Here is a 576,716-nt window from a genome sequence, read left to right on the forward strand (position 1 = left end):
CCCCTTATCTTCCCTCTGACACTGATTATCACATTGTCCTGTTTCCAAAATACAAAAATAAAAGCCAATGCGCATTCCAATCCAAATTTATACATCAAATCGTAACATAACGCATGCTAAAATAAACAACAATCTGCTTCCCCAATGTCTACAGCACTGGTAGAAAGCTGCTGACTTTCACCTGAGATGGTGTGCGAGTGCATCTCAAACATCCCTGGGACAATAAGGCCCAGTCTCAGGCTGCATCACCTCGTCATGGGTGCCCATAGACTGGGATGGCTGACTGATGGACAACAACAAGGGCCCTGGTGGATTGTCAGGTGAAGGAAAATAAATGCTGCCATCTTAGGAGAGGAAAGTAAGTTTCTTATCCATGGAGCCACTGCCACTATCCTAAAACAGCGTTAGTGATCCTGGTGATCTGCTCGAAGACAGACGCCGAAATGATCTGACACCCTGTGTGGTAGTATGTATTAGGGGTCATGTGGGACTGTGAAGCCATGATGTCATTGGCTGACAGATCCCGGGTCCTGGTTGGATGTTGACCTCTAGCTCCGCCCTGAAGGCGGAGTATAAGTACCTGGAGTCCTCCCCCGCAGGCAGTCTACTACTGAACTGCGGGGGAAACAGTCACGCTTAATAAAGCCTCATCGACTTCACTCTATTCATCTCTCGGAGTCTTTGTGCGCTACAATTTATTAAGCGTGACTAAAGGACTATGGAGCTCAGGATCATCCCGGAATGCCTGAGGATCAGCCCCCACGCAGTGAACGCGGCAGCAGCTTTCAAGCACTGGCAGACTTGTTTTGAGGCCTACCTCAGAACGGCCACCGGCCGGGTCACAGAAGACCAAAAACTACAGGTCCTGCACTCGAGGTTAAGCACGGAGATTTTCTCCCTCATCGAAGACGCAGAGGATTTCCAGACGGCGTTCGCAGCACTAAAAAGTCTCTATGTCCGCCCAGTAAACCAGATCTACGCTCGCTATCAACTCGCAACGAGGCGGCAAAGTCCAGGAGAATCGATAGATGAATTCCACGCCGCGCTACTAAGTTTGGGACGAGCCTGCAGCTGCCCGTCGGTGAACGCAAATGAACACATGGACATGTTAATGCGCGATGCTTTTGTGGCAGGTATGAACTCCTCCCAAATCCGCCAAAGACGTCTAGAAAAAGAGTCGCTAGGACTCTCAGAGGCACGGGCCCTAGCAGCCTCCCTAGACGTGGCCGCGCGAAATACCCGCGCCTACGGCCCCGACCGCGCGGCAGCCCATTGGGCTCCGTACAAACCCTCCCCCCCCCCGGACACCCCACAGGCTTGCGCGGTCCAAACGCCAAGTCGCACCGGGGGCGCCCGCTGCTATTTCTGCGGCCAGGCGAAACACCCCCGGCAGAGCTGCCCGGCCCGCGCAGCGATCTGCAAGAGCTGCAGGAAAAAGGGCCATTTCGCGGTTGTGTGCCGGTCCCGCGAGGTCGCTGCTGTCCCGGGAGAACAGGGAGCCCTGCACGCCGCTTACGCTCCCCAACCCCCCCTGCGCCCCATGTACGACCCGCAGGCGCAGCCACTCTGGGTCCCGACCACCGCGGTCCTGGGAGAACAGGGAGCCCTGCATGCTGCTTACGCTCCCCAACCCCCCCCCCCCCCCGCGCCCCACGTATGACCCGCCGGCGCTACCAATTTGGGTCCCGACCACCGCTGTCCCCAGAGATGAGGGAGCCCCGCGCGTTCCTAACGCTCCCCAACCCCCCCAGCGCCCCATGTGCGACCCGCAGGCGCAGCCATTTTGGGTCCCGGCCACCACGAGGGGTGGAAGGGCGCCGCCATCTTGGACCACCCCAGACCTGTACGACGCATGGGGGCGGCTATTTTGTCCACCCCCGCCGCCATCTTGTGACCCCCCCAGCCATGTGCGATGCATGGGGGCAGCCATTTTGTTCACCCCCGACGCCATCTTGGACGGCAACAATGGACCCCAGTGTTGACGGCTCCACGGGGTTCGAAGAAGACGCTCAACTACTACAACCACGTCTCGCTTCAATAACGCTGGACCAAGCTCGGCCCCGGACACTCCAGACGACGACGACAATGGTGCTGATAAACGGGCACGAGACACCATGCCTAGTCGACTCCGGGAGCACAGAGAGCTTTATCCACCCCGACACGGTAAGACGCTGTTCTTTGACCACCCATCCCAGCGCACAAAAGATTTCCCTAGCTGCAGGATCCCACTCCGTACAAATCAAAGGCTTCTGCATAGTTACCCTAACGGTGCAGGGGAGGGAGTTCAAAAACTACAGGCTCTACGTCCTTCCCCAACTCTGCGCCCCCACATTACTGGGATTAGACTTCCAGTGCAATCTACAGAGCCTTACCTTCAAATTCGGCGGCCCAATACCCCCACTCACTATCTGCGGCCTCGCAACCCTCAAGGTGCAACCCCCGTCCTTGTTTGCAAACCTCACCCCGGATTGTAAACCCGTCGCCACTAGGAGCAGACGGTACAGCGCCCAGGACCGGACCTTCATTCGGTCCGAAGTCCAGCGGCTACTAAAGGAAGGCATAATCCAGGCCAGCAATAGCCCCTGGAGAGCACAGGTGGTAGTAGTAAAGACAGGGGAGAAGCAAACGATGGTCATAGACTATAGCCAGACCATCAACAGGTACACACAACTAGACGCGTACCCTCTCCCTCGCATATCCGACATGGTCAATCGGATTGCCCAATATAAAGTCTTCTCCACCGTGGACCTCAAGTCCGCCTACCATCAGCTCCCCATCCGCCCAAGTGACCGCAAGTACACAGCCTTTGAGGCAGACGGGCGATTATACCATTTCCTAAGGGTCCCATTTGGCGTCACAAACGGGGTCTCGGTCTTCCAACGAGAGATGGACCGAATGGTTGATCAACACGGGTTGCGGGCCACGTTCCCGTATCTCGACAATGTAACCATCTGCGGCCACGATCAGCAGGACCACGACGCCAACCTCCAAAAATTCCTCCAGACCGCTGAAGCCTTGAACCTCACGGACAACGAGGACAAGTGCGTTTTTAGCACCAACCGGCTAGCCATTCTGGGCTACGTAGTGCGCAATGGGATAATAGGCCCCGACCCCGAATGTATGCGCGCCCTCATGGAATTTCCCCTCCCGCACTGCTCAAAAGCCCTGAAACGCTGCCTGGGGTTTTTTTCATACTACACCCAGTGGGTCCCCCAGTACGCAGACAAGGCCCGCCCCCTAATACAGACCACGACCTTCCCTCTGTCGACAGAGGCTTGCCAGGCCTTCAGCCGCATCAAAGCGGATATCGCAAAGGCCACGATGCGCGCCATCGACGAGTCCCTCCCCTTCCAGGTCGAGAGCGACGCCTCCGACGTAGCTCTAGCGGCCACCCTTAACTAAGCGGGCAGACCCATGGCCTTTTTCTCCCGAACCCTCCACGCTTCAGAAATCCGCCACTCCTCAGTGGAAAAGGAAGCCCAAGCCATAGTGGAAGCTGTGCGACATTGGAGGCATTACCTGGCCGGCAGGAGATTCACTCTCCTCACGGACCAACGGTCGGTAGCCTTCATGTTCGATAATGCACAGCGGGGCAAAATCAAAAACGACAAGATCTTAAGGTGGAGGATCGAGCTCACCACCTTCAACTACGAGATCTTGTATCGTCCCGGAAAGCTGAACGAGCCGTCCGATGCCCTATCCCGCGGCACATGTGCCAACGCACAAATTAACCGCCTCCAAACCCTCCACGAGGACCTCTGCCACCCGGGGTTACTCGGTTTTACCACTTTATCAAGTCCCACAACCTCCCATACTCCTTAGAGGAGGTCCGTACAGTCACAAGGAACTGCCACATCTGCGCAGAGTGCAAACCGCATTTTTTCAGGCCGGATGGTGCGCACCTGATTAAGGCTTCCCGCCCTTTTGAACGCCTTAGTCTGGATTTCAAAGGACCCCTCCCCTCCACCGACCGCAACATATACTTCCTTAATGTGGTGGACGAGTACTCCCGCTTCCCATTCGCCATCCCCTGTTCTGACATGACCGCGGCCACAGTCATTAAAGCCCTGAACACCATATTCACACTGTTCGGTTGCCCCGCATACGTCCACAGCGACAGGGGGTCCTCCTTCATGAGTGACGAGCTGCGCCAGTTCCTGCTCAGCAACGGGATAGCCTCGAGCAGGACGACCAGCTACAACCCCCGGGGGAACGGGCAAGTAGAGAGGGAGAACGGCAAGGTCTGGAAGACCGTCCTACTGGCCCTACGGTCCAGGGGCCTCCCAGTTTCACGGTGGCAGGAGGTCCTTCCGGACGCCCTCCACTCCATCCGGTCACTACTGTGTACTAGCACTAACCAAACGCCTCATGAGCGCCTCCTTGTCTTCCCCAGGAAGTCCTCCTCTGGAACGTCGCTGCCGACCTGGCTGGCGGCCCCAGGACCCATCTTTCTCCGAAAGCACGTGCGGACGCACAAGTCGGACCCGTTGGTCGAAAGGGTTCACCTCCTTCATGCGAACCCGCAGTACGCTTACGTGGAGTACCCCGACGGCCGACAGGACACGGTCTCTCTGCGAGATCTGGTGCCCGCCGGCAACACACACACCCCCCCCGACACCAATCACCCAACCCCCCCCCCCTTCCTGCCACCGCCGCACCCCGCGAGCGCCCCCTTCCCAGGAGGATCAGTCCTCCTCCCAGGCCCGACCAGGAATGAAGCCCAAGCTGAAACCGTAAGGCTCCCGGAGAAGACAACACCGGAACAAGCACCACCACCACCACCGGGGCCGAGGCGATCGACACGGACGACCAGACCGCCCGACCGACTCATGGCGTCGATCTAACAGTACAATGTGGACTTTTAACGAGAACATTTTGTCTTTTCCTGACGATTACTGTAAATAGTTTGAAACAAAAAAAAACGTGTACATACTGTAATAACATGTGAAAGTTTTCCTCCCAGGACCAGCCTTGTAAACCCTTACCACCATGCGAAGCATCACCCCGCCGGGTTCATTTTTAACAAGCGGTGAATGTGGTAGTATGTATTAGGGGTCATGTGGGACTGTGAAGCCATGATGTCATTGGCTGACAGATCCCGGGTCCTGGTTGGACGTTGACCTCTAGCTCCGCCCTGAAGGCGGAGTATAAGTACCTGGAGTCCTCCCCCGCAGGCAGTCTACTACTGAACTGCTGGGGAAGCAGTCACGCTTAATAAAGCCTCATCGACTTCACTCTATTCGTCTCTCGGAGTCTTTGTGCGCTACACCCTGCAAATCTGCAATCTAGAGCATTGATGGCAGCAAACGGAATTTACATTACAGCTGCCTGAGCTTCTCCTTTAGCACTCAGACATTTGTTGAAAGCTGCATACGCTGCAATGGAAGCTAAGACGTTGTGGTAAACCACTGTGTTCTGATATTAGGGGTTGTACGGTAGAACCTGCACTACAGGTTCACCTGGGCCCCTGCATGCTAGCTCCGCCCAGGAACCGGATTATAAATATGCGTGGCCTCCAGCTCGCAGCAATTTCATCAGCTGCTGTGGGAGGCCACATATCTGATACTAATAAAGCCTCAGTTTGAATTCAACTTCGTCTCCAGTCAAATTGATCGTGCCTCAATTTATTAGTATCAGATTCAGAAGATGGTCCTCCAGATTAAACCATATCGCCTGCAGCTGGATCCACATGCAAGCGACGCCAGAAAGGACTTCCAGCACTGGGTAGCTTGTTTTGAAGCGTATATCAACGCGGCGCCGACCCGTTCCAGAGGCTCAGAAGATTCAAATACTGTACTCCAGACTCTTCCCGCTGATCCAGGATGCGCCCAATTACGCTGATGCCATGACTCAACTCAAAGAAAATTATGAGCAGAAGACGAACACGCCCTTCGCCAGACATGCACTCGCAACGCCTACTCAACTACCGGGTGAGTCAATCGAGGACTTCTGAAGGGCCCTCTCCCACTAGACTGCCAGGACCTTACAGCTAAGGAGCACTCAGACCTCCTTATGCGGGACGCTTTTGTAACTGGGATTGGGTCTGATGTTATCAGGCAGCGGTTCCTAGAAGGGGCCACGCGCGACCTCGCAGAGACTAAAACACTAGCGCTTTCCATGACGGTCGCCCTGCGCAATGTCCAGTCCTACACCCCCAACCGCGCGGCCCACTCTTCCTACGTTTCATGGGCCCCACAGGCAGCCGCCCCAGCGAGGGCGCTACCCACCCAATACGCCTGCGCTACGTGCCAGCCATTGATCTCCGGGGGGGTCCCTGATGCTATTTTTGACGCCAGCAAAGACACCCCCGCCAATGCTGCCTGGCCCGCGCTGCCCTTTGCAAGGCCTACGTGAAGAAGGGCCACTTTGCTGCGGTGTGCCAGGCCCGCTCAGCGGCTGCGGTCACCACCCCACCCCCCCACCCCAGTCACGGACAATGGGTGCCGCTACCCTCCTCACCTCCCCAGGCCATGTGCAAGCAATGGGCGCCGCCAACTTCCCCCCCAGACTACACGTCCGTTTCATGGGCGCCGCCATCTTGCTCCACCCCCGCAACATGCGTTCCAATGGCGCCGCCATTTTGTAATCCCCAGGACCTCCGGGCACCGCCATCTTGTCCACCCCGCAGCACATGGAGACCAACGGCATTTCAGGACCCCAACTCAACGGCCGCCTCACTACCCGATGATCAACCGCGGCTCGCATCCATGGCAATCGACCAGTCCCGACCGCATATGCTGACCAACGCGTTCACCAGCGTGAAAGTCAATGGCCATGTGACCTGCCTACTGGACTCCGGGAGCACCGAGAGCTTTGTACAACCGAATACGGCAAGGCGCTGCTCCCTTAAGGTACACCCTACCAATCAAAGTATCTCCCTGGCCTTCGGATCCCATCACGTAGCGATCCGGGGTACTGCACGGTCACGCTCACAGTCCAAGGCGTAGAGTTCCACAGTTTTCGCCTCTCTGTCCTCCATAACCTCTGAACTGCACTTATTCTCGGCCTGGACTTTCAGTGCAACCTCCAGAGCCTGACCCTTAAATTCGGCGGACCCTTACCACCCCTCACTTCTACCGGCCGGACCGCGCGCTTCTGGTGAAGGCATCCCGTTTATTTGAACGCCTCAGCGTGGATTTCAAAGGCCCCCTTCCCTCCTCCGATCGACACATATTTCCTCAGTGTGATCGATGAATACTCCCGATTTCCCTTCGCCATCACATGCCCCGACATGACGTCTGCCACCGTCATTAAAGCCCTTAATTCCATCTTCACTCTGTTCGGCTTCCCCGCCTACATCCACAGTGACAGGGGATCCTCATTCATGAGTGATGAGCTACGTCAGTTCCTGCTCAGCAGGGGTATCGCCTCCAGCAGAACGACAAGCTACAACCCCGGGGAAACGGGCAGGTAGAAAGGGAGAATGGGACGGTATGGAGGGCTGTCCAGCTGGCCCTACGGTCCAGAAATCTCCCGGCCTCCCGCTGGCAAGAGGTCCTCCCTGATGCACTCCATTCCATTCGCTCATTACTCTGCACTGCTACTAACAGTACACCACATGAACGTCTTTTTGCCTTCCCCAGGAAGTCCACATCTGGGGTATCGCTGCCAACTTAGCTCACAGCTCCGGGAACCGCGCTTCTCCGTAAACATATGCGGCTCCACAAGGCGGATCCATTGGTGGAAAGGGTGCATCTGCTCCACGCAAACCCATAGTATGCCTACGTGGCGTTACCCGACTGCCGCCAGGATACCGTCTCCCTCAGGGACCTGGCACCAGCAGGTTCCACCTCCACACCACCCCCGGCGCCACCCTCCCCTTCCCCGCCGCCCCCATCACCTCCCCTAGGACCGTCCGTCCTCCCCCTGCCCACCCCCGTTGATGAAGAGGATTTTGGCACGCTCCCGGAGTCAACTTCGAGTACGACAGCACCAACATCGCTGGCTCCACTTGTCAATCCCAAAGGACCATCAAGGCTCCGGACCGGCTGAACATCTGACTGGCCCGCCGGATCACCAGAAACATTTTTTTTACTGCTCTGTAAATCTTAAAGATTGCTAATTGTATATAGTTATCCACCATCCCCGCCGGACTCAATTTTAACAGGGGGTGAATGTGGTAAACCACTGTGTTCTGATATTAGGGATTGTACGGTAGAACCTGCACTACAGGTTCACCTGTGGCCCCTGCATGCTAGCTCTGCCCAGGAGCCGGGTTATAAATATGCGTGGCCTCCAGCTCGTAGCCATTTCGTCAGCTGCTGTGGGAGGCCACACATCTGATACTAATAAAGCCTCAGTTTGGATTCAACTTCGTCTCCAGTCAAATTGATCGTGCCTCAGACGTCAACCATCAAATGCTGCCTCAATGTGTTTCCATAGGTTTGCCGGTAGAAGTGACTACCAGTTCCATTTTGGGGAGGATGAGCTCTGAGATCTGCACAAAGCAGATCTGCCAAGCTGCTGCTCGACTCTGCCATGCTTCTTGACTTGAAGCACAAGCTTTCAACAGCATTTCCAGTGCACCTTCTTCTATGGACCTCAGTCGAGTCATTTGCGGAAGAAATAATGTGTGAACCCACCCTGGGGTGAGCTGTCCCCATGAACTATTCCTTCTTCCTGCCCTAGCTCCTGTATCTCAACCTCTACACTACTTGCAGGATCAGTGTCTCAGCTTGCTGGTTACAACTGTGAAATGGATTGATGGTGTCTCTTCATCTTAATTTCCTTCTTGGCCGTCCTCCACTTCCTGGGCAGTTTCCAGCTCTCAATTGTCTGAAATGTGTCTGAAATGTGTTGGGTTGTGGTGAGGGCAGAGGAGAACGTAAACAGCGCATGTTTACACCCCCATATAGAAAACAAAAAAAGAGTGGCTAAGGTAAATATTGGTCCTTTAGTGGATGGGAAGGGAGATTTAATAATGGGAGATGAGGAAATGGCTGAGAAACTGAACAGGTTTTTTGGATCGGTCTTCACAGTGGAAGACACAAATAACATGCCAGTGACTGATGGAAATGAGGCTATGACAGGTGAGGACCGTGAGAGGATTGTTATCACTAAGGAGGTAGTGATGGGCAAGCTAATGGGGCTAAAGGTAGACAAATCTCCTGGTCCTGATGGAATGCATCCCAGAGTGCTAAAAGAGATGGCTAGGGAAATTGCAAATGCACTAGAGATAAGTTACCAAAATTCACTAGACTCTGGGGTAGTCCTGGCAGATTGGAAATTAGCAAACGTGACACCACTGTTTAAAAAAGGAGGTAGGCAGAAAGCGGATAATTATAGGCCAGTTAGCTTAACTTTGGTAGTAGGGAAGATGCTGGAATCTATCATCAAGGAAGAAATAGCGAGGCATCTGGATGGAAATTGTCCCATTGGGCAGACGCAGCATGGGTTCATAAAGGGCAGGTCGTGCCAAACTAATTTAGTGGAATTTTTTGAGGACATTACCAGTGTGGTAGATAACGGGGAGCCAATGGATGTGGTATATCTGGATTTCCAGAAAGCTTTTGACAAGGTGCCACACAAAAGGTTGCTGCATAAGATAAAGATGCATGGCATTAAGGGTAAAGTAGTAGCATGGATAGAGGATTGGTTAATTAATAGAAAGCAAAGAGTGGGGATTAATGGGTGTTTCTCTGGTTGGCAATCAGTAGCTAGTGGTGTCTCTCAGGGATCAGTGTTGGGCCCACAATTGTTCACAATTTCCATAGATGATTTGGAGTTGGGGACCAAGTGCAATGTGTCCAAGTTTGCAGGCGACACTAATCTGAGTGGTAAAGCAAAAAGTGCAGAGGATACTGGAAGTCTGCAGAGGGATTTGGACAGGCTAAGTGAATGGGCTAGGGTCTGGCAGATGGAATACAATGTTGACAAATGTGAGGTTATCCATTTTGGCAAGAATAACGGCAAAAGGGATTATTATTTAAATGATAAAATATTAAAACATGCTGCTGTGCAGAGAGACCTGGGTGTGCTAGTGCATGAGTCGCAAAAAGTTGGTTTACAGGTGCAACAGGTGATTAAGAAGGCAAATGGAGATTTGTCCTTCATTGCTAGAGGGTTGGAGTTTAAGACTAGTTATGAGTCAGGGTTTAGAGAATCCCAAAGTGTATCATGGAGTTCACCTGACCCACAACTATTAATAGATTGTGGTATGGGGAGCACACGGTCCACTCTACAGGTGTGATACAGCAGAAAATGGACAAGTTCTTTTTTAAAGCAAAACAATGTTTATTCTACAAACTCAAGTTTACCTTTTAAAAACAAACAGTGACTATCTTAGCAACCAGTAAATCAAATACACCCCCCCAAAGAATGCAACACTAAGTAACCTGTATGTTGTCCTTTTACACCCAAAAGACTTAACAAACCTTTAAACATAAGCACATCAGAGTTTACAGTCACTACAGAAAACATTTATAATTCTTCTGAATTCACCAAATGATCAAGAGATAGTCCTTCATGGCAGAGATCAACAGTACAGCCTTTTGTTTTAACTCCAGATGCAGCCCACTGAAAAACACAGACACACCCAAGCTTTTCTCAAACTGAAACTAAAAAGCAGAAATAGAGCTCCGCTCCACCCACACTCTGACATCACTCCAGTAACATAAGCAGCTCCATTTCTTAAAGGTACATTTCTTAAACACCCATTTCTTAAAGGTACTCTCACATGACACTAGGGAGGTTATGCTGCAATTGTATAAGGTGTTAGTGAGGCTACACCTGGTGTATTGTGTTCAGTTTTGGTCTCCTTACCTGAGAACGGACGTACTGGCGCTGGAGGGTGTGCAGAGGCGATCCACTAGGTTAATCCCAGAGCTGAAGGTGTTGGATTACAAGGAGAGGTTGAGTAGACTGGGACTGTACTCATTGGAATTTAGAAGGATCTTATAGAAACATATAAAATTATGAAGGGAATAGATAGGATAGATGTGGGCAGGTTGTTTCCACTGGCGGGTGAAAGCAGAACTAGGGGGCATAGCCTCAAAATAAGGGGACGTAGATTTAGGACTGAACTTAGGAGGAACTTCTTCGCCCAAAGGGTTGTGAATCTATGGAATTCCTTGCCCAGTGAAACAGTTGAGGCTCCTTCATTAAATGTTTTTAAGATAAAGATAGATAGTTTTTTGAAGAATAAAGGGATTAAGGGTTATGGTGTTCGGGCTGGAAAGTGGAGCTGAGTCCACAAAAGATCAGCCATGATCTCACTGAATGGCGGAGCAGGTTTGAGGGGCCAGATGGCGTACTCCTGCTCCTAGTTCTTATGTTCTTATGAGGTCAGAAGTGGGGATGGTTGGTGATGATTATAAAATGTTCAGCACCATTCATGATTCCTCAGGCACTGAAGCAGTTCATGTCCAAAAGCAGACAGAACTGTATAATATCCAATCTTGGACTGGCAAGTGGCAAATGGCAAGTAATATTTGTGCCACTTAAGTGCCAGGCAATGACCATCTTGAACATGCGAGAATCTAATAATCGTCCCTTGATATTCAATGGCATTTCCATGGCTGAATCCCCCACTGTCAACATTATGGGGGTTACCATTGACCAGAAGGACAACTAGACTAACCATATAAATACTGTGGCTGCAAGATCAGGTCAGAGGCCAGGAATACTGTGGCAAGTAACTCATCTCCTGACTTCCCAAAGCCTGTCCACCATGTACAAGGCACAAGTCAGACGTATGATGGAATACTCTCCACTTGCCTGAATGAGTACTGCTCCATCAACACTGAAGCAACTGGACACAATCCAGGACAATGCAGCCCGCTTGGTACCCCATCCACAAGCATTCACTCCTTCCACTGCCAACATACAGTAGCAGCAGTGTGCCATCTACACGATGTTCTGCAGGAACTCACAATGCTTCCTTCCACATAACCTTGCAAACCAATTATGTCTATATCTAGATGGACAATGACAACAGACATATGGAAACAGTACCACCAGGAAGTTTCTCTGCAAGCCACTCACCATCCTGACTTGGAAATATAGCGTCGTTCCCTCACTGTCACTGAGTCAAAATCCTGGCACTACCTTCTTAACAGCACTCTGGGTGTACAGATGCCACATGGGCTGCAGCGGTTCAAGAAGGCAGCTCACCACCATCTTCTCAAGGACAATTAAGGGTGGGCAATAAATGTTTGCCTAGCCAGCGAAAACCACATCCCATGACTGAATTGAAAAAAAACACAATGGCAGGATTCTCCATTAGCCGACTCCAAAATTGGGAAATGAGATTGGGTGGAGAATAGCTTCCGATGCCAAAATCAAGGCAGGCACTGATTTGACGGCAAATCTCCGATTCTCCGTCACCTCGAAAACGGCGTCAATGCATTTCACTCAGCACGTACAGTAGACACTGTTTGCATATCATTAGTGGGCTCGACCCGGTATTCTCCGGGGTCTCCGCGGTTTTCCACCTCCGATGGGCCAAGTTCCCAACATCTGGTTCACTTGTGCTTTTAAAAATTGTGAAACCGGCATGGCGGCTGCTGAGGGAGAGTGAAGGGGTACGGAAGGTGTCCAACATTGGCAGTGACAAACAAGTAATAGTGAAGTGTTTAAAATCGAGAATGCTCAAAAGGTCAGAATTCACAGAGCACAGAAAACTTGGGTGTGGTGAGGGGAGGGTTGCAAATCTAAAGGAGAATATGGAGATAGGGAGGAAAATGGAGGGATTGGAAAACAAGGACAAAAGTGTAAAATTGAATCATTATTTAATCGGGAATATAGGTCGGTGACCACTGGGGAGATGAATATGCGGGAGTGAAGACATGGGCAGCAGAGCTCTGATTGACCTCAAGTTTAATTTTATTCATATAATTATACATTTCCTGCAGTATAACAGTGACTACACTTCAAAAAGTATTTAATGAATTGTGAAGCGCTTTGGGTTTGGGTTTGTAAAGGCGCTATATATATGAAAGTGCTTTCTTTACAAAAAAAATGAATTGGGGAGTGGTTGTTAACTTTTGTCATGATAATGGATCATAGTCGCAAATTATGTATTTTTTCTATTCATTTACAGGATGTGGGCGTCGCTGGTTAAGCCAACATTTATTGCCCATCCCTAGTTGCTCCTCAGAAGGTGTTGGTGAGTTATCTTCTTGAACCACTACAGTCCTTGAGGTGTAGTTACACCCAGTGTGCTGTTAGGGAGAGAGTTCCGGGATGTTCCAGCGACAGTGAATGGACATATTGGAATTTTAAATAAGTTTTTTTTATATAACAGTAAAAACTTACTGAGACTGCAAAATAACTACTTGGTGGAATTCCTATGTGAATTGTAGGGCGTGATCCTCCAGCCACGCTGCACCTAAAAAGCAGCTTGCCGCGGCGCAGCGTGACCATTGATAGCCAGGAGACCCCGCTCCCGGGATCTACCCGGCTTGCAAAGCCTCGTGAGATCCAACGCAATCTTGCAAGGCGTTGTAAAGTGAAATCACTTTTTAGCAAATCTGCATATTAGAGCGAGGCAGTAAACTTTACTCTAATGTGCAGAGACGCGAGGTCTGAGACATTGGGATTCGATCCCTTCGCCTTGGGAGCTCTGGCGAGCGCCATTTGGTACTGTCCTCACAAACGGGGATGAGGTGGAACAGCACTCGTGAGGGTCTCCAGGGGGATCAACGGCCCCCAACTGCATGCCCTTTGGGCAGGGGTTGCCCTGGCACTACTGATGCCACCTGGGTACTGTAGTGATCGCTGTATGTGTTAATACATGTTCAGTTAATGTAAAGTAAGTACAGACAGATGATCACTCAATGGCAAAACTAACAGGAGCGATAAAAGGAGTTTCCCGTTCTTTCTTTACTTAGTGTGTGTGGAGAACAGCTAGAGCGAAGATGTGATCAGATCAGAGTGTACTGTATTATTATAATTGTTAGTTTAATCTAAACTTACTTACTTGTTTTACTAGTTCTTTCACTGAAGTGAAAGAACTCACTAGTTTATTGTATATTACTCAATAAATATTTTGTCATCATCTGGAAGACTTTGACTATTTCTAATCAGAATTCAATACAACTCGGCAAGACAAAAAGAGTAATATTCGTATTACAATTTAGTAATATAACATGGTACCAGGTAAAAACAAGCTTTAAGAACAACTAGTAAGAAAATTAGAAAAGAAAAGCTCCGATACTGACTGTTCGACTGTGGAAATCATCGCAGCAAATGGATCCTCGACAGCAAATCGATTCGATGGACCAAGTGCAGGCTCCCAGACATCTGAAGACTACCGGTAACTTAAATCTCAATTGGAAGTTATTTAAACAACAATTCCAGCTCTATCTAGAAGCTCACGACTTAAATACAGCCTCTGAAGCTAGACGCACAACTTTGCTTCTGTCCCTGGCAGGTCAGCAAGCTAACATTATAATTCGTTCATTTTTGCTGAAGGCGAAGATAAAAGTAAATTCCGGGTGATTGTCGCAAAATTTGATGATCATTTCAAAATGCAAACCAATGAAATTTTGGTCAGATTTCACAAGCTTTTACAAAAGAATGGAGAATCCATCGTTAGCTCTAACACTGATCTTAAACTTCTAGCCCAGACTTATAATTTTACTGATTTGCACAACTCTCTAATCAGAGATCAGATCATTTATTACGGCAAAATGATTTAACTTTAAAAATTGCTATCGAAAAATGCATTTCAAATGAGCAGAGTAAAAACCAATACTTAGAATTTTATCCATGAGAAAAAGTGCGAAAGTCCACCACGAGGTTGAGAGAGTTAAAATGGTGTTGCAGGCAGCAAAGAAGCATGTTCAAGAAGGCAGCTATCTTGCGCGTGCACATTCCAACTCGGGACGTGCGCAGTTTGTACTGAAATGCGACACTCAACAAAACCATGCGTGAACATCGCTCATGAGTCAGAGTGACAACGTCATGACCTGCTACAATGTGGTAACAGCCACTTAAAGGGGAAATATACTGCTCAAGGAAAACGGTGTTTAAACTGTTCAAGATTAAACCACTTTGCTTCTCAATGCAAATTATCAGCAAATTTTCTCCCTGCCGCACAGAAACAGTATTATAATGTAAGATCAATTGAAAAATATGAAAGAATAAATTCACAACAGAATTTTTCGGACGAAGATGAAAGTTTTTCTTTGTAAAACACATTTTGTCTTGGAGTCGTTGAAGCATCAACAAAGACAGATCTTCAAGCAACAATAAAAGATCTCCATGCAACAAAGAAGGTTCCTCATAAAGTAAACATCATTATTAATGACAATGAATGGACAACGACCGTGAATATTAACAACAGCCCTATAGTTTTTAAGCTGGACACTGGAGCTTCCGCCAATTTGCTGAACTGTCAGGATTCATCATCCATCCAAGGGGATTACAAGGTTTTACCTGCGGCATGCACACTTACAGATTATAATGGCAATCAGATTGTGTCACATGGTTCGTGTCATTTAACAGCTCTCAACAGAGACATTCTGTCTCTGGGGCTTTTCACAGTAACTTCATTGAAACCTACTTGTGACAATAAGTGATTATTATTATTATTCAGAGAACACTGCGTTTTGAGATTGTGGATGACCACAGATCTTCGTTATTAGGTGCTCAGGCATGCAAAGAGTTGCAGTTGATTCAAAGGATCTTCAGGAGCACATCTGAGACATCAAGATTAGAAAGTTACAGTTACTCAGTGAATACTCTGATGGTCTTCATGTTATGGACACATTGTCATACGAATATAAAATTCTGCTAAAAAAGGATGCGAAGCCTATCATCCATCCACCCAGAAGAGTACCAGTGCTTCTAAAAGAGAGATTGAAAGCATAATTAATGAGATTGCAATCTCAAGGAGTCATATCCAAGGTAACACAGCCGACCGATTGCGTTAGTTCCTTGGTCTGTGTGAAAAAACTGTCAGGAGATATCAGAATTTGCATGGATCCTAAGGATCTTAACAAGAATATACGTCGAGAACATCATCCTATACCTAAAAGAGAAGAAATTACGTCTGAAATGTCAAATGCCAAAACTTTCACAAAGTTGAATGCCTCACAAGGGGCGCGATTCTCCAACGCCCCACCGTGTCGGAGAATCGCCGGGGGCTGGCGTGAATCCTGCCCCCGCCGTGACCCGAATTCTCCACCACCAGAGATTCGACGGGGGCGGGAATTGTGCCACGCCGGTCGGCGGGCCAACCCCCCGCGATTCTCCGGCCCGCGATGGGCCGAAGTCCCGCCGCTGTCAACCCTCTCCCACCAGCGTGGATTAAACCACCTTTTGAACGGCGGGACAAAGTGGCGCGGGCAGGCTCCGGAGTCCTGTGGGGGGCGCGGGGCGATCTGGCCCCGGGGGGTGCCCCCACGGTGGCCTGGACAACGATCAGGGCCCACCGATCCGCGGGCGGGCCTGTGCCGTGGGAGCACTCTTTTTCTTCCGCCTTCACCATGGTCTTCACTATGGCGGAGACGGAAGAGACCCCCTCCCCTGCGCATGCGTGGGGATGCCGTGAGCAGCCATTGACGCTCCCGCGCATGCGTCGCCTGGCGAAGACCTTTCGGCGCTGGTTGGCATGGCGCCAAAGGCCTTTCCCGCCAGCCGGGAAAATAGACCAAACGTATGAAGCTCTCAGAGAAATTATACTTTTGGAGGGGTTTAAAAATTCAATTCCCGATGTAGTGAGAACTCATATGGAAGAGCAGAGGGTTAAAACTGTGAGATTAGCAGCAGAAACGGCAGATAATTATGAATTAGTTCATAAATCAAAGCTTGGTTTCTGACATCAGTTTCAGCCTGTGAGGGATAGAAACTGGGGACATGAGAAATACTCAAGTGGTAAAAGTAAAGGTGATCTGATGGGAGATAATAAGGAGAGTGTACCTCAGATTATTATTGATTCAAACAAAGCTGGTAGGTAGGGCTAGCGAAGTGTTTGCATCACTACCGGAGGAGGTATCTGAGTTGTCTGAGGATCCATCTGAGGTGCATATGAATTAGTGCCTGAAGCCTACAGACAAAGGTTTAGAAATTTAAGCAAATAATTTGGTCAAACATACATGGAGTTTGAAAGGACCAAACAGAGTAATTTTGATAGGTGGATAAGGGCTTTGAAAATAGACCAAACGTATGAAGCTCTCAGAGAAATTATACTTTTGGAGGAATTATACTGATGTAGTGATAATTCATGTGGAAGGGCAGAGGGTTAAAACTGTGAAATTAGCAGCAGAAATGGCAGATGATTATGAATTAGTTCATAAATCAAAGCTTGGTTTCCGACATCAGTTTCAGCCTGTGAGGGATAGAAACTGGGGAAAAGAGAAATACTCAAGTGGTAAAGGTAAAGGTGATCTGATGGGAGATAATAAAGAGAGTGTACCTCAGATTAAAAAAGAAATCCAGGAGGGTGGAAAAGAAATGAAAAGTTTCAAATGTTTTCACTGTAATAAACTAGGCCATGTAAAGTCACAGTGTTGGTGGTTGAAGAAAAGCACTGGGAAGGCGAATGTGGTAAAATAGGATAAGACAGTGGGGTTTGTTAAAGTGGTAAAGGAAAGTCCAAATGGAGCGAAGGAGGTGCAAATGATTGTACAGCCTGATCAAGAGGTGATTGATAAGAAGGTGCCAGATCTGTTTAAAGAATTTACTTGCGTGGGTAAAGTTTATGAGATGAGGAGTTATGTAGTTTGGGAAGAATGTTGCCAGAAAAGGTGGTAAGATGTGGAATTCAGGGTGAGAGGAGTAGTGTTCCATTATATAAGGTAAGGTTAGAATGTCCAGTGAAGAGTGGTGAAGTGGTAGTAGGAGTAATAGAGAAACTATCTTGTCCAGGAATACAGTTTATCTTGGGTAATGATATAGCTGGATCACAGGTGGGAGTGATGCCTACTGTGGTTGATAAGTCAGTGGAAAATCAGACAACTGAAGTGTTGAATGGCAAATATCCTGGGATTTTTCCGGATTGTGTAGTAACAAGGTCGCAAAGTCACAGGTTAAGACAAGAGGAGAAATCAAAGAATGAAGATGAAGTTGAAGTGCATTTATCAGAAACGATTTTTGATCAGGTGGTTCAAAATGAACAAGAAGAGGTGGAAGATGAGGCAGATATTTTTAGTTCAGGAAAATTGGTGGAGTTACAACAAAAAGATGTAGAAATAAACCGGATGTATCAGAAAGCATACACAGAAGAGGAATCTGAGTGTATACCAGAGTGTTATTACCATAAAAGTGATGTGTTGATGAGAAAATGGAGACCTTTACATATGCAGGCGGATGAAAAGTGAGCAGATGTTCATCAAGTAGTATTGCCGGTCAGGTATAGTAAGGAGGTGTTGTGAGTTGCACATGAGGTACCAGTGGGAGGTCAGTTGGGAATAAGGAAAACTCAAGCTAAAATCCAGAAACATTTTTATTGGTCTGGACTACATAAAGATGTAGTTACATTTTGTCAATCATGTCACACATGTCAAGTGATAGGGAAACCTCCAGCAATGATAAAACCAGTGCCCTTAATACCCATTCCAGCATTTGAGGAACCTTTTACAAGGGTACTAATTGATTGCGTAGGACCGCTTCTGAAAACAAAAAGTGGGAATCAATACCTTTTGACGATAATGGATGTGTCTACTAGGTTTCCAGAGGCCATTCCAGTACGTAACATTACAGCTAAAAAGATGGTGGAGGAATTACTTAAATTCTTTACTAGTTCTGGACTATCCACAGAAATACAATCGGATCAAGGATCGAATTTTACCTCAAGGTTATTCAAAGAAGCTATGGATAGCTTATGAATAAAACAATTTAAATCAACTGCGTACCATCCAGAATCGCAGGGAGCATTAGAAAGGTGGTATCAGACATTAAAGACAATGTTGAGGGCTTAGTGTCAAGATTATCCAGAGGATTGGGATAAAGGAATTCCATTCGTACTGTTTGCAATCAGGGATGCACCTCGAACCAGGAGCCACGCCGCGCTATTTCCGGGCGTGCCCGGTGCTTTACGCCTTACTCGAGAAGGTCGATGTTCTATACATATGAACGATAAGGAAATAGTGTAGATGGGCTTTAGAGTGGTTTCACAGGTCGGCGCAAAATTGAGGGCCGAAGGGCCTGTACTGTGCTGTAATGTTCTATGTTCTATGTAATGAGTCAACCAAATTTAGTCCTTTTGAACTAATTTTTGGTCATGAGGTAAGAGGACCACTAAAATTGATTCAGGAAAAATTGGTGAGTGAGAAATCAGAAATTACATTATTGGATTATGTGTCAAATTTGAGGGAACGATTAAATAGAGCAGGTGAATTGGCTAGACAACATTTAAAAGTGCCACAAAATGTGATGAAACGGGGAGCGGACAAGAAAACCAAAGTTCATAGTTTTGCCAGTGGAGATAAAGTTTCAGTGTTGTTACCAGTGGTAAGTGAACCTTTAAAAGCAAGATTTTGTGGACCTTATCAGATTGAAAGGATATTAAGTGAGGTGAATTATGTTGTAAAAACACCAGCGAGAAGGAAAACTCACCGAGTGTGTCATGTGAATATGCTTCAAAGGTACTTTGAAAGGGAAGGGGAAAAAAAGGAGGAGGTTTTAATGATTCTAACTCAAAGTGACGAACCAAATCCAGATGACTGTGAATTTGATATACCTCAAATTAAATTGGAAAATGAGGATGTTCTTAAAAATTGGGATAAATTGTTGAGTTACCTTCCTGAGGAAAAACGGACTGACCTGAAAGAGTTATTGATATCACATGGGCAAGTTTGTGGAGATAATTGGGAAGTATTAAAATGGCTATACATGATGTAGATGTGGGAAATGCTGTTCCAATCAAACAACATCCACACAGACTTAACCCTTTAAAATTGGCACAGGTTAACAAAGAGATTGAGAGTATGCTTAAATATGGCATAATTGAGGTGGGTTGCAGCCAATGGAGCTCACCCATAGTGATGTTAAGTAATGGGTTAAGAGACATTGCAATTAGTTGTCTCATTTATGTTAAGTATCGATTAATTGACACTGATATGTAAAGGGGCTTCAGGTGGCCTCTGGCAGGTGGTGTGTTGTTAAGAGTTTTGTGCAGAGGCTGTGGAAGTGAAATAAAGGGTGTTTGGTGAAAAGGAACAAGAACTTTAGACTCTTCATATCACAACAACTAAAACGGCTAACAATTGGTAGCAGAGGATGGTTGCTGTGTAAATGTGAAGGGTTGAAAGATACAACTTTTCCAGATCAAACCAAGGAGTGAGTGAGAAAAGAAAAAAAAAGAAGGGATATATGGCTGAACCGAGGATAAAGATAGCTGGATATGACTATCCTCCCTTAACTTCTGAAAGGGAATCGTACGACCAATGGAGAAGTGCAGTAGTTATGTGGACTAAGGTAACTGCTTTGGGAAAGAGAAAACAAGATATGGCATTGGCTCTTTCTCTACCACATGGCAGTAAAATCCGAAACAAAGTGCTTTCTGAGCTGGAATTGGAAGAGTCTGACTCAGAAGAAGGTCTGGAGACTTTATTACATTATATGGATAAGATTTATAAGAAAGATGACTTGTTAAGTGCGTATGAAGCATGGTCGGATTTTGATAAGTTCTGGAAACTGGAGGATATTTCCATGTAAGACTATATAATGGAATTTGGCAGACTATATAAAAGGCTGCAGAAACACAATCTGGAATTTCCACAGTCTGTGTTGGCCTTTAAATTACTTGACTGTGCTAGAGTGAGCAACACGGATAGGCTCCTGGTTTTGACAGGAGTTCAGTTTACTGATAAGGATACCTTATTCGAACAGATGACAAAAGCTTTACAAAAGTTTCTGGGGAAACATTTGATTCCGATGGCTCTGATGACCCAAATAGGTCAGCCTGCAATAAGGCAGAATATGGAAGATACACTAATAATAGGATGGCAAAATCGTATGGCTACGAACAGGGCTCAAGACTATAGACGGAGACCGAGACAAGGAATTTATGAAGACAGAAACCCAGTTAGAACCTACAATAGGAAGATGAACCCCAGAAATGCACGTGGCATGATAAATCGATGTTTTCGATGTGACTCTCAATACCATTATGCTTTCAACTGTCCAACTCGTTATAATAGAGTGTTTGAAGCGACACATGACACGGAAGAGTCAGAAGAGGAAAAAGATAGTGACCAGAAAGAAGGCATTGTCCTATTGACAAGCAGTTTTACGCCGGTAATGAGGGTGTTGGTTGCAGAATCCTTCAACTGTGCTGTATTAAGACATAGGAGCGGAAGTAAGGCCATTCGGCCCATCGAGTCCACTCCACCATTCAATCATGGCTGATTTCAACTCCATTTACCCGCTCTCTCTCCATAGCCCTTAATTCCTCGAGAAATCAAGAATTTATCAACTTCTGTCTTGAAGACACTCAACATCCCGGCCTCCACCGCCCTCTGTGGCAATGAATTCCACAGACCCACCACTCTCTGGCTGAAGAAATTTCTCCTCATCTCTGTTCTAAAGTGACTCCCTTTTAGTCTAAGGCTGTGCCCCTGGGTCCTAGTCTCCCCTGCTAATGGAAACAATTTCCCTACGTCCACCCTATCTAAGCCATTCATTATCTTGTAAGTTTCTATTAGATCTCCCCTCAACCTCCTAAACTCAATGAATATAATCCCAGGATCCTCAGACGTTCATCGTATGTTAGGCCTACCATTCCTGGGATCATCCGTGTGAATCTCCGCTGGACCCGCTCCAGTGCCAGTATGTCCTTCCTGAGGTGTGGGGCCCAAAATTGCTCACAGTATTCTAAATGGGGCCTAACTAGTGCTTTATAAAGCTTCAGAAGTACATCCCTGCTTTTATATTCCAAGCCTCTTGAGATAAATGACAACATTGCGTTTGCTTTCTTAATTACGGACTCAGTATTGGACAGTGGCTGCACATCTACCGTGTGTGGAATTGACTGGTTAAAATGTTACCTGGACTCTTTGAATGCTGAAAATTGTAACAAGGTTAAGGAATTTGAAAGTTCCACAAGTTTCAGGTTTGGGGATGATAATACTCTGAAGTTGCTGAAAAGAGTGGTGATCCCTTGCAATATTGCCGGAGTGAATCATTTCATTAGCACGGATGTTGTATCAAGTGAGATACATAGATTATCATAGAATTTACAGTGCAGAAGGAGGCCATTCGGCCCATCGAATCTGCACCGGCTCTTGGAAAGAGCACCCTACCCAAGGTCAACACCTCCACCCTATCCCCATAACCCAGTAACCCCACCCAACACTAAGGGCAATTTTGGACACTAAGGGCAATTTATCATGGCCAATCCACCTAACCTGCACATCTTTGGACTGTGGGAGGAAACCGGAGCACCCGGAGGAAACCCACGCACACACGGGGAGGATGTGCAGACTCCACACAGACAGTGGCCCAAGCCAGAATCGAACCTGGGACCCTGGAGCTGTGAAGCAGACCGTCGATGAAGAAAGCACACATGAAACTGGATATGGAACAGGATAAGGCAACAGTTTTTGGAAAGACGGTGTACTTACAATTTACACAGTCGGGACACTATTGTATTCCATTACTGACAAATTATTTTTCAAGTAGAGTGGTTAAGGATGTGTTAATGGCAGTTGAAAATGGGACTTTAGCTGATAAAAAGCTTGTGGTATTAAAACTGCATAGGCAATTTGCACATCCGACTCCTCAGAGGCTGAAAAATTTATTAAAGGATGCAGGGTTGACGACTATACTAAACTGATCGAACAGGTTAGTGACCGCTGTGAAGTTTGTAGGAAGTACAGAAGGACACCAGCACGACCGATAGTAACCCTACCTTTGGCCAGGGATTTTAACGACATTGTGGCCATGGATCTTAAGATCTGGGATAAAGCAAATAATATATTTATTTTGCATTTTGTAGATTTAGCAACCAGATTTAGTCAATCAACGACTGTACGAAGTAAAGAAAAGAGAGTAATTCTGGATCAAATCGTGGAAAAATGGATAGGGACAGGAATGGGTCCACCGGCAAATGGGGGAGAATTTTCTAATGATGAGTTTAGGGATATGTGTGAAAACATGAATATCAGAGTTATGAATCCGGCTGCAGAAAGCCCATTTAGTAATGGTGTCTGTGAAATAAATCATGCTGTCATCGATGACATGCTTCGGAAAATGTTGGCAGATCAACCAAATTGCAGGCTAAATTCAGCTTTAGTATGGGCAGTACATGCAAAGAATTGATTGCAGATGGTTGGGGGCTATAGTCCTCATCAATTAGTGTTTGGTAGAAATCCTAAAATTCCGTCCATTTTGGATGACCAGCCTCCAACTTGGGAGGGGACTACAATTAGCTCTGGTTTTGCTGAACTTTTAAATGCATTACATAGCAGTAGAAAAGCTTTTTTGGAAGCAGAAGTCTCTGAAAGAATTCGCAGAGCTTTAAGACATAGCGTACGGCCATCAGATGCCGTTTTTCAGCAAGGAGGCATGGTATACTATAAGAGAGACAATTCTAATGAATGGAAAGGCCTAGGGAAGATCATAGGCATAGATGGCAAAACAATTATTTTGCAACATGGTAATCAAACTGTTAGGGTACATTCATCAAGGATAATGGGTACAGTCGCAAGTTTGAAGCAGATATTGGACCGAGGGGAAATAACAAAAATGAAATGGGTCGACAGGAGCTATCAACTGTCAGACTGTTTTACAAAAAGAGGGGCGAGTTAACAGAAACTTTTGGATATTGTTAATGAAGGGCGCTTGTTTCTGTGATTTTTTTTTCTTTCTCGTCCAAACAAAAAAAAAGGGGGGAAATCATGTGTGTGTTTTTGAGTTTCTTGACATTTTGTTTTCACCTAATTATTTTTTTTCTCCAGGGAGGGGGAGACTGTTAAGTAATGGGTTCAGAGACATTGCAATTAGTTGTCTCATTTATGTTAAGTATCCATTAATTGACACTGATTATGTAAAGGGGCTTCAGGTGGCCTCTGGCAGGTGGTGTGTTGTTAAGAGTTTTGTGCAGAGGCTGTGGAAGTGAAATAAAGGGTGTTTAGTGAAAAGGAACAAGAACTTTAGACTCTTCATATCACAACAACTAAAACGGCCAACAAGTGATGGTACCTAAACCAGATGGTACCCAATGGTTGTGTGTGGACTATAGAAAGGTTAATGCAGTTACAAGAACGGACTCAATGCGAGCAGCATTGAATAGCCACGTGTTTCTTGGCACTACAAGTGCCAGGAAACATGCAGCAAATGAGCTCGGTAGAGCAGTGTTTTTCAAACTTTTTTCCCCAGGACTCACTTTTACCAACTGATGAACCTTCGGGACCCACGCTCGCTGACCTTAGCGACCCATGCCAGCCGACCTTAGCGACCCATGCCGGCCAATTTTTGCAACACACCATTATTGCTTACGTTTAATGCGGCAAGTGACCCTGCTTGGTCCTCACGATCTCTCTTGCTTTGTCATTCAATGTTACATTCCTGCCAGGGTCTTCAACTGATGATATAAGTTCATGCTGCATGCTTTGAAAAAAATCAAAAGGTTTGTCCTTGATTCGTCTTCAAATGCCTTTGAAGATTTGAGGGTTTTAATCTTTCATTTGCCAGTACTTCCCTACATGTAACACAAATGGGGCGGGATTCTCCGACCACGCCAGTCGGGGGCCATTAACAGCGGCCACCCCGGCGATTGTCCGGGCCCCGATGCGCCGAGCAGCCGTCCATTTTTGGCCAGGCCCGCCGGCGTGAATTACTCACCTCACGCACCGGCGGAACCTGGCAGGCGACTATGCGTGGGCGGTCCTTGGGGGGGCGCGGGGGGATCCGATCCGGGGGGGGGTGCCTTCCATGGTCCCCTAGCCCGCGATCGTGGCCCACCGATCTGCGGGCGGGCTTGTTCCATGGGGCAATTCTTTATTCCGCGCTGGGCCCCTGTAGGGCTCCGCCGTGGCCGGTGGGGAGAAGAGAAACCCCCGCGCATGCGCCAAAATACGCTGGCCGGTCTGCGCATGCACGGAATAATGCCGGCCGATCCGCACATGCGCAAGATCATGACGGCCCTTCGGCACATGCGCAAACACGTGCCGTCGCTTTCGCAGCAGGCTGGAGTGGCGTCAAACCCTCCGCCGTCCACCTAGCCCCCGAAAATGCGGAGACACCGGAGTGGTTGCCGCCGGTTTTCCCGACGGAGTGGGGACGTAGTCCGCAGAAGGGAGAATCCCAGCCATGGGCTTTGCATCCTGATTTGCATTGGCACAATTAAAGCCATACCTCAAGAAATCATTTTCATAATGCTTTGTTCTCGATTTCTGTTTCTTCTTTATTTTTAAAATTTGGAGTACCCAATTATTTTTGCCCAATTAAGGGGCAATTTAGCATGGCCAATCCACCTAACCTGCACATCTTTAGGTTGTGGGGGTCACAGACAGTGACCCGGGGCCAGATTGAACCCGGGTCATCAGCGCTCTAGGCAACAGTGCTGATCACTGCACTGCTATGCCGCTCGTCAATTTCTTCTTTTTAAAAAAAAATATATATTTATTAAAGTTTTTTAACACAACTTTTCTCCCTTACAAATAATAACCCCCCCTCCCCGTAACAAAAAAAAAACGAGAAATCGCGCAGAGCAAGATATATACATGGCAAAATGATATATTTACACAGCTTTGTAATTTCTTCTTAATTCCTGTTCACCAGAGGCACTGGAGCTCTGGATACAGCTCACATATGGACTGCTTTGTCCTGCCGTGGACTTTTCTGAGAAGCTCTCTCCAGCAGATTCAATTGTCAGATCCTGGCCTGTTTGTGTCTTTGGCCCTTACTTCCTTATTATAAAATTACTTTACAAACTATGACTTGAGACAAGATGAACTAACTTGTCTGACACATACAGTGTCACAATATTTCTTACTGGTTCCACTGCATTGTACTATCCAAACATCCAAGGTATCTCCTGCTCCATTCTCACCAAAAACACTTACTTCCTGGTTTCCAGAGAGTGGCGACACAAAGTGATGACTGTGTAGGTTTCTTTCAGTGTTCACATGTGTCAGCCTTATTGACTGGCCTCGTTTGATCAGTTTTCCTCGCCGACAAACCTGGCCTGGCTTCCGTCTCAATGCATCCACCCCAGTCAAAGACCATTACCCAACCAATATTTCACATTGTGGGAGTGCAAACGGACGTTGTGCTGGCCGTTGAACAGCTTGACCACGGACCACAGGTTGCATGCTGCCGATCGGCGGCGGGGGATGAGTAAAGCAGTACACAAAGGACGAGCACCAGGGCAGAGCTCCAAAATGGGGCCACCACTGTTAGCATCATGCTCCCATGTGGACGCCCATCAGCCCCAGGCCCCACCCCCCGCACATGCGCGGTGACCAGTACACAGCCCAGCCTCGCGCCACCCGCCTCCTATTGGGGACTGCCTGCAGCCGGCAATCGTAATAACTGGTTGCGGCCGTTGGGGACTTCTTCCCTTGATCAGGAATGCCTCAATCGATCGGTCCACCACCCTCCCGACACCCACCCATGTGTCGAGACCGTGAGTTTTAAAAACCCTCCACTGGGGACTTTGTTCCCTTTTGGGAAGATTGCACTCATAGTTAGTCCCAAGAGAGATAATGGAATGTCACATCCATTTTCAGACAGAGACATTTCAAAGGAAGAGATGCAATGTAAAAACTGACTTGTAATCTTCTGTGCAGGATGGAAACTGATAACTCTCTCAGCAGGAACCACCTTCTGTGAGTTGTATCTCAGACTTTTGTTTTTCCCCTTCCAGGAATTCAGAAGAGACGGGGTTAAAATCCAACTATAACTCTGGTCTCTTTATGCCAGTCTGGTATTCTATCTCTGCTTTACTAGTGTGTGCTATGAAGGTCACAGCTGAAGTATATATAGGCACCTCTGGTCTTGTGGATTAAAACGTTTCACTCTCTCTCTCTGATTGCTGGAAGCAAATATGTCAGCAAAGCCACAGTCGAAAAGAAAGCAGGCCACCTCCTTTCAGCTAACCTGCCAAAGTCAGTGCTATCGGAATCGCCCAACTTAACAGCCGCAACACTTCATTATCTACTCACAAACAAGCCAAAATCTGATTCCTTTTATCTGATGACTTATATTTTTAGACTCTATTCTCATTTCTAATCTGTGTATATGTATGTTGTGTTTTCTTATTTTCTTCTTGGCCTTTAGTGGCCAATAAACTCCCTATTTCTTTGACCCATGAAAGCCTGGATAAATCAGCTGCTTTTAAAATATACACTTGGGCTGAGAAAATATATCCACCACAGTAGGGGCCCCTTTTAAATTAACCTTGCTACAACTAATCGAGGGGGTTGAGTAAAGACAGGGAACCAGTTTATCCCGCCTCACCCGACAGCATAACAATTTAGCGGTACCCCATCCTGAATCATGACGAAGTGGGGGACCTCGCTTCGGGACCAGTCGTCACAGTGTTCACTGAACATAAGTAACAAATGCAAATATTTTAACAAAAAGGCTAACCTCGATTGAAATATGTCTTAATAACATTTGGCTGGGTTGAAACAGGTTAATCTCATTTTGTAATTTGACATCTGTCAGAGGGGAACTGATAGAATCCATTAATAAGGCGTTTGTAGCAGGATACTTGGAAAATCATAATGTGATCTGGTAATGTTAACGTGTTTTTGTGAAAGGCAAAACATGTTTCACTAATTTAACCAATAGATTAGCGATCTTCTGAAGAAGTGGCAAGCAAGGTGAATAAAGGGGAATCTGTAGATATGGGGCTGGATTCTCCGATTTTGTGCATAAGTGCCAACGCCGGCGTGGGAACTGGTGCCGAACCCGCACCGATTCTGAGACCGGTGAGTGGCCGCGCATGTGATTTGGGCATTGGAAGGGATTCTCCGCCCGATTGCCGATTATGATATCGGTGTCGTGCAATGGAGAATCCCGCCCATGGTGTACCTGGATTTCTATAAGGCATTGGATAAGGTGCCGTATCAAAGATTATTACATAAGATGAATGTGATGAATACACATGATGGTGCAGGGGATTACATATTAGCATGAATAAAAGATTGGTTAAGAAGCAGAAGCAGGAATAGATGGCTCTTTTTCAGGTTGGAAGCTTTAACTACTGGAGTGGCACAGGGATCAGGGCCAGAATTCCACATCATGGGGATTCACTTAATAATAATAACAATAATCACTTATTGTCACAAGTAGGCTTCAATGAAGTTACTGTGAAAAGCCCCTAGTCACCACATTCCGGCGCCTGTTCGGGGAGGCCAGTATGGGAATTGAACCCGCGCTCCTGCCTTGTTCTGCATTACAAGCCAGCTATTTAGCCCACTGTGCTAAACCAGCCCCTTTTTCCGCTGGCAACGTACCCCTGCCAGCGGGTTTCGTAGTGGGGTGGTTACAATGGGAAATCTCATTGACAAGTGGCAGGAAGATAGAATCCCGCCACCAACGAACAGCGCACGGCCGCGAAACACACGGCTGACGGACCGGAGAACCCTGCCATATAGTTGGGACCGAGACAAATTACAATCTATGACAATGACTTGGATGTGAGGCTGACTGTATGGTAACTAAAATTGCTGATGACAGGGTGGTGAATGATTTGGATGGCAACCATCAAGTTGCGAGGTTCCCAGGCATCTGCTGCTCTTGTCCTTCTAGATGGTAGTGGTCGTGGGTTTGGAAGGTGCTGTCTAAGGAACCTTGATGAGTTACTGCAGTGCATCTTGTAGATGGTACACATGGCTGCCACTGTTCGCAGTGGTGGAATGTTTGTATGTTTGTGGAAGGGGAGCAATCAAGTGGCTGCTTTGTCCTGGATGATGTTGAGCCTCTTGAGCATTGTTGGAGCTGCACTCATCCGTGCAAGTGGAACGTATTCCATTACACTCCCGACTTGTGCCTTGTAGATGATGGACAGGCTTTGGGGGTGTCAGGAGGTGAATTACTCACTGTAGGACTCCTAGCCTTTGACCTTCCCTGGCAGCCACAGTATTAATATGGCTAGTCCAGTTCAGTTTCTGACCTATGGTAACCCCCAGGATGTTGATTGTGGGGGATTCAGCAATGGTAATGCCATTGAATGTCAAGAGGCGGTGGTTAGATCCACTCTTGTAGGAGGTGGTCATTGCCTAGCACTTGTGTGGTGTGAATGCAACTTGCCACTTGTCAGCCCAAGCCTGGATATTGTCCAGATCTTGCTGCATTTGGATATGGACTGTGTCATTATCTGAGGAGTCGCAAATGGTGCTGAACATTGTGCAGTCATCTGCAAACATCCCCACTTCTGACCTTATGATGGAAGGGAGGTCATTGATGAAGCAGCTGGAGATGGTTGGGCCGAGGACACCATCCTGAGGAACTCCTGCAGTGATGTCCTGAAGCTGAGACGATCTCCAACCACCACAACCATCTTTCTTTGTGCCAGGTCTGACTCCAATCAGCAGATCTGGTTAGATCTCAGCTTTAGGATATAATGCAAGTGCCGATTGAATTGAAATCCTGAAATTTCAGTCTTTCATTCATTACTCCACCACCAGCTGATGGAAATCCTATAACAAGTTTGGGTTTGTGTCTGAGATGTAACTGGGTTATTTGATCTGAATGATAACTACAGTTGAACAACCAATCTGGGCCTGAAAAAATAATTTTATACTGTTGAACATTTATGAAAGCAATTGATCTAATCAGGCAGTAATTAGAATGAGATATGACTTGATTAAATGGGATGAGTAATGGAAGATAAATGCTCAGCACGAGTCCCTATGTAAATCAAATTAAGGTTAGAGGGGTTGAATGTGAATGCAGATTTATAGTTTCATTTAAAATTGGTATCTTGACTGGAGATACAATTGTTTTCCTTCTCTCTGCTACTCTCGCTAATGATTAAATAGCAATGGTTTAGGCATAGCATTCGGAAAAGGAGATGTCATCCTTCATTCAATGGCAGCATTAACCACCATTCATAGGCTAGTATAGAACTCACAAACATGTACAAAGATGGAGTCCACATGAAGAACAAAGGTCAACTATGAGATCTGTCTAAGTAGATTCATGTTCAAACCACTATTTTGTTCTGTTCGGTTCAGTGCTCATTCTTTCACCCAGCACTTACACATGTAAAGTCATGCTGTCAGACCACCCTTCAGAAGCTGAGAAAATATAAGAGTAAATGAATGACAAAAACAGTTACTGAAGTGCAGCTGTATTCATGAGTGGCATAATATACACCAGTATATCATGGTGCAGACACACACTGATGGACACACAGTGGGACCAATCAACATACACAACACCGCAGCCAATCACCAGTGAGAGCACACGCACTATAAAGACAGGGGGCATCAGAGTTCCCATTCATTCGAGTAGCAGCTAGCTAGGAGCACAGAGATCACAGCCTGCAACACAGACATTCACCATGTGCTGAGTGCATCAACTGGTTAGGACAAAGCAAAGGCCTTTAAGTAAAGCTAGTATCGTATTTACCCACAGTTCAAGTATGTTTAAATAGTTAACCTTTTAATAAAATAGTGTTGCACTACTTCAAGTGTTGGTGACCTGTATGTGATCCAGAACACCCAACACATCATGATACCAGGAGTGGTTGCATACTAGCACTTCTTAGACCTACCTGCAAGTGATCTGCCTTCCGCCAGCATTCCGTCATTCTGCAACATGGACAACATCAGCCCGCCGCCGCCGCTCCGCTTCGCCGGCAACCTCGGGGCCAACTGGAAGATTTCCAAACAGCGCTTCCAGCTCTTCCTCGAAGCCACGGACAGGGAGGGCGCCTTCGACACCAGAAAGATTGCTCTTCTCCTCTCCACAGCCGGGGACCATGCCATCCACATTTTCAACTCTCTCACCTTTGCAGATGACGAAGACAAGACGAAGTTCAAGACGGTTCTCCTCAAATTTGACACTCACTGCAGCGTAGAGGTGAATGAAAGTTTCGAGCGCTACGTGTTCCAGCAGCGTTTGCAGGGTAAGGACGAACCTTTCCGATCCTTTCTAACGCACCTCCGCACCCTTGCGCAATCTTGCAGCTACGGGCCCACCTCCGACTCCATGATACGCGACCAGATCGTTTTCGCTCTTCAGTCAGACCCCCTACGTCAGCAGCTCCTCAAAGTTAAGCAACTCACCCTCGCGACCGCCATCGAGACCTGTGTCCTACATGAAAATGCCACAAGTCGGTTCTCCCATATACAAGCGGCTGAAATGGCGCGGTAAGGTCCCCACGAGGTGGAACGGGTCCAAGTGATTGAGCACCTCCAGGGCCTCAGCCTGGATGAGGGCGGCCATTTTTCGTGCTTTTCGCGGACTCCCACGCTTGTACGCACCAAACGAGGGGACGGCGACATGGAGGAACGTAATACGCAGGCGCGCACCACGCCTGGTCGCACCGCGCATGCACGGTAGCGCAGCGAACGTGCTGACGTCACGACGTGCGGCAACTGTGGCTCTGCCCATTTAAAGCGGCAATGCCCCGCAAAATCTCGATAATGCCTAAGATGTGGAAGACTTGGCCACTATGCTGCCTCCTGTCGAGCAGCTCAGCCTTCCAATTCATATCGCTTCAGCCAGCCTCGCAGGAATGTTCGGGCAATTCAACCCACGGTCACCGAGTCCGATTCCGACCTCCCGCACAGCAGTGACACAGAGGACCCGAAGGCGCCTTTTCGAGTCGGTGTCGTAACGAAAAACAGGCTGTCCCCAAAGCAAAGGGCAGCACGGTAGCATTGTGGATAGCACAATTTCTTCACAGCTCCAGGGTCCCAGGTTCGATTCCGGCTTGGGTCACTGTCTGTGCGGAGTCTGCACATCCTCCCCGTGTGTGCGTGGGTTTCCTCCGGGTGCTCCGGTTTCCTCCCACAGTCCAAAGATGTGCAGGTTAGGTGGATTGGCCATGATAAATTGCCCTTAGTGTCCAAAATTGCCCTTAGTGTTGGGTGGGATTACTGGGTTATGGGGATAGGGTGGAGGTGTTGACCTTGGGTAGGGTGCTCTTTCTAAGAGCCGGTGCAGACTCGATGGGCCGAATGGCCTCCTTCTGCACTGTAACTTCTATGATAATCAAAGACACCAGCCTCCGTCGGTATACAGCATCAAAGAACAAAGAACAAAGAACAAAGAAATGTACAGCACAGGAACAGGCCCTTCGGCCCTCCAAGCCCGTGCCGACCATACTGCCCGACTAAACTACAATCTTCTACACTTCCTGGGTCCGTATCCTTCTATTCCCATCCTATTCATATATTTGTCAAGATGCCCCTTAAATGTCCCTATCGTCCCTGCTTCCACTACCTCCTCCGGTAGTGAGTTCCAGGCACCCACTACCCTCTGCGTAAAAAACTTGCCTCGTACATCTACTCTAAACCTTGCCCCTCTCACCTTAAACCTATGCCCCCTAGTAATTGACCCCTCTACCCTGGGGAAAAGCCTCTGACTATCCACTCTGTCTATGCCCCTCATAATTTTGTATACCTCTATCAGGTCTCCCCTCAACCTCCTTCGTTCCAGTGAGAACAAACCAAGTTTATTCAATCGCTCCTCATAGCTTATGCCCTCCATACCAGGCAACATTCTGGTAAATCTCTTCTGCACCCTCTCTAAAGCCTCCACATCCTTCTGGTAGTGTGGCGACCAGAATTGAACACTATACTCCAAGTGTGGCCTAACTAAGGTTCTATACAGCTGCAACATGACTTGCCAATTCTTATACTCAATGCCCCGGCCAATGAAGGCAAGCATGCCGTATGCCTTCTTGACTACCTTCTCCACCTGTGTTGCCCCTTTCAATGACCTGTGGACCTGTACTCCTAGATCTCTTTGACTTTCAATACTCTTGAGGGTTCTACCATTCACTGTATATTCCCTACCTGCATTAGCCCTTCCAAAATGCATTACCTCACATTTGTCCGGATTAAACTCCATCTGCCACCTCTCCGCCCAAGTCTCCAGACAATCTAAATCCTGCTGTATCCTCAGACAGTCCTCATCGCTATCCGCAATTCCACCAACCTTTGTGTCGTCTGCAAACTTACTAATCAGACCAGTGACATTTTCCTCCAAATCATTTATATATACTACAAAGAGCAAAGGTCCCAGCACTGATCCCTGTGGAACACCACTGGTCACAGCCCTCCAATTAGAAAAGCATCCCTCCATTGCTACCCTCTGCCTTCTATGGCCTAGCCAGTTCTGTATCCACCTTGCCAGTTCACCCCTGATCCCGTGTGACTTCACCTTTTGTACTAGTCTACCATGAGGGACCTTGTCAAAGGCCTTACTGAAGTCCATATAGACAACATCTACTGCCCTACCTGCATCAATCATCTTAGTGACCTCCTCGAAAAACTCTATCAAGTTAGTGAGACACGACCTCCCCTTCACAAAACCGTGCTGCCTCTCACTAATACAATCGATCCAGACGATGAGTGGTATGCCACCCTGACGGTCAACCGGTCCCAAATACGATTTTGCCTGGACACTGGTGCCTCCGCCAATCTCATGGCGTGGTCTGCTTTCCAAAGCCTTTGTGTCAAACCAACCATTCTTCCATCGGCCTGCCAGCTATTGAACTACAATGGAAACATCATTCCTGCTACCGGCTCATGCCAGCTGGAAGTGACGCACAAGTCATGAAAAGCCATCCTTCCTTTCGAGATCATGGGCTCCTCGAAGGACTCTCTGCTTGGCGCACAGGCGTGCAAGCTGCTAAATCTCGTTCAAAGAGTTTGCTCTCTCTCTCCTGATGACACGTCTGCCTTCCAGGATGCTGACTTCAGGGCGCAACTCAACGCCACCATCGATCAGCACCACAACATCTTTGAAGGCATGGGCACGCTCCCATATACTTACAAGATCCTACTCAAACAGAACGCCACGCCTGTGGCGCATGCACCTCGCAGAATGCCAGCACCCCTCAAGGACCGCCTCAAGCAGCAGCTGCAGGGCCTCCAAGACCAAGGAGTGATCTCCAGAGTTACGGAACCAACCGACTGGGTCAGTTCCATGGTGTGCTTAAAAAAGCCTTCAGGCGAGCTCAGAATCTGCATTGATCCAAAGGATCTGAATCGCAACATAATGAGGGAGCATTGCCCAATCCTCAAGCGCGACGAGATCACATGTGAGATGGCTCGGGCCAAGCTCTTCACCAAACTTGACGCCTCGAAAGGATTCTGGCAAATTACTGGGCAGCCCGGTAGCATTGTGGATAGCACAATTGCTTCACAGCTCCAGGGTCCCAGGTTCGATTCTGGCTTGGGTTACTGTCTGTGCGGAGTCTGCACATCCTCCCCGTGTGCGCGTGGGTTTGCTCCGGGTGCTCCGGTTTCCTCCCACAGTCCAAAGATGTGCAGGTTAGGTGGATTGGCCATGATAAAATTGCCATTAGTGTCCAAAATTGCCCTTAGTGTTGGGTGGAGTTACTGGGTTATGTGGATAGGGTGGAGGTGTTGACCTTGGGTAGGGTGCTCTTTCCAAGAGCCGGTGCAGACTCGATGGGCCGAATGGCCTCCTTCTGCACTGTAAATTCTATGATAATCTATGATCCAGCAGATCTGCCCTTTTGGCAGATATTGTTACAACAGGATGCCGTTTGGGATCATATCGGCGTCAGAGGTGTTCCACAGGATCATGGAACAAATGATGGAAGGCATTGAAGGTATTCGCGTCTATGTCGACGACATAATCATTTGGTCATATCCGTCGCCTCCAGCGCGTGTTCAAACACATACGGGAGCATGGCCTCCGCCTCAACACGGCCAAATGCTCCTTCGGCCAGACGGAACTCAAGTTCCTAGGGGACCACATCTCCCAGTTGGGTGTGCGGCCGGATGCGGACAAGGTGGCTGCCATCACAGCCATGAAACAGCCAGAGGACAAGAAGGCGGTCCTCCGATTTCTGGGCGTGGTCAACTTCCTAGGGAAGTTCATCCCTAACCTCGCCTCTCATACCACAGCTCTCAGGAACCTGGTCAGGAAGACGACAGACCTCCAATGGCTTCCTGCCCACGAGCGCGAATGGAGAGAACTTTAAAACCAAACTTACCACGGTCTCGGTATTGGCCTTTTTTGATCCAGCAAAAGAGATAAAAATTTCGACCGGTGCCAGCCAATCTGGATTGGGGCAGTGCTCCTGCAACGCGATGAGGCCTCATCATGGGCCCCCATTGCATATGCGTCACGCGCCATGACCCCCACGGAACAGCGCTACGCGCAGATAGAAAAGGAGTGCCTGGGGCTTTTGACCAGTGTCGTCAAGTTTCATGATTATGTGTACGGCCTTCTCCAATTCACCGTCGAGACCGACCATCGCCCACTGGTCAATATAATACAAAAAGACTTGAACGACATGACGCCTCGCATCCAGCGCATTCTGCTCAAACTCCGGCGATATGACTTCCAGCTCGTATACACCCCGGGCAAAGACCTGATCATAGCCGACGCTCTGTCCAGGGCAGTCAACACCCTGTGTGACCCAGCGGGATTCGTCTGCCAGGTTGACACCCATGTGGCCTTCGTGGCCTCCAATCTACTGGCCACGGATGAACGCCTCGTCCAAATTCGCCACGAGATTGCGGCTGACCCCCTGCTACAGCGTGTCATGCGTCAGCTAACAGATGGGTGGCTAAAGGGCCAATGCCCGCAGTTCTACAACATCAGAGACGATCTGGCGGTAGTCGATGGTGTCCTCCTGAAGCTGGACCGCATTGTTATCCCGCACAGCATGCGCCAGCTTGTCTTGGAACAGCTACACGAGGGCTATCTTGGCGTGGAGGAGTGCCGCCGACGGGCCCGTGAGGCAGTGTACTGGCCCGGCATCAATGACGACATCGCCAACACAGTTCTCAACTGCCCCTCCTGTTCCAGCCGGCCCAACCACATGAGACCCTACAGCCCCATGAGTTGGTCACGTCCCCTTGGTCCAAGGTCGGCATCGACCTGTTCCACACGCTGGGCTGGGACTATGTTCTGATTGTAGACTATTTTTCAAACTATCCGGAGGTGGTACGTTTGCACGACATCACATCGTCTGCAGTCATCCGTGCCTGTAAGGACACCTTTGCTCATCACGGCATCCCACTCACTGTGATGTCGGACAATGGCCCCTGCTTCGCAAGCCAGGAATGGCCCAACTTTGCCAGGAGGAACAACTTTGTGCATGTGACATCCAGTCCCCTGTACCCCCAATCCAATGGCAAAGCGGAGAAGGGCATCCACATAGTCAAACGGCTCCTCTGCAAGGCTGCCGATGCGGGATGTGACTTCTACCTCGCCCTGCTGGCCTATCGCTCGGTCCCTCTGTCCACAGGCCTGTCGCCAGCCCAGCTGCTCATGGGTCGCACCCTGAGGACGACGGTGCCGTCCATTCACGTCCCAGACCTCGGCCACGTTCCGGTCCTTCAACGAATGCAACTGTCACGTGCACAGCACAAGGCGGCTCGTGACTCCCGTGCAGCTGATCTCCCTGCTCTGGCTCCAGATGACAACGTCCGCATCCATCTTCCAGATGGTGGCTGGTCTGCAACTGCTGTGGTTCTTCGGCAGGTTGCTCCCCGCTCGTTCCTGGTTTGTCTACCGGATGGGTCCACTCTGCGCTGTAATCGGCGTGCCCTTCGTCTCGTTCCGCGCTCACTACGTGATCCTCCGCCAGTGCCACGCCCTCCTGTTGTCCCTGACCTGGACCATGCAGAGATTCCGGTTACTCTGCATCCTCCTCACTCTGACGCAGTCCAGCCCACTCCTCAGCCGGTGGCTCCCAACCCACCCTTGAGGCGGTCAACCAGAATTTGTCGCCCACCTCAGAGACTTAATTTGTGAACTTTGTGCACTAATGGACTCTCTGGTCTGTTCTGTTCTTCCATTTAATCATTCAAGTGGTTTGTATATAGTGTTCATCTCGTTATTTGTGTGACTCACTGTTTTTTCTGCACCTTCCCATGTAAATAGCTTAGTTTTATGTCCATAGTCCTGTAAATATCTCACACACACATAGTCAGGAACATTCATCACACACTATTTATTGTCACGCAGGCACATTTTTTTATATAAAAGGGGGGATGTCATAATATACACCAGTATATCATGGTGTAGACACACACTGATGGACACAGTGGGACCAATCAACATACACAACACCGCAGCCAATCACCAGTGAGAGCACACGCACTATAAAGACAGGGGGCATCAGAGTTCCCATTCATTCGAGTAGCAGCTAGCTTGGAGCACAGTGCTCACAGCCTGCAACACAGACATTCACCATATGCTGAGTGCATCAACTGGTTAGGACAAGGCAAAGGTCTTTAAGTAAAGCTGGTATCGTATTTACCCACAGTTCAAGTAAGTTTAAATAGTTAACCTTTTAATAAAATAGTGTTACCCTACTTCAAATGTTGGTGACCTGTAAGTGATCCAGAAAACCCCAACACATCAATGAACTATTCCCACTAACAACGACTGCATTATTCATGGTTACAACCACTATTCTCAGGTAGCTGTGTGCATGCAGGAGTGCCTGAATCAGAGCTGCTCTCTGAATAGACTGCTGAGAGACATCAGCTGCCTCTGTTATCATGGTGATTGGCTGCACCTGGCCCGCCTGCTTTGCAAAACCCACAAAGAGAATGAAGAACACTTGAAGCAACCAACAGTAAATAGGCACTTCAAAAACAGGTCGGTGTAATAGAATATAATGAACGGAGTGCACCAGATTTATTGAAAGTAATTTAAATAGCAACATAATATTAGGGTACTGTAACATACCATGGTATGGTAACGGATTAATAATCCAGAAGCTAGGCCGAATGATTCTGAAAAATTAGTTTATAGCCCAGCACAACAACTGAGGAATTTAAATTCAAGAGTGATCTTGAAGAAAACATTGCTGGAGACCAAGCGATAAAAGCCGTGGCAGGGAGTCAGGTGGGAGGCAAATCAAGAGAACAAATTGACAAAAATATCGAGGGATGGTACCACAGGACAGCAGGTAACGGATTGATTGTTGTGAAAATCTAAAGCTGTGGAGTGTGGACCTAAAGCAGCTTGGTGGTGGAGTAACAGAGGGGAGGGAAATGAACATCTGGGAATGAGGTAAACAAAAACCAAAACAGGTTGTTAGCACAAGAGATGGTTCTGACTGGTGAAAAGCTGGTGAGGTTTTTTTACATAAGTCTTTCCCTTATTTCTGTTAAGTATAGTTAGTCTCATAAATCGAGGCAGGGCAGGGCATCACAGTCCCCCGGAATATCCTGTTTCATGTGGGAAATCCAGGATTTTTCAATGTCTTGGGCAACTATATGTGCAGGAAGCTTCATCAGCTGGAGGAGCATAAGCTCCAGATTTTAGAGCTTGAACACCAACTGGTGTCACTGCAATGCATTTGCATGGCTGGAGCTGGGGGCGGAGGTGGGTTAAGCATACAAGATCTCAAGGTAATACTCTCTCATCCCTGGGTATAGAGCAATAGTGAGATTATAAATAGTACATAACTAAATGGATAAGGCAGATGAATGCATGGCCGGAGAGCTGGTGCAGTGGGAAAGGCTTTAGATTCCTGGAACGTTGGGACAGGTTCTGGGAGAGGAGAGACCTGTACAAGCTGGAGTGCTTGAATCTCAACAGAGCCAGCATAAATCTGCACTCATCTGTCAGTTTGCTAGTTTTTGTGAGGGCAACGAAGAATCCAGCATGAGTTGAAGGATAGAAAGAAATAACATTTATTTACAATAACATATATATACAACAGCAGCAGCAACCTCCCTTGCTGCTCACTCTCTTCTAGCCGGTTCCAAACTGGCCAGCTTTATTTATGCAGGGAATCTGCTAATTATTTCTCCGTCCCCTCATTGGGGAAGCTCATACTCAAAAATGATTGTGCGATTGCCATTGGTCCCCAGCCAGTGGTAAGCAGGCAGGTTATAACATCCCTCCCCCCCCAAAGTGCAAGGAATCCACCGAAGACCTTGGCGAAGGAGGGCGTCAGACTCGTTTTGCCGCAGGCTGGACACCATTTGCACGAAGCGCTGGATCGGGCGGCGTGTAACGAGACAGAGAACAGCGCTTCCGTGATGAACGGCGTAACGGTTGTACATCCACGGCCCATGGGCCCAAGGATTCCCCCTCTGAGGCGTCCTGTGTCTCCATCTCGGAGTCGGAATCTGCTGCCTCTGTCACCTCGGCGTCTCTATCTCCACGCCTTTCTGCAACGACCTGCGGAGGTTTTGAGTGAGGCACCAGATGAAGATTGTGAGGAATACTTTCCACTGTGTCTGGTCTCTGTGGCTGTAGAAATGAGCTCCGGGGCGGGGAATCTTTTGAAGGAATGGTCTTCTGGAACGAACGTGGTCTACATGCTTGCGCTGGAGATTACCCTGGGCTTGCACCTTGTAAGAGATAGGGCCCGTTTGGTGAAAGATTACACCAGGGACCCACTGGGCACCACCAGCAAAATTCCGAACGAACACTGGGTCACCGGGCGCAAACTGCCGAATCAGCCATAGCCGAGAAAAACCATGTCCCTGCTGTTCTTGTGTGCGGTGTACTTTTGCGCCAATGTCCGGGAAAACCATGCTAAGGCGGGTGCGAAGTCTCCGGCCTTAGCTAGTAAGTCTGGTCAGGCTACTACAAGGTCTCCAGTCAATTCAGTATAGTGTCGACCCACAGCTGAATATGTATATCAGTTCTATCGTTGAATAAAACCGTGTTGGATCTTCTCCAATGTTAGACGTCTGTTTCTAGCTTCCCTGCATCGAGTGCAGTCCACATCGAACCTACCTGCCTAACACATCAGTACCCTCTGAAGATATTTAAAATATTTTAAAATAAGTGTGGTGACAGGTGCCAGACTACTATTGTGGAAGGGGTGGCTCTTCCACAGGGAGATACAACTCCTTTGGGGATAAAGCTGGGGGTTGGGGGGATAACAAAGATCTCACTGATCCACGTTCTTCTGTCAGGATGCCACCTCCGGCCATACAGCGTAATTTAATTTCAGAGTGAGACCCGTCTGCCACCGGTAGGTTTGTGGTGTCACTCAGCCTGGGAGGTTTCTCTATGTCAGCTGTGCCGTTCTCCTTCACTTTTCCAAATGACTTCCCAGCAGCCTTCAGGTGTTGGACCTTAGGAAGAGCAGGATGGCTGCACCAAATTCACACTCTGCCCACCTTGATCTGAATGGGCACAGGCAACTTGCAGATCATGACACCTACACCCACGCAGGCAACTTGCAGATCATGACACCTACACCCAAGACGGAGTAAATTGATTTTCAGTCCAGAGTCTTTACACTGCAACATTTCACTTTCCTCGATAGTGTATCACTGCAACGGTATAATGATGACATCTAAAGGTAGAAAAGTGCAATTGCAAACATTGTAAAGGGAATTCTAATGCTCATCCTGTTTGTTCAGCGTACAATAGGTGTTCACCGAGATGGCCAGCTGACAAACACATGGGGCGGGATTTTCTCATTGTTTTGCAGAATTGTGCAGCGGGCGGGAAAAATGGGGTAGAAGCTGCGGGCCCCAAGGACGACGTCCTCCACTGCACTGTTAGGCACTCAGCGAAAAGAAAAGGTGCAGGGCAAGACCCATGACCCTGCCAGCAACTTAGGTCCATCGATTTAAAAAAAAAAAATTAAAATAAAGCTCCCGCCCCCCCTGGCTTGCAACTGCCCCCCCGCCTCCCCCCCACCAAAGAACTCCTCCCACCATGAAGTCCCCTCCTGACCACAAAATCACACACCCCTCCCCCATTGGAGGCCCCAGTGGATATGAAACACACCCCCTAACCCTCATGAAACACCTCCCCTAACACTGCCCCCTGGCAGTGTCCCTGTAACAGCCCAGGCATTACCCTCTCCCCTGTGGGTTCTGGTGGGTTCTGCTCTTCAGGTGGATGTCATGGAGGACCTGTAATGATTCATGCCGATGTGAATGGACAATCTAATGTGTGGGCACGATCAGGCGTAAAGGCCTTCTAATTATATTTAAATATATTCAAATGGAGATAACATCAGGATATCCATTGTGATAAATTTGGGGGAACTTGGTGATGCCACTGTCTTTTCACATCATGACCCATGTTTAATCCTAACTATGGTTTATGGGAGAGGTACTTCTTTTTCCCTCTGCTAGCCTGACAGATACTGCAGAGAACAATATTTGGATAGCTTTAAACCCAGTTCTCATTGGGCTTGGGGCCCAACCGGCCAACAAATACAATACCAGATTGCCAACCTCATTCTGAAAGGCCTCGTGAATGTCAGGTGTGCAAAATGGAAAGGTCACATTGTGCCAATAGATAGTTACCTTCTTTTGGAACAGGGTGGGCCCCACTCCACTTATCTAAAAAAATGTTATTGATGAATAATTCTGTTGTGTCATTAGTCATACAGGGTTTCAATGGCCACGGCCAGCAATAGCATCATGAATGACCTTTTGGTACTTATTCAAATATTGGCAAAAATGCTGTGAAATAGACTTGAATATTTCAGAAGTAATGGAAGCAACATCACTGGCAACATGTTGCAATGTTGTAACATCCCAGATGTTACATCCCACCTGCACCATGTCTGCTACACAGCATCCCAAAGGCACACAACCGTTCTGTTGAGTTTTCTCTTTTCCTGCAAGTGAGAAGAGCAACTTTCAAAATCTAAGGTCCCAGTTATTCAGCCCGTGATGGGATAATAAGCTATCCATCGGCCCAAACCCACCTTTGAACAGGTTCTTTCTGCAGAGAAATCGGAAGGCTGTGCTAGTTCCCCCGACCAGCTCTGCCTGCCCTAGGGCTGGGACAGCAAAATTCCATTCCTAATAATTCCTGTGCCTTAAGTGGCAGACCAGTATGCTGCGTTTGGCCTTGACACCCTTACACCGAAACCAAAAGAGAAAATGCAGGAAAATCTCAGCAGGTCTGGCAGTATCTGTAAGGCGAGAAAAGAGCTAATGTTTCGAGTCCAGGTGACCCTTTGTCAAAGCTAAAAGGCATAGAAAGTGGGAGATATTTATACTGTAGAGTGAAGGAATGAAAGATGAGTCATAGCCCCAGAAACAAATGGAAGAGATTGCTAATGGCAGTCCCCAGAGAGAACAAAAAGTGTGAAAGGCCAAAGGCAGAGAAAATAAAATCAGAGGGTAAGCTGTGACAGATGTAGATGTGGGGGGAGGGGTGTCATGGGTGGGGGGAAGGGGGAAACAAAGGGGGATAAGGTAGGGGGAAAGAGTAGGGGGGAAATATAAAGATATATTATATATATATATATGAAAGAAATAAATGGTAAAAGACAGTTACAATGAAATGGAATGAAAACAAAGGGGTCGAGGTGGGGTAGACCTAATCATCTGACGTTGTCGAATTCGAAGTTGAGACCGGAAGGTATGCGTGCCTAATCGGAAGATGAGATGCTGTTCCTCCAGTTTGCGTTGAGCTTCACTGGAACATTGCAGCAGGCCAAGGACAGACATGTGGGAATGGGAGCAGGGTCCTTGCGTTAAAATGGCAAGAAACAGGAAGGTGTAGGTCCTGAATGCACACAGACCGAAGGTGCTCAGCAAAGCGATCACCCAGTCTACGTTTGGTCTCTATGATATAGAGGAGACCATATTGGGAGCAACAAATGCAATAGACCAAATTGAAAGAGGTGCAAGTGAAACGCTGTTTAACCTGGAATGAGTGTTTTGGTACTGGGATGCTTAGCATGGAAGAGGTAAAGGGGCAGGTGTTACACCTTTTGTGGTTGCATGGGAAGGTGCCATGGTGATGGGAGGGGTGTTGGGTATGGTGGAGAAGTGGACTAGGTTATCCCTGAGGGAACGGTCTCTGTGAAATGCTGACAGAGGGAGTGAAGGAAATATGTGTTTGGTGACAGCAACACGCTGGAGTTGGCGAAAATGGTGGAGGATTATGCTTTGCATACGGAGGCTGGTAGGGTGAAATGTGAGAACTGGAAATTGTTCTGGGAGAGAGGGGAGGGGGCGAGGGTAGTGGCGCGGGAGCTGGACCCCATGCTGTTGAGGGCTTTGTCAACAACTGTAGGTGGGAAATCAAGGTTGAGGAAGAAGGAACACATTTTCGAAGCACCATTTCGGAAAGTGGCATCATCGGAACAAATGCGATGGAGGCGAAGGAGCTGGGAGAAAGGGATGGAGTCCTTACAGGGTGTAGAGTGCGAAGAGCTGTAGTCCAGATAGCTGTGGGAGTCAGTTGGCTTGTGGTGGATATGAGCAGATAGTCTATTGTCGGAAATGGAGACAGGAAGGTCAAGGAAGGGAAGGGAAGAGTCTGAGATGGACCAGGTGAAAGTGATGGAGGGGTGGAAACTGGAAGCGAAGTTGATGAATATTTCCAGGTCCAGCCGAGAGCATGAAGCGGCACCAAAATAGTCATCAATGTACAGGTAAATGGGTTGTGGGAGGGGACCCGGGTGGGCCCGGAACAAGGAATGTTCCACATAACCCAAAGAAAGACAAGCGTAGCTGGGAGTTCTCCCTCAGTGTACCCGAACAGGTGCCGGAGTGTGGCGACTAGGGGATTTTCATAGTAACTTAATTGGAGTATAATGTAAGCCTACTTGTGACACTAATAAAGATTATTATTATTACATGCACCCACATGGATCCACTTGGGATGTGTGACGTGCTCACTTAACCACGATTGCCAATAGCCTTCAGGCGCAGGACCAGTGGCCTTAAGGTCAGTGGGAGTCATGTGTGATTGATGGGCAAATTGGCAGGGACTAGGGTTCCCCCGGAACGGGAACACACGGTCCAGTGGTTGACATGGTCGGCCCTCTGCCTCCATCAGCGTGCACCCCCCCCCCCCCCCCCCCCAGCAGAGCCCCCCCCCCAATACCCCCAGCCCCCCATGGCGGCCCTCCCCCAACCAGGGCTGCAACCCCCGGTTGCCCCCTCGCAACTGCCTGAGCACAGGGGTAGCATGCCCACTGCCCCTGGGCTCACTACCTGTGAGTGAAGATGGCTACTCACCTCCTCAGCTCCCCGCAGCAGCCCATCTGCCAGGTTCACGTTTTTCAAAAGGAGTATCAATCAGCACCAGCGTGACCACTTGCTGAGGAGGCCATTGAATATGAGGTGGCTCCCATTAATTGTATGGAAATAGGGCTTAGATGGTGATAATTGGTTTCTTGCCATGCTATGGCGGGATCCCGATTTTGCCTACTGGAGCCGGCCGGTTGCATGGAAATGGTTTGGAACCCGGTGCAGTTCACATTTCTGGCCTTTCCTGCTATTCAGCGGCCTCTTTGCTCACGCGAAACAAGGCCAGAGAAGCTTTGAAACTGCAGTCAGTTCGGACAACAGTCTGCTGACCATAGATTTCATCACAGCTATAAAGATTTAACATTTAAACAAACAATAGAGTGCTTTGCTTTGTACTTTATGGGCCCAATTTGAACTTTATGCAAGTAGATAGGTTTTGAGTGAGTTAAAATCTTGCCCCAGGCTTCTATTTAGAAGACCCAGGATCCTGCCATTTACAACCTGCCCTGCAACCTTCACAGGTATGAGCCCTCGGGATTCCTTGTTCTTGCACCTTCTCTAAAATTAGACCATTTTTCTTATATTATCGCTTTTTATTCTTGTTTCCGAAATACGTCACATACAGTTCTTTGCATAAACCTAATTTGCCAAGTGTTTTCCCACTTCCGTCAATCTGTCTGCGTCCTGAAGTCTGCAGTTACCCTCCTCACTGTTTACCATATTTTCAGCTTGTGTGTCATCTGCAAACTTTTTGTCCTCAGATCTGTTGCTCTTTTTAACCTTAGTCTATTTGCTCTGTTTACGTCACCTTTGCTCATGAGTCGCCAGGTATCTTTATGATACCGCCACGTGGTTCAAGTTCAGGTTATGATTAATAATACAGCACACCGCTTAGTAAGGATTAAAACAACGGTCATTTATTATATACAACAAGCAATATTAATACCCTAATACTACTATTTATATAATAAACCTATCACTACTGGCCAATACTTAACTTAGGAAGAGCCCACCAGGTCAGGGAAACGAATGGCTTGTCCAATGGCGGGATTCAAAAGGCTGCTACAGGTCGGTGGCTAGATGTCTCTACCGGATAGCGATCGCTGGATTCAAACTTACTATTGCCGGTGGCTGGTCTTGCGAAGGTCTCGAGCAGGCGAAGAGGAGAGAGAGAGAGATCTGAACTTGGACCCTCACTTTTATAGGGCCCAGGGGCTTCCCGCCTCCCAGGGCGGCCCTTGACCCTGAGTCCCAAGTGATTGGATCTGTCCCCAGTCTCTGGGGTTGATGTGTCCAATGGTGAGGCGATTCCTCGATCGGGGGGTGGTCGCTCACCTGACTTTGTTTCGGCCACTGCAGGCGCCGACAGGTCTGGCCCGGTATTCAATTGCTAATATGTTGCAATTGTTCCCGGGGATAGCCGATTTAACTGTGGATGTCTGAATAGATTAGGTGTAAACAGTCCTGAATGCAACTGCGAATACCTGGGTTGATGGGCTGTTGATAGCTCTGAGTATCGATTTGGGCTACCTTCCCAGAGCCGAATATGCAAAACTGTCTGCAGCTGCCTGCTTGTGTCTTCTTGGCTGCTTTTCCCAGCAATCTTTCGTGTTAGCCGTTTTAAACTGGGTTTTGGCCAGATTAATCGGAACGCAGCCATTTTACATGGCTACAGATCCATGTCCAGGCCATCAATACACATATCAAAGAGGTATATGCAAGGATTAGCACTGATTTTAACAACTAAAAGTGAATCAGTTTGGAAGGGGCCAAGGTGGGAAACAAATCATCTGATATTGGAACTCTCGGATACGCCAGGGACCAAACCAATGGTTCTTGACACTCGGGTAAATTGATTGTGTGCGGATAACAGTTTTCACCTAGCACAAGTTCCCAGTATGTTTCAAAGCAAAATAATATTTTATTATCGGCTAAGGAGATACAATTTTTTTGTGAAAATATAAAACTATCATTTAAGGAGCCCAAGCAAAACTGAAGTCACTGGGAATTAGGGGGAAAGATATAGATAGCACAAAAGAAGATGGTTGTGGTTGTTTGAGGTCAATCACCTCAATCCCAGGACATTGTTGCAGTAGTTCATCAAGGTAGTATCCTCAGCCCAACCATCTTCAGCTGCTTCATCAATGATCTTCCCTCCATCATAAAGTCAGAATTGGCGATGTTTGCAGTACCAATCGTTACTTCTCAGATACTGAAACCGTCCATGTTGATATGCAGCAAGACCCAGACAACAATCAAGCTTGGACTGATAAATGGCAAGTAACATTCACACCACACAAATGCCAGGCAAAAACAATTTCCAATATGACAGAATCTAAACATATCCCCTTGACATTCAATGCCATTACCATTTAAGAATCCTGGGGCTTACCATTGACCAGAAACTGAACTGCACTAGCTATATAACTACTGTGGCTACAAGAGCCGGTCAGAAACTGGGAATTCTGTGATGGGTAATGCACATCTGACTTCCCAAATCCTGTCCACCATCTACACGACTGAAGTCAGGCGTGTGATAGAATATTCTCCACTTGCCTGGAAGAGTGCAGCTCCAACAACACTCAAGAAGCTTGGCATCATCCAGGGCAAAGCAGTCTGCTTGATTGGCACCCCATCCATCATCTTAAATACTCACTTTTTCCACCACTGAAGCAGAATAACAGCTGTGTGCACTAACTACAAGAAGCACTGCAGCAACCCACCAAAACTCTTTCAACAGCACATTCCAAACCCATAACCTATATCATCTAGAAGAACAAGGGCAGCAGATGCATGAGAAAACCATCTCCTGCAAGTTTGTCTCCAAGCCGCACACTATTCTGATTTGGAACTATATTGCTGTTCCTTCAGAACCATTGGGTTAAAATCAGAAAATGAAGCCATCTGTGCAGATTGATCATTTTTTCTAGGAAGGAAGGTGTCATGATAGGGAGATCTTAAGAACTTGGGTCCAGAAATGGGATCCAAGATATAGCAGGCAATTGAAGGGTTAAACAGGCTGAAGGAAAAGACTGCTAGTATCAGAGTCAGAGGGATATGCCTACAGCCTGAGTTACCTTTTCCCATTCAGACTTAACCTTGTTAGTGGGAATACACAGAATGATCCACTCAAGATCTATTGTCATTGTAGACAACCTTGTTTGATCAGCCATCACAGAGTTTAATGATGTATTTGTCATTCAGTGGAAGGTTAGTTGCATATGGATGGCATAACTGGAGTGGGCAATCAGCCAAGATAATGATAATAGATTCAAGTCTGGCCACCTCAGGGGAGAACATTTGTTTGAGGGAATGGGCGGAGCTTAGTGAGAGAGAGAGACAGTAAATGCTGTTTTGAACAATTACAGAGTAGGCTGCAGAATCTACCAGGGAGGTCATGAAAGTTGCCACCAAGGCAGAGTTGGAAAAAAGATTCTGAACGAATGTTCCTTACAGAAGTAGAGTGCTTTGTAAATGTAAGGCCGCATGGTAGCACAAGTGGATAGCACTGTGGCTTCACAGCGCCAGGGTCCCAGGTTCGATTCCCCACTGGGTCACTGGCTGTGCAGAGTCTGCACGTTCTCCCCGTGTCTGCGTGGGTTTCCTCCGGGTGCTCCGGTTTCCTCCCACAGTCCAAAGACATGCTGTTAGGTGGATTGGCCATGTTAAATTGCCCTTAGTGACCAAAAGGTTAGGAGGGGTCATTGGGTTACAGGGATAGGGTGGAAGTGAGGGCTTAAGTGGGTCAGTGCAGACTCGATGGGCTGAATGGCTTCCTTCTGCACTGTATGTTCTATGTTCTAAGTATTGCCTTTGTCTGTTTGTGTAAGTGGACCAAGAGCTGCATTTTCATGTGCAGTGTGGTTTAATGGGAACTCATTTGTTAAGATTAAGAAACTGCATGTAATCTGTTAGTATTAGCTGAAGTAAAAGTTTAAATATTGTTTAATTTCTTTTGTTTTATTGAAGTTTATTCATAAAATAACCAAGCCCTATTTCTTATATTATTGCTCCTGGAATGAATCAATCTTCCTGCAGTCTTCAAACTTAAAAACATTATGCGTCTGGTTCAGTATCTTAGCCATTGATGAGGGCTGACCAGGCGGCCATAACATCAGTAACCTCCAACCTCCCTCCCCCCAATGATCGAGAGGCTACTGCAGCACTGTTCCAGGGAAGGACTGGAGAGCTGCCAGCCAATCAAATTGGCCATAGCTGTTGAAGGTGGGACTTCCTCCCAATTGAGATGGTGGAAGTCCTGCTCAATGCCTATCAACACCCACTAGAAAATAAAATGGCAGCAGGGCTGCAGGAGTCATCAGAGATGAGTTCCCTACCACCTAGAATTTCAGGCCTTAGTTCTGGGAGTCCAGGACTCGTGGAGGGTGGGGTGGGGTGTCAGGGCAAAGAGGGGAGGTGGAAGCCACGGGAAGGTGGGAAAAGGAGTGTTGTTGGAAAGGCCAAGGAAACAGTGTCATGGAGTCAGATCAGGTATTATTGGAGAGGTGGGTTAACGCCGGTTTTGAAAGGATGGAGACCCTCCACTTCCTCTTTGAAGCCTAAGCAGAGTCAATTTCCGGATTCCCTCCTGCCCCAGAACTCCTCCTGCCAGCCTGAAAATTGAGGCTGGGCAGGAAATGGCTCTTAAGTGGTCATTAATTGGCTGCTTAAGGGCCTTAATTGGGGAAAGGATGAGCAAATTGGTCTTTACCTCGCCCGTCGCAGCGTAAAATTGTAGAGAGATTGGGGCAGGTGGGAGCCCATGGGAAAGCCTTGCAAGGAATTTTTATTCTACCTGTTATTTCCTTCAATATCAGTTTCCCATTTCCATTTTCCTTCTTTCCATTCTCGCTCTCTTTTCCAATTGTTTTTATTGGATTCATGGTGATTGAATAAACCGGGGTTCATTTTACCAACTTAAAATATGGGATTTTCAGGGATTTTACCAGTATTTGGGAACCAATTTCTATAATTCCATCTTATGTGGAAGTCCCAAGTCAAATATCTTGCCTTGTAACATAAGCTCTCACTGAGACCAATTAGCAGCAACTTGGATAGTAGGGAATCACCAAAATTATTGCATTTCACACTAATGGTGGGAACCTTCTATTTGTTTGTCTGCAGCTAATTTTATTTTATATTATAATTCCCTCCAAAGGTAATTTTTTACGTGTCTCCTCTCTTCTCAGAAATGTTGACAGGTTTCACCTGGGAGAACACCTTTAGTTGTTGTAAAGCCCTCAGCAATGGAATCCAGAGTGGAACAATCTAATGAAATGTTGCCATGGAAATGGAATGCCCTTAAGAATGAGACCAAACAGAAATATTTTAAAAGATACCAAGAAACACAAAGGAGCATGAAATGAGAGGTATAAAAAAGTAAGTGGAAATTAATTGAAACAAGTATTAGAAAGGGCAAGAAAGAATATAAACAGGTTGTAGAAAGCAGGAAGCAGATAAAGGAAGTTTATAACTGTATTATTAAATGGCAGCCTCAGGTCTCCATGGGCCTCTTACTGTATCCACTGAGACTCCAGCACAAGGCCCAAGAATTAAACCAAATCCAAAATACAGTAGGCCCCAACCTTCTCTGATGGGAAGCTCGTCCTGTCTCAAACAGGATTCACCATGTTATAGGAGATACAGCTGAGGATAGGGGATTCCAAGGCCAGATGTTTTGTCTCCTCTGATCTGGCAAAAAGTTAGCAGTCAAAATGTAAAGAGGTATACCAGCTATTGGAGAGGAATGGGACAGTGGGGGGAGATCCAGTCCCATTGGCCATGGGTGGAATCTTTTTGAAAGGGTGACGGAGGAATTGCAGATGTTTCTATTTTGGACAGGGGATGCTCTTAATTCCCAAAGTTATCAATATGCAGCACATGTTTTGACTTCCCTGATCAGATAGACACCCATAACCTAATTAAATGATGGTACAGGATCGAGGAGCAGAATGATCCACTGCTTCTCCTTTGTTCTTGTGTTTGTATGTACAGACAGATGATATAAGTATTGGCAATGGGAAGGCTGCTATTGATAACTCAATTGTCACAAAAAAATGTGGACGACGTATTAAGTGACACCTGAATTTTAATATAGATTATTTTTTGATGCATTTGTCAGGATAAATTCAGGGGAAAAATAGAAAAGACACTTGTGTTGTGACTTTGTGTCTTGAAGTTTCCTCAGTCTTCAAATATTTGTGTCCTTCACTTTAGGCTGGATTGTCTGAATTTAAGGCTATGCCCTCACGCTGGCATGGGAACGATGGCGTTTTACGATCGAACACTCGGCGCAAAACGGCCACCAATGTCCGTTTGGCCGCAGGCTCGCAGCCGAGCAGCATAGGGCACCCTGCTCCAGCTGCTGATATGGCCCGGAGAATTGATGGATCCGTGGCAGCGCATGCGCACAGCCTGCAGCGGCCGCGCCATGCAACATGGCGCCAGCCAGGCGCGGGCCCGGCCAGCAAAATAGTGCCCCCCCTTTGGCCGGCTCGCGAGCTCCGGACCACCCCCCACCAGTGCCCCCAGCCCCTGACAAGGTCCCCCCAGCCCGCATATCGGCCCTCCCCCGACTGTGGCGGCGTCGGACTGAGTCCGCAGCTGCCACACCAAGATCCCGATAGGTAAGACCATGAGAGACCCACGCTGTCGGGAACTCAGTCGGTCGGGGGCGCAGCATCGGGGGGTGGGCCTCAGGCAACGTCCTGAGGCCGTAGATACGTCCTGAGGCCATCCATACTCTAGGAGTACGCCACTTTGGAGGGGGTGGAGAATCGCGAAAGCAGCTCCGCCCCTGATTTAATCGGAAATGGGTATTCTCCGGCCGACCGCCGAACGTGATTACAGCGTCGGCAACCGGAGAATCCCACCCTTTGTCTTTTGTCATTTTCTTTGTTCTTTTTTAATTATTGTTGCATTTTCACACTAATGGTGGGAACCATTTGCTTGTTTATCTGCAACTATTTTTCTCTTATTTTCTGACTCCCCTCTTAGTATGCCTTTTGATCTCTTAGTGAAGTATTTAACTTTTATCTCTAACATGTTTTAAAATCCAGGATTTGCAGGAAGTGGGTGATCTCAAGAGGCTGAAATGTTCTGGCCGTTCTTGGTGACCCCCTGTGGTGAATGTATAATTACTGATAATTCACCAGTGCACTGTGTTATGTTATTAACCCTGTGTGCTCTACCTATGGGCCATTGTGTGGCTTCACCCACAGGGGATATGTTGGGGCATGTACGGGCTCCGCCCTAGGCTCCACCCCCTTTACAGGAAGTATAAGAGCTGCTGACCTGCGGGGCCGCCTTCAGTGTTGTACCGGTGACAGGCAGGCTCAGTTCTAAGCTGATTAAAACCACTTCTCCACGTGTCTTCGAGTGAATTGATGGTCGCATCAATTTAATCAGCTTAAAATACTACTATGGAATCAGCCCTCAAACCTGACAGACTGGAACTCGATCCACAGGCCGCAGAGGCGAAAGAAATTTTTTCACATTGGCTTCGATGCTTCAAGGCCTATCTCGCCGCGTCGTCTACGCCATCCGTCACTGACGAACAGAAGCTGAGCCTCCTCCACGCACGGGTGAGCCATCGCATTTCTTTCCAGCTCGACAAAGCCGCTTCCTATACAGAGGCCCTCGCACTACTTGAATGCCTCTATGTGCGGCCTGTGACGAGGTATACGCGCGACACATCTCCACCACTCGCCGCCAGCACCCCGGGGAGTCACTAGAGGATTACCTACGCGACCTCAAAGCCCTCGCGCGCAACTGTAACTACCAGGCCATTACGGCCTCTCAGCACATAGAGCTCGTAGTCCAAGACGTTTACCCGGCGGGGGTCCGATCGAACTATGTGAATCGGCGCCTGCTCGAAAAAGGGGCCCAGGACCTGGACGACATGGTAAAACTGGCTACCTCTCTGGAGGCCACTTTTCAGAGCCTTACTGCGTTCCCGGCTGATCACGCGATCCCCTTGTGGGCCCTCAACCCGAGACTACCCCAGACTACCACAGCCGCCCGCCCATCATGGGGGGTTACCCTGCTACTTTTGCGGCGAGTCCCAACACCCCCGACTGCACTGCCCGGCCCGCAACGCGAACTGCAGCAGGTGCTGGCGAAAAGGACACTTCACCAAGGTCTGCCTGGCCAGGTCTAAGGACTCGAACTCACAGACCGATCCACAGACTCACAGGCCCGCAGACCCTCCAAGGTGGCAGCGTGTCTGCCGACTCCGCCTCCGCATAACATGTGCGACTCATGGGGGCCGCCATTTTGGCCATCCTCCCCCACGCGGCCGGCCACGTGCGATCCATGGGAACCGCCACCTTGGACGCGATCTTCCTCACCGCCCGCCAAGCTCGACCAACAGGGGCCGCCATCTTGGCTGCCATCTGCTACGCCGCTCGACACGTACGACCTACATGGACAGCCATCGCGGGGCCCCCCCAGCACCTCCGATCACGCCGCCGGCTACCCACACCTCAGCGCGGTCAACCTAGACCAGTTGCGACCTAAGCACCTCCGGAGCTCCATGATGGCCGTCCGGGTTAACAGGTACGAGACACCTTGCCTTTTCGACTCCGGGAGTACAGAGAGCTTCATTCACCTGGACATGGTAAGACGCTGTTCGCTCCCAATATTCCCGATGCAACAAACCGTATCCCTCACCTCTGGGCCGCACTCGGTGCAAATCCAAGGGTGCACTACTGCAACCCTAGTGATACAGGGCGCTGAGTACGCTAATTTTCAACTATATGTGCTCCCAGACCTCTGCGCTCCTCTCCTTTTGGGACTCGACTTCCAGTGCAACCTCAGGAGCCTAACTCTTAAGTTCGGGGGGCCCCTGCCCCCGCTCACCATATGCAGCCTCGCGACCCTATAAATCGACCCCCCCCCTTTGCAGACCTCACCGCCGATTGCAAGCCAGTAGCCACCAGAAGCAGGCGGTATAGCATGCAGGACAGGATGTTCATTAGGTCCGAGGTCCAGCGTCTCTTGCGGGAGGGGGGTCATAGAGGCCAGCAATAGCCCCTGGAGAGCTCAGGTGGTGGTCGTCAAGACTGGGGTAAAGTTCCGGATGGTAGTTGATTACAGCCAGACCATTAACCGGTTTAAGCAGCTCGATGTGTACCCCCTTCCCCGGATTGCAGACATAGTAAATCAGATCGCGCACTACCGCGTGTTCTCCACGGTGGATCTGAGGTCTGCATACCACCAGCTCCCAATCCGCCCGGAGGACCGCCACTACACGGCGTTTGAGGCAGACGGCTGCCTTTTCCATTTCCTCCGGGTCCCCTTTGGCGTCATGAACGGGGTTTCGGTGTTCCAACGAGCAATGGACTGAATGGTGGACCAGTACGGGCTGCGGGCCATGTTTCCGTACTTGCACAATGTCACCATCTGCGGCCATGATCAGCAGGACAACGACGCCAACCTCCACCGATTTCTCCAAACCGCCCAAAAACTCAACCTCACCTACAGCAAGGAGAAATGCGTTTTCCGCACAACCAGGCTAGCCATCCTCGGCTACGTCATGGAAAACGGGGTCCTAGGGCCCGACCCTGACCGTATGCGCCCCCTCCTACAACTCCCTCTCCCTCACTGTCCCAAGGCCCTGAAGAGGTGCCTTGGATTTTTCTCCTATTACGCCCAGTGGGTCCCCAAGTATGCGGACAAAGCCCGCCCACTATTTAAGGCCACCCTCTTTCCACTGGAAGCCGAGGCCCGCCAGGCCTTCAACTGCATCAAGGCGGACATCGTCAAAGCTGCGATGCGTGCTGTGGATGAGTCCATCCCCTTCCAGATGGCGAGCTACGCCTCAGAGGTCGCTCTCGCCACCACCCTCAACCAAGCAGGCAGACCGGTGGCGTTTTTTTCCCGCACCCTCACCACCTCCGAAATTCGACACTCCTCGGTCGAAAAAGAAGCCCAAGCCATCGTGGAAGCCGTGCGGCACTGGAGGCACTACCTCGCTGGTAGGAGGTTTACCCTCGTCACCGACCAATGATAGGTTGCCTTCATGTTTGACAATACGCAGCGGGGCAAGATCAAGAATGATAAGATCTTGAGGTGGAGAATCGAACTCTCCACCTATAACTACGATATAGTATATCGTCCTGGGAAGCTCAACGAGCCCCCAGATGCCCTGTCCCGCGGCACATGCGCCAGCGCGCAAGATGACCGACTACGGGCTATCCACGATGACCTCTGCCACCCGGGGGTCACCCGGCTCGCCCATTACATCAAGGCCCGCAACCTGCCCTATTCCACCGAGGAGGTCAGAGCTATAACCAGGGACTGCCAAATCTGTGCGGAGTATAAACCGCACTTCTATCGACCGTATAAGGCCCACCTGGTAAAGGCATCCCAGCCCTTTGAACGCCTCAGTATCGATTTCAAAGGGCCCCTCCCCTCCAATAACCGCAATACGTACTTCCTTAACATCATAGATGAGTTCTCCCGCTTCCCGTTTGCCATCCCCTGCCCTGATATGACCACCCCCACTGTCATTAAAGCCCTGCATAGTGTCTTCACCCTGTTTGGCTTCCCCAGTTATGTCCACAGCGACAGGGGCTCGTCGTTCATGAGCGACGAACTGCGTCAGTACCTGCTTAGTAAGGGCATCGCCTCGAGCAGAACTACCAGTTATAACCCCAGGGGAAACGGGCAGGTGGAGAGGGAGAACGCGACGGTCTGGAAGACCGTCCTACTGACCCTGCGGTCCAGGAATTTCCCAGTTTCTCACTGGCAGGAGGTCCTCCCCGATGCGCTCCACGCTATTAGGTCCCTCCTTTGCACGGCCACATACCAGACTCCACATGACCGTTTGTTTGTTTTCCCTAGGGGAGCTACCTCAGGGGCCTCGCTTCCGCCCTGGCTAATGACACCGGGTCCAGTCCTCCTCCGAAAACATGTTCGGAGCCATAAGACCGACCCCCTGGTAGAGAGGGTCCAGCTCCTGCACTTCAACACATACTATGCGTACGTCGAACACCCCGATGGCCGGCAAGATACCGTCTCCCTCCGGAACCTGGTGCCCGCAGGCTCCACCACCACTCCCACTACTGCGTCCCCCACACTATGTCCCGTCCAACCTCCCATGTTCAGTGCCCCCCACCCCTATATGGTTCCCGCGCTCCCTCCCACCTGCCGCCCCGGTCCACAGGAATGAAGCTCCGGAAGAGCCGCTGCCGGAGCCCACGCCTGTGCCTGCTCCGGACCCACTTGCACAGCCACCCGAAGCGGCTGCAACACCAGTGCTTCGGCGGTCGCAATGTACGATCCGGGCACCGGACCGACTGAATCTATGAGCCCGTCACCCCCGCCGGACTTCATTTTTTAATCAGGGGGTGAATGTGGTGAATGTATAATTACTGAGAATTCACCAGTGCACTGTGTTATGTTATTAACCCTGTGGGCTCTACCTATGGGCCATTGTGTAGTTTCACCCACAGGGGATATGTTGGGGCATATACGGGCTCCGCCCATGGCTCCACCCCATTTACAGGAAGTATAAGAGCTGCTGACCTGCGGGGCCGTCTTCAGTGGTGTAGCGGTCACAGGCAGGCTCAGTTCTAAGCTGATTAAAACCACGGTTTCCTTCTCCACGTGTCTTCAAGTGAATTGATGGTCGCATCACTCCCACCCCCACCCCTCAGCCGTGGATTCCCCAGCAGCGGAGGGTGAAAACAACGGGAAAGCCCATTGCAGCAGTGGAACCAGAAGATCCCGCCCCCAGCCAATGGTGGCCCACCTCCACCACCACATAACACACTGTGGGAATGTGGAAAGTCCCACCCTGTTTTAAAGCTCTTTAGTTTTGAGTATCCAGGGCTCTTCACTGGGGCAGATTTGGTTGAGGGATTGGCCTATGCCTGCCTATTATATCCATATGTTGCAATATAACATTTTCATCTGATGTTCCAAACTCCACGGGTAGGATTCTCCGGTCCGCCAGCTGCGTTTTCCGGCGCTCCCCAGCCAGCAGTGAGATTCTCCGTTCCCACAGCCAACCAATGGGATTGTCCAGTGGGAGAATGTAATGTCTTGACCTTAAACATTATGGAAGAGGGCAAGGTACCCCCATCACAGTTGCGCTGATAGCAAATGGCCGACCACTAAAAATGGAGGTGGGCACGGGGGCGTCAGTTACTGTTATAATGAATGGTGCACATAATATCAAAAACCAAACTTCAAAAAGAAGTTCAACCCCTAAAGTTGTTGAACACTACAGCAAAATTAGCCACATTTACCCAAGAGGCTATAAAAATAGTAAGAAGAACAACAACCCCTGTGATTTACAGACATCAGTCAGCACAGCTTCCACTGATGGTGGTGTCAGGCCATGGACAAAGCTTGATGGGATATGATTGGCTCTGGGAGTTAAAATTAAACTCAATAGAGATCTTTAAAGATTAAAGGAATTAGCAAAAAGTATTCTAAGAAGAACTTGGGAATTTAACGGATTATAAGCTAAGATCCAGATAGACCCGAAAGCTACACCAAGGTTTTTTAGGCCTTAAGCATTAGTGGAGAAAGCAGTGTGACCAGTGCCAACTACAAAACAAATGACCTGTCACAGCTTCCTTATAACCTTGGAAATGGCCAGATCATCCATAGATGAGAGTCCACGTTGATTACTTTGGCCCCTTTATCGGCACAATGTTCCTGTTGCTGGTGGATGCCTCTTCAAAATGGATCAAAGTTTACAAAATGAAGTCTAAAACGTCCCACGGTGCAGTTGAGAAGTGTGTCAATGCTATGCAACCCATGGTGTGTCAAAGGTGCTGGTTTCAGACACTGGCACAGCGTTCACTTGTGCCGAGTTCCAAAGGTTCATGGTCTTCAATGGCACTAAACATATTTGCATGGCACCATTCCACTCCTCATCAAATAGGTTAGCTCAATGTGCTGTCCAAACATTCACAGCTGGCATGAAAAAACAATCACCTGCTCCATTGAAGGCTAAAGTAACAGGTTTTCTCCTGCCTTACAGAACCACCCTGCATACCACGATGGGAATAGCTCATGCTGGGCTGTCGCTTAAGGTCCAGATTAAGCCTCTTGGTTCCGAATTTGGCAGGCAGGGTGGAGACAAGGCAGAGTTGTCAAAAGAGGAACCATGATTCTTAGAAAATAGAGAGGGTATTTGTGATAGATGACCCAGTCTTCATGAAACATTTTGCAAATGGTCCAAATTGGATTCCTGGAGATGTGTGTGTGTGTGGGGGGTCGCGGGGGGGGGGGGGGGGGGGGGGGGGGCGGGGCGGGGGGGGGCGGGGCGGGGGGGGGCGGGGGGGGCGGGGCGGGGGGGGCGCGGGGGGGGCGGGGGGGGGGCGGGGGGGGCGGGGGGGGGGGCGGGGGGGGGGCGGGGGGGCGGGGGGGGGGGCGGGGGGGGCGGGGGGGCGGGGGGGGGGGCGGGGGGCGGGGGGGGAGGGGGGTGCTGTATTTACTGGCCCCTATTAAGGAGCGTATACTGGGAGGGTCATGTGACCCCATAACCCAATGTGAATCGAGCATGGGAATCTTGGTGCAGAGTGTGGACTTTTGCAGTCAGGGTAGATCCTAGAGCTAGTGGTGATAACATCGTGAAAGACTCTGGGCGGGATTCTCCAGTCTCTGACTCCGAAATCGCGTTTGCCGATCGGCTAGACCCCCACCAGACGGAGGATCGATGGTCGTTTTACTCCAATTTTTTGGTTGCAAAACACTACCGCTTCCACACCGGAGTCAGGACATAGTCCGAAATTCAGAGAATCCAGTCCTCTGTAAATACCGACAGTATTTCCGTTTGCTGATGCCGAAACGTGAAACGCGATTGGGCGGAGAATAGCTTCCGACGCCAAAATCGGGGTAGGCGCCAGTTTCACGCCAAATCGGGATGCTCCTGCACCCTGAAAATGGCTAGATGCGTCGCTCGCCACGCGGGGTAAAAGTACAGGAGGCATATCATTAGCGGGCCTGACACCCTATGCTCTGGGGCCTCCGCGATTCAGCGCCTCTGATGGGCTGATTTCCTGATGGCTTTGTTCATTTGTGGTTCTAAAAATCGTGAATCTGGTGTCCTGGGTGCTGAGCGAGAGAGTGGAGGTAGGAAATGACGTGGAGTGACTGCGATGTGGGAGGATGGTCACCCTCAGCTTTTATGCGACGGGGTCCTTCCAGTCGGTGAGTGGGGACAAACATCAGTGTCATGGACGCCCTATATGCAGTGCCATGTGGACCGTGCCCACCAGGATGCCCGGGCAGCGGCATTCACTGCCATCATTGGGATGCCTCGGGTCCAGGGTGTGATCGACAGGGTGCATGTCGCCCTATGGGCACTGGCGGATAACAGGCCACTGTACACGAACAGAAAGGGGCTTTACTCCATGAACATACAGCTGGTCTGCGATCAAAAGATGCGGATCATGCACATCTGCACCCGATACCTGGGTACCGTACACAAGTCATTCGTCTTGGCATACTCGGTGATCCCGGACATGGACTTGGAGAGTATGCGGAGCGCCGTACAGACAATGCTCCACCCCCCGACCAGCCGAGTTCCCGACAGCGTCGGACGCATGTGGTCTCATCTGTCGGCGTGGTGGCTGCGGACTCAGTCGGTGGAAGGCCGATCCGCGGGCAGGGGGACTTTGCCAGGGGCTGGGGACACAGTTGGGGGGTGGTCCGGGAAGCGCGAGCCGGCCATGGGGGGGGGGCACTATTTTGCAGGCTGGGTCCGCGAGTGGCTGGGACCATGTTACACAGCCAGGCCGCTGCCTTGCGCATGTGCGGTCACGGACCTGGCAATTCTCCGGGTGCTCAACGTGCCTTGATGCTAGCCCAGAGGCAAACGGAGGATCGGGGGCCGTTTTATGCCATTTTTTCTGTCGTAAAATGGCATCGTTCCCATGCCGGCGTGGGGACATCGCCTCAAAATCGCAGAATCCAGCCTATAAGATTCTGAGGGGTCCTGACAGGGTGGAAGTGGAGAGGATGTTTCCTCTTGTGGCAGAACCTAGAACTAGAGGTCAGTGTTTAAACAGAAGGGATCACCCATTTAAGACAGAGACAAAAGGAAACTCCCTCAAAAGGCATTGGAAGCATAGTCTGTGCATGTTTTCAAGGCAGAGGTCGGTAGATTATTGATAAGCAAGGGGGTGAAAGAGTTATTGTCCCCCGCCTCCAGCCAGTGCCACAGCCTGAGCCCCCCCCCACCCGAGCACCCCTTCCCATCGCCTGAGCAGCGATGGGAGCAGCTCGGACACCAGCCTTCCGCCCGAGATTCAGGAGACACCGGAGCTTGGGTCAGAGGATGACAGTGATTTTCCGTCACAGCTGTCTCCAACACCCTCCACCGTCCCAGAGACACTCACCTCGGTTGGGCACTTTGGTGAAGAAGCTCCTGGGACATTATCTTATGTGCACCACACAGCTGCTCCGGTACAGCAGGTGGAGGTAGGAACACCCGAGGGGTCGAAGGCACCCCGACCCAGGAACTAGCTGCAGTCTAGACAGGTTTCGGGCTTCTGGAACGAACACTCCCATCAATCGTGGAGATGCTGTCGCAGAGCCAGGGACTACATGAGGGGTTGTCGGCGAGCATCCAGCACCTGCAGGCGCATTTGGAGGAGTCCAACTGTGTACAGCAACAGGAGGTTGCGCCGACAATGTGTGTCAACCAGGCCAACACCACAAGGCGGACCATTCCATTGTCATCATCCTCCATCCCATGGACTAGACCCGCTGTTTCTGCCAACCCAGAACCCACCCTGTAGTGCGGCAGGTATGTATCACGGAGGGGGTTGCATGCGTGGGAGTGAGATGTGGTGTCCCGACCCCTGGAAGTCCCCCTACCCGAGTTGGTGAACCTGGAGATGATCAGAGCGTCCCATACGCGTTGGCCTCCCTTGCCTGCCTGGGCCTCATGTCCTTTCCATCCTCGCTCTCCCCTGCATCCTCCTCGGTGGACAAGGCCTTGTGTTCCACCTCCTCCTCCAGCACATTGCCCTTCTGCTGCGCGATGTTGTTGAGGACGCAGCAGGCCACCATGATGCAAGCGACCTCTCAGCATCATACTGGAGGCCCCTTCTAGATCAGTCCATGCACCTGAATCCCATCTTCAGGAGGCCATAGCACTGCTTGATCACAGACCTGGTCGTTGTATGGGTGTTGTTGTAACAGGTCTCCGTGTCGGTCTGTGGCCTCTGGATGGCCCCTGTCACCCAGGAGCCAACCCCCCAGCCGGGGTGGGGGGTGCATTTTGAACATGTCATTAATCGTTGAGTGTGCCTGGGTGAAGGCATCGTGCACACTGCCTGGGTATAGGGCGCAGAGGTGAATTATGCACAGCTGATGGTCATATAAAAGCTGCACGTTCATAGAGTGGAACTCCTTTTGGTTTGCGTAGAGCGGCCTGACAACTGCAGGTGCTCTTTGGGGAACATTCATCCCATCGATCACAACCTGGACTCGGGGCATCCCGCCGATGGAGGCGAAACCCACTGCCTGGGCTTCCTGGTTTGCTCGGTCCACATTGAAGTGGATGTATTCAATCGCCTGGGCACATTGGGCCTCCGTGGTGCCGCCAGTGCACCGAGGTCTGTGAGATCCCAGACAGGTCACCATTCAGCCCCTGGAAGGACCCAGTGGCGTAAACGTTCAGGGCGACCGTCACCTTGACAGCCACCGGGGGTGGATGTCCTCCCCCATACCCCAGTGGTGCCAGATGTGCCATCATCTGGCAGATATGTCGCACTGTCTCTCTGCTCAGCCGGAGTCTTTGATGGCATGCCATGTCTGGCATGTCCTCGAATGCCAGGTGCTGCCGGTACACACGAGGTCTCATGCGACGCCTCCTTGGCACCTCCTCCTCCTCGGCCTGTTGGGAAACTGGCTCTCCATCCTGGGCGGCTGGCACCTGTTCCTCTGGGGCAGTCTCTGCTGCTGCCTCCTCCTCGAGCAATGAGTACAGTCGCAGGGCATCCCCCAGGCTGCGGTGACTAGCAGGAAGGCCACCATTGCTGATTGAATTCCAATATCCATTGTCTGCAGGGGGTGAAAGGTCGACATGTTAACATGGTGCGTACTCTCGTGTCAAACCTGGTCTAATCGGCTATATGCTGGCTCCAGTTGGCACTGCGGGCTCTGCCCCCACATGTTCCAACTCCCCACCCCATTTCACTGCACCCCTGGCCCCGTTGATGTGCAGTACCATGAGGGCCTCTGGCTCTAGTGCCAGGGATACCATCAGCTGGCACTGCCCTTACCAGTGGCACGCTCCATGGCCCCCGCCCTGCTCCCCCATAGGGGATACAGTGGGCATTGCCCTGGATGGGCCACCTGATGCCCCACCGGCGGATGGCAGCCAGGTGGGGAGGCACATGGTAGAGGGTTGGGTGCAGGGGTGGGGCCAGCTGTGGCGCCACCCATATAGCCGGTGTCACTCTGCAGAACCAGGGGCCAAGATGGGTGTCAGTGGCTGCCTTGTAGGGTACGGCAATGGCGGTCCAAGACTGGACACACCCTCAGTCCCGTGTGGGGGTCACCCCGGCCAGTTGGCCCATTCCCTCATCACCCATTCCTCCTCCGGCCCTGGCAGGGCCCCCACACCCAAGCCAGCCCCGCCAGTGTCCAGCCTTGGCAGCCTGCAGTTGCGCCTCTCTGTGTCCTACCTCCTCTCGCTCTCCCTCATCAGCCACGATGCCAGTTTTATAATCTTTAAAAGCACAAGTGAACCATGCCCTCAGTAACGCGGGGTGGGATTCTCCATTCCCCCAAACCAATTTTGTAATTGCCGATCATGGCGTTATAGAGTTATAGATGTTTACAGCCCGGGACAGGCCCTATGGTCCAGCTTGTCTACGCCGCCCAGTTTCTATCACTAAGTTAGTCCCACTTGCCCACATTTGGCCCATATCCCTGCATACGCACCCTACCCATGTAACTGTTAACTGCTTTTTAAAGGAAAAAATTGTATCCGCCTCTACCACTGCCTCTGGCAGCCCGTTCCAGATGCTCACCACCCTCTGTGTGAAAAACCTTCCCCTCTGGTCTCTTTTGTATCTCTCCCCTCTCACTTAAACATATGCCCTCTATTTCTAGACTCCTCTACCTTTGGGAAAAGATGTTGACTGTCTACCTTATCTATGCCTCTCATTATTTTGTAGACCACTATAAGGTCACCACAAGCCTCCTATGCTCCAGGGAAAAAAGTTCCAACCTATCCTGCCTCTCCTTATAACTCAGACCATCAAGTCCTGGTAGCATCCTCTTAAATCTCATCTGCACTCTTTCTAGTTTAACAATATCCTTCCTATAATAGGGTGACCAGAACTGAATCCAGTATTCCATGTGTGGTCTTACCAATGTCTTGTACAACTTCAACAAGACGTCCCAACTCCTGTATTAAATATTCTGACCAATAAAACCTAGCATGCTGAATACCTTCTTCACCACCCTGTCCACCTGCGATCCCACCTTAAAGGAGCTATTGTCATATGAAAGTACCTTTAAGAAATGGGTGTTTACTCCTGCAGTGATGTCAGAGAGTGGGTGGAACTGGGCTGTCTGTCAGTTTTTTTTACTTTTGTTTTAGGCTATTTGCTGCAGGGTGTGTTTTAGTTTTGTTTTCAATTTTGGAGCTGAAGCCAGACAGAACAGGTGTACTATTGAACTCTCTGCCATGAAAAGTTATCACTTGATCATTTGGTGAATTCAGAATTATAAGATAATTCTTATAATTATCTGATACAGATCACGGAAAAAGATAAAGAGAGAGAGTTTGAACTTCAGCAAATGGCCATGAAACATGACAGTCAGTTAAAATTAGCAGGCATAAAAGGAAACGTACAGTTGGATGATAGTGATGAAGATAGTGAGAAAGAGAGTCATAGTCGGAGGCTTGGTGGACATATTTAAATATGTCCAAGCATTGTCAACGTTTGATGAGAAGGAGGTAGAATTCTTTTTCATTTCATTCGAGAAGGTAGCTAAACAAATGAAATGGCCACAGGACATGTGGGTATTACTGATTCAAACAAAGCTGATAGGTAGGGCTAGTGAAGTGTTTGCATCACTACCGGAGGAGATATCTGGGACGTATGAGGAGGTGAAAAAATCCATCTTAGGTGCATATGAACTAATGCCTGAAGCCGACAGACAAAGGTTTAGAAATTTAAGGAAAGAATTTGGTCAAACATACATGGAGTTTGAAAGGATCAAACAGAGTAATTTTGAGAGGTGGATAAGGGCTTTGAAAATAGACCAAACGTATGAAGCTCTCAGAGAAATTATACTTTTGGAGGAATTTAAAAATTCAATTCCTGATGTAGTGAGAACTCATGTGGAAGAGCAGAGGATTAAAACTGCGAGGTTAGCAGCTGAAATGGCAGATGATTATGAATTAGTTCATAAATCAAAGCTTGGTTTCGGACATCAGTTTCAGCCTGTGAGGGATAGAAATGCTTAAGTGGTAAAAGTAAAGGTGATCTGATGGGAGATAATAAGGAGAGTGTACCTCAGATTAAAAAAGAAATCCAGGAGGGTGGAAAAGAAATGAAAAGCTTCAAATGTTTTCACTGTAATAAACTAGGCCATGTAAAGTCACAGTGTTGGTGGTTGAAGAAAAACACTGGGAAGGCTGATGTGGTAAAACAGGATAAGACAGTGGGGTTTGTCAAAGTGGTAAAGGAAAGCCCAAGGGAAGCGAAGGATGTGCAAAAGTTTGTACAGACTGATCAAGAGGTGATTGATAAGAAGGTGCCAGATCTCTTTAAAGAATTCACTTGTGTGGGTAAAGTTTACTCATGTGTATTTGGAGGAGCAGGTAAAGAAGTCACAATTTTAAGAGATACGCGAGCTAGTCAATCTTTAATGGTAAGAGATGAGGAGTTATGTAGTTTGGGCAGAATGATGCCAGAAAAGGTGGTAAGATGTGGAATTCAGGGTGAGAGTAGTGTTCCATTATATAGGTACGGTTGGAAAGTCCAGTGAAGAGTGGTGAAGTGGTAGTAGGAATAATAGAGAAACTATCTTGTCCAGGAATACAGTTTATCTTGGGTAATGATATAGCTGGATCTCAGGTGGGAGTGATGCCTACTGTGGTTGATAAGCCAGTGGAAAATCAGACAACTGAAGTGTTGAAGGATGAATATCCTGGGAATTTTCCGGATTGTGTAGTAACAAGGTCGCAAAGTCACAGGTTAAGACAAGAGTAGAAATCAGAGAGTGAAGATGAAGTTGAAGTGCAATTATCAGAAACGATTTTTGATCAGATGGTTGAAAAAGAACAGGAACTGGTGGAGGATAAGGCGGATATTTTTAGTTCAGGAAAATTGGCGGAGTTACAACAGAAAGATGTAGAAATTAAACGGATATACCAGAAAGCATACACGGAAGAGGAACCTGAGTGTATACCAGAGTGTTATTACCATAAAAGTAATGTCTTGATGAGAAAATGGAGACCTTTACATAAGCAGGAGGATGAAAGGTGGGCAGAAGTTCATCAAGTAGTATTGCCGGTAGGGTATAGAATGGAGGTATTGCGAGTTGCACATGAGGTTCCAGTGGGAGGTCATTTGGGAATAAGGAAAACTCAAGCTAAAATACAGAAACATTTTTATTGGCCTGGACTACATAAAGATGTAGTTAAATTTTGTCAATCATGCCACATATGTCAAGTGATAGGGGAACCTCAAGCAGTGATAAAACCACCACCCTTAATATCCATTTCAGCATTTGAGGAACCTTTTACAAGGGTCCTAATTGATTGCGTAGGATTGCTTCCTAAAACAAAAAGTGGGAATCAATATCTTCTGACTATAATGGATGTGTCTACTAGGTTTCCAGAGGTCATTCCAGTACGTAATATTACAGCTAAAAAGATTGTGGAGGAGTTACTTAAATTCTTTACTAGATATGGTCTACCCACAGAAATACTGTCGGATCAAGGATCAAATTTTATCTTGTGGTTATTCAAAAAAGTTATGGATAACTTAGGAATAAAACAATTTAAATCAACTGCGTACCATCCAGAATCACAGGGAGCATTAGAAAGGTGGCATCAGACATTAAAGACAATGTTGAGGGCTTATTGTCACGATTATCCAGAGGATTGGGATAAAGGAATTCCATTCGTACTGTTTGCAATTGGGGATGCTCCTAATGGGTCAACCAAATTTAGTCCTTTTGAACTAATTTTTGGTCATGATGTAAGAGGACCACTTAAATTGATTAAGGAAAAATTGGTGAGTGAGAAATCAGAAATTACATTATTGGATTACGTGACAAATTTTAGGGAACGATTAAATAGAACAGCAAAAGTTTGTAGTTTTGCCAGTGGAGATAAAGTTTTAGTATTGTTACCAATGGTAGGTGAACCTTTAAAAGCAAGGTTTTGTGGACCTTATCAGATTGAAAGGAAATTAAGTGAGTTGAATTATGTGGTAAAAACACCAGATAGAAGGAAGACTCACCGAGTGTGTCACGTGAATATGCTTAAAAGGTACTTTGAAAGGGGAGGAGAGCAAAAGGAGGAGGTTTTAATGATTCTAACTCAAAGTGACAAACCAAATCCAGATGACTGTGAATTTGACATACCTCAAATTAAATTGGAAAACAAGGATGTTCTTAAAAATTGGGATAAATTGTTGAGCTACCTTCCAGAGGACAAACGGACTGACCTGAAAGAGTTATTGATATCACATGGGCAAGTTAATGGAGATAAATTGGGAAGTACTAAAATGGCTGTGCATGATGTAGATGTGGGAAATGCTGTTCTGATCAAACAACATCCATATAGACTTAACCCTTTAAAATTGGCACAGGTTATCAAAGAGATTGAGAGTATGCTTAAAAATTGCATAATTGAAGTGGGTTGCAGCCAATGGAGCTCACCCAAAGTGATGGTACCAAAACCAGATGGTAACCAATGGTTGTGTGTGGACTATAGAAAGGTTAATGCAGTTACAAGAACAGACTCTTATCCTATCCCACGTTTGGAGGATTGCATTGAGAAAGTGGGACAATCCGCTTTTATTTCCAAATTGGATTTACTTAAAGGTTACTGGCAGGTACCTTTATCCGAAAGGTTGAAGGAAATTTCAGCTTTTGTGGCTCCAGATGGTATATACCAATTCAAAGTTATGCCATTTGGCATTAAAAACGCCCCAGCCACATTTCAATGGTTAACTAACAAAGTCATTTCAGGATTACCCAATTGTGCGGTATACATCGATGATCTGGTAATTTTTGGCCAGACATGGACAGAACATTTAAAACATCTGATGGAGTTATTCGATCGACCTCAGGAGGCGGGTTTGGTGATAAACCTAGCCAAAAGTGAATTTGGAAAAGCCCAAGTCACTTTCCTTGGCCATACAATCGGACAGGATCGAATGGTCACATGGGATGTGAAACCAACAGTTATTGAGGAGTTTCCAAACCCTCAACACGAAGGGAAATAATGCGATTTCTTGGCATGAATGGATTTGATCGAACATTTGTGCAAAGGTTTTGTAGCGTGATTGCTCCACTGATGGACTTGCTGAAGAAGTGTCAGAAATTTTAGTGGACAGTGGATTTTCAACAGGCATTTGACTGCCTGAAAGCTGTGATAACCAATGCTCATGTGTTGGAGAATTACAAGGGACTCTGTGATCAGATTGAACTAAAGTATCTGACTTTAAAGAGAAATGCCGAGGTGTAGAGAAATGGACGGATTGTGCAGAGACCTTCTTGTTCAAAGAGACTGTCAATCAGGAAGGATTTCAGTTGGAGGAAGAAAAAAAAAATGGACTATATTATTATACCTGTTTGCGTGTGTTTTTTTTTAAACGAAAAAGCATACTTACTGTGTGCATTTCTTAAAGGATATTGAAAAGGTGAAAAATGAAACCATCTTGAAGTTGATGGTTAATTTTTTTTCTTGGGGGGAGGTGTCATGTGAGAGTACCTTTACGAAATGGGTGTTTATAAATGGGTGTGTACATAAATATCTGTTGTGTGTGTACCTTTAAGAAATGGGTTTTTACTACTGCAGTGATGTCAGAGAGTGGGTGGAGCTGGGCTGTCTGTCAGTTTTTTACTTTCATTTTAGGTTATTTGCTGCAGGGTGTGTTTTACTTTTGTTTTCAGTGTGGAGCTGAAGACAGACAGAGAAGGTGTACTGTTGAACTCTGTCATGAAAAAACTACCTCTTGATCATTTGGTGAATTCAGAATTATAAATGTTCTCAGTAGTGAATGTAAACCTAATGTGCTTCTGTTAAAAGGTGTTTCTTTTGTTTTCTGGATGTTGTTTGGGAAGTTATTAAAGTTTACTTAGTGTTGTATTCTTTGGAGGTTATATTTGAATTGATGGTTGCTAAGATGTTCACTATGTTTTAAAAAGGTTAACTTGAGTTCATAGAATAAACATTGTTTTGCTTTAAAAAATACTTTTCCATTTCTGCTGTACCATACCTGTAGAGTGAACCGTGTGCTCCCCACACCACAATCTAGTAAAACTTGTGGGTCAGGTGAACTCCATTATACACTTTGGGGTTCTCTAAACCCTGGCCGATAACAAATTGGGGGCTCGTCCGGGATAAAAGTCTATCTATTGGATTGGCTTAGTGAATTTAAAGACAGTGAGGGGTGAGCATATTGTCGTTGCTTTTCAGGTGTGGTATTCTAGTTTAAGTAGGGGGTGCGTTGTGGACAATGGCTCTTTCAGAGTGCCGCTGGCCAGGGGGGCCTTAGGCGAGGCCTGAGGGGACAGGTCGGGGGTGGTCCAGGGGTGGCGAGAGAGTGTCCAGGGCGGCACTTACTGGCAGATCTGGTCCGCGCACGGCCCTGCCATGTTGTACGGCGCGACCGATGCAGGCCGTCGGCGCACTCATGCGTGGCCACGGACCCAGCAATTCTTCGGCCATTTATTTTGTAAAGGCAGTGTGTTTTACATGGGGCTGCTGCTACCCTCGGTCGGTGCTGTGGTCTCGCCGATTTTTTCATTGTAGAACTAGGCACTTCCTCCGGACATAGCCTCATAATCGGAGAATCCAGCCCTCGGCTAATCGTTGGCAGAGCATTGCGGAGGCCCCGTAGAATAACGGATAGGGCCCGCTAATGATATGCAAATGGTGTTTACTGTATGTGCGTTCCAGTCCACTCTGATACCGCTGTCAAGGTGATGGAGAATTGCGATTTGGAGTCAAATTGGTGCTCACGGGGATTTTGGCGTTGGAATCGATTCTCCGCCCAATCGTGGTTCGCGATTTCAGAGTCAGCCAATGGAGAATCCCGCCCAGAATGTTTGAAATTTATAGGGCTGGAGGTGGTTACAGACTTGGGGAGGTATCTGACTGGATTACAACATACGTGACATGTTTTATATTGTAGGTCGATGCTACTGTCTTAGCATTGTTAAAACAGCTTGCCAAGGGATAGCTCTCTGCTTAAGTTTTAATCTGTTGATTGTGCTTAGTCACTTAATATTGAACTTTATAGCACAGAACCACCATTACTAGTGTGCACATTAGCGCTAATTTTTAAAAAGTTGTTTCATGGCATGTGGGTATTGCTGACAAGGCCAGCGTTTACTGCCCATTCCGAATTGGCCTTGAATTGAGTGGCTTGTTTTGCTATTTTTAGAGGGGAGTTCAGAGTCAACAATGTATCTGTCGGTCTAAAATCCAGGCTGGATAGTTTCATGGTCACCATTGATGAGTCCAGCTTTTAACTTCAGATTTTCTTAATTGAATTGAAATTACACCAGCTGCTCTGGTGGGATTTGACCCTGTGGCCCCAGCCATTACCCTGCGTCTTTAGTTCAGTTCTATTACCATTACACTGGCCTGCCCCCCAATGTAAGTTGTCCACTCACGAATGTTTAAATGTTGCAAAAAATCACCGAATAAATGAAATAAGGCTGTTCAGATTTATTCAAAACCACAAATACATTTATTTAGTTAAGTTAAATGTTAAGAGTTATTAAAATAATTGTTCTACATTATAAAATAATATGATGTGAATAGGAATGTACACAATAGCAGTCTTATGTCCCCACCAAAGAACTCTGCACGCCAAGTCTCAACTATCTTTCTCTGACAGTATGGACTGCAAACAATGTCCACCTCCCTGTGTGGTTTTATATCAGGATGCTGCTCCACAGGGCATGCTGTATTCTGAGAACTGCGGAACATTGGTTGGGGTTACCATACCCAGGTGCTATTTAATTTTTGAACATGTTTGTTGGGCAGACAGTGTTGGATGGTGCAAGCAGTATCCTGATATCAGTGCTAAAGTTTACAAGAAAATTGAACCTGAATAAAGGGGTGCAAAACCATTGTTTCTGCTCAAATTACTATAAAAACGTTCCTTATTCATCCAAGGCACAAGTGGAATAATTATATGAAACTACCACTAGATGGCTGCATATGTCAACGATTCTCAGAGCCCATGTTACAGCAATTGAAGGAGACGCTGCAGATTATTCCTCCCTCTTGAAAAACTGTCTCGATTTGGCTAGTAGCAAAGTGATTTCCCAGTCTCGGCTGTTTAAAGAAAATATCAAATGTAGGTGAGATAATTTCCCATAGGAAGAGAGGAAATTCAACAGCAAGTCACAGCTGACTCAATCAAAGCTAGGTAGTGTTCATAGAATCGTAGAATCTACAGTGCAGAAGGAGGCCATTGGGCCCATCAAGTCTGCACTGGCCCTTGGAAAGAGCACCCCAATTAAACCCACACCTCCACCCTATTCCCATAACGCAACCTAACCTTTTTAGACACTAAGGACAATTCTGCATGGCCAATCCACCTAACCTGCATATCTTTGGACTGTGGGAGGAAACCGGGTGAGCACCCGGAGGAAACCCACGCAGACACGGGGAGAACGTGCAGACTCCGCACAGACAGTGACCCAAGGGACCCTGGAGCTGTGAAGCAACTGTGCTAACCATTGTGCTACCATGTTGCTCTCTTTTCTTGACTGAGTGATATTTCATAATGGGAGAGACTTAAAGATGCGCAAAATCTGGGGTCTAACAATTCCATGTTGCCTAAAATAACTCAAAAGTTATTCGAAATTAAGAAAATAAAGAATTTATATTTGGATATCATCTTATAACATTTTCTCAATATCTCAAAATACTTTAACAAATGGTTTAATTTTGAAGAGCAGCTTTAGTTGCTCTTGGGGGTTCAATAATGTTCAGGATGTGAAGATCATTTTCACCTAAACATAAGCTATGGTACCATGATATTAAATATGCCAAGTTCACTGGCACCTTCTTCGTCTATTCTGGTCATTCCGGTGAAAGTAAAACATTTCATTGCTTTATTCAAAGAATAGGAGGGAGTTATCCTAGTTTTCTGATATTACTCCACCTTCAAACAGCACTTGATCCATCAACCTTTTACTAATATAGTTTATGACAACTTAATTCTTCTCTTTTGGCCAAAGTTCATGACAAAATGTTCCTTAATTTGTTAATTTAGTTTTACTGATTTGCTATGGAATAGGATATTGCAACCCACGTCCTCACCTTAAGAATTATTATTCTACACATTCCCAAAATTATTTCCCCTCCTTGGTGCACACGCCCACCCTCTGGTCGTGGAAACGTCCCCGGTGGTGGGGCCCTGCCCCTAGATGTTCGGATGTTGGCTGCTCCGTCCATGGTATTTCTTCCTGCAGTGTTCAGGATCCCGCTCTGTTTGGGATGCTAGGCAATAGTTCCCACACACCACCTGGCACACCTACTCACGGGAATTCACTTGGGAGCTGTGCAGTTCTCACTTAACTATGATTGTCAATTCCCTATTCAGCCGCGCCGTCAGAGGCCGCCATGGTCAGTGGGAGTTATGAGTGGTCGGTGGGACAGACAGACATGAACTGGAGTTGCTTCCGTTATGGGTACACATGATCCAGCGGGTGGCATGGCGGATCCGTGGGTGCTGAGGCACCCAGCACATACCTCACCCAACCAATGGAGGCCCACCTTCCCCCCCTGTCCCGCCCCCAAAATGCTGTCCTTGATTCGTGATTCTTGATTCCCTTCTTTTCTTTTCTGCCTCCCATTCACTTTGTCTGCAAGCTTGGGGATAATATTGAAATGTACAATATATCAATAACAGCAAGTTCAATCTTTTTTCTGCCACCACCAACTCCACAACTGTTTCTGTGCTGACCGACTTCAAGACTGAATTTTTCTGGACCCCAAGTGACAAAGTTGGGGGGGCGGTGGCTGGAAAAATATTGTGGAATTAGAACTGGAACAATGACAGGCTGGTTCGCTGAGCACCAGGGACTTTTCCCAGCATTGACTGTGAGGTGATTGGCTGTCCATTCTATGTGATTTGCACAATTAAAGGCTCTATTAAGGGAATTTTTTTGATGGGCCACTGGCATTTTCTCAATGGGGGGTGCCCCATCTGCTCAATGAAGAAGCTGCCAGCTTCATTAAGTCTTTGTGGCTTTCCTTCAGTCTCATGGGGCCTACCTCCCCATGTCCCCTGAATACTAATTTTACTTGCCTGTATGGGGGAACCTCCATTTTGAGGTGTCTTGAAGCCTCTGCCCTCCTTCAGCAACTACCCCGTTGGCATTGCTCAGGCTTCAGATTTGCTGGGCCTCTGATTTTGCTGGCAACAACAACAGCCCACTGCCCACTGTTCTTAATTGGCCAGCCAGTCCACCACCGGCAACCAATTAGCAAACAGTGAAATAGCTGAGCTGGTCCCGCTGCCAGCAAGTGCCGGCTGAGTGTTCACTGTTTGACCCAATGCCCAAGTCCTGAGGCTACCAGTAAATTTTTTAAAATAAATAAATTTAGAGTACCCAATTCATTTTTTCCAATTAAGGGACAATTTAGCGTGGCCAATCCACGAACCCTGCATATCCTTGTGTTGTGGGGGCGAAACCCACGCAAACACTGGGAGAATGTGCAAACTTCACATGGACACCAGAGCCGGGATCAAACCTGGGACCTCGGCGTCGTGAGGCAGCAGTGCTAACCACTGCGCCACCGTGCTGCCTGGCTGCCAGTAAATTTTAATCCCAAATCATGGATGAAACAAACATTCCCCTCAGTAAACAGAAGAAAGATTGAAGCTATCCTGTTTGGTTCACACCTCTTCATCCCTTTATTCCATCCCTTTTCAACTGCTAACTCAGTATTAACTAGGCATGAGCAACCCAGATGTCTTGCTCATTACTGAGCTGAAATTTCACAGTGTCAACTGCTTCATCAGTGACTTTCCCTCCATTGTAAGGTCAGAAGTGGGGATGTTCACTGATTCTCACGCATTCACAACTCTTCAGATACTGAAGGAGACAACATTCAGTCTTCATGGGCAGGAAGTGTGTCAAACTGCAGCTCCTGTCAGACCGCTTGACGGCTCTGAGCTTCAGGTGGATCTACTTCAGAGCATCCGCGATGCTGAGGAAATTGTGGATAGCACGTTCAGTGAGTTAGTCACACCGCAGTTAAAAATTACCGAGGAAGATAGGGAATACGTGACCACCAGACAGGGGAGGAATAAGAAGGCAGTGCAGGGGTCCCCCTGCGGTCATCTCCCTCCAAAACAGATATACCATATTGGATACCGTTGTGGAGGTGGTTCACCAGGAGAAGGTAGCAACAGCCAAGTTCATGGCACCATGGCTAACTCTGCTGCACAGGAAGGCAGGAAAAAGTGTGGCAGAGCTATAGTGATAGGGGGAATTCAATTGTAAGGGGAATAGCTAGGCGTTTCTGCGGCCGCAAACAAGTTTTCGGGATGGTGTGTTGCCTCCCAGGTGCAAGGGTCAAGGATGTCTCTGAGTGGCTGCATGACATTCTGGACGGTGAGGGTGAATAGCCAGCTGTCGTGCATGTCGGCACCTACGATATAGGTAAAAACTTGATGAGGTCTTTTGTGAGGGCCACGAAGAATCCAGCATGAGTTTGTAGAATAGAAAGAAATAACATTTATTCACAATTACATATATATACAACAGCAGCAGTACTCTCTTGCTGCTCACTCCTTTCTAGCTGGTTCTATACTGGCCAGCTCTATTTATGCAGGGACTCTGCTAATGATTTCTCCGTCCCCCTCATTGGGGAAGCTCATGCTCCCTAAGGATTGTGGGATTGTCATTAATCCCCAGCCAGTGGTAAGTAGGCAGGTTATAACAAGGACCTACAAGCTGAATTTAGGGAGTTAGGAATTAAACTAAAAAGCAGGACCTCAAAAGTAGTAATCTCTGGATTACTACCAGTGCCACGTGCCAGTCAGAGTAGGAATGGCAGCATAGCTAATATGTTTAATATGTGGCTTGAGAGATGGCCGCAAGAGGGAGGGATTCAAATTCCTCGGACATTGGAACCGGTTCTGGGGGAGGTGGGAACAGTGCAAACCGGATGATCTGCAGCTGGGCAGGACTGGAACCAATGTCCTAGGGGGAGTGTTTGCTAGTGCTGCTGGGGAGGATTTAAACTAATGTGGCAGGGGGGTAGGAACCGATACAGGAAGTTGGAGGGATGTAAGGTGGGGACAGAAACATAAGGCAGTAAAGGAAAAAGTGGAAGACAGAGAAACCAAAGACAAAAATCAAAAAGGGCCACATTACATCATAATTCTGAAAGGGCAATAAATGTCCAAACAAAGAAGCCTAAAGGCTCTGTCTCAATGCAAGGAACATTTGAAATAAGGTTGATAAATTAATTGCGCTGATAATCATTACCGGATATGATGTAATTGGGATCACGGAGACCTGGCTCCAGGGTGACCAAGGATGGGAACTCAACATCCAGGGGTATTCAATATTCAGGAAAGATAAGAGGAAAGGAAAGGGAGCTGGGGTACAGTTGTTGGTGAAAAATGAGTTTAATGCAATAGTAAGGAAGGACATTAGCCTAGATGATGTGGAATCTGTATGGGTGGAGCTGCAGATCACCAAAGGACAAAAAAAAATGAGTAGGAGCTGTGAACAGACCACCAAACAATAGTTGCGAGGTTGGGGATGTCATCAAACAAGAAATTAGAGATGCATGCAGTAAGGGTACAGCAGTTATTATAGGTGACTTCAATCTGCATATTGATAGGGCTAATCAAACTGATAGTAATGCGATGGAAGAAAATTTCCTGGAATGTATAAGGGATGCTTTTCTCGACCAATATGTCAAGGAACCAACTAGAGACCAGGCCACCCAAGACTGGCTGTTGTGCAATGAGAGAGGATTAATTAGCAATATTGCGAGATCCTTTAGGGAAGAGTGACCACGATATGGTATAATTCTTTATTAAGATGGAGAGTGACACAGTTAAGTCTGAGACTAGGGTCCTGAACTTAAAGAAAGCTAACTTTGATGGTACGAGACATGTATTGGCTAGGATAAACTAGCAAAGGATACTTAAGGGGTTGACGGTGGATAGACAATGGCAGACATTTAAAGAACACACGGATGAACTTCAACAATTGTACATCCCTGTCTGGTGCAAGAGTAAGACGGGGAAGGTGGCTCAACCAAGGCTAACAAGGGAAATCAGGGATAGTGTTAAAGCCAAAAAGGAGGCATATAAATTGGCCAGAGAAAGCACCAAGCCTGAGGACAGGGAGAAATTTAAAATTCAGCAGAGGACGACAAAGGGTTTAATTCGGAAGGGGAAAATCGAATATGAGAGTAAGCTTGCAGAAAACATAAAAACTGACTGCAAAAGCTTCAATAGATGTGTGAATAGACAAAGACTGGTGAAGGCAAATGTAGGTCACTTACGGTTAGAAACAGGTGAATTAATAATGGGCAACAAAGAGATGGCAAATCAGTTGAACAAATACTTTGGGTCTTTCTTCACTAAGGACAGCACAAATAACCATCCTGAAATACTAGGCGACAGAGGGTCGAACATGAAGGAGGAACTGAAGGATATCCTTATTAGTCAGGAAATTGTATTGGGGAAATTGATAAGATTAAAACCCGATAAGTCCCCAGGGACTGACGCTCTGTATCCCTGAGTACTCAAGGAAGTGGCCCGAGAAATATCGGACGCTTTGGTAATCATTTTCCAGCATTCTATAGATTCTGGAACAGTTCCAATGGATTGGAGGGTAGCTAATGTAACCGCACTTTCTAAAAAAGGAGGGAGAGAGAAATCGGGGAAATTATAGACCGGTTAGCCTGACTTCGGTGGTGGGGAAAATGATGGAGTCAATTATTAAGGATGAAATAACTGAGCATTTGGAAAGCGGGGACAGGATTGGTACAAGTGAGCATGGATTCACTAAAGGGAAATCATGCTTGAAAAATCTTCTGGATTTACTTTGAGGATGTGACCAGTTGAGCGGACAAGGGTGAACCAGTGGATGTTGTGTATTTGGACATTCAAAAGGCCATACAAGAGATTAGTGAGCAAAATCAAAGCCCATGGTATTGGAAGTAATATATTGGCATGGATAGCGAACTGGTTGGCAGACAGGAAGCAGAGAGTTGGAATAAACAGGTCCTTTTCAGAATGCAGGCAGTAGGACCAGTGGGATATCGCAGGGTTCAGTGCTGGGACCCCAGCTGTTCACAATATATATTAATGATTTGGACGTAGGAATTGCATGCAATATCTCCAAATTTGCAAACGACACTAGCTGGGTGGCAGTGTGTGCTGTGAGGAGGATGCAAAGAGGCTGCAGGGTGTCTTGGACAGGCTGGCTGGGTGAGAAAATACTTGGCAAATGCAATATAATGTGGATGAATGTGAGGTTATCCACTTTGGTGACAAAAACAGGAAGGCAGATTATTTTCTGAATGGTGGCAGTTTAGGAAGAGGGGAAATGCAACGAGACCTGGTGGAACAGCCGCTGAAGGTTGCTTGCTGGTACATCAGACGGTGAGGAAAGTCTATGGCATACAGGTCTTCATAACAAGAGGATTTGAGTATAGGAGTGGGGATGACTTGCTGCAGTTATAGAGGGCCTTGGTGAGGCCACATCTTGAATATTGTGTGCAGTTGTGGTCTCCTAGTTTGAGGAAGGACATTCTTGCTACTGAGGGTGTCCAGCAAAGTTTCACCAGACTAATTCCTGGGATGGCAGGACTGACACATGAAGAAAGATTGGATCGACTGGACTAGTACTAACTGGAGTTTAGAAGGAGAGAGGATGTCAAAGAAACATATAAAATCCTGATTGGACTGGACAGGCTAGATGCGGGAAGAATGTTCCCAATGTTGGGGATATCCATAACTAGGGGTCACAGCCTAAGAATATGGGGTAAACCATTCAGGACTGAGATGAGGGAGAACTTCTTCCCACAGAAAATTGTGAACTTGTGGAATTCTCTACCACAGAAAGCTGTTGGGGCCAGTTTGTCGGATATGTTCAAGAGGGAGCTGGTTGTGGCCCTTGCTGCAAAAGTGTATGGAGAAAAAGCGGGAGTGGGATATTGAATTTGCATGATCATATTGAATGGTGGTGCAGGTTTGAAGGGCTGAATGGCTTACTCCTGCATCTATTTTCTATGTTTCTATGTTTCCCCTCTCAGACACACAATTCTGATTTAGAACTATATTGTCATTCCTTTAATGTCGCTGGGTCAAAATCCTAGAACCCCCCCCCCCCCACCCCCTAACAGCACTGTGGGTGCATAACCACCAGATGGACTGCAGGGGTTCAAGAAGGCGGCATACCACTAGCTTCTTAAGGGCAATTGGGGAAGGGCAATAAATGTTGGTCTTGCCCGGACTCCATTAAAGAATTTTTAAAAGTGCAACTCTAAAACTGTTCACTTTCACCTCTGCAATATTGCCTGCCAGTATCCCTTATCTCATTTACTGCCACCAAATCACGCATTCATACTTCTGTCACCACCATACTCTGTGCCCACACTCCTTACATTTCCTCCCTAACCCCCACCCTGTACAATATCCAACTAATTTTGAACTTGTTGTCTTTTGCATTGTCTTTTGCTAGAAATTGGTCATCTATCACCTATATTTTTACTAAACTCCACTGACTGCTGGACATGTTGCAATGACTTTAAAAGCCCTTCATGGTTTCCCTCTGTCCTGTGTCTACAGATTTCTACAATCTTAAATCCTCATACCTTCCACTCTTTTGACAAATGGGTAAATTGTTGTGGTTGCTGGAAATCTAAAATAATAAATACTGGAAATTCTCATCAGGTCTTCCTGCTGAGCATTTTTAGCCTTTTCTGTTTTTTACTCACATCAGTGATGAAACTTTCAACCGTCTTCTCCTTGTAATTTTTCTTTTCATAATTACATTAACCTTGCTGTATCTGTCCCCAATTCTCCCAAAACTATTTCTTCGACTTTGCCTCTGGTTCTCGCACTTGCTCTACATTAGCCTAATGAAAATTTGAAATATGAGCCCCAACAGAGCACCATGAGAAATCATCATGTGTTAAAGTTGTGATGAGGGCAATTGAAAAATTTAGAGCAGTAGAATTATATTCATGGCTTGAAAAATGCGTGATAGAAAATTTGCATGGTGAATGCCAGAGTAAGATGCCATCTGTACAAAGTGATTATTTGTATTCCTGGTCTCTAAATTGCATGCAATTGAACCATAACCTTGTTTTTATGGTAGTTGGATTGGATTTGTTTATTGTCACGTGTACCGAGGTACAGTGAAAAGTATTTTTCTGCGAGCCACTCAACAGATCATTAAGTACATGAGAAGAAAAGGGAATAAAAGAAAATACATAATAGGGCAACACAACATATACAATGTAACTACATAAGCACTGGCATCGGATGAAGCATACAGGGTGTAGTGTTAATGAGGTCAGTCCATAAAAGGGTCATTTAGGAGTCTGGTGACAGTGGGGAAGAAGCTGTTTTTGAGTCTGTTCGTGCGTGTTCTCAGACTTCTGTATCTCCTGCCCGATGGAAGAAGTTGGAAGAGTGAGTAAGCCGGGTGGGAGGGATCTTTGATTATGCTGCCCGCTTTCCCCAGGCAGCGGGAGGTGTAGATGGAGTCAATGGATGGGAGGCAGGTTCGTGTGATGGACTGGGCGGTGTTCACGACTCTCTGAAGTTTCTTGCGGTCCTGGGCTGAGCAGTTGCCATACCAGGCTGTGATACAGCCCGATAGGATGCTTTCTATGGTGCATCTGTAAAAGTTGGTAAGGGTTAATGTGGACATGCCAAATTTCCTTAGTTTTCTGAGGAAGTATAGGCGCTGTTGTGCTTTCTTGGTGGTAGCATCGACGTGGGTGGACCAGGACAGATTTTTGGGAGATGTGCACCCCTAGGAATTTGAAACTGCTAACCATCTCCACCTCGGCCCTGTTGATGCTGACAGGGGAGTGTACAGTACTTTGCTTCCTGAAGTCAATTATCAACTCTTTAGTTTTGCTGGCATTGAGGGAGAGATTGTTGTCGCTACACTACTCCACTAGATTCTCTATCTCCCTCCTGTATTCGGACTCGTCGTTATTCGAGATCCGGCCCACTATGGTCGTATCGTCAGCAAACTTGTAGATGGAGTTGGAACCAAGTTTTGCCACGCAGTCGTGTGTGTACAGGGAGTAGAGTAGGGGGCTACGTACGCAGCCTTGCGGGGTGCCGGTGTTGAGGACTATTGTGGAGGAGGTGTTGTTGTTCATTCTTACTGATTGTGGTCTGTTGGTCAGAAAATCGAGGTTCCAGTTGCAGAGTGGGGAGCCAAGTCCTAGGTTTTGGAGCTTTGATATGAGCTTGGCTGGGAGTATGGTGTTGAAGGCGGAGCTGTAGTCAATAAATAGGAGTCTGATGTAGGAGTCCTTGTTTTTGAGATGCTCTAGGGATGAGTGTAGGGCCAGGGAAATGGTATCTTATGTGGACCGGTTGCAGCGGTATGCAAATTGCAGTGGATCAAGGCGTTCTGGGAGTATGGAGGTGATGCGCTTCATGATCAACCTCTCGAAGCACTTCATTACGACTGGAGTCAGGGCCACTGGTCGGTAGTCATTGAGGCACGTTGCCTGGTTCTTCTTTGGTACCGGTATGATGGTGGTCTTCTTGAAGCAGGTGGGGACCTTGGAGTGGAGTAGGGACAGGTTAAAGATGTTCGCGAATACCTCTGCCAGCTGGTCCGCGCAGGCTCTGAGTGCACGACCAGGGATCCCGTCCGGGCCCGTCGCCTTCCGAGGGTTCACTTTCAGGAAGGCCAATCTGACTTCGGAAGCTATGATGGTGGGTATGGGTGAATTATGGGCTGCTGGGGCACTCGACAGCGGATTGTTGGTTACCTGCTTGAACCGAGCATAGAATGCATTGAGTTCATCAGGTGCGCTGCTGCCAGAGATACTGTTCGGCTTCGCTTTGTAGCCCGTTATGTTGTTTAGTCCTTGCCACAACCGCCGAGAGTCTGTCTGTGACTCTAGCTTGGTTTGATATTCTCTCCTGGCATCTGTGATGGCTTTGCGGAGGTCATACCTGGATTTCTTGTATTGGTCAGGGTCGTCTGCCTTGAACGCCTCAGATCTGTCCTTCAGTAGGGAGTCAATCTCGCGATTGAGCCATGGTTTCCGGTTGGGGAACGCACGTACTGCTTTCTTTGGCACGCAGTCGTCCACACATTTGCTGATGAAGTCTGTGACGATGGTGGCATACTCATTTAAGTTGGTCGCTGAGTTCTTAAATATGGACCAGTCCACTGTCTCTAAGCAGTCACGTAAGAGCTCTTCTGTCTCCTCGGACCAGCACTGCACAACCTTCTTAGCTGGATTCTCCCGCTTGAGTTTCTGCTTGTATGCCGGGAGAAGGAGCACCGTCTTATGGTCTGATTTCCTAAAGTGCGGTCGGGGGATGGAACGGTAAGCGCCCTTGATTTTTGAGTAGCAGTGGTCAAGAGTGTTGTCGCCCCTGGTGGGACAGGAGATGTGCTGGTAGAATTTTGGCAGTACACTCTTGAGGTTGGCCTTGTTGAAGTCTCCGGCCACGATGAACAAGGCCTCCGGGTGTTCTGTTTCGTAGTTGTTCATTACTGTGTATAGTTCGTCCAGCGCCTTCCTCACTTCTGCCTGGGGTGGGATGTAGACCGCCGTGATGATGGCTGAAGTGAACTCACGTGGACGATAATATGGGCGGCACTTCACGGTCAGGTATTTCAGGTCTGGGGAGCAGTAGGTCGCCAGAGTCGCCACATCCAAGCACCAGGAGGAATTGATGAGGAGGCAAACCCCTCCACCCTTTGCTTTGCCTGATGATGCCGTGCGGTCCGCCCGGTGAATTGAGAAGCCTTCAGGTTGTATGGCACAGTCCGGTGAGGCGGGGGTGAGCCATGTCTCTGTGAAACAGAGCACACAGCAGTCTCTTACTTCCCTTGAGAGGTAAGTCTGGCGTTAAGTTAATCCAGCTTGTTTTCGATTGCTTGGACGTTTGCCAGTTGTATGCTGGGGAGAGGGGTCTTGAAACCGGGTTGCTTCAGTCTAACCTGCAGACCACCGCGTTTCCCTCGCTTCCTCGGTCGGCGGCTGCTGCTGGATGATCCTGGGATCTGATGGGAGATGTCAGCTTTTGTGGAAGGTAGGTGGTTGCGTCTGGCGGGGTCCAGGGCGCTGGCGGGGACCAGGGCGCTGGTTACGTATCTGGGGTCGCGTCTGGCAGGGTCCCGTGCGCTGGTTGAGGTAGAGGTCTTGATAGGGGGGCATGTTTGCGATCCGGATGGGTCCCGGCGTTCTGCGGGCGCGGGAATACCTTGCAGCGCGTTTGGGTGTTCGCGCGGGGTCTCCACCGTTTTGGGGGTCCTGGGTCATGGGCAGAGGCTTCCTGAGGCAGGTCGGGCTGGGTCCCGTGGTCTGTTCCCCTCCCTGGGCGCTCCTGGGGTCGGATCTTGGCCTGGTCGAGCCTCCACGTGGATTTTTCTGCCTTCCATCACCAGGTATGTCGGGTTGTTGGGCGGGCCTCTCCGGATTGGGTCGCTGGGCGGGTCTCTGGGGGTCGTGTTGGGCCGGGTCTTGCTGTCGGGGGTCGGGTCAGGAGCTCCGGGGACTGGGCAAGGCGATCCGGGGGCTGGCGTCGGTAGTTAGGCCGGGTTGGGAGCTCCGAGGTCCGGGTCGGCACCAAATCGAGGTCGGGGCTTCACTTCCGGCTTGGGCCCGATCTTCTTCCAGGTCGCGGAGGTCAGGTCGGGTCGGGTCAAAAGGTCTCCAAGGGCCTCGGAGGATGTTCAAGCCTGCAAGAGAGGATAAAAGAGAGAGGTTAGTAATAATGTTAGTTTTAGAATTGATTTTTAAAAGATTAGAACGAGTATAGTTAAGTAAAAAGTGGATCTGTCTGGGAGAGCTCGCAGAGAGTCGCCTCGCTCCGGCGCCATCTTGCCAAAGGATTCGATATGTTGTGCAGAGAGGACAATGAACTGATCTCAACCTGGTAGTGAAATGTTGGCCACACAAGTCTATTTTTGTTTATTGAAATAAGGGGGGGGGGATTTACCGGCTGTTCATGCCGGCGGGATAGTCCGGTCCCACGACTGCGCACGGGTTTCCCAGCAAAGCGGGGTACAGTCAACTAGAAATCCCGTTGACAAAGGCGGGACCAGAAATCCCGCTGGTGGGCTGCCTCCACCACCGGAAAACACGTGTGGATTGCCGGATAAATCTCTCAATCATACAGGAGGTTTTGTGGCGGGGTGGATAGTGACTCTGCCTCTGAGCCAGAGGCTCCGGATTCAAATCCTACCCCAGCACCTGATGGCCATGAAAGGTGCATTCATAGCACAACCAAACAGGTTGACTATCAATCTGCAAATCCTTCCAACATGTGGCTGAGAGTCAAGTGATGGAGAGAAAATTGGGAACCTATCCATTGCTCTGTACGACAACATGCATGTCGAAGTGCTGGTTTATTTAGTTGCTGGATGGCTGGCGAGAATCAGATTGGTGCTGGCAGCATGGGGTTTGATCTTGGCAGGGGTCAATTTCAGATCTCCTTCCTTGCTCTACATGTAGTGAAGATTGTGGTGCTGTGGGCCAGACCTGTCTTTGGGCAAAGAATTGAAGAAGAGTGCAATAAATGTTATTTTCATAAGTAAGAAAAATGGGTGATCTCTGTTGTGCCTATTAGCCTTTTCCTGTTAATTCTAGTCTCAGGGTCGGTGTTAGAGTGGTTTAGAAATGGATTTCACTCTTATCTGATGTTTATCCATTATATAATTACTGATGCATTGCTTCTATGTTGTTTTATCTAGCCATTGGTGACAGCATTCTGCACGAGCTACATTTTCAGTTGAAAAATGAGTGTCGACATTGGAGGACTAGTTGCAATCATCCTGTTCTATTTGGTGATCCTAATTATTGGAATATGGGCAGCCTGGAAGAATAAAAATAAACCGAGCCATGGTGAACTGCTTCGAAATGAGGTTATAATGATAGGACGGAGAGACATAGGCTTAATCCTTGGTATTTTTACTATGACTGGTGAGATTATTCATTTACACTTACTTTTACACTTCCCAAAGATTAAAAGTGATATTAAAATTTTAAATATAGATAAAGAGAAAAATTGCAATCGTGTGCGCCATGCTACTTTTGTGAGAAATTTTCTCACTATCTTACTATTATTTCTGACCGAGGTGAGGATTATCCAGGCTGGGAAATGGAACACTTTCAATTTCAGGGTCGAAATGTCGGCAATAGTAATTCCCACAACATGTACAAATTGTTTGAGGGACAGTAAACTTTCCTTTCCTTAGTTCCAGCCAATAGACTCTCTGTGTACCAATTACAACTGGGTCCACAGCAACTGGGAGTCTAAATGAAGCCTCCAAGCTAATTTCTTATCTAATCTTTGCAGTCAGCAAACAGGACAGACTTTCTCACTCTGGCACTGGATTTAAGTTCAAGTCCCAGAAGCCTAATGTCTATTCTATTGCAATTCCCAGTCCACTCAATAATGAAATAGTTAAGGAATGAAATATGTAATAATAAGTATCTGCTGCCAAGCCTTTCCACTCTCCCCAATGCTCCTGATTTTGACGGCCCATTCAGAGAGCCTCAGCAGTGTCACAGGGAGATTGGGTGCAGATGAGGCAGGTCGAACTCTTCAGGGTGTCTTTAAATAGAGACACTCAGACTGGTATGTAAACATTAAAAGTCCATGAAAAGCGGACATGAAACCTGTCTGCAGAACCGCTGCAGTCGCTCTTCATTCTTCAAATTGAATAGCGACTGGGTGCAGAATCTGCTTCTTCTTTCAAGTGGGTGCGTCGCTGGTGTGAGAGCAGAAAGATAAGGTGGAAGGTCCAAATATATTCTGTTTCCCACTATCCGAACAACTACCCGAACCTTTGCCTATTGCATGCAAGAGGAGACCTCCTTTCATACCTCACCCAGGTCTGAATGCTGGAGATCTTGAAGCAATGTCAAAATGGCAGATGCCTGCCTCAGGCTCTGCACAAGCCCTTATATAAAATTATGTTAGGAATCAGTATTCCCGAAGTATTAATCACAGAATAATCAGATAATCTCCTTAACGTTATAGACAGGGAGCTCCCAAACAGGGGACCATGAAGGGTCTCCAGGGGGTCCGCGATGCTGGTGGCTGCCATGTAAGTGGTAAGGGCCAGTTCAAACATGCAACATTTCAAAACAATTAGAGAAATCAAATGAACCAGAGTGTTGTATGTGTGAGGATGCGAGTGTGTTTTTGTGTGTGTGAGGATGAGTGTGTGTCTTTGTGTGTGTTTACGTGTCTGTGAGGATGTGTGTGTTTACGTGTGTGAGGCTGAGAGTGTGTTTGTGTGCATGTGAGGATGAATGTGTGTGCATCAGAGGGTGTGTGAGGATGTGTGTTTACGTGTGTGTGAGGATGAGTAAGTTTGTGTGTGTGAATATGAAAAAGAGAGGTGAGTGAGGGAGGTGAATGTGATTGTGTGCGAGTGTGAATATGTGAGTATGCGCACAAGAGGGTGTGTGTGTGAGGATGTTAGGGTGAGTGTGTGAATGTGACGTCTGCTGGCTCAATGTGAGGGGAAGACGTGCACGAGGTGGCTCCCACTGGAAACCTAACCTTTCTACTCTTTTACCAGCGCCATGGGTCTTTGTCTTTCCGGACAAAACCTGGAAATTAACTGGGTAAGGTTTGTGGTAGTCACCACTAGTTGTATTACATGTATTACGGCACTGTCCGTATAGTAGAGGTACATAGGTAAATCCCTGCCTGCTGGCTCCGCCCAGTAGGCGGTGTATAAATGTGTGTGCTCGCCGGTGCTGCAGCCATTCTGGTTCCAGCTACAGGAGGTACAACATCTTTGCTCAATAAAGCCTCGATTGTGGTAATTGATAGTGCATCAATTTATTGAGCCAAGAGTTTTTTAAACGATGGATCTCCGCATCAAGGCTGATCGCCTGCAGCTGAGCCCTCAAGCAGCCAACGCTACGTCCGCCTTTGACCACTGCCTAGCCTGCTTCGAAAGCTACCTCAGAACATCCGCTGAGGAACCCTCGGACTCGCAGAAGCTCCAAGTCCCCTATTCACGGGTGAGCCCTGACATTTTTCCTCTCATCCGGGATGCGCCGACTTACTCTGAAGCGATGGAGCTCATGAAGGGACATTACGTTCAACCAGTCAATCAAGTATACGCCAGGAACCTCCTGGCCACGAGGCAGCAACTCCCCGGGGAGTCTCTGGACGATTTCTGGCGTGCCCTGCACAACCTGGGGAGGAACTGTGACTGCCAGGCAGTTTCGGCAGTCCAGCACACCGAACCTTTAATTCGAGACGCTTACATTATGGGCATGAAGTCTGCGTACATCCGCCAGCGGCTACTGGAAGAGGGTACGCTTGATCTTGCGGGAACTAGGCAGCTCGCTAATTCGTTAGAAGTGGCCTCCCGTAATGTCCAACCCTACTCCTCTGTCTGCGCGGCACCCTCGTGGGCATCGTGGGCTCCACCAGCTGCCGACTCCAGCCCACGGCAAGCCTGCGCCGCATGGCAGCAGCCAACTCTGGGGGGCCCATGTGCTATTTCTGTGGGCAAAACAATCACCCCAGGCAGCACTGCCCGGCGCGGAGCGCGGCCTGCAACGGCTGTGGTAAGAAGGGACACTTTGTTTCTGTTTGCCAGGCCCGGTCGGTCGCCGCTGTTTCCAGGCCCGGCGTTCCTACACCCTCCACGTGCGACCCACGGGCACTGCCATTTACCCCTTTGCAAGCCACGTATGGCCCGTGGGTGCCATCATCTTTGATGTCGCCTGCATGTGCGCCCCGTGGGTGCCACCATCTTCGGCGCCATTTTGGACGGCGTCTCAGGACGCCTGCTCGTCTGCCCATTCATCGCCTGCCGCTACCTCCATCACCGCTGACCAGCCCTGGACCTCCCAGCATCTGCTGCAGCTCGCCTCTATCACCTTGGATCAGTCCCGGTCCTGCAACCTCACGACCGCGACAACGGCGGTGAAGATCGATGGGCATGAGACGACCTGCCTTTTTGACTCCGGGAGCACAGAGAGCTTCATCCACCCCACTACGGTAAGGCGCTACTCCCTCTCGGTACACCCCGTCGCCCAGAAAATCTCCCTGGCCTCCGGATCCCATTCCATGGAAATCCGGGGGTACTGCATCGCGACCCTCACCGTCCAGGGCGTAGAGTTCAGCAACCTCCGGCTCTACGTCTTCCCCCACCTCTGCGCTGCCCTGTTACTCGGCCTGGACTTTCAGTGCCATCTCCAAAGCCTTACTCCAAAGCCTAACCTTAAAATTCGGCGGACCCCTACCCCACCTCACCATCTGCGGCCTCACGACCCTTAAGGTCGCTCCACCTTCCCTGTTTGTGAACCTCACCCCGGATTGCAAACCCGTCGCCACTAGGAGCAGACGGTACAGTGCCCAGGACAGGACCTTCATCAGGTCGGAGGTCCAACGGCTTCTGCAGGAAGGGGTCATTGAGGCCAGCAACAGACCCTGGAGAGCTCAAGTGGTAGTAGTAAAGACTGGGGAGAAGCACAGGATGGTCATTACTACAGTCAGACCATCAATCGGTACACGCAGCTCGACGCGTACTCCCTCCCACGCATATCTGACTTGGTCAATCAGATTGCGCAGTGTCGAGTCTTTTCCACAGTGGTCCTGAAGTCCACCTTCCACCAGTTCCCCATCCGCCCAGAGGACCGCCAATACACTGCGTTCAAAGCAGATGGCCGCCTCTATCACTTCCTTAGGGTTCCTTTCGGCGTCACTAATGGTGGCTCGGTCTTTCATCGAGAGATGGACCGAATGGTTGACCGGCATGGACTGCGGGCCATCTTCCCGTACCTAGACAACTTCACCATCTGCGGCCACGATCAGCAGGACCACGACACAAACCTCCAAAAGTTCCTCCAGACCGCCAAACTCCTTAATCTCACATACAATAAGGAGAAATACATGTTCCGCACCAACCGCTTAGCCATCCTTGGCAATGTCGTGGAAAATGGAGTCCTAGGGCCCGACCCCGACCGCATGCGCCCCCTCATGGAACTCCCAGTGCCCCAAGGCCCTGAAATGATGTCTGGGGTTTTTCTCACATTACGCCCAGTGGGTACCTAATTATGCAGACAAGGGCCGCCCACTCATTCAGTCCACAGTTTTTCCCCTGACGGCTGAGGCCCGCCAGGCCTTCAACCACATCAAGGCGGACATAGCCAAGGCCACGATGCACGCGGTCGATGAGTCCCTCCCGTTCCAGGTGGAGAGCGATGCATCACACGTAGCTTTGGCCGCCACCCTCAACCAGGCGGGCAGGCCCGTGGTCTTCTTTTCCCGTGTGATGAATGGTTACTGTACCCTTAACACCATGTAGGTGATGTCCCTTTAAGTTTGGAACCCTGGGGGACTCCGCCTCTGGCTCCGCCCACCAGGGAGCCGTATATAAGGTGACACCCTCTAGGCGGCACTCAGTAAGCCCACGTCTCTGTAGCTGGCTAGTTCTCTGCTTATTAAAGCCTTCATTTACCATTCCACACTTTCGTGTTGTTATTGAGGGTACTACAATTTAATAAGCAGAGAAAGTTAGGATGGACGCCGGTCTCAAGCCAGAAAAGCTCAACCTGGAAGCACGGACACCGGAGGCCAAAGACATTTTTAAGTACTTGATCTTGCGGGGACTAGGCAGCTCGCTAATTCGTTAGAGGTGGCCTCCCATAATGTCCGCTGCTTCAAGGCCTACCTGGAATCCTTGGAAGCTCCCGTCCTAGGGCCTCGCAAGCTGCGCCTACTCCATGCCCGGGTGAGCCATAGAATCTCTGCCATGATCGAGAAGGTGACCACTTAGGACGAGGCAATCGAGATCCTGCATAAGCGTTTCGTCAAACCCATAAATGAGGTAAATGCACAGCACCTGCTCTCTACCTGCTGGCAGCGCTCAGGGGAAACGCTGGATGAGTATTTGGAAAAGCTCACCGCGCTCGGCAGGAACTGCAACATCAGGATTTAACGGGGGAAGTCCACATGAACCTTCACATCCGAGACGCCTTCGTGTTCGGCATCTGTACGACCTATATCAGGCAGCGACTCTTCGCAAATGGAGCTAAAGACCTTCAGGACACGGTAATACTCGCCACCTCACTGGAAGTGGCCCGCCACAACCAAGGCACGTACCCCGCAGACCCTGCAAGCCCACCTCTGACTTTCCCAGACTCGGCAACGCTATGGGCCTGGGCCGTGCGGCGACCCACCCAGACCGGGGCACACCATGCTATTTCAGTGGGCAGGGCCAGCATCCACGTCAATGCTGCCCTACCCGCTCCGCCATCTGCAGTGACTGCGGAAAGAAGGGGCATTTCGCGAGGGTCTGCCTGGCCAGGCCCAAGGCCCAGAAACAAAAAACTCACCAGGCCTGAAAATCGAGCTTACAGTCCCGCAGGCCCCACAACGCGGCTGCGCACCGGCTGGACACGACCATTTATGACGCGTCATCGGCCTCGTGCGAGTCATGGAGGCGGCCATCTTGGCAGCGGCCATCTTCTAGACCCGGCACGTGCGACCGACGGCGGTGGGCATTTTGTGAATCCGGCTTGGCTGAGGACTCGGATTACGCACAACTGGGAGCGATCACCCTGGACCAATCGCGTCCAAAGCACCTGCGGAACTCCATGATGCAGGTCCAGGTCAACGGGCGCGACACTCCCTGCCTCTTCGACTCCGGGAGCACGGAGAGCTTTATTCACCCAGAAACGGAAAGGCGCTGCTCCTTGCGCACCTATCCCACTTCCCAAACCATAGCCCTCGCCTCCGGGTCCCACTCGGTCCAAATCAAGGGGTATTGTATTGAGAATCCCGCGATCCAGGGCGCCGAATACACTCGTTTCAAGCTCCATATCCTCCCTCACTTCTGCGCCCCCCTGCTGCTCGGTCTGGATTTCCAATGCAGCCACCGAAGCCTGACCTGACCCTTGCCCCTCTCACGATATGCAGCCTTGCAACACTGAAAGTTGCCCCCCCCTCACTATTCGCGAACCTCACCCCTGACTGTAAGCCCGTTGCCACCAGCCGGCGGTACAGTGCCCAAGATATGACTTTTATCAAGTCAGAGGTCCAGCATTTACTGAAAGAGGGGGTCATCGAAGCTAGCAACAGCCCCTGGAGAGCACAAGTGGTGGAAGTACGGTCCGGGGAAAAGAAACGGATGGTCATGGACTACAGCCAGACCATAAACCGCTTCACGCAGCTCGATGCGTACCCCCTTCCCCGCATAGCAGAGATGGTTAATCGGATCGCTCAATACTGTCTATTCTCCACTGTCGACCTAAAATCCGCCTACCACCAGCTCCCTATCCGACCGAAAGACCGCCTCTATACTGATTTCGAAGCAGCCGGCCGGCTTTTTCACTTCCTTAGGGTCCCCTTCAGCGTCACAAATGGGATCTCCGTCTTCCAGAGGGCGATGGACCAAATGGTGGACCAGTACGGCCTGTGGACTACTTACCCGCACTTGGACAATGTAACCATCTGCGGCCATGATCAGCAGGACCATGACGCGAACCTTGAAAGGTTCCTCCAGACCGCCCGGGCCCTCAACCTGACCTACAACAAGGAAAAATGTGTTTTCCACACAACCCGACTAGCCATCCTCGGCTACGTCGTGTAAAACGGGGTCCTAGGTCCCGACCCCGACCGCATGCGCCCCCTTAAGGAACTCCCCCTCCCCCGTAGCCTCAAGGCCCTCAAACGGTGCTTGGGGCTTTTCTCCTATTACGCCCAGTGGGTCCCCAGATATGCGGACAAAGCCCGTCCACTTCTAAAGACCACGATATTTCCCCTAACGGATGAGGCCCGGTCGGCCTTGAGTCGCATCAAGGCCGACATCATCAAGGCCGCTATGCACGCGGTGGACAAAACCATCCCTTTCCAGATAGAGAGCGATGAGTCAGACATCGCCCTGGCTGCTACCCTCAACCAGGCAGGCAGGCCAGTAGCATTCTTCTCCCGGACCCTCACAATGGCTTGTGCCTCCGAGATTCGGCACTCTGCAGTCGAAAAGGAGGCACAAGCCATTGTGGAGGCTGTGCGGCACTGGAGGCACTACCTAGCCGGTAGGAGGTTCACCCTCGTTACTGACCAACGGTCGGTAACGTTCATGTTTGATAACGCACAACGGGGAAAAATTAATAATGATAAAATCTTGAGCTGGAGGATCGAACTCTCCACCTATGCGTGCGATGTTAAGTATCGTCCAGGGGAGCTCAACGAGCCCCCAGATGCCCTGCCCCATGGCACGTGTGCCAACGCGCTAGAGGAATGCCTACGGGCCATCCACAATGACCTCTGTCACCGGGGGATTTCCCGGCTCGCCCACTTTATCTAGTCCCGCAACCTACCTTACTCCACCAAGAAGGTCAAGGCCATGACCAGGGCTTGCCAGATCTGCGCGGAGTGCAAATCGCACTTCTACCGGCCAGACAAGGCTCGCCTCGTAAAGGCCTTGGGCCCTTTGAGCCACTAAGCGTGGACTTCAAAGGTCCCCTCCCGTCCTCCAATCGCAATACCTACTTCCTAACCGTCATCGACGAGTTCTCCCGCTTCCCATTCGCCGTTCCCTGTCCCGACATGACCTCGGCCACCGTGATAAAGACACTGCACAGCATCTCCACCCTGCTTGGTTTCCCCGCTTATATCCACAGCAAATAGGGGTACATCGTTCATGAGCGATGAGCTGGGTCAGTATCTGCTCAGCAAGGGCATCACCTCGAGCAGAACGACCAGTAATAACCCGCGGGGAAACGGGCAGGTGGAGAGGGAGAATGCAACAGTTTGGAAGGCTGTCCTTCTGGCCCTACGGTCGAGAAGTCTCCCAACCACCCGCTGGCAGGAGGTCCTACCCGATGCCCTCCACTCCATTAGGTCGCTCCTCTGCACGGCCACGAGTGAGACCTCTCACAACCACTTATTTGTCTTCCCCAAGAAGTCCACCTCTGGGGTCTCGCTTCCACCTTGGCTGATGACTCCGGGGCCTGTTCCTCTCCGGAGGCATGCGAGGAGCCATAAGACAGACCCCCTAGTTGAGAGGATCCAACTACTACATGCGAACCCCCAAAACGCTTATATCATGCACCCCGATGGCAGGCAAGACATGGTTTCGCTCCGGGATCTGGCACCCGCTGGTTCCCCCACTGACGCCCCCACCTCGCGGTTTCCCTACGGGACCTGGCACCCGCTGGTTCCTCCACTGATGCCCCCCCATGGACCCCCACTCTGTCGGTAGACACCGATCGTGCCCCCCCCCCCCCCGAGCGCCCCCCCCCCACTCCCCACCAGCGCCGGAACCACTACCCCCAGCCCCAGCTATTCCCCCAGCTATTCCCCCTGCCCCCCGACTCCCTACCCCGACCCGGATGAAAGCTCTGACCACCGTGCTCCCGGATGTACCCTCACCAAAGACATCCGTGCCCGCCACGCCACATCCCGAGCTGAGAAGGTCGACGAGGACAATCAGGCCACCGAAAAAAATAGACATGTAATTCCACTTCATTCCCGACGGACTTTGTATTTTTTTTAAACAGGGGGTGAATGTGATGAATGGTTACAGTGGCCTTAACACCATGTAGGTGATGCCCCTTTAAGACCGGGTTTGGAACCCTGGAAGACTCCGCCTCCAGCTCCGCCCACCAGGGAGCCGTATATAAGGTGATGCCCTGTAGGTGGCACTCAGTAAGCACATGTCTCTGTAGCTGGCTAGTTCTCTGCTTATTAAAGTCTTCATTTACCATTCCACACGCTTGTGTCGTTATTGAGGGTACTACAGTGTGTGATAGGATGTGAGTGTGTGTGAAAGGATGTGAGTGTGTGTGTGAGGATGTGATTGTGTGTGTGAGAGAGGATGTGTGTGTGTGTGAGAGGATTTAAGTGTGTGAGGATGTGTGTGTGAGAGAGGATGAGTATGTGTGAGAGAGGATGAGTATGTGTGTGAGAGGATGTGAGTGTGTGAGAGGATGTGAGTGTGTGTGAGAGGATGTGATTGTGTGTGTGAGGATGTGAGTGTGTGTGTGAGAGAGGATGAGTATGTGTGTGAGAGGATGTGAGTGTGTGAGAGGATGTGAGTGTGTGTGTGAGGATGTGAGTGTGTGTGTGAGGATGTGAGTGTGTGTGTGAGAGAGGATGTGTGTGCGTGTGAGAGGATGTGAGTGTGTGAGAGGATGTGAGTGTGTGTGTGAGAGGATGTGTGTGTGTGTGAGAGGATGTGAGTGTGTGTGTGTGAGAGGATGTGTGTGTGTGTGAGAGGATGTGATTGTGTGTGTGAGGATGTGAGTGTGTGAGAGGATGTGAGTGTGTGTGTGAGAGGATGTGTGTGTGTGTGAGAGGATGTGATTGTGTGTGTGAGGGAGGATGAGTGTGTGTGTGAGAGAGGATGAGTGTGAGTATGAGAGGATGTGAGTGTGTGAGAGGATGTGAGTGTGTGTGTGAGGGAGGATGAGTGTGTGTGTGAGAGGGTGTGAGTATGAGAGGGTGTGAGTGTGTGTGTGAGAGGGTGTGAGTGTGTGTGTGAGAAGATGTGATTGTGTGTGAGAGGATGTGAGTGTGTGTGTGAGGGAGGATGTGAGTGTGTGTGTGTGAGGATGTGAGTGTGTGTGTGAGAGGATGTGTGTGTGAGAGGATGTGATTGTGTGTGTGAGAGGATGTGAGTGTGTGTGTGAGAAGATGTGATTGTGTGTGAGAGGATGTGATTGTGTGTGTGAGGATGTGAGTGTGTGTGTGAGAGGATGTGATTGTGTGTGTGAGGATGTGAGTGTGTGTGTGAGAAGATGTGATTGTGTGTGAGAGGATGTGATTGTGTGTGAGAGGATGTGAGTGTGTGTGTGAGAAGATGTGATTGTGTGTGAGAGGATGTGAGTGTGTGTGTGAGGATGTGAGTGTGTGTGTGAGGGAGGATGAGTGCGTGTGAGAGGATGTGATTGTGTGTGTGAGAGGATGTGAGTGTGTGTGTGAGAGGATGTGAGTGTGTGTTTGAGAGGATGTGTGTGTGAGAGGATGTGATTGTGTGTGTGAGAGGATGTGAGTGTGTGTGTGAGAAGATGTGATTGTGTGTGAGAGGATGTGTGTGTGTGTGAGAGGATGTGAGTGTGTGAGAGGATGTGAGTGTGTGTGTGAGAGGATGTGTGTGTGTGTGTGAGAGGATGTGATTGTGTGTGTGAGGGAGGATGAGTGTGTGTGTGAGAGAGGATGAGTGTGAGTATAAGAGGATGTGAGTGTGTGAGAGGATGTGAGTGTGTGTGTGAGAGGATGTGAGTGTGTGTGTGAGGGAGGATGAGTGTGTGTGTGAGAGGGTGTGAGTATGAGAGGGTGTGAGTGTGTGTGTGAGAGGGTGTGAGTGTGTGTGTGAGAAGATGTGATTGTGTGTGAGAGGATGTGAGTGTGTGTGTGAGGGAGGATGTGAGTGTGTGTGTGAGAGGATGTGAGTGTGTGTGTGAGAGGATGTGTGTGTGAGAGGATGTGATTGTGTGTGTGAGAGAATGTGAGTGTGTGTGTGAGAAGATGTGATTGTGTGTGAGAGGATGTGATTGTGTGTGTGAGAGAGGATGTGTGAGTGTGTGAGAGGATGTGAGTGTGTGTGTGAGAGGATGTGTGTGTGTGTGAGAGGATGTGATTGTGTGTGTGAGGATGTGAGTGTGTGTGTGAGAGAGGATGTGTGTGTGTGTGAGAGGATGTGAGTGTGTGAGAGGATGTGAGTGTGTGTGTGAGAGGATGTGTGTGTGTGTGAGAGGATGTGATTGTGTGTGTGAGGATGTGAGTGTGTGTGTGAGAGAGGATGTGTGTGTGTGTGAGAGGATGTGAGTGTGTGAGAGGATGTGAGTGTGTGTGTGAGAGGATGTGTGTGTGTGTGTGAGAGGATGTGATTGTGTGTGTGAGGGAGGATGAGTGTGTGTGTGAGAGAGGATGAGTGTGAGTATGAGAGGATGTGAGTGTGTGAGAGGATGTGAGTGTGTGTGTGAGGGAGGATGAGTGTGTGTGTGAGAGGGTGTGAGTATGAGAGGGTGTGAGTGTGTGTGTGAGAGGGTGTGAGTGTGTGTGTGAGAAGATGTGATTGTGTGTGAGAGGATGTGAGTGTGTGTGTGAGGGAGGATGTGAGTGTGTGTGTGAGAGGATGTGAGTGTGTGTGTGAGAGGATGTGTGTGTGAGAGGATGTGATTGTGTGTGTGAGAGGATGTGAGTGTGTGTGTGAGAAGATGTGATTGTGTGTGAGAGGATGTGATTGTGTGTGTGAGGATGTGAGTGTGTGTGTGTGAGGATGTGATTGTGTGTGTGAGGATGTGAGTGTGTGTGTGAGAAGATGTGATTGTGTGTGAGAGGATGTGATTGTGTGTGAGAGGATGTGAGTGTGTGTGTGAGAAGATGTGATTGTGTGTGAGAGGATGTGATTGTGTGTGTGAGGATGTGAGTGTGTGTGTGAGGGAGGATGAGTGCGTGTGAGAGGATGTGATTGTGTGTGTGAGAGGATGTGAGTGTGTGTGTGAGAGGATGTGAGTGTGTGTTTGAGAGGATGTGTGTGTGAGAGGATGTGATTGTGTGTGTGAGAGGATGTGAGTGTGTGTGTGAGAAGATGTGATTGTGTGTGAGAGGATGTGAGTGTGTGTGTGAGAAGATGTGATTGTGTGTGAGAGGATGTGATTGTGTGTGAGAGGATGTGAGTGTGTGTGTGAGGGAGGATGTGAGTGTGTGTGTGAGAGGATGTGAGTGTGTGTGTGAGAGGATGTGTGTGTGAGAGGATGTGATTGTGTGTGTGAGAGGATGTGAGTGTGTGTGTGAGAAGATGTGATTGTGTGTGAGAGGATGTGATTGTGTGTGTGAGGATGTGAGTGTGTGTGTGAGAGGATGTGATTGTGTGTGTGAGGATGTGAGTGTGTGTGTGAGAAGATGTGATTGTGTGTGAGAGGATGTGATTGTGTGTGAGAGGATGTGAGTGTGTGTGTGAGAAGATGTGATTGTGTGTGAGAGGATGTGATTGTGTGTGTGAGGATGTGAGTGTGTGTGTGAGGGAGGATGAGTGCGTGTGAGAGGATGTGATTGTGTGTGTGAGAGGATGTGAGTGTGTGTGTGAGAGGATGTGAGTGTGTGTTTGAGAGGATGTGTGTGTGAGAGGATGTGATTGTGTGTGTGAGAGGATGTGAGTGTGTGTGTGAGAAGATGTGATTGTGTGTGAGAGGATGTGATTGTGTGTGTGAGAGGATGTGAGTGTGTGTGTGAGAGGATGTGAGTGTGTGTGAGAGGATGTGAGTGTGTGTGAGAGAGGATGAGTGTGTGTGTGAGAGGATGTGAGTATTAGAGGATGTGAGTGTGTGTGAGAGGATGTGAGTATGAGAGGATGTGATTGTGTGTGTGAGGATGTGAGTGTGTGTGTGAGGGAGGATGAGTGTGTGTGTGAGAGGATGTGAGTATTAGAGGATGTGAGTGTGTGTGAGAGGGAGGATGAGTGTGTGTGTGAGGATGTGAGTATTAGAGGATGTGAGTGTGTGTGAGAGGATGTGATTGTGTGTGAGAGGATGTGATTGTGTGTGTGAGGATGTGAGTGTGTGTGTGAGGGAGGATGAGTGTATGTGTGTGAGGATGTGAATATTAGAGGATGTGAGTGTGTGTGAGAGGATGTGATTGTGTGTGTGAGGGAGGATGAGTGTGTGTGTGTGAGGATGTGAGTATTAGAGGATGTGAGTGTGTGTGAGAGGATGTGATTGTGTGTGTGAGGATGTGAGTGTGTGTGTGAGGATGTGAGTGTGTGTGTGAGGGAGGATGAGTGTGTGTGTGAGAGGATGTGAGTGTGTGTGTGAGAAGATGTGTGTGAGGATGTGAGTGTGTGTGTGAGGGAGGATGAGTGTGTGTGTGTGAGGATGTGAGTATTAGAGGATGTGAGTGTGTGTGAGAGGATGTGATTGTGTGTGTGAGGATGTGAGTGTGTGTGTGTGTGAGGATGTGAGTGTGTGTGTGAGGATGTGATTGTGTGTGTGAGGGTGGATGAGTGTGTGTGTGTGAGGATGTGAGTATTAGAGGATGTGAGTGTGTGTGAGAGGATGTGATTGTGTGTGTGAGGATGTGAGTGTGTGTGTGAGGGAGGATGAGTGTGTGTGTGAGAGGATGTGAGTGTGTGTGTGAGAGGATGTGAGTGTGTGTGTGAGAGGATGTGAGTGTGTGTGTGAGAGGATGTGAGTGTGAGAGGATGTGATTGTGTGTGTGAGGATGTGAGTGTGTGTGTGAGGGAGGATGAGTGTGTGTGTGTGAGGATGTGAGTGTGTGTGAAAGGATGTGAGTGTGTGTGTGAGGATGTGATTGTGTGTGTGAGAGAGGATGTGTGTGTGTGTGAGAGGATTTAAGTGTGTGAGGATGTGTGTGTGAGAGAGGATGAGTATGTGTGTGAGAGGATGTGAGTGTGTGTGTGAGGATGTGAGTGTGTGTGTGAGAGGATGTGTGTGTGTGTGAGAGGATGTGATTGTGTGTGTGAGGGAGGATGTGAGTGTGTGTGTGAGAGGATGTGATTGTGTGTGTGAGGATGTGAGTGTGTGAGAGAGGATGTGTGTGTGTGTGAGAGGATGTGAGTGTGTGAGAGGATGTGAGTGTGTGTGTGAGAGGATGTGTGTGTGTGTGTGAGAGGATGTGATTGTGTGTGTGAGGGAGGATGAGTGTGTGTGTGAGAGAGGATGAGTGTGAGTATGAGAGGATGAGTGTGTGTGTGAGAGGGTGTGAGTATGAGAGGGTGTGATTGTGTGTGTGAGAGGGTGTGAGTGTGTGTGTGAGAAGATGTGATTGTGTGTGAGAGGATGTGAGTGTGTGTGTGAGGGAGGATGTGAGTGTGTGTGTGAGAGGATGTGAGTGTGTGTGTGAGAGGATGTGTGTGTGAGAGGATGTGATTGTGTGTGTGAGAGGATGTGAGTGTGTGTGTGAGAAGATGTGATTGTGTGTGAGAGGATGTGATTGTGTGTGTGAGAGAGGATGTGTGTGTGTGTGAGAGGATGTGAGTGTGTGAGAGGATGTGAGTGTGTGTGTGAGAGGATGTGTGTGTGTGTGAGAGGATGTGATTGTGTGTGTGAGGATGTGTGTGAGAGAGGATGTGTGTGTGTGTGAGAGGATGTGAGTGTGTGAGAGGATGTGAGTGTGTGTGTGAGAGGATGTGTGTGTGTGTGAGAGGATGTGATTGTGTGTGTGAGGATGTGAGTGTGTGTGTGAGAGAGGATGTGTGTGTGTGTGAGAGGATGTGAGTGTGTGAGAGGATGTGTGTGTGTGTGTGAGAGGATGTGATTGTGTGTGTGAGGGAGGATGAGTGTGTGTGTGAGAGGGGATGAGTGTGAGTATGAGAGGATGTGAGTGTGTGAGAGGATGTGAGTGTGTGTGTGAGGGAGGATGAGTGTGTGTGAGAGGGTGTGAGTATGAGAGGGTGTGAGTGTGTGTGTGAGAGGGTGTGAGTGTGTGTGTGAGAAGATGTGATTGTGTGTGAGAGGATGTGAGTGTGTGTGTGAGGGAGGATGTGAGTGTGTGTGTGAGAGGATGTGAGTGTGTGTGTGTGAGGATGTGTGTGTGAGAGGATGTGATTGTGTGTGTGAGAGGATGTGAGTGTGTGTGTGAGAAGATGTGATTGTGTGTGAGAGGATGTGATTGTGTGTGTGAGGATGTGAGTGTGTGTGTGAGAGGATGTAATTGTGTGTGTGAGGATGTGAGTGTGTGTGTGAGAAGATGTGATTGTGTGTGAGAGGATGTGATTGTGTGTGAGAGGATGTGAGTGTGTGTGTGAGAAGATGTGATTGTGTGTGAGAGGATGTGATTGTGTGTGTGAGGATGTGAGTGTGTGTGTGAGGGAGGATGAGTGCGTGTGAGAGGATGTGATTGTGTGTGTGAGAGGATGTGAGTGTGTGTGTGAGAGGATGTGTGTGTGTGTTTGAGAGGATGTGTGTGTGAGAGGATGTGATTGTGTGTGTGAGAGGATGTGAGTGTGTGTGTGAGAAGATGTGATTGTGTGTGAGAGGATGTGATTGTGTGTGTGAGAGGATGTGAGTGTGTGTGTGAGAGGATGTGAGTGTGTGTGAGAGGATGTGAGTGTGTGTGAGAGAGGATGAGTGTGTGTGTGAGAGGATGTGAGTATTAGAGGATGTGAGTGTGTGTGAGAGGATGTGAGTATGAGAGGATGTGATTGTGTGTGTGAGGATGTGAGTGTGTGTGTGAGGGAGGATGAGTGTGTGTGTGAGAGGATGTGAGTGTGTGTGTGAGGGAGGATGAGTGTGTGTGTGAGAGGGTGTGAGTATGAGAGGGTGTGAGTGTGTGTGTGAGAGGGTGTGAGTGTGTGTGTGAGAAGATGTGATTGTGTGTGAGAGGATGTGAGTGTGTGTGTGAGGGAGGATGTGAGTGTGTGTGTGAGAGGATGTGAGTGTGTGTGTGAGAGGATGTGTGTGTGAGAGGATGTGATTGTGTGTGTGAGAGAATGTGAGTGTGTGTGTGAGAAGATGTGATTGTGTGTGAGAGGATGTGATTGTGTGTGTGAGAGAGGATGTGAGTGTGTGTGTGAGGGAGGATGAGTGCGTGTGAGAGGATGTGATTGTGTGTGTGAGAAGATGTGAGTGTGTGTGTGAGAGGATGTGAGTGTGTGTTTGAGAGGATGTGTGTGTGAGAGGATGTGATTGTGTGTGTGAGAGGATGTGAGTGTGTGTGTGAGAAGATGTGATTGTGTGTGAGAGGATGTGAGTGTGTGTGTGAGAAGATGTGATTGTGTGTGAGAGGATGTGATTGTGTGTGAGAGGATGTCAGTGTGTGTGTGAGGGAGGATGTGAGTGTGTGTGTGAGAGGATGTAAGTGTGTGTGTGAGAGGATGTGTGTGTGAGAGGATGTGATTGTGTGTGTGAGAGGATGTGAGTGTGTGTGTGAGAAGATGTGATTGTGTGTGAGAGGATGTGATTGTGTGTGTGAGGATGTGAGTGTGTGTGTGAGAGGATGTGATTGTGTGTGTGAGGATGTGAGTGTGTGTGTGAGAAGATGTGATTGTGTGTGAGAGGATGTGATTGTGTGTGAGAGGATGTGAGTGTGTGTGTGAGAAGATGTGATTGTGTGTGAGAGGATGTGATTGTGTGTGTGAGGATGTGAGTGTGTGTGTGAGGGAGGATGAGTGCGTGTGAGAGGATGTGATTGTGTGTGTGAGAGGATGTGAGTGTGTGTGTGAGAGGATGTGAGTGTGTGTTTGAGAGGATGTGTGTGTGAGAGGATGTGATTGTGTGTGTGAGAGGATGTGAGTGTGTGTGTGAGAAGATGTGATTGTGTGTGAGAGGATGTAATTGTGTGTGTGAGAGGATGTGAGTGTGTGTGTGAGAGGATGTGAGTGTGTGTGAGAGGATGTGAGTGTGTGTGAGAGAGGATGAGTGTGTGTGTGAGAGGATGTGAGTATTAGAGGATGTGAGTGTGTGTGAGAGGATGTGAGTATGAGAGGATGTGATTGTGTGTGTGAGGATGTGAGTGTGTGTGTGAGGGAGGATGAGTGTGTGTGTGAGAGGATGTGAGTATTAGAGGATGTGAGTGTGTGTGAGAGGGAGGATGAGTGTGTGTGTGAGGATGTGAGTATTAGAGGATGTGAGTGTGTGTGAGAGGATGTGATTGTGTGTGAGAGGATGTGATTGTGTGTGTGAGGATGTGAGTGTGTGTGTGAGGGAGGATGAGTGTATGTGTGTGAGGATGTGAATATTAGAGGATGTGAGTGTGTGTGAGAGGATGTGATTGTGTGTGTGAGGGAGGATGAGTGTGTGTGTGTGAGGATGTGAGTATTAGAGGATGTGAGTGTGTGTGAGAGGATGTGATTGTGTGTGTGAGGATGTGAGTGTGTGTGTGAGGATGTGAGTGTGTGTGTGAGGGAGGATGAGTGTGTGTGTGAGAGGATGTGAGTGTGTGTGTGAGAAGATGTGTGTGAGGATGTGAGTGTGTGTGTGAGGGAGGATGAGTGTGTGTGTGTGAGGATGTGAGTATTAGAGGATGTGAGTGTGTGTGAGAGGATGTGATTGTGTGTGTGAGGATGTGAGTGTGTGTGTGTGTGAGGATGTGAGTGTGTGTGTGAGGATGTGATTGTGTGTGTGAGGGTGAATGAGTGTGTGTGTGTGAGGATGTGAGTATTAGAGGATGTGAGTGTGTGTGAGAGGATGTGATTGTGTGTGTGAGGATGTGAGTGTGTGTGTGAGGGAGGATGAGTGTGTGTGTGAGAGGATGTGAGTGTGTGTGTGAGAGGATGTGAGTGTGTGTGTGAGAGGATGTGAGTGTGTGTGTGAGAGGATGTGAGTGTGAGAGGATGTGATTGTGTGTGTGAGGATGTGAGTGTGTGTGTGAGGGAGGATGAGTGTGTGTGTGTGTGAGGATGTGAGTGTGTGTGAAAGGATGTGAGTGTGTGTGTGAGGATGTGATTGTGTGTGTGAGAGAGGATGTGTGTGTGTGTGAGAGGATTTAAGTGTGTGAGGATGTGTGTGTGAGAGAGGATGAGTATGTGTGTGAGAGGATGTGAGTGTGTGTGTGAGGATGTGAGTGTGTGTGTGAGAGGATGTGTGTGTGTGTGAGAGGATGTGATTGTGTGTGTGAGGGAGGATGTGAGTGTGTGTGTGAGAGGATGTGATTGTGTGTGTGAGGATGTGAGTGTGTGAGAGAGGATGTGTGTGTGTGTGAGAGGATGTGAGTGTGTGAGAGGATGTGAGTGTGTGTGTGAGAGGATGTGTGTGTGTGTGTGAGAGGATGTGATTGTGTGAGGGAGGATGAGTGTGTGTGTGAGAGAGGATGAGTGTGAGTATGAGAGGATGTGAGTGTGTGAGAGGATGTGAGTGTGTGTGTGAGGGAGGATGAGTGTGTGTGTGAGAGGGTGTGAGTATGAGAGGGTGTGAGTGTGTGTGTGAGAGGGTGTGAGTGTGTGTGTGAGAAGATGTGATTGTGTGTGAGAGGATGTGAGTGTGTGTGTGAGGGAGGATGTGAGTGTGTGTGTGAGAGGATGTGAGTGTGTGTGTGAGAGGATGTGTGTGTGAGAGGATGTGATTGTGTGTGTGAGAGGATGTGAGTGTGTGTGTGAGAAGATGTGATTGTGTGTGAGAGGATGTGATTGTGTGTGTGAGAGAGGATGTGTGTGTGTGTGAGAGGATGTGAGTGTGTGAGAGGATGTGAGTGTGTGTGTGAGAGGATGTGTGTGTGTGTGAGAGGATGTGATTGTGTGTGTGAGGATGTGAGTGTGTGTGTGAGAGAGGATGTGTGTGTGTGTGAGAGGATGTGAGTGTGTGAGAGGATGTGAGTGTGTGTGTGAGAGGATGTGTGTGTGTGTGAGAGGATGTGATTGTGTGTGTGAGGATGTGAGTGTGTGTGTGAGAGAGGATGTGTGTGTGTGTGAGAGGATGTGAGTGTGTGAGAGGATGTGAGTGTGTGTGTGAGAGGATGTGTGTGTGTGTGTGAGAGGATGTGATTGTGTGTGTGAGGGAGGATGAGTGTGTGTGTGAGAGAGGATGAGTGTGAGTATGAGAGGATGTGAGTGTGTGAGAGGATGTGAGTGTGTGTGTGAGGGAGGATGAGTGTGTGTGTGAGAGGGTGTGAGTATGAGAGGGTGTGAGTGTGTGTGGGAGAGGGTGTGAGTGTGTGTGTGAGAAGATGTGATTGTGTGTGAGAGGATGTGAGTGTGTGTGTGAGGGAGGATGTGAGTGTGTGTGTGAGAGGATGTGAGTGTGTGTGTGTGAGGATGTGTGTGTGAGAGGATGTGATTGTGTGTGTGAGAGGATGTGAGTGTGTGTGTGAGAAGATGTGATTGTGTGTGAGAGGATGTGATTGTGTGTGTGAGGATGTGAGTGTGTGTGTGAGAGGATGTGATTGTGTGTGTGAGGATGTGAGTGTGTGTGTGAGAAGATGTGATTGTGTGTGAGAGGATGTGATTGTGTGTGCGAGGATGTGAGTGTGTGTGTGAGAAGATGTGATTGTGTGTGAGAGGATGTGATTGTGTGTGTGAGGATGTGAGTGTGTGTGTGAGGGAGGATGAGTGCGTGTGAGAGGATGTGATTGTGTGTGTGAGAGGATGTGAGTGTGTGTGTGAGAGGATGTGAGTGTGTGTGAGAGGATGTGAGTATGAGAGGATGTGATTGTGTGTGTGAGGATGTGAGTGTGTGTGTGAGGGAGGATGAGTGTGTGTGTGAGAGGATGTGAGTATTAGAGGATGTGAGTGTGTGTGAGAGGGAGGATGAGTGTGTGTGTGAGGATGTGAGTATTAGAGGATGTGAGTGTGTGTGTGAGGATGTGAGTGTGTGTGAGAGGGAGGATGAGTGTGTGTGAGAGGATGTGATTGTGTGTGAGAGGATGTGATTGTGTGTGTGAGGATGTGAGTGTGTGTGTGAGGGAGGATGAGTGTATGTGTGTGAGGATGTGAATATTAGAGGATGTGAGTGTGTGTGAGAGGATGTGATTGTGTGTGTGAGGGAGGATGAGTGTGTGTGTGTGAGGATGTGAGTATTAGAGGATGTGAGTGTGTGTGAGAGGATGTGATTGTGTGTGTGAGGGAGGATGAGTGTGTGTGTGTGAGGATGTGAGTATTAGAGGATGTGAGTGTGTGTGAGAGGATGTGATTGTGTGTGTGAGGATGTGAGTGTGTGTGTGTGGATGTGAGTGTGTGTGTGAGGGAGGATGAGTGTGTGTGTGAGGATGTGAGTGTGAGAGGATGTGAGTGTGTGTGAGAGGATGTGAGTGTGTGTGTGAGGATGTGAGTGTGTGTGTGAGGGAGGATGAGTGTGTGTGTGAGAGGATGTGAGTGTGTGTGTGAGAGGATGTGAGTGTGTGTGTGTGAGAGGATGTGAGTGTGTGTTTGAGAGGATGTGAGTGTGAGAGGATGTGATTGTGTGTGTGAGGATGTGAGTGTGTGTGTGAGGGAGGATGAGTGTGTGTGTGTGAGGATGTGAGTGTGTGTGAAAGGATGTGAGTGTGTGTGTGAGGATGTGATTGTGTGTGTGAGAGAGGATGTGTGTGTGTGTGAGAGGATTTAAGTGTGTGAGGATGTGTGTGTGAGAGAGGATGAGTATGTGTGTGAGAGTATGTGAGTGTGTGTGTGAGGATGTGAGTGTGTGTGTGAGAGGATGTGTGTGTGTGTGAGAGGATGTGATTGTGTGTGTGAGGGAGGATGTGAGTGTGTGTGTGAGAGGATGTGATTGTGTGTGTGAGGATGTGAGTGTGTGAGAGAGGATGTGTGTGTGTGTGAGAGGATGTGAGTGTGTGAGAGGATGTGAGTGTGTGTGTGAGAGGATGTGTGTGTGTGTGTGAGAGGATGTGATTGTGTGTGTGAGGGAGGATGAGTGTGTGTGTGAGAGAGGATGAGTGTGAGTATGAGAGGATGTGAGTGTGTGAGAGGATGTGAGTGTGTGTGTGAGGGAGGATGAGTGTGTGTGTGAGGGGGTGTGAGTATGAGAGGGTGTGAGTGTGTGTGTGAGAGGGTGTGAGTGTGTGTGTGAGAAGATGTGATTGTGTGTGAGAGGATGTGAGTGTGTGTGTGAGGGAGGATGTGAGTGTGTGTGTGAGAGGATGTGAGTGTGTGTGTGAGAGGATGTGTGTGTGAGAGGATGTGATTGTGTGTGTGAGAGGATGTGAGTGTGTGTGTGAGAAGATATGATTGTGTGTGAGAGGATGTGATTGTGTGTGTGAGAGAGGATGTGTGTGTGTGTGAGAGGATGTGAGTGTGTGAGAGGATGTGAGTGTGTGTGTGAGAGGATGTGTGTGTGTGTGAGAGGATGTGATTGTGTGTGTGAGGATGTGAGTGTGTGTGTGAGAGAGGATGTGTGTGTGTGTGAGAGGATGTGAGTGTGTGAGAGGATGTGAGTGTGTGTGTGAGAGGATGTGTGTGTGTGTGAGAGGATGTGATTGTGTGTGTGAGGATGTGAGTGTGTGTGTGAGAGAGGATGTGTGTGTGTGTGAGAGGATGTGAGTGTGTGAGAGGATGTGAGTGTGTGTGTGAGAGGATGTGTGTGTGTGTGTGAGAGGATGTGATTGTGTGTGTGAGGGAGGATGAGTGTGTGTGTGAGAGAGGATGAGTGTGAGTATGAGAGGATGTGAGTGTGTGAGAGGATGTGAGTGTGTGTGTGAGGGAGGATGAGTGTGTGTGTGAGAGGGTGTGAGTATGAGAGGGTGTGAGTGTGTGTGTGAGAGGGTGTGATTGTGTGTGAGAGGATGTGAGTGTGTGTGTGAGGGAGGATGTGAGTGTGTGTGTGAGAGGATGTGAGTGTGTGTGTGTGAGGATGTGTGTGTGAGAGGATGTGATTGTGTGTGTGAGAGGATGTGAGTGTGTGTGTGAGAAGATGTGATTGTGTGTGAGAGGATGTGATTGTGTGTGTGAGGATGTGAGTGTGTGTGTGAGAGGATGTGATTGTGTGTGTGAGGATGTGAGTGTGGGTGTGAGAAGATGTGATTGTGTGTGAGAGGATGTGATTGTGTGTGAGAGGATGTGAGTGTGTGTGTGAGAAGATGTGATTGTGTGTGAGAGGATGTGATTGTGTGTGTGAGGATGTGAGTGTGTGTGTGAGGGAGGATGAGTGCGTGTGAGAGGATGTGATTGTGTGTGTGAGAGGATGTGAGTGTGTGTGTGAGAGGATGTGAGTGTGTGTTTGAGAGGATGTGTGTGAGAGGATGTGATTGTGTGTGTGAGAGGATGTGAGTGTGTGTGTGAGAAGATGTGATTGTGTGTGAGAGGATGTGATTGTGTGTGTGAGAGGATGTGAGTGTGTGTGTGAGAGGATGTGAGTGTGTGTGAGAGGATGTGAGTGTGTGTGAGAGAGGATGAGTGTGTGTGTGAGAGGATGTGAGTATTAGAGGATGTGAGTGTGTGTGAGAGGATGTGAGTATGAGAGGATGTGATTGTGTGTGTGAGGATGTGAGTGTGTGTGTGAGGGAGGATGAGTGTGTGTGTGAGAGGATGTGAGTATTAGAGGATGTGAGTGTGTGTGAGAGGGAGGATGAGTGTGTGTGTGAGGATGTGAGTATTAGAGGATGTGAGTGTGTGTGAGAGGATGTGATTGTGTGTGTGAGGATGTGAGTGTGTGTGAGAGGGAGGATGAGTGTGTGTGAGAGGATGTGATTGTGTGTGAGAGGATGTGATTGTGTGTGTGAGGATGTGAGTGTGTGTGTGAGGGAGGATGAGTGTATGTGTGTGAGGATGTGAATATTAGAGGATGTGAGTGTGTGTGAGAGGATGTGATTGTGTGTGTGAGGGAGGATGAGTGTGTGTGTGTGAGGATGTGAGTATTAGAGGATGTGAGTGTGTGTGAGAGGATGTGATTGTGTGTGTGAGGATGTGAGTGTGTGTGTGTGGATGTGAGTGTGTGTGTGAGGGAGGATGAGTGTGTGTGTGAGGATGTGAGTGTGAGAGGATGTGAGTGTGTGTGAGAGGATGTGAGTGTGTGTGTGAGGGAGGATGAGTGTGTGTGTGAGGATGTGAGTATTAGAGGATGTGAGTGTGTGTGAGAGGATGTGATTGTGTGTGTGAGGATGTGAGTGTGTGTGTGTGTGAGGATGTGAGTGTGTGTGTGAGGATGTGATTGTGTGTGTGAGGGAGGATGAGTGTGTGTGTGAGAGGATGTGAGTATTAGAGGATGTGAGTGTGTGTGAGAGGATGTGATTGTGTGTGTGAGGATGTGAGTGTGTGTGTGTGTGAGGATGTGAGTGTGTGTGTGAGGATGTGATTGTGTGTGTGAGGGAGGATGTGAGTGTGTGTGAGAGGATGTGAGTGTGTGTGTGAGAGGATGTGAGTGTGTGTGAGAGGGAGGATGAGTGTGTGTGTGAGGATGTGAGTATTAGAGGATGTGAGTGTGTGTGAGAGGATGTGAGTGTGTGTGTGAGAAGATGTGAGTGTGTGTGTGAGAGAGGATGAGAGTGTGTGTGAGAGGATGTGAGAGTGTGAGAGGATGTGAGTGTGTGTGTGAGAGGATGTGAGTTTGTGTGTGAGGATGTGAGTGTGTGTGTGAGAGGATGTGAGTCTGTGTGAGAGGATGTGAGTGTGTGAGAGGATGTGAGTGTGTGTGTGAGGGAGGATGAGTGTGTGTGTGAGAGAGAGGATGAGTGTGTGTGTGAGGATGTGAATATTAGAGGATGTGAGTGTGTGTGTGAGGGAGGATGAGTGTGTGTGTGAGGATGTGAGCATTAGAGGATGTGAGTGTGTGTGAGAGGATGTGATTGTGTGTGTGAGGATGTGAGTGTGTGTGAGAGGGAGGATGAGTGTGTGTGTGAGGATGTGAGTATTAGAGGATGTGAGTGTGTGTGTGAGGATGTGAGTGTGTGTGAGAGGGAGGATGAGTGTGTGTGAGAGGATGTGATTGTGTGTGAGAGGATGTGATTGTGTGTGTGAGGATGTGAGTGTGTGTGTGAGGGAGGATGAGTGTATGTGTGTGAGGATGTGAATATTAGAGGATGTGAGTGTGTGTGAGAGGATGTGATTGTGTGTGTGAGGGAGGATGAGTGTGTGTGTGTGAGGATGTGAGTATTAGAGGATGTGAGTGTGTGTGAGAGGATGTGATTGTGTGTGTGAGGGAGGATGAGTGTGTGTGTGTGAGGATGTGAGTATTAGAGGATGTGAGTGTGTGTGAGAGGATGTGATTGTGTGTGTGAGGATGTGAGTGTGTGTGTGTGGATGTGAGTGTGTGTGTGAGGGAGGATGAGTGTGTGTGTGAGGATGTGAGTGTGAGAGGATGTGAGTGTGTGTGAGAGGATGTGAGTGTGTGTGTGAGGATGTGAGTGTGTGTGTGAGGGAGGATGAGTGTGTGTGTGAGAGGATGTGAGTGTGTGTGTGAGAGGATGTGAGTGTGTGTGTGTGAGAGGATGTGAGTGTGTGTTTGAGAGGATGTGAGTGTGAGAGGATGTGATTGTGTGTGTGAGGATGTGAGTGTGTGTGTGAGGGAGGATGAGTGTGTGTGTGTGAGGATGTGAGTGTGTGTGAAAGGATGTGAGTGTGTGTGTGAGGATGTGATTGTGTGTGTGAGAGAGGATGTGTGTGTGTGTGAGAGGATTTAAGTGTGTGAGGATGTGTGTGTGAGAGAGGATGAGTATGTGTGTGAGAGTATGTGAGTGTGTGTGTGAGGATGTGAGTGTGTGTGTGAGAGGATGTGTGTGTGTGTGAGAGGATGTGATTGTGTGTGTGAGGGAGGATGTGAGTGTGTGTGTGAGAGGATGTGATTGTGTGTGTGAGGATGTGAGTGTGTGAGAGAGGATGTGTGTGTGTGTGAGAGGATGTGAGTGTGTGAGAGGATGTGAGTGTGTGTGTGAGAGGATGTGTGTGTGTGTGTGAGAGGATGTGATTGTGTGTGTGAGGGAGGATGAGTGTGTGTGTGAGAGAGGATGAGTGTGAGTATGAGAGGATGTGAGTGTGTGAGAGGATGTGAGTGTGTGTGTGAGGGAGGATGAGTGTGTGTGTGAGAGGGTGTGAGTATGAGAGGGTGTGAGTGTGTGTGTGAGAGGGTGTGAGTGTGTGTGTGAGAAGATGTGATTGTGTGTGAGAGGATGTGAGTGTGTGTGTGAGGGAGGATGTGAGTGTGTGTGTGAGAGGATGTGAGTGTGTGTGTGAGAGGATGTGTGTGTGAGAGGATGTGATTGTGTGTGTGAGAGGATGTGAGTGTGTGTGTGAGAAGATATGATTGTGTGTGAGAGGATGTGATTGTGTGTGTGAGAGAGGATGTGTGTGTGTGTGAGAGGATGTGAGTGTGTGAGAGGATGTGAGTGTGTGTGTGAGAGGATGTGTGTGTGTGTGAGAGGATGTGATTGTGTGTGTGAGGATGTGAGTGTGTGTGTGAGAGAGGATGTGTGTGTGTGTGAGAGGATGTGAGTGTGTGAGAGGATGTGAGTGTGTGTGTGAGAGGATGTGTGTGTGTGTGAGAGGATGTGATTGTGTGTGTGAGGATGTGAGTGTGTGTGTGAGAGAGGATGTGTGTGTGTGTGAGAGGATGTGAGTGTGTGAGAGGATGTGAGTGTGTGTGTGAGAGGATGTGTGTGTGTGTGTGAGAGGATGTGATTGTGTGTGTGAGGGAGGATGAGTGTGTGTGTGAGAGAGGATGAGTGTGAGTATGAGAGGATGTGAGTGTGTGAGAGGATGTGAGTGTGTGTGTGAGGGAGGATGAGTGTGTGTGTGAGAGGGTGTGAGTATGAGAGGGTGTGAGTGTGTGTGTGAGAGGGTGTGATTGTGTGTGAGAGGATGTGAGTGTGTGTGTGAGGGAGGATGTGAGTGTGTGTGTGAGAGGATGTGAGTGTGTGTGTGTGAGGATGTGTGTGTGAGAGGATGTGATTGTGTGTGTGAGAGGATGTGAGTGTGTGTGTGAGAAGATGTGATTGTGTGTGAGAGGATGTGATTGTGTGTGTGAGGATGTGAGTGTGTGTGTGAGAGGATGTGATTGTGTGTGTGAGGATGTGAGTGTGTGTGTGAGAAGATGTGATTGTGTGTGAGAGGATGTGATTGTGTGTGAGAGGATGTGAGTGTGTGTGTGAGAAGATGTGATTGTGTGTGAGAGGATGTGATTGTGTGTGTGAGGATGTGAGTGTGTGTGTGAGGGAGGATGAGTGCGTGTGAGAGGATGTGATTGTGTGTGTGAGAGGATGTGAGTGTGTGTGTGAGAGGATGTGAGTGTGTGTTTGAGAGGATGTGTGTGAGAGGATGTGATTGTGTGTGTGAGAGGATGTGAGTGTGTGTGTGAGAAGATGTGATTGTGTGTGAGAGGATGTGATTGTGTGTGTGAGAGGATGTGAGTGTGTGTGTGAGAGGATGTGAGTGTGTGTGAGAGGATGTGAGTGTGTGTGAGAGAGGATGAGTGTGTGTGTGAGAGGATGTGAGTATTAGAGGATGTGAGTGTGTGTGAGAGGATGTGAGTATGAGAGGATGTGATTGTGTGTGTGAGGATGTGAGTGTGTGTGTGAGGGAGGATGAGTGTGTGTGTGAGAGGATGTGAGTATTAGAGGATGTGAGTGTGTGTGAGAGGGAGGATGAGTGTGTGTGTGAGGATGTGAGTATTAGAGGATGTGAGTGTGTGTGAGAGGATGTGATTGTGTGTGTGAGGATGTGAGTGTGTGTGAGAGGGAGGATGAGTGTGTGTGAGAGGATGTGATTGTGTGTGAGAGGATGTGATTGTGTGTGTGAGGATGTGAGTGTGTGTGTGAGGGAGGATGAGTGTATGTGTGTGAGGATGTGAATATTAGAGGATGTGAGTGTGTGTGAGAGGATGTGATTGTGTGTGTGAGGGAGGATGAGTGTGTGTGTGTGAGGATGTGAGTATTAGAGGATGTGAGTGTGTGTGAGAGGATGTGATTGTGTGTGTGAGGATGTGAGTGTGTGTGTGTGGATGTGAGTGTGTGTGTGAGGGAGGATGAGTGTGTGTGTGAGGATGTGAGTGTGAGAGGATGTGAGTGTGTGTGAGAGGATGTGAGTGTGTGTGTGAGGGAGGATGAGTGTGTGTGTGAGGATGTGAGTATTAGAGGATGTGAGTGTGTGTGAGAGGATGTGATTGTGTGTGTGAGGATGTGAGTGTGTGTGTGTGTGAGGATGTGAGTGTGTGTGTGAGGATGTGATTGTGTGTGTGAGGGAGGATGAGTGTGTGTGTGAGAGGATGTGAGTATTAGAGGATGTGAGTGTGTGTGAGAGGATGTGATTGTGTGTGTGAGGATGTGAGTGTGTGTGTGTGTGAGGATGTGAGTGTGTGTGTGAGGATGTGATTGTGTGTGTGAGGGAGGATGTGAGTGTGTGTGAGAGGATGTGAGTGTGTGTGTGAGAGGATGTGAGTGTGTGTGAGAGGGAGGATGAGTGTGTGTGTGAGTATGTGAGTATTAGAGGATGTGAGTGTGTGTGAGAGGATGTGAGTGTGTGTGTGAGAAGATGTGAGTGTGTGTGTGAGAGAGGATGAGAGTGTGTGTGAGAGGATGTGAGAGTGTGAGAGGATGTGAGTGTGTGTGTGAGAGGATGTGAGTTTGTGTGTGAGGATGTGAGTGTGTGTGTGAGAGGATGTGAGTCTGTGTGAGAGGATGTGAGTGTGTGAGAGGATGTGAGTGTGTGTGTGAGGGAGGATGAGTGTGTGTGTGAGAGAGAGGATGAGTGTGTGTGTGAGGATGTGAATATTAGAGGATGTGAGTGTGTGTGTGAGGGAGGATGAGTGTGTGTGTGAGGATGTGAGCATTAGAGGATGTGAGTGTGTGTGAGAGGATGTGATTGTGTGTGTGAGGATGTGAGTGTGTGTGAGGGAGGATGTGAGTGTGTGTGTGAGAGGATGTGAGTGTGTGTGAGAGGGAGGATGAGTGTGTGTGTGAGGATGTGAGTATTAGAGGATGTGAGTGTGTGTGTGAGGATGTGAGTGTGTGTGTGTGTGAGGATGTGAGTGTGTGTGTGAGGATGTGAGAGTGTGAGAGGATGTGAATATTAGAGGATGTGAGTGTGTGTGTGAGAGGATGAGTGTGTGTGTGAGAGGATGTGAGTATTAGAGGATGTGAGTGTGTGTGTGAGAGGATGTGATTGTGTGTGTGAGAGAGGATGTGAGTGTGTGTGTGAGGGAGGATGAGTGTGTGTGTGAGAGGATGTGAGTATTAGAGGATGTGAGTGTGTGTGTGAGAGGATGTGATTGTGTGTGTGAGAGGATGTGAGTGTGTGTGTGAGGGAGGATGAGTGTGTGTGTGAGAGGATGTGAGTATTAGAGGATGTGAGTGTGTGTGTGAGAGGATGTGATTGTGTGTGTGTGAGAGGATGAGTGTGTGTGTGAGGATGTGAGTATTAGAGGATGTGAGTGTGTGTGAGAGGATGTGATTGTGTGTGTGTGAGAGGATGTGAGTGTGTGTGTGAGGGAGGATGAGTGTGTGTGTGAGAGGATGTGAGTATTAGAGGATGTGAGTGTGTGTGAGAGGATGTGATTGTGTGTGTGTGAGAGGATGTGATTGTGTGTGTGAGGATGTGAGTGTGTGTGTGAGAGGATGAGTGTGTGTGTGAGAGGATGTGAGTATGAGAGGATGTGAGTGTGTGTGTGAGAGGATGTGAGTGTGTGTGTGAGAGGATGTGATTGTGTGTGAGGGAGGATGGGTGTGTGTGTGAGAGGATGTGATTGTGTGTGTGAGGGAGGATGGGTGTGTGTGTGAGAGGATGTGAGTATTAGAGGATGTGAGTGTGTGTGTGAGAGGATGAGTGTGTGTGTGAGAGAGGATGAGTGTGAGTATGAGAGGATGTGAGTGTGTGTGTGAGAGGATGTGAGTCTGTGTGTGAGAGGATGTGATTGTGTGTGTGAGGATGTGAGTGTGTGTGTGAGAGGATGAGTGTGTGTGTGAGAGGATGTGAGTATGAGAGGATGTGAGTGTGTGTGTGAGAGGATGTGAGTGTGTGTGTGAGAGGATGTGATTGTGTGTGAGAGAGGATGAGTGTGTGTGTGAGAGGATGTGAGTGTGTGTGTGAGAGGATGTGTGTGTGTGTGTGAGAGGATGTGATTGTGTGTGTGAGGGAGGATGAGTGTGTGTGTGAGAGAGGATGAGTGTGAGTATGAGAGGATGTGAGTGTGTGTGTGAGAGGATGTGAGTGTGTGTGAGAGAGGATGAGTGTGTGTGTGAGAGGATGTGAGTGTGTGTGTGAGAGGATGTGTGTGTGTGTGTGAGAGGATGTGATTGTGTGTGTGAGGGAGGATGAGTGTGTGTGTGAGAGAGGATGAGTGTGAGTATGAGAAGATGTGAGTGTGTGAGAGGATGTGAGTGTGTGTGTGAGGGAGGATGAGTGTGTGTGTGAGAGGGTGTGAGTATGAGAGGATGTGAGTGTGTGTGAGAGGATGTGAGTGTGTGTGTGAGAAGATGTGATTGTGTGTGAGAGGATGTGAGTGTGTGTGTGAGAGGATGTGAGTGTGTGTGAGAGGATGTGATTGTGTGTGTGAGGATGTGAGTGTGTGTGTGAGGGAGGATGAGTGTGTGGGTGAGAGGATGTGAGTATTAGAGGATGTGAGTGTGTGTGAGAGGATGTGGGTATGTGTGAGAGAGGATGAGTGTGAGTATGAGAGGATGTGATTGTGTGTGTGAGGATGTGAGTGTGTGTGTGAGGGAGGATGAGTGTGTGGGTGAGAGGATGTGAGTATTAGAGGATGTGAGTGTGTGTGAGAGGATGTGGGTATGTGTGAGAGAGGATGAGTGTGAGTAAGAGAGGATGTGATTGTGTGTGTGAGGATGTGAGTGTGTGTGTGAGGGAGGATGAGTGTGTGTGTGAGAGAAGATGTGAGTATTAGAGGATGTGAGTGTGTGTGTGAGGGAGGATGAGTGTGTGTGTGAGGATGTGAGTGTGTGTGTGAGGGAGGATGAGTGTGTGTGTGTGAGGATGTGAGTATTAGAGGATGTGAGTGTGTGTGAGAGGATGTGATTGTGTGTGTGAGGATGTGAGTGTGTGTGTGAGGGAGGATGAGTGTGTGTGTGTGAGGATGTGAGTATTAGAGGATGTGAGTGTGTGTGAGAGGATGTGAGTGTGTGTGTGAGAGGATGTGAGAGTGTGTGTGAGGGAGGATGAGCGTGTGTGTGAGAGGATGTGAGTGTGTGTGTCAGGGAGGATGTGAGTGTGTGTGTGAGAGGATGTGAGTGTGTGTGTGAGGGAGGATGAGCGTGTGTGTGAGAGAGGATGTGAGTGTGTGTGTGAGGGAGGATGTGAGTGTGTGTGTGAGGGAGGATGTGAGTGTGTGTGTGAGGGAGGATGTGAGTGTGTGTGTGAGAGGATGTGAGTGTGTGTGTGAGGGAGGATGTGAGTGTGTGTGTGAGAGGATGTGAGTGTGTGTGTGAGGGAGGATGAGCGTGTGTGTGAGAGGATGTGAGTGTGTGTGTGAGAGAGGATGTGAGTGTGTGCGTGAGAGGATGTGAGTGTGTGTGTGTGAGAGGATGTGAGTGTGTGTGTGAGGGAGGATGAGCGTGTGTGTGAGAGGATGTGAGTTTGTGTGTGTGAGAGGATGTGAGTGTGTGTGTGAGGGAGGATGTGAGTGTGTGTGTGAGGGAGGATGAGCGTGTGTGTGAGAGGATGTGAGTGTGTGTGTGAGAGAGGATGAGTGTGTGTGTGAGAGGATGTGATTGTGTGTGTGAGGATGTGAGTGTGTGTGTGAGGATGTGAGTATTAGAGGATGTGAGTGTGTGTGTGAGAGGATGTGAGTGTGTGTGTGAGGATGTGAGTATTAGAGGATGTGAGTGTGTGTGAGAGGATGTGATTGTGTGTGTGAGAGAGGATGAGTGTGTGTGTGAGAGGATGTGATTGTGTGTGTGAGAGAGGATGTGAGTGTGTGTGTGAGAGGATGTGAGTGTGTGTGTGAGAGAGGATGTGAGTGTGTGTGTGAGGGAGGATGTGAGTGTGTGTGTGAGGGAGGATGAGCGTGTGTGTGTGTGGATGTGAGTGTGTGTGTGAGGGAGGATGAGTGTGTGTGTGAGGATGTGAGTGTGAGAGGATGTGAGTGTGTGTGAGAGGATGTGAGTGTGTGTGTGAGGGAGGATGAGTGTGTGTGTGAGGATGTGAGTATTAGAGGATGTGAGTGTGTGTGAGAGGATGTGATTGTGTGTGTGAGGATGTGAGTGTGTGTGTGTGTGAGGATGTGAGTGTGTGTGTGAGGATGTGATTGTGTGTGTGAGGGAGGATGAGTGTGTGTGTGAGAGGATGTGAGTATTAGAGGATGTGAGTGTGTGTGAGAGGATGTGATTGTGTGTGTGAGGATGTGAGTGTGTGTGTGTGTGAGGATGTGAGTGTGTGTGTGAGGATGTGATTGTGTGTGTGAGGGAGGATGTGAGTGTGTGTGAGAGGATGTGAGTGTGTGTGTGAGAGGATGTGAGTGTGTGTGAGAGGGAGGATGAGTGTGTGTGTGAGTATGTGAGTATTAGAGGATGTGAGTGTGTGTGAGAGGATGTGAGTGTGTGTGTGAGAAGATGTGAGTGTGTGTGTGAGAGAGGATGAGAGTGTGTGTGAGAGGATGTGAGAGTGTGAGAGGATGTGAGTGTGTGTGTGAGAGGATGTGAGTTTGTGTGTGAGGATGTGAGTGTGTGTGTGAGAGGATGTGAGTCTGTGTGAGAGGATGTGAGTGTGTGAGAGGATGTGAGTGTGTGTGTGAGGGAGGATGAGTGTGTGTGTGAGAGAGAGGATGAGTGTGTGTGTGAGGATGTGAATATTAGAGGATGTGAGTGTGTGTGTGAGGGAGGATGAGTGTGTGTGTGAGGATGTGAGCATTAGAGGATGTGAGTGTGTGTGAGAGGATGTGATTGTGTGTGTGAGGATGTGAGTGTGTGTGAGGGAGGATGTGAGTGTGTGTGTGAGAGGATGTGAGTGTGTGTGAGAGGGAGGATGAGTGTGTGTGTGAGGATGTGAGTATTAGAGGATGTGAGTGTGTGTGTGAGGATGTGAGTGTGTGTGTGTGTGAGGATGTGAGTGTGTGTGTGAGGATGTGAGAGTGTGAGAGGATGTGAATATTAGAGGATGTGAGTGTGTGTGTGAGAGGATGAGTGTGTGTGTGAGAGGATGTGAGTATTAGAGGATGTGAGTGTGTGTGTGAGAGGATGTGATTGTGTGTGTGAGAGAGGATGTGAGTGTGTGTGTGAGGGAGGATGAGTGTGTGTGTGAGAGGATGTGAGTATTAGAGGATGTGAGTGTGTGTGTGAGAGGATGTGATTGTGTGTGTGAGAGGATGTGAGTGTGTGTGTGAGGGAGGATGAGTGTGTGTGTGAGAGGATGTGAGTATTAGAGGATGTGAGTGTGTGTGTGAGAGGATGTGATTGTGTGTGTGTGAGAGGATGAGTGTGTGTGTGAGGATGTGAGTATTAGAGGATGTGAGTGTGTGTGAGAGGATGTGATTGTGTGTGTGTGAGAGGATGTGAGTGTGTGTGTGAGGGAGGATGAGTGTGTGTGTGAGAGGATGTGAGTATTAGAGGATGTGAGTGTGTGTGAGAGGATGTGATTGTGTGTGTGTGAGAGGATGTGATTGTGTGTGTGAGGATGTGAGTGTGTGTGTGAGAGGATGAGTGTGTGTGTGAGAGGATGTGAGTATGAGAGGATGTGAGTGTGTGTGTGAGAGGATGTGAGTGTGTGTGTGAGAGGATGTGATTGTGTGTGAGGGAGGATGGGTGTGTGTGTGAGAGGATGTGATTGTGTGTGTGAGGGAGGATGGGTGTGTGTGTGAGAGGATGTGAGTATTAGAGGATGTGAGTGTGTGTGTGAGAGGATGAGTGTGTGTGTGAGAGAGGATGAGTGTGAGTATGAGAGGATGTGAGTGTGTGTGTGAGAGGATGTGAGTCTGTGTGTGAGAGGATGTGATTGTGTGTGTGAGGATGTGAGTGTGTGTGTGAGAGGATGAGTGTGTGTGTGAGAGGATGTGAGTATGAGAGGATGTGAGTGTGTGTGTGAGAGGATGTGAGTGTGTGTGTGAGAGGATGTGATTGTGTGTGAGAGAGGATGAGTGTGTGTGTGAGAGGATGTGAGTGTGTGTGTGAGAGGATGTGTGTGTGTGTGTGAGAGGATGTGATTGTGTGTGTGAGGGAGGATGAGTGTGTGTGTGAGAGAGGATGAGTGTGAGTATGAGAGGATGTGAGTGTGTGTGTGAGAGGATGTGAGTGTGTGTGAGAGAGGATGAGTGTGTGTGTGAGAGGATGTGAGTGTGTGTGTGAGAGGATGTGTGTGTGTGTGTGAGAGGATGTGATTGTGTGTGTGAGGGAGGATGAGTGTGTGTGTGAGAGAGGATGAGTGTGAGTATGAGAAGATGTGAGTGTGTGAGAGGATGTGAGTGTGTGTGTGAGGGAGGATGAGTGTGTGTGTGAGAGGGTGTGAGTATGAGAGGATGTGAGTGTGTGTGAGAGGATGTGAGTGTGTGTGTGAGAAGATGTGATTGTGTGTGAGAGGATGTGAGTGTGTGTGTGAGAGGATGTGAGTGTGTGTGAGAGGATGTGATTGTGTGTGTGAGGATGTGAGTGTGTGTGTGAGGGAGGATGAGTGTGTGGGTGAGAGGATGTGAGTATTAGAGGATGTGAGTGTGTGTGAGAGGATGTGGGTATGTGTGAGAGAGGATGAGTGTGAGTATGAGAGGATGTGATTGTGTGTGTGAGGATGTGAGTGTGTGTGTGAGGGAGGATGAGTGTGTGGGTGAGAGGATGTGAGTATTAGAGGATGTGAGTGTGTGTGAGAGGATGTGGGTATGTGTGAGAGAGGATGAGTGTGAGTAAGAGAGGATGTGATTGTGTGTGTGAGGATGTGAGTGTGTGTGTGAGGGAGGATGAGTGTGTGTGTGAGAGAAGATGTGAGTATTAGAGGATGTGAGTGTGTGTGTGAGGGAGGATGAGTGTGTGTGTGAGGATGTGAGTGTGTGTGTGAGGGAGGATGAGTGTGTGTGTGTGAGGATGTGAGTATTAGAGGATGTGAGTGTGTGTGAGAGGATGTGATTGTGTGTGTGAGGATGTGAGTGTGTGTGTGAGGGAGGATGAGTGTGTGTGTGTGAGGATGTGAGTATTAGAGGATGTGAGTGTGTGTGAGAGGATGTGAGTGTGTGTCTGAGAGGATGTGAGAGTGTGTGTGAGGGAGGATGAGCGTGTGTGTGAGAGGATGTGAGTGTGTGTGTCAGGGAGGATGTGAGTGTGTGTGTGAGAGGATGTGAGTGTGTGTGTGAGGGAGGATGAGCGTGTGTGTGAGAGAGGATGTGAGTGTGTGTGTGAGGGAGGATGTGAGTGTGTGTGTGAGGGAGGATGTGAGTGTGTGTGTGAGGGAGGATGTGAGTGTGTGTGTGAGAGGATGTGAGTGTGTGTGTGAGGGAGGATGTGAGTGTGTGTGTGAGAGGATGTGAGTGTGTGTGTGAGGGAGGATGAGCGTGTGTGTGAGAGGATGTGAGTGTGTGTGTGAGAGAGGATGTGAGTGTGTGCGTGAGAGGATGTGAGTGTGTGTGTGTGAGAGGATGTGAGTGTGTGTGTGAGGGAGGATGAGCGTGTGTGTGAGAGGATGTGAGTTTGTGTGTGTGAGAGGATGTGAGTGTGTGTGTGAGGGAGGATGTGAGTGTGTGTGTGAGAGAGGATGAGTGTGTGTGTGAGAGGATGTGATTGTGTGTGTGAGGATGTGAGTGTGTGTGTGAGGATGTGAGTATTAGAGGATGTGAGTGTGTGTGTGAGAGGATGTGAGTGTGTGTGTGAGGATGTGAGTATTAGAGGATGTGAGTGTGTGTGAGAGGATGTGATTGTGTGTGTGAGAGAGGATGAGTGTGTGTGTGAGAGGATGTGATTGTGTGTGTGAGAGAGGATGTGAGTGTGTGTGTGAGAGGATGTGAGTGTGTGTGTGAGAGAGGATGTGAGTGTGTGTGTGAGAGGATGTGAGTGTGTGTGTGAGGGAGGATGAGCGTGTGTGTGAGAGGATGTGAGTGTGTGTGTGAGAGAGGATGTGAGTGTGTGTGTGAGAGGATGTGAGTGTGTGTGTGTGAGAGGATGTGAGTGTGTGTGTGTGAGAGGATGTGAGTGTGTGTGTGTGAGGGAGGATGAGCGTGTGTGTGAGAGGATGTGAGTGTGTGTGTGAGAGGATGTGATTGTGTGTGTGAGAGAGGATGTGAGTGTGTGTGTGTGGATGTGAGTGTGTGTGTGAGAGGATGTGAGTGTGTGTGTGAGGATGTGAGTATTAGAGGATGTGAGTGTGTGTGAGAGGATGTGAGTGTGTGTGTGAGGATGTGAGTATTAGAGGATGTGAGTGTGTGTGAGAGGATGTGATTGTGTGTGTGAGGATGTGAGTGTGTGTGTGAGGGAGGATGAGTGTGTGTGTGAGAGGATGTGAGTGTGTGTGTGAGAGAGGATGAGTGTGTGTGTGAGAGGATGTGATTGTGTGTGTGAGAGAGGATGTGAGTGTGTGTGTGAGAGGATGTGAATGTGTGTGTGAGGATGTGAGTGTGTGTGTGAGGGAGGATGAGTGTGTGTGTGAGAGAGGATGTGAGTGTGTGTGAGAGGATGTGAGTATGAGAGGATGTGATTGTGTGTGTGAGGGAGGATGAGTGTGTGTGTGAGGGAGGATGAGTGTGTGTGTGAGGCTGTGAGTGTGTGTGTGAGGGAGGATGAGTGTGTGTGTGAGAGGATGTGAGTGTGTGTGAGAGAGAGGATGAGTGTGTGTGTGAGAGGATGTGAGTGTGAGAGGATGTGATTGTGTGTGTGAGAGGATGTGAGTGTGTGTGTGAGGGAGGATGAGTGTGTGTGTGAGAGGATGTGAGTGTGAGAGGATGTGATTGTGTGTGTGAGAGGATGTGATTGTGTGTGAGAGAGGATGTGAGTGTGTATGTGAGGATGTGAGTGTGTGTGTGAGGGAGGATGAGTGTGTGTGTGAGAGGATGTGAGTATTAGAGGATGTGAGTGTGTGTGAGAGGATGTGAGTGTGAGAGGATGTGATTGTGTGTGTGAGAGGATGTGATTGTGTGTGTGAGAGGATGTGAGTGTGTGTGAGAGAATGTGAGTGTGTGTGTGAGAGAGGATGAGTGTGTGTGTGAGAGGATGTGAGTGTGAGAGGATGTGATTGTGTGTGTGAGAGGATGTGAGTGTGTGTGTGAGAGAGGATGAGTGTGTGTGTGAGAGGATGTGAGTGTGTGTGTGAGAGAGGATGTGAGTGTGAGAGGATGTGATTGTGTGTGTGAGAGAGGATGTGAGTGTGTGTGTGAGGGAGGATGAGTGTGTGTGTGAGAGGATGTGAGTGTGAGAGGATGTGATTGTGTGTGTGAGAGGATGTGATTGTGTGTGAGAGAGGATGTGAGTGTGTGTGAGAGGATGTGAGTGTGTGTGTGAGGGAGGATGAGTGTGTGTGTGAGAGGATGTGAGTGTGAGAGGATGTGATTGTGTGTGTGAGAGGATGTGATTGTGTGTGTGAGAGGATGTGAGTATTAGAGGATGTGAGTGTGTGTGTGAGAGGATGTGAGTGTGTGTGTGAGAGGATGTGATTGTGTGTGTGAGAGGATGTGAGTGTGAGAGGATGTGATTGTGTGTGTGAGGGAGGATGTGAGTGTGTGTGTGAGAGGATGTGAGTGTGTGTGTGAGAGGATGTGATTGTGTGTGAGAGAGGATGTGAGTGTGTGTGTGAGGGAGGATGAGTGTGTGTGTGAGAGGATGTGAGTGTGTGAGAGAGGATGTGAGTGTGTGTGAGAGGATGTGAGTGTGTGTGAGAGGATGTGAGTGTGTGTGAGAGGATGTGAGTGTGTGTGAGAGGATGTGAGTGTGTGTGTGAGGGAGGATGAGTGTGTGTGTGAGAGGATGTGAGTATTAGAGGATGTGAGTGTGTGTGAGAGGATGTGAGTGTGAGTGTGAGAAGATGTGAGTGTGTGTGTGAGAGAGGATGAGAGTGTGTGTGAGAGGATGTGAGTGTGTGAGAGAGGATGTGAGTGTGTGTGAGAGGATGTGAGTGTGTGTGAGAGGATGAGAGTGTGTGTGAGAGGATGTGAGTGTGTGTGAGAGGATGTGAGTGTGTGTGTGAGGGAGGATGAGTGTGTGTGTGAGAGGATGTGAGTATTAGAGGATGTGAGTGTGTGTGAGAGGATGTGAGTGTGTGTGTGAGAAGATGTGAGTGTGTGTGTGAGAGAGGATGAGTGTGTGTGTGAGAGGATGTGAGTGTGTGAGAGGATGTGAGTGTGTGTGAGAGGATGTGAGTGTGTGTGAGAGGATGTGAGTGTGTGTGTGAGGGAGGATGAGTGTGTGTGTGAGAGGATGTGAGTATTAGAGGATGTGAGTGTGTGTGAGAGGATGTGAGTGTGTGTGTGAGAAGATGTGAGTGTGTGTGTGAGAGAGGATGAGAGTGTGTGTGAGAGGATGTGAGAGTGTGAGAGGATGTGAGTGTGTGTGTGAGAGGATATGAGTGTGTGTGTGAGGATGTGAGTGTGTATGTGAGAGGATGTGAGTGTGTGTGAGAGGATGTGAGTGTGTGAGAGGATGTGAGTGTGTGTGTGAGGGAGGATGAGTGTGTGTGTGAGAGGATGTGAGTGTGTGTGAGAGGATGTGAGTGTGTGTGAGAGAGAGGATGAGTGTGTGTGTGAGGATGTGAGTATTAGAGGATGTGAGTGTGTGTGTGAGGGAGGATGAGTGTGTGTGTGAGGATGTGAGTATTAGAGGATGTGAGTGTGTGTGAGAGGATGTGATTGTGTGTGTAAGGATGTGAGTGTGTGTGTGTGAGGATGTGAGTATTAGAGGATGTGAGTGTGTGTGTGTGTGAGGATGTGAGTGTGTGTGTGAGGATGTGAGAGTGTGAGAGGATGTGAATATTAGAGGATGTGAGTGTGTGTGTGAGGGAGGATGAGTGTGTGTGTGAGAGGATGTGAGTATTAGAGGATGTGAGTGTGTGTGTGAGAGGATGTGATTGTGTGTGTGAGAGGATGTGGGTATGAGAGGATGTGATTGTGTGTGTGAGAGGATGAGTGTGTGTGTGTGAGAGGATGTGAGTATGAGAGGATGTGAGTGTGTGTGAGAAGATGTGATTGTGTGTGTGAGGATGTGAGTGTGTGTGTGAGAGGATGAGTGTGTGTGTGAGAGAGGATGAGTGTGTGTGTGAGAGGATGTGAGTATGAGAGGATGTGAGTGTGTGTGTGAGAGGATGTGAGTGTGTGTGTGAGAGGATGTGATTGTGTGTGTGAGGGAGGATGAGTGTGTGTGTGAGAGAGGATGAGTGTGAGTATGAGAGGATGTGAGTGTGTGTGTGAGAGGATGTGAGTGTGTGTGAGAGAGGATGAGTGTGTGTGTGAGAGGATGTGAGTGTGTGTGTGAGAGGATGTGTGTGTGTGTGTGAGAAGATGTGATTGTGTGTGTGAGGGAGGATGAGTGTGTGTGTGAGAGAGGATGAGTGTGAGTATGAGAGGATGTGAGTGTGTGTGTGAGAGGATGTGAGTGTGTGTGTGAGAGGATGTGTGTGTGTGTGTGAGAGGATGTGATTGTGTGTGTGAGGGAGGATGAGTGTGTGTGTGAGAGAGGATGAGTGTGAGTATGAGAGGATGTGAGTGTGTGAGAGGATGTGAGTGTGTGTGTGAGGGAGGATGAGTGTGTGTGTGAGAGGGTGTGAGTATGAGAGGATGTGATTGTGTGTGTGAGAGGATGTGAGTGTGTGTGTGAGAAGATGTGATTGTGTGTGAGAGAATGTGAGTGTGTGTGTGAGAGGATGTGAGTGTGTGTGAGAGGATGTGATTGTGTGTGTGAGGATGTGAGTGTGTGTGTGAGGGAGGATGAGTGTGTGTGTGAGAGGATGTGAGTGTGTGTGTGAGAGGATGTGATTGTGTGTGTGTGAGGATGTGAGTGCGTGTGTGAGGGAGGATGAGTGTGTGTGTGAGAGGATGTGAGTGTGAGTGAGAGGATGTGAGTATTAGAGGATGTGAGTGTGTGTGAGAGGATGTGGGTATGTGTGAGAGAGGATGAGTGTGAGTATGAGAGGATGTGATTGTGTGTGTGAGGATGTGAGTGTGTGTGTGAGGGAGGATGAGTGTGTGTGTGAGAGGATGTGAGTATTAGAGGATGTGAGTGTGTGTGAGAGGATGTGGGTATGTGTGAGAGAGGATGAGTGTGAGTATGAGAGGATGTGATTGTGTGTCTGAGGATGTGAGTGTGTGTGTGAGGGAGGATGAGTGTGTGTGTGAGAGAGGATGTGAGTATTAGAGGATGTGAGTGTGTGTGTGAGGGAGGATGAGTGTGTGTGTGTGAGGATGTGAGTATTAGAGGATGTGAGTGTGTGTGAGAGGATGTGATTGTGTGTGTGAGGATGTGAGTGTGTGTGTGAGGGAGGATGAGTGTGTGTGTGTGAGGATGTGAGTATTAGAGGATGTGAGTGTGTGTGAGAGGATGTGAGTGTGTGTGTGAGGGAGGATGAGTGTGTGTGTGAGGATGTGAGTATTAGAGGATGTGAGTGTGTGTGTGAGGATGTGATTGTGTGTGTGAGAGGATGTGAGTGTGTGTGTGAGAGGATGTGAGTGTGTGTGTGAGGGAGGATGAGCGTGTGTGTGAGAGGATGTGAGTGTGTGTGTGAGGGAGGATGTGAGTGTGTGTGTGAGAGGATGTGAGTGTGTGTGTGAGGGAGGATGAGCGTGTGTGTGAGAGAGGATGTGAGTGTGTGTGTGAGAGGATGTGAGTGTGTGTGTGAGGGAGGATGTGAGTGTGTGTGTGAGGGAGGATGTGAGTGTGTGTGTGAGAGGATGTGAGTGTGTGTGTGAGGGAGGATGTGAGTGTGTGTGTGAGAGGATGTGAGTGTGTGTGTGAGGGAGGATGAGCGTGTGTGTGAGAGGATGTGAGTGTGTGTGTGAGAGAGGATGTGAGTGTGTGTGTGAGAGGATGTGAGTGTGTGTGTGTGAGAGGATGTGAGTGTGTGTGTGAGGGAGGATGAGCGTGTGTGTGAGAGGATGTGAGTGTGTGTGTGTGAGAGGATGTGAGTGTGTGTGTGAGGGAGGATGTGAGTGTGTGTGTGAGGGAGGATGAGCGTGTGTGTGAGAGGATGTGAGTGTGTGTGTGAGAGAGGATGAGTGTGTGTGTGAGAGGATGTGATTGTGTGTGTGAGAGAGGATGTGAGTGTGTGTGTGAGAGGATGTGAGTGTGTGTGTGAGGATGTGAGTATTAGAGGATGTGAGTGTGTGTGTGAGAGGATGTGAGTGTGTGTGTGAGGATGTGAGTATTAGAGGATGTGAGTGTGTGTGAGAGGATGTGATTGTGTGTGTGAGGATGTGAGTGTGTGTGTGAGGGAGGATGTGTGTGTGTGTGAGAGAGGATGTGAGTGTGTGTGTGAGAGAGGATGAGTGTGTGTGTGAGAGGATGTGATTGTGTGTGTGAGAGAGGATGTGAGTGTGTGTGTGAGAGGATGTGAGTGTGTGTGTGAGGATGTGAGTGTGTGTGTGAGGGAGGATGAGTGTGTGTGTGAGAGAGGATGTGAGTGTGTGTGAGAGGATGTGAGTATGAGAGGATGTGATTGTGTGTGTGAGGATGTGAGTGTGTGTGTGAGGGAGGATGAGTGTGTGTGTGAGGGAGGATGAGTGTGTGTGTGAGGATGTGAGTGTGTGTGTGAGAGGATGTGAGTGTGAGAGGATGTGAGTGTGTGTGTGAGGATGTGAGTGTGTGTGTGAGGGAGGATGAGTGTGTGTGTGAGGGAGGATGAGTGTGTGTGTGAGGATGTGAGTGTGTGTGTGAGGGAGGATGAGTGTGTGTGTGAGAGGATGTGAGTGTGTGTGAGAGAGAGGATGAGTGTGTGTGTGAGAGGATGTGAGTGTGAGAGGATGTGATTGTGTGTGTGAGAGGATGTGAGTGTGTGTGTGAGGGAGGATGAGTGTGTGTGTGAGAGGATGTGAGTGTGAGAGGATGTGAGTGTGTGTGTGAGGGAGGATGAGTGTGTGTGTGAGATTATGTGAGTATTAGAGGATGTGAGTGTGTGTGAGAGGATGTGAGTGTGAGAGGATGTGATTGTGTGTGTGAGAGGATGAGTGTGTGTGTGAGAGGATGTGAGTTTGAGAGGATGTGATTGTGTGTGTGAGAGGATGTGAGTGTGTGTGTGAGAGAGGATGAGTGTGTGTGTGAGAGGATGTGAGTGTGAGAGGATGTGATTGTGTGTGTGAGAGAGGATGTGAGTGTGTGTGTGTGAGAGGATGAGTGTGTGTGTGAGAGGATGTGAGTGTGAGAGGATGTGATTGTGTGTGTGAGAGGATGTGATTGTGTGTGAGAGAGGATGTGAGTGTGTGTGTGAGAGGATGTGAGTGTGTGTGTGAGGGAGGATGAGTGTGTGTGTGAGAGGATGTGAGTGTGAGATGATGTGATTGTGTGTGTGAGAGGATGTGATTGTGTGTGTGAGAGGATGTGATTGTGTGTGTGAGAGGCTGTGAGTATTAGAGGATGTGAGTGTGTGTGTGAGAGGATGTGAGTGTGTGTGTGAGAGGATGTGATTGTGTGTGTGAGAGGATGTGAGTGTGAGAGGATGTGATTGTGTGTGTGAGGGAGGATGTGAGTGTGTGTGTGAGAGGATGTGAGTGTGTGTGTTAGAGGATGTGATTGTGTGTGAGAGAGGATGTGAGTGTGTGTGTGAGGGAGGATGAGTGTGTGTGTGAGAGGATGTGAGTGTGTGTGTGAGAGGATGTGAGTGTGTGTGAGAGAGGACGTGAGTGTGTGTGAGAGGATGTGAGTGTGTGTGAGAGGATGTGAGTGTGTGTGAGAGGATGTGAGTGTGTGTGTGAGGGAGGATGAGTGTGTGTGTGAGAGGATGTGAGTATTAGAGGATGTGAGTGTGTGTGAGAGGATGTGAGTGTGTGTGAGAGGATGTGAGTGTGTGTGAGAGGATGTGAGTGTGTGTGTGAGGGAGGATGCGTGTGTGTGTGAGAGGATGTGAGTATTAGAGGATGTGTGTGTGTGAGGGAGGATGTGAGTGTGTGTGAGAGGATGTGAGTGTGTGTGAGAGAGGATGTGAGTGTGAGAGAGGATGTGGGTGTGAGAGGATGTGAGTGTGAGAGGATGTGAGTGTGTGTGAGAGGATGTGAGTGTGTGTGTGAGGGAGGATGAGTGTGTGTGTGAGAGGATGTGAGTGTGTGTGTGAGTGAGGATGAGTGTGTGTGAGAGGATGTGAGTGTGTGTGTGAGGGAGGATGAGTGTGTGTGTGAGAGAGGATGTGAGTGTGTGTGTGAGAGGGTGTGAGTGTGTGTGAGAGGATGTGAGTGTGTGTGTGAGAGGGTGAGTGTGTGTGAGAGGATGAGTGTGTGTGTGAGAGAGGATGAGTGTGTGTGAGAGGATGTGAGTGTGTGTGAGAGGATGTGATTGTGTGTGTGAGGATGTGAGTGTGTGTGAGAGGATGTGAGTGTGTGTGTGAGAGGATGTGAGTGTGTGTGTGAGGGAGGATGAGTGTGTGTGTGAGGATGTGAGTGTGAGAGGATGTGAGTGTGTGTGAGAGGATGTGATTGTGTGTGTGAGGATGTGATTGTGTGTGAGAGGATGTGAGTGTGTGTGTGAGGGAGGATGAGTGTGTGTGTGAGAGGATGTGAGTGTGTGTGTGAGGATGTGAGTGTGTGTGTGAGGGAGGATGAGTGTGTGTGTGAGAGAGGATGTGAGTGTGTGTGTGAGAGGATGTGAGTGTGTGTGAGAGGATGTGAGTGTGTGTGTGAGAGGATGTGAGTGTGTGTGTGAGGGAGGATGAGTGTGTGTGTGAGGGAGGATGAGTGTGTGTGTGAGAGGATGTGAGTGTGTGTGTGAGAGGATGTGAGTGTGTGTGTGAGGGAGGATGAGTGTGTGTGTGAGGGAGGATGAGTGTGTGTGTGAGAGGATGTGAGTGTGTGTGTGAGAGGATGTGAGTGTATGTGAGAAGATGTGAGTGTGAGTGTGAGAGGATGTGAGTGTGTGTGTGAGAGGATGTGAGTGTGTGTGTGAGGGAGGATGAGTGTGTGTGTGAGAGGATGTGGGTGTGTGTGTGAGGGAGGATGAGTGTGTGTGTGAGAGGATATGGGTATGAGAGGATGTGAGTGTGTGTGTGTGAGAGGATGTGAGTGTGTGTGTGTGAGAGGATGTGAGTGTGTGTGTGAGGGAGGATGAGTGTGTGTGTGAGAGGATGTGGGTATGAGAGGATGTGAGTGTGTGTGTGAGAGGATGTGAGTGTGTGTGTGTGAGAGGATGTGAGTGTGTGTGTGAGGGAGGATGAGTGTGTGTGTGTGAGAGGATGAGTGTGTGTGTGAGAAGATGTGATTGTGTGTGTGAGAGAGGATGTGAGTGTGTGAGAGGATGTGAGTGTGTGTGTATGTGAGAAGATGTGAGTGTGAGAGGATGTGAGTGTGTGTGTGAGAGAGGATGTGAGTGTGTGTGAGAAGATGTGATTGTGTGTGTGAGAGAGGATGTGAGTGTGTGAGAGGATGTGAGTCTGTGTGTGAGAGAGGATGAGTGTGTGTGTGAGAAGATGTGAGTGTGTGTGAGAGGATGTGAGTATTAGAGGATGTGAGTGTGTGTGTGAGGGAGGATGAGTGTGTGTGTGAGAAGATGTGAGTGTGTGTGAGAGGATGTGAGTGTGTGTGTGAGAGGGTGTGAGTGTGTGTGTGAGGGAGGATGAGTGTGTGTGTGAGAGGATGTGAGTGTGTGTGTATGTGAGAAGATGTGAGTGTGAGAGGATGTGAGTGTGTGTGTGAGGGAGGATGAGTGTGTGTGTGAGAGGATGTGAGTGTGAGAGGATGTGAGTGTGTGTGAGAAGATGTGATTGTGTGTGTGAGAGAGGATGAGTGTGTGTGAGAGGATGTGAGTGTGAGAGGATGTGAGTGTGTGTGTGAGAGGATGTGAGTGTGTGAGAGGATGTGAGTGTGTGTGTGTGAGAGGATGTGAGTATTAGAGGATGTGAGTGTGTGTGTGTGAGAGGATGTGAGTATTAGAGGATGTGAGTGTGTGTGTGAGAAGATGTGATTGTGTGTGTGAGGATGTGAGTGTGTGTGTGAGGGAGGATGAGTGTGTGTGTGTGAGAGGATGAGTGTGTGTGTGAGAAGATGTGATTGTGTGTGTGAGAGAGGATGTGAGTGTGTGAGAGGATGTGAGTGTGTGTGTATGTGAGAAGATGTGAGTGTGAGAGGATGTGAGTGTGTGTGTGAGAGAGGATGTGAGTGTGTGTGAGAAGATGTGATTGTGTGTGTGAGAGAGGATGTGAGTGTGTGAGAGGATGTGAGTGTGTGTGTGAGAGAGGATGAGTGTGTGTGTGAGAAGATGTGAGTGTGTGTGAGAGGATGTGAGTATTAGAGGATGTGAGTGTGTGTGTGAGGGAGGATGAGTGTGTGTGTGAGAAGATGTGAGTGTGTGTGAGAGGATGTGAGTGTGTGTGTATGTGAGAAGATGTGAGTGTGAGAGGATGTGAGTGTGTGTGTGAGGGAGGATGAGTGTGTGTGTGAGAGGATGTGAGTGTGAGAGGATGTGAGTGTGTGTGAGAAGATGTGATTGTGTGTGTGAGAGAGGATGAGTGTGTGTGAGAGGATGTGAGTGTGAGAGGATGTGAGTGTGTGTGTGAGAGGATGTGAGTGTGTGAGAGGATGTGAGTGTGTGTGTGTGAGAGGATGTGAGTATTAGAGGATGTGAGTGTGTGTGTGAGAGGATGTGAGTGTGTGTGTGAGAGGATGTGTGTGTGTGTGTGAGAGGATGTGATTGTGTGTGTGAGGGAGGATGAGTGTGTGTGTGAGAGAGGATGAGTGTGAGTATGAGAGGATGTGAGTGTGTGAGAGGATGTGAGTGTGTGTGTGAGGGAGGATGAGTGTGTGTGTGAGAGGGTGTGAGTATGAGAGGATGTGATTGTGTGTGTGAGAGGATGTGAGTGTGTGTGTGAGAAGATGTGATTGTGTGTGAGAGAATGTGAGTGTGTGTGTGAGAGGATGTGAGTGTGTGTGAGAGGATGTGATTGTGTGTGTGAGGATGTGAGTGTGTGTGTGAGGGAGGATGAGTGTGTGTGTGAGAGGATGTGAGTGTGTGTGTGAGAGGATGTGATTGTGTGTGTGTGAGGATGTGAGTGCGTGTGTGAGGGAGGATGAGTGTGTGTGTGAGAGGATGTGAGTGTGAGTGAGAGGATGTGAGTATTAGAGGATGTGAGTGTGTGTGAGAGGATGTGGGTATGTGTGAGAGAGGATGAGTGTGAGTATGAGAGGATGTGATTGTGTGTGTGAGGATGTGAGTGTGTGTGTGATGGAGGATGAGTGTGTGTGTGAGAGGATGTGAGTATTAGAGGATGTGAGTGTGTGTGAGAGGATGTGGGTATGTGTGAGAGAGGATGAGTGTGAGTATGAGAGGATGTGATTGTGTGTCTGAGGATGTGAGTGTGTGTGTGAGGGAGGATGAGTGTGTGTGTGAGAGAGGATGTGAGTATTAGAGGATGTGAGTGTGTGTGTGAGGGAGGATGAGTGTGTGTGTGTGAGGATGTGAGTATGAGAGGATGTGAGTGTGTGTGAGAGGATGTGATTGTGTGTGTGAGGATGTGAGTGTGTGTGTGAGGGAGGATGAGTGTGTGTGTGTGAGGATGTGAGTATTAGAGGATGTGAGTGTGTGTGAGAGGATGTGAGTGTGTGTGTGAGGGAGGATGAGTGTGTGTGTGAGGATGTGAGTATTAGAGGATGTGAGTGTGTGTGTGAGGATGTGATTGTGTGTGTGAGAGGATGTGAGTGTGTGTGTGAGAGGATGTGAGTGTGTGTGTGAGGGAGGATGAGCGTGTGTGTGAGAGGATGTGAGTGTGTGTGTGAGGGAGGATGTGAGTGTGTGTGTGAGAGGATGTGAGTGTGTGTGTGAGGGAGGATGAGCGTGTGTGTGAGAGAGGATGTGAGTGTGTGTGTGAGAGGATGTGAGTGTGTGTGTGAGGGAGGATGTGAGTGTGTGTGTGAGGGAGGATGTGAGTGTGTGTGTGAGAGGATGTGAGTGTGTGTGTGAGGGAGGATGTGAGTGTGTGTGTGAGAGGATGTGAGTGTGTGTGTGAGGGAGGATGAGCGTGTGTGTGAGAGGATGTGAGTGTGTGTGTGAGAGAGGATGTGAGTGTGTGTGTGAGAGGATGTGAGTGTGTGTGTGTGAGAGGATGTGAGTGTGTGTGTGAGGGAGGATGAGCGTGTGTGTGAGAGGATGTGAGTGTGTGTGTGTGAGAGGATGTGAGTGTGTGTGTGAGGGAGGATGTGAGTGTGTGTGTGAGGGAGGATGAGCGTGTGTGTGAGAGGATGTGAGTGTGTGTGTGAGAGAGGATGAGTGTGTGTGTGAGAGGATGTGATTGTGTGTGTGAGAGAGGATGTGAGTGTGTGTGTGAGAGGATGTGAGTGTGTGTGTGAGGATGTGAGTATTAGAGGATGTGAGTGTGTGTGTGAGAGGATGTGAGTGTGTGTGTGAGGATGTGAGTATTAGAGGATGTGAGTGTGTGTGAGAGGATGTGATTGTGTGTGTGAGGATGTGAGTGTGTGTGTGAGGGAGGATGTGTGTGTGTGTGAGAGGATGTGAGTGTGTGTGTGAGAGAGGATGAGTGTGTGTGTGAGAGGATGTGATTGTGTGTGTGAGAGAGGATGTGAGTGTGTGTGTGAGAGGATGTGAGTGTGTGTGTGAGGATGTGAGTGTGTGTGTGAGGGAGGATGAGTGTGTGTGTGAGAGAGGATGTGAGTGTGTGTGAGAGGATGTGAGTATGAGAGGATGTGATTGTGTGTGTGAGGATGTGAGTGTGTGTGTGAGGGAGGATGAGTGTGTGTGTGAGGGAGGATGAGTGTGTGTGTGAGGATGTGAGTGTGTGTGTGAGAGGATGTGAGTGTGAGAGGATGTGAGTGTGTGTGTGAGGATGTGAGTGTGTGTGTGAGGGAGGATGAGTGTGTGTGTGAGGGAGGATGAGTGTGTGTGTGAGGATGTGAGTGTGTGTGTGAGGGAGGATGAGTGTGTGTGTGAGAGGATGTGAGTGTGTGTGAGAGAGAGGATGAGTGTGTGTGTGAGAGGATGTGAGTGTGAGAGGATGTGATTGTGTGTGTGAGAGGATGTGAGTGTGTGTGTGAGGGAGGATGAGTGTGTGTGTGAGAGGATGTGAGTGTGAGAGGATGTGAGTGTGTGTGTGAGGGAGGATGAGTGTGTGTGTGAGAGGATGTGAGTATTAGAGGATGTGAGTGTGTGTGAGAGGATGTGAGTGTGAGAGGATGTGATTGTGTGTGTGAGAGGATGTGATTGTGTGTGTGAGAGGATGTGAGTGTGTGTGAGAGAATGTGAGTGTGTGTGTGAGAGAGGATGAGTGTGTGTGTGAGAGGATGTGAGTGTGAGAGGATGTGATTGTGTGTGTGAGAGGATGTGAGTGTGTGTGTGAGAGAGGATGAGTGTGTGTGTGAGAGGATGTGAGTGTGAGAGGATGTGATTGTGTGTGTGAGAGAGGATGTGAGTGTGTGTGTGAGAGAGGATGAGTGTGTGTGTGAGAGGATGTGAGTGTGAGAGGATGTGATTGTGTGTGTGAGAGGATGTGATTGTGTGTGAGAGAGGATGTGAGTGTGTGTGTGAGAGGATGTGAGTGTGTGTGTGAGGGAGGATGAGTGTGTGTGTGAGAGGATGTGAGTGTGAGATGATGTGATTGTGTGTGTGAGAGGATGTGATTGTGTGTGTGAGAGGATGTGATTGTGTGTGTGAGAGGCTGTGAGTATTAGAGGATGTGAGTGTGTGTGTGAGAGGATGTGAGTGTGTGTGTGAGAGGATGTGATTGTGTGTGTGAGAGGATGTGAGTGTGAGAGGATGTGATTGTGTGTGTGAGGGAGGATGTGAGTGTGTGTGTGAGAGGATGTGAGTGTGTGTGTTAGAGGATGTGATTGTGTGTGAGAGAGGATGTGAGTGTGTGTGTGAGGGAGGATGAGTGTGTGTGTGAGAGGATGTGAGTGTGTGTGTGAGAGGATGTGAGTGTGTGTGAGAGAGGACGTGAGTGTGTGTGAGAGGATGTGAGTGTGTGTGAGAGGATGTGAGTGTGTGTGAGAGGATGTGAGTGTGTGTGAGAGGATGTGAGTGTGTGTGTGAGGGAGGATGAGTGTGTGTGTGAGAGGATGTGAGTATTAGAGGATGTGAGTGTGTGTGAGAGGATGTGAGTGTGTGTGAGAGGATGTGAGTGTGTGTGAGAGGATGTGAGTGTGTGTGTGAGGGAGGATGCGTGTGTGTGTGAGAGGATGTGAGTATTAGAGGATGTGTGTGTGTGAGGGAGGATGTGAGTGTGTGTGAGAGGATGTGAGTGTGTGTGAGAGAGGATGTGAGTGTGAGAGAGGATGTGGGTGTGAGAGGATGTGAGTGTGAGAGGATGTGAGTGTGTGTGAGAGGATGTGAGTGTGTGTGTGAGGGAGGATGAGTGTGTGTGTGAGAGGATGTGAGTGTGTGTGTGAGAGAGGATGAGTGTGTGTGAGAGGATGTGAGTGTGTGTGTGAGGGAGGATGAGTGTGTGTGTGAGAGAGGATGTGAGTGTGTGTGTGAGAGGGTGTGAGTGTGTGTGAGAGGATGTGAGTGTGTGTGTGAGAGGGTGAGTGTGTGTGAGAGGATGAGTGTGTGTGTGAGAGAGGATGAGTGTGTGTGAGAGGATGTGAGTGTGTGTGAGAGGATGTGATTGTGTGTGTGAGGATGTGAGTGTGTGTGAGAGGATGTGAGTGTGTGTGTGAGAGGATGTGAGTGTGTGTGTGAGGGAGGATGAGTGTGTGTGTGAGGATGTGAGTGTGAGAGGATGTGAGTGTGTGTGAGAGGATGTGATTGTGTGTGTGAGGATGTGATTGTGTGTGAGAGGATGTGAGTGTGTGTGTGAGGGAGGATGAGTGTGTGTGTGAGAGGATGTGAGTGTGTGTGTGAGGATGTGAGTGTGTGTGTGAGGGAGGATGAGTGTGTGTGTGAGAGAGGATGTGAGTGTGTGTGTGAGAGGATGTGAGTGTGTGTGAGAGGATGTGAGTGTGTGTGTGAGAGGATGTGAGTGTGTGTGTGAGGGAGGATGAGTGTGTGTGTGAGGGAGGATGAGTGTGTGTGTGAGAGGATGTGAGTGTGTGTGTGAGAGGATGTGAGTGTGTGTGTGAGGGAGGATGAGTGTGTGTGTGAGGGAGGATGAGTGTGTGTGTGAGAGGATGTGAGTGTGTGTGTGAGAGGATGTGAGTGTATGTGAGAAGATGTGAGTGTGAGTGTGAGAGGATGTGAGTGTGTGTGTGAGAGGATGTGAGTGTGTGTGTGAGGGAGGATGAGTGTGTGTGTGAGAGGATGTGGGTGTGTGTGTGAGGGAGGATGAGTGTGTGTGTGAGAGGATATGGGTATGAGAGGATGTGAGTGTGTGTGTGTGAGAGGATGTGAGTGTGTGTGTGTGAGAGGATGTGAGTGTGTGTGTGAGGGAGGATGTGAGTGTGTGTGTGAGGGAGGATGAGTGTGTGTGTGAGAGGATGTGGGTATGAGAGGATGTGAGTGTGTGTGTGAGAGGATGTGAGTGTGTGTGTGTGAGAGGATGTGAGTGTGTGTGTGATGGAGGATGAGTGTGTGTGTGTGAGAGGATGAGTGTGTGTGTGAGAAGATGTGATTGTGTGTGTGAGAGAGGATGTGAGTGTGTGAGAGGATGTGAGTGTGTGTGTATGTGAGAAGATGTGAGTGTGAGAGGATGTGAGTGTGTGTGTGAGAGAGGATGTGAGTGTGTGTGAGAAGATGTGATTGTGTGTGTGAGAGAGGATGTGAGTGTGTGAGAGGATGTGAGTGTGTGTGTGAGAGAGGATGAGTGTGTGTGTGAGAAGATGTGAGTGTGTGTGAGAGGATGTGAGTATTAGAGGATGTGAGTGTGTGTGTGAGGGAGGATGAGTGTGTGTGTGAGAAGATGTGAGTGTGTGTGAGAGGATGTGAGTGTGTGTGTGAGAGGGTGTGAGTGTGTGTGTGAGGGAGGATGAGTGTGTGTGTGAGAGGATGTGAGTGTGTGTGTATGTGAGAAGATGTGAGTGTGAGAGGATGTGAGTGTGTGTGTGAGGGAGGATGAGTGTGTGTGTGAGAGGATGTGAGTGTGAGAGGATGTGAGTGTGTGTGAGAAGATGTGATTGTGTGTGTGAGAGAGGATGAGTGTGTGTGAGAGGATGTGAGTGTGAGAGGATGTGAGTGTGTGTGTGAGAGGATGTGAGTGTGTGAGAGGATGTGAGTGTGTGTGTGTGAGAGGATGTGAGTATTAGAGGATGTGAGTGTGTGTGTGTGAGAGGATGTGAGTATTAGAGGATGTGAGTGTGTGTGTGAGAAGATGTGATTGTGTGTGTGAGGATGTGAGTGTGTGTGTGAGGGAGGATGAGTGTGTGTGTGTGAGAGGATGAGTGTGTGTGTGAGAAGATGTGATTGTGTGTGTGAGAGAGGATGTGAGTGTGTGAGAGGATGTGAGTGTGTGTGTATGTGAGAAGATGTGAGTGTGAGAGGATGTGAGTGTGTGTGTGAGAGAGGATGTGAGTGTGTGTGAGAAGATGTGATTGTGTGTGTGAGAGAGGATGTGAGTGTGTGAGAGGATGTGAGTGTGTGTGTGAGAGAGGATGAGTGTGTGTGTGAGAAGATGTGAGTGTGTGTGAGAGGATGTGAGTATTAGAGGATGTGAGTGTGTGTGTGAGGGAGGATGAGTGTGTGTGTGAGAAGATGTGAGTGTGTGTGAGAGGATGTGAGTGTGTGTGTATGTGAGAAGATGTGAGTGTGAGAGGATGTGAGTGTGTGTGTGAGGGAGGATGAGTGTGTGTGTGAGAGGATGTGAGTGTGAGAGGATGTGAGTGTGTGTGAGAAGATGTGATTGTGTGTGTGAGAGAGGATGAGTGTGTGTGAGAGGATGTGAGTGTGAGAGGATGTGAGTGTGTGTGTGAGAGGATGTGAGTGTGTGAGAGGATGTGAGTGTGTGTGTGTGAGAGGATGTGAGTATTAGAGGATGTGAGTGTGTGTGTGTGAGAGGATGTGAGTATTAGAGGATGTGAGTGTGTGTGTGAGAAGATGTGATTGTGTGTGTGAGGATGTGAGTGTGTGTGTGAGAGAGGATGAGTGTGTGTGTGAGAGGATGTGATTGTGTGTGTGAGAGAGGATGAGTGTGTGTGTGAGAGGATGTGAGTATTAGAGGATGTGAGTGTGTGTGTGAGAGGATGTGAGTGTGAGAGGATGTGAGTGTGTGTGTGAGAGGATGTGAGTGTGTGAGAGGATGTGAGTGTGTGTGAGAGAGGATGAGTGTGTGTGTGAGAAGATGTGAGTGTGTGTGTGAGAGAGGATGAGTGTGTGTGTGAGAAGATGTGAGTGTGTGTGTGAGAGAGGATGAGTGTGTGTGTGAGAGGATGTGAGTATTAGAGGATGTGAGTGTGTGTGAGAGGATGTGAGTATGAGAGGATGTGATTGTGTGTGTGAGAGGATGTGAGTGTGTGTGTGAGAAGATGTGATTGTGTGTGAGAAAATGTGAGGATGTGAGTGTGTGTGTGAGAGGATGTGTGTGTGTGTGAGAGGATGTGAGTGTGTGTGTGAGAGGATGTGAGTGTGTGTGTGAGGATGTGAGTGTGAGAGGATGTGAGTGTGTGTGTGAGAGGATGTGAGTGTGTGAGAGGATGTGAGTGTGTGTGTGTGAGAGGATGTGAGTATTAGAGGATGTGAGTGTGTGTGTGTGAGAGGATGTGAGTATTAGAGGATGTGAGTGTGTGTGTGAGAAGATGTGATTGTGTGTGTGAGGATGTGAGTGTGTGTGTGAGGGAGGATGAGTGTGTGTGTGTGAGAGGATGAGTGTGTGTGTGAGAAGATGTGATTGTGTGTGTGAGAGAGGATGTGAGTGTGTGAGAGGATGTGAGTGTGTGTGTATGTGAGAAGATGTGAGTGTGAGAGGATGTGAGTGTGTGTGTGAGAGAGGATGTGAGTGTGTGTGAGAAGATGTGATTGTGTGTGTGAGAGAGGATGTGAGTGTGTGAGAAGATGTGAGTGTGTGTGAGAGGATGTGAGTATTAGAGGATGTGAGTGTGTGTGTGAGGGAGGATGAGTGTGTGTGTGAGAAGATGTGAGTGTGTGTGAGAGGATGTGAGTGTGTGTGTGAGAGGGTGTGAGTGTGTGTGTGAGGGAGGATGAGTGTGTGTGTGAGAGGATGTGAGTGTGTGTGTATGTGAGAAGATGTGAGTGTGAGAGGATGTGAGTGTGTGTGTGAGGGAGGATGAGTGTGTGTGTGTGAGAGGATGTGAGTGTGAGAGGATGTGAGTGTGTGTGAGAAGATGTGATTGTGTGTGTGAGAGAGGATGAGTGTGTGTGAGAGGATGTGAGTGTGAGAGGATGTGAGTGTGTGTGTGAGAGGATGTGAGTGTGTGAGAGGATGTGAGTGTGTGTGTGTGAGAGGATGTGAGTATTAGAGGATGTGAGTGTGTGTGTGTGAGAGGATGTGAGTATTAGAGGATGTGAGTGTGTGTGTGAGAAGATGTGATTGTGTGTGTGAGGATGTGAGTGTGTGTGTGAGAGAGGATGAGTGTGTGTGTGAGAGGATGTGATTGTGTGTGTGAGAGAGGATGAGTGTGTGTGTGAGAGGATGTGAGTATTAGAGGATGTGAGTGTGTGTATGAGAGGATGTGAGTGTGAGAGGATGTGAGTGTGTGTGTGAGAGGATGTGAGTGTGTGAGAGGATGTGAGTGTGTGTGAGAGAGGATGAGTGTGTGTGTGAGAAGATGTGAGTGTGTGTGTGAGAGAGGATGAGTGTGTGTGTGAGAAGATGTGAGTGTGTGTGTGAGAGAGGATGAGTGTGTGTGTGAGAGGATGTGAGTATTAGAGGATGTGAGTGTGTGTGAGAGGATGTGAGTATGAGAGGATGTGATTGTGTGTGTGAGAGGATGTGAGTGTGTGTGTGAGAAGATGTGATTGTGTGTGAGAAAATGTGATTGTGTGTGTGAGGATGTGAGTGTGTGTGTGAGAGGATGTGTGTGTGTGTGAGAGGATGTGAGTGTGTGTGTGAGAGGATGTGAGTGTGTGTGTGAGGATGTGAGTGTGTGTGTGAGAGGATGTGTGTGTGTGTGTGAGAGGATGTGAGTGTGTGTGAGAGAATGTGAGTATGAGAGGATGTGATTGTGTGTGTGAGAGGATGTGAGTGTGTGTGTGAGGATGTGAGTGTGTGTGTGAGAGGATGTGAGTGTGTGTGAGAGGGTGTGAGTGTGTGTGTGAGAGAGGATGAGTGTGTGAGAGAGGATGTGAGTATTAGAGGATGTGAGTGTGTGTGAGAGGATGTGAGTGTGTGTGAGAGAGGATGAGTGTGTGAGAGAGGATGTGAGTATTAGAGGATGTGAGTGTGTGTGAGAGGATGTGAGTGTGTGTGAGAGGATGTGATTGTGTGTGTGAGAGGATATGTGTGTGTGTGAGAGGATGTGAGTGTGTGTGCGAGAGGATGTGTGTGTGTGTGCGCGAGAGAAGGAGAGTGTGTGTGTGAAGATGTGAGTGTGTATTGTTGCTATATTTATTCGCTATAAATATGGCAGTCAATAAGGTTGCCCTTATTTTGTCTAGATATTGATATTATATTGCTTTCAGAGTCGCCAGGTATCAAATGATACCACCACAAGGTTCAACCGGATATCGATCAAAAACCCAACAACCAGTTAGCTCGTTCAAGTTCAATAATACTTTATTTACACACAAGATTAACTTATACATGCAACATAAACACTACGCGCTAAACTACACCTCACACTATGTCAACCTGTACTTAACTTCAGGCACCCGGGTTAGGTCAGAGGAACAGTGGCCTTTGTTCGAATTTGGATCTGCTGGGTCTGGAGAAGTAACTGCGGTTCAGCGAGGCTCATCCGTCTGGTAGCGAGCGTTGAACTTGAACTTGCTTCTGGTCGTGGTGCTGCAGTTGGAGATAGACGTTGGCGGAGCGCCAGGTCCAAAAGAGATCGAACACATGGCAGTGTCTCTCTTTACCCTTGGGGTTGTTTCGCGCTCTTTTGGGCGGTCAATAGGTGGGGACCCAATAATTCGGCAGACTTCGATCACTGCCTTCGATCTGAGCCAATAAAGGGGCGTTTGCCTTGATGGCTGGGCGTGTCCTAAGCGGTCAGTGACCTTGCTGTTTATGCTTCCTGAGTAAAGGGAGTGGTGCCGATGTGTCTGGAATTGTATTGGATACCTGAGTACCAGTCCTTTGTCTTAGGGAAATGGTCATTAGAATGCAAATCGGCTGGACAAGACATCCGAGGAAAAAAATTCTGTCACAGTGCAAGCAATCTCGCAGCATGTGGTCGATGCGTTGAGTGGGCGGACAATTTCTCCGTCCAGTTTTGAGATAGTTTTCCATAGCAGCAGATTTTGTTTCAACCAAGTGTGTTGAATGTGTAAATAGCAGTTGGGGGTAGCGACCGAAGGGTCGTCGGAAAGCAAAAAGAAAACTGGCAAAGTCCATTCTTTAAACCACACCTAAAAGAACGCTAAAAGAGTTTTGAAAAGAACTTTCCAAATCAGTGGGACAGGGGGTGCATATGAGCCGCGGCAGGGCAAGAATGGGTGGAATCCCCGGGTAGGGCGGTGATCAGTGCCGTTGCTCCACTCCCCGAGCTTGGCTGACCAAATACATAGGGGGTCCTCAGGCAGGGCGGGGATTGGTGCCGTTATTCCACTGCCTGGGTAACCTTACAAGAACGGAAGGAATTTGAATATCTATGGACTTCCGACAAACGTGTTCCTTTAACTACCATTTTGGCGTCAAAAGAGTAGTTATGACTGCATCAAGAAATTTAGCATGAGACCGAAAGAAGAAAAAATTTAGTGAGAGGTGGACACAAATATTCATACAAAAGATAAACATTCAACATTTAAAAATAACAAATTAAAGAAAGAAAATTGGGCAGGCTCCATCAGAAAATAGGACACCGTAAATCTCAATCGGTTCCTTTCTCTCATCATGTGGACACCTCAGGGTTCCATTCCGAAAAGGGTCGTAAAGGGGTTACCAATGTGGGGGTCAGACTCTGAGTCATCACCATCTCCCGGTTGCCAAACTCGTGTCTGGCATTTCTGTGCCATGGCCGCGTGGGCCGTCTTATGATCCATTTCATCATTTCTTGTCAACCGACAAGAGTTATCGCGGTGCCATTGTTTCTTGGCAAAGGGGGAAGTTGTATCGTCGGGTGGTGGGCCTGGTTCTGGTTGAGGCAAATAAAACATATCTTGGTCGGTGTTACTGGGGCTGTAGTGACTGGGGCCTGGTCTGTTTTGTCATTGGTCGGAGATCTCAAGTAAGTCCGTTGTGCTGTCGCTCTCGCTCGTGGCCGAATCAAAACCGAGGTGGAAACCCATTCCTGGGGGCGGAGTCAAAGTCGTGTCTGTGGACGTGCAGTCCTGGCTGGGGGAGTGTTGGATTAGGTTGCCAGTGGGTGGGTCGTCGTTGTCTGCTATTGCCAGTGAAATGTGGTGTGAGTGGCTGCACTGAGTTCCATAAAGCTTAAGTTGGTTTATATGAAACCATCCTGATTTTCCGTTTGGATACGTAATTTTATATACTGAGGGGCTTACTTTATCAGAAATCGAGTAGGGTCCTGCAATTTGGGATAGAGGAATGAACTCGGATTATATAGGGAGACCATCACCTGCTGTCCGGGTGTACTGTTTTATCAAAGCAGGCCTTCCTCTGCTTTTTCCTAGCGCCTAGTCGAACAGCTGCAGCGAGCTGGGCTGCTTTAATATTTTCCATTACTTGTTGGACTGCTTTTTCATGGGTAAGGGCGGTGACTGGGGCTGGCCAAATCAAGTCCAAATAAATACTCTGTACCCTTCATGGGTCGTCCGGTCATGAGGGTGTGGGGGGTGTAGCCTGTTGAACTCGACACCGTGTTTCTAATAAACATCAGTGCAAATGGGAGAACTGTGTCGTGTTGTGCTGTTGCACCATTTTCCTAATCGTTTTTAGGGTTCGGTTCATGCGTTCCACAATGCCGCTGGATTGTGGGTGATAGGCAATATGAAACTTTTGTTTAATGCCAAAAAATTGTGAGAACATTTTTCATCACTCTTCCTGTAAAATGCAAACCTTGGTCCGATTCAATGCTACGGGGGAGTCCCCATCTTGTAAATATTTGTTGAGTTAGAATTTTTGCTGCCGCTTTAGCTGTGTTTGTCCTGGAAGGAAATGCTTCCACCCATTTTGGAAGGTATCGATCACTACCAACACATATTTAAAATCATTTCTGCAGGGGGGAAGGGGACCAATGTAATCTAGTTGTATGTTCGTCCATGGGCCATTAACAGGGCGGGTGTGTCTTAGCTGACCTTTCTTTGCGTATCCGTCTGGGTTGTTCTGAGTGCAAATTAAACAGTTTTCAATGTAATGGGTGACATCTGTTTTAAATCGGGCCACCAGCAGAGAGGTCTTAGGTGGGCAAGGGTGGTTTCTATCCCTTGATGTCTGTGTCCGTCATGAAATTGACAAATAATCTGGTTCCTGTCCTGGGTGGGGACCACATAAATACCGTTTTTTAATATAATTCCGTCCTGAATTGATAGTATCTTTGAATTTGTCGTAGGGTGCTGGGTAATCACCTTTTAAAATTTCCTTAAGCGTGTCATCTGCTTTTTGCACCTGTGCTAAATCTTGAATATTGGTCAGTGAGACCTGGACTGCGTGTACTGGGGCACTCTCGGGGGGGGGGGGGGGGGGGGGGGTGTTGCCAAAAGTGACCATGTCGTGAGCCTGCTTTTGCTAGGGTGTCTGCTTTTACGTTACCGGGTGGGGAGGAATGATGATGGCTTCTAACCTTTATGATGCCATATTTGCGATCTTTAGCTTCTTTGAGAATGTGCTTTCGTAATGCCGCTGAGGGTAGGGGTTTACCGTTGGCGGATATAAATCCTCTAGATTCCCACAGGGGCAGGAATTCTGTCAAACTGTTGCAGACATATAGACTGTCCAAATATATATCTGTGGGAGTCGGTAACGGATTTGGATGCTGCACAATGTATGCGGTGGCTGCTAACTTGGCTGTCTGCGAACCTAAATGTCCTGGTAACTTTAATGATATCTCCTCTAATGCGCGTCCCTGTGTGTCTTCTACATATATGCCACATCCTTTAATCCTTTTCCCATTATTAATGGTGGAGGAGCAATTTACATAAATTGTTAGAGTATGATCTGTGGGCTGAGTTCTCTGTGGTCTGACGCCTGCTTTTGTCGGTAACGATTTAGGAAAAAAGGGTCCTGTGCTGTGCCTGGCTGCAATGATTTCATACTCATGTGGGGTTCCTGCATACTGTAAATTATCTGCCAAAAACGTGTGTGCCTTTGTTCTTTTCACTGTAATGTCGCGTCCTTGTAGGAGTAAGATCCAGAGCGCTGCTCTAATTTGGCTAACTATACCGTCCTTCAGCCTACCGTCTCACAGTAGCTGTGTTGGGGTGTGCTCGGTCAAAATGGTTACCGGGTTGAGGCCTGTGATATATGCGAAGTACTGAACAGCCCAAAAAACTGCGAGCAAGTGCCTTTTGCAGGCTGAAAATCCTTGCTCTATCGGATCTAAAACTCGTGAGGCATAGGCTACGGGTTCTAAACGATCGTGCCTTTCCTGGAGAAGTATGGCTGAAAGGGTTCGGTCGGTGGTCGCTAGCTCTATTACGTATGGGGAGTGTGGGTCTGGTGCCTGCAAAGCGGGAGCTGTACCGAGGGCGCGTTTTAGTGCATCGATGGGATCCATGTGCTGTGGAAGCCATTTCCATGGGGCCTGTTTCTTAAGGAGCTCGGAAAGTCGGGCTGCCTTTGTGGCGAAACCATCTATATGGTTCCTACAATAACCAACCAGTCCTAAAAATGACCGGAGTGCTGTAACATTATGGGGCAAGGGGAATTTAACAATTGAATCAATACGCTTTTGCTCTATCTCACGTTTACCATGAGTTATAACTGTTCCTAAATAAATTACCTTTTCTTGGAGAATTTGGGCTTTTTGGGGGTTGACTTTACATTCAATTTCTTTTAGGAGACCTAATAGTTCGGAAAGAAGCGAAATGTGCTCTTCCTTGGTGCCAGTCTGTAGGAGCAAGACGTCCACATACTGAATGAGGCATTTGGGTTGGGAAAATTTCGATAATCCATTCGCCAATTGTCTGTGAAAAATGGAGGGGGAGTTGTGGAAACCTTGTGGAAGGCATGTCCACGTGTATTGCTGTCCCTGGAAGGTGAACGCAAATTTATACTGGCAATTTTTATCCAATGGAATGGACCAAAAGCATTTGCTAATGTCCAGAACCATAAAATATTTTGACTGAAGTCTCTGTTTTAACGTGGTCTCGGGACTCGTGGCAATGGTGGGGGCTGCTAATGGAGTTACTTTATTGAGTTCTCTATAGTCGATGATCAGTCTCCATGAACCATCTGGTTTTCTTACGGGCCAAATCGGGGCATTGTTTGTTGAGGCTACGGGCCGAATTACACCTTGATCCAATAATCTTTGAATTACCGTAGCTATTTCTTCCTCGGCTTGCTGTGGAAAACCGTATTGTTTCTGGGGCTTAGGATCAGGACCTGTAATGGTGACCATTCCTGGAATTTTACCGCAATCGTGCTTGTGCTGGGCAAAAGATGCTTTGTGTTTCTTTCAGACTTCCCTAGTTGTTTTGTCCGTGGAAATGGTTTGTGGATCAAACCAGTAATCTCCCACTGAGGTAATCCTGTGTTCGTAGTCTCCTACTGTGAGTGTGGCGGGGGCTCATGCTGCTCTAGCCATTTTCCATATACACTTATTCACGGGGTCAAAAGAAAGGTTGTGTGAGCTCATGAAATCTATCCCCAAGATGTGCTCTGCTGTCTGGGGTAAATCTACTAAAATGACTGAGTGCTTGGTTCTAATGTTACCGATCTGAATATCCACAGGGGCCGTAATGTGTCCCGGCTGGAGGTGTCCTGTAAATCCACTAAGAGTGATAGCGTCTGTAGGGGGCCATATACCTCGCTGGTACACCGTAGAGGAGTTTAACGTGGTCCGGGACCTCCTGTGCCCCAAAGGAACTCTACGGGGTGTCCCCGGACTGTGCCTGGGACCACCGGTCTTCCGGACTTGTCCCAGAGTGTGTCGCAGACCCAGGTTAGGGAGTCCGAACACCGTCAATCGGTGCCATTTATGGCCAAATTATCTGAACGGGCGCTAACGCTGTGGATAGGCCTGGCATTGTTCCTATGTGAGGCATTTGCGTGCTGATTCCATTGCTAGTTCGGGGGGCATTGCATTTTCGGGCGTAATGTCCCCTCTGTCCACAATTATAGCATCCCTGTGCTTTATGGTGCTGTGTGTCATTTCTACCTTCATTTACCCATGCGGGGTCTTGATGTGTCCTTTCTGGGTTCATGTTTGCTTCTACCTTCTCCTGCTCTGCCTTTTTAAGTAGGGATTGTTCCCAAGCTCTAGAGCGTCTCTTCAGAACCCACACTTCATTGTGTGTGGCGCCTGAGGGGTCACATGCTTTTTGTCCTGCATCTGTGGTGTGGGAGACTAAAATACGGGTCCATTTGGCCGTATTGTCTGCAGTTAAATGGGCGCGGGCTAAATCTCCAAATACTGCTGTGAAGTGTATCCAGAGGCATCCAGCAAATGCTGTTGGATGCTCTCCTTTCTTCTGCCTACATCGGTTGAGCCCTTCTACGGTATCTCCTCTATTATAGCTAATTGCATCTCGGATAGCTGTCTTCTTATCCTGGAGGCTACCTCCTCCTACATTTTGTGGGTCGGGAAGGGCTGAACTAACGGCTGGGTCAAGGCTCATTACTATGAGTTTCACTTGCTCCTGTTCGTCCAGACCGTACATGACTGTCTGTTGGCTAACTCGCTGAAAGAAATGGTGTGGGTCTGATGTGGGTTGAAAGGTTTCTATTTTATCATGGGCATCCCTTAACTGGGTGATGGTTAGTGGGGTGGTGTACACAAAATCGGTGTGGTGTCGGGTGCTCTGGTGCACAGATGAGCCAACACAGTTGTATGTGGTACAACTCTATTTTATTTTAACTCGTACAATACAGTTCGTTCTGGATACTCTGCACGTGCTGTCTCCCTGAGTGTGTCGTGTAGCAGGTCTGTCCTGGTCCTCCTCTCCAGCTAATACTGGCCACCAGGTGTCGTGTTTGTGCTTTTATATCTTTCTGTGATTGGTTGTGGTGGTGTGTGTTCTGATTTGTCTGTTGGTGTGTCTATCATGATGTGTGTGTTTGAATATCATGACATCCCCCTTTTTACAAAGATATGTGCCGACGTGGTTATAAATATAATCGTGTCGTGAGTGCATCTACGAGTGTGTGCGTGTGTTGTGTACAGCGTGTGTATATGACGTAACTATTTACATGGGGCGATGTCGGGTGCGTCACACTAACAAGGTTGTACCATAACAAAACATGAATGCGAGAAAAAAAAACAACTTGAACAGTGGTCCGGTCAGACGATATCTGGAACGATAAACAACAACAGGTTATAATACAGAAGTGTTTGACTTTTTGAACGTATGAACAGCGTTATAAGTCCAGTCTAATGGGTGACCGCCTCAAGAATAGGCTGGTCCTCAAGCCGGTTCAGCTGTGGAGATTTGGGTTCACACTGGTTCACCTTGGACTGTTGGAGGTGATGCTGTTGCCGAAGTCTCTACTTTTCCATTTGTTGTACTTCGTGCAGTGCTTGGTTTTTCATTCGTGCAAATATCTTTGTTAGTGTTGCCTTGGCTGTGGTTTGGTTCTGGTGGCGATGGAAGGGGCATGATCCGTGGCATCTCCACGAAGTCATCCTTGGGAACCAGTGGAGGATCCGGCGTGTGCGTACGGTTCAGTTGCGAGCGTGGAAGGCGGCGCAAAGCTCGCTGATTGCGCCTACGCACCAATCCATCCACCCTGCATGCCAGGAACAAGGTGGAGTCTTTTTTCTTTTTATGTTTGTGGTGGACGGCATCTTGTAGCCGATGGGTATTTGCCATCAAAGTAGCACCATCACTAATATCATGCAAGGCGATGACTGTGCCAGATGTGGAAGTTTGCCGAGACCGTGCACGCTGGTTCCGGCCACCTGCTGTGCCGGAAGGGCGACTCCGCAGAGAAACGTCGAAGCATGTTGCCTTGGAGAGAGAATTGTTGCTCGCATCAACGTCTGGCGATGGCGCGGATTGGTGTGTCCGTCTTGGACCGCGGGTGCTGGTCGCCACTGCCGACCCAGTGGGACTGCCACGCAATCCATTCCCTGTCGCCGTGGCATCCGCCGTCACCCTGAGCGTGCCATCACCGAGGCCGCGACACCGCCCCTCCGGAGCAAGGTCTGGCGTGCGCGAATCAGAGTCGGCGCTTGGCTGCTCCCCATCTGGAGTCTGGTCTGCCTTCCGTCGATGCTCCCCGTCCGGAGTCCCAACAGGTTCACTGGAGGCAGCAGAGATTCCCTGAAGCTGCACTTATGGAGTCGGAACATGCAGGAATGCACCAACCGGTGAAGAGGCTCGAGCCATCGAGGGTGGAAGCGGTGCGCCGCCACCGCAGTCGTCAGTGGTCCCACCGTGATCGTCGAGTGCCTCGGTACGCACTAGGCGAGGTCTGTCACCTTGCACCTTTTGCATGGGAAGTGGGATGCTGTCATCACTCGTCTCACATCCCGTGGATAGATCCTCATTAGCAGCTTGCTGTTCACTAGGGTTGGGTAAATTGTCAGAGTTTTCATCTGGTGGTGCACACCATGTCGGTGGACTGTCATTGTCTTGCCGTTGTCCTTCATTTGGGCTTTTCTTCTTTGGAATTTTAAATCTTCCCCCAGACATTGCAGAACCTTGTTTATTACCCCCAAATTCTCCCATATGTATGGTCTCGAATATAGGATCCAATGTTTCTATCGACATTGTACTATTTTCCAAAGAACATTCCGTTTCACTTTTCTTCTCAGGTACCTCATATGTATCTTTGTCTAATGTACATGCCTTCATGGTCTCTGGGTCTGATTTTGCTGGGACTGGCATGGTCACAGTCTCTCTTTTACTGTTCTCAATTGCCCACATTATACTCCCCATACATAACTGCTTAATCACTGGGGTTAGTGTGGTACAATGGATAATCGGGTCAACCTTATCTGCATCTTCACCATTAGTGGAAAGCACACTTGGTTCACTTGAAACTGCTGCGGGTTTTAAATTCGTTATCTGGCTACTCGATGTCGGTGTCCTCAGGATTCTTGCTCCAATGTTCTGCTCATTTATCAGTGGAGTGTGTATAGGTTCAATGCAATTAATGTTCCCCTCAAGGTTTGAAGAGTCATTACTGACTAACTGCTGGTCTCCGAAGTTGGGACTTTGCGGCGTTGTGTTGAAGGGAGACATTTGTCCCTGCTGTAGATATGATTCAGGTTGTGTTATTTCCATTACCTGAGGATCAATGTCTTGTCCATTTTTTCGATCCGTACTAAAACACTGGCAATTCTCAGTCTGCTCCTTGCAAGTTAAACATTCAATTAATTTCTTTAGCAAATCCTCAGCATCCTTCTGTGACCGTGCAGCATTATTAATCTCTGTTCGGCTATAATGATCCTGAAGGTCAGCGCATAAACCTTTTTTCTTCGGGCTTGGAAGAGGCGATTCCTTTGGCTTGTCTTCAGTTGGGCTTGAACAGTCTTCAGCGCTGTGCCCTTCATTGTAGCATGAGAGACCGTCATGGTCATGCTGCTGTGTAGTGGAGCATGGTAGGCTGTTATAGCCTTCTTGCTGTTCACGTGAGCATGGCAGACTTGCATCGTCTGCCGCTGGTTGGTCAGGAGAGGTTGCTAGACCCTCATGGTCTTGTTCCTGCAAGGACCGCACATTGGAGTCTTGCGTTGCTTCTATCGTGGAGGCTGACCACGAGCTCTCTGTGGAGGCTTGTGACACTGGAGTCACTTCTTGTTCGTGCAAGGACTGCGCTCTGGAGTCTTGCGTTGCTTCTATCGTGGAGGCTGTCCACGAGCTCCCTGTGGAGGCTTGTGACTCTGGAGTCACTTCTTGTTCATGCAAGGACTGCGCTCTGGAGTCTTGCATGTCTTCTTTCATAGAGTCGGGAACGTTGAGCGGGACGTGGACCACGCTCTGCGTGGCAGCAGGGCGCTCTCCGTGTGCTTGCAGCGCTCCCTGTCTGTTAATGTCAGGCTGCAGAATCATCCGGTACTGATAAGTTGGGACGTCATATCTGCTGGATTGAAGATCCTCAAATCCGAAAAATGAATCCGCATCTGCGTCGGATTCAATGTGGGGGCCGCCAATGTGCAACATGAAAGGTTCGTCCGAGTCATAGTCGTATAGGACCACGGAGCTATCACTGGGCTCGCGAGGTCCGGAAACACTGTAAAGATCGTCATCGAAGTATTCGAGGTCGGAATCATCGGCTTGTGCGTAGGTAACTGCTTGTCGGAGGGTTCTTCGGAGGTCAAATTCATCTCCTGGGTCAATTTGCGGCAATGTGCTGTCATTCCAGGTGAGGGAAGGTTGTTTTACAGCTTTAACAGATTTTTGTTTTTTGATTTGGGACATTTCCCTTTTAAATTGGATTTGGGACGTTTCCCCTTTAAATTGGTGCGGTCTGGGGCCTCTGACATCCTGACGCTCGGTATGTAGCACGTAGGAAGCGACTGCGCATGCTCAGATCGCTGTTCCTTTACCGATGGCCGTTTTCTTGACTGCGCATGCGCAGCATCTCGCGCATGCGCAAACGAAACTTCCGGTTCTGCGCACTGCTCGCACAACTGTGCTAGCATTATACCTTTAGCAAGATGGCCGCCGACCTCGACCCAGCCCTCTCTCAGGCCCGGGATTTCGGCCTCTGGGAATTCGGGCTCCGGGATCCCAGCCACGAGGTGAGTACTGCCACTTTTCTTACCTTTACTTGCCGATTGGATTGCGTTTTCTTCACAGTACTTGGAGAATTTGTCCAGGACTGCCTGGTAATCGTATCTTTGCTGCCTCCTGAAGAACCTGAACCTTGTGAATATTTCTCTTGCCCTTGCACCGGCGATGGTGAGGAGAAATTCAATTTTTTCACTATCATCCAGGTCTTGGAGTTCAGCTGACACCAGGAACAATTCGAACACTTGCCGGAATCGCCGCCAGTTTTCGCGGAGATCGCCGTAACACTGGAGCGGCTGCGGAACCGGGAGCTCTATCATTTTGCCTGGGCACTGCTGGTTGTCTGTGTACACTGAGGTATGCCGGCAGGTATCGATCCACTCCTGTATCATGTGGTGTTGGGTGCTCTGGTGCACAGATGAGCCAACACAGTTGTATGTGGTACAACTCTATTTTATTTTAACTCTTATAATACAGTTCGTTCTGGATACTCTGCACGTGCTGTCTCCCTGAGTGTGTCGTGTAGCAGGTCTGTCCTGGTCCTCCTCTCCAGCTAATACTGACCACCAGGTGTCGTGTTTGTGCTTTTATATCTTTCTGTGATTGGTTGTGGTGTTGTGTGTTCTGATTTGTCTGTTGGTGTGTCTAACATGATGTGTGTGTTTGAATATCATGACAATCGGGTTGGTCTTCTTTTGGTACTCTGCGCTGCGTGGTGACTGGATTCATAGGGCTGTGTGCTGCCTGTGCAGTCGGTGGTGTGGGTGCTTTCCTTTTTGGGGCCTGGGGGGGCTCTATTCTGAATCTCTGTTACATTTACGTATCGATGGGCAGTTTCATTAAGTGCCAGCCAATTGGGGCTATCTTCCTGGTCTAAATTTGGTCCAAAGGTGTCTCTGAAACCATTTTGCACTGAGAGCAGTGACTGTAACTGTGAAATTTGCTGCCTGCATTTGGTGTGGCCTACCAAACTCTGCCTTTGTTCCGTTGTGGAACTGTGGAGTGCTCGTAGGGCAGCCTTTAAGTCCTTGCATTGCTTCTTTAATTGCTCTACTTGGTGTTCCGTTTCTTCCCTTACCAAAACTGCGCATTGCGTGTCTTGGTAGACCATATCATATTGTGTCTGAAAGCTGCTTAGGTGAGCTAGACAAGATTGGTGCGCCCGTTTGACGTCAGCCATCTCCTTGTCCTGCTATATCTTTTATATCTTTCTGTGATTGGTTGTGGTGGTGTGTGTTCTGATTTGTCTGTTGGTGTGTCTATCATGATGTGTGTGTTTGAATATCATGACAATCGGGTTGGTCTTCTGTCGGTACTCTGCGCTGCGTGGTGACTGGATTCATAGGGCTGCTAGCTGCTCTCGGAGTTGCTCGTTTACTTTTTTGCATTCACTAACGTTTCCCTCATTACTCTTCTCTTTCTCTACAAGCTGTCTGCGGAGCGTCCTCACGACCTCCTCTGTGCCTCGCAATTGTGCCAAACAGGACACGATTGCCATCGGCTTACGAACTTTACCTAAACTCTTTTTATGGATCTCGGTCAGGTTATCCCACCAAGTTTGTCCTATACGACCAGGACCTGTCTCTTCATTTGCACAAAACTAAGACCATAGGGGCCATCCTTTCCCCTTTAGGTACTTCCTAATTTCCTCTTCCCATATGGGACACTGCTCTGCTCTATTGGTCGCTGCGACCTCGGGTTCCTGTGGGTACATAAGGCGTTCCATTGCCTTCATTGCCATTTCTACGATTATGTCTTTTCCTACTGTAATCCCTGTATCTCTACCGTAATCTCTGTATCTCTACCGTGAATTTGCGACAAGGGGGAATAAAGCGGTGATGCAAACAGTGGGTACGGCTTAAGCTATTTTCCGGTTCACACAACTCCCGAAAGTTTTACGCACCAAAATCTAACGAGTTTAACTTATATCCCTGTTATTACGCATGCAAATTACTACACACTTTCGAATCTTGGAGGTTTGATCGATACTGGTCTTACACTTGTGGTTTCTTTCACTTTTCCAATTGGGTTTCGAATTAAAAAGTTTTGTGGGTTCTCTCGGAGTGACAAAATCACATCTGGGTCGAGTCCCATCAGAGTTCGCCAATAATGTTGCTATATTTACTCGCTATAAATATGGCAGTCAATAAGGTTGCCCTTATTTTGTCTAGAGATATTGATATTATATTGCTTTCAGAGTCGGCAGGTATCAAATGATACCACCACAAGATTCAAACGGATATCGATCAAAGATCCAACAACCAGTTAGTTAGTTCAAATTCAATAATACTTTATTTACACACAAGATTAACTTATACATGCAACATAAACACTACGAGCTAAGTAGTGTTACACCTCACACTATGACAACCTCGACTTAACTTCAGTCACCCAGTTTAGGTCAGAGGAACAGTGGCCTTTGTTCAAATCTGGATCTGCTGGGTCTGGAGAAGAAACTGCGGTTCGGCTAGGCTCATCCGTCTGGTAGCGAGCATTGAACTTGGACTTGCTTCTGGTCGTGGTGCTGCAGTTGGAGATAGATGTTGGCGGAGCGCCAGGTCCAAAAGAGATCGAACACATGGCAGTGTCTCTCTTTTGCGCTCTTTTGGGCGGTCCAAGACCCAATAATTTAGGTTAAGACCCAATAATTCGGCAGACTTCGATACCTGCCTTCGATCTGAGCCAATAAAGGGGCGCGTCCTAAGCGGTCATTGACCTTGCTGTTTATGCTTCCTGAATAAAGGGAGTGGCGCCGATGTGTCTGGAATTGTATCGGATACCTGAGTACCAATCCTTTGTCTTAGGGAAATGGGTCATTAGAATGCAAATCGGCTGGGGGTTTCAATACTGTCTGGTTCTCTGCTTACAAATATACATTTAGGCTCTGAGCCCGCCTGAATCTTGTATTGGCCATATTTCCCTTGAGTCTTTGCAAATGTCATGTTTCTTTGTAAGTGGCCATCCCAGATGGCTACAGTCCGTCCTCTTGATCCTAAACGCGAAGTGTGGTGGATCACACGACTGAATCTTCATCTGTTTTTTGGTGTGCCGGGTACCCTTAATCAAGGACAGGTTCTATGCTACTCTATCCTATGGATTGGAACATTTACCTAGGTTTTTAACATATCACACATCTATAAAAATTCTAAGGGGGCACTATAACATTCAATCATTCATTTAACTTCTTTACACAAAGGGAAATCTCTGACTGTCCTTACCTAAACTACAGTTATGCTGCTAGCTAATAACCAAAAAACCTAATATTACAGTACAAAAATTTAACCAATAGCAGCATCACATTTCTACTTAAACTTATCACATTTACAGAAAATGTAACTTTTATTGAAAACCGCGGAATTTATTAGTCAGAAAAAGTGTTCAAAAAGAGTGTGGGGTCTGTTGAAGTCCGAGAAAAGGGGCTCTGAGTGTATATATTGGGAGGCTCTCCTTCGCCATTTCCGAAGTCCAAGTGTCTGAACGACACTGCAAAGTATTGCAATTGTCATGTGAGAGTGCCTTTAAGAAATGGATGTTTAAGCAATATACCTTTAAGAAATGCAGTGATGTCAGAGTGTGAGTGGAGCTGGGCTTTAGATCAGCCATTTTGCAATTTTTTAGTTTCAGTTTTGGGAGAGAGCAGCTAAAAGGTGCCTGGCTGGTTTGCTGTGAGATGCTTGAAAGGAAAAAGCCAGTTTGAGGAGAAAGCTGGGAGTGGCTGTGTGCTGCTTGAAAGAAGAAAGCTAAGTTTGAAAAGAGCTTGGGAGTTTCTGTGTTTGCAGTGAGCTGGATCTGCTGTGATCTCTGCCATGAAGGACTATCTCTGGATCAATAGGGTGATTTAAACTCATAACCTGATGTGTTTCTGTTTAAAGGTGTTAAGTCTCTCTTGGATGTTGAAAGGAATAACTGAAGGATTATTTAGTGTTGTAATATTTTCGGGGTTATCTTTGAAGTAAGGGGGTGTTGAGAGATCCAATGTTTATTTAAAAGGGTTAAGTTGAGTTCATGGAATAAACATTGTTCTGTGTTTAAAAACCCACGTGTCCATAATTGTAATCCCACACCTGGAGACCAAGCCGTGTGCTCGGAAAAGCAACAATAGCATTAAAGGAGGAGGTTGGTTGAACTCCATGATACATTTTGGGGTTCTGAAAATGCCTCTCCCATAACACAATAAGTAATAGGGCTTCTACTGTGTATGAGAGGGAATACCATTTTATGATAGCGCACCATGTGGGGGTATCAATGTTTATTTCCATGTGAGGTGTGGTGTCCGGGCTAGGGGTATCGTGTGGTATGGTTGTGTTTGGGGCCAATGTGGTGTGGGTTACAGGGGCCGTCGATGTGCGCAACTGTAGTGATCCAACGATGATCATGATGGAGGTCATCAGTTCTGTCTTCATCTTGCCTTTTGTTCTTTGTATCCTCGTATATTCCTGGGGGTGCAAGCATAATATCTATTATTACCTTTGTTTAATATCTCGTTTGTCTGTCTGTTTCTCCTTAATATCAATTTTCCATTAGAATTGTCACCATGTGTGACTCCCTCATTTTGTTTTTTAAAAAACCAACCGTTTTGGAGACAAGACATCCGAGAAAAAGAATTCTGTCACAGTGCGAACAATCTCGCAGCATGTGGTCGATGCGTTGAGTGGGTGGATAATTTATCCATGCAGTGTTGAGGTAGTTTTCCATAGCAGCAGATTTTGTTTCAACCAAGTGTGTTGAATGTGTAAATAGCAGTTGGGGTAGCGACTGAAGGGTCATCGGAAAGCAAAAAAAAAAACTGGCAATGTGCATTCTTTAAACCACACCTAAAAGAACGCTAAAAGAGTTTTGAAAATAACTTTCCAAATCAGTGGGACACGGGGTGCGTATGAGCCGCGGCAGGGCAAGAATGGGTGGAATCCCCAGGGAGGGCGGTGATCAGTGCCTTTGCTCCACTACCCGAGCTTGGCTGACCAAATACATAGGGTGTCCTCAGGCAGGGCGGGGATTAGTGCCGTTACTCCACTACCTGGGTGACCTTACAAGAACGGAAGGAATTTGAATATCTATGGACTTCTGACAAACTTGTTCCTTTAACTACCATTTTGGCGTGAGTTGTGTGTGAGTGAGTGAGGATGCGAGTGTGTGAATACCAGGATGTGCGTGTGTGTGTGTGTGTGTGTGAGAGGATGTGAGTGTGTGAGGGTGCGAGTGGGTGTGTGAGGGCGAGAGTGGGTGTGTGAGGCAAGAGTGGGTGTGTGAAGCAAGAGTGGGTGTGTGAGGCAAGAGTGGGTGTGTGAGAGCGCGAGTGGGTGTGTGAGGCAAGAGTGGGTGTGTGAGGTACGAGTGAGTGTGTGAGGTGCGAGTGAGTGTGTGAGGCAAGAGTGGGTGTGTGAGGCAAGAGCGGGTGTGTGAGGTGCGAGTGAGTGTGTGAGGCAAGAGTGGGTGTGTGATGCAAGAGTGGGTGTGTGAGGGTGCGAGTGGGTGTGTGAGGGTGCGAGTGGGTGTGTGAGAGCACAAGTGGGTGTGTGAGGCAAGAGCAGGTGTGTGAGGGCGTGAGTGAGTGTGTGAGGGTGTGAGTGGGTGTGTGAGGCAAGAGTGGGTGTGTGAGGCAAGAGTGGGTGTGTGAGGCAAGAGTGGGTGTGTGAGGCAAGAGTGGGTGTGTGAAGTGCGAGTGGGTGTGTGAGGGTGCGAGTGAGTGTGTGAGGGTGTGAGTGGGTGTGTGAGGCAAGAGTGGGTGTGTGAGGGTGCGTGTGGGTGTGTGAGGTAAGAGTGGTATGTGAGGGTGAGAGTGGGTATGTGAGGGCGAGAGTAGGTATGTGAGGGTGAGAGTGTGTGTTTGAGGGTGAGAATGGGTGTTTGAGGGTGAAAGTGCGTGTGTGAGGATGAGAATGTGTTTGTGTGTGTGTGGATGAGAATGCGTTTGTGTGTGTGCGGATGAGAGTGTGTTTGTGTGTGTGTGGGTGAGAGTGTGTTTGTGTGTGTATGGATGAGTGTGCTTGTGTGTGTGGATGAGTGTGCGCTTGTCTGCAGATGAGAGTGCATTTGTGTGTGTGTGTGGATGAGAGTATGTTTGTGTGTGTGGATGAGTGTGCTTGTGTGTGTGGATGAGTGTGCTTGTGTGTGTGGATGAGTGTGCTTGTGTGTGTGGATGAGTGTGCTTGTGTGTGTGGGGATGAGAGTGCGCTTGTCTGCAGATGAGAGTGTATTTGTGTGTATGTGGATGAGAATGTGTTTGTGTGTGTGTGGATGAGAGTGCATTTGTGTGTGTGTGGATGAGAGTGTGTTTATGTGTGTGTGGATGAGAGTGCATTTGTGTGTGTGTGGATGAGAGTGTGTTTGTGTGTGTGTGTGGATGAGTGTGTTTGTGTGTGTGTGGATGAGTGTGTTTGTGTGTGTGTGTGGATGAGAGTGTGTTTGTGTGTGTGTGGATGAGAGTGCATTTGTGTATGTGTGGATGAGAATGCGTTTGTCGGCAGCACGGTGGCGCAGTGGTTAGCATTGCTACCTCATGGCACCGAGGTCCCAGGTTCGATCCCGGCTCTGGGTCACTGTCTGTGTGGAGTTTGCACATTCTCCCCGTGTTTGCGTGGATTTTTGCCCCCACAACCCAAAGATGTACAGGGTAGGTTGATTGGCCACGCTAAATTGCCCCTTAATTGGGAAAAAAAGAATTGGGTACTCTAAATGTATTTTTTAAAAAGAGAATGCGTTTGTGTGTGTGTGGATGAGAGTGGGTTTGGCTGCAGGTGAGAGCATGTTTGTGTGTGTGAGGATGTGCGTGTGTGTGAGGATATGAGAATGTTTGTGCATGTGTGTGAAGGTGAGTGTGTTTGGGTGTGTGAGAGGATGGGAGTGTGTTTGTGTGTGAGGATGTGAGGGTGAGAAAAATGAATGTGAGAAAGAGGTGTGAGTGAGAGAGTTGTGTGTGTGTGTAAATCTGAGAGGGACTTGAGTGTGTGTGGGAGTATGTGAGTGAGAGGACGTGAGTGTGTGTGTGCGAATGTGAGTGAGAGGGACGTGAGTGTGTGTGTGTGAATGTGAGAGAAGAGACATATGCGTGTATGTGTGAGGGAGAAGGAGTGGTGTGTGTACAATATTAGAATCAGCTTTCCAGCATCATTCCCCCCATTAAAAGTGATAAAAGGTACACATTGTAATCACAGAAACTTTTAATTATTACCAAATTAATATGTGTATATATATATATATACATACATATATATATACATATATATATATATAGCTAGAAAAGACTTGCTTACATTTGATTTATGTGTTCGCACCTATTTTGTGGCAAAAAAAGGGTGTCAACATTATGAGATTGCTTGAGGGTCCCCGATGCTCACCTGGGAGGTCATTTGGGATTCTGCGGCCCAAAGTTTGGGAAACCCTGTTGTAGACTACGTATATTGTATGTAGAAATGAACTGAAATAAATGACAGATATCGTTTCTAATCATCTTATATCTGTCACATAGCCACGTGGGTTGGTGGTGCTTACATTAATGGCACAGCAGAAGCAGTCTATGTTGTTGGACTTGGATTCATATGGACACAGGCACCCATAGGATATGCAATAAGTCTTATCATCGGTAAGGAAATATTGTTTTCTACAAATGCTTTGCATTTTGTTATTGATGTAAAAACATTAATTTGGAAGGACATGTTTTGGGTCAAACAATAATTAGTTTTCATTTCTGTCATTATGCCCTGTCACTCATTTCATTATTTTCTTTGCAATATGCAATGGTACAATTTTTCTTCGAAACCAAAGAAGGAATTGAATTAGCAAGAACAACTAGATTATTTTAAATTATGTTATGCCACTCTTGTATCTAGAACAGTTTAACATTGTCTTGCTCACTCAGATGTAGGGTTGAATTTTCCACTTCCATCAACACATTGGAATCGTGGTGGGTGGGGCACTAAATCTGGTGGGATGGAGAAAGTCAGTTTCCCGGCAGCAGGAAATGAGTTTGGAATTTACTCTCCTGACTTTGATGGTGGGTTAAAGTTTCCCACTGATTAATGTCAAAAACTACATTTAAATTCATGAGCATCTCATGAATGCTCAACTTGCTGGAGTTACATTCTCTCTCCAAACTAAGCGCCCCCTCCCCCTCCCAGCAGATAATTATAACAAGCTGTCTCCTAAAAATGTAAGGGGTGCACCTGGTGAGCTTCACTTCATCCATGAAGTCAGCAGATAATTCTTTCACCGTCATTTAAGAGTGTTTCTCTGAGATATTGGGTACCTACAGCATAAGCTTTTCCCAAGGCTGGGCAGGGATGAAATGGAGGCAGGACTGGGGGAGTGACTGGGTGGAGTGGAGGGGATGGTGTTGAAACTGAGAGGGAAGGAGCTAGACAGAAGTGGACAGAAGGATGAACGTAGATCATGAGAGGGGAGGGAGAAACAGAGGCAGGACGGGGAGGTAATTTGTAACACATGAGGTGTGGGGAGACAGGTGTTGGACTAGGCAGGGCAGATGAGAGCTGTGCGGGAGAGACAGATGTTAGCATCTGGCTGCTGTTGAGTAAAGATTCAAGAGTTCTGCTCCTTTTCACAAACATCTTTATTTTCCTTGAACACAGCTCTGTCCAAAACTCTATCACCACATCACATGCTCCACAAAGACTTCCTGCAGCCTCTTTACATATCAGTGTCAATCATTGGACACTTAATATCAACGAGACATCTAATTGGAACGACTCTGAACCCATTCCTTAACAACAGAGGCAGAATTGGGGACAGTCAAAGAACAGACTGGAGTAGTGAAAGACTGTCTTGGGCCTGAGGGAATGCTGTCGGAAGCATAGTGAAGCAACTACCCTGGGATGAGGCTATGCTGTTGGTGGGATATTGAATAGACTATCCTAGGACTGAGGCTATGCTTTTGCAGTTCTATTGAAGAGACTATACTGGGCTGAGGCCATGCTGCTTGGTCCAAGGTGGACCAGGACATCAACAGCATTACCCTCATGAACCCTTTCTGTTGGCTCCTCCAAAAACTCCAGCAAGTTAGTAAAACACATGTAGAAATCCAAGCTGGCTCTTCCTAATCACGCCACATTATTCCATGTGACTATTAATTTTATCTGAATAATTGTTTCTCGAAGCTTACCCACTACTGATGTTAAACTGACTGGTTTGTAATAGCTGGGGCTGTCGTTGCAACCAGTTCTGAACAAGGACGTAACATTTATAATTCTCCGATCTTCTGGCAGCTCCCTGAGCCTAGGGAAGACTAAAAGATTATGGCCAACGCCCCTACAATTTCCACTCTCATTTCCTTCAATATTATTGGATGCATCTCATCTGGTCCTGGTACCTTGTCAACTTTCAGTACTGACATTGTATTCAACACTTCCTCCTTATTAATTATGAACCCTTCCAGGGACAGAGTTTCCTCATCTGTCACCATGTCCTGGGGAGCATTTAGCTCCTTGTTAAAGATGGATGCAAATTTTTAATTTAATACCTCAGACATGCCCCCTGCCTCCATTTGTAAATTCCCTTTTAGGTCCCGAATCGGCCCTACTCCTCCTTTTACCACCCTTATACTATTTATATGCCTGTAGAAGACTTTGAGATTTCCCTTTATGTTCACAGTCGGTCTTTTCTCATCATCCCTCTTCGCTCCTCTAATGTGCTTCACCTCGCCTCTGAATCATATTTCTATTGGTTCTCAACTTTATTTTCTACTTGACACCTTTCATAAGCACACTTTTTCTTCCTTATCTTAACTGTTATCTCCTTTGTCATCCAGTGAACTCTGAATTTGTTTGCCCTCCCTTTCGCTTTTAAGGACCATTTCTGTTTTGAAGATAGCCCATTGTTCAGCGACAATTTTTCCCACCAATCTTTCAGCCCAGCTCCGTCTTGCCCCATTGAAGTCGGCTCAACCCAGTCAATTATTTATACTCAGGATTGCCTATTATCAGGTGGCAAAGTGGCACAGTGTTTAGCACTGCTGTCTCATGGCATTGAGGACCTGGGTTCGATCCTGGCCCCAGATCACCGTCCGTGTGGAGTTTGCACGTTCTTCCCATGTCTGCGTGGGTTTCACGCCCACAACCCAAAGATGTGCAAGGTAGGTGGATTGGCCACGCTAAATTGCCCCTTAGTTGGAAAAAAAATTGGGTACTCTAAATTTATAATAAAAAAAAGGATTGCCTATTATCTTTTTCTATCATCATCCTAAACCTTGCAATACAATGATCACTGTCTCCTAAATGTTTTCCCGCTGACACTTGATCTACGTGGCCCACCTCATTTCCAAAAACCAGGTCCAACAGTGCATGCTTGTTGTTGGACAGACACACTGCTGTAGAAAATTGTCCTGAACACAATCTCGGAACTTTTGCCTTTCTCCACCCTTCACATTACCACTGTCCCAGTCTACATTCAGGTAATTAAAGTCCTCCATTGTAACTGCTGTATAATGTTTGCATCTCTGTGTAATTTCACTGCAGACTTGTTCTTCTACATCCTTCCCAATAGTTGGTGACACTACACCGAGTAATTCACTGCACCCTTTTTCTTCCTTAATTTTAGCCAAATTGATTCTGTCTTTGAACCTTTTGTGCATCCTCTTTCTCCTACACAGCAATGTTCTCCTTAAACAACCACCACCCCTTCTCCTTTCCTATCTTTTCTGAACACTTTGTACCCAGCAATCTTGAGCACCAAGTCTTGCCCTTTCTTAGGCCAGGTCTTTGTTATCTCCACAACATTAAATTTCCACAAAGCAATCTGTGCACGTAACTTCCCAGTTGTATTTACTATATTTTGTGCATTCACACACATGCACAATATCCCTGATTTAAAATGTCATTACTTTCTTGCAGGGGCATATTGAAGAGACCGTACTGGGGCTGAGGTCCTGCTATCAGGGTCATATTGACAAAACTATGCAGGGGCTAAGGCCACACTGCCAGGAGCATATTTAAGAGACTGTCCTGGGGCTAAAGACACTGCGTCAGGGGTATATGAGAAAACTGTCCTGGGACTGTACAGGCCATGTTCACAGTTTGTGTAACATACCTTCTTGGTCCCGGCTTTGCCTCTCTGGGCAATGATAAGGTGCACAGAACATGATCTGTCACCTAAGTAATTTGCTCCCAGGAGGTTCGAATCATGGCATTGTGAAGCAGAGGGCACAGTCATGGGCACGCTAGGCATCTGGATCCTGTACGTCAGTAGCTGAAGAGATGTGGGGAGAGTATTGGATGGTCTCTGGAGGACTCCACAAGATAGTCTCATGGGTGCATGCGGCTCATCAAGGGGAGGGTTAAGTTTGGCCAATGTGAAATCAAGGGTATCAGGGAAGGCGGGGGAATGGGAATTAGGAGGCAGTGAGTATGGAGGAGAATGGGAGGAATATGGTGGGTGATAGGGGGAGGTTGGAAGCTGGTCTCCCAGGCAAAGGTCAGCAGCACCATTTTTGATTTCACCTGAGAATAATCGAGTTTGTAGATTCTTGATGTATCTGGGAAGAGTTCAGCACACGCTTTTTGGCCGATTGATGGAGTACCCTATAAATTTCCTGCATAATCCATGGAGAGCATGGCTCAGCTGAGTACTGGACTCGAGGTTCTAATGCACAATGATCAAGTTTGGCTTCTTAACTTATGAAAATGAAATGAAATGAAAATCGCTTATTGTCGCAAGTAGGCTTCAAATGAAGTTACTGTGAAAAGCCCCTAGTCGTCACATTGTGGCGCCTGTTTGGGGAGGCTGGTACGGGAATTGAACCGTGTTGCTGGCCTGCCTTGGTCTGATTTCAAAGCTAGCGATTTAGCCCTGTGCTAAACCAGCCCCTAATTTGCATATTCAGGCGAGAATCCATTGAGTTTAGGTGTTGCAGTGCATATGGTCCTAATTGGCATCTAATCCTTACAGAGCCATGTCAAAATGGATGTTGGGTCAAATAAATCAAGGGCCTTTTCTGCTGTGCAGAGGCAACATGGGTACTAGAAGTCTCCATGTTCCCAGTGGTCTAGTTATGGCATCCACGGAACCATGCTGGCAGCCATGACATAAGTAGAAGTATTGGTATCCACAGTTGTTGTCAAGGTTACTGGAGAACAACCACCAGGGGCCTGACTATGGTTCATAGGACTTGGGTCTTTTGACCCTGGTTAAGACCCTTATTGTGAATGTGCAGTCACATCTGAGGGGAATGCTCTGCCACCTGACGTTGTCCAGAATGTTCTCCTATGAGCGGTGGCCTTGGTATGTGATGTGCAGATTGAAGGCAAATCCAGAGCTAGAGATTGCACTCTTGCCTTGTTAATGGAGGCAGACCATTCACCAGGAACTGACATTAATTGCTCAATTGTATCCATTCACAGATACAAGGAAATCTGCAGAATGCAGGCTGCAGCCAATGCTGCCTTGTTAATAGCTATGATTAGAAAGATAAGAAGGGCCCATCACTAATTGGCACAACTCAGGAAAGATCATCATCCTGAGGATCGGGAGCAAGCATGGCCCCAGGACATCCCAGATGCTAATGAAGAACAGCCAAATCTATGAAAATGTTTGGTGTAACCAAGGGTCTACAGAAGATGCAGCTCATACATGGAGATGAAAGACAATGCTGCAGGTGCCTTTGATTGTCCAAGGATGCGGTAGCTCATAACTGCCACTTTCTCCATGAGGAACTCGTGCCACACGGACAGGAAGGGCATCCAGTGCCAATCGTTCTGGAATTGTTCTCAAATATTTTACTAGTGGGTCAAACCAGGTCTGCCCCAGGAACATTTGCACAATGTCACAATTTGCAACCAACATATGGGAGATGACAGATGCCTTTTTCAGTAAAACTCCCCATTGTTTGTGTACCACATGGATGCAGCAAGCCAGCTGGCCAGAGCTGTGGGATTCACTGTGATCTCAAGGTTTCCAGTGCAGGGTGCCATTGGCTGCACACACATGGCCTTGAGGATCCTGGCAGCAGCCTGTGAGATCCATTAATATAGAAGGAATTCACTCTCTGAGCGCCCAGTTCATTTGTGATTACAGAAAACAGATTCCAGCATGTTTGTGCTGGATAACCAGGGGCATGGTTCCTGGTGCCAGAGATGTATGAGGGACCTTGGCACTGAGAGGGTTGGTTCCTCGATGATAAAGGGTACTTGCACTTCCGGTGCTTAGAATGGTCAGCTCATCTCCCCCTTACGTAATACAGAGAATATTCTGTACCATCGTTGTTTGTTGTGTCTTGTACAACATTGTGCTGCAAAGGAGAGATGATTGGCCACAGGGAAACATGAAGTAGTTAGACATCTCCTCAGACGAGGAGGACTTCAAAGAGGATGAATTTGAAAAGGGTAAGGATTCAGCCGAGCCACATGAGGATGCTATTGTATGGGCACAAAGTAGCAGACATGCTCATGCCAACCTTAGAGTTACAGCATTCATAGAACATAGAACATACAGTGCCGAAGGAGGCCATTCGCACCATCGAGTCTGCACTGACCCACTTAAGCCCTCACTTCCACCCTACCCCGTAACCCAATAACACCTAACCTTTTTGGTCACTAAGGGCAATTTATTATGGCCAATCCACCTAACCTGCACGTCGTTGGACTGTGAGAGGATACCGGAGCGCCCGGGGGAAATCCACGCAGACACGGGGAGAACGTGCAGACTCCGCACAGGGAGAACGTGCAGACTCCGCACAGACAGCGACCCAGCAGGGAATCGAACCTGGGACCCTGGCGCTATCAGGCCACAGTGCTACCCACTTGTGCTACCGTGCTGCCCTGGAGGAATAAGTTGAAGACGAGTTTCATGATCAAACTTCTCTTCAGGCTTCAATGCATTTAATGCAGGCTTGTCCAAAGTATGGCCTCGGGGCTTAACTCGGCCCCTCGAAATTCAAAATTCCTGTCAACCTGTTGAGTTTCAATGCAGGATTCTGCCTGAAATTGGTCCTTCAATCACTCGTGAGCCTAACAGCACCAAATGAGGGAGAAAAACAGGCTCTGATTGGTGGCAGCGAACAGTGTGCTGAAGTTTGATGGGTGAGAGAAACAAAGCTAAGTCGGTGCCAGCGCCCATAGTGCCAAACAATGGCGGGGCTGGATCCCATTGAACCAAGGAATGGTGGGGTCTGAGTCCGGTGAGGCAAGCAATGGCAGGGCTGATGTCTAGGGAGATGAGTACTGGTGGTCCTGAGCTCAGGGAGACAAGTAATGGCAGGGTGCAGCCTGAGGAAGCACGACATGGCAGGGCCGATGCCTAGGGAGATGAGCAATGGTGGGCCTGGGGAGACAAGCAATGGCAGGGCGGAACCTGGGATGACATGAAATAGTGGACCCGGTGAACCAAGCTACATTGGGAATGGAGCCCAGGAAACATGTCAATCAGGGCTAAAGATGGTAAGGTCTGGGCAGGCCAGGGAGGGCAAAGTCAAGTTAGGCCCAGCGAAGCTGAAGGTTTTGTCATTTTGCTGGGACCGGGGAGTAGACGGTGACTGAGAGGGTGGGGGTGAAGAATTGAGTGGGTGGGATGGGCGGGGTGAGGGGGGGGGGGGGATGGAGGGGGGAGTGTGTGGGTGGGGGGGGGGAGAGAGCAGGTGGGTGGGGGTGTGGGATTGTGTGTGTGTGTGGGAGTTGTGGGAGTGAGTGTGTGGGAGAGAGAGTGGGTGTGCGGAGGGTGTTGGAGGAGTGATTGGGGTGTGCGGAGGGTGTGCAGAGGATGTAGGAAGGAATGGGTGTGTGGGTGGAGTGGCTGGGTGGCTGGGTGTATGTGAGTCTGCTTTACGTTTATTCACTCATTCTTATTGCCATGTATCAACACATACACACCCACATATATTGATCCTCTAACATTCTGGTAAATTTCATTGATTAATCTTTTTTAACTGGACAATTTATTGCCACGACATTGCTTTACATTTATTCAGCAATTGCTTCTTTCTTTAAAACCTCAGCTTTTGCTGAAATTTAAGTTTATTGTTTTGCCAAAACTTGGGCGGGATTCTCCTACCCTTGGCGGCGGAATCGCGCCCGGCGCGGAGGCGGAGAATAGCCGTTCAAGCTGGAAACCCGGCGCAATGGCGCTTCCGCAATGCTCCGTGGGCCCACCAGCCCCGCGCACATGGTCGACGTGACGCTGGTCAGGAGCCGTTGGAACAGGCCCCCGCGGCGATTCCCCGCGGTCGATCAGCTGAAGTCCCGCCGGCGTGGTTTACATGTCGTACCACCCGGCGGGAGCTGGGGCCTGTGGCCGCGGTGGCGATCCTGGTGAGTGGGCAGGGGGTATCTGACTCCAGGGAGCCTCAGCGGTGGCCAGGCCCGTGATCGGGGGCCACTGATTAGTGGGCCGTCGCGACCTGGGAGGGGCCTAACTTCCTCCACGCTGGCCCGCTGTGTGGCTCCGCCATGTCGGCGGCGCCCGCGCCGAGGTGAGCCGCCATGCGCACTTGCGTCTGCCCTGTGCATGCGCGGCCGCGTGGTCTGTCTAGAAGGGCCCTGCCAGCAGCTGCGGGATGCATGCCGGGGCCCTGCGAGCTCCCTGGAAAATGGAGAATCACCCCAGACCTTAGAGGAAAAGGTCCGGAGTGATTCTCGCATCTTTTCTGGCGGGCGTGGGGACTTAGTCCCCAGAAGGGAGAATCCCGCCCCTGTCTTTCCAAAATTTGTTCATCAGCCCTTGAGTAAGAAAATATGCAAATATGGCCCCCATAGCTCAGATATTGGACAAGCCCAATTTAATATGACAGAACCTTCATTCTCAGCGTCAACATGTTAGGAAAGGTCCTCAATCTCACGATGATCATGAAAGCAGCACAACTGACCTTCGTCCCTAATGGTGGGTTCATCCTACGAATGTGCAGTAGCCCAGGGCAGTGTATTTCAAACTATTTTTCCCAGGACCCATGCCGGCCGACCTTCGTAACCCAAGCCAGCCAATGTTTGTGATCCATGTCACGTTTGCTTCCTTTAATGTGAAAAGGGAGCCTGCTTGATCCTCACGATCTCACTCCAATCAGATTAACAGGAGGAGAGGGCAATGTGCATATCAGATGCAGAGTTCATCAGTCCCTTTGTGCCGTCTTCATCTTTGTGAGAACGGAAAATCCAACCTCGCACATGGAGGTCATTGTGAAGGGTAATAGCAACTGAATGCTTATTTTACTCAGCACTGGATACTCCTGGGAGATGCTACTCCAAAATGCTGATAGCCTCGTGGACATTTGGTGTGTTTTTAATGTGCTGACACAGGTCAGGTACAGCAGTGTCTTCTTTTCATTTGGAGTCACCTGTAAGTTAATAACTGACTCTGGGGTCTCAATCTAAAAAGGAATTTTTCACTCACCACTTCTCTTTCAAAACCTGAAACTTCTCCTCACATTTGTGAGTACTTCCCCGCACATAACACACGAGATTTACATCCTTATTCATATTGGCACAATTGACAAAACCATGCCTCAATAAATCATATTTATATTTTTTCCCGAGTTTCTCCTTTATAGGCTGTTCTCCAGAGGCCCAAGAGCTCTGTAGAGAGCAGACACCAATACCACTCTGTCCTGCCGTGGATTCTCCTGAGCAGCTCTCTTCACCAGATTCAGGGGCAAGATTCTCCGACCCCCCCCGCCATGTCGGAGAATCGCCGGGGGCTGGCGTGAATCCCGACCCCGCCGGTTGCCGAATTCTCCACCACCGGATATTCGGCGGGGGCGGGAATTGCGCCGCGCGGCCCCCCCCCCCCCCCCCCCCCCCCCCCATTTCTCCGGCCCGAATGGGCCAAAGTCCCGCCGCTAAAATGCCTGTCCCGCCGGCGTAGATTAAATCACCTCTCTTACCGGCGGGACAAGGCGGCGCGGGCGGGCTCCAGGGTCCTGGGGGGGGGGCGCGGGGCGATCTGGCCCCGGGGGGTGCCCCCACGGTGGCCTGGCCCGCGATCGGGGCCCACCGATCTACGGGTGGGCCTGTGCCGTGGGGGCACTCTTTCCTTTCCGCCTTCGCCACGGTCTCCACCATGGCGGAGGCGGAAGAGACTCCCTCCACTGCGCATGCGCGGGAATGCCGTCAGCGGCCGCTGATGCTCCTGCGCATGCGCCGCCCGGAGATGTCATTTCCGCACCAGCTGGCGGGGCACCAAATGCCTTTCCCGCCAGCTGGCGGGGCGGAAATTCGTCTGGCGCCGACCTAGCCCCTTAAGGTTGGGGCTAGGCCCCCAAAGATGCGGAGGATTCCGCACCTTCGGGGCGGCGCGATGCCCAACTGATTTGTGCCGTTTTGGGCGCCAGTCGGCGGACATCGCGCCGTTTCTGGAGAATTTCGCCCCAGATGTGAGATCCTGGCCAGTAGGTACACTGTCTATTTGTGTCTCTGGCTGTCAATTCCTTGTAACAAAACGATCCATCATCACAGTCCTCTTGCCTTGCTTGCAAGCAGCTAGAAAATGGAAGAAGCTCTCCTCCGTGATTTGTTGCCAAAGGCACGTACTTACAGGGCACTTGACATCAAATGTACCCACTGTATGCTGCCGTTTATGGTCCATCTCAAACGAGAAAAATGTGTTCCAGGAAGGTGTTCTCCAGAGATCCACGTTAGGTACTGAGTCGATAAAAAAGGTTACACCCCATGGAGGATAAAGTTAATGCCAGCAAAGAGGAACCAACCCCATGAAATATGACAGAATTAAAATCTTTCCTCAGCCTTGTGAACTACTATGAGAAATTTACCTTGATGGTTCTCCTGGAAACCCGGGGGTATTCAAGATGAAACTACTCACAAGGAGTTACGTCTGGTGGCCGAGCTCGATACAGACATTGAGAATCTGGTGAACTGGTGCTCTTTGTGTAACCATGGGAATGGCCAGGAAGACCATGGGTACCGGTGCGTGTGAACTTCGCAGGCCTGTTCTTGGGATTGATGTTCCTTATTATGGTCGAGGCGCACTTGAAATGGTGAGAAGTACATTGTATGTCCTCCATGACGACACACGCAACAATAGAAAACTCCAGCAAACTTTCTGTACCCTCGGGATACCAGAATGTATGTGATAATGGGACCTCTTTACCAGTGGAGAATTTCAGGCATTCATGAAGTTGAACGGCATTAAATACATTTAAACAGTGCCATACCATCCATCATCTAATGCCTGGCCAAACGGGCAGTTCAAATATTTAAAACCGGAATGAAGAAACAGCTTGCTGGTTCCGTGGATATGAAATTGGCCGGGTTCCCCTTTGTTAATAGAACCACGCCGCACATGATGACGGGTTCGCATCAGTGGAATTGTTAATGGGACGATGACTGCGCTACCGTGCTGCCCTTTGTCTGTCTGTCTGAGATCCGACGGAGGTGGTGGGGGGGGGGGGTTCTAAGGTATATTGTCCAGTCATCGTTTTTACATCTGGGGCGACATTCTCCGACCCCCCGCCAGGTCAGAGAATCGCCGGGGGCTGGCGTGAATCACGCACCCGCCGGTTGCCGAAGTTTCCGGCACCGGATATTCAGCGGGGGCGGGAATCGCGGCGCGCCGGTTGGCGGCCCCCCCGCTCGATTCTCCGGCCCGGATGGGCCGAAGTCCCGCCGATAAATTGCCTGTCCCGCCGGCGTAAATTAAATCACCTACCTTACCGACGGGACAAGGCGGCGTGGGCGGGCTCCGGGGTCCTGGAGGGGGCGTGGGGCGATCTGACCCCAGGGGGTGCCCCCACGGTGGCCTGGCCCACGATCGGGGCCCACCGATCTGCGGGCGGGCCTGTGCCGTGGGGGCACTCTTTCTCTTTCGTCTCCGCCACGGTCTCCACCATGGCGGAGGTGGAAGAGACTCCCTCCACTGCGCATGCGTGGGAAACTGTCAGCGGCCGCTGACGCTCCCGCGCATGCGCCACCCGGAGATGTCATTTCCGCGCCAGCTGGCGGGGCAACAAAGGCCGTTTCTGCCAGCTGACGGGGCGGAAATTCCTCCGGCGTCGGCCTAGCCCCTCAATGTTGGGGCTCGGCCCCCAAAGATGCGGAGCATTACGCACCTTTGGGGCGGCGCGATGCCCGTCTGATTGGCGCCGTTTTGGGCGCCAGTCGGCGGACATCGTGCCGTTTCCGGAGAATTTCGCCCCTGATGTGCGTTTTTTAGTGTTGCAGATGTGAACACATTAGGGAATTATCGTGATAGGATTGAGTAAGTGTTAATGGAACATAATACATTTTTGATCCTTGAATGAACTTGGAGAAACGACAGGGCCTTGCATCATATCAATTAGCCACTGACTACTTGAGAATTGGAGTAGGATAAATGTGAACTATGGTTACAATAATGAAGACTGTATGCAGTGAATGAACATCGGTGCCACCATTGTGCATTCAAAACATCTTACATTTTTCTAACCCGACATCTGCATCGGGATGCAGTCCCTACATCCACAGCAGCGATGGATGCAGACTGCTGACTGCTATGCCCTGTTGTCTGAGATGACAGGGGATCAGGGGTTATGGGGAGAAGGCAGGAGAATGGGGATGAGAAAATATCAGCCATGATTGAATGGCGGAGCAAATTCGATGGGCCGAGTGGCCTAATTCTGCTCTTATGCCTTATGGTCTTATGACTTTGGTAGATGTCAGATGTGGCCTGAGGCGTGGATGGCCCTGGCCTGCTAGGTCTCCTGCTAAGCGGCCACTACATCCTCCTCGGCCTGACCTGGAATTGATGGAGATGCAGACAGAGTAGCAGGCCAACCTCGGAGTGCCTTGAGGTGATGCTCCCAGGTGGCCCCCTGATTCCTCGAGGAGAAGGGGATCGTGCAGAGTGATAGTACGCAGATCCAAGATGGATGAGCCTTTAAAGCCCTCACATGCTGGAACCACGACATCATGGACATGTCTGGTGATGATCTTTGACAATGTTCCCTGCCTGTCTCTGAATTTCCAACATTGCCCTCAGGGCTGATTCCATATTCAGATTTTGCAGGGGCTTGGTCTGCAGCAATCCTCCAAGTATCAGAGACCTCAGCTGCCACTACCTACTGTGGACGTGCCTGTGAGGTGATCACCAGATTGTGAACTAAAACCAACTCTAGAACTAGGTCCTACTGAGATATGTGTATATCTGTGCAGGTGGAATGTGCAGGTGAACATAGTGACAAATTTTAATTTAACAGTTCTTTGGCATTTTCATCTGGAATGATTTGGGGATGAGGCTGACCTTCACCTTTTCTTGCTGACAGCTGGAATAGAGAGAAGAGATGATTAGTGATTGGCTGGGCAGGCCCTAACATTATAGGGCACTCACAGTCATTGTCCGCATGTACATTGGATGGACCCTCATTGGTTCAGTATGCAGGAATGAACTCTATCCTCTCCAAAGAGCTCCGCCGCCTGCTCCACATGGATACAGAGTGTCTTCACCTCCTGGGTCCACCCCCTGACTCCTCAGTTTTGGCTCTCTCGCATCTGTTGTGCAGATCTTGGCCTGCATAAAGACAGATGGATTGATTGTGAGCAATGTCGATGAAAGAGCAGGTCAGAATCATGCATGCCTGTTGTGTGTGCTGAGCCCTCACCGCCCAGGGATTAAGATGCTGTTTGCGCAAGAACATGGATGACGTAGTGAGCTTAAAGTAGCTAGCAGAGTTTCAGTGCTGATATCCAATCTGTCGCTAGTCATGTTTGGTATCCCTGTGGATTCTAACCCTTAGATTGGCTGATACCCTTATGAGATTGAAAGTTTGGAGTGAGTAGAAATTTCACTTACCTTGGCAGGGCCAATCAGATCATATATCCTTTTCCTTCACTGAAGTGCAGTCCTTTTATGTTGGCCACAGGTGGTGACATCCATGTGACCTCCTCTCAGGTCAGCATGGTCTGGTGGGAGGACCTCCTGATCCTATCCAGAGGAAATAGACACTCCTGCCTTTCCTGAATAGCCTGCAGGAGAATTATGGAGTGGAGCATTTGGTTCTTTTGGGCACCATTGAGAACCAGATCAAAACAACATACTTGACCTGCAAGGAGTGAATGCCTGTGTGGGTGCCATTTAAATATGGCATCAGGACCTTCGTCCCCTGAGGTAACGGCAGACATGAGATTTAACAAGCTCCTTGATGATGCGTATCCAATGGGCTGAGAAGTAGAAAATTGCGTGCATTAATCCAATTCACTGCCCAGCGGGAATCATACACTTTGCCTGCAGAATGGAACATTCTGCCTATAGTCTTTGAGTTAATAATTATGATTTTTAAAATCGTAATGTTTGGAACAATAGTTGCAGTGGTGTCCACGACCTGAAAAGCCCCTAGCAAATGCTGACACAGACCTGTGAATTTCAGATTCTAACTTCAGGGATCTTAATGAATCAATAGAAAGCAGTGGTATCAAGGCAAAATAACATATATAGCAAATTAATCAAACAATACAGAAACAATATGTTGAATTCTTAAGTTAGCAAACACAAGATTCTGATACCCTCATTTTCATACATCTATAAGGCTTAGTTTGAAATTTTATGTTTTAGACAGATCCAGGAAAACTACCTAGGCTGTCCATTTTGTATTGGATAAAGAATAATTAAAGTAATAAAGGTACTCAACAATTAATAATAACTTCATTGCTGTAATATTAACATTGAATACTAAAATAAATACCTAAAACAATATTTACATGAAATGTTTTTAAGTTATAGGTAAACCTTGATATGATCCCTGAGCAACAGATATATTTTTAAAAAGAGATTCAAATTAGTTGAAAGAATGACACAAGATGTCATCTTTTAAAACGCTCACTGTGACAAATGACTAAAAGCTCCATTGACTAAACACCATCTTTGTAGGCAACTTGTACTTTAACCCACAGGACAGAATGCACCATTTTTTATTTTAGCACAACTAAGAAAACACACTATACATGTATCCATTACACTTTAAGTAGACATTCAATTCCTCCATAATCAGTCCAAAGTGATTCTTAGCTCCCAAGGGTTTACTTCCGATCCTTTCCTTTCCCAGATTGGAAATGTTTAACTCCAGAACTGTCTATCATGGTGCAAGCTTTTCTGACAATTTTCCCTCAAGCTAAATCTAGGTAAACATTCCAGTCTTGTTTTACCCCCACCATGAATTTTGTCTTTCCAATGTGAGCACCCACCCGCCCTGTTCCATCTTTCGGTCTTTTTCTCCCAAACCTGGCAGAATAAACCATCAGCCAGTGACATTCAGTGATATTTTAGGAAGGTTTGTAAACTGATATTTACAATGGTTTCCTCTGCACCCCTCCCCATGTCAAGGTGAATTGCATGGGCAGTTTCCCTTCCCTTCCTTGATCTTTCTGTCTCTATTTCCGGCAATAGACTATCTACTAATATCCACTACAAGCCCACTGACTCCCACAGCTATCTAGACTGCAGCTCTTCACACCCTACACCCTGGAAGGACTCTATCCCTTTCTCTCAGCTCTTTCGCCTCCGTCGCATTTGTTCCGGTGATGCCACTTTCCAAAATGGTGCTTCGAAAATGTGTTCCTTCTTCCTCAACCGTGATTTCCCACGTACAGTTGTTGTCAGGGCCCTCAACAGTGTGCGGTCCATCTCCCGTGCCACTATCCTCACCCCCCCCTCCCTCCCAGAACAAGGATAGAGTCCCCCTCGTTCTCACATTTCACCCCATCAGCCTCTGTATGTAGAGCATAATCCTCCGCCATTTTCGCCAACTCCAGCGTGATGTTACCACCAAACACATCTTTTCTTCACTCTCTCTGTCAGCATTCCGCAGAGACCATTCCCTCCGAGATAATCTAGTCCACCCCTCCACCATACCCAACACCTCTCCCATCAGTGGGCTAGTTTAGCACACTGGGCTAAATCGCTGGCTTTTAAAGCAGACCAAGGCAGGCCAGCAGCACGGTTCAATTCCCGTACCAGCCTCCCCGAACAGGCACCGGAATGTGGTGACTGGGGGCTTTTCACAGTAACTTCATTGAAGCCTACTCGTGACAATAAGCGATTTTCATTTCATCACCCATGCAATCGCAGAAGGTGTAACACCTGCCCCTTTACCTCTTCCATGCTTAACATCCCAGGCCCAAAACACTCATTCCAGGTTAGGCAGTGTTTCACTTGCACCTCTATGCCTACCCTGAATTGCATGGGCTTTGTATCCAGATAAACCTGCTGATTAACTAATCTTTAAATCCTAACTCTATCATTTAATCAAATGGACAGTTCAAAGTATACCACTTTACAACCTGACATTCTTAACACTTCCCTGGGACATGGAGACAGGCAGTCTGTCTACTGGCAACACAGCTGTCTTTGCTATTGTCTGAAAGTGCAAATACCTTGCACCATTTTCCCGGTAATATAATCTTGCCCTTCCTTTACCTGTTAGTACGTTCATCACCCAGACCCACTGTCAGGCAGACTTCAGCACAGGTTTCATGATCCCATTCATTTTACCCGAAACCTAAACACAGTCCCAAATAATCTTCTAAAACTTACAATTGTAACAATGTAACCGATCCCAAAACAACATGCCCCATCAATTTCCCCCCTCATTCTGCCCTGTGACTTTTTATTTTTCAATTTAATGTTAAGATTTCTAAAACTTGTATCTGAAAAAAATTGCTGTTTATTTTAACATTGAAATCTTTAATTCACTGTTTGTATTTGGTCTCCCTCCACTCTCCATACAATAACTGAAAGATGGATTTTAATGCTTTGAGAACAAAACTCGGGAAAGATTCATAAACCAGATCTTAAATGGTTAAATTATGAGGAAATGTTGCATAAACCTGGTTTGTGTTTCCTTGGGTTCCTATGAAATTTGGTAAGGTAAACACAAAGTAATTATTTTCTCTGGTGGAGGAATCTTGAACAAAAGTTTACAAAACTATAACTAAAGCCAGAATGCACCTATTCTCGTGAACTCTGCCAAAAGGTGTGAATGATGGGTCCATTGAAATTTTCAAGCCCACAAATTGATCTCTTTTTCTTAGCTGAGGGTATAAAGGGTATAATGAAGATTGAATAAACAGATTTGAGATGCAGATCAGCCACAATCTAACTGAGTGACAGAATTGGCACAAGGTCCAAATGATCTTAAGACATTTTAAAAAAGAAACCAGGAAGATATGTGAAAATATTAATAAGGAGTTTCTACCACACACAAATAGCAAATGCTTAAGTGGCATCTAAAATGGTAAATGTAACCCATGATTGGCGCATGAAACATTGGGTTAAATTCATGTCTTCATTGCCTGGGTGGTAAATCCAGCACAGGAGAACATTTCGAGAGAGATAGAATTGAAAAGCAAAGAAGTTAAACTTAAACATCCCTTGGATTAATAAAATTTGAAGCAATATGAAAACAGCTGAACAGAAACATTTGATTCCATTGCAACTGTATTTTTAGTTTTACGGATTTTTATGCAAAGCTGGTGTCTACACCATATGTGCACACTCATGATATGGGCCACGCCAAATGTTATTTTAGTGACAGCTTTAGCAGGTGTGTTTTGAGCATGTACTGGAAGGGCAGAGTTTAATCTGGCCCACTGGGGTGGCTTGCAAATGGGAACAGGAATAGACTTGGGAGGAGAGGTAGGAGATGGAGCATCTGTCACCTTCCCAATGTCCTAGAATTAACTCAGTGGTAGGAAGATCGAGGACCACCATTGCACCCAGAGGCTGAGTGAGACTTGATGGTTGTTGTATGTTTATGTTGTTCCGTGTGGGAACAAAGTCATTTTAAGAGTCAGATCACGTGATGTATTGGTGACATCACCAGCTGTTTGTGCAGGCAAACAGGCAGTCAATCCTAACAGCCAGCAGAGTAAACACATTTTCAATAAATCTCTTGTTTGTACTTTCATGGTCTGCTAGCCTATCCTTTAAAAATACTGCAAAGAAAACTGGCGATGAAGAGGTCGGAATCATGCTGGCAGACTCACGGAGAAATAAAAAGAATAGACAAATCATCGATCCATGTGTAGACATGGAAAAAGGATTAAGAAGTTAAAAACGTGGCTAAACCAAAGTTGGTGACGGTTGCAAAATATCGGTAGCAATCATTGAAGGAGCCAATATTTAAACAGAAATTTCAGAAAAAACAACATTAAACGAAGCTTGCCCCGTGCTCTGCCTGGAAAGATCTGGAACGGTACAGGGACCATAGTGAGTAGCAAGTACCCTGCATTAATAGGTTAGATCTGGGGTGTTCCAAAACTCAGAAGGAAACAGGCTGAACTTAGGGGTACCTGGTTTAAAAAAGAAGCAAGCTAACATTAAACATTTCATGGCACATCGTGCTTACACAAGTCCTTTTCAGAGGAAAAATTGTAGGAATGTTTGGCGCGTGGGACCATATGATTAGAACTCTGAGCTGTGGAGTTCTTATACCGAAGGATTTGATTATTTTGTCCAAGTTAATAAAATTACGGCAGAAAATATAGAACCAACTTTCCAGAATACAATGGGGAGGAAACATTCAACAACCTGTGAAGGTGCAGCCAGAAAAAGAGTCTCAAAAGCTCTGGTGAGATTGTGGAGATATTGCAGGGCTACTTCTCACCAAAACCTTTTGTTGTCGCCGAGAGGTTCGGGTTCCTAAAACGTAACCAACAAGAAGGTGAAGGTGAGTCAATCACATAATTTGTAGCTACTTTGAAGAAATTAGCTGAATACTGTGAATTTGGAAATGTCTTGAACAACACTATTAGAGACAGACAAGTGGGTTAAGAAGGAATGCTATCTAAAAAGACAGTAAACAGAAAGTAACTTAAGACTTCCGGTAGCGGCCATGGTGTGAGTGGTCACGCACAGAGTAGCTCTTGCTTGAAGACACAGAAAAGAGCTCTTTTTAACCGATATTGGGTGAAATTTTGATGAAAAGTTGCAGGTGAAGGCCGGAGGAGTTGTTTCCCCCAGGAGTGGAATGTCTGCTGGTTACCAAAACCGGCAGAAGATGGTGAGAGACCTGGCTAAAGAGTTGGAGGAAACCTGAGGTGCAGCAACCAGAGTAAGGATGGCTGAGGTGGAAGGGATAGTGCAAGGTGGAAAACCCCAGATGGAGCAGTTGATGGCTTTCATTATGGAGGAATTCTGTCAACAGAGGAAGGAAATGCGGGAGGATCGCTCGAAGGCCATCGAAGGAGCTGTGGTGCCCCTGAAGTGTTCAATGGAACGGGTGGAGAAGAGCTTGGAGGTGCAGGGGTCGTAGATTCGGGAGGGCGAAGGAATGATCTCGGACCACAATGATCGCGTGGTGACTCTGGAGGCGGAGGTAGGGCTCCTAGGACACCTTTGCAAAACGTTGAGGAGCAGGAGAGTATCTCGAGAATGCAGAACTTGCGAATAATGGGCCTGCCTGAAGGAGTGGAAGGTGTGAGTGCCACGAGGTATGCCTCGAAGATGCTGGCGGGGCTGGTGGCAGAAAGGGTGCTAGATAAGGCATGTGAAGTGGACTAAGCACACAGGTCCCTGAGGCAGAAGCCTAGAGCTGGGGAGCCGCCACGGGCAGTGATCGTGAGACTCCACAAATTTGTGGAGAAAGAGAACCTTTTGCGTTGAGCCAGGGAGAAGCGTACCTGCGAATGTGAAGGGAACAAGGTCCGAGTTTATCAGGACATTGGAGTCGAGTTCGCAAAGCACAGGGCAGGGTTCAACAAGGCCAAGGCAGTGCTGTACCAGCGACAGATTAGGTTTGGGGTGCTTTACCCAGCGAAATTATGGGTGACGTTCGAAGGCAGGGAGTATTATTCCGCGACCCCAGAAGCGGCCAAAGACTTCATTAAGGAGCATAAATTGGGGGAGAACTGAGTGGACAATACTTGGCAACCGAGATACTGGCACTTTGTAATGGTTCGAGGTGGGGGTAGGGATTGGGGGATTTTCAGCCCCTCTGGTTTGGAGGGGTTCTTTTCTGGGTTTGTTTTGTGAGGGCCACGAAGAATCCAGCACGAGTTTTAAGGAGACAAAGAAATAACATTTATTTACAGTAAAATATATATACAACAGCAGCAGCAGCAACTTTGCTTGCTGCTCACTCCTTCCTGCTGGTTCCAAACTGGCCAGCTTTATTTATACAGGGAGTCTGCTAATGATTTCTCCACTCCCCTCATTGGGGAAGCTTATACTCCCATAGGATTGGTAAGCAGGCAGGTTATAACAACCCTCCCCCCCAAAGTCCAAGGAATCCACCGAAGACCCTGGTGAAGGAGGGCGTCGGACTCGTTTTGCCGCAGGCCAGACACCATTTGCACGAGGCGCTGGATCGGGTGGCATGTAACGAGACGGAGACCGGCGCTTCCGTGATGAACGGCGTAACAGTTGTACATACACGGCCCGTGGGCCCGAGGATTCCCCCTCTGATGCGTCCTGTGTCTCCATCTCGGAGTCAGAGTCTGCTGCCTCCGTCATCTCGACGTCGCTATCTCCACGCGGTTCTGTAACGATCTGCGCAGGCTTTGAGTGAGGCACCAGAGGAAGATTGTGAGGACTATTTTCCATTGTCTCTGGTCTCTGTGGCTGTAGAAATGAGCTCCGGGGGCGGGGAATCTTTGGAAGGGATAGTCTTCTGGACCGAACGTGGTCTACATGTTTGCGCTGGAGACGACCCTGGGCTTGCACCTGGTAAGGTATAGGGCCCATTTGGTGAAACATTACGCCAGGGACCCACTGGGCACCACCAGCAAAATTCAGAACGAACACTGGGTCACCGGGCGCAAACTGCCGAATCGGCTGATGCCAAGAAAAACCCTGTCCCTGCCGTTCTTGTGTGCGGCGTACTTTTGCGCCAATGTCCGGGAAAACCATGCTAAGGCAGGTGCAAAGTCTCCGGCCCATTAGGAGTTCTGCGGGAACTACCCCAGTCACCGCATGGGGGTGGTCCTATACAAAAAAAAAGCGAGCCAGTCTCGTGTCCATTGATCCGGAAGACTGCTTCTTTAGGCCTCGTTTGAATGTCTGCACTGCACGCTCTGCCAACCCATTTGAAGCCGGGTGGTAAGGGGCAGTGCGGATATGGTGTATGCCGTTCACCTTCATGAGCCTCGCAAACTCCTCACTGGTGAATGGAGTGCCGTTATCCGTGACCAGCACCTCGGGGAGGTCATGCGTACTAAAAGACAAACGCATCTTCTCAATTGTTGCGCAGAACGTTGTGCCTAGCATCTTATGCACCTCTAGCCATTTAGACTGGGCATCGATTAATAGAAGGAACATGGATCTTTGAAAAGGGCCGGCGACATCTGCATGCAAGTGCGCCCAAGGCTGCCCTGGCCATTCCCAGTGATGTATGGGCGTGGCCGGTGGAAGCTTCTGATGTTCCTGGCAAATGGAGCAGTTTTGGGCCACCTTCTTAATGTTGGTGTTGAGGCCTGGCCACCAGACATAACTCCGGGCCAACATTTTCATTTTGGTCACCCCTGGATGCCCATTGTGCAAGTCTCTTAGTATCAGCTCCTGTCCTTTTTCCGGGACAATCACACGCGTCCCCCACAAGAGGATGCCGTCTTCAACGCTGAATTCTGGCAGCTTGGAGGAAAATGCCCGCAACTCGCCTGGGAGCTGTCTATGCTGTCCATCATACAGGACTATGTGCCGAACCTTTGACAGGACTGGCTCCGTCTGGGTCCACTCACGGATCTGTGATGCGTGACAGGCAAGGTGTCCATAAAGTTTAGGGTTGCAACCACCTCATCGGTCGTGGGGGTCGACATGGGGCCGGTCGCTAAAGGCAATCGGCTCAGTGCGTCGGCATTCACTATCTGCGTTCCTGGTTTGTGCTCCAGAGAATTCTTGTATGCAGCGAGCAACAAAGCCCAGCGCTGGATCCGTGCGGAAGCAATGGGCGGTATTGGCTTATCCTCTCTGAAAAGTCCCAGCAGAGGCTTATGATCAGTCACGATAGTGAAGTGGCGGCCGTACACGTACTGGTGGGAAAGTTTCACCGCAAAGACCACTGCCAAGCCCTCCTTCTCAATCTGCGCATACTTTTTTTCCGCAGTAGTCAATGTGCGGGAGGCGAAAACTATTGGCCGCTCAGCCCCGTTCTCCATCTTCTGGGACAGGACGGCCCCAATACCATAAGGGCAGCATGGTAGCATTGTGGATAGCACAATTGCTTCACAGCTCCAGGGTCCCAGGTCCGGGTGCTCCGGTTTCCTCCCACAGTCCAAAGATGTGCAGGTTAGGTTGATTGGCCATGATAAATTGCCCTTAGTGTCCAAAATTGCCCTTACTGTTGGGTGGGGTTACTGGGTTATGGGGACAAGATGGAGGTGTTGACCTTGGGTAGGGTGCTCTTTCCAGGAGCCGGTGCAGACTCGATGGGCCGAATGGCCTCCTTCTGCACTGTAAATTCTGTAATACGGGGATGCATCACATGTGACGAGCAAAGGTTTTCCAGGATCATAGTGGGTTAGTAACCCAGATGACGACAATTATTGTTTTACCCGCCGGAAAACGGTTTCTTGCGGCTGACCCCAAACCCAGGTGTGATTTTTCTTTAGCAGAAGGTGCAACGGGGCCAGCGTAGTTGCCAGATTGGGGAGGAACTTCCCTGAATAGTTTACGAGGCCGAGAAAAGAACGAAGATGCAAAGTGTCAGTCGGGGCGGGGGCCTGTTGAATCGCTCGCACCTTCTCTGCAACGGGGTGCAAACCTTCGTGATCCACCTGATAACCCAGGTAAACTACTTCCTTCATCTGAAAGACGCACTTTGTGCGACGTAAACGGACTCCAGCCTCCGAAAAGCGTCTAAGGACAGCCTCCAGATTTTCCAAATGTTCCTGCTCCGACGTCCCTGTGATCAAAACATCATCCAAGTAGACAGCGACACGCGGTAAACCTCTCAAAATGCCCTCCATAACGCGTTGAAAAATAGCGCAGGCAGAGGATACTCCCAAGGGCAAACATGTATATTCATACAGGCCCCGGTGTGTATTAATCATTACATATGGTCGGGAGGCAGGGTCCAGCTCCAACTGTAGGTAGGCGTGACTCATATCTAATTTTGTGAACGAGAGGCCACCTGCAAGCTTCGCGTAGAGATCCTCTATGCGAGGCATTGGATATCGGTCGTGTCGGGAAGCCGTATTCACTGTATGTTTATAGTCGCCGCACAAGCGAACTGTGGCATGTGGCTTCATTACAGGTACAATTGATGCTGCCCAGTCAGCGAAACTGACGGGCCTGATAATACCCAAAGTCTCCAAATCAATGAGCTCCCCTTCTACCTTCTCGAGCAAGGCGTAAGGCACCAGGCGCGCCCGGAAATAGCGCGGCGTGGCTCCTGGTTCGACTTGGATATGGGCCCCTTTTATTTTCCCCAAACCGGGCTGGAATACATCTGGGTATCATCCTAGCACCTCAGTCAACCCTCCAGAAACTGTTTGGAGGATGTGCTGCCACTGCAGCCTCAAATGGCGCAACCAGTCCCGACCCAACAGGCTTGGCCCATGGCCGCGCACCACGATAAGTGGGAAACGCCCCTCCTGGCGTCCATAAACAACAGGGGTCATCATAGTTCCTGCAATGTCCAATGGTTCCCCCGTATAGGTGGCCAGCCTGGCCTGTGTGTCGTTTAATGTAAGGGTCTGTATACCCTGCTTGATGCAGTCGAATGTGCTCTGGGCGATCACGGAGACCGCTGCGCCAGTGTCCAACTCCATCTCAAGCGGGTGACCATTGACCCGTACTGTCACCTTAATGGGGGCCACACGGGGAGCTGCCACACAATGCAGCTGCAGGCAGTCGTCCTCCGTCTCCACGTCCTCAGGAGTAGTCGCCGAAGGTTCATCCACATGGAATGTACGGCCCCTGGGCTGGTCCCAGTTTTGGGCGGAACGACGGCGCCTCTGGCGCTCCCAGGACCGCCGTCCGCGATGGGGTCGGCGCCTACAAGTCTGACACGGACATGGCTCCTCATCCATTGGTTCTGGAGAAGGCTCCCTTCGGGCAGGAATGTCCGACGGCCACTGGCGTCGATCCGGACGTCACCTCGCCAAAGGTACCGCAGCTCAGCTAACAACTTTCTCTGGGTGGCCGCATTGTTAATACCGCAAACCAAACGGTCGCGTAACATTTCTGACAAGGTCTCATCATAGTCACAGTACTCCGCAATCCTGCGTAGCCTGGATAGAAAGTCGGCAAGGGATTCTCCTGGGGTCCTCTCAGTGGTATTAGACAGGTAACGTTGGAGTATCGTGGACGGGGTTGGGTTAAAATGTTGCCCCACTAAATTCACAAGTTCATCAAACGTTTTGGTGTCCGGCGCAGCTGGGTACGTAAGGCTCCTAATCACCCCAAACGTATGCGGGCCGCAGGCGGTGAGCAATATGACCACCTGGCACTCATTTTCGGTGATATTGTTTGCCCGGAAATAGTAACGCATCCGTTGTGCGTACTGGTTCCAGCTTTCCAGCGCAGCATCAAAAACATCCAAACGTCCGTACAGAGGCATGGTGTAATAGAAAACAACTTCCAACCTGTATCCAACAAAAATCCAGGGAGGTGGCTTCAGCAGTGTAGACAGCTATTCACTTTAACCTTCGTCGCCAGTTTTGTGAGGGCCACAAAGAATCCAGCACGAGTTTTAAGGATACAAAGAAATAACATTTATTTACAATAACATATATATATAACAGCAACAGCAGCAACTTCCCTTGCTGCACTCTCCTTCCTGCTGGTTCCAAACTGGCCAGCTTTATTTATACAGGGAGTCTGCTAATGATTTCTCCACCCCCCCTCATTGGGCAAGCCCATACTCCCACAGGATTGTGGGATTGTCATTGGTCCCCAGACAATGGTAAGCAGGCAGGTTATATCAGTTTGCTGCTTACGTTTGAGGTTGTAAGTGGTGAAAATTTTATGTGGGGATGGATATTCCCATCCCATCCTCCTGTTAATGGGACTGATTGTGTTTAGCATTTGTTTGTTTGCTTTTGCGGGAGGTGGCCTGGAGTTCAGGAGGAGTCTTTGTTTGGGTTGGGGAGTGTAAGGTCAGCAGGGAGCCTTCTTCCTTGAGCTGAGGAGTGGGGGGGTGGTCATTGGGAGGTGACTTTGAGCAGGGCCTGCCACGCTAGCAGGTGATGCTGGTGAACGGAAGTGAGGTGATGGGGGAGAAGGCCGAGAGGGGTGGCCGGGGATGTAGGGGGAAGGAGGGAGGAAGGGGGGAGGGGGCGGGGAGGTTGTTACAATATGGCAGAGGGTGAGAGATGACATGGTCAGCGGCGGAGAAAGGGGCCATCTGGGATGGGCTAGATACAGGGTGGAATTAAGGGGGTGTGAGTTAAGTGGGGAAGATGACGAACGATAGAGAGGATTTGAGGCCTAAGCCTCCGGTAAGGCTGGTAACGTGGAACGTTTGGGGACTGAATGGGCCAGTTAAAAGGTCGTGGGTGTTCGAGCACCTCAGGGGCTTGAAAGCGGGGATGGTCTTTCTGCAGGAGACGCACCTCTGCGTGAAGGACCAGGTTAGGTTAAGGAAGGGGTCGGTCAGGCAGGTTTTCCATTCGGGGTTTGATTTGAAATCGAGAGGAATGGCAATTTTAATGAGCAAAAAAATGGGATTTGTGGGTGCGAAGGAGGTGAGGGATCTGAGTGGGAGATATCTGATTGTGTGTGGCGTATTGGTGGTGTTGGTAAATGTGTATGCCCCAAATTGGGATGATGTGGGTTTTAGGAGGGGGTTACTGGCAACGATCCCAGATTTGGCCATGCACCAGTTGATTACGAGAGGAGATTCTAACTGTGTCCTAGAGCCAAGGGTGGGTAGGTCGAGCCCCAGTTCGATGGGTAAGGTACGAATGGCAAGGGAGTTGGGTGGGTTTATTGAGAGGATGGTATGGTGGATCCATGACGCTTTCAGAAGCCAGGGGGAAGTGTGTATTCCTCCTTTTCACACGTCTATAAGGTGTATTCGAGGAATGATTATTTTGTAGTGAGCTGGGAGATTTTGGTTGGGGTGGAAGGGGCAGAGTATGCGGGACCATAGTTATCCCGGACCATGCACCCCACTGGCTGGAGATTCGGTTTAGATCGGGACAAGAGCAGAGGCCGAGGTGAAGGTTTGACTCGGGGTTGTTGGCGGATGGAGGTTTTTGTGATAAGGTGTGGGAGATTAAGGAGTATATGGAGTTGAATCAGAATGGGGAGGTGTCGGCGGCCATTTTCTGGGAAGCACTGAAGGCAGTGGGCTGGGGAGAAATTATTTTGCTTAAGGCTCGTGCAGATAGGAAAAGGAACATGACCGTCTAGTGAGCAAGATAGTGCATGTGGACAGAGTATTCGAGGGTGCCCATCGCGGGGGGATTGGAGGGCAGTAAAAAGTTGCAGGGGCAGTTTGACAGGTTGACGATAGGGAAGGCAGTAGGGCAACTGCATAGGGCAAGAGGGGTGCAATACGAGTATGGGGAGCAGGCGAGCCGTATGCTGGCGCACCAGCTGCGGAGGCAGGCTGCGTCCAGGGAAATATTGAAGATACGGACTGGGGCTGAGGATGTGGTGTCACAGCCGGGGAAGATAAACGAGGTGTTTAAGGAGCTCCCAGGACCGCCGTCCGCGATGGGGTCGGCGCCTACAAGTCTGAAACGGACATGGCTCCTCATCCATTGGTTCTGGAGAAGGCTCCCTTCGGGCAGGAATGTCCGACGGCCACTGGCGTCGATCCGGACGTCGCCTCGCCCAAGGTACCGCAGGAGTGCGGGGGGGATGTTTTCGGACGGAAGGGGCTGCACCCCAAGGCATGCACCTCCATTCCCTGTGGTTCCTGCACTCCTTGTTCTGCACTCTCTCCGGACAATACTATTTGAATGGCCTGTAGAAAAGTCAATGTTGGCTCAGCTAACAACTTTCTCTGGGTGGCCGCATTGTTAATACCGCAAACCAAACGGTCGCATAACATTTCTGACAAGGTCTCACCATAGTCACAGTACTCCGCAATCCTGCGTAGCCTGGATAGAAAGTCGGCAAGGGATTCTCCTGGGGTCCTCTCAGCGGTATTAAACAGGTAACGTTGGAGTATCGTGGACGGGGTTGGGTTAAAATGTTGGCCCACGAAATTCACAAGTTCATCAAACGTTTTGGTGTCCGGCGCAGCTGGGTGTGTAAGGCTCCTAATCACCCCAAACGTATGCGGGCCGCAGGCGGTGAGCAATATGACCACCTGGCGCTCGTTTTCGGTGATATTGTTTGCCCGGAAATAGTAACGCATCCGTTGTGCATACTGGTTCCAGCTTTCCAGCGCAGCATCAAAAACATCCAAACGTCCGTACAGAGGCATGGTGTAATAGAAAACAATTTCCAACCTGTATCCAACAAAAATCCAGGGAGGTGGCTTCAGCAGTGTAGACAGCTATTCACTTTAACCTTCGTCGCCAGTTTTGTGAAGGCCACGAAGAATCCAGTACGGGTATGGGGAGCTGGCGAGCTGTATGCTGGCGCACCAGCTGCGGAGGCAGGCTGCGTCCAGGGAAATATTGAAGATACGGACTGGGGCTGAGGATGTGGTGTCACAGCCGGGGAAGATAAACGAGGTGTTTAAGGAGCACTGCCAGGGACTGTATAAGGCAGACCAGGGGGGAGAGGAGGGGGACATGGGGCGATTTCTGGACGAGCTGGAATTTCCCCAGGTGGAGGAAACAAAGAGGCAGGCATTGTAGGAGACCCCGGGGCTGAGGGAGGTTCTGGATAGTATCAGAGGTATGAAGTCGGGGAAGGCCCCAGGGCCAGATGGGTACCCGGCGGAATTTTATCAGGAATTTGCGATGGACCATGCACCACATCTGTTGGGGGCGTTTAATGTAGCACTGGAGAAGGGGGAGCTGCCGGAGACGATAACGTAGGCAGTAATCACGCTAATCCCAAAAAAGGGAAGGATCCTGTGGAGTGTGGGTCGTAGAGGCCCATATCACTATTGAATATGGATGTGAAAGGACTTCCGGGTGCGGCGATGACCAGCTAAGTCGCACGTTTCGGCACCTCCCATTTTAACGGACTTTTGGGCTCTTTTCGGGAGCCCCAACGGCAATTTTCGAAGGCTAAACCCACTGTGAGGCGACATAGAAGGGAGTCCCCCCGGATGTGAATGGACAGAAGAGATAATAGTGGCCAGATTACGGAGGATCCTCTGGGGCAGCGGCAAAGAAGGGAAGTGAGAAGCAAGATGGCGGCGGAGGGTCTGGTATGGGGCCTGGAACAGCAGGAGTTCCTCCGGCGATGTGTGGAGGAGCTCAAGAAGGAGGTGCTGGCGCCAATGCTGCAGGCGATTGAGGGGTTAAAGGAGGCGCAGAAGACCCAAGAGATGGAGCTCTGTGGAGTGAAGGCAAAAGCTGCCGAAAATGAGGACGAGATACAGGGCTTGGTGGTGAAGATGGAGACGCACGAGGCACTGCATAAGAGGTGTATGGAGAGACTGGAAGCCCTGGAAAATAGCTCGAGGAGGAAGAACTTAAGAATCTTGGGTCTTCCCGAAGGGGCAGAGGGAGCGGACGTTGGGGCGTATGTGAGCACGATGCTCCATACCTTAATGGGAGCTGAGGCCCCGACGGGCCCCCTGGAAGTGGAGGGAGCGTATCGAGTCCTCGTGAGAAGACCAAAGGCAGGAGAAATACCTCGAGCAATAGTGGTGAGGTTCCACCGCTACAAGGACAGGGAGATGGTCCTGAGATGGGCGAAAAAGACACGGAGCAGCAGGTGGGAGAACGCGGTGATCCGCGTGTATCTGGATTGGAGTGCGGAGGTGGCGAGAAGGAGGGCGAGTTTCAATCGGGCCAAGGCGGTGCTCCACAAGAGGAAAGTGAAATTCGGAATGTTGCAGCCGGCAAGACTGTGGGTTACACACCAGGGTAAACACCACTACTTCGGGACGGCAGAAGAGGCGTGGACATTTATCGAAGAGGAGAAGTTGGACTAGATTGGAGAAAGAGTGTTTGAAATGAAGTAGTGAGGTGGTGGCAAGGGACTGTGAATCAGATGGGGGGGGGGGGGAAGGAAAAAAAAAAATTCTTTCCCCTCGAAAGGGGGGGGGGGGACACACGAAGAAATATGGGCGCAGGTGGGGAAGGGGAGGGGGAAGGAGAGAGGGAGCTGCGCCATCAGGGGCGGGGCCGAGAGGGAAGCGCGGGCTTTGTCCCCGCGCTATGGAAATTGTGGCGGGGAAAGGGGGCGCAGGAAGGAGGGGGCCTCACATGATGGGAGGCTAAGGATAAACATGGGAAGCCGAGGTCAGCCAGAGTTTGCTGACTTCCGGAAGCAATATGGGGGGAGCAACTAAGCTAGAGAGGGATCTAGCGGGGGGGAGGGGGGGGGTTAACTGGGTTGCTGCTGCTAAGGGGAAGGGGGAGCTGTTACGGGATGGGATGGTCGGGATGGGAGGGCGCCATCGGGGGGAAAAGCGGGTGCGTGGGAACCGGGTGAGGAGCTGGTCTAAAAAAGGGGATGGCTAGTCGACGGGGGTGGGGGGGGGGGTGGGTAAAGAGCCCCCCAACCCGGTTGATCACGTGGAACGTGAGAGAATTGAACGGGCCGATTAAGAGGGCAAGGGTACTTGCGCACCTAAAGAAGCGAAAGGCAGACGTGGTCATGCTTCAGGAGACGCACCTGAAACTGGCGGATCAGGTCAGATTAAGGAAAGGATGGGTGGGACAGGTATTCCACTCGGGCTTGGATGCGTAAAATAGAGGGGTGGCTATACTGGTGGGGAAACGGGTATTGTTTGAGGCGAAGAACATAGTGGCGGACAGTGGGGGTAGATACGTGATGGTGAGTGGCAGACTGCAAGGTGAGGCGGTGGTGCTGGTGAATGTATATGCCCCGACCTGGGATGACGCGAACTTTATGAAGCGTATGTTGGGGCGCATCCCGGACCTGGAGATGGGAAAGTTGGTATTGGGGGGGGGGGACTTCAACACGGTGCTGGACCCAGGGCTGGACCGGTTCAGATCTAGGACCGGGAGGAGGCCAGCAGCGGCCAAGGTGCTTCAGGGCTTTATGGAGCAGACGGTAGGAGTGGATCCTGGAGATTTACTAGGCCAAGGAGTAAAGAGTTTTCCTTCTTCTCCCATGTCCACAAAGTGTACTCTCGGATAGACTTCTTTGTCCTGGGAAGGGCGCTGATCCTGAAGGTGGCAGGAACGGAGTATTCGGCTATAGCCATTTCAGATCATGCCCCACATTAGGTAGATCTGGAAGTAGGAGAGGAAAAGGAACAACGCCCACTCTGGAGATTAGATATGGGACTGTTGGTGGACGAGGGGGTATGTGTAAGGGTGAGGGGATGTTTTGAAAGGTACCTAGAGATTAATGATGACGGAGAGGTCCAGGTGGGAGTGGTCTGGGAGGCGCTGAAGGCGGTGGTTAGAGGGGAGCTGATCTCCATAAGGGCCCATAAGGGGAAACAAGAGGGTAAAGAAAGGGAGAGATTGTTGAGGGAGATTTTGAGGGTGGACAGGCAATATGCGGAGGCTCCAGATGAAGGGCTACACAGGGAAAGACGGAGATTGCACACGGACTTTGACTTGTTGACCACGGGTAAGGCGGAGGCACAATGGAGGAAGGCACAGGGAGTGCAGTATGAATATGGAGAGAAGGCGAGCCGGCTGCTGGCCCAACAACTTAGGACGAGGGGGGCAGCGAGAGAGATCGGAGGGGTTAGAGACGAGGAGGGAAAGATGGAACGGGGAGCGGAGAGGGTGAACGGGGTGTTTAAGGTATTTTACGAGAGGCTATATAAGGCTCAACCCCCGGAAGGGAAAGAGGGAATGATGCGTTTCCTAGACCAGCTGGAGTTCCCGAAGGTTGAGGAACAGGAGATGACAGGACTGGAGCGCAGATTGAGGTGGAGGAGGTGGTAAAAGGAATTGGGAACATGCAGGCAGGGAAGGACCCGGGACCGGATGGGTTCCCGGTGGAGTTCTATAGGAAATACGTGGACCTGCTGGCCCCACTTCTGACGAGAACCTTTAATGAGGCTAGGGAAAGGGGGACACTACCCCCGACGATGTCGGAGGCGACGATATCGCTGATCCTGAAAAGAGACAAAGACCCGCTGCAGTGCGGGTCATACAGGCCTATTTCCCTCTTGAACGTAGATGCCAAGCTTTTGGCCAAGGTGATGGCGACGAGGATAGAGGACTGTGTCCCTGGGGTGGTGCATGATGATCAAACGGGGTTTGTTAAAGGGAGGCAATTGAATGCTAATATACGGAGGCTGCTGGGGGTGATGATGATGCCCCCACCGGACGGGAGGTGGAGATAGTGGTGGCGATGGATGCAGAGAAAGCATTTGATAGAGTGGAGTGGGACTACCTGTGGGAAGTACTGAGGAGATTTGGATTTGGAGAGGGGTTCATTAGATGGGTTCAGCTCCTGTACAGGGCCCCGGTGGCAAGTGTGATTATAAATAGGCAACGATCTGACCACTTCCGACTATATAGGGGTACAAGACAGGGATGTCCCCTGTCCCCGTTACTGTTTGCGTTGGCAATTGAGCCACTGGCCATAGCGCTGAGGGGCTCCAGGAAGTGGAGGGGGATACTTAGAGGAGGAGAAGAGAATCGGGTGTCATTATACGCGGATGATTTGTTGTTGTATGTCGCGGACCCAGTGGAGGGGATGCCTGAGATAATGCAGACACTCAGGGAGTTTGGAGAATTTTCAGGATATAAATTGAATATGGGGAAGAGTGAATTGTTTGTGATGCACCCCAAGGAACAGGGCAGGAATAGACGATTTACCGTTGAGGAGGGTAAGAAGAGATTTCCGGTATTTAGGGATCCAGGTGGCCAGGAATTGGGGAACCTTGCATAAGCTTAACTTGGCACGACTGGTAGAGCAGATGGAAGAGGACTTTAGGAGGTGGGACATGGCGCCCCTGTCATTGGCGGGCAGGGTGCAGGCGGTTAAAATGGTGGTTCTTCCAAGGTTTCTTTTTGTGTTCCAGTGCCTCCTTGTACTGATTACAAAGGCCTTTTTTAAAAAGGTGGACAAGAGTATTATGAGCTTTGTGTGGGCTGGAAAGACCCCAAGAGTAAAGAGGGGGTTCCTGCAGCGCAGTAGGGACAGAGGGGGACTGGCACTGCCGAGTCTATGTGATTATTATTGGGCCGCCAACGTGTCAATGATATGTAAGTGGATGAGAGAAGGGGAAGGAGCAGCGTGGAAAAGACTGGAGATGGCGTCCTGTAGGGGAACTAGCCTAAAAGCACTGGCGACGGCGCCGTTGCCGTTCTCCCTGAAAAAATACACCACAAACCCAGTGGTGGTGGCAACTCTGAAAATTTGGGGGCAGTGGACACGACATAAGGGAGTGACGGGTGCCTCAGTGTGGTCCCCGATAAGGAACAATCATAGGTTCGTCCCGGGAAGGATAGATGGGGGATTTAAATCTTGGCAGCGAGCAGGAATTGCGAAATTGAAGGACTTGTTCTTAGACAGGACGTTCGCGAGTCTGGGAGCACTGACAAAAATATATGGGCTGCCACCTGGGAATGCATTTCGCTATATGCAAGTGAGGGCGTTTGTGAGGCAACAGGTGAGGGAATTTCCGCAGCTCCCGGCACAAGAGATCCAGGACAGAGTGATTTTGGGGGCATGGGTGGGTGATGGTAGGGTGTCAGATATATATAGGGAAATGAGAGACGAGGGGGAGACGATGGTGGAGGAGCTGAAGGGAAAATGGGAGGAGGAGCTGGGGGAAGAGATTGAGGAGGGGCTGTGGGCAGATGCCCTAAGTAGGGTAAACTCTTCGTCCTCGTGTGCCAGGCTCAGCCTGATACAATTTAAGGTTCTACACAGGGCGCATATGACTGGGGCAAGGCTGAGTAGATTTTTTGGAGTGGAGGATAGGTGCGGGAGATGCGCGGGAAGCCCGGCAAACCACACCCACATGTTCTGGTCATGTCCGGTATTGCATGGGTTCTGGGTGGGTGTGGCAAAGGTGATTTCAAAGGTGGTGGGGGTCCAGGTCGAACCAAGCTGGGGGTTGGCTATATTTGGGGTTGCAGATGAGCCGGGAGTGCAGGAGGCGAGAGAGGCCGATGTTTTGGCCTTTGCGTCCCTAGTAGCCCGGCGAAGGATTCTACTTATGTGGAAAGAAGCTAAACCCCCGGGCGTGGAGGACTGGATAAACGACATGGCAGGGTTCATAAAATTGGAGCGGATAAAGTCCGCACTAAGAGGTTTGGCTCAAGGGTTCACCAGGCGGTGGCAATCGTTCCTCGACTATCTCGCAGAGCGATAAGGGAAAATAGGAAAGGTAGCAGCAGCAGCCCAGGGGGGAGGGGGGGGGGGGGGGGGGGGTGGTGGGAGGACTCATTTGGGTCCTCAGGGGTTTTATGTGTGTGATTATATATATTAGTTATTTATATTAGATTTTACGAAGTTACTATTTTAGTTACTATTTCTGTTGTTTCTTATTTTGTTGTTGGCAGTTGCCGTTAGTTAGCATATTATTTATTTAAAAAACGATCAATGTATATATTATTACAAAGTTGTAAAATGGGAAATTTTTGTTTTTGTTTGATCGAAAAACTTTAATAAAATATATTAAAAAAAATATATATATGGATGTGAAAGTATTGGCTAAGTTTTTGGCGGGGGGGATGGAGGATTGTGTCCCGGGGCTGGTTGCAGAAGATCAAACAATCTTCATGGAGGACAGGCAGCTCGCGAGTAATATAAGACTGATGTTGAATGTAGTGATGAATCCGTCGGGGGCTCTGGTACTGGAGGTGGTGGTGACCATGGGTGCGGCATTTGATTGGGTGGAGTGGCAGTATTTGTCCTAGGATTTGAGAAGGTTTGCGTTTAGGCCGAGATTTGTGGTATGGGTGTGGTTACTGTATGTGGCACCAAGGGCGAGTGTGAAGACGAATAGTATGAGTTTGCGAAGCTTTGACTTACACAGGGGTACGAGGCAGAGGTGCCCACTGTCGCTGTTGCTGTTTGCGATGGCCATAGAGCCATTGGCGATGGCTCTTACGGGATTGAGGGAGTGGCAGGGGATTATGAGGGGACAGTGGGAGCATCGGGTGTCGCTCTATGCCGATGACCTGTTGCTTCGGATCCGCTGGAGAGTATGGGAAGGATTGTGGGCCTGTTGGAGAGGTTTGGAGGTATATCCTTGTTTAAGGGCGGGGCGCCCAAAGTTTAGTCCAAAGTTTCTTGACTCGGAAGCTTGTGACATCAGTCAGTCTTGTGAAGCTGATTTGACTCTAATGGTGCCATTTTCGACTTTAGTGTTCCAGCTTTCCCTTAAATACGCAAAGTTAAACTTATATTCAGCAGCAGGCAGGAACCCTCATACGTGTTACTTAAAGCAGTCAACAGGAAGTGTTAACCACCCAGGGCCACCTGGAAGCAATTTTCTTATCTCTTATCTTACCGAGGAAAAGTATGTGTGTCATCTCTAAATTAATAAGAAGGTGCCACTGAAATGCGCTACCTCTTTTAGGCACCCTTGCAGCTGGAGAACAGGGTGAGGATTGTACGGTCAGTGTCTCTGGATTGGATTGGATTGGATTTGTTTATTGTCACGTGTACCGAGGTACAGTGAAAAGTATTTTTCTGCGAGCAGCTCAACAGATCATGAAGTACATGAGAAGAAAAGGGAATAAAAGAAAATACATAATAGGGCAACACAACATATAAATGTAACTACATAAGCACTGGCATCGGATGAAGCATACAGGGTGTAGTGTTAATGAAGTCAGTCCATAAGAGGGTCATTTAGGAGTCTGGTGACAGTGAGGAAAAAGATGTTTTTGAGTCTGTTCGTGCGTGTTCTCAGACTTCTGTATCTCCCGCCCAATGGAAGAAGTTGGAAGAGTGAGTAAGCCGGGTGGGAGGGATCTTTGATTATACTGCCCGCTTTCCCCAGGCAGCGGGAGGTGTAGATGGAGTCAATGGATGGGAGGCACGTTCGTGTGATGGACTGGGCGGTGTTCACGACTCTCAGAAGTTTCTTGCGGTCCTGGGCCGAGCAGTTGCCATACCAGGCTCTGAAGATGATCATGGCTGCGAATTCCCCAAGGATGGTACCTCAGCAATCTTAGTAATCCGCTGGAAGCCAGAATGCTGAACCGCTGTGAAATCTGGTACCCTGAACCATGATGACAGCTCTCTGAGCCTGTGCTTCCACTATGTGGTATTGTGGCCCCCTTAAGGGGCGATACTTTGTGGGCACGTGACAGGCTCTGAGCCCATGGCGATGGAGCTCGCAAATGTTAGCCTGTCAGGTGTTTGGGCATGGATCTGGATGTTGGGGTTTGGTCAGCGTTAGCCTGGGAGTCGTGGGAACAAGGTCTGTGCAGTAGTTGTAATGTGTTGTGTGCATCATTCTTCTAAGTTAAATAAATCGCTGTTGTGATTAAATACTGCCTCATCACTTGCCTCGCAATATAACATTGGCAATGAGAATAAATCAAGCCCCAGTCGAAGGTAACTTGTCAAAATTTGGAGGGAGAATGGGGGAAAAGAGTGGTCTCTCAGAATGCTGAAAAGGTAAAAGGTCACCAGCATGACCTTTTATAGCCATGCCACTATTTTGGAACATTGGTCTGTTTTGGCCCGGAGTTGAAAGTTGGGGCCAGTATGTACATCTACAGAGGCTCCGGACTACATGCCCTTTGATCATTTGGTGCAACTAAGGAGGGACCATTCCAACCCCCGACCCTCCATCATTACGCAGCAGCCACTGTGGTGTGCCATATCTTTGCCATTCACAGCCTATGTGAGGTGACTGTCTCAGACAATGGTACTGGCTCACAGCTGAAGAGTTTCAACCCTTCATTAAGTCCAATGGAATCCAGCACATAGGAGCAGCCCTCTGTCATCCCACATCAAATGGGCTGGCTGAAAGAACTGTCAAAACTTTCAAAGCATCAATGAAAAAAATTAGCTAATTGGTCACAACTGCTTCATTTAGCGGACTTCTTGCTCTTGTACAATTAAACTCCACATACCACAACTGGGGTCAGCCTGGCTGAGTTGTTAATGGGCCGGCGACTCGGGACTCAGCTTGACTTAATTTTTCCAAATTTGTCAGAGAGAGTGGAGGCTAAGAAAACCTCACAGAAAGGCCACCACATTACAGCCAAGAAGGAGGACAGGTCGTTCCAAACAGAAGATATAGTGTACATGTGGAACTTTGGTGGAGGATCAGAATGGTTACCTTGGAGAGTTTTTGCCAGGACTGGGCCATTACCCTATGTCATAGACCTACAGGGCCGAGAAGCAAGAAAACATGCTGATCATTTCAGAAGGACAGAAACTGTCACCCCCACAATGGGGCGGATCGACCCAATCTCAGCTGCCAGTATACAATTTGCTGGGATGGTGGTGTTAGAACTGAGATCTACTCCAGGGGAATCATCAGGGGCCACAGAAGGAGTTGAAGAGGTACTGCACCTATTACGGACTCTATCAATTTGCCAGCTCTTGCTGTAGACTCAGATGCCTCCAATCTGGAAGAGCCAGTTGGCAAGTTGAGACTTTCGGCAAGAGTTAGGAAGTCATCTGATAGACTTACCTTATGGACTTTGTTTTGACCTCACTTACTATAACTCTCTTTGTCTGTATATAACTGTAAGATTTTATGTTTTTGTATTTCAAGGATCTGTAAGGAACTTACAGAGGAATGTGGTAGCGTGGTCCCTTCAAGGGGTGATACTTCGTGGGCCACGTGACAGGCCTTGAGCCCACGGGGATGACGTGCACGAACGTTAGCCTTTCAGGTGTATAAATGCAGATCTGGCTGTTGGGGTTTGGTCAGACTTAGCCTGGGAATCGTGGGAACAAGGTCTGTGTAATAGTTGTACTGTTTTGTGTATGCAGTTCTTCTTAGTTAAATAAATCACTATTGTGATTGAACACTTCCTCGTCACGTGCCTCATAATACAACATACTGGAGCACTCACACAGTGGGAGGATTCTGCTTGTGCTGCAATGAAAGCTGAGGCATTGGCCACCAGGTGCCGCACCTTCATTGAAAATGTTCACATGGAGTTGGCCTCCGCTTCCATGGGCTCTGAGAAGCCCTGTGCCAAGTTTGTGCCTGACCCTCCATGCTTCTTGACACTTTCTGACAGACCTTTCAATACACCAAATCAAATATTCAACAGCAAGAGTTAACCGTGTGGGCACTGTGAACGTCTTACATGGCTTTAATGTTTCCCTTGTCCGGTTGACCGAAACTGAACATAGTACTCAAGGTGCAGTGGCCAGAACTATAGACAGTTTTACTATGCGCTATCTCACCGGTGTGTTTGAAGGTGTGGAGGCACATAAAATCCAACGTGTGGACTGCCCAATGCCTATTGTTGTGGGCCAGGGTTTAGAGAACCCCAAAGTGTATCATGGAGTTCACCTGACCCACAACTTTTAATAGAGTGTGGTTATGGGGAGCACACGGGCCTACTTTAAAGGTGTGATGCACCAGAGGTCCACAGTACTTTTAAATTAAAACAATGTTTATTTATGAAACCAGTTTAACACTTTATAAACCCACAGTAAACATCTTAACAACTATCAACACCAATCATCCCCACAGATACAATATTCTATAAGTAACCCTTAATCTTTCCTTGCAACATCCTTAAGACAAAAGACCTTTTTTAACACAGTGATCAGGTTTAAATTCTCTACTGAGATCAGTTATCACTTTAAATCACCCAAATGATCTGGAGACAGTCTTTAGATTGCAAAGAGATCCTTATACAGCTGTTTGCTTTTCCTGCAGCTATCCAGCTCTCAAACCGAAACTAAAAACACACTGTAGCTGCCTGCTCAAAAACAAAAGTGAAAGACAGACAGCCTAGCTCCACCCACACTCTGACATCACTGCAGCTATCTAACCAACAACCATTTCTTAAAGGTACACCCACTACAGCTATTTGATAATCACCCATTTCTTAGAGATGGGTGATTATCATGATGGGCACATGGCACCTCACCCCAAGAAAAAAAAAACTATCAACTTCAAGATGGTTTCATTTTTCACCTTTTCACTTTCCTTTAAGAAATATGGACAGAAGGGCAGCACGGTGGCGCAGTGGTAGCACTGCAGTCTCACGGCGCTGAGGTCCCAGGTTCGATCCCGGCTCTGAGTCATTGTCCGTGTAGAGTTTGCACATTCTCCCCATGTTTGCGTGGGTTTCGCCCCCACAACCCAAAGACGTGCAAGGTAGGTGGATTGAACACGCTACATTGCCCCTTAATTGGAAAAAATGAATTGGGTACTCTAAATTTATTTTTTAAAAATAAATATGGACAGTGAATATACGTTGTTTATTGGAACAAAACAAAACATGCAAACATTTAATAATAACACAGTCCATTTTAGTTCTTCTTCCTCCAACTGGAATCCTTCTAGATTGACAGTTTCTTTGGACAAGAAGGTCGCTGCACAATGCATCCATTTTTCTACACCTCGGCATTTCTCTTTAAAGTCAGATACTTTAGTTCAATCTGATCACAGAGTCCCTTGTAATTCTCCAACACAGGAGCATTGGTTATCATAGCTTTCAGGCAGTCAAATGCCTGTTGAAACTCCGTTGTCCACTGAAATTTTCGACGTTTCTTCAGCAAGTCCATCAGTGGAGCAACCACACTGCTAAAATTTGGCACAAATGTTCGATCAAATCCACTCATGCCAAGAAATCACATTATTTCCCTTCGTCTCGAGGGTATTGGAAACTCCCCAATAACTTTTTTTTTCACATCCTGTGGGACCATTCGACCCTGTCCGATTGTATGACCAAGGAAAGTGACTTGGGCTTTTCCAAATTCACTTTTGGCTAGGTTTACCATCAAACCCGCCTCCTGAAGTTGATCGAATAACTCCATCAGATGTTTTAAATGTCCTTTCCATGTCTGGCTGAAAATTACCAAAAAGTCGATGTATACCGCACAATTGGGTAATCCTGAAACGACTTTGTTAGTTAACTGTTGAAATGTGGTTGGGCCGTTTTTCATGCCAAATGGCATAACTTTGAATTGATATATACCATCTGGAGTCACAAAAACTGAAATCTCCTTCGCCCTTTCTGATAAAGGTACCTGCCAGTAACCTTTCAGTAAACCCAATTTGGGAATAAAAGCTGATTGTCCCACCTTCTCAATGCAATCCTCCAAATATGGGATAGGATAAGGGTCTGTTCTTTAAACTGCATTAACCTTTCTATAGTCCGCACACAACTGTTGGGTACATCTGGATTAGGGACCATCACTATGGGTGAGATCCATTGGCTGCAACCCACTTCAATTATGCCATGTTTAAGCATATTTTCAATCTCTTTGTTCACCTGTGTCAATTTTAAAGGGTTAAGTCGATATGGATGTTGTTTAATTGGAACAGCATTTCCCACATCAACATCATGTATAACCATTTTAGTGCTTCCCAACGTATCTCCACAAGGTGCCCATGTGATATCAATAACTCTTTCAGGTCAGTCCGTTTTTCCTCTGGAAGGTAACTCAACAATTTATCCCAATTTTTAAGAACATCCTCGTTTTCAAATTTAATTCAGGTATGTCAAATTCAAAGTCATCTGGATTTGGTTTGTCACTTTGAGTTAGAATCATTAACACCCTCCTCCTTTTGCTTTCCTTCCCTTTCAAAGTACCTTTTAAGCAGAGTCACAGACACACTTGGTGAGTTTTCCTTCTATCTGGCGTTCTTACCACATAATTCGCCTCACTTAATTTGTTTTCAATCTGATAAAGTCCACAAAACCTTGCTTTTAAAGGTTCACCTACCAGTGGTAACAAAACTAAAGCTTTATCTCCACTGGCAAAACTACGAACTTTTGCTTTCTTGACCACTATCCGTTTCATCACATGTTATGCAGCTTTTAAATGTTGTCTAGCCAATTCACCTGCTCTATTTAATCATTCCCAACAATTTGACACGTAATCCAATAATATAAGTTCCGATTTCTCACTCACCAATTTTTCTTTAATCAATGTAAGTGGTCCTCTTACCTCATGACATAAAATTAGTTCAAAAGGACTGAATTTGGTTGACTCATTAGGTGCATTCCTAATTGCAAACAGTACGAATGGAATTCCTTTATCCCAATCCTCTGGATAATCGTGACAACAAGCCCTCAACATTGTCTTTAGTGTCTGATGCCACCTTTCTAATGCTCCCTGCGATTCTGGATGGTACGCAGTTGATTTAAATTGTTTTATTCCTAAGCTATCCATAATTTATTTGAATAACCTTGAGGTAAAATTTGATCCTTGATCCGATTGTATTTCTGTGGGTAGTCCATATCTAGTAAAGAATTTAAGTAACTCCTCCACAATCTTTTTAGCTGTAATATTGCATACTGGAATGGCCCCTGGAAACTGAGTAGACACACCCATTATAGTCAAAAGATATTGATTCCCACTTTTTGTTTCAGGAAGTGGTCTGACACAAGCCATTAAGCCCTTGTAAAAGGTTCCTCAAATGCTGGAATGGGTATTAAGGACACTGGTTTTATCACTGCTTGAGGTTTCCCTATCACTTCACATGTGTGACATGATCGACAAAATGTAACTACATCTTTATGTAGTCCAGGCCAATAAAAATGGTTTCGGATTTTAACTTGAGTTTTCCTTACTCCCAAATGACCTCCCACTGGTACCTCATGCGCTACTCGCAACACCTCCTTTCTATACCCTACCGGCAATACTACTTGATGAACGTCTGCCCACTTTTCATCCACCTGCATATGTAAAGGTCTCCATTTTCTCATCAAAACATCACCTTTACGATAATAACATTCTGGTATACATGCAGATTCCTCTTCCGTGTATGGTTTCTGATACATCCGTTTTATTTCTATATCTTTCTGTTGTAACTCCACCAATTTTCCTGAACTAAAAATATCCTCCTCATCCTCCACCTGTTCTTGGTCTTTTTCAACCATCTGATCATAAATCGTTTCTGATAATTGAACTTCAACTTTAACTTCACTCTTTGATTTCTCCTCTTGTCTTAACCTGTGACTTTGCGACCTTGTTACTACACTATCCAGAAAAATCCCAGGATATTCGTCCTTCAACACTTCAGTTGTCTGATTTTCCACTGGCTTATCAACCACTGTAGGCATCACTCCCACCTACGATCCAGCTATATCATTACCCAAGATAAACTGTATTCCTGGACAAGATAGTTTCTCTATTACTCCTACTACCACTTCACCACTCTTCATTGGACGTTCCAACCTTACCTTATATAATGGAATACTACTCTTCTCACCTTTCCTGGCAATATTCTTCCCAAACTACATAACTCCTCATCTCTTGCCATTAAAGATTGCCTTGCTCCCGTATCTCTTAAAATTGTGACTTCTTTACCTGCTCCTCCTGATACACATGAGTAACCTTTACCCACACAAGTAAATTATTTAAAGAGATCTGGCACCTTCTTATCAATCACCTCTTGACCAGGCTGTACAATCTTTTGCACCTCCTTCGCTTCACTTGGGCTTTCCTTTACCACTTTAACAAACCCGACTGTCTTGCCACATCAGCCTTCCCAGTGCGTCCCCTTCAACCACCAACACTGTGACTTTACATGGCCTAGTTTCTTACAGTGAAAACATTTGAAATGTTTCATTTCTTTTCCACTCTCCTGGATTTCCTTTTTAATCTGAGGCACACTCTCCTTATTATCTCCCATCAGATCTCCTTTCCCTCTACCACTTGAGTATTTCTCTTTTCCCCAGTTTCTATCCCTTACAGGCTAAAACTGATATCGGAAACCAAGCTTTGATTTATGAACTAATTCATAATCATCTGCCATTTCTGCTGCTAACCTCGCAGTTTTAACCCTATGCTGTTCCACATGAGTTCTCACTACATCAGGAATTGAATTTGTAAACTCCTCCAAAATATCATTTCTCTGAGAGCTTCATACGTTTGCTCTATTTTCAAAGCCCTCATCCACCTATCAAAATTACACTGTTTGATCCTTTCAAACTCCATGTATGTTTGACCAGATTCTTTCCTTAAATTTCTAAACCTTTGTCTGTAGGCTTCAGGCAACAGTTCATATGCACCTAAGATGGATTTGTTTACCTCCTTATGCATCCCAGATACCTCCTCTGATAGTGATGCAAACACTTCACTAGCCCTACCTACCAGCTTTGTTTGAATCAGTAATACCCACATGTCTAGTGGCCATTTCATTTATTTAGCTACCTTCTCAAATGAAATGAAAAAGGCTTCTACATCCTTCTCATCAAAGCTTGGCAATGCTTGGACATATTTAAATAGATCCCCACCAAGTCTTCAACTATGACGCTCTTTCTCCTTATCCTCATCATTATCCTCCAACTGTACCTTTCCTTTACACCCGCCAATTTTAACTGGCTGTCGTGTTTCATGAGCATTTACTGAAGTTCAAACTCTCTCTTTTTTTCTCTTTCCTCTCTCTCTTTTTCTTTTTGTTTTGCTAGGGCTATTCTTTCTTTTCTCCTTTCTTCTCTCTCCTTTTCTTTTTCCTCTCTATCTCTTTCTCTCTTTTTTTCTCTTTCCTCGCTATCATATTCAAGCTGCTTTAATTCTTTTTCATGTTCAGGTTGCATAATCTGCAACTGAATCTTTGCCATTTCCAATGAGTCAGACTGTATCTCAGGCAAATTTAAATGCTCAGCTACCGCGGTAATTACCTCTTCTTTTCACATGCTGTCAGGTAATGTTAACTGCAGTGTTTTTGCCAAATCTAAAAGCCTTTTTTAAGTCTCTGTTCGTAAGGTACTGCGTGTGACCTTCTCCAACCCCAAAAACTTCCAAGCCTCTGAAAGAGCCATGTCCACAACACACTCCCTCCTTAAACTGAAATACCACACCTGAAAGGCAACCACAAATATGTTCACCCCTCACTGTCTTTAAGTTCACTAAGCCACCCAATAGATAGACTTTCATCCCCCTTGAGCCCTCAATTTGTTATGGTCCAGGGTTCAGAGAACCCCAAAGTGTATCATGGAGTTCACCTGACCCACAACTTTTAATAGAGTGTGGTTATGCAGAGCACACGGGCCTACTTTACAGCAGTAGTGCAACAAAGAGTTAAAGTACTTTTAAATTAAAATAATGTTTATTTATGAAACTAGTTAACACTTTATAAACCCACAGTAAACATCTTAACAACTATCAACACCAATCATCCCCACAGATACAATATTCTATAAGTAACCCTTAATCTTTCCTTGCAACATCCATAAGACAAAAGACCCTTTTTAACACAGAGATCAGGTTTAAATTCTCCAATGAGAGAAGTTATCACTTTGAAATCACCCAAATGATCTGGAGATAGTCTTTAGATTGCAGAGATCTTTATACAGCTGCATGCTTTTCCTGCAGCTATCCAGCTCTCAAACCTAAACTAAAAACACACTGTAGCTGCCTGCTCAAAAACAAAAGTGAAAGACAGACAGCCTAGCTCCACCCACACTTTGACATCACTGCAGCTATCTGACCAACACCCATTTCTTAAAGGTACACCCACTACAGCTATTCGATAAACACCCATTTCTTAAAGGTACTCGCACATGACACTATCTGCCCACTTCTGAGATTTTACCAGCTGTAGGGTTGGTGTTGGGCAGCCTACCCACCTGTGGGCAGCGGTTTGTACAATCCTTTTCTTAAGTATCCCAGTCAGAAACTCCAGACTCTGTTTCAGAGGTTTACGTTTAAATTCTAAAGGGAATTTTCCACTCTCGCCAATGGCAGGAATCACGCTGGGCAGGGGCGCTAAATTTGGTCTAAAATAAAAGTCAGCATCCCGCCAGTGCAAAATTAGTTTGGAAATTTGTTCTCCTGACTTTGATGGTGGGTTAAAGGGTCACGTTTACCCCAATTTATGATAACCACCGGTTTGCCCCTGGGAGTATGGATGGGAGGTTCCGGGTATGGCGGAGAGCGGGGATTGAGAGGGTGGAGGATGTGTTCATAGAGAGGAGCTTTCCGAGTATGAGTGCTCTGGAGGAAAAGTTTGGATTGGTGAGGGGAAACAAATTCAGATATTTGCAGGTGCGGGACTTCCTTCGTAAACAGGTGGCAACCTTCCCGCTCCTAGCGCTGAGGAGGATTCAGGATAGTGTAATTTCCAAAGGGTGGGTAGGAGAGGGGAGCATCTTGGATATCTATAAAGAGCTTATGGGGTCGGAGGAGACGCAGACCGAGGAGCTGAAGCGAAAGTGGGAGGAGGAGCTGGGAGGTGAGATAGAGGATGGGTTATGGGCAGACGCGTTGAGTAGAGTCAACGCGTCCGCATCATGTGCCAGACTCAGCCTGATACAATTTAAGGTTGTGCACCGGGCTCACATGACAGTGGCCCGGATGAGCAGATTCTTCGGGGTGGAGGACAGGTGCGCAAAATGTGAGGGAGGTCCGGCGAACCATGTCCACATGTTTTGGACGTATCCAAAGCTTAGCGGATTTTGGCAAGGGTTTGCGGACGTCTTGTCCAAGGTTTTAAAAACAAGGGTGGCGCTGGGTCCAGAGGTGGCAGTTTTCGGGGTGTCGGAGGATCCGGGAATCCAGGCGGAAAGAGAGGCAGACATTCTGGCCTTTGCTTCCCTGGTAGACCGGAGACGGATACTTTTGGCATGGAGGGACCCAAAGCCCCCGAAGTCGGAGATCTGGCTATCGGACATAGCTAGCTTTGTATGGAGAAAATTAAGTTCGCCCTGAGAGGTTCATTGTTAGGGAGGTGGCAACCGTTCGTCGACTTCCTTGCGGAAAATTAATTGTCAGCAGACAATACCTCAGTGAAATGTTTATTTTTAAAAAAGGGTCACGTTTCCTAGCAAGCTAGGTCAGGAACCACATTTGCATTCATTTATACTGTATTTCATGAATGCTTATTAAAAGACCAACCCACCAGAATTTACGTTCCCCCTCCAAATTAAGTGCCCCAAATTTGAAAATTAGACTGGTCTGATTTACGACCAGTGAGCTTCAGTTCATTCCCAATTTGGAGGTCAGCAGATGCCGCTTTAGCCTTCTCGAGTCCCCAAAGTGATTTTGCATGTTGCCTCGAGAATGGGAGGGGTCTGGTCAACAAATGGCATGTGGACATCAACGTGGAAGGTTTCAGGAGGAGAACAGAAATAGCCTCATGAACAATCATGGGGTCAAGGGTAACAGAGGGAGGCTGGATATTGACATGAAGAATGGGAGTTAGGAGGAAGTGAATATGGAGGACAATGGGAGGGACTTGGTGAGTGAAAGGGGGAAGCTAGAAGCTGGTCTCACTTACAAATGTTGAGACCACTTTTTTTGCAATTGCTGAACAATGATGCAGTTTTAAAAAACCTGAAGAACATAGATAGGGGAGGGGTCTCAAGGAGTGTGGAAGTAGTCCAGCTAAGCAATTTAGGGCTGATTGAAGGGGCACCCTATAAAGTTCCCATTAAAACTTTGGTTCAGCTGAGTGGTCTCGTCGATTGTCGAATGCACAACGAACAAGTTTGGCCCCATTATGAATGATCACATTCAGGCAAGAATCCACTAGATTTAGGTTCTACATTGCACTTGGTCTTAATTGGCATCTGATCCTTACAGTGGCATGTGAAAATGGATGTACGGGTAACAATCAAAGGCCACAGCTGCTGTACAGAAACAATATGCACCCTACAAGACTTCATGTCCCCAGTGTACGGATCATGGTATTCAAGGCACCATGCTGGCAGTCCCAGATGTTGCTGAGGAAGGACAAAATCCACAAAGACGTTTAGTGCAACCAAGGGTCTCCAGCAGATACAGCTCAGACATGGAGGTGAGCGAAAGACAATGCTGTAGGTGCCTTCACTTGTTTAGGGATGTGGTAGCTCATATTTGCCATCTTTTTATGAGGAACCCAAGTTGCAAGGACTTGGAGGACATCCCAGCCAGCTGCTTTGAAGGTTACTACTGCACTGAGCATTTTTGCCAGCAGGTCTTTCCAGGGCTCCAGAGGACCTTGACACAATATCACAATTGATGACAAACAAATGCATCAAGGAAGTGACATATGCCCTTTTCAGTACAGATCACCATTACGTGCAGTTCCACATGGGTTTCACAAGCCAGGCTTCCAAAGCTGCTGGATTCGCTGTGATATCACTTTCCACCCTTGTGCCATTGACTGCACATATGTGGCCTTGAGAGACTCATTATTGGAAAAGGATTTCATTCTCTGAACACTTAGCTAATTTGTGTTAATAGAAAGTAGCTCCAGCATGTTTGTGCTAGGTACTCAAGGAGCTCATATGACTTCTTTTTAAATTCACTCCCAAATGCCACAGTTGGGCACTTAGAGGGTTGGCTCTTCGATGACAAGGAGACATAGCTAATGATAACCATTGTTCAGGCACAAAGTTCATCTGGGGAGAGAAACAATGCTCCACATTCTGCCACAAGGCCTTGACTAGAGCTAACTATTGGTCTCCTGAAGATGTATTCCTGATATTTGGACTGATCAGGTGAGGCTCTCCGATGCTCACTATAGAGTCTCTTCTGCAACATCTTTATTTACTGTGCCCTACACAACCTGGTGCTGCAAAGGGAGGATTTGTTATCAGAGGGAGACATTGAAGAGCTAGTTGTCTCCTCTGATGTGGAGGATTTAGAATGGGATGGCACTGAAGAGGGCGAGGATTCCAACAAACCATATGAAGATGTCATTGCATGGGCACAAGGTGGCAGACTGTCTGTGACAATCTCATAGCTACAAGGTACCAGGAGGAATATGGTGAAGATAAGTTTTCACAATCTACGTTCTCTTCAACATTCAATGCAGTGGGCACAACCATACTTTCATTCTCAACATGAATGTGTCAGGAATCTCACAATGATCACAGGAGCAGCATAAGTCACCTTCTGCCCTAACCATCCTTGGAAGGCATAGTAGTCTTGGCAACATGTTGTTGCTGTGGAATGTGATTATCACTTCAAAAAAAACACTTTCTTCAGCAACTCCACAGAGTTTGGTCCTTTCAGCCATGGTGTCAACAAGTCGGTTAGCATGACAGCTTTCAAGCAGCTAAAATCACAAGCACTCATGGATGCACTCATATCAGTCTGACAGCAGCTTAACAAGGCAAAAAAAAATCATCAATGGTTAATGCTTGACCACCTCAAGAGGGAGCAGCATCTGGTGAACATCATCTCTCCAATTTCCTGTTCTTATGGATGAATAATGCAGGGGCATCATGATATTGATTTGGACATCAAGGTGCAGTTTCCTGAAATTCTTATACCATGCACCCAAAGCTGCAAATTGTGTTTGCATTGTCCTCACAGAAAATACCTCACCAGAACCATGGTTTGATCAGTTACAAACACTCAGGATGCTGTATTCATCCAAAGCCTGCAAAGCTTCTGCCCTGGATAACCTTACCACTAGGGAGAAAAATGGCCCATTCTGTATGACAGACTTATTTCCTTCATAGACCCTGCTGAGGACTGAGGAGATGTGCAAAAGCCTTACTTACAGAGCATGACATGTCTTGACAAAGGTCCAGCTCACAAAGGATAATCCTTTCTATGTACCCGAAGTCAGACAATGAATTCCATATCGAGTTGCATACAGACGGATCACATAAAGTACCATTAGGCAGTCGTCCAGGAGCACAGTAAAATCCTAAAAAGGTGAAGAGATTACTTCATCAAGATGAGCATATACCTCTCATATCACACACTAATTCCCCTTTTGCATATATTTGTAATGTTCCCGAATGATCCTAGACTTCCACCATTCAGAGTCAAGCATGAGAGTGAAAACTAAGCATGAAGTAACATTCAGCCTGAAGTGAGCCATGAAAACCTACAGTGCGTGATGATGGATACTACTTTTTGCAAAAACACAAACTTCATAAAATAAATACCATTGCTAAGTACACTTTGGTGAAACAATTATAACCTTTGTTGCAGCAAACACTTGTGCTATCCGCAAACAACAGACATGAGTGCAATAGCATTAGGATAATTACTAACCTTGATAAGCAATTCTTCTGAGTGGAAATAACATCTACCTGAAATTCAAAGGTTGGCGGTGTATTAACCACCAAATATCATTGTCACATATGATGTGCATTTGGTGATGGCGCAGGTGCACAAATAAAGGCTACTCACTTTGGTGAGATTGTGTAAGAATTAAGACAACTGAGCATCCATGCGGGAGTTAATTGTGGGTGAGGGGAAGGGTACATTTTGACCTTTGAATGAAAGCAGGACCTTGAATCACAACAGGTAGCCACTGAATTTCTAAGACTTGGAGATGCATTGATGCAAAATATATGTTCAAAATTGAAAAGTGTATACATTAAGTGAACATCCGTGCCATCAGTCGGCATTTAAACCTTCTTTAATTTTTTACCCCCATCGCCATATCTTGATGCAGCCCTGACAGTCACAGAGGTGGACTGGCCTGCTGACTACTCAGCCCTGTTGTCTGAGATGATTTTGGTAGACGTTCTTTGGCAGACCCTGCTACTGGTCTCCTGCTCTGGGGCAGGTGCACTCACCTCAGCCAGCTCTCCTGGAGTTGATAGGGTAACTGGAAGAGGGCAGTTGGAATGGCAGAACACCATTGAAATGTCCTGGTTGGATGACTCCTGAATGCTTTGCTGGGGCTCCTCCTCCCTTTGCCTGCCCAATGGTCCCTCTCTGACTTTATGAGGAGTAGGGACATCTGGAGGGAGGTCAAAATGTCCCTTCCCCCTCTCACCTAGCCACTGCTGGATCGCACCCAAGACTAGAACAATGGTGTTAAGGTCCGAGCACAAATCCAGCAAAAACTGCTGGACCTGTGTCTCCAAGTTGGCTGCCTCCCTTCTAATATGTCTTTGATGCACTTGCATGCCAGTGTCACAACATCAGACAGAACATGAGTGACTCCTCCATCCTTCGTTCCAGTCGGCTATGGCCTCTGACAACTTTGCCTGATATTCTCCTACTTGGCTCTCCATCTCTGGGGCTCTAACCCTTTGACTGCCTTCTGAGACTGTGACTTTGGAATGTCTAGACGTTTAATTTATCCTGAGAGAGCAAATTCATCCTTTAGCAGCACTGCAACACGGTCCTTTTTTGTTTCCACAGATGCTAACTTCCCTGACGATCTCAACCCAGGCCTGTGTGGTCAGGCGGAGGACCTCCACTCCCGCCTTTCCTGGTTGACCTGGAGGAGAAGCCCAGGGAAGTGTTGCTGATTCATAGTGCTGATGGTTTTTGGCGCAATGGATTACCTGACTGACAGAACACCTGGGCTGCAGTGAGTAATTTCCTGTGTGGGTGCCATTTAAAAATGGTGCCAAGACCTTCAACCCCATGAGGTGTGAGGTGGGGTGGATGAATTATTGCCAGCCCTGCCATGAGATTCGCCAAGCACCTTGCTGATGCATAATTAATAAGTGGAAGATCCTGTTTGTTCAGCCAACTTGCCAGCAGGAATCACATTAATGTCATCACACTTACTCTCCAGAATGAACATTCCACCCTACGTTACCATCTGTAAGCAGAATTGCCAATACCACAAGACCTGTGGCCTTGATGCTTTCGTGTGGGCCTGAGAATCTATAGTCTCAGCAAATGTCAAACTTGCAAATTAGCTTGAAGGGCTAATGTGCTTTAGCATATTCTGAAACCTGACTCATAGACTAGCCAAGTAACAGCCTGACATGGTCATACTCATGAAATCATAACTTACAGACAATATCCAGGACAACACCACCATCATCCCTGATCAATAGCACCATTATTGACTGAGCTTGGTGAGTCCTATAAAATATAACTGCCAGACTGGTTCTTTTCAAGCAAGAAGGAATAAACAAGAGAGAAAAAACGATTTTACCTCCGTCTTCACAAATTTACCTTCATAAATGTATCTGTCCATGACAGTATCAGTAAGAGTGACCACCACACAATCCTTGTTGGAGACAAAGTCCTGTCTTCATATTGAGGAGACCCTCCGTTGTGTTGTGTGGCACTACCACGGTTCTAAATGGGATAGATTTTGAAAAACTGGTTATCCATGAGATGTTAAAGGCTGTGAGCAGCAGCAGAATTGTAGACAACCACATTCTATACAATCATCACCCTGTATATACCCCCTCTACCATAGAATCGTAAAATCACTAGAGTGCACCATTCAGCCCATCAAGTCTGCACTGACACTCCGAAAGAGCACCCTAACCAGGTGCCTGCCCTATCCCTGCAACGCCAACCAACCCGCTCACCCCTGGACACTAAGAGGCAATTTAGCAATGCCAATCCACCTAACCGGCACAACTTTTGACTGTGGGAGGAAACCTGAGCACCCAGAGGAAACCCATGCAGACAGAGCGAGAAAGTGCAAACTCCACACAGTCACTCAAGGCCGGTATTGAACCAGCCACAGTGAGGCAGCAGTGCTAACAATTGTGCCACTGTGCCACCCTACCATTACTATCAAACTCGGGGATCAACACTGGTTCAAAGAGGAGTGCAGGAAGGAAAGCCAGAAGCAGTACCAGACATACCAAACATGAGGAGGCAACCTGGTGAAGCTACAACACAGGACTATTTGCATGTCAAATAGCAGAAGCAGTATACGATAGGCAGAGTTAAGGGATCAGATCTTTGCAGTCCTGCCACATCTAGTCTTGAATGATGGTGGACCATTAAGCCTCAAACAGAAGGTGGAGACTCCATGAATAATTCCATCCTTAATGGTGGGGAAGCCCAGATCATCTGTGCAAAAGACTACGCTGAAGCATTTTCAACAAACTTCTCCCTAAAGGACCAAATGGGTGATTCATCTTGGTCTTCTACTGAGGTCCCCAACATCACAGTCTTCAGCCAATGCAATTCATTCCATCTGATGCTAAGAAATAACTGAAAGTACTGAATATGGAAAAGGTTATGGGTGCTGACAACATTCTGGCAATAGTACTGAAGACTTGTGTTCCAGCACTTGCCGCACCCCATGCCAAGCTGTTCCAATACAGCTACAACACTGGTATCTGCCCACAAAAATCAGGACAAATCCAACCCGGTCAATTACCACCTCCTCAGTTTATTCTCCTTCTTCAGAAAAGTGATGGAAGGAGTAATCAACAGTGCTATCTAATGGGACTTGCGGGGGCTGGTTTAGCTCAGTTGGCTGGACGGCTGGTTCGTGATGCAGAGCACTGTGAGGGTTCAATTCCCGTACCAGCTGGGTTATTCATGAAGGCTCTACCTTCTCAATCTTGCCCCTCGCCTGAGGTGTGGTGATTCTCTGGTTAAATCACCACCAGTTAGCTCTCCCCCTCAAAGGGAAAAGCAGCCTATAGTCATCTGGGACTATGGCAACTTTACCTTTATCTTAGCAACATTACTCTCACTGGTGCTCAGTTTGCATTCTGCCAGGACCACTCACGTCCTGACCTTGGTCTGAGTAACTGTCCTTTACATCTATGTAGCATTTGACCAAGTGAGACATCAAGGAGACTGAGCAAAACTGAAGTCAATGGGAATTGGGAGAAAACTCTCCACTGATTGGAGTCATAACTTGTACAAAGGAAGATGGTTGTGGTTCTTCGAGGTGGATCATCTCAGTTCATGCCCGTTGTGTCCTAGTCGGAACCATCCATCATAAGATCAGAGTGCAGATGTTCATGGATGATTGCACAATGTCCATTAACATTCGCGACTCCTCAAATCCTCAGATGGTGTACATGTCCACCTGCAGCAGGTCTTGGACATTACGCAAGCTTGGGCTGATAAGTGACAAATAACATTCACACCACAGAAATGTCAGCTAGTGACCATCTCCAACAAGAGGCCTTATAATTTCTGAATCCTCCATTATCAACATCCTGGGGTGACTATTGCTCAGAAACTGAACTGGACCTGCTATATAGATACTGTGGTTACAAGAGCAGGTCAGACACTAGGAATTCTGCAGAAGCTAACTTGCCCTCAGCCTCCCCAAAACCTGTCTACCATTTACAAGGCACAAATCGGGTGAGTGATGGAATCTTCTCCATTTCCCTGGATGAGTACAGCTCCAAGAAGCTGGGCACCATGCAGTACAAATAAATCCACATGATTGGCACCCCATTCACCACCTTCAGCATTCACTCACTTCACCATCACCAAGTAATGGTAGCAGTGTGCACCATCTACAAGATGCACTCACCCAGGCTGCTTCAACTACACCTTCCAAACCCATCTAGAAGGACAATGGCAGCAGATGCATGGAACCACCTGCAGGTTCCCTTCAAGTCGCATACCAAAATGACTTGTAACTGGATTACTGTTCCTTCACTGTCGCTGGGTCCAAATCCTGGAATTTCCTCCCAGCACTGAGGGTTCACCAATACCATACAGATTACATCAACTCAAGAAGGCACTACATTCTCAATTGGGGATGGGCAATAAATGCTGGCCTAGCCAGCGATGCCCACACCCATGAACAAATATATTTTAAAAATCAGATGGTTGGAATTATAGAGCTCAAAAGACCATGAGGCAGGGCAAATATGAAATTAATTTAAATCAAATAGCTATACTTGTGGTTCTAAAAAAACTGGTAGATTCAGAAGCACGTGGTGAAGATGGGTACACTATGCCACATTACTCCTTTCCAATAGATTATTCGAACTTTGCTGACTAGCAAATTCTGAAATTAATCAGCAATAAACCTGCAACGGGAGTTCTCATCTTTTATATTTTATTTACATCATTGATGACTGAAAACTCCCTTTTTCTTGCCTTAGCTATATAAATAAACAAGGACTTGTTGAATTTTAACCTCCCTTGCTCTTAACCATTAAAAGTTTGGTCAATTACGCCACCAGATAAACCTACTAATGCACTCCTAGTTCTGGTCCCTGGCATTGACCTCTGCTGGTCATACTTCAGTGAAACCATTCCAAATAACATGTGAATGTTTACAAGAATACATGAGTGAGTAAACTCCATTATCGCAAGATGATATGGAAATTGAGAAACATTATCAGAGACAGATGTTTCTATTAGACTTAATTTCTGAAACAGGTGTGTTCTCTCGATTTAATCCTTTGTACATAGAACATAGAAAATACAGCACAGAACAGGCCCTTCGGCCCACGATGTTGTGCCGAACCTTTGTCCTAGATTAATCATAGATTATCATTGAATTTACAGTGCAGAAGGAGGCCATTCGGCCCCTCGAGTCTGCACCGGCTCCCGGAAAGAGCACCCCACCCAAACCCAACACCCTCACCCAACACCAAGGGCAATTTGGACATTAAGGGCAATTTATCATTGGCCAATTCACCTAACCTGCACATCTTTGGATTGTGGGAGGAAACCGGAGCACCCGGAGGAAACCCACGCAGACACGGGGAGGACGTGCAGACTCCGCACAGTCAGTGACCCAAGCCGGAATCGAACCTGGGACCCTGGAGCTGTGAAGCAATTGTGCTATCCACAATGCTACCGTGCTGCCCTTGAGAACAAATAAATCTACACTATATCATTTAACCGTAATCCATGTACCTATCCAATAGCTGCTTGAAGGTCCCTAATGTTTCCGACTCAACTACTTCCACAGGCAGTGCATTCCATGCCCCCACTACTTTCTGGGTAAAGAACCTACCTCTGATATCCCTCCTATATCTTCCACCTTTCACCTTAAATTTATGTCCCCTTGTAATGGTTTGTTCCACCCGGGGAAAAAGTCTCTGACTGTCTACTCTATCTATTCCCCTGATCATCTTATAAACCTCTATCAAGTCGCCCCTCATCCTTCTCCGTTCTAATGAGAAAAGGCCTAGCACCCTCAACCTTTCCTCGTAAGACCTACTCTCCATTCCAGGCAACATCCTGGTAAATCTTCTTTGCACCTTTTCCAAAGCTTCCACATCCTTCCTAAAATGAGGCGACCAGAACTGTACACAGTACTCCAAATGTGGCCTTACCAAAGTTTTGTACAGCTGCATCATCACCTCACGGCTCTTAAATTCAATCCCTCTGTTAATGAACGCGAGCACACCATAGGCCTTCTTCACAGCTCTATCCACTTGAGTGGCAACTTTCAAAGATGTATGAACATAGACCCCAAGATCTCTCTGCTCCTCCACATTGCCAAGAACTCTACCGTTAACCCTGTATTCCGCATTCATATTTGTCCTTCCAAAATGGACAACCTCACACTTTTCAGGGTTAAACTCCATCTGCCACTTCTCAGCCCAGCTCTGCATCCTATCTATGTCTCTTTGCAGCCGACAACAGCCCTCCTTACTATCCACAACTCCACCAATCTTCGTATCGTCTGCAAATTTACTGACCCACCCTTCAACTCCCTCATCCAAGTCATTAATGAAAAGCACAAACAGCAGAGGACCCAGAACTGATCCCTGCGGTACGCCACTGGTAACTGGGATCCAGGCTGAATATTTGCCATCCACCACCACTCTCTGACTTCTATCGGTTAGCCAGTTCGTTATCCAACTGGCCAAATTTCCCACTATCCCATGCCTCCTTACTTTCTGCATAAGCCTACCATGGGGAACTTTATCAAATTTTGTAATGAAATTTTCGAACAGCAACATTTTAATATAAATTATATGGAGTTTCTCATATGCTAAACAGTCAGAAATCTTTAAATGTGACTTTTGCACGGGCAGCAAGGTGGCGCAATGGGTTAGCACTGTGGCCTCACGGCGCCGAGGTCCCAGGTTCGGTCCCGGCTCTGGGTCACTGTCCGAATGAAGTTTACACATTCTCCCCGTGTTTGCGTGGGCGTTTCCCCCATAACCCAAAAATGTGCAAGCTAGGTGGATTGGCCATGCTAAACTACCCCTTAATTGGAAAAAATGAATTGGGTAATCTAAATTTTTTTTAAAAATGTGACTTTTGCCCTCCAACATATTTTATGTAAACATGCTCTTTGCATCATAGTAACCTTACGTGAGATTGAAAATTTCTGCATTCTATGTTTATATTTTAATGATTTTCTTTTTGGAAAAGGCTTATAGCAAGTAGTGAAGCAGTTACTCTGCGTAAAACAGCTTTGCAACATGTCGTACTTTTCTACGAAACCATTAAATTTAGGTAATTTTTAAAAAGATATTATAGCATCACATGACAATTAAAAATGTCATATACCAGATTTCAACATACATATTTTCTAAATGTTGCAGAACGTTGGATAACTTTTAAAAAAAATTAGAGTACCCAATTCTTTTTTTCCAACTGAGGGGCAATTTAGCAGGGCTAAGCCAGCTACGCTGCACATCTTTGTGTTGTGGGGGTGAGACCAATGCAGAATGTGCAAACTTCATATGGACAGTAACCCGGGGCTGGGATTGAACCCAGGTCCTCGGTGCCGTGAGGCAGCAGTGCTAACCACTGCACCACTGCGCCGCCCTCGATAAAATTGGTTTTAACATTCTCACCTGATACCTGTCGTATTCCACAGCTAAAAAAGAATCTTTTGTGGATGGAATTTGAGTCACTCAGTTCTGAAAAAAACCATGGAGCACATTTAATTTTGCAATATGATTGTACCATTACATCAAAAAGTCATTAGAAATAGGAGCAGGAATAGGCCATTTATCCCATTCAACCTGCTCCGACATTCAAAATAATCATGGCTAATCTGATTGTGACCTTAACTCCACTTTCCTGCCTGCCCTCATAACCTTTGACTCGCTTGTGAATCAAAAATACGTCTAACTCAGCCTTGAATGTGGAAGAGAATTTGAAAGACTAACAACCCTTTGAAAGAAGAATTGTTTGCTTATCTGCATCTTAAATGAGAGACCCCTTATTGTTAAACAGTGTCCCCGTAATTCTAGAATCCCTCATGGGTGCAAACATGCTTTCAGTGTCTAGCCTATCCTACCCTCTCAAAATCATACATGTTTCAATAAAATTAACGCTCATTTTCCCACATAATATTTCATCTACCAAATTTATGCCCAGTCAACTAATCTTTGCAGATTCTTTGTATCTTTCTCACAACTTGCTTTCCCACCTATCTTTATATCAAAGTCAAATTTACAGGTCATTAATTCCAAGTCATTAGTATAGATCATAAATAGCTGAGGCACCAGTACGCACCCAAGTGACATAATGATATTATAGAGACACCAGTAACAGCATTAAAGAACAAAGAACAAAGGACAAAGAAATGTACAGCACAGGAACAGGCCCTTCAGCCCTCCAAGCCCGTGCCGACCATGCTGCCCGACTAAACTACAATCTTCTACACTTCCTGGGTCCGTATCCCTCTATTCCCATCCTATTCATGTGTTTGTCAAGATGCCCCTTAAATATCACTATCGTCCCTGCTTCCACCACCTCCTCCGGTAGCGGGTTCCAGGCACCCGCTACCCTCTGTGTAAAAAACTTGCCTTGTACATCTACTCTAAACCTTGCCCCTCTCACCTTAAACCTATGCCCCCTAGTAATAGACCCCTCTACCCTGGGGAAAAGCCTCTGACTATCCACTCTGTCTATGCCCCTCATAATTTTGTAGACCTCTATCAGGTCGCCCCTCAACCTCCGTCGTTCCAGTGAGAACAAACCGAGTTTATTCAACCGCTCCTCATAGCTAATGCTCTCCATACCAGGCAACATTCTGGTAAATCTCTTCTGCACCCTCTCTAAAGCATCCACGTCCTTATGGTAGTGTGGCGACCAGAATTGAACACTATACTCCAAGTGTGGCCGAACTAAGGTTCTATACAGCTGCAACATGACTTGCCAATTCTTTTACTCCATGCCCCGGCCAATGAAGGCAAGCATGCCGTATGCCTTCTTGACTACCTTCTCCACCTGTGTTGCCCCTTTCAGTGACCTGTGGACCTGTACTCCTAGATCTCTCTGACTTTCAATACTCTTGAGGGTTCTACCATTCACTGTATAATTAGCAATGTGACTGGTAATATTATATCAAGAATAGTGTAATTGCGCAGCATTGCATCTTTTATTTATTAACTGTTCTGATCACAAATATTTGCAATATATATTACTGCCAGTAACTGTCATTATAAACAAAGGAATCTAATATAACAAATTGGTTTTTCAATAACATTTTTACAGGCGGTTTATTTTTCGCTAAAACAATGCGTTCCAGGAGGTATGTGACCATGTTGGACCCCTTTCAGGAAACCTATGGTGGAGGGATAGGTAGCCTGATGTTCATCCCTGCTGTCATGGGAGAGCTGTTTTGGTCAGCAGCTGTTCTATCAGCTCTTGGTGAGAAAATATGGCATTAATTATTAGTACTTTCTTGATTTTAACATGTAAATAATGAAGAAATGGTTCCAATGAGTGTTCTTTGTTTAGTTTTGAAGCAAGCAGGAACATACTGCAGTCCCAAATAGGTGGGATTCTACTCCAAACACAGAATCTGGCTTAGCAAGTAGAGTTGAAACTGGAGTTCAGCCCACCTGCTTCAATATGTTCCCAATTATATTGTCATAAAAATCGATGGTCAAAATTTCATGAGCATCAAAATTTGGGCACAATGACTTCTTTGACTGATTCTCTCAAGAGTATTCTTATTAAGCACATCTTTACATTGAAAACAGTCTCATGAGTTCAGAATTTATGTGTCTCCTTTGAGTACAGGAAATTAAAAAGATATATGATACAGGTGTGAAATGTTATGAATGATATTGATAAGGAGAAATGGTGTCTAGTGGCCGATAACAGAAGACAAATTTAAAGTGATTCACAAGGAATGAATTGAGGAGACATTTCCTACACAATTGTGACCTGGACTGGACTTCCTGAAAGAGTGGTTGAAGCAGATTCAATAAGAAAAATTAAAAGGAAATTGGATAAATACCTGAAGGGAGAAAAATTCTACAAGGCTACGGGTGAAAGGGCATGGAACTAGGATTAATTGGCTAGCTCTACCAAAAGATAACACAGGCGCAATGGGCAAATTATCTCTTTTTGGACTATATTATTCTCTGGTTCTATAATCCATTTGAAAGAACCTCTGACAGATGGATTACAATATTTCTAAGTATATTAAGTTATATGCTCAATTGCTGGAATGGGATTTTAATCTCTAACCTTATGACTGAAGAGATGAGAGTGCTACCAACAGGGGGATTGACTGAACTGACACCACCCACAGTTTTACACATAAATTTCCACAGCCAACAGGCATTGGGCACGTTTCATTCCATCAATTTGAACACTGCAATTTTACAAAACTTAAAAAATAAAGTCATGTGGAAATCAATGGTTGACAATAACTGAAGTGATGCGGTGAATTATAAAGTAGCAAATAGATGCCAACAATAAATGTGCATTTATAGGAAGAAGCAAAAACTGTGGAAGTAAAGTATGTGAGATCCTACAAACAAAATGAGGTAGTATGGGGGAAGTATAAAGTTTGACATTGTCGGAAGTGCATGGGATGGCATATTACAGCTCAGGAGGTGAGGGAACCAAAGCTCTGAGGAATTCTGGCCATATCAATGTAGCGGTTTGGGAGGGGTTCCCCATCATACCAAAATCTTTTTTTTTCCAGACTTGGAAGCAACATTCAAATCTTGCAATGGCTTGAGATTTCTAGGCAACTAACTGTCAAAGGGGAAAAAAATTTGGCATGAAAAGCAGGGCAAATCCTATCTGGCCACTTACTGCATGATCAGTCTAGTGTCAATCAACAGCAAAGTTGTTGACAGTGAAGGCGTAATTGACAATGCTATAAATAGGCACTTCCTCAACAATAACATGTTTACTGATGGTTAATTTGGATTCTGCTTGGGGCATTTGACTCCTGATTTCAATACACCTATCATCCAAACATGGAAAAAGAGAACTGAATTTGAGAAGTAAGGTGAGAGCGACTGTCGTTGACATCATGGCAGCATTTGACCAAGTGTGTTATCATGGTGTTCAAACAAAAGTGAAATCAATAAGAATCAGGGAGAAAATAGTTGGAGTCAGACGTAGCTCAAAAGGAAGATGGTTGCAGAGGTTGGAGGCCAATCAGCGCTGCAAGAGTTCCTTAGGGTGGTATCCTAGACCCATCCATCTTCAGCTGCTTCATTAATAACTTTCCTTCCACCATAAGGTCAGAAATGGGGATGTTTGCTGATGATGCACAATGTTCAGCACCATTCATGACTCCTCAGATACTTGAGCCTATGCAGTTGGTGCAACAAAAGGACAATATTCAGACTTGAGCTGGAAGTTGCAAGTAACATTCAGGCCATGAAACTGCCAGGCAATGATGATCTCCAACAAGAGAGAATCTAACCATTACCCCATGATATTCAATGGCATTACCATCATGAATCCCCCACTATCAACATCCTAGGGGTTACCACTGAATTTTTTTTTAAAAATCATTTCTTACACAACCAGTGCATAGTGTTAGCATTGTGTAACATATACAAGATGCACTGCAACAACTTGCCAGGCATCCTTCAATAGCATCTTCTAAACTCATGACCTCTACCACATAGAAGGACAAGGATAGCAGTCTATGGGAGCATCTGCAAGTTCCCTTCCAACCCATACACTATCCTGACTTGGACCTATACCACCATTCCTGGGTCAAAATCTTGGAACTACCGTCCTAACAGCACTGAGGGTCCAACAGATGGATTGGGGCAGTTCAAAGAAGGCAGCTTACCATCACCTTCAGAAGGTCAATTAGTAAAGGGTAACCTTTGCCAGTGATGCTCACATTGTAAAAGCAACTGGCAATGAGGTCCTTGCCTAACTCTTGAGTTTGAAATTGTGAATGTGGTTGTGGCTAGTGTTTTTTAGGCCATCACAGATGCAATGGGGCAAATGGGTTGCTACACTTCCACTACAGCTACCTCTTTTAGAACCCTGGGTGTAGACCATCAGATCCAAGGATTTTTCACACTTAAACACTTAATTTTCTCCAATATATTTTCTCTTCTAATATTCATTTCTTTAATTTCCTGACACTTTTTAGCTCTAGGTTTCCATCTATTTCTGGAATGAAACTTGTGTCTTCTCCTGTGAAAACAGGCACAAAGTATTTGCTTAATGCCTCTACCATTTCCTCATTCCCCATGATGATTTCTCCTGTCTCTGCTTCTAAATTTGGCAGATTGAGTTTAATATGGATGAATGTGAGGTTATCCATTTTGGCCGAAAGAATAGTCAGGCAAATTATTATCCAAATGGAAAGCAGATTCAAAATGCATCTGGGCAGAGGGATCTGGGTGTCTTTGTTCATGAATCGCAGAAAGTCTGTATGCAGGTAGAAAATTTAATAAGAAAGGCAAATGGAATGTTAGCGTTTATTGCAAAAGGACTAGAGTATAAATGTAGAGAAGTATTGTTGCAATTGTATAGAGTGTTCGTGAGACCACATCTGGAGTATGCTGTCCAGTTTTGGTCTCCTTATTTGAGGAAGGATGTGGTGGCATTCGAAGTAGTTCATAGAAGGTTTACCAGATTGATTCCAGGGTGAAGGAATTGACGTATGAGGAAAGATTAAACAATTTGGGCTTATACTCGGAGTTCAGAAGGATGAGAGGGGATCTGATCCCCGAGGTATATAAAATACTACAAGGGATTGATAAAGTAAATGTGACCAAATGTTCTGCCTTATGGGGCAATCTAGAACAAGAGGTCACAGATAAATGTTGAGAGGTGGTAGATTTAAAACTGAGATGAGGAGACACTTCTCACAGAGAATAGTGAATTTGTGGAACTCGCTGCCCCATGGTGCGGTGGAGACCGAATCATCAAATGGTTTCAAGAGGGAAATAGACATATTTCTGATTTTAAAAAACGGATTAAAAGATTATGGGGAACAGGGAGGGAGGTGGCTTTGAGACCAGGAAGAGATGAGCCATAATCTGATTGAATGGTGGAGCAGGCTCGAATTGCCTACTCCTGCTCCTAATTCCTATGTTCCCATGTGCCTAAGGGACAAAATTTTATTTTTAGCTATGCTATATTTGAAAAAAGAGGGAGAGAAAAAAAGGAGAATCTCAGACCAGTTAGCCTGACATCAGTTGTGAGGAAGATGCTAGAGTTGTGGTTAAAGACATGGGGCGAAAATCTCCCCCAACGGCGCGATGTCCGCCGACTGGCGCCCAAAATGGCGCCAATCAGACGGGCATCGTGCCGCCCCAAAGGTGCGGAATGCTCCGCATCTTTGGGGGCCGAGCCCCGACATTGAGGGGCTAGGCCGACGCCGGAGGGATTTCCGCCCCGACAGCTGGCGGAAACGGCGTTTGTTGCCCCGCCAGCTGGCGCGGAAATGACATTCGGGGTGGCGCATGCGCGGGAGCATCAGTGGTCGCTGACAGTTTCCCGCGCATGCGCAGTGGGGAGAGTCTCTTCCGCCTCCGCCATGGTGGAGACCGTGGCGGAGGTGGAAGGGAAAGAGTGCCCCCATGGCACAGGCCCGCCCGCGGATCGGTGGGCCCCGATCACGGGCCAGGCCACCGTGGGGGCACCCCCCGGGGTCAGATTGCCCCGCGCCCCCCCCCCCCCAGGACCCCGGAGCCCGCCCACGCCGCCTTGTCCCGCCGGTAAATAGCTACTTTAATTTACGCCGGCGGGACAGGCAATTTCTCGGCGGGACTTTGGCCCATCCGGGCCGGAGAATCGAGCAGGGGGGCCCACCAACCGGCGCGGCCCGATTCCCGCCCCCGCCCAATCTCTGGTACTGGAGACTTCGGCAACCGGCAGGGGCTGGATTCACGGCGGCCAACGGCCATTCTCCGACCCGCTGGGGGGGGTCGGAGAATGACGCCCCTGATAACAGAACATTTGGAAATCAAAGCATTAACACGAGATCGGACAAAGCCAGCATGAAAGCCAAATCATGTTTATCAAATCTACTGGAGTTCTTGCTGGATATAACTAGGAGAATAGAGAAGCAAGAACCAGTGGATGTGGTGGATTTGGACTTTCATCTGGCTTTTGATAATAATAATCGCTTATTGTCACAAGTAGGCTTCAATGAAGTTGTAAAACTGTGAAAAGCCCTTAGGCGCCACATTCTGGCGCCTTTTCGGGGAGGCCGTACGGGAAGGTCCGGCCGGTAAGGGAAAGTCCCTCAGAAGAGGTTAGTGGGCAAAATGAAAGCACATGCGATAGGGGGCAATGTATTGGAATGGATCGAGAATTGGTTGACAAACAGGAAACAGAGAATAGGAATAAATGGGTCTTTTTCCAAGTAGCAGTCAGTGACTAATGGGTTACTGCAGGGATCAATGCTTGGGCCTCAGCTGTTCACAATATATTTAAATTACTGAGAAGAGGGAACCAACTGGACCATTTACAGGTTTGCTGACGACACAAAGCTGGGTGGAATTGTGAGTGGTGAGGAGGATGCAAAGAGGCTTCATGATAATTTAGACAAGTTGAATGAGTGGGCAAACACAATGGTAGTACAGTGTGGCTAAATGTGAAGCTCAACACTTTGGTGTGCAAATCAAGAAGAGTATTATTTAAATGGCGATATATTGGGAAGTGTGGATATACAATGGGATCTGGGTGTCCTTGCACACCAGTCAGTGAAAGAGGAGAGGCAGGTGCAGCAAGCAATTAAGAAGGCAAATGGTATGTTGGCCTTCACTGCAAGAGGTGTTGACTTCCGAAGTAGAGATATCATACTTCAGTTATACAGAGCCTTGGTAAGACCACACCAGGAGTATTGCATGCACTTTTGGTCTCCCTATCTAAGAAAGGATATACTTACCATAGAGAGAGTGCAGAAAAGGTTCCCTAGGCTGAAACCGGGGTTGCGGGACTGTCCTATGGGGAGAGATTAGTTCAACTGGGTTTGTATTCACGAGAGTTTAGAAGGCTGAAAAGAGATCTGATTGAATGTGTAAAATTACAAAAGGGCTGGAGAGGCCAGATGCAGGGACGATGTTTTCACTAGAACCAGAGGACATAGTCTCAGTATGTGGGGTAGACCATTTAGGACTGAGGTGAGAAAAAATGCCTTCACTCAAAGGGTAGTGAATCTGTGGCATTCTCTACCACAGAAGGCTGTGGAGGCCAAGTCACTGATTATGTTCAAGGAAGAGATAGATCATTTTTTTAGATTTTAATGGAATAAGGGGTATGTGGAGAAAGCAGGAATATGGCATTAAGATGGAAGATCAGCCATGATTATATTGAATGGTGGAGCAAGCTCAAAGGGCCAAATGGCCTATTCCTGCTCCTTGTTTCTATGTTTTTCTATATTTTTTCTATGCTTATAAAAACTCTTACAATCTGTTTTTATGTTTGTGGCTAGTTTATTGTCATATTCTATTTTTTCTCGTTTTGTCAACTTTCTGGCGGCCCTTTACCTATTTCTAAAACATTCCCAATCCTTAGACTTGCTGTTGCTTTTTTCTACATTGTAAGGCCTATTGTTTTAATTTATTACTCTCCTTATCTTCCTGAGTGAGTCACAGATAGATCTTGCTGAATGTTTGTTTTTGGATGGAATGTCTGATTGTTGAACATTTTGAATTGTTTCTTTAAGTCTTCATTTACCACCATGGGTGGGATTTTCTGTCGCCTGACTCCGAAATCAGGAAACGTGATTTTGCGGAGAATTGGTTTTGACGCTGAAATTGTATGGGCACCGGTTTACGCCAAATCAAAATTCACTGATGCCTTGACAGTGGGGTCAATGTGTTCCAGAACGCACATATACAGTAATTGCCAGGATCTCCACGATGCTCAGACTCCACTGGAGAAAAGTCCCGACGGCGAGGTTCACTTGTGCTTTCAAAAACGTGAGACAGGCGCCGTGGCTGATGAGGAAGAGAGAGGGGATACGGGAAGTGTCCAACATCGCCATAGTTTGCTAACAGTTGTGCCACAGACTGGGGGCTTCCGCCAGGGCCGGTGGGAGTAGCAGAAGATGGTGGTCAGAAGGTGGGCTGTGGGGTCAGGTTGGACTGGCATGGAGCACCATTGCTGCAGTCTGCAAGGCAGCTGCACATGCCGCTAACTGCCCACTGTGAACTGAGGGCCACTGGTCGTGTGGGTGTCCCCCCAGGGCAACCCCCCTAGGTGCCCTCTCACCCCAGCCGATCCATCAGCGGGATGGGGGCGCTCCAGCACAACCTGTGCCATCTTGTTGGCTGGGATGGTGTGTGTGGGGAGTGAAGTGTGTACATGCGGCTGAAGCTTGTCAGCCTCCTGAGTGTCAATCATTAATCTAGCACCGTTTCTCATTGGAATTGATTGAGTTCCACATGCTGCTGGTGCTAGCCCCTCAGCTGTCGCTGAATCGGCCCAGGTTCAGCACCAGTTTTGCTGTTGTGGAAGTCCATGAATCCCCCGCCAATAGTCTCAGGAACAGAGAATCTTGCCGCATAGCTTTTCGTCTATTTATGCAATTAACCTGAGCTAATTCTCCCTTCATAGTTATGTAATTGGATGTGTTTAAGTGTAAGATTCTTTTTTGTGATTGGAGTATGTTACGTTCAAACTTAACATGGAATTAGAATTGTTCCGATGGAGAAGGAGGCCATTTGGCCCATCATATTTACACCGCCTCTTTGAATGAACATTATCTTTATAGAAGATATTGATAGTGGCATAGAGGTAAAATATCAGAATATGTTAGTAGGAGAACAAAGATTAGTGCTCAATGAATAATAACACATTTTGTTTTCTTATCTTTATGCCACAATCAGCACCTTCCAAAGTCCTTAACACTGCCATTAACACTTCCTTTGTCATGTGTCCTGAACACCTGTGAGCAATCTCTCTGAGCTCTCTTTAATAATAAAACAAAGAGAGTCCATGCAGAGTTGGAGAAGGAAATAAAGTTTTTTGACAATAACTATTATTTACACGCACAAAAGATCCCAGCTGGGTCTCTCCCCTATGTCGGTACCCAAACTGGCTGACGTTATACAGAGGTTAGGTATTCAGAGCAGAGTACATTGGACTCGGTCAGTGGGATTGGAGAGCAGGCAACCGCCAAGGCGGAGGTCAACATCAGGGAAACAGGTGAGCCCGCAATGAATAGCAATGATCTGACGGCACATATGACACATCACCCCCACCCGGGGGCTAACCATGTGCCTTGTCTTTTGTCTTGTGGGTCATCTGGCGATGAGACGGGTCCTTCAGGGACCCCGTCGCAGTCTGCAACCCCAAGACTCATTCGGCAACAAGGCGGGACCTGTTGACCCATGCAGCCAGTCGCAATCCTGCGACATCCTGAAGCACATGTCCGGAACACCAACTTCTTGGCACTACTGTCACCGGCACCCTCCACCACCCCAGAGAAATTTATCTCGATTAGGGACTTTAGTGAAGAAGCTCCTGGGGCACTCTCCGATACACACCACACACAGGCTGCAGTACATCAGGTGGAGGTAGGAAACCCGAGGGAGCGGACAGTCATAGGGTGGCTCGGCTCCAGGTACTAGCTGCCTTCCAGATGGGTCTTGGGCTTCAGGAAAGGTAAGTCCCATCAATGTTGGAGATGCAGGCGCAGAGCTGGGGATTACATGAGGGGTTGTCAGCAACCAGCCAGCACCTGCAGGTGCAGTTGGAGGAGTCCAACCACCTGCAGGAGCAGGGGGTGGTGCCGACAAAGCGTACCACCCAGGCCAACACCATACATCCTCAGGCCTTGGGTGCAACGTTATTGGCCATGGGTCAAGATGTCCAAGGACTGTGGTACTCAGGGTTGCCATGTCACAGTCACAGGCAACCATGTACCAGGGCTATATGGATACACTGTGGCCCGCCAGAGCATGGTGCAATCACAATGGGCAATGGCTGAGGGCATCGAGAGCATTGGCCAGATGCTGGCTGATCTGAACCAGACAGAGAAGGACCTGGAATGGTCCCTGAGTACATGCCCATCCTGGCCCTCCTCCGCATCCTCCTCATCGGACAAGGCCTGGCATTCCTCCTCCAGAATAATGTCTCTCTGCCGCGCGATGTTGTGGAGGATGCAGCAGGCCATCAGGATGTGGGAGACTTTTCTGAGGCTATACTGAAGGTCCCCAACAGAGCAGTCCAGGAACCTGAACCCGTGCTCAGAAGCGGATGCACCACTCAATTACACTCCTGGCCATGGCATGAGCATGGTTGTGGCATTGGTCTGGGGCCTCTGGATAGGCGTCATCAATCACGACTGCAACAGATCAACCCTGTCGCCCAGGAGCCAACCGCTCACCTGGGGGTGCACCTCGAGTGTGTCAGGTACCATTGATGATTCCAGGATGAAGGCGACTTGTACGCTGCCCGGGTATCGGGCGTCGCAGTTCATGATGTGCAGCTCACAGTCACACACCAACTGCACATTCATGGAGTGGTATCCCTTCCAGTTTGTGAAGTGCATCCCCTTTTGCGGTGGTGCTCATAGGGGGACACGGGTCCCGATAAACCCTTGGACCTGGGGTATCCCAGCGATGGCGGCGAACCCCACTGCCTGGGCCACCCGGTGGGCTCGGTCCATATTGAGGTTGATGTATTGTGCCGAATGGGCATACAGGGCATCCAGAACAACGCGGATGCAGTTATGCACAGAGATCTGTGAGGTCCCAGACAGGCCCCACTCTGCATCTGGAAGGACCCCGCCATGTAAACGTTCAGGGCAAATGTCACCTTGACGGCCACCAGGAGCGGGTGTCCTCCCCCGTATCCCCGCGGTTCCAGGTGTGCCATGATGCGGTAGATGTGCCGGACAGTCTAGCAGGTCAGCTAGAGTCTTCGATGACACACCCGGTCCGGCAGTTCCCCAAACGACAGGGGCTGTTGCTACACACGGGACCTGATGGGGCGGCACCTTCCCACCTCCTGGGTGGCCAGCACACCAGCCTCACCTGCTCCTCTGGGAGAGGCTCCGCTGCTGCAGGGCCCTTCCTGAGCAGCTCCTGCTCGTACAGCTGCAGTGCGTCTGCCAGGGTTGCAGCAGCCAGGCAGATGCCAACCATTCCTGGTTGGATACTGAAATCCCTTGTCTGCAGGGGGTGAAAGGCAGACATGTTAACATGGTGCGTACTCACGTGCCCCCCAGTTCCAACAGGCTATATGTGACCTCGGCCTGCATTGCTGCCCTTGCCCCTTATGGTCCTCCCCCCCCCCCCCCCCCCCCCCCACCATTCCCACCACCACCCTCGACCGTTCCCCCTGCTTTGCCTACCGCATCGCACCCCTGACCTCATCAGGGCCTGGCACCGGGGGGAATGGGGCCTCTGGCACAGATACCGGTGGCTGCCACAGCCCATGCCAGTGGTACGCTCTGCGGTCTTGTCGTGCGACATCCTGTGTCACATACCATGGGTGTCCTCCTCGGCTGGGCTGCGTGATGTCCCGGCAGAAAGGTGAAATCCAGTTGTGCGGGGGGGGGGGGGGGTTGCGTAGCAGCCAGTGTCGCTGTACAGAACCACAGGCCACAGTGAGTGGTCATTGGAGTGCGCAGCCAGATGGCTGCCTTGCAGGTCATGGAAATGCCGGTCCATGCCTGGACATCCCAGTTCCGGGGGGAGACCCTGACCCCATGGACCATCCCCTGGACACCCCTGACTACTCCCCTCGGCCCTGACAGATGCCCCACAGCCAGTGCAGCGGCAGGATTGGCAGCCCACGGCTCCGTCTTTGGGAACATGACTTCCTCCCTCTCACCCTCAGCCGCCACGGTTCCTCTTTCCCGATTTTAAATGTCACAAGTGAATCTCGACGTTGATAATTCCTCCTGGCGGAGACAGAGCATCGCGGGGGCTTAGAAATTGCCGTGTCAGGCCCGTTAATGTTATACCAACTGCATTTACTGTGCGCCGTAGAATGCACTCATGTCGCTGTCAAGGCACCAGAGCATGGCATTCCGTGGGGCGCCCAGCACCGGCCTCGATTTTCACCTGATCCACAATTCTCTTCCCAATCGCACTTCGCGATTCTGGTATTGCTGGACAGAGAATCCACCCCATCAGATTTTTTGTTAAGCTTTTTAGGCGAAATTTTCTTTCGGTTGTTAGAATCTCAGGCTGCTCCACCCTATAAGCTTTTACTTGCTATGTTCCAAGGACAGCATCCTTTAATCAGATTTTAACTAAACTATCGGCATATCCAGGGATTGAAAACAAAACACTTTATGTTAGTTTGCTAGTTTTATCATAGGTGCTTCCACTATGTATCTGAACTTCAGAAGAGATCAGGGTACATATAACAGTTGTAAATGGCTTAGGGACTTCCGGGTGCGGCGATGACCAGCTAGGTCGCACGTTTCGGCAGCTCTCGGTGGAACGGACTTTTGGGCTCTTAATAAGAGCCCCAACGGCAATTTTAACGGCTAAAAGCACTGTGCGGTAAACCAGAAGGGAATCCCCCCTGGATACGGATGGAAAAAGGAGAGGAAAGTGGCCGGATTGCGGTGGATCCTTTAGAGCAGCGGCAAGGAAGGCAAGCAAAAACCAAGATGGCGTCGGAAGGTGGCAGTTTAATATGGGGCCCTGAACAACACGAGTTTTTGAAACGCTGCGTGGAAGAGCTTAAAAAGGAGATGAAGAAGGAGCTGTTGGCCCCGATATTACAGGCGATTGAAGGGCTAAAAGATGAGCAAAAGACCCAGGAGCGGGAGCTTCAGGTCGTGAAGGCAAAGGCTGCCGAGAACGAGGACGATATACAGGGCCTGGTGGTGAAGACGGAGATGCACGAGGCACACCATAAACAATGTGTGGAAAGGCTGGAGGTGCTGGAGAATAATGCGAGGAGGAAGGATTTAAGGATTCTTGGTCTTCCTGAAGGTGCAGAAGGGGCGGACGTCGGGGCATATGTGAGCACGATGCTGCACTCGTTAATGGGGGCGGAGGCCCCGACGGGTCCGTTGGAGGTGGAGGGAGCATACCGAGTGATGGCGCAAGGACCGAGAGCAGGAGAAATTCCCAGAGCCATAGTGGTGAGATTCCTCCGTTTTAAGGACAGAGAGATGGTCCTCAGATGGGCAAAGAAAACTCGGAGCAGTAGGTGGGAGAACGCGGTGATCCGCGTATATCAAGACTGGAGTGCGGAGGTGGCGAGAAGGAGGGCGAGCTTTAATCGGGCCAAGGCGGTGCTTCATAAAAAGAAGATTAAATTTGGAATGCTGCAGCCGGCAAGACTGTGGGTCACATATCAAGGGAAGCACCACTACTTTGAAACAGCGGATGAGGCGTGGACATTTATTGTTGAAGAGAAATTGGAATAAGCGGGTTATTAAAAAAGAACGTTTGAGACAAAGTGGTGGGGCGAATATGGGGGGCGAAGAGGGGGGGAAAAGGGGGGAGAGATGATTTTTATGTTGTTAATCCTGCGACCCGGTAACCTTTCTCTCTTCCACAGGTTGTGGGGGAGGGAGGAAGGGAGGTGGAGGAGCTGGGGGCGTTGGCCATTGGGGGCGGGGCCAAAAGGGAAGCGCGGGCTTTGTTCCCGCGCTATGATAATTATGGCGGGAATAGGGAAGCAGGAAGGAGGGGGCGTCGCACGGTGCGAGCCGAGGTCACGGGGGGAAGCCGAGGTCGGCCAGAGTTTGCTGACTTCTGGGAGCAACATGGGGGGTGTAACTACGCTAGTGGGGGATCTAGCGGGGGGGGGGGGGGTGGGAGGGGGGATTTACTGGGTTGCTGCTGCTGGGGAGAAGGGGGAGCTGGTATGGGGTGGGGTGGGCGGGGCGGGAGGGCACCGCCTGGGGGGGACACAGCTGCGTGGGAACCGGGTGAGGAGCTGGATAAAAGGGGATGGCTAATCGACAAGGGGGGGCGGGTAAAGAGTCCCCCAACCCGGCTGATCACGTGGAATGTGAGAGGGCTGAACGGGCCGATAAAGAGGGCACGGGTACTCGCACACCTTAAGAAACTTAAGGCAGATGTGGTTATGTTACAGGAGACGCATTTGAAACTGATAGACCAGGTTAGACTACGCAAAGGATGGGTGGGGCAGGTGTTTCATTCGGGGCTAGATGCGAAAAACAGGGGGGTGGCTATACTAGTGGGGAAGCGGGTAATGTTTGAGGCAAAGACCATAGTGGCGGATAGTGGGGGCAGATACGTGATGGTGAGTGGCAAATTACAGGGGGAGGCGGTGGTCTTAGTGAACGTATATGCCCCGAACTGGGATGATGCCAACTTTATGAGGCGCGTGTTAGGACGTATCCCGGACCTAGAGGTGGGAAAGTTGGTAATGGGTGGAGATTTTAACACGGTGCTGGAACCAGGGCTGGACAGATCGAGGTCCAGGACTGGAAGGAGGCCGGCAGCAGCCAAGGTGCTTAAAGACTTTATGGAGCAGATGGGAGGAGTAGACCCCTGGAGATTTAGCAGACCTAGGAGTAAGGAGTTTTCGTTTTTCTCCTATGTCCACAAAGTTTATTCGCGAATCGACTTTTTTGTTTTGGGAAGGGCGTTGATCCCGAAGGTGAGGGGGACGGAGTATATGGCTATAGCTATTTCGGATCACGCTCCACACTGGGTAGACTTGGAGATAGGGGAGGAAACAGGAGGGCGTCCACCCTGGAGAATGGACATGGGACTAATGGCAGATGAGGGGGTGTGTCTAAGGGTGAGGGGGTGTATTGAAAAGTACTTGGAACTCAATGATAATGGGGAGGTCCAGGTGGGAGTGGTCTGGGAGGTGCTGAAGGCAGTGGTTAGAGGGGAGCTGATATCAATCAGGGCACATAAAGGAAAGCAGGAGAGTAGGGAACGGGAGCGGTTGCTGCAAGAACTTCTGAGGGTGGACAGGCAATATGCGGAGGCACCGGAGGAGGGACTGTACAGGGAAAGGCAAAGGCTACATGTAGAATTTGATTTGCTGACAACGGGTACTGCAGAGGCAGTGGAGGAAGGCACAGGGTGTACAGTACGAATATGGGGAGAAGGCGAGCAGGTTGCTGGCCCACCAATTGAGGAAAAGGGGAGCAGCGAGGGAAATAGGGGGAGTGAGGGATGAGGAGGGAGAGATGGAGCGGGGAGCGGAGAGAGTGAATGGAGTGTTCAAGGCATTCTATGAAAGATTATATGAAGCTCAGCCCCCGGATGGGAAGGAGAGAATGATGTGTTTTCTGGACCAGCTGGAATTTCCTAAGGTGGAGGAGCAGGAGAAGATGGGACTGGGAGCACAGATCGAAATGGAGGAAGTAGTGAAAGGAATTAGGAGCATGCAGGCGGGGAAGGCCCCGGGACCAGATGGATTCCCAGTTGAATTTTACAGGAAATATGTGGACTTGCTCGCCCCGCTACTGATGAGAACCTTTAACGAGGCGAGGGAAAGGGGACAGCTGCCCCCGACTATGTCAGAGGCAACGATATCGCTTCTCCTAAAGAAGGAAAAAGACCCGCTGCAATGCGGGTCCTATAGGCCTATTTCCCTCCTGAACGTAGACGCTAAGATTCTGGCCAAGGTAATGGCAATGAGGATAGAGGATTGTGTCCCGGGGGTGGTCCATGAGGACCAAACTGGGTTTGTGAAGGGGAGACAGCTGAATACGAATATACGGAGGCTGCTAGGGGTAATGATGATGCCCCCACCAGAGGGGGAAGCGGAGATAGTGGTGGCGATGGATGCCGAGAAAGCATTTGATAGAGTGGAGTGGGATTATTTGTGGGAGGTGATGAGGAGATTTGGCTTTGGAGATGAGTATATTAGATGGGTACAGCTGCTGTATAGGGAACCGATGGCGAGCATGGTCACGAATGGACGGGGGTCTGCGTATTTTCGGCTCCATAGAGGGACGAGGCAGGGATGTCCTCTGTCCCCATTATTGTTTGCACTGGCGATTGAGCCCCTGGCAATAGCATTGAGGGGTTCCAGGAAGTGGAGGGGAGTACTCAGGGGAGGAGAAGAACACCGGGTATCTCTGTATGCGGACGATTTGTTGTTGTATGTGGCGGACCCGGCGGAGGGGATGCCAGAGATAATGCGGATACTTGGGGAGTTTGGAGAATTTTCAGGATATAAACTGAACATGGGGAAAAGTGAGTTGTTTGAGGTGCATCCAGGGGAGCAGAGCAGAGAAATAGAGGACTTACCGCTGAGGAAGGTAACAAGGGACTTTCGCTACTTGGGGATCCAGATAGCCAAGAATTGGGGTACATTGCATAGGTTAAATTTAACGGGGTTGGTGGAACAGATGGAGGAGGACTTCAAGAGATGGGACATGGTATCCCTGTCACTGGCAGGGAGGGTGCAGGAGGTTAAAATGGTGGTCCTCCCGAAATTCCTCTTTGTGTTTCAGTGCCTCCCGGTGGTGATCACGAAGGCTTTTTCATAAGGATTGAGAAGAGTATCATGAGTTTTGTGTGGGCCGGGAAGACCCCGAGAGTGAGGAAGGGATTTTTGCAGCGTAGTATGGATAGGGGGGGGCTGGCACTACCGAGCCTAAGTGAGTACTACTGGGCCGCCAATATCTCAATGGTATGTAAGTGGATGGGAGAAGAGGAGGGAGCGGCGTGGAAGAGATTGGAGAGGGCGTCCTGCAGGGGGACTAGCCTACAAGCTACGGCGACGGCGCCGTTGCCGTTCTCACCGAAGAAATACACCACAAGCCCGGTGGTGGTGGCTACTCTGAAAATTTGGGGGCAGTGGAGACGGCATAGGGGAAAGACGGGAGCCTCGGTGTGGTCCCCGATAAGAAATAACCATAGGTTTGCTCCGGGGAGAATGGATGGGGGATTTGGAACATGGCAAAGAGCAGGAGTAACACAATTGAGAGATCTGTTTGTAGATGGGACGTTTGCAAGTCTGGGAGCGCTGACCGGGTTGCCCCAAGGGAATGCATTCCGGTATATGCAACTGAGGGCTTTTGCGAGGCAACAGGTGAGGGAATTCCCGCAGCTCCCGACACAGGAGGTGCAGGACAGAGTGATCTCAAAGACATGGGTGGGGGACGGTAAGGTATCAGACATATATAGGAAAATGAGGGACGAGGGGGAGATTATGGTAGATGAGCTGAAAGGGAAATGGGAAGAAGAGCTGGGGGAGGAGATTGAGGAGGGGCTGTGGGCTGATGCCCTAAGTAGGGTAAAATCATTGTCCTCGTGTGCCAGGCTAAGTCTGATACAATTTAAGGTGTTACACAGGGCGCATATGACTGGAGCACGGCTCAGTAAATTTTTTGGAGTAGAGGATAGGTGTGCGAGATGCTCGAGAAGCCCAGCGAATCACACCCACATGTTCTGGTCATGTCCGGCACCACAGGGGTTTTGGGTGGGGGTGACAAAGGTGCTTTCGAAGGTGGTGGGGGTCCAGGTCGAACCAAGCTGGGGGTTGGCTATATTCGGGGTTGCAGAAGAGCCGGGAGTGCAGGAGGCGAAAGAGGCTGATGTTTTGGCCTTTGCGTCCCTAGTAGCCCGGCGCAGGATACTGTTGATGTGGAAGGAAGCCAAGCCCCCGGGTGTGGAGACCTGGATAAATGACATGGCAGGGTTTATAAAGCTGGAACGGATTAAATTCGTCCTAAGGGGATCGGCTCAAGGGTTCACCAGGCGGTGGCAACCGTTCGTCGAATACCTCACAGAAAGATAGAGGGAATGGAAAAGAAGAAGACAGCAGCAGCAACCCAGGGGGGGGGGAGTGGGGGGGGGAGGAACCAGAAGGACTCTCAGGGATGTTAGTGTATAAGTATAATATGTATAGGGTGTTGTTATAGGTAATTGTATACTGGACCGCTGAATTGTATTTTTGGAGAGTATTTATTTGGGACAAGGCAGTTGCCATTTAGTTTTGTTTTTTAATTTTGATGTTGTTTATATATTATTTATTTATTGTTTAAAAAACTGGCCATTGTTATTTATATTGTTATATTACTGTGTAAAAGATACACAATGTACTGTTATAGTTGGCCAAAAATTTTGAATAAAATATATTTTTTTTTAAAAGTAAGTGGCTTAGGCTTTAACTGACAGCTAAATTTACTAAACTGTAAAATAATAAGTGGCACGGTGACACAACATAGAATTTATACTTACTGAAGTTAATTGTGAGGTTGAAGCCCATGAAATAATAATAAGAGTGGCAGCATTGATGTGAAGTTGGCGGAGTGATAAGAAATAAGGGAGTAATGGGGAATGTTGTTTTTTTGGACTGGAGGAAGGTATACATTCAAGCCCCCCAGGTATCGGTATCAAGACAAATGCTTTTCTTGACACATATGAATAACCTAGATTTAAGTGTACAATTCAAAATCTGCAGATAGTACAAAACATGGATGTTGTGTACTGTGTAAAGGATGGTGTTACATTTTTAGAGGGCAACTGATGGAATGTGCAGACATCTGGTGAATGAAATTTAATGCAGATAAGTGTGAAGTGGAACATTGTGAGAGGCAACCTCAAATAAAGGGCATAATTCTAAAAGGGGTGCAGGAGCAGAGAGACCTCCGGGTATATACGCAAAAATCATTGAATGTGGCAGTGCAGAAAGTTATTTATTGATTACGCCAGAAGGTAGACACTTGTGGTGAAAATATTCCACTTTACATTGCTGTGACATACCTGCCCCGGAAGCAAAAGGAACATTTTCCGTGCTTTTTTTCCCCTAGTTTCTTCCCAAATCATCGTGTGAAGATGCAGGGGGTAAAACTGAGCTCTTTAGTGTATGTTATTATGGACACTAAGAGACCTTGTAAGCATCAAAAATGTATGCATGCTTCTGAGAGTAAGTGCATCCAACCCCTTCCTCATCCTCATGGAGGTTTTTGTATGTGCTTGCCTGATGTTCATCAGCAGCATACAGAACATGCAGATCAAAAATGTCTTTTTGGAGATCCACACTATGGTGTTTCTTAATCTCAAAGAGCTAAAAAGAATGTTAAACAGCATAAAGATCACAGTCCCCACCCCGCCAATGCAATTGGAGGAGATCATCAACTACTTGCAGATTGGTTGCTGGAGAGTTTTTGACGACTGCTGCAATTACATACGTTTTTGTGCTTTCTTTAGTTGAGGTGCTGAAGTATTTTTTATTGACTTCTGTAAAGACCAGTTGGTTCAAGACATGGCTGGAGTACAAGGCCTTCCTCCAGGCATTGACTATGACTGGGGGAATGAGCAAAGGCAACCAGATCAGGACAAGCTACTTAGAAGAGAGAGGGGGAAGGAAGACACACCAGAGAACCATACGGTACTTAGGGAGATGTTCACCTATCTGATCTTCAGTGATGACCACTACCTGAGAAGTCTGCGCCTCACTAAACAGGTTGTCATTGAAATCTGCCACTTGTTGCAGCCACAAAATAATCCTTAGACGTTTCAAGAATTGCTTAATCTATGGCTTTCAAGGTAACTACGCCTCTGAGCTTTTATGCATGTAACTCCTACCAGGTTGCAGCTGAAAATATCAACAACATCTCACAATTTGTAGTGCACTACTGCATAAGGAAATCATTGAGTCTCTCTGCAAGAGAGACATTTTCACTGCATTTTATTTTGTATAAATAAACAGGCAGAGTGAGCTTGAGCATTTGGCAGAATTGCAGGCTAGCCCATGGTGCAGGATGGCATTAACTGTGCACCCAATGCTGTGCATGTGCCTCATTGACATTATTGAATAGCTACCAATGTGTGAAAGCTGTGATGTGGATTTGAGGCTTGCAGCAGTAATTGAGAGTGAGGTGAAGCATGGTGAGTTTGAGCCCTGATTAATAGTTTGTTGGTAGGTAAGTGATGGTGAGGTGGTGAACAGAGCAGTTGCTGAGGCCAAGAGTGCAGTTGCTAGGATATGGCATTTGAAGATACATTCATTGAATTTGATTTATCATGCAAGATCATCTTCTTCCTGCACTGCCGCCTTTGATCTCTCCAGCTACCTCTTGTCAGTGCCTTCTGATCAAGTGCCCAGAGAGTCTCTTAACCCCCTGATGATACAAGCATCTCTCCTCTATTCCACCTCCTTAATCAAGACTTCCAGTGGACTGTTTTAAAACCTTGGCGCACACTCTTTCCCATGGTCAGCCAATGTTGATTGCTGCACAGTATACTATTCCCAATGAGTTCAGCAGCTCTAAGGAATGCAATGTTCCCTCCTCTTTAGGGGGTATAGAATAGCTTTAAATATGCATGCAACAAATGAACCATTCAGAGAGCGCTGGTTGCAAGAATAAATCATGGCAATGTGCAGACTGCACAAGGTTTATGCCCTGTCTGCATTTCAATCGTTGTGTACAGGCTATTGCACATCACAATCCTTGTGTCCTTTTTGGAAGTTAATCAAGTTAACCCCCCTTAAAATCCTCAGTGAAGTATGACTCCACATGCATCCTTCACTAGTCAAACTATTTGTTTTATTTGTTCTCATTTCTACTGGAGATGCTGACAAAGTTGTGCTATCCCTCTGGCCTTGCTCACTGATGGGCTTTCTGCTTTAACTGTTGCAGTCCTTGTGGTGATAATGCTCCAATGATGATGCCAGGAAGGGAATTATAACATATTGATCCAACAACAGTGGAGGAATGAAGGTGTGTCAAGTTCAAAATGTTGTGTGCTTTTTGAGCATTTGCACATGATGATGCTTCCATAAGACGACTACTCTTATCCTTTCTCAAAGTGGAGGTTGGAGGATTGAGATATTATTGTGCTTGTAACATTGCTGAACTATATTGAAAAACAAAGACTAATGCAGCACAGGAACAGGCCCTTCGGCTCTCCAAGCCTATACCAGTCATGATACCACCCTTGGCCAAACCCCAGCACTTCCTAGTGCCGTATCCGTCGAAGCCCATCCTATCCATGTATTTGTCGAGATGTTTTTTGAAGTCATTAATGTATCTGCTTCCACAACCTCCCCTGGCAACGCGTTCCAGGCACTCATCACCCTCTGTGTAAAAAACCTGCCTCGCACATCTCCTCTAACTTTTCCCCATGGACCTTAAACCTATGCCCCTTGGTGACTGACCCCTCGACCCTGGGAAAGAGTGCCTGCGCATCAATTCTATCCATGCCCTCATAATCTTGTAGACCTCTGTCAGGTCACCCCTCAATCTCCATCACTCTAATGAAAACAGTCCGAGTCTATTCAGCTGCTCTGCATAGCTATCACCCTCCAGGCCAGGCAACAGCCTGGTAAACCTCCTCTGCACCATCTCCAAAGCCTCCACATCCTTCTGGTAGTGTGGCGACCAGAATTGTGCACCATATTCCAAGTGCAGCTTATCAAGATTCTATACAACTGCAGCATGACTTGCAAATTTTTATACCTGATGCCCCATCCAATGAGGCAAGCATTCCGTACGCTTTCTTGACTACCTTATCCACTTGTGTTGCCACTAGAACTGTTATTAGAGATGGTAACTGAGCATGTGCACAAATATGAACAGATTAGGGAGAACCAGTATGAAGTTGTAAAAGGAAAGTCATGCCCCATGATCTTGGTTTAACTTTTTGAGAAGGAACTAAAATGATAGATAAAGGACTGTCTTTGAATGCTATTTATATGGACTTCCGGAAGACATTTAATAAGGTTCCATACAAGATACTGTTAAAAACAAAATGAGAGCACGTGGATTTAGAGATACCATACTGACACTGATATGGAATTGTTTAGCAAGTAGAAAACGGACTGTAGTGTTAATAGGTGTGTACTCAAATTGGCAAGATGTGGCTTGTGCTGTCCATGAGGGATCAGCACCACAATTTTAGCTTTTCACTATATTTGTAAATGACCTAGAAAAAAGAATAGACAACAATAATTTGCTCTAGGTTTGCCAATGACACTAAGTTTGGGAATAGAATAGATAGTGCAGATGGGAGGAGAAAGTTGTAAAGGGGCAATAGATGGAGTCAGTGCACAAAACCATAGTAGATGGAACTTAATGAAGTTAATGTTTAGGAAGATCAAAGTCAGATTAATGTATTTTCTAAATAGTGAGAAAGCAGAAATTGTAACCAAACAGAGATTTTAGAGTCGATGCACAGACATCACCAAAAGCTAGCGAGTACAAAACAACAGTTCAAAATATCTGAAGAAGTGCTACAGGGACTCACATTATCTCTGTTTCTCTCTCCACAGATACTGCCAGACCTGCTGAGTTTCTCCAGCATTTTCTGTTCATTTCAGATTTCGAGCATCCGCAGTATTAATTAAAACATTCTAAAGGGTATTGGCCTTTATCTAAATGGGCCCAAAATGCAAAGGAATAGAAGTAATTTAACAATTATACAAACCTCCACTTGGCATCCAGTCTGCATCCAGTTCTGGGCACCACACCTCAGGAAGGACATATTAGCGTTGGAAAGAATGCAATGCCAATTCATCAAAACCAATATTGGGTCTAAAAGATTAAATTATGAGGACATGTCGCATAGATAAGGTTTACATTTCCCAGAGTACAGAGGTTTGAGCAACAACCAACCTAATTGAAGTGGTTAAGACAGTTAAAGGTTTAGATAGAGGAAAACCGGGAGACAGATGCTGACGGTTGTGATCTCTAGGGGCTGACTGTTTGGAAGGGCATTCTAAGAGGAAGCAGAAATTAAAAGATTAACAGAAGCCAGCAATTCAGGCACCTTCTCAGCCCATTTTCTTCATCTACAGCAAATATGGCAGAAATTGCAATGCCAGTGGGGGACTCCTGAGCTTCACCAGGCGATGCTTAGCACAGAGTTTACCAAAACAGCACAAATCATCATCTTAAGAGCTGGAAGGTTGACACCTAAAGAGGAGACAAAAAAGAACTATTTCCTCTTGTGGGGAATCCAGAGCAACAGGCTTTAACTATTATGACCCCAGACCAAACCCCAACAGTGGCTAGGATACCGTATGGAAACCCCAATATTTAATTTTAATTTTGTAAGACTGTGAGGAAAGGATACTTTGCTCCAGGAGTGATTGCACAAAGAAATAGAGATCTGTGGTATTTTAAAACAAACTTTATTATGAACACAGTATTAAAATCTTCAACAACACACTGGAAAATAACTTCCAAATACCCCTTAAACAATACTACTAAATACCGTGAATACAATATCCTTAATTGCCATCTTTATTCCAACTTAAACAACAAAGGAAAAAAGGACATCTCAGCTCCCAATCCACTTTAAATGCCGCTGGCACTCAGGAATACTTGCTTTTAGCTATGTTCTTTGAGAGAACTGTACTGGCTGTATGTCTCAGCTTGTTTCAGCTCTCTCCTTGTTCTCAGACAAGTCTACATTGCTTTAAAGGCTGTTAATCTCTTTTAACTGAACTGCAAGGAGAAATCACCCCGACTTGTGGACACAGCTTCATCCAAAACTGCACTGACCTGCTTTAATACAAAATACCTGATACCTTAGCTCCACTCAGTAACAACATCACGTTACCAAGCTGAAATCTAATTAACGCCATAGGAAATCCCCTTAAGGAAAAGAAAATTCCATTAGCCCAAGTTTTTACAATGGTTTAATTGCATCCCTGGCTCCCAGGCTTTCAAAAAATGATTCTTTGAAAAACATGACCGCAACAGTCAAACACACTGTAACCCAGGCTTTTAACCATTACTGCACAAAATATCTATAATACAATACATATGAAATTCCTACATTCATCATACCTCCCCTTTAAAAAACAGGAACCAGCAATATAAAATGTTGGCTTCATTCCAATGTCTTTTAACTCTAAACATTCCCCATTATTAAACACAACTAATATGCTATAAGATACAAATCATGTTACATTTTATACATGCAAAAACTCTTATACTCTAATTTAATCTTTCTTTTCTACTTTTGAACATTCCAGTCTTCTCATCGTCAATCTCATTTTTCCTTCCTGCTGCGTGTAAAATTTTAAGTTAACTGGTTGCAACAATAAACTCCACCTGAACAGTCTTGCATTGTGATCCCTAAACTTTTCTAAAAATGTAAATGGATTATGGTCTGTGTATACAATTGTCTCCAAAGAATGGTTGCCAGCATAAATGTTGAAATGTTGTAACGCCAGTACCAAACTGAATGTCTCCTTTTCGATGACCGAATATTTATTTTGATGAATATTTAATGTCTGAGAAAAATAACCAACAGGCCATTTTATTATTTCATTATCTTCCTGCAACAGTACAGCACCAACATCCACATCACTCGCATCAATTGCCACCTTAAAAGGGTTAGCATAATTAGGTGTAATTAACACTGGTGTGGTGGTTAAGACAGTTTTCAGATTATCGAGTGACTCCTAACATTCCAAAGTCCACTATATTTCCTCTGCTTTTTCAAAAGTTCAGTTAGTGAGCAACCACGCTGTTGAAATTTGGCACAAATTTCCAGTAGAAACCCTCATACCCAGAAATATAAGAACTTTTCTCCTCTTTGATGGTATTGGAATCTCCCCAATCGCTTTTGTTTTCACATTCTGTGGGGTCATCTGACTATGTCCAATTTTATGCATATTCACATTTAGCTAAGTTCCCCACCATTCCAGCCTCCTGTAGTGTTGCTAACTTTTGGTTGGCTCTTAAATCGTAATTTGCTCTGTTTGTTTAACCTTTACTCTAGAGTCACCAGGTATCTTTATGATACCGCCACAAGGTTCAAGTTCAAGTAATGATCAATAACTCAACACACCAATTAGTAAGATTCAAATCAAAACACATTTATTATACACAGTAAATCACTACTCATGCATAAACTCTACTTTCTAGGCTATTCCTTTCACCAAAAGGCCTATACTTAGCTTCGGACTGGCCCACCAGGTCAGGGGAACAAATGACCTTTCATTCAGGTCCTGAGTCTGCAGGATTCAAAAGCTGGTATGGACTGGTAGCAAATGCGCCTATCTCGTAGCGAGGGATGACTTGAGACTTACTTGCTTGACGGCAACAAGACAGGTCACTGTCAAGGGTTGGTTCAAGTTGCTGAGTGACCCTGCCAAAGAAGGACAATTTGAACTTGGGGGCTTTACTTTATAGTCCCCAGGGGCTTCCCGCCCTTCAGGGCGGACCTCGTACCTGGTTCCAAGTGATTGGACTACTTTCCGATCACTTGGATCGATTTTTCCAATGCTGGAGCAGTTCCCTGATCGCTGGGCGGTCCCTAAATGTCCGTTGGCCTTCCTTTGTCTTGGCTCCTGCTGGCGCCGAGGGGTCTGCTTGGCTTTGTTTACCTTAACTGTTGCCATTGTGCCTGGGAATCGCATATTACTATGTAGATGGCTGCTGCATTACTATGCAGATGGCTGCTGGTTTTGGTGCTGTCTGGTTGTTTTGCAAGTTCCAATATATATGATTTCTGTATTTGCTAGTCTTTGCCTGTGTTGGCTGAATTTCCCTTCAGCCTTTGCGGTTCTCCATTTTAAGTCGGGAAGTGGCCAACTCAGGTGGCTACACTAGTCAATCGAATAATTCCTTTAAATGTTCCAAATGTTCCTTCCAAGTTTGACTGAACACGACCAAATCATCAATGTACACTGCACAATTGTTTAGCCCAGAAATGTTCTTGTTCGTTAATCTTTGGAATGTTGCTGACGTACTCTTCATTCCAAATGCCATGACTTTAAATTGATACAAACCATTTGGTGCCACAAAAGCCAAAATGTCCTTTGCCCTGTCTGATAAAGGTACTTGCCAATATCCTTTAAGTAAGTAAAGTTTGTTTATAAAATTTGCCTGTCCCACCTTTTCAACAGTCTTCTAAATGAGGAATAGGATACAAATATGACTTTGTAACTGGGTTGACTTTTGAATAGTCCACACACAATCATGTCTTCCATCTGGGTTTGGTACCATCACAATAGATTAGACCCAATCGCTGTGATACCATTCTTAAGCATGCTGTCAATTTCCTTTTGTACCTGTGTTAACTTTAGTGGATTGAGCCTGGATGTTGTTTAATTGTAATAGCATTTCTTTCATTGTGCATAATTACTTTTGTACTGCTCAGTTTATTCCCACATTCAGCCCTATGTGACTGTAATAACTGTTTTAGGTCATTTTGATTTTCCTCTGGAAGGTCATCATATAATTTATCCAAATTTATTTTGAATTCCTCATTCTCCAATCTAATTTGAGTAATGTTAAATTCAGAATCATCTGGATTTATCTCTACTCCCTGAGTTACAATGATTAACACATCCATCTTCTTTCCTTCTCTATCAAAATTACTTTTGAGCATATTAACATGACACACTCTGAGTTTGCCTTCGACCTGGTATTCTTCTCAAATAATTCAATAATTCACCTCACTCAATTTCCTTTCAATTTGATAAGGCCCACAAAATCTTGCTTTTATTGGTTCACTGATGATTGGTGACAATACTAGTATTTTCTCCCCACTAACACCATTTTTTCATCACATGTTGTGACAATTTAAAATATTTTCTAGCCAACTCACTAGCACTAGTTATCTCTCCCTAAAGTTTGACACACAGTCCAACAACACAGTCTCTGAATGCTGACTCATCAACTTCTCTCTGACCAATTTAAGTGGTCCTCTTACCACATGATCAAAAATCCAATTCGAAAGGACCAAATTTAGTTTGACACATTCGGTGCATAGCCCAAATTGCAAATAGTACAAATGGAATTCCTTTATCCTAATCCTCTGTATAACCCCGACTATAAGCCCTCAACATGGTCTTTAAAATTTGATGCCACCTTTCCAACACCGTTGTGATTCTGAATGATCTGCATTTGAGTTAAATTGCTTTATTCTTAAGCTATCCATAACTTCCTTAATTAACTTTGACATAAAATTGGATCCCTGATCTGATTTAGGTAGTCCACATCTAATTTTAAAAATTGGTTAACTCCTCTGCAACTCTATTAGCTGTGATGTTTCTTAATGGAATGGCCTCTGGAAATCTAGTAGACACATCCATTATGGCCAATAAAAACTGATTTGCACTTTTTGTCTTAGGCAGGGGTCCCACACAATCAATTGGGACCCTAGTAAACGTTTCCTCAAAAGCTGTAATGTGTATTAAAGTTGCTGGATTGATTACCGCCCAAGGTTTCCCTATTACCTGACATATACGGCAAGATTCAACTACATCTTTATGCAGTCCAGGCCAATAAAAATGTTTTTGCATTTTTGCTTGAATTTTTCTTACTCCTAAATCGGTCTTTGGCCAATTCAATTGTTTAACCACTTTCTCAAATGAAAAAAAAGGCTTCCACATCGTTCTCATCAAATCTTGACAGTGCTTGAATACATCCCTACTAAGATATCCCAACTAAGCTTTTGACTAGGAAGTGATCCTTCTTCCTCTAGACCTTCCTCAGTTTCTGCCTTTAACTCCAACATTTTCTGTTTATGTTCTTGGATTTGATTGGTTTATTATCATATGTACTGAGGTACAGTGAAAAGTATTATTCTGTGTACAGCTCAGACAGATCATTCCGTGCATGAAAAGAAAATACATAATAGGGCAATCATAAAATACACAATGTAAATACACAGGCACAGGTATCGAGTGAAGTATACAGGAGTGTAGTACTACTCGGTAGAGAAGATGTGTGAAGAGATCAGATTAGTCCATAAGTTCATTTGTTAGTGCGTGTTCTCAGACTTTTGTATCTCCTGCCCGATGGAAGAAGTTGAAAGTGTGAGTAAGCCGGGTGGGAGGGGTCTTTGATTATGCTGCCCGATTTCAAAGGCAGCGGGAGGTGTAGACAGAGTCAATGGATTGGAGGCGGGTTTGTGTGATAGACTGGGCTGTGTTCACGACTCTCTGAAGTTTCTTGTGGTCTTGGGATGAGCATTTGCCATACCAGGCTGTGATGCAGCCAGATAGAATGCTTTCTATAGTGCACATGTAAAAGTTGGTAAGAGTCAATGTGGACGAATTTCCTTAGTTTCCTGAGGAAGTATAGGCGCTGTTGTGTTTTCTTAGTCGTAGCCTCGACGTGGGTGGACCAGGACACACTTTTGGTGATGTACGCACCTAGGAATGTGATGCTGTCAACCACCTCCACCGCGGCCCGTTGATGCTGACAGGGGTGTGTTCAGTACTTTGCTTCCTGAAGTCAAAGACCAGCTCTTTAGTTTTGTTGGCATTGAGGGAGAGATTGTTCTCTTTGCAGTTCCAGTTTCTCTCTCCTTTTCCTTTGCTTCTGCCATTGCCAAACTCTGTTTTGCCTTTATCCTTTCTTCCTTTGCTAATCTTTCCATTTCGAATAGCCCTCTTTTTTTCTTCTCAGCCCTCACTTTTTCCTTTTCTTTAATTTCCAATTTCTTCAATACTATGGGCGGGATTCTCTCAGCCCAGGCCCGGGCCGGAGAATCCCCGCGACTGGCGTGAATTGTGCCACGCCGCCCCGAGGCCGGCATGCGATTCTCCGCAGAGTGGAGAATCGGTGCCATTGGTACCGGCGTGATTGGCGCGGCTACTCTAAAGGCAAGATCGGACTCCTATCAGCCCCAAGCCAAAACTCTGGCTATATCTCTTCAGAAGCTGTTTCTCAGCTTGTTTCAGCTCCCCCTTGTTCTGAGACAAGTCTTCACTGCTTTAAAAACTGTTAATCTCTTTTAACTGAAATCTGCCTGACTTATGATCACAGTTTCATCCAGAACTGCATTGACGTACTTTTCCTATAAAATGCTGAATGCCTTAGCGCCACCCAGTAATGACATCACCTTACCAAGCTGAAACCTAATTAACTCCACAGGGAATCCCCTTAATCAAAACAAAATACCATTAGCCCAAGCTTTTTATGATGGTTTAATTGCACCCCGGCTCCCAATCTTTCAAACCAAGATTTTTATAAAAACGTGACTGCAGCAATCAAACATACTCTAACCCAGACATTTAAACCATAATACCTATAATACAATATACCTAAAATTCCTACATCCATCATATTAACCTTAAAATTAGATCTGTGTAGTTCAGGGCTGATGTCAGCAAACACTTCTTCAGACTTCCTTGCACTCACAAAATATGTTGTTAGACAAGAGTATTAAGCGAACCAAGATGGTTAAATTGAATCAAGAGACAATTAGCCATTAATTGAATGGGGGAACAAGCTTAAGTGACCGGAAAGCAATTTAATCATCTTATGTTCTTTAAAAAAATTAGTAAGTGTCATTTGTCATATGATAACCGACCTCTGTCCTACTCAGTGTTGGCATAGCAGATCCTGTTATCACTGCTAACTCCCAACTTGTTGGTGGTGACAGGATTGGTAATGATGGTGTTGTTGCAAATATGGCAGCGATGGCTGGGATATTTCTTAGTTGAGATAGTCAGTGCCTGCCACTTGTCAGTCAAATCCTGAATGTTATTTAGGTCTTGCTGCAGTCTGGCAATTTCATTTACAAAGTAGTGTATCATTATTGAATAATCTCCCAACAGCCTCATTTCAGACCTTATAATAGAGAAAACACCAATGATGGTTGGACTGAAAATGCTTCCATGGGACAATGTCCTCAGGCTACCATAACTGATCACTGACAACTACAACCACCTTCATTTGTGCCAGACGTATTCCAGTCATTGCAGAATTTTCCACTTGCCTCCAATAGATTTCAGCTTTGCTAGGACTTCCTACTGCCAAATATTCTGCTTTGGTGTTGAGGGCAACTGTTTTTAGCTTTCCTCTGACAGTCAACTCTTCTATTCATATCTGTATCAAATCTGTAATGATATTTGGAGCCATGTGCTCCTCGTGGAATGTATACAGAGAATCAATCAGTAGGTATCACTTGCTACCACCCTTAATGTTTCCTTACAGCAAATTACTGATGATTGGAAGGAGGTTGATAGTGGGGGCAATTGGAGACATAGCTCTCTCAGAGGTGATATTTACCTTTGCAGTAAATCAGTGGTGGATCACCCAGCCATTATGGAACCCATCCAACCTTCACTGATCACTGGGTCTTCACTCTAAAATACAAATGCTATTCCTGGCATACCCTTCTGAGTTCACCATTGAACTAAGGTTAGTCTTCCAACTTAATGGCAATGGAAAAGTGAGGAATATGCAGGACCAAGAGTTTGGATTATGTTGATACTCTGCTGACAGCAATTCAGTTTTGAGTTGTTAGACTTGAGTTGTTCGCCTCTTCCTTTATTAAATGAAACTTATGTTTCTGATGTTTTTGCTCACATGAAAAGTAATCTCTGTGATGGTTTTATCAGTTCATAACCACAAATTGATACTGATACTGATCTATTATATAAAAATTCATAACGAATAAACATTATCTCCCTCAGGTTCATCATTGAGTGTGATTTTTGAAATCAACGTTCATTTGGCCATTATTATTTCGACTGTGATAGCAGTTTGTTATACTCTGATTGGTGGTTTATACTCAGTTGCATACACAGACATGGCCCAACTGTTCTGTATCTTTGTAGGATTGGTGAGTTTATAAAGGTATTTGAAATTATTGAAAGTGCTAAGTTTCAAACAACTGGATATACAGAATGCATTTAACAGTGGATTAAGATTTCTTGCTTTGATTCTTCATGCAGTACATTAGCCTGCCTTTTGCTGTTTTAAATCCTGCCGTTACAAGTATTGCCATCACCGCTACCAAGTATGTTTATCGTGAACCATGGATTGGAACCATAAGCCCTGGAAATGCTTGGATTTGGATTGACAATTACTTTCTGATGGTATGTATGTAGTGTTAATTATTACAATCTGTGTAAGGTAAATGAAATCACATTACGTCTGCAAAGACACCAGGATCAAGCTAAATATTTTCCCCCGTGCAGCTGCAAAGTGACTGGTTTTCAATGGTATTTCAGGCTGCCACTGTCTCTTCTAGCACAGATCGTTCCCCTCATTAGCCTGCACAGAGTTATCCAATCATGAGTATTAATTACAGTACTCATATTGCAGGTTTAAATTTTATAGATCCAAATAGGCAGTAGCATAGTGGTAATGTCACTGGACTAGTAACCCAGAGACCTAGGAACATGTTACTTCAGTTAATAAATTGAGAGTAATTGTGACCATCAAAGCAGTGCCGGTTGTTGTAAAATCCCATCTGCTTCATTAATTCCTTACCTAATCTGGCATACATGTGACTCCAACCCCACAGCAATGTGGGTGACTCTTAATGACCGAGCAAACCACTCAGTTGCATCAAGCCATTATAAAGCAAAAAGAGAATGAAACCAGATTGACCACCTGGAATCGACCTAGGCACCGGAAACAAGAATGGCAAACCCAACTCTCCAAGCCGTTCTTCCTAATATCTGGGGGCTTGTGCCAAAATTGAAAGAGCCATCCCACGGATGAGTTAAGCAACAACCTGACATAGCTGTACGGAATCACACATTACAAACAACACGCGTAAGTTCCCTGCATTGCATAAAGTGCAGCAGTGGGTGTGAAAAACAGCATCTTACCCATTGGCCACAGTAGCAGGTTTTCACACTGCATGGTCTATCTTCCACCATATTAATTATGCATGAACAGGAAGAACGCCAGACCGCGGGTGAGTGGCCCCTGATTTACATGGACATTGCTTCCTCATTCTGGGCGGCATATTTAAACAGATCTGTGAACAGATTTTTCAATGAATGCAGCCACAGATGAGAGATATGACTCCAAAAGGGAAGAAGGCAGCTGTGTCCAAATTCAGTGTTGCTTCCCTGGAATATCTGCTAGACACAGTCGAGGCCTGTTGCGATGTCCCCTACTCTCATGAGCTTTTAAAAAAAATTCCAATTAAGGGGCAATTTTAGCGTGGCCAATCCACCTCCCCTGCACATCTTTGGGTTATGGGGGAGAGACCCACGCAGACATGGGATGAGGTTTATTTTAAATGTACCTTCACACTACACCCTTCACAACCTTTTGGGAATAGTGGGGAATTAGTGGGAGGATTCCAGAGCTGATTATCAGCCTGTTGAACTGTGTTATGAATTCTCTTTCCATGGCCAGTAAGTCCTGGCATTGAACTCAAACCCAGGGCTTCTGTTCCAGTGGTAGGGGTGCTATAACTGTGCCACATGGAGGCGATCCACCAATCTCACCATTCTGGCCTGGGAGGTGGTGGCAGTGGTGGCCAATGCCAATGCAGCAGACAAGGCATCATCCAGCCAGTGCAGAAAGACGATTAAAGATATCAATTGTGGTTCCAGGGTATGTCAATCATTTCATCACTCTCAACTCGTACACTCACAAGCCCATCACACATTCACTGGCATCTCACACGCTGCCAGACCAAGGGACATCACCACCCATTCTCTCACACATGCCTTCACATCTCTATCTAGACACATATCCTCTGCAATTTGCATCCTCATCTTGTCCATTGCTGCACTCACCATCCAAACACAGCAGGCACCCTCATCATTTGCCATGGCAATAGTCCTGCTCACACTCTCCATCTGTCTTCATACAGGACAAGCTTGTGCACAATAAAAGGGAAAGGTCTCAGACCAGGAGTGGAGTGGGCAAAATCAAGGTCCTCACTCCTTACGAGAATGGAGCCATTAGGTTGGCTGTGGAGGACTTGGACCATGCCTACGGGCAGCACGGTAGCACAAGTGATTAGCACTGTGGCTTCACAGCGCCAGGGCCCCAGGTTCGATTCCCCGCTGGGTCACTGTCTGTGTGGAGTTTGCACGTTCTCCCCGTGTGTGCGTGGGTTTTCTCCGGGTGCTCCGGTTTCCTCCCACAGTCCAAAGACGTGCAGGTTAGGTGGATTGGCCATGCTAAATTACCCGTAGTGTCCATAAGGGTTGGGAGGGGTTATTGGGTTGCGGGGAAAAGGTGGAAGTGAGGGATTAATGTGGGTCGGTGCAGACTCGATGGGCCGAATGGCCTCCTTCTGCACTGTATGTTCTATGTAATCTACTGCGACAGTGTGGTGGGCAGCGCACACCCAAGTGAGGATCCAGCTCATCCCTCAGGCAACCAACTCTGTGCATTGTCTTCTTTAAGAGTTTCTTCCTGCCATGGGCTAATTATCTTTGTTTTCTATCAAAGGCAGCTATAGAAAGTGCCCAACGACACCCGTAAGCCAAACCCTCAGCTCCAGCCCTGACAACACCTAGAATGAGGAACCAGAGGAGAGCACCATAGAAGACTTGTCACAGTGTTCACCTACACCCTCCAGTATCACAGATAGACACGCCTAGTTCTAGAGCTGCCTTGGCATTACAATCTGATCAGTACAGCACACAGCCAGGTCCATAGCAGGCAGAGGCAGGGACATCCAAGGTCACCGGCTCTCAGAGGATTGTTGGAGGCCAGGAATTTGCATAGTCAAGAGTCTGAGGACGAGCCTCTGGACTCAGCCCTAAATAAACTGCTGGAGGTGCAGTAACACTCACGGAAACATCAGGAGAGGATGTCAGCTGCATTTTATAGGTTGGAACAGAGGGTGGAGGAGACCACTAGCCTTCAGTATGAGGCAATAGTACCAGCAGGTCAATGCCATGGAGACCTTGGTTTAAAACATCGGTCCTGCACTGCTGCAGGAGCAGCACTCCATCACTTTAGCCATTGGTGCCATTCATCAGTGACTCCGAAAGAGAGAGATGAGGCATCCAGATCTCAGTCCAACTGCTTCTTCTCCTCAAGAGTAAGCCAAGACACCCTTGGGCACCTGCTGGGAGGAGGACCAGCAGCTGGATTACCTAGAGTATCCACCCAGGTGATTGCAAGAGCGCCCGACTGATCCAAATCCCCATTTCCTGTGATCCCCATCACCTCCATCTCCACACGCCCGGGAGGGTGCACCTGCCCCGCAGCTGGACACCCAAAGCAGACCGTGCCCCCTCAAGGACTGGCCTCCCCAGAAGATGCCGCAAAGGTCTTCAAAGACAACAGGATGTAGCAGCCACAGCTCCACCTCCACTGTGAATGTTGGGGAAGCAGACAAACAAAGCGTTAAGGTTAGGAAAGTTACACAAATATTTAGAAGCACAGTGGTGGCACGGATGTTCACAAAATGTATATAATGTATATAAAGAGGGGCAGCACGGTGGGACAGTTGTTAGCACTGCTGCTTCACAGTGCCAGAGACCCAGGTTCAACTCTTGCCTCGGGTGACTGTGTGGAGTTTGCACATTCTCCCCGTATATGCATGGATTTTCTCCAAGTGCTCCGTTTCATCCCACAGTCCAAAGATGTGCAGGTTAGGTGGATTGGCCATTCTGAATTGCCCCTTAGTGTCCAAATGTTAGGTGGGATAATGGGTATGGGGTAGAGGCATTAGCCTAGGTAGGGTGCTCTTTCAAAGGGTCGCTGTCGACTCAATGGGCCAAATGGCCTCATTCTCCACTGTAAGGATTCTATGAATGTTCACAAAGGGAAATATAATTGCACCCATTTCACATCTCATGTCCCCTTCTTATGATGCGCTGTCAATCAGGTGCGATACCATGGTCTTTCCCCTCACATGAGAGTTCCACGATAGTGATATCAATGTGGAGTGCTTCCATATCACCACTGTGTGTGGCCCTTTTCCTCATCATTCTCCACATCAGTGATGCCTCGACCTTAATGTTAAATGTGCTTGTGGAAGGAACCTCATTTACATGTTTTGCAATGTCATGTTATGTTTACTATGGGCTCTGTAAGATTGAGACAGAGGAGTTCTTCTATCTTGTCTACATTCTTGAAAGGTGAAGGAGTGGTATACAAGGAGAGATGTGTTCCCACACAGACCAAGGTCATAAATTGTGCCACTCCTCTGTTCTCGAGTTTTCTGAGAGGGTTTTCCTGCTATGAACTCATAGAGCTGTGTGCATTTCCATATGCCACCCACATTTCCCACTTTCTGCTTATACATCTGTTAAGCTCACTAATAAGTAGGAGGTGACAAAGTTCTGCCCCCTCAGCCACTTTATTGCCCTGGTGCCCGAACCTACAACATTAAGCCTTTTCTAACCTGCAATTGTCTGGATAGTAGCTACAAGGTTCTCGTCACAATGTTGGGATGCAGCACCTTGTGACTTATCACTTAAACAATAGCTGAGACCGGGCAATGTAGAACATAGAACATTACAGCGCAGTACAGGCCCTTCGGCCCTCAATGTTGCGCCGACCTGTGAAACCACTCTAAAGCCCATCTACACTGTTCCCTTATTGTCCATATGTCTATACAATGACCATTTGAATGTCCTCAGTGTTGGCGAGTCCACTACTGTTGCAGGCAGGGCATCCCATGCCCTTACTACTCTCTGATTAAAGAACCTACCTCTGACATCTGTCTTATATCTATCTCCCCTCAATTTAAAGCTGTCCCCTCATGCTAGACATCACCATCCGAGGAAAAAGGCTCTCACTGTCCACCCTATCCAATCCTCTGATCATCTTGTAGGCCTCAATTAAGTCACCTCTTATCCTTCTTCTCTCTAATGAAAACAGCCTCAAGTCCCTCAGCCTTTCCTCATAATACCTTCCCTCCATACCAGGCAACATTCTGGTAAATCTCCTCTGCACCCTTTCCAATGCTTCCACATCCTTCCTATAGTGCGGCGACCAGAATTGCATGCAATACTCCAAATGCGGCCGCATATAAAGAGGGGCAGCACGGTGGGACAGTTGTTAGCACTGCTGCTTCACAGTGCCAGAGACCCAGGTTCTTGCCTCGGGTGACTGTGTGGAGTTTGCACATTCTCCCCGTATATGCATGGATTTTCTCCAAGTGCTCCGTTTCATCCCACAGTCGAAAGATGTGCAGGTTAGGTGGATTGGCCATTCTGAATTGCCCCTTAGTGTCCAAATGTTAGGTGGGATAATGGGTATGGGGTAGAGGCATTAGCCTAGGTATAGCTGCAACATGACCTCATGGCTCCTAAACTCAATCCCTCTACCAATAAAAGCTAACACACCGTATGCCTTCTTAACAACCCTCTCAACCTGGGTGGCAACTTTCAGGGATCTATGTACATGGACACCGAGATCTCTCTGCTCATCCACACTGCCAAGAATCTTACCATTAGCCCAGTACTCTGTCTTCCTGTTATTCCTTCCAAAATGAATCACCTCACACTTTTCTGCATTAAACTCCATTTGCCACCTCTCAGCCCAGCGCTGCAGCTTATCTATGTCCCTCTGTAACTTGTAACATCCTTCCGCACTGTCCACAACTCCACCGACTTTAGTGTCATCTGCAAATTTACTCACCCATCCTTCTACGCCCACCTCCAGGTCATTTATAAAAATGACAAACAGCAGTGGCCCCAAAACAGATCCTTGTGGTACACCACTAGTAACTGGACTCCAGTCTGAACATTTCCCATCAACCACCACCCTTTGTCTTCTTCCAGCTAGCCAATTTCTGATCCAAACTGCTAAATCACCCTGAATCCCATGCCTCCGTATTTTCTGCAATAGCCTACCATGGGGAACCTTATCAAACGCTTTACTGAAATTCATATACACCACATCAACTGCTTTACCCTCATCCACCTGTTTGGTCACCTTCTCAAAGAACTCTATAAGGTTTGTGAGGCACGACCTACCCTTCACAAAACTGTGTTGACTATCTCTGATCAAATTATTCCTTTCCAGATGATTATACATCCTATCTCTTATAAACCTTTCCAAGATTTTTCCCACAACAGAAGTAAGGCTCACTGGCCTATAGTTACCTGGGTTATCTCTACTCCCCTTCTTGAACAAGGGGACAACATTTGCTATCCTCCAGTCTTCTGCCACTATTCCTGTAGACAAAGATGACTTAAAGATCAAGGCCAAAGGCTCAGCAATCTCCTCCCTAGCTTCCCAGAGAATCCTAGGATAAATCCCATCCGGCCCAGGGGACTTATCTATGTTCACACTTTCCAGAATTGCTAACACCTCCTCCTTATGAACCTCAAGCCCTTCTAGTCAAGTAGCCTGAATCTCAGTATTCTCCTCGACAACATTATCTTTTTCCTGTGTGAATACTGACGAAAAATATTCATTTAGCACCTCTCCTATCTCCTCGGACTCCAAGCACAACTTCCCACTACTGTCCTTGACTGGCCCTACTCTTACCCTGGTCATTCTTTTATTCCTGACATATCTACAGAAAGCTTTAGGGTTATCCTTGATCCTACCTGCCAAAGACTTCTCATGTCCCCTCCTGGCTCTTCTTAGCTCTCTCTTTAGGTCCTTCCTAGCTAACTTGTAACTCTCGAGCGCCCTAACTGAACCTTCATGTCTCATCTTTACATAAGTCTCCTTCTTCCTCTTGACAAGTGTTTCAACTGCTTTAGTAAACCATGGTTCCCTCACTCGACCACTTCCTCCCTGCCTGACAGGTACATACTTATCAAGGACACGCAGTAGCTGTTCCTTGAACAAGCTCCACATTTCCATTGTGCCCATCCCCTGCAGTTTTCCTCTCCATCCGATGTATCCTAAGTCTTGCCTCATCGCATCATAATTGCCTTTCCCCCAGATATAACTCTTACCCTGCGGTATATACCTATCCCTTTCCATCACTAAAGTAAATGTAATCGAATTGTGGTCACTATTACCAAAGTGCTCACCTACCTCCAAATCTAACACCTGTCCTGGTTCATTACCCAGTACCAAATCCAATATGGCCTCGCCTCTCGTTGGCCTATCTACATACTGTGTCAGGAAACCTTCCTGCACACATTGGACAAAAACGGACCCATCTAATGTACTCAAACTATAGCGTTTCCAGTCAATATTTAGAAAGTTAAAGTCCCCCATAACAACTACCCTGGTGCTTTCGCTCCTATCCAGAATCATCTTTGCAATCCTTTCCTCTACATCTCTGGAACTTTTCGGAAGCCTATAAAAAACCCCGAACAGGGTGATCTCTCCTTTCCTGTTTCTAACCTCAGCCCATACTACCTCAGTAGACGAGTCCTCATCAAACGTCCTTTCTGCCACCGTAATACTGTCCTTGACTAACAATGCCACCCCTCCCCCTCTTTTACCACCGCCCCTGAGCTTACTGAAATATCTAAATCCCGGCACCTGCAACAACCATTCCTGTCCCTGCTCTATCCATGTCTCCGAAATGGCCACAACATCGAAGTCCCAGGTACCAACCCATGCCGCAAGTTCACCCACCTTATTCCGGATGCTCCTGGCATTGAAGAAGACACACTTTAAACCACCTTCCTGCCTGCCGGTACACTCCTGCAACTTTGAAACCCTACTCATGACCTCACTACTCTCAACCTCCTGTATACTGGAGCTACAATTCAGGTTCCCAAGCCCCTGCTGAACTAGTTTAAACCCTCCCGAAGAGCATTAGCAAATTCCCCCCCCCCAGAATATTGGTAATGGTGACATTTGGTGGTCAGTACAGCCTCTGTGCATGCTCTGGAAGTGCACATCATAGATTTAGATAGTGATTTTTAAAATATTTTTATTGAAATTTTTATCTTTTACACACTGTACATTCAACAAGGGTACAACGGTCGATTACACTATACAAGGCATTTTCCTAATATCTGTTTTGGCTGTTTTCCGGTTCCCCCTCCTTTCTCTGGCTTCCTCCTCCTCCCTTCCCTGTCCATTCCTTGATGTCTCGTAGGCTCCCGTGCGCCCCGCCTCCCTGTCCATTCCTTGCTGTCTCCTGGGCTCCCGTGCGTTCCCCTCCGCCACGTGTTTTTCGGGGTCCGTGGGTAAGCTGTGGTCTCCTTGCGGATAGCAGGTTAAAGTCCATTTATAGCTTTTTCCTCTCCACCAGAAGCTCTACGGTCGGGGCCTAGAAGTATCTTCTGTCAACCTCTCGAATGGAGTCGATCAGTTGCTGCCTAGCCACCCTCTCTTCCCTGTCCCTGCATGCTTTTTAGGTGATCATTTCTCCTTTAATCGCAGCCTTGTGGAAGCTGTCCCTCCCCACTAGGTTGCCCAGCATTTGGACCTGTAACCGGTCTTCAGGCAGGCCCACTATTTGGATGCTCAGCCCCCTCAATCGATTAGCTTGTCCTTGACCTTCCCTTTCAGGCTCCCTGGGTCGATACCAACCTCTTCATTTCGGCCTCCAGGGTGATGCTTCGGTTTCTCTGGTCCGTCGAGGCTTTTTCCAGCTCTTTAATTGTGCTCCCCTGGGCTTCCAATCTCTTTCCCATCTCGAGAGCTATCTGCATGGCCACCAGAGCCTCCACCACTGCCACACCTTGACATACTTTATCTCAGCCTTGATGTTATCCCTCATCGCCTTCAGTTTCCTGATGAGGAACATCTTCCATCCATCATCTGGTGGGTGAGGGGCGTGGAAAAAAAAGGAGCTGTTCGGGTCGACAGTCTCCCTTTCTCGGGGTGGCCGGGGACCCCTCACCTGGTGGGTCCGCAGGCCCATTTGCTTGCGATTCCTGTTTCTTGCCGCAGTATTTGGTGATCCTGTGACCTCTTGAGCTGCTGCTTCCTGGCATTTTTGCTGTATATCTCATCATTGAAGCTGAGGGGATGTTTTAGTCTGATTTTGCAGGCTAAATTTGGTCAAAAGTGCCTATTTTGTTGTCTTACAGAGGAGAGCCACCTGACGTGTGACTACTCAGCACATCCCTGTCAGCTGGAAGTCTAGCTTTAGATAATGTTGAGAGGAGCAATGAGATAGGTGCGAGGAGGGTGGCACGTTGGCACAGTGGGTAGCACTGCTGCCTCACAGCGCTAGAGAACCAGGTTCATTCCAGCCTTAGGTGACTGACTGTGTGTCGGTGTGGGTTTCCTCTGGTTGCTCTAATTTTATCCCACAGTCCAAAGATGTGTAGTTTAGGTGGATTGGCCACGCTAAATTACTCCTTCGTGTCCAAAGATGTGCAGGTTAGCTGGGGTTATGGGGTTACGGGAATAGGGCAGGGGAGTGGGCCTAGGTAGGGTGCTCTTTCAGTGGGTCGGTGCAGACTCAATGGCTGAATGGCCTCCTTCTGCACTTTAAGAATCTATGAAAACTCTATGCACTGAAGCTGAAGTGTGCTCTTTATTAGCAAGGACTTGTGACCTTGAGAACTTCCTGGTGTCTGAGCATTTTGGAGTTCGCAATTGCCAGGGCTGGTGAGGAGGCACAATGTGTGCCTAAAAGAGGAAGCATTTTAATATCTGCCATCCACAGGATTGGATTGGGTTGGATTTGTTTGTTGGCACGTGTACCGTGGGAGAGTGAAAAGTATTTTTCTGCGAGCAGCTCAACAGATCATTAAAAGTACATGAAAAGAAAAGGAAATAAAAGAAAATACATAATAGGGCAACACAAGGTACACAATGTAACTAGTAAGATGAGGATAAAAGCAGGCCAGCAGAATGTCAAAATATTGAGGTAGAGAAGAAGATGACACAGAGGAGTGAGTCATTCTGAACAGATGCAAACATGTGGAAAGTCCTCGGCTGCCTTGGCCCAAGTGTCACCTGCCAGTCTCCCAATTGAGGTTACACAGAAAATGTTCTCTCGTTGCTGGAGATGGATCTCCTTTTCCAGAATGAAGGCAATGATCTCGCTGCGGATAATGGAACAACTCCTGGCTCTTGTCACTGACTGGAATGCTGAAGAGATGTTTGAAGAGGCAGCAACTTCTGATCTTTGATGCCAGGATGCCATCCTCCTGTTAGCACCTCATCCCAGCAAAGACATATGGTCCCGAGTCTTCGGCATCTTTCAAAGGAACAGGACAATGTGAGTCAGATGTGTAACTATTCACTCTCATATTTAAGTGCATGAGTAAAATTAGAGGAATAGCAACACTGCCGCTCATGATGGCCCATGTTATAGAATCATAGAATTTACAGTGCAGAAGGAGGCCATTCGGCCCATCGAGCCTGCACCGGCTCTTGGAAAGAGCACCCTACCCAAGGTCAACATCTCCACCCTATCCCCATAACCCAGTAACCCCACCCAACACTAAGGGCAATTTTGGACACTAAGGGCAATTTAGCATGGGCAATCCACCTAACCTGCACATCTTTGGACTGTGGGTGGAAACAGGAGCACCCGGAGGAAACCCACACACACACTGGGAGGATGTGCAGACTCCGCACAGACAGTGACCCAAGCCGGAATCTAATCTGGGACCTTGGATCTGTGAAGCAATTGTGCTATCCACAATGCTACTGTGCTGCCCATGTTGGAGGACACTTGTCCAAGAGAGTATTCACCTCAACTCGTCATCTTCCTCCCAGAATATGGTAGCTATGAGGGCTTGTGTGCCTCATGCCCGGGCCTTTCCCTGCACCCTCAGCTTTCTTGAACGACTGCCCTCATTCTATCAATATCCTTTTCATCGGAGGAGACGTGCAGCTTCTCCATGCCGGCATATTGAAAATCTCCTTCCTTTGCAGTGCCAAGTTGTGCAGTGCACAGCAAACCAAAGTGGTCTGTGAGACCCTCTGGGGAGTGAATTGGAGTTCTCTGCCAGATCAATTCATGCATCAGAATTGCATCTTTAAGATGCCAATGGTCTGCTCCACCAATGCTCAGGTAGTGGCATGAACTTTGTTGTCCCTTCTTGCTGCAGGAATCTATGGCCACTGCACTGGCACCATCAGCCATTTCCTTTGGAGGTACTCTTTGTCACCCTGAATCCTATTTGGCCTCTCAAAGATGTCTGGGTTCTGCAAACTGTTCAAGGTGTACGAGTCATGGATGATTCCTGGGAATCTGGTGCAAACCTGCATGGTATGTTTCTTATGATCGTAGACCAGTTACCCATTGAGTTAATGGTAGCCTTTCCTTTTTATGCATTGGAGTGCCTATAGCTAGGGAGCTTATATCGCCACATGAGTTCAGTTGATGGCACCTTGCTCGTGTGGGAATCCAGACATCTCAGCAAAGTCCAATGCTCTGGCATCCTGGCTTGCTTGATCTCTGTTGAAGTAGACACAATTGTGGGCCTTGGCAAAAAGGGCGACTGTGACTTCATATGTGCATTTGTGCCGAGGTGCTTGAGTGATCCTGCAGAAGTCTCCAGTGGATCCTTCCAGGAATCCACTGGCATAGAAGTTGAGTTCAGCCCTTATTTTCAGAGCCACTAAAAATGGATGGCTTTCCAGTCCCCGTGGTGCCAATTTCTAGAAAGTGGGCCAATGTGAGTAACCAGATCCCTGAACATGTGGAGCCATCGGCAACTCTGTCTTTTGCTCATCTGCTGTAAAGACATGCGAGTTCTGCTGCACCCGCAGGAAATCTCTGCTGCCCCTTAACTTTGAGGGCTTCACTCATCCCTTTGGCAATCCAGTCACCTCCACCACAATTTTCTCCTTCTCTCTTGCCTGGAAGCAATGATGTAGGCAGCAATAAATCTAAGCTCCACCTTACTGATGGTTTCCACTCTGCAGTATCAGTGAAAGACTGACAAGTTTCAGCATTAGTCTTCAAAGGTCCTCTTTCTGTCAATAATTAGTCAGTGAATGTGGGTCCAAGGGCTTTGTTGAGTGTCAGCAACTATTCACCCTGGAAATGCTGGTCACTGCAGGGTAAGTTTCAAGGTGGTCCATACCCACCACCCCACACCACCCAGCTCCCTTTATGTGATCGGCCACTGTGGGATTGCTTTAACCTGACACTTGGAAGTGCTACTTTCAGCCCAGGAGCCGTTATCCTGCAGTCTAATACTACACTCTGGAATAAGCATGAGGAAAAATGTTTAGTCAGGAAATTAGATTATGTTAGGGGGGGACTTGAGGCTTCTCTTCTGTTAACTTGCCATGACTCTAATACGCATCTGAAGTTTGTTCAAACGCCCAATTGCTCTACAGTTTGTTATCGCAATGGGAGGTTTTGATGCTGTGAACAAAGCGTTAATACAAAGAGATTGATTACTGCCACTTTACAGGATTAGTCTTGCATGATTACGCATCATTGCTTCACTTTCCCAATTCCCTCCCCAGCAAACGTTCTCCTCATTTTCATTTTGTACTGTGCCATCGCAGCAGGTTGGAAGATGGTGCTCCTGTCTCACTACCAGACCAACTTGTGTGTGGAAATCGCTACCGGCACCCTGGAGGAACTTAATATTCAGGTTTCCCTTCCTCACAGACCTCTCAATCCTTACCTTGTATTCCTGTTATTATTCCCTGTTAATAAACCCCATTGTTACTACTGGAAGCCTTCAGGATATTGTCTCAAGCCACCGTACCTACCTTTATCCCCAGAGAAGCCCTTGTCCTGTAACCCTTTTCATGCTTCAGGCCAGTTTGCCCCCCCCGCCGCTCCCCACGCCAGTCTCCAGTGGAGCTCACGCCCTGCAACCCATGAAAAGCCATCCCCACCTTACCACTGATCTGGTAGGTAAGGACTTGCCTGTGACAACTCACTGAATGTGATGTGGTGTTGCCTACGAAACCTGGCACTGATTATTGTGAGCACTGTGTGATGCAAGTGGACAAAAAGAGCTCAAAGTCACAAGTAAAGTGCATGTTGGGGCATGCATGTCACTTATGTACCATTGTGAAACACGTTCTTCTAATTACACACTGACGTGCCCTGATGATCCAGTATGAGTGAATGATATTGGCGAGCTGTCCTAATAATTAGATGCAAATGCATTGCAATGAAGTTTCCGCTTGCCATGGGGGAAACGCGGCCCACATTGAAGGCTCCAGTGCACAATTGTGAACTGGTCTCACGGTGATGTAAAACTGATTTCTGGCCACATCAGAATATTTTCCGCTCCTGCGCACTGTGACTGCCACAATCCATGAAGTCACATGGCATCAAGTCATACATGAGTGAAGAAACCTCCAGCCAATTACCACCTAACACTGCACCACCTCTCCCCCCAGCTGATGAATCAGTGCCCCTCCATTGAACACTAACCGGAAGAAGCACTGAGAGTGTCAAGAGCACAGAATGCACTTTATTGTCCATTACCAAGAGTGACTCAGTAACATCACTACTGGCCAAGCTGGCTGAGTCCTGAAGGACATAACTGCTAGACTCAGTCGTTGGCAGATGGTGAGGCAACCAGCTAGCGGGAAAAACCTACTTGACCTCTTCTTCACCAATCTACCTGTTGTAGATGCATCTGTCGATGACAGTATTGGTATGAATAACCAGCGCACAGCTCTTATGGAGACGAAGTCCGGTCCTCACATTGCAGATATCCTTAGCAGTGTAGTGTGGCACTACCAACATGCTAAATTAATAATAATAATAATCGCTTGTCACAAGTAGGCTTCAATGAAGTTACTGTGAAAAGCCCCTAGATTGGATAGTTAACAGACCTAGCTACTCAATACTAGGCAATAATCAGGTGCTGTGGGTCATCAGCAGAGGCAGAAGAATTGTACTCAACCACACTCTGTAATCTCATGCCCAGAATATTTCTCACTCAGCATTACGGTAAAGCAGAGGGTCAAACCTTGGTTCAATGAAGAACGCAAAAGGGTATGCTAGCAACAGCATCAGGTATACCTAAAAATGAGGTGTCAAACTGTTGAAGCTACTACACAAGACTACTTGTGTGCCAAACAGCAGAATCAGCAGAACTAAGCACGACCAATACATTTAAGTTCTGCCACATCCAATGGTGAATGGTGGTGGACAATTAAACAATTAACTGGAGGAGGGGGAGAAAACTCCACAAATATCCCCATCCTCAAAAATGTGGGAGCCCAGAGTATCAGTGAGAAGACAGGGTTGAAGCATTTGCAACCAATTTCAACCAGAGGTGCTGAGTGGATGATCCATCTCGGCTTCCTCCTGAGGTTCCACAGATGCCAGTCTTCAACCAATTCATACTCCACATGATAAGAAACTGCAGAGGACACTGGATACTTCAATAGCCACGGGCCCTGACAATATTTCAACGCTAGTACTGAAGATTTGTGCTTCAGAACTAGCCTCGTCCATAGTCAAGCCATTCCAGTACAGCTACAGTACAGTATAGCATCGAATTGGAAATGTGGAAAAATACCCAGCTATGTTCAGTCCTCAAATATCAAGGAAAACCTAAACAAATCTGTCCCTCAATCTACTCTCAATCATCATAAAAGTGATGGAAGGCGTGGATATTGACTGCCCTTAATATAGAAGCAGCATTTGACTGAATGTGGCATCTAGGAACCTAACAAAACCTTCTCAAAGGTATTTAAGGATGGGCAGTAATGATAACTTAGCCAGTGATGCCCACATCCTGTGAATACATTTTTAAAAAACTGAATTATGCTTTATTATAAAATGATTTAGGTAGCTTGTTAATCTATCGGGAGAAAGGATTAATCTACACAATGGAAGCACATTTATCACTTTCCCAGAGGTTAAGCACCATGAATTCTTTCTCAAAATGGCAACAATTTGTAGAGTTTGGGGATTTCATAAACTCATTGTCCTTATTTAAGTTTTAAAAATTCATAGTGCTGATAAATCAAAGTCAATGGAAAGATAAATCAGCAGATCAGCTATCCACCCAGCCATGAACATAAAAATTATGAATTAACAAACTGAAAAGAATGTTACATTCCATGACTGCTATGGATGAAATAAGATGAAATTCGGGTGAATTTCCGAGCCCCGCTCCTGCGTCACAGGGGCACCTGAGGCCCGATATGATCTTTGACCAAGTGGCCAATCAGAGATGCACGCTTTCCATCCAGTTACAGATGGTGAGCAGGTTCCCTAAACCGGAAAGCCAATAGGAGTCCATCCAACAATGACAGATTATCAGGTCCAGTTGGAAGCTGCTGATTCAGGTAACAGAAAGTGAGAGAGAGAGAGAGAGACTGCTCCTCATGATGGAGAATTCATCTGAAGACATTTTAAAAATTGTGATCCTGATAAAAAGTCACAGCCCAGCAGGTTGTCAATGTGGTGGTTAAACCTTCCATTGGATGGCCATCAGTCGCAGATGTGGTCGGACACCAATGGAGATATAGGCATGTTCCCACCTGGATTTGCCGCTAAGAGGCTGTTTCCATCGTTTGGCCATATTCTGGCCTCAGATTGGGGCCCATAAGCCACCTGGGAAGTTGTAATCAACTTCCACTAACTGGCTGCAATTGGGCATTTCATTGGCTTAATCACCTCCAGTCCTAACTCTGCAATCATTAAAAAATTTGTCCTTGGGGCTGTGAATTTCCAAATTGAATTAATAATCGCAAGCGTCTGCCACATTGTATGAAAAGTAGGAGAGGGGTCTAATAGCTTTGCTGTCCTACGGAATTCTCTGTTCCTGAGGACAAGTGTTGACACCGGGGCAAGATTATCGGAGTTCTACGACAGCAAAACCGGTGCCAGACCTGGACCAATTCAATGACCGTTAAGGGGCTAGCACCGGCACCATGTGGATCATCATCAATTCCAATGAGAATCAGTGCGGGATTCACGGGATTCGCAATTGACACTCAGGAGGCCGACAAGCTGCAGCCACATACACACACTTCACTCCCCACACACTCTATCCCAGCCAACAAGATGGCAGCGAGGAGAGCGGCACCCCTTTTATGGACGCTATGCTTGAGACCCTGCTGTACGGCGTGGAGGAGAGATGGGCAACCCTGTACCCCAGCCCAGGAAAGAAGCTGCCAGTCGCCACTGTTCACTGTGCCTGGACGTAGGTGGCAGAGGCGGTCAGCGCCGTGAGTAACACTGTCCAAACCAGCCAGGCAAGCTGAAAAAAATTGCATAACCTCCTCAGGGCGGCCAGGGTGAGTAGTCAGCACTGTGCTCCTAGCACCAACCCACAACCCACATACCCGTTACCCCATCCCCCTCACCCGGGGCCGAACCCCCACACTGCAACACATGCCGGTACCCATACCAGCTGCCATGGCCAGGTGCCCAGGCCACTGAAGTCACCAGCTACACATCCCTGGGCTGCATGTGTCAGATTGTCTAACACTGTGCGTTTTCTGTTTTCCTCCCCCGCCCCCCCCCAGGGGATGGCCACCCATAACCGCTGGGAGCAGGAAATGACTGGAGTGGGACCGCGAGATCTGTGGCCCCCGACCGTGACTGAGCAGAGCGCCCTGGACGTGGTCAACGCCCCAGAGGAAAGGGAAGTCGCCCGGATGGAGATCGCCCATGGGCGAGGAAGTGTGATCCTGCCGAGTTGCAGTTCCCCATGGCACATGTATTAACCCCATCCCCACCACCACCACCCTCACATTACCCTCAGCCCCACACCATCCTCACACCACCCTCAGCTCCACACCACCCTCACACCACCACCATCCCTACTTCCCCCTCCTAAACACATCTCCCATCCAACACCCCCTCTCCCCCTTCCCCAACACACACCCACCACCACCACCGCACTCGGCCTGTGGTCTAATCATGCGTCTTGTCTTGTGTCTTACAGGACCTGCTGGTGATGGTGTAGGTCCTTCTTGTGTACCCCTCCCCCAGCTTTAGCCACAGGCAGAGCCCCAGGTGCCCACCAGTGACAAAGACACTGACACAGACACGAGATATAAACACAAGACCCAGGACACCCGGAGCATGAGTCCGATGATGACACTGATTTCCCATCACAGCTGTCTTCAACAACCTCCATCATCCCAGAGACGCTCACCTCGGTAGGGCTCATTAGTGAAGAGGCTCCTGGGGCACTATCTGGTGTTCCACACACACATACTCCGGTACAGCAGGTGGAGTTGGAACATCTGAGGGCGCAGATGGTCGGAGGGGGGGGGGCCAACCCCAGGGACTGGCTGCCGTCCAGATGGGATTTGGGCATCTGGAATGGACAGTCCCATCAATCGTGAAGATGCTGTCACACAGCCAGGGACTACATGAGGGGTTGTCGGTGAGCATCCAGCAGCTGCAGGCACAGGTGGAGGAGTCCAACCATGTGCAGGACCAGGACGTGGTGCCAGCCATGTTTGCCACCCAGGCCAACACCACACTTGTGGAGTCTGCGGTGGCAACCTTGGGGGCGAGTGTTTCGGCCATGGATCAGCATGTCCAAGGCCTGGGGCATTTGGTGCAGGTGGTGGCCAAGGCCAGGGACAGGGTTGCCCTCTCCAAGGAAGCCTTCTGCAAGGGCCAACTGTACATCGCAGAGGCACTCCTGTGCATGGTCCAGTCAGAGCGAGCCATGGCCAGTCAGCGGCATTTCCAGACACTGGCAAACATGGCGCAGACACAGTGGGAGGTGACCCAGTCCCAGAGTGAGACTGGCTGACGGAGCCAGAAGGTGGTGGCACAGTTGCACCATGATGTGTCACAGTCCCAGACGCCGATGGTCCACTCCCTGTGCTCCGTGGCCACGAGCATGCAGACCCTGGCTCAGGTGGCAGCAGGCCTCTAGAACTGGCAGCGCCAGGTGGTGGGAGAGCCTAAGGGGTTCACTCCGACCAAACCCCCATCCCATAGAGTGGCCCGGGGCCCATTGGGCACCCCGAGGGAGGACGCAGCAGTGGGGCCCATGCCGGTGACTCCAGCAGGGAAGGTGGCGGAACACCGCAGCACTCTCCATCTCCCCCCAAGTCTTTATCCTGATCAAAATCCATCCTCCTACATCTCCCCCAATGTCTCAGACTTTTAGTCTCAAAGGTGCCTTGACCAATATTCTTGAATCTGGTTCATATCTCTTTCTGAGGTCAAGACTATTACAGACTCGCCCATCAGGTGGAGTTGAATCCACGATTGATGGGACTGTCCATTCCAGATGCCCAAATCCCATCTGGACGGCAGCCAGTCCCTGGGGTTGGCCCCCCCCCCTCCGACCATCTGCGCCCTCAGATGTTCCAACTCCACCTGCTGTACCGGAGTATGTGTGTGTGGAACACCAGATAGTGTCCCAGGAGCCTCTTCACTAATGAGCCCTACCGAGGTGAGCGTCTCTGGGATGATGGAGGTTGTTGAAGACAGCTGTGATGGGAAATCAGTATTTGTGTCCTTCTCCTGGGTGGCCATGGAGCTTTGTCTTACTTCTTCCTGGGTGGAATTTTCCAGTGCCACCAATGCCAGGTTTTGTGGCAAATGGGAGTGTAAAATTGGAGAGAGGTCAAAAGTCAGAATCGTGGTGATGAGTAATCAATTCAGAATTTTCCCCTCACCACTTTCCTATTGGATAACAGGTAGATTTCCCGTTGATTAATGTTGGGAATTCCATTTCCATGCATTATCACTTCATCAGTACTCAATAAAAACACCCTGTATGGAAATCAAATTCCATCTCACAATTACATGTCAAACTGGTGGGAAATTAGGCCACGCATGACTTCAATTTCATCATGACTTTGAGGTTAGTGCAACATTCAAAGTTTACTTGCACCAGTGCTGCTCTGGTTTCTCAACAGTGCCAGTGTTATGCCGCACTGGTGGGATTTAAGGGTTTGTCTGCTCACGGTAGGTGCCGCATTGAACTGGGCTTCTGTCGCTGGGTGCAACTGTACTCCAAGAGGACAGCACTCAGTGTGAGCTCTGGGTGTCAGGCAGGGCTGCACTATTGTGAGGGGGAGTGGTGGAGAGGGTGAACCGGAACGATGACACAGACATGGGGGTCAATAGGCTGAGGTGGGGTTGGGAGGCAGGAATTACAGCAGCAGAGGGGCGCTGAGGGGGGGAAGCTGGAGCTTGATATGGAAGACTAGAACACAGACACAGAAGGGAGGAGAGATGAGAATCGAACTGTATGAATAGGAGGGGATACATACAGACCACAGAATGAGGAATTGGGGGGAAGAGTGTTGTGTGAGTGTGGTACAAGACAGAAGGTTGCACAGAGACTCATGGAGGGTGGGGAGAGGAAAGGCTTACACATGAAGGATGGATTGCACAGAGACTCATGGCTGGGGGGTGGAGGGAGACTATAATCTGATCAGTCATGAAGGAAAGGGAGAGCTCATTCAAAGACAATCATAGGCCCTGGTCTGGGAACAAAGGATCAGAGAAGATTAAGGGCCTTGAGGATCTCATAGTCGGGATGAGGGACTAAAGGTGGTCCCGGGACTTTGCGCACAACATAATCAGGATGAGAGGTTAAAAGCAGTTTTTGGGCTTTGCGGATCATGTTACATGGCTATGCATTGCACGCACATCGTATTTCCACTGCACGGGGAGGGTCAAGGGCTATGGCTAAATTGGGATAAGGCGTGGTTTGTTCATTGTTTTACAGTCGGTGGCGATGCGGTTGTCTGGCTCACTATTGGGCTGCTAGAAAGGATGGCCATGGTCAGGAGAGGCGTATACAGCCTGTAAATGAGGAAAAGTTAAATAAAGGGGGAGGGGTGGGCACTTGCAGCTCTCCCAGAGAGGGGTTATCCTCTGCAAGTTACTGTGCACATGGTGTCAAGTTGGGAAAGGGTCAGATCCACATGTGGCATGGGCTATCGACAGTGATGGGCTCAGTGGGGAGGGCTGGAATGCCTACCACAGTGTCAAAGGAATCCAGAGTTACAGGAGGGAAGTCTGCCTGCACATCATGAAGTCCCAGGAATGAATGGAGTGACCCAAACACGGCCAAAGGGAGGATCAAAGCTAGTCTCGAACTAGAAATGCAGTAGAAATCTTGAAACCCTGAAGTTCTTGCACAGTTTAAAATCGAAGGGAGGGACACACAGCTGGACTAAAAATCCCTTTTGGGGCAACGTCAAACTGCCTAGAGTCGCAGCATTGAAACAGAGTTAGAGCTGAGAGAATCATAGAATCCCTACAGTGCAGAAGAAGGCCATTCGGCCCATCGAGTCAGCACCAACCTTTTGAAAGACCACCCTACCTAGGCCCAATTCCCCATCCTATTCCTGCATCCCCACCCTAAGGGGAAATTTATCATGGCCAATCCTGCAAATCTTTGGACGGTGGGAGGAAACCAGAGCACCCGGAGGATACTCACGCAGACACGTGCTAACCACTGTGCCACCGTGCGGCCCAAAAAAGACCAAGGCCGCCAGTAGCGGAGTTACCGATGAGGCAGAGAGTCCTGTATCGGGGGTTTCCGATGCTCCGACCCCTGGTGGCGTTGGGATCAAAGTTCGCGTTAGTGGGAGGATGCAAATCGGTCATTGACCACTTACTGGGCCAGTCACCATATTCTCCGAGTCCGCATGATTCGCTGGTCCTCTGGTCTGGCACTCATGTGGGCAAGCAAGAATTTCGACTGCACCTGACAAACATGTAACATGGACCAAAGGGGGTAACTCTTTAAGGGAGTAGCCCCCAAAGTCCATCTCCCCCCCCCCCCCATGTAGGACCTGCCCACCCCATCTGCACCAGACCCACCCTGCCGCCCCCCCCCCCACCACCCCCCCCCCCCCCCACCTGAGACCCCCGAAATAAAGAGATCCCTCCAAAGGCCTCCTAAATAAGTAGACTCCCCAGAGGCCCCTAAATAAAGAGACCTCCCCAGCAACCCCTTAAATAAACATTGCTGTTAGTTTCTCTAAAGTGAGGTTCATCATTATGTGGACTTAGCACTTGATGAAGTTAGCCAGGCTGATGGATTCCTGGGATTTGCAGCGCCTCAGCCTTCCCTGGAGTACAGAGTACAATCAATTGCACACTTTTCTCTTTGAGAGCTCTATGGCAGCAGCTCCTGATATTCATTAACAGGAAAATATTCCACTCCCTGAATGTTCAGCTGGTGTGCACACATCAGTAGCACATGCTGCATGTTTGTGCTGGGTGGGACTGGCTGTTGAGGATAAAGGGTATCTGTTCAAATAATGCACCATGATAGCTCCTCAAATGATGAAGAGCAGAAAAGGCAGGAACCTGAAGAAGGAGATGAGGGTCTGCTTCCATGGGAGGATGCCATCAAAGAAGCACGACGTGGAAGGCACGCCAACATCATACTAATCATCACAAGATTCCAGGAGAACTAAAGTGCAGACAATGGGAAACATCCACATTCCTTCAGTCCCTCGGTCCTCGGTGTCATGCCAGTGCCTGAAAGGTCTTTGCAACCAGTAACAGTGAGAGCAAGTTCAGCATTCAGACTTGCGCCTTCAACCCTCAAGATTCACCAGGCCCCTGTCCTTGGAAAGGCCAGTGTTTAACTCTGTTTCCGTGCGCTCTAGAAAGTGAAAGTTGGCACAACAGTGCAAATGCTGCATCAAAGGACATGACGCAATTATCACCACCTTAAAGAGAAACTTTCAGCATACTCTAGGATGCACGCATGGTTACAGAGACCATCATGGCTGCAGGTCTTGTGCTTTGGTACTATCAATGAAGACAGCCATCTCATTTTGAGAAACAATTACAGCTAACCGGCTAGTGAGCAATCTCACTTCATGTTGGCTTGTAAGTTGCGGAGGTTACTAACGTATTTCTCCAGTAACCAAATTTTAAAAGTCCTACAGTGATTGCAGATGGATCCTAAGTGTTAAGAGTGAAGATAAAAAATCCAATATCTTAACTGATAGAGAGGATTGCTCACCGTACACACTGCTGGTACTTTCATGATTGAAACAGTTACTCGGATTAATTTACTGGATCGCAATCATAGACCAGTACAAGAGCTTTTGAAGATAATTAAGGAGTGGACTGTATCATTAGAAATTAATGGCAAACAAATACCATTTAAAATTAATACAGGAGCACACGCAAATATTATCACAGAAAGATATTGAAGACAACCTTATAAGACACCTCTGATAAAACAATCTACTTGTCGGCTCACAGATTCCAATGGTAACACAATAGTCACAAGGGGATCTTGCTGTCTTGTTGGTAGAAATGGCGACATCGACATGCTCATCGAGATAGTGAAGGATGAGAAGTCATCGTTAATTGGGGTGGATGCTTGTGAAAAATTGCAGCTAATTGAAAGGGTTCACTCAACCAATACTTCAACTGACCAAAATGAAGAATCAACGGAAGACTTAAGTGTTGTGGAAAACCTCTCCAAAGCAACCACTGATGCTGAAACATCAGAACCAGAGATAGTCCAAATAATGCACTCTCAAGCCTCTTTCTTTACCGAGATACTACCAGTGTCTGACCGAAAACTACACATAATCAAAGCCGAAACTGAAAAGGATTTGACACTCCAGAAGGTGAAGAAAAACCTAAAAAAAGGATGACCTACTGGATGTCGATCTGCCTTTTTAGATATAAGAGATGAAGTTAAAAACTCACCACTATTCTTAGAATACCCCCTATACCAAAAAAGGGTCGATATTCTAAATGGTGAACAGGGGATTCTCACTCCCCGACTCCGATGCAGGCTTCAGTGAGTGCTATTCAGGTCAAACTATATTTTCAAGTTATCCCCCGGTATAACCCATACGTTCACCGAAGAATTTTACCTACTTACCCCTCAGTAGCATTTATATCCTGGGTCCTGCATTGCTAAGTAAGTAAAGTAGACTAATAAACACTGTTTCAGGTTAAAACTTTTAAGTTATTTTATTATAATATATTTTTTCTTTTTAAAAGATGCAATCACTGTCTTTACAGAAAAGTAAAAAGATCTTGCTTCTGGATCCTTCTGGTTGGTTGAAGGGACCTTCAGGCCCAACTTGACAGTCAATCTTCTTTTTAAAATCTGGTCTTCTTTAGATGTATTCGCTGATGAGCTTGGTTGCTGTGTCCTATCTTTCCCATGTACCAAGCTGTGAGAGCTGGCTCTGCTGGCTTTTCCCTTTCTTCGGGTTTATATATTTTTCTAACAGTTATCTAGTTTTTATGACTTTATTGTAAAGGAACTCTTGATTTTCTTTGATTGTAAAAAGTATCTTTGATCTAAACAGTCTAATCCAACTAAGTATTCATTTTGACATAACCTCGTCTCATAGATCTGATTACATTGTGTCCTTTGTGATATTCAAAAAATGCTTTGACTTCAAGAGGTGTTACTTTTGGTTTGGTTCCTGTCATTTCTATAGTTTTATTTTCCATTTGTGTCCTCGGCTCATAATTTTGACTTTGATTTTGGCTTTGAATTATGTTTCTCGTAGACTTTTGTTGCCCTTATGACAGATCTTGCTGTCGAATCATTCAGCAAAAAAAGTTTTCTTTAATTTACCTGGTATTAGCAAAATTTCACACTTAGAATTGTCACCAAATTCAACTGAACCTCATCCTTTCTTTTCCAGATGATTACTAAGATAGTTACTTTCAATGAAGGTGTGAGCCATTGTTTTTGGCTTCATTCAAAATCCTGTTTGTCTTATTTGCTAAGCCTGCTTGACCAAGGATATCTGCATTTTACAATCCTGCTCTTTGCAGCTGCTGTTAACCCTTTGCGGGATCTTGCCCTGTATTCTCTCATGTTTCTCTCAGACCAGATATTGCCAGACTTCCATGTTTCAAATTACACATCTTCCCATATTTTCAATAACAGAGATGATATTTCTGTAATAGATGGTTTCCTACTCAAGGGAGATAGGATTGTGATTCCTGCCAGTTTACATTTAGGGATTCTGCAGCAGATTCACGAGGGTCATCAGGGCATAGAAAAGTGTTGTAGACGAGCCAGACAGTCGATGTATTGGCCATGAATCAACAAAGATGTTGATCAATATGTACAAGAATACACAATCTGCCAGATGCATCAGCCAGTACAGAGCAGAGAAAACATGAAAGAGATTGAATTCGTTACCAGTCCATGGAGCAAAGTGGGCACAGATTTGTTTTATTTCCAAGGTCGTGATTATTTAGTGGTCATAGACTATTACTCCAACTATCCAAAGGTGATGATGCTGAATGATTCGACAGCAAGATCTGTCATAAGGGAAAAAAATCAATCTTTGCACGCCATGGGATATCTTTAAATGTTGTCTCTGACAATGGTGCATTTTTCTCAAGTTGGGAGTGGACACGGTTTGTGCAGCAACACAACTTCAATCACATTACTTCAAGCCCATGTTTTCCTCAGTCAAATGGCAAAACAAAGAAAGGAGCAGGAATAATAAAGAAATTGTTCCACAAAGCGATTGATGATAATCAAGATCTATCGTTGGTGTTGTTGGCGAATAGAGCAACACCACTGTCAACTGGATTATCACCTGCTCAGATGCAAATGGGTAGACGGCTTTGCACCACATTACCTGAGATAACCATTCCAGATGTGAATAATCAAGAGATACACAAGCGTATTACATCAAAGAAAAAGAAGCAAAAAGAGGACTATGATGAAGGAACCAAACCTTTGTCTGAACTAAAAGAAGGTGACTTCGTACAGATTCAGAATCATGAAGGAGGATGGCCCCACATCGCAAAAGTTGGGAGACAAGGGACTACAGTTACAAGTATAAGGCAGTGATGCTAAGCCTTGTGGAGAGTGTGTGCAGGAGTTAGCTAGAGAGAGTCAGAAATACAAATAGTGTGAGTGAGAGCAGATCATAGTTTATATCAGTATTAAGATTAGCTGTACAGAGTGTAGTTTACATGTTAATAATCAACTGTGTATTCTTTAGGAGTACATGTCGAATCCCAATTAGTAGTGTTAATAAATTTATAGATTTGTTTAAGTTCAAGCTATTTTGTGGTCTTTGTGAACACTAAGCAAACCATCCTGAATTAAGCAACACAAAGAACACCACAGTGTGAAGGGTCTTGTTCTGTGAGAGTAAACTCACCCAGAGTAATCCCGGTAGTAGTGTGTGGCGTTGTGTTGTATATGAGAGTAAATACAGTCAGACTAACCTCGGTGGTAGTGTGTGGTATTGTGTTGAATGTGAGAGTAAACACGGTCGGAGTAACCCTGGTAGTAGCATGTGATATTGGCTGTATGTGAGAGTAAATTCGACCAGAGCAACTCTGGTGGTAGCGTGTGGCATTGTGTTGTATATGAATTAACTCGGCCAGAGTAACCCCAGTGGTAGCGTGTGGCATTGTGCTGTATGTTAGTAGATTCGGCCAGAGTAAACCGATAGTAGCGTGTGGCATTGTGTTGTATGTGAGTAAACTCGGCTGGAGTAACCAGTTGTACCATGTGGATTTACCTTGTGTGAGAGTAAAATATTGGCCAAACAGAGCAGCAGTGGTCGGTCCACTGACAAACATGGGACAGAACCGACAGAATACCCTTCGTCGTCCAGTACTTTCCCGGAACGGAGAAACTACGACATCTTCTTCACAGCCTTCAACACGTCATCGATGAAGATGAACATCTTGCCAAGGTCATCCCCACACCCCCACTACTTCCTTCAAACAACCGCGCAACCTCAAACAAACCATTGTTTGCAGCAAACTACCCAGCCTTCAGAACAGTGACCACGACACCACACAACCCTGCCATGGCAATCTCTGCAAGACGTGCCAGATCATCGACATGGATACCACCATTACACATGAGAACACCACCCACCAGGTACGCGGTACATACTCGTGCGACTCGGCCAACGTTGTCTACCTCATACGCTGCAGGAAAGGATGTCCCGAAGCGTGGTACATTGGCGAGACCATGCAGACGCTGCGACAACGAATGAACGGACATCGCGTGACAATCACCAGGCAGGAATGTTCCCTTCCAGTCGGGGAACACTTCAGTAGTCAAGGGCATTCAGCCTCTGATCTCCGGGTAAGCGTTCTCCAAGGCGTCCTTCAGGACGCACAACAACGCAGAATCGCCGAGCAGAAGCTTATAGCCAAGTTCCGCACACATGAGTGCGGCCTCAACCGGGACCTGGGATTCATGTCGCATTACATTCATCCCCCACCATCTGGCCTGCGAAATCCTACCAACTGTCCTGGCTTGACACAATTCACACCTCTTTAACCTGGGGTTACCCCATCTCTGGATCTGTAAAGATTTAATCACCTGCTAATGCTCGCATTCCAAGCATTATCTGTCATCTTTGAATCTGTCTATATACATGTTTCTGGAACATACCTCTTCATTCACCTGAGGAAGGAGCAGCACTCCAAAAGCTAGTGACATCGAAACAAACCTGTTGGACTTTAACCTGGTGTTGTAAGACTTCTTATTATTATCAGAAATGATCACCTCCGATATGCTGTGGAATGCGAAAATCTGTCGAAGCTTGTCGACCATGGCTGATACAGTCATTGAATGCGTGAGTTGGACGTCCAACCATTTTGAGTGGGCACCCACAACAATCAAAAACATCATTCCTGTAAAAGGATCCGCAAAATCGATGTGGAGCCTCATCCACGGATGACCCGGCCACTCCCAAGGGTGTAGTTTAGCTGCAGGTGGAAGGATCTGCTGTGTCTGGCAATGTTCACAATGGTTGGCTACGCTCTCTATTTCTTTGTCTATCCCTGGCCACCAAGTGTAGTTCCTAGCCAACATTTTCATCTTGGTTTGGCCAGTATGCGCATTGTGCAACTCCTGGAGTTGGTCCCCTGGGATGCACTCTGCACATCCGGAAAAGGACACCAATTTCACAACTAATTTCACCCCTATACTACAAGTAGCGTTTGACTTTCTCTGACTAATCAAAATGCCAGCCAGTTAGAGTCATCCTTTTAAACTTTGATAAAACCGGGTCCCAGTCCGACAAAATGAGGAAAGTGTCAAGAAAATATAGAGCAAGGACGATCTCCTGTGGAATAGGAGGAGCAGATACTGTCTGTGGAAGTGGAAGGCAGCTTAAAGCATCAGCATTTGAAATCTGTGCACCTGGTCTATGTTCAAAACTGTAACAATATGCAGCCAACAGTAATGCCCATCTTTGGAATCTGGCTGATGTTATCAATGGAACCACTTTAGTCTCGCGGAAAAGCTCAAGTAACGGTTTATGGTCCAAGACAATGGTGAAGTGGCAGCCATAAACATATTGGTGGAAATTTTTTATGGCATCAATGCCTGCCAAACCTGCTTTATCTATCTGCGAATACTTCCTTTCAGCACCTGACAAGGTTCTGCAAGCAAAGAGAGCAGGCCACTCCACATCGTCTTCCATCTGATGTGAAAGTACCACCCCTATGCGACACCGATGCTCCACACATCACCATTATGGATTTGTTTGGGTTGAATTGGACACTAAGGTCAACGATTGGAGGGCCTGTTTCACTTGGTTAAAAGATTTTCTCTGGGAATCTTCCCACTTCCAACGTTGATGCTTCTTCAGCAGTTGGTTCAGGGGCACCAAAATTGTAGACAAGTTCAGTAAAAACAGTCATAATAATTGACCAACCCGAAAAAGGATTTGAACTCAGTCACGTTCCTTGGTGCTGGCACCCTTTTTATCACTTTTGTCTTGTCCTCGGGTGGGTGTACGCCTTTTGCATCAGCTTTGAACCCTAAATATGTGACGTCATCAGCCTGAAATGTTTACTCTTCATCTTTCAAGCATATATCTGCTTTTTTGAATCTTCTGAGGACTTCTTCCAGATTGACACTGTGCTCTTCAGGTGATGCTCCCGTTGCTAAGACATTGTTCAGATACGCAACAACTTTTGGTATCCCTTGTAAAAGACTCTACATCATGTGCTGAAATATAGCGCAGGCAGATTAAATACCAAAGGGAAACCTTGTATATTGGAATAAGCTTTTGTGTGTGTTTATGGTGAAGACTTTATTTGATTCTTCCTCCAACTCAAGCTGCTGGTATGCATGGCTTAGATATGATTGCGTAGAGGTCTCCTCTGTCCTAGGAATAGGATATCAATATATTTTATCAGCCCTGTACACAGTCTTATTGTAATCATTGCAAATGTGTACTGTACAGTCAGCTTTAACACTGGGACTATTGGTGCTGCCCATTCCGAAAATTGTACCAGTGTAATTATCTCCAGGTTTCCCAGAGATTTCAGCTCCACTGCAGCTTTTTGTTGCAGAGCATTGGGCACTGATTGGGCTCTAAATGTTTTTTGTGGTGCATCAGGCTCTATGTAGATTTTGGCAGTCGCCCTTTTTATGCACCCCAGCTCTGTCTGAAAGACTTTGTGGTATTTATAGAGAAATTTCAGGAAAACCCCATCCATGATGCTGAATATCCAGTTTAGCCTGATTTTCTTCAATCATTCTCGCCCCATGATGCTTAGGTTCTATCATTTTACTACGATTAAGGGCAACTGGGCAGACTGGTGCTGGTATTATACTGGTGTTGGCATTGCCCATTATCTTCAGGGCCTGCCCAGTATCGGTGACTAAAGTGGCCATTGCACTGCTGAGTCGCAAGGATTGCAGCTCTCTCTGTGAATACGTACATATCTGGACTTCCGTTGGCGCCGCTGACGGTGGAGATGTTTGAGGGGGCGATAGGGCAGGGGGTATTGCCACAGACTTTGGGGCAGGCATCGATCTCCCTGTTGCTCAAGAAGGATAAGGATCCGACAGAATTTGGGTCGTTTGGCTCATATCATTTTTGAATGTGGACGCAAAGGTGTTGGCGAAGGTATTGGCGGGTAGGTTGGAGGAGTGCCTCCTGAAGGTAATAGGGGAAGATCAGATGGGGATCGTGGATTCACAAACTCTATTCGGTGAGGATCAAAGCACCCCACCGGCTGAATTAGTGAACTTTCCCCAAACTGTATACTTTAAAAATGCTCACATACATGTAAATAGTTTTCCACCCCCCCCGCTGGACTCTTTTTAACAAGGGGTGAATGTGGTAGTCACCACTGTTTGTATATATGACATATATGAGAAGTAATATGGTAAGGTTCCTGTACGACAGGTACGGGGGTAGAATGGAGGTCAGTCTGTGTAGGGGGTCGGGGCTGAGGTCGTTGGCAACAGCGCCACTCCCGATGGCCCCGGGAAATACTCAGGGAGTGCGGTAGCAGCAACATTGGAAATCTGGAGGCAGTTGCACCAGCACTTAAGGCTAGGGGCGGGGTCAAGTTAAATGCCGATTCAGGGGAATCACAGATTTGAGCCAGGGAAGTGGGATGGGAGTTTTCGGAGATGGGAGGAGAAGGGAGTCAGAGCACTAAAGGATTTGTTTCGGGGGGGGGGGGGTGGTTTGCGGGACTGAAGGAGCTAGAGATGAAATATGGGTTGAGGCAGGGGGATTTCGTTAAGAAGGAGGTACAGAGCTTTCCGGTGGCGCAGGCCTCCATACTGTTGGAGTAGCTGCTGATGAAAGGGGGAATGGAGAAGGGGGAGATGTTGGCAATTTTGGGGGTGATTCTGGGAGAAGGGAAGGCACCGCTGGAGGGGATTAAGGCAAAGTGGGAGGAAGAGATGGGAGAGAGTATGTAGGAGGGGTTGTGGTGTGAGATGCTCCGGAGTATAAATGTCTCAACTTTGTGCGCGAGGTTGGGGCTGATACAGCTGAAGGTAGTATATAAGGCGCACCTCAGAAAGGCAAGGATGAGCCGGCTCTTTGAGCGGATCGAGGATGTTTGCGAATGTTGCGAATGAACACATGTTCATATGTTTTGGTCCTGACCAAAGCTGGAGGGGTATTGGAGGAAGATGTTCAGGGTAATTTCAAAGGTGGTACATGTGAGGCTTGAGCCGTGTCCTCTGGAGGCCATATTCGGGGTATCGGATCGGCCAGGGTTGAAAGCGGGTGCGGAGGCGGATGTTTTAGCTTTCACCTCATTGATCGCACAAAGGTGGATCCTGTTGGGGTGGAGGTCAGTTTCTCCACCCTGTGTCCTGGCGTGGCGGGGGATCTGTTGGAGTTTTTTACACTCTAGAAGGTGAAGTTTGAATTGAGGGGAAGGATGGAAGGGTTCTACAATTCATGGGCTTTGTTTATTATGCATTTTCAAGAATTGGGTGACATTGAACATTAGGGGAGGGTTAGGGTGGTGGGGGGATGGGGGGTGGGTTGGGGTGGGGTGGGGAGCTGGTTGGACTGTGTATGCCGTTGGTGACTATGTATGGGTGGATGGTGGATTCCTGAATCCTTTTCCTTGATGTTTGTCTTTAAAATGTTGAGGGTTGTTTGGGGGTTGGTGGGGGGAAGGAATTGTTGGCCAGGGGATTGACATTGTATTTGTTACCATTGATTGTTGTTGGTGAGTGTAAATTTGGATGAAAATGTGAAAAAGGAGGAGAACAAAAATATTTATTAAAGAAAATACTTACATATCTGTCCTCCTACCGCCGTGGCAGCAACACCTGTATCAACCTCCATATTTAATGGATGGCCGTTAACAATGAGGACAATTTTGATGAGGGGCTTAACTTCATGATATTGAGCTTATAAACTTATGACTTCACTTCTGGGTTTTCCACAAGCGTATTCACTGAAGTTGGCGTTGATTCTTTGGGGAACTAGGTGTAGTTTGTCTGACTCTGCATCTAGTTTGTATATGGCCTTTTCTACTGCATCTAAAGCAAATGAACTCTTTACATTTGCCTCTGTCTCGGGGATCGTCTCCCCCACAATGAAAATAAGCCTCTAGACCTGTGACTGACAGTTATTCTTCCTTTTTCCAGGCTCTGCTGCACCCTCACTATGGGTACTTTGAGCGGCTGACATTTTCCACCATAACTGATTTACCTCTCTTTGCATGCCTTGCTTGAGCCAACTCAACCACTTTGTCTGAGGATATTCTGATTTCTGCCAGCAACCTCTTCCTGAATATTCACATTATTGATACTGCAGACTAAATGGTCATGTAACATATCACTGAGAGACGGACCAAAATCGCAGTGTTCATCTATCTGTCAAAGCCTGGCTTTTTCTTCAGGGCTCCTAAAGGCTGAATGGAATTTATAATGCTGCATAATAATGGAGGGTCAGGCATTGTAGTGATCTCTCACTAGTTGCACTAATTGATCAAAGGATTTGGTATACTGAGCCTCCCGGGATGTTCGGCTTCTCACAAGGTTATATGTTTGTGGCCTCAAACTGTGAGTAATATAACCTTTTGCTTGTCTTCTGCTGTGATTTCATTGGCAATGAAAAAGATTCGAAGCCTTTCTGCATATTGGCCCCAACGTTCAAACTCAGATCGAATGGACCAATTTTGCCAAGCAGTGGCATATTCGATTGTGATTGATTCTTCACCTTTTTTCAGGACACCAGCGGCCACTCTTCCCCCACCCCACACCAAAGGTTGACGACTTCTCCTTTTCATCGGGTCTGATTTATTCCTGTCGCCAATGTTGTAGCGTGAGTTAATCTGACGAGGCAGAGTTAAATCACAACAGTGATTTACTAACAAAGGACGAACTTTCATGTCCAGATCACGCAACTCCAACACAGGACAAGTGGCACCATCTCTCAATCTTACTCTGATGTTTCTTTAAATAATAATAATCTTTATTGTCACAAATACGCTTACATTAACACTGCAGTGAAGTTACTGTGAAAATCCCCTAGTCGCCCCATTCCAGCGCCTGTTCGGGTACACAGAGGGAGAATTCAGAATATCCAATTCACCTGACAGCACATCTTTTGGGACTTGTGGGAGGAAACCGGACCACCCGGAGGAAACCCACGCAGACACGGAGAACGTACAGACTCCACACAGACAGTGACCCAAGCCGGGAATCGAACCTGGGACCTTGGAGCTGTGAAGCAACAGTGCTACCCACTGTGCTACCGTGCTACCTCAATCCCTCGCTACCCAAATCTGTGTCTGACACCTGATAGGCCCAGATTTGCTTGGTTCCCATAGTTCCTGGACGGGTCACGTGGCCCATGAAGGATTGCTCCGGTGCAGGCAGACTCCATGGCTGAGGGCCTCAAGGGAGCCATTGCTGAACCTGGAAGCAGCAGGCAGGATTCTCCATTTGGGAGACTATGGGTGGGATTCACTGTTGCCCGATGCCGATATCGTAATCGGTGATCAGTCGGAGAATCCCTTCTGATGCCCAAATCGGGGGCGGCGCCAGTTTAGTAATAATAATCTTTATTGTCACAAGTAGGCTTACATTGCAATGAAGCTACTGTGAAAATCCCCTAGTCTCCACATTCCGGCAACTGTTCGGGTAAACAGAGGGAGAATTCCGAATGTCCAAATTACCTGACAGCACGCCTTTCGGGACTTGTGCGAGGAAACCGGAGCAACCGAAGGAAACCCACGCAGACACAGGGAGAACGTGCAGACTCCACACAGGCAGTGTCCCAAGCCGGGAATCGAACCTCGGACCTTGGAGCTGTGAATCAACAGTGCTACCCACTGTGCTACCGTGCCGCCCAGGTTTGACACCTGTTTTCTATCCTCCGCCCCCTCCGAAATGGCGTCATCGCGTCAGACGCTGCACGCCGTTGGAACAACGTTGCCGCGTCACCTGAAGGCCCTCCCTTGATGCTCCGCTCCCAATGGGCCAAGTTCCCGACTGCGCAGGGGATGTGTGGTCTCAGCGATCGAGAACCCGGCGTGGCGGCTGGGGACTGTGTCCTGCGCCGGCACCTACGGCCAGGAGCCGTGCTGCTGACCAGGTGGGGGAACTGGTGGGGGGTGGCCAGGGGTGCAGTATTTTGCAGGTCAGGTCCGCACACGGCCAGTGCCATGTTTTACGGCGCAACACTGCAGGTCGTCACTGTGCGCATGCACGGCCATGGACCCGGCCATTCTCCAGCCACTTTTGTTGTGGGAACTGAATGTTTTACCCAGCGTGGCTGCTAGCCCCACTAGCCCCTCACCGGTTGCAGGATCGGTGAGGGTTCGGCGTCGATTTTGGCATTGTAAAACACCACAGTTCCCACGGCAGCATCAGCAAATAGCCTCAAAATCGGAGAATCCAGCCCTATGTTTTCCCGCCTGAGCTGAATTGTACCTGAATTGCACTCACTCTGGGAGCACAAATCAGGATGTGATTCCCAATCCTGTACCATGCAAACATTTGCAGGGCAAGGGTTACGAGGGATTCCCTAGATAGGGAGATAGGGAGGCCCCGCAGCTGGGCACCCCGCCCATCGCAATGCAATTCAGCCTCTACCCCGCCACAGCATAATTCAGCCCCCTGCTGGAATTTCTGGGTCGTCCCCCACCCCGCCAGTATGGAGGTGACCAACTCCCTTCCCCCCACTGCCTCCCTCACCAGAAACCCTCTAATTAAAGAGACCACCCACAGAGACCCGTCACAGTTGAGGGACTTTGAAGTGGTCAGCTGTGAAACAAATAGAAAGTACTTAACTCTGTTTGTAGTGGTCCAGGAGCTGTCAACTAAAGCTTGATGTTTATAAACGTTGCAGTTAGTTTCACAGCTGACAACTTCAAAGTTACTCTACCATGAAGGGAGATGAATTGCACAATTCTGAAAGCTGGGTATGTGTGGAAGCTGTCAATCACAGCCTAGTAAATTCAATATCAAAGGGAAATGAATGAATGGCTTGCAGATCAAAGATCTGAGGGGGTTCAAACCCTGCTGACTGGTTTTCTCTTTCCAGGAATTGACAGGTGCTGCTTCCTGTGCCTGAGCCAGCAGGTATATTGCCCAGGTGAGTTTCAAAGTAGTGATTGTTTTGTCATTGCCTCTGGCTGGACTTCTCTAGTTTCCAGACAGGGGTTCCTCCTCTGGGGGGTGGGTGACTTCCAGGCAGGGGTTTCATTACTGAGGAGCTTGGGGGGGGGGGTCTCTTTAATGATGGGGTTTCTGTGGGGGGCTATTTATTTCGGGGGTTTGCGAGGGGGCTCTTTATTTGGAGGCTCTTTGTGGGGGTCTCTTTATTTATCGGGTCATCTTGGGGGGCCTTTTTATTTGAGGGTCTCTAGTGAGGTCTCTTTAATTGCAGAGTGTCTGGTGAGGGGTCAGATCTTGTTTTTTGGGGGTCTTGCATTGTGGCCTTCAGGTGGACTTTTGGGGAAACTCCCTTAAAGAGTTATCCCCTTGACCCACCGCGAGGTCCACCATGTCAGAACCAGCATGAATTCTCACCCACCTGATTCCCGCCCCACAGGACTGTAGAATCATGAGGGCCTGGAGAATATGGTACCCGGCCCGGTAACAGGATGCTAATGGGTCATTAAGACCTAGATTAAGACCTATATTCTTGGGGTGTGAATCTCTATCCCGATGCCAGCGGGGACCGGAGCATCGAAAATAGATTGGTGGCGGGCACCGATCGCATTTTTTCCCAACGCTGGAGTCTCCACCACATCGGCAACTCCACGACCAACAGCAGGCAGCCAAGAATCCAGCCCAGCATCTTTCTTCGGTGGAGTTACCTGTACACAGCTGGCCTGCTGAGAGTAATGTGTGTCTTCAGGTGCTAGTTAAATGTGCTACCCAGACGTTTGACCCTATTTAGGTAACAGCAGGGCAGACACCCCATGTGACTTGCAGGTGCATAAATAAAAGCTTCCGAGCTTGCAATCGGGCATAATTCCCCAACTCACCGGCCAGCAGGATACGTGCCATGAAACCCACCTGACACCGCACTCAGTCGCTGGTATGGAAAATTCCACTGCTTCCTTCTCTTCAGCATCTGAGTAGTTAATCTAATGTTCTGTTGACTTTCTTTCCAATGGATATTAAGGCGCTACGGTTTTTCTTTATGATACCCTGATCTGTATGATCTTGGTTGGGGAGTTCTTCCAGTGCTGATACCTTCCCTCTGTTGATCCCAGACCCATAATCCCTCCCAGGCTTCAGCACTGGTGATTGACATGTTCTGCATCTATGGTTAAGGTTTCAAGCCTGTTTGTTTCACATTGTGCTTTACCGTCTTGTGATCGTTCATGGTGATGTTGGGTTTAAGTTTTCGTTTCAGATGGAAGCTGTGTTCGCACTCTCCTTCCCATTAATATCTATGATGGTCAGAAAGCATTTTGTAGTGCTGAAGTTTGATCGCTCAGAAAAGCTAGATTTTCTTCAGCAAGTCTTTACCCCCTCACAGCCTTTTCATTTGCTTGAGGATAACAAAGTGAACTGGTTACATAAACAAAGCCATATTCCTTTGTGCAATTTTGGAATAACTCATTCGCAAATTGCAGACCTTTGTCTGACCTTTGTCTGACACATCATCTGTTTTATTGCATAAATTCTTTTGAGTGATTGAATGGCTGTTTCAGTAGTGATGCTATGCCACTTCCATCCATCATAAGTAGGAATCAATGATAATTAGGAATGTTTTCCCCTTAAATTCCATTAAGTCCATTCCCAGACATTCCTCTGCCTTGATGGAAAAGTAGAGGGAATTGTTGTTCTTTTTCTTCTTGATTGTTTACTGCACATGTGGGACAATTGAAGATCATTTTTATTATAGATTGAGTAATGCTTGGCTATCAGACTTATCCTGAGCTCTCGTGTGACATTTTTCTGTTCTTAAATCATCCTGGTGAAGTTTTTTACGAGTATAAGCAGAAATGCACTCAGCATAAACTATTCACTTGTTGAAGATAAGTAGATTGTCAATAACAGTGAGGTGCTTGCCCTGTTCAAAGTATTGACATAATACCGGATTACTGGGATATACCCTGGCCACCTGTCCAGGTAATATTCTAGTTTTTAGACATTCTTTGTTTTGCTGCTGCACTTGTTTTGCCAATGCTTCCTTTACAATTGTGCCACATCTTTGTTCTGTTTATGTTCGCGACCTTGAGGCATAACAGACTGCTGTATGCTTGCCATTTTTCTGCACTTGTAATAGGACTGCCTTGAGACCAGTAGACAATGTGTTTATACCAACTCTGGTCGGCAACACTGGGTTGTAATGTGCCAAGATTTCAGAGAAGATTAAAAACTGGTTAATCTTTTCAAAAGTATTTTGCTGGTCCAGGTGGCTCTGTCTTCAACAGCTGTCTCAAAAGCTCTTTGACCAATGCCAAATTTGGTCGGAACTTGCCTACTTGCTTAACCATCCCGAGGAATCGGCTTCAATTATGCTCTTGGGTTGTGGAAATTCTCTAATCATTTTTGTTTTGGTGGATTAACTGTGATTCCCGTAGCTTGTGCAATGTGACCTAGAAATTTGATCACAGGCTTGACCAACTCACATTTTTCATTCAGTGTTGGGCCTGCTTTGTATCAGACTCTCAGGACTGCTCTAACTCTGCAGTCATGCTCTTGTCTCATGGAGCCATTACCAGTATATCGCCCATATGTCACATTACTCCTTCCATGCCTTCCAAAGTTTGAGATATTGGGTGTCATTCTCCGACCCCCCGCCGGGTCGGAGAATGGCCGTTGGCCGCCGTGAATCCCGCCCCAGCCCCCGCTGAAGTCTCCGGTACCGGAGATTGGGCGGGGGCGGGAATCGGGCCGCGCGGTTGGCAGGACACCCCACTCAATTCTCCGGCCCGGATGGGCCGAAGTCCCGCCCAGAAATTGCCTGTCCCGCCGGCGTAAATCAAAGCTGGTATTTACCGGCGGGACCAGGCGGCGTGGGCGGGCTCCGGGGTCCTGGGGGGGGGGTGCGGGGAGATCTGACCCCGGGGGGTGCCCCCACGGTGGCCTGGCCCGCGATCGGGGCCCACCGATCCGCGGGCGGGCTTGTGCCGTGGGGGCACTCTTTCCCTTCCGCCTCTGCCATGGCCTCCACCATGGCGGAGGCGGAAGAGACTCTCCCCACTGCGCATGCGCGGGAAACTGTCGGCGGCCGCTGACGCTCCCGCGCATGCGCTGCATTTCCGCATTGTAAAACACCACACATGCGGGGCCACCAAACGCCATTTCCGCCAGCAGCAGAGCAACAAACGCCATTTCCGCCAGCTGGCGGGGCGGAAATCCCTCCGGCGTCGGCCTAGCCCCTCAATGTTGGGGCTCGACCCCCAAAGATGCGGAGCATTCCGCACCTTTGGGCCGGCGCGATGTCCGTCTGATTGGCGCCGTTTTTGGCGCCAGTCGGCGGACATTGCGCCGTTGGGGGAGAAGTTCGCCCATTGTTCTCGGGATAATTTCTGGAATGAGCACTTTGGGCTGGATTCTCCGTAGCCCGCCAGAATTGTGATCAGCGATCGGGAGGAGAATGGATTCCGACTCTGGAATCAAGGCCGGCGCCAGTTTGATGCCAGTCCGCCAAGCTCTGCCCCCTTCAAAACAGCATCAACGTGACGGCGCCATTCCATCGACCAGCCCACCCGCGATCCTCCGATGGGCCGAGCTCCCGTCGGCGCGGGCCACGTGTGGTTCCAGCAGTTGGGAACCCAGCGTGCCGGCTCTGCACAGTGTCCAGTGCCGCCACACTTGCCCGGGATCCTTGCCGCTGGCTGGGGGGGGGGCTTCTTTTAGGACTGGGGGGGGACTGGTGGGGGGTGGCCAAGGAGTGGGCTGTGGGGTTGCCGTTGGCTTGTCAGGGTTAGCGCATGGTCGGCACCATGTTTTACAGCGAGACCGGTGCAGGGTGTCAGCCCTGCGCAAGGGCGGCCTGGGACCCAGGCATTCTCTAGCCATTTCTGGCGCGATCCACGGGAATTTCACAAGGTGCCGGTGCTAGCTCCTCACCGGTACTGGAATCGATGAGGGGTTCACATCAATTTTCCTGTCGGGAACCTCCCGCAGATTCTCCGTTCATGCCAGCACCTAGCCTCAGAAAAGGAGAATCCAGCCTTTTTTCAAAGGGAAATTTATTGAAGCAATAATGGCATAATAAATACAATAAAAATAATTGCTTATTGTCACAAGTAGGCTTCAAGCCCCTAGCCACCACATTCCGCCGCCGATTCGGGGAGGCTGGTACGGGAATTGAACCCGCGCTGTTGGCATTGTTCTGCATTACAAACCAGCTGTTTAGCCCACTGTGCTAAACCAGCCAGCAATCTGGTCAGCAATCTGGATTCCTTGTTCAGAGGCACCTGTCAAATCCACTGGTTGCATCCAATTTGGTAAATAGCTGACTCTTGGCTAATTTGACAAGACTCCCATCCACTAAGGTCACTGGGTAGATTTCATGTTCCACTGATTTGTTTAGTTGAGTTAAATCCATGCAGATTCTTAACGAACTTTTTGGCTTTGGGTCCTTAATCATTCCTGAACATTTTTTTGTTGACAAGGTGACCAGTGAGATAATTGTTGTAACCCATTGCACAAGATCTATGGGGTGGGGATGATTGTCTTCCTCATGTCCCTTGCAGAGTATGAGCGCCCTTGTTCAGGAGACGGGGTAAACCCTATCTATATTGTATATAAGGCGTCCAATTGGCACCGACCGTTAAGACCCGGTTGGGATCTACTGGGTGTATTATACATAGCCTTGTAAATAAACCTATGTTTCTTTAACACAACTCAGTATGGACTCATCATACTCATAATAATAACCTCTTGCTGCTGCATCTTCGCAATTTCACCCTTAACTTTGTCCAAGAGGAGGTGAGGGACTTTCCTTGGTGTACAGAGGCAAATTGGCATCAGCTAATAGGGTAATGTTAGTAATCGGTCTAATTTCTCTCGTCCTGTCAACAATTTTGGAAATTCATATCTGAAAGTAGTGCTGTATTTCTCAGCCGCAACTTAATCTCCGTTATAGATTAACTTCAATTTTAAACATGCCTTTGCGACTTAGTATAGAGCAGTCTTGATTTTGAATGACATGATTTGAGGACTTCTCTATCTTTATCCTTCAGCTTTGTCATGACTTGGCCTTTAACTTTCAATGTAGTCCCACCAGGGCCCTGCAATTTGACAGTTGAGGGTTCCAATGTAATCTTTCTGAGACAGTTGACTTCATCTGAAAAATCATTTATCTGTTCTAGGTGGGTTACTACAATTGTTTGTGGTTCTTCCACTACTTATATGTAGCTCTGTTTTAAAATGATATGCCTTTTATTACAGATTGTCAGCATTATTGAATGACAGACAATTTTGAAGTGGCCTACTTTTCTACAGTTGTTGTACTTTGCAACCGCACCCCCCCCCCCCCCCCCGCCCACTACCTCCCACCCCCACTGCCTGCTGGACATTCTTCTTGCTTGTGTGCATTGTTCCCATCAACCCAAAGATTCTTATCTGAATTGCAATTTCAAGATTGCAATTGGCATGCTTTTTCCCATTTTGTCTGACAGTTCTGCCTCTCTTTGCCTACAAACTGAATGGTCTAACTTGATCTTCCTTACAGGACTTCTCCTTTTCCATGACCTAACACCCAATTCTGTTTTCCAAATTCCATTTGCCTTGCAATTTGTTTTGCTTTTCGTAGTGTTAAATCCTCCTTTATCTGTAAAATATCTGATAATGATTTGTCTGGAACCCCTACCATGATTCTGTCATGAATCAACTTGTCCTTTAAGATTCCATTATCACAGTTCCCTGCCAGCCTATAAAGATTCTCCTCTTTGGGTTCTGAATTTAGCCCGTTCAATTATTAAGTTTCCACGGCACTGAAATATGGATCAAAAGCATGAAGTCTCATCAACTCACAGCCTTTCTATCGCATCATCAGCAATAGATCCGACTGCAAAGAGTAGTGTACTGACTTGGTCTTTTTGATCTTTTTTGTATAAGCCAGAAGCAGTGCACTTCTCTCTAGTTGTCCCAATTCTGAGGCTGCTGCAAGCTTTCAGCACTCCCAAAATTTTTCAGGGAGTTGTAGCATGGGTTTTGTGCTTCGACATGCCATGGAATTGTTGCTGCTTCACTGGTGCAGCTTGTTACTTCAGGTCTGATCTCACTGCCTCTGGAGTCCGGGTCTGTGTCTTAGCTTGCACCTGCTGCACCCATGATGGTCCGACTCTGTGGTGAGTTTACATTTGTTCATGTTGTCCTTTTGCGGATGTTTTGACTTGCCAGTAGGCTCTGTAGGCTCTTCTTTTTTTAAATTTAGAATTAGAAAAACAGAGTTTTGCATATATATGACACTACTACAACAGTGATAATGGTATAAAACAAAAATAGAAACAAGACATGAGCCCTTCGCTATCAACATAACCGTGACTGAGGCTCCAATACTAATTTACATGTCTACAGTAGTGTTAATTTTTACAGTGTTTTGACAGGTTCCTACTGGGACTCCTACCGCTTGATGGTCAGATTTTCTCCCAGCTTCACCCTGCGTATGTACAGATATAGTTGTCTCCTTTTCACCGTGGGGGGGAAGGAAGTTCCATTCCCCCTTGAATTTTAGTTATCAAGGGAGGGTCTGTTTGTTTCTCTCTGTGTGGGAGGGGTTTGTGTTCCCTCATGTGGGTAGCCCTCCTCCCCGTTCTTTCTCTGTTCCTCGCGAGCTTCCCGCCCTCTAGGTGACCTTCCATGCCTCCGTTTTTTCTGCTCCCCCCTGTTTCTACCCCGCTTCCTTCCCCAGCTATTTTCCGTATCCGGGTCTCTGGGGGAACGTTTTTGCCTTCTTGCGGAGAAAGTCACGCACCTGCAGGTATCTGAGCTCATTCCATTGCGGGAGTTGCCGCCTTTCTGTAAGTTTCCCCAGTGTCCCCAGTCAGTCGTCTATGAGCATTCCTCTACTGTCAGCGTCCCTCTGTCCTCCTCCAACTTCCCAAATACAACGTCTTTCCGCGCTGGTGTGAACCTGTGGTTGTTGCAGATTGGGGCACCCATGGATATCTCACCAATTTTGAAGTGGTGCCTAAACTGGTTCCATGTCCTTAGGGTGGGTACTACCACTGGGCCCCTGAAGTGTGTGTGGGGGAGGGGGTGCAGGAGTGCCACTGACGCCAGGGCTTGGTGAGACGTCCCCTTGCAGGAGGCCTTTCCATTCGGACCCAGTCCACATCCAGCTCCCTTAGCCACCCCCTCACCCTCTCCACGTTGGCCGCCCAGTGGTGTGGTGCTATGTCTGTGAATAGTATTGTATGCAGGTAGCAATGCGACTTCCAACCAGCTGGTGGCGTCAGACCTTGGTTACGTGAGGTGGCAGGCTCATCAGTTGGTAGTAAAGCATACATCAGGACAGTCGCACATCGGGTAGTTCCAGAGCAACTTAGTCTGTGTAGTATTCTGTATGTTACCCTTCCACATGTTCATCAATAAAGCATCATTCTAAGTAAGTCACCAGTAGTTCTGTGAGAATCATTGCCACAGCAAGACAACAGAACTTAACAAGAGGTAGAGTAGAAAGTTTGGTAGGGCCAGGCCTCCCACGTGCTGCCCTCATTGTAGAATAGACTTACATACCTTCGGCACTCTTCCCCCCAGACAAAGGCCATGATTAACCAGTCGACACTGTTGAAGAAGGGTTTGGGGATGAAGATCAGGAATGATCTGAATGTGAAGAGGAAGTTACGCAGCATATCCATTTTGTCTGTCTGAGCTCTTCTGGCCAGTGAAAGCAGGAGTGAGTCACATCTTTGCAGGCCCTTCTTCACTCCTCCACCAGGCTGGATGGGTTTCTGGTGTGGAGCCTCTTCCAGGTGTGGGCCACTTGGATGCCTAGTTGCCTGAACTTGGTCTGGGTTACTTCAAACGGCAGTTCTTCCAGCTCCGTTCCTTCCTCTCGGGGGTTTACCGGGAATATTTTGTCCTTCCCCAGGTTGAGTTTGTAACCTGAGAAGGTGCCGAACTCCCTAAGGAGTTTGGCTATCTTTCCCATACTGGCTAGGGGGTTTGATATGTAGATTAGTACGTCATTTGTTTAGAGTGAGACTCTATGCTCTCTGCACCCTCCCTGAAAGCCCGTCCACCAATCCGCCGATCTAAGGGCGATAGCCAGTGTGAACAGGAGCAGGGCTAGTGGGCATCCATACCTTTTTACCCTGTCCAGCCGGAAGTATTCAAAGTTTGTCTGTCTGCTTGCCATAGGAGCACTGTACAGGGGTTTCACCCACATGGTGAACCCAAACCATTCAAGCACCTCCATGCGGTACCTCCATTCTACTTGATCGAAGGCTTTCTCAGCATCCAGAGAGTCAATCACCTCTGGTATCTTCTCCCTGGATGGGGTCATTATTACATTCAGCAGGTGCCTGAAGTTCGCTGTTAGCTGTCTGCACTTCACAACCCCGATCTGATCTTTCGCAATCACCTCTGGCAGGCACCTCTCCAGTCGCTTCGCTAGAGCTTTTGCAAAGTCTTTCGCATCAGTATTTAAGAGAGAGATGGACCTGTATGTTCCGCAGTCTATCGGATCTTTGTCCTTTTTGGATATCAATGTGATCGAGACCTGGGCCAGCATGGGTAGCAGGGCTCCCTTTGACAGTGAGTCATTGAACATCCCCGGCAGGTGGGGGTCAGCTGAGAATTTTTTGCGAAAGTCCAGAAGAAGCCTGGAGCTTACCCTGACTCATGGAGTTGATGCACTCCATGATTTCACCCAGCCCTAGCTGTGCTTCCAGTATTTGTTTCCTGTCCTCCTCCACCACCAGTATACCCAGTTTGTCAAGAGACTGTTCCGTCCCCGAGACCTCCGCCGGGGACCGGGAGGTGTATAGCCTTCGGTAAAAGTTTGTAAAAGCCTTATTGACCTTGTTTGCGTCTGCTACCATCCTACCGTTTGTCTCCCTAACTTGTGCTACCTTTTACATGGCCACCTGTTTTCTCAATTGGTGAGCCAGCATGCGGCTGGCCTTGTCTCCATGTAAAACGGCCACCATGCCTGGTGGAGCTGGTGGACTGCCTTCCATGTGGCGAGCAGGTCAAATTCCATCTGCAGCTTTTTCCTTTCCGCCAGCAGTTCCACAGTTGGGGCTGTGGTGTAGGGTCTTCTTAATGTTTTCTGGGTTTTTTACTTTCTGTCCACTGTCACTATATTTTGTTGTGTGGTAAGGGTGTAGACATGCTTCTTTGAGGCTTGTATAATCTTCCAAAGTAAGCTGCTCAATACTACAATTTCTTAAAACCATTACTCTTTATTTGCAGCTCTTAGGGCAGAATGGTAGCACAGTGGTTCGCACTGTGGCTTCACAGCACCAGGGTCCCAGGTTCGATTCCCGGCTGGGTCACTGTCTGCATGGGTTTCCTCCGGGTGCTCTGGTTTCCTCCCAGAAGTCCCGAAAGACGTAGTGTTAGGTAATGTGGACATTCTGAATTCTCCCTCTGTGTACCTGAACAGCTGCCGGAATGTGGTGACTAGGGACTTTTCACAGTAACTTCATTGCAATATAAGGCTACTTGTGACAATAAAGATTATTATTATTTTGCACATATTGGGAATTCTATGCAAGGTTGAAACTTCTCCTCCTTCCAGACCTCTGTTACTCAGTCGTGTGATGTGACGTTGTTATTATTTCGGCATCATGTATGCTTCTGATTTTAATCCTTTATAGAGTGGATGGAAGGCGGAAAACCTGTGCAACTTGTACCATCTCCTCAATGTCACATTGGTCTGCTGAGAGAAATTCCCAGGCTGTGGGCCATCCCACCATGGAGGAACAACAAATTGAGCTAGGTGCCACTAAACTACCGCTTTCAAACACCAGCAGCCTACCAAATGGCCTGTTTTATGGGATTGAGACTGAGTCTTTGGGCTGGATTCTCCGTTTCAGCGGCTAAGTGCTTGCTCAAATGGAGAATTCATGGGAGGTTTGCGATGAAAAAATGGGCGCCGACCCCTCACCAATTCCGGGACAGATGAGGGGCTAGCAGCAGCGCCAGGTGAAACTCACGGCTCCCGCGCCGAAAACGGTCGGAGAATGGCGGTGGCTGCGCATGCACACGGCTGCTGACCTGCAGCAGTCGTGCCATGCAACATGGCGCTGGCCGTGTGTGGACCCGATCCTCAATCCGTGACCCCACAGGCCACCCCCCACCAGTCCCCCCAGCCCTCGCGGAAGCCCACTGGCCAGTGGCACGGATCCTGGCCGAGTGTGGCGGCGCTGGACACAGTCCGCAGCTGCCACACTGGCTTCCCGACCGCTGAGACCACAGGTGTCCCACGCGGTCGGGAACTCGCAAATTGGGGGCGGAGCATCGCAGGAGGGCTGGCTGATGACACGCCAACGCCGTTGCCTCCTGGCACGCGGCACGTGATGCAATTATGCCATTTCCGAGAGGGTGGAGCATGGCTAACCAGAGTCAAACTGGTGGCGTCCCCGATTTGGAGTCCGAGTCGATTCTCCGCCCAATCGCCAATTACGATATCGGCGTCAGGCAATGGAGAATCCCGCCCTTCATGTGAGCTACCACTCTACTTTCACTGGCTGAGTGGCTAAGAGATCTTACTCAACAACAGCAATGAAAATAATCAAAAAAATAATCTTTATTAGTGTTAGAAATAGGCTTACATTAACACTGCAATGAAGTTACTATGAAAATCCTCCAGTCGCCACACTACGGCGCCTGTTTGGATACATTGAGGGAGAATTCAGCATGTCAAATTAACCCAACAAGCTTGTCTTTTGGAACTTGTGGGAGGAAACCGGAGCTCCCGAAGGAAACCCATGCAGACACGGGGAGAACGTGCAGACTCCGCACAGGCAGTGACCCAAGCCGGGATTCGAACCTGGTTCCCCGGTGCTGTCAAGCAAAAGTACTAACCACTGTGCTGCCAAGCCACCATTCTTGATGACAAAAACTGGTATTTATATAGCATCTTACTGTCCCAAGGCACTTCACTGGAATGTAATCAAAGTTTATCAAGCATCATGAGGAGATATTAGGAGGTACAATATAAGGAGCCTCTCAAAGGAGGAAATAGTGGTATAGGCGGAAAGATTTAGGGAGTAAATTCCAAAGCTTTAGAGCATAGTCATCTAAAGGCATGGGCAAAGATATTGGGGTGAGAAAATTAGGGATGGGGGCATTCTGGCTAAGTTTGCCGATGATACAAAGATGGGTGGAGGGGCAGGTAGTATGGAGGAGGTGGGGAGGCTGCAGAAAGATTTAGACAGTTTAGGAGAGTGATCCAAGAAATGGCTTATGAAATTCAACGTGGGCAAGTGCGAGGTCTTGCACTTTGGAAAAAAGAATAGAGGCATGGACTATTTTCTAAACGGTGACAAAATTCATAATACTGAAGTGCAAAGGGACTTGGGAGTCCTAGTCCAGGATTCTCTAAAGGTAAACTTGCAGGTTGAGTCCGTAATTAAGAAAGCAAATGCAATGTTGTCATTCATCTCAAGAGGCTTGGAATATAAAAGCAGGATGTACTTCTGAAGCTTTAGAAGGCATTAGTTAGGCCCCATTTAGAATACTGTGAGCAATTTTGGGCCCCACACCTCAGGAAGGACATACTGGCACTGGAGCGGGTCCAGCGGAGATTCACACGGATGATCCCAGGAATGGTAGGCCTAACATACGATGAACGTCTGAGGATCCTGGGATTATATTCATTGGAGTTTAGGCGGTTGAGGGGAGATCTAATAGAAACTTACAAGATAATGAATGGCTTAGATAGGGTGGATGTAGGGAAGTTGTTTCCATTAGCAGGGGAGACTAGGACCCGGGGGCACAGCCTTAGAATAAAAGGGAGTCACTTTAGAACAGAGATGAGGAGAAATTTCTTCAGCCAGAGAGTGGTGGGTCTGTGGAATTCATTGTCACAGAGGGCGGTGGAGGCCAGGACGTTGAGTGTCTTTAAGACAGAAGTTGATAAATTCTTGATTTCTCGAGGAATTAAGGGCTATGGAGAGAGAGCGGGTAAATGGAGTTGAAATCAGCCATGATTGAATGGTGGAGTGGACTCGATGGGCCGAATGGCCTTACTTCCGCTCCTATGTCTTATGTGTAAGAAAGCATATTGAGTGCAGAAGCCTAGGAGGGGTATATAAGATTTCATAGAAAAGGAGGAGAGAGACCTTGGAAGGATTTGAACATAACAATGAGAATTTCAAATTTGAGAATCAGCCAGCATGATGAACCAGGCTTGGTGAATGTTAGGAAACTAACAATTGACTTTTGGATGAGCTGATGTCCACAGAAAGTGAAATTAGTGGTTAGCCAGAAAAACATTGATATAGTTGAGTCTGGAATTTCTAAATGCTTAAATAAGGGTTGCAGTGGCAGATTTGCTAAAGGACGAGTGGAAAAGACAATCTTGGTGCTGAAGAAAAGATGGATCAGTAGCTCAATAAAGATCAAAGACATTGAGGTTGACAGTGTCCAGGGAATCATTAGGATTGATGGTTGGAATCAGGGGGTGTAATACATGGCCAGGCAATCATAGTTGTGGCAAGGACCAAAAACAATGGCTTTGGTCTTCCAACTCTTTGTGATAAAATGTATGTCCTTTATTGAAGTGTCAAGGGAAGAAATCTATTACTATTTAGTTTATTGTAGCCCTTCACACACTAGAAAACCTTTATCAGATCATCCTGCAGTCTTCTCAGATTCAGTGAAAAGGGTCCTTAATTTCTCAACTCTCCGTTGATAAACTTAGCCAGTCAAACTTGGTAACATTCAATTGAAAGTGTTGCAAACTGCATTTTAGAATTCTTTCTTCCCACCTGCAAGATCACACACCGGGAGCCTGCGGGCATGTGATTCTTTTTGTCGGGGATTTAAAAAACAAACTATGCACACATGTTCTTCCTTTAAGATTTTACAAAACTTGAATATTGATGAAAAAGTGACATATTACTGAAGCTTTTCATCTGCACTCAACAGGACAAATGCAAGAATTGCAAATTTCAGTCAATTACAACAATTTGTACTACAAGACAAAAGGATGTTGATTGATTGGCAGTAAATTCTGATTGGCCAAGGTTTTGTCATGGTGAAAACAATGGGGAAACCAAAGGCTCCCCAAGATCCCAGATAATTTTAAAAGGCACAAGACTTGAACTTATTCCTTGTGCTTTCAAGAAGAACAGGTCCTTTAATATGAATGTATGTTGCTTATAATAAGCATGAATATGCCATGTTATGAGCATGACTGACTACTTTAAATTGATTGTTAGTGTAGCTATTAGCACACTCTGGATTGTTCAGCAAGTGTTGCCCAATTACAGAATCACAACTAGCTGTAGATGTTTTGTTTTGGGTTTTGCAAGCACAGGGTGGTTGCATACAGCGAACAATCAAAGGAATATGTTATTTGATTCGATCAGCCAACCTCTCGGAGTTATGGCCTCTGTACCTGAAATCACACACGAGCACTGAAATTCATAAATGATGCTCCGCAATTGTGTGGTGGGAAGAACATCTTTTTGGACTAATGGCAGTATCATTTTAATAGAAAATGCCATTTGTCTAGCCACTGCATAGTAACAGAGCCAAACCACTTCCATAACCTGTTGTTTACATTTTTGAGATTCTTTGCCTTTCGAGGGTAATTTGAGATGACTGATCACTTTGGACAACAGGTCAAGGAAATTGTTTCATGCTGCCACTCTGCAGTGGCAATGTAAATGTTATTTTCCAGCAACAGGATGCTGTTGTCGGTTCAAAAAGATGTTCTGCCAACCACACAATTGAGAAACGTGTACAAATTTCAGTGCTGGTGTGATTCCAGGTACATCAGCCATATGTTCCTTCAGGTTTAACTCACTTGGCTAGACAGCTGGTTTGCAATGCAAAACAAGGCCAGCAATACGGGTTCAATTCCCGTACCAGCTGAGGTTAATCATGAAGGTCCTGCCTTCTCAACCTTGCCCCTCGCCTGAGCTGTGATGATCCTCAGGTTGAATCACCACCAGTCAGCTCTCCCCTCAAAGGGGAGAGCAGCCTGTGGTCATCTGGGACTATGCCGACTTTACCGTACCTCCCTTCAGACTTCTGTAACACTGGTCGTATTCAATCAGCCCACGATCGCAAAATTCAAAATCAGATATCTACTGGTAGATGTGATGCCACGATTGACCAGCACTTGCTGAGTGTACTGATAACTACACTAACAGCTAGTTTAAGCTAGTCAGTCAAACTCGTAACATATCTGGAAGTGACATACATTTATTTGCAGGGACCGTTCTCTGCAAACAAAGGAATATGTTCAAGTCTTGCACTTTAAAAAAATTACCTAGGAGCTTGCAAAAGTCAATAGTTCCCCATTGCTTTCTCCATGGCAACACCCCAGCCAATCATAGTTGTCGTGCTAACCAACCGTCACCATTTCTGTTGTGATCGTTAGAAATTTGGCATTCTTCCATTTGTCCTGTTCAGTGTATCATAGTATCATAGAATTTACAGTGCAGAAGGAGGCTATTTGGCCCATTGAGTCTGCACCAGCTCTTGGAAAGAGCACCCCACCCAAGGTCAACACCTCCACCCTATCCCCATAACCCAGTAACCCCACCCAACACTAAGGGCAATTTTGGACACTAAGGGCAATTTATCATGGCCAATCCACCTAACCTGCTCATCTTTGGACTGTGGGAGGAAACCGGAGCACCCGGAGGAAACCCATGCACACATGGGGAGAATGTGAAGACTCCGCACAGACAGTGACCCAAGCTGTAAGAAGACAAGCTTCAGCAACATCTCTCTTTTTAGCAATATCCAAAAGATTTTAATGTATCTTCAAGACTGATTCAAAATCACCACTACCACACAATACTTTATGAAACACTACAACGTGATAATACAGCAATAGTGTTCCAAGAAATAATCATACAAACAACCACAGATGATCAATCTTTGTTGGTTGTAAGACCTCCTCAAGGCAACTGACCAAATCACCTCCTCCCATCTGCAGTAGAGATTCTATTAACATCCACTTGTTATACCTTCTTTCAAGCCGCCCTTTGGGTACAGGCTAGATGGCAAGAAAAATGGTGCAGGTAAACATTGAGTGGCAAGTCCAAACACTTCCCATTGCCATTCCATATTGTCAGAGGCAGGAAAGGTGCCAGACAGGTCACCCAGTGTCTAATTGAGTCACTTACATGGCCAATTAGCAGTGTTTTTCTGCTTCCACTGGCATTTTACCAGTGGGTGGGGACGTCCAGCATCAAATGGGGAGATTATAAGGTTAACCTGGTGGCCACCCAGCAGGCTCTATTGAGACGGTGTGAGGGGTACAGATAGGGCCTCCTTTTTGGCCACTCTTTAGCCCATGGAGTGCCACCCTTGTGACAATGGCTGCCCCTATGGATTCAGTGCTGCCTATCCTCAGCAGCTCATCTGCCTTTGCTGAGACCTGCCTTTTTGGCTGCTACTAGGACAATTCAGTCCCAAGTACCCCACCCTCACCCGCTGAAGTTTGATAGCTATCCACCTTCAGCCATAGTGGGGACATCTGCTGAATTTGCAGAATTACAGTCAATGTTACACTGATAGAATAACAATTTCCAGCAATATAAATTATTACATGTTCTTTGTTTGAGCCATGGAGTTAAAACCTGGCATGACATTATCCATCCTCCACGAGGTTCTAGAACTCACACACATACCTTCTCAGTGTCAGTGGGTAGCCAGGAGAGGGGCTGGAGGGCTGTAGCTCCCAGGTCATAGAGACAATAGTGCCCCAAATCTGCAGGGGCCTTCAGATTGAGGACCAGTGTGGCCCACCCGCCCACAAACACTTCCCACTGCAGATGGAAAATTTTAACTTTTTCAGTTTGGCACCCTGGTCTGACAAGCACTCACCAGCCTAAAACTTGAGGTTGGGCGGGAAAAGGCTCTTAAGTATTAAGGGCCTTAATTGGGGAATGGGCAAATTTCCTGTCCGAGGCCCTGTCTGCCTTACTATGAAATTGCATCTGGGTCAAGGAAGGTGGGATCCTGGAGGGAATCCCAACCATGTAATTTGATGTTCTCGCCCCATCACAGAAACTGTCAGGGGGACTGTAAAATTCTGGCCATAGAATCGTCTTTAAATCAAGACACCAAAATCATGTGTCATATAAATACCATCCTTATTTTCAAATTAATAAAATAGATATATTTCTATATCATGGACCCACAGAATGTAGTATGAAGCAGTGTCATAAGTGAAGCCTAAACAGCCATTTTTTCCCCCAGATTTTAGGAGGAATTCCTTGGCAGGCATATTTTCAGAGAGTGCTTTCTTCCTCCACAGCTGCTCAAGCACAAATACTCTCCATTGTGGCTGCTTTCAGCACTTTAATACTGGCTATTCCATCTGTAATCATTGGTGCAATAGGAGCATCGACTGGTAATGTGAAACTTTTCATCAATATTAGAATTATTTAACGTCTAATCAGCCGGAAACATTTAAATATATATTTATATGTTTATAGACATCAAAATTAGCCAAGCGTATGTTCATTAATTGAGGGTTCCAAAGAAGAGTCATTGGACTCACAACGTTAGCTCTCTTCCTCTTTCCACAGATTCTGCCAGTCCCGTTGAGTTTTTCTGGCACTTTATGTTTGTTTTTCTGGCACTTTATGCTTGTATTTCAGCATCAACAGTATTTTGCCCTTATTATTTATTTTAAGTAGCCTATTGGGCGTCCAGTGATGGTGATGTGCTGACCAGCACACATCAGGTGGCTCTCCTCCAGACCAGAACCAAATAGGCACTTTTAGGTGAACCTTCCCCCAAAATTCGAAAGCAACTCAGCCTCAACCGAAAAGGATAGACTAGAACCAGAATAGAACGGGAACTCGAGGGGTCGAACAGACGGCAGAAGAGGTGGAAAAGGCCACAAGAAGCAGGCGGATGAGCTGTGGACCCACGAGGCGAAGGGGTCCCTGCCACCCAAGAGAGAGTGAGGCCGACAACCGGAGCATCAGCATGCACCCCCTCCACCACCTGGAGACTCACCTAGCGACCCAGGGGAGCTTAAAAGGAAAAGTCGAGGACCAAGAGAATAGGTCCCAATGCCAGAACATTCGAATTGTGGGCCTGCCAGAGGGTATTGAGGGCAGGGACCCGACGGGCTACATCACAAAAAAGTTTGGCAACCTAGGCGGGAACGACTGCTTCCCCAATCCCCCAGAGATCAACAGAGCGCACAGATCACTCAGGCCGAAACACAAGGCGGGAGAACAATCAAGGGCGGTCATCGCGAAGCTATATCAATACCATGATCGTGAGAGGATCCTGAGGTGGTCGAGAGAGATGAAGGCGAGTACTTGGGAAGAACATAGAATCTTGATCTGGATCTATGGGCGGACTTTAATCAGGCAAAATCGGCCCTGCATAAGAACGGGGCAAGATTCAGAATGCTGTTCCCAGCCAGGCTCTGGGTCACGTTCCAGAACAAGGAGCATTACTTTAACACCCCGGTGGCGGTGAACAAATTTGTGCAGTCAAACGGCCTGGACAAGGGGCACGCGTGGCAACAATGAGGACAGAACAAAAGAGGAAAAGAAAGAGACTTCTTGGCACTTGATATGTTCAAGTGGGACTGTGCTGCCTTGCTCTGATCAAAAAGACCAGGGGCGAAATTCTCCGTTATCGGCGCAAAGTCCGCCGACCGGCGGCAAAAACGGCGCAAATCCCACCTGCATCACGCCGCCAAAAACGTCGCAAAGTCTCCGGCCCGGAATGGGCTAGCAGCGATGTGACGCTATCCGCGCTGGCTCACGTGGTTCACACCGTGAGGCGTCATACACGCCGCACGGCATGACGGCTCATTAAGGACGCACTGCTCCCCCCACCCGACCAGAACACCCGACTGGATGGCTGGCCGCCGATCAGCCCCAAGGTTCCAGTCTCCTGACATTGAGGCGCTCCTGGACGCAGTGGAGCAGAGGAGGGGGACCCTGTATCCCGGGCACGGCCGCAGAGTCGCCCCACGCCACAGCCGGCGTCTGTGGAGGGAGGTGGCAGAGGCCGTCACCGCTGTGGCCCTGACACCACGGACAGGCACCCAGTGCCACAAGAAGGTGAACAACCTCGTCAGAGCAAGCAGGGTGAGCCTCCCCCCCTGCCCGATATCCATATCCCCCATATCCCCCCTCCCCCATATCCCCCATATCCCCACTCCCCCATATCCTCCTCCCCCATATCCCCCCTCCCCCATATCCCCCCTCCCCCATATCCCCATATCCCCCCTCCCCATATCTCCCCCCATATCCCCCCTCCCCATATCGCCCATATCCCCCTCCCCATTTCCCCATCCCCATATCCCCCCTCCCCATATCCCCCCTCCCCCAAATCCCCCATATCCCCCCTCCCCCATATCCCCATATGCCCCCCCATATCCCCCTCCCCCATATCCCCCATATCCCCCCTCCCCATATCCCCCTCCTCCATATCACTCCTCCCCCATATCCCCCCATATCCCCCCTCCCCCATATCCGCCCTCCCCTATATCCCCCATATCCCCCCTTCCCCATATCCCCCCTCCCCATATCCTCCCTCCCTCATATCCCCCATATCCCCCCTCCCCCATATCCCCCTCCCCATATCCCCCCTCCCCCATATCCCCCCACCCCATATCCCCCTCCCCATATCACCCATATCCCCCCTCCCCCATATCCCCCCTCCCCATATCCCCCCTCCCCATATCCCCCTCCCCATATCCCCCCTCCCCCATATCCGCCCTCCCCCATATCCCCCCTCCCCCATATCCCCCCTCCCCATATCCCCCTCCCTCATATCCCCCATATCCCCCCTCCCCCATATCCCCTCCCCATATCCCCCCTGCCCCATATCCCCCCTCCCCATATCCCCCCTCCCCCATATCCCCCCACCCCATACCCCCTCCCCATATCCCCCATACCCCCATATCCCCCTCCCCATATCACCCATATCCCCCCTCCCCATATCCCCCATATCCCCCCTCCCCCATATCCGCCATCCCCTATTTCCCCAAGTGAATCCAGCCCTAACCTTAACCTCTGCAATACACGCGCAATCGATGGCGTGCATTCATATACCTGTCTAACACTGTTGCCTTCTACCCCTGCCCCCCCCCCCCACAGGAGAAACGCGCACACAACACCAGGGAGCATGTGAGGACTGGAGGAGGCCCCGCTGATGAGAGGCCACTGACCGAACATGAGGGAAGGGCCCTGGAACTGGCTGGCGGACCTGAGGACCGGGAGGTTGCTGATGCAGAGGTCGGGGGCCCACCAGCAAGTGAGCCACCGACAGCCCGTCCCATATCCCCCCTCCCCCATATCACCTGATCACTGCCTGCGTGTCTAACCATGCATGCTTCATTGTGTATCGCTGGAGCAAACGTCGAGGCACCCATCCCCGCAGATGCAGACCGCCCGCATGATGCCCCTTGGAGACCATGGGGGACGGAGATACCCGGACCCTCTGGCATGCGACGCCCGCAGGATGCCCCTCGGAGACCACTGGAGATGGAGAGACCCGGACCCTCTGGCATGCGACGCCCGCAGGATGCCCCTCGGAGACCACTGGAGATGGAGAGACCCGGACCCTCTGGCATGCGATGCCCGCACGATGTCCCTCGGAGACCACTGGAGATGGAGAGACCTGGAGCAACAGGGAGACGACGCCCCCGTCTCGTGCGGGGTGCGACGACGCAGGCATGTGCCACCCAGCGACGAGAGGGGCAGCCACAGGCCCCCGTCACAGCCAAGCCACGAAACCACTACCCAGGACACCACTACCCAGGACACCCCTACCCAGGATACCACTACCCAGGAAACTGAAATACAGGACAGTGACACAGGTTGGATGGGCGGAGACGAGCTGCCACCCCAAAGTGCCATGGACTCAGAGTGGGACGATGCGCACGACACAACGCCACTGCTGTCACCAACACCCTCCACCATCGCAGAGACGCTCACCTTGGTTGGGCACTTTAGTGATGAGGCGTCTGGTACACTCACTGGTGCGCACAACACAGCCGTCCCGGTACAGCAGGTGGAGGTAGGAGCAGCAGAGGGGCCGGGCGGTCAGAGGGCAGCCCAGCCCAAGCGAACATCTGCCGCCCAGATGGATCCCGGGTTCCTGGAGTTACCACACCCACCCATAGGTCCGATGCAACCACCAAACCAGAGACGAGTGAAGAGGGTGACGGCCGGCTTGCGGCGGCTGCAGTCACAGGTGGAGGAGTCCACCTGCGTCCAGGAGCTGGGAGTGGTGCCGGTCATGCGTGCCACCCAGGCTGACACCGCACGGGTGGCGTCCGCGGTGGAGGCAATGGGTGCGACGGTGTCAGACATGGGGAACGGTTTGCGAGGCCTGGGGCTTTCCGTGCAGGCGGCGTCTGTGGCCCAGGACATGGCTGCCCTCTCACAGGAGGCCATGAGCCAGCGCCAGCGGCAGATGGCAGAGGCGCTCAACGCCATGGCCCAGCCTCAGCAAGCCATGGCCCAGTCTCTGCAGTCCATGTCCCAGTCTCTGCAGGCCATCACTGAGGGCATCGGCGCCATTGCCCATGTGTGAGCCGGCGTCGCACAGTCACAGACAGGGTTTGCCAATCCCCTGCGCTCCATGGCTGCAAACCTGCAGACCCCTGTCGATACCAGCACGGGCCTCCAGGACTGGCAGCGCCAGATGTCGGGGGGGGCGTCGGATGGCCAGTCCGTTCGCATCCCCCACCCATGTAGAGGCCTGGGGGCCATCGGGCACCCCAAGGGAGGAGGAGGTGGTGTGGTCCGTCCCGGGTCCCCCTGTAGGAGAGGTCCCGGAACACCACGACACCTCGGACTCCCCCCTTCCGTCCCAGGTGCATCGGGTGGGCAACGGGCAGGACAGGCTGGCAGCTCGCCATCCCAGTCGCCCGGGCCGCAGTCTGGCCCATCTAGGCCAGGGCGCCCCAGGAAACGGCCGCCAAAGGGATCACGTGTCAGAGGGCAGGAATCACAGGAGTCCACCTCCAGTTCTGCTGTACCGTCTGGGGAACCACGTAGACGTAGTCAAAGGGCCCGTAAGGCCAAACAATTAGACACTGAGTAAGTTGGCACGGGTGCAGGGCACAGATGAGTTTTAGGGGCTAGGGCACGTGCATGAACTCCTTTTGTTATTAAAGTCAATGTTACACCTACCGAAGCTGCCTTTGTGCTCTGTCCAAAGTGTGCGGGCGTGTCATGTACGTTGAGCGCAAGTGTGTGTGTGAGGGGTGGTCTTACCTCAGCCCCAGGTGAGTCTGCCCCTTTCCCCCTGGGCTGCCATCAACATCCCCCCGGGCAGAGGACGGGACCGTGCGCTGCAGTGTCACAGCCGCATGCAGGGATGGTCCGGGTGGATGGAGGTACTGTCGCCATGGGTCAGACATAGTCCAACGATGTGGAGCCAGGAGCTCATCGCAGGGCGGGTTGTCATCATCCTCCATGGCCTGCAATAGACACGCGTCCACCGGCAACTGTGTGAGCCCGGCCATTGTGCCGCAGGTGGATCGGCAATGGGGGGGTGGTGTGCATGCGGGTGGGGTGGGTGGGGTTGGGGAGGGGGGTGAGGGTGCTGGGTGGGTGGATGGGTGGGGGGGTGTGGGTGGTCGGCTGTTGCCATGGTGTGCGGCCTGTGGCCATACTCCCCGATTCCCACGCCCATCTAGTCAGTGAAGCGGGCGGCTATCAGCCTGTCCCGTGCCCGCTGGCCCAGCCGGTAACGGTGGACAGCCACCTGCCCGTGTCTAGCCCGTCTGCCCTGACCATTGCCCCCATCCCCCTCATCTGGGGAGGAATGCGCCTCTTCCTGCTGCTCCTCCACTCCGCCCTCCTCTGCCTGCGGCACATCGCCCCTCTGCTGGGCTATATTGTGCAGGACGCAGCACACCACAATGATGCGGCCGACCCTATCTGACCGATAATGGAGGGCGCCCCCAGAGAGGTCCAGGCACCTGAAACGCATCTTCAGCACGCCAAAGCACCTCTCTATCACTCCCCTTGTCGCTACATGGGCATCATTGTAGCGGTTCTCCGCCTCATTGCGTGACCTCCGTATAGGCGGCATCAGCCACGATCGCAATGGGTAGCCCCTGTCGCCCAGCAACCAGCCCCTCAGCCGGGGATGGCGTCCCTCGTACATGCCGGTGATGTATTACCGCGACAACACGTATGAGTCGTGTACACTGCCCGGGTAACGGGCGCAGACGTGCAGGATCATCATGCGGTGGTCGCAGACCACCTGTATGTTCATCGAATAGGTCCCCTTCCTATTGTTGAACACGGCCTTGTTATCTGCAGGTGGCCGCACGGCGACGTGCATCCCATCAATCGCGCCCTAGACCATGGGGAACCAGGCCACGGCAGAGAAGCCCACAGCCCGGGCATCTTTGCTGGCCCGGTCCACAGGGAAGCGGATGTAGCGGTGCGTCATGGCATATAGGGCGTCTGTCACTGCCCGGATGCACCGGTGCACCGATGTCTGCGATATTCCAGACAGGTCCCCACTCGGTGCCTGGAATGACCCCGTTGCATAAAGGTTCAGGGCCACCGTAACCTTGACAGACACGGGGAGAGGGTGTCCCCCGCCAGTGCCACGCAGTAACAGGTGCGCCAGCAGGTGGCAGATGTGTGCCACGGTTTCCCGGCTCATCTGGAGTCTCCTCCTGCATTCTCGGTCCGTGAGGTCCTGGTATGACTGCCGGGGCCGGTACACACGGGGCGCCCTCGGGTGCCTCCGTTGCCGTGGGGCCGCGACGTCCTCCTCCCCCTCCTCGTCCTGTCGGTCAGGTGTCCCTCCAGCCTGGTCGGCTGCCGCCTGCCCCTCTGCGGCAGCCTGCGCCGCCTCTCTGGCACGCTCCTCCTCATCCAGGGCAACATGGACATTAGCGGCTGTCGCCACGGCGGCCAACATCGCTGGCTGATCGGAAAACATGACGTCCTGGGGGGGGGGGGGGGGGGGGGGGGGCGTTGGGGGAACGACGGCATGTCATCATTGCCCATACACCCTCCGCCCCCCAGCCAGGTGGCATGGACCGCATGGGTCCGACTGTTGGAGGCTGGCACCTGGCCAGGTGGACCAAGTCACTTGCCCCCCCCCCACTCCAACGTCCCTCCCCGGCACGGACCCCATCCCCCTCCCCGGCACGGACCCCATCCTCCTCCCCGGCACGGACCCCAACCTCCTCCCCGGCACGGACCCCATCCCGCTCCCCGGCACGGACCCTGTCCCCCCATCCCCCTCCCCGGCACGGACCCAATCCTCCTCCACGGCACGGACCCCATCCTCCTCCCCGGTACGGACCCCATCCTCCTCCCCGGCACGGACCCCCATCCCCCTCCCCGGCACGGACCCCATCCCCCTCCCCGGCACGGACCCTGTCCCCCCATCCCCCTCCCCGGCACGGACCCCATCCCCCTCCCCGGCACGGACCCTGTCCCCCCATCCCCCTCCCCGGCACGGACCCCATCACCCTCCCCGGCACTCACGCCCCCTCCCGGCACTCGGCACTCCCGCGGAGCCCAGCCCACTCTAACCCCCCTCCCGGCACTCCCGCGGAGCCCAGCCCACTCTAACCACCCCCCCCGCCGCACACACACACAGCCCTACACACACATCTCCCCCACACATACAGACTGCGGCCACGCCATCGCCTCTCCAGCGGCCAACCCCCCAGGCCGTCACCCACCTCCACGCTGGTCGGCGTCAACCTTGAGCACTGATTGACGCCGATTGAAAGGTGGTTTGATTTACGCCGACGTGACCCGTCATCACGTTGGCGAGACTTCGGCCCATCCGGACGGGAGGATACCGGCAGCCCCAAAATCCATTGCCTTGCGCCCACCCGTGCCATTCTCCGAGGTCTGCGGCGCCATTGACGCCCCGCCGACTTTTCTCCCTTCGGAGACTTCGGCGGGCGGCGGGGGCGGAATTCACGGCGGCCAACGGCCATTCTCCGACCCGCTGGGGGGTCAGAGAATCTTGCCCCTGCTCACAACGAAGGGCAAGTAGAGAGGAATGCAGGAGGGTGAGGCACAGGCAGAGGGAGCGGTCAGACAGTGGGCATAAGATAGGGTAAAGCCAGCCCCAGGAGTGGAGCCACCACACTAGCAGGGATAGCTAGCGCAGGAAGAAAGACAGCGAGTGCCGCACCTCCCAGCAGGGAGGGAGCGCTTGGTTGGGCTGGTGGGAGGAGGGGGTGAAACACAGAGACAGGGAGGGGGAACACACAGAGGGAGACAAGGAGGGGTGACAAAGGGAGAGGGGACGGTGGGGAGGGGCGGGGGGGAAAGAACACACAGGGAACACGAAGGAAAGACAGGGTTGGTTTTCAGATTGGTTTCACACGGTAAGGTGCAGGCTGAAGGAACAAAATGGCACCGCAAGAGCCACTTTGGAGGGTTCCTGGACAAAGGGAAAACCCAGAATGCAGGGGCGCACCCACGTGGCATACACACAGTTGGCGACCATATCGGGTGACCCCTGGACAAAGGAAAACCCCGGAGCACAAGGGCCCGGCTTCATGGTGAGGACGATGACCGTGGCCATTTTGGACGGGGGCCTCACAAAGGAGTGCAGGGTCGTGTCCACCAGGTAAGTATGGTTAATTCCGCAGGGAGGGGGGAAGAAACCCCCCACTAAGATTATCACCTGGAATGTCAGAGAACTTAACGGCTCAGTGAAAATATCCAGAGTCTTCGCCAATTTCAGAAATTTGAAAGCCGACATAGTCTTCCTGCAAGAGACACACCTGAAGGGAGAAGGAGCCACTGCGGGTAAGGAAGGGCTGGGTGGGACAGACGTATCACTTGTGTTATGGGACAAGGGCTAGGGGGTAGCTATTCTGATTAGTAAGAGGATGGTGTTTGCAGCGTCAATGACGGTCACGGACCAAGTGGGATGGTACATCATGGTCAGTGGTGTCCTGGACGGGGCATTAGTAGTTCTGGGGCTGGATTCTCCGCCAGCGGGATGCTCCGTTTTGCCGACAGCCCAGGAGTTTCCCGACGGCGTGGAGCTGCTCCACAATGGGGAATCCCATTGACCAGCCGGCGTAACGGAGCATCCCGCTGGTCTACTGAAACAGAAATGTGGCACGGCGGGGCGGAGAATCCAGCCCCTGGTATATGTGTACATGCCCAACTGGGACAACGGAGATTTCATAAACAGACCATGGAGGGAAACCCAACATCAACGCACACCGACTAATCATGAGGGGGCGACTTCAACTGTCATTGACAGGACCCATTGATGGATTGATCGAACCCCAGAATGGGGAAAAAGACGGGCATGGCTAGGGAACTAGGAGTATTCATGGTGCAGATGGGGCAGTGAATCTACAGGGAAAAGGCTGGCCGCCTATTGGCTCACCAGCTGAGAAAGCAGGCAGCCATGAAAGATATGGCACAGGTGAAGGAGAGCAGAGGCAGACTGGTAGAGGAACCAAAAGAGGTCAACCAAGCATTTGAGGCCGTCTACCAGGGACTTTACACCTCCGAACCCCCCGACAGGGACGCGGGGATGACATGGTTCTTCGAGGGACTGGGCATGCCAGTTGTGGGGGATGATAGGTAATGGGAGCTGGAAGCACCAATAGGACTGGGAGAGGTCATGGAGAGCATCAACATAGAGGAGGGGAAGGAGCTGGAAGCCGATGGGTTCCAGAGGACTTCTATAAAAAATTTGCAGCAGCCCTGGCCCATCGCCTACGAACATGTTCGCAGACTCGTTAGTGAGGGGCACCCTCCCGCCATCACTAACATAGCCCGCAATATTGCTGATACCAAATTAAGACAAAGACCCAACGGAATGTGGATAATATAGACCCATTTCGATACTCAATGTGGGCGCGAAGACAATTGCAAAAGTCCTGGCTAAGAGACTGGAGAGCTGTGTACCAGAGATGATCACAGAGGACCAGACGTTTTGTCAAGGGTAGACAGCTAACTGCGAATCAGGCGGCTGCTAACTGTAATAATGACCCCATCCGGGGAGAGAACACCAGAGGTGATTGGCTCTCTGGATGCAGAAAAGGTCTTCGACAGAGTCGAATGGAAGTATCTCATCAAGATACTGGAATGATTTGGGCTGGGGACGGGGTTCACCTCATGGGTGAAACTCCTGTACAACGCCCCCAAGGTGAGCGTTCAGACCAACATCACCAGCTCTGAATACTTCCAGCCGCACAGAGGCACAAGGCAGGGATGCCCATTATCCCCATTCCTGTTCGCCCTGACAATCGAACCCCTGGCGATCACCCTTTGGGATGCAAAAGGCTGGAGGGGCATCCGAAGAGAAGGCAGCGAGCACAGAGTTCATCTATGTGGATGACCTGCTCCTCTACATCTCAAACCCACATAACGGCCTGAAAGCAATCATGAAGCTCCTGGAAGAGTTCAGCGCCTTCTCGGACAACCTGGGCAAGAGCGAGGCATTCAAAGTGAACCCGAGCAGGGGAGGGACAGAGCTGTGGGCCCTACCATTCAAACTAGCCCAAAGCAAATTCCGCTACCTTGGGATCCAGATGGACTGGACACAGATCCACAAGTGGAATCTGACCAGCCTGGCGGAGAAAGTTAAAAAGGACCTACAGAGATGGGATGCACTCCCACTTTCCCTGACAGGGAGGGGGCAGATGATCAAGATGAACGTACTGCTGAGGATCCTCTTCCTGTTTTGATCAATACCAATCTTCATCCCCAAGGCCATTTTACAAGGAATAGAAAAATGATCATGCCGTTTGTGTGTGTGTGTTGGTGGGGGGGGGGGGGGCGGAGAATCCAAGTATCCCCAAGTCGACACTGCAAGTGAGTAAAAATATGAGCGGCCTGGCTCTTCGAAACCTGCAATACTCCCACTTGGCAGCCACAGCTGAGAGGGTGAGGGGATGGCTATGAGAACCCAACATGGAATAGATGAAGCTTGAGGAGTCCTCCTGCAAAGGAACGACCCACCGGGACCTCGCCATGGAAGTGCCCCCCCCCCCCCCCCCCCCCCCCCGACAAAATACACATCCTGCCCAGTGATGATTGCATATTGAGGACATGGAACCGAATGAGGCCCCCATCTGCGGCAACCATAAATTCCCACCAGCCATGCTCGACACCACCTTCAAAAAATGGACACAGGACGAAGTGACGCTAGCAGTCAGGGACTTTTACATAGGAGACAGACTCGCAACACTGGACAAACTGACGGAAGAACTGGAGCTACCGACAGGTCAGGACCCCGGCACCTTCAAATCAAACACTTCCTCCGCAAGGAGACGACGAGGTACTCGTGGGCCCAAAGAGACACATTTCTGGAGGAGTTAATAAACATAGACAGTCAGGAAGGGGGAACTGTGGGGACATCTATGCACGACTTCTGGAAAGGGCAAAGGCTCCACTGGATGGAGCTCGGCATACTGGGAGGTCGAACTCGGGGCGGAAGTGGATTGGGGACTCTGGGGCAAAGCACTGAGCAGGGCCAACTCCACCTCTTCCTGCGCAAGGCTAAGCCTCATGCAGTTTAAAGTGGTGCAGAGCGCACCCAACCAAAACCCGAACTGATTCTTCCCAAAGGTGGAGGATAAAAACGAATGGTGCCAGGGATGGCTGGCCAACCACACCCACATGTCCTAGGCCTGCTCCAGACTTGTTGGGTTCTGGACAGTCTTCTTCGAGACGATGTCCAAGGTTGTGAGGGTGAGGGTGGGGCTATGCCCGAGAGTGGCAGTCTTCGGGGTATCGGAAGCCAGATCTTCATATGGGGAAGAGGGCTGATGCCCTTGCTTTTGCTTCCTTAAACGCCCTCCAAAGAATCCTGCTCAGCAGCACCACCCACAGCTGCGAAATAGCTGGCAGATCTATCAGAATTTCTCCACCTGGAGAAGATCAAGTCCACCATTCGAGGGTCGGTCGAGGGCTTCCACAAAGCGTAGGGGCCATTCATCAGCCTGTTCCAAGTCCTGTTCGAAGCCAATAGTGACTACTGAGGGGGGGGGGGGGGGGGGGAGGGTCGGTGAGGAGGGAACTCAAGGGGGTCACAGAGAGAAACAAGGGGGTGTGGTAATCACCACTGTTGTATATATTAGGAGATGTGTAGTAAGGCCCTGTACAACAGGTATGGGGGTAGTCCCTGCCTGCTGGCTCCGCCCAGTAGGCGGAATATAAATATGTGTGCTCCCCATACAGCAGCCATTTCGCCAGCTGCTTTAGGAGGCCACACATCTTAGTGTAATAAAGCTACAGTTGTATTCAACTCTCGTCTTTGTGCAATTGATCATGCATCAGGGGGGAAATAGGAGGAGGGGAGAGAGGAAGAGCCCCCCCCCCCTCCCCTGCCACCGAACCCACAAAGACAACAACACGAATTGCAGGAGAGGGGAGCGGACCACAGTAATATGACACCCAGCGCGAAAGTTGGTGCCAGGGTAGAACCAGACTACCAATGGGGGAGTGGGGGAGGGGAGGGGGAGCAGGGAGGGGGAGAGTGGGCGGAGAGAGTGTATGTAAAATTTGTAAATGAGGAACATCGCAATGTGTAACTATCAGGTGCACTATATATTATGTTGTTATTTTGCAAAAACTGGACAAACGCCAATAAAATATTTCCAACAAAATTTAAGTAGCCTATTAAAGATCAATACTTATCTTCAGGACAGGAAATTATATAATGCTAGTTTGAATTTCCAATGTGTTTTGAAATTTCAGGCATTAGAATGTGATTAAACAGAGGATTCCATTTGTTAGCTGTCTAAGGGTTACATTTGATTTTTTTACAGACTGGAATCAGACTGGCTATGGTCTTCCAGATCCTATGGAAAGGAATGAAACTCAGATGATTTTGCCTCTTATACTACGGTACCTTTGTCCAAGTTACATTGCATTTTTTGGCCTTGGAGCTGTCTCTGCTGCAGTGATGTCATCAGCTGACTCTTCCATCCTATCAGCAAGTTCCATGTTTACTCGGAATATTTATCATGGTGTATTTAGGCGTGAAGTGAGCATGCCTTAAACCTACAAGTCTTCAAGTTTATTTATTGTACATATTTACTTTCTTTTACAATGTTACAAATGTTTTACCAAGTAATATATTTTTGATAAGTTAGATGAAAGATGGTGATTGCTCAATGCGGCATATGGGTAACAAACTCAGTTTATCCAATCAGATTAAATAGATTGACTACTATTACTGAAAAAAGTTTGTTTTTAAATATATTTATCATCAAACTATGTTGTTAAATTATCAATACCCTGAGCTCAAATGGCTGGATTGGGTTCCCATGCCACCAATTATTCCCCAAAAACCGAAGAGAGAATTTGAACTCTCCAGCAGAAAGCCAAAACGAGTACAAAGCTTGTCTGCTGGTAAGCAAAGCTTGAGTGGCTCAGAGAACCCTCCGCAGTCCTTGTGATAGTTAAGGTTGGTAACACTACAGGAATGCTCTGGAGTCTCCAGAAATTAAAAATTAATCCCCCAGACATGGTTGGCAGTCCCAGCAGAAAAATCATAAGGACGTTAAGAGACATGGTGTATTTTTTTCCATTTCCTTTGAATTTAATTTATTGGTTAAAAAAGTTGGAGATGGATAGAAAAAAAACCTACCTATTTTAGCAGGGTGAGACCATTAGAGTTGAAATGTCCATGAATACATCCAAATAGGGGCTGGTTCATTAAGGTTTTAGTTGTGGGAAGGGAGGGAGACCAGGGCAGCAAAGTGAACAAACTTTCCTTATGGGGCCTGGAGCAACATTCCAGTTCCCCTGGCCCGAGAAAGATTGTTTAAATCTTACCTTTTAGAGCCTCTCTTCTTCCCCAAAAGGTTTCACTGATCACTACACGGCAGGAATCTGACAAATCAGCAAATAGAGCTGCTTGATCATAAAACACCAGTTCACCCAGAATCTGCTAAACAGACGGATTTTTAATTCCTCCTTTGGTTTCAAATCTAAGTGGTAGAATTAAATCTCTCTAAACTAGCTATAACAATGCAATCACACACAATTTATTGAACAGGCAGCGTAATGCCCAGTTTGAGTGAAGAGTGAGTTGAAAAGTATGTTAGAGAATTTGTGGCAGCCATTTAAGGAGTTATTTCATAACTCTCAACAAAAATACATTCCATTTTGAAGGAAGGACGCTTTGAGAAGCAACACCATTTGTGGCTAACTAAGGAAGTTTTAAGGAAGGTATCAAATTGAAAGAAAAGATGTATGATACCACAATAAATAGTGGTAGACCAGGGGCGGGATTCTCCCACCCTCCGCTGGGTCAGAGAATTGCCGGGGAGCAGCGTGAGTCGCGCCCCCACCGGCTGCCGAATTCTATGGCGCCGGGGATTTGGCGGGAGTGGGAATCGCGCCGCGCCGGTCGGTGGCCGCTAACAGCGGCCCCTCTGGCGATTCTCCGGACCGCGATGGGCCGAGTGGCTGCCCGTTTTCGACCGGTCCCGCCGGCTTAAATTAGAGTAGGTCCTTACCGGCGGGACCTGACTGTGCAGGCGGCCTCCGGGGTCCTCGGGGGGGCGCAGGGGGATCTGGCCCCGGGAGGTGCCCCCACGGTGGCCTGGCCCGCGATCGGGGCCCACCATTCCGCGGGCGGGCCTGTGCCGTGGAGGCACTCTATTCTTCCGTGTCGGCCACTGTGGTCCTTCACCATGGCCGACGTGGAGATGAACCCCCCCTGCGCATGCGCTGGGATGACGCCAGCACACGCTGGCGCTCCCGCGAATGCGCCAACTCGTGCCAGCCGGCGGAGGCCCTTCGGCGCCGATTGGCGTGGTGCCAAGCCCCTTCACCGCCGGCCGGCGCAGCGCAAACCACCCTGGCACTGGCCTAGCCCTTGAAGGTGCGGAGGATTCTGCACCTTTGGGGCAGCCCGATGCCGGAGTGGTTCACGCCACTCCTTCGTGCCGGAGTTGCCCGCCCCGCTGATTCCCGCAGCAGAAGTTTGAGAAACAATTAGAAACCAGAGAAAGGTGACTAAAAATGTATTAAGAGGGAGAAACAATGAATATAAACACAAAGAGCAATAGCTATTAATAGTATATGAGCGCGATTCAATGGAAACATTTCAAAGTCCAGTTTTGGGAATGTTTGGCAGGGAGTTTCACGACGGCTGCATTGGCGAGATCGTGGCCCATATTCAACGACACTAAGTGTCAAAAAGGAGCCCCCATAAGATTCTCGACATTATTGTCTCCCTTGCCGTCTGAATCGCAACTCAGCCGCTTGCACTAACACGGGGAAGCTGCTTTTAAACGTTCCCTCACCACTCACTCCCAGTCAGCAGACAAACATGGCAGTGCAATCCTATTCTTCACTTTGGGGATGCCGAACTGGCCAGGTTTCTTGGTGCTGTGGATGAGAGGTGGGGCACCCTGTTACCCTGAGGGAGCAGGAGGCTCAGAAGCTGTATCAGTAATGCCACCTGGGAGGCAGTGCAGTGACTGTCAGTGCGGGTAGCATGACAAGGAGGTCCGCCATGCAATGTAGGAAGAAGACAAACGACCTCCAATGAGCTGCAAGGGTAAATTACCACCTCTCTTCTGCCATCAGTTCCGCCTGCCACCGTCAAATTCCTAAACCTCCCCAAAATCACTGATTGGCACCTTGTACCCTCTCGACATCTGATCTTCGTGCAAGTTCCTCAGCACCCCCTGGCACCCATGAGCATGACCCCGTCATATCCAAGTACGATGCCCAAATATGGCACCTGCCATAGACCCATCAAGCGTCAGTGCACAATGCTCTCTCTTTGTCCCCGCAGGGGAAGGTAGCCCATATTGAACGGGAAAGGGCCAGGTGGGGTGGAGTACCAGAGATTCAAGTCCTCACCCCTTATGAGGAACGGGCCCTAGTGATTGTGGGGTTGACCGAGGAGAGAGCAGACTGCGACGGCGAGGGTGGCCTGAGCCAGAGAGGTGAGGATCCTCTGCCCCTTCATGCAGATGACCTGTTTAAAGCGATAGTTCATGTCAGACAAAATTATCCTTCCCTCTCACTGACCACATGTCAATTGATTCACAAGATCTCCATCTGACGAGGCCTGGCCATCCGGAGCCATTCCCCCCCTGGCACCCAAGAGACCAGCACTGTGGGGAGCTCCGAGGAGACCAACATCGAGGCGTCACAGTTATCACATGCACCTTCCATCAATGCAGGGACACACACCTCCATGGGGGACATTAGTGGACAGGTTTCTGGGGCACAATCAGGTGAGCACCACACTGTTGCCGATTCACATCAGGTGGAGGTTGCAACATCCAAGGGAGAGGCAGCAGTCAGGGGTCTATGGGATCCCAGGACTCAGCTGGATCCCAGTCAGATGCCGGGTCTCTGGACAAGGTTCTCCCTGAGCTGACGCAGATCATAGGACACAGCCGTGACATTCAGGAGGGGGTGTCAGCCACACTCCAGCGATTGCAAGGCCAATTGTACGGGTACTGAACGCTGCAGGTACAGGAGACATTGCCGTGAATGTGTGGCACCAAGGCCAACACTTCTAGGGTGGCAAACGCTGTGGAAAACCTGGAACATGACGTCTGCGTCTTGAGTGGTGGTGTCCAAGGCATGGCTCAGTCTGTGATGACCATGGTCGAGGGCATCGATATCATGTCCCAGTTGCTGAGGGTCATGTCCCAGATGCAGGTGGACATTGCTGAGGCATTCCAGAGCATGGCCCAGTCACTGAGGACCATCGCTGATGACATCAACACCATGGTGTAGACAATGGGGAGCCTCAAGGACTGACAGCGCCTGATGACTCAGAGGCCTCTGAAGCTCACTCCACATGCCCCTCTGTTCCATGGAATTCACCCCTCCAGACACCATCGCATTTCAAGGGTAATGGGCAGAACAGGATGGCACAGCAATGCCAGTGACACCGGTAAGTCAGGGAAATTTAAAATGGAGTGAGTGAGGAGGAAATGGAAATTAGGGTAAGGTGGGATTGGGGGAGGGGGAAGGAGGGAATTGCAGAGGGGGGGGGAGGGAAATGGGAGTGGGGGCAGTGGGGTTGAACTGATAGACACGTCTCCGTCCTAGAGGAATCTGGAGACGATGAAGGCGTCCCTAGTCCTCCTCGCATGTCGTACCATTGCCGCCATCCGTCCTCCATCCTCCAGATCCTCCTCGGGCTCGTCCTCCAACCCCTCCTGGACCGCCTCCTCATCCTCAGATGAGGCTGCATGTCCATCCTCCACCTCCTGCTCCTGCTCCTCTTTCTCCTCCAGCATGTCGCCCCACTGCTGTGCCAGATTATGAAGGACACAGCAGACCACCACAAAGTGGGAGACCCCCTGGGGAGTGTACTGCAAGGCACCACCCGAGTGATCCAGGCTTTGGAGCCGCGTTTTCAGCAGGCCGATGTACCGCTCAATGACCGCACGGGTGGCAGCGTGGGCCTTATAATGGATCTCCGCCTCGGTCTCATGCCTCTGCACCAGCCTCATCAGCCATGACCGCAGGAGGTATTTTTATTTGTCCCTGTCCCCCATGAGCCAAGCCATCATCCTGGAATGGTCCTCGAAGACACCGGGGAGCTCTGAGTGCCTCCAGACATATATAGGAACATAGGAACAGAGGAATTAGGAGCAGAAGTAGGCAATTCAGCCTGCTTCGCCATTTAATCAGATCATGACTGATCTCTTCCTGGTCTCAAATCCACCTCCCTGCCATAGCACAGGACTAAATTGCTGGCTTTGAAAGCAGGCCAGCAGCACCGTTCAATTCCCGTAACAGCCTCCCCGAACAGGCGCTGGAATGTGGCGACTAGGGGCTTTTCACAGTAACTTCATTTGAAGCCTACTTATGACAATAAGTGATTTTGATTTCATTTCATAACCCTTTACCCTGTTCTTTTTATCAGAAATATAGTAATATGTAGCTGTCATGCATGCTCCCTGGGTAGCGGGCACAGTCGTTGGGTTGCAGGTTGCATGATTCGAAGGCGGTAGTCGCACATGATCTGAACATTCAGGGATTGGAACCCTTTCCTGTTCATGTAGGGAACCCCCTGATGCCCCAATGCTCGCTGGCAAGTTGCGTGATATTGAAGGCCCCCTGGACCTAGGCATCCCGCCGATGGCACCAGACCCTGCAGCACAGCCATCTTGGTGGGCCTGGTCCAACTGGAGGGCAATATAGTTGGATGACTCGGCAAACAGAGCATCCGTAACCTCCTGGATGCACCTATAGGCGGAAGTTTGAGATAAGCCACACAGGTCGTCGCTAGAGACCTGGAATGACCCAGTGGCATAAAGGTTCAGGGCTGTAATGACCCTCACAGCCACCGGAAGCAGTTGTCCCACTCCTCCACGGGCTGCCAAGTCCGCAAGGACGTGGCACAGGTGCCGCACTGTCTCGCTGCTGAGGCGCAGTCTTCTCCGGCACATGGTGTCCGTCAGCTCATGAATGACCATCGATGCCTGTACACCATGGGTCGTCACTGGCTTCCCCTTCTGGGTCCATCCTCAGTTTGATGGGCCACCAGGTCTTCAAGGTGTGCAGCAACTCCCCTGCCTCCAGCCTGGGTTTGCCTTGCGGACATATCTGGCATCGGCCTATCTTGGCTGCCACAAGCAACACGAGGGCAGTCGCTACGGGATCAATTCCAGCAGACATTGTCATCTGTAAGGAATTGGAGGAGGGAGACCAACAATCAGTTGGGGCTTCCACCGCGGGATCCTCATATCCCCCAAGCCTCCCCACCCTTAAGTGTCCTGCTTTCTTTCAGAGTGCCATCCAGCGAGCCAGTTGTGCTGGCAAACCTTTCTCTGCACATTCACCCCCAGCCACATCAGGAGCCCCTAGACCCCAGAGCCCAGAACACTGCTGGGAACATGAGGGTGACTGTGCTCCTCGCCCTCCACTCATCCACACACTTACCCTTTGGCTGCGAGAAGACTCTCAGTGCTAAAGCCCTGCTCTTTAGTGTTTGATTATTGCAGCTCCCTCTATGGAGCTAACGCTCCTAGAGTTCAGGCATACCGCTCAGGCATCAAAGGTTATTGGACATGCAATGCACTAATCATCCTCTGGGACATGGCACATGTGCCGTTGGAGAGGTACCTGAGAGTTAAGGGGTGTGAAGTGCTATAACAACTAACAAGGCTAATTCCTCATTTGAAATAGCCTTCAATTGTGAATCTAGAGGCTGCTCACAGTCAAAGGGAGTGAAATTGAATTTCAGGATAGACGCCGCAGCAAATCAGGCCTCCAGCCCATTAATCAGATGCAAATGGGTTCAAATGGCCTAGTTGTATCCTTCCGCCTACATGGGGCATGTAGCTTGCTTCCGGTGGGGGACCGAAGCATCGGAATAGGGTTGGCACCGTTTTTGTCCGAAGCTTAATTAACCGCTGGATCAGGAACCCCGCTATTGGCAGCAGTCTGCAGAGAATCCACCCTAAGTATAGCAAGTAATTGGCAATGCAAATGGAATATTGACCTTTATTGCAAGGGGGTTAGAGTAGAAAAGTCAAGAGTCCTGCCATAGTTGTTCAGGGCATGGGTGAGACCACACCTGGAGAGCAGTGAATAGTTTTGGTCTCTTTACTAAAGGAGAGATATACTTGCATTGGAAACAGTATTGAGATGTTTCATTAGGCTGATTCCTGAGATGAAAGTGATGTCTTTTGTGGAAAGGTTCTGTAGGTTGGGCCTATTCTCATTGGCGTTTAGAACAATGAATAAATTCTTATTGAAGCACTGTGGCGGGATTCTCCGTTAGTTGACGCTGAAATCGGGAAACGCGATTGGGCGGAGAATAGCTTCCGACGCCAAAACCGCGGAAGGCACCAATTTGACAACAAATTGCAATGCTTCAGCACCTTGACAGCGGAGTCAATTCGATTCAGAACGCATTTACAGTAGACACCGTTTGCATATCATTGGCGGACCCAACCCAGTTTCTCCGGGGCCTCCGGGATTCTCCGCCTCCGATAGGCCGAGTTCCTGATGGCATGGTTCACTTGTGCTTTTAAAAATCGTGAAATCAGCGTGGCGGCTGCTGAGGTAGAGAGAGGGCATACCAACATTGGGGCGTCCATCGAGGGTGTCCAACATCGCCATAGTGTGCTGACAGTTATGTCGTTGGCTGGGGGGCTTCTGCCAGGGTTGGGGAGAGTAGCGGGAGGGGGGGGGGCAGGAGGTGAGCTATGGAGATGGATGGGCATGGAATGCCATTGCCACAGCCAGCAAGGCAGCCATGCAACTGCACACACTGCTAACAGCCCACTTTGAACCAAATCCCGCACCATTTTTCATTGGAATCAATTGTGTCCCACCTGGCACCAGTGCTAGCCCCTTAATAGTAACGGGATCAGTCCAGGTGTGGAGCAAGTTTTTCTGTCATGAAAGTCCACAAATTCTGCGTTGGCGTTAACACTTAGTCTCAGAAACGGAGAATCCCGCCCATAAGATTCATAGAGAGTTCGACAGGGTAGATGCCGAGAGCATGGGCTGGATTCTCTGCTGTCGGGATTCTCCGTTTCGCCGGTAGCCCGGGGATTTCCCGACAGCGTGGGGCTGCCCACAATGGGAAACCCCATTGGCCGGCTGGCGAGATGGAGAATTCCAGGGGCGCACCGCATGGGACGGAGAATCCCACCCCATGTCTTCTATCATCTAGAACTAGAGGCATGGTTTAAAATTATGGCATCATCCATTTTAGGCAAAGATGAGGAAGATGTTCTTCTCTCAGAGGCTCGTTAGTCTTTAGAATTCTCTTCCACATAGAGCTGTGGAGTCTGGAACATTGAAGGCTGAGTTAGATTTTTGCCCGACCAGGGTGTCAAAAGTTATGGGAGGACATGCAAGAAAGTCATGTTAAGGCAACAATGAGATTAGTCATAACTCAATGGGCCAAATAATAATAATATTATAATAATCGCTTATTGTCACAAGTAGGCTTCAATGAAGTTACTGTGAAAAGCCCCTAGTCGCCACATTCCGACGCCTGTTCGGAGAGGCCGGCCTCCCCATTTCCATTTCTTATAAACCTACAATTAATAGTTAAATAATTCTCAGCAATAAAAGGTGAGAAAGTTAAACTTCTAATCGATACTTTCCCTAACTCCAGTTAAGCAAAGTTCATCGCAAACAAAAAGCCATTTATAAATAAAGTTAGCAAACGCAGCAATCTTGCTCTCCTTTCAGTAGAAATTTCTTGGAAAAACTGCTTGGAGAGAGGGAGAGACCCTTTCAGACACCAGCTGCAAATCTTGCTGTCTTTGGGGGACTGCTGTTTAACCTGACAGAGTTTGGCAAAAGCTCCTGCTCACCTTCAAGCTCCTAGCAAAACTAAAATCTAAACTGCCTGATTCCTCCCATCAATTACATAATTTCTAACCCGCTAACTGGTTTATGACCATCTTACTGAGGCTAACACAACCCCTCAATTATCTAAACCCTCGGGACTCTTTTTTCTATAAACAAAATTCCATTAAACCTATATAGGTAAACAATTACATGGTTGAAATGAATGATGACTTCACTTTTATGACATTTCAATTGCATCTTTTGGATCCACAGGTTCTGGATATCTTAACCTAATATTATTTAACAATATTGCTGCAACCGATATTATATACCTGAACTCAGGCTTTTCAAACGTTACTGCAACAGATATAAAATATATATATACCAATTTCTTACATTCATCACATGTGGAACAAATTACTAAACACACTATTCAACCAAAATTGGTGGTCTCAAAGAGGTGTTAACACTAACTGATGAAAGATGAATTCATATTTTACTGATACTCTTTTGATATTGGATTAAATGTTGATTATTAGATAAAGAGAGTTTTAGTCAAATGGGGGCCATTCTATGCCGTATCTGATAAGGTTTCATGTTGTAAGTAGGAATTTTAACTTTCCACACCAAAATGGAAACTGGGCAGAGCATAAGTTAAAATCATGCAGAACTACCTGTCACTCCATTTCCACCCATATCAGGTCTAACCCTTTGCTACTGGAGGCAGCTGAGATGATTTCTTGATTCATGCAGGAACCTCATTAATACATATCAATCAGGATCTGACCATGTACATTGGACTCCAATGGAACTTTAAAAAAAAAATTTGGAGTACCCAATTCATTTTTTCTAATTAAGGGGCAATTTAGCGTGTTCAATCCACCTACATTGCACATCTTTGGGTTGTGGAAACAAAACCCACGCAAACACGGGGAGAATGTGCAAACTCCACACGAACAGTGACCCAGAGCCGGGATCGAACCTGGGACCTCGGCGCCGTGAGGACTCCAATGGAACTTTAATAGTGTTCTATTCACCAGTCACATGCTCAGTAATACCCTTTGCAAATAAAATAGAGGCACCAAGACTTATCTTTTTGGGACCATGAAGTGCAGAAGGGCTCTGCAGGCCATACAAGGATAGTTGACTCTGCAGCCCTGGGTTTTCCTATTTCCACCTATTGGAATTTCCAAAACTCTTTCCACCTGAGTGCCTGTGGAGAGAATTGAACTTCTTGATCATCACTTGACTGAAGCCTGCCTCTTTATGACATTTTGAGTTTGTGACTGACTGGTGGGGTGTATATACGACCAGGCAGTAAATTTCTGCTGGGCCGCCCATGGGGAGCACCCAATAGACAGCCTGACATCCCATTGAGTTCCCACTTGTGTTTGGAATTACTGTGCTTTGGTGCCCAGATTGGAAAAAGTTTTTGCTTTCAGAGTTGATGTTCCTTCCCTTGATTGCAAAAATTATGGGGGAGGTGGTGGTGTAGTGGCATTGTCACTGGATTAGTAAACCAGGAGCCCAGGGTATTGCTCTGGCGGCCTGGGTTCGAATCCCACCACTGCAGATGGTGAAATTTGAATTCAGTAAAGATATGGAACTGAAACTCTAATGATGCCCGTTGTCGATTGTTGCAAAAACCCAACTGGTTCACTAATGTCCTTGAGGGAAGGAAATCTGCTATTCTTACTATTACCTGGTCTGGTCTACATGTGACTCCAGACCCACAGCAATGCGGTTGACTCTTAACTGCCCCCTCATGGACAGTAACTGCTGGCCCAGTCAGCGATGCCCATGTCCCAGGAACGAATAAAAAAAATATGCAAAAGACAAAATCGACAGCCTGTTAACTGAATAATCACCACAATGACGTTTAGATTCCATTTGCAGTTCGGTAGACTTGTCTACCGAACCCTGAGTCAAAATTCTAAATGCTGAGAACTGTCGTCCAGACTTCTCTCTTAAACACAATTCCATGATATTTATCTAAACATTTGCATGTAAATATTGAAAAGTCAGAAAAAATGTGCATATGCCTCCAATATTTTCCTTCATATTTAGAGGTATTGTGTCAACATTGCTTTAGTTTTAACACCTATTGACACATAACCTACTTCAGGTTAATTGACCTCAGTTAAGATGGATGACAGGAGTTCTGCATTTGACCTAAGGGCTATTGAAGCAAATACAATCATCCAGTTTTTTCACTCCTTGTCACTGCCCCGTGACCATGGAATATGGCCATGTGTGAGGATAGGATTAGACTCAATTGTAATCCATTCCACGTGTAGATCACCTTCTGAAGAATCAATAACACTGGGAAAATTTATTCCAGGAATTCTTCCAATTCAATACCTATAATTTGATGGATAAGTATGATGTACATAAGAACTAGGAGCAGGAGTAGGCCACCTGGCCCCTCGAGCCTGCTCCTCCATTCAATGAGATCATTGCCGATCTTTGGACTCATCTCCACTTTCTGGCCCGAACACCATAACCCTTAATCCCTTATTCTTCAAAAAACTATCTGTCTTTATCTTAAAAACATTTCATGAAGGAGTCTCAACTGCTTCACTGGGCAGGGAATTCCATAGATTCACAGCCCTTTGGGTGAAGAGGTTTCTACGGAGATCAGTCCTAAACCTACTTCCCCTTATTTTGAGGCTATGCCCCCTAGTTCTGCTTTCACCCGCCAGTGGAAACAACCTGCCCGCATCTATCCTATCTATTCCCTTCCATAATCTTATATGTTTCTATAAGAACCCCCCCCGCATCCTTCTAAATTCCAATGAGTACAGTCCTATCTACTCAACCTCATAATCCAACCCCTCCAGCTCTGGGATTAACCTAGTGAATCTCCTCTGCACATCCTCCAGCGCCAGTACATCCTTTCTCAGGTAAGAAGACCAAAACTGAACACACTACTCCAGGTGTGGCCTCACTAACACCTTATACAATTGCAGCAGAACCTCCCTAGTCTTAAACTCCAGCCCTCTAGCAATGAAGGACAAAACTCCATTTGCCTTCTTATGATTATGAAGGGAATAGATAGGATAGATGCGGGCAGGTTGTTTCCACTGGCGGGTGAAAGCAGAACTAGGGGGCATAGCCTCAAAATAAGTGGAAGTAGAGTTTAGGAGGAACTTCTTCACCCAAAGGGTTGTGAATCTATGGAATTCCTTGCCCAGTGAAGCAGTAGAGGCTCCTTCATTAAATGTTTTTAAGATAAAGATAGATCGTTTTTTGAAGAATAAAGGGATTAAGGGTTATGGTGTTCGGGCCGGAAGGTGGAGCTGAGTCCACAAAAGATCAGCCATGATCTCATTGAATGGAGGAGCAGGCTCGCGGGGCCAGATGGCCTACTCCTGCTCCTAGTTCTTATGTTCTTATGTGATGGAGATCAACAAGGATCTGCGAGGCAAAATGGAAGACCTGGAAAACAGATCCAGGCTACAGAATTTGAGGATTGTGGGGCTGCCTGAAGGAGTTGAAGAACCGAGGCTGACTGAGCATTTTGCCTCGATGTTGGCGAAACTATTGGGGGAGGGGGAGGATCCCTCCCGATATGAGCTGGATCGAGCACATCAGTCGTGGATGCCTGTACCAAAGGCGAGTGAGCCGCCAAGAGTAGTGACTCTGTGCTTCCGTAGGTACAGTGTAAAGGAGACGGTCCTGTGCTGGGCTAAGCAGAAGCGGGTGGTGCAGTGGGCGGGAGCTGGTATACGTGTATACCAGGACTTTACGGTGGAGCTGGTGAGGAGGCGGGCTGCCTTCAACCGGGTGAAGAGGGCACTGTACGTTAGCAGGGTGCAGTGTGGCATTGTATATCCAGCGAAGCTGAGGGTGACCTACAAGTTCAAGGACTTTTATTTCGGGACGGCAGAAGCAGCGGAGGAGTTTGTGAAGGCAGAAGGACTGTGGCAGAATTGAGAAATGGTCATATACCAATGTAGCCTCAAGACTGTATTTTTTTTTCTTTTTTGTTTCACTGCATGCTGGTGTATGGGCTATAGGAGCCAACGTTGTGTATATTTGGACAAGGGAAGAAATGGGACTTTCAGACGAAATGTGGGCTCTTTGGGGTGTAGGCGGATATGCGGGGTTTGTGTGCTAAAAGGGGACTTCTGGGTTTTTCCTGGGGCCGGGCAAGGGGGAAAGGGACCCGGGCGGGGGCCTCCACGCTGGCCGGTTTGAGCCGGCCAGTGAACAGGAGTGAGTTGGGGATGGGGCTGCGGCCATCGGAGCCTGGCAGAACAGGGTCCGAGTGGTCTAGCCGGGGTGGAATGTTGGGGGGAAGGAACCGAGGTTGGGGGGAGGAGTTTTACAAGAGGAAGTGGAGGGGAGGAGTTGGGGAGGGGTGTTTACAACTCTTGGGTGTCACTTACGGTACTCTTTTGGAGGTTGGATGGCATTGAGTGTTGTTGTGGGGGGGGAGGGGACACTATCGGTTAATGGTGGCCATGGGCGATTCCGGACTCCTTTTTCTTTTGCGCTTTTGTTTTGTTTTCCACCGTGGGAGGGTTTGTTTTATTTGAGGCATATATTGACAGTTGGGTGGGGTGGTGGAGGACGGGATCGTTATTGATGCTAAGGGTATTGACTTTGTATTTGTTACCGTTTGTTGCCTGTTGGTGGGGTGTAAATTTTGAAGGAAAATGTGAAAATGGAGAATAAAAACATTTTTTAAAAATAAAAAAATTCCACTAAATTAGTTAGGCACGACTTGCCCTTTATGAACCCATGCTGCGTCTGCCCATTGGGACAATTTCCATCCAGATGCCTCGCTATTTCTTCCTTGATGACAGGTTCCAGCATCTTCCCACTACCGAAGTTAAGCTGACTGGCCGATAATTACCCGCTTTGTGTCTACCTCCTTTTTTAAACAGTGGTGTCACGTTTGCTAATTTCCAATCCGCCGGGACCACCCCAGAATCTAGTGAATTTTGGTAAATTATCACTAGTGCATTTGCAATTTCCCTAGCCATCTCTTTTAGCACTCTGGGATGCATTCCATCAGGGTCAGGAGACTTGTCTACCTTTAGCCCCATTAGCTTGCCCATCACTACCTCCTTAGTGATAACAATCATCTCAAGGTCCTCACCTGTCATAGCCTCATTTCCATCAGTCACTGGCATGTTATTTGTGTCTTCCACTGTGAAGACCGACCTACAAAACCTGTTCAGTTCCTCAGCAATTTCCTTATCTCCCATTATTAAATCTCCCTTCTCATCCTCAAAGGACCAATATTTACCTTAGCCACTCATTTTTGTTTTATATATTTGTAGAAACTTTTACTGTCTGTTTTTATATTCTGAGCAAGTTTACTCTCATAATCTACCTTACTTTTACTTATAGCTTTTTTAGTTGCTTTCTGTTGCCCCCTAAAGATTTGCCAGTCCTCGAGTCTCCCACTAATTTTGCCACTTTGTATGCTTTTCCCTTCAATTTGATACGCTTCCTTATTTCCTCAGATAGCCACGGTCGATTTTCCCTCTTTCTACAGTCCTTCCTTTTTGTTGGTATAAAACTTTGTTGAGCACTGTGAAAAATCGCTTGGAAGGTTCTCCACTGTTCCTCAACTGTTTCACCATGAAGTCTTTGCTCCCAGTCTACCTTAGCTGGCTCTTCTCTCATCCCATTGTAATCTCCTTTGTTTAAGCACAAAACGCTAGTGTTTGATTTTATCTTCTCACCCTCCGTCTGTATTTTAAATTCCACCATACATGGTGACAAGAATATTATAAATCTGGCCCATAAATATTATAAATATGGGAACACCACCGCCTGCAAATTTCCCTTCCATATCACATACCATCCTGACTTGGAATTATATTGCCATTCCTTTACTGTCGCTGAGTCAAAATCCTGGAACTTATTTCTCTACACCACAGGGACTGCAGTGATTAGTGAAACTAACTCATCACCACCATGGTGGCACAGTGGTTAGCACTGCTGCCTCAAAGTTCCAGGGACCCAGGTTCAGTTCCGGCTTTGGGTGACTGTATGGAGTTTGCACTTTCTCCCCATGACTGCGTGGGTTTCCTCTGGGTGCTCTGGTTTCCCCCCACAGTCCAAAGATGTGCAGATTAGGTGGATTGGCCATGCTAAAATTGCCCTTAAGTGTCCAAATATGTGAAGGTTAGGTGCGGCTACGGGGATAGGGTGGGGGAACGAACCTAGGTTGGGTGCTCTTTCAGAGGGTTAGTGCGGACTCAATGGGCCAAATGGATTCCTTGTGTATAAAAAGGGATTCTCTGGTTCTTAACAGAATTAGGGATGGGCAGTGACACCCACTTTCCATGAACATGTTAAAGGAAACAAAGTTAAACTTTACAGCTTTTAAAAATGCTAAACCATTAGCATTGATAAAGTTTTGCACAAATACGTTTTGGCAGGTAAGTTTTTTGAGTACAACAATGAAATCTAATTGTAGTTTGCATCTATTTGAAAAAATAGGTGTAGATCTTAATTTATGGGCTCAATGTCCCAGTGCTGTGGGCAAGATTAACAGTGTTAAAGTTATAATTAGCCGAAGGATCTTATTCCTGATCATTATTTAATTATTCTTTCTAAGAACTGCATGTGTTAAAATATTGGTTGAGAGGGTGGCATGTGACGAATGGTTAGCACTGGGACTGCGGCGCTGAGGACCCGGGTTCGATCCCGGCTCTGGGTCCCTGTCCGTGTGGAGTTAGCACATTCTCCCCATGTCTGTGTGGGTTTCACCCTCACGACCCAAAGATGTGCAGGTTAGGTGGATTGACCACGCTAAATTGCCCCTTAATTGGAAAATAAAAAAATAAGTGGGTACTCTAAATTAAAAAATATATATATTGGTTGAGGACACAATCCGATTTGGTCATGTTGGCAACTACTATCTCGGTCCACACTTTAAAGATTGGTCATTTGGGCAATAACAGATCTGCCCAAATACACCTCAACACAAAACTGGATGATTCATATGTTTATTAAAATCCATTGGAAACTATATTAGTGTTTTTACCCTTCCCTCTTCATGTGCATTACAGGCCACGGACAACGAACTAGTATGGATAATGCGAGTAGCCGTCGTTCTTTTTGGAGTACTAGCCGCAGGGATGACATGGCTGTCCACTTCAGTCTATGGATTATGGTATCTGAGCTCGGATCTTATCTTTGTTCTACTTTTCCCTCAGCTTCTGTCTGTACTCTATATCAAGGGAACTAACGCATATGGTTGCATCACTAGTTATATCTTTGGCCTTTTCCTACGTGTTGGTGGTGGTGAGCCTTACCTACGTTTACAACCTTTTATCTGCTATGCTGGATGCTATTTGGATATCACATTTCCAACTGGACCAATATATCTCCAAAAATTTCCATTCAAAACTGTATCAATGTTAGCATCTTTACTGATGAACTTACTTGTTTCACATCTGACCAAATATCTCTTTAATAGAGGAATGTTCCCACCAAAACTGGACATTCTTAAAGGCTTTGTTTCACAGCCTCAAAAAGAAAAATCTAATAAAATAGCATCAGAGACCAAGGATAGCACGGATGCAGTTGAACAGACACCTACAGATAAAGAAGACATGGACCCTCTTAATACTACTTCTGAAGACAAGGAACCAGTCGATGGTTAAGTTTTAAGTCCAGTGATTTCAAAAACAGATGAAGGACACATGCCTCAACTTCAAATATGGATATTGTAGCAAAAATGTATCACAGCTGAAGCAAATGCCTAGTGGTTTTGGTTAGCAGGAGCTATAAAAAAATAAATAAAACAAAACTCATTGATAAACAGTTAAAGTTAGTGGACTAAAAATCCCAACTGAGTCAATTATTAGCCATGGATATCATTAGCTAGTTACTGTTCCATTCAGATTACAATAACAACTTGCATTTATATAAAATTTTGAATGTAGGAAAACACTCCAAGGTGCTTCCCAGGAGGGTTATCAGATGAAAATTGACACCAAGTCAAAGGAGACATGAGAATAAGTGGCCTGGTCAAGGAGGTAGGTTTCAACAGATCACCTTAAAGTAGTGGAGGTTGTTGGAGAGACAGAGAAGTTTAGGAAGAGACTTGCAGCATTTAGAGCCTTGAAGGCTGAAGACACAGCTAGCAATGCTGGGGTGAAAGAACCAAAAGATGCAGAAGAGACCAAAGGTCTTGGAAGGTGCAGCGTTTTTTGTGAAATTACAGGATTAGAAGAGGTTACAGAGACAGGGAGGGCCAAGGCCATGGAAGAATTAGAACGTGAGGATGAGATTTTTAAAACTGAGGTGCCGCTAGACATTTCAGGTCAGCAAGCAGAATGAATGAGACTTGATGCAAGTTAGAATATAGGCAGTGGAGTCTGAATGAACTTATACTTATGAAGGGAGGCCAGACAGAAGCACATTGGAACAGTCGAGACTGAAGGCTATAAAAACATAGTTGAAAGTTCAAGCAGCACATGGGCAGAGGCAGGGATGGAGATGGACAAAATAACAGAGAAGGAATGATGTGCCCTTTGTGATAGAAAGTATAAAAGATAGAAAGTATCAGCTCAGAATCAAATGAATTGGCAAGACTGCAAATTGTCCAGTTCGGCGTAAGACAGTAACTAAGGGAAGATTGACAAGATTAGACACTTGATTATGATCTTCTTCACCACGTTTACTTACCTTTTCTCAATAAAGTTGGAACTCCTGGTTTTTTAAAAAGAAATTTTGATAATTATTTTACAATCACCTCTTCTGTCACTTTTACTGTTTACTTAATATAGTCAAGGGTTTCATATCCATTTTGTTTCAGTACTTAACTAACTAATTATTAATGACCTCTGATAATTGGATGGCTTACCTATTGCTGGAAGTAAATTGAAACTGAGTGAAGTCAAAAGTGGTGTATAATTTGGCTGATTGGTAATGTGTACACTTACATTGCAAGCATAGCTAAAGTGTTTAACGTAGACTCTCGAAAAGGATAGCCCCTGCTGAGGAGCTCCTAACTCCTGTATACTGCAGCCTACATTATTGGTCAGTCATTAATATGAAAATATTCTTCATAAAATTGTTGAATGCTGCACAACGCTTCAGAAGTTCCCTTTATACTTAATTGATAAGAAGGATTTTGCTTAATAGATCTAGCTCTCAAGGCATCGCAATCCTCTTTTAAGGCATTACAAATATAACATGTATTTACAATCTGGTCTGGAGGGAAGGTCTCTACATTTTTACGATTTGCAAATTCTCCAGTTTGGATCTTATAATGTGATATGGAAATTCATTAAACAATAGGGAACTAACTACTCATTAAAGCTCAGAGGAGAGTTTATTCCTCAACTCCACTCTCAAGTATTTTGTGAATTATTTCAGCACAACAGAGGAAAACAGGACACTAATCCATTCCTCGATTTTGTGCCTGAATACTGCTGCTCCTGAATTCCTCAATAGGTATTCTGCTGCCTGTGCCTGATTCCACCGGTAGAGATGCAACAGTGTAAATTACGTGCAAATAATAGAAATCGGCCTCCACCTAGATTTCCTCTAACTGCATCAGAAATGAATCGGCAGACTGTCTGCTACCTGAGCTATCGTTTAAGCCCCATTTTAACTCTGGAGTGAGTAGAGAGCGTGCTGTTGGCCAGGCGAGCATCAGGCTTGTCTGCTCTTTGATATGGGGCCAAGACTATTGTTATGGGCCAGGGTTTAGAATACTCCAAAGTATATCATGGATGTTGTTTAATTGGAACATCATTTCCCACATCTACATCATGTATAGCCATTTTAGTACTTCCCAATTTATCTCCACCAACTTGCCCATGTGGTATTAATAACTCTTTCAGGTCAATTTGTTTTTCCCCTAGAAGGTAACTCAACAATTTATCCCAATTTTTAAGAACATCCTCGTTATCCAATTTAATTTGAGGAATGTCAAATTCAGAGGCATCTGGATTTGGTTCTTCACTTTGAGTTAGAATCACTAAAACCGCCTCCTTTTGCTCTCCTTCCCTTTTAAAGTACCTTTTAAGCATATTCACATGACACACTCGGTGAGTTTTGCTTCTCTTTGGCGTTCTTACCACATAATTCACCTCACTTAATTTCCTTTCGATCTGATAAGGTCCACAAAACCTTGCTTTTAAAGGTTCACCTACCACTGGTCACAATACTAAAACATTATTTCCATTGGCAAAACTACAAACCTTTGCTTTCTTGTCCGCTACCCGTTTCATCACATGATGGGCAACTTTTAAATGTTGTCTAGCCAATTCACCTGCTCTATTTAATTGTACCCTAAAATTTGACATGTAATCCAATAATGTAATTTCAGACTGCTCACTCACCAATTTCTCCTTAATCAATTTAAATGGTCCTCTTACCTCATGACCAAAACTTAGTTCAAAAGGACTGAATTTGGTTGACTCATTAGGTGCATCCCTAATTGCAAACAGTATGAATGGAATTCCTTTATCCCAATCCTCTGGATAATCTTGACAATAAGCCCTCAATATTGTCTTTAACATCTGATGCCACCGTTCTAACTCTCCCTGTGAGTCTGGATGGTACGCAGTTGATTTAAATTGTTTTACTCCTAAGCTATCCATAACTTCCTACAATAACCTTGAGGTAAAATTTGATCCTTGATCCGAGGGTAGTGGGTAGTCCATATCTAGTAAAGAATTTAAGTAACTCCTCCACAATCTTTTTAGCTGTAATATTGCGGACTGGAATGACCTCTGGAAGCCTAGTAGACACATCCATTATAGTCAAAAGATATTGATTCCCATTTTCGTTTTAGGAAGCGGTCCTACGCAATCAATTAAGACCCTTGTAAAAGATTCCTCAAATGCTGGCAATAGTGAGTCTCTGTGGGCAAGTCCTCAGAGGTTCCGGCCGAAAAGGCGTGGGGCCGTGACAAAAAATGTTCCTGTCAGACATACAACATTTAACAAAACACTACAAACAACATAAAACATGCGGCAGGTTCCATCAGAAAGGATACCACTTCTCCCAAGCGGTTCCTTTTAAACATCATCTGGACACCTCAGTTCTCGGTTGCGAACAGGGTCGCAAAGGGGTTCTCGGTATGGGAGTCAGACCCAAGGTCATCATCTTCTCCCGGGTGCCAAACTCTTGAGTGTATCGGGGCTGAAAGAACATAAGAACATACGAACATAAGAACTAGGAACAGGAGTAGGCCATCTGGCCCCTCGAGCCTGCTCCGCCATTTAATGAGATCATGGCTGATCTTTGTGGACTCAGCTCCACTTTCCGGCCCGTACACCATATCCCCGAATCCCTTTATTCTTTAGAAAGGTATCTATCTTTTTCTTAAAAACGTTTAAAGAAGGAGCCTCAACTGCTTCACTGGGCAAGGAATTCAAGAGATTCAGAACCCTTTGGGTGAAGAAGTTCCTCCTAAACTCGGTCCTAAATCTACTTCCCTTTATTTTGAGGCTATGCCCCCTAGTTCTGCTTTCCCCGACCAGTGGAAACAACTTGCCCGCATCTATCCTATCTATTCCCTTCATAATTTTATGTGTTTCAATAAGATCCCCCCCGCATCCTTCTAAACTCCAATGAGTACAGTCCCAGTCTACTCAACCACTCGTCATAATCTAATCCCCTCAACTCTGGGATCAACCTAGTGAATCTCCTCTGCACTCCCTCCAGTGCCAATATGTCCTTTCTCAGGTAAGGAGACCAAAACTGAACACAATACTCCAGATGCGGCCTCACCAACACCCTATACAATTGCAGCATAACCTCCCTAGTCTTGAACTCCATCCCTCTAGCAATGAAAGACAAAACTCGATTAGCCTTCTTAATCACCTGTTGCACCTGCACACCAACTTTTTGCGACTCGTGCACCAACACACCCAGGTCCCTCTGCACAGCAGCATGTTTTAACATCTTACCGTTTAAATAATAATCCATTCTGCTGTTATTCCCCCCAAAATGGATAGCCTCACACTTGGCAACATTGAATTCCATCTGCCAGACCCTAGCCCATTCACCTAACCTATCCAAATCCTTCTGCAGACTTCCGGTATCCTCTGCACTTTTTGCTTTGCCACTCATCTTAGTGTCGTCTGCAAACTTTGACACATTGCACTTGGTCCCCAACTCCAAATCGTCTCTGTAAATTGTGAACAACTGCGGGCCCAACACTGATCCTTGAGAGACCCCACTAGTTACAGGTTGCCAACCAGAGAAACACCCATTTATCCCCACTCTCTGCTTTCTGTTAGTTAACCAATCCTCTACCCATGCTACCACTTTACCTTCAATGCCATGCATCTTTAGTTTATGCAGCAACCTTATGTGTGGCACCTTGTCAAAAGCTTTCTGGAAATCCAGATATACCACATCCATTGGCTCCCCGTTATCTACTGCACTGGTAACGTCCTCAAAAAATTCTACCAAATTAGTCAGACACGACCTACCCTTTGTGAACCCATGCTGCGTCTGCCCAATGGGACAATCTCCCTCCAGGTGTCCCGCTTTTTTGTCGGTATGAACTTTTTCTGAACACTGTGAAAGATCGCTCGGAAGGTTCTGCACTGTTCCTCAACTGCTTCACCATGAAGTCTTTGCTCCCAGTCTACCTTAGCTAGTTCTTCCCTCATCCCATTGTAATCGCCTTTGTTTAAGCACAAAACACTGGTGTTTGATTTTACCTTGTCATCCTCCAACTGTATTTTAAATTCCACCATATTATGGTTGCTCCTTCCAAGAGGATCCCGAACTATGAGAGGGCTGCATGGTGTGAGGTGGGGTGCTCTCGTCGTTGCGGACGAGTCGGAACGAGTTATCTCGGTGCCAATAGTGGGTGTCTAGCTGTGTGGGGACGGAATCAAGGTCTTCCGTGTAGTTCGGTGGTCAATGGTGGGGTTTGTTTAGGAAAGTGATCAAGAAGGGATCACTTGGATCGTAGTCGGAATCGCTGGATGTGGGGCCTGTTGCATGGGGATAGTAGGGAGGCGTGCTGTGGCTATCGTCTGAGTCACAGTCACTGTCTCTGCTGCTGCAGTCTGTGGGCGTTCTGGGGCGGTGTGTATATTTTGGGGGTGGAGTCGAGGTCGAGTCCGTGGCTGGGCTGGACGTGTTGGTGGATGGTAGGGTAACGTTGGCTGTGGGCGGGGTGTGGTGTGCTGCGTCGAGCATGATGTGGTGTGCGTGGTTAGACTGTGTTCCATATGCCTTCAGCTGGTTGATATGGAACCACGCAGTCTTACCGTTGGGATACTTTATTTTATATACGGAAGGGCTTACTTTGTCCGCAATGGAGTACGGACCCAAGTATTTTGGTGACAGGAATGTGCTGGGGTTATACACGGAGAGCATGACTTGCTGTCCTATACTTTACTCAGTCGCATGCACTGTCTTGTCGAAACAAGCCTTGCTCTGTTTCTTCCTTGTGCCCAATTTTATTTCGGCTGCTAGCTGAGCCGTTTTAACATTTTCAACTAATTGCTCTACTGCTTTCTCGTGTGTGAGGACCGTCACTTCGGGGCTGGTCAAGTCGAAACCTAATAAATATTCTGTGCCTTTCATGGGGCGTCCGGTCATGAGGGTGTGTGGGGTGTAACCTGTGGTAGTAGAAATTGTATTACTCAAAAACATCAGCGCAAAAGGGAGGACTGAGTCCCAAGTGGTGTTGTTCTGCTGGACCATTTTTCTGAGGGTGGATTTCAGGGTCCGATTCATGCGCTCCACGATACCACTCGACTGTGGGTGGTATGCTATGTGGAATTTTTGGGTGATGCCAACTATCGTGAGGACGTTCTGCATGACATGTCCCGTAAAATGGGAACGTTGGTCTGATTCAATGCTGCGGGGGAGTCCCCATCTTGTAAAGATGTGGTGGGTCAAAATCTTGGCTGTGGTTTTTGCAGTGTTTGTGCAGGCTGGGAATGCTTCCATCCATTTCGTAAATGTGTCAATTACCACAAGTACATATTTATAGCCATTCCTGCAAGGGGGCAATCATCCTATAAAATCAATCTGGAGGTTAGTCCAGGGGCCATTAACGGGTCGGGTGTGGCTGAGCTGAGCCTTTTTGGCATATCTGTCCGGATTATTCTGGGCACAGATAAGACAATTCTCGATGTAGTGGTTTACATCATCGTTTAAATTTGGCCACCAACAAAGCTGCTTGAGATGGGCTGTAATGGGATCGATTCCCTGATGTCCATGACCGTCGTGGAACAAACAAATCAGTTGATTCCTGTCCTGTTCAGGAACCACATAAAGGGTGTCTTTTAACACCAAACTGACATGTGTGGTCAGTGCATTTTTGAACCTCTCATAGGGAGCTGGATATTTTCCTTTTACAATCTCCCTGAGATTGCTGTCCTGCTTCTGGGCCTCCACTAGATCCTCGATCTTTGTCTGTGAGACCTGAACTGCACTCATTGGTGCGCTTTCGGGGGATGTCCAAAAAGATCCATGCCTGGAACCTGCTTTGGCCAGTGCGTCGGCTTTCACATTTCCAGGGGGGGAGAAACGATGGTGACTACGAACCTCGACTATCCCAAAAGCCCTGTTCTGTGCTCTCGCTAAAATGTGACGGAGCAATGGGGCTGAGGGGAGGGGTTTTCCGTCTGCGGAAACAAATCCTCTTGCTTTTCACAGGGGCAGAAATTCCGTGAGGCTGTTGCAGACATAGAGGCTGTCCGAGTATATGTCTGCTGGGCTGGGGAAGGAATCTGGGTGTTCCACTATATATGCGATGGCCGCGAGCTCTGCTGCCTGCGTGCCTAAGTGGCCTGGAAGTTTTAACGATATTTCCTGAAGGGCCCGTCCCTGCGCGTCCTCGACATAGATACCGCAACCTGTTATGCGCTTCCCATCCAAGACTGTGGAAGATCCATCCACATAGATCTTTATGGGCTCACACGTGTCTGTGTGCTGGGGCCTCTGGGTTGAACTACCTGTCTTTCTGGGGGCATTTTCGCAATAAAGGGGCCTGTGTTGTGGTGTGGAGAGGTAATCTCACATTCATGGGGGGTTCCGGGGTACTGTAAGTTGTCGGCTAAAAAGGTGTGCGTCTTTGTCCGTTTAACAGTGATGTCCCATCCCTGCAAGAGAAGGGTCCATCTCGCTGCTCTAATCTGGCTTACTGTACCGTCCTTGAGTCGTCCGTCCAGTAAAGGTTGGGTGGGGGTGTGTTCGGTGAGAATTGTGATAGGGCTCAGTCCGGTAATATATGAAAAATACTGCACTGCCCAAAATACTGCGAGCAGGTGCCTCTCACAGGCTGAAAATCCCTGCTCCACAGCATCTAAAATTCTGGAGTCGTAAGCTACGGGCCTTAACTGGTCGTGCCGTTCCTGAAGGAGCACGGCCGAAAGGGTGCGGTCTGTGGTCGCTACCTCTATGACGTAAGGGGAAAGCGGGTCTGGAACTTGTACTGCGGGGGCTGCTATGAGTGCCAGTTTTAAAGAGTCCACAGCATCTGTATGCTGCGGAAGTGATTCCCAGGGGGCTCCCTTCTTTAGGAGGTCTGAGAGGGGTGCTGCCTTGCTGGCAAAACCGTCAATGTGGTTTCGGCAGTAGCCAACCAGTCCTAAAAACGACCGGAGGGCTGAAACGTTCTGGGGAAGGGGCAATTTAGCAATCGAGTCAATCCTTTTATGCTCGATCTCGCGTTTACCATGTGTGATAATTGTTTCCAAATATATCACTTTATCTTCCAAAATCTGGGCCTTTTTGGGGTTGACTTTACAACCAATTGAGTGTAATAGTTCCAGGAGTTCGGACAGAAGCTCAATGTGCTCTTCCTTGGTGTCTGTCTGCAGTAGTAGGTCGTCCGGGTGCTCCGGTTTCCTCCCACAGTCCAAAGATGTGCAGGTTAGGTGGATTGGCCATGATAAATTGCCCTTAGTGTCCAAAATTGCCCTTGGTGTTGGGTGGAGGTGTTGAGTTTGGGTAGGGGGCTCTTTCCAAGAGCCGGTGCAGACTCAAAGGGCCGAATGGCCTCCTTCTGCCCTGTAAATTCAATGATAATCTATGATTAATCTAGGACAAAGGTTCGGCACAACATCGTGGGCCGAAGGGCCTGTTCTGTGCTGTATTTCCTATGTTCTATGTTCTATGTCTACATACTGAACCAGACATTCGGGGCGAGAAAATTTGGCTAAACCATTTGCCACCTGTCGGTGGAAAATGGAGGGGGTGTTGTGGAAGCCTTGTGGCAGGCATGTCCATGTGTACTGCTGTGCTTTAAAGGTGAAGGCAAATTTGTACTGGCACGCCTTTGCCAATGGAATGGACCAGAATCCATTACTGACATCCAAAACCGTAAAGAATCGGGAATTGAGTCCCTACTTGAGCATGGTCTCGGGACTTGTGGCTACTTTGGGGGCTGCTGCGGGGGTGATTTTGTTGAGTTCCCGATAATCGATGGTCAGTCTCCATGATCCATCGGGCTTTCTCACTGGCCAAATCGGGGCATTATTAGTGGAGGCTACTGATCTAAGTACGCCCTGCTCTAATAAGCTTTCTATTACCTTGGAGATTTCCCCCTCTGCCTCTTGGGGAAATCCATACTGTTTTTGGGGTCTAGGGTCAGGCCCTGTTATTTGTACGGAGCCAGTCATCTGTCCACAGTCGTGCTTGTGGGTCGTGAATGCTGTCCTGTTCTTTTGCAGAACTGCCCTAACCTGCTTGTCCGTACTAAGCGTGGTCGGGTTGAACCAAAATTCGCCTACTGCGCTAATTTTGTTCGCGTACTCTCCTATGTTGAGCGTTGCGGGGGCTCTTACGGATTTTGCCATCTTCCAGACACACTGGTTGACTGGATCGAATGAAAGATTATGGGAATTCATGAAATCGATTCCCAGAATGTGTTCTGCTGTGTGGGGCAGGTCAACTAAAACTACGGGGTGCTTGGTGGTAATGTTACCGATTTGAATGGGTATAGGGGCTGTGATGTGTCCCTGCTGTGAGTGGCCTGTAAAGCCGCTGAGGGTGATGGTGGCTGTAGTGGGCCACGTGTCCTTTTGGAACATGGTGGAGGAATTTATTGTGGTGCGGGACCCTCCTGTGTCCCATAGAAATTCGATGTGCTGTTCCCGAATTTTCGCTGCAACTACCGGTCGTCCGGACCTATCCCAAAGGGTGTCGCAGACCCAACTGGGGGAGCTCGGACACCGTCAGTCCTTTCCGGTCAAGTCTGTCTGATCTGAACGGGCACTAACACTATGAATGGACTCCCTCTTTTTCTTACTTAGAGTGCCCATCTGCTGGGCTCGCTGTGGCTTTTTAGGGGCATTGCACTCTCTTGCGAAGTGTCCCAACTGTCCGCAGTTGTAACACTCCTGTGACTTGGGTGGGGGCTGTTCTTTCCTTCATTCACCCATGCGGGGTTGTGGTGTGTTGTAACTGCCTATATATCTGTGGCGGCCTGATTTTCCTCGGGATTCTTGACTGCGGGGTTGTTTTGAACAGATTGCTCCCAAGCGCGGGACAATCTTTTCACTACCCACTTCTCGTTATGGGCCTCCTCTGAGGGATCATAACTCGTGCAAGCTTTCTGTCCTGTTTCTATGGCATGGGAGATAAGGGTACGGGTCCATTTGGCCATGTTGTCTGGGGACAAATGGGCACGGTCTAAGTCTCCAAAGACTGCTGCAAAATGGATCCACAGGCGTCCAGCAATTAATTCATAATCATCTGCCATTTCTGCTGCTAATCTCACAGTTGTAACCCTCTGCTCTTCCACATGAGTTCTCACCACATCAGGAATTGAATTTTTAAACTCCTCCAAAATGATCATTTCTCGAAGAGCTTCATACATTTGGTCTATTTTCAAAGCCCTTCTCCACCTATTAAAATTACTCTGTTTGATCCTTTCAAACTCCATGTATGTTTGACCAAGTTCTGATAGTGATGCAAACACTTCGCTAGCCCTACCTACCAACTTTGTTTGAATCAGTAATACCCACATGTCCTGAGGCCATTTCATTTGTTTAGCTATCTTCTCAAATGAAATGAAAAAGACTTCTACATCCTTCTCATCAAAGCTTGGCAATGCTTGGACATATTTAAATAGATCCCCACCAAGCCTTCAACGATGGCGCTCTTTCTCACTATCCTCATCACTATCCTCAAACTGTACGTTTCTCTTTACATCCGCCAATTTAACTGACTATCACGTTTCATGCCCATTTTCCGAAGTTCAACGTCTTCCTCTTTCTCTTTTTCTTTTTCCCTGATCTGTACCTCCCTTTCTCTTTCTTTTTGTTCTGCTAAGGCTATTCTTTCTTTTTCCATTTCTTCATATTCAAGCTGCTTTAATTCTTTTTCATGCTCACGCTACTTGATCTGTAATTGTATTCTTGCCTTTCCAATGATTCTGCCTGTGTCTCAAGCAAATTTAAATGCTCAGCTACCGCCGCAATTACCTCTTCTTTTCATATTTTGTCAGATAATGTTAACTGCAATGTTTTTGTCAAATCTGAAAGCCTTTTTTTGTAAGGTACTGCGTGTGACCTTCTCCACCCCCAAAAACTTCTGAGCCTCTGAAAGAGCCATTGTCGACAACACACTCCCTAATTAAACTGGAATACCACACCTGAAAAGCAAACACAAATATGCTCACTCCTCACTGTCTTTAAGTTTACTAAGCCAACCCAATCACGAAAGATAGACTTTTACCCCACGAGCCCCCAATTTGTTATGGGCCAGGGTTTAGAAAACTGCAAAGTATATCATGGAGTTCACCTGACCTGCAACTGTTTATTAATTATGGTTACGGGGAGCACAAGGGCCGACCTTTCAGGTGTTATTCAACAGAGGCCTTAAGCACTTTTAATCAAAAACAACGTTTATTCTACAAATTTTTATAAACTGTTGCTAACTTTGCCTTAGTTCAATTGCTCTGTTTTATTACCTTTGCTCTCGAGTCGCCAGGTATCTTTATGATACCGCCACGAGGTTCAAGTCCGAGTAATGATCAATAATCCAATACACCGATTAGTAAGATTTAAATCAAAGCACATTTATTATACACAGTAATCGCTACTCATGCACAAATTCTACGTCTAAGCTACTTCTACAACTAACAGGCCTATACTTAACTTTGGACTGGCCCACCAGGTCAGGGGAACAAATGGCCTTTCGTTCGGGTTCTGAGTCTGCGGGATTCAAAGTTGGTACGGATTGGTAGCTAGGAGCGTCTGTCTCGTAGTGAGCGTTGAATTAAAACTTACGTTAATCGACGATCACTGCACCGGTCACGGTCAATGCTGGTTCGTGTTGCTGGTTGACCCGGGCAGGAAGAAGAGAGAGCGATTTGAACTTGGGGCTCAACTCTTATAGTCCCCAGGGGCTTCCCGCCTTTCGGGGTGGACCCTGTACCTGATCCCAAGTGATTGGAATTTGTCCCTATCGCTTGGTTCAATTTTCTCCAATACTGGAGCGGTTCCCTGATCGATGGCCGGTCTTGAGGTGCTCGTTCACCTCCTTTCTGTTGGCTCCTGTTGGCGCCGAGGAGTCTGGCTTTGCTTTGTATGTCCAAAATGTTACTTATTGTTCCCGGGGATTGCTCATCAGTATGCAGATGGCTGTTACTTTGTTATGCTGATGGCCGCTGGTATCGATGTTGTCTGGCCTTTTCAGAGGTAAATACACAGTAAACCTGCAGCTGCTGGTTTTTGTCTTGTTGGCTGACTTTCTCATCAGCCTTTGCGTTCGCCATTTTGAATCGGGAGTTGGCCAATTTAGGTGGCTACAAAACACACACAGTAAGCATTTTTATCAACTACAAACATAAGTACCCCACACAGCTACAGTACTCTATATAAATTTCCCCCTTAAGCTGTGCCAATCTTAATAACAAGATCCCATAAACCAGAAAACCTTTTTCAAAGGTGTGGCCCAGCATATGGCACTCTTACTGTCTTTAAGACCGGCATATGGATAATCTTATCCTTTCCAACCCAGCAGGTTTGAATTCCTTCCAGAAAACAGTTATCACTTTTAAATTATCAAGTGATCTGATTACAGCTTTTAATATACAGAGAGAGAGAGAGAAGACAAGACTTCTCTGTGTGAATTCAACTTCTAAATGTGAAAATCAAAGCAGAAATTCTCAAAGCCACACGACAGCTTCCAGCTCAAAAATGTAAGTAAAACCCAGGGCCACAGCCCAGCTCCACCCACACAATGACATCACTGAAGCCATTTGATAAGACAAAACATTTCTTAAAGGGACTCTCCTATGACACTATTCATACTTCTTGTGGTGTTCTTTGTGTTGCTAATTTTAGGATAGTTGGCGTAGTGTTCACAAAGACAACAAAATGCTTTAAATTGAACAAAGCTATTAAATTATCATCACTACTAATTTGGATTTCATACTTACTCCTATATAATACGCAGTTGATAATAAACATATAATCTACACTCATCTACTACTAATCTCTCCACCATTATATTAACTATGATCTTCTCTCACTCATGCTATCTTTCCTTCTGTCTGTTCTCTTCCTTTTTCCTCAGCCTCTCACCCATAAGGCTTCGCATAAGTGGCTTATATACTTGTGCCTCTAGCTCCTTCCAGTGGTTGATTTAGGCATTTCATTAACCCTTGCAGTTCTTACATCTATGATAATGTCACATCCCCCTTTCTTTGGAAAAAAGGTTATGAACTTTGTAATATTTTTCTTTGAACATTACAGTAGCGAGCATGAATCATTAACTTGTGTTTTTGCATTGATTTGCAAAAAATAACTGTTAAGTCACATTGGTGATGGCAGATGAATAGTTATTTCAGTCATTACAGATTTAATCTGTTCGGTGGTCTCCTGGTTCTAGTTGATCTTCTCAGTGGTTTCGTCAAAGTCTGCAAGTTATCTTCCAAATTGTCTTGATGCATTGGTGACAATAGTGGATTAGGCAAGTCATATCTTTGAAGATGTCATCCTGAGCAATAATGTTCTGAGTTGGAGGTTTCTTCTGAACATTGAACCTGGTTCTGCCTGAACCAAGTACTATCTGGGTGCAACTTGTCTTAAAACTTTAGCTATGTGTTGCCATCCACCATCAGGATTTTGTATATGCACGTAGTCTCCTTCTTTTAATTTTGGTAAAGGTTTTATGTGCTTGTCATAATACTCTTTTTGTTTCTGTTTTCATGACCTTAGGTGGTTATGTATTTCATGATGATCCACATTTTGAATAGTGATCTCCAGTAACATGGTGCAGATTTTTCTTCCCGTCAATATCTGAGCTGGCGATAAGCCAGGTGACAATGGGGTAGCTGTGTATGTCAACAGTGCCAAAGATAAGTCTTTGTTGTCATCACTTGCCTTATTGAATAGGTTTTTGACTATTCCTACGCCCTTCTCTGCTTTGCCATTTGATTGAGGATACAATGGGCTTGATGTGATGTGATTAAAATTATATTGTTCTGCAAATTATGTTCATTCCCAGCTTGTGAAGCAAGGACTATTGTCAGAGACAACATATAATGGTATTCCACGGCGAGCAAGAATGGATTTTGCTGCTCGTATTACAGATCTCGTCATTGAATCATTTAGCATAATCACCTCGGGATAGTTGGAATATTAGTCGATGATTACATAGTCACGCCCTTTAAAGTAAAACAGATCCATACCAACTTTGATCCATGGATTGGTGATGAGTTCATTTTGTTCCAAACTTTCTTTGCATTGCACAGATTGATGCATTTGGCAAATGCTGCATTCCTGCACATGACTGTCCACATTCTTGTTGATTCCAGGCCAGTACACAGATTGTCTTGTTCATCTACGACATTTTCAATACCTTGACCCTCATGTATCTGTTCCAAGATACCTGTCAGAGGCATGAAGGAATAACTATTCTCTCTCCTTTGAGTAGCCATCCGTTAATTACTGTGAGATCATCTTTGATTCTGCGAAAAGCAGAGCAGCATCCATTAGGCCAACCTTCCTTGAGGTATTTGATTACCTTTTGGAGTGCCAGGTTCTTTTCTGTTTCTTCTTTGATAATTCGTAATTTTCTGTCAGACACTGGTAGCATCTCAGCAACAAAAGAAGCTTGTGCTTTCATAGTGTGTACTATATCTGAAACCATGGTATCAGTATCGTTTGTAGCTCTGGGTAGGGTATCAGCAACAACTAAGTCTTGTCCTGGCTCTTTGGCTCTTTATGCTGATCATTCGAAGTCTTTGTTATGTGTATCCTTTCAACTAGGTTCAATTTATCGCAAACACCCACCCCAAGTAGCCATGATTTGCCATCTTCCACTATTGCAAATTTAATTGGTATTTCGATGTCACCATTTCTAACAATGAGACAGCAGGAACCTCTTGTGGCTATGGTATTCCCATTATAGTTTGTTAACCGGCAGGTAGATTTCTGTATTTGCGGTGCACTGTATGCTTGTCGTAAGTTGTTCTCGGATATTAAATTTGCATGTGCTCCTGTATCTATACTAAATGGAATTTCTGAGCCATTTCATCAGTAAGAATGAACAACAACACCTCCTCCACAATAGTCCTCAATACCGGGGCCCCGCAAGGCTGCGTACTTAGCCCCCTACTCTACTCCCTGTACACACACGACTGCGTGGCAAAATTTGGTTCCAACTCCATCTACAAGTTTGCTGACGGTACAATCATAGTGGGCCAGATCTCAAATAACGATGAGTCAGAATACAGGAGGGAGATTGAGAACCTAGTGGAGTGGTGCAGCGGCAACAATCTATCCCTCAATACCAGCAAAACTAAAGAGTTGGGCATTGACTTCAGGAAGCAAAGTACTGTACACCCCCCGTCAGCATCAACGGAGCCGAGATGGACATGGTTAGCAGTTTAAAATTCCTAGGGGTGCACATCTCCAAAGATCTGTCCTGGTCCACCCACATCGACGCTACCATCAAGAAAGCACAACAGCGCCTATACTTCCTCAGGAAACTAAGGAAATTCGGCATGTCCACATTGACTCTTACCAACGTTTACAGATGCACCGTAGAAAGCATCCTCTGTGGCTGCGTCACAGCCTGGTAGGGCAACTGCTCGGCCCAGGACCGCAAGAAACTTCAGAGAGTCGTGAACACTGCCCAGTCCATCACACAAATCTGCCTCCCATCCATTTACTCCATCTACACCTCCCGCTGCCTGGGGAAAGCAGGCAATATAATCAAAGACCCCTCCCACCCGGCTTACTCACTCTTCCAACTTCTTCCATCCTGCAGGAGATACAGAAGTCTGAGAACACGCACAAACAGACTCAAAAACAGCTTCCTCCCCGCTGTTACCAGACTCCTAAATGACCCTCTTATGGACTGACCTCATTAACACTACACCCTGTATGCTTCATCCAATGCCGATGCTTATGTAGTTACATTGTATCCCTTGCGTTGCCCTATTATGTATTTTCTTTTCTTCCCTTTTCTTCCCATGTACTTAATGATCTGTTGAGCTGCTCGCAGAAAAATACTTTTCACTGTACCTCGGTACACGTGACAATAAACAAATCCAATCCAATTTACTTCAAGTAGTACAGTCCATTCTTTAATAATCTTTGAGAGCTGGTGTACTAGTTTGTTATTACAATCCAGTGCATTAATCCTAGTAACTGCATCAACCATGAAAATATCTTTTAGTGTATAAGGAGGAATCTTCATTGTCAGTTAAGCTATTTTGTCTTTTTCCTTCACTTTGAACACTTTGGATCTTTCTGTAGTCATGATAGGATTTTTAAAACTTGTTTGCTGGAGAAGCTATTGAGAAACGGCACTGCTGCAAAGTGATTGAATTTGTAACAATTGGAACATTTTTTGCCTTTTTCCGGTGATGCGACCATCAATTCACACGAAACAAGGAGTAGAAGGAAACTGTGGCTTTAATCGACTAGAACAGTGCCTGCCTGCGACTGCTCTGCTACTGGGAGCCGCCTACCAGGCTATTGCTTTTTATACCTCCCCTCAAGGGGAGGAGCCAGGGGCGGAGCCCACATCAGCACCAACATGACACATCACAGGTAATACCTTACAATGGTCCATAGGTGGAGCCCTCATGGGCAACAGCGTGGTACAGTTACATACATGGTGAATGGTTAATGCAATACATTCACCACATTCACCCCCTGTTAAAAAAATGAAGTCCGGCGGGGGTGAAGGGTTCACAAGTTCAGCCTGTCCGGCGCCGGATTGTACGCTGTGATCGCCGGAGCTCTGGTATCGCAGTCGGCCCGGTAGTCGAACTCATCTGTGCGGGCGTGGGTAATGACGTTGCCGGTGCGGGCACAGACGTGGAATCCGGGAGCGTGTCTTCTGGAGCTTCGTTCCTGTGGGTCAGTGAAGAGGGAATGGGGGGAGGGAGGGGCTGTGGGTGCCATGTAGGGACGGGGGCGCTGGTCAGCGTAGGTTGTGTGGGGTACGTTGGGGTGGTAGTGGAGCCTGCGGGCACTAGGTCCCGGAGGGAAACCGTATCCTGTCGGCCATCGGGGTGTTCTATGTATGCATACTGGGGGTTGGTGTGTAGGAGCTGGACCCTCTCAACCAGGGGGGAAACCAAACAGGGTGAAGACACTATGTAGGGCTTTAATGACGGTGGCGGAGGTCATGTCGGGGCAGAGGATTGCAAAGGCGAAGCGGGTGAATTCGTCAATGACGTTGAGGAAATATGTGTTGCGGTTGGTGGAGGGGAGGGGGCCGTTGAAATCGATACTGAGGCGTTCAAAGGGCCGGGATGCCTTCACCAGGTGGGCCTTATCCGGTCGATAGAAGTGCAGCTTGCACTCTGCGTAGATCGGGCTGTCCCCAGTCATGGCTCTGATCTCCTCAGTAGTGTAGGGCAGGTTGCAGGGCCTTGATGTAGTGGAGAAGCCGGGTGACCCCTGGGTGGCAGATGTCAGCGTGGATAGCCCGGAGGTAGGTCCTCTTGCGCGCTGGCGCATGTGCCGCGGAACTGGCATCTGGGGGGTCGTTGAGCTTCCCAGGACGATACACTATAATCGTAATTATAGGCGGAGAGTTCGATCCTCCACCTCAAGATCTTATCGTTCTTGATTTTGCCCCGCTGCGTATTACCGAACATGAAGGCTACCGATCGTTGGTCGGTGACGAGGGTAAACCTCCTACCAGTGAGGTAGTGCCTCCAGTGCCGCACGGCTTCCATGATGGCTTGGGCTTCTTTTTCGACCGAAGAGTGTTGAATTTCAGAGACGGTGAGGGTGCGTGAAAAAAATGTTACTGGCCTGCATGCCTGATTGAGGGTAGCGGCGAGGGTGACCTCTGACGCGTCGCTATCCACCTGGAAGGGGACAGACTCGTCCACCACGTGCATTGCGGCTTTGGCAATCTTCGCCTTGATGCAGCTGAAGGCCTGGCGGGCCTCGGCCACCAGTGGGAAGATGGTGGCCTTGATTAGTGGGCAAGCTTTGTCTGCATAGGTGGGGACCCACTGGGCGTACTAGAAAAATAACCCAAGGCATCTTTTCAGGGCCTTGGGGCAGTGGGGAAGGGGGGGTTGCAGTAGGGGACGCATACGATCAGGGTCGGGTCCTAGGACCCCGTTTTCCACGACGTAGCCGAGGATGGCTAGCCTGGTTGTGCAGAAAACGCATTTCTCCTTGTTGTAAGTGAGGTTAAGGGTTTGGGCAGTCTGGAGAAATCTCTGGAGGTTGGCATCGTGGTCCTGCTGTTCATGGCCGCAGATGGTGACGTTGTCCAAGTACGGAAACGTGGCCCGCAGCCCGTACTGGTCCACCATTCGGTCCATGGTTCTTTCAAAGACCGAGACCCCGTTTGTAACGCCGAAGGGGACCCGGAGGAAGTGGAAGAGGCGGCCCTCTACCTCAAAGGCCATGTAGTGGCGGTCCCCCGGGCGGATTGGGAGCTGGTGGTACGCAGACTTCAGACCCACCGTGGAGAACACCCGTAGTACGCAATCTGGTTAACCATGTCTGCGATCCAGGGAAGGGGGTACGCATCAAGGTGCGTGTACCGGTTTATGGTTTGGCTGTAATCTACAACCATCCGGTTCTTTTCCCCGGTCCTGACAACTACCACCTGAGCTCTCCAGGGGTTATTGCTGGCCTCAATGATCCCCTCCCGCAAGAGTCGTTGGTCCTCGGACCTGATAAAAGTCATGTCCTGAATGCTATACCGCCTGCTTCTGGTGGAGACTGGCTTACAGTCGGCGGTGAGATTCGCGAAGAGCGGGGCAGGGTCGACTTTTAGTGTCGTGAGGCTACATACGGTGGGTGGGGGTAGGGGCCCGCCGAATTTCAGGAACAGGCTCTTGAGGTTACACTGGAAATCCAGTCCCAACCGGAGAGGAGCGCAGAGGTCAGGGAGTACATATAGCTTAAAATTGGCGTACTCGGCGCCCTGTATTGCTAGGGTTGCAGTAGTGCACCCCCGGATCTGCACCGAGTGCAACCCAGAAGCGAGGGAGATGGTTTGGTGTGCCGGCTAGATTGGGAGCGAGCAGCGTCTTACCATGTCTGGGTGAATAAAGCTCTCCGTGCTCCTGGAGTCGAACAGGCAAGGTGTTTCGTGACCATTTACCCGGACGGTCATCATGGAGCTCCGGAGGTGTTTGGGTCGCGACTGGTCCAGGGTGACCGCGCTGAGTTGCAGATAGCCAGTGTGGTCGGAGGTGCTAGGGTGGTCCCAAGATGGCTGCCCCCGTCGGTGGCACGTGTCGGGCGGCGTTGCAGATGACGGCCAAGATGGTGGCCCCTGTCGGTCGCACGTGTCAGGCGGCGAGGAAGATGGCATCCAAGATGGCGGCCCCCACGAGTTGCACGTGGCGGGACGCATGGGTGAGGCTGTCCAAGATGGCGGCCCCCATGAGTCGCACATGTTGTGCGGGCTTGAAGATGGCTGCCCCCACGGATTGCATGAGGCCAATTACGCGTCCGGGGGCAGAGCCGGCAGGCAAGCTGCTACACTGCGGGGTCTGTGGGCCTGTGAGTCTGAGGGTCGGGCCTGTGAGTCTGAGGGTCGGGCCTGTGAGTCTGAGGGTCGGGCCTGTGAGTCTGAGGGTCGGGCCTGTGAGTCTGAGGGTTTGGACCTGGCCAGGCAAAATGTCCTTTTTTCCGCAGTTGCTGCAGTTCACATTCTGGGCCGGGCAGCGCTGCCTGGGGTGCTGATGTTGGCCGCAGAAATAGCAGGGTAGCCCCCCGTGTTGGGCGGGCAGCTGCGCGACACAGGCCTGGGGTACTCTTCGGTCGGGGGTCCACGAGGGGGTCGCCTGATCAGACGGGAACACGTTGTGGCTTTGGAACGCTACTTCTAGGGAGGAGGCTAGCTTTACCGTCTCTTCCAGGTCTAGGGCACCCTTCTCGAGTAGGCGCTGTCTCACGTAGTTGGACCGGACTCCAGCCACGTAGGCGTCCCAGACTGCGAGGTCCATAATTTGAGTGGCCGCAACGGCCTGGTAGTTGCAACTTCGCGCAAGGATTTTGAGGTCACGTAGGCACTCCTCCAGCGATTCCCCGGGGTGTTGGCGGCGCGTGGTGAGGAGATGCTGCGTGTACACCTCATTCACTGGCCTTACATATAGGCGATTCAACATCGCGAGCGCGTCTGCGTAGGTGGAAGCTTCCTTGAGTTGAACAGAGATTCGATGGCTCACCCGGGCGTGGAGGAGGCTCAGCTTCTGATTGTCGGAGACGGAAGGCGAGGAGGAGGCTGTGAGGTAGGCCTCAAAACAGCGGAGCCAGTGGGAAAAAATTCCTTTCGCCTCCGCGGCTTGCGGGTCGAGTTCCAGTCGGTCAGGTTTGAGGGCCGATTCCATTGTGGTGTTGTAGTCGATTAAATTGATGCGACCATCAATTCACACGAAACAAGGAGTAGAAGTAAACTGTGGCTTTAATCGACTGGAACAGTGCCTGCCTGGCTGCGGCTGCTCTGCTGCTGGGAGCCGCCTACAGGGCTACTGCTCTTTATACCTCCCCTCAAAGGGAGGAGCCGGGGCGGAGCCCACAAAGGCACCAACATGATACATCACAGGTAATACCTTACAATGGTCCGTAGGTGGAGCCCTCATGGGCAACAGCATGGTACAGTTACATACATGGTGAACGGTTAATGCAATACATTCACCACAGCTGGATAATTTTTTTACTGTGGGCGTGGCCACAGTGCGTGCACATCATCACGCTTGTGACGCCACTCTCAAAATGGCCGCCAGCTGTTATACACAGTTTTCTGTGCTGTGACACAACATTAATGGCATCTGCCAAGTTTCCCGACTTCGTGCCTATTTCATTTGCCCTGAACTCCATATATTCAGAGGATGCTTGTTCACTGACTTTGCACATATTAATCACTTCATCTAGCGGCAAAATTGGTCATCTTAGCACTTTTTCTCCCAAACATTCGTCAATAATCCCAAATACAACTTGATCGCGAAACATTGAATCAGCAACAGGGGAAAGGTTACAAAACTGCACTCGTAACTTTAAAGCAGTAATGAAAGACTCTATCGATTCTCCTTTCATCTGCAGCCTTTTTCTGAACATGTAGTGCTCATCGGTCTCGTTCACCTGCTTCTTGCAGTGTGCATCGAATTTCTGTAGCACTATGTTATATTTTGTTTTATCCTCATCTGCAGCAAATTCAAAGGAGCTATAAAGCTCTAGGGCGGGATTCTCCGACCCCCCCCCCCCCCCACGCCGGGTTGGAGAATCCCCGGGGGGCGGCCTGAATCCTGCCGCTCCGACGGCGGCTGCCATATTCTCCGGCGCCAGTTTTCGGGCGGGCCGTTTTTGGCGCCAGCGTTGGGCCAATTCGCTGATTGTGGGAGAATCCTGCCCCTAATTCTTGCATTCCAACCAAATTAAGAAGAAGCAATATTTCTCTCTGATCAGAAGCATTTTCTAGTGTGGAGGCAGATAGGAAATCTTCAAACTGCTGTTTGAAGAAAGCCCAGCTTTGACATTGTTTACCATTTGTTCTGAAGTAGTCAGGCTTATTTAGACTCTCCATCTCCCGATTTGTCTTCTGTGTAGATGTTCTGATTTTTGTAGCAACGTGATTGTTTTCTTCAATCTTCTTAAAGCTCACCTGTCTAATCTAACTGCTTATTATTTGTGGAAATACACTCCTTGTACCATGTGGTGTTCTTGGTGTTGCTAATTTTAGGATGGTTGGCGTAGTGTTCACAAAGACCACAAATAGCTTTAAATTGAACAAAGCTATAAATTTATTAACACTACTAATTTGGATTCGACACTTTCTCCTATATAATGCACAGTTGATTATAAACATGGGCAGGTTTCTCTGTCCCGTCGACCAGATTTCTGGTGCAGCACACCGTCGGGATTCTCCATTTCGCTGGCTGGTCAATGGGGTTTCCCATTGTGGGACAGCCCCATGCCGTCGGGAAACCCCCGGGCTGCCGGCAGAACAGAGAATCCCGATGGCGGAGAATTCAGCCCATAATCTATACTCACCTACTACTAATCTCTACACTATTACACTAACTATCATCTGCTTTCACTCACACTATCTTTCCTTCAGTCTGTTCTCTAGCTTTCTCCTCTACCTCTCACCCATGAGGCTTAGCATTAATGTCATATATACTTGTACATTTAGATCCCTCGAGTGGTTGATTTAGACATTTCATTAACTCTTGCAGTTCTTACATTTATGATAACGTCACACCTCCGGAGCTCAATTAAACAACCCAAGCCTGAAATCCTCCAAACTATGGTGTCAATAGGACAGGAGTCAGGAAAGCATGACAGAGGCAGCACAGTGGCACAGTGGGTAGCACTGCAGCCTCACGGCACCGAGGTCCCAGGTTCGATCCCGGCTCTGGGTCACTGTCTGTGTGGAGTTTGCAAATTCTCCCCGTGTTTCCTTGGGTTTCGCCCCCACTACCCAAAGATGTGCAGGGTAGGTGGATTGGCCATACTAAAAATTGCCCCTTAATTGGAAAATTGAATTGGGTACTCTAAATTTTTTTTAAAAAGGAAAGCATGGCAGGAGATTGAGATTGAAATTGAGGTCCCCGGGAAATAAACTGACAGTTTAGACACTTGTGTAAATGACCCTGGTTGAAGTAGAGAAGTCCTATGGTTCCTTGTGAAACCTGGAAGAACAATCCTGGTAGCAAGCAATCCTTCCAAAACAAAAAATGATTTGCTTCAATGGCCCTCATTTTGAGCCGCTGCACCTTTCGGCCTGGTGCTCCTCGTGAGGTGCAAAATGTAGCTGTCCTGCATTAAAATATAGTCATGATATTAATGCCATCATCAGACGCTGACTTGTTAACTCCAATGAAGCCCTCACATGCCTGCTGCAAGGCCTTCAATAACCCAACAGATAGACCTATTAAAAGGGCACATGGTGCTAGGATGGTGAGTGTATGATGAGTAAGTTGTTGCAAGGATTTCAATTCTCCACATGCCCTGCTCTTGCCAGGCATGGAGTTTTGAGTTCATGGTTTTTGATTCTTTTTTATGTTCACTCATGGGATGTGAACATCGCTAGCAAAGCCAACATTTATTGCCCTTTCCTAATTGCCCTTCAGAAGGTGGTAATAAGCAGCCTTATTGAATCACTGCAGTCTATGTGATGTAGGTTTACCCACAGTGCTGTTATTGTCAAGGAAGCACGTAATCATCATATTAATGTTTGCATTAAACAGCTGCTTGGTTATACAGAAATTGCATATTGCTGGAAAGAGACATGTTGTCAAAGTTTTTCATCTTTCACTCAGCATGACAAATGCAAGAATGTCAAATTGTAAACATCACAACAATTTAGATAACAGGAGAACAGGATACAGATTGGTTGGAACGACAACTCTGACTGTCCGAGGCATTGCCATGGAGAAAACAATGGGTAATCATAGGTTTCCCAAGCAATTTATCAAAGGCATTAGGCTAGAAAATATTCCTTTTCTTCGCAGAGAAGGGGTCCATGCATATGTATATATACCACTTCTAGTGAGCATAAATGTTATGACTTTGACTAATTGCCTTAAATTCTTTGATAGTGTAGCTATTAGCGCACTCAGGATTCTTTAGCACGTGCTGCCTAATCACAGAATCAGATCTAACAGTAGATGTTTTGTTTTTGGTTTTGAATGCATGGCTGGTTGAGTATGTCTATATTCTGATTATTGCAAAGGACTGAAGAAACATGATTAGCAGTTCGATCAGCTAATCATTGCAACATACAGCCAATATACCTGGCACCACATCACACTGAAATTCATACACTACATTACTCATTTGCATAGTTGGCAGAACATCTTTTTAGATTGAAGGCGCTATTCTGCAAATGAAAATGATCACTTACAAAGCCACAGGTCCAGGGGACTTAGAACCATAAAAATGTTACAGTACAGAAGGAGACAATTGTGCCCATCTTGTCCATGCCAGCCCAAAGACACGTAGGTGCCTTTTCTAATCCCACTTTCCTGCACCCGGTCCATAATCATGTAGTTTACAGCATTTAAGGTGAAGCGCCACTCCACATCAGGCATAGCTCGCCAGGAGTCTCTTCTGCTCTTAGCGCCAGCTATTGGTGTGTTTGGAAGAATTTGCAGGTTGACAAACTCAACTCCATTATGTTGGCCATCACATCCTGGGGTGGGACTCAAGCCAGGAGCTTCTGGCTCAGACGCAGTGACACTACCCACTGTGCCACAAGACCGTCTCTGCTACCCTTTCCTAGCTTCTTATTCTTTCAAAATGTGAAATATCCTTGAATATTTAGGCTTCAGCCTTTGTTATCTTGCAGTCATGGCTGAGATGTGGCTACCAGGTCATGCATATTTATCTCCACTTCTGTTATCAATTAATTCATTTTATTATGTATGCAGTATACAATCAGATCTGGACCTTTTAGTGTTGACTTTTTAACATTCTTGCAAATTCTGGCTGTATCTTCTGGTGTACTATTTAGTTTGTGTGCTTTGTCCCTTCCTGCCTTATTCTGGTCATCATTACCCATTTCATTAACTTCCTCTATTTCCTTGTCCTCCCTTTTTAATTTACCACGTTGAGGAGATGGTGGCGTAGTGGCCTTGTCACTGAACTAGTTAACCAGACAGCCAGAGTCATGCTCTGGGGACCCAGGTTCAAATCCCGCCACTGCAGATGGTGAAATTTGAATTCAATAAAAAATCTGGGATTAGAAGTCGACTGACGGCTTATGAAACCATTGCCAATTGTCATAAAAATCTATTTGGTTCACTAATGTCCTTTAGGGAAGGAAATGTGCCATCCTTACCCAGTCTGGGCCACATGTGACTCCAGACCCACAACAATATCTTAACTCTTAACTGCCCCCTCAAGGGCAGGGATGGGCAATAAATGCTGGTAAAGCCTGCGATGCCCACGTTCCATGAACCAATAAAAAAAAATGTCCCCTCAAATGATCCCCTGCCTCACAATTTAATTTAAAGCCCTCTGCCAATTGGCAAAATCTTGACTGTTTCTATTCTAAATTTTAAGACCTTGAAGTCCCAACCCACAACATAATTGAACACTGATAGAACTCCATCCGTTTAAAGTTAGTTTCATTGCTTAGTTTGGAATATTGTAGCTGGTAAGCCTTGCCCAGGAACCTGATCCTGCTGTGACATTGTTCGCGCACATTTCTTAAAATGGAAAAGCATTTGGAAGCAATCCAGATGGTCTAAATAAGCGACAACAGAGTGGTTTGACTAAATGAATATGGAGCATAGATTGGAGCAAGGGTAACAAAACAGACAATTGTTTTACCACTTGTGTTTCCTGTTTTAGAAATATGACTAAGCAAATGGAAGCTGCAATATAACCCTCTCCAGTAGGAAAAAGGGAATCACCTTTTACTTGTTTGAATGTCAAGTGTAACCCTAAAGGTGAAGGTTCCTATGCATTCATATCAATTTGTGGGGATTGTTGCTGGATTAGTAATCCAAAGACCTAGGATAATGATCTGGAGACACGGCAGGTGGTGGAATTTAAACTAAATAAAATATCTGGAATTAAAAGTCTAATGGTTACCATGAAACCATTGTCAGTTGTTGTAAAAACCCACCTGGTTCATTAATGTCCTTTAGGAAAGGTAATCTACCATCCTTACCTGGTCTGGCCTACATGTGACTCCAGACCCACAGCAATGTGGTTGTCTCTAAAATGCCCTCTGACATGGCCTAACGAGCCATTCAGTTGTATTCAACCATTACGAAAACACAAAAAAGGACCACCTGGCAACGACCCAGACACTGGAAATAGCAACGGCAAACTCCACCCTGCCGACCTGGCAAAGTCCTCCTGACTAATATCTGGAGGCATGTCCCAAAATTGGGAGAGCTGTCTCACAGATTAGCCAAGCAACTGTCTGATATAGTCATTCTCACAGAACCATACCTTATAGACAATGTCTCAGACACTGGGTATGTCCTGTCCCACCAGCAGGACAGACCCAGCAGAGATGGAGGGACAGTGGTATTAGTCGGAGAGAGTTGCCCTGGGAGTCCTCAACATTGATTGTGGACCCTGTGAAGTTTCATGGCTTCAGGTTAAACATGGGCAAAGAAACCTCCTGCTGATTAACACATATCGGCCACCATCAGCTGATGAATCAGTACTTCCCCTTGTTGAACACCATGTGGAGGAAGCACTGAGGGTGGCAAGGGAGCAGAATATGCTCTGGGGGGGGTCTTCAATGTCTATCACCAAGAGCGACTCGGTAGTACCACCACAGACCAAGCTGGCTGCGTCCTAAAGGACATAGCTGGACACAAGAAACAGGACAAACCTAGCAGTCTACTCTCCATCAACAGCAAAGTGATGGAAGGATTCATCAACAGTGGCACTTACTCAGCAGTAACCTGCTCATGGACGCTCAGTTTGGGTTTCACCTGCTCCTGACCTCATTACAACCTTGGTTCAAACAAGGACAAATTGGTGAATGCCAGAGGTGAGGTGAGAGTGACAGCATTGACATCAAGGCAGCATTTGACCGAGTATGGCATCAAGGAGCCCTAGCTAAACTGCAGCCAATGGGAATTAGGGGAGAAACTCTCCACTGGTTGGAGTCATACCTGGCACAAAGGAAGATGGTTGTGGTGGTTGGAGGTCAATCATCTCAGCTCCAGGACATCACTGCAGGATTTCCTCAGGGAAATGTCCTAGGCCGAACCATCTTCTGTTGCTTCATCAATGACCTCCCTTCCATCATAAGGTCACATGTGGGGATGTTCGCAGATGACTGCACAGTGTTCAGCACTATTCGTGACTCATCAGATAATGAAGCAGTCCATATCCAAATGCAGCAAGACCTGAACAATATCCAGGCTTGGGCTGACAATTGGCAAGTTACATTTGCGCCACACAAGTGCCAGGCAGTGACCATCTCCGACAAGAAAGGATTTAACCTTGCCCCTTGACATTCAATGGCATTACCATCACTGAATACCCCACAATCAGCATCCAGGGAATTACCATTGATCAGAAACTGAACTGGACTCGCCATATTAATTCTGTGGTTACCAGGGCAGGTCAAAGGCTAGGAATCCTATGGCAAGTAACTCACCTCCTCACTCCCCAAAGCCAGCCTACCATCTACAAGGCACAAATCAGGAGTGTAATGGAATACTCTCCACTTGCCTGGATGAGTACAGCTTCAAGAAGCTCGATACCATCCAGGACAAAGCAGCCCGCTTGATTGCTCCCCCTTCCACAAACATTCACACCCTCCACCACCTGCGAACAGTGGCAGCCGTGTGTACCATCTACATGATGCACTGCTGTAATTCACCAAGGTTCCTTAGACAGCATCTTCCAAACCCAGAGGCACTACCATTTAGAAGGGCAAGGGCAGCAGGTACCTGGGAATCCCACCACCTTAAGGCTTCCCTCCAAGTCACTCACCGCCCTGACTTGTACATATATATCACCGTTCCTTCACTGTCGCTGGGGCAACATCCTGGAAATTTATCCCAAACTGCACTGTGGTGTACCTACACCTTAAGGACTGCCTCAGTTCAAGAAAGCTGCTCACCAGCACCTCCTGAAGGGCAACTAGGGATGGGAAAAAATTGCTGCCCTAACCAGCGACGCCCACATGCTGTAAATTAATTTTTGAAAAAGAAACTGTGGAGGAAAGGAGATTCAACATTTTCCATCAAGTGTCCGCCCGAACGGGGGCACGGGTAGTTCGCCCCCATGGTCTCTCATGGATCTGTTCCATACAGGTATGCTGCTAATCAAGTTCAGTTCCAGACTATTCTCCGATCATGTAACTACAGACATCAATCTCTGGATGATGCCACTCTCCAGTTCCATGTTGACCCTTGCTTCACTGAGCACCTTACATTATAGCGCATGCAGACACATATCATCACAATAAAAGACAGACTTATGCCTTGACAATTCTTTGACAGACTTGGGGAAGGTGTCTCCGTTCCTGTGGCTAAGTGGCGGCTCGAACGGAGAATCCGTAGGAGGTTCAAGTGAAAAATGACACTCAGGAGACTGACAATCTGCAGCCTCACATAAACGATTCTCCCCCCCACACACACACACACACCATCCCAACCAACAAGATGGTTGTAAGGGGAGCGGCACCAAGATTTACAGACGCCGAACTGGAGACGCTCCTGGACACGGTGGAGGAGAGTCGTATGACCCTATACCCCGGCGCGGAAAGGAGGCTGTCAGACGTCTCCGTTTGTCGTGCCTGGGCACAGGTGGCAGAGGCAGTCAGCACCATGGGTATCATCACTTGGACTGGCATGCAGTGCCAGAAGAAACTCCACGACATTCTCAGAGTGGCCAGGATGAGTAGGCAGCACTGTGTCCCTGGCACCAACCCCACCACCCCAGACACCCGTAACCCGCTCCCTCCTCCCCCTGGGGGACAGCCGAATCCCCAAACTGCCCCACATGCCAGCACCCATACCAGCCGCCATGGTCGGGTGCCCTGGTCACCTAGGTACCAGATATCCAACTCCCAAGCTGCATGTGTCAGGCTGTCTAACACTGTTTTCTCCTATGTCACTACTGTCCCTCCATCACACCCACACCACTCTCACCCCTCTCACCCTCACCCCCACCCCTCCTTCACCCTCCTCACCCCCACCCCTCCCTAAACCCTCCTCTCCCCACACACACTACCCTCGCCCCCTTCACCCCCACCCCTCCTCCCCCCACACACACTACCCGTGCCCCTTCACCCCGGCCCGTGGTTTAATCATGCATGTTATTTTGTGTCTTGCAGGAACTGCCGGAGATGTGGCGGGTCCATCTGATGCCCCCCACCAAAGCCAGTGCCAATGCCGGTGCCCCCCAGTGAGCGGAGCACTGACAAGAAGAACTACCAGCCCTCCGCCCACGACTCAGGAGACCCCAGGGCTCGGGTCGGAGGATGACAGTGATTTTCCGTCACAGCTGTCTCCAACACCCTCCACCATCCGAGAGACACTCTCCTTGGTTGGGCACTTTAGTGAAGAGGCTCCTGGAACACTATCTGGTGTGCACCACACAGCTGATCCGGTACAGCAGGTGGAGTAGGAGCACTCGAGGGGGCGGACGGTCAGAGGGCAGCTGACCCTAGGAACTGTGTGGCCAGATGGGTCCCGGGCCTCTGGAACATCCAATCCCACCCACCGTGCAGATGCAGTCACAGACCCACGGACTACATGAGGGGATGTCGGCGAGCATCCAGCACCTGCGGGCGCAAGTGGAGGTGTCCAACCGCCTGCAGGAGCTTTTTTGAGAGCACACATGGACCGCGCCGTCGGGAACTCAGACCATTGGGGGTGGAGAATCGTGGTTGGGCCTACTAATGAGGTGCTAAGGCCGTTTGAAATCTGCGCATCACCCGTCATATGTATGCCATTTTCGGGGTGACAGTGAATCGCAATTTGGCATCAAACCGCCGCCTGCAACGATTTTGGCGTGGGAAGCCATTCTCCGCCCAATCGCCTTTCCCGATTTCGGCATCGACCGCAGGAGAATCCCGCCCATGTTCTGTCACAAGTGAAGGAATGGCCGCAGTACTCTATTTCTGGTACTTAGGTCATGTGATAACGTTTCTTCTCTTTCCAGAATTCCCATTCAGCATCTTTTCAATCAACCATTTTATCACATTGATTCTTGTGCCTTTCCACTCACATGACCATTGCAGCAATCCTGTTCTGGCACGTAATCTCAGTTTCTTTCTCTGTCTGAATTGCTGATTCTGCTGTCAATGTCAATGTTTTTACCCTTTCAGTTAATTTTTCATTGCAAGCTTCCATCTTCAAGCCCTTAATCTCCCCATTCACTTCTTCACTGGACTTGTTCCTATTTTCTTGTGTTTTTTTTCAATGAGTTCAACTTATTCTAATTGTCTCATTCATTTCTCTTTCTTAATTTATTTGTAAATTTTTGCAACTTTTTTTTCCAAGTTTGCTGTCAGCCACTTCATCATGCTGTTTTTATGGGCTCGATTTTACCAAAAGGTTTCTAGTGTGGTATTGAGCGGGAACTGCCGCGAGCTTCCCGATGCTCGGCCCAGCGAGACCGCCATCACTACAAAACATTAATTGGTCCATTTAATGAGGCCCCACAATCTTCTCACCGCAAATCATGGTCCCGTCGGGTGATACGCCGGGAACGCACTCAACAGCCACCTGCCAGCAGGGTGGGGGGGGGGGGGTGCACTTAAACCAATCTTGCACAGCCAACACCCTTCACCTAGCAGCCGTGCCACCGAGATGACCAGTCCACCTGGGCAGACTACTAGAAGCACAAGGGCCCAGATTGGATACCCTGTTCCCCCAAGGGTCATGGAGAGTCAGCCATTGGGCAGCCACTGCCACCTGGGAGGAAATGGCAGTCAACGTGGGAGCAAGACCATGAGGACCGGCGCCCAGTGACGCAAGAAGGTCAATGACATCTACCGGGCCGCTCGGGTGGGTTTGCATAGGACCCCCAACCCCCCTCCCCACAGACTCTTCCTCCCCCATACTCCCCATCCCCCCAATGCCCCACCACCTCAATACTCCCCTCATATGACCCATCTCCTCAAGCCCCCTCCCCAACCCCCGATCACCCACTCCCGCTATGCGGCTAACAATGCTCCCTCTGTGTTCCCGCCAGAGAGTTGGCCCACAACCAATGGGAGAGGGCCCAGTTGGGTGGTGGAGTTCTTTCATCAAAGTTCTCATCCCCTGTGAGGAATGGGCCCTGGAGGTCGCTGAGGACCGAGTGGTGACCATCCAGTCAGATGCTGAGCCTCTGGAACAGGTATATCCGGAGCTGATGCTGGCGCTAGAGTGCGGCTGTGAAATTCAGAGGAGGATGCCAGCCACCCTCCAGAAAGTCCATAGCTGATTGGAGGAGTCCCAGAGGCGACTGGCACAAGAGCTGGCACCAGAAATGTGTGGTACAAAGGCCAAAACTGCTAGGGTGGCAACCGTGGTGGAGAGTCTGTTGCACAATGTCAGCAGCATGAGTGGAGGTATCCAAGACATGGCTCACTCAATCACGGCAAAGGCTGAGGGCCTCGACAGCATGTCCCAGTCACTGGGGGACGTCACCCAGTATTAGGTGGACCTTGATAAGGCACTGCGGAACATGTCCCAATCTCAGGTGGGCATTGCCGAGGCCCTTCAGAGCATGTCCCGGTCACTGGGGGAGGTGTCCCAGTCACAGGTGGGCATCGCCCGGAACGCCCCAGAGCATGTCCCAGCCACAGAGGATCATCGCGGAGGGCACGACACCATGGTGTAGACATTGGGGAGCCACCAGAGCTGGCTGAGTCAGATGATGCAAGAGCAGCCGAAGCTCGATCCAGCTGCCCCTTCATCCCCAGGTGAACCCCAGGGCCCTATGGACACCGACCGAGAAGAGGGGGCACTGGATATCAACCTGGAACCATTCTACGGAGTGGCAGTGGTGGCCACTAGCTCCTTCGTGTTGCAACCACCTGACAACGCCACATCTCGCAGTCAGCACCTGGTACAGTGCGACACGATGTGGTATATGCCGCCGCCAAGTGTGCCGGGGTCCTCTGGCCCCAGAGCACCCAGAGGTCACCCACCAGGGGCATCCAAGATCACGGGACATTGTAAGCAGCTGGCTGCCTCCACCTCTGTTGTGCATCTTGTGCGAGACGCAGCAGTAGAGCACATCAAGGGTCACTGAGAGGGCACTTGGGGGCAGTGGGTAAGGGGGTGTTTGGGGTGGGGTGTGGTGCAGAGGGAAGGGTGGGGGGGGGCCTGGAAGGGGTGGGGAGAGTGTGAATGCAGCATCAGGAGAGTGGGGTGGTTGGGGACACTTTTGTAAATCATTAAAATCTGTTGATCCTGACCAACATGATGCTTCTGGCACTTTGTTCAGCAATGTGGCCCTAGTACCAATACACTGCCGTATCTCTGTGGTCATGGAGGTCCTGGGCTGCTCCCCTCCCCACCAGCACACCACATGCAGGTGATGGTGTGTGACAGCGCTCAGCGACAGGAAGGGGTCACACTATGGCACTGAATGAGGAGCACCAGCACCGCCCTGCCCTCGACCGTGACCCGCTGACAGTGCGGACATAGTCCCATCACGCTGTAGTGGTGTTACACATATACTTGGAGGGTGGGAGATGGAGCGGGAGGGGGGAGGCGGGGGGGCAAAGGGATGGGGGAGATGGGCTAGAAGGGAGAGATTAGGGAGAGGGGGAATGACGGACAAGGCCATGTCCTATATGAAGTGAATGAGGATGAGGACCTCGCTGGTCCTCCGAACTTGCCGGACCCTCTCCGTTCCTGTCTGTACCCCATCCTCCTGCTCGTCCTCTGGCTCCTCCACAGTCTCATCCTCCAGCCCCTCCTGGTCCAGCGCCTCCTTGTCCTCCTCCTCGGAGGTGGCCACATATTCTTCCGTCTCCACCTCCAGAACGCCACACCGCTGCTTTGCCAGGTTGTTGGGGACACAGCAGACCACCACAAAGTGGGCAACTCTCTGGGTGGTTTACTGCAATGCACCATCAGAGCGAGGTCGAGGCATCGGAATCGCATTTTGAGGAGACAGATGCACCGCTCAATGACAGACCGGGTCTCATTGTATCGGGTCTCCACTGTAGGAGGAAACCAGAGCACCCAGAGGAAACCCATGCAGACACGGAAAAAGTGCAAACTCCACACAGTCACCCAAGGTGGAATTAAACCCGTGTCCCTGGTGCTATGATGCAGCAGTGCTAACCACTGTGCCACCATGCCACCCACATTGTTATTTTTAAAAATTTGTTACCTTCCCTTTTAAAAAAAATGTTAAAACATCCATTGCTTTCTTGAAGCCCAACAATGCAGCGATTTCTGCCACCGCTCCTCTGCAGGCTCTGCTCCAATGCTGCATATCGGGAGCATATCAGTTTCAGCTCCTTGATTTTCCCACACTTCAGCACACCTCGCTGCAGTTCACATGGGAATTTTATTTTGCTTGAAGCACAACTTTCTTTGTGCTCTTTCTTTTTTAAAACAGCTTTACAGCAACTCTTTGTTTTTGTAAACGTAAGTTCTTTTTCAAAAAAACTTTAAAGCCACAGCTCTTGCTTCGCACGTTGTTATCTTTTTCTTCTGTATGTTTCTTTCAAAACTTTTTACTGTATTGGCCAATTCAGGTTTGTTCTGTGCATATCCCTCAGCCTCTCCAATGCTCTAAATCTCCCTGACCACTTCCTAATCCACAATGCAAGTAGAGGTTCATTTCTGCATTTTGCTCACCCTTGTTGTCGATTCTGACCCAGGAGTCTTGCTGTGTTCTCTCTATTGCCCACACATCTTGGAACTGTCCATCTTTTCTGATGCAACATTACTCAGGGCTCGGCAATATCTCAATATCTCAAATAGTCTAGTCGCCCAAAGAGATGCATTCTGATGAGTACTTTTATTTCAGACATCGATTAAAACAGGATACTCACAGGTGTCGGGAGAGGCAGTGGCATGATAATTTTATCCTCATTGCCAAATGTAATTATGTGCTTTCACAGATTTCATTTGTGAATTAAAAATGATTTATTTATAAGAAAACAGCAAACTCATGGCTACACCCAGCTCCCTGCACATTTCAAGCTAAGAGAACTCCACCCCCTGCAGTGATTAGTCCCTCTGAGTCCCAATTTAACACCCGAGCAAGTTGACCCTTCCTCAGCTGTGTTACCCCGAAAGGGACAATCACGACAAATCTCCACAATATCTAACTGAAATGAAACAAAATCCTGGAAATACTCAGATCAGCGAGAATGTATTGCAAGAGAAACTAAGTTAATTTTCCAGCTGCAGGATCTTTCACTAGACCTGAAGGAAAAGAAAGATATAGGTTTTAAGCAAGGTCAAAGGCAGAGAACATTGGGAGGGAAAGAAAGGATAGGAGGGTGGTTTGCGACAGTGTTGAAGGAAGGACCGATGATGGTGCAAGGTCAAAGGGGATGGAAATGGAACAATAAAAGAAACAAAAGTTGGGTCTAGTGGAACAGAGAATGACAAGAGCAGAATCATTTCCAGCAACATCTGACTAAATAAATCGGAGCAATAGTTATGATCTAAAATTGTTGATCTCATTTTTAAATTCATTAATAATAAACAACTACAAGACATGCATTTATTGCCCATTCATAATTGCTGTTTGAAAGCTGGAGATGAGTCACTTTTATGAATATAGCTGAAAGGTTTGCACAGTCATTTCAGAGGGTAGTTAGGAGTCAACCACATTTCTGCAGGTCTGGAGTCACATGTAGGCCAGAGTGGGTAATTATGGCAGATGTCTTTCCCTAAAGGGCCTTAACAACAAAATGGGGATTTACAAAATCCAGTAGTTTCATAGTTGCCATTATTCCTGACTTATTTAATTAATTGAATTTGAATTCCCCCATTGTCATGATGGGATTTGAACACATGTCTTCAGATTAATGGTAAAGGCCTACTGAATTTTAAGCCAGCAAAATAGCTGCTCTGCTACCCTATAAACATATTGAAGCTGGAAAGTGTAAATTGATTTAGAGAAAGTGAGGTGGGGTTCTTCAAACCTCTATTGAGCTTTATGAGAACAATGCAGGAGGTTGAGGACAGACAAACTAGAGTGGGAACAGAGCAGTGAATTAAAATGACAAGCGACTAGAAGCTTAGGGTCATGCTTGCAGATTGAGCAGACATGTTTCACAAAGCAACCGTTTGATCTGCATTTGATATGTCCAACGTAGAGGAAGCCGCATTGTGATGAGTGAATACAGTAAACTAAATTGAAACTGAACCTCTTCACATGTAGAGACAGCAAATCTTCTCCTTATTCTTCTTCAGTGATCACTCACTAACAAGTATGATTGTTGACAAAAGAAATTCCATGTTACTGGTTATGGGTACTGTGGGTCCTTATGTGGCTGATGAGCTCGATCCTACAACTGCATCTTCGACTGCACACATGGCAGGTGTTCCCAGGAGGTGGGGTTGGCCCTTGGGCTGTAGATCACTGGTATTCCTTTGTCAGGCTCCTTTTCTGGATCTCCTCTTGCCATCGGGTGTCCTCGAAGAATTATTTCCCTTCAATCAGGAAGTTCCTCCAACTAAGTCTCTTCTGAGCAAGGGTCTCGCAAGTGTTGGCATCTATGTTGCATTTCTTGAGGTAGGCCTTCAGGGTGAGGGCCTCTCCAGTTTGACCCTATCCATGACGTTCTGGGTTGGAAGGTTGATTGAATCCTTTCTCCCAGTCATCAAGTTTAGAGAACAGTAGTCACTCTTGAGTGTGCCACAGCTGGTTGGATGATCAGTTGAAAATACATCTCCACAAAATACATGTGCTGCCTCTCACTGATGTAAAACGGGCAGTGCATTTTCATCTTATCTGATCGGTTAAAAAATAAATTCTGCAGCGAATAGCACACTTTATTTAAGATTACCCAGAACATACATTTTGTTCCCTTTACTCGTCATTACATAATGTATTGTGTTTTCTAAGCATCTTTTAGAAATTCCAGATTGAGGAATATTCAGGGCTAAACTCCAAAGATGCTTGAATGGCTCAGTTAAACTGGACTATGACAAGTGCACCCACAAGCTGGATAAATCATTCTGAAATCCTAGAAGTCCACAGATTTATTTTTAATTAAATGAAACTGTTTTATTAAAATACTATGCACTAAATCAAGTTAGCACAGATGAGGTGATGATTTTAATTAAGCAAATGATAAATAGCCCAGATAATGATCTCTGAAAGATGCTATGACTAACAATTACTGAGTTTCTTCAAAGTGCCAATTTTCTTTGACTCACCTCTTCTTGAGCAGTAAATAGTGCTGAAGTACACTGCACCTGCAAAACTCTTAACATACTCTAGCTTTCTGTCCCAGGCTAGAAAACTGTTTGGAGGCAGCCTCAGAACAGCCCTTCCCACCAGCAAATACTGAGAATAGAACCTGGAACTGCAACTGCAGAATGCTGGGGCCCATTTGGCCACGATGATCTGGAGTGGGAACACCGCTCTTCCCAACCTATTAACATCACTCTGCCTGAGCTGAAGGAACAGACTTTATCCCCAAATGTGCAGTGGCCAGGGAAATTAGATCTATAAAGTTTAAATCCATGTTCTTTTATTTGGGTATATCACAAGTTATTAACACTATCAGATTTTGATGTCTTGATTTATGCACAAAAGTGACAACAGCACCAGAAATTGCCGTTTCCACATTATTATTGGGAATAGTTATTAGCAATCTAACCACCAATAATGGAGAACTAAATTATTGTCTCTTTTCTTAAATAACAATAATTTATTGCTGAACAAAATCCCAAACTGGTGGGGATCATACGCGTTATCCTTTCAATTCCATGCACTTCAGAAATTAGAAGCTTTATATCAAATCTTGAATTTCTGTGATTTAATTTCTAAACATTAAAACATTGCTGGATGTGATATAGAGCACTTTTTGGATGCCACCCATTAGCACCCAACTCTAATAATCTTTAGCATAATAATCTACTGAATTACATTTTTTTTAATTTTAAATTTGTGCCGTGCAGAAAATGACTGTTTAGGTGTTAAAAGTTGCCTAAGTAGAATTTATAACCATCCACAAAATCAGCATTGGTTTAACACAGCAATGAAAATAAAATGATTGTGAAATAAAAGAATGATTTAAAGTAGACAGTCATTGAGTGTTTAAATTATTGCCGAGAGAGGTCTTGTGGTCCCATGGTAAATGTTCCTACCTGTGAGGCAGAAGCTTCAGCTTCAAGTCCCATTTCAGGATATTTTAGCCACAGCAGGTGTGTTTGTAATCTGGCCAACAGGTTGATCAACAGCCTGTAAATGTTTCCAACACACTTGATGGCAGTGGAAAAAGTGGGAGAGTATGCTGGTCAGCCAGAAGGCAATGGTCAATCACTGCATTACTTTGTCACATATCATGAACCAATCCAATCCAAGTCCCAGGTTGCCAATGCCCCCTTAGGGTATGGTACCTAGAGGAGGAATGCCATTTTTTTTCTCAAAATACCTTTTAGACACATTACCAAGGGTGCTTCTGAGCGGGAGACCTTAATTAAGTTAGGGAGCTCCAGGACTCGGGCCACCAGAGAACATCTGCCAAAGTCATTGCAGGCATTAGGACGGAGCAGCAAGCAGGCTGCATCCACCTCTGCTGCAGATGTCATGACTGCACCAAGGCTTAGCAGTAGAGTTGGGAAAGTAAAGACATTTTTAAATTACCTTTGGGTCACGGCTGTATTATCACTGTTGTAGCAATCCCAGATGATTTTAGAACTGGATGGGAAGATCCCAGAATGAAACCTTGGCTCAAAAGACCGCAGGCGAGAATCTCCATTAGCCATTACCGAAATCAGGAAAGGCGATTAGGCGGAGAATGGGTTCCGACACCGAAATCACGGCAGACGCCGATTTTTAAAAAATGTATTTTGTTACAAACATGGGGATTAAATTGTAAAGGGAATAGATGAGTATTTCTGTGGCCGCAAACGGGTTTCCTGGATAGTATGTTGCCTCCCTGGTGCTAGGGTCAAGGATGTCTCAGAGCGACTATGGAACATCTGGAGGGGGAGGGTGGGCAGCCAGTGGTTGTGGTACACATTGGTACAAACGACAAAGTTAAAAAAAACGATGAGGTCCTAAAGGTAGAATAGAGGGATTTGGAAAGTAAATTGAAAAGTAGGACCTCAAAAGTAGTTATCTCAGGATTACTACCAGTGCCACATGCTAATCTGAGAAGAAATAGTAGGCTATATCAGATAAATACCATAAGACCATAAGACACAGGAGCAGAATTAGGCCACGCGGCCCATCAAATCACCTCTGCCATTCAATCATGGCTGATATTTTCTCATCCCCATTCTCCTGCCTTCTCCCCACAACCCCTGAAGCCCTTATTAATCAAGAACCTATCTATCTCTGCCTTAAAGACACTCAGTGAATTGGCCTCCACAGTCTTCTGCGGCAAAGAGTTCCACAGATTCACCACCCTCTGGCTGAAGAGATTCCTCCTCATCTCTATTTTAAAGGATCGTCCCTTTAGTCTGAGATGGTGTCCTCTGGTTCTAGTTTTTCCTACAAGTGGAAACATCCTCTCCACGTCCACTCTATCCAAGCCTCGCAGTATCTTGTACGTTTCAATAAGATCCGCTCTCATCCTTCTAAACTCCAACGAGTACAGACCCAGAGTCCTCAAACGTTCGTCATACGGCAAGTTCTTCATTCCAGGGATCATTCTTGTGAACCTCCTCTGGACCTTTTCCAAGGCCAGCACATCCTTCCTTAGATACAGGGCCCAAAACGGCTCACAATACTCCAAATGGGGTCTTACCAGAGCCTTATACAGCCTCAGAGGTACATCCCTGGTCTTGCATTCCAGTCCTCTTGACATGAATGCTAACATTGCATTTGCCTTCTTAACTGCCGACTGAACCTGCACATTAACCTTAAGAGAACCGGGTACAAGGACTCCCAAGGCCCTTTGTGCTTCTGATTCCCGAAGCATTGCCCCATTTAGAAAATAGTCTAGGCCTAAATTCCTCTATCCAAAGTGCATAACCTCGCACTTTTCCACATTGTTTTTCATTTGCCACTTCATTGCCCACTCTCCTAGCTTGTCCAAGTCCTTCTGCACCCCTTTGCTTCCTCAATACTACCTGTCCCTCTATAGATCTTTGTATCATCTGCAAACTTAGCAACAGTGCCTTCAGTACCTTCTTCCAGATCATTCATGTATATTGTGAAAAGTTATGGTCCAAGCACAGATGCCTGAGGCACACCAGTAGTCACCCGCTGCCATCCTGAAAAAGACCCCTTTATCCCCACTCTCTGCCTTCTGCCAGTCAGCCAATCCTCTATCCATGCCAGGATCCTACCCTTAACACCATGGGCTTTTAATTTATTTAACAGTCTCCTATGCGGCACCTTGTCAAAGGCCTTCTGGAAATCTAAATAAATCACGTCTGCTGGTTCTCGTTTGCCTAACTTCCTTGTTACCTCCTCAAAGAACTCTAACAGATTTGTCAGACACGACCTCCCTTTCACAAAGCCATGCTGACTCCGTCCTATTTTACCATGCACTTCCAAGTGCTTTGCGATGTAATCTTTAATAACAGACTCTAAAATCTTACCAATGACCGAAGTCAGGCTAACCGTCCTATAATTTCCCGTCTTCTGCCTCCCTCCCTTCTCAAACAGTGGTGTTACATTAGCTACCTTCCAGTCCTCTGGGACACTTCCTGCGTCCGGTGATTCCTGAAAGATCATCACTCGTACCTCCACAATTTCCTCAGCGATCTCTTTTAGAACCCTGTGGTGTAGTCCATCCAGTCCAGGTGACGTATCCACCTTCAGACCTTTCAGTTTCCCCAGAACCTTCTCCTTAGTAATGGTCGCTGCACTCACCTCTGCCCCCTTGTTCTCCTGGAACTCTGGCATCCCACTGGTGTCTTCCAGCATGAAGACTAATGCAAAGTAACTATTCAGTTCATCTGCCATTTCTTTGTTTGCTATTATTACTTCTCCAGCCACATTTTCTAGTGGTCCAATGTCTATTTTTGCCTCTCTCTTATCGTTTATACATTGAAAAAATCTCTTCCTATCTTCCTTTATATTACTAGCTAGCTTGAACTCATACTTCATTTTCTCTCCCCTTATTGCTTCTTTAGTTGTCCTCTGCTTGCTTTTAAAAGCTTCCCAATCCTATGGTTTACCACTAATCCTCACCACTTTGTATGCTTTTTCTTTAGCCTTTATGCTGTCCTTGACATCCCTCGTCAGCCATGGATGCCTTGTCCTCCCCTTAGCATGTTTCCTCCTCCTTGGGATGAATTTCTGTTGTGCCTCCCTAATAACAGCCAAAAACTCATGTCATTGCTGTTCCACTGTCTTCCCTGCTAGGCTCCTTTTCCAATCAACTCTGGCCAGCTCCTCCCTCATGTCTTTGTAGTTACCCTTATTTAATTGTAATACCGTTACATCTGATTGCAGCTTCTCCCTCTCAAACTGCAGGGTAAATTCTATCATATTGTGGTCACTCCTCCCTAAGGGTTCCTTCACCTTAAGTTCCCTAATCAAGTCTGCCTTATTACACATCACCAAATCCAGAATTGCCTGTTCCCTAGTAGGCTCTGTCACAAACTGTTCCAAAACATCATCTCTTAGACATTCCACAATTTCCATTTCTTGGGATCCACTACCAACCTTATTTTCCCAGTTCATCTGCATATTGAAGTCCCCATGATTATTGTAATATTGCCTTTTTTACGTGCTTTTCCTATCTCCTGATTTATTTTCTGCCTCACATCCTGACTATTGCTAGGGGGCCTGTACATAACCTCCATCAGGGTCTTTTTACCTTTGCGATTCCTATACATAGATGAAGAGGTGGTTCGAGGAGGAAGGTTTCAAATTCCTGGGACAGTGGGACTGGTTCTGGGAAAGGTGGGACCAGTAAAAACAGGACAGGTTGCACCTGGGCAGGCCCCGGATTGATGTCCTAGGGGGAGTATTTGATAGAATGATTGAGGAGGGTTTAAACTAAAGTGGCAGGGGGATGGGAACCTATGCAAGGTGTCAGAAAAGAGGCAAACACGGACAAGAATAAAAGTCCAACAGGTTTGTTTCAAATCACTAGCTCCTTCCTCAGGTGAACGAAGAGGTAGGTTCCAGAAACATATATATATAGACAAAGTCAAAGATGAAAGACTATCCTTTGAATGTGAGTCTTTGCAGGTAATTAAGTCTTTACAGGTCCAAACGGAGCAACTGGAGAGAGGGATAATCACAGGTTAAAGAGGTGTGAATTGTCTCAAGCCAGGACAGTCGGTAGGATTTTGCAAGGCCAGGCCAGATGGTGGGGGGGTGGATGTAATGCGACATGAAGCCAAGGTCCCGGTTGACGCCGTACTCATGTGTGCGGAACTTGGCTATGTTTCTGCTCGGCGACCTTGGGTCCAGATCTTCAGAGCACCCTACGTCCTCTCATCCCACGTACTCCCCGCGTTGGAGATCTCTACTGCCTCCCGAAAATACACAAGGCCAACACACCAGGCCGTCCTATCGTATCAGACAATTGGACCCTGTGTGAGAACCTCATCTACCCACATCGAGGGCATCTTGAAACCCATCGTACAAGGTACACCCAGCTTCTGTCGCGATACAATGGACTTCTTACAGAATCTCAGCACCCATGGACCAGTTGAACCAGGAACATTCCTCGTCACAATGGATGTCTCGGCACTCTACACCAGCATCCCCCATGACGACGGCATTGCTGCAACAGCCTCAGTACTCAATACCGACAACTGCCAATCTTCAGACGCAATTCTGCAACTCATCCGCTTCATTCTGGATCACAACGTCTTCACCTTCGACAATAAGTTCTTCATCCAGACACACGGAACAGCCATGGGGACCAAATTCACACCTCAATATGCCAACATCTTCATGCACAAGTTTGAACAAGACCTCCTCACCACACAGGACCTTCAACCGACGTTATACACCAGATACATCAATGATATTTTTTCCCTTGAACCCATGGTGAAGAATCACTGAAACGACTACATGATGACAGCAATAAGTTCCATCCTGCCATGGACTGCTCTCCAGAATCGATTGCATTCTTGGACACACTCATCTCCATCAAGGACGGTCGCCTCAGCACTTTGCTTTATTGCAAGCCCACGGATAACCCTACGATGCTCCACTTCTCCAGCTTCCACCCTAAACACATTAAAGAAGCCATCCCCTATGGAGAAGCCCTCCCTATACACAGGGACGAGGAGGAGTGTAACAGACATCTACGGATGCTGAAAGATGCCCTCGTACGAACGGGATATGGCGCTCGACTCATCGATCGACAGTTCCAACGCGCCAAAGCAAAAAACCGCACCAACCTCCTCAGAAGACAAACACAGGACACAACCGACAGAATACCCTTCGTCGTCCAGTACTTCCCCAGAGCGGAGAAACTACGACATCTTCTTCACAGCCTTCAACACGTCATCGATGAAGACGAACATCTTGCCAAGGTCATCCCCACCCCCCCACTACTTGCCTTCAAACAACCACGCAACCTCAAGCAAGCCATTGTTTGCAGCAAACTACGCAGCCTTCAGAACAGCGACCACAACACTACACAACCCTGCCATGGCAATCTCTGCAAGATGTGCCAGATCATCAACATGGATACCATCGTTAAACGTGAGAACACCACCCACCAGGTACATGGTACATACTCGTACAACTCGGCCAATGTTGGCTACCTGACACACTGCAGGAAAGGATGTCCCGAAGCGTGGTATATTGGTGAGACCATGCAGACGCTGCGACAATGGATGAACGGACATCGCGCGACAATTGCCAGGCAGGAATGTTCCCTTCCACGGGGAACACTTCAGCAGTCAAGGGCATTCAGCCTCTGATCTTCGGGTAAGCGTTCTCCAAAGCGGCCTTCAGGATGTGCGACAACGCAGAATCGCCAAGCAGAAACAAATAGTCAAGTTCAGCACACATGAGCACGGCCTCAACCGGGACCTTGGATTCATGTCGCATTACATTCACCCCCCACCATCTGGCCTGGCCTTGCGAAATCTTACCAACTGTCCTGGCTTGAGACAAATCACATCTCTTTAACCTGTGATTATCCCTCTTTCCAGTTGCTCCGTTTGGACCTGTAAAGACTTAATTACCTGCAAAGACTTGCATTCAAAGGATCGTCTTGCATCTTTGACTTTGTCTTCCTATATATATTTCTGGAACCTACTTCTTCATTCACCTGAGGAAGGAGCTATGCTTCGAAAGCTAGTGATTCAAAACAAACCTGTTGGACTTTAACCTAGTGTTGTAAGACTTCTTACTGTGCTCACCCCAGTCCAACGCCAGCATCTCCACATCAAGAATAAAAGACAGAAAGGGGAAATAAGAAAAGCGATAGGTGAGAAATCAAGGGGCAGAAACAAATAGGGCCACAATGAAAAATAATGGAATGGGACAAGAAATATTAAAAAGACAAGCCTTGTGCCTTAATGCACAAAGTATTTGCGATAAAATAGATGAAATAATTGCACAAATAGATGTAAACAGGTATGACACATTTGGGATGGCTGCAGGGAGGCCAATACAAAGAACAAAGAAAAGTACAGCACAGGAACAGGTCCTTCGACCCTCCAAGCCTGCGCTGACCATGCTGCCCATCTAAACTGAAATCTTCTACATTTCCGGGGTCCGTATCGCTCTATTCATGTATTTGTCAAGATTCCCCTTAAACGTCACTATCGTCCCTGCTTCCACCACCTCCTCCGGCAGCAAGTTCCAGGTACCCCCAACCCTCTGTGTAAAATACTTGCCTCGTACATCTCCTCTAAACCTTGCCCCTCGCACCTTAAACCTATGACCCCTAGTAATTGACCCCTCTACCCTGGGTAAAAGCCTCTGACTATCCACTCTGTCTATGCCCCTCATAATTTTGTAGACCTCTATCAGGTCGCCCCTCAACCTCTGTCGTTCCAGTGAGAACAAACCGAGTTTATTCAACCTCTCCTCATAGCTAATGCCCTCCATACCAGGCAACATCCTGGTAAATCTCTTCTTCACCCTCTCTAAAGCCTCCACATCCTTCTGGTAGTGTGGCGACCAGAATACTCCAAGTGTGGCCTAACTAAGGTTCTATACAGCTGCAACATGACTTGCCAATTTTTATACTCAATGCCCCAGCCAAAGAAGGCAAGCATGCCGTATGCCTTCTTGACTGTGTTGCCCCTTTCCGTGCCCTGTGGACCTGTACACCTAGATCTCTCTGACTGTGAAGGGTTCTACCATTCACTGTATATTCCCTACCTGCAATAGACCTTCCAAAATGCATTACCTCACATTTGTCCGGATTAAACTCCATCTGCCATCTCTCCGCCCGGGTCTCCAAACGATCTAAATCCTGCTGTATCCTCTGACAGTCCTCATCGCTATCCGCAATTCCACCAACCTTTGTGTCGTCTGCAAACTTACTAATCAGACCAGTTACATTTTCCTCCAAATCATTTATATATACTACAAACAGAAAAGGTTCCAGCACTGATCCAATGCTGGGAATTGAACATACAGGGTGTTCAGTCTTTAAGAAGGACAGACAAAAAGGAAAATGTGGTTGAGTTGCTGGTTAAAGGGGAAATTTAAGCAATAGTGAGGAAGGATATTAGCTCCAGCGAGGTGAAATCTGATTAGCAGAGCTGAGAAACATCAAGGTGCAAAAAACATTAATGAGGGGTTGTACATAGATCATTAACCCATAGTGGTGATGTTGGGAATGGCATTAAACAGAAAATTAGAGATGCATGCGATTAAGGAACATATGTAATTATGGGTGATTTTAGTCTGGGATAATCAAACTAGTAACAATACATAAAGGAGGAATTCCTGGAGGGATGGTTTTCTGGAGCAATATGTTGAGGAACCAACTAAAGAACAGACTGTCCTAGACTGGATATTGTGCAATGAGAAAGGAATAATTGACCATCTAGCTTTGCAAGGTCCCTTGGGGATGAGCAACCATTATATTGGTGAGAACCCTGCTGATGTTAAATGCAAGTGTATCCCTATTAGGAATGCGGGAAGTTAATGAGATTAACTCTGAACTTGAAATCTAAGTAAAATAACAGACAAGTAATATGACTAATGGGCGTCTAGAGGAATAATGAGATGTGATTTTCCCAGTAACAAGATTAGCAGGAGTTGAGAAGCATTGAGGTGCAGATGGCCATATCATAAACATTCGGCAGCTTCTTACCAAAAAGCAGCAAGTGTCAGTTCTAGCGAGAAAACTAGAGTGAAATCCGGATAGAATCTTATGCCACTTAAGAAAAGGGTTTCTCCCCATGTGAAATACTTTGTGTTCTTGTCGGCTATCCACTGATTTGCTCACTCGGGGAAACTTAATCAGTGCAATCACTTGGGAGCTCCATATAAATGCCTCCACAGCACTGCCCAGCACCTTTTCCACATCCATTCAAGGTGGGTGGAAGCATGGAAGCCAGCTCCACATTTTATTGAGGGAGTCCTGACCAGACTCCTGGATGGAGTTCAATGGAGCCAGGGTGTATTCTACCACAATCCGGGAAGTGGCCCACTGGGAGGCAATAGCTACCTTGGTCAGTGCCAGGACCCTGCAAAAGAGGATGGGGCAGCAGTGCAGGAAGATGATGAATGACCTTCTTTAATGGCCAGAGTATTCCTGACACTTCCATTCTCTCACTGCACCCCCTCTTCCATCCTTCACACCTCCAAGGTGATCTCTCACCTTGCCCACCTATCACAAAGCCCTTTTCCCCCTACCGCCACCACCCACCCCCCCCCCTTTGGTGCCTTCCCACCTCAGCTCCATGGTGCACCCCCCACCCAACCCCAATAGTGGCCTCCACCCGAGTGGTGCCCCCCTCCCATCCTCATGGCACCACCCCCACCCCACGGTGCCACTTCCCAATTTCAAGTTTGTTCCTCACGTCCCTGCTCCCAATCCAGACCCATGCATGCCACTCTCCAACCAGGTAAGCCACCTACAATCTCCTCATCTGTGTCTGAGCACAACCAGGATGAGATTGTACAGGCAGCTGGAGTCATGCAGGAGCTTAGAAACCTGACCCCACATGAGAAGAGCACGCTTGAACTGGTTGGAGAGGAGCATGACCCGACCTGTGCTGATGGTGAAGTGGGGGGCAGTGAGGAAAAGTGATTTAAAAAACACAAATCACAAATGAAACTTCAAACATTAAACTAATATTTGATCAGTGGCATTTCTCTGTGACTTTACATATTTCATTGGCCCTGTTGAGTTGCCAATGAAGGGTCAAACTGCATTCCAATCAATTGAATGCGTGCTGCAACAGACCAGGCACAGCAGATTAGAGTAAAACCCACAATGAGTATGATCTTCACACATCTTAAGGGCACATTCTCCCATTTCACAAACCCAACACACTTATTCCTGAGAGACAAGCTTCATAAACAAGTGCAATTTGTAGTCAATAGAACTCAACGCCTTGGTAAGCAGAATTGTGTCTGAGTGTGGTGGTCATGCATTCACAGTTCAATTGTGCTTTCCAAAGTGAGAGGGTCTTCATTCCTCATGAGGATGGGAAGCAAGACATTCCTGAGTTACCCATTCTGCCCTTGCAGCCTGGCCTCTCATGGGACCCTCACCCCAGTTACCTCATAGTTGCCCCAGTAGTGACCCTCAGTATTCACCTCCTGCCACCCACTTTCCAGCTCCCAGTGAGGTGGGGCACTCCCTCAGCACTGATGTGAGCAGAGACCTAGCAAGGAGAACACAGGGAGCGGTGCCTGCACGCCAGCCTCCAGAACCCCTTAAAGCAAGAGGTAACCCAAGGTGAATGGAAGGTAAGGTCTGTTAGTGACCCCACCTACCCCGAGAATGACCCCCAGCCCCGACCCCGAGTTGACCTATCTGTGTCCCCCACGTTCTCACCGAGCAGTGAAGAGCCTTTGGAGTCATGGCTGCCTAAACTCTCACTTCCTATATCCTCCTAGGAGGTGAAGCCACCAGGTTCATGTTTATGGAGATCTGTTGCAAATCATACCGGCGTGACGTCTTGGAGGCGCCCGGTGAGTATTCCGTGAGGGATGAAGGTCTGGAGAGAGTGCTCGTTAATGAAATGCTAATGTATTAAAATTAGGTTCCCCGGCTCGCATGGCACGATTTACACTACATTACTGGTGGGGGTGGGGGGGTGGGAAGGGGGGTGTAATATTCCAAAAGCCAGTCACGTCGGGGATAATCACGTTTTTTGCTTCTCTCCAGATTTTGTGACCGCACCGACTTTCTCTTGGCGGAGAGAGAGGGCTCAAAATTATTTACCATAGCTCAGTGGGACTATACAAATGATAACTTCAAAAGGCAAGGAATTTGAGAGAGGTAGTGAGTATAATTCACAGAGGGAAATATCAAAGAGACTAAACAATGGCTCATAACTTGCGGCTAGTGGCGGGAAGCCAGGGGCCATCGAATTTTGAAAGAGAAATATGCGCACTTACCTGCACTCCGATGACACGATGAACCTTCTTTTCTCTTCGGCAGCCTGGGGCCTCCAGCGCCCTGGCCTGAGCAGGCTCCAGCGCGGTGAAGGAGGAGTGTGGCCCTGCCCCCTTATGACATGGCCAGCTTGGGCACATCCATTGAGGGCAGGCATTTAAACAGATAGAAAACAAGAGGCAACTATTTTAACAAGTGTTTTGAAGGAACGTATTTGTATTTTTGACTGTTTTTTTTGTTCTTTCTTTTAAATGCATTACTATTGTTGTTGATTCTTTTGAAGTAATTTCTCATTTTATTTTATGATTAAAGGTGATTATTGAAAAATGAGCACAGATTTGGTTGTTTGTTTTAAATCCATGAAGCTATTTAAATCAGCACTATATTATGATATAACTTTACATGTGGCATGCTTAAAAATGTTTGTGTGTTTACATTATGGTCATAAGATTTTAAAAGCATCCCAGGGCTTTTTGCTGTTACTGTCTTTGTAACATCTGATTTTTGTTTTGACTAGTGTTTATAGAATAACTACAATGTAGAAGAAAGCCATTCGGCCCATCAACTTTGCACTGACACTCTGAAAGAGCACCCTACCCAGGCCCACGCCCCTGCCCAATCCCCATAACCCCACCTAACTTTTGGACACTAAGGAGCAATTTGGCAAGGCTAATCCACCTAACCGGCACATCTTTGGACTTTGGGAGAAAATGGCGATGGAATGGTGGCACAGTGGTTAGCACTGCTGCCTCACAGCGCCAGAGACACGGGTTCAATCCTTGTCTTGGGTGACTGTATGTGTGGACTTTGTACATTCTCCTCGTATCTGTGTAGGTTTCCTCCGGGTGTTCTGGTTTCCTCTCATGGTCCAAAAATATGCAGGTAGGTGGATTGGCCATGCTATGTTGCCCCTTAATGTCTGGGGTGTTCAGATTAGTTTCCGGGTTAGGGCGGGGGGGGGTGGTACCTAGGTGCAGACTTAATGGGCTGAATGGCCTCCTTCTGCACTGTAGGAATTCTGTTGTTCTTGGAAACCCATGCAGACATGGGGAGAATGTACAAAAACCACAGTCACCCAAGGTCCGAATTGAACACAGGTCCCTGAAGGCAATAGTGCTACCTGGTGTGCCCCCGTGTTATCCATGTTAATTTTTTCTGCCTTGTTTACTTCAATTATCTTATTCATTTATCATTATCTCATAATTAAATGTTGTGTTCTGATGTTTCAGTAAGATATTTGAAGAAGCTTGCAAAGTTTAATACAAAACATTCATTAGCAAAAATAATTTTATAAATACAAAACTTTGAAACCAGTTAACTTTTAATTTAACTTTATCAGCTGAACAATGACATAAAACTACCTCACTGTTCACAAATTACTAGCAATAAAATATATTTTCTCACTTAAACACAACAGTTCTGTCTATGTGTAAAGGGGCAGTATGGTAGCACAGTGGTTAGCACAGTTGCTCCACAGCTCCAGGGTCCCAGGTTCAATTCCCGGCTTGGGTCACTGTCTGTGCAGAGTCTGCATGTTCTCCCTGTGTCTGCTTGAGTTTCCTCCGGGTGCTCCGGTTTCCTCCCACAGTTCAAAAATGTGCAGGTTAGGTGGATTGGCCATGATGAATTGCCCTTAGTGCCAAAAAGATTGGGTGGGGTTACTGGGTTACAGGGATAGGGTTGAGGCATGGGCTTAAGTGGGGTGCTTTTTCCAAGGGCCGGTGCAGACTCGATGGGCCAAATGGCCTCCTTCTGCACTGTAAATTCTATGAAATTCTATGGAAGGGAGGGAAGAGGGGAGAAAGGGAGGGAGAGACGAGGGGTGAAGGGGATGGAGGGAAGAGAGGAGGTAGAGAAGAGGGGGAAGAGGAGGGTTTTGAAAATCAATTGTTAATTGACAAGCACAGCTTCCGAAAGCAGCAGCTGCTGAAGCGCGGTGTCCTGACACACATCTCCTCTGACGTCATTTTGGGATGTCATTTTGGGATGTCATTTTGGCAGTACACTCTAAGGTATGAGTGATTGCAGTGCCTGTCAGACAGATAGTTCACATTAGCTTACAGGAGGCTTGCATATATCAACTAAGGCATTAAACTTTTAAAAACTATTTGAAGTAATCACTGAGCCATCTAAGGAAGAACATTACATGAGGGAGACTCGTAAACAACTCAGCTTCAAATACAAAATCTAAATGTACTTTAGCTCTGAATCAGTTGGGAGGACAGGTGTGTTAACGTTAGTGTCCTTGAAGGAGTCAATAGCACCAGTATCGAGGCCTTGATCATCTGAAACCAACTCCTCAGGACCACCCATATGTTTAGGATGTCATAGCCCCAATTGCCAAAGCAAATCTTCTTCACCCAGCTCAAGGAAGGAGTCCAAACAAGAGAAGGACAAAGGAAACCCTTCAAAGATACCGGGCTGAATTCTCCGCCGTCGGGATTCTCCGTTTTGCTGGCAGCCCGGGGGTTTCCCAACGGCGTGGGGCTGCCCCACAATGGGAAACCCCAGCCGGCGAAACAGAAAATCTCGGTGGCATGGCGCACCAGAAATCTGCTGCAGTGGGGCAGAGAAACTCACTCATCTTGTAGGCTTACCTCAAGAAATGGAACATAGACATCAATGCCTGGGAGGCCTTTGTTCAGAAGAGACCTACTTGAAGGAGCCTCTTAATTGAAGGGACTCAATTCTTCAAGAACACCCAACGGCAAGAAGAGACCCGGAAAATGAGCCTGAGAAAGGAATATCCATGACTTAGCGTCCAAGGACCGATCTCATCTTTTGGGTGATTGAAGATGCATCTGCAGGATCGGGTTCATGAGCATGCAAGGACCCACAGGATCCATGACCAGTAACACTGAGTGTCTTAGGTGGACAATCATACCCGTTAGTGAGTGATCACCGCATTCTATCCATTATAGTTCTTTTAATGGAATTAACATCCTCATGACAAACCAAAGTTGTAAAAATACATATACCTTCCTTTCATTTTATTTGCTTTTTAAACATATTTATAAACACTAAACACTTATAATATAAAACATTAAACTCCCCCAAAAATGTCTCCCGATATCTCTTGCCTCTGCTGGGCTGAAAACGTCTGTGTAACTAAAAAGGTGTAAAAATTCACCAAAAATGCAAGCAAGTGGCCCAAGTTAGCTCTGTTACTGGGCTTCAAACTGTGAAAAGAAAAGTTGCTGGAAGTTTAACCGGCATGTACTTCCAGCGCACATCCCTGAACACTTGCAGTTCTAGATTGTCACGCCACGCATGTGTGGCGCATCAGCGACATAACTCGTGAATCATGCAGGAAGTTATGGGCCAATGTAACTGTGAGTACCCTCATTGTGGAGGCAGGCTAGTTTTCCATCCAACAGTCAGACAGGCCAGATCCATCTGTGATCCAAGCAATGGAGGCCTGTTCCATCTAATATTTAGAGCCACGGAAGATTGCAGAGACACTCCTCTGAAAAAAGCAGTTTTGCGCCTTCGTTGAACCAGAAAGAGACGTTTTTCCAGACTTGGTCACCTAAACAGTATTGTGGGGTAACTATTAACTGGATTTGATCTATAGATTTACTAAAATTGGAGGTTGCTTGGAAAAGGGGGCATCTCGGTGATGTGGTGGAATGTGGGTATATTTTGGGAACAAGAGGTAACTTCAGACAAAGCAGTGTGTTTAGTTATTCATACACTTAAGTGTCATAGTGTATATTAGTCATTTGTCATGTGTTTTTTTACCTTTTCTTTTACTTTAATAAATATTCTTTATTAATTGTTTACACAATGATTGGACTAGTTGCTCTCTGAGTTGTACATGGTTCCCCACATTGTTCTAAACAAATATACACCGTTCGGAATCAATGTTTCAAGGTATCCTTAAGGTTTTGAAATATTCTTGCCAATAACATCCCAACCGGGGGCGGGATTCTCTGACCCCCCGCCGGGTCGGAGAATCGCCGAGGGCTGGCGTGAATCCCACCGGCATTCTCCGGCATTGGATATTCAGCGGGGCAGGAAATGCGCCGTGACGGTTGGCGGCCCCCCCCCCCCCCCCCCCCCGGCGATTCTCCGGTCCGCGATGGGCCGAAGTCCCGCTGCTGGAATGCCAGTCCCGCCGGCAAGAATCAAACCACCTCTCTTACCGGCGGGACCAGGCGCTGCGGGCGGGCTCTGGGGTGCTGGGGTGGGGGCGCGGGGCGATCTGGCCCCGGGGTGCGCCCCCCATGGTGGCCTGGCCCGCGATCGGGGCCCACCGATCCGCGACGGGCCTGTGCCGCGGGGGCACTCTTTTCCCTCCGCCTCGGCCACAGCCTTCACCATGGCCGACGCGGAAGAGACATCCCCCCCCCCCCCGCGCTTGCGCGGGGATGACATCAGCAGCCACTGACGCTTCCGCTTCCGCGCATGCACGGACTTCAGCCGGCCGCAAAGTCCTTTCGGTCCCGGCTGGTGTGGCGCCAAAGGCCTTTCCTGCCGGCCGGCAGCGCGCCAACCATCCGGCGCAGGCCTAGCCCCTCAAGGTGAGGGCTTGGCCCCTAAAGCTGCGGCGAAATCCGCACCTTTGGGGCGGCCCAATGCCGGAGTGGTTCCCGCCACTCCATCCTGCTGGGACCCCCTGCCCCGCTGGGTAGGGAAGAATCCCAGCCGGGGTTTTTAACAATCCCAAAACCCAGAAAGGTTACTCAGAACACCAGTTCTCAGTGGAGTATATTTTCAGTTTGGTATACTGTGAGAAAAGTAAAGTAAAGTAATCTTTATTGTCACTGGTATGCTTACATTAACACTGCAATGAAGTTACTGTGAAAAGTCCCTAGTCTCCACATTCCTGATCCTGTTTGGGTACACAGAAGAAGAATTCAGAATGTCCAAATTACCTAACAGCACGTCTTTCGGGACTTGTCGGAGGAAACCAGAGCACCCAGAAGAAACCCACGCAGACACGGGAAGAACGTGCAGACTCCACACAGACAGTGACGCAAGCCAGGAATCGAACCTGGGACCCTGGAGCTGTGAAGCAACATTGCTAACTACTGTGCTACCGTGCTGCTCACTCCTCTGATGTGGAAATGAGTGAAGAATAGCACACCCGTTGTGAGATCAATTAATAAAGAATATTTAAAGGCAGCACGGTGGCGCAGTGGGTAGTACTGCAGCCTCACAGCGCTGAGGGCCCAGGTTCGATCCCGGCTCTGGGTCACTGTCCGTGTGGAGTTTGCACATTCACCCCGTGTTTGCATGGGTTTCGCCCCCACAACCCAAAGATATGCAGGGTATGTGGATTGGCCACGCTAAATTGTCCCTTAATTGAAAAAATTAATTGGGTACTCTAAATGTATTAAAAAAAAAGAATATTTATTAATTTAAAAGGAAAAAAAACACACAATAAGAAGGGCTAAAATACTCTACAACACTTAATTATGCTGATGGTTACACGCCCAGGATTACATGAAGTTACCCCAACATCCAATATTATATAACTCTATGAGTTAAATCCAACACATAACTACCACACAAAGGTTATGTGGCCACATTTGGAATAAATCATCTTCAGTTTCAGCGAAGGCAAAACCTTCTCGGTTCGAGTTTTGGATCTTAACCAGCTACCCATTTAGCAATAACTTGTATTCAGGAGACTGTTTCTGCAACTGGGCATGGCTGTGATGGTAGCTGCTGTTACTGTATTACTTTCTTCAGTTATTGTGCTATGGATACATCATTCTTCCCCTTTGATGTTACTCACCCTGTGGATCTGGCTTCTAATATATACACGTCAATTTCCTTATCTCTCCACTTTGAGATTACCTGTTCTATATCCCATAGTTGTCCCCTAGTCACATAAGCTTTTCTCACTGATATGCTGATTCACATATCAAAATCCCTTGAGACAGTTGCTTTTATCAACTTCTGTTTTTATTTATTTTATCCCAATTTCATTTTTTAATCTTAATTTTCTCCAATCCTTAACAATATGACAGAATTTTTCATCAAAATGGAGAGTGATGGAGTTGATTCTGAGACTAGAATCCTGAATCTACATAAAAGAAACTATGATGGTATGAGACGGGGGGGGGGGGGGGCGGGGGGCGGTTGGCTTTGATGGATTGGGGAAAGTTAATTAAAGAGATGATGGTGGGTAGGCAATGGCAAACAATCAAAGAGCACATGGGCGAATTGCAATAATTGTTCTTTCCTGGCTGATGCAAAAATACGATGGGAGAATTAGACAAACCATGGCTTAGAAAGGAAAGTAGTGATAGTCTTAGATCAAAATAAAGGCATACAAATTAGCCAGAAAAAACAGCAGACCTGAGGATTGGGAACAGTTTAGAATTCAGCAAAGGGGGACTAAAGAGTTGATTAAGAAGGAACTGGGGTCCCTGTGCTGTGAGGCAGCCATTGGACCACCATGGGATATTTTACATCTGTATGAGAGGAAGGACAAGGTTTTGGTTTAATATCTCATCTGAAAGCTGTCACCTTTGACTGGGCAATTGTGGAAAGTGACTTCCTCAGTGAAGTCACTGTCGGCCTTCAGTTTGTGCCACAGCAGCCAAGTCAGAATATTCCCGTAACAGCCTCCCCGAACAGGTGCCGGAATGTGGCGACTAGGGGTTTTTCACAGCAACTTCATTTGAAGCCTACTTGTGACAATAAGCGATTTTCATTTTCATATGGCCCTTTTTTTGCCAATATTGGAACTTGTGCTGCTTTAAATTTAATTGTCTTCATAGATTCATAGATTCACAGTGCAGAAGGAGGTCATTCAGCCCATCGAGTCTGCACCAGCTTTTGGAAAGAGCACCCTACTTAATCCTGCACTTCCACCCTATCCCCGCAACCCAGTAATCCAACCTAACCATTTGGACACTAAGGGGCAATTTAGCCTGGCCAATCCACCTAACCTGCATACCTTTGGACTGTGGGAGGAAACGGAGCACCCGGAGGAAACCCACACAGACAGGGGGAGAAATTGCAAACTCCTCGCAAACAGTTACCGAGGCCAGAATTGAACCCGGGTCCCTGGAGCTGTGAAGCAGCAGTGATAACCACTGTGCCACCGTGCCACCCATTATGGCAGAAGTCTTATTTTTGGTTAATTTTAGGGAGTTTTTGCCAGGTGCCAGTGTCGAAATAACCACATCCTTATTTGCAGATTGGATGGAGTGGTCAGGCAAAGAATGTTTCTCTCAACATTTTACACAGAAGCCTTTTTATCATTAACCATTGGTTGAAATTCCGTGAGGGCCTTTTAACTCCAAAAAAAACATATCAAAACTTAAAAGAACTACTTGGCTGCCCACGAATGATTCGATATGCCATCCATGTACTCTTCCAATACAATTGTTAAGCGTGTTTGTGTTCACCACACAGTCAGCTTGTTAATAAGTAAATCAAAATTCGAGACATTGGCGGGAGTTCGGAACTGGAACTGTGAAGGGCATGAGAAAAGAGAAATACTTTTCAATTTTAATTGACTGGTCTAAGTCCATCTCTTTATGTTGTGCGTCAAGCTATATTTAAGGAATCCCATCCTCTGCCCTCTGAGTGATTCCATCTATTAAACAAATTTCATGACAAAAATTAACAAGTCCAAATCATTGACAGGGAGTTTTCACTCGAATCTCGGTGACGTTTGCGGAAGCCTCTCCCCCACCTCTATAAACCAATGGAGTAAGTGAGGTCCAGAGAGGGACGCTCTCCGGTTCTGTTGGGTGCTGAGAGCCCAGCTTCCTGATAGGGACGGAGCACGTTCCGTCCTCAAGTTTAAGGCAAGAGACTTCATTCCAAAGGTAAGACGACTGACAAAACAGCCGCTGACATAAAGGGAGTTTGGTGTAGTATTATCTTCTGAATCGTATGCATTGGTTTGTTTCTTGTAAACTGATACTCTGTCCCCACTGATGTCTGATATTTCAAGTCAAGAATAAAAGCTGAGCGGAGTGAAGGAAGCGACGCTTGTGGAGCAGGAACTTACTGGTTCTGTGTTGGATCTTTAACAAGATACCCCGCTGGAGAAAGACCGTCTCCTCGGTCATTTGACATGAGCAAGCTTTCTTGCCCATGTCATTTCAACAACTTGAAATGCTTGAATGTTAGTGCAGTTTCCTCAGGATTAGTTGCTGATGATTGAATAAGCACAGCGAACAGAATCAAAGAAAGAGCGCTGTTGGTAATCTGAAATGAAACAGAAAATGCTGCCGGCTGAGGCAGCCTCTGTGTGGGGAAGGTACAAGCTCCTACTTCGGCTCGAGATCCAGTTCTGAAACGTTAACTTCTCCGTCTTCTCCACAAGTTGCTGCCTGACCTGTTCTTTTTTATAAATCCAAATGCAGGTATGTCCCTAACCTGCAAAAAGACAGACTGGCCAGCCCAGAATATCCGTCTATCATCCAATTTTATAATCAGTGTTAGAAAATGAGTTAGCTGTTGGATTTATATACTCCGAACCCGCCCTTCACATTTCAGAGGTGTCTCTGGCTCCAAGACATGAATGAAAATGATTGTCTTTAGCAATGAAGATCCCCACTCCATACAGTGATGTGGCCAACCTTTCCCAGCATTGGAGGATTTGCTTCAATATTCCAGTTGGACAAACGGCTGATGCTCACTCACCCCCTCCCTGAGCTTTCACTAACAGCTCAGCCAGTGGCTCAGATTTACTCCGCTGTCCATTACTGGAGGGGCGTGTCAGCACCGAGCTGGCGGCTTCCAATCAGCACTCCCACCACAGTTCTATCTGTCATTTCATTGTATTGTCCACATCGCTATGTTCATGGTGACTGTTTCAAAGAGACAGTTTGAATTAGCCTGAGCCGGTGCTGCGCGGAATCACAAATCCAGCGATACCCAAACCAGAGTTCTGTCCAGTAAGTTGATTTTATTTTCCATCCTCGGGGACACCAGCGGTGCATTCATATCTTTGCCCTTTTGTGTATTCATTCGGAATGTCAGATATTTGTGTCTGCTTCTTTCTCTTTCAGCTTTCTGGGGATTAGCAGCCTTGCTGCCAGCTCCATTTCGGACAGAAAATGAACATTCACGTCGATGGGATAGTAGCCATTGTGCTGTTTTATATGTTAATCTTATGTGTTGGAATATGGGCCGCTTGGAAAAGTAAAAATTCGGGCACTGATCAAGATCGAAGTGAAACCATAATGATTGGAGGAAGAGACATCGGGTTACTGGTCGGTGGGTTCACCATGACAGGTGAGTGTCCAGTACTCATTCTGAAGTTCCTGTGTGTCGCTTCGCCCAGGTTCAGTCGGTTCTGTGCACTCTGCGCCCCGGTATTGGTGCAGGAACGGCTGGAGCGAACAAAGAATGGAGAGAATACACTCGACAATATTTGGGCTTTTGGCGCCCATTCTATTTTAGACCGTTTAACCCAGTGAGGAGAGTAAATGCGAAGATTAAACTGACGTTCTATTGTTTTTTAATACTCTACAATTTAAAAAAAGGTTTAAATAAACCATCAAGTGTCCCTTTGTAGATTGCCCCCGAATGTCGTTTCAGCACATTCATCAGCAGTCACAATATTCTGATGGAGAAGGTGCGATTTGCTTCTCCGCTGTCGAACATTTGAAGATAGATGTTACATAAAACAGACTCTCACTGCCTGAATTCTCGCCCCTTCTGTAATGTGTGTTGCCTTTTTAGCCATTTCCGTACAAGTGTAAGTAATTCATGCCTCACTTGATCAGTTCATGAGGGACACTACATTTTTATTCTCATTTTCTTGCTGTTTTCATCTTCTGTTGGCGCCGGAATTGTATTTGCTCTAGTCCTGGACTAAGGTTGTCTTTCATTAAAACTGCTCCTTCTTTTCTCATGACAGCGACCTGGGTTGGCGGTGGTTATATCAATGGCACAGCAGAGGCGGTTTATGTCCCTGGGTACGGCCTGGTCTGGGCACAGGCTCCATTTGGATATGCACTCAGTCTGGTTTTAGGTATGGACCCCAAAGCCCTTGGGCATTGCACAAAGAAAATCGACTTGAAGCTTTAACAATTGCCACATCCAGCAGCAGCAGCCCACAACTTTAACAAACCGCACCGCGTAGTACTACTCATATCAAACACGTAATCCATATACAACTCACCAACTAACACAGAACCAGTACACAGACAACCCCACTGGCAGTAACTATTCAAAGCAGCCCGTTAACAGTAACTAACTTTAACAAACCGCACCACGTAGTACTACTCATATCAAACACGTAACCCATATAAAACTCACCAACCAACACAGAACCAGTACACAGACAACCTCAGCTCTGATTGACTTCAATAAGTGTCGCTCATCCCCGTGTGACAAGGTTTCACATGTTAACAAAACATTAATAGAGATTCAATTGTCTCCTGCTGAAAAATCAGTGGATTACTGAAACGCGGAAGGTCAGCTCATGTGGTGCATGCGGTGGAGTTATGTTTATGAACATATGGCAGGGTCAGTGGATAATTTTAAATTATATTCATACATTAGAAAAAATGACACTATTGCGCACTGTCAATGTGCACAGTCCGAGTTTTCTTCCCAGCTTTTATTAAATTAGGTCTCATTATAACGAAAACATTGAAGACAGGGAGTAACATTCAGAGAACCTTATGCGTTGGTCTTTCCAAGCTAAATTAACAATTAACATCATTAACTCCCAGGCTGTAAAACACACCTAATGGTACCAACAGTTTTTGAAGAGGTTTATTAAATCGAGTAAAATTAATGCGGGAATGAGTTTTCGCCGTGTTTCATCAGGTTAAAACTGAAAATCCAGATTATAAACCACAGGAATTTGAGTACCGTCAGAATTTATAGAACAAACTGCCTCTAAATACAGTGCGCGCTTGACTAAAGCACAGTCCAGTTTTGAGATTCCATCAGGCCAAACCACAGCGGATTTCCACAGGGGCCTTGCAGTTAAATGAGTCCAGCTCTCTCCCCGCTTTGCAGTAATCTGGTTGGCGATTTGTTGTCATTTGAGATTTCAGGGGTTCTCTCTCTTACAGGTGGTCTATTTTTCGCTAAACCCATGCGCTCACGGGGTTACGTGACCATGTTGGATCCATTTCAGCAGATCTACGGCAAACGAATGGGAGGATTGCTTTTCATCCCCGCCCTCATGGGAGAGATCTTCTGGTCGGCAGCTGTACTTTCTGCGCTAGGTAACTTGCCCACCCACCGGCAGGGACATGTGTCACTGCCTGAAATCCAACTCGTGTCAATTTCACACCTAACGCGCGTCTTATGTACGTTTGAAAGTCAAACAAAAGTCCAACCTAAGGTTTAACAACAAAAGTAAATGCTGCGACCGTTTCTCTGCGAACAAGGCAACGTTTTCTATGTTGGAATAAAGGACGGATAACTTGTTTTCTTTATATTTACTGTACTGAAGTTAAGTTCACAAACAACTGCTTTTCAGGTGCAACCTTGAGCGTGATTGTAGACATCAACATAAACATATCGGTTGTTATTTCTGCTGTGATCGCAATATTATACACTCTGGTGGGTGGACTGTACTCGGTCGCGTACACGGATGTGGTCCAGTTATTCTGCATCTTCATAGGATTGGTAAGCAGAATAAGTCACCAGCAGCCTTAAATTAATTAGTTCAGTCAAAGTAAGCCAACTTTTCAACATTGGTATCTTTATTTCCCAGTGGATCAGCATCCCTTTCGCCATGTTAAACCCAGCAGTTACAGATATCTCCATCACAGCAAGTCAGGAAGTTTACCAGGAGCCTTGGCTGGGGTCTGTTAACACACTGGATATCTTCACTTGGATCGACAACTTCCTATTATTGGTAATGTCTTCAAAAAACAGCACCATGTTGCTTAATGTATACCGTAATGAAGCCAATAAAACTAGTTACTAATGCATACTGAAATAATAACGCATCTGAAAATGTGTTCTAAAGTAAATATAACATTCCTCACAGGATGCATTATCAATGCCTGGTTAGGTGAGATAGGTAGAATGTGGTGACAATACAAGAATTAACCATTGTGTTTATTTTCAGATGTTGGGTGGAATCCCATGGCAGGTGTATTTTCAAAGGGTCCTTTCTGCTTCTTCCGCTACCTATGCACAGGTCCTCTCCTTTCTGGCTGCCTTTGGCTGCGTAGTCATGGCCATTCCATCTGCACTTATCGGTGCAATTGGTGCATCCACTGGTAAAGTAGCCTGATCTTCACATTGTCGTTCTAATTTATTTCATCCGTACCAGTCTGCGATGCTGGACGTTACAAAAAAAAAAATCATTGCTAACACTTCAAAAAAATAATTTCCTTCTAACATTGTCATTTGGATCATCTGAGTGATGATGTGAAATACTTCTGTTACAATTGCTCTCGCTTTGTTAAGGTTATGACTAAAGCTAAATAATGGTACAGCTTCGACCTGGAACTTAAAGTTAAGACTTGTAGTTGTAGATTTTGAAACTTTCACAGGCCCTTGCAGCCTGTCCACTTTTGTTCAAGGTTGGGATCCAAAATAATGGCATTTTCTTAATTTTAAAATTGCTGCATCAAAAATCCTGGAGTAAAATCCTGGAGACTTTAAACTAGCAAGTTGGGGGGGAAAGGAAGTGTAAAGCTATGGACAGTATAATGGTTAATGGAGATCAAGGCAGCAGGTTACGTGACAGGTTATTATGTAGAGATATGGGTTCAAAGACAAGGAAAATTAGGAGAAAGGGTAAGAGGAAAAATAAATTGCATAAAGTTACTGATCAAGGTGTTAGGATTCATAACAAAGACAGAAAAAACAGCATAAGTGTACTTTACCTGAATGCTCGTAGTATACAAAATAACGTAAATGAGTTGATGGCGCAAATCATCGTGAATGACTATGATTTAGTGGCCATTACTGGAACATGGTTAAAAGATGGTCACGACTGGGAGTTAAATATCCAAGGGTATCAGACTATATGAAAGGATAGAATGGACGGTCAGGGCGGTGGTGTAGCTGTGTTGTTTAAGGATGGCATCCGGGCAATAGTAAGGGATGATATTGGAGCTATGGAGGACAAGATTGAATCAATTTGGGTGGAAATCAGGAATAGTAAGGCAAAAAGGTCACTGATAGGAGTAGTCTATAGGCCACCAAATAGTAACAGGATGGTAGGGCAGGCAATAAGCAAAGAAATAACGGATGCATGTAGAAATGGTACAGCAGTTATCATGGGAGATTTTAATCTGCATATCGATTGGTTTAACCAGGTTGGTAAAGGCAGCTTTGAGGAGGAGTTTATAGAATGTGCCCGGGATGATCTCCTGGAACAGTATGTAATGGAACCTACAAGGGAACAAGCGGTCCTAGATCTGGTCCTGTGTAATGAGGCAGGATTGATTCATGATCTCATAGTTCAGGATCCTCTTGGAAGGAGCGGCCACAATATGGTGGAATTTAAAATACAGTTGGAGGATGACAAAGTAAAATCAAACACTAGTGTTTTGTGCTTAAACAAAGGCGATTACAATGGGATGAGAGAAGAACTAGCTAAGGTAGACTGGGAGCAAAGACTTCATGGTGAAGCAGTTGAGGAACAGTGCAGAACCTTCCGAGCGACCTTTCACAGTGTTCAGAAAAGGTTCATACCGACAAAAAAGAAAGACGGCAGAAAGGGGGAAAATCGACCGTGGATATCTAAGGAGGTGAGGGAGAGTATCAAATTGAAGGAAAAAACATACAAAGTGGCAAAAATTAGTGGGAGACTAGAGGACTGGGACGTCTTTAGGGGACAACAGAAAGCTACTAAAAAAGCCATAAAGAAGAGTAAGGTAGACTATGAAAGTAAACTGGCTCAGAACATAAAAGCAGATAGTAAAAGTTTCTACAAATATATAAGACAAAAAAGAGTGGCTAAGGTAAATATTGGTCCTTTGGAAGATGAGAAGGGAGATTTAATAATAGGAGACGGGGAAATGGCTGAGGAGCTGAACAGGTTTTTTGGGTCAGTCTTCACAGTGGAGGACACAAATAACATGCCAGTGACTGATGGAAATAAAGATATGATAGGTGAGGACCTTGAGATGATTGTAATCACTAAGGAGGCAGTATTGGGCAAGCTAATGGGGCTAAAGGTAGACAAGTCTCCTGGCCCTGATGGTATGCATCCCAGAGTGTTAAAAGAGATGGCTAGGGAAATTGTAAACGCACTAGTGATAATTTATCAAAATTCACTAGACTCTGGGGTGGTCCCAGAGGATTGGAAAGTAGCAAACGTGACACCACTGTTTAAAAAAGGAGGTCGGCAGAAAGCGGGTAATTATAGGCCGGTAAGCTTAACTTCAGTTGTAGGGAAAATGCTGGAATCTATCATTAAGGAGGAAATAGCGGGGCACCTGGAGGGAGATTGTCCCATTGGGCAGACGCAGCATGGGTTCACAAAGGGTAGGTCGTGTCTGACTAATTTGGTAGAATTTTTTGAGGACGTTACCAGTGCAGTAGATAACGGGGAGCCAATGGATGTGGTATATCTGGATTTCCAGAAAGCTTTTGACAAGGTGCCACACAAAAGGTTGCTGCATAAACTAAAGATGCATGGCATTGAGGGTAAAGTGGTAGCATGGGTAGAGGATTGGTTAACTAACTGAAAGCAGAGAGTGGGGATAAATGGGTGTTTCTCTGGTTAGCAACCTGTAACTAGTGGGGTCCCTCAAGGATCAGTGTTGGGCCCACAGTTGTTCACAATTTACATAGACGATTTGGAGTTGGGGACCAAGTGCAATGTGTCAAAGTTTGCAGACGACACTAAGGTGAGTGGTAAAGCAAAAAGTGCAAAGGATACTGGAAGTCTGCAGAAGGATTTGGATCGGTTAGGTGAATGGGCTAGGGTCTGGCAGATGGAATTCAATGTTGCCAAGTGTGAGGCTATCCATTTTGGGAGGAATAACAGCAGAATGGATTATTATTTAAACTGTAAGATGTTAAAACATGCTGCTGTGCAGAGGGACCTGAGTGTGCTGGTGCACGAGTCACAAAATGTTGGTGTGCAGGTGCAACAGGTGATTAAGAAGGCTAATCGCGTTTTGTCTTTCATTGCTAGAGGGATGGAGTTCAAGACTAGGGAGGTTATGCTGCAATTGTATAGGGTGTTGGTGAGGCCGCATCTGGAGTATTGTGTTCAGTTTTGGTCTCCTTACCTGAGAAAGGACATATTGGCACTGGAGGGAGTGCAGAGGAGATTCACTAGGTTGATCCCAGAGTTGAGGGGATTAGATTATGACGAGAGGTTGAGTAGACTGGGACTGTACTCATTGGAGTTTAGAAGGATGCGGGGGGGATTTTATTGAAACATATAAAATTATGAAGGAAATAGATAGGATAGATGTGGGCAGGTTGTTTCCACTGGTCGGGGAAAGCAGAACTAGGGGGCATAGCCTCAAAATAAGGGGAAGTAGATTTAGGACGGAGTGTAGGAGGAACTTCTTCACCCAAAGGGTTGTGAATCTCTGGAATTCCTTGCCCAGTGAAGTAGTAGAGGCTCCTTCTTTAAACATTTTTAAGAAAAAGATAGATACCTTTCTAAAGAATAAAGGGATTCGGGGATGTGGTGTACGGGCTGGAGAGTGGAGCTGAGTCCACAAAGATCAGCCATGATCTCATTAAATGGCGGAGCAGGCTCGAGGGGCCAGATGGCCTACTCCTGTTCCTAGTTCTTATGTTCTTCTGTTCTTATGTAAATCAATGACGAACAGTTTCATATTTCCCATCAGTTCTATAAAAATGCAGAGAAGAATTGTATCATGATTTGCAACCATCATGTTCCTGGTTGATGGATTTTTTAAAAATACCTAAGTGTTCTGCCTAAAGTGAAACATATTTGTGATACATGAGAATCTTGAAATATAGTGAATGACAGCTCATGTATCTTGTTGATTGGAGTATTTGTTCATGTACAGCCTCATTCCCAATAAATCCTAATTGTGATGGATGAATCTTTTTTTTAAAAAGAGTTGCTAGGCAATGTTTTCCTTGCTAGACAGATTGTTTATAACATTTAATTAAAATTATTTAACATTCAAAATGCTTCTGTAAATGTGGCCACATAGTTTTAATTTCCTTACAGATCATAAAATGCACAAATAAAATAAACAGTGAAAAAATAATCGCATTTCCAGATTCCAGTGGTCACAGTTTTCTGTAACATTTCATTGAAATACAACATTCACAAATGTATGAACTGTGATAGTGATCAAAATAAAAGCAAATTCTGTTGGCATATTGGCAAAATTGTTACTCCAGTCTTTACTATTAGTACATTTCTGTTCTGAACACACAAACATTAATTCCATTTTGGAAATCAAAAGGAAACAAATTGGGGATTAGTCTGAAATACTAATCACAAAATTATGTTATCGCAATGTTTGCATGGAATTGTATCAAGAGTTTGTGTTTGTAGTATTAAAGTATTTGCAATGAATGACATTCCTTTTGTCTGCAGGTTGTTATACAGTTGATATTTAGATGGTCCTTTTCTCTATGTAGACTGGAATCAGACTTCCTATGGTCTGCCGGATCCCAAAAACAAGAATGAGACGGACATGATTTTGCCAATAGTGCTGCAGCATTTGTGTCCATCTTATATTTCCTTTTTTGGCCTTGGAGCTGTCTCTGCTGCAGTGATGTCATCGGCTGATTCTTCCATCTTGTCAGCAAGTTCCATGTTTGCTCACAATATTTACCATCTTGCATTCAGACAAGAGGTAAGCTTGGATTTCAACAAGGCAATTATTCATACAGGCATGTTTTTATAAGTGCAGAAGCACTATCAACCTGTGTACCCATAGTTCACATAATATTTTATTGTGATACTTGCAGCAAATGAGAGTGCAAGGAGCTCTATTTAAATAATCCTTATGTTTTCCCAAAATGAATGAGGTGGCAGACAGTTGGATCTATTTTCCGGTCAACTTCCTTCCAGAAAATCACTGATAATTGAGTACTGAGTCAAGGTTTGTGTGGCACACTTTAGGAAGGATGCCAAAGTCTTGTAGAGGAAGCAGAGGAGATTTGCTCGAATGATTCTTGGGATGAACGACTTTAATTACATGAATAGAAAATCTAGGATTGTTCTTTTTTGAGCAGAGAACACTAAAGGAAGATTTGATGCAGGGTGTTCAAAATTATGGAGGGTCTTGATAATAAGTAAGGAGAAACTTTTTCCAGTGGCAGAAGGGTCAGTAACCAGAGGACACAAATTTAAAGCAATTGGCAAAATAACCAGAGGTGAGATGAGGAGATTATTTTTCCCCAGTGAGTTGTTATAATCGGGATTGCATTGCTAAAGCAGATTCAATAATAACCTTCAAAAGAGAATTGGATGAACACTTGAAGTTGAAAGAAAAGAAGAGTTTTGAGAATGGACAGAAGAATGGAATTAATTGGATAGCATTAAAGTAGTAGATCATTTGGTAGAATGGTGTACATTAATTATTGCTGTTCAGGTCAAAACATACTGAAGCCCAGGAAGGTAACAATGATTTCAATTACTGTAGTGCGATGAAGAGGTCACAACTAGATATTGATTCTGTTGATAAAATCCTCTTTGAGTAACTTGAAGGAAACCATATCACATTGGCTTCTTCTGCCCATACAACAGTGATTAATATTCTCTTCTCAAATTCATTCTTATTCATTACAGGCCACAGACAACGAAATAGTGTGGGTAATGCGAATTACCATTTTTCTGTTCGGAGGAGCAGCAACATCAATGGCACTGCTGGCCGAATCTATTTATGGTCTATGGTATCTGAGCTCAGACCTTGTCTACGTTATTATCTTTCCTCAGTTAATATCAGTACTCTTCATCAAAGGAACGAACACATATGGCTCGATTGCTGGATATGTCATTGGTCTTTTGTTTCGAATTAGTGGCGGTGAACCATATTTACACCTGCAACCATTTGTTTATTATCCTGGATGCTATTTAGAACATAGCTTTGGAGGCAAACCTGTCTACGTTCAGAGATTCCCCTTTAAAACCATGTCAATGTTATTCTCCTTCTTGGGAAACCTCGGTGTCTCATATTTGGCCAAGCATCTGTTTGAAAGTGGAATATTGCCACCAAAATTAGACTTTCTTGACAGTGTTGTGTCACGACATAGTAGGGAAAACATGGACAAAACAACCTTGGTGAATCATGACAATATTACTTTGTCAGAGCTGGCGCATGTTAATCCAAAACACAGTGCTTCACATAATGCTGCTTTCAGCAATAAGGAAGCATTTGACGACTCTGAGACAAATACTGAATTTTCCAAGTCAGACAATGATTGATCCTCAACCCCTATTATTTAATGAGATCAGTGCAATCATGATAAACCAAGGATGTTACACTAACGATATAAAGTAGCATTTTAGTAGTTAGAGTATTTTTAGAAAATAAAAGAAAATTGTTTATATCAGTGCTTTACTGATGATTGTTCACTTAAATACTGTTGTACAGTATTCTTTTAATTCATTCACATGAAATCAGATTAAGCTAACATTTTTGAACCTGGACGGATTGTTGATTCTTGCTAAGTACTTTACATTGGCACATAACAGAGACAAGCTATTATAATTTATATAGACTAAGTAGTGTTGTGGAGCTTTGTATAAAAATGGTGGCATCATGACCGTCACAAATTAATTGGTCCAGTGTTCTCCCTATTCATTGGCCAAACCCTGGAATGAACTGGACTCGGGTAGACATTTGACTTATCACTTGTTGATGAGGTTTTAATTGTCACTTTTTGTTCCATTTACCTACACTTATGTATCCAAATACGCATTCTTGCATATATATATATATATGCACAAATAATAAACCCCGATAAGTCTATAAATCTTGCTATTTTAATTGATGAAGCAGCAAAGTATTCAATGACAGACCCAATTAGTCCCATAGTCTAGAATCTGGATTGCTTTCCAGTTCATTTAGGAAATCTGGTGCAAATGGCATATTGCAACTTTATTGTTCATCATTAATAACCAATATGAAACATATGGTGCTGATCACACACCTTTAGAGATAAATATGACCATTAGTATCATTGACCATTGACATTTTATTGTTAATACCAGATATTGTTGAATATTATTTGCACCTTAAAATATGCAGAACAAATCTATCCATAGTTCAGATGATCGCCAGTACTCCAATAATAATCAAATGCCTTGTAATTGTTTTAAAAATAGGTCTATTGGCCAAAGCAGTAAATTATCTACAGATGTTATGAAGGTTAAATGGAGCAGCGGTAGATTCCTTCATGAATACATCTATTTTGTATCCAAGACAAAGGGAAAGGAATATAATTATGTATTAATGTCATTTCCAATTTTTGTTTCACACTACATATTGTATCATGCGATTTAAGCAAAATATTACAGGTCGAGTACTATAAAATGCAATGCAGGATTTGCACTTTCATACACATTTTTATAATCTGTTCGTTGTAGGGTATGTCTAATGCTCAATGTTAGTGGTGTCTTGCCAGTTGGCCAGCTGGCATAAAGATTGCAAGATGTAAATGTTACTTTTACTCTGTGGAACATGCATATATCATCTTTGCAGAATTGTTGTGTATTTTATTTTTAACTGTGGGGCCAAAATTTCTCAGGGGTTCTACCCGTTTCCCATAGCAACATCAATGGGAGACTATCAAGCTCAGTAGAAAACAATGCAGACCTAGTTGCAATGGGTGCTCACTGTATCCAGGATCTTTTGATTTTCTTTGTAAGGGGCAATTATCAACAAGGGAGCAGAATCAGGCCAGGGACTGTAAACAGTTGAACCTTGGACGAGGTTAGGCATACTATCATTCATGAGGACAATCATGGGTTCCACCATTTAGGTCTACGTTAATAAAATGCCCTGGAATGCTAAGAAAATGCCCTGGAATGCTAAGAAAATCCCCTGCTTTATTTTAAATCAGATCAGTGCCCTTACAAAGAGGCTGAGGAGCACATAGTGAGGCTAGGCAGAGCCAGGATAATGTATCTTAAATAGCAGTGAATACTGAACTTCTTGATGCCCTTCTGGCACTTGGACCCAACTGCTGCATCCTAATTCAGTGCCCTTCCATTAACCCTACAAGCTTTAGTGAGGTTGTTGCCTTTCTTTACGGCGGAGGAAGGTATGTTCTTGTTAGGCAAGGTGATCAAATGTTATTGGGGATAGATGGGAAAGGTTACCAGAAATAGATGGTAAAGGTCATTGTGGATAGATGGGTCAGCACAGTTGGCTGGATGGCTGGTTTGTGATGTGAAGTAGCGCCAACAGTATGGGTTCAATTCCTGTACCGGCTGAGGTTATTCATGAAGTCCCTGCCTTTTCAAGCCTGCCCCTCGCCTAAGTTATGGTGACCCTCAGGTTAGATCATCACCAGTCAGCTCTTAAAGGGGAAAGCAGCCTACGGTCATCTGGGACTGAGATTACATTTACATTTAGTATATTCTGGATCAAACGATCTAGCATCCTCTGCTAGTTTAACCATCTAGCATCCTCTGTCCAGATAGATCAATCAATGCAGTTGAGTAAAAAAAAATCTTTAGCTGATTTCCATTTAAATATCCTACATCTCTCCTAAGAGTTTGCACTTAATCTGCCAGTTAAAGCATGTTACCTCATTCATTAACATTACATTGCACTCTTTTGCAATGTTGAGAAAAACAATTTATTCAATCATCTTACCATCTAAAAGACTGTACAGTTCTCCTTCCTGATATCCAAATGCTTCGTAAATGATTCCATGGATTTTACCTCAAGTATTTCTTCAGTTAATCCATCAACCTTTCCTTGTATAAAGAAGTTCCTTGTGTAAGGAAATCCTAAATTTGCCTCACATTCATTTCAGCATGTGTCTAGTTGTCCTTTTGACAATGGTTTAGACTGAAGTATTGCTCTAGATTTATTTTTAATAGACTTGTTGCTGTCTTATATACCTCAATGAAATCTCCTCTCAATCACCTACTTGGCATGATAAGAAACCCACATTTCTCAAGTCTGTCCTCATAATTCAGTTGATATGAGGAATCAGCCTGCTGGATCATCTGTGCATTGCTTCCAGAGCTTGAATATCTTTGTGTCTTGATGACCGAAGTTGGGCATTATGCTCAATGTATGATAAGCTTGAAAGACTACAGTTTTGCATCATACCTCTGCATTGTATTCTAATGGTTTTAGCAATATTGCTCATGATTTGTTTTATGGACTGCTGGTCCATAGTCACTTGGCTCATTACTTTTCTGGCAACTTCACCTTTAGTTATTCAATACCAGTTTTGAATATGTACGGGGACCAATCCTATGTTCAATACCTTGACTTCTTCCTGTTGAATTTCATCTGCTATTGTTCTGTCCATTTAGAGATTTTATTTAGTCATTGTTGAGGTCTTTGACTTTTTAGCCACGACTACCTCTTGAGCTTACAATAGTTTGCAAATTTAGCCAATTTGAATGCAATTGATTTAAATTAGAAAAAGTAAGAGTCCTAACTCTATACGGTATTCCACTTCATGCTTTTCTTTATCATCACAACATCACTCCTCAACACAATATTCACTGCATCTTAATCTTCACCGAATTCACATTTGTTTTCTAATTTCTTTATTTCAAACAAGGAGAAATTAGACTGGATACATTCATGGGAATATTGTACTGTACAGTTGGCATTGCTAAGAAAACAGTAAGTGTTAAGGTCATTCATATTGACTCAAAATGCTTGATTGGAAACCAATTGGAGTAACTTGGTAAGTTTACACCAAGATATAAACAAATCTATATTTGTAGCATTCATGCAAAAACTCAGCAAAGTTATTAAAGTACAGTTCCATTTGGAAATCCTAAAGTTTTTCAAATATGAATGGGATTGCCAAAGTTGTTCACAATGAGGAAAGGTTAAAACTCCAGTGGTGCAAGTTTTAAAAGTAGGAAATTAAAAGTAACAAGGGAAGTCAAACAGGGCTTTTTTCAATGTGAAATAATCCTAGATATGTGGAATAAATCACCAGGAAAAGCCATTGAACTAGATGGCACAAATGCATAAAGAGACAATTAGTGATAAAGATACTGAAAAATTTAATGACAAGACAGCTAGGTGATGTTAATCAAGCAAAGAGGCAGACTTTTGAGCCTAAAAGCCTTTCCCTGTTCATTAAAATTTGCAAGTATTGCTTTGGTGATACATTTGGATCATTGAAATTCAGGGATCGATTGGAAAGAATAAAATAATTATTACAACATTTTACAATGACAATTTCATTTTAGTGTTGTCAGTATTTTTGAACTCTGGTCTGGAGTTTTAATAGAAGGCATTTATTTATGTTTGCTCGGAGGTCTAAGAGAAGGAGTGTATATGAACTGTTCCAAACATTACAGTCTGTATGCAAAGTGGTATGCAAGTTTTTTCTGTTATCATTTAGAAGTGTAGTGCCCTTAGATTTTTTTAACTATCAAAGAGGATAATGCTTTGTTAGTATACAAAATGCCAATTTTGAGATACTTAAGCTGAGAAAAAATCTTGTAAATTAAACAAGAGACTTATGATAGCAATGCCGTTAGTATAAGAGCAACCTCCTGGTTTTTCCCCAGCCAACTGTTCATTACTTGAAATCATAGAATAATATTTACTTTTATTCATTTCAAATATATTCAATCAAATGTACATGATGTCTGTAGACAATTTAATGTATGGCATGCCTCAGATGATCAGTCACTATGTTGTGAATGTACAGTGTAAATACATATAATGTATATTTTTGTCTGTGCCAGAGTTGTCATCTGAGGATTCTATCAAGTACGGTTGTATAAAACATTATTTGAGTATTCATCATTTGTGGAAATGTCATAGTCAGGAAGCAGACTGTGAGATATGTTACTTGTCTTCCTTTCCATTAGAACAATAATTGTTTGCAACGTGTCCATTATCAGGTATTTCTGGTGTTCATTATGCAATATTAATCAAATAAATAATGTGATTTAAGAAATGCTTAAACATTTAATTGATAACCTTGGCTTGCTGAACTGGAGGGGCCACTCTTATGATGAGCATAGCTATTGTGAAACTTAAGTATCAAATTTGTGAATAGAAGGGCAGCGTGGCGGCACAGTGGTTAGCACTGCGGCCTCATGGTGCCAAGGTCCCAGGTTCGATCCCGGCTCTGGGTTACCGTCCGCGTGGGTTTGCACATTCTCCCCGTGTTTGTGTGGGTTTTGGCCCCACAACACAAAAAAAACTGTGTAGGATAGGTGGATTGGCCATGCTAAATTGCCCCTTAATTGGAAAAAATGAATTGTGTATTCTAAATTAATTAAAAAAAGAAAAAAAAAAAAAATTGTGAATAGAACAATGCCTTCACAAATGTGTTCACTTACCATGGAGATCTGCATGAAATATTCTTCCAACAACAACTTGGATATATATTGTGCCTGTAACATAGTAAAAATATCTTGTGGCGCTCTACAGAAACACAAAAGAAAGAACTCTTGTAAAAGATACAGTGGAGGGGTTAGGAATGAGTTGCAGACTGGTCAAAACTGCTGAAGGCTCCTCAATCTAAGGGGAGTAAAAGGATAGGTGGTTTCAAATGAGTTTAGAGTTAGAAGAGCAGAGGGCATGGGCAAGCTATTTGAACCAGGGGAAGCTGTAACGGTAGAGAGGTCAAAGAACATGGAGTGAATTGTAAATGATGATAACAATTATGAATTCAATATGTTAGGGTAGAGTGAGCAGTTGGGATTTGGCAGGAGCAGAGAACAACAGGTGATCTGGACTTTATGTAAGATGAATGTGGATGGCAAAGTTTTCACTGTGTTAAAGTTTGCACAGCATGGTGTCTAGAAAACCGACAAGGAGTGTGAAAGGAACTGAGCCTTCAGATAACATATTTGTGGTTGTGGGTTTCAGGAAAGAGATGCAATTTGGATGGAGGACAAAATCACTGCCTTTGATTTTAGAAGAGTTCATTGCATCTTTACACAGTGACCACTAGCATTACCCTACCTTATCATGGATGAACCTTATCCATGAGACAAGTACAGGGACAGTATATGTGTTTAAATGTGCTCTTGAGATGTGGATAACACTGGCAAGCCTATATTTATTGCCCACCCCTAGTTGCCTGAGACATTAAGACTCAATGGATGTAATTATAACTTTAGGTAATGGTGTAAATTTGGCAACATCAATTTTCAATGCGTGATATTCATTTCCACTGACTTTAAATTAAATGACAATTAGGAGAGGTGTCAAAATGGTGGCTGATCCAATGATGCTCATTTTACACAATCTCCCAAAATAAAAATTACTCCCAATTACACAAGTTTGGACTAAAATACCTGAATATATCTATAAATCCATTGAGTTTATACGACAATCATGATATCTTTCCGATCACAAGCCCATACATTGCCAGATTTATTTTATTCAATTTCAAAACATTCCATACTGTGGAGCAAATGCACAACCTCTAGGTTCCTGGTACCAGCATCACAAGGACCAGGTTACTATTACGCATCCTAAATTTTAAAGCAATAATTTTAATATTATCTCACTGGTTCTTAACAAAAACTAATTGCAAGAGAAAGTATAAGTTCCTCACTTAAAATAAGTTCCTCATACAGGATTTTAACACATCTCTGTATTCATTAATCTTTATCCAAATAAAACATCATGAAAACAAAACATTTAAAAATGCTTAATGAATATTTTTATAACATTCGAGGCAGTAAAAACAAAAGAAACTTAAGCATGATTATTTAAAATGTTTAACTTGTCTAGAAGATAATCCCTACTTGAAAAGAGACATGAGGGCAACTCTATATTTTCACTACATGAGCAGTAATCTGGCAGAGTAGATAGGCAGCACATTATAGAACAAATCGTATTTATATTCCATTTTCCTGGAAGCAAATGCAGCAGTCATATTGCCAACTGTAAGATCCACAAACAGCCACCAGATGAGCAGCTAGTTAATCATTTTCTGATAGCATTCATTGAAGGAGAACAGCAAAAGAACATTTTTGATTGCATGATGTTTGTAACATTTATCCGTAACAAGCAGACAAATTCATTTATTATCAAAAGAACAGCACCTTTGGCAATACAGCAATCTCTCAGCATTGCACTGGAGCATCAGTTCAGACTATGCCATAGTCCTGTAGTGTGTTTCTACATTAAAAATAAAGTTACTATCAGCTGAGGCAAGTAAATATCATGGGGTTCCCTTACAAACCTTACTTGCATGCAGCTGCTTGAAAACCCGTCATATGTTTTAACAGGGATCAACAGAAGATCGAAAACATCAGGATGTCATCTGGGAGACATCATTCAGATAATAAAGTTAATGTGCAGGTTCAGTCAGTAGTTAGGAAGGCAAATGCAATGTTATAATTCACGTCGAGAGGGCTAGAATACAAGAGCATGGATGTACTTCTGAAGCTGTATAGGGCTCTGGTCAAACCCCATTTGGAGTATTGTGAGCAGTTTTGGGATCCGTATCTAAGGCAGGTGTTCTTGGAAAGGCTCCAGAAGAGGTTCACAAGAATGAGCCCTGGAATGAAGAGCTTGTCATATGAGGAACGGTTGAGGACTCTGGGTCTGTACTCATTGGAGTTTAGAAGGATGAGGGGTGATCTTATTGAAGCTTACAGGATACTGAGAGCCATGGATAGAGTGGACGTGGGGAGGATGTTTGCACTAGTAGGAAAAACTAGAACCCGAGGGCACAGCCTCAGTCTGAAGGGACGATCCTTTAAAACTGAGATGAGGAGGAATTTCTTCAGCCAGAAGGTGGTGAATCTGTGAAACTCCCGCAGAGGCTGTGGAGGCCAATTCATTAAGTGCCTTTAAGATAGAAATAGATAGGTTCTTGATTAATAAGGGGATGAGGGGTTATGGAGAAAAGGCAGGGGAATGGGATAAGCCATGATTGAATGGAGGAGCAGAACCGATGAGCTGAATGGCCTAATTCTGCTCCTATGTCTTATGGTCTTATAATCTTCACTTAATGTGTTCAATATTGTTTGAAGAAAAACTGAACTATAGTGTCCATGATAGAGAGGGGCCTCAATGTTTAGGATGGTGGGGAACACATCCGCGTAACGCCAATGTCATATTTCTCTCTAATGAGCATTGATTGACATAAGGTGGGACTTCCACTTTCATTCAGGAGGATGGCCCGCCTTGGAGAGCTCCTAGCCAACGTTATTGGCCAGCAGCTCTCCAGTCCCTCCAGGTACAGTGCTCCAGTGGGCAGAAAAGGCACTCAGGGAGCTGCCTTGAACTATGTCCCAAGACCCAGAGGACAGGTAAGTGGAAGGGATCCCAGGGAAAGGAGGTTAGGGAATGCCTGGATGGCCTCAAGATGGTTGATAGGGGTCTCCTGAGATAGGTTTGGGACTGAGGGAGGTCTGGTAATCACTGGGCCATAAGGGGAGGGCGCCCTCAGTCAGAATGGGGCTTCTATGGAGGGACCTCCACCCCTTGCCTTCCTGCCCATGATCGAACTTTGTTTTTTTCTGGCCTCCCCCTCCCCTGAGCTGTCATCCACCCGCCAGCCTAAAAATTGAGGCTGGAAAGTAGAGTTAAGGGTACATCATGTCAGCCACAAACCTATTGACTGGAGGAGGAGGAGACTCGATTGGCAAAATAAACTGCTCCCTTTTCACATGCTTTATGTTAAATACTTCAGATATGAAATGAAACTGAAAATCGCTTATTGTCACAAGTAGACTTTAAATGAAGTTACTGTGAAAAGCCCCAAGTCGCCACCTTCCGGCGCCTGTTCGGGGAAGCTGATACATATGTTACATGGTCGGGAGGGTGTGAGTACAACTGAGACACGATAGGGATCCAGAAGGTAGCACGAGGAGCTTCAGATCCGGTATATGCAGCAGGTAAGAGGTTCATGCAGCCCATTTGAATGACAGCAAGGACCACATGGAGAATGAGAAAACTGAGACCAGCACCATGTTACAGGGGCCATTCAAGTTAGGAGAGTAAAAAAGGAATGTAGCCATAGTTCAGGACAGTATTGTTCTCTGCAGTTGAAAACAGAAGTACCAAAGGCTGTGCTGCCAGCCTGGTGTCAGAATTAAAGGCATACCCTCAAGATTGAAGAGCAACTTAGCACAAGAGGAGAAGGATCCAGTTGTTATAAGAACATAAGATCGAGGAGCAGGAGTAGGCCATCTGGCCCCTCGAACCTGCTCCACCATTCAATGAGATCATGGCTGATCTTTTGTGGACTCAGCTCCACTTTCTGGCCCGAACACCATAACCCTTAATCCCTTTATTCTTCAAAAAACTATCTATCTTTATCTTAGAAACATTTAATGAAAGAGCCTCAACTGCTTCACTGGGCAAGGAATTCCATAGATTCACAACCCTTTGGGTGAAGAGGTTCCTCCTAAACTCAGTCCTAAATCTACTTCCCCTTATTTTGAGGCCATGCCCCCTAGTTCTGCTTTCACCCGCCAGTGGAAACAACCTGCCGGCATTTATCCTATCTATTCCCTTCATAATTTTATATGTTTCTATAAGATCCCCCCGCATCCTTCTAAATTCCAACGAGTACAGTCCCAGTCTACTCAACCTCTCCTCGTAATCCCACCCCCTCAATTCTGGGATTAACCTAGTGAATCTCCTCTGCACACCCTCCAGCGCCGGTACGTCCTTTCTCAGGTAAGGAGACCAAAACTGAACACAATACTCCAGGTGTGGCCTCACTAACACCTTATACAATTGCAGCATAACCTCCCTAGTCTTAAACTCCAGCCCTCTAGTAATGAAGGACAAAACTCCATTTGCCTTCTTAATCACCTGTTGCACCTGTAAACCAACTTTTTGCCACTCATGCAATTGCACACCCAGGTCTCTCTGCACAGCAGCATGTTTTAATATTTTATCATTTAAATAATAATCCCTTTTTCTGTTATTCCTACCAAAATGGATAACTTCACATTTGTCGACATTGTATTCCAGCTGCCCATTCACTTAACCTATCCAAATCCCTCTGCAGACTTCCGGTATCCTCTGTTATGGTTCACATGGGTACCAATGACATAGATAGGGCTAAGAAAGATGTTCTGTTGACAGTGTATGAGCAGCGAGGGCCTAAATTAAAAATCAGATTCTATCCTGTGCAATGAGCAAAAAAACAGAGGGTAAATAAGATCAGGGTAAATAAAATAAGAGTTGAATGCATGGTGCAAAGATTGGTATGTGGGTGTAACACCCCTCCGCCCCCCCATGAGGAAATCATAATTGATTTCCCTATTGGCTCGTGGAATACAAACTTCCCCAGTATGTGCAGAGGTCCACTCAGCTGGGGCTCCTAAAATCGAGCATAAAAGCCGGCTCAAGCAGGGACTGGCATGTTGGTTGTCCCAACGGGGACTGTGAAGTGTAAATAGTTCCTGCCGTTATGTTAAGTTCAATAAATCCTTTGTTATTCCTACCACTGATGACCTGGTCATTAAACTGGGAGAAAACAGCGGTGGAGGAGAGAGCCGGGAGATTTAAAAAGTGCGGGAGGAGAGAGCCGGGACAGCGAAAACAGCGCCGGAGGAGAGAGCCGGGAGATTTAAAAAGCGCGGGAGGAGAGAGCCGGGACAGTGAAAACAGCGCCGGAGGAGAGAGCCGGGAGATTTAAAAAGCGCGGGAGGAGAGAGCCGGGACAGCGAAAACAGCGCCGGAGGAGAGAGCCGGGAGATTTAAAAAGCACGGGAGGAGAGAGCCGGGACAGCGAAAACAGCGCCGGAGGAGAGAGCCGGGTGATTTAAAAAGCGCGGGAGGAGAGAGCTGGGACAGCGAAAACAGCACCGGAGGAGAGAGCCGGGAGATTTAAAAAGCGCGGGAGGGGAGAGTCTGGACAGTGCTGGGAGAGGTGAGTGCACAAAAGGTGTGGCAGGAGTGCCTTTAGTCACGGAGTGCTGATTGGAACAGAGTGCATCTGAGTTTAGGTGACTGAGTTCGGGTTAGTGGCGAGAGAGGGCTGCGTTTTTGTTCGTGTTTGGGTTTATCGTTGAGGTTCTATAAAGAATTTTTGAAAAAAAAATAATATTTAAATTAATTAACTAGTTGAATATGGCTGGACGGGTGATGTGCTGTTGCTGTATGATGATGGAACTGGTGGATCCCATTGAGACCGTCAGTGACCACATCTGCAGCAAATGTTGGCTGCTCGAGGAACTTCGGCTCAGAATTGATGAGCTGGAGACTGAGCTGCACATACTGCAGCACATCAGGGAGGGGGAACATTACCTGGACGCTTTGTTTCAGGAGGCAGTCACACCCGGTAGAATAAGTACTGTTAATTCGGACAGTGGTCAGGGACAGAGTGGTGTGACTGCAAGGGAGGAAGGTAGGGGGATCCTGAGTTTGGGAGTTGAGGAGCCTCAGTCCTTGACCTTGTCCAACAGATATGAGGTACTTGCTCCCTGTGTGGATGAGGAAGAGGGCTGTAGGGGGGATGCGTTGACTGACCACTGCACCGTGGTACAGGAAGCCATTCAAGAGGGGGGAGCAAAAAGACAAGTGGTAGTTGTAGGGGATTCTATAATTAGGGGGATTGATGGCATCCTTTGTAAGCCAGATCAAGAGTCCCGCATGGTATGTTGCCTGCCCGGTGCCAGGGTGAGGGACATCTCTGACCGGCTTGAAAGGATTTTGGAGAGGGAGGGGGAGGATCCAGTTGTTATGGTCCACGTTGGGACTAGCAACATAGGTAAGACTAGGAAAGAGGACCTGTTTGGGGATTATCAAACACTAGGGACTAAATTAAAGAACAGGTCCTCCAGGGTTATAATCTCTGGATTACTACCCGAGCCACGTACCAATTGGCATAGGGTTGAGAAAATTAGAGAAGTTAACACGTGGCTAAAGGAGTGGTGCGGGAAAGAGGGATTCCATTTCATGTGGCATTGGCATCAGTTCTGGGGCCGGAGGGACCTGTACCGTTGGGACGGTCTTCACCTGAACCATTCTGGGACTAGTGTTCTAGCGAATAGGATAAATAGGTTGGTCACAAGGACTTTAAACTAGCAAGTTGGGGGAAGGGAAATGTAAAGCTATGGACAGTATAATGGTTAATGGAGATCAAGGCAGCAGGTTACGTGACAGGTTATTATGTAGAGATATGGGTTCAAAGACAAGGAAAATTAGGAGAAAGGGTAAGAGGAAAAATAAATTGCGACAAGTTACTGATCAAAGTGCTAGGATTCATAACAAAGACATAAAAAACAGCATAAGTGTACTTTACCTGAATGCTCGTAGTATACGAAATAAGGTAAATGAGTTGATGGCGCAAATCATCGTGAATGACTATGATTTAGTGGCCATGACTGAAACATGGTTAAAAGATGGTCACGACTGGGAGTTAAATATCCAAGGGTATCAGACTGTACGAAAGGATAGAATGGACGGTAAGGGCGGTGGTGTAGCTTTGTTGTTTAAGGATGGCATCCGGGCAATAGTAAGGGATGATATTGGAGCTATGGAGGACAAGGTTGAATCAATTTGGGTGGAAATCAGGCATAGTAAGGCGAAAAGGTATTTAAAATACAGTTGGAGGATGACAAGGTAAAATCAAACACTAGTGTTTTGTGCTTAAACAAAGGCGATTACAATGGGATGAGAGAAGAACTAGCTAAGGTAGACTGGGAGCAAAGACTTCATGGTGAAGCTGTTGAGGAACAGTGGAGAACCTTCCGAGCGATCTTTCATAGTGTTCAGAAAAGGTTCATGCCGACAAAAAAGAAAGACGGTAGAAAGGGGAAAAATCGACCGTGGATATCTAAGGAGGTGAGGGAGAGTATCAAATTGAAGGAAAAAACATACAAAGTGGCAAAAATTAGTGGGAGACTAGAGGACTGGGAAGTCTTTAGGAGACAACAGAAAGCTACTAAAAAAGCCATAAAGAAGAGTAAGGTAGACTATGAAAGTAAAATGGCTCAGAACATAAAAGCAGATAGTAAAAGCTTCTACAAATATATAAGACAAAAAAGAGTGGCTAAGGTAAATATTGGTCCTTTGGAAGATCAGAAGGGAGATTTAATAATAGGAGATGGGGAAATGGCTGAGGAGCTGAACAGGTTTTTTGGGTCAGTCTTCACAGTGGAGGACACAAATAACATGCCAGTGACTGATGGAAATAAAGATATGATAGGTGAGGACCTTGAGATGATTGTAATCACTAAGGAGGCAGTATTGGGCAAGCTAATGGGGCTAAAGGTAGACAAGTCTCCTGGCCCTGATGGGATGCATCCCAGAGTGTTAAAAGAGATGGCTAGGGAAATTGTAAACGCACTAGTGATAATTTATCAAAATTCACTAGACTCTGGGGTGGTCCCAGAGGATTGGAAAGTAGCAAACGTGACACCACTGTTTAAAAAAGGAGGTCGGCAGAAAGTGGGTAATTATAGGCCGGTATGCTTAACTTCAGTTGTAGGGAAAATGCTGGAATCTATCATTAAGGAGGAAATAGCGGGGCACCTGGAGGGAAATTGTCCCATTGGGCAGACGCAGCATGGGTTCACAAAGGGTAGGTCGTGTCTGACTAATTTGGTAGAATTTTTTGAGGACGTTACCAGTGCAGTAGATAACGGGGAGCCAATGGATGTGGTATATCTGGATTTCCAGAAAGCTTTTGACCCAGGTGCCACACAAAAGGTTGCTGCATAATCTAAAGATGCATGGCATTGAGGGTAAAGTGGTAGCATGGGTAGAGGATTGGTTAACTAACAGAAAGCAGAGAGTGGGGATAAATGGGTGTTTCTCTGGTTGGCAACCTGTAACTAGTGGGGTCCCTCAAGGATCAGTGTTGGGCCCGCAGTTGTTCACAATTTACATAGACGATTTGGAGTTGGGGACCAAGTGCAATGTGTCAAAGTTTGCAGACGACACTAAGATGAGTGGTAAAGCAAAAAGTGCAGAGGATACTGGAAGTCTGCAGAAGGATTTGGATAGGTTAGGTGAATGGGGTAGGGTCTGGCAGATGGAATTCAATGTTGCCAAGTGTGAGGCTATCCATTTTGGGAGGAATAACAGCAGAATGGATTATTATTTAAACGGTAAGATGTTAAAACATGCTGCTGTGCAGAGGGACCTGGGTGTGCTGGTGCACGAGTCGCAAAAAGTTGGTGTGCAGGTGCAACAGGTGATTAAGAAGGCTAATCGAGTTTTGTCTTTAATTGCTAGAGGGCTGGAGTTCAAGACCAGTGAGGTTATGCTGCAATTGTATAGGGTGTTGGTGAGGCCGCATCTGGAGTATTCTGTTCAGTTTTGGTCTCCTTACCTGAGAAAGGACATATTGGCACTGGAGGGAGTGCAGAGGAGATTCACTAGGTTGATCCCAGAGTTGAGGGGATTAGATTATGACGAGAGGTTGAGTAGACTGGGACTGTACTCATTGGAGTTTAGAAGGGTGCGGGGGGGATCTTATTGAAACATATAAAATTATGAAGGGAATAGATAGGATAGATGCGGGCAGGTTGTTGCCACTGGTCGGGGAAAGCAGAACTAGGGGGCATAGCCTCAAAATAAGGGGAAGTAGATTTAGGACGGAGTGTAGGAGGAACCTCTTCACCCAAAGGGTTGTGAATCTCTGGAATTCCTTGCCCAGTGAAGCAGCTGAGGCTCCTTCTTTAAACGTTTTTAAGAAAAAGATAGATACCTTTCTAAAGAATAAAGGGATTTGGGGATATGGTGTACGGGCTGGAGAGTGGAGTTGAGTCCACAAAGATCAGCCATGATCTCATTAAATGGCGGAGCAGGCTCGAGGGACCAGATGGCCTACTCCTGTTCCTAGTTCTTATGTTCTTATGTTCTAAATGGGTTCCAGTTCACGGGCACTGACCCCAGAACTGGGGAAAGAGAGAACTGGTTCATTGGGCAAGGCATCACTTCAACCACATTGGGATCAGTGTCCTCATGAATCAAATAATTGTAGAGATGGCTTTAAACTAAATAGTGGGAGGAGAGTTCAGATTAGCTGAAGATGGCTGGACCCAGGGTATTGACTTGAGCAATGACTGCAGTGGAGTTCTGGAGCTAAGATGATTGGTCTCCAGCAATTACAACCATCTTAGTTTTTGTCAAATGTGACTCCAGTCAGTGGAAAGCAATTCCCATTTCAGTTTTGCTAAGGCTCCTTGCTGTCACACTTGGTCAAATGCTACCTTGATACCAAGGGCAGTCACTTTTAACTCACCTCTGGAGTTCACCTTTTTTTTCCAAGTTTGGATCAAGGATGCAATGAGGTCAGAAGCTGAGTGACCTCAGAATAGAACCCAACTGATCACTGCTGAACAGGTTCTAGGTGAGCAATGGGTGTCAATGCCCCATTCGATCACTTTACTCCTAATTGGGAGTGGTGTCAAGAGTGGTTGTTGGCATGAGTGAATTTTCCCTGCTTTTCTTGGACTTTGTCGAATACAGGTCAGTGTTGTACCTGAACTAGAACAGCTTAGCTCGGGACATGGCTAGTTCTGGAGCATAATTCTATCATTATGAAGTGCTTCGAGAGGCTGGTCACGAGACACATCAACTCCATCAACCAAGAATGCATTGATCCACTGCAATTTGCACACCATCATAGAACATAGATAGAACATAGAACGATACAGCGCAGTACAGATCCTTCGGCCCACAATGTTGCACCGACATGGGAAGTCAAAAAACAAAAGCCATCTAACCTACACTATGCCATTAGCATCCATATGCTTATCCAATAAACTTTTAAATGCCCTCAATGTTGGCGAGTTCACTACTGTTGCAGGTAGGGCATTCCACGGCCTCACCACTCTTTGCGTAAAGAACCTACCTCTGACCTCTGTCCTATATCTATTACCCCTCAGTTTAAAGCTATGTCCCCTCGTGCCAGCCATTTCCATCCGCGGGAGAAGGCTCTCACTGTCCACCCTATCTAACCCCCTGATCATTTTGTATGCCTCTATTAAGTCTCCTCTTAACCTTCTTCTCTCTAACGAAAACAACCTCAAGTCCATCAGCCTTTCCTCATAAGATTTTCCCTCCATACCAGGCAACATCCTGGTAAATCTCCTCTGCACCCGCTCCAAAGCTTCCACGTCCTTCCTATAATGCGGTGACCAGAACTATACGCAATACTCCAAATGCGGCCGTACCAGAGTTTTGCACAGCTGCAACATGACCTCATGACTCCGGAACTCAATCCCTCTACCAATAAAGGCCAACACTCCATAGGCCTTCTTCACAACCCTATCAACCTGGGTGGCAACTTTCAGGGATCTATGTACATGGACACCTAGATCCCTCTGCTCATCCACACTTCCAAGAACTTTACCATTAGCCAAATATTCCGCATTCCTGTTATTCCTTCCAAAGTGAATCACCTCACACTTCTCTACATTAAACTCCATTTGCCACCTCTCAGCCCAGCTCTGCAGCTTATCTATGTCCCTCTGTAACCTGCTACATCCTTCCGCACTGTCGACAACACCACCGACTTTAGTGTCGTCTGCAAATTTACTCACCCACCCTTCTGCGCCCTCCTCTAGGTCATTGATAAAAATGACAAACAGCAACGGCCCCAGAACAGATCCTTGTGGTACGCCACTTGTAACTGAACTCCATTCTGAACATTTCCCATCAACCACCACCCTCTGTCTTCTTTCAGCTAGCCAATTTCTGATCCACATCTCTAAATCACCCTCAATCCCCAGCCTCCGTATTTTCTGCAATAGTCTACCGTGGGGAACCTTATCAAACGCTTTACTGAAATCCATATACACCACATCAACTGCTAAAAAAAAAAAAAAAAAACCTCGTCTACCTGTTCAGTCACCTTCTCAAAGAACTCGATAAGGTTTGTGAGGCATGACCTACCCTTCACAAAGCCATGCTGATTATCCCTAATCATATTATTCCTATCTAGATGATTATAAATCTTGTCTCTTATAATCCCCTCCAAGACTTTACCCACAACAGACGTGAGGCTCACCGGTCTATAGTTGCCGGGGTTGTCTCTACTCCCCTTCTTGAACAAAGGGACCACATTTGCTATCCTCCAGTCCTCTGGCACTATTCCTGTAGCCAATGATGACATAAAAATCAAAGCCAAAGGCCCAGCAATCTCTTCCCTGGCTTCCCAGAGAATCCTAGGATAAATCCCATCAGGCCCTGGGGACTTATCTATTTTCAGCCTGTCCAGAATTGCCAACCCCTCTTCCCTACGTACCTCAATGCCATCTATTCTAATAGCCTGGGTCTCAGCATTCTCCTCCACAACATTCTCTTTTTCCTGAGTGAATACTGATGAAAAATATTCATTTAGTATCTCGCCTATCTCTTCAGACTCCACACACAACTTCCCATCCCTGTCCTTGACTGGCCCTACTCTTACCCTAGTCATTCTTTTATTCCTGACATACCTATAGAAAGCTTTTGGGTTTTCCTTGATCCTACCTGCCAAATACTTCTCATGTCCCCTCCTTGCTCGTCTTAGCTCTCTCTTTAGATCCTTCCTCGCTACCTTGTAACTATCAAGTGCCCCAACTGAAACTTCACTCCTCATCTTCACATAGGACTTCTTCTTCCTCTTAACAAGAGATTCCACTTCTTTGGTAAACCACGGTTCCCTCGCTCGACGCCTTCCTCCCTGCCTGACCGGTACGTACTTATCAAGAACACGCAGTAGCTGTTCCTTGAACAAGCTCCACATATCCAGTGTGCCCAACACTTGCAGCCTACTTCTCCAACCTATCCCCCCCAAGTCATGTCTAATGGCATCATAATTGCCCTTCCCCCAGCTATAAGTCTTGCCCTGCGGGGTATACTTATCCCTTTCCATCACTAACGTAAACGTCACCGAATTGTGGTCACTGTCCCCAAAGTGCTCACCTACCTCCAAATCTAACACCTGGCCTGGTTCATTACCCAAAACCAAATCCAATGTGGCCTCTTCTCTTGTTGGCCTGTCAACATATTGTGTCAAGAAACCCTCCTGCACACATTGTACAAAAAACAACCCATCTAATGTACTCGAACTATATCTTTTCCAGTCAATATTTGGAAAGTTAAAGTCTCCCATAATAACTACCCTGTTACATTCGCTCTTATCCAGAATCATCTTCGCATCATTTCCTCTACATCCCTAGAACTATTTGGAGGCCTATAGAAAACTCCCAACAGGGTGACCTCTCCTTTCCTGTTTCTAACCTCAGCCCATACTACCGCGGAAGAAGAGTCCCCATCTAGCATCCTCTCCGCCATCGTAATACTGTTTTTGACCCTCACAACCGGTCCCAGCAGACATTATCTCCCTGGCCCTACACTCAGCCCTGAAGCATCTTGACAACAAGGACTCCTCCGTGCGATTCCTATTCATTGACTACAGCTCTGCCTGCAACACCATAATCCCAGCCAAGCTCATATCAAAACTTCAAAACCTAGGATTTGGCTCCTCCCTCTGCAACTGGATTCTCGACTTCCTGACCCATAGACCTCAATCAGTAAGGATAAAAAACAATACCTCCTCCACGATAGTTCTCAATACAGGGCCCCTCAAGGCTGCGTAATTAGGGCCCTACTATATTCCCTATACACACATTACTGTGTGGCAAATTTGGCTCCTATTGGCGTGGTGTAAAGACAACAATCTCTCCCTCAGTGTCAGCAAAACTAAGAAGCTGGTCAAATTGACTTCAGGAAATGAAGTATCATACACACTCCTGTCTGCATCAATGATGCCGAGGTGGAGATGGTTGACAGCTTCAAAATCCTAGGTGTGCACATCACCAATCTGTCTTGGATCATCCACTTTGACGCTATGACCAAGAAAACATAACAGCACTAAACTTCCTCAGGAGATTTTAAAAGATCGCGGCCTAGTTTCGGGAGCCGTTCGGAGGAGGAGCACTCTCTGTCAGGGAGAGAACCTGAGAACATCTAAGACACTCAGAAGGTAAGTAAGTGATTTTTACTCATTTTTACTTTTATACCTTTTTCAAATTGTGTGCGTCGGGGGGAAACTGAAGTGACATCACAGAAAAGCTGTGACCTGAGTGGCTGGTTGGGAATCTACACTAAATTAAAAAAATTAAGCATTGGTAACTAATTAAACATAATTACTTAATTATAGTTTAGAGGGGCAACTAAGCCAGATATCGGAGAGTACTATATTTAGCTTTCGCATTTATATTAGAAATCTAGTGCTAGGAAACAGATAGTTAACAATAACCTTTTTAAAAATATATATATACATTTTTTTAAAAAACTTTTAATTTTAATTAATTGATGCAATGTCAGTTAGAGGGGTACAGTGCTCTGACTGTGAGATGTGGCAGGTCCGGGAGGCTTCCAGCGTCCCGGATGGCTTCATCTGCAGAAAGTGCACCCAACTGGAGCTCCTCACAGACCGCATGGTTCGGTTGGAGCAGCAATTGGATGCACTTAGGAGCATGCAGGTGGCGGAAAGCGTCATAGATTGCAATTATATAAATGTGGTCACACCCAAGGTGCAGGCAGAGAAATGGATGACCACCAGAAAGGGCAGGCAGCCAGTGCAGGAATCCACTGTGGTTGTCCCCCTCTCGAACAGGTATACCCCTTTGGATACTGTCGGGGGGGCATAGCCAATCAGGGGAAAACAGCAGCAGCCAGAGCAGTGGCACCACGGCTGGCTCTGATATTCAGAAGGGAGGGTCAAAGCGCAGAAGAGCAATAGTAATAGGGGACTCTATAGTCAGGGGCACAGATAGGCGCTTCTGTGGATGTGAAAGAGACTCCAGGATGGTATGTTGCCTCCCTGCTGCCAGGGTTCAGGATGTCTCCGAACGGGTAGAGGGCATCCTGAAGGGGGAGGGCAAACAGGCAGAGGTCGTTGTACATATTGGTACGAACGACATAGGCAGGAAGGGGCATGAGGTCCTGCAGCAGGAGTTCAGGGAGCTAGGCAGAAAGTTAAAAGACAGGACTTCTAGGGTTGTAATCTCGGGATTACTCCCTGTGCCACGTGCCAGTGAGGCTAGAAATAGGAAGATAGAGCAGCTAAACACGTGGCTAAACAGCTGGTGTAGGAGGGAGGGTTTCCGTTATCTGGACCACTGGGAGCTCTTCCGGGGCAGGTGTGACCTATATAAGAAGGACGGGTTGCATCTAAACTGGAGAGGCATAAATATCCTGGCCGCGAGGTTTGCTAGTGTCACACGGGAGGGTTTAAACTAGTATGGCAGGGGGGTGGGCACGGGAGCAATAGGTCAGAAGGTGGGAGCATTGAGGGAGAACTAGGGAATAGGGACAGTGGGGCTCTGAGGCAGAGCAGACAGGGAGAAGTTGCTGAACACAGCGGGTCTGGTGGCCTGAAGTGCATATGTTTTAATGCAAGAAAGTATTATGGGTAAGACAGATGAACTTAGAGCTTGGATTAGTACTTGGAACTATGATGTTGTTGCCATTACAGAGACCTGGTTGAGGGAAGGGCAGGATTGGCAGCTAAACGTTCCAGGATTTAGATGTTTCAGGCGGGATAGAGGGGGATGTAAAAGGGGTGGCGGAGTTGCGCTACTGGTTAGGGAGAATATCACAGCTGTACTGCGGGAGGACACCTCAGAGGGCAGTGAGGCTATATGGGTAGAGATCAGGAATAAGAAGGGTGCAGTCACAATGTTGGGGGTTTACTACAGGCCTCCCAACAGCCAGCGGGAGATAGAGGAGCAGATAGGTAGACAGATTTTGGAAAAGAGTAAAAACAACAGGGTTGTGGTGATGGGAGACTTCAACTTCCCCAATATTGACTGGGACGCACTTAGTGCCAGGGGCTTAGACGGGGCGGAGTTTGTAAGGAGCATCCAGGAGGGCTTCTTAAAACAATATGTGGACAGTCCAACTAGGGAAGGGACGGTACTGGACCTGGTATTGGGGAATGAGCCGGGCCAGGTGGTAGATGTTTCGGTAGGGGAGCATTTCGGGAACAGTGACCACAATTCAGTAAGTTTTAAAGTGCTGGTGGACAAGGATAAGAGTGGTCCTAGGATGAATGTGCTAAATTGGGGGAAGGCTAATTATAACAATATTAGGCGGGAACTGAAGAACATAGATTGGGGGCGGATGTTTGAGGGCAAATCAACATCTGACATGTGGGAGGCTTTCAAGTGTCAGTTGAAAGGAATTCAGGACCGGCATGTTCCTGTGAGGAAGAAGGATAAATACGGCAATTTTCGGTAACCTTGGATAACGAGAGATATTGTAGGCCTCGTCAAAAAGAAAAAGGAGGCATTTGTCAGGGCTAAAAGGCTGGGAACAGACGAAGCCTGCGTGGAATATAAGGAAAGTAGGAAGGAACTTAAGCAAGGAGTCAGGAGGGCTAGAAGGGGTCACGAAAAGTCATTGGCAAATAGGGTTAAGGAAAATCCCAAGGCTTTTTACACGTACATAAAAAGCAAGAGGGTAGCCAGGGAAAGGGTTGGCCCACTGAAGGATAGGCAAGGGAATCTATGTGTGGAGCCAGAGGAAATGGGCGAGGTACTAAATGAATACTTTGCATCAGTATTCACCAAAGAGAAGAAATTGGTAGATGTTGAATCTGGAGAAGGGTGTGTAGATAGCCTGGGTCACATTGAGATCCAAAAAGACGAGGTGTTGGGTGTCTTAAAAAATATTAAGGTAGATAAGTCCCCAGGGCCTGATGGGATCTACCCCAGAATACTGAAGGAGGCTGGAGAGGAAATTGCTGAGGCCTTGACAGAAATCTTTGGATCCTCACTGTCCTCAGGTGATGTCCCGGAGGACTGGAGAATAGCCAATGTGCTTCCTCTGTTTAAGAAGGGTAGCAAGGATAATCCTGGGAACTACAGGCCGGTGAGCCTTACTTCAGTGGTCGGGAAATTACTGGAGAGAATTCTTCGAAACAGGATCTATTCCCATTTGGAAGCAAATGGACGTATTAGTGAGAGGCAGCATGGTTTTGTGAAGGGGAGGTTGTGTCTCACTAACTTGATAGAATTTTTCGAGGAGGTCACTAAGATAATTGATGCAGGTAGGGCAGTGGATGTTGTCTATATGGACTTCAGTAAGGCCTTTGACAAGGTCCCTCATGGTAGACTAGTACAAAAGGTGAAGTCACACGGGATCAGGGGTGAGCTGGCAAGGTGGATACAGAACTGGCTAGGTCATAGAAGGCAGAGAGTAGCAATGGAAGGATGCTTTTCTAATTGGAGGGCTGTGACCAGTGGTGTTCCGCTGGGACCTTTACTGTTTGTAGTATATATAAATGATTTGGAGGAAAATGTAACTGGTCTGATTAGTAAGTTTGCAGACGACACAAAGGTTGGTGGAATTGCAGATAGCGATGAGGACTGTCAGAGGATACAGCAGGATTTAGATTGTTTGGAGACTTGGGCGGAGAGATGACAGATGGAGTTTAATCCGGCCAAATGTGAGGTAATGCATTTTGGAAGGTCTAATGCAGGTAGGGAATATACAGTGAGTGGTAGAACCCTCAAGAGTATTGAAAGTCAAAGAGATCTAGGAGTACAGGTCCACAGGTCACTGAAAGGGGCAACACAGGTGGAGAAGGTAGTCAAGAAGGCACACGGCATGCTTGCCTTCATTGGCCGGGGCATTGAGTATAAGAATTGGCAAGTCATGTTGCAGCTGCATAGAACCTTAGTTAGGCCACACTTGGAGTATAGTGTTTAATTCTGGTCGCCACACTACCAGAAGGATGTGGAGGCTTTAGAGAGGGTGCAGAAGAGATTTACCAGAATGTTGCCTGGTATGGAGGGCATTAGCTATGAGGAGCGGTTGAATAAACTCGGTTTGTTCTCACTGGAACAAAGGATGTTGAGGGGCGACCTGATAGAGGTCTACAAAATTATGAGGGGCATAGACAGAGTGGATAGTCAGAGGCTTTTCCCCGGGGTAGAGGGTTCAATTACTAGGGGGCATAGGTTTAAGGTGAGCGGGGCAAGGTTTAGAGTAGATGTACGAGGCAAGTTTTTTATGCAGAGGGTAGTGGGTGCCTGGAACTCGCTACCAGAGGAGGTGGTGGAAGCAGGGACGATAGTGACATTTAAGGGGCATCTTGACAAATACATGAATAGGATGGGAATAGAGGGATACGGACCCAGGAAGTGTAGAAGATTGTTGTTTAGTCGGGCAGCATGGTCGGCACGAGCTTGGAGGGCCGAAGGGCCTGTTCCTGTGCTGTACATTTCTTTGTTCTTTGTTCTTTGTTCTTTGAAACTAAGGAAATTCGGCCTGTCCACATTGATTCTTAACAATTTTTACAGGTGCACCATAGAAAGCTTCTTTTCTGGCTGCAATCATAGTCTGGTATGGCAACTGCTCAGCCCAAGACATCAAAAACTACAGAGAGTCGTGAACACAGCCCAGTCCATCACCCGAAACCGCCTCCCATCCATTGACTGTCCCCCGCTGTCTTGGGAAAGCTGGCAACATAATCTTTTTTTAAATAACTTTAGAGTACCCAATTCATTTTTCCAATTAAAGGGCAATTTAGCGTGGCCAATCCATCTACCCTGCACATCTTTGGGTTGTGGGGGCGAAACCCACACAAACACGGGGAAAATGTGCAAACTCCACACGGACAGTGACCCAGAGCTGGGATCGAACCTGGGACCTCGGCACCGTGAGGCTGCAGTGTTACTGCGCCACCGTGCTGCCCACAGGCAACATAATCAAAGACTCCTCCTAACTGGGTTATTCTCTCTTCCAACCTCTCCCATCAGGCAAGAATTACAAAAGTCTGAGAACACGCACTACAGATTCAAAAACAGCTTCTTCCCCACTGTTACCAGGCTCCTGAATGACCCTCTTATGGACTGATCTGATCTCTCCACACATCTTCTCTGCTGAGTAGTACTATACTCCTGTATGCTTCACCCGATGTCTGTGTCTATGTGTTTACATTGTGTATCGTATGTCCCAAGTTTTTTTCATGTATGGAATGATCTGTCTGGACTGTACACAGAACTGTACCTCGGTACATGTGACAATAAACCCAAATCCAAATCCAATTCAGTACAATATCTGGGTTGTTGTCAGAGTCTGTAGCCTTTGCTGGATTCGGTGTGCTCAGCCCCTTTGGGGCAAAAAAACAGAGAGACAGAGAAAACAGGAATCGTCTCAGATTTTTCCTTACAAAATGTACATGTGCCATGGGAATAATGCTACAATATTGGATACACTGAGTACATTTATGTTTGTGACAGCCAAAAGACAGAAAACCATCACCTCATTACTTCAACTAAAATGATCCCAAGTGTTTTGATGACAGTTAAATATTTTTGACCTATTGAACTGCCAAGCATATTTTTTAAATTCCTAAATTAATTTGAGCAGATACCATTTTTATTATGATGGTTAATATTTTTAATTAATATTTTCAGTTCATATTAATAGTTCGGCTGAATATATTTTACTTCTTGCTGTTGTGTTTGATCACACTTTCAAAATCTACAAACAATAATCGAATAAATTAGGCTTTTGGAGTCATTATAAAACCAGGTTATAGCTGGTCACAGACAGTGTGAATGCGTGCCCGTTTGAGGGGGGTAAGCCGAGAAAGTCATGTGGCCAAATTGACCAATGGGACTGGAGTGCCCGAACCCTAGAGGAGGAACTCGGTTCCCAGTCAGTTAGGAGTTTGGAGTCTATAATATTCACAGGAGTCCCAAGAAGGTTTAAACACATGGGTTTATTCTGTTAAAGAAAAACAAGGCCCAACATGGTGGACCATACACCAGTCCCGGACAGAACCATCCGAAGATACCAATCTTGGACAGCTTTTAACTGTCCAATTCAACGAGCCCCGCTGTTAGGCCTCCACCCCTCACCGGAGGAGCTCATATTCCATGAGCCCCACGGGGGGATCAGTTGGGTAATCCCCATGGGTCTTGTGAGGTTTATTACATTCCTCCCCACTGAAGTCTGCAAGGCCTTCTGTACCCTTGTCGCTTCGGCCACGCTGTTTTTACAGCGTTTGCGGGGTCGGGATGTGTGTAATGTGTCGGGGAGCAGCGCTTCCATGCCGATCATTTGGGGGTTGCTGTCAGAAGTCTCTCCCTAGCAAACTGTTGACTCAGACTATTGATGCTTCTGTCTCCATGCCTGACCCTAAATCTTCCATTTTGTGCATCTCTGCATCCTGGCCCTTGGAGAGTGTTTCTCCTTGGCCCCTGGGTGACGGGCCGAAAGGACGAAGAGTTGACTCATCTGGTGGGGTCAGTGCTGGTACGGGCTCCCTGCCTTTAAGATGGTCCATGTACTTTTGTGCCATCCACTCCTTTGCCTTTACCGTATAAGGAAATGGTCATGTCTTCTCCACTATCGTCCCTGATACCCACTGGGTACCATCTCTAAATTTCCAGTGTGCACCGTGTCCCTTGGCCTGAGCTCTCTGTCCTGCTTCCATTGGCTATGGTACTTTTTCTGGGCTACTGTGACCAGTCACCTCAACTGCCCCTTGTTGTAATGGAGGAGCCAAGGGCCAAGTCTGATAGGCCGGGATTGGGCTGCGCCAAATTAAATTTGTTGGAGATCTTTCAAATTAATGAGGGAGGCCTTCATGACATCTTAAAAAATTATCTGGAGATTTTCCAAAACAAGTTATGCAAGATATAGGGCCATAAAGCAAAGATTTATGTGGATCCGGAGGCCATGCCCAAGTTTTTCTGAACTCGATCCGCCCCTTTGCTTGAAAGGAGAATTTTGAGCCTGAGCTCAAATGACTAGAAAAATGGAGGCATCATCAATCCTGTAGAGTTTTTGGAGTGGGCTGCTCCAATCGTGCCAGTGGTGAAGTCAGATGGAACCACAGGATATGCGGGGACTACACCTAATTGTGAATCAGGCAGCCAAATTGGACTGGTACCCAATACCAAGAACTGAAAATTTATATGCCAAATTAGCAGGAGGTTTAACTTAAACCAAACTTGATATAAGTCATGCGTACCAACAATTAGAGTTAGACTAAACTTCCAGGAAATTTGTTACCATAAACCCAACAAACACATGTACCAATATATCCGGCTAGCCTTCAGAGTCTCATCTGCCTGCACGATAATCCAGCGCATGATGGAAAGTTTACTACAGGACCCGTCAGTGAATTGTGTCGCTCTGAAAGAATTAGAAGTCCCCTGACCGACTGACCCTACATGAGACTGTTTGAGAGACACTTATACATTTTTGTAATTAGTTCCTTTGTTATTTGAGAATGCTCATCAGGGACTTAGAGGATGAGGGATGTGGTAGCATGCCCCGTTAAGGGAGAGGGCAGTGAGTCTCTGGATGGTCATGTGACCCAATTGGCCAATTGGTCCAGAGTGCGTGAACCCTGGGAGTGGAGCGTGGGTTCCCAGTCAGCTAGGAGTCCTGGAACATTTATCTCACTCTCTACAAGTATGTAGTTTCTTACTGTGTCAGGATATTAAAGACATAAAACATTTTGCTACATATCAAAACATAATTTTAAAAATACAAATATTCTTTGAAAGCAAATTCAGATTTTCACTCCCAAATGCAGAAGTGTTTATTGGCAGTCTGGAAGTGCCTGCCTTTTCTTTTAGTAGTATCACTTGTTTTGCATTAAGCACTGACATTTCTTATACAAAATTGTCGACCAGCCAATAAATTGTGAATTTATAATTAAATTGGATCTGCTTTCTGGAAGGAACCATTTTGTTTTTATTGCTGAAAATATCAAAATCTGTCCAGAGATAGCAATTGTTTTTAATGTGTGTGACTGACTACTTCTCCACAGAGCTGCTGATTGCTAATTGCCTATAAATTAGCTGCATCACTAATCACCTCATAGTTTTCCGTGATGTACCTGCACTGGGAGTCATGCTCTCATATTGATGGTATGCTAATAAAGCAGGATGGCTTCTAGTGAACATAGGAATGCATCTGCAGGGTCACACGTTTTCTCCGTCACATATTCAAATAAGAAGGCCTTGATTTTCTGTACAGCTTCTCCCTGTCTGCCACCATTATTCCAGCAGAACACCAGCAGCAACCTCCAAAGGGAGCAGCAGAGGCCCAGATGCTTAGAACTTGCATTTATTGTGCACATTTAATATAGAAGAACAACATCAATGACAACTTATGTCATAATATACATCTATGTATATAATGGAGTGCAGACAGGCAGTGATTGACACACAGGATGACCAGTAAGCACACAGAACAGAGCAGACAATCACCAGACAGGACACGACCACTATAAAGCCAGAAGGCACCAGTTTTCCCGCTCTCTCAGGACCCAGCCTCTGGGACAGTCAGAGTTAGTGAGCTGGCCAGTGCAAACACCATGTGGTAGTTAGTAAGTCTGGTTAGGCTAGTATCAAATCTCCAGTCAAGTCAGCATAGTGTCAACCCACAGTTGAACATATATAATAGTTTAGATGTTAAATAAAATCATGTTGCATCTTATCAAGTGTTGGAGGTCTGTCGGTCGCTACACTGCATCAAGTGCAGTCCACATCGACCCAGCCTACCCAACACATCATGGTACCAGTGAGTGATGCTGAAAATTGACGGACCTACCTTGAGTGAATCAGCATTGACCAGCAAACAGACGGACCTACCTTGAGTGAATCAGCGTTGACCAGCAAACAGCCATCCGCTGACATGGAAAACGTCCGCCCTCCTCCGCAGCTCCGCATCGCCGGCAACCTCGGTGCAAATTGGAAAATCTTCAAACAAAAGTTCCAACTCTATCTAGAAGCCACCGACCTCAAGGCCGCATCGGACGCCAGGAAGATCACATTATTCCTCTCCACAGCCGGGGACCACGCCGTCCACATCTACAACTCCCTTACATTCGCTGAAGGCGAAGACAAGACGAAATTTAAAACAGTCCTACTGAAGTTCGACAGCCACTGTGACATTGAGGTGAATGAGAGCTTTGAACGGTACGTTTTCCAGCAGAGGCTTCAGGGTAAGGATGAACCTTTTCAATCCTTTCTGACCCATCTCCGCATCCTCGCGCAGTCATGTAACTATGACTCGACCACTGATTCCATGATCCGGGATCAGATCGTTTTCGGGGTCCACTCCGATTCCCTTCGCCAGCAGCTCCTGAAAGTCAAGCAGCTCACCCTCACCATCGCCATTGAAACGTGCGTTCTCCACGAACATGCTAACAATCGGTACTCCCACATCAGGGCGGCAGAAACGGCAAAGCTAACCTCCCACAAGGCGGAATGGGTGCAGGCCATCGCACAATTGCAGGGCCTAAGTACCGACAAGAGTGGCCATTCCGCGCGCTTTTCCTGGGCCCCTGCGCGTATGTGCCACGACCGACGGGACGGCGAGACCGACGACCAGACTGCGCAGGTGCGTACGTCGTTCGACCGCACTGTGCATGCGCGATGGCACAGGGAACACGCTGACGTTGGCGTCATGACGTGTCCGAATTGTGGCTGCGCCCATTTAAAGTGGCAATGTCTGGCAAAATCACGACAGTGTCTACAGTGTGGCAAGCTTGCCCACTACGCAGCCCTTTTCAGATCTGCTCCACTGCCCAGCATCCAGCGATCCCAACCGCGGCGCAGAAGCGTCCGTTCAATACAGCAGGCCATGCCAGACTCCGACCCCGATGGCCCAATAGATCCTGATGCTGCATGCCTCAAATCTCCATACCGGGTGGGCATCATTATGAAGCATGCGCTGCTTTTCTCCAAGACAGTGAAGCACCTCCCGATCCTCAGCGTGGATCCCAACGACAAGTGGTGTGCTGTCCTCACAGTCAACATGGCTCGCATCCGGTTCAAACTGGACACCGGAGCATCGGCGAACCTCATCTCCAAATCCGATCTCGACACCATCCGCATCAGACCAAGCATTCTTCCACCGGCCTGCCAGCTCCTTGGCAATGCCATAGCTGCCAGTGACTCATGACAACTCGGAGTTTACAATAAGTCATTTAAAGCGACACTGCGATTTGAGATCGTGGGACCTGACAGAGCATCCCTGCTCGGTGCTCGGGCCTGCAAACTCCTGAACGTGGTTCAGCGAGTCCACACCTTGTCATCCTTACTGGCGACGGCCTCACCTGTTGAGAACTTCCAGGCTGAAATTGTTGACATCATCACGCAGTACCACAGCGAATTCAACAGAATGGGCATACTCCCATACCGATACAAAATCCTGCTCAAACCAAACGCCACCCCTGTGATCCACGCACCACGCCGGGTGCTGGCACCATTCAAGGTCCATCTCAAGCAGCAGTTACAGGACCTCCAGGACCAGGGCATCATATCAAAGGTCAAAGAACCCACGGACTGGGTCAGCTCCATGGTCTGCATCAATAAGCCATCAGGGGAGCTTCGAATCTGCATCAACCCTAAGGATTTAAACCACAACATCATGAGGGAACATTACCCGATACCAAAACGAGAAGAGTTGACCAGCGAGATGGCTCATGCCAAACTCTTTACGAAGCTGGACGCTTCCAAGGGGTTCTGGCAAATACAGCTGGCTGCATGCAGTCGCAACCTGTGCACATTCAATACCCCGTTCGGTCACTGCTGCTACAACCGGATGCCTTTTGGCATCATCTCTACCTCAGAGGTATTTCACCGCATCATGGAACAGATGATAGAGGGTATCGAGGGGATGCGCGTGTATGTTGACGATGTCATAATCTGGTCTTCAACTCTTCAAGAACACATCGATCGCCTCAAGCAGAATCCATGAGCATGACCTCCGACTCAACAGAGCCAAGTGCTCGTTCGGTCAATCAGAAATCAAATTCCTTGGTGACCACATCTCGCAGCTAGGCCTGCGGCCAGATGCTGACAAGGTCTCGCCGATCAACGCCATGAAGACCCCAGAGGACAAGAAGGCGGTCCTCCGCTTTCTAGGGAGGGTCAACTTCCTCGGGAAGTTCATTCCAAACGTGGCGGCACACACCACAGCCCTCCGCTATCTCGTCAAAAAGTCGACGGAATTCCAGTGGCTGCCTGCTCATGAGAACGAATGGCGTGAGCTGAGGGCAAAACTCACCACAGCCCCGTTCTTCGACCCTACCAAAGAGACCAAAATATCCACTGACGCGAACCAGGACGGTATTGGGGTGGTGCTCCTCCAACGGGATGACTCCTCCTCATGGGCCCTTGTTACGTATGCCTCCAGAGACATGACGCCCACTGAGCAACGGTATGCTCAGATTGAGAAGGAATGCCTGGGCCTCCTAAGGGGAATCAACAAATTTCACGACTATGTGTATGGCCTCCCAAAATTCACGGTTGAGACAGACCACAGGCCATTAGTCCACATAATCCAGAAGGATTTGAATGACATGACACCTCGGTTACAACGAATCCTTCTCAAGCTATGCCGCTATGACTTTGAACTTGTCTACACGCTAGGCAAATAACTCATTGTTGCAGATGCCCTTTCCAGGTCTATCACCATACCATGTGAACAAACTGACTTTGCTTGCCAAATCGATGTGCAGGTGCAATTGTGTGCCTCCAACCTTCCGGCCACTGATGAGAGGGTCATCCAAATTCATGAGGAAACGGCCAAGGATCCTCTGCTACAGCGTGTGATGCAGCACCTCACGAATGGCTGGCAGAAGGGACAGTGTCCCCAGTTTTACAACATCAAGGATGACCTGACGATGGTGGACAGCATCCTCATGAAGCTCGATAGGATTGTGATTCCGCAGAGCATGCGAACTATGGTGCTCGGCCAACTCCATGAGGGTTACCTGGGGGTCGAGAAATGTTGACGCAGAGCTCAAGAGGCAGTCTATTGGCCGGGCATCAGCCAGGACGTTGCCAACACGGTCCTCAACTGCCCCACATGTCAGAAATTTCAGCCAACTCAACCCAAAGAAACTCTGCAGCAACATGAGATAGTGACCTCCCCATGGTCCAAAGTCGGTGTCGACCTTTTCCACGCCAAGGGGCGTGACTATGTCCTCCTGGGCGACTACTTCTCCAGATACCCAGAAGTGGTGAAGATGTCCGACCTCACGTCGAAGGCAGTGATTAAAGCATGCAAAGAAACGTTTGCCAGGCATGGGATACCACTCACGGTGATGAGTGACAACGGTCCCTGTTTTTACAGCCAGGAATGGTCTGATTTTGCCCACCTATACAACTTTCGTCACGTAACCTCCAGCCCCCACTACCCGCAAACGGGAAGGCCGAAAAAGGGGTCCATATCGTCAAGAGCTTACTATGCAAGGCTGCAGACTCAGGCTTCCGACTTTAACCTGGCGCTGCTGGCATACAGAGCATCCCCGCTGTCCACTGGGATGTCTCCCGCGCAGGTGCTCATGAATCGCACTCTGTGAACCACAGTTCCAGCCATCCATGTTCCAGACCTTGACCACCTCACGGTCATACAAAAGATGCAGCAGTCTCGAGCCCAACAGAATTCAGCATACGACGCTCATGTCACGGATCTCCCCGAGCTGGTCCCAACTGATCGTGTTCGTGTGCAGTTGCTTGACGGCGGCTGGTCCGCCACAGCTGTGGTGATCAAGCAAGTGGCCCCGAGATCATTCCTCGTCCGCATGGCTCCTTCGTACGATGCAACAGATGGGCGCTGCGCCAAGTTCCACGCCTGCCACCCAACCATGATGTCCCGCCTCACACAATGCTTCCCCCGGACGTGCCCTACCATGAGGCCACCGGTCTACCAGCAATTCTGCCGACCTCTGCGACCACTGCATTGGCGACGGTCCCGCCTATAAAAGTGCAGCGACCCCTGATCCACCCTTGAGGCGGTCAACCAGAATTCGTCCCTCACCGCAGAGACTAAACATATAGACTTAACTTTTGCACAACTGTGTTACCTTATCGTTTTGACCTCTGTAAATATCATTTTTTACCGTTTCATCTGCCCTATATCTGCACTAGCGACACCTTCCTGTGTACATAAGGTCATTTTAGCACATTCTGTATATAGTCACGCACATATACACATCCACATGCACCTTAATATTTATTATCTCAACACACACAATACAAAACAAAAAAAAAAGGGGGGGGAGATGTCATAATATACATCTATGTATATAATGGAGTGCAGACAGGCAGTGATTGACACACAGGATGACCAGTAAGCACACAGAACAGAGCAGCCAATCACCAGACAGGACACGACCACTATAAAGCCAGAGGGCACCAGTTTTCCCGCTATCTCGGGACCCAGCCTCTGGGACAGTCAGAGTTAGTGAGCAGGCCAGTGCAAACACCATGTGGTAGCTAGTAAGTCTAGTTAGGCTAGTATCAGGTCTCCAGTCAAGTCGGCATAGTGTCAATCCACAGTTGAACATGTATAATAGTTTAGATGTTAAATAAAATCATGTTGCATCTTATCAAGTGTTGGAGGTCTGTCTCTCGCTACACTGCATCAAGTGCAGTCCACATCGACCCTGCCTACCCAACACATCAACTTATATTTATTTTGTACCTTTAATGTAACAAAACATCCAAGGCAATTCGCAGGAGTGCCATCACACAAATTGCACAAGGAGATATAGGGGAGTGTTATAACCATGCGTAGGACTCATCCAGCTGGAGATAATTGTTCCCTAGTGCTGATTGGCTTGTGAGTTAACCAGCACTAGAATGGCCTTATCCTCCCTAAATAACCCCAACAGGTGTTTGTGGTCAGTAACAACTATGAAATGTAACAGCTGACAGAAAGGAGTGAGGACCCTGAGATGTGTGACTGGGTCTTGTGTAAATACTGCTGTTATGCTGAATAAACATCTTTTTTATGAACTCTTCGGATACCCCTTTGCTGTTTACTTCTGAGAGATATCAACAAGCATGGGCAAAGAGGTAGATTTTAAGGCATACCTTAAAGGAGAAAAGGGAAGTAGAGATTTAAGGAGGGAATACCAGAGCTTTGGGCCCTGGCAGCTGAAAGCATAACCGTTAATGATGGTGTGAGTAAAGCCAGAGATGCTGAAAAGACAATTGAAGATATAGAACCATAAATCTCTACAGTGCGGAAGGAGGCCATTCGGTCCATCGAATGGCACTGACCCTCCAAAAGAGCATCCGACTTAGGCCCACTCCCCCGCTCTATCCCTGTAACGCGCATTTCTTTGGACACTAAGACGCAATTTAGAATGGCCAATCCACCTAACCTGCACATCTTTGGACTGTGGGAGGAAACCGGAGCACCCGGAGGAAAGTCACACAGGCACAGGGTGAATGTTCAAATTCCACAGACAGTTAACTGAGGTCGGAATTGAACCCGGGTTCCTGGTGCTGTCATTCCACCCTTGGATTTATTTAGGGCAGTTGCCGATTATAGGGATAGGGAGAAGGTTGCTATGGAGAAATTTGAAAACAAGGCTGAGAATTTTAAAACTGAGGGGTTACTTAAAGGAATCAATAAATTTAAATGAGCACAGTTGTGATGGGTGCCTTTGAACGGCAGTGGGATGAGGCCGTAAAGTGGGTCACTCTCCCACCCCAAACCTACCACAGAGGAGGGTGTTAAATTCCACCCAATGTTTCAGGGCGGAGGGTGGGCCGACCCCAGAAACTAGCTATCATCCAGAGGTTTTTGGGCTTCTGGAACGGACAGTCCCATCTATAGTGGAGTTGCAGTTTCAGAGCCAAGGATTACATGAGGGGTTGTCAGCAAGCAACCAGCACCTGCAGTTGCAGTTGGAGGAGTCCAACCGCCTGCAGGAGCAGGAGGTGGTGCCAACCATGCATGCCACCCAGGCCAACACCCATGGGTCAGGATGTCCAAGGCCTGGGGCAATCTGTGCAGGCGGTGGCCGAGGCTTAGACAGGACTGCCCTATCACACTCATACAGACCCTAGTCGAGAAGAAAGCAGGCTTCCAGGAAGGGCAGCGTCAGGTGGCGAGCGAACCTCAGGGGATAGCTCCGCTCACACCTGTCCCATCGAGTAGCTTGGGGGCCATCGGATACCCCGAGGTGATGGGGCCCGTAATGGTGACTCCCGCAGGTGAGGTGCCAGAACACTGTAGCCTCGGATACCCCCCTCCTTCCTGTCTCTGGTACTTCACATGGACAGTGGGCAGAACAGGGTGGCACAATGCCATTTGGGACACCTGGGCAGCAGGCAGGCCTATCCCGGCCCGGTTGCTCCAGAACAGCAGCCCAAGGAGACCCAGGTCACAGGGTGGGAATTGCAGCAAGCCGCCCCACCACTCCTGATGTACCACCTGGGGATCCACCTAGACGTGGCGTTAGGGCCCGTAAGGCCAGAAAGGTAGACACCAGTTAAGTTGGCATGAGTGCAGTCCCCAAGATAGTGATAGGAACTAAGTCATTAGCCTGTATATACATGTTCAGAATAAACACATGCTCACTATGTTACAAGCTGCCTCGGTGCTCTGTCAGGAGGGTCTGATGGATAGTCTGGGCTGGCTGCAGAGGGGGCATTGGAGGTGGTGAGGGTGCTGGGCGGAGGGTTGAGGGGGGGCTTGGGATACGGACCTCAGTACAGCCAGCGCTCACCGCTCCCGTGCCATACCAAATGCCCCCACATCCACTGCCCAGTGGTTTGGTGGAACTGCGTGGGTCACCCAGCTGGACAGTGGAAAGTACTATCGTAGGCAGGAGTCAGACGTCAAACGATGTGGAGCACCAGAGCTCATCGCAGAGCAGGTTGTCATCACCCTCCATCACAAGGACCAGGCCCGCTATTACTGCCAACCCAGGACCCACACCCCAGAGTGAGGCAGGTAGGAATCACGTGGTGGCGCAAGGGGTGTGTGCATGGGAGGGGGTGTCCGGCCAGGAGCCGGGGGGGGGGGGGGGGGGGGGGGGGTGGGGGCGGGGGGGGGGCGCAGGGTTGGGATCGGATGCCCCACTATTCAGTGAACCTGGAGGCGATTTTAGTGTCCCACGCGTGTCGGGCCAGGTGCACACATTGTACGGCCTCCCGTACCTGCCTGATGAGATCTACCATGTGGAATTAGTGAGGTCTTGCGACACTAAAACTCAATAGAAATTTGAGTTAAACTTCTCGGATGCAAACAAGAATCTTTATTGCCTCTATTTGATTAGAATTAGGAGAAACTTAAATCCATTCTCAATAAAGTCCGGCTAGCAAAAGGACTTAAAGAGAAGTAACTTGTACACAATTTAACTTTCAAAATAAGACAGAAATGGTTTATTGCTTATGGCAAAATAGCTTGCATTTACTTCAAGAGTTAGAGTGGTAAAGTGAAAATATTAAAATAGAGATAGCGAATAGTTAGGTCAAAGTATAGGATGATCCCGGAATAAAGATGGCCGTACGGACCATCATGTTTAAAGCAAATCTTATCAGTCGTGAGCCATCAATCTACACCTCTATGTCATCCTAATTGGTTTGCGTTAGAATCAAATGTATTTGATTCGATGGTTAGCTGTCAATCCTTAATGTGCAACATAAGTTCTGAATGTTTCATGTTTGAATATTTGTGTATGTTATGGAATGCGATTCTGTGCTATTATCAAGACTAGTTTCCACTGGTTTTACATAAGAACATAAGAACTAGGAGCAGGAGTAGGCCATCTGGCCCCTCGAGCCTGCTCCGCCATTCAATGAGATCATGGCTGATCTTTTGTGGACTCAGCTCCACTTTCCGGCCCAAACACCATAACCCTTAATCCCTTTATTCTTCAAAAAACGATCTATCTTTATCTTAAAAACATTTAATGAAGGAGCCTCAACTGCTTCACTGGGCAAGGAATTCCATAGATTCGCAACCCTTTGGGTGAAGAAGTTCCTCCTAAACTCAGTCCTAAATCTACTTCCCCTTATTTTGAGGCCATGCCCCCTAGTTCTGCTTTCACCCACCATTGGAAACAACCTGCCCGCATCTATCCTATCTATTCCCTTCATAATCTTATATGTTTCTATAAGATCCCCCCTCATCCTTCTAAATTCCAACGAGTACAGTCCCAGTCTACTCAACCTCTCCTCGTAATCCAACCCCTTCAGGTCTGGGATTAACCTAGTGAATCTCCTCTGCACACCCTCCAGTGCCAGTACGTCCTTTCTCAGGTAAGGAGACCAAAACTGAACACAATACTCCAGGTGTGGCCTCACTAACACCTTATACAATTGCAGCATAACCACCCTAGTCTTAAACTCCATCCCTCTAGCAATGAAGGACAAAACTCCATTTGCCTTCTTAATCACCTGTTGCACCTGTAAACCAACTTTTTGCGACTCATGCAATAGCACACCCAGGTCTCTCTGCACAGCAGCATGTTTTAATATTTTATCATTTAAATAATAATCCCTTTTGCTGTTATTCCTACAAAAATGGATAACCTCACATTTGTCAACATTGTATTCCATCTGCCAGACCCTAGCCCATTCACTTAACCTATCCAAATCCCTCTGCAGACTTCCGGTAACCACTGCACTTTTTGCTTTACTACTCATCTTAGTGTCGTCTGCAAACTTGGACATATTGCCCTTGGTCCCCAACTCCAAATCATCTATGTAAATTGTGAACAATTGTGGGCCCAACACTGATCCCGGAGGGACACCACTAGCTACTGATTGTCAACAGAGAAACACCCATTAATCCCCACTCTTTGCTTTCTAGTAATTAACCAATCCTCTATCCATGCTACTACTTTACCCTTAATGCCATGCATCTTTATCTTATGCAGCAACCTTTTGTGTGGCACCTTGTCAAAGGCTTTCTGGAAATCCAGATATACCACATCCATTGGCTCCCCGTTATCTACCGCACTGGTAATGTCCTCAAAAAATTCCACTAAATTAGTTAGGCACGACCTGCCCTTTATGAACCCATGCTGCGTCTGACCAATGGGACAATTTCCATCCAGATGCCTCGCTATTTCTTCCTTGATGATAGATTCCAGCATCTTCCCTACTACCGAAGTTAAGCTAACTGGCCTATAATTACCCGTTTTCTGCCTACCTCCTTTTTTAAACAATGGTGTCACGTTTGCTAATTTCCAATCCGCCGGGCCCACCCCAGAGTCTAGTGAATTTTGGTAAATTATCACTAGTGCATTTGCAATTTCCCTAGCCATCTCTTTTAGCACTCTGGGATGCATTCCATCAGGGCCAGGAGACTTGTCTACCTTTAGCCCCATTAGCTTGCCCATCACTACCTCCTTCGTGATAACAATCATCTCAAGGTCCTCACCTGTTATAGCTTCATTTCTATCAGTCACTGCCATGTTATTTGTGTCTTCCACTGTGAAGACCGACCCAAAAAACCTGTTCAGTTCCTCAGCCATTTCCTCATCTCCCATTATTAAATTTCCCTTCTCATCCTCTAAAGGACCAATATTTATCTTAGTCACTCTTTTTTGTTTTATATATTTATAGAAACTTTTACTATCTGTTTTTATATTCTGAGCAAGCTTACTCTCATAATCTATCTTACTCTTTGTAGCTTTTTTAATAGCTTTCTGTTGCCCCCTAAAGATTTCCCAGTCCTCTAGTCTCCCACTAATTTTGCCACTTTGTATGCTTTTTCCTTCAATTTGATACTCTCCCTTGAGGTTCATAAGGAGGAGGTGTTAGAAATTCTGGAAAGTGTGAAAATAGATAAGTCACCTGGGCCGGATGGGATTTATCCTAGGATTCTCTGGGAAGCTAGAGAGGAGATTGCTGAGCCTTTGGCCTTGATCTTTAAGTCATCTTTGTCTACAGGAATAATGCCAGAAGTCTGGAGGATAGCAAATGTTGTCCCCTTGTTCAAGAAGGGGAGTAGAGATAACCCCGGTAACTATAGACCAGTGAGCCTTACTTCTGTTGTGGGAAAAATCTTGAAAAGGTTTCTAAGAGATAGGATGTATAATCATCTGGAAAGGAATAATTTGATTAGAGATAGTCAACACGGTTTTGTGAAGGGTAGGTCGTGCCTCACAAACCTTATAGAGTTCTTTGAGAAGGTGACCAAACAGGTGGATGAGGGTAAAGCAGTTGATGTGGTGTATATGGATTTCAGTAAAGTGTTTGATAAGGTTCCCCATGTTAGGCTACTGCAGAAAATACGGAGGCATGGGATTCAGGGTGATTTAGCAGTTTGGATCAGCAATTGGCTAGCTGGAAGAAGACAATGGGTGGTGGTTGATGGGAAATGTTCAGACTGGAGTCCAGTTACTAGTGGTGTACCACAAGGATCTGTTTTGGGGCCACTGCTGTTTGTCATTTTTATAAATGACCTGGAGGAGGGCGTAGAAGGATGGGTGAGTAAATTTGCAGATGACACTAAAGTCGGTGGAGTTGTGGACAGTGCGGAAGGATGTTACAAGTTACAGAGGGACATAGATAAGCTGCAGCGCTGGGCTGAGAGGTGGCAAATGGAGTTTAATGCAGAAAAGTGTGAGGTGATTCATTTTCGAAGGAATAACAGGAAGACTGAGTACTGGGCTAATGGTAAGATTCTTGGCAGTGTGGATGAGCAGAGAGATCTCGGTGTCCATGTACATAGATCCCTGAAAGTTGCAACCCAGGTTGAGAGGGTTGTTAAGAAGGCGTACGGTGTGTTAGCTTTTATTGGTGGAGGGATTGAGTTTAGGAGCCATGAGGTCATGTTGCAGCTGTACAAAACGCTGGTGCGGCCGCATTTGGAGTATTGCATGCAATCCTGGTCGCCGTATTATAGGAAGGACGTGGAAGCATTGGAAAGGGTGCAGAGGAGATTTACCAGAATGTTGCCTGGTATGGAGGGAAGATCTTATGAGGAAAGGCTGAGGGACTTGAGGCTGTTTTTGTTAGAGAGAAGAAGGTTAAGAGGTGACTTAATTGAGGCATACAAGATGATCAAAGGATTGGATAGGGTGGACAGTGAGAGCCTTTTTCCTCGGATGGTGATGTCTAGCACGAGGGGACATACCTTTAAATTGAGGGGAGATAGATATAAGACAGATGTCAGAGGTAGGTTCTTTAATCAGAGAGTAGTAAGGGCGTGGAATGCCCTGCCTGCAACAGTAGTGGACTCGCCAACACTGAGGACATTCAAATGGTCATTGTATAGACATATGGACAATAAGGGAATAGTGTAGATGGGCTTTAGAGTGGTTTCACAGGTCGGCGCAACATCGAGGGCCGAAGGGCCTGTACTGCGCTGTAATGTTCTATGTTCTATATCCACAATCGATTTTCCCTCTTTCTACCGTCCTTCCTTTTTGTTGGTATAAACCTTTGCTGAGCACTGTGAAGAACAGCTTGGAAGGTTCTCCACTGTTCCTCAACTGTTTCACCATAAAGTCTTTGCTCCCGGTCTACCTTAGCTAGCTCTTCTCTCATCCCATTGTACGCTCCTTTGTTTAAACACAAAACACTAATGTTTGATTTTACTTTCTCATTCTCCATCTGTATTTTAAATTCCACCATATTGTGATCGCTCCTTCCGAGAGGATCCCTAACTATGAGATCATTAATCAATCCTGTCTCATTACACAGGACTAGATCTAGGGCCGCTTGTTCCCTCATAGGTTCCATTACGTACTGTTCTAGGGAACTATCGCGGATACTCTTCCTCAAGGCTGCCTTGACCAACCTGGTTAAACCAATTGACATGTAGATTAAAATCCCCCATGATAACTGCTGACTTTGCTTTATCCACTTTATGAACAATGGTGCCTTCATGTTGCTATGGTGCCTGCTTCGTCCTTGATCTGATTACTGGTACAGCTCATTTCTTAATGTCAAACTGTCTTTGAAAATATGTTTATTAGAACAATAGCTTTTTCATCGTGCTTAGTGATAATGTTGTTTTTATCTCCAATTAGTTTCTGCATGTGTCAGGCTTTTTGTGTCTCTGTTGAAGCTATGTGTTTTATCATGACCTGAGGTTATGAGTGCTGAAATCCTCGTTTTAAAATGGGTATTAAAACTGGGGCTTAATATTTACACTAAATAGCCTTCTTTTACCTATCAGATCTATCAGGAAATAGTCGATTACTATCAGTCCGCGCTTTTGATAAATCGAAAGATTAAATGAGATATATCACAATGAGATAAACAATATAATAAATGCGATAGGATAGGTAAAAGCGCAAAGAAGAACTCATTCATATTGTCATTGCAGTTTTAAACAATAGAGTGGGCAAGCATTGCATTACAAGCATTTCAGCAAAAATTATTATAATTCTTAAAGAATCATTATTATAAAATAACAATTAATTAATTAATCAAATTTGATTCTACTGATTCAGTATTAATCTATTAGCAATATGTTAATAATACAGTCAAATAATTGATCGATCAGTAACATTTCAACAATAATATTGCATTTGTGTTTCATCTAATGGTGGTGCAGTGGGGTTAGTGTGAATCATTCTGACTTTTGGGCCCTTGCGTTTAGTAAATAGTTGTTTAATGCACTCAATATACTGGTATGTTATGAAAATTATGAATCCTGCTACACAGGAGAAAAAGATTATTCTTACTGTGGACATTCCAGTGGGTCCCAACCACCCGCAAAGTTTCTCCCAGATAGAGATATCTGGGGGTGGATCAGGTTTCTTGATTTCCTTTTGGATATGTGATGCCAGATCTTTAACTTCCTTTGAGTTATCTGGAATAATAGTGCAACACTCCGCACCAATCAGGGCGCAGGTGCCACCTTTTGCGGCTGGCACATAGTCAAGTGCCATTCTATTTTGTAATGCTACGGTTTGAATTGCTCGCATTTCGTCAGAAATTTTATCTAGGGCAGTGGCGGGGTAATCAGCTACGTTTTGTATGATGGTTGTTATTTTATTCAATTCATTGACCACCCTTACTCCCAATAGAAAGGAATAATTTTAGCATAAATTGCGTCTCGTAAGGTTATGGCATGTTTATTTCTTCGAGTAGTTGATACTGAAACCAGAGAGTGGTGGGTCTGTGGAATTCATTCCCACAGAGGGCGGTGGAGGCCGGGACGTTGAGTGTCTTTAAGACAGAAGTTGATAAATTCTTGATTTCTCGAGGAATTAAGGGCTATGGAGAGAGAGCGGGTAAATGGAGTTGAAATCAGCCATGATTGAATGGTGGAGTGGACTCGATGGGCCGAATGGCCTTTCTTCCACTCCTATGTCTTATGGTCTTATGGTCTTATGGAAACATAAGGGAGATGAGGAAGGTAACGAATGGCAAGTACTATGTATCCTAAATAGCAAGATCCTGACCAGTATTTTGGGAGCCAGGAATATGCTTTGTCATTACAAATAAAATAAGTTCCATTATAAGCAGAGTATAAGTAAATATCTTCTAAGTACCAATGATCTGAGAATGTTTTGTTATTTGAGATGTTGTGTATGCCTGCTATTGTCGAGGACCGTTCAGTTCTTTGTAATAAATTTTGCGTACATTAATAAGCCGTATTAACATTCAAATAATTAGCACAAACACTATTGCATATTTTCATCCCTTGAGAGTGATTACTAATGAGGCATATTGATCCTTTATGTTTAATATTAGTTGGGAGGCTAATATATTGAGAATTTTTGTTCGGGTTATATTTAAGTTGGTGCCATCCTGAAAAGGTGTTTGGTGGATAGCCTGCAGATTTCCAGAGGTTAATACATTTCTTTAAATAAATCTTGTACCTTCCTTTTTCACATGAATATTCTCCAGAACGGACCACTACAGAGCGAGGGACACTCTGATAGATGTACCATTCTGCTGTTTCTGAAGCATTAAAGGGGATAGTTAAGAAGGGAATACCTTCTCCTGAGTTAGTAGGGGTAGCAGTGCATACCCAACAATTGGAAATGTTGAAATTTTTAGCATATATCTTAGATATGTAAAGGAATGTGTTCTCATTCAGTTCTGGTACAACATTTACAAAGCCAATCAAATAACTGGAAATGAATATTACGGTAAACATTCTTACAGATCTTAGTACGCTTCACATGTGATGCGTGGATCCAACTTTTCATTCCTTAGTATTGCTTAAAACATTGATATACTGATTAAAAATTGATATCATGATTACATAATTCAGTAATAAACAATTAATAATAATAATTTCATGTATACAAATAAAATGATGATACAGTAAAATAACTGAAGTTGAGTATATGATTTAGTAATAATGGTAAAATGATTATCAAAATTGATTATGTAATTTAGTAATAAAGTATTAATAATAATTCACTAATAAATGCAGTAAATAATAGTTCAACATAAAATTTCTATTTTGATGTTATTGACTAATGGTGTATATGAATAAATATGAACCATGTGGATTGGTGGGGCACTATGGGTAGGCATGCATTAGCTAAAGTATCTGATCAGCAATATTAGTATGTAAATGTCAATTCCACATATGCAAAATAGGAAAAGTCCCTTAATGATGTTAATTCCTGTGCCACCCAACCAATTGGAAAGCCAACCCCAAAGAGTGTAATCAAAGGGTTGGTCAAGTTTTTTTAACTTTGTATTGGATGTGAATTGCCAAGTCTTTGACATCTTCTGGATTATACACAAAAGCCTGTTGAAAGGATTAATATTCCCGCAGAGACAAAAAGGGGCGTATAGCTTGGAATGATGCCATTCCCACCTCGAAACGTTTTTTGTATATGTCACTCAAATGGACTGGGAGTAAAAGTTGGATTGCTGCCAAATTACTGCTTATCAATTATCTTAGAACAGTGTACTCTTGAAATATAGATTTGCTTTTAGTCAGAGTTGTGTTTTTAAAAAAAAAACAGCTTCCACATTGTCTGAAGTTTTAATTTCCAGGCTAATTTTAAACATTTATTTTAAAATATCAAACGCAATAAATTATTGAATATATGACTGAACCAATCTTGTGCTGAATTAACTTGGTTTTCTGTAGATAAATTTGTTGGCTCTGTTAAAGAAAGCACAGCTAACAAGATTTGTTAATTTCTTAAAATTAATAAAGCAACATTCAAAATGATGACAGTTTTCTCAAGTTAACAGTTCTTGGCAATTTTTTAGTGATACGTGACTTGGGGCATATCCCTGTAGCCAGGAGGCGGGCCTTCATCGTAGGAGTCCAGTTTGTAATCATGAAATCTGAAATTCGAAAAATGTCCGTCTTCCAAACGAGAAAGCAATCTCATGTCTCTTCTGGAATTCTTTTTCGAAGTGAGTACAGGGGTTGGATTTGTCATTAAAGGAGGAGGAGAAGCAACGATTGATGTGCTATTTTTAGCAGTTGTGGTTTCCGACTGGGACTGGTGTCTGGGTAGGATCAAGTTTAAAGCTGCTGACAGTTCTGGTTTTAAACCAGTGACAAAATGGGTTTTTGATGATAGATCTTTTAAATGGTTTAAAACCCAGGCTGTTGTCTTTATCACTTCAACTCCAAGCTGTTTGGTACTTAATGGGTTAAGTTGTATTACACTTTGTTTGCCACTAGGCTCGTTGCTCAACTGAACAGGCTTTTCTTGTTTAAAAATCTCACAGTCTATTAAAGCTGCCATGAGAGGCTTTTGGATCGGGGCCAGCAGCATGTCGTGGTCAGTCTCAGAGTAAGATAATGGTTAGTTCTGGGGTAAAAGTGTCCTTGAACCTGGAACGGACAGATAGTTCATTTGGCCAGACTCTCCCTATGGAACTTAGATCAGTGTATTCATTGTTTTCATGTCAGTAGCAGCTTGCAATAATGCAGGATCTCATCTAGTTACCACTGGTACATCTTGGGCCTTAGTTAAAATCATTTCAACTCTTCCCGTTGGTGGCGCTGTTAATTTGTCTGTCAGTAATTTGTTATGACATTTCATGGTATCCATGTCACTTTCCAAAATACATTTTTCCTCAAGTAACTGGCAATTCTGACTTTTAAGACCATCATTTTCTGATATTAACTGTTGAAGTTTGGATTCTGAGTCAGTATTTTGCTTTTGGAGTTCATCAATTTGTAATAGTTATAGCTGAGTTTTGCATTTTGAGTCTGCCAATAGGGTTTCAATTTGATCAGATTTCTCGAGCTTAGATTTTCCAGCTCGCAATTGGTCAATGACTGCCACTAGTTTTTCTTTGGCAGTTTTAAGTTCGCAATTGTGACTGTTTCTTGCTGCTTATGGCGCTGTGCCATTACTGCAAAAGATCATTTCGTAGGTTTCTTTTTGGTCAATCATGTGGTTTTTTCCAAAACATTTTTGATGTTGTCAAGGGACCACAGTCATATTTTGATTCAATTTTTGTGGATACTTTAGACAGTCCAAATTGTCTATAAATCAAAGATCTAAGATCACCCAATATATCATCAACAGAGACATCCGGTACAGCGCAACCGCCCTTGGACGTTGTGGGAAGTAGTTCTCTACCATTTGAAGGTTCTGAATCTATTTTAAGAGTCATGTCTGCCATAAACTCAACCTTACACCCAATGTTTTGGTCGTCAACTATGTTTTTTGTGAAATCTTTGTACACTACCACGACTATTCACTATTCAGTCCCATTTTATTTTAGTTTCTACGACCGGCACCTGATTGAATAACACAGTCTGAAAAAGGTCCTTTCTAAGGGGTCTAAGCTTGATGCGGCTTTAAGACTTTTAATGGGTGAAAAAGATGTTTCTTACCCCACTCTAGCCGTTTTTCAGATAGATGTCTTTGGGTCTTCCGTCCTTCTGGTCTTTCTTCCGTCTTCCGATTTCCTGCGGCGCTCCTCCCCTTTTGCTGAACTACGCCAAATTGATGAGATCTACCATGCGGAATTAGTGAGGTCTTGCGACACTAAAACTCAGTAAAAATTTGAGTTAAACTTCTCGGATGCAAACAAGAATCTTGCCTCTATTTGATTACAATTAAGAGAAACTTAAATCTATTCTCAATAAAGTCCGGCTAGCTAAAGGTCTTAAAGAGAAGTAACTTGTACACAATTTAACTTTCAAAATAAGACAGAAATGGTTTCTTGCTTACGGCATAACAGCTTGCATTTACTTCAAGAATTAGAGTGGAAAAGTGAAAATATGAAAATAGAGATAGCGAATAATTAGGTCAAAGTATAGGATGATCCCAGAATAAAGATGGCTGTACGGACCATCATGTTTAAAGGAAATCTTATCAGTCTTGAGCCATCTATCTACACCTCTATGTCATCCTAGTTGGGTTGGGTTAGAATCAAATGTATTTGATTCGATGGTTAGCTGTCAATCCTTAATGTGCAACATAAGTTCTGAATGTTTCATGTTTGAATATTTGTGTACGTTATGGAATACGATTCTGTGCTATTATCAAGACTGGTTTCTACTGGTTTTCTGCTGACTTTGCTTTATCCACATTATGAAAAGTGGTGCCTTCATGTTGCTATGGTGCCTGTTTTGTCCTTGATCTGATTACTGGCACAGCTCATTTCTTAATGTCAAACTGTCTTTGAAAATATGTTTATTAGAACAATAGCTTTTTCATCTTGCTTAGTGAAAATGTTGTTTTTATCTCCAATTAGTTTCTGCATGTGTCAGGCTTTTTGTGTCTCTGTTGAAGCTGTGTGTTTTATCATGACCTGAGGTTATGAGTGCTGAAATCCTCATTTTAAAATGGGTATTAAAACTGGGGCTTAATATTTACACTAAATAGCCTTCTTTTACCTATCAGATCTATCAGGAAATAGTTGATTACTATCACTGCCCATCCCCACCCTCCTCCGCATCCTCCTCTTTGGACGAGGACTGTCGTTCATCCTCCTCCTCCAGCACATTGCGCCTCTGCTGCACTATGTTGTGAGGACACAGCAGGCAACCACTAAGTGGGAGACCTTCCTAGCACTATACTGGAGGGCCCCTCCAGAGCGGTCCAGGTATCTGAACCTCAACTTCAGGAGGCTGAAGCACCGCGCAATCACGCCCCCCGGTCGCTGCATGGGCGTCGTTATAGTGAGTCTCTGCATCAGTCTGTGGCCTCTGGATAGACAACATCAGCCACGGACGGAGTGGATAACCCCTGTGGCTCAGGAGCCAAACTGCCAGCTGGGGATGCACCTCAAAGAGGTCAGGAACCGTCGGGTGTGCCAGGATGAAGGCGTCATGCACACTGCCTGGGTATCAGGCGCAGACGTGCATGATGTGCACCTGCTGTGTGTTCATCTAGTGGTACCCCTTTCAGTTTGTGAAGGCCAACCTGTCACGAGTCGGTGCTCGTAGGGGAACTGTATCCCATCGGTCACACCCTGGACCACGGGCATCTCGCCGATGGTGGTGAACCCCATTGCCTGGGCATCCTGGTGGGCTTGGTCCACATTGAAATTGATATAGACTGGGCATATATGACCTCCATGACAGCACGGAGGCCCCTGTGCACCGAGCTCTGTGAGGTTCCAGACAGCCCCCGGGAGCAGGTTTCTTCCCCATTCCCCCATGGTGCCAGGTCCGCCATGATGAGGCAGATATGTTGCACTGTCACTCTGCTCAGCTGGAGTCTTTGCCGGCATTTCCGCTCCGGCGCTGCCAATACACACGAGGCCTCATATGGTGCCTCATTCCCACTTCCTCCTCGGCCTGTTGGGTGACCGGCTCTCCATCCTCACCAGCTGCCTCCTGTTCTGCTGGGGCAGGCTGCATTGCTGCATGGTCCTTCTCCTCGAGCAGTACCAGCTCATATAGCCTCAGTGTATTCCCCAGGGCTGCCTGGACTAGGAGGAAGGCCTCCATTCCTGGTTGAATTCCAATATCCATTGACTGCAAGGGGGTGAAAGGCCGACATGTTAGCATGGTGCATACCCCCGTACCCAACCAGGTCTAATGGGCTACATGGTGGCCCCAGTTTGCACTGCGTACCCTGTCCCTGGATGTACCCCTCCCCCTATCCCCTCTCCGCACCCCTGGCCCCGTCTGTGCCCGGCACCATAGGTGCCTCTGGCCCTGGTGCCCATCCCGGCTGCCAGAGGTACTGTCGGATCGCGCTACCTATGGCAGAGGTACACTCCCCATCCCCCTTCCGGCGTCCCCCTGTAGGGGCTACTGTGGTGGGCTGCATGGCAGGCCACTGGATGCTCACGGTCAAACTTGTAGACTGAAAGGAGGTGTTCAGCAAAGCAATTACACAATCTGTATTTGGTCTCCCAAGTGGACAACAGGCTCCATTTTAAACTGCAAACACAATATACTTGAGTTAGTCACCACTAGTACTATATTACATGTATTACTGCCCGTATAGCAGAGATACATGGGTAAATCCCTGCCTGCTGGCTCCCTCCAGTAGGCGGCGTATAAATGTGTGCGCTCACCGGTGCTGCAGCCATTCTGGTTCCAGCTACAGGAGGCACAACATCTTTGCTCAATAAAGCCTCGATTATTCCACTACTCTCGTCTTTGTGGTAATTGATAGTGCATCAATACTAAATTAAACAAAGTATGTGTAAACTGTTGTTTCAGCTGGAAAGAGTGTTTGGGGACTGAGAATCATAGAATTTACAGTGCAGAAGGAGGCCATTAGGCCCATCGAGTCTGCATCGACCCTTAGAAAGAGCACCCTACCCAAGGTCAACACCTCCACCCTATCCCTGTAACCCAGTAACCCCACATAACCTTTTGGGTACTAAGGGACAATTTAGCATGGCCAATCCACCTAACCTGCACACCTTTGGACTGTGAGAGGAAATCGGAGCACCCGGAGGAAACCCACGCAGACACGGTGAGAAAGTACAAACTCCAGACCCAACGCCGGAATTGAACCCGGCACCCTGGCACTGTGAGGCAGCAGTACTAACCATTGTGCCACAATGCCGGCCCTTTTTTTTACAATTGGATGGTGAAGAATGTGGAGACAAAAGGCCAGGTATTCCATCTCCTCCACTTGCATGGGAAGTTGTCATGAGGGCACTCATGCATCCAGGAAGTGTTGCAGGACATACACAAGGGCAATTCCTGGGAGGTCTTTGTCCCTTCCGAGTGTGCACGATGACAGAATATGCAGCCATGCACCAGCGTAGATATCTGCACTCCAGTGGATCCACTTGGGAAGTTAGTTGTGTTCTGACTTGGTGTTTCACACTTCACAAGGGAGCATGTGGAAAAACTGGTAGTGAGGAAGGCCATGGAGAGTCTGAATCAGAGAGCATAATCCTCTCCAGGCTCTGCTCAGCTGGACATGACTGCCAAAGACTGAAGGTTTTCATTTAGTAGAAGCCTAGAGGTATATTAATAACATAGCCTGGGTACAACAGGCATTCCACGTGCACTCTCCACAGTACCTGTGAGGATGGAGGAGTCCAACTGAATAATAGTTGATAGCTCAGGAAATTGGAAGAACTTCTGCTGTGGAGAGAGCGGCTGTCTCCATGGAGTTTCAAGCACAGCTCTCAAATGAGTGCATGCAGATTACGGTCACAGCCATGCAGGAGACGTCTGTCACCTAAAACAGGTTAAACAGGGACTTCCGGTGGTGGCCATGGAGGAGTAGGTCGCACATTTGATAGCTCCCACCTGTGACAGACTTTTGGACCTTTTTCCCCAAGTTTTTTCTGGATTTTATGGGATAAATCGGTGAAGAGTGAGACAGTGAGGAGAAACCCCCCTCCGGTGTATGGAGAATTGGACCAGAAGTGGCCGTGTGAGAGGACAAAGGAAGACGTGAGCAGAGCTGGTAACATGGGACAGCATGGCGGAGAACAAGGGCTGCGAGGAGACGGCACAGTGGTCGACGGGGCAGCTGGTGAAGCTTTTTGAAGATTGCTTCGCCAAGCTGAAGAAGGACACGCTGGACCCGATTAAGGCTTTGATTGATCAGATGGTGCAGAATCAAGAGACCCACGGATGTGCGATCCAGGAGATGGAGAAAAAGATGTCCGAGCACGAGGAGTACATAAGGGTGCTGGAGACCAAGGTGGAGATGATGATCGACCGCCAGAAAATAATGCAGGAGAAGCTGGAGGACCTGGAGAACAGATACAGGAGGCAGAATGTTAGAATTGTCGGCCTCCCTGAAGGCAGTGAGGGATCGGGTGCGAGGACTTATGTGACGGACATGTTGGAGAAGTTGATGGGGGCTGAGGTGTTCCCTCGACCCCTGGAAGTGGATAGAGCGCATAGAGATCTCGCGAAGAAGCCCCGCGCGAACGAGCAGCCGAGGGCGATGGTGGTACGCTTTCACCGATTCTTGGACAAGGAACACGTTCTGCGGTGGGCCAACAAGGAAAGGAGCAGCAAGTGGGAGAATTGTAGGCTGTGCATTTATCAGGACCTGGGCACGGATCTGGCCAAGAGGCGAGCTGGGTTTAATCGGGCAAAAACGGCCCTCTTTAAGAAGGGGTTGAAATTTGGGATGCTGTACCCAGCCTGTCTGTGGGTCACATATGAGGAACGGGACTTCTACTTTGACACACTAGACGAAGTATAGACTTTTATTAAAGAAAAGAGACTGGAGCCGAATTAAAAGACACTGAAGCCTTGGAGAAGTACTGTGGTGGTGATTTGTTGTGCTGGGTTGTATAAATATAAGTAGTGCCATGTGTAATAAGGGGCTGCTTGGATGGCTAAAGGTAACTTTGTCTTGCAGGGAGCTGGTTAGCGGGGGGATGGGCTTTGAACATAGAACATTACAGCGCAGTACAGGCCCTTCGGCCTTCGATGTTGCGCCGATCTGTGAAACCAATCTAAAGCCCATCTACACTATTCCCTTATTGTCCATATGTTTATCCAATGACCAGTTAAGTGCACCTAATGTTGGCAAGTCCACTACTGTTGCAGGCAGGGCATTCCACACCTTTACTACTCTCTGAGTAAAGAACATACCTCTGACATCTGTCTTATATCTATCTCCCCTCAATTTAAAGCTATGTACCCTCGTGCTAGCCATCACCATCTGAGGAAAAAGGCTCTCACTGTCCACCCTATCCAATCCTCTGATCATCTTGTCTGCCTCAATTAAGTCACTTTTTAACCTTCTTCTCACTAACGAAAACAGCCTTAAGTCCCTCAGCCTTTCCTCATAAGATCTTCCCTCCATACCAGGCAACATCCTGGTAAATCTCCTCTGCACCCTTTCCAATGCTTCCACATCCGTCCTATAATGCGGCGACCAGAATTCCACGCAATACTCCAAATGCGGCCGCACCAGAGTTTTGCACAGCTGCAACATGACCTCATGGCTCCGAAACTCAATCCCTCCACCAATAAAAGCTAACACACCGTACGCCTTCTTAACAACCTTATCAACCTGGATGTCAACTTTCAGGGATCTATATACATGGACACCGAGATCTCTCTGCTCATCCACACTACCAAGAATCTTACCATTAGCCCAGTACTCTGGATTCCTGTTACTCCTTCCAAAATGAATCACCTCACACTTTTCTGCATTAAACTCCATTTGCCACCTCTCAGCCGAGCTCTGCAGCTTATCTATGTCCCTCTGTAACCTTCAACATCCTTCCGCACTGTCCACAACTCCACCGAATTTAGTGTCATCTGCAAATTTACTCACCCATTCTTCTACGACCTCCTCCAGGTCATTTATAAAAATGACAAACAGCAGTGGCCCCAAAACAGATCCTTGTGGTACACCACTAGTAATTGAACTCCAGGCTGAACATTTCCCATCAACCACCACCCTCTGTCTTCTTACAGCTAGCCAATTTCTGATTCAAACTGCTAAATCACCCTGAATCCCTCAGTATTTTCTGCCACAGCCTACCGTGGGGAACCTTATCAAACGCTTTACTGAAATCCATATACACCACATCAACTGCTTTACTTTTGTCCACCTGTTTGGTCACCTTCTCAAAGAACTCAATAAGGTTTGTGAGGCACGACCTACCCTTCACAAAACCGTGTTGACTATCCCTAATCAAATTATTCCTTTCGAGGTGATTATAAATCCTATCTCTTACAATCCTTTCCAAGACTTTGCCCACAAGAGAAGTAAGGCTCACTGGTCTATAGTTACCGGGGTTGTCTCTACTCCCCTTCTTGATCAAGGGGACAACATTTGCTATGTTCCAGTCTTCTGGCACTATTCCTGTAGACAAAGATGACATAAAGATCAAAGTCAAAGGCTCAGCAATCTCCTCCCTAGCTTCCCAGAGAATCCTAGGATAAATCCCATCCGGCCCAGGGGACTTATCTATTTTCACACTTTCCAGAATTGCTAACACCTCCTCCTTATGAACCTCAAGCCCTTCTAGTCTAGTAGCCTGTATCTCAGTATTCTCCTCGACAACATTGCCTTTTTCCTGTGTGAATACTGACGAAAAATATTCATTATGCACCTCTCCTATCTCCTCGGACAACTTCCCACTACTGTCCTTGACTTTGGGGTTGGTTCTGGGGTTTTTTCTAAAGTGGCTGTTTCTTCACTGCTTTTCTTCTGATGTTTGTTTACTGGGGAATGTGATGTTTTACATATGTTTGTCCAAGTGGGGGGAGAGAACAATGGGGAGACAGACTGCTTGGTGCCAGGGGTGAGCGCTATCAAGTCAGCATGGGTCAGCTGACTCTCGGAAGCGCAGTGGGGGGGTGAGCAGGTATTAAGCTGGAGCTTGACTTGGGGGGTTGGGTTTCTAGTGTTGTTGCTAGGGGGGGAGGGAGAGGGGGGGAGCTGCTTTGCTGACAGGGGAGGAACTGTTACTAGGGGACAAATGGGAGGTTGGGGACGCTGAATGCCAGAGGGGGGGCTCGAGGAGGCGGAGGGCACAAGCTAGAGGCTGGCCTAAAAAGGGTGATGGCTAGTCGGCAGGGGTGGGTGGGGGGGGGGAGGCTGGAAGCCCCCTGACCAGGCTGATTACATGGAACGTCAGAGGGCTGAATGGGCCGGTCAAGAGGGTCTGCGTGTTTGCGCATTTGAGGGGGTGAATGCGGACGTGGCAATGCTACAAGACACACACCTAAAGGTCACAGACCAGACGAGATTGAGAACAGGGTGGGTTAGCCAAGTATTCCACTCAGGGCTGGACTCAAAGACTAGGGGAGTAGCGATCTTGATCAACAAACGAGTGGCATTCGAGGCAGGGAGAATCGTGTCAGACAAGGGGGGTACATAATTACGAGTGGGAAGATGGAGGGGGTGTGGGTGGTACTCGTGAACATATATGCTCCGAATTGGGACGATGTGGAATTTATGAGGTGGGTTTTAAGTAAGATCCCAGACTTAGAGTCACATAACCTGATCATGGGAGGGGACTTCAACACAGTCATTGATCCGGAATTGGACCGGTCAAAAACCAGGACAGGTAGGAGGCTGGCTGCGGCAAAGGAATTGAAGGGGTTTATGGAACAGATGGAGTAGACCCATGGAGGTTTGCACGGCCAAGGGTGAAGCAGTTTTCCTTTTTCTCACATGTCCACAAGGATCCTCTTGCATCGACTTTTTTGTTGTGAACAGGGCGCTAATACCGAAGATGGTGGATACTGATTACTCGGCAATCGCAGTGTCAGATCATGCCCCGCATTGGGTGGATCTACGGGTTAGTATGGAGAGAGGGCAATGCCCACTGTGGAGACTGGATGTGGGGTTGCTAGCAGACGAGGCGGTCTGTGGGCAGGTTAACAAGTCCATCCAGAACTACCTGGAAACAAATGATATGGGGGAGGTCTCCACAGCGATGGTTTGGGAAGCTCTGAAGGCAGTGGTCAGAGGGGGATTAATCTCGATACGGGCCCACAGGGAAAAGGCGGAACGGGCTGAGAGGGATAGGTTAGTGGAGGAGATACTCCAGGTGGACAGGAGATACTTGGAGGCCCCAGACGCGGGGCTACTGAGGGAGCGGCGGAGGTTACAGGTGGAGTTTGGGCTGTTGACCACAGGGAAAGCGGTGGAACAGTTGAGGAAGGCAAGGGGGCGATTTATGAGTATGGGGAAAAGGCAAGCAGAATGTTGGCACACCTCAGGAAAAGGGAGGCGGCCAGGGAGATAGGTAAAGTAAAGAGTAGAGGCGGGAATACTGTCCTGGAGCCAGCGGAGGTGAATGAGGTGTTTAAGGACTTTTACAGCAAATTATATGAGTCGGAACCCCCGGCTGGGGTGGAGGGGATGAGGCAGTTTTTCGATCAGTTGAGGTTTCCGAGGGTGGATGAGGATATGGGGGAAGGGTTGGGAGCCCCAATTGAAATTGAGGAAATAATCAAGGGGCTGGAGGGCATGCAGTCGGGCTAGGCCCCGGGACCTGACGGCTACCCGGTGGAATTCTATCAGAAGTGTTCAGAGATATTGAGCCCACTGCTGGTGAGGACATTTAATGAAGCAAGAGAGAAGGGAATCCTCCCCCCAACAATGTCGCAGTCCTCGATTTCATTGATACTGAAACGGGAGAAGGATCCGGAGCAATGCCGGTTATACAGGCCAATTTCTCCACTGAATGTGGATGCCAAACTGCTGGCTAAGATACTGGTCACAGGGATAGAGGACTGTGACCCGGGGGTGATAGGGAAAGACCAGACGGGATTTGTAAACGGCAGGCAACTCAAGGCCAATGTTCGACGGCTTTTGAATGTTATTATGATGCCCTCAGAAGGAGGGGAGGCGGAGGTGGTGGTCGCGATGGATGTGGAGAAGGCTTTTGATCGGGTGGAGTGGAATTACCTGTGGGAGGCGCTGGGAAGGTTTGGGTTTGGTGAGGGCCTTATTGACTGGGTGCAGTTGCTCTATCAGGCACCAGTAGCGAGTGTGCGTACGAACCGGCTGAGGTCGGGGTACTTTAAACTACACCGAGGGACGAGGCAAGGGTGCCCCCTCTCCCCGTTACTGTTTGCTCTGGCCAGAGAGCCATTGGCCATGTCGTAAAGAGCCTCCAGGAACTGGAAAGGACTGGTTCGGTGGCGGGGGGGGGGGGGGGGGGGGGGGGGGGGGGGGTGGAGCACCGGGTCTCGCTTTACGCAGATGACCTGCTCTTGTACATTTCAGACCCGTTGGAGGGGATGGGGAAATAATGCGAATCCTGGGGGAATTTGGCAATTTTTCGGGGTATAAATTGAACATGGGGAAAAGTGAGATGTTCGCGATCCAAGCAAGAGGACAGGAGAAGAGATTGGGAGAGCTGCCGCTTAGAATTGTAGGGAAGAGCTTTCGTTATCTGGGAATCCAGGTGGCCCGGGAATGGGAGGCACTGCACAAGTTAAACCTGTCCCGGCTGGTAGAACAAATGAAAGGGGACTTTAAGAGATGGGACATGCTCCCGCTATCACTGGCGGGGAGGGTACAGACCGTGAAAATGACGGTCCTCTCCAGATTTCTGTTCAACTTTTAGTCCCTCCACAACTTCATCCCAATGGCCTTTTTCAAGCTGGTGAATAAGGTTATTTCAGGCTTAGTGTGGGTGGGTAAAACCCTGCGAGTGAAGAAAGTGTTGCTGGAGCGCAGTCGGGGAGAGGATGGATTGGTGCTGCTGAACTTTTGCAATTGCTACTGGGTGGCTAATATAGCCATGATTAGGAAGTGGGTAGTGGGGGAGGGGTCGGCATGGGAGCGGATGGAGGCGGCGTCATGCAAGGACACCAGTTTGGGAGCACAGATAACGGCACCTCTTCCATTCTCGCCGGTCCGATACTCCACAAGTCTGGCGGTGGTGGCAGCTCTGAGAATCTGGGGGCAATGGAGGAGATATAAACGAGTGGAGGGAGCATGGGTTCGGACCCCGATTTATAATCATCATCGGTTTGTATCAGGTAGGCGTTCCAGAGATGGCAAAGGGCAGGAATTAGAAGGATGGGAGAATCTATTTATAGATGGGAGCTTTCCCAGCTCGAAAGCCTTGGCGGATAAATTTGAATTGCCAGCAGGGTTTTGGCAGGGTTTTGCTGAGGCAATGTCCACAGTACTAAAAACACGGGTGGTGCCGAGTCCGGAGGTAGCGATCTTTGGAGTGTCGGAAGAGTCGGGAGTTCAGGGGGCGAAAGAGGCTGACGTCTTGGCCTTTGCCTCCCTGGTAGCCTGGATACGGATCTTGTTAATGTGGAGGGACACGAATCCCCCGAGTGTGGAGACCTGGGTTAGTGACATGGCTGGGTTTCTCAGTCTCAAGAAGATAAAGTTTGCCTTAAGGGGGTCAATGACCTGGTTCACCCGGAGGTGGCAGCCGTTCGTCGACTTTCTGGGGGAAAATTAAAATGTCAGAAGATGCAGTGTTCCACGAAGGGGGGGGGGGGGGGGGGGGGGGGCAGGGACAGGTTAAACAGGATGATGGATACTCTATCCATGGTTTCAATGCTTCACTGATTTCCACAAAGCTGGTCTACAGAAGAATCGTAGGAGCAATATGTTGTTGCCCAAGAAAGGAATGATTCCAAAATGGAACATGGAAGTGGGAATTCCACTCAAACACTCGCAGGTGTCACCCCCGTTGCATTCTCTTCAGGCAGTACGTGACATGAAGATTCATCTCCATAGCCAAGTTCACGTCTACATAGATGGGGTCTTCGAGCTCTGAAATTGAGACTGCCAGCCAAGAGCACCTCAGCAAACAGGGCAGGCATCTGAACAAACTGCCTCTATCATTGCTAAAGCCACAAGGATGTAACAAACAGAAGTGCAAATTCAAGAAATATAATTCACCGAGCGCATCCACGTGGATGGTTGACAAAGTATTGGTGAATCTTTTTATAATGAGTTGCACCACTTCAACATCTTGATCATTGCTGTATCTCAAGTGTCAACTAATCCTTTCAATTGTTTCATGTTTAATATCAATACATGATGGGATGTATTGGGTGGATGTGCAATGTGTGTATGAGTGATTGTAAGACTGCTTACTACAAATGTGGAGGGGGGTGTTGGTGCTGGTGGTTACAGTGGACTGCGGAATTTTGTTTCTTAGGTTTTACATGAGTTAATTTCAGGGCATCCAAGGCAGCAATGTAAGCAGCGGACTTGCGGATGTGTGCCCTATCCTCTTCTTCCTCCCCCTCTGTGTTCTCCTCATCCAAAGAATAATGATGACACTTTAATTCACCACCTGCAGTACCCTTTGCTGTGCAATGTTATGCAGGACATAGTGCAGGGGTATAATTCTGGAGCCCCTTGCAGGTGAATGCTGAAGTGCGCCTCCTGACCTATCCAGATACCTGACATGAATCTTCAACATTCCAAGGCTTGCTCTGTGATACATCCAGTGGTCCCAACGTTCTCATTTTAGTTACCCTGTACTTCATTCCTCACGAGTGTAATGGCTTCTGAAGGGGAAATGTTATGTCTATTAAGAGCCAGCTCATAAGTCTGCTTCCTGGAATGAAAGGGTGTGAGATGTTGGACTGCCACCATATGAAGGCATCATGACAGCTCCCAGGGAATCTGACACATATCAGCACAAGCCTCTTGTGGTTGCAAACTAGCTGCGCATCAATGGATGTGTATCCATTAAATTATAAACGTTCCTGTCACTGAGGTAGTACTGTGACTGCCAAATGTGTGCAGTCAATGGCACACTTTACCTGGGGGAGTCCAGCCAGAGACACAAGTGGAAATGCCCACTCAATTTTGCTCGTAGAAAAATACTTTTCACTGTACCTCGGTACACGTGATAATAAACAAATCCAATCCAATCCAATATTGACATCACAGAGAATTGTGCATTCCAATCTCAAAAAACAATCCATTCATCACCTGCCTTATGTATGTACGTGTGGCAGACTGTAACACCCGCAAGATATACCTGACAGTGGCTGGAAGAAGCCAGACGGTAAATAAATCAGGACAATGATGAAGGCATGGCACGGGATGGCACAGTGGCGCAGTGGTGATCTCTGCTGCCTCACAGCTCCAGGGACCCGGGTTCAATTTTGGTCTCGACCTCGGGTGACTGTCTGTGCAGAGTTTGCATGTTCTCCCCGTGTCTGCGTGGGTTTCCTCCGGGTGCTCCAGTTTCCTCCCACAGTTCAAAGATGAGCAGGTTAGGTGGATTGACCATGCTAAATTTCCCCTTAGTGTCCAAAAGGTTAGGAAGGGTTGCGATGATAGGGTGGAGGCGTGGGCTTAAGTGGGGTGCTGTTTCCAAGGGCTAGTGCAGACTTGAATGGCCTTATGCACTGTAGGGATTCTATGACCTTCACAGCTACTGGTGATGCATGTCTGCCATGGACTACAATGGTTTTCATCTTATTATCTGTTTTCAAACACATCCAATGTACATCCCAACTTTGGCAACCCTTATGAGGACCACTGGAAATCACTTAACGATCTGCCCATGGGGCTCGTGGTGTACGGGTTCCCATGGTAACGGGCGGAGGCTCGCACAACTGGGACTTGTTACCGAACCATTTAAATACCATCCCAGAGCAAGACCAGGAGTTCAATTAATCCCGGGCTGGGAACCTGATGTTGTACACCGCAGGTGTGACTTTACTTTTGAGTTCAGAATAAACCAGTTTAAGCCTTCCTCTGCGTGTCTCCTGGATTAAAAACACCAACATAATCTAATTATTTTGATCGCCACCAAAGTTAGGAAAAAGTTCTATCCACATTAGATCTCTCTTCCAAACATTTGCCAGAAGGAACCAAGACGTCTGCTATAATCAGCAAGATTTTATACAGTTCCTGCATAAACTGCAGCTCAATCTCCCTGAGCCCTGACAAACCTGTACTGGGACATGAAAGTAATGTTAAGTAAACTTCAATGCACAACTTCACTGATGTCTCCTAAGGACATCAACTGCACCAATAATTAGCTGTCCACCTGCAATAATTAAAATGGCACCATTAGTGATCAGCAGCTTTCTCATCAGTTTCCAGATATACCTCTGTGAAACCTGGAAGTTGGGATGTTGGAACTGGATTGTGGTCACAATATAAGAATCATAAATTCTAATCTCCAGCTGCCTCCAAGCTACCAGTTCCTGGGGTTAAAACGCTTCCTCTGTTTCTTTGAACATGCTTTTCCAATTTATCCATTTGGGTATGACTTTCCTGTTTATCTTCACACATTTGAAAAGGGTACAAAATATCTTCCACCTTCTCATCCATTTAAAGCAACAATGTGTTAATCTAATTCAATTCATTTTTCTTACCCAAACCTTAACTACTAATAAATCTTTGAAATCACTTTATCAACCTTGACTCTTTTCTTCTCATTTAGTGAAATCAAAACTTATGTAGTGAGACATTGTGGGAGGAAGCCATTAATCTGCACTTTCAAACTGTCTCTTCCTTTTCTTGTGTTTTTTTTTGTTGCTGATCCCTGATATACCTTATCTTGTGCCTCCCTTGTGATTTCCAGATGATTATTTGACCAATGAATCACCGGTTTTGGTATCATTTCATATTAGTGCTTAATTAATCACATCATACACACAGCAAATGTACGACACAGCAACGTGCTTCATTTACAGTGCCCTCCAGATGTGTTCTTCCTGGCAACAACCTCTATGGGCTACAAGGGAAGCAGGTTGTGAGAAGGGTACAAACAGTTTGCACAGAAAGGTTAGGAGAATGGGCAGAAACTTGGCCGATGGAGCAAATAGTAGGAAAATGTGAAGATGCCCACTTTGGCAGGATGAGTCGAAAAACAGTATTGTGTAAATGGAGAGGACCTGCAGAGTGCTGCAGTACAGAGGGACCTTGAACGTTGTCAAGAATCCATAGATCATAGAATTGGGTGGATTGGCCAACTACATTGCCCTTAGTGTCCAAAATTGCCCTTAGTGTTGGGTGGGGTTACTGGGTTATGGGGTTAGGGTGGGGGTGTTGACCTTGGGTAGGGTGCTCTTTCCAAGAGCCGTGCGGACTCGATGGGCCGAATGGCCTCCTTCTGCACTGTAAATTCTATGATCTGTGTATAAGTGTGTCTATGTATGTGTGTGTGCTGCATGTGTCTGTTTGTGTGCTTGTTTGTATGTGTTGTAGCCACCTAAAATGGCTGATTCCTGATTAGAATGGTCAAAACCCCGATTTAAAATGGCGAACGAAAGAGGCTGATGGGAAAATCAGCTAACAGGACTCAAACGGACAGCTGCAGGTAAAACAGTGTATTCGCCTCTGGGGAAGTCAGCCCAGGCCAATACCTGCAGCCATCAACATCACAACAATCCAGCCATCTGCATTTTAATCAGCCATCCCCGGGAACAATTGCTACAAATTAGCAACATAAAGCCGACCCAGACCTGTCGGCTCCAGCAGGGGCTGACACAAAGGAAGGTAAACGACCACCCCCCGATCAAGGAATCGCCCCATTATTGGAGCATATCGAACCAAGTGATTGGGACCAAGTCCAATCACTTGGAACCAGGTACAAGGTCCGCCCCGAGAGGCGGGAAGCCCCTGGGGACTATAAGAATAGGGGCCAAGTTCAACTCGACCCTTCTCTTCCTGCTCGCAACCTTCGAGACCCTTCAACAAAGAAAACCGTAAGTCTTACTCCAGCGATCGCTACCAGATAGGCGCTCCTGACTATCGACTTGTACCAGCCTTTGAATCCCGCAGGCCAGAACTAATTCGAAAGACCATTCATTTCCCTGACCTGGTGGGCCATTTCCAAAGTTAAGTATTGGCCTTTAGTGGTAGGTGGTAGTCTATAAGTAGGATTATTGTATAAGTATTTATTGCTGTATATAATAAATGAGCGTTGATTTAACTCTTACTAAGTGGTGTGTTGCATTATTAATCATTACTTGGACTTGAACCACGTGGCGGTATCAGAAAGATACCTGGCGACTCATGAGCAAAGGTGACAGAATAAGAATAAAGTAAACTAAGGCTAAAACGAGCAACAGTGTGCGTATGTGGATGTATGTGTGTCTGTCTGTGCATGTAATATATTTGCTTTTCTTTGACTCAAGAATATTGTTTGATTGGCTCCTAACTGCTTAGAGCCTAAATTGTTAAATACATTCTGATTTGAAAACAGATTCACCTTGTGAAAAAATAAACTTAAACCTTTGCTGTGACCAACTGAGGAGCTGAATAGCTCCCCCAGCCAGTGTACACCTCCTCACCTGGTCACAGCATGAATCACAAAAGGTTCACATCCATGTACAGTAAATAATCAAGACGGCATTTGGAATGTTGGTCTTAGTTGCAAGGGGGATGGCGCATAAACGTAGAGAAGTCTTGCTACAGCTGTACAGGGCATTGGTGAAAGCAAATCGAGGTGACCGTGGACAGATTTGTTCCCCATGCTGAAAGACAGATATACTTGCATTTGAAACAATTCAGGGAATCTTCACTAGATGTGTGGAGACAGGTTCAATCAAGGCGTTCAAAAGGGAATGAGATAGTTATCGGAAAATGAAGAATGTACATGCTTACAAGGTGAAGGCAGGGGAATAGTACTTGATGAAATGCTCATTCAGAAAACCAATGTAGTTACAATGGGCTGAACAGCCTACTTCTGTGCTATTCTTTGATTCTGTGAGGCTGATTCTTAAGAATAAGGGTTGTCTTATAAAGAAAGGCTGATCACGTTGGGCATTTAGAAGAATGAGAGGTGATCTTACTGAAACATATAAAATTCTGAAGGGGCTCGAGTTGGTAGGGCGGTACGATAGCACAGTGTTTAGCACTGCTGCTTCACCACGCCAGGGATCCGGGTTCGATTGCCGAATTGGGTCACTGTCTGTGTGGAGTCTGCACCTTCTCCCCGTGTCTGCATGGGTTTCCTCCAGCTGCTCCTGTTTCCTCCCACAAGTGCTAAAAGACATGCTTGTTCAGCAAATTGGATATTCTGAATTCTCCCTCTGTTTACCGAACAGGCGCTGGAATGTGGCGACAAGGGGATTTTCACAGTAACTTCATTGCAGTGTTAATGTAAACCTACTTGTGACAATAAAGATTCTTATTATTACGATGGTAACTAGATAGTTTCAAAGTTTAATCTGAAAGTTATTCCAGTGTGATATGTAGGAAGATATATTGTTTTGGAGGGAAAAGGGACAGCCGAATCCAATCAACAAGCTGATGCACGATCAATTACGACGAGACAAGAGTAGAGAGTAATCGTGGCTTTATACAGCTCCTACAGCTGCTGGCCTCCTACAGCTGCTGCCGAAATGGCTGCAGTTCGGAGAGCACACACATTTATACTCCGCCTACTGGGCAGAGCCAGCAGGCAGGGATCTATCCCCGTACCTGGAGTACAGGAGTCTTAACGTAATACCCTCGTATGCAGTGGAGTATATATAATATAATACAACAGTGGTGACTACCACATTCACCCCCTGTTAAAAATGAGTCCAGTGGGGGTGGTGGAAAACTATTTACGTACAGGTTGTCATTAACATTTCAGAGAAGGTTACAAATTTAGACGGTCGGGTGCCTTGATCCGTCGTTGAGAGCACCACAGTGCTGGTGGCGAGTCAGGCATCGGCTCAGTCATCGGTGACTCCGGGAGCGTGTCAACATCCTGTTCATCCCCGGGTGGGACCAAGGGGAGGACGGATTGTCCTGGAGCGGGGGCTGTGGTGGGGTGCGCTGGGGGAAGGGAGGGTGGCACCAGGACAGAGGGGCGGGTGTGTGGGGACCCAGCTGGTGCCAGGTCCCTGAGGGAGACTGTGTCTTGGCGGCTGTCGGGGTACGCAACGTAGGCGTACTGCGGATTTGCGTGGAGTAGCTGTACCCTCTCAACCAACGGGTCCGCCATGTGGAGCCGCACGTGCTTGCGGAGGAGAACGGGTCCTGGAGCTGCCAGCCACGTTGGGAGCAAAACCCTGGAGGTGGACTTCCTGGTGAAGGCAAAGAGACGTTCATGGCGGGTTTCGTTAGTCGCGGTGCACAGGAGCAACCGAATGGAGTGAAGTGCGTTGGGGAGGACCTCCTGCCAGCGGGAGGCCGGGAAATTTCTGGATCGTAGGGCCAGCTGGACGGCCTTCCAGACCATCCCATTCTCCCGCTCCACCTGCCCTTTTCCCCGGGGGTTGTAGCTGGTCGTCCTGCTCGAGGTAATGGCCCTGTTGAGCAGTAACTGGCGCAGGTCACCGCTCATAAATGAAGTTCCCCGGTCACTGTGGACGTAGGCGGGGAAACTGAACAGAGCGAAGATGGTGTTGAGGGCTTTGATGACAATGGCAGACGTCATGTCGGGGCATGGGACGGCGAAGGGGAATCGGGAATACTCGTCGACCACATTAAGAAAGTACGTGTTGTGGTCGGTGGAGGGGAGGGGCCCTTTGAAGTCCACGCTGAGGCGTTCAAAGGGACGGGAGGCCTTCACCAGGCGCGCAAGGTCTGGCCGGTAGAAGTGCGGTTTACACTCCGCGCAGACCTGGCAGTCTCTGGTGACAGCCCTGACTTCCTCGATGGAGTAGGGCAGATTGCGGGCCTTAATGAAGTGATAAAAGTGGGTGACCCCTGGGTGACAGAGATCGTCGTGCAGGGTCCGGAGTCGGTCCACTTGTGCGCTGGCACATGTACCTCGGGACAGGGCATCGGGGGGCTCGTTGAGCTCACCGGGGCGATACAAAATCTCATAATTAAAGGTGGAGAGCTCGATCCTCCACCTCAAGATTTTATCATTTTTGATCTTACCCCGCTGTGTGTTGTTAAACATGAAGGCAACCGACCATTGGTCTGTGAGGAGAGTAAATCTCCTGCCGGACAGGTAATGCCTCCAGTGCCGCACAGCTTCAAAGATAGCTTAGGCCTCCTTTTCAACGGAGGAGTGCCTAATTTCGGAGGCGTGGAGGGTGTGGGAAAAGAATGCCACGGGCTTGCCTGCCTGGTTGTGGATGGCGGCCAGAGCGACGTCTGATGCACCGCTCTCGACTTGGAAGGGGAGCGTCTCATCGATCGCGTGCATCACGGCCTTGGCGATGTCAGCCTTGATACGGTTGAAGGCTTGGTGAGCCTCGGCCGTCAGTGGGAAACCGGTGGAGTGGATGAGGGGCGTGCCTTGTCTGCATAGTTAGGGACCCACTGGGCGTAGTACGAACAGAACCCCAGGCATCGTTTGAGGGCCTTGGAGCAGTGGGGAAGGGGGAGATCCATGAGGGGGTGCATGCGATCGGGGTCGGGCCCTAGAACTCCATTCTGAACCACATAGCCGAGGATGGCTAATCGGTTCATGCTGAGCACACACTTCTCCTTGTTGTAGGTTAGGTTGAGGAGTTTGGCGGTGTGGAGAAATTTGGAAAGGTTAGCGTCGTGGTCCTGCTGGTCGTGGCCGCAGAGTGGTGACATTATCCAGGTACGGGAAAGTGGCTCGCAGTCCGTACCGGTCAACCATTCGGTCCATCTCCCGTTGGAAAACCGAGACCCCGTTAGTGACGCCAAAGGGAACCCTAAGGAAATGGTAAAGGCGGCTGTCCGCTTCAAGCTCGGTGTACGGCCGGTCTGCCTTGCGAATGGGGAGCTGGTGGTAGGCAGATTTCAGGTCCACTGTCGAGAAGACCCGGTACTGTGCAATCTGATTGACCATATCAGATATGCGTGGGAGGGGGTACGCGTCGAGCTGCGTGTACCGATTGATGGTCTGACTGTAGTCAACTACCATCCTGTTTTTCTCCCCTGGTTTCACCACTACCACTTGGGCTCTCCAGGGGGTGTTGCTGGCCTCGATGATACCTTCCCGCAGCAGCCGCTGGACCTCAGACCTGATGAAGGTCCTGTCCTGGGCACTGTACCGTCTGCTCTTGGTGGCGACGGGTTTGCAATCCGGGGTGAGGTTTGCAAACAGAGAAGGTGGGTCGACCTTAAGGGTCGTGAGGCCGCAGAGAGTAAGGCGTGGCAGGGGCCCGCCAAATTTCAGGGTTAGGCTCTGGAGGTTGCACTGGATGTCCAGTCCGAGTAGCAAGGCAGGGCAGAGGTTGGGGAGGACATAGAGCCAGAAGCCGCTGAACTCTATGCCCTGGATGGTGAGGGTGGCGGTGCAATACCCCCGGATCGCCACGGAGTGGGATCCGGAGGCCAGGGAGATTCTTTGGTTAATGGGGGATACCGCAAGGGAGCAGCGCCTTACCGTATCGGGGTGGATGAAGCTCTCAGTGCTCCCGGAGTCCAGAAGGCAGGATATCTCATGCCCATCGACCTTCACCTTTGTCGACGTGGTCGCAAGGTTGTGCGGTCGGGACTGGTCGATTGTGACGGAGGCCAGACGTGGCTGGTCGGCGGCGGTTTGTGGTGAACCACTGTAATTGGAGATGTAAGGTAGGATCTGCGCTACAGGTTTGCCGGTAGCTCCCGCCGGCTGGCTCCGCCCTCAGAGAACTGTATCAATATGCATGACCTCCAGTGCCCTGCCATTTCGCCAGCTGCAGCAGGAGGCCACGCATCTGAATGTAATAAAGCCACAGTTGGACCCAACTTTAGTCTTTCTGCAATTGATCGTACATCAATTTATTACAGTCAGATTTTCCACAGAATGGATATCAGAATTAAGCCCGATCGCCTGCAGCTGTGTCCGCATTCGCCCAACGCCAGAAAATACTTTATTCACTGACTAGCATGTTTTGAGGCCTACATCAAGGCTGCGGACCCCGAGCCAACGGGAGCTCAGAAGATAAACGTCCTGTACTCCAGACTGAGCTCCAGCGTGTTCCCGTTGATCCAAGACGCCACAAATTACACAAAAGCAATAGAACTCCTTAAGGAACTCCTTAATTCCTCCGCACTGCCACTCTCCTCAACCTGGCCTACAACAAAGAGAAGTTTGTGTTCAGCACAACCCGGTTAGCCATTCTCGGCTATATTGTCCAAAGCGGACTTCTCGGGCCCAACCCCGATCGCATGCGCCCCCTCATGGAACTTCCCCTCCCCCACTACCCCAAGGCCCTCAAACGCTGCCTGGGGGTCTTTTCCTACTACGCTCAGTGGGTCCCAAACTATGCGGACAAGGCCCGTCCACTCATTCAGTCCACTCAATTCCCCCTTGCGACCGAGGCACAACATGCTTTCGCACGCATCAGAGCAGACATCGCCAAGGCCGGGATGCGCGCAGTAGATGAGTCACTGCCTTTCCAAGTAGAAAGTGGCGCTTCAGACGTCGCCCTTGCCGCCACTCTAAACCAGGCAGGCAGACCCGTGGCATTCTTTTCCTGCACATTCATGCCTCGGAAATTTGACACTCATCTGTTGAAAAGAAGGCCCAAGCTATCGTTGAAGATGTGTGGCATTGGAGGCATTACCTGGCCGGTAAGAGATTCACTCTCCTTATGGACCAACAGTCGGTAGCCTTCATGTTCAATAACACACAGCGGGGCAAGATCAAAAATGATAAAATCTTGCGGTGGAGAATTGAGCTCTCCACCTATAAGGAGGAGATCTTGTAGCGCCCTGGTAAACTCAACGAGCCCCCAGACGCCCTCTCCCGAGGTACATGTGCCAGCGCACAAGTGGACCAACTCCGGGCCCTACACGACAGCTTTTGTCACCCAGGGGTCACTCGATTGTACCATCTGGTCAAAGCTCGCAATCTGCCCTACTCCGTCGAGGAAGTAAGGACAGTCACCAGGGACTGCCAGGTCTGTGCGGAGTGCAAGCAGCACTTCTACCGGCCAGACCGTGTGCGCCTGGTGAAGGCTTCCCATCCCTTTGAACGCCTCAGCGTGGATTTCAAAGGCCCCCCCCACTCCACCGACCGTAATACGTATATTCTCAGTGTGGTCGATGAGTACTCCAGATTCCCCTTCGCCATCCCATGCCCTGATATGACGTCTGCCCCCGTCATCAAGGCCCTCAGCACCATCTTCGCTTCGATTTCCCCGCCTACATCCACAGTGACAGGGGATCCTCATTCGTGAGCGATGAGCTGCGTCAGTTCCTGCTCAGCAGGGGTATAGCCTCCAGCAGGACGACCAGCTACAACCCCCGGGGAAACGGGCAAGTAGAACGGGAGAATGGGACGGTTTGGAGGGCTGTCCAGCTGGCCCTATGGTCCAGGAACCTCCCAGCCTCTCTCTGGCAGGAAGTCCTCCCTGACGCTCTGCACTCCATCCGGTCACTATTGTGCACCGCCACTAATAACACACCCCACAAATGTATTTTTACCTTCCCCAGGAAGTCCACATCCGGGGTGTCGCTCCCGACTTGGCTCGCTGCTTCAGGACCGGTCCTTCTCCGTAGGCACGTCCGACTCCACAAGGCGGACCCTTGGTGGACACGGTTCACCTGCTCCCCGCCAACCCTCAATATGCCTACATTGAGTTCCCCGACGGCCGCCAAGATACTGTCTCACTCAGGGACCTGGCACCGTCAGGTTCCACCCCAACACACACCCCCACCAATGCGCCCACCCCAACCTCCCACCGCGCCGCCAATATTGACCGTACCAGACCACCCCCCCCTCCCCTTTTCCGCACAAGAGGACGAAGAGGACTTCTGCACGCTCCCAGAGTTCCCCGATGACTGGACAGCATCTGCACCGCCACCACCGCCTTCGGTGCCACCTCCACCACCGCCAGCACCGACTTCGCCGCCACCGTTACGCTGCTCCCAACGAAGCACCAAAGCACAGGACCAGCTGAACCTTTGACGGACTCCAGACCGTCAACATGGACTTTTCTTTCCCTACCACTGTACATAATTGCACTAATTGTATATAGTTTCACGTCAACCCCTGCCGGACTCATTTTTAACAGGGGGTGAATGTGGTGAACCAATGTAATAGGAGATGTAAGGTAGGACCTGCACTACAGGTTCGCCGGTAGCTCCTGCCGGCTGGCTCCGCCCACGGAGAACTGTATAAATATGCATGACCTCCAGTGCCCTGCCATTTCGCCAGCTGCAGCAGGAGGCCACGCATCTGACTGTAATAAAGCCACAGTTGTACCCAACTTTAGTCTTTGTGCAATTGATCGTTCATCACAGTCACAGGCGATGAGCGACCCGATGGGGTGCCCGACGGGCAGGGGTCCTGAGGCAGGCAAGATAGCGGTGCCCTCGGGCCGCAGGGGTCCTGGGGCAGGCAAGATGGCTCCGCCCATTGGTTGTGAGGCAAGCAAGATGGCAGCACCCACGGGCTGCATGTGTTGTGAGTGGAGCAAGATGGCGGCACCCACGGGCCGCACGTGGTCTGAGGCGAGGAAGATGGCGGCGCCCTCTGGCTGCACGCAGGGGGTGCAAGGACAATTGCGGCGATTGAGCGGGCCTGGCACACTGCAGTGAAATATCCTTTCTTGCCGCAGGCCTTGTAGAGCACGCTCCATGCCGGGCAGCGCTGCTGGGGGTGTTTTGTCTGTCCGCAGAACTTGGGTCGCCCGGGGTTGGTTGGCTGCCGCGTGGCGTGAGCCTGGGATTGGCTGGGGAAGGTCGCTGATGGGGTCCATGATGGGGTGGCTGCTGGCGGGGTCCACAATGCCCAGGAGGGGTCAGCCATGCGGTCAGGGGCATACGCCTGTACGTTGCGTGAGGCGACTGTGAGTGAGAGCGCTAGTTTCTTGATCGCCGCGAGGTCAAGCATAGCCCCTTCTAAGAGGCGCTAGTGGATGTGGACGGCCCTATGCCCGTGATGAATGAGTCTCTCATTAGCAGGTGAGAATGTTCAGCGGCCGAAATGGCCTGGCAATCACAGTCTCTCACTAGGGCGAGCAGGGCACGTGAGAAATCTTCCACAGACTCACCGGGAAGTTGGTGCCGTGTGGACAGGAGGTGCCTGGCGTAGTTCTCCTTTAGTAGTACCATGGCCTCTGTGTAGGTAGTCGCGTCCTGGATGAGGGAAAAGACATCGGAGCTCAGCCGTGTGTACAGAATCTGGAGCTTCTGTGCTTCTGGGGCTGGGTCTGTCGCAGATCCGATGTATGCTTCAAAGCAAGCTAGCCAATGTGCGAAGTCCTTTTTGGTGTTGTCTGCTTGAGGATGCAGCTGCAGGCGATCCGGCTTGATGCGGAGATCCATCTTTGTAAAATCTCTGTGTAATAAATTGAAAGGTCATCATGATTGATTGTCGTCCAGGAATTTGCCAGATTGCAATCCAGCGACAGACTGGATTTGTCAGTAAATGCTAAATATTGTTACAGTCACAGTAGAAACCAGCAACTTATAAAAAAAATTTTTAATTCCCAGTTATTAACTGAAAAGACAATACAACGAGCATTCACGTTTCAAAGGAAAAAACCTGTCCAGATGAAACAAAAAGAGCAAGCACCACTATTTCACATGATTACTTTTATTTTAAATCATTCACAGCTGTTTGTGGAAGAAACTTCTGGGAGGCGGGTGGATTTTCCACACCCCTCTGCAGCGTGTTTCTCAGCGGCGGGAGGCAGGCCACCGTTGGTGAGCGGGGGATGTCTTCTTGTCCCGCCGTTGTCAATGGGATTTCCCATTGAATCTACATCTACCCACTGCTGGGGACTGGAAGATCCCACTGGAGAGAATGACTGGAAAATCCCTCCCCTGGATTTCTAACAAGACATCATAACTGCAACCCTTCACTCGACATCCCTCCCCTGGCTTCCTGTCCTCACAAACATCACTACCCCACATATCGGCTGACAAAAACCCACAAGCTGGTTGAAGCCGTTCATGCGGTGTCTTACTGATCACTTCCGTGATGACCTGTTCAACCCACCTACTGCCTGCCTTCCATCTTGGCACCCCATTTGAAACACCTTTCCCTCGCAAGGCCGACCAGAAAACATCCTTTGATCAAGGAAAGGGATATAGGGGAAATCACGAACAGGTTCCTTGTAAGAAGCCCCATCTGTCGAATGACTGGCTTTGAGCCTCCGTGTGAAAGTGGTCATCGCTAAACAGATTCAGAACAGGCCAGACCCCTACGCAGCCAACCTCCACCACTGGGACCTCAGTACAAACCCTTTACGCACCCGTGGAGAAACACAACAATGCTGAAGTGTGTCCCCGCCATGGACTAAATGGTGGCTTATCACCTTAAATCAGTTATTTTCAAAGCTAGGGTCGTGACCCATGGGTGAGGATCGGGCAGGTGTCGGGAGGGTCATGCGCCATGTGTTGCGGTGTTCCCGATCGCGGGAAGTAGTGCTCAAATGCCGGCTGCGACCGGCTTTCAGAATGCTGGCTGTCCCTCAACGGTGCACAGGCAGGAGCCCATCAGGGCAGATCGCCTCCTTCTGACGTCAACTTGCTGTCCCAGAAGCAGATTTTTCTTTAAAATCGATGGAGTCGTCCTGCCTGGAGCAGCAATAGAGAGCAGGTGACGCACCCCGTACACTGACATCACGTGCCCTGGGCTAAAGAGAGATTCCTCTATTTTGTTAGCAGCAAGCAACAGGACTGAAGAATTTGAAATGGATCATTTTGTAATAAGGAAGAGATGCAAAAAGACCAGGATCTCACAACTAAATCTGCTGGAGAGAGCTGTTCATGAGAACCCACAGCAGGACAAAGCTGGGCTGGTGTGAGCTCCAGGGCCTCTGGTGAACCGCCCACTAAGAAGAAGCTGAAATCGGGAGCAAAGCAGTATAAAGATTTTTTCTTGAAATATGCAAATCAGGATGCAAAGCCCACGTATGTTATAAGTTGGGAAGTACTGGAAAATGAAAGTTTAAAATCCTCAAAGCTTCAAAGATACTTGAAGGTTAAGCATGGCGAGTTCGAGGACAAAACCTCTTGATTTTTTTCAACGGGTGGTTTGAGAATTTAAATCATCAGCTGAAGTCCCTAGCAGAAATGTAACATTGAATGACAAAGCAAGTGAGATCGTGAGGACCAGGCAGGTTCACCTGTCACATTAAAAGTAAGCAAAAATAGTGGCTCACGAAGATCGGGTGGCATAGGTCGCAAAGGTCAGCCAGTGTGAGTCGCCAGTGTGTGACCCGAAGGATGGCTGATTGGCAAAAATGGGTCCTGTTATATTCCACTTTGTGGTAATATGTCATTATTCTTTGTCTTGTGATCCAGAATGGTCTGATGAGTTGATGATAAAGAAACCATCAATCTTTAAATTGAAGCAAAACTAATTTATTGAATAACGATTAAATTAAATAGAGTTCGCACACACTATAGAGCTATAACTACTAATAAAGTAAGATTGAGTCTGTTATACAATAATCTATAATCTAGTATTAACTAATGATGTCCTCGTGCTACTTCTCTCTAATCTAAACTACTCCTCGTGCTGTGATCAATCCTCTGCTGACACATTACCCACGAGTCCCTGAGATCTGATATTTATACTGGGAACTGGTGGTGCCCTCTAGTGTTTGAATTACGCTGAGATGTAATAATCAACCCTTCACTGGCGTACCTATATACATATCATTACAGGACTGGGCAAAATTATCTGAAAAACACTGCCTTAAACTCAGCAACTGAGGAGGCTATCAATTGGCTTTGAAGATTCGCATTCTAAATAAAAATTTACATAAATTATTCTATCTGTCCATATATAATATTGGGTTAATGTTGCAACTATAAATCTAGTTCTGACACTAGAGTAAATATATTACAGTCCTATATACATTTTTCAGTGCCAATGTACATGAGGTGAAAACTGATTGGCCCAGGAAAGCTTCCATAACCCTTAATCTGCCAGTGGTCTGAAGTTTAAATATAAAAACATTATTTATTATCCTTCATTAAGGAAGAATATTTCTATTCATGGAAATGATTATTACTCCATGAGTCTGGGTTCAGCTCAGAAGTGGAGAATCAAGAATTGTTAAATACAAAATTAATTTTTCATAGTTCTTGGTTTTATATGGAGTTCCACAATCTTGTACAGATTGACAAGATGATTTTTGACAAACTTATTCTCAACAAATTGCTCAGCACCAATTTGTGCACTTGTTAAACGGTTTGTAACTGATATGACATGAGATCTTTTTTCTATTTTCTCCCTGGAACACTGACTGTGATAAACCCACTCTCTGTAATGCCAAAGCTGATGTGCACTGACACTCTGCTACATTTATTGCAGTCCTAGTACAGTGCTGATTGATGCTGCAGTCCAGATGTCCATAAAAATATTAAAATGTTTTCTCAATCAATTCAAGAAGGCCACGACTAAAACTAAGCTGAAAGATGAAATGGGATAAAATGCTTATCAATTCTACTTTGATAAATGCCAAAATCTGATTTCTTCACACAAGGTCACCTGCACCTGTAAGTATATAACAGCCAGCAACCAAAACATCAACATTACGTCTTGTAATAATCTGATAGTGTTTTATACTCAAAAGATTGAACTTTAACAGAAACATGAGCTGGATCCATTTCCAGATCTCTAATCATTCCGGGGGAAGCAGTCACTCATTGGGTTTCCCCTTAATCGGCATGACGACAGAGGGCATTGGGTGCGTTCTCAAGGGTGGAGAACAATCTGAAGCATCCAGCTTCAGAGAAGAAAACTGTCGTAAAGGTAAGTAACTGAAAGGACACTAACCTTCCCCCCATCCCCTTACAGGCATCAGATCCTCGCTAACAGGCATCAGGCACTTCCTCGCCACCCCCACACGCATTGGACCTTCCCCCCCCCCCCCCTCTCCCCCACCCATCCCACAGGCATCAGGGCAAAAGGACCCAGTGGCATAACAGTTTAGAGCGACGTCACCTTGATGGGCACCGGGAGCGGGTGTCCTCCCCCACATCCCCACAGTTCCAGGTACGCCATGATGTCGCAGATATGTTGCATTGCCCCTCTGCTCAGCCGGAGTCTTCAACAGCATGCCGGTCCGACAGTTCCTTCAATGACAGATGCTGCTGGTACACACAAGGCCAGATGCGGCGCCTCCTATTCATCACTTCCTCGGCCTGTTGGCCGGACAGCTCTCCATCCTTACTGGCTGGCTCCTATTCGTCTGGGGCAAGCTCCGCTGCTGCAGGGTCCTCTCCAAGCAGCTCCTGCTCATACAGCCTCAGTGCATCCCCCAGGGCTGTGGTGGCTAGGATGAAGGCCACCATTCTGATTCTGAGGTCCATTGTCTGCAGGGGGTGAAAGGCAGACATGTTAGCATGGTGCGTACCCCCGTACCCAACCAGGTTCAACGGGCGACAAGGTGGCCCCGTACTGCACTGCAACGCCTGCCCCTGCATGTCCCCCTCCCTCCCCCCACACCCCAATCCCCACCCAGCTGTTCCCCTGACTAGTCTGCCCTCCGCACCGGACCCCTGGTTCCATTGATGCCCAGCATCACAGTGGCCTCTGGCCCCGGCACCTGTCCCTGCCAGCAGGGGTACTGGTTGCTGGCACTACCCATTCCACCGGTACGCTCTAAAGCCCCTGGCGATTCTGGCGTTATTGGACGGAGAATCCCGTCCATTCACTTTGCTCAGAGCAATCGGCTAAAATTATTTTTTTCATTCATTGAGATGAAATGGGCACACTGATCAGGCCATCATTCATTTTCATAGAGTCAAAGAGGTCTGTAGCACAGAAAAGGCCCTTCGGCCCTTCACATCTGCACCAGTCAGAAACAATCACCTTTTACAGATGCACCATAGAAAGCATCCTATCTGGCTGCATCACAGCCTGGTATGGCAACTGCTCGGCCCAAGATCACAAGAAACTTCAGAGTCATGAACACTGCCCAGTCCATCACACAAACCTGCCTCAAATCCATTGACTCTGTCTACACCTCCCGCTGCCTGGGAAAAGCGGGCAGCATAATCTAAGACCACTCCCACCTGGCTTAATCACCCTTCCAACTTCTTCCATTGGGCAGGAGATACAAAAGTCTGAGAACACGCACAAACAGATTCAAAAACAGCTTCTTCCCCACTGTTTCCAGACTCCTAAACGACCCTTTTATGACTGAACTGATTAATACTATGCTCCTGTATGCTTCACCCGATGCCGGTGTCTATGTATTTACATTGTGTACCTTGTGTTGCCCTATTATGTATTTTCTTTTCTTTCCCTGTACTAAATGATCTGTTTTAGCTGCTCGCAGAAAAATACATATCACTATATCTCGGTACACGTGACAATAAACAAATCTAATCCAATCCAATCCAATCCAATCCCATTTTCCAGCACTTAGCCTGTAGCTTATGCCTGGGGATCGCAAGAGCACATCTAAATATTTCTTAAATGTTATGAGGGCCTCTGCCTCCAACACCCTTTCGGACAGTGAGTTCCAGACTCCCACCACCCTCTTGGTGAAAAGGTTTATCCTCACATCTCCTCTAAACCTCCTGCCCCTTACCTTAAACTAAAGGGATGATCCTTTAAAACAGAGATGAGGAGGAATTTCTTCAGCCAAGGGGTAGTGAATCTGTTGTACTCTTTGCCGCAGAAGGCTGTGGAGGCCAAATCACTGAGTGCCTTTAAGACAGAGATAGATAGGTTCTTGATTAATTAGGGGATCAGGGGTTATGGAGAGAAGGCAGGAGAATGGGGATGAGAAAATATCAGCCGCGATTGAATGGTGGAGCGGACTCGATGGGCCGAGTGGCCTAATTCTGCTCCTATGTCTTATGGTCTTAAATCTATGACCCCTGGCCATTGATCCCTCCACCAAGGGGAAATGTTTATTCCTGTCTACTCTATCTATGCTCCTCATAATTTTATACATTTCAATCATGTCCCCCCTTAGTCTCCTCTGCTCCAAGGAAAACAACCCATTCCATCTAATTTCTCTTCATAACTAAAACTCTCCAGCCCAGGCAATATCCTCTACACCCTTTCCAGTGTTATCACATCTCTCCCCTCCTATAATGTGGATTCCAGAACTCCAGAATTGCACACAATACTCTAACTGTGGCCTAACCAATGTTTAATACAGTTCCAGCATAACCTCCCGGCCCTTAAACTCTATAGTAAGAAGTCTTACAACGCCAGGTTGAAGTCCAACAGGTTTGTTTCAAACACTAGCTTTCGGAGCACTGCTCCTGAAGCTAGTGATTTGAAACAAACCTGTTGAACTTTAACCTGGTGTTGTAAGACTTCTTACTGTGCTCACCCCAGTCCAACGCCGGCATCTCCACATCGTAAACTCTATGCCTCAGCTAATAAAGGCAAGTATATCATATGCCTTCTTAACTACTGTATCCACCTGTCCTGCTACTTTTAAGGGATCGGTGTACATGCACACCAAGGTCCCTCTGATCCTTGATGCTTTCGAGGGTCGTGCCGTTCATCATGTATTCCCTTACCTTGTTTGTCCTCCCCAAGTGCATCACCTCACACTTATCCGGATTAAATTCCATTTGCCACTGATCAGCCCATCTGACCAGTCGTCTGTAGCCTTCTGTACTCTAAGGCTATCCTCCTCACTATTTACCACCCACCATCTGCAAACTTACTGATCAACCCTCCTACGTTCAAGTCTAATTCATTTATGTAAACCACAAACAGCAAGGGCCCCAAACCTGATCCCTGCGGGACCCCACTGGACACAGGCTTCCGGTCAGAAAAACACCCCTCGAGCATTACCCTCTGCTTCCTGCCACTCAACCAACTCTGGATCCAATTTGCCAAATATCATTGGATCCCATGGGCTCTTACCTTCGCTATCAGTGTCCCATGTGAGACCTTATCAAAAGCCTTGCTGAAGTCCAAGCAGACTACGTCAAATACATTGATTTCATCTACACACCTGGTCACCTCTTTGAAAAATTCAATCAAGTTGATCAGAAATTATCTCCCCTTAACAAAACCATGCTAACTGTTCTTAATTAATCCCTGATCCCTGCCTTTCCAGATGCAGATCAATTCTGTCTCTCTGACTCGCTTCCACTGGTTTCCCCACCACTGAGGTCAGACTGACTCACCTGTAGTTTCCTGGTTTACCCTTGCTCCTTTTTTGAATAATGGTACCAATTCTGCTGAGTTTAGCCAGAATTTTCTGTTTTTATTTCAGATTTCCAGCATTTGCATTATTTTGCTTTTTTTGATTGTCCATCCCTAATTGATCTTGAGAAGCTGGTGGTGAGTTCCGTCTCAATTTGCTGAAGTCTGTGCGGTAAAGGTATCCCCACACTGCCAGGGAAGGCATTCTTGTGTGTTGACCAAGTGATGATGAAGGAACAATGTTATATTTCCAACTCAGGATAATGTGTGACTCAGAGGTGACCTTGCAGGCGGTGATGTTCCTATGCGCAGTATGCCAATACAATCCTTGCCACTTGATAGCCAAGTAATGCAGGTACCCCAAATCTACCCAAACACAGGAAATGTGATTTCAGCACCTTGATTGTTCTCACCACTACTTGATATGTGCACACATGTACATAATTGTACCTTTCTTCTGCTGCATTATTGGTCCTTCATATCAGCCATGCCTTTAGTGAATAGGCCTTGCCACCGAAGACCAATCCAGATCTTTGCCACATCCAGTGAAGGAATGAGACAACTTTGTGTCCCAAAAGACAAAGGGCTCGATTTAACAGCCTTTTCATGACAACTTGGTGTCGGGAAGAGGCCGTTGAATCGCATGAGGGGCCTCTCATGAGATTCGTGACACACTAAATGCCTCGCCAGATTTACCAGAGTCTCGTGAGACGCCCTCACTGGGCCTGATTTAGATCAGCATATTTAAATGAGCCATTCAGCTCATTTCAATGTGAATTAGTGGGATTCTCACAGTGTCCGGAACCTCACCAGGGCACCATTTATACTGGTTTCCACAAGGGTAGACCAATCGTAATGGCACCTGGGGGGTCAGAGACAGGGCAGGGTGGCACTCTGGCTCTACCTCTGGCACCTGGGTGCATTGGCACTGCCAGCCTGACACCCTGGCAGTGTCACCTGGGCACCCTGGCAGTGCTACCCTGGATGTCACGGTAGCTACACTTTCAGGGTGCCTGGGTAGCCAGGCTGGCAGGGTGCCAGTTTGGCACTTCTAGGGATCCGGCCTGGGGACCTCCCCGAGGTTGGAGGGGAAAGACAGTTGCAAACGCTGCGGGGAGGGGGGGGGGGGGCGGTGGCGATCGGGCAGCGGGACAAAATGGCGCCCCAATCTGCGAGGAGCTTCAGCCCGCCAACAGGAAATGATTCTAAGTGCGGCCTTGAGGGGGCGGATAAGAGTCAACCATACTGCTGCGGAGTTATATGTAGGCCAGATTAGTTAAGGGCAGCAGATTTCCTCTCTGGGTCTCTGGTCTACTAGTCCAGTGACAATACTACAATGTCACCCTCCCCCCCAGATTGTATTGGAAGTAAAGCTCCTCTCGGGCTCATGCGTAAAATAGAATGGTAATTAACGGGATTGCACACTCACAACAGAAGATAGAAACATGAAAATCAAACCACCAAATGGAAATTGGAAAAATCATCAGGGCATAGTTCATATATCAATCTGTTAGCCATGTACATTATAGTGAATGGAAAGTACAGGAAAGGTTCACTTTCTCTTGGAGATGTTAATATATTGGTATGAGTCTGGACATGGGAAGCCAGAGATCTTGAGAGTTTAACTAGGTTTGGGCAGGCAGATAAATAATTAGCATCATTTGTCTTTGGGTCATTCAAATAATAGTAAAGTAATGATTGAACTAAATTGTTTCCATAGATTTTGCTGTGTAAAGAAAATGTAAGAAGGGGTTTTCCAAACAGAGCTTGTAGGGTCATTACATGTTGCATTGGCTGACATGACAGTACCAGGGACACAACCAGAGAGCATTTAGACCATAAGACATAGGAGCGGAAGTAAGGCCATTCGGCCCATCGAATGGAGATCGTTTATTTCTACCTAGGGCATAATTGACACCACTACTCATATGTGCCATTTCTTACTTATATTAATCACATGTGACAATTGACGCCAACAAGGGTTATCACTTCAAATCATTCCAGAACTTAAGAGTGAAGGGTTAAAAGATTAATTGATCCTGTTACCCCAAATTTGGCACAGTTAGGAATCATGAAGGATCATCGCGTTTACCCCCATATTGATGGATATAACAGTTATAGAATTTATTAACAGCCGCCTGCACTTTGCGATCCAGCTATCCTATGATATTGATAAACCTCTCCCTTCATCACATTGGAGACACTGGATAAATGATAAAAGCAGAAGCCCTGTGGCATATGACATCTGTGGCATGGTGGATGCAGGATATTGCAGTGTTCTGGGTGATGTTGCCTGACCCACATGTATAACATTTGAGGTTGTGGTTACCTTTGTGGCCATTGGCAAGGATCTGTTTGGTTAGATAGTAATTGGGGATCCCAGTTTACTCTTTGTCAGAATACGTGTTTACCCTGCTTGGTGACATCACTGATGCTGGACACCTGGAGATCACCTCGACTTGGTGGCAGATTCAAACTTACATTGGGAAAGGGGAAATCTATGTCACTTTTTCACTCAAAAGATTGTGAATCTTCAGAATTCTCTAACCTAGAGAGCTGCAGGACTTTCTGTCACTGAGTTTGTTTAAGCCAGAGATCACAGAGTTTTGGGTACAAGTAGAATCGAGGGATGTAGGGATAGTAAGGGAAAGTGTAACTGAGGAACAAGATCGTCTTTGATGATGTTGAATTGTGGAGTAGGCTTGGAGGGTGAAATGGCCTACTCCTGCTCCAATTCCTTATGTTCTTATGTATCTTGGCAGGTTAACCGGTCTCAAGGACATTTGCCCAATAAGAAAAAGCTCTTTTCAGGCTAAGCAGGAGGTTTCTGCACAATATCTTTCAACAGTCACAGGTAAGGACAGAACTTGCTTCCCACATTTCTGTAATGGAACTTACATGATCTCCTTGTAATGCCATTGTCTGTTGCTCACTGAGGAAAAATGGTGTGTTGTGACAGGAGATCATTACGGGCATTCCAATATATGTCCTTCTAATGGAGGCAGGAGGACAAGGCAATAAGGGGTACAGACAGGATAAGATTATTGAAAAGGAAAATATGATGATCTATGTACCCTCCAATCAGATCACACTGCTCCCTCGATTTCATTGACAATTGCTCCCATTATTCCCACAGTGGGGCTCTGTCCAACGTGCTTATCTGGAGAATGAAGAGGAAAACTGGCCCCTATATTTCCATACAGTTGTCCCCAAACCAAAACACCAAGTTTCTTGTGCAACAGATAATTATTCAATGCATTGCCTACCGTAAAGCAAAGCACACCTGCATAACAGCACTGCTGCTTTGTATCAAAAATACATAATGAAAGCACTTTGGGTTTAGGAACCACAGCACCCAAAATCCTGAGGCAGCGATCCTGGCAATAATGGCCAGTTCACTTACAGAAGAGTCCTGAATGCTGAGCCTGCCCAAGTATAGCTTTGGGAGGTGCTATCTGTGGTAGATGTCCATGCTACTAGGGACACAGCTGGAATCCCCACCAGCTCACCCAGACTGGTAAGTCCATTGCCTGCTGTTGGTTGAAGAAACACAGAATTGTGACAGGACCTGCGGGGCCACAGGATTGCCACCCCCACTTATTCATTCTTCATCTTGAGTTCAAAAGTCCCAGTTGATGGCATTACATAACACAAAGAATTAATTCCACTCTCACGAGTTTCACATAAATTCAACATATTTTCCTGAAACATTTTTGTTCTCTTGAGTCGAAGCAAACCCATTCAGCTGTGATCAGCTGCGAAACATTAATATGCATACAGATGACAGGGTTTGTTCCTGTAAATTCCAGAGACAAACTTCAAGCATGGGGCACGACATACACAGGAATAAAACACCCTAAAGGGCTTTTAGGAATTTGGAACATAATACATGTATTGTGCTGGTCAGATACCTGCCTGAAGGCAGGCATTTCAATGGCAAAAGAAACTGAAAGCACAGGAGTGTAAGTAATGCAAAAATAGATGGCCTTTATTGGTTTCTAAATAATATCTTATTGCTATTCAAAGTGAGAAAAATAAACAAAATAATATGTGTAATACGTTGATGTGCCAGATAAGGGCCTGTGCTGGCTCAAAGAATCGCTGCCAGCCGCGCGCGCAGTCGACGCGGCGCCGGTCGGGGGGCCGATGAAAGAGGCCCCCGCGGCGATTCTCCGTGGTCGACCGGCTGAGTTCCCGCCACCATGGTTCTAACATGCTTCCACCCGGCGGGAGCTCGGACCCGCGGCTGCGGTGGCCGTCCTGGTGGGGGTGCGGGGGGATCAGACTACAGGGGAGGGGCTTTCCACGACGGAAAGGCCGACGGAAAGGCGCATGATCGGGGGGCCACCTTCTTCCGCGCCGACCCGCTGTGTTGCTACGCCATGTTGCGCGGGCCCGGCGCGGAAACGGCTGCCGCCCGCATGCGCGGACCCGCGGCTGGCAGTGCAGGGCCGCGTACGGCAGCTGGAGCAGCGCAGAGCACTCCGGCACCGTGCTGGCCCCCTGTGGGCCACGGAAACGCTGAGCCAGGAGACCCGTTGATGCCGGCGTGAAACACTTAGCTGCCGTATTGCAGAATCCCGGCCATGGTATTTCAAAAATTGGACATAACATTGAAGAACAGACAAGTTTACTTTCCATCTGACAAAATGGTTTTTACCATAGTTTAGAATCTACTTTTCTTGTGTTCAAAGTACGTGAAAGCTGTGCTGTTTCGAATAACTAGAGTAAAAACTGGTCCTCATTGATTCTGGTATCAAGACAGAACACAAGGGCAAAATGGCCAATATCATGGGCAGGATTCTCTGTTCCCCAACGGCGATATTGTAATCGGCGATGGGGCGGAGAATCCCTTCTGATGCCCAATCGGGGGTGGCACCGGTTTGATGCCGGTTTCCTATTCCCCACCCCCTCTGAAGTGACATCATCGCGTCGCATGCCGCACACCGTTGGAACAGCGTTGGCCAGTCACCTGAAGGCCGTCCGCTGATGCTCCGCCCCTGATGAGCCAAGTTCCTGACTTGGGGGACATGTGGTCTCAGCGGTCGGGAACACAGCATGGCAGATGCGGACTGTGTCCAGCGCCGCCACAGTCGGCCGGGAGATGTGCTGCTGGCCAGGGGGAGACTTCCGCAAGGGCTGGACAAGGGGTGGAAAAGGGGGTGAACAGGGGGTGGCCAGGGGGGTACTATTTGGCAGGGCGGATCTGCACATGGCTAGCGCCATGTTATGCGGCGCAACTGCTGCAAGTTGTCACCATGCGCATGCGCGGCCACGACCCCGCCATTCGTGGGAGCCGGGTGTTATAATTGGCGCCGCTAGTAGCCCTTCACCCGTCGCAGGATTTGTGGAGCTTTGGCGCCGATTTTGCCGTCGTAAATCGCCAGTGTACCCACACCGGCGTCGGCACTTAGCCTCCAAAACGGTGAATCCAGCCCCAGGACATAGATGTTATGTCCTGTGCACAAAAATCAGAGGAATTCCAACCCAGCCACCGTCCCATCAGCCTGCTCACAATCATCAGTAAAGTCGTGGAAGGGATCATTAACTGTGCTATCAAGCAGTACTTGCTGAGCAATAATTTGCTCACTGACGGTCAGTTGGATTCCCCAGGGTCACTCAGCTTCTGACTTCATTACTGAGGTTAGGTGAGAGTGACTGCACTTGACACCAAGACAGCATTTGATCAAGTATGGCACAAAAGAGCTCAGCAAAACTGTAGTCAATGGGAATCGGGGTGGGTGGGGACTCTACATAGGATGGAGTCATAGCTGACCTTATGATGGTAGGAAGATGGAGATGAATCATCTCATTTCCAGGACATCACTGCAGGAGTTCCTCAGGTAGTGTTCTAGGCCCAACCATGTTAAGTTACTTCATCGATGACCTTCCTTCCATCATAAGGTCAGAAGTGGGGATTGTCGTGTTGGGTGTTCCGCTATACAGATGAACCAACACGGTTGCAGATGGTACAACTCTGTTTTATTACTATCAATAACATCTGTAAACTTATGACTGTGGTTCGTTCTTTACCCTTTAACCTGTGGACCCAGCCCTAACACTATCTTAGAGAGGCACTCAGCACATGGTGTATGTCTGAGTGGCTTGCTGTGAGCTCTGTGCCCTGAGCTGTCTCCTGCTGGAATGAGCAGGAACTGTGGTGTTCCCCGTTTTATAGTTCGTGTGCTCTTGCTTGTGATTGGCTGTGATGTTGCGTGTCTGTTGATTGTTCCGTTGATCTGTCCATCAGTGTGTATGTGTGTTTGCACCATGATGTTTATCTGAATATCATGACAGGGATGTTGACTGATGACTGCACAATGTTCAGCACCATTCACGACTCCTCAGGTACTGAAGTAGTCCAAGTCTGAACACAGCAAGACCTGGACAATATCCAGGATCAATTGCAGGAACTCACTAAGGCTCACCTTAGGCAGCACCTTCCAAACCCACAATCACTACCATCTAGAAAGACAATGAAAATGAAATGAAATGAAAATCACTTATTGTCACAAGTAGGCTTCAATGAAGTTACTGTGAAAAGTCCCTAGTCGCCACATTCCCACGCCTGTTCGGGGAGGCTGGTACGGTAATTGAACCGTGCTGCTGGCCTGCCTTAGTCTGCTTTCAAAGCCAGCGATTTAGCCCTGTGCTAAACAGCCCCAATTTGGAGTATTGCGTGCAATTCTGGTTGCCGCATTATAGGAAGGATGTGGAAGCATTGGAAAGGGTGCAGAGGAGATTTACCAGAATGTTGCCTGGTATGGAGGGAAGATCTTATGAGGAAAGGCTGAGGGACTTGAGGCTGTTTTCGTTCGAGAGAAGAAGGTTAAGAGGTGACTTAATTGAGGCATACAAGATGATTAGAGGATTGGATAGGGTGGACAGTGAGAGCCTTTTTCCTCGGATGGTGATGTCTAGCACGAAGGGACATAGCTTTAAATTGAGGGGAGATAGATATAGGACAGATGTCAGAGGTAGGTTCTTTACTCAGAGAGTAGTAAGGGCGTGGAATGCCCTGCCTGCAACAGTAGTGGACTCGCCAACACTAAGGGTATTTAAATGGTCATTGGATAGGCATATGGATGATAAGGGAATAGTGTAGATGGGCTTTAGAGTGGTTTCACAGGTCGGCGCAACATCGAGGGTCGAAGGGCCTGTACTGTGCTGTAATGTTCTATGTTCTATGTTCGATGCCCTATTTGCCCAGGCAGCTGGCTATATAAACATTGAACTGGTGCATGCCCACCAAGATGCCCGAGGAGAAGGATTCTCCGTCATTGCCGGAATGCCCCAGGTCCAGGAGGTAATAATTGGCACACAGGTCACTTTGCACGCATCGCGCGATCTGGGTGCACCCTTCATTCACAGGAAGGCGTTCCACTCTCTGAACTTCCAACTTGTGTGCGATTATCACCTCAGGATCATGCACGCATCCCAGGGAATGTGCAGAACAGCTACATACTGGAGCAGTTGGAGATCCCCGGCATCTTCGAGGGGCCCTCCTGGATAACCAGTTGGCTCTTGGGGGATAAGAGATACCCGCTTAGGACCTGGCTAATGACACCAGTACGAAGGTCGGTGACTGATGGGGTGACCCGATATAACGAGGTTGATGTGGTCCCTGTAATGTTCTTGTCGGTTGGCCTGATCTATATTACAAAAACACTTGTAGCTAAAGCTATAAATGATTTATTAACATTAACTGTGGGTCAAATATATACAGAACAACAGATGAATAGTAGTATGAACATGCACGAGGAACCTCTCTCCCAGGTCCCGAGTCAGTCTGAGGTCAGCTGACACTAACATTCACTTATATACTAATGAGACTCCTAGTGGTCAGTCGGTGAATTACAACACAACCATGATATCACTAGTCACCCCGGCTGTCATTGAGCGGTGTATTGGACTGCTGAAAATGTGATTCCAGTGCCTCTGCCGCCCCGATGGTGCACGGCAGTACACCCCCCCCCCCACCCCCCCCACCCCCGAGGGACCCCACTTTGTGGTGGTCTGCTGTGTCCTCCCCAACTTGGCACAGCAGCGGGGCGATGTGCTGGAAGTGGAGGAGGTAGAACATGCAGCCACAACGGAGGAGGAGGATGAGGAGGAGCTGGGCCAGGAGGGGCTGGAGGACAGGCGGTGGCAGTGAGTGGCATGTCCGGAGGGCCAGGGAGGCCCTCAAACTCACACGTTGATGTTATGCTCCAGGCCCTCCACTGCGGTCACCACCTTAGCAGTGTTGGCCTCGGTTCCACACATTGCCGGCGCCATCACCTGTGCCCATAGTCTTTGGGAATTCTCCAATCGGCTCTGCACCTGCTGGAGTGTCGCTAACATCCCCTCTGAATATCACGGCCGCACGCTAACATCAGCATCAGCTCTGCAATAACCTGGTCCAGAGGCTCAGCATCTGACTGGGACCCAGCTGGGTCCTGAGATCCAGCAGACCTCTGACTGCTGCCCGCCCCAGATGTTGCTGCTTTTGCCTGATGTGCATCAGCAACTGTCTGATGCTCACCAGACTGTGCCCCAGAAGCCTGTCCACTACGTTCGCCCACTGAGGTGTGTGTCTCTGTGCTGATAGAGGGTGGGGATGACAGCTGTGACACCTCGATGGAGACATCCTCAGAGTCCTCCTCCAAAGTATTCACATGGGTGGCGGGGAGGGGGGCGGGTGGCACTACGGATGGGCAGGCTCCATCAGATGGAGATCCTGCTGGAGAATGGACATGTGGTCAGTGGAAGGGAAAGATCATTATGTCTGGCATGAACAACACACGTCATTTGGGTGGGGCTGGTAGATACTCACCTCTGCAGTGCAAGTCAATCTTGCCATCTGTGACCGATCTGTCCTTGGCCACGCCTGCAATCTCCAGGGCCCAATCTCGTAGGGCGTGAGGACTCTGATGTCCTGCACCCCGCCGGCATTTGGGCCCTTTCCATCTGTTGTGGGACAACATCCCCTGTGGGGACAGAGAGAGGGAATCGTGAGCTACACGCTTCATGCATCACATGGGTGCTATTGCAGGGGACAGGCGTCGGCATTGCCGCAGGTCATGGGTGGTGTAAGAAGGTGGGTGACGTGATGTGCTGGGACAGGCGTGGTATTGTGCTGGAGGGGGCGGTGCCAACTGCAGGGTCGGTGGTGGGGGAATGGTTGACAGGTGGAACCGATGCCAGGTGGCTGATGCTAACTCACCCATGTGGCCCGGTGGAGGTAGTTTAGCTTCTTACAGCAATAGGTGATGGTCCTCCTGGTGACAATCCCTGTGCTGACGGCCGCTGCCACTGCCTCCTGGGCACCACTGGCTGCCCTGTGTCTGACTCTCCGACCCTCTCAGTGTCCCGTCTTGACTACACCACGTGCAACAGTCTGCCAGGTCAGCATCTCTGATTCGTGAGGCTTGTCCATGTGGTGGTATGGCTGTGTGCTGTCTGGGGCTTGCGCTGCGGGATTGGTTTAAGGACTGCTCTCCCTCATTAATGGGGTGCTGTCAAACACGGTCCAGGCGAATCAGCTGGCGGGACAGTATTTTCTGGTGCAAAGCCTGTGGGGCATCATTAAGTGCCTTGATTAACGTTAGATACCAGTCACGGCCTCACTGGTTCGGCCGTTGGGAAACACCCGGCTGTTCCCACTCGCTGCCACACTAAGGGCGGGATATACTTTTCGCAGTGTGCCCGAAAAGCAGCACGGTGTGGCTCAATGCGAGCAGTAGATGCCAGGAGATACCACTTCCGGGCTCTACCCAGCTTGCCACACCGCCCAAGATCTAACGCGATCTAGTAAAATGTTTGGATGTGAATCCCGCCCACTTTCTGGAAAATGTTCGTAGTAGAGTGAGACAGCTAGTTTCTGTGAAAAGCCCCTAGTCGCCATCTTCCGGCGCCTGTTCGGGGAGGTCGGTACGGGAATTGAACCGTACTGCTGGCCTGCCTTGGTCTGCTTTAAAAGCCAGCTCTTTAGCCCTGTGTCTAAACCAGCCCCTACTTAGAGGACTTAGAGTATCCAATTCATTTTTTCCAATTAAGGGGCAATTTAACGTGGCCAATCCACCTACCCTGCACATCTTTGGGTTGTGGGGGCGAAACCCACGCAAACACGGGGAGAATATCAAACACCACGCGGACAGTGACCCTTACCTGGGACCTCAGTGCCGTGAGGCAGCAATGCTACCCGCTGTGGCACAGGACAGCTGCAGTTCTTGCTTACATGGAAGACAAGGCCACTTGGGCCAAAAGTGGCAGTTGACATTGTTTTGGGTGACAACAGAACTCAGGGAAATATATTGCTGGTGGCAGCCAATTGAAAGGCTGCCCTCAAGGCACTGGTCTAATCAAATGGGGACCACTGCTAAGATGGCAGTTCTGTGACTGAGGGAAACTAGGACTTGGCAGGAAAGCCCCGAGGATCACTTTGGGGTTGTTGTTGAGCACTGGCAATACTGTTGCCATCGGGGTGGGAAATGCCAGTAGGGGGGGCCCTTTGTGGGAGAGGCCATTTATCTTTTGTATCATGTGAGTTTGCTGCACGGCCAACTCAGCTCACCCTACTGCCCTCATCTTTCACTGTAGCACTGTAAATGTTTTCTCTTCAGTTGAATATCCAATTTCATTTTGATAATGACAACTGCCCCACAAACCTCTGAGGCACTGCACTCCAGAACCTAACCATTGGCTTAAAAACCTGGTTATTTTACCATCCACTGAATCCGATGTCCTCTGGTTCTCAATTCTTCCGTCAATGGGAACAGTTTCTTCCTAGATATTCTGGGTGGCACCGTAGCACAGTGGTTAGCAGTGTTGCTTCGCAGCTCCAGGGTCCCAGGTCCAATTCCTGACTTGGGCCACTATCTGTGCGGAGTCTGCATGTTCTCCCCGTGTCTGCATGGGTTTCCTTTGCGTGCTCCAGTTTCCTCCCACAGTCCAAAGATGTGCAGCTTAGGTGGATTGGTCAATCTAAATTGCCCTTAGAGTCCAAAAATGTTAGGTGGGGTTACTGGGTTACGTGGTTACGGTGGAGGTATGGGCTTAAGTAAGGTACTCTTTCCAAGGGCCGGTGCAGACTTGATGGGCCAAATGGCCTCCTTCTGCACTGTAAATACTGTGACTATGATATTCTGAGTAGATCCCTCATGATTTTCCATCACTTTTATAAAATCTCAAAGGAGGAAAGTCCCAGTTTCTCCAATCTAACCAGTGACTGAAGTCTCTCATCTCTGGATTCTTCCCACAAATCCTTTCTTTAATCTTTGCCTTGAATTGGACATAATTCTCCAGTTGATCCCAAACCAGTGTTTGTAAAGGATCACCATAACTTTCTTGCTTTTTGCCCTCTATGCCTCATGAACTACTTTCTTAAGCAGCCATATAATCCCCAGTGATTTGAGCACATATATCCTTCTGTTCTTGCACCTCCTGTTCAAATTGTACTGATTATTTTATGTTGTCCCTCTTCCTTCTTCCCACTAAAATGTATCAGTTCACGTGTCCCTGCACTAAATTTCATCTGCCACCTGTCTGCCCATTCCCAGCACCCTGTCCATGTCCTCTTGATACTCCTCACAGTTCACAATGCTGTCATCTGCAGATTTTGAAATTCATTGTGATGGAAGATCCCACAGAGCCGTTAGTAGAAAACCATCTTTCCCTCTGCCCCCCTTTGCCCACCTTGGTTGTTCCAGTGACAAGAATCCTATTATCTCTCTGTCCTCTCATTCATATTTCACACACAAATAGAAACAATATTTTCCCACAAATAAAAATCCAGAAGTGTTCTGAGCTTTTGGATACCAACTTTCTGTTATAAACACAAAAATGTTGAGAATACTCAGCGGGTCAGGCAGCACCTGGGGAGAGAGAAAAGGGCAGAGTTCTAACGGTCAGGGGGAGGTGGATAAAGGATTAAAGGCTTAAAAAGTGGCATTGGGAAATCAACATGATCGCAGCCACTTGTGGATTTAACTCAATGCTGAGTTTGGCGGGTTTACAGCCAAATAGAGCTAACCATAGCTCAGTAAGCTAAAATCTAGAAAAGCATTTTGTTTGCATTATTCGTCCCGGTGCATCTATATTTCTTTGGAAATACTGTGATTGCAGCTGGATATAATACAATTGATGGCTTCCAATTTCACATGTTTAAAAAAAAGCTGGTCTCATTAATGTCTATGATATTTTGCTGCAGTAAATTCAATCTCACAATTTTTCATGCTGGAATAAACATTTAAACAGCCAGTTTCTTCGTCCCATACCTATCATACAGCACCACTACTCTATCCTAATTAGGGAACACACACACAAAGACAGGTAGGAAGGGATTAGGAGGGTTGATAGAAAGTTTGGTGGAGTTGGAGATCTATTTTTAAGAATGAAGGGAAAGGTGAAGAGGTGGAAGGATTTAGGGAGGGAGTTCCAATGATTAGAGTAGAGGCTGCTGAAGGGGCTACTTTAAAAGAAGGGTGAGGAAGGGGGAATGGAGTAATCACAGTAATATGTTCACACAAGGTGAATGCATTTTTTTTGTAACTTGTATGCCACTTATATTATGTGTGGAACTTTTGGAGACTTTTGGATCATAATGCCTGAAGTATGGTCACAGTACTGGAAAAGTAAGACTCACCAATGCTGAACACAGTACGACGATAGAAATATCACCATAATTGAAACATTCCAGCATCAAAATTAAAACTGCCAGTTATCATGTAGTAATATAATTGGATTTGATTACTGCTTAATATAAAATATTATGCTTATACTGAACTGAGTAGACCAGCTGTCTAGAAATATTATAAAGCCTCTTAGATCCAATGCGGGTGGAATACTGATGTATATAAATGAGCAAAATAATTTAATAAAGAATGACTCAATAATGTTTTTGTCTTCCAAGTTAGAAAAACAGAGCATATTAGTGGAGGAATGGAAGAGTCTGTGATGGGAATACAAATAGTTTGCAACAATGTTGTGGGCGACTGGCCTTTATAACATAAAAATGTTGTAATGTTTTGACATTTTGCAAACAATGCTTCTAATTCGCCAACTTTTACTCTTCTCTCATTGTAGATGTAACTGTCACACATGATAATAGAGAGAAATATGTTTTTAAAATTCACACAAGCCTTCTCTGCATTTGTCATTCCCCCAGTAGGAAATGAGGACAGAGGAATATAAGGGACTGGAATTGTTTTCACTTTTCCCTTTCTTAAGATTATGCTTTCTTGAGGCTATGCAAAAGATATTGACATTTATCTTGTCGCTGCGTTTTAGCATCTTCAATAAGATTATCCTGAACCTGATCGACCCTAATGTATACAACCTCTTTCTCCTCATATCCTAAGTGCCTAAATGTATCTACCAATTTAGTTCCCCTTTACTGCACCCTCTCCAAATGTCTGAATATATTTTTCATTATCTGGGAACCAAATTGTACACAGTATTCCAGGTAGAGTACTTGCTTACCTCTATTAGTAACTGGGCATGCTAAGTTTATGTGAATACTGACATATTTGCTTAATACTGACTAATTTGCTTAATTTATTTGGGCAGTGTCATGATATGCAAACATGCAACCAATGAACACTCAGAATAGGACACAACCAATGGGCAGTCAGGATACTCAGAGGTGACATCACCACAAGGGGGCATGACATAAACACTGTAAAAGGGATGAGGCACTCACACCCTGCCTCTTTCCACAGACAGACATCTAGAGAGTTAGACAGGGTTGTTCAGCAGCATCACACCCCAGCACGTGGCTTAGAGCAACCTGGTACAGTTAGACTGAGTTACTACACATAGATTAGCAGAGAGTCAAACTCATTTGAGAACTGTGTGAATAGTTCAATAAACACGTTGAACTCATTTCAGAGTCTGGAGCATCCTTTAGTTAAGACTGCATCAAGTAGCAGCCTGTGTTATAGATCATAGATCATAGAATTTACAGTGCAGAAGGAGGCCATTCGGCCCATCGAGTCTGTACCGGCTCTTGGGAAGAGCACCCCGCCCAAGGTCAACACCTCCACCCTATCCCCATAACCCAGTAACCCCACCCAACACTAAGGGCAATTTTGGACACGAAGGGCAATTTAGCATAGCCAATCCACCTAACCTGCACATCTTTGGACTGTGGGAGGAAACCGGAGCACCCGGAGGAAACCCACGCACACACGGGGAGGATGTGCGGACTCCACACAGACAGTGACCTAAGCCGGAATCGAACCTGGGACCCTGGAGCTGTGAAGCAATTGTGCTATCCACAATGCTACCGTGCTGCCCACTATCTGAAGCAGCATAACACAACAGGCAGCACAGTAACACAAGTGGATAGCACTGTTGTTTCACAGCACCAGGGTTCCAGGTTCGATTCCTTGCTGGGTCACTGTCTGTGCGGAGTCTGCACGTTCTCCCCATGACAGCGTGGGTTTCCTCCGGATGCTCTGGGTTTCCTCCCACAGTCCAAAGATGTGCAGGCTAGTTGGATTGGCCATGATAAATTGCCCTTAGTGACCAAAAAGGTTAGGAGGAGTAGTTGGGTTGCGGGATGGGGTGGAGGTGGGGGCTTAAGTGGGGCGATGCAGAATCGATGGGCCGAGTGGCCTCCTTCTGCACTCTATGTTCCATATCTTCCACAGAGTTTTTGATAAATTAGCAAATGAATAAAAATGGAAGACATACCATAGGCAGAGTGTTTCTGAAATTGAATGAAAATTGGCTCAAAGAGACAAATGGTTGTGTTTGGAGCTGGATCAGCGGAGAAGGAGACAATATCAAATTGAAAGAGACCATAAATAGTTAGGAGGAGACTGATCAAATGCAGAAAGAACTAGAGAGTTTGTGCAATATAGTATATTGCAAAATCTGAGCAATTGTTAGATTTCTCTCTCTGCTGCTCTCTCTGTTGGGGAGGTGTAACTAAAATTAGTTCTGTCATGGCTGCCTACAGCTGAGCACATGTGTTAGCCTTGGTGCAATACACAACAGAAAGATGCAACAAGGCTGAGACAGAATTTTCTTTTACATTTCATTTGAGACATTAAGCCTCAAGAACATTGTGGATCATTTTTGGAACTCCTAAAATTGATTTTGAGGCAGTTTGAGCATTTTGAAATTTGCCCCATTTGTATATCGTGTTCAGGTGCATAATCAGTCAGCATGGTGTGTAATTGAAAAATAAGCACTGAAGGCACTGAAGAGGGGAATTCAACCCTCACAAAGAGGATTGGTTTAATTATGAACCAAGGTCACACATTTGGCTGAAAGCTAATTAAAAGGAGATGGCAATAAAATAAATGCTTTCCTCACCATGATGGAGCAGGATGTTTTTGATATACGTTTTAACCACTGTTAAATGAGAGACCCCAGTTCAGTCAAATATGCTGAAATTAATGACATGTTACATATGCCCCATATTATGGCTGGACTAATAATAAAATTAAACCGATGGTTATATTCCATGAAAAGAAACAGTTGCTAAGAGAGATTTGTAGATTGCATTCTCTAATTAAAGAAACTCTCTCGTCGTTGTGGGTATGGCTCGTATTTAGAAATGGGCCTTAGAGACAGGTATGAGGCTTAAAGAACAATAAAATCTAAGTCAGGCTTTTAAGCAAAGGCAATAAGCTGATGTGGAAGGAAGCCTGTAGTGAAGCCACAGCCATGGAAGCTCCAGAGACCCAGGTTCAATTCTGGCCTCTGGCCACTATCTGTGTGGAGTTTGCACATTCTTCCTGTGTCTGTGTGGGTTTCCTCTGGGTGCTCCGGTTTCCTCCCACAGGTTCGGTGGATTGGCCATGCTAAATTGCCTTTAGTGTCCAAAAGGTTAGGTGGGGTTACTGCACCACGGAGATGGGGAGTGGACGCGTTGGCTTAAGTAGGGTGCTCTTTCCAAGGGCTGGTACAAACTTGATGGGCCGAATGATCCCCCTCTGCACTGTAAACATAGAACATACAGTGTAGAAGGAGGCCATTTGGCCCATTGAGTCTACACCGACCCGCTTAAACCCTCATTTCCACCCTATCCCGTAACCCAATAACCCCTCCTAACCTTTTTTGGTCACTTAGGGCAATTTATCGTGGCCAATCCACCTAAACTGCATGTCTTTGGACTGTGGGAGGAAACCGGAGCACCCGGAGGAAATCCACGCAGACATGGGGAGAACGTGCAGACTCCACACAGACAGTGACCCAGCGGGGAATCGAACCTGGGACCCTGGCGCTGTGAAGCCACAGTGCTATCCATTTGTGCTAACGTGCTGCCCATAAATTTTATGATTCTATGGAACCTTTGACCATCCTGCTTGGTAGCATCAATTTCTGGCTCCACATGTAACATATGCCCATTTTGCGGACTTCCAGACTACTGAACTAGCTTTAGATCTACCATGATGTCAACCTGGTGCATGGCTGCAACCCAGAGCTTACCACAACCTGTAGAAGTGACTGTTTCCTCTACTCCAGCATGCTGTCTGGGTATGACTGACTCTCCCTCAGTCTAAAAGAGTATGATGATGAGAAATTGCAGTATTTCATATCTAGAAATGAGCTGAGTGTTGATCAAGGCTGCCCTCTATGGAGTTCAGAGTCATAATTCCACTAATGTTTAGAAAGAGATTGTTGGAGGAACTTTATCAGGAGTGCGCAGGGATATTCCGGATGAAAGCCAAAGCAAGAATCAAGTTTTGGTATCCAATGTAGATAGAGATATTGAAAAGTTGGTTAAAGTTGCGGAGTGTGTTTCAGAATGAGAAATGATCCAGCCAAGATTCCTGCAATTCCAAGGTCAAACACAGGTTAGGACACGGATCCAGGTCAAAAACAGTGAGAATGAACACATGACAATTTCTTTCAAGCGGAAGGGAAAGAGAACCTTGTTCTTGTTGCTAGCTATATCAAGTAAATAAATATTGAGTCTATGCCCAATACTACAAGTTTTGGTGTTATTTCTGAGTAAGAGTGGAGTCAATCACATGCTCATATCACCATATCACCCAGCATCGAATGATGCTGCAGAAAGAAGTGTCGAGATTGTGAAAAGGTCTTTGCAGAATTATTTGCTTGCGATCAAACTGGGCAATAATTTTCATGTTTTTCTCCGACATAGGCTAGACAATATAATGTTCTCTTACTGAATAACCTGACAGTCTACCACAGGTTGCTCATCTTACAAGCTAGGGTTTAAACATACTCTTAAGACAAGGTTTAGTTTGTTTAAACCTAATGCCAAGATTAAAGTAAGAGAAAAGTAAGACAATGGCGATGAGTCATAATAAACCAGGCATCAAACTTAAACAGTCCAGTGTTGGTTAGAAGGTTGCGATGGAAAACCATTAAAGTGATTGGAGTTGTTGTAAAGAAGCTTGGTGCATTCACAAATTGTGTAAATGTTGGAGGAAGACTATGTTGATATTACGTAGATCATTTGTTTGGAAGAGGACATATGACAAAAGGAGAACATGAGAAACCTCCAACAGTCCAAATTCCTCCGACATTCCAAGGTGAGAGTCAGGAAGAAGATGCAAATCAAAAAGAAAGTAGGGGAGAATTTTCCATTCGGGTGGGATTTTTTGGCCCCTCCTGCTGACGGGATTGTCCAGTCTCACTGCTATCAATGGGGATTTAAATGGGTTGCTGCATCTGCCACACGGAAAACCCGCCACAGCAGAGCTGGAAAATCCCAGTTTAAGTGCAGTAGCAGGCAGGTATCTCATTGTGCGATGGGGTGGATTGTTGCCCTGGATTGTATGCTTGGAAGCTCATTAATTGTGCATTGGTGAGCAACTCACAGAATCACATAGCAGGTCAGGAACTGATTTGGTTATCCTGGTCTCACCTAATGGGGTTGAAGGTCATTGCACTATATTTAAATGTCACCCAAACACATACATTCACTCTCTCCAGCCCAGCTGTGTTCTCAAATGATCCTGAGATAGCACCCAGGACAAAGAAGAATGCAGCCCCGAGGTTCAATCATGACTTCATTGAAACTCTCATCTGAGGTGTCCACCAACACTGGGATGTCCTTTTCCTAAGGGATGGTTCCGGAAGATACGTATACCTTACCTCGGTGGCCTGGGAGGTGGTCTCAGAGCAGGTCTGCGATTTAGCCATCTGTCAGTGAAATGCCGTGCAGAGCAGGAAGAGGATGAATTATATAATCTGCTTTTCCAGGGAGAGTCAACCTTCTGTTCACTCCAATCCCACACTCTCATAATGACATCATGCACTCAAAGGGTTCAACTCCTCAAGAATCCTGTGCAATATTTTCAGGGTGGACATCAACACTAAATATCTGACACTTTAACAAACCGGCAACTTTTCTATCATCCTGCACGAAGAGAATTTTCAGCCCTCATTGGGGCAGGCTCAGCACACATGGTAGGCATGCATGCTTCTAACCTCTTCCATTCCTTCGCATCACATTCCATCTATTTGTCTATATGCTGACCAAGCTAGCTCACATCAGGTGGGAGGGTTTCCCCTGATGTGTGGGGAGGGATGACTCAATGCGCCTGTGTGTGGGGGGGGGGGGGGGTGTCCCGTTGATTGTGTTGCTTGTTGTGGTTGCCCTTTGCTTGTGTTGGTGGGAGGTTGCCCCATTACTTGTGTGGGGGGGGGGGGGGGGTAGAGTTACCCCATTGCTTGTATGGGAGGGGGGGAGGGTTCGTCCCGATGATGGGTGGATCCTCTTTGTCCGTGGGGTGGTGGAGGATGTTTCTTTTCAATGGAAACCAGGGTGCCGTTTAAAAATGGTGCCCGCGATCTCTGTGGAGCCAGCGTTGTTGGCTCTGTCAGGACCCGCTCCGCCAACATGATAGCAGAAACCACTCCCCCAGCCATGTGTGCGCAGAGGGCTGCAGAATATGGAGAGAAACCCCGGTTGTGCAGTTGGAAAGCTACACACCAGCTTTCTCACTGAAACCAACACTGAAAAAAAACCATTGTAATAACATGTCTCTCTGATGTGGTTTATGATTTGTTGACACAAACTAATTATATTACAAGTATTACAAGGATTTTTCACATGCAGAATGCATTTTTCTCAGTATCAATCTGATAGATGCTTGTAGTAGATGGTGAGAGTCCTTTTCCCAATGAATAAGAGATATTTTCCATTGATATTGATGGAATATGAGGACTGTACAAAGTAAATATTGAGTGAGTGGCTGTAGACAATACATGAGTGGGGGCACAGAGATTGCACCGAGTGGTCTGAAGGATTGGACGATATATCAAGGGCATAGAGTGGCATGGTTGATCTGAGGGGACATAGACGATGCATGTGACATTGGATGTAATTGTGATCTGAGGGTGCATGGGCTAACCTGAGGGGTGAGAGGAGGGTGAGCTTTAGAATACCATTAAACACTATTGAGATAGAATCATAGAATTTACAGTGCAGAAGGAGGCCATTCGGCCCATCTAGTCTACACTGGCTCTTGGAAAGAGCACCCTACCCAAGCCCATACTTCCACCCTATCCCCATAACCCAGTAACCCCACCCAACACCAAGGGCAATTTTGAACACTAAGGGCAATTTATCATGGCCAATCCACCTAACCTGCACATCTTTGGACTGTGGGAGGAAACCGGAGCACCCGGAGGAAACCCACGCACACATGGGGAGGATGTGCAGACTCCGCACAGACAGTGACCCAAGCCGGAATCGAACCTGGGACCCTGGAGCTGTGAAGCAATTGTGCTATCCACAATGCTACCGTGCTGCCAGATACTGTGTGGAGAACCAAGGGAGTCCTTCTAAGTGGTCAACCCTCACCCACAGACACAACCCATCCTGAGCCTGCCCTGGACTCGTCCTGATAACCCCCCCCCCCCACTTTTTGCGATTCCTCCCTCAAAATTCATTTATTATGGAAATAATCCAATTTACTCCTGATAACCAATTCAATTGTTTTACTGAAAATTGAAATCATACAATTAAGCCTGTAGTTCCCTCAGTCTGACTTGTTAGTTTTTTGAATATAGACAACATGTTAGCTTGTTTTCAGACTGATGCTACATCCCTCATATCCAATGACTTCCCTCTTAAGGATTGTCAATGTTCATAAATCATTGCCTGGTTTCTCCCAGTCTTCTAATATAAATATTGTCTACCTTCAGAAGATTTATTTGCTTTGAGCCCACTTAGCCTGTCTAGTAGTTCCATCTCATACATATCAATCATTACCTTTGTCAAGGATGTCTTTTTTGGTGAGAGTATGTTGTCTGTGCTTGCTTTGTAACTAACTGGAGGAAGTAATCATTCAGAGTCTTTACTGTTTTGGGCTCCTCCTCTCTTCCACGGCTCTTCTACTGTTGAAATGCTAAAGATGTTCTCACTGTTATAGGGTGCCAGAATTGCGCTGTCAGGGTGCCAGGCTGGCAGTGCCAAGGTGCTTGGGTGGCATCAGCAGTGCCAGGATACAAACTTGCCCAGAGGCTAACCACCCGGGGCCTCCAATCTGCTGGGAAACCAACCCAACTGCCATTCCGTCTGGTCCCCATTTGTGGGGACCAGTGCTAAACAGCGGCTGGTTGGGGTCTCCTCAGCGAGGCTGGTAGATGCCGGGTGACCGTTCGATCTGGCGTAGACATAATTAAGTGAACTTCTAAGCTCACTTAACTATGAAAGTATGGGCCCTGCCCATTTGAGGTGGGATCCAGATCGCAGAGTCACACGAGATCTCATTAGATCTCGCGAGGCACAACGACCATTGGGAATCCCAGGAGAGGCGTCCCCCGGGATCTATGGTCTGTGTCACGCCCGAATATGTTGTGATGCGGCCGGTAAATCACGTCCTATATTTCACTTTGATTTAGAATTAGAAAATCATAAAGAAGGTGCCGGTGAGGGCTCTTTGAAAGAACTGTTCATTTTAAATGCACCTCCCAGCATTTTCTACATAAAAAGTAGTCCTCACCCTGTCCATGTCCAATTACCCTTTGGAAGCTACAATAGAAGCTGATTCCATCACTCTCTTAGGCAGTGTGTTCCAATTCTTAATAACACACTGCATGTGAAAACAGTGGGTGGGATTCTCCCCTACCCGGCGGGGCAGGGGGTCCTGGCGGGATGGAGTGGCGTGAACCACTCCAACGTCGGGCCGCCCCAAAGGTGCGGATTTCCCCGCGCCTTTAGGGGCCAAGCCCTCACATTAGGGGCTAGGCCCGCGCCAGAGTGGTTGCCGTCCCGCCGGCTGGCGTGGAAGGCCTTTCGCGCCACGCCCGCCAGGGCCGAAGGGACTCCGCCGGCCGGCGGAAGTCTGCCCATGCGCGGGAGCGTCAGCGACTCCTGACGTCATCCCCGCGCATGCGCAGGGGGGATGTCAGCTACACGTCAGCCACCGCGGAGACCTACACGGCCGACGCGTAGTAAAAGAGTGCCCCCACGGCACAGGCCTGCCCGCCAGATCGCCCCGCGCCCCCCCCCCCCCCAGGACTCCGGAGCCCGCTCGCGCCGCCTGGTCCCGCCTGTAAGGGAGATGGTTTAATTCACGCCGGCGGGACCGGCATTACAGCAGCGGGACTTCGGCCTATCGCGGACCGGAGAATCGCCGGGAGGGAGGCCCGCCGACCGGCGCGGCGCGATTCCCGCCCCCGCCGATTCTCAGGTGCCCAAGAATTCAGCGGCCGGCGGGGGCGGGATTCACGCTGCCCCCCGGCGATTCTCCAACCCGGCGGGGGGTCGGAGAATCCCCCGAGTTTTCCTCATTTGGCTTCCAATTGTTTTGCTAATTATACTTAATCAATGACCTTCAGTTACCGATCCACTTGCTTTCTGTCCAGATTTAAAGGAGCAACATGAAATCCTGAGGAGCCAAACATTCCTAATTTTTGTCAGTGGACAAAAATCAAGATAATAGAGCTTGATTCTGAATTATGTAAGAAATAAGAAAATATAAGAAGGACCTACAATGTGTCTGAGCATTAGTATTAGAAATACATAAAGAGACAGACATTTGGGAGAAGTATCTTTTATTCATTCACAGGATATGGTGGCATTGGCAAGGCCCATGAGATATGTGAATGGCTTGGTCGGTTATATAGGATGGCGGTTAAGTCAACCACACCATTGTGGCTCTGGGGTCACATGTAGGCAAACCAGGTAAGGGCAGCCGATTCCTTTCCCTAAAGGATATTTATTTTAAAGTACTCCTGATAGTTTCCTGCATGGTCATTTTTCTGATTCCAGCATTTTTTGACCTGTGGCTCCAGGGTTAGCTTGCTGAATCACCTGAGGATACTCGAATTATGAAGTCTAGCAGATATCGCTCCTGTTTTAAGGGACTAAACAATTATGGCGGGCACTTTACATTACTGATTAACTGAATTTAAATTTTAAATTGCTGTGGTGGGATTTGAACCCATGTTACCTCAATATCATTATTATCGTAGGGCTCTGCTTTATTACTCCTGTAATAAAATCACTATGCTAGCATATTGTATGATGGACTTGCTCAGTTAGATTGCTGTTCTTTTTCCTCAGCACCAAAACCTCTTAAGTTATTGTAAGGTAAATTAGCAATGACAGGCAAGTTCATCAGTAACAAACTAGGCTTCAATAACGTTGTTGTAATTTATCTAAAATTGTTACAAGCCCTGAGGTTTACCAACTGTTCAGAAACAATAAGCTGTACAAAATCTCATGCACAGCAATATCAATGACCATAATTAATAGCTTAATACATTTCAATTTTCTTTAAATCATGCTGCAAGCAGAATTTGTTTATTCTTTGTCTATTTTATTCCCTTGATTTTTTTTTAACTGTTGAAAATATGGAAATGAATGCAATACTTATGACATTGAAATCTATTGTGTTATCTGTGGTGGAATCTGTTAATGTGCAAATGCTTCTTTTAAAATGTTTTGAAATTTTTCCAATTAAGGGGAAATTTAGCGTGGCCAATCCACCTACCCTGCACATCTTTGGGTTGTGGGGATTGTTGTGTTATGTACTCTGGGATAACACAGGCTGCAACTCGATGCAGCTTTGACCAAAAGATACTCCAGACTTTGAAGTAAGTTCAATGTGATTTATTGAACCATTAGCACAGTTCTCTATGAGTTCGACTCTCCTGCTAATCTTGCTATAGTAACTCAGTCTAACTAACCAGTCTGCTCTCAGCCACGTGGTGGGTGTAATGCTTTTGATCTGTCCCTGTCGTACTTGCTACGTGTCGCCTGTGGAAAGAGACAGAGCATATATGCCCTGTCCTTATATATGGGTTGTGTAATGCCCCCTTGTGGTAGTGTCACCTCTGGATGTCTTGACTGCCCATTGGTCATGTCCTATTCTATGTGTTCATTAGCTGTATGTCTGCATGTCATGGCGTCTCTGGTGCTCCCTCTAGTGTTTACTTAGTTGTCGTGTATTTACACTAACCCCTTGTGTATTTACAGTGATGCATATCACCACAGGGGTGAGACCCACGCAGACACGAGGAGAATGTGCAAACTCCACATGGACAGTGACCCGGGGCCGGAATCAAAGTCACATCCTCAGCGCTGTGAGGCAGCGGTGCTAACCAGGGCACCACAATGCCGCCCTGTGCAAATGTTTTTTAGCTGGTATGTCCAATGTTGTACCTTCAATAACGACACTAGAGAGTAAAACTGTAAAGAAGGCTTTAATAAGCTAACAACTAGCCTGGTGCCGATACGGGTGCCTACTGGCTGCCGCCTGCATATATATACGACTCCCAGGTGGGAGGAGCCGGAGGCGGAGTCCCCCAGGGTTCCAAGCCCGGTCTTAAAGGGGACATCACCTTACATGATGATAAGGGTACAGTAATACAATAACCGTTCATCACATCCAATCTAACATGTAAACCAATTAGATAGTGCCAGCCTTGTAAGAGCTACATTTTAAATCAAGCTGATTTAATAGACTGACTTGACTGTTGCGGTGTAACAAATGTGTTTTCAAACCCTGGGTGCGATGTAACCAAAAAAACCAGAGTCCATTCTAGGTAGGAATCGAGGGTATTTCTAATACGAGGGTAGCAATGAACCTGATATCTATCGACACTTTTTTTCAGGCCTTTGCGGGGTGCGCCTCACCAAGGCCGGAATCAGCAATATTTCCTGGAAGTGATTGGGGCACCATTTTTAGCCCCATGATGCAACCACTGGATTCCCCCAACACCACAACTCACCTGTTGGGTCCTCAGGCTACTGCACTCCGCCACAGGGCACTGCCAGGGCACCACCTATCCTGATCCCTGGTGTGGGCACTGCCAGGGCACCACCTAGCCTGACCCCCAGTGCCCTGCCAGTCTGGCAGTATCGTCTGGGCACAATGGCAATGTTAGGGTGGCACAAGGGGGCACTGCCAGGGTGCAAGACTGGCAGTGCCAAGGTGGCATCAGCAGTGCCAGAATGCTACCCTGCCCAAATACCAGCCACCTGACGGCCTCCGATCACGTGGGAGAACCCCCCAAGTGGGGACCAGTGCTGAACGGCACCTAGCTGGGGCCTCCTCGGTGAGGCTGGTAGATCCCGGGAGTCAGTTCAATCTGCTGAAGGGATAGTGGAGTGATATCTCTTTAAATTTAGAGTACCTAATTATTTTTTGTGCAAACTCCACACGGACACTGACCTGGGACCGGGATGTTAAGTGATGTTTTAAACTCACTATGGGTGGGATCCAGAGCTCTAGGTCTCGTGAGAACGTGTGAGATCTCACTAGGCGTAATGGCCATTGGGAAATCCATAAGAGGCCTCGGCCTGATTCTGGCAGGATGCGGACGCCACACATCTCTAAATGGAAAGAATGGATTACTTTTGATTCAGTACAACCATTACAAATGTAATTTTCAAGGTATAATTGCAATGTTTGTGAGCTAATACTTGTGTTATACATGGATGGAAACAGAATGGTTCTTTAGAAGGAAGGATCAACCATCCTGTTATAACCCTCCTGAGAGTCACTGGGTGTGGACTGTGAGGTTCCTCGTGACCTCGGACAAATACGAGCTTCCCTGATTGGGGGACTTCCCCTTAACAAGGGGAGCCCAGCGGACATAAAAACCCTGACCCGGATGTGGGTCAGGGCGGGAGTCCCTTCGGGAAGTGGAGTTGTAGATAGTAGTATTGTGTAATGAAACCTGTTGTTTTGCCTCCATCATCGCTTCCTTGTGGTCACTCTGTCAGGATCCAACACAAATATTACCAGCAGAAAATTGGCATTGGCATAATAGGAAACCCGAGAGGTTGGACGAAAATATAAACAGATTCCTGCTATTACAGAATAGTACATTTAATAACTAAATGAGTAACTTTACAGATTTTAAGGGTTTCCCTTGATTTTTGTTGGAACCGCCAGCCTTTGCACAGTACTGATTCGAATAGAATTTCTAAGCCATCAGGAACACTTTGCTGAACAGCTGACATTTTAACAATATGTTATAAACTGTGGGAGAAATGCATAATATCACAATTGTTCTGTTGCCCAGATAGAAAGGTCGCAATCGGCGGTCTGAGATCCCCAACATCTTATCAGCTTGCCTGCACCTCACGAACTGCAACAGTTCAAGAATTCAGCTCACCACCACTTCTCAAGGGCAATTAGGGATAAGCAATTAACGCTGACCTAGCCACCGACATCGTATTAGAAGAATTGTTGATTTTTGGGGGGAGAGTCATTTCATACGTAGTCCCTGCTATCAAGGAAGGAGCTTGCCAAAGCAGAGTTACAAACATTTAGAAAATGTGAGGGAAAAAATTAAAAGAATGAATAATTAATGCATGTCGAAATAATAATCTTTATTAGTGTTACAAGTAGGCTTACATGAACACTGCAATGAATTTACTGTGAAAATCCCCTAGTCACCACATACGGAGCCTGTTCGGGTACACTGAGGGAGAATTCAGAATGTCCAATTCACCTAACAAGCACAACTTTTGGGATTTATGGGAGGAAACCGGACCACCCGGAGGAAACCCATGCGGACAAGACGAGAACGTACAGACTCCACACAGACAGTGACCCAAGACAGGAATCGAACCCGGGACCCTGGCGCAGTGAAGCAACAGTGCTAACCACTGTGCTACCGTGCTGTACCGTACCATGGTAGTTTACTGGCATTCTCAAAGATTCCCCTGTTTAAGGCTAATGAGGCCCAAACACAAAAATCAATCAGGTCTTTAATTGTCAACTATCTGGCAGGCTAAACAGGTGCTCAAGCAATTGCTCATCTGATTTCCAATGGGAATGGAAGTCACCCCATTAATGTCAAGGGACTGATTTTAGTTCCTGCCTGATAACACTTCACTGTTTTCATCTCAATTACAATTATACTGTTAGATTCACTTGCAAAGTCCTTTTGCATTATTGATAATATTCAGTCCTGTCATCCTTCATTTTTCTGTTGTTCGGTCAGCCCAGCCAGGGCAAACGAACTGTGAGAAGATTGATCAGTATATTTTGCAATCTTTGATTTGTTACAAGACTCTGGTACTATTTCATTATTCATTTTGAAATGGGAGCATTTAAAGTCACAGTGATTCAAAAATTCAAAATGAACAATATACACACAGGTGGCTGAAGGTCTAAATATTGACTTTGTCCTTAATACAAGGTCCACTTCTTTACATACTGAGACAGCATTCCCAGCGATACCACATTAGATGCTGGGAGAGCACTATAATTGTGACATTAAGTTTAGCACCAACAACCTATTAAAGGGCCACAAGTTGTGTTACAGCTGTTCTGTGTTGGGAATGTCATTGGGAAATTTTAAACAAATGATTGGAGCTGGAGAGATACTGAGGCAGAGAGAAAGACAGACAAATATAGGTCAAGTGAGTGAAAGAAAAACAGGAAGGGTAATGATTTGAATTTTGTGGTCAGTGATGAAGGAATTGTGGTGTTGGGTGCTCTGAGGTACAGATGAACCAACACGGTTGCGATTGGTACAACGCAGTTTTATTCCAACTTGTTATTTACAGATCTGTCTTGGTACTCAGCACGTGGTGACTGTGTGAGTGTCTTGTTAATCAGGTCCTGTCCTTGTCCTTGTCTCCAGATGGACTGGCCACCAGGTGTCGTGTTTCTTGTCTTATACTGTGTCTGCTCTTGTCTGTGATTGGCTGTCGTGTTATGTGTGCTAATTGGTCTGTTGGTCTATCTAGCGTGTGTGTTTGAATATCATGACATCCCCCCTTTTTTTACAAGATTATGTGCCTACGTGGTTATAAATATGAATGTGTCCTGAGTGCAGCTAAAGGTGTGTGTGCGTGATATTTACAGCATGTACATGTGGCGTAACTATATACAAGGGGCGATGTCAGGTGTGGCATGCTAACGAGGTTGTACCATAACAAAAGAAGAAAAACTTTGAAGTGTGGTCCGGTCAAACGAGATCTGGAACGATAAAACAGTAACATGTTACAATACAATAGTTGCTAAACTTTGACGTGTGAACAGTCTCATAAGTCCAGTCTAGTAGGTGGGCGACGAATTCGGGTTGACCGCCTCAAGGGTGGGTCGAGACCCACCGGCTGAGGTGCGAGCCTGGCCACGGGTGGCGACAGAAGGGGCATGGTATATGGCAGCTCCACGAAGTCACTATCAGGAACCAGTGGAGGACACGGCGTCTGTGTATGGTTCCGTTGCGAGCGTGGAAGTAGGCGAAGGGCTCGCCGATTGCGCCTACGCAGGGATCCATCCGGCATGCATACCAGGAACGAGCGGGGAGCCACGCGTCGGAGAACTTCGGCAGGTGCTGACCAGCCACCGTCTGGTAGATGAATGCGGACGTTGTCTCCAGGGGCCAGGGGGGGAAGATCAGTTGCCCTTGTGTCGTACGATCTCTTCTGGTGATCACGCTGCAGTTGCATCCTATGCAGTACCGGAGCATGGTCTGTTGTTGGTTCCAGGATGGAAGGCACAGTGGTTCTGAGGGTGTGACCCATCAGCAGCTGTGCTGGCGAGAGACCCGTGGCTAGCGGGGCCGAGCGATAGACGAGCAGGGCGAGGTGAAAGTCCGATCCGGCAGCAGCAGCCTTGCAGAGGAGCCGCTTGGCAATGTGAACGCCCTTCTCCGCCTTTCCATTGGACTGGGGATGCAGAGGGTTGGATGTCACGTGTGTGAAGCCATACGAGGCGGCAAAGGATGACCATTCATGGCTGGCAAAACAAGGCCCATTGTCCGACATAACAGTCATCGGAATGCCGTGGCGAGCAAAGGTGTCTTTGCAGGCCCTGATGACAGCAGACGACGTCAGATCGTGTAGGCGTATGACTTCTGGGTAATTGGAGAAGTAGTCCATGATGATAACATAGTCCATGCCAAGCGCGTGAAATAGGTCGACACCCACCTTCGCCCAGGGGGACATCACCAGCTCATGGGGCAGAAGCGTCTCAGGAGGTTGCGCCGGCTGAAACCTTTGGCAGGTTGTGCAGTTGATCACCATGTTGGCAATTTCGTCACTGATGCCCGGCCAGTATACCGCCTCTCGGGCCCTCCGTCTGCACTTCTCGACCCCCAAGTGGCCTTTGTGTATTTGATTGAGAACCAGCTGGCGCATACTGTGCGGAATGACAATCCTGTCTAGCTTCAAAAGGACACCATCAAGGATGGCTAGGTTGTCCCATACATTATAGAACTGCGGGCACTGCCCTTTGAGCCATCCTCCCGTCATGTGGCGTATCACTCGCTGTAAAAGGGGGTCGGCCGCTGTCTCTCGGCGGATGCGGGCCAGACTGGAGTCGTTAGCCGGCAGATTTGCCGCTGTCAAGGCCATCTGCGCCTCGACCTGACATACGAACCCCTCCGCATCTGGTGGCGTACTCACTGCTCGGGATAGGGCATCCGCCACGATGAGGTCCTTCCCTGGAGTGTAGACCAGTTGGAAGTCATACCTCCTGAGTTTAAGTAGGATGCGCTGGAGGCGAGGGGTCATGTCGTTCAGGTCCTTGTTTATTATGCTGACCAGGGGGCAGTGGTCAGTTTCGACCGTGAATCGTGGAAGACCATAGACATAATCGTGGAACTTGTCCAAACCGGTTAGCAAGCCCAGGCGCGTAGCGCTGCTCTGTGGGGGTCATAGCCAACCGGGGCCCATGACGACGTGTCATCCCTCTGCAGGAGCACTGCTCCAATGCCGGATTGGCTGGCATCAGTTGAGATTTTGGTGTGACGAGACGTGTCGAAGAACGCCAACACTGGTGCCGTGGTGAGTTTGTGTTTGAGCTCCTCCCATTCCAGCTGGTGTGTATGTTGCCACTGGAACTCTGTAGATTTTTTTACGAGATGGCGCAGAGTCATTGTGTGGGAGGCAAGGTCGGGAATGAATTTCCCTAGGAAGTTGACCATGCCAAAGAATCGTAGGTCAGCCTTCTTGTCGGCCGGCCGCGGCATGGCTGTGATGGCGCTCACCTTGTCTGCATCCGGACGGACCCCTGACCGGGAGATGTGGTCCCCCAGGAACTTCAATTCGGTCTGGCCAAAGGCGCACTTGGCTCGGTTGAGGCGCAGGCCGTTTTCCCGTATGCGGGCAAAAACGCGTTGGAGACGATGTATGTGCTCCTGCGGTGTGGTGGACCAGATGATGACATCGTCCACACATACGCGCATCCCTTCGATGCCTTCCATCATCTGCTCCATGATTCTGTGGAAGACCTCGGATGCCGAGATGATGCGAAATGGCATCCGGTTGTAACAGAATCTGCCGAAAGGGGTGTTGAAGGTGCATAGCTTTTGGCTGGACGGGTCCAGTTGGATCTGCCAAAACCCTTTAGAAGCATCCAGTTTTGTGAATATCTTCGCTTGGGCCATTTCACTGGTGATCTCCTCCTGTTTAGGTATGGGATAATGTTCCCGCATAATGTTATTATTGAGGTCTTTGGGGTCTATACAGATGCGGAGCTCGCCAGAGGGCTTCTTGACACACATCATGGAGCTGACCCATGGCGTGGGCTCCGTGACCCTGGATAGGACTCCTTGGTCCTGGAGATCCTGCAGCTGCAGCTTGAGGCGGTCTTTAAGTGGCGCAGGAACTCTGCGAGGTGCGTGAACGACCGGGATGGCGTCCGGTTTGAGGCGAATTCGGTATGTGTATGGCAGTGTTCCCATGCCTTCGAATGCCTCCTGGTTGTGGGCGAGGAGCGATTGGAGCTGTGCGTTGAACTCAGCATCCGGGAAGTCAGATGTGTCGTCTGGAGAGAGAGACAGAATTCGTTGTACAAGGTGGAGAGCCTTACATGCCTGTGCGCCCAGCAAGGAGTCCTTCGATGAGCCAACTATTTCGAACGAGAGTGTGGCCGTGTGTGTTCTGTGTGTCACCTGGAGCTGGCAGGATCCCATGGCCGGGATAACGTTCCCATTGTAGTCGACCATCTTGCACCGGGATGGCTGGATTGGTGGTCTGACCTTTATGGCATAGAATGCTGACCATGCTATGAGGTTGGCGGATGCGCCAGTGTCCAGGCGGAAAGTGATCGGCGATCGGTTGACCGTCAGGGTGGCACTCCATTCATCGGCCGGATTGATGGTGTTGACCCGGTTCACATCAATGACCGCAACCCGGAAGGCGTCTTGGTCATCTGTGTCGTTGGGTTGGATGTCCTGATGTGGAGGCTGGATGGTTCGCACGTGTCTGCGAGGTTGTCGGAGATGTGGAGGATCCATCGGTTGAACCGCTCGACAGTAGGCAGCGTAGTGGCCCATCCTGCCACAGCGTAGGCATTGTCGGGTTTTTGCAGGACATTGCCCTTTTAAATGTGCAGCTCCACAGTTGCCGCACGTCATGACGTCATGGCGTTCATTACGCCACTGCACATGCGCAGTTCTGTCTTGCGTCGGGCGCACCTGCGCAGTGCTTCCCTCGATGTTGCCGTTGGTTTTGGCGCGCACAAACGCGGGAGACCTCAAAAAGTGCGCAAAACGGCCGCCCTCGTCCGGGCCGCGGGCCGGGAGAAACTCGATTGCCTGGATGCATTCGGCCTCGTGGGCGGCCTGGCTTGCCGATTCGATCGCTTGGGACCCCCTCCGTGCCGATTCGGTCGCCTGAAATTGGGCAAAGCAGCTGGTCGCATTTTCATGCAGGACACAGGCTTCCACTGCAGATGCTAAGGTCAGGCCTTTAATTTTAAGAAGCTGCTGGCGTAGGCCACTGGAGGCAACGCCAAAAACGATCTGGTCCCGGATCATGGACTCTGAGGTGGTGCCGTAACCGCGGGACTGCGCGAGTATGCGGAGGTGCGTCAGAAAGGGTTGAAAGAGCTCATCCTTACCTTGCAGGCGTTGCTGAAAGATATACCTCTCAAAGCTTTCATTGACCTCAACATTGAAGTGCTGGTCGAGCTTGAGGAGGACCGTGTCATATTTAGGTTTGTTCTCGTCTTCCGCGAAGACCAAGGAGTTGTATACATCGATGGCATGCTGACCTGCGGTAGTGAGGAGCATGGAAATCTTTGTTCCGTCCGAGGCACCCTGTTTTTCGTTGGCTCGCATGAACAGTTCGAATCGCTGCTTGAAGAGCTTCCAATTGGTGCCCAGGTTCCCAGCGACTTGCAACGGCTGCGGTTTGTTGTGGGTGTCCATGGCTCAGGATGGCAGAGTTGCCAGCAGGTATCGATCCACTCACTGGTATCATGTGGTGTTGGGTGCTCTGAGGTACAGATGAACCAACACGGTTGTGATTGGTACAACGCAGTTTTATTCCAACTTGTTATTTACAGATCTATCTTGGTACTCAGCACGTGGTGACTGTGTGAGTGCCTTGTTAATCAGGTCCTGTCCTTGTCCTTGTCTCCAGATGGACTGGCCACCAGGAGTCTTGTTTCTTGTCTTATACTGTGTCTGCTCTTGTCTGTGATTGGCTGTCGTGTTATGTGTGCTAATTGGTCTGTTGGACTATCTATCATGATGTGTGTGTTTGAATATCATGACAGGAATGACACTCATTCACTTTGTTAGCAGTTGCCCGCAACATCCTCTAAGGGCTTCTGTAGTGTCCTTCAGCAGGACAAGAAACAGAGAAGCTCTTCAGCCAATCAGACTGGTGTCCCCTGATTGAGACATGCAGTCCCAGATTTTAACAGAGTCGTGGAGACTTGTATCTTATTCAAAATGGTGCTGAGGCCTTACTCACCCTGCCCACCTCATGAGGTCATTGAGCCTCTTCTGGCATTGGGACCATGTCCGCCCGACGAGCCCAAAACCGCTGACCTCCTCGGACAGCTCCTGGGTTGCATATTTCGGCTTCTCTTCTCAGAGGTTGGCATTAGCTTCTTACATTGGTTTGAGATATGTAGGAGGGGCTCTCAGGGAGTCCTTGGTGAATCGAGGGGCTGGTTTGGCCCTTCTCCCCCACCCCTCTCCTGGCTCCAATGGCGCAGACATCTCTGGAGGGAAACATGCAACAATTAGAAAACCCCTCCATGCAAAGAGGTGAGGAATTTGTTCAGATTAAAGAAAGCCAACTCTGTTGGCACCATGGTTTGGAGACAGCAAAAATCAAAATAAAATGCCTTAGAATATTGCAAACTGTTCAGTGACAAATTAACCTGCAAAGTTTGAAGCGATCCAGCATTTGCTGAGTACCCTGACATGGTCCCTTGTTCTGGGTCACAGCCAATATACTAAGAGGCCTGACATCCCACCCTCCAACATTGGTTGGGTGAGATGAAAATCTCAAACCTGTCATAATATCCACTCATGTATATAATGAGATGCAGACAGGCAGTGATTGACACACAGGATAACCAATGAACACACGACACATAACAACCAATCACCAGACATGACACCACCACTATAAAGCACACAGGGCATTAAGACTCTCCCTCTCTCTACAGTACACAGCTACTGAGATAGTAAGAGTGCACAAGCCAGTGAACACTATCACCATGAGGTAGAGAGTTAGTCTGGTCAAGCCAGTAGGAGGTTATCAGTTAGATTGATAGAGTGTCAACTCACAGCAGACTATGTACAGCAATCATTAAGTTCAATAAAACAGTGCGTCAGAAGCCTGTTTCTAGTTTCACTGCATCCAGTTTCAGTCAACGTTGAAACAACTTACTTAACACATCATGGTACCAGAGTGCTATAAATCCTAATGAACCTACCTCGAGTGTATCTGCAATGACCAGCAAGCAGCCATCCAACGGCATGGAAAACATCCAGCCTCCTTCGCAACTCCGGATCTCCGGCAACCTCGGCGCCAACTGTAAAATCTTCAAACAAAAGTTCCTCCTGTACATCGAGCCCTCCCACCTCGAGGCAGCATCGAATGCCAGAAAGATGGCGCTGTTCCTGTCGACTGCGGGGGATCACGCCATCCACATCTATAACTCGCTTACGTTTGCCGATGGCGAAGACAAGGCAAAGTTCAAGACAGTGCTGCTGAAATTTGACAGCCACTGCGACATTGAGGTGAATGAGAGCTTTGAACGGTACATCTTCTAACAGAGGCTTCAGGGTAAGGATGAACCTTTTCAGTTCTTCTTGACCCATCTCCGCATCCTAGCGCAGTCATGTAATTATGACTCAACGACTGATTCCATGATCCGGGATCAGATCGTTTTCGGGGTCCAGTCCGACTCCCTGCAGGAGCAGCTCCTCAAAATCAAACAGTTGACCCTCTCCATCACCATCGAAGCGTGCGTTGTCCATGAGCATGCCAGAAATCGCTACTCCCACATCAGGGCGGCAGAAGCTGCAAAACTGGCCTCCCACGAGGCAGAAAGGCTGCAGGCCATAGCGAAAATACAAGGCCTGAGCATCGAGGAGAGTGGCCATTTCGCGCACTTTTCTCAGGTCCCCACGCATGCACGCCACGACCGTGTGGACGATGAGGCTGAAGACCCTGAGGCGCATGCGCGAACGTCAGCCGACCGCACTGCACATGCGCGATGGCACACAGAACGTGCTGACGTCAGCGTCATGACGTGTCCGAATTGTGGCTCCGCCCATTTAAAGCAGCAATGTCCAGCCAAAGGCAGGCGATGTCTACAGTGTGGAAAGCCTGGCCACTACGCGGCCTTCTGCAGGTCTGCTCCACCGAACAACAGCCAGCGATCCCAGCTGCAGCGCAGATGTGTCCGCTTCATACAACAAGGCATGCAGGATTCTGATCCAGACAGCCCAACGGACCCCGATGCTGACTGCCTCAAGTCTCCATATCGGGTGGGCATCATCACCACACTCGAGTTGGTCTTTACCGTGCCTGCCAACCGCCTTTCGATCCTCAGTGTGGATCCTGACGACGTGTGGTGTGCGTCATCACGGTCAACCAGTCTCGCATCCGATTTAAATTGGACACTGGCGCGTCTGCGAACCTCATATCACAGTCGGACCTCGACAGCATCCAACATCAACCTAGCATTCTTCCACCAGCCTGTCAGCTCCTTGACTACAATGGTAATGCCATAGCAGTGGGTCGTGTCAGCTAGGTGTCTCTCACAAGGAAATCAAGGCGACGTTGATATTCAAGATTGTCCGGACTGACAAGGCATCCCTGCTTAGTGCTCGTGCATGCAAACTCCTAAATCTGGTACAGCGAGTTCATGCCATGTCCTCGACACCGGCGATGGCCTCGCCCAATGTGAATCTCCAGGCTGAGATAGACAATACAATACCACAGTGTGTTTGATGGGATGGGCACGCTCCCATATCGCTACAAGATATTGCTCAAGCCGAATGCCACTCCAGTCATCCATGTACCATGCCGGGTGCCGGCTCCTCTCAAGGATCGTCTGAAAACGCAGCTACGAGAGCTCCAAGACCAGGGCATCATCTCAAAGGTCACGGAACCCACAGACTGGGTCAGCTCCATGGTCTGCGTCAAGAAACCCTCTGGCAAACTCCGCATTTGCATTGATCCCAAAGACCTGAATTGCAACATTATGCGAGAGCATTACCCGATCCCGAAGCGCGAAGAATTGACCTGCGAAATGGCTCACGCCAAATTCTTTACCAAGCTGGACGCCTCCCGTGGTTTCTGGCAAATTCAGCTGGACGAGTCCAGTCGGAAGCTGTGCACTTTTACCACTCCGTTCGGCAGGTATTGCTATAACCGCATGCCTTTTGGTATTCTGAAGTGCCTTCTGAAGTATTTCATCACTAACGGAGCAAATGATGGAGGGCATCGAGTGGGTGCGAGCCGATGTGGACGACGTGATCATCTGGTCCACGACGCCCGAGGATCACATTGCTCGCCTCAAACAGGTTTTCCAGAGGATTCATGAAAATGGCCTCCAGCTCAACAGGGCCAAATGCTCGTTTGGGTGGTCCGCTATCAAGTTTCTGGGTGACCACATTTCACAGCAAGGTGTGCAACCTGACGCCGGCAAGGTGCTGGCAATCAATGCCATGAAGACACCAGAGGACAAAAAGGAGGTCCTCCGCTTCCTCGGGATGGTAAATTTTCTCGGAAAATTCATTCCCAACATGGCATCCCACACCACGGCCCTCCGGCATCTCGTTAAAAAGTCGTCAGTGCTCCAGTGGCTTCCCACACATCAAGCGGAGTGGCTTGAGCTGAAGGTGAAGCTCACCACAGCACCAGTACTGGCGTTCTTTGACCCAACCAAGGATACCAAGATATCCACGGACGCAAGCCAGGACGGCATTGGGGTGGTGCTCCTCCAGCGAGACGATTCCTCGTCCTGGGCTCCAGTGGCATATGCCTCCAGGGCCATGACTCCGACCGAACAACGGTATGCCCAGATCGAAAAGGAGTGTCTGGGTCTCCTGACCGGAATAGTCAAGTTTCATGACTACGTATACGGTCTGCCGAAGTTCACGGTGGAAACAGAGCACAGGCTTTTAGTCCACATAATCCAGAAGGATTTAAATGACATGACACCTCGGCTGCAATGAATTCTTCTTCGTCTCCGCCGATATGACTTCGACCTCGTCTACACACCGCACAAGGAGCTGATCGTCGAGGATACCCTATCCCGATGCATCACCATGCCGTGTGAACCGGGCGACTTCATTCGCCACATCGAGGCACAGGTGCAGTTGTGTGCCAGCAACCTCCCAGCCACTGATGAACGAGTTGTCCAAATACGCGAAGAAACTGCCAAAGATCCTCTACTGCAGCGTGTGATGCAACACCTTGCCCATGGCTGGCAAAAGGGGCAATGCCCCCAGTTCTTCAACGTTAAGGACGAGTTAACGGTTGTCAAGGGGATCCTTCTTAAACTAGATAGAATCGTCATTCCCCAAAGCATGCAAGCCATGGTGCCCAGACAGATCCATGAGGGTCACCTTGGGGTCGAAAAATGTCGACGCGGAGCTCGGCAGGCAGTCTACTGGCCTGGCATCAGCCAGGACATTGCCAACACGGTCCTCAACTGCACAACATGCCAGAAGTTTCAACCAGCTCAGTCCATGGAAACACTGCAACAGCACGAGATTGTGACTTCTCCGTGGTCCAAGGTGGGGATAGACCTCTTTCACGCAAATGGGCGTGATTACGTGCTCTTGATCGACTACTTCTCCAGCTACCCGGAAGTGGTGAAACTGTCGGACCTCACGTCCAAGTCAGTGATTAAATCCTGTAAAGAGACGTTTGCCAGGCACGGGATACCACTCACAGTAATGCGTGACAACGGCCCATGTTTCTACAGCCAAGAGTGGTCCGACTTTGCACGATCCTACCACTTCAGTCACATCACATCCAGTCCCCATTACTCGCAATCAAACGGGAAGGCCGAAAAAGGGGTCCATATTGTCAAGCGGTTGCTGTGCAAGGCTGCAGACTCAGCCTCGGACTTCAACCTGGCACTGTTGGCATACAGGGCAACCCCTCTCGCGACTGGTTTGGCTCCGGCGCAGCTGCTCATGAACCGCAACCTGAGGACGACTGTTCCAGACCTTGACCGCCTCACGGTGCTGCAGAAAGTGCAGTGATCCAGGGACCAGCAGAAGATCACGTATGATGCTCATGCCAAGGATCTACCTGCGCTGGCTCCAGACGATGTTGTTCGTGTCCAGTTGCCTGAGGGAGGTTGGTCAGCCCCAGCTATTGTCATCAGCCAGGCTGCCCCCAGGTCCTTCGTTGTCCAAATGGCTGATGTCTCCATTCTACGGCGCAACAGGAGGGCGCTACAAAAAGTTCCCTGCCCACCGCCTGGCCGCACTTCTCCGCATGTCAACATGCCTCCACCGGACATCTCGCTCCACGAGGTCACCGATCTGGCAGCGATCCCGCCTCTCCATGAGGCCACCGACATGGCAGCAATCCCGCCTGTCCAAGTGCCGGTGACCTCCCTCCACCTCTGAGGCGATCGACAAGAATTCGTCGCCCGCCACAAAGACTGAATCTATAGACATAAATCTTGTAAATTTTGTTCAGTTTGCTCTGTATCTTCACGATAGACATCTTTCCATGTACATATGTTCATTCACTCACCACTTGTATATAATCATGCATGTGTGTATATATATCGCCACGTTCCAAAATTTACTTCAAAAAGGGGAGATGTCATAATATCCACTCATGTATATAATGAATTGTAGACAGGCAGTGATTGACACACAGGATAACCAATGAACACACACGACACATAACAACCAATCACCTGACAGGACACCACCACTATAAAGCACACAGGCATTACGACTCTCCCTCTCTCTACAGGACACAGCTACTGAGATAGTAAGAGTGCACAAGCCAGTGAGCACTATCACCATGAGGTAGAGAGTTAGTCTGGTCAAGCCAGTAGGAGGTTATCAGTTAGATTGATATATGTACAGCAATCAGGAAGTTCAGTAAAACAGTGTTGGACCATTTCCTGCATCAGAAACCTGTTTCTAGTTTCACTGCATCCAGTTGCAGTCAACGTTGAACCAACTTACTTAACACATCAAAACCTTCCTTAGAAATTAACAAGCTCCAATTGGCATGCTATTGGGCATATTTCGAAGGTGTGCTTGAAAATTGAATCCGCCTTGGTGCTCCAGCTCACATGGCATGATACTGGTGCCTTGCATTGATTACAGAATATCATATTTAGTTAATTGATAAACTTTGATGACTAAACTAAAACTAATTATTAAGCTTGACCATCAATTCATAGTCCTTTTATAGCACAGCCTATGAAGGAGCAGGGTAATTTGGACCAAATCCTCCAAAGTTCCACATTTAACAATCGCTTATTGTCACAAGTAGGCTTCAATGAAGTTACTGTGAAAAGCCACTAGTCGCCACATTCCGGTGCCTGTTCGGGGAGGCCGGTACGGGAATTGAACCCGCTCTGCTGGCATTGTTCTGCATTGCAAGCCAGCTATTTAGCCCACTGTGCTAAACCAGCCCTTTTTTCTGCACATGTGTGTTTTCCAGACATTGCTGTCCAATTTATTCTGTAAATCACACTGTTAATCTCGGCATTCTGCAAAGTCCAAGCCATTGTTTTCATTTCAGTCTGTGGTTCACATGGATAGTGATAGCTATTCCAATAGCGAATCTCATCAAAATGAAAACATAGAATCACCTGCCAATTTTTAAGGTTGTGTAGTCTAAATTGGATGACCCAAACGGACTCTGATGTCAAGTGGAGTGAGCCTCAACTCACTGCTCCAAGAAGTTTCATACTAGCTTGGTGTGATGTCACTGTGGATCCTAACCTCAATGTCAAACTCCTAGTCAACTCCAATCTAGAATTTGCAAGATCTTCCACACAAGTCGGCATAGCATGTGTGCCAGTTGGGCCTAATTGCTTGCAGCTGATGCATATGAGAAGCTTCCAGGCACAAGCAACCTGTGATCTCTTGATACGTGCCAACTATTGATTCCTGCCAGTGGCATGGGGTCTAACAGAATTTACTCTTACACCGACATTGCAGGTGCAGAGTGAAACCGCTTCACATTGACAGTACAATTGTCGTCCACCCTAAGGGAACTTGACAAATTACTTTTTTGGCAGTTTGAAAAGGAAACTAATCAGCCATCTCCTGTCATACCTTTTTCCAGCATAAGTCAAAGACCGGTGAAGGATATAACTTTATGAAAGGGAAACTGGAGATGGAAATGAGCAAGGAAAACAGGTTAATCTTGTAGGTGGTCAGTTTAGATTAGGACCCTATCTGAGGTATTAAACCTGCTTACTTTATGAAGCAGAGAAGTGTTGTGTCTTTCAAGCATGTTTTACGTTTTCTTCAGTAAAGAAAGTGGCTTATCTCAATACAATTTGACTGTAAACTCCTTTCTGGGATTACTCCTATTTAGTCAAGGAAACAGAATATGTATTTACCATTTTATCTACAGCCCACCTTTCCACCGCTCCCTTCTTGTTCATTCTCTTTCTGCTTGGAAATTATTAGAATCCAACGTTGAGCTATTGGTCTCTACTTAAATAGCAACATGAGCCATTTGATTGATACTGACCTGCAGGGCACCTCACTACATATTTAGCTGCATCAATTTCACTTTGGCTGATTTTCATTCCAGGATTCACCCTGCACCTCAGAAAGTCTAATTATTTTGCTTGAATTGGTTTATCGGCAGAAATGTGTGTATTTACAGTTTACAGCTTTAAATTGAAGTCCCATAATAGAAAAAGGTCACAAATTTTAATGTGAAACGGCTTGGCAGCAGAGAGAAACAGAAGGGGAGCATTTCCACATATTAGAACTCAAAAATAACCGTTGTGGATTTGAAGATGATTTTAGTATTAGGCAAAATAAAATTTAATGAGTTTAGAAAATTGATACCTTGCTACACCCTGCCGCTACTACAGCCATGAACAGTCTGAAATTCTACTGGGTGCTACATCTTCCCATCTTTTTAACGCCTCGTTAAAACCCACAGGTGTAGAATTTCTGAGAGGACTTTCCTTTTCTTCTGTCATAACATCAGTGGAAACCCAAAGGTACAGCATAAGCTGGTCTTTACACCATTTCCTGGTATATTCCACCATTCATTCAGTGAAGTCTCAGCAGATAATCGGGAAACCCCAGCAGGATTTATTGGCATAGGTGAACATCTGTGATCTTAGCCACACTCTGTAACCCCTCGCCCACCCCCATTCTTTTCCCACTCAGGTCTGATGTGCAATCTCGAATTACCTTTGCGGTGTTTTACTACATTAAAAATTTTATATATAAATATTCCTAAAAATTCCTAAAATAGTGTTAGCAAGACAACTCAAAAATTGTATCAAGACAGAAAGATTTTGAAAAGGTGTCGAAGAAAAATGGCTGATGACTGTGCTATACCTAAAGTGGAGTGCAGAGAGAAAGAAACAGCAATAAATTGCAGTTAAAAGGCCACTGTAATATAGAAAAATGAGCCAAGTTGCTTTACAGAAGGAAATCTCCATACAATTAAATGCAAGGTGAGCCATTTAGCTAGTGGAGAACTTGATCCAGAAGATGCGTTTTGAAGCATACGTATAAGGAGAGATGGTAGTGTGGTGGTCCTGTCAGAAACACAAGGTAATGTTCTGGGGACCTGGGTTTGAATCTCACCACAGTAGTGAAATTTAAATTTAACACAAGAAATCTGGGAACTAAGTCCCATAATAAGCGCATTTAGCTGTGTGTTTCTCGGCGCTCGAGTGCCAAGAAACACAACGCTATCTAACGTGACTCCGGTTCGATACGGGGCTCAGCGGGGAACGAACAGCCTAGGCCGCACTTAGTCCCCTTTCCTGCACTGAGGAGACCCACTTGTCGAAGCTCCTCAGGGCAGTGAGAGATCCCTTGAGTTCCTGATATGACCCCAGAACCCCCCCAAGCCCCAGTACATCCCCCTTACCCCCGTCACCCCCTCACTCATGCAGGGCACCCTCCCGCCCCATCACCGGTGTACAAAATGGAAGCTTGGCACCTTGGCAGTGCCAGCCTGGCACCTTAGTAGTGCCCCTGGTAGTCAGAAAAGATCCCAATGCCTAGGTTACATCAAGGAACCGCAGATTAAAGTGAAACTAGCTGCCTCGCTCTAATAAGCAGATATGCCAAAAATTGCTCCTACAATGGCCGAGCTTCACATCACGACGCCACGCAAGATTGCTTTAGATCTAGCGAGCTGGGTAGATCCCGCGAATGGGGGTTCCCATCATTTACTGGCCACATTGTGCCACGGTGCACTGCTTTTCAGGCACAGCGTGGCCGGTAGATCGCGCCCCTGGAGTTAAAAGCCTAATGGTGGCCATTAAACCATTGTCGGAAGTTTTTGTAAGGAAGGAAATCACCCTGGCCTGGCCTCCGCAATGTTACCCTTTAAAAATGCCTTCTGAAATGGCAGAGCCACTCAGTTCACGGGCAATTAGGGATGGGCAACAAATGCTGTCCGAGCCAGCGCTGCCCACAATGAATAGCAAAAATAAAGGTGGGGAGGTGAATAGAAAGTCTTAGGGAGGGATTTACAGGAAATAGGGCCTATGTAACTGAAGGCTGTTTCACATATTAACGAGTAAAAGGAGGATTCCGGATGTCAGGCGCGGAATTCTTTGATAATGGGGCTATGTCCCACGCCCGGGTGAAAACGGGCACGAATCACTCTGGACTTTCCTGCACTTCCGGCGGCGGCCCCGCGCAACATGGAGGATCCACACAGCGGGTCGGCCCCGACAATATAGGCCCTCCCAGAACGCGCCCGCCCGCCGATTGTGGCTCCCGATTGCAAGCCTGGCCGTCCTGGAGGGCCCCCCCCCTGGTGAAGGATCCCCCTGCCCCCCAACAGGGCGGCCGTGGATCGAGTCCTCTTTCAATGGCCCCCGACCGGCGGTGCATCGACCGCGCGTGTGCGCGCAACTGGCGGCAATTCTCTTGTCCCCGGAGAATCGCGGGAAGGCATCGGACCTGATCGCGGGTCTGCCGCCCCATTCTCCCCCCCCGCGCCGAGAACGATGGCGCCGAGGAGGCTCGGAGAATCCCGGCTCAGGGGTTTAAGTTGGATTAAGGCATATAAAGTTGAAAGACATTGAACAATTAAGGGTGGGAGAGGTTATTGAGATGATTTGAAGATAAAAGCAAGGATCTTAAAATCAATCTGCTTTGTGAGGACGAACCAATAGAAATCATAGAATGGTTTCAGAAAATAAGGAGGCCGTTAGACCCATCTTTGCTTTCTGCAAGTGCAATTTAGCTGTGTTCACTCCCTGACCTTTCCACATAGCCTTGTAAATCTTTCTCCATTGGGTGCGTCTCCAATTCCCTATTGAAAGCCACAAATGAAGCTGCCTCAAACACGTTTTCAGCATGTGCATTCCAAATCCTGAATGCACACCGCATAAATTAAATTCTTCCTCCGGTTGCCTTTTGCCAGTCACTTTCAAGGTGTGTCCTCTGCTTCTCAACCCTTCTGCTAATGGGAAGTTTATCTCAATCTCCTCTGCCTAGATCCCTCATGATTTTGAAAACCTCGAGCAAATCTTTTCTCAAGCTTCTCGAAGGAGAACAACACCAGTTTTTCCAATCTATCCACGCAGCTCATCTGTGCAACCATTCTCATCAATCTTTCCTGCACCCTCTCCAAATCCTTCCCAGCCTTCCTAAAGCACCGTGCCCAGAATTGTCTGTAATACTCCAGTTGAGGTCGCAAGAGTGATTAATTAGGAAGTTTCATCATAACATCTTATTATTGTACGCTATGCCTTGATTTCTAAAACTCAGGAGCTCATATACCTTTTTGATGCTGCTTCAGTTTGCCCTGATTCAGAACTCAGAGGAAGCAGCAGTAAATGCACAAAGTTTTATTGAACTATTTACAAAGTTCTGCTCAAGGCAGCAACTCGCTCCCAGTACAGTCATTGCTGGGAGAACTAACCACCCCAGGCACTGCTTTGAGCCAGCTATTATCTTACTTCATAACAAGACCCAGGTTGATTGGACTCCACCCCCTATCCGGGGAGCTCGAACTCTAGGGGTTCCACGGGGAGATCAATGATAGTTTTCCCTTGGTCCTCGTGGGGATACTGACACTCCTCCTCCTCAAAGTCCAAAAGTCACCCTCAGCTGCCAAAGATGGGAGCTTTCTGCGCCACTTCTCGCACGGCTGTGTTTCAGCCTGTGGTGGCTCTGGGTCGGGCAGAGTGTATCAATGTGCCAATCAACATTTCTTGGCCGACCATCGAAGAGTCACTGCCGGGATCTCGGTTCCGGATAAGCTTTTGTCCGCCGGTACAGATTATTCAGTGTCCATCTAGGACGGTTGGATTTGTTGGACTGGGGTCTAGGACGAGGACCCTGTGACCTAGGGTCTTCAGGCTGTGAGGTGGTGCATGGAGGTGCCACTATTACCAGTCGAGTGTCCGGAAGTAGGGATTCTCGCTCATGCCGGTGGTCCAAGTGCTTCTTGTGGACTTTCCCCTTAATCCGGACTTTATATGAAACCGGACCCATTTGATCCCGCACTATTCCTGAGCGCCATAATGCTCCATCTCCAACATTGAGAACATAGACCGCATTTCCAGCGTGAAAAGTCCACTCTAAAGCCCTCAAATTGTGGTGCCTCTGTACCATTACTTTCCTACTGAGACTTAGAATGTCATGCTCAGCCGAGTCCTGAGCCATAAGCCCATCAACAGCTCCGCGGGAGGGGGGGGTGGTGGATTCCCATTGTCACATGTGGAATTGTGCGATAACTAAAAAGAAACCATGCCAGCGGCATGTCCATGGACCCAGTGAATTGCTTCTTTAACTCTGTTTTGAAGGTTTGGGCTGTTCTTTTTGCTAAACCATTGGAGGAAGGATGATGTGGGGTGGTCTGAATATGTCGAATACTGTTCCTCCTTATGAACACAGCAAATTCCTCATGAGTGAATAGAATGCCATTATCCATCACCAGGACCTCAGGGATCCCATTAGCGCTAAAATTGCCCCAGAGTTCCTCTGTTGTGGCTTTGGACTTTGTGGAGGTCATCTTGCACACTTGGAGCCATTTTGAGTGGGTATCCATGATCACGAGGAATATGAACCCCGTGAAGGGTCCCACAACATCCGCATGTAAGCATCCTGGACATTGCGAAGGGTAGAGAGAGACTGTTGGCGGGAGTTTCTGATGATCCTGCCACGCCGGACAGCTGCCATTGCATCGATGCTGGGCCACCCGACATAACTGTGGGCCAACATTTTCATTTTAGGTAGCGCTGGTGATGGCGCCGGTGAATCACTGTGCTGATCTTGTAGTAGGGCATCCTGACCCTGCAGGAGGATAACCACACGAGCTCTCCACAATATGACTCTGTCTTCTAGACTGAGTTTGGAGAACCTCTGGGTGAAAGATCAGAGGGTTAATGGAGGGGCCTCCTTTTTCCCGCCACTTAACAGCATGAGGCAAAGCTTTGCCAACTCTGCATTGTGTTGTGTCCATGCACGCACTTGAGCAGCCGTCACCGGTGAAGTGTCCATAAAGTTAAGTTTTGCGATCACCTCACCTGCCTTTGGCGGGTACGGGGCACTCACGGACAATGGCACTTGGCTGAGGGTGTCTGCATGGACAATTTGGGTACCCGGACAATGTCAAAATGAATATCCACAGGCAGTGATTTGGAGCGCCCAACACTGGATCCTAGCTGATGCAATCGCTGGGATTCCCTTATCCTCCTGGAAGAGGCCGAGCAGAGGTGTGTGGTCCGTGACAATAAAACAGTGTTGTCCAAAAACTACTGATAGAACATCTTTATACCGAAAATCACAGCCAAGCCCTCCTCCTCTCTCTGAGCTTAACAACGCTTTGTGTCCGCTAGGACCCAAGAAGCAAACGCAATGGGGCACTCCATGCCATCGTCCCATGTTTGGGCCAGCACCGTCCAGTACCATAGGGTGAAGCATCACATGTCAAAATTAGTGGCCTAGCCGGATCATGATGCATCATATGTGGAGGACAGCACTTCTTAACAGCAACATTGCTTTGTCCTGTGCAGTGCCCCAGCACAGGGAGCGGAGCCAATAGGGTGGTTTGGCAATGAATTTCCCGCAATAGTTGAGCAATCCCAAAAATGACCTGGGCTCAGTGGCTTTGTTCGGGATTGGGGCCCTTTTTATAGCACAAACCTTATCCTCCATCGGGTGCAGACCATCCCTGTCCACCCTGTAACCGAGATCGGTCACTGCTCCAGCACGGAACACACACTTGTTTCTCTTCAGCCGGGCGCCTACGTGGGAAAACCGCCGGAGCATTTCCTATAGGTATGACATATGTTCCTTCTCCGAGGATCCCATGATGAGCAAGTCATCCAGATGGACGGCCGCATGGGTAGATCCTGCAAGATATTCTCCATCACCCACTAAAAAACCGCTGCAGCTGATGAAACCCTGAGTGGGAGCTGGGTGTACTCAATTCCCTCAGATGAGTGTTTATGGTCGCATCTTGACAAATACATGAATAGGAAGGGAATAGAGGGATACAGACCCCGGAAGTGTAGAAGATTTTAGTTTAGACGGGCAGCATGGTCGGCACAGGTTTGGAGGGCCGAAGGGCCTGTTCCTGTGCTGTACTTTTCTTTGTTCTTTGTTCTTTGAACTTTCTTGACTCCGCGTCGAGCGCCAGCTGCAAATAAGCATGGCTCATGTCCAGCTTCCTGAAAGAGCATCCCCTCCAGCCAATCTGGTGTACAAATCCTCTACTTAGGGCATCGGGTAATGGTCCAGACATGAAACCCTATTAACGGTAAGCTTGAAATCGCCGCAGAGGTGGGCTGTTTTATCGAGCTTCATTACTGGCACCTCAGAAGTGGCATATTCCGCAAACTGAACCGAGCATATGAACCCCAGATCCTGCAGGCGGTGAAGTTCCACATCGACCTTCAGAAGCAGCGCATACGGAACAGCTCTAACCCTGAAATATCGGGGTTGAGCAGCAGCGTCCATGTAGGTATGGGTTTAATCCCCTTTATCCTACTCAGACCCTCCAGGAACACCTTGGGGTATTTACCAAACACATCATATAGGTCACCGGTGCCCAACAGACCTGTTGCCAGTCAAAACAGAGGACTCTTAACCTGTCTCATCCCAACAGATTTGGCCCTATTCCCTGCACCACAAACAAAGGAAGTCAGACCGACTGCGTCCATACGTTACCGGAGTCACGTTGGTCCCCACGATCTTCAATGTTTCCCCAGTGTAGGTTGCCAGTCGTGCTGTGGTATCGCGCAATGTCAGGGGCATGATCCCTGTACAAAGCCGCCGAAATGTGTGGTGGTCACAATGGAGATGGCAGCACCAGTGTCCATTACCATGGTAACTGGATGACCATTTGCCTGCAATGTGGCTCGTATCAGTGCAACTTTCGTAGCCGTGATATAAGGCAGTGCAAGGTCCTTGTTCGTGGAAACCTCTGTGGTTTGTGTGGGTGGCCTTCTCTGCAGCTAATATTGGCGACCCTGACCATCATGAGACAACTGACCACACAGTTGGCAATGTGGCCGGTTCTCCCTTCATCCTCAGGAGGAGATCTCCCACTGGTCAGTGGTAACACTGGGATTCAAACTCTGATGTGGTCTTGACGTTCGGGCTGCCTTATAGAAGAAGTCTGGTCAAATTGGCACTATTTTGTGATACCAAGGGAGTTCAAAAGGAAGGGAGGGGTATGAAGGGTGGAGGATGAAGGGCAGGTATGAAAGAGCCTCATAAATGTTGGGGGGAAGAGAAGGGTGGGGGTCCTGAAAGGGTGGCACCCGCAAGAGGGCTGGGGAGGCCTGAAAATGGGAGGCCCTCAATGACCCTATAGCAGGATGTCCTCATTTGTGGAGTGGAATAATGACCATCTGTGCAGGGGGAGGTAGAGGGTGACAATGTCCGTGGGTGGGGACGTGGGGGACCGTCAAGCTCACTTAGAGATCAGGGCACCCTTTCAAAATGGCGGCCTGATCTCTGAGGAGCAGGCCTGGCCAGCAAGTTCAGCTCTCCATTGTTGAAAAAAAGTCTAAGTGTGGGCTAGACTGGGGAAAAACTTCCCAAGGCCCCAAAAAATGATCAAGTGTGGGTGAATACCAAAGTTGACCTCACCAAAAGGCTGGTGGAATACACCCCGCTAAACTTGCCCAAAGTGACATTTAGAAATGTTTTGGTTGAATTCCACCCAGAGACTCGATTTGCTACTATCTGTAGCCAATGAGATAAAAATCCAGATCCCACTCTCCAGGATTGAATTTATGACTACGCACCATGAATGAGGAGTCAAACCTTTCCTCATAATCAAACATGATAGGATATTCCAGGCAGGTTGCCCACAGCTTTGTGTCCATTAATTTTAGTTTAGAAATTTGGGAGCAGCGCATCCCTGATTTTTCAATGTACAAGGCCAAGATATGAGACTCTCTGGCATTAACACATTCATAAAATTAGCCCGAACAATACAGTTAACACTATTTGGGCGGGGGGGGGGGGGGGGGGGGGGGTGATATTATGTGAAAACTTTAGCACAAGAACATTTAACTGGGTTTCTATCATCTCTTGAACTCTGAGCACTGCTGATTCATGATGTGCAGATATTTTTAAAATTGTAATTAAAAGCAGAATGGCAACATATTTCATTGACATGCTGAAAAATTACCCAAATTTCCAATATATTTCCATCATGCAAAGGGCTCTGTGGGGAGCACCACACCTCATCTTTCAGATTTTGCACTATGAGATGTTAATTAAGGAAAGGTGCTCTACTTAAGGGACAAATTTGATGAGCTCATGCTCCTGGCTTGGAGCCATATTTAATGGAAGGGCAAAGAATAGAACAAGTAGATAAATGTGTTCAATGTTATTGTCCTCAACCCCCATGTTTCCTTCTAATTCATTCATGGGATGTGAACATAACTGGCAAGGTCAGCACTTATTGCTTGCCCCTAATTGCGCTTGAAAAAAATGGTGTTTGGCTGCTTGCTGGAATACAACTGCATAGCTTGTGCAGAGGGCCGTTAAGAGTCAATCATACTGCTGTGGATATAGAGTCACAGACAAATTAAAAATGGCAGATTTCCTTCCTCTTGAGTTCACAGAAGTGGCCACACAGGAAGGGTAAGGAATGAAAGATTTATTTGCAGAAGACCAAAGACACTATTGTCATGTGAGAGTACCTTTAAGACATGGATGTTTAAGCAATGTACCTTTAAGAAAACAGTGATGTCAGAGAGTGGGTGAACCTAGCCGAAAGTGAATTTGGAGAAGCCTGAATCACTTTCCTTGCGAAGTTTCCGTTATCCTCAAGACAAAGGGAAATAATGTGATTTCTTAGCATGAGTGGATTTGATCGAACAGTTGTGCAAAAGTTTTGTGGCGTGATTACTCCACTGATGGAATTGCTGAAGAAACGTAAAAACTTTCAATGGACAGCGGACTTTCAAGAGGCATTTGACTGCATGAAAGCTGTGGTAACCAATGTTCCTGTATTGGAGAATTGCAACAGGCTCTGTGGTCAGATTGAACTAAATTATCTGATTCTGAAGAGAAATGCCGAGGAATAGAGGAATGGATGTATCGTGCAGAGACTTTGTTCAAAGAGACTGTCAATCGTGAAGGATTTCGAGGAGGAAGAAGAACGAAGAAAAATGGACTATATTATTATACCTTTAGAGTGTGTTTTCTTTAAACAAAAATGTATATTTACTGTGTGCATTTCTTAGTGGATGGTGCAAAAGTGAAAAATGAAACCATCTTGAAGTTGATGGGTTTTTTTTTTTCTTGGGGGGAGGTGTCATGTGAAAGTATCTTTAAGACATGGATGTTTAAGCAATGTACCGTTAAGAAAACAGTGATGTCAGAGAGTGGGTGGAGCTGAGCAGTTCAGCCATTTTGAAGTTTCAGTTTGGAGGAACAGAGATTGGGGAGTGTCTGTGTTTTGCAGTGAGCGGGATTTGCTGTGATCTCTGCCATGAAAGACCATCTCTGGATCATTGGGTGATTTAAGCTCATAATAGTAAAGCCTTTAACCTGATGTGATTCTGTTTAAAGGTGCTAAGTCTCTTGGAAGTTTGAAGGAACATTTTGAGGAATTATTTACTGTTGTAATATTTTCGGAGTTATCTTTGAAGTAAGGGGTGTTAAGAGATCCAATGTTTATTTAAGATGTTAAGTTGAGTTCATGGAATAAACATTGTATTGTGTTTAAAAACCCACGGGTCCATAATTGTAATCCCAGTCCTAGGGAACAAGCCGTGTGCTAGGAAAAGCAACAACACATTAAAGGGAGAGGTTGGTTGAACTCCATGATACATTTTGGGCTTCTGAAAACACCTCGCCCATAACACTATATACACTGGTCCCTGAAGGGACAACCCACACCCAGCCCACACTCGGGCAGGGTTTGCTCTCTAGCAGCCCCTCAGCAAAGATTTTCGTACTCCACATCTATGTCCTTAGGATTAAAGCAACAACAAACGTTTGGAAGAGAAAGAATTGTCCATCCAGAAATAAAGTACCCAGTTGAAATGTGCAGATTGAAGATTGGCAATAAAGTCCAGGTGAAAATCAGACTCAGAATTATATAGCTGTGCAGCAAGAGGCAATCACTTGCACAGTGGTTCCTCACATTTAGCACTTGAATGGAATGATTGTTCTTATGAGGGATTATGTAGTTGGAATAATATAACTGCAGTGGATGTTTTTTTTTTTTTAAATGTCTGCAATCGAGAATTAATCTTTTTTTTTAATGTCAGCATGGCTGCTGAGGTCAGCCCAAGGTGGTTACTAGGTGAGTTGGCACCGTAGTTGTAAGGGCAAAGGATGGTGGGTGGGGGAGCATCGGTTGACACCAAGTTGGTGTTGGCACTATAAAGGCCATGGGATAGGGTAGATAGTCATAGGTTAGCATGGAGCAGTCAAGCGGGTGGGTAGAGAGGCCACGTTTGGCTTGGATAGTATGAAGGGTCATGGGACTAAATAGACGGCAAGAGGTGGCATGGGTTGGCATGGATGGGGCATCAGGAGTGTGAGGGGTAAGTTAGTGTGGAGGAACTTGTTTTGTTGTCAAAAATTTATAAGAAAATATTAAAAGTGCCAATGCACCAAGGCAGGCCTTACACTGCTGCACCTAGCAGCTGATATACACATTCCAGAATGAAAATCCCAACTTCTGGGGAAACTTTCTCACCGGTCGAGGTTACGGAGCTGGAAAATGGACACTGTGCTCTTCACTCGGGCATGGAAATTTGAGGTTGAAATCAGCCATCATCTTGTTGAATATTAGAGAAGGCTAAAGGGCCAAATGGCTGCCTCTTCCTATTTTATATGTTCTTAAATAATTGCCTAAAGAGGGCGGCAGGGTAGCGCAGTGGTTAGCGATGCTGCCTCACAGCACTGAGGACCCACATACAAACCTAGCCCCAGGTCTCTGTCTGTGTGGAGTTTGCACATTCTCCCCGTGACTGCGCGTGGGTCTCAGCCCCACAACGAAAAGATGTGCAGGGTAGGTGGGTTGGCCACGCTAAATTGCCTCTTATTTGGAATTTATTTTTAAATTGTCTGAAACAACTTTGACTTCAACATGGGTTACATAACCTGATCAATATCCCATTGTCATTAACCTTATGTCAAGACCCTCGATATATTGATATCTTGCATCAACCAACTTTTTCAATCTCATTCCAAGTGAGTCTCAAAACCTACCAGAGTACCAGTTTAGCCACATTTTATTTACTTGTGTGGTGCAGTTGTGTTTAACACACTTCCCTATTAAGTTAGAGTATGGTATGTGCCTTCTACATTCTAAACTTCCCCTTTTTAAGTGTTTCGTAGTGAAGGGAGAAAGTGTGAAAGTGGTTACTGCGTGCCTATGTCATCTTCTAAGAATGAGTATGTTCTTGCACCTCTGAGCTCAGTCAGTGGCCAATGCTGCAACAAAGGATGTTGTGTTTGCCTGTATATTATCTGTTGCTTTGGTTGCCACTTGAGTAAGTTGGCTTTGTGCTGTGGCTACAGTGGTTACACAGAGGCAACCTTGATGGGCCAACTGTGTTTTTCATGCGTGTCAATGTCTATTGCTCCTATAACAGTTTCACGTGTATGGACATTCTGCTGGGAGGTGCAATGATTATTGTTCCAATTGCAGAGGCCAAGGGGACAATGGTAGTTGGGGTGAACAGGATGAGAAGGAGGCTGGAAAGTTAGCCTAGAACAGCTGTGCTGAACAAAGTTCGGGGAGAGAGGAGCATGAGTCCATTAGAATTCTGTGCATGCAGAGTCAGTAATGAGTCCTTTGCGTCCTTCAGAGAAAAGCAGGAACAGCACGTAGGGTGACTGAGCTTGCCCTCGGAATTCAAGCTTGGGATGTCAGAACTCCAATGGATTGAGTTAGGAACGTGAACGGACCAGAACCTGAGAGAGGAGAATTGATTGGCAGAATGATTAGATGACAAGAAGAGGAGAAGACAGGAAAGGTGGAGCCAAGAAGAAATAAAGAGATGGAGTTAACAGGCTTGAGGTCAAAGTGGCAGCCAAAATGCACAGATGAATAAACGGTCAATTTAGATAACATTCAAACATTCAAATGTACTCGTCCCAAAGGCAGAGCCTTGTCTCAGTGATGGCTGATGTTTCATCCCGACCTGCTTCCTTGGCAATTTTTGTCAGTGGTGGTTTTGTCATTGCCTTCCACTCTTGGGGTCAGAGCAAAGAGGCAGGTCCCAAGTCTAAACCAATCAAGTAGGAAGCAAACCTACACTGTTGGTATTATTCTGAACCATATGCTTGCCATTTAAACAGCTGAGATACCCAGCCTCCTCGGGTTACATTCCTGGAAAATAGAAAAAAAAGCATTGGTTATAACGTTCTATCCTGCTCCATTCTCCAGGTACTTCGTACCAAATGACCAAATTATGTTGCAATTAATACAGTCCATACTTCAATGTCACAATTAAATGTTCCGACATCTGATTGGCGATTGGACCACAGGTGCCAAAGTTCACCAGATCACTGGTCTTGTATCTTTCAGGATCTGCTGGTGATGGGGTGGTTCAATCCGGCGTACTCCCCCCCCCCCCCCCAGCCAGTGTCGAGCACTGACGAGGATAGCAGCTCCCTCCACCCGAGTCTCAGGAGACCCCGGAGCTCGGGTCGGTGGATGACAGTATCTGTTGTGCACCACACAGCTGATCCGGTACATCAGGTGGAGGTAGGAATACCCGAGGGGGTGGACGGTCGGAGGGCTGGCCGAGCCCAGGAAGTAGCCGCCGTGCAGGCGGGTTTGGGGCTTCTGGAATGGACGGTCCCATCAATCGTGGAGATGCAGCCGCAGAGCCAGGGACTACATGAGGGGTTGTCGGCGAGCATCCAGCACCTGCAGGTGCAGGTGGAGGTGAGCAACCACCTGGAGGAGCAGGAGGTGGTGCCAACCATCATGCCACCCAGGCCAAGACCACACGGGTGGTGACTGCAGCAGAGGTGAGGGGTCACACATGGCTCCCTCACAGGCAGCCATGTGTGAGATCCACCTGGAAATTGCAGCAACGCATCTGAGCGTGGTCCAGTCACAGCAGGCCATGGTGCTGACCGATGTGAAGCAGACAGAGGCCCACTCCCAGAGGGAGATGGCGCAGTTACTGGCTAATGTCACACATAACGAGAAGGTGGCGGCACTGGTGCAGTCCCACATGGAAATGGTTCAATATCAGAGTGGGCCTCCAGGACTGGCAGTGCAAGGTGGCGGGGTAGCCTCAGGGGATAGTTCTGCTCGCACCCTCATCCCATAGAGTAGCCCGGGGTCCACTGCCGACCACGAGGGAGGAGGAGGTGATAGGGTCCGCCGTGCCGGTGACTCCCGCAGGAGAGGTGCCGGAATGACGCAGCACCTCGGACTCTTTCCTGTCCCTGCGGGGTGGCTGGTGGTGGGATGCGGTGTCTGTGCCCCTAGCCAGTTTGGCGTCCCACCCTCAGTCAATGAAGCTGGAGGTGATCAGAGTGTCCTGCGCGCATTGCCTCTGGCGCATACATCATGTGGCCTCCGTGCCTGCTTGGCCTCCCATGTACTGTCCATCCCGCTCTCCCCCACATCCTCCTCGTCGGATGAGGCCTGGCCTTCCTCCTCCTGCTCCAGCATAACACCCCTCTGCTGCGGGATGTTGTGGAGGACGGAGCAGGCCGCCACGATGCGGCGACCTTCTCAGCGTCGTACTTGAGGGCCCCACCAGAGTGGTCCAGGCAGCTGCTCAATCACACTCCTGGTCGCTGCATGGGCATCAGTGTAGCGAGTTTCCACCGCGATCTGTGGCCTCCCGATAGGTATCATCAGCCACAGCAATAGTGGATAACCCCTGTCACCAATGAGCCAACCCCCAAGCTGAGGGTGCGTCTCGAACATGTCAGGAATCATCGATGTGCCAGGATGAAGACGTGCACACTGCCCAAGTATCAGGCGCAGACATGCATGGTACACAACTCATGGTCACATATCAGCTGCACGTTCACCGAGTGGAACCCCTTACGGTTTGTATAGAACGGCCTGTCATCTGCAGGTGCCCGTAGGGGTACATGCATCCCGTCAATCACCCCCTGGACCCATATTAGCGATGGCGGCGAGCCCTACTGCTCGGGCATCCTGGCGGGCTCGGTCCACATTGAAATGAATTTATTGTGCTGACTGAGCATATAGAGCCTTCGTGCCGGCATGGATGCACCTGTGCACCGAGGTCTTTCAGATCCCGGACAGGTCCCCACTCGACACCTGAAAGGCCCCCATCACATAAACGTTCAGGGCAACCACCCCCTTGACAGCCACCAGGAGCGGGTGTCCTCCCCCATACCCCCGCAGTGCCAAGTGTGCCACGATCTGGCAGATATGTTGCACGATCACCCTGCTCAGCTGGAGTCTTCGATGATATGCTCGAATGACAGGTGCTGTCGGTACACACGTGGCCCCATGCGGCATCTCCTTTGCACCTCCTCCTCTACCTCCTCAGCCTGTTGGGCAACCAGCTCTCCATCCTGGGCAGCTGCCTCCTGTTCCTCTGGGCAAACTCCACTGCTGCACACTCTGCTGCTGCAGCCTTCTCCTCCTCGAGCAGCGGCAGCTCGTACAGCCACAGGGCATTCCCCAGGGATGCGGCGACTAGGAGAAAGGCCATCATTGCTGGTTGAATTCCAATATCCATTGTCTGCAGCGGTGAAAGGCTGACATGTTTGTATGGTAAATGCCCCCATGCCCAACCAGGTCCACCAGGCTACATGGTGGCTCTGGTTGGCACTGCAGGCTCTGCCCTGCATGATCCCCCCTGCCCCATCCATGCACCCCTGGCACCCATCACTGATACCAGCAGTATGCTTCGCCTAGCGTCCCCATAGGGGCAACAGTGGGCATTGCCAATGAGTGGCCCAACTGATGCTTCAGCGGCGGGTGGCGGGTGGCCGTGTAGGCGGAGGTATGGCGGAGGTTGGGGTGTAGGGGGGAGGGGGTTGGGGGCAGTAATATGGCCAGTGTCACTCTGCAGAACTCGAGGCTAAGGTGGGCGGCCAGTGGAGTGCGCAGCAAGCAGGCCGCACCAATGGCAGACAAGGCCTGGACACTACCCCAGGCCCGTGTGGGTTCACACCGGCCACTCGGCACATTCCCCCATCACCCACCAACCCTGCCTCCCCACCCACCCCAGCCAGCCTGGCAAGTGTCCGGCCCGGCAGCTCTGTGTCCTGCCTCCTCTCTCTCCCCCATCAGCCACAATGCCGGTTTCACAATCTATTAAACCACAAGTGAACCGCGCCGTCGGGAACTCCGCCCATTGGAGGAGGAGAATCATGGAGGCCCCGGTGAATACCGGTCAGGCTCGCTAATGATATACAAACTGTGTTTACTGTACAAGCGTTCCAGATGCATTGACACCACTGTTGACGTGATGGAGAATTGCGATTTGGCGTCAAATTGGTGCCTGCCGCGATTTCGGAGTCGGAACCGATTATCCGCCCAATCACGTTTCCCGATTCCGACGTCAGCCAACGGAGAATCCCACCCATGGTCTTTTGAGCCAGGGTTCCACTCTGGAAAAAGTCATAACATCAACTGGATCATAACACTGTGACTCTGACACAACATTCTCTGTCTCTGTGATTCCATTTGTTTTTTTTTAACATTCTGGCCTCAATTCCACCTCTGGGTATACAGGGGGCTGAGGGCACTGATGTTTTTGCATGGCAAGGCACAGTGAAATTTCTGTTCCTGTGCTTCTTTTCCAAATGAAGAAACAGACTCTACTGAAGCTGACATGAATCCCTGCCTGGTATGGGGATTTGTCTCCAGAAGGATGTAGACAGGATTGTACAGGAAATTATCTGGCACTTGTGGTATTATAGGTATTACGGTACCTGATAGGCTAAAGCACCATTGGTGGAAACTGTATGCTTTCTATTGGTTAGAATGTATGAATGTATACCCCTGCTAGGCGGGGTATAAGAACCCGTGCCGCCCCAGCAGCCTTCATTCTGTACCTGAGCTGCTGGGGGAAACATCTAGCTTATTAAAGCCTTCAGTTGGACTACAACCTCACTTTAGTGGTCATTGATCGTGCATCAATTTAATAAGCTAGAATTTTAAGACGAAAGGGTGGAGCTCTGAATCAAGCAGGGGTGCCTGCAACTTAGCCCCCACGCGGCGAACTCAGCGGCAATCTTTAAGCACTGGCTGGCGTGCTTTAAAGGGAATCTCGGGACGGCCGAAAACGCACCCACGGGAGAGCAGAAACTGCACGTCCTGCACTCAAGGGTGAGCCTGGAGATTTACACCCTCATCGAGGAAGCGGAAGACTTTGATGCAGCAATAGATCTGCTAAAACGTAAGCGCGGACGTTCCTGGAGGCCACGTCCAGGGAGCCTGCAAGGGCCCATGCCTCCCTGAGACCCAGGGTGTCCTTTTCTAACAGACGCTGGTGGATTTGTGAAGATAGCATACCTGCCACGAAAGCGTCCCGGAGTAACAATTCCAAGTGTTCGCTCGCCGAAACCTGCGGGCAGCTGCAGCTTCTTCCCAACACCAGGAGTGCATGGTAGAATTCCTCCTGTGATTCCCCAGGGGTTTGTCGCCTTGTTGCAAGCAGGTCTACGCCCGGCACCTGCTTGCAACAAGGCGACAAACCCCTGGGGAATCACAGGAGGAATTCTACTGTGCACTCCTGGTGTTGGGAAGAAGCTGCAGCTGCCCGCAGGTTTCGGCGAGCGAACACACGGAATTGTTACTCCGGGACGCTTTCGTGGCAGGTATGCTATCTTCACAAATCCACCAGCGTCTGTTAGAAAAGGACACCCTGGGTCTCAGGGAGGCATGGGCCCTTGCAGGCTCCCTGGACGTGGCCTCCAGGAACATCCGCGCTTACGTTCCCAACTGCGCGGCAGCCCCCTGGGCAGTGTGGAACCCCTCCGCGGCCGACCCCGAGACTTCCCCCATTCCCCCACAGGCCTGCGCTGCAAGGCGGCCAGGCAAGCCCGAGGGGCCCTGCTGTTACTTTTGCGGGCAGGCAAAGCACCCCCGCCAGCGCTGCCCGGCCCGCACATCCACCTGCAAGGGATGCGGCAAAAAGGGCCATTTCATGGGGGTATGCCAGGCCCGTGTGGTTGCCGCGGTCTCCGGCGGCGAATGCAGACCGCAACCACAAACTTCTCCGTCATCTTCATATTCCAGGGCCACGTGCGGACCTCAGGCGCCGCCATCTGGTTCCACGGACGCCACGTTGGAGGGATGGGCCCCGCCACTTTGTGCACCCCCAGCCATATGCGACCAATGGGAGCCGCCATCTTGCAGAAACCCCCAAGACCCCAGCTCGGCTGACCACGCACTGCCCGAAGAGAACTCTCGACTGCTGCGATTAGCCTCGGTGACTCTGGATCAGTCTCGGCCTCGAACACTCTCAACTGCTACGACGACCGTATTCATCAACGGGCATGAGACGTCCTGCCTAATCGACTCTGGGAGCACGGAGAGCTTCATACACCCGGACACGGTAAGGCGCTGTTCTCTCCTCATCGACCCCGTTAATCAAAAAATCTCCCTGGCTTCCGGTTCACACTCAGTGGAGATAAAGGGGTTTTGTGTAGCAAACCTCACAGTCCAGGGAAGGGAGTTCAAAAAGTTCCGTCTCGACGTCCTTCCCCACCTCTGTGCGGCTACATTCCTGGGTTTAGACTTCCAGTGTAACCTTCAAAGTCTGACCTTCAAATTCGGTGGCCCTATACCCCCCTTACTGTCTGCGGCCTCGCGACCCTTAAGGTCGACCCGCATTCCCTGTTTGCGAACCTCACCCCGGATTGCAAACCCGTCGCCACCAGGAGCCAGACGCTACAGTGCCCAGGACCGGATCTTTATTAGGTCAGAGGTCCAAAGGCTACTGAGGGAAGGGGTCATTGAAGCCAGTAACAGCCCCTGGAGAGCTCAAGTAGTGGTGGTAAAGACTGGGGAGAAGCATAGGATGGTCATCGACTACAGTCAGACCATCAACAGGTTTACGTAGCTGGTCGCGTACCCTCTCCCCCGCATATCCGACCTGGTAAACAGGATCGCGCATTATAAGGTCTTCTCCACGGTGGATCTCAAGTCCGCCTACCACCAGCTCCCCATCCGTACTAGTGACCGCAAACACACTGCCTTCGAGGCAGATGGGCGGCTCTATCACTTCTTAAGGGTTCCCTTCGGTGTCACTAACGGGGTCTCGGTCTTCCAGCGTGAGATGGACCGAATGGTTGACCGGTACGGTTTACGGGCAACATTCCCGTATCTCGATAATGTCACCATCTGCGGCCATGACCAGCAGGACCACGACACCAACGTCCGAAAATTTCTCCAGACCGCTAAAATCCTTAACCTTACATACAACAAGGATAAATGCATGTTTAGCACCGACCGCCTAGCCATCCTCGGCTACGTAGTGCGAAATGGAGTTATAGGCCCCGACCCTGAACGCATGCGCCCCCTTATGGAGTTCCCCCTCCCTCACTGCTCCAAGGCCCTGAAATGTTGCCTAGAGTTGTTTTAGATACTACGCCCAGTGTGTCCCCAACTACGTGGACAAGGCCCGTCCCCTGATCCAATCCACAGCTTTTCCCCTGTCGATAGAGGCCCGCCAGGCCTTCAGCCGCATCAAAGCAGACATTGCAAAGGCCACGATGTACGCCATTGACGAGTCCCTCCCCTTCCAGGTCGAGAGCGATGCGTCCGACGTAGCTCTGGCGGCCACCCTCAACCAAGCGGGCAGACCCATGGCCTTCTTCTCTCGTACCCTCCATGCTTCCGAAATCTGCCACTCCCCAGTCGAAAAGGAGGCCCAGGCCATAGTAGAAGCTGTGCGACATTGGACGCATTACCTGGCCGGCAGGAGATTCACTCTCCTCACAGACCAACGGTCGGTTGCTTTTATGTTTGATAATGCACAGCGGGGCAAGATAAAAAACGACAAGATCGTGCGGTGGAGGATCGAACTCTCCATCTACAACTGCGAGATCTTATATCGTCCCGGGAAGCTAAACAAGCCTCCTGGCGCCCTGTCCCGCGGCACATGTGCCACCGCACAAGTGAACCACCTCCGAGCCCTCCACGAGGACCTCTGCCACCCGGGGGTCACTCGCTTTTTCCATTTTATCAAGACCCGCAACCTGCCCTACTCCATCGAGGAGGTCAGGACAGCCACCAGGGACTGCCAAATCTGCGCGGAGTGCAAACCGCACTTCTACAGGCCAGAGAAACGCACCTGATAAAGGCTTCCCGTCCCTTTGAACGCCTCAGCATGGACTTCAAAGGCCCCCTCCCCTCCACCGACCGCAACAGGTACTTCCTGAATGTGATTGAGGAGTATTCCCGATTCCCATTCGCCATCCCCTGCCCCGACATGACCGCAACCACCGTCATCAAGGTCCTCCATAGCATCTTTGCACTGTTCGGGTTCCCCGCTTACATAAACAGTGATAGGGGGTCCTCCTTTATGAGCGACGAACTGCGTCAATTCCTGCTCAGCAAGGGCATCACCTCAAGCAGGATGACCAGTTACAACCCCCGGGGTAACGGACAGGTAGAGAGGGAGAACGGAACGGTCTGGAAGACCGTCCTACTGGCCCTACGGTCCAGGAACCTCCCAGTCTCCCGCTAGCAAGAAGTCCTCCCGGATGCCCTCCACTCCATCCGGTCACTGCTTTGTACGACCACCAATCAGACACCCCACAAATGTCTCCTTGTCTTGATTAGGAGGTCCTCCTTTGGGACCTCGCTCCCGACCTGGCTGGCAGCACCCGGACCCATCGTGCTCCGAAAACATGTGCGGGCACACAAGTCAGACCCGTTGGTCGAGAGGGTCCACGTGGTCCATGCTAACCCCCAGTAAGCCTACGTGGCATACCCCGACGGCCGACAAGATACGGTCTCCCTACGGGACCTGGCGCCCGCCGGAACCCCACGCACATCCCAGCCACCAGACCCACCCTCCCCTCCACCGCAGCACCTTACAGGAGGATCGGTCCTTCCACCCGCCCCCGTCTAGGCCCTTCCACGCACCGACGCCCCCCGCAGGCGCTCCCTTCCCAGGTCAACCGTTTTCCCCACCAGCGCCGTCTAGGGGTACCGAAACTGCCATGGAGATCGAAGCCACGCTCCCGGAGTCACAGACTCCCGAGCCTCCACCGGAGTCACCACCGAAGCTCCGACGATCACAGAGGACGACCAAGGCCCCCGATCGACTGATTGCTTCATTTTAATTGTAAACTGTAAATATAAACCATCAAATGTACATAGCTATAAGAATTACTAAAGTTACTAAACACTGTACGGAGGTATTACGGTACCTCCATAACTAATTATACCATGTTGACATGTTTTGTAGTTTCAGGCCACCACCCCCGCCGGACTCTTTTTTAACAGGGGGTGAATGTGGTATTATAGGTATTACGGTACCTGATAGGCTAAAGCACCATTGGTGGAAACTGTATGCTTTCTATTGGTTAGAATGTATGATAGCTCCGCCCTGCTAGGCGGGGTGTAAGAACCCGTGCCACCCCAGCAGCCCTCATTCTGTACCTGAGCTGCTGGGGGAAACATCTAGCTTATTAAACGCCTTCAGTTGGACTACAACCTCGCTTTAGTGGTCATTGATCATGCATCAGCACTCAGTATATCTCTTGAAGTGGGGGCGGGGGGTTGGGGGAGGGGGGGGGCGAAATTTGATTAAGGGAAGGGGAGAAAAAACAAGGGTGAGAGATGCTCATATTCTCCTTGTGGAGCCTGGGGGCAGCTCTGCTGGCCCACAAGGAAAAGATGGGTCCTTCCAGCCCAGAATTTATATCTCAACAGGCGAGCCGCCAACGCTAACCCACACAGGCTTCCAGTAAATTGCACGTTCAGGGCATGAAGCTCATTTTACAGAGGATACTGGTGCGTGCCCTTGTCAGCTGCAATTTAAAATTGTAGTTACCTTAGTGTGGTTAAAGGGAAGATACATCCACTGCTCCTTTTTAACTGCCAGTTGCAAAATTTCCATTAAGTAGAGTGGGTTAAAATTAATGCAAACGTTTTCAGGAATTGATTTTTTCCCCCTCCTAATCTACCTTTAGTTTGCTGAATGACATTCCACACTAATCCAGCCTCTTTCTCCTTCCTGAGCAAGATAATTCTTTCAATGAATCATACATGTTTCAGGATGTAGATGAGTCATCTGCACAGTTATGGGATTTTTGATATATGGGCACACTGGGACTGTGTATCATTGCGATTTTTGTCACATTTGTTAAGAACATTGTATAAGACATTCATCTACATTTTCTATAGTTAAGACAGGATGAAACATTACAAACAAACAGAACAGGTGAACTGATAACAAACTGAGCCTGTTTTTTTTTAACCAAATAAGGTTCGAAACAATGAAAAGTAGGTTCTCAAAAATGAGGAATGATTTAAATCTGAGGGGCAGCCTGAAAAAGAACCAGTGATGGAACTCAAACAGCAGAGCTGGGGGTGAAGCTTAAAAAATGACTCTTGAATAGACAAGTTACTGATGCACGATCAATGACCACTAAAGCGAGGTTGTAGTCCAACTGAAGGCTTTAATAAGCTAGATGTTTCCCCCAGCAGCTCAGGTACAGAATGAAGGCTGCTGGGGCGGCACGGGTTCTTATACCCCACCTAGCAGGGCGGAGCTATCAAACATTCTAACCAATAGAAAGCATACAATTTCCACCAATGGTGCTTTAGCCTATCGGGTACCGTAATACCTATAATACCACATTTACAAAAGATTTTAAGATGGCGCCGGAGCATGGCGACTCTCTGCGAGCTCTCTCCCCTAGACTATTTTCTTTTATCTCTTATCACCGTTCTGACTTACAAAAACTCTTTTCCACTTCGTATATAATGACTAATAATGTTTTTCAATGTTTTCTTACAGGTTTGAGGATCTTCCGTACCTCGAGGACAGGACCCGATGACCTGGCACGACTCCACAGGAATCCCACATGCGCCGCCGCCGGATCTCCGCTGCTGGCCAGTGATCGCCTGCCCAGCGTCCAACCGCACACCGGAGCCCTCCCAAACAGCAACCTCCCACCCAGCGTTCGACCGCAAACTGGAGCCCTCCCGAGCAGCAACCGACCGACCGCAGACCTGAGCCCTCCCGAATCGTGACCCCCAGCGTCAGCCCGCCCAGCGTCCGAACCCCCAGCGACCGGGCGCAGACCGGAGTCCTCCCACCCAGCATCCGACCGCAGACCGGAGCCCTCCCAAACCGTGACTGCCCGCCCAGCGTCTGCCCGCCCAGCAATCTCCCGAGGACCCAGCAAAAACGTTTTAACTTACCTGCCCCAGAGGAACTGCTTTATCTTTTCCCCGGTGTAGGCCCTACTAGGCTCAAACCAGGGTGCGACCACGTGGGCGCTCCCTCCAGACTCCGACCACATGATCTGACCCAACCACAAGGTGTTCAGCCTGCCCATCATCCTGAAATACCTGGGGGAAGAAAAGGTAAAGGACGGGGCCTTTGCGGGCCCCCACCAAGGCCAATCTCAGCGTGACTAGGCTGCGGGGGCACAAAGCCTCGCCAGCAAAGCGGGAACGCCTGAGCCAACCCCGGAGCAACAGGTACCCGCCCGACCCCACCGGAAGGTGAACCCAACCTCACCGCCCCACGAGACCAGACTGGCCCATGCACAAACCCCTCCAGTGAGCCTGGTGTCATGATATGCAAACATGCGACCAATGAACACTCAGAATAGGACACAACCAATGGGCAGTCAGGACACTCAGAGGTGGCATCACCACAAGGGGGCATGACAGTAACACTATAAAAGGGATGAGGCACTCACACCCTGCCTCTTTCCACAGACAGACATCTAGAGAGTTAAACAGGGTTAATCAGCAGCATCACAGCTGTACCAAGCTGGTACAGTTAGACTGAGTTACTACAGTTAGATTAGCAGAGAGTCGAACTCATTTGAGAACTGTGTTAATAGTTCAATAAACACGTTGAACTCATTTCAGAGTCTGGAGCATCCTTTAGTTAAGACTGCATCAAGTAGCAGCCTGTGTTATCCAAAGCAGCATAACACAACATGATACCAGGAGTGACTGTTCAATCTATTTAGTTCAACTCAGCAAGATCCGTGACATCCAGCTACTGAATACAGGCACAATGGAGAAAATTCAGGCTCCTCATCAGCTCAGGACCACCGGCAATGTTAGTGCCAACTGGTGATCATTCAAGCAGAAATATCAACTATACGTGGAAGCATCCGACCTCAATGGCGCAACCGATGCTCGGAAGATAGCTCTTCTACTCACCACTGCGGGTGACCATGTGATAGAGATCTTCAACTCCTTTCACTTTTCCGAAGGGCAGGACAAAACGAAATACCAAACCATCCTGGACCAATTCGACAGACACTGCGAGGTGGACACCAACAAAATCTTCGAGCGCTACATCTTCAAGCAGAGAATGCAAGGTAAAGACGAATCCTTCAACTCCTATCTAACTAACCTTAGACTGCTCGCGCAGTCCTGCAACTTCGTTGATATCACTGACTCCATGATCAGAGACCAAATCATTTTTGGTGTCCACTCTGATCCTCTGCGAGAGCAATTGTTGAAAATCAAGCACATGACCCTGCCAGTCGCGACTGAAACGTGTACTGTGCATGAGCACTCTAAAAATCGCTATTCACAGTACAAAACGGCAGAAAGTGAAAAACAAGCCTCCCACGAGGTGGAGAGTGTTCAGGCCATCTCCCGGTTGCAGCGACTCCACATTTACGAAAGCGGCCATTTCACACTCTCTTCCCGGGGCCCGACGCATGCGCAATGCGATTGGGAACACGAAGCGGCCAAAAACCACACTGCGCACGTGCAGACGTCCGAGAACCGCACCGCGCATGCGCAACGACGCACTGAGCGTCATGGCGCTGACATCATGACGTGTGCGAACTGCGGCACCACCCATTTTTTAAAAAACTGCCCTGCAAGAGGCAAATACTGTTTAAACTGTGGGAAACCAAACCACTATGCAGCCCTGTGCAGATCTGCACCACCAGTCAGGAGCCAGGGCTCTCAATTCTGACAGCGACGCATCAGAAGTGTGCAACACCGAATGCATGACTCTGATCTAGGCAGTGCAACGGATCCAGATGATGAATACCTGGACAACACTTATTACGCAGTGCGAATACGCCACACCACACACATCGCGAGTCCAATCAATCCTGGCCGTGGATTCCGAGGACGAATGGCATGCAGTGATGAAGGTCAAACACTGCCCCATCCAGTTCAAACTGGACACAGGTGCTTCCGCCAACCTGATTTCGCAGGTGGACTTCAAGAGAATCAAGAAGCCCCCCCACAATCCTTCCAGCTGCCTGCAAACTCCTGGACTACAATGGAAACACAATCAAGGCACCTGCCATCTGCAGGTGTCCAGCCGACACACATAAGCAAGCTTACGCTTTGAGATTGTTAAACCAGACAGGGAGTCCCTGCTAGGTGCGCACGCCTGCAAGCAACTGAACCTTATTCAAAGGGTCTCCACCACGACGCCGTCCCATTCGGATCTTCAGGCCAGCATCGACGACATCCTAACCCAGCACCCAGATGTAATTAGCGGGATGGGCACGTTGCCGTACGAGTACAAGATTCTACTGCAGCCTGATGCCAAGCCAGTGGTCCACGCACCGCGACGTGTCCCTGCTCCACTGAGAGAGCGCCTGAAGGCAGAGCTCTCGAGTTTTCAACAAAAAGGCATAATCTCCAAGGTCACTGAACCAACCGACTGGGTCAGCTCGATGCTGTGCGTAAAGAAGCCTTCGGGGGACCTCTGCATCTGCATTGACCCCAAGGATCTAAACAAAAACATTATGCGGGAACATTATCCCATCCCGAAGAGGGAAGAAATCACGAGTGAGATGGCACACGCGCGCTTCTTCACAAAATTAGACGCATCCCAAGGATTTTGGCAAATCCAACTTGAAGAATCCAACAGAAGGTTCTGCACCTTCAACACGCCTTTTGGCAGATTCTGCTACAACCGAATGCCATTTGGCATCATCTCGGCATCAGAGATTTTCCAACGCATCATGGAACAGATGATGGAGGGAATAGAAGGGGTTCGTGTCTACGCTGACGATATCATAATCTGGTTCACAACCCCAGAGGAACATGTGTCGCGACTCAAGAAAGTATTCCGATGCATACATGAACATGGCCTCAAGCTAAACAGTTCCAAGTGCTGTTTTGAGACATCCACGCTGAAGTTCCTGGGCGATCAGATTCCGCAACACGGTGTGCGCCCGGACACAGACCAAATTAAAGCCATCGAGGCAATGAAAGTCCCCGAGGACAAGAAGGCAGTACTGCACTTCCTGGAAATGGTCAATTTCCAGCCATACACCTGCCCAACCTTGATCACCTCCCGGTTCTACAGAAGATGCAGCAGCTTCGCGACAGCCAGAAGCAGGGCTATGACGCACATGCCACCGATCTGGATGTGCTATCCCCGACAGACACGGTCAGGATCAAGATACCTGATGGTGGGTGGTCTGCTCCGGCTGTCATTGTTCGACAGGCCACGCCCAGATCCTATGTCATACGTATGGCTGATGGCTCCATTGTGCGAAGGAATCGAAGGGCACTGCGAAAAGTTGCTGACCCACAACCACAGTCCCCTCCATTTCCACATATCGAATTGCCACCTCCAGACACCTCGAACAACGAGGCCACCAATCGTGCCTCCCACTCGCCTGTCAAGGCACCGTCATCCCCACCACCACCTCTCCGGCGGTCGACGAGGATCAGACGCAAGCCTCAGAGACTGGACTTATGAGCATTTGTTTTGTTTGTTCTGTTCTGTATTCCTCAGTCAGTCACATTAGACAGACACATTCACATGTATATACATCTAAAAAAAAAGGGGAGATGTCATGATATGCAAGCATGCAACCAATGAACAGGACACAACCAATGGGCAGTCAGGATGCTCAAAGGTGGCATCACCACAAGGGGGCATGACAGGAACACTATAAAAAGGATGAGGCACTCACACCCTGCCTCATTCCGCAGACAGACATCTAGAGAGTTAGACAGGGTTGTTCAGCAGCATCACACCCCAGCAAGTGGCTTAGAGCAAGCTGGTACAGTTAGACGGAGTTACTACAGTTAGATTAGCAGAGAGTCAAACTCATTTGAGAACTGTGTGAATAGTTCAATAAACACGTTGAACTCATTTCAGAGTCTGGAGCATTCTATAGTTAAGATTGAATCAAGTAGCAGCCTGTGTTATCCGAAGCAGCATAACACAACACCTGGCACCTCCACCATCATCCACGACCCCTCCGAATGCAATCACTTACCTTACGCAAAGCCCGCCCTGCCATCCAAGAGCAGCCGCCGACCCAGGAAGCAGGGAAAACACGCTGGCCTGAAGGTGAAACTTAAATTAATTGGCTTCAAGGCCCCCCTCCCAGCATACTCCTGGATAATGTTCAAGCGATTGAGAACAAGCTGGATAACCTCAACGATAGACTTACTTCCCAGAGAGAAATGAGGAACTGCTGAGTGCTCTGCTTCACTGAGGCATGGCTCACTCCGGCCACACCAGACTGCGCCATCCAACCCGAAGGTTTTTCAATCCACCAAATGGACCGCACGATGGTCTCAGGCAAGTTGAAGGGCGGGGGTGTTTGCCTCCTCATCAACACCTCCTGGTGCTCGGATGTTGTGTCCCTAGCGTGCCACTGCTTCCCAGACCTAGAATACCTGACCGTGAAGTGTCACCATTTCTACCTCCCACATGAATTCACCTCTTTACTCACCACAGCAGTCTACATCCCACCCCAGGTGCAAATGAAGAAAGCACTTGACGAACTACACTTCACCATCAACAACCAACAAACAAATCACCTGAAGCCCTGATAATCGTGGCTGAAGACTTCAACCAGACAAACCTCAGGAATGTTCTACCCAAACTCCATCAACATATCTCCTGTCCCACCAGAAGTATAAACACGCTGGACCACTGCTACACAAGCATCAAAGGCGCCTTACCGCTCCATTCCCCGACCACACTTTGGCAAGTCCGATCACAAACTTCCGGCTTACAAACAGCAACTCAAGCGTGCTGAGCCAGTCAAGAAAACCGTGCAATGCTGGTCCGAGGAATCTGAGGACACCATCCACGACTGCCTGGAGACTGTGGACTGGTCCATATTCAAGGCCACAGCAGCTAACCTGGACGAGTACGCAACCACCATCACAGACTTCATCAGTAAGTGTGTTGAGGACTGTGTACCAAAGAAGACAATATGGGTGTTCCCCAATCGGAAACCCTGGCTCAACCAAAGGGTTCACTCCCTGCTGAAGTCCCGGACGGAGGCGTTCAAGTCTGACGACTCTGACCTATATAAGAAATCCAGGTACGATGTACGGAAAGCCATCAGGGATGCCAAAAGACAATACCTCATCAAACTATAGTCCCAGGCCAACGACACAAACCCACGGCATCTATAGCACGGCTTACACGAGATCACAGGCTACAAAGCAAGGCCAGGAGGAGTATCTGGGGCTGGAGCATCCCTCCCTCATGAACTGAACAAGTCTATGCCTGCTTTAAACAGTCAGCCAATACATCAGTGCCACCCGCCCCAACAGCCCTGGACACACCCATACCCAACTATTACAGCCTCAGGCGTAAGAGCTGTCTTCTTGAAGGTGAATCCGTGGAAAGTGACGGCCACGACAGAGTCCCTGGACGAGCACTCAGAGCCTGTGCAGACCAGCTGGCGAGTGTATTTGCAGATATCTTCAACACCTCACTCCTCCGCTCCAAGGTCCCCACCTCCTTCAAGAAGACCACCATAATACCAGTACCAAAGAAGAACCTGCCTCAATGACTACCGACCAGTAGCCCTGACATCTGTTATCATGAAATGATTCGAGCGGCTAGTCATGAGATGGATCAACGCCAGCCTCCCAGATGGTCTAGATCCATTGCAGTTCTCCTACCACGGCAACCGATCCACAGCAGATCCTATCTCTCTGGCCTTACAATCAACTCTCGAACACCTCGACAACAAGGACACCTACGTGAGACTGCTGTTCATAGACTACAGCTCCGCCTTCAACACCATTATCCCGACAAGACTTATAACCAATCTCTACAATCTTGGACTTGACCCCTTCCTGTGCAGCTGGATCCTCGACTTCCTCATCAACAGACCACAATCTGTCAGGATAGGAAACAGCACCTCCTCCAAAATAGTCCTCAACACCGGGACCCCACAAGGATGTGTGCTCAGTCCTCTACTGTACTCCCTATACACACATGACTGTGTGGCAAGATTTAACTCCAATTCAATCTATAAGTTTGCGGATGATACGACTGTGGTGGGTTGTACCTCAAACAACGACGAATCAGACTACAGAAGGAAGGTAGATTACTTGGTTGCATGGTGTACCGAAGACAACCTCTCTTTAAATATTGGAAAGACCAAGGAACTGATCATCGACTTCAGGAAGCGTAGCACGACACACACTCCCGTCTGCATCAATGGCTCCAAAGTGGAGATGGTCAATAGCTTTAAGTTCTTGGGGGTCACCATCACCAACAGTCTGTCCTGGTCCACTCATGTTGATGCAACAGTCAAGAAAGCCCAACATCTCTACTTCCTACGGAAGCTAAAGAAATTCGGCATGTCTGCATCGAGAGCATCCTATCCGGCTGCATCACAGCTTGGTATGGCAACTGCTCGGCCCAAAATCGCAAGAAACTGGAGAGTCTGGTGAACTCAGCCCAATGCATCACACAAGCTTGCCACCCCCACATTGATTCTGTCTACACCTCCTGCTGCCTCAGGAAGGTAGACAGCATTATCAGAGACCCTTCCCACCCAGGCTTTGCCTTCCTCCAGACCCTTCCATCAGGCAGAAGGTACAGAAGTCTGAAGACCTGCACATCCAGGCATAGGAACAGCTTCTTCCCCACAGCTACAAGACTCCTCAACTACTCTCCCTCGGACTGATCTCTGTAAGAACACTATTCACGACGCCCTATGCTGCTCTTGCTGATGTATTTGCTTTGTTTGGCCCCTTGTTCGGCACTGTAACCAATCACTGTTTGTCGATGTACCATTTGTCAATGTACTCTGTCGATTATTCTTTTTTTGTCTTCTATGTACATACTGTGTACGTTCCCTTGGCCGCAGAAAAATACATGTGACAATAAATCAAATCAAATCAAAGGAGGCTTGAATAGGAATGAACAAAGATAAAACCTGAAATACAAGCAGCAGTGATTGCTCTTCAAAGAGACGAACAAATATAAAGAAGTTTTGGAACTCAGGCACAACATTTTATCTTGGGTACAGAATGCAGTATACGGCAGACACTGGAAATGAGTTTCCATTCATGGAAGAGAGCATAGTCGCAGATAAGGGGGTGCTCATTTCAAACTGATTTGAGAAATAATTTCTTCTGAGTGGTGAATCTTTACCCAAGGATGTTGTGGAGGCCGGGTCCTTGCAAAAAATTTCCAAGGCTGAGATCAATACATTTTTATTCATTCGGGGAATTAAGTAGGGGAGATAAGGTGGGAAAGTGACTTGGTGAGTGTGAGATCAGCCATGATCTTATTGAATGGCAGGGCAGGCTCGAAGAGCTGAATGAAGGCACACCGCACAGTATCCCAAGGAATGGAAAACTGAAGCCTAAATAGAGAGTTAGGCATCTATCAGCTATTGCCAGACTCTGAGTAATGTGCATTCAAAGAAAATGAGCAGCTATGAGATGGGTGAGCAACAGAATACAGCAACACCCATGGGGTCAGAATCCACCAGAACGGTGAGCAGAATACAGAAAGTACCTTCGATCAGAGCGTCCCGTGTGCGTCGGCCTGGGCGCACACATTGTGCGACCTCCTGTGCCTGCCCGGCTCCTTTGCCCTGTCCATATTCGCCCTCCCCATCATGCTGCTTGTCGGATGGGGCCTGGCATTCATCCTCCTCCAGCACGTCGCCCCTCTGCTGCGCGATGGTGTGGATGCAGCAAGCCACCATGATGCAGGCAACCTTCCCAGTGCCATACTAGAGGGGCCCTCTGGAGCGGTCCAGAGCAGTCCTGACTCCTGAACTGCATCTTCATCAGCACTGCTCGATCACCCCACTGGTTGCTGCATGGGCGTCGTTGCAGCTGGTCTCCACGTCTGTCTGTGGCCTCCGGATAGGCGGCAACAGCCACGAGCGCAAAGGATAACTCCTGTCGCCCACGAGCCAACCCACAGCCGGGGATGTGCTGCAAAGAGGCCAGGAACAGTCGAGTGTACCAGGATGAAGGCGTCATGCACACTGTGCAGGTATCGGGTGCAGATGTGCACAATGCGCATATCAGTTGCAAGTTCATTGAGTGGAACCCCTTTTGGTTTGAGTAGAGCGGCCTGTCATCTGCAGGTACTTGTAGGGGGACATGCATTTTGTCGATTGCCCCCTGGAACCGGGCCATCTTGGGGAAGGGGGCAATCGCCACAGCCCGGGCATCCTGGTTGTGTTGGTCCACATTTAAATGATTGCATTGTGCCAACTGGGCATTTAGTACCTCCGTGATGGCGTTCGTGATGCCACGGAGCATGTGCACCGAGCTCTGTGAGATCCCGGACAGGTCCTCACTCGGCACCTGGAAGGACCCCGTTGCATAGACGTTTAGGGCGACCGTAACCTTGACGGCCACCGGGAGCGGGTGTGCCCCCACATATAACCATGGTGCCAGGTGCACCATGATCCAGCAGATATGTTGAACTTTCCCCCTGCTCAGCCGGAAGCTTCAACAGCATGCCTGGCCTGGCAGGTCCTTGAATGACAGGCTCTGTCAGTACACACGAGGCCTCATGCGGTGCCTCCTTTGCATCGTCTGTTCCTCCTCTTCAGCTTGTTGGGCAACCGGCTCTCCATCCTCAGTGGCTGTCTCCTGTTCCTCTGGGGCACGCTCCGCTGTTGCAGCTTCCTCCTCCTCCTCAAGCAGCTCCAGTTCCTACAGCCGCAGGGCATCCCCCAGGCTGCGGCGACTAGCATGAAGGCCACCATTGCTGATTGCATTCCAATATCCATTGTCTGCAGGGGTGAAAGGCCAACATGTTAGAATGGTGCATACCCCTGTGCCCAACCAGGTCTAACGGGCTACACAGTGGCCCTGCTTAGCACTGCAGACTCTGCCCCCATATGTCCCTTTCCCTCTCCCCCATCCTCACACCCCAGCCCTGTCAGTTCCCAGCACCATGGGGGCCTCTGGCCGGGCTCCCATCCCTGCTGCCAGGGGTACTGTCGGCTGGTGCTGCCCATGCCAGCAGTAAGTTCTGCAACCCCCATCTCACGTCCCCATATTGTGGGCTGCATGATGTCTTGCCGGTGAGTGGTAGCTGGTTGGGGGGTGGGGTGGTATGTTGGAGGGTGGGGTACGAGGTTGGTAGGGTGGGGGCACACATATGACCGGTGTCACTGCAGAACCAGGGGCCAAGTTGGGTGGTCAGTGGGGTGCCTTGCATGCCGCAGCAATGGCAGGCCGTGCCTGTACACCCCGGTCCCATGGCCATTCCCCAATCACCCCCCCCCCCCCCCCCCATCCCACCCCAGTCAGTCCAGCCACTGTCAGGACCATGATCCCACAGTCGTACCTCTCCGTGTCCTACCTCCTCTCTCTCGCTCATCAGCCATGCCGCCTGATTCTCAATTTTTAAAAGCACAAGTGAACCTCGCCATCGGAATTTTCCCCCAGTGGAGGCAGAGAATCGTGGAGGCTCCGGAGAATACCAGGCCCGATAATGATATGCAAATGCCTTTTACATTACATGCGGAGTATAAGTTGCAGCAAACTCATCAAAGGACCAAAAATGAACTGGACATATTGGAAAAGGACATTCCATTTTAAAAGGACAGATTGCTGTACAAACCACGGTCAGGATTCTCGCCTACCTGGCGGGGCGGGGGGTCCCGGCGGGATGGAGTGGCGGGAACCACTCCGGCGTCAGGCTGCCCCAAAGGTGCGGATTTCACCTTGAGGGGCTAGCCCCTTGCCGAAGTGGTTGGCGTGCCGTCGGCTGGCGGGAAAGGCCTTTGGCGCCACGCCAGCCGGGGCCGAAGGGACCTCACCGGTCGGCAGAAGGCCGTGCATGCACGGGAGCATCGGCGGCTGCTGACATCATCCCCGCGCATGCGCAGGGGGGGACCACTTCCGCATCGGCCATCGCGGAGGCAATGGCCGAGGTGGAAGGAAAAGAGTGCCCCCACGGCACAGGCCCGCCCGCGGATCGGTGGGCCCTGATCGCGGGCCAGGCCACCGTGGGGGCACTCCCTGGGGACAGATCGCCCCGAGCCCCCTCCCCCCCAGGACCCCGGAGCCTGTCCACGCCGCCAATCCTGCCGGGAAGGGAGGTGGTTTGATTCACGCTGGCGGGACTGGCATGACAGCAGCGGGACTTCAGCCATTGCGGGCTGGAGGATCGCTAGGAGGGGCGCGCCGACCGGCGCGGTGCGATTCCGACCCCCGCCGAATTTTCGGTGCCGGAGAATTCGGCGGCCGGTGGGGGCAGGATTCACGCTGCCCCCCCGGTGATTCTCCGACCCGGCGGGGGGGGTCAGAGAATCCCGCCAAGAGGGGCGGGAGTCTCCGATATCGGCGCGATATCCGCCGACCGGTGCCAAAAACGGCGTGAATCAGTCCGGCATCGCGCCGCCCCAAAGGTGCGGAAGTCTCCGCATCTTGAGCGGCCGAGCCCTCACCTTGAGGGGCTAGGCCCGAGCCGGACTCATTTCCGCCCCGCCAGCTGGCACGAAACTGACTTTGCCGGGCGGCGCATGCGCAGGAGCTTCAGCGGCCGCTCACGGCATCCCCGTGCATGCGCAGTGGAGGGGGGTCTCTTCCGCCTCCGCCATGGTGGAGACCATGGCGAAGGCTGAACGAAAAGAGTGTCCCCCCGGCACAGGCCCGCCCGCGGATCGGTGGGCCCCGACCACGGGCCAGGCCACCGTGGGGGCACCCCCCGGGGCCAGATCACCCCGCGCCCCCCTCAGGACCCGGAGCCCGCCCGTGCCGCCGTGTCCCGCCGTCCCAAAGGTGGTTCAAACCACGCCGGCTGGCGTGGGTTGACAGCGGCGGGACTTCGGCCCATCGCGGACCGGAGAATCGGCAGGCGATTCCCGCCGACCGGCGCGGCGCGATTCCCGCCCCCGCCGAATCTCCGGTGGCGGAGAATACGCGACACGGCGGGAGCGGGATTCACGGCGGCCCCCGGCGATTCTCCGACCCGGTGAGGGGTCGGAGAATCGCGCCCCAGGTCTGCAGGCAGATCACTGAATATGCATTTTTTGTTCAAGACAAACAGGCCATGAGTCCTGAAACGGCCCGATCTCATTCAGAGAGGGGCAGTTGAAATGCAAATCGCTTGCTGCCCTGGCCAGATGGAACCACAATACCTTAATGGGATAACAATTAAAGTTGTCTCCAGCGACCATTGTCTTTTTAAAAAATATATATTTATTCAAATTTTTCAACAAATTTTCAACAAACCCCCCCCCCCCCAACAAGAAAAAGAAACAAAAACACAACAAGCAGAAATTGTACATTGGATTTCCCCCAAATACAATAACCCCCCATATAACAGTAGAAAACACAAATAGAGGAACTCCCCACCTTAACCCAAACGCCACCCCAAAAGAAACCCCCCCTCCCTCGCACCCCCCCTCCTCCCCTCCCCTCACCCCGCCCCTGGGCTGCTGCTGCTGTTGACCTCCTCCTAACGCTCCGCGAGACAGTCTAAGAACAGTTGCCACCGCCTGAAAAACCCTTGCACAGACCCTCGCAAGGCAAACTTTATCCTCTCCAGCTTGATGAACCCTGCCATGTCATTGATCCAATACTAGGGGGCTTTGCATCTTTCCACAGTAACAAAATCCTCCGCCGGGCTACCAGGGACGCAAAGGCCAGAATACCGGCCTCTTTCGCCTCCTGCACTCCCGGCTCGTCTGATACCCCAAATAATGCTAATCCCCAGCTCGGCTTGACCCCAGCATTCACCACCTTGGACATAGTCCTCGCAAAACCCCTCCAAAACCCATCCAGCGTCGGGCATGACCAGAAAATATGGACGTGGTTTGCCAGGCTCCCCGAGCACCACCCACAGCTGTCCTCCACCCCAAAGAACCTACTCAACCTCGCCTCTGTCATATGCGCTCTATGAGTAACTTTGAACTGTATTAGGCTGAGCCTGGTGCAAGAGGAGGAAGAATTAACTCTACTCAGGGCATCAGCCCACAGACCCTCATCTATCTCCTCCCCAAGCTCTTCCTTCCACTTGCCCTTTAGACCATTGTCAAGAGCCCAGCAGAAACCAGAGACATTGCAAGCTTTTGTAAGGGCACTGTGTGATGAACGGTTATTGCCTTATCATCATGTAAGGTGATGTCCCCTTTAAGACCGGGCTTGGAACCCTGGGGAGGCCGCCTCTGGCTCCGCCCATCTGGGAGCCATACATAAAGGCCTGCCTCATGGTCTGTATAGCAGTCAGCTCTCGTCCATAGCTGTAGCATAGTTATTAGTCTAATAAAGCCTTCTTTACAGTTTAATCTCTAAGCATCATTATTGAGGGTACCTCAATTTATTAGACTAAACTAGATTCAGGATGGACGCAGGCCTAAAACCAGAGAAGCTCAATCTGGAAGCACGAACGCCGGAGGCAAAGGAAATTTTTAAATACTGGCTGCGGTGCTTCGAGGCCTACCTGGACTCCGCAGAGACTCCCATCCTGGGGCCACGCAAGCTGCGTCTACTCCACGCCTGGGTGAGTCACAGAATCTCCGCCACGCTCGAAAATGCGACGACTTATGAGGAAGCGATTGAGTTGCTCCGCAAGCGGTTTGTCAAACCCGTCAATGAGGTGCACGCCCGGCATCTGCTCTCTACCTGCTGGCAGCGCTCGGGGGAATCGCTCGACGAGTTTGTTGAGAAACTCACCGCGCTGGCCAGGGACTGTGACCATCAGGATGTGACAGGGGAAGTCCATATGAACCTGCACATCAGGGATGCTTTCGTGTCCGGAATCCGCTCGACCTACATCCGGCAGCGGCTGCTCGAAAACGGGGCAAAAGACCTCCAGGAGACGCTAACGCTCGCCTCCTCGCTGGAGGTGGCCCGACATAACTTGGGTACGTGCCCCGCGGACTCTGCCAGCCCCCCCCCGGACTTCCTCAGACTCACCCGTATTACAGGCCTGCGCCACGCGGCGACCCGCTCACCATGGGAGCACACCTTGCTACTTCTGCGGGCAGGGCCAGCACCCACGCCCACGCTGCCCAGCCCGCTCCGCGATCTGCAGCAACTGCGGGAAGAAAGGGCACTTTGCGAGGGTCTGCCTGGCTAGACCCAGGGGCCAGAAAAACAAAAACAGCCGGCCCGAAAATCAGGCTCTCAGGCCCGCAGGCCTCGCAATGCTGCTGCGCACCGACCCGACACGCCCTCTTCTGACGCGTCATCAGCCTCGTGCGAATCATGGGAGCGGCCATCTGGTCGGCGGCCATCTTCTCGACCCGACACGTGCGACCGACGGCATCGGCCATTTTACGAGTCCGACTCGGCTGACGACTCCGACTACCCGCTACTGGGTGCGATCACCCTCGATCAAACTCGGTCAAAACACCTGCAGAACTCCATGATGCAGGTCCAGGTCAACGGGCACGACACTGCATGCCTCTTCGACTCCGGGAGCACGGAGAGCTTTATCCACCCTGAAATGGTAAGGCGCTGCTCCCTACGCACCCATCCCGCATCCCAAACCATAGCCCTCGCATCTAGGTCCCACTCGGTACAAATCACGGGGTACTGTATTGCGGATCTCTCGATCCAGGGTGCCAAATACACCCATTTCAAATTTTATATCCTCCCTCACGTCTGTGCCCCCCTGCTGCTCGGACTGGATTTCCAGTGCAGCCACCGAAGACTGACACTGAAGTTCGGCGGACCCTTGCCCCCCCTCACGGTGTGCTGCCTTGCGACACTGAAAGTCGCACTCCCCTCGCTATTCGCTAACATCACTCCCGACTGTAAGCCCGTCGCCACCAGGAGCCGGCGCTACAGTGCCCAAGATATGGCTTTTATCAAGTCAGAGATCCAGCGTTTACTGGGAGAGGGGGTCATCGAGGCTAGCAACAGCCCTTGGAGAGCTCAAGTGGTGGTAGTCCGGTCCGGGGAGAAGAAACGGATGGTCGTGGATTATAGCCAGGCCATAAACCGATTCACGCAGCTTGATGCGTGCCCCCTTCCTCGCATCGCGGAAATGGTAAATCGGATCGCCCAATACCGAGTTTTTTCCACGGTCGACCTCAAATCTGCCTACCACCAGCTCCCCATCCGACCAAAAGACCGCCCTTATACTGCCTTCAAAGCAGCCGGCCGGCTCTTCCACTTCCTCAGGGTCCCCTTTGGTGTCACAAATGGGGTCTCCGTCTTTCAAAGGGCGATGGACCAAATGGTGGACCAGTACGGTTTGCGGGCTACATACCCATACTTGGACAATGTCACCATCTGCGGCCATGATCAGCAGGACCATGACGCTAACCTCAGAAAGTTCCTCCAGACCGCCCGAGCCCTTAACCTGACCTATAACGAGGGCAAATGCGTTTTCCACACCACCCGGCTGGCCATCCTCGGCTATGTCGTGGAAGACGGGGTCCTAGGTCCCGACCCCGACCGCATGCGCCCCCTTAAGGAACTCCCTCTCCCCCGCAGCCTCAAGGCCCTCAAACGGTGCTTGGGGCTTTTCTCCTATTACGCCCAGTGGGTCCCCAAGTATGCGGACAAAGCCCGCCCACTCCTAAAGATGACCACTTTTCCCCTCTCGGCTGAGGCTCAATTGGCCTTCAACCGCATCAAGGCTGACATCATCAAGGCCGCCATGCACGCGGTGGACGAAACCATCCCTTTCCAGGTAGAGAGCGATGCATCAGACATCGCCCTGGCTGCTACCCTCAATCAAGGAGGCAGACCAGTAGCGTTCTTCTCCCGAACCCTCACCGCCTCCGAGATTCGACACTCTGCAGTCGAAAAGGAGGCACAAGCCATTGTGGAGGCTGTGCGGTGCTGGAGACACTAACTCGCCGGTAGGAGGTTTGCCCTCGTCACCGACCAACGGTCGGTCGCCTATATGTTCGATAACACGCAACGGGGCAAAATAAAAAACGATAAAATTTTGAGGTGGAGGATCGAACTCTCCACCTACTCGTATGATATCAAGTATCGTCCAGGGGAGCTCAACAAGCTCCCAGATGCCCTGTCCCGCGGCACATGCGCCAACGCGCAGGAGGACCGCCTGCAAGCCATCCACAATTACCTCTGCCACCCGGGGGTTACCCGGCTCGTCCATTTCATCAAGTCCCGCAACCTACCTTAATCAACCAAGGAGGTCAAGGCCATGGTCAGGGCTTGCCAGGTCTGTGCGGAGTGCAAACCGCACTTCTATCGGCCAGACAAGGTTCGGCTCGTGAAGGCCTCGGGCCCCTTTGAGCGACTGAGCGTGGACTTCAAGGGGCCCCTCCCGTCCACCAACCGTTATGCCTATTTCCTCACCGTGATCGATGAGTTCTCCCGTTTCCCATTCGCCATTCCCTGCACCGACATGACCTCAGCCATGGTGATTAAGGCACTGCACAGCATCTTCACCCTGTTCGGTTTCCCTGCTTATATCCACAGCGACCGGGGTACATCGTTCATGAGCGATGAACTGCGTCAGTATCTGCTCAGCAAAGGCATCGCCTCGAGCAGAACGACCAGCTATAACCCGCGGGGAAACGGGCAGGTGGAGAGGGAGAACGCGACCATGTGGAAGGCTGTCCTTCTGGCCCTGCGGTCGAGAAATCTCCCAACCACCCGCTGGCAGTAGGTCCTACCCGATGCCCTACACTCCATTAGGTCACTCCTCTGCACGGCCACGAATGAGACCCCTCACAACCGATTGTTTCTCTTCCCCAGGAAGTCTACCTCCGGGGTCTCGCTTCCACCTTGGCTGATGGCTCCGGGACCTGTTCTTCTCCGGAGGCACGCGAGGAGCCATAAAATGGGCCCCCTAGTTGAAAAGGTCCGACTGCTCCACGCCAACCCCAGTTACGCCTACGTGGAGTACTCCGACGGCAGGCAAGACACGGTTTCCCTCTGTGGTGGAGGATCTGGCGCCCGCTGGATCCTCCACCACAGACACCCCTTCCCACGCCGCTCCCCTGCAGGACCCGTCGCCCCCTACAACACACCCCCTTCCGGCCCTACCACCCGTTGGTGAGCTCCTACTGTGCGCCCCCCCTTTACACACCCCGCCGGCGCTGGCTCCGCTACCCCCGGCCCTGCCTAGTTCCTCTGCCCCGACCCGGACCGAAGCTCCGACCGCTGTACTCCCGGATGTGCCCTCAACCGGGACGTCCGTGCCCGCCGCACCACCGCCCGAATTGAGGAGATTGAGGAGGACGATCCGGCCGCCGAGACGGATGGACCTATGATGGCACTTCAACCCCGCCGGACTCCTTTTTAAACAGGGGGTGAATGTGATGAACTGTTACTGCGTTATCATCATGTAAGGTGATGTCCCCTTTAAGACCGGGCTTGGAACCCTGTGGACTCCGCCTCTGGCTCCGCCCATCTGGGAGCCATACATAAAGGCCTGCCTCATGGTCTGTATAGCAGTCAGCTCTCGTCCATAGTTGTAGCATAGTTATTAGTCTAATAAAGCCTTCTTTACAGTTTAATCTTTAAACATCATTATTGAGAGTACCTCACACTGATTAAAATCAAATTACATTATGACACCTTTTGGTTGGGGAACTTAATCACGTCCATCCTGTCAACAATCAGAAAGGCTTCCTTTGTCCTGGAACTCACCTGTGGGAGGGTCAGTATTTGACCCATTCAGGGTTTTGCCCTTAAAATGACAAGCCTGAGGAACTGCTGGAGAACTCTACTCTCCTGCCTGACACACTCTTCGTCTGGCTGAAAACAGACCACGAAAACCGGAGGAACAACAGCTGCAAGGACCAGCCAGCTTGGAAGAAGATCTAAAGAAATCTGTGCCAACTTTTTTTTAACTATCCTGTCCCTGGACCGGTGAGTATATTCCTCCAGCTCACAGAAAACTCCCAATTAGTATAGTTTGTTGAGGTTTGGGGTGGGTGAGTGAATATATCTGTGCATCTGTGTTTGTGGTCGCTAAAGTAAATCTGTGTAAGCTGTAAGAATTTTCGATGAGCCGTTTAGTCTCTTGTTTTACACATAGTATTTCATAATCGGTGTTTGTGTGTGTAGGTTAGTCTGAGTTGCAGAAGACTTAATTTCTCTTGAATAAATCAATTATTTTAAAACTACCATTATTTCATCGATTATCATCGAATTTACAGTGCAGAAGGAGGCCATTCGGCCCATCGAGTCCGCACCGGCTCTTGGAAAGAGCACTCTACCCAAGGTCAACACCTCCACCCTATCTCCATAACCCAGCAACCCCACCCAACACTAATGGCAATTTTGGACACTAAGGGCAATTTATCATGGCCAATCCACCTAACCTGCACATCTTTGGACTGTGGGAGGAAACCGGAGCACCCGGAGGAAACCCACGCACACACGGGGAGGATGTGCAGACTCCGCACAGACAGTGACCCAAGCCAAAATCGAACCTGGGACCCTGGAGCTGTGAAGCAATTGTGCTATCCACAATGCTACTGTGCTGCCCCGATTATTGTGGTCTCACCTTCCTTTCACTGTCCACTCTGGTCAAGTCACAATAATTGCCAGGACATAATCCCATAGTCAAGAACCAGGGGCGAAATTCTCCGTTATCGGCGGAAAGTCCGCCGATCGGCGCAAAAAACGGCGCAAATCCCACTTGCGTCACGTCATAAAAATGGGACGATAGTCTCCGGCCCGAAATGGGCTAGCAGCGACGTAACGGGATCCGCGCTTGCGCAGTGGTTCACGCCGTGCAGCGTCATACGCGCTGCACGGCGTGACGGCTCATAAGGCCGCGCAGCTCCCCCCCACCCGACCAGAACACCCGACCGCAACACCCGACTGGATGGCTGGCCGTCGCTCAGCCCCGAGGTTCGAGTCACGCGATGTGGAGGCGCTCCTGGACGCGGTGGAGCAGAGGAGGGACGCCCTGTATCCCGGGCACGGCCGCAGAGTTGCCCCACGCCACAGCCGGCGTCTGTGGAGGGAAGTGGCAGAGGCCGTCACCGCTGTGGCCCTGACACCACGGACAGGCACCCAGTGCCACAAGGTGAACGACCTCGTCAGAGCAGGCAGGGTGAGCATCCCCATATCCCCCCTCCCCCATATCCCCCCTCCCCCATATCCCCCCTCCCCATATCCCCCCTCCCCCATATCCCCATATCCCCCCTCCCCCATATCCCCCCTCCCCCATAACCCCCATATCCCCCCTCCCCCATATCCCCCTCCCCCATATCCCCCCTCCCCCATATCCCCCATATCCCCCCTCCCCCATATCCCCCCTCCCCCATATCCCCCCTCCCCCATATCCCCCATATCCCCCATATCCCCCCTCCCCCATATCCCCCCTCCCCCATATCCCCCATATCCCCCCTCCCCCATATCCCCCCTCCCCCATATCCCCCCTCCCCCATATCCCCCATATCCCCCTCCCCATATCCCCCCTCCCCCATATCCCCCATATTCCCCCTCCCCCATATCCCCCATATCCCCCCTCCCCCATATCCCCCCTCCCCCATATCCCCCATATCCCCCTCCCCCATATCCCCCCTCCCCATATCCCCCATATCCCCCCTCCCCCATATCCCCCCTCCCCCTTATCCCCCATATCCCCCCTCCCCCATATCCCCCATATCCCCAAGTGAATCCAGCCCTAACCTTAACCTCTGCAATGCATGTGCAACCGATGGCGTGCATTCATATACCTGCCTAACACTGTTGCCTTTTACCCCTGCCACCACCACCCCCCCCCCCCCCCCCCACAGGAGAAGCGCGCACACAACAATAGGGAGCATGTGAGGACTGGAGGAGGGCCCGCTGATGAGAGGCCACTGACCGTACACGAGGAAAGGGCCCTGGAACTGGCTGGCGGACCTGAGGACCGGGAGGTTGCTGATGCAGAGGTCGGGGGCCCACGAGCAAGTGAGCCACCAACAGCCCGTCCCCATATCCCCCCTCCCCTATATCCCCCTCCCCCGTATCACCTGATCACTGCCTGATGTCTAACCATGCATGCTTCATTGTGTATCGCAGGACCAAACGTCCAGGCACCCATCCCCGCAGATGCACACCGCCCGCAGGATGCCCCTCGGAGACCACAGGAGACGGAGAGACCCGCACCCTCCAGCATGCAACGCCCGCAGGATGCCCCTCGGAGACCACGGGAGACGGAGAGACCCGGACCCTCCAGCATGCGACGCCCGCAGGATGCCCCTCGGAGACCACGGGAGATGGAGAGACCCGGACCCTCCAGCATGCGACGCCCGCAGGATGCCCCTCGGAGACCACGGGAGACGGAGAGACCCGGACCCTCCAGCATGCGACGCCCGCAGGATGCCCCTCGCACACCACGGGAGATGGAGAGACCCGGACCCTCCAGCATGCGACGCCCGCAGGATGCCCCTCGCACACCACGGGAGACGGAGAGACATGGAGCAACAGGGAGACGACACCCCCGTCACGTGCGGGAGCGACCACCCAGCGATGAGGGGGGCAGCCACAGGCCCCCGTCACATCCGAGCCAGGACACCACTACCCAGGACACCACTACCCAGGACACCCCTACCCGGGACACCACTACCCGGGACAGCACTACCCAGGACACCCCTACCCGGGACACCACTACCCGGGACAGCACTACCCGGGACAGCACTACCCAGGACACCCCTACCCGGGAAGACAAAATACCGGACAGTGACTCAGAGTGGATGGGTGGAGACGAACCCCCACCCCAAAGTGCCATGGAGTCAGAGTGGGACAAAGAGCACGACACAACGCCACTGCTGTCACCAATACCCTCCGCCATCGCAGAAACACCACGGTTGGGCACTTTAGTGATGAGGCGTCTGGTACACTCACTGGTGCGCACAACACAGCCGTCCCGGTACAGCAGGTGGAGGTAGGAGAAGCAGAGGGACCGGGCGGTCGGAGGGCAGCCCAGGCCAAGCGAACATCTGCCGCCCAGATGGATCCCGGGTTCCTGCAGTTACCACACCCACACATAGATCCGATGCAACCACCGACACGGAGACGAGCGAATAGGGTGACGGGTGGCTTGCGGCGGCTGCGGTCGCAGGTGGAGGAGTCCACCCGTGTCCAGGAGCTGGGAGTGGCCCCGGTCATGCGTGCCACCCAGGCTGATACCGCACGGGTGGCGTCCGCGGTGGAGGCAATGGGTGCGACGGTGTCAGACATGGGGAACGGTTTGCGAGGCCTGGGGCCTTCCGTGCAGGCGGCGTCTGTGGCCCAGGAAATGGCTGCCCTCTCACAGGAGGCCATGAGCCAGTGCCAGCGCCAGATGGCAGAGGCGCTCAACGCCATAGCCTTGTCTCAGCAGGCCATGGCCCAGTCTCTGCAGGCCATGGCCCAGTCTCTGCAGGCCATGGCCCAGTCTCAGCAGGCCATGGCCCAGTCTCAGCAGGCCATCGCTGAGGGCATCGGCGCCAGTGGCCATGTGCGAGCCGGCGTCGCATTGTCACAGACAGGGTTTGACAACCCCCTGGGCTCCATGGCTGCAAACCTGCAGACCCCTGTCGATACCAGCACGGGCCTCCAGGACTGGCAGCGCCAGATGTCGGGGGCACGTCGGATGGCCAGTCCGTTCGCATCCCCCACCCATGTAGAGGCCTGGGGGCCATCGGGCACCCCGAGGGAGGAGGAGGTGGTGTGGTCCGTCCCGGCTCCCTCTGTAGGGGAGGTCCCGGTACACCGCGACACCTCGGACTCCCCCCCTTCCGTCCCAGGTGCATCGGGTGGGCAACAGGCAGGACAGGCTGGCAGCTCGCCATCCCAGTCGCCCGGGCCGCAGCCTGGCCCATCTAGGCCAGGACGCCCCAGGAAACGGCCGCCAAAGGGATCCAGTGTCAGAGGGCAGGAATCACAGGAGTCCACCTCCAGTTCTGCTGTACCGTCTGGGGAACCACGTAGACGTAGTCAAAGGGCCCGTAAGGCCAAACAATTAGACACTGAGTAAGTTGGCACGGGTGCAGGGCACAGATGAGTTTTAGGGGCTAGGGCACGTGCATGAACTCCTTTGGTTATTAAAGTCAATGTTACACCTACCGAAGCTGCCTTTGTGCTCTGTCCAAAGTGTGCGGGCATGTCATGTACGTTGAGCGCAAGTGTGTGTGTGACGGGTGGTCTTACCTCAGCCCCAGGTGAGTCTGCCCCCTTCTCCCTGGGCCGCCATCAACATCCCCCGGGCAGAGGACGGGACCATGCGCTGCAGTGTCACAGCCGCATGCAGGGATGGTCCGGGTGGATGGTGGTACTGTGGCCATGGGTCAGACATAGTCCAACGATGTAGAGCCATGAGCTCATCGCAGGGCGGGTTGTCATCATCCTCCATGGCCTGCGATAGACACGCGTCCACCCGCAACTGGGATAGCCCGGCCCGTTGTGCCGCCGGTGGATCGGCAATTGGGGGGGGGGGGGTGGTGTGCATGCGGGTGGGGTGTGTGGGGTTGGGGAGGGGGGTGAGGGTGCTGGGTGGGTGGATGGGTGGGGGGTGTGGGTGGTCGGCTGTTGCCATGGTGTGCGGTCTGTGGCCATACTACCCGATTCCCACGCCCATCTAGTCAGTGAAGCGGGCGGCTAACAGTCTGTCCCGTGCCCGCTGGGCCAGCCGGTAACGGTGGACAGCCACCCGCCTGTGTCTACCCCGTCTGCCCTGACCATTGCCCCCATCCCCCTCATCTGGGGAGGACTGGGCCTCTTCCTGCTGCTCCTCCACTCCGCCCTCCTCTGCCTGCGGCACATCGCCCTTCTGCTGGGCTATGTTGTGCAGGACGCAGCACACCACAATGATGCGGCCGACCCTATCTGACCGATACTGGAGGGCGCCCCCAGAGAGGTCCAGGCACCTGAAACGCATCTTCAGCACGCCAAAGCACCTCTCGATAACTCCCCTTGTCGCTACATGGGCATCATTGTAGTGGTTCTCCGCCTCATTGCGTGGCCTCCGTATAGGCGTCATCAGCCACGATCGCAATGGGTAGCCCCTGTCGCCCAGCAACCAGCCCCTCAGCCGGGGATGGCGTCCCTCGTACATGCCGGGGATGGATGACCGCGACAACACGAATGAGTCGTGTACACTGCCTGGATGACGGGCGCAGACGTGCAGGATCATCATGCGGTGGTCGCAGACCACCTGTACGTTCATCGAATAGGTCCCCTTCCTATTAGTGAACACGGCCCTGTTATCTGCAGGTGGCCGCACGGCGACGTGCATCCCATCGATCGCGCCCTGGACCATGGGGAACCCGGCAACGGCAGAGAAGCCCACGGCCCGGGCATCTTGGCTGGCCCGGTCCACGGGGAAGCGGATGTAGCGGTGCGCCATGGCATAAAGGGCATCTGTCACTGCCCGGATGCCCCGATGCACCGATGTCTGCGATATGCCGGACAGGTCCCCACTCGGTGCCTGGAATGACCCCGTTGCATAAAAGTTCAGGGCCACCGTAACCTTGACGGACACGGGGAGAGGGTGTCCCCCGCCAGTGCCACGCGGTGACAGGTGTGCCAGCAGGTGGCAGATGTGTGCCACGGTTTCCCGGCTCATCCGGAGTCTCCTCCTGCATTCCCGGTCCGTGGGGTCCTGGTATGACTGCCGGGGCCGGTACACACGGGGCGCCCTCGGGTGCCTCCGTTGCCGTGGGGCCGCGACGTCCTCCTCCCCCTCCTCGTCCTGTCGGTCAGGTGTCCCTCCAGCCTGGGCGGCTGCCGCCTGCCCCTCTGCGGCAGCCTGCGCCGCCTCTCTGGCACGCTCCTCCTCCTCCTCCTCCTCATCCAGGGCAACATAGACATGAGCGGCTGCCACCACGGCGGCCAACATCGCTGGATGGTCTGAAAACATGACGGCCTGGTGGGGGGGGAGGGGAACGACGACATGTCATCATTGCCCATATCCCCTCCTCCCCCCAGCCAGGTGGCATGGACCGCATGGGTCCAACTGTTGGAGGCTGGCACCTGGCCAGGTGGACCAACTCATTTGCCCTCCCATCACCCTCCTCGGCACGGACCCCCTCCCCAACCTCCACCCCAGCACGGACCCCCCCCAACCCCCAACCTCCACCCCAGCACGGACCCCCCCCAACCCCCAACCTCCACCCCGGCACGGACCCCCCCAACCCCCAACCTCCACACCGGCACGGACCCCCTCCCCAACCTCCATCCCGGCACGGACCCCCTCCCCAACCTCCACCCCAGCACGGACCCCCTCCCCAACCTCCACCCCAGCACGGACCCCCCCCAACCCCCAACATCCACCCCAGCAAGGACCCCCTCCCCAACATCCACCCCGGCACGGACCCCCTCCCCAACCTCCACCCCGGCACGGACCCCCTCCCCAACCTCCACCCCAGCACGGACCCCCTCCCCAACCTCCACCCCAGCACGGAACCCCCCCAACCCCCAACCTCCACCCCAGCACGGACCCCCTCCCCAACCTGCACCCCGGCACGGACCCCCTCCCCAACCTCCACCCCGGCACGGACCCCCTCCCCAACCTCCACCCCAGCACGGACCCCCTCCCCAACCTCCACCCCAGCACGGACCCCCCCCCAACCCCCAACCTCCACCCCAGCACGGACCTCCCCCAACCCCCAACCTCCACCCCGGCACGGACCCCCCCAACCCCCAACCTCCACCCCGACACAGACCCCCCCCAACCCCCAACCTCCACCCCGGTACGGACCCCCTCCCCAACCTCCACCCCAGCACGGACCCCCTCCCCAACCTCCACCCCAGCACGGACCCCCCCCAACCCCCAACCTCCACCCCAGCACGGACCCCCTCCCCAACCTCCACCCCAGCACAGACCCCCCCCAACCCCCAAACTCCACCCCAGCACGGACCCCCCCAACCCCCAACCTCCACCCCGGCACGGACCCCCCCAACCCCCAACCTCCACCCCAGCACGGACCCCCCCCAACCCCCAACCTCCACCCCGGTACGGACCCCCTCCCCAACCTCCACCCCGGCACGGACCCCCTCCCCAACCTCCACCCCAGCACGGACCCCCTCCCCAACCTCCACCCCAGCATGGACCCCCTCCCCAACCTCCACCCCAGCACGGACCCCCCCCAACCCCCAACCTCCACCCCAGCACGGACCCCCCCCAACCCCCAACCTCCACCCCGGCACGGACCCCCTCCCCAACCTCCACCCCGGCACGGACCCCCTCCACAACCTCCACCCCAGCACGGACCCCCTCCCCAACCTCCACCCCAGCACGGACCCCCCCAACCTCCACCCCAGCCCGGCCCCCTCCCCAACCTCCACCCCGGCACGGACCCCCTCCCCAACCTCCACCCCGGCACGGACCCCCCCCAACCCCCAACCTCCACCCCAGCACGGACCCCCCCCAACCTCCACCCCAGCACGGACCCCCCCCAACCTCCACCCCGGCACGGACACCCCCCAACCCCCAACCTCCACCCCAGCACGGACCCCCCCCAACCCCCAACCTCCACCCCGGCATGGACCCCCTCCCCAACCTCCACCCCGGCACGGACCCCCTCCCCAACCTCCACCCCAGCATGGACCCCCTCCCCAACCTCCACCCCAGCACGGACCCCCCCCCCCAACCCCCAACCTCCACCCCAGCACGGACCCCCCCCAACCCCCAACCTCCACCCCGGCACGGACCCCCCTCAACCCCCAACCTCCACCCCGGCACGGACCCCCCGCAACCCCCAACCTCCACCCCAGCACGGACCCCCTCCCCAACCTCCACCCCAGCACGGACCCCCCCCAACCTCCACCCCAGCACGGACCCCCCCCAACCCCCAACCTCCACCCCGGCACGGACCCCCTCCCGGCACTCCCCCGGAGCCCAGCCTACTCTAACCACCCCCCCCCCCCCCCGCCGCACACACACACACACAAGCCGAGACACACCTCTCCTCACGCAATCAGTCTGCGGCCACGCCATTTCCTGCCCAGAGCCAACCCCCCAGGCCGTCACTCACCTCCTCGCTGGTCGGCGTGAGCCTGGAGCACCGGGTCACGCCGATGAAAAGGAGGTTTGATTCACGTCGACGTGAACGGTCATCACGTCGACGGGACTTCGGCCCATCCGGGAGGGAGAATATCGGCAGGCCGAAAATCGGCTGCCTTGCGCAGACCCGTGACATTCTCCGCGGCAGCGGCGCCATTAACGCCCCGCCGACTTTTCTCCCTTCGGAGACTTCGGCGGGGGCGGGATTCACGGCGGCCAACGGCCATTCTCCGACCCGGCGGGGGGTCAGAGAATGACGTCCCAGAAAAGGGAATCTGAGCGCTTCGAACACGCTCACTCAAGAGAGGCTACTGGTCAGTAATAAACAGTGGTCCCTCTTTCTCTCTCTCTTGTGAAGTTACACTAGTGGGGAACTTCCGGGTGACATTTCACCATCACAGGAGAGAGACTCACACAGGCATAGGTGGCAGTCAAGGTAACTGGTGTGGCATAAGGACAACCTCACTGGTTAGGTATAAACAGTGAGACTTGTCCCCTCTCTCTTGCGAAGCAGTCCCAGTGCAACACTTCCAGGTTGTGGTTTCAACACCTGCAGGAGAGAGACACCCACAGTTATCTGTGACACCCAATACCAGCCTGTTGTGGAGTAAAGGAAACCCTTTTCGTTACAGAGTGGAATTCATTGACGCCGCTGGCCAGGCACCGGAGAATTGTGTTTTGGTGTGAAACCGGTGCCCACCACGATTTCAGCGTCAAAACTGATTCTTCGCCCAATCGGGTTTCGCGATTCCGTCGTCAGCCATCCTGCCCCAATCTCCAGCAGGCAATTTTAAAGGTTGGGTTTACAGAACTGGGAATTCTCCTGTCCTGTGTACCTGATACAAGAGTGAAAATCTGGGCTTATAAGTCTGCATTCTATTTAGTTTCCTTACTCATGCAAGTTTAGGAGCATCATCATCGTGAAGCCTTCGCAATGGCACGAACTGACCATCAGTGATACCATTCTCATTCCAATTAGCAGCATAGCCGATCCATGCAAGTGTAGACAGTTTCTTAATTATTTCTGTTGAAGACAAGCGGAAAGGTTAAACTGTATTTAGACAGAAATAAATGCTAGAACTCATGCTGCCATTGCCATTAGTAATATTTAAACAAGGGCTTGGTTTGACTCTTACTGCTCTCTTTATTCTGTTTCCTAGACATTCAATACATTAATATTTTAATTCCTTCATATTAATAACATTCTATCATTAATCTAGGCTTCTGAGCCTCTTTACTGAAGTTTCTGTAGTAATTACGACAAGACTTAGTGTATTTATAACCTTTCCACTTAGGTTTATTTGTTTAACCAATCCTTTGATTGATGCCAAAAGAAGAGAGTAAGCAGTGGGACAAGTAGTTGCGATGTAAAGTGCTTTCCCTGCTTTGATTTATTTTTATAAGGAACTAAAATGAAGAATCAGTAGCTTTGAGAAGGTTTTTCACATTGAATATTGAAAGGCTTGGCCACCCCATGGAGACCTATCCTTTCTACAGGGTGATTCCAAGATCTGGTCAGTAAACAACTCCATGGGGAGTATCATTAATTGGTAGCCTTTCTGGGTCCTGTCTCCTGCACAGGATAGATCAAACCCAGGAAACTTCAGAATTGGTTGAGCACTGCTGTGCATGAGTTCTTGACCAAACACCTGGAAGAGGTTCCCTGCAGCACTGAAGAACTCCATCTTTAAAGTAGGGAAATCATCAGGAAACGTATTGTGGCCCACAGAACATACCTGCTATCAGCTGAATGGTGATGCATAGTCAACTGTATCTTCAAAATCCATAGACCAGACTGGCTGAGGTGCGTTAGGAGCTCCTTGAAGTTAAACGCTAAAGTTAATAGGTTAAAAAAGCCGACAATAATAGGAACACAAAAGGACCTAAACGTCTGCAACCCTTTAAGGGCAAAAGTGCGGTTGTCCTGGCACGCTGTATACCCCAACTCAAGAGACAACCCAGAACACTATAGACACTTTTTTTTAAAAAATCAAACAGTGGTTTTACTGTGCTCTTAGATATTTACATCAGTTACCTTTTTAGTAGTTCTGTGCTCTTTTTAATCCTATCCTAATGCTGGGCCGAAGTACTATGCAAAGGACAACGTTGCCAGAGGTGGTTGACTGAACTAATGGTATAATGAAGCTCTGGACAGATATAACACATAATGGGTAGGCAAAGGAAATCTGTTTGTGGACTGTTGTACTTTTGTTCATGATCTTAATCAATTTCATGGAAGATTTGCTGTGGCTGATTTTAGAAATAAATGTCACACGGTATACGGACCCTGTATATTCACAGTTATCAGTGAATGAGGTTGCATCATGTCTTTCTCACATTAAACCATGTAAAGCTCCTGGTCCTGATGGACAACAGGATAAAGTATTGAAAGAATGTGCTCAGTTTAAAGGGGTAACTACAGTTATTTAAATTTGTTTTATTCCAAGTACAGACTGTTCCAAATACTTAGAACACACCAACCATCATACCTGTGTCTAAGAAACCAGGTGCCAAATCATTTAATGATTTTAGACCTGTGGCTCCTACTTTATTGGCTAAATGTATGGAGAGGGTCGTTAGTAACCACCTCACCTCATCTGTTTCAGATTATCTTGATTCCCTGCAATTTGTTTATAAAGCACAAAGGATGCTACACGTTCTCTCGTGAACCTGATAACTAATCACCTCCAACAGCCAAAATCTTTTCTGCGTGTCTTATTTATTGATTTTAGTATAGCATTCAATACAATTCACATCCTGTTACAAAGGTTGTTTACTTTAAACGTGAATGGGGACCAAATTCATTGGATCAGGAATTTACTCACTGATCACCCTCAGCATGTTTTTATGAATGGCTTTTTATCTGATCAGCTTATTTTAAACGCAGGTGTCCCTCAGGGCTGTGTCCTATTACCTCTGTTATTTTCCATATACCCCAACCAGATGAGAATCAAGGGGACTAATACATATTTATTTAAATATGCAGATGATCTGGTTTTGGTGGGATTATTTTCAAAAGTTAAAATAACTGAAGGAAATTACTTTGAACATATGTAGATAAATCCAAAAGCTACTTTTATATAGCAATGACCTGCATATGTGTGAACCTCTATGTCATAATGATCAACCTGTAAAGGTTGTAGAGTGTTTCAAGTATCTGGGAATATATTCAGACCAGAAGCTAAGCTTCACAGAAAATACTGAGAATACTGAGAATCTGTTTTTAATTGGAAAACTAAAATGTTTGGAGTGAGACAAGGGGCGGGATTTTCCTGTCGCTGGCGCCGGAATCGCGTTCGGCGATCGGCCGGAGAATCCCTGTTTCCGACGAAATCGCTTTTGTGATGTTCCGCCCCCTTCAAAGCTGCATGCCGTATTGCCTGAGGCCTACGCCCTGATACTCCCACCCTGACCGGCCAAGTTCCCGACGGCATGGGTCTGTCTTGGTCTTACCTGTCGAGAACTCGGCGCAGCGGCTGCGGACTCAGTCCAGTGCCGCCACAGTCAGGGGAGGGCCGATCTGCGGGCAAGAGGGACTTTGGCAGCTGGGGGCACTGCTGGGGGGGATGGTCTGGGGGTCGCAAGCCGGCCAACGGGGAAGCACTATTTTGCAGGCCAGGTCCACGCACGTCCGGCGCCATGTTGCACAACGCGTCTGCTACAGGTCGCGCAGTGCACTTGCGCGACCACGGATCTGGCAATTCTCTGGGCCATATCGGCAGCTAGAGCCGGATTATCTATGCTGCCTTCCTGCTAGCCCTCAATCAAACGGATCATCAGTGACCGTTTTGTGCTGAAGTTTCGGTCGTGAAACGCCACCATTTCCACGCCGGCGTCAGAACCTAGCCTGAGAATCGGAGAATCCAGCCAAGATGTTTGGAGAAGGTATATAAAAGTCTGGTAAAGAGTATTTTAACATTCAACGTGACAGTCTTCTGTGGTAACCTGAGTAAACTGCCCAGAATTGTCAACACTGCAGGTAAAATCGTTGGTAGATGGCAGTCACAGTTCAATAATTTATTTAACAACACAGTTAAGAGGAGGGCTCAGGCCATCATTGATGATTCCTCTTACTCTTTACATCATCAACTTGAAAGGCTCCCTTCAGGCTGGTGCTTTTGTTTGGAAAAATCCATTTAAGAGGGAGTGTGGGGGGGTGGGGGAGGGAGTGTGGGGGAGGGAGTGTGGGTGGGGAGGGAGGGGGGTGGGGTTAGGGGTCATCTCAGATTGACTACTTTTTTATACAGCATTTTTCATTAGTAGTCATAATCAATAATGCTTCCCCACTGCCTATGAAGGTGCTCCCAGGCTGTTCACTCTTCCCATTACACACTTTGAAAAAGTGATTCTTTCTCCTGCCCCTTAATAAGCTCACATCTACTTTGCCTCCAAGAACAATTGAAACTTTGTACACAGGTGTGATTTGAAACTAGAGCACTCAAATGGTATGTCACTCTTATGCCTCTGGAATTTTAAAAGGGGAGGTGGAGTGGTGAGAGATGGGGAACTGGTATCCCGCCTGCTTCCAATTAACTTGCTATCAAGCCCACTGGCTTTGATAGTCCAGCTGGTCTTAAAATGGGCAGCAGCCGGAGTGCTACAAATCATCTCAATGATTTTGGCTTGGAGGAGGGGAAAAGGCCAGGATTTCTGTTTCTGATTGTTAACCAGTGATCAAGCATTCTCATTTGTGAATATTGAGCAAAAGTCAAATCCTACTTCTGGTGACCACAAAGTACAATACCATGCTGACACTGCTCACACATCAGGACAGATGCTTAGGTGAGATACCAGAGGGTAGTCATTGCCTCTTGAATCAGTTCACAACAAGAAGCAGGAAGAAAGGACATTTCAGAGAAAGAGTAACAATGAGACAATCTAACATTTATCAACATAGAAACTGATGAGGTTGCAGAATTCATATCCTACTCCCTTTCACTGTTTAGATGTCGAACTAAGGGCAGGAATAGGAAATTGTTATTTGCAATCAGCACCATAATTACTATAATAAAATTAAAAATAGTAAAATACATCCTGCAGAAACCAGTTGTTAAGAGCTTATAGGCTTTTATTATTTTAATTTCTTAATAAAACAACCAACTCAATGACCCTGATTTTTTTCAAGGCAGTGATCAATACAATGAGTTATTTAAGGTCTTGTCTGTGTGATTTATTACTGTAAGTACTAGTGCTCAGCATTTATCAATGACATCCTCTTAGCTCTTGATAAAAAAATGTTAATTTCCCTTTTAGGTAATTGACTTTGACATCAGTGAGTCATCAATTTCCACCCCATTCAACAACTCAAAGCATGAGCTCTACTTGATTGAAAACCATGACTTTCTGTTAGCCCACAATGTACTCTTATACTGAATAGACATTCTCAAAGTGCAAATTCATCATTACGACTTGGACAAAGAAAAGAGATAGGAAACCATCATGGATGCAAATCTAAATAATTTTTTATTTTGTAAAACTAAGACGATGACCACAATTTACAACATTGATAAAATGACATTGGTTGGTGGGTGGGTGGCAAAATTGAGACTTCTCAGATATTCTTCCATTTCATCCCTGCTAAAATTATTTTACCCCTATCATTTTATTGTGTTTTGCTGAAAAAAGTGTCCCCTATAAAAGTGGCTCAGTCTGCTTTTATTATTCATTGGGTTAGTTTGGGTTTCCCATTTGAGCCAGCAAAATTCTGCTGTGATGTCGTTGATTAGCACCCAGGCAAATCAAATCAGTTCTACTGATTCCAGTTTATGTTGAATAATAAAAGAAACATAAGCAAGGGAGCTCATTTTGAGAAGGATATTCTGAGACGAATAAGCATTATGAGGATTGCATGCAATCATAAAACAAAAACAGACCAAAACTGAATTTACAGTTGGTAAACTTATGTTCTGTGATCCAAAAATTCCTTGACAATGGCTGGTTTAAAATTATCTGTCAGTTGACTCATTTGTTGGGTGACCTTCAAGGACTTCATTTTCTAAATATTTTCTTCAAATTATATTTTTTATTGACAAATCACTGCCTGACATTGGAAGTCACAATTGGTTAAGCAAAATACTTTATTTCTGGCTTATTCTGTGCTTTCACATGAAAAGACCTCTCTACCTCTTGACAGATTTTATAGTGCTAGATGAAACAGTTTCTTAAGTGCACATCTCAAGGAGTGCAAAAGGAAGCTCGAATGTAAGTGTGTCTATTATCCTATTGAAAAAAACAAATAACTTAAGCATGCAAAAGGAATAAATAGGTGTAGCATAATTAATTTATTAACAGCAGTTAAGCAACGGTATTGAATGAAAAGAGTGTTACAATCATATTTCATGAATATTATAATTTACAGTGCTCTGTTTCTAATACAGCTTTCATTTCAAGGCCTACAATACAAGTGCTACCATTTAGTACATTATGAAATAAAAGCTGGAATTGCATATTAAGTCTTCAATGTCTGGGAAAGAAAACTGGAGGACATTTTTAAGTGTTACAGACTTCATTGGAAATACCCAGGATGTTGGGCTAAACTTTGGATGTTTCAGTTCAATTTTGCTGATTATTATTATCACTGATTACAATTTGGTTTTGTACAAATCTATTACCAGATAGAAAATTTCAATATATTTTATTTATTTTCCTTTGTTCCATTTCGATTCCCCAGTTTAAAAATGTAAGCTCATTCACAGGGGGAGGATTGCAACAAGGAATTACCCTTTGGTTAAAGTGATGCAGACATTGTGCAAACGTCTTACTTCAGTCAGTGGAATTGTATCAGAAAGTCTTTGAGGGAAGGAAGACCACCAATGGTTCAAAGGCAAGGAGACAGAGATCACAGCTTCTCCAATGTGCTGCTGGAGACTTTAATCCAGTCGGTTGAAAGGAGGAGAAAGGACATGCTTCCTCAAGGGCATCAGGGGGCCCTTAAGCCATGCCCCATGAAGTGAATGGTAGCAGGCCATCAGGGAGGTGAATTCCAGTAGTTTAGTTAAGGCATGACAATAGAGTTAGCGTCAGGATAGTGTGTGGCTTGGAGGGATATGTGCAGATTGTCGTGTTCCCCTGCATCTGTTGCCTTTGTCCTTCCAGATAGTAGAGGTCACCGGTTTTGAAGCTGCTGTTGAAGCTGCCTTGGTGAGTTCTTGCAATGCACCTCGTAGATGGTACTGTGAGTTGGTGGTGGAGGGAGTGAATGTTTAAGGTGATGAATAGGGTGCCAATCAAAGATGCTGCTTTATCCTGGATGGTATTGAGCTTTGTGAGTATTGTTGGAGCTGCATTCATCCAGGCAAGTGAAAGATATTCCATCATGTCTGAATTGTCCCGTTGAGATGGTGGGCGAGCTTTAGGTAGTCGGGATGAGTAACTTTGCACAGAATTTCCAGTCTCTGACCTGCTCTTGTCACCACGGCATTTATAAGGCTGATCCAGTTCAGTTTCTGGTTCAAGGTAATCCCTAAGATGTTGATAGTGGGGAATTCGGCAATGATAATAATATTAAATGTCAAGGGCAGAGGGTTGTATTCTTTCTTGGTGTTGGTCATTGTTTAGCACCTTTATGCATGAATTTCACTTGCCGTTTATCAGGTCAAGCCTAAATGTTGTCGACATCTTGCTGCACATGGACATGGACTGCTTCAGCATCAGAGTCTTGTGAATAATAGCAAACATTATGCAATCATCAGAGAACCTTTCTGACCTTATGATGGAGGGAAGGTCATTGAGGAAGCAGCTGAAGATGGTTCAGCCAAGGATACTACCTTGAGATACTTCTAGAGAGAGAGGTCTGTGACTGAGATGATTACCTTCCAACAACCATCTTTATTTGTGCTAGGTATGACTCCAACCATGGAAGGTTTCCGTCCGAATACCCATCAACTTCTATTTTGCCAGGGCTTCTTGATGCCACACATGTTAAATGCTGCCTTGATGTCAAGAGCAGTCACTCTCACCTCACCTCTGGAGTTCAGCTCTTTTGTTCATGTTTGAACCAAAGTCGGAATCAGATCAGGAGCTGAGTGACCCTGGCAGAACCCAAGCTGTGCATCAGGGAGCAGGTTATTGCTAAGTAAGTGCCACTTGATAGCATAGCTAATGACACCTTCCTCACTTTGCTGATGACCGAGAGGACGCTGATGGGCTGTTAAATAGCCAGATTGGATTTGTCCTGCTTTTTGTTGCTGTCTCATACCTAGGCAAATTTCCACTTTATCAGGTAGATTCCAGATTTATAACTGTATTGGAATAACTTGGCTAGAGACACAGCTAGCTCTAGAGCACAAGACTTCAGTACTACTGCCAGAATATTGCCAGGGCCAATAGCCTTTGTATTATCCAGAGCCTTCAGCCATTTCTTGAGATATATCATGTGGTGTGAATTGAATTCTGCAAATATGGCCTCTGTGTAGCTGGAAACCTCAGGATCGTTCTCTTGGCGCCTCTGACTGAAGATGGTTGCAAATGCTTCAGCCTTGGCCAGGATTCTCCGCTTCGTGACACCGGCAGTGGGGTTCCTGATGCGGCAGAAGGTCCAGAGGAAATCGGGATCGGCGCCAGGCAGGGATTGATCCATTTGTGATGTTCCAGCCCCCACAGACCCTCTAACGAAAGGGTCCCACTCCCAGCCCAGAGACTCCCTAAACAAAGGGATCCCCTCCCCAAGAAATCTCCGAACTTAAGAAATCACAGAAAAGAGCTAGAGAGCAGTCCATTCAGGGGCAGTGAAAATAATTACTGCTGTAACACTCAACTGGGCAATACACCTGCTGGCTCAGACAGAGGAAGCACCATGTGTCCATTCCTGGGAAGAAAAAAACAGTGATCTGTGGTTAAACCTCTCAGATCCTCTCAGATCCTCTCAGATTGGGGCAGCACGGTAGCCTTGTGGACAGCACAATTGCTTCACAGCTCCAGGGTCCCAGGTTCAATTCCAGCTTGGGTCACTGTCTGTGCGGAGTCTGCACATCCTCCCCGTGTGTGTGTGGGTTTCCTCCGGGTGCTCCGGTTTCCTCCCACAGTCCAAAGATGTGCAGGTTAGGTGGATTGTCCATGATAAATTGCCCTTAGTGTCCAAAATTGCCCTTAGTGTTGGTTGGGGTTGCTGGGTTATGGGGATAGGGTGGCGGTGTTGGCCTTGGGTGGGTGCTCTTTCCAAGAGCCGGTGCAGACTCGATGGGCCGAATGGCCTCCTTCTGCACTGTAAATTCTATGATTCTATGATTCTATCCTTTAGCAGCAAGCCATTTATTAATTTCACTTAGTGGGCTGTGTTTGACTCCCATCTGAAGTGCTGTAACTACACTGTTTTCAAACATCAACCACTTCAAAGAGAGTTAAGAGAATTCCAATCAACCTCCTTCACCCTTGAGTAATTTTGAAACTGCTGAGCTGGAAATTGACAGCATTTAATTCTCTTTAGTTAGAGGGTCTCTGGGAGTTCCATGTATTTAGGTGTTTTCCGGGGTGGGGGTGTGCTTTTATTTAGGCGGTCTCTGGGGGTCCCCCTATTCAGGTAGTCTCAGGGGTGCTCCTCCTATTAAGAGTGTCCCTGGGGGGGTAGGTGGGTTGGGTCACCTACCGTATTGAGGGAAGGGGCGGGAACCAGAAAACCAGGGGTGGGGGGCTGATCCACAATGCGGGGGGGGTCAGAATGGGGGTTCCTTTGCGATGCGGGGGGGGGGGGGGGGACAGCCGTGGGAACTCACTCAAAATCACAGCCTGATAGCGGGAATCCCTCATATTCCTTGCCATGCATAAATTTGCATGGCGAGGGATCTGACTTGCTTTCTTTTTGGATTTCAACCGGTTGAGATTGAAAGGTTTTTCGTACATCCTGTAGACAATGTCCATTCCACTGGGAAGTTTGTTCTTGACAACGTGAAGGATGAAGGTGATGAAGATGGAGAAAAGGGTGGGATAGTGACATATTGCTGATTGACTATATAACGTCGGCACTGCTCCTGGGTCAATTGGAGGCAGCTGAATAACATTGTTGAGGTATGGCCTCCTGTGGAGAGCCCTTCTTAACATAGAACATAGAACAGTACAGCACAGTACAGGCCCTTCAGCCCACGGTGTTGTGCCGACCATTTATCTTAATCTAAGATCAACCTAACCTACACCCCTTCAATTTACTGCTGTCCGTGTGTCTGTCTAAGAGTCGCTTAAATGTCCCTAATGACTCTGACTCCACCACCTCTGCTGGCAGTGCGTTCCACACACCCACCACTCTCTGTGTAAAGAACCTACTTCTGACATCTCCCCTATACCTTCCTCCAATCACCTTAAAATTGTGTCCCCCTCGTGACAGCCATTTCCACCCTGGGGAAAAGTCTCTGGCTATCCACTCTATCCATGCCTCTCATCACCTTGTACACCTCTATCAAGTCACCTCTCTGCCTTCTTTGCTCCAGTGAGAAAAGCCCTAGCGCCCTCAACCTTTCTTCATATGACATGCCCTCCAGTCTAGACAGCATCCTGGTAAATCTCCTCTGTACCCTCTCCAAAGTATCCACATCCTTCCTATAATGAGGTGACCAGAACTGGACACAATATTCCAAGTGTAGTCTAACTAGAGTTTTATAAAACTGCAGCAAAACCTTGCGGCTCTTAAACTCAATCCCCCTGTTAATGAAAGCCAACACGCCATATGCCTTCTTAACAACCCTATCAACCTGGGTGGCAATTTTGAGGGATCTATGTACGTGGACCCCAAGATCCCTCTGTTCCTCCACACTTCGAAGAATCCTGCCTTTAACCCTGTATTCAGCATTCAAATTCGACCTTCCAAAATGAATCACTTCACATTTATCAAGGTTGAACTCCATCTGCCACTTCTCAGCCCAGCTCTGCATCCTGTCAATGTCCTTCTGTAACCTGCAATAACCCTCAACACTATCTACAACTCCCCCAACCTTCGTGTCATTGGCAAACTTACTAACCCGCCCTTCCATTTCCTCATCCAAGTCATTTATAAAAACCACAAAGAGCAGAGGTCCCAGAACAGATCCTTGTGGGACACCACTGGTCACCGACCTCCAGGCGGAATACTTTCCATCCATTACCACTCGCTGTCTTCTTTCGGCCAGCCAATTCTGTATCCAGACAGCCAAATTTCCCTGTATCCCATGCCCCCTAATTTTCTGAATGAGCCTACCATGGGGAACCTTATCAAATGCCTTATACACCACATCCACTGCCTGACCTTCATCAATGTGTCTCGTCACATCCTCAAAGGATTCAATGAGGCTTGTGAGGCATGACCTGCCCCTCAAAAAGCCATGCTGACTATCTTTAATCAAACTATGTTTTTCTGAATAATCATAAATTCTATCTCTCAGGATCCTTTCCAATACTTTGCTCACCACAGACGTAAGACTGATGGGTCTGTAATTCCCAGGGATTTCCCTATTCCCTTTCTTGAACAGGGGAACAACATTCGCCTCCCTCCAATCATACAGTACTACTCCAGTGGAGAGTGAGGACACAAAGATCATCGCCAACGGCGCAGCAATCTCCTCCCTCGCTTCCCGTCGTAACCTTGGGTGTATCCCGTCAGGCCCAGGGGACTTATCTATCCTGATGCTTTTCAAAATTTCCAGCACATCCTCCTTCTTAATATCAACCTGTTCGGGTCTATTAACCTGGTTCACACTGTTCTCATGAGCAACAAGGTCCCTCTCTATAGTAAATACTGAAGCAAAGTATTCATTTAGGGCCTCCCCATCTCCTCAGACTCTAGGCACAAGTGCCCTCCACTATTCCTGATCGGCCATACTCTCACTCTGATCATCCTCTTATTTCTCACATAAGTGTAGAACGCCTTGGGGTTTTCCCTAATCCTTCCCACCAGGGCTTTTTCATGCCCCCTTCTCGCTCTCCTTGGTCCATTTTTGAGTTCCTTCTTGGCTACCTTGTAACCCTCTAGAGCCGAGTCAGATCCTTGCTTCCTCAACCTTATGTAAGCTTCCGTCTTCCTCTTGACTAGAAGCTCCACTTCTCTTGTCATCCAAGGCTCCTTCACCTTACCATTCCTTCCTCGTCTCAGTGGGACGAAACAATTCAGCACTCGCAGCAAGTGCTCCTTAAACCAGTGTTCTTTAAACTTTTTTTCTGGGGACCTATTTTTACCAACCGGCCAACCTTCGGGAGCCAACCCAGCTGACCTTCGCGACCCACGCCGGCCGACCTGCGCGACCCAAGCCCGCCGACCTGCGTGACCAACCATTTTCTCTGACCTTGTTTGCTGCTGACAAAAATGGAGGAAATGGTTTTGGGTCCCTTTGGCCCTCATACACGCTCCTCCAAAGGAATCTGTTGGATGAAGTTGAAGCCTTTCGGTGTCGGAAAGTATGGAGTCTCCATCTGTCCAAAATTCTGCATTGTTTTCCTGTAAAACGTTATCAAATAAACCCCCCCACCCCGAACTTGTAAAAAAAAATGTTTTTAAATGAATAAAATGAATAACGCCCCCCCCCCCCCCCGAACTTATAAAACAAAAAGCTGCGAGCATTTAAAAAAATAGCGGCCGCACTGCGCATGCGTGCCTGATCATCGGCGCGCATGCACATAGTTTTTTTTTACTTCAGATCTTTATTGAAAATTTTCTCCACCAGTGTACAAATCTTTCTAGAAACAGGGTTGTGCACAAGCTGCAACTAAAGTTGTACATACAGCACCTCATTGCTTCAATGAGGTAGGTGTACATCAGTATCAAAGAACAGGCAATTTACAAAGTGAGAGTAAGGAAAGTTGGCACAGATTTTAAAAGGCTTTTAAAAACAGATCCAACATGGCTTGTCCATTGGTCCGAAGGCCATCGAGAATCAGGATTAGTGTAAACATCTTCATTGTTTTCAGAACATGAATGAATTTCCCACTTAAGACCCAGAGACCAAAAGAAAACAGAATCATATTTCAGCTACAATAGCAAACAGGGTTTAGCTGGCCTGAAAGGGTTAGTATTCGGATCTATTCCCGTCAGCAAAGGATCATGTTGAGCATTCTGCAGGCAAAACTGCTTCAAATCTGTTGCAGCTTGAGACACCTTCAGCCTCTTGATGTCCAGCTCACAGCGCAGTTGCATCACCGGCCTCACAGCCCAGAGTGGGGCTGGGGGTCCAGGCGGGGTGGGGCGGGGCTGGGGGTCCAGGCAGGCGGGGCTGGGGTTTCGGGAGCAGTGCTCTCTCTCAGGCGGACTCCGGGCGTTTTCCACTTTCGCTCCCCGCATGCGCATAGTTAGATGATCGTCCGCGCATGGGCAATGCGGCCAAATTTTTTTTAACATGTTCGTGGCCATTTTGAAGGCCGCTTGCGGCCGGCGTTATTAAAAGCCAGCTGCTGCATGGGGATTTGCGCGATCGGGAACGCCGCGGAGGACCGCTCCGCGACCCTCCCAAAACCTGCCCGCGACCCACCCGCGGGTCGCGCCCCGAGTTTGAAGAATACTGCCTTAAACAATCCCCGCATTACTGTGCATTTCCCCAAGAACAATCGTTCCCACTTTATGCTCTTCAGCTCCTGTCTAATAGCAGTATAATTTCCCGTCCTCCACTTAAAACCTTCCCATACTGTGTGTTCCTATCCCTCTCCATGACTGTGGTAAAGGTCAAGGAGTTGTGGTCACTGTCACCGAAATGCTCTCCCACCGAGACATCTGACACCTGGCCCGGTTCGTTGCCGAGCACCAAGTCCAATATGGCCTCTCCCCTCGTCGACCGATTTACATATTGAGTCAGGAATCCTTCCTGTACACACCTGACAAAGTCTGTTCCATCCAAACCATTTGCACTAAGGAAGTTACAGTCAATATTAGCGAAGTTGAAGTCACCCATGACAACAACTCTGTTACTTCTGCACTTTTCCAAGATCTGCCGCCCAATCTGTTCCTCTATCTCTCTGCTGCTATTGGGGGGTCTATAGAAAACTCCCAATAAAGTGACTGCTCCTTTCTTGTTTCTAACTTCTACCCATACTGACTCAGTAGACAAACCCTCCTCGACTACCTCCTTTTCTGCAGCTGTGATGCACTCTCTAATTAGCAGTGCCACTCCCCCTCCTCTTTTACCTCCCTCCCTATTCTTCTGAAAACATCTAAACCCCAGAACATCTAACAACCATTCCTGCCCCTGTGAAATCCATGTCTCCGTAATGGCCACAACATCGTAGTTCCAAGTACTGATCCATGCTCTAAGTTCATCTCCCTTATTCCTGACACTCCTTGCATTGAAACAGACACACTTTAACCCATTCCACTGAGTGCAACTTTGACCTATCAACTGTCTATCCTTCCTCACAGACTTGCTGCATACTATTTCTGCCTGTTCAACAGCTACCCTATCCTCCGATCCATAGCTCTGGTTCCCATCCCCCTACCAAACTAGTTTAAACCCTCCCAAAGAGCTCTAGCAAACCTCCCGCCCAGGATATTGGTGCCCCTCCAGTTTAGGTGCAATCCATCCTTCATGTACAGGTCCCACCTTTCCAAGAAGATATCCCAATGATACACATATCTGAAGCCTTCCCTCCTGCACCAGCTCTGTAGCCACGTGTTCAGCTGCACTCGCTCTCTCTTCCTTGCCTCACTTGCACGTGGCACCGGTAGCAATCCTGAGATCACTACGCTGCTTGTCCTGTTCTTTAGCTTCCAACCTAACACCCTAAAATCACTTTTTAGATCCTCATCCCTTTCCTTAGCTATGTCGTTGGTGACTATGTGCACCATGACTTCTGGTTGCTCCCCCTCCCCCTTAAGAATCCTGTAGACTCGATCCAAGACATCCCTGGCCCTGGCACCCGGGAGGCAACATACCTTCCGGGAGTCTCGCGACCACAGAATCTCCTATCCATTCCCCTAACCATTGAGTCTCCTATCACTATTGCTTTTCCATTCTCCTCCCTTCCCTTCTGAGCCCCAGAGCCAGACTCAGTGCCAGAGGCCTGTACGCTAGGGCCTTCCCCCGGTAGGGCATCCCTCCCAGCAGCATCCAAAACGGTATACTTGTTTTGAAGGGGAACGGCCACGAGGGATCCCTGCACTGTCTGCCCATTCGTTTTCCTTCCCCTGACTGTAACCCAGCTACTCTTGTCCTGTACCTTGGGTGTGGCTACCCCCCGTAACTCCTCTTTATCACCCCCTCTGCCTCCCAGATGATCCGAAGTTCATCCAGCTCCAGCTTCAGTTCCCTATCTCTGAGGAGCTGGAGTTGGGTGCACTTTCCGCAAGTATAGTCAGCAGGGACACCGGTGGTATCCCCCACTACCCACATCCGACAGGAGGAGCATACAACTGCCCTAGCCTCCATCCCCTCTGATCTGAATTCACAAAGAGATTTATAGGGGGATAAAAAGAAAGATCAAACACCCGTTAGGCCCTTATACTGTTGCTACTCTCCCAAGTGAACCCTCGAAAATTGATGATTCTGCAACAAAAAAAACACAAAAAAAAAAAAAAATTTAAATTTTAAATTAGAAAACCCAAATTTAAAAAAACCAAACACAAACAATTCTTACCTTACAGAATGTAGCTGCCATGTAGATCAACTGGAACTCCGCCCTCCAACTCTGCTCCCAGTCAGCTGAACTCTCTGTAAATTCACGTCTCCCTTCTCGCTCTTTGAGGAAATGAAATGAAAGGAGGACCTTGCTTCCTCCTCACCTAACTCCCTCAGTCACCAAACTCTCACTATAGCACTCAAATGTACCCAAATTCAGCACTCAGTGCAAACAAAGTCTGCACTGCAAACTGGTTCACCCTTATACTTCTTCTCTTCCCTCTTCACAGAACTTCCTGTCTTGCCAGCCTTTGCTCTATTTCCTGGTCATATTGGAGACCAAAAGGCACTGTAATCACAATCCCCCTATCCCCAGTCGATCTATGCTTGTCCTCCCTGATTTTAAGCATCAGCTCTCCAAAATGTCTTCAATCCAACAAAATACCTTCACATACTCAGTTTAAACAGATGTGAGATAAAAAAACAGCTCACCTGCTAATTGGTATCTAACTCTTTAGATAATGTTAATGAAGGGCTCCCTCGAGCTGTTGAATCTCCCTTGAGCTGTTGATGTCGACAGGGAGCTCCAAGAATCGATTGATGAGTTATTTCTTGATGGCAAAACCAATTTCATTTGTCCTGGGCTGTTCCTCAGGTTTTCCTCTCCAGAAGAAGGTGTAAACTCGCCATCTTCCCTCAGCTGCCTTTCGCGTGCTCTTTGGGTCTGTTGCAGGGCAGCAATGTCAATGTTGAAGTGCCTGAGTTCACTGACAACAAGGGCAGTTCTTCATTTCGGTCAATTGTTTTGCTCATTATCCATGAGTGTTCGTACATTCCAAGTTCCGAAATTCAGTTTAACTTTGATTTTCGGGCCACGGGTAGATAGACCTGTTGGGTGCGGTTGTTCCAGCCAGATTTGGGACAGAGCAGACTTTATTTATGGTACCTTTTCTAGTTCTTTCCCCAGGCAGGGTGAACAAAGTGGATCCTGAAGAGGGCTGCTCAGTCATGAAGAAAGTTACTGAAATTCCTCTGTTCCTATTCGAAGAGCGAGATGGCTGAATCAAACTCCACCGCCTATGTGTCAGTCCGAAGTTAGGAACTTCCAGACCTCACAGTCCAGTCCCTGTTACCTCTTGCTGATCAGCACAGGGCTTGTCTGTATGGTGGGGGGGGTCGGTTTCCTCTAGGTAGATGCCTGATGTGGGACATCTTTTAATGCTGGTATACCGTTGCTCATCAGCAAATCCATGGTCCTTGACAGAGGGTAGGTCCAGTTCCAGTGACAAGGGAACCTCAATGACTGGAGATCTCCCTCCTGCTGCAGCCTTCACTATTGCAGCCATCGATACCATATGTGTATCTTCCGCCTGATCCGCCGTTGAGGACTTCTTTCGGATTACATTTTGTCCTCCCCTCCGATTTTACCTTCATGGGTGACCTTGCCAGGAGTTTAAGACTCCCAATAGCATTGCTCTCAGGATCAACGGAATGTTCAAGTCTCTCCACCATATCTAGGTAGCAATCCAAGGAAAGGATTGCTACTGTAGATTGTTTGGTAAAAGGATTGTAACTCAGTAAAGAGTGTGATTGGCGATAAGTATAAAAGTGGACGGTTCCACCCTACAGTTTAAAGTATAAGTTGTTAAAGAAAAAGAAATAGTGTTCAGCCAAGTGTTGTTTTTAGTGGAGAGAGACAGAGTTAACGGTTCGAGTCTCGATGACTCTTTGTCGCTTCATCACTGGACCCTAAAGGGAGAGTGCCCCCTGCCAGAGGTGCCCTTCCAAATGAGCAGCAATCCACTGCCCCCCACCAAGCTCCCACCCCGCAACCACAGCCCACTCCTGCCTGAACTTAGTTCAAATTTGGCTTTCCCCTCTTGGCTCTCATAAGCCCACCAGCCTAAAAATTGAGGCTGGGTGGGAAAAGGCCAAATTAGGGCATGGGTGGGCTTCCCCTCTGAGGCCCTGCCTGCCCCAGCATAAAATCACAACCAGGTCAGGGTGGGTGGGATGCCGGAGGGAAACCTAGCTATGCTCCTCCCACTCCCTCAGATCTCATGGGGGCAGCGGGGGTAAAATTCAGGCCTTGGTGATTACCTGCCTGGGATCCTGCTGTCACTGTCAAAGTACATGGAGAAGTCCTGCTCCAACTTGGCACATGGCAACTTACAGAATGTGGAGACCAATCTTTCCAGGGTGGAAGTGGTAGCAAACTCTGTGAGTTCAATTGCAGATCCAGCCATGGTATGGCATCTGGTGGCTGATGTCTCTGCTTCCATTGTAACTCTGGTAGAAGCTGCCACACATTTGAGTGCTGCAGTGAAGCTCAGACCAAGGTCATGAAGTCTCAGTCTGTTGCCATTTAGGCTCAAGCTGCTGCCGCCATGACTGCGGCTACCTGTGCTCTCAGGGATTTTAGCGTCCAGCAATCTCCAGCAGATTACTCTGATTGCTGAAGCATGCCCCTAGGTATTGGCCACGGCTCTGCCATGTACAAATTCACTGTCTTCTCTCAGAATGACAGCACTCATGTTCCCACCACTGCCATTCTGCCAGTGCTCTTGCTTTTGCCCGTTAGCAGGTCAACCCAAACTGCTGCCACTCCATGGCGAGATGGTGCAGTTCAAAGCCGGATCTTCTGAAGCCAGAGCTGCTCGAAGGCAGTCTGCAAGACCGCCTGAAGTATCCCCTACTGAAAATCATCAACCTTCCCATCAGCCATGCTTCAAACACTGGGGTAAGACTGTGTGGGAAGACAAAAATAGACAAAGGCACACACAAGTCAGATAGTAAAGGAATGTATGAAGCTGAATATTTCCGTTCTGCATGTATTATTTGAAGTGATGTTGGATAAAGTTGCTATTGAATTGTTTTTTTTTTTGTTGGTGACTTTTATTTCGGGATTTAGGACAAGGGTTCATTGTGATGGTCCCGAGCAGAGGATGTAAGGTAGGACATTGTGGAGAAGCAGTATTGTTGGGATGAAATTTTAGGTTAACCACAATCTAATTAACCGCTTACGGATAGTCGGCTGGAGTGAAGGGCTCTGTCATTTGTTTCCTCCATTCCTCTTTCTTTTTCTCCTCTTCCTCCTCTTCTTCATCCTGCTCATGCCTGCCTCCGAGGCACTGATCCTGGCAGATGTGGAAGTAGGAGAAATGCGCCCTGGAGATCAGTCTTCCTCTCTCTGCACACTGCTTCCTCCCTCTGCCACCTGGATTCCCATACCCCTTTCAAGCATCAGCCAAGAGAGATTGAAACTATTCCTTCAAATTCCTCTGATTTCCTTCTCAAAGTTCATCACTACTTCATCCAACAGTTTAAACTCCTTCAACAATACTGAATACAATACTTGCACTCACTGCTGAGAAAAGAAAGAATTTTACCTGAAAGCTCCATGCATATCCTTTGAAATAGCCCTGGTGGGGGAGTCCCTTGTGTTGCTGAACACATGACAGTTGAGTGTTAAGGGAAGGCATTACCAAGACCTGCAAGGCCTAAAATAGCAAGTTGGGAACCAAAGCAGCTTTTGATGCTGTTTGTCATGACGATTCGCACACTCTGCATCTTTACAAGCATGATGTGTTACACAGTTCATAATGGTGGTTACAGGAAGCAGTTCCGCTATTGTTTTCGAGTGTCCAGGCATCTGTAACATTGGCACCAACAGTGCGAGGGAGCTGAGGTCTGGGCCCCACCTGACTTGCAGGCAAGATCCCAATGACAACTCACATAGGCAATCTATTCTCAGCCCCTGGTATCATGAAGGAATCACATAAGGTCATCTAGGGGTGGCCCACTTTGTTTCATCTTCCTCCCCTCTCCCACTTCCCACAAAGCCAATTTCAAAGCATTGCCATGGAAACAAATCCTACGACTTGCTGTCTGAAGGATCGGCCCATCTACGTAGTGCCTGACAATTATTCCTTCCGGTTAGACATTTTTTGAATTGCAATTCTGGTGTGGTGATTCCTTTAACATCCAGCTCATCCAAAGAGTGGAATTTCAGTGTGATTGTGCATCTGTGAGAATACCGAATTTGAGCACATTTATTCCAGTCTGAATTTGCAAATTGAACAGGTGTGGCAGCACTGTGTAAGCACATCATCACTTTTGTCAACATGTTGTCTCAGATCAAGGCATATGTTCAGTTAATTGTGGATTCACCATCCATGAGTTTCCCAAACCTCAACTGAGTATATCCAGGCGACGACAGAAAGGAGCAATCATCCACTCACTGTGAAGATGTCCCACAGCTACATGCAGTGCCAAGTTCCCAGACAGGCAAAACAGCAGCTGGCATGTCTGCAGCACTAATTCCAAGATTTGTCAGTGAAAATTACTGCCCTAGAAAATGAAATATTTGTACACCAATACCCCTTTGAGTAAAAGACTTGCCTCACTGTGTGTGTGAGGGGAAGGGGGGGATAATACATTTTAGTTTATATCTTCACATTCTCTTTGAAATATAAATCCACTGCAAGTTACACCTCAATATCTAAAACAATCACATTCAAAGGTTTTATCGTTAATTGGCCAGAACAATAAATCCATGCATTAAGCAAACTTGTGGCTCATGATGAATAACATCCCTGTAAAAATACAAATTGGTTGTACAAAGCCATTAATTATTGAAGGCAACTTTAAAAATAATGAGCAAAGAAAAATTTATTATCCCTTTGAGTAACCGTGTCACTGAATTTATAGACACATTTGATTTGCCAATCTTCTCCTTTTCCATTTTGGTCTTGAGATGCTACTTGACAATAACCTTCAACTATACCCAATGAACCATTCATTATTCATGACTGAACCTTCAGACTAAGGGCACGATTCTCGGTCTCGTCGAGCTCTCGTTCAAGCAAACCAAGGCCGGTGAATAGCGAGAGAGACCAAAAACGAGAGCCGCGCCCGTCATCAAACAGTTTGCGATGCAACCGGCTCGCTCCCGTAGGCGAAATCGAGGTCTCGCCTTAGCGTGGCGAGAAACCAATTATCAGCACGTAAGCCCAATTTCCATACAATTAACGGGAGCCACCCCGTATTCAAAGGCCTCGGGTCATTCAGCGGACTCCCTAGCAAGTGGTCACGCTGGCATCGATTAGTACTCCTTTTTAAAAACGTGAATCTTGTGGAAGTGCTTCTGTGGGGAGCCGAGAGGTGGGTAGCCATCTTTACTCACAGGCAAAGAGCCTGGGAGCCCTGGGCATGCCACCCCAGTGCTCGGCGGGGTGTAGGGGACCTCCGGCTGGGGGTGAGGAATCCTCTGCAGGGGTGGACCGCGATATGAGGGTGGGAGGGGGCAACCGGGATTAACTGCTCGCAGCACCATTATGCCAACCTCTTGATCATGTGTACCCATTCTGGGGACAACTCTAATTCCTGCCTATCTGCCCCACCAACAGCTCTTAACCCCCACCAATACAGCCTCTGGCCGTAAGGCTGATGGCTATTGCTAATAGGGAATTGGCAATCGATGTTAGGTGAGCACTTCACACATCACAAGTGAATTCCCATGGGTGGACGGGCCATGTAGCATGTGGGAGTCATTGCCAGTCACAGTCACTCCTTGATGCCTGGACACTGTGCCTGAACACTGTGGGAGGCAACAATACGGACGCAGCAGCCAACATCCGAACACCCAGGAGATGGGTCACAGCTCCTGGGACATGTCCACAGCTGGAGGGAGGGTGAATGCCAGGGGCGATGTGTTGGGTATGCTGGGTCTGTGAGGACTGGGTTTACCAGAGCAGTGAGAGAGAGACAGGCTAACAACACTTGTAGAAGTACAACTCTATTTTATTTACCTATGAGCTGTTAAATATACTTGCACTGTGGGTTGACACTATGTTAGGTTGACTGGAGACCTGAGGCTAACCTGACCAGACTATACTGCGAGCACATGGTAAACGTTTGTGTTACTGATCACGGGCTCTGGCTGTCTCAGAGGCTGTATCCCGAATGAGCGGGAAAACTAGTGCCCTCTGGCTATATAGTGGCCGTGTCTGTTTGGTGATTGGCTGCTGTGTTCTGTGTGTTGATTGGTCTTTCAATGTGTCAGTCAGTGTCTGTCTCTGCACCATCATATACTTGTGTGTATATTATGACATCTCCCCTTTTTGAAAAAAAAATATGTGTATGTGGCAATAAATAGTGTGGTATGTGAATGTTTCTGACTATGTGGAGAATATGTGAGCATATTTTACAGGACTATATACAAAGATTCTAACATATTTACACGGGAAGGTGTCCAGTGCAGATAGACTGTATGTAACAAAACACGGGACATGAATAACAGTATGTACAAACTAGCGAACAAATAACCAGGGTAACGAAACAATCAGTCCATGAGTTTAGAGAGTTCATAAATTCAGGCAGTTCATAAATTCAGTCTCTGTGGTGGGCGACGAATTCTGGTTGACCGCCGCAAGGGTGGGTCAGGGGCCGCCTGCTCTGAAACGGGCGGGACTGTGTCAGTCGCAGAGGGTGGCAACAGAAGAGGCAGATCTGCAAGCTCTTGGATGGGCCTGCCCTGAGGGCGAGGCAGGGCATCACGATCTGGTGGCGAGCGTGGAAGGAGCCGCAGTGCCCGCCTATTTCGGCAAAGAAAAGAGCCATCCTACATACGAACCAGGAACGACCTGGGGGCCACTTGCTTGATTACCACCGCGGCGGTAGACCAGCCACCTTCAGGAAGTTGTACACGAACCTGGTCATCAGGAACGAGAGCAGGGAGATCTGTGACGCGGGCGTTGTACGCCGACTTGTGTTGGGCCCGAGACAGTTGCATTCGACGCAGGACCGGAAAGTTGTCCAAGTCTGGGGCGTGTATCGCAGGCACCGTCGTTCGTAATGTGCGGTTTATTCACAATTGAGCTGGTGACAGGCCAGTGGACAATGGAGTTGACCTGTAGGCAAGTAGTGCGAGGTAAAAGTCGGATCCCGCATCGGCCGTTTTGCACAGGAGTCGTTTGACAATGTGTATCCCCTTCTCAGCTTTGCCATTCGGCTGGGGGTAGTGGGGACTTGAGGTGATGTGCGTGAAATTATATCGCCGGGAAAAGTTGGACCACTCCTGACTAGCAAAACACGGGTCATTATCGGACATGACCGTGAGTGGGATGCCATGGCGAGCAAAAGTCTCCTTGAACGCACGGATGACCACTGTCGACGTGAGGTCATGCAGCCTAACTACCTCTGGGTAGTTAGAGAAGCAGTCCACTATGAGGACATAGTCCCGGCCTAGTGCATGGAAAAGATCAATGCCAACCTTGGTCCAGGGGACGACACCAGTTCATGTGGCTGCAAGGTCTATATTGGCTGAGCTGGCTGGAACCGTTGGCATGTCGGGCAGTTGAGAACGGCGTTGGCGATGTCATGGTTGATGCCAGGCCAGTACACTGCCTCACGGGCCCGCCGTCGGCACTTCTCCACCACCAGGTGACCCTCATGGATCTGCTCAAGGACGAGCTCCCGCATACTGTGCGGGATGACGATCCTGTCCAACTTTAGCAGAATTCCATCTACCACTGCTAGGTCATCTTTGATGTTGTAGAATTGCGTGCATTGGCCCTTAAGCCATCCGTCTGTAAGATGGCGCATGACGCATTGGAGCGAAGGATCATTGGCTGTTTCATGGCAAATCTGGATGAGTCGTTCGTCCGTGGCGGGCAAGGTAGATGCGCAGAACTCAACATGAGCATCAATTTGGCACACAAATATGCTGGGTCTGCGAAGACTGCGTTTACCAGAGCAGTGAGAGAGAGACAGGCTACCAACACTTGTAGAAGTACAACTCTATTTTATTTAGCTATGAGCTGTTAAGTATATTTGCACTGTGGGTTGACACTATGTTAGGTTGACTGGAGACCTGAGGCTAACCTGACCAGACTATACTGCTCGCACATGGTAGATGTTCGTGTTACTGATCACGGGCTCTGGCTGTCTCAGAGGCTGCACCCCGAATGAGCGGGAAAACTAGTGCCCTCTGCCTATATAGTGGCCGTGTCCTGTCTGGTGATTGGCTGCTGTGTTCTGTGTGTTGATTGGTCTTTCAGTGTGTCAGTCAGTGTCTGTCTCTGCACCATCATATACTTGTGTGTATATTATGACAACGGGGAAGGGACCAGCGGCCGGCCCAGGTGATGTTATGAACTCGTGTGTGGGGTACAGTGTCTGGGGTCTGGAGAAGGGAGCCCGCTGCGGCCAGGACTGCGTGGGCAGGGTGTTCCAGGTGGGTGGGAGGGGAGTGGGAGATCAATGAGGGAATGGAGGGTTCTGGGGTGGGAGCAGGTATTGAACGCTATAGTAGGGATTTTGGACCCAGAACTTGCCCTGGTGGTGCTGCTGCTAGTCCGGGCGGCCAAACGCCAGAGACGGCAGCAACTGCAGTATCTGCAGATGCGCGAGGTGGCGGCCCACGTGCTGGACACCGCCCCACACCCTGAGGACCCGGCCGCCCATTCGGCTAGGGAGGAACCCAGAGGAGAAGTCCCGCGACGGCCCAGGGCGCACAGGCGTCACTGGTCCTTTGAACAGATGACAGACAGCGCATGACGCAGGAGGCTCCGCCTCAACAAGAAGACGGTGCGACACCTGTACCATGTCCTCACGGACTTGGCACCACGTGAAGGAGGGGGACACCCACTCCTGGTGGCCGACAAGGTCACTGCAGCCCTGAACGTTTACATCTCAAGGTCATTCCAAGGCTCGAGCGGGGACCTATGTGGTATCTCGCAGGCCTAGCCCACAGGTGCATCCGACAGGTTAAGGATGTCTTGTATACCCGAACGGAGAAATACATCATCTATGACATGAATGAAGCCCAGCAAGATGCCCGGGCAGCAGGTTTCTCCACCATCGTCGGGATACCCCAGCTAGTAGATGCTAAACATGCAGCCTTGCACTCACCGGGCCATCTGGGAGTGCCCTTCGTTTACAGAAAAGGGTTCGAATCCCTCAACATACAGCTCGTGTGCGATCACCAGATGAAGATAATGCATGTGTGCCCGCTTCCCGGAGAGTGTCCTTGACAGCTACATCCTGGGGGAGTTGGTCATCCCCAGCCTCTTCAAGGACCACCCCTGGATGGGCGGCTTGCTCTTGGGGATAAGGGTACCTGCTGAGGACCTGACTAATAACAGCAGTACGGAGGCTGGAGACTGAAGCGGATACCTGGTACAATGAGGCTCATGTGGCCACCTGGGCTGTAATCGAGCGGTGCATCGGACTCCTCAAGATGCGGTTCTGAGGCCTCGACTGCTCCGCTGGTGCACTCCAGTACACCGCCTGGAAGGTCGCCCTCTTTGTGGTGGTCTGTCGTACCCTCCTCAACATTGTATAGCAGCAGGGCGACGTGCCGGTGGTTGGTGATGAGGAATGTGTGCCCACCTCCGAGGAGGAGCAGGGGGATGATGAGGAGGTGCTGGACCAGCAGAGGCTAGAGGGTGAGGCCAGGAAGCAACCTGAGGATCAGGCGGAGGCAGCAGGACAGGTGGCACCGGTAACAGTCCGGCAAACCCGGAGGGTCAGGGATGCCATCATACTCGCCCGATTCACTCAGGACATGGGCTGGTTGTATGTGAAACATCACTCCTGGGTGCTGGGACTGTGTTGCACTGTCAGCAGGTCACTGTCGAGGGCAGGGGGGTGATGATAACCGCTGCGAGCTGAGGGCCAATGCTCCTCAATCTATGCCATAGTCTGACCCCTGCCTGTCTGCTGAGTGCTCGCTCACGCCCATCATCTGCATGCGATGTGCCTCGGGGAGGGGGCGGGGGGAAATGCCTAGAGAGATGGGCCAAGGGTTCAGAGCTCGGTCCGCATTGTGGAAGAAAGTGACAGAGGCATCATACTGGTTGTGCTCAAGGGTGTTTATAGTGTTTTACAATTCCACATACTTCTGATGGTGCCAACCACCCCCCCCCCCCCCCACCCCCACTGCCCCATCACCCCCTACCTACAACCCTACCCCTCCCCTGGTGCCCGAGTGATCCTCGATTTGCTTTGCCTTCCCAGCTCTACCGCTATGTCTAAGTGAGTCCCCAGGATGCACATCTGAGGTGGACGCAGCCAGCTGCCGACCTCGTCCCGTGGCCTTCGATGCCCCTGGCAGGCGCCCTCTGGGGTCTCTGGGGCCAGACGGCCCCAACTCACTTGTCAGCGGCACATGCACCAACCGTGCCGCCCTGTCCCGTGTACTGGCTGCGAGACGCAGTCTCATCAGAGGGGCGGAACTCGGGGGAGCTGATGTCCGCCATCCCCATTCCATGGGATGGGTCCGGGTTGGTGCTTAGCGCCCCCTCCTCCCGATTGCTGCCCATAGGGCTCTGGGGTTCACCTTGGGATGGAGGGGCAGCTTGTTCAAGTCCCGGCTGTGCCTGCATCATCTCACTTTGCCAGCCCTGGCGGTTCCCCATGGTCTGCACCACAGTGTCGACGCCCTCTGCGATGCTCCTCAGTGACTGGGACGTGCTCTGCAGCGCTTCAGCCATGCCTACCTGCAACTAGGACAAGCTCTGAAACGCCTCGGCTATTTCCATCTGAGAGTGGGACATGTCCCACGGAACCTCATCAAGGTCAGCCTGGTACTAGGTGACATGTTCCATGAGGCAGACATTCTGCCGAGACCCTCAGCCATGGCCGTCACTGACTGCACGATGTCTTGGACACGTTCACCAATGGTGCTGAAATCGTGCACCAGGCTCTCCATTGTGGTTGTCACCCTTGTCATAATATCTACTCATGTATATAGTGAAGTGCAGACAGGCAATGATTGACATACAGGACGACCAATAAGCACACAACACAGTGCAGCCAATCACCAGACAGAACACTACCACTATACAGCCAGAGGGCACTAGGTTTCCCGCTCTCTCTGGACCCAGCCACTGAGACAGTCAGGGTCCACGAGCTAGCACAGTGCCAACACCATGCGGTAGCTAGTAAGTCTGGTCAGGCTAATACAAGGTCTCCAGTCAGTTCAGTATAGTGTCGACCCACAGCTGAACATGTATATCAGTTCTATCGTTGAATAAAACAGTGTTGGATTTTCTCCAGTGTTAGACGTCTGCGTCTAGCTTCCCTGCATCAAGTGCAGTCCACATCGAACCAGTCAGCCTAACACACCATGGTACAGGAGTGATACTGATGTTGACAGACCTACCTCGAGTGAATCAGCATTGACCAGCAAGCAGCCATCCGGTGAAATGGAAAACATCCAGCCTCCTCCGCAGCTCCGCATCTCCGGCAACCTCGGCACCAATTGGAAGATCTTCAAGCAAAAGTTCCTCTTGTACATCGAGGCACCCGACCTCGAAGCGGCATCGGATGCCAGAAAGATCGTGCTATTTCTCTCAACAACGAGGGACCACGTCATCCACATCTACAACTCCCTTACATTCGCTGAAGGCGAAGACAAAACAAAATTCAAAACAGTCCTGCTGAAGTTCGACAGCCACTGCGACATTGAGGTGAATGAGATCTTTGAACGGTACGTTTTCCAGCAGAGGCTTCAGGGTAAGGATGAATCTTTTCAGTCCTTCTTGACCCATCTCCGCATCCTCGCGCAGTCATGTAACTATGACTCGACCACTGATTCCATGATACGGGATCAGATCGTTTTCGGGGTACACTCCGACTCTCTTCGGCAGAAGCTCCTGAAAGTCAAACAGTTGACCCTCTCTGTCGCTATCGAGACGTGCGTTGTCCATGAGCATGCTCAGAATCGTTACTCCCACATCAGGGCGGCAGAAACTGCAAAGCTGGCCTCCCACGAGGCAGAACGGGTGCAGGCCATTGCACAGATGCAGGGCCTGAGCATCGAGGAGAGTGGCCATTTTGCGCACTTTTCCATGATCCCTGCACATGCGCGCCATGACCGAGGGGACGACGAGACCGACAACCCGACTGCGTAGGTGCATATGTCGACCAGACAGCACTGCGTATGCGCAATGGCGCACGGAACGTGCTGACGTCGGCGTCATGACGTGTCCGAATTGTGGCTCCACCCATTTAAAGTAGCAATGTCCGGCAAAAGGACGCCAGTGTCTACAGTGTGGCAAGCTTGGCCACTACGCAGCCCTTTGCAGATCTGCTCCACCGCTCAGCAGCCAGCGATCCCAGCTGCGGCGCAGAAGTGTCCGCTCAATACAGCAAGGCATGCCAGATTCCAATCCCGACACCCCAACAGACCCTGATGCTGAGATGCGCACTGGGTGGGCATCATAACTACACATGTGCTGCCTTCCACCACAACGGCGCAACGCCTATCCATCCTCAGTGTGGATCCCGACGACGAGTGGTATGCTGTCCTCACAGTTAACAAGGCTCGCATCCGGTTCAAACTGGACACCGGCGCATCGGTGAACCTCATCTCAAAATTTCACCTCGACACCATCCGCGCCAGACCAAGCATTCTTCCACCGGCCTGCCAGCTCCTTGACTACAATGGCAATGCCATAGCTGCCAGTGGCTCGTGTCAACTAGCGGTATCCAACAAGGCGATCAAGGCGACGCTGCGGTTTGAAATCGTCGGGCCTGACAGAGCATCTCTGCTCGGTGCTCGTGCCTGCAAGCTCCTGAACCTGGTTCAGCGTGTCCACACCATGTCATCATCACCGGCGACGGCCTCGCCTGATGGTAACTTGCAAGCTGGCATAGATAACATTATCACGCAGTACCACAGCGTATTCGATGGGATGGGCACGCTCCCATACCGATATAAAATCCTGCTCAAGCCGAACACCACCCCTGTAATTCATGCACCACGCCGGGTGCCGGCGCCCCTCAAGGATCGTCTGAAGAAGCAATTATCAGGACCTCCAAGACCAGGGCATCATATCGAAGGTCACAGAGCCCACAGACTGGGTCAGCTCCATGGTCTGTGTAAAGAAGCCGTCAGGGGAGCTTCGCATTTGCATTGACCCGAAGGATCTACACCGCAACATCATGCGGGAGCATTACCCGATACCAAAACGTGAAGAGTTGACCAGTGAAATGGCTAATGCCAAATTCTTTACTAAGCTGGACGCCTCCAAGGGCTTTTGACAAATACAGCTCGACGCGTCCAGTCGCAAGCTGTGCACGTTCAACACCCCGTTCGGTCGCTACTGCTACAACCGGATGCCCTTTGGTATCATATCTGCCTCCGAAGTATTTCACTGCATCATGGAGCAGATGATGGAGGGCATCAAGGGGGTGCGAGTGTACGTTGACAATGTCATTATCTGGTCCATAATGCCCCAGGAACACATCGCTCGCCTCAAGCAGGTATTCCAGAGAATTCATGAACATGGTCTCCAGCTCAACAGGCCCAAGTGCTCATTTGGTCAATCAGATATTAAGTTCCTAGGTGACCACATCTCGCGGCAGGGCATGCGGCCAGATGCTGACAAGGTCTCGGCGATCAACGCCATGAAGACCCCGGAGGGCAAGAAGGCGGTCCTCCGCTTCCTCGGGTTGGTCAAATTCCTGGGAAAATTCATTCCCAATATGGCATCCCACACCATGGCCCTCCGCCATCTCGTCAAGAAGTTGACGGAATTCCACTGGCTGCCCACGCATGAAGAGGAATGGCGTGAGCTGAAAGCAAAGCTCACGACAGCCCCGGTTCTAGCGTTCTTCAACCCGACCAAAGAAACCAAGATATGAACTGATGCAAGCCAGGACGGCATTGGGGCGGTGCTCCTTCGGCGAGATGACTCCTCGTCCTGGGCTCCAGTGGCATATGCATCCAGGGCCATGACGCCCACTGAGCAACGGTACACTCAGATTGAGAAGGAGTGCCTGGGCCTCCTGACAGGGATAGGCAAGTTTCACAACTACGTTTATAGCCTGCCAAAATTCACAGTAGAAACGGACCACAGGCCTCTAGTCCACATAATCCAGAAGGATTTAAATGACATGACACCTCGGTTACAGCAAATTCTTCTTAAGCTACGCCGCTACGACTTTGAATTTGTCTATATGCCAGGCAAAGAGCTGATTGTTGCAGATGCCCTGTCCAGGTCCATTACCATACCGTGTGAACAAAGTGACTTCATCTGCCACATAGAAGCGCAAGTGCAGTTGTGTGCCACCAACCTTCCGGCCTCTGACGAACGGGTGGTCCAAATTCGTGAGGAGACAGCCAAGGATCCTCTGCTGCAGCGTGTGATGCAGCACCTTACCAATGGCTGGCAGAAGGGACATGTCCCCAGTTCGATAACGTAAAAGACGACCTGACAGTGGTGGAGGGAATCCTTCTGAAACTCAACAGGATCGTAATTCCTCAGAGCATGCGGGCTATGGTGCTGGGCCAACTCCATGAGGGTCACCTTGGGGTCGGAAAATGCCGAAGCAGAGCTCTGGAGGCGGTCTATTGGCCAGGCATCAGCCAGGACATTGCCAACACAGTCCTCAACTGCCGTACCTGTCAGAAGTTTCAGCCAGCTCAACCCAAAGAAACGTTGCAGCAGCACGAGATCGTGACCTCTCCGTGGTCCAAAGTAGGTGTAGACCTTTTCCACGCCAAGAGGCGTGACTACGTATTCCTGGTCGACTACTTCTCCAGTTACCCAGAGGTGGTGAAACTGTCCGACCTCATAGAATCATAGAATTTACAGTGCACAAGGAGGCCATTCGGCCCATCGAGTCGGCACCAGTTCTTGGAAAGAGCATCCTACCCAAGCCCACACCCCTACCCTATCCCCATAACCCAGTAACCCCACCCACCACTAAGGGCAATTTTGGACACTAAGGGCAATTTAGCATGGCCAATCCACCAAGCCTGCACATCTTTGGACTGTGGGAGGTAACCGGAGCACCCGGAGGAAACCCACGCACACACGGGGAGAACGTGCAGACTCCCCACAAACAGTGACCCAAGCCGGGAATCAAACCTGGGACCCTGGAGTTGTGAAGCAATTGTGCTAACCCCTAAACGTTCGCCAGGCATGGGATACCGCTCACGGCAATGAGCGACAACGGTCCTTGCTTTTACAGCCAGAAATGGTCTGATTTTGCACAATCCGACAACTTCCATCACGTAACCTCCAGTCCCCACTACCCGCAGTCAAACGGGAAGGCCGAGAAAGGGGTCCATATTGTAAAGCGGTTGCTTTGCAAAGCTGCAGACTCAGGCTCCGACTTCAACCTGGCACTGCTGGCGTACAGGGCAATCCCACTGTCCACTGGGTTGTCTCCAGCGCAGATGCTCATGAATCGCACTCTGAGGACCACAGTTCCAGCCATCCATGTTCCAGACCTTGACCACCTCACGGTCTTACAAAAAATGCTGCAGTCACGGGCCCAACAAAAAGCCACATACGATGCTCATGCTGCGGATCTACCCGAGCTGGCCCCCAATGATCATGATCGTGTCCAGTTGCCTGAGGGCGGCTGGTCAGCCACAGCTGTTGTGATCAAACAAGTGGCCCCAAGACCGTTTCTTGTCCGCGTGGCTGATGGCTCCCTGCTACGGCGCAACAGATGGGCACTGCGATGAGTTCCACGCCCGTTACCTGACCGACGTGCCCCGCCGCCTACGATGCTTCCTCCGGACGTACCCTACCACGAGGCCACCGATCTACCAGCAATCCTGCCGGTCCACGCGACCACCGCAATGGCAGCGATCCCGCCTATCCAAGTGCAGGCGGCTCCTGATCCACCTTTGCGGCGATCGACAAGAATTCGTCGCCCACCACAAAGACTAAATCTATCAACTGAACTCTTGTACATTTTGTGACTTCATCGCTTTAACCTCTGTAAATATTGTTTTGTTTGCCATGTATCTGCACTATCGACACCTTCCTATGTATATACGTTCATCTAGACACCTTTTATATCCAGGCACATATATATAAATACAGTCACCACCAGTTATTTATCTAAAAAAAAATGGGGAGATGACATAATATCTACTCATGTATATACTGAAGTGCAGACAGGCGGTGATTGACATACAGGAGACCAATAAGCACACAACACAGTGCAGCCAATCACCAGACAGGACACTGCCACTATAAAGCCAGAGGGCACTAGGTTTCCCGCTCTCTCTGGACCCAGCCACTGAGACAGTCAGAGTCCACGAGCTAGCACAGTGCAAACACCATGCGGTAGCTAGTGAGTCTGGTCAGGCTACTACAAGGTCTCCAGTCAGTTCAGTATAGTGTCGACCCACAGCTGAACATGTATATCAGTTCTATCGTTGAATAAAACAATGTTGGATTTTCTCCAGTGTTAGACGTCTGCTTCTAGCTTCCCTGCATCAAGTGCAGTCCACATCGAACCAGTCAGCCTAACACATCAACCCTGACAGTGTTGGCCTCGGTGCCAGGCATTGCCGGCAACATCTCCTGCACCCATAGCCTCTAGGACTCCTCCAAAAGGCTACAGATCTGTTGGAGAGAAGCTGACATCTCCCTCTAAATATCCCAGCCACACCCTAACATCTCCATCAGTTCTGGGATACCTATTGCTCAACATCAGGCTGGGACCCAACTGAGCCCTGGGATCCAGCAGACCTCTGGCTGCTGTCTTGCCTGGGGGTTCCTGCCTCCACCTGATGTACATCAACAGCAGTGTGGTGCTCACCAGATTGTGCCCCAGAAGCCTGGCCAAACATTTCCCACCGAGATGTGTGTATCTGCACTGGTGGAGGCTAGGGCTCACAGCTGTGCCGCGACTATTATTGTGGGATCCTCAGAGCCCTCCTCTGAGGTGTTCTCTGGGAGGCTGGAGAGGAAACCACCTGGGATGGGCGGGTGCCGTCAGCTGGAGGAAATGTGGGAGGGATGGGTCAGTCAGTAAGGTAATAACAACTCACGTGTGACAGGTCCTTTTGGCTGGGGCCCTGTGGTTCCTCACCTCTGCGGCGTCTGCCAGCCTCCGTATTGGTGACCGCCCTGTTATTGACCACACCGGTCACCCTCAAAGGAGGTGAGGATTATTATGCCTGTCTCCTGCAGAGACACAGGGAGGGCATTATTGGCCATACCCGTGGTTCACAGTGGTGGGAGTGGGGTATGGACAGAATGGTTCAGGGGGGTATGAAGCGAGATGGGTGTGAAGGGAGGGTTGGGGGTTGCATGGAGAGTTGCGGGTGGATGCTCATGTGGGAGCGGAAAGGTCGAGAAGGGGGGTAGCGTTGATGCCTGAGCAAGTGCAGCTTAAGTGCTGCTCGACCTTGTTAGCGGGAGTTGGCAAACGTGTGCTGGCGAATTGGCTGGCAAACCTTCATTTGCAGCAAGAAGCCCGTGGGGCCTCATTAAGTGGACCAATTAACATTGAATGGCATTGTTGGCCTCGCCAGGCTGAGCAACCGGGAAGCTCACAGCAATTCCCGCTCGCCACCACACCTGGAAACTTTTCTGGAGAATCGCGCCCTAAGTGTTGATAGACAATTCAACTATTCAAGGATGGGTGGTTTGGCGGGGGGTGGTGCTGTTGGGGTGGTAGTCAGGGGACCCAGTGGGGGGGAGGGGGGTGTTGGAGGGTGTCAATATTACAGTTACTCAGGAGTTAGAATTGGTTTTAATCCTTCTAATGTTTCCTGGGATACTATTTTGCTAAGTCAGAACCAGCTAAACTCTCCAACTTTATGTCAGAGATTTCGAGGGTTCTAGATGCAAGGTAATTGCCCAACGGAAGTTGAAATTCCTGGGCAATATATCGGAAACCTTGGCGCCTCCATAAGAATTAAATTCTGGATGGGAAGATCCATGTTCGACTTCCCACCCCAAAGCAATTGAGGTCCTTAAGTTGCCAATTGAAGACCACACAAGGGCCTCAACCAGCCACCACTCGTATTAGCCTAACTGCAGGCAGGCCTGTCACCATGCACATGCACATAGGTAAATCTATGCAGCCAATTTATCACCTTTGGGGAACAGAGGGTCCCTCAATCAAAGGCACTCAATGCCTAACTGAGGGACTGGATACCAGAAAAGGGCGTGCACGGCGAGAGCCATTTCCCTGCCCTCATTGTTGACCCTTTCCCATACCCTTCTCTCCATGACCCCAGCTCGGTGACCCCGCTCCCCTCACCCCCGTCTCCTAACCCCCCCCAGCCACATTAATTACGTGGTCTGGGTGGCTCCGTCATCCTGGGACTTTGGTGTGAAACTTTCAGCGGCAGCCTCCCTCATAGCACTACTGAACACAAGAGCTGCCGGCCTCTGCTGGTCAGCAGCTCTCGTTACCCGAAACCTCACCCCATGGTCTTGATTCCAGAGGAAGGCCTGTTGCTGGCCTCACCACTGCCTGATTGTCTTGTGGTTTGGTGGACATTCCCGAAAAGAGGCAGCGCAGGTCCCTCACCTGCTCTCCTCGGGCAGGTCAGATACACAGCACTGC

At 48.2% G+C, this 576,716-nt stretch overlaps 2 protein-coding genes and 1 pseudogene across 3 annotated transcripts; 2 read left to right on the plus strand and 1 right to left on the minus strand.

Moving 5' to 3' along the window:
- Positions 1-49,347: 49,347 nt before the first annotated feature.
- Positions 49,348-317,301, plus strand: LOC140391798 (high-affinity choline transporter 1-like). Its single transcript, XM_072476681.1, has 9 exons — positions 49,348-49,370; positions 82,128-82,356; positions 152,961-153,074; positions 209,477-209,632; positions 238,466-238,614; positions 238,727-238,870; positions 288,503-288,656; positions 301,026-301,243; positions 316,539-317,301. The coding sequence occupies exons 2-9, from the start codon at positions 82,173-82,175 to the stop codon at positions 317,133-317,135; spliced, it is 1,716 nt and encodes a 571-aa protein (XP_072332782.1). The 5' UTR covers positions 49,348-49,370; positions 82,128-82,172; the 3' UTR covers positions 317,136-317,301.
- Positions 317,302-371,612: 54,311 nt separating this feature from the next.
- LOC140391799 (high-affinity choline transporter 1) lies at positions 371,613-386,919 on the plus strand. 2 transcript variants are annotated; one of them, XM_072476682.1, is made up of 9 exons: positions 371,613-371,741; positions 372,933-373,158; positions 373,787-373,900; positions 374,955-375,110; positions 375,368-375,516; positions 375,605-375,748; positions 375,965-376,118; positions 380,437-380,654; positions 381,593-386,919. In XM_072476682.1, the coding sequence occupies exons 2-9, from the start codon at positions 372,981-372,983 to the stop codon at positions 382,226-382,228; spliced, it is 1,749 nt and encodes a 582-aa protein (XP_072332783.1). In that variant the 5' UTR covers positions 371,613-371,741; positions 372,933-372,980; the 3' UTR covers positions 382,229-386,919. The 2 variants fall into 2 exon arrangements, with proteins under 2 accessions (XP_072332783.1, XP_072332784.1); XM_072476683.1 differs by lacking the exon at positions 371,613-371,741 and adding an exon at positions 372,424-372,818.
- A 168,889-nt stretch (positions 386,920-555,808) lies between these two features.
- Positions 555,809-555,973, minus strand: LOC140391326 (guanine nucleotide-binding protein G(I)/G(S)/G(O) subunit gamma-5 pseudogene; annotated as a pseudogene).
- Positions 555,974-576,716: the final 20,743 nt, after the last annotated feature.

Source organism: Scyliorhinus torazame, chromosome 15 (assembly GCF_047496885.1).
Source record: "Scyliorhinus torazame isolate Kashiwa2021f chromosome 15, sScyTor2.1, whole genome shotgun sequence".
In the NCBI taxonomy this organism is placed as follows: Eukaryota; Metazoa; Chordata; class Chondrichthyes; order Carcharhiniformes; family Scyliorhinidae; genus Scyliorhinus; species Scyliorhinus torazame.

What these genes read in the sequence shown, in the direction of transcription:
- LOC140391798 (XM_072476681.1), top strand. Translation starts at nt 82,173, where the DNA reads ATGAGTGTCGACATTGGAGGACTAGTTGCAATCATCCTGTTCTATTTG. An exon ending in TCTGTATCTTTGTAGGATTG is followed by an intron (nt 238,615 to 238,726) that starts GTGAGTTTATAA and finishes TTCTTCATGCAG; the next exon opens with TACATTAGCCTGCCTTTTGC. An exon ending in TTGACAATTACTTTCTGATG is followed by an intron (nt 238,871 to 288,502) that starts GTATGTATGTAG and finishes TTTTTCCCCCAG; the next exon opens with ATTTTAGGAGGAATTCCTTG.
- LOC140391799 (XM_072476682.1), top strand. Translation starts at nt 372,981, where the DNA reads ATGAACATTCACGTCGATGGGATAGTAGCCATTGTGCTGTTTTATATG. An exon ending in CGGTGGGTTCACCATGACAG is followed by an intron (nt 373,159 to 373,786) that starts GTGAGTGTCCAG and finishes TTCTCATGACAG; the next exon opens with CGACCTGGGTTGGCGGTGGT. An exon ending in TCGACAACTTCCTATTATTG is followed by an intron (nt 375,749 to 375,964) that starts GTAATGTCTTCA and finishes GTTTATTTTCAG; the next exon opens with ATGTTGGGTGGAATCCCATG.